A 576,716-nucleotide genomic window follows, 5' to 3' on the forward strand; every position below is an offset into this window, starting at 1 on the left:
GAAGCACTCTGGATTATTTTGGTTCTTCTGATTTTCATGTGTTGGTAATAGACACAGACTGATGTTCATTATGTACCTCTTCCTCTTTCAGAAGTTTCCATTTGCCTAGGTAAGGGGCTCTATATAATGAATTGCAGAAAACTATAAGTCAGTAAGAGATGACAGCAGCCTGCCTGTTCAGTGTATGCACAGATAACAGATAGCCCCAATATGATTCTCTTTAAAGCATAGTCCTGTACCAGGTCATAATCATGTTTTTTTTGTGTGACTGATACGTAACTGTTTGAAAATCACCTTTTCCCTCCTACACAGATTTTATTCATAGGTAGAACACAATAGTACAAAGGTGGATAAAAAAAGCACTGTTCAAGAATAAGAAAAAACCACAATGTTTTTGATCCGTGTCAGTAAACTAGCTACTGGAATGTGTAACATTACATCAATTTTTTCTGTCCACAAAATAGTACAGTATCCACCATTCCACAGTATCCACTAGTTACAAGACCAGTATTATGTCCTAATTTCCTTACCTTCTTTACATATAAAAAGTTTAAAACCAGAGGCTTTATTTCATACTGTGATTTTCATGGCACATAGTATTGCTGATTTTGTGTACTTGATATAGCTGGCAACTACTTCAGCAACTGAAAGTTGTTGACAGTTCATGCTTAGACTTACATGGATTTTGCTGTTGTAACTCCAGTCCAAGTATACTGGCATATAGCTGTATACTGCAGTTATCACTGCAACTGTGTAAACTATTTACATCTGTTTGAAGGTCCCTTTATGCTACTAGTGCAGTCTAATGAGAAGCAGTTCCCAAGTACAGGCATGGGGACAAAGTTTTGGCAGCTTCAAGGAACTGCATAATTTCAAGGGATGTATAGTATTTGCTCAATTTGCATTATTTTGGGATAAATCACATCTGAAGTTAATTTCTAAGGTACTAGGTTAATAGGTTAAGTATTGCAGCAATAGTAGACCCATTATAACTATTGGAGAAGATGATTAATGAATTGGGGGATCTCCTCTTTTTTTAAACCCAACAATCCATTTGTTAGGTCACCATAGATATTGAAAACCTAAGTTCAGATCTGGTTTTCTAAGGGCTAGGTTATTAAGAAGGCTTAAAGAGCAGTTTTCCAAGGCCATGGCATGTACCATGTTTAAATTACATACATTAGTGTTTTGGTTCAGAACAGATGTCCATTTCCACAGAGAATTTCCACATAGCTCTCATTTGGATACACAGTGTCCCAAGGTCCCAAAGCATATAGATTAAATTCTTGTGAGGTGAAATCATCAACCATCTGAAAAAACCCTGAGCCATTTCTGGACTTAACTCTAATCACCAGTTCTTCACAGACCCCATAGCTCTACACTACTTGCTGATGTGCTGCCATATCCTAACTTCATAAAATTTAAGTGAGGTTGGCTAAATCCTAGTTATGCTGCAATATAATTTTATATTAAGAAGGTATGAAATCTTTTATTAGGTATTGGTAGATAACTTCTGTTTCTTAGTAAAAATTTACCTTTTTCATGTTAAAGTTGATATGGGAAAAATTAGGGCCTATTACCTAATCTCATTTTATGCTAATGTTTTCTTGTCTTCTTCTTGTCATTTACAGAAAATTCATGAAAATAGCAGAATGGCATCTAATTCAGTTGGCAAACCTAGTTTCTTGCACTTAGGACCTGGTAAATCCAACTAAAATTCTTATATGAAAAAAAATACTATTAAGATGAAATAGTTTGATATTTTTTCTCTGTATTTCCAGTGATGAGAATTAAGATGTGTACACAACTCTCTTGTGCCACTTTTATGACACTTTTTTAGGTCTGTAAGCATTGGTCTGATTCTCCAAGATGGTATAAATCACCCTTAGGCAGTATTAGGTAATTTAAATGCAAAATCTATTAGAATGGTTGTCTTATGAGAAGTGCATCCTCTTAAGCCACCTCCAGTATTACAGCTCTTATGATACATCAGTTAAAGCTGACTCTGTTTATGTATTTTTTTTGTGAGGGCACGACACTAAAAAAAGTAGGTGGTAAAATGCCAGTCAATGCTCCCTGTAATTGACTTCTCTTTGGACTATATAGGGAGGTGTTTGATGTCAGGCAGTGTTTTGTAGACCTCACTATGCATTTCTGTATGTACTCCAAAGAATCTAAACATGGAAACAAAAATTAATTGCCTTGGATGATATGAAACAAGTAATTATAATGAAATATGTTAGGTGGCCAGTGACATATAATGGCACAGGTTACATGATTTTAAATTGTATTTAAAATAGTAGGTGGTATTGGATTTACCTAGTACATGAAATTACAAATTCCTCCCTGACTGTTGCAGAGATAGGAAGGAGTTTCAAGAAAGAGAAACAAAATTATTTTTGGTAACTAGACTTAAAACTTCTTACCATTTTCCCCATTAAAATTATTGTAATTTAGGAAAATTTTATTTAGAAAAACATTTTCTCCTATATTTATTTATGTAGAATGGAGTGTTAAATGTGAAATATTTACTGGTTTTTGGCTATAGAGTAGGTTCCAAAGGAAGCCATGTACCTAGGATGTTTTCTACTAGATGACAGAAAAATAAATTAAACTGGAATGTTAAAATATCCATTGATGATACAAAAATGCATACGTACAATAGAATTATGCTGGGTTTTAAATGTAGTTTCTCTAATTATTATTTCCATTGAACAGTCTTCTTCATGAACAGTAGAGAGTTATGCAGAATAGCAGATATTAAGTAGGTGATGCTGTATTCATCATGCTTATTCCCCTCACTCACAGCAGTTGTGCTGTTCTCGGGACAATTTTATTTTATGACAAAAAAATAGAGGCAACAGTATCATCCCTTAAAGAGCATAGTGAAAGCCTGGTCGCAGTCTGGCTTAATGTACATCAAGAATTAGCATATTCAGTGGTATTTTGACCTTGAGGGGGTGTTTGGTATTTTATATAACTAATTTCATAACTGAGATTGTATCCTTTTGCTAAAGGCAATCCATAGTGCCAGTATAGCTGCTGTAAAAGAACTAACTTGTCTACCACATGGTGAGAAAATGGGTGCTTTGGAAAAGCTTCTCAGTTTTGAAGCATTGCATTCCCTTTAACTAGAATGTTTGTACATACTGTTAACACTACAGAGATTTTCAAAGTTCTGGCCAATGAGACTGAATTTTGTCACTATTTACAGCTTCAGATAATCACTGTTGGGACTAAAAATTATTGTCAGAACTGCATGTGTCTTTCTGCTACATTAGTGACTGAGTCACCTACCGTGTTTCCACACTACATGCGTCAAGTTAATTTAGGGAGGTGATAATTTAGGGAGGTAATTCTCTTTACTTTAGTGGACTCTCAAAGACTACTGACTTTGGAGCATTATTTCAAAACACTTTTGGCAATGATGTAAGACCTGTACCATGTGAAATTTTATTTTATATATTATATATATTATAATTTTTATTGTAATTTTGGAAGGTCAGCCACTCAGTATTTCTTTAATTGTTTTTTATGGTAACTCAGATAGGGTGGTCTAGCTAAGGATTATCTGTTAAGGATATAGACTCTAATTCCTTTGAAATTTTCCTTTTTCTGGTAGATGCTAAAGTTCAAAAACTTTTGCTCTTGTCACTCAAGTTCTCTATTAAGACTTTGTATCCCTGATTTGAGCAGGGTGAAATCTTGCAATTGATTGATTTGTGTTCATCCTTGGTCACGTTTCTTCCTTGTGCTACCACTTTCTGCCATTGGCACAGTCTGCCAGGCTATTTGGCAGTGTTAAACTCCAGATCTTGCTTTGGACCAAAATTTCTGTCCCTATATTAAGGAAAGCATTGATTCTTAACATATTTGACATCTCAAGAGTCTAATCTAAGAACCTTAATTGTTATGAAAAAGAAAACAAAGAAAAATCTGAGCACTTTTATATTGACTAAGTCTCAATAATGTGGTTAAAATTTCTATACATACACTTCCTGTTTTCTTCCCCTTTCACTTGTGTTATGGACACAATTTGAATATGGAATATTGTACCATTCAGGACAAGGGTAAACTGCTTCATGCTCTTGGTTTTTGTACATTATTCCCTGCTCAACTGATGAGATGATGGGCTTTAGGCTTTCCTGTGCAGTCTAAAGGAACTTACCCAGTTTCTGTGGAGAGTTAGGACTAATTTTCAACACTTAATCCAGATACATCCACATTTTTATTTTGAGGGGGAGACCACAGTTGGGGAAGACCTTCCATCCATTTATAGCTTTTTAATAACTAGAGGAACTTGGTGCCTCTAAGTCTGCACAGAAAGGTGCTGCTGGCATAATTTCTGCTTGTTCTTCTGCTAACCTTCGCCAGCTTCACAGATGTTGGTTTACTAAATGCAATAGCAACCCATTTTCCTGCAAAGGAACTTTACAATGTTACAAACAATTCCTTGCACTTTCTATACTGGCAAACTGTTTGGACTAGTGTGCACACAAAATGCCACTTTCCTCTTGGAACCCCCGTGTTCTGTTGCTGGCTACTGGGTGGGCAGCAGGCCCACCTCTTCATCTTGTTGTGTTGAGCTACATCAAGTGATCTTCCAGGGAAAACTTGTTGAAATTTCATCCCAGCATCTCAGCTGAGCACCAGTCTCCTCTGGTGAAACACTACTGGCAAACTGCTTCTATAACTACTTAATACCTTTCGTCAGGTTTAGTTATCAGGATCTCTGTCATCTTTAGTTTTGTCTTTTCTTTAGAAGAGATACATCAGCTGACAGTGCAATCGATTAACATCTGCTAAGACCACTGGTTAGTGAGCACATTTCTCTTTTAATTGCAGTTTTTATCCTCAAAATGTTTTTCTAAAATTGGGAGGCTCATTCATGGTTCTTGCTTTCATGCAAGCTTATACATTTTTTTGAGGTAAAAACCCCACAAAAACAATATTCTTAGTGCTTAGCAACAACTGCAGTCATGCAATACATCCTCCACTATTGTTATAAATCTTTTAAGCATGATATAAAAATTGTGGAGTCATATTTTAATCTAAAACTTCTATATTTATGGTTTCAGTTTCTCACTAAGTTAAGCAAACTGATTTAGAGATATTTTGAGATATTTAGAGTTTCACACTTTATTTCATTGCGTTTTTATGATCTGGCTAATGAAGAGCTAAAACCGAAACTGTTAAAACAGAATAATAATGTATTCCTGTGATCACACACAAATAAAATTGTGTGGTATATGGTACAAAAACTGCAACTGTCAACACAAAGTAATGAAAATCTACAACAATAATAAAATACTGGTTATTCAAACCAGTAAACCATTAATCCATTTACAACAGAATAATGTGGTGGCTCAATATGAAATGACTATATTTAGATATTGTTTAGAGATCATATTTAGGAAACTTTAAATACATTTATGCTTCTCAAGCATTCTAATCATCTATGAGCAATTTCTCCAAAATCTTCTGTTACTGTGTGAATATGTGTCACAGAAAAGGCAGTTTTCTAAAATACAGAATAATCTGTTGGAACAACAAGCTGGACTACAGTCAGTAAATTAGAAGTGTATTTAAGAAGACAGTTAATGTTAAAGAAAGGAAATTGTTCAGGGCTGGATGCAAAGTGAGAATAAGTCTTCACCTTTCCAAGAAAAAAATGTGTTTTTGAAAATACACTTGCGTTTATTTGTCAGAAGACAGACTCTTTCAGAATTGATCACATTGGAAATTCAAGCTCCTTCATGCATGTGTGATTGATTATTGCATTTTTTTCTAAATTATGCTATTGGGTCTTATGGACTATTTAATCCAAAATGTACCCACAAGTTTGCATTTACTATAAGGACATTTTTACATTTTACACTAGCATTTCCGAAGATCTGATGCACACAGATGATCAAATTGGATCAGGATGTAGAACATCTCAAACTGTGTCCCATTTAATTCAGTATGTTTACACAGAGGCTGAATTTGATCAAGTCTCTAGCAAACAACTAAATAATTCAGTCCAGTGGCAGCCTTATTTCACATGACTTGTACATCTGTCTTGATTGTGAATATAGCTGTTTTCCCAAGGATGGAGCTTTGCTTTGATGAATTGTGTCTGGAAAAACAATTTTTAATACATTCAGTAAGTAAGACTTTGTTTGTCATTCAACACGCATGTTTTTCCATCTGTATAAAGCCTCTTTGTTTTAGACTAAATAATTCAGTCCAGTAGAACCAGGACTTTTTCACTTTGGAAGTACAGCTGCTTGAAGCAGGAGAAGAGTGTCTTGTCCTTTCCTCCTGGTGTTGGGAAGGATCTCTCTCTGATGAATGGCCCTGGAAGAGAAGAAGCAAACAAAAAGGATAGATGGATTCTTTTGGAGGCTTAAAGGCCCAGTTTTGAAAAATACTATAGCACTTCTTTGTATAGACATACATTGTAGAATTGTTTAGGTTCCAGTGCATCATGCTGTGTTGCATTGTAAAACAAAGTGGTTGCCATGTGATTGGAGCAGCTAATATATTACAAATAACTTGACAGAGGGGAAAAAAGTTAGTCAGATGTATATATATGGGTAGCAGGATTTATCAGAACAAATTGTGAACATAATTGTCTTTGATTGCTGTCCCTTTTTAAAATGTGACTGCTTTGTAATAGCATCTTGGTTGGGTTTATGATGGTACAGAACTTCTCAGTTTTTATTTTCCAGAAAGCATATAACAGATATTAGTTAGTGATATCAAAAAATGGATAGATTATTTTTAGTTATATAAATTTGAAGCCTTTTTTCTGATTCAATTTATTTAATTGTTTGTAACTGTTTCTAGTAAACTAGGATATAAAGCTAGTATCAACATGGGTTTTTCATCTACATTTTGATGGGGAATGTGTCTTCTCTACAGCTATTCTTCTTTTCCTCCAGGCCAAATGCAAATGCTCCTAACACATTACAGTTTTGGATCTCTTTCAATCTTAATTTAAGCAACATAAATATCATGGTGTTTATTTTGATGGATAGTGTCCTCAGGGATATAGACAAGAATGAATTGTCAATGTGAGTATTTTTCAGTCTGCTATGAATCTCTGAAACTCCCGTGCAAAACCATCAGCAGATCATTTGGTGTGACTCTGCACAGATATCTAGAGTTAGGTAAAGCAGAATAACTCACTGTAAAACAGTAGAACTTGCTGGAGCATGATGAGATTATCTTCTTTCACTCTGGGTGTTTCTGTCTTTAAGGCTAATTCTGTCTCCTTTCTGATTGAACATGTACCTGAGGCCACTGGGAGAGCTTTAATGATCAAGGTGTAAAAAAAAAACCACATGAGGTGACCAGTGAATGAGTTGGCAGCTGAAGCATGTACTTTGCAAGTCAGGATCACAGACAGTCTGTTTTTCTATTCTCGCCTTCTAAATAATTGCTGAAGCTTTGCACAAGGGCATAAGTGCATTTATCAGGGGAAAAGTAGCAAAAGATAGGTTTAAGAATTTTTTTCAAGTAAATTCTCCATAAAATAATGAAGACAGCTAAACCAAAACAAGGATAACGAAGGTGATTTTTTGTTTGCTAGCTTGCTTTTTTAAATTCAGTGGTGCTGTAGTGAAGTAAGTACCTCAAGTGTTTGATTTGGTGACATACCACTGAGATACATTTTTATTAATCTTCCCAAAATCATGACAGCAAGTGATGTTGTCATTGGAATTCCAGGACCTTCTCAGATTAACAGGGAATTTAAAATCTTTTGATCGTTATCTCAGACACAATTGTTTACCCTCCTTAGCATCTGTAACTTCAGCCTTAGAAGGAGCCCCTTTGCTTGGATTCCTCTTTTGTACCTGTAGCTAATTGATATGAATGTCAAGATGAATTTCTTTGTCTTGTCCATTCCAAGAGCAGTTTGTGTAACACAGATGTCATTTTAATGGGGCCATAATCCTTTTTTCATATACATATTTCTGGCATATCACATATATCACATATATTTATAGAATGGTGTGAACACTGATCTGCATCATTCACCTCTTAGAATACACCCAAGCTTTCAGGTTTGTCATCTACCCAATAACTATGTTCATTTTGCTTCATTCAGGTCACAATCCTGAAAACGAAGTTTATTCCTTTTCCCAGATTCTGGGATTTAGGCCCAGAAATAAGAAATGTCTTATACTTGTCTGATAAAATGTCTTATATTTGACTCAAGGTGGCATTATACATTTATGTTCTATATAAAGTTTCGTCTCTTAATGACCTGGTAGTATATTACTGCTAGGCCAGTTTTCTGGACATCATGTTAGACAAATATTCTCTTGCAGTTTAGCACCACTTTGCAGTTAAATATGTAGGTATATGAAAACACTGATAACTTTATACATACCTATCAATATATTTTTTTTTATACTCATGTAGGTATTAATATATTTAATTCCCCTACCCCAGCACCCCACTTTATTTCTCATTTCCTCTCTAATATTCCCTGCAGATATCCCTTTTCATGTTTTCCTGATTGTCCTGGTTTAGGGTAAATTTTGGGAGGAAACCTCTGAAAGGTTCTTCTCTAGAAAGCAAATTCAAGTGACCTGCCTGAGAGATACAATCTATAAAATCATATAAATAATTTTCCGTCAATTTTATGCAGTTCTTTGGCACAGTTTTCAGAAGAAACTTGGAAAACCCAAAACAAATTAAATTTGTAAAAGGAATATCAGCAAGTAAGAATTGAACAAAGTTAGCACAACAAAAGTCGAGTGCCGTTTTGCTGTTTAACATGACTCATTGTTATATGCTTACCTGCGGTACCAGTTTCAGTCTTATCAGTGACTCAAACCAACTCTGATGCGTGTATGTTTCCATATTATGATTTTGTCATGCCTCAGGGTGACACCTTAGAATAATTATTGCAATGAACAAATTTTGCAAAGCAGCAAGTGGAGAGCACTTTCCAGTCCATAATATACCTTTTTCTGAAACCACCCTTTGTAGTGCTTCATTGTAGGCAAGCTACGCGATAGCCAAAAACTTCATATTTATGTATGAAATATTTTAAATATATAGAAGGCAAACCCATAAGTGTTAAAAGTATGTATTTTTTAAAAAAATAATGAAAACTATCTTATTCAGTAATTGTCAAAGTCAGAAAATTATGTGATAGTTTCTGTGTTATGAATCTGTCAAATTTTGAGAAAATAAATGTCTCCTGCCTATTTCTGTTTTACAATTAACCAATATTTAAGCAAGTGCTGTGCAGATACCATAAGACTTCTCTTTTATGAATTGCAAACCTGAACCATCAGCACTAAAACCTCAGATAAAACCAGTGAATTTAAGGCAACTGAATTCCCAAAACAAATTACTATTCTGTCTTGATTAATAAATAATGTCAATTATGTCAAGAGTAACCAATTCTTGTAAATCCTTTGTTGCTTAACTTCCTATTTAATACAGTGTTAAATCTTATTTTTCTACCTCACAATAGTGTTTAAAGATGAACACATATAAAAAGTGTGACTTTTTCAGGAAGATGTCTCGCAAGTGTCTGAGATTAGTCTTTTTTAACTTGTGTGGGTAAATGGGACGACAATATAATCAAAGGAGATAAGAAAAGGATGTTTGTTTTAGAAAGAATATAAAAATAGAAGCTACTTGTTCTGCTCTTTCATCTTTAATGAAGGAAGTAGAATTTCAATGAAACAGGAACCTGGGAATTTCCTTTCTCTGAAAAGTCAAAAAGTCTGGGGATGACTCCTAGTTTTGGTATCAAAGATTATTTCTTCCAATGACCTTTGTGCTGGCTTTTCAGGATCTGGTCTGAGCCTCATGAGCACTAAGGCCTGGCAGAGGGCATGCTGATTTTCTGGCATAAAGAATTTGGTAATTGGAATATAAAGAAGTCTTAGAGATATTTTCAGATGAAGAGAGGAGACAAGTTTCAGGTGTGAAACTTTCCCTTCACCGAAACAGGCAAAAGACAACACTTTTCCATTACTCCAATTTGACTAGCAAAAATTGTTTTTTCTCCTGGTATGTGCAATTAGCTGGTAATGTAGGGAGGTTGCTAAGTGTTTTGCCTACAGACTGCACTTGGCAGGAGGTGGTTGAGGACCATTGTGGTTTTAGGCTGGCTGCCGATGTGAAACTGAAGAGAGTAAGAGAGAAGGAAATACAAAGTTATTTCTGAAGGTGTAATGACAGTGCATTTTCCTCTTGAAGAGGATTTTCTTATGGTTCCCTTAGAACCAGTTGAGAGAAGAAGCATTAAGTATCGTGATCTTAATTAGAGATTTTATTTCACTCTGAGGAAAGAAAGTTTCCTGGAGAAACCTTGGTAAGTAGCAGGAGTAAAATGGCTTTGCCCACTTAAAAAGGAAAAGAAAAACCTGAAGCCTAAAGGTCCTTCTATATCAAGATATCTTCCATGTCAAGGCATTTTTACATCTACAAACATGTGTCATGAGGAGCTAGAGATCAATATTTACATTTATATAGTCATGAATAGGAGTCTGTCTTCCAAATGCCTACTTTTTCATGTCTACTTCTGACATATGTTGGTCCCCCATGGTTAAAAATCCTAGGTTGAAACAGTATCAGAAACCCTGAGCATAATTATAAACTGACACTGTTCAGGAAACCTCTTTGCCTTGCATCAAAGTTGGCTGAAGGAGGGAAGTAGAGGAACTGGGAATTGCTGCCACATTGAGGGAATTAGGAGGAAGGCAGAACTAGACTGGTTCTGTCTGTGCTATGAAATGCTGGCATGTGGAAGTACTCTAGGTAGGAAATGTGAAACTTGGTTTCAGCGAATAAGTGGACATAATCATCTGTGAAAAGCAGTGTGTGATAAAGTGTTATCAGCATCTAGAAGAACCTAAAGAAAATTACTTCATTTCACAATGAGTAGTCATGTGAGTATTCAAAATCTAAAATGGCAGTGTTCCCCAAGAGCTGTTGGTATGGCCTGTCTCTAAGCTCTATTTCTACATTTGTTCTAGTCAAGAGATGAAGTCTGACTGACTTTAATGGAAGCAGAATTAGGCTCATATTGAATTTTTGGAACTATTTTAGCATTGCTGTCAGCAAGATTATGAGTTCTGCCCTCATGCTTTCCCCTGACATCTGCCTGTTTCAAAGTGTAAATGAACTAACATGAGGAAAGTTTTACATCTGCCTGTACTGGCAGCTAGGAGAGATGTTGTAAAGGACTGGAAACTTGACAAATCTTGCAGCTTTCAAAAATTAGATTGCAAATGTTTTCAGTTTAGCTTCCTTAAAATGGGAACAATAGTAAATAGAAGTCCAGAATTTAGATTTCTTTTTCATCCAAGACGCAAGAAAGAGCAAATACTTCCTCTGAAGACCTGTAAACATTTTAAAATAGAGGTGCCCAAGTAAAACTGTCTTTCTTTTGAAACAATAGGTTGAATGTCTGCAAAAATGTATTTTCTACTTTATAGTCCTTCTGCAATTGACACGTTACCATTACTTCATACTTTTTATTCTTCTGAACTGTTAGTGCTTCATATCTGCTTTTAGCATTTTGTATGCAGACACAATAATTCTGTGTCCTACATTACCTGAGTAATATGTAGCAGATGTCTGTTCTGTTTTTCCTGTTGTACAAACTGATATAATGTAAAGGAGAAAAAAAGAAAAAAGGTCATCTGAGATATTGAAGGCAAACTGAATTTGTCTAGTCTGAAATACAAATACAAAGCCCACTGAATAATCAGAAGGGTCTTCATTTTGAAAAACAATGAAATATTTAATTCCCATTATGGCTCATTAAATTAATTCAACAGCTTGTTCCAGACCTTCCAAAGGTATTCTGTCTTGAACACAGCCAAAAATAATCTATTTTCTAAACTGGATTGAGCTTTTATTTTATGTCTTCAACAGTAAGAACTGCATGTCCTTAACATGGAAGGTGATGTTACCAGAAGGAAACAAGAGGTGTTTCTTAGAAATTGCTCCAAGACTTAACAGTGTAAAGGTACTGAATGTTTCCTGTAAAGTGACATACTCTTTCAGCGTCTGGCTTTTCAGTGTGCAGCAATTGAGAGCCTTAATTATCTGACAGGATGTACTGAACAGTTCTCAGGTCATGGGATTAAGTTCTTCCAAAGTCTCCACTACTGTAGACTGTACTTTGACTGAAATATTAGTAGACATCATGTAGCATTTTCTTACCAAGATGATTTTCAATTTCCATGGTAGCAGACAGTTTGGATAGAATTCAAGACGTGGGGTGGTTTTTTTGTTTGTTTTGCTGTAGGAAAAGGACTAATGAGAGCAGTGGGAATAAATTGAAGCATCTCTGTTTTGTTTGTTATACAAAGCTGTGGTATGTGACCGTTCCTGTCAAGAAGATCAAAAAATGAAGAAGAAGATATGAAGTAGAAAGGAACTAGAGGTAAAGGTGTGAAGTATCTTGCCTGGGATCTTTCAGTTGCAGTATCTCTAAGCCATAATTAGTGTTTGTCCATCTCCTGTAGCTTTATGCTATGGGTTTAGTGTTTTTTTTTTTTTATTGTTCAAGTTGTCTTAAAGTGTTATGTCTTTAAACATGGTGCAATGTACATATTACATTTAATGGTATTCTTCTCCACACGTTTGTTTATCCAGTTCTCTTCCCACTCCACATTTCATACTGGATCTGAATTTTGAAGATGGTAACACCTAAAGCAGATTGCTTGCTGCTAGTCCTGTTGCTGAATTTTCAACAAGAATTTGAGCTACTGTCATGATAAGGGTAGGACAGAGACTGAACTAATATAGTTCTCATTCTGGAATGGGCTGATATTATTTTTGCACTGCCTATTGCCATTAATACACTTTTTAAAACTGCTTGAATTACTAAGATTATTAATATTTTCTCTCAGCTTTTCAAGTTCTCACTTTCATTTCGTGCAAAACAATTGAGATCTCTTGCCATTTAGGTATATTTCAATTTTATTGTTTCTGTCAAGCTTCCTCAGGCCAACGAAGGCAAGCCACAACAGATCCAGGAGTACACACTAGGAACTCAGACATGAAATTGTCACTGGTCCTATGGTTAAATAGTTACTTTTTAGACTCAGGCTGAACTCTTCCCCCATATCTTACACAACTGGACATTGCATCATTTCTTACATCCTTCAGAACTGCTTTAGTGCTTTGCTGAGGCCAGGTTTGCATCCCTTGAGGAAGGAATTGAGTTTTTGGGTGTGTAATAGCTGGCCTGCATATGACAAAGGTAATGAACTGTCTCCATCTGGAGGATACAAACCAGCTTCTAGGCCAGTAAGAGGCAAATCCTGCAAGGCTAGATGGTGCCTCTTACCATGACAATTGCCCTCCCTTACACAACTTGCTTAGTTGTAAAACTCCTTTCACTTCCCCTGAGGAAGGTCTGACTGGGCATTACTCACTCCAGCAGCTGAAAAGGTATCACAAACCCTCAGAGACCCCCAAAGAACCCTCAGGCTCATTTCTAAGGCCAGAGGACTGAAAGCTCCCTTGCACCCTGGGTTCCTGGGTGAGCCTGGGCATATTTAAACCCATCTGACTTTGTGTTCTGTGGGCTTCTTTACCCACCCCTAAGGATCAAGTTGGAGTAAACTTTGACCAATGGACATCCCAGCTGCAACAATAGAGCCTTGTCACAGATCCGTGGGTGCTGATTATGTATCTTTCTACTCCTTTCTTTCTTTTTTCTTCCCTATACCTTTTCTAAAGGAATATATTTATGCTTTCATGTGCTATGTCTATGTAACTATAGATAATAATAACAACCAAAATGGCTACATATCTGCTTTCCATTGCAACCAAATTGTTTAAAAATAAACCACATGCATATATGTTTGCAAACATCATTCATCCAGTGTCATTTCACTCTAATCCACCTGAAGAAATGTATTAACAAGAACCTGGATTGCCCTCACCTTCGTGGGCATGGATTGTAGCAGTCCGTTTCTGGGTGGGGGAGCAACTGGGGGGGGGCATAGGGTCCATCTGCCATTGTTTCATTTTCCCAGGCCTGGTGAGAATTTTGCATGTAAATCACCCTCTCTCTGTGCACTTTTTTATTACTATTGCTGCTGTTACTGTTCCTTTTCTTATCTCATTGCTGTCTCAACCAAAATTGTTCTTATCTCAACCCATTACTTCCATCTTTTCTCAACTCCATCCCCAGAGTGGAAAGTAGGGGGGAAGAGTGCATTGTTCCTTTTTTGGGAGAGTCTTACTGGAGGCACTGAACTGGGGAGTACCATTCCTAAACCATGACACATAGTAACAAAACATGTAGATAACTTCAATTGCCAGATCATACTGCTTTGTAGCACAAGGATGAATTCGTCCTGATACTAGAGAAAAATCTAGGAGTCTGAGCAGTTAGTAAAAGATGTTGGACCTTCAGTGGGCTCAAAAGGTTTGGGGTAGTGGCAGCAGTGAGTATAGAGGATAACAAAGCAATGGAGTAAAAATTGATCAGTTTTAAAGTTCTGACAGAAAAGTAGGGAGAAAATGACTCCATATCACAAAGACTGTTTCATGTTAAGACAAGTAGGTGCCAGCTTAGGCTGCTGACAAGGATGACAAGCAGCTGCATCAATCACTAGCAGTATTTGTAGCATGCCATATTTGAAGTCAGCCATGTCACTACAAGCTCATGATTGCAAAGTTATGTCAGGTCACAGTTTATGCCATGTGGTTACCCCGTCTTCTGCTGTAAGCAATAGCCACAAATATTTTTTAAATTGCTCAGGATTAATTATTGGCAGATGCTGCTTAACACAAATACAAAAATGCTTTTCCAATGAAAATATTTTTTACAGTATTGTAGCCATGTGAGTATCATTTTCATGGAAAACTTCTGCTTATAGACTGTGGAATGTAAGACAACGCATAATTTTTTTTTAATCCTAAATGCAAGATTTTGGATTTTACATTTTCAAATTTTTAACGTTAAAACAGATTTTAATCTTCTCAGATGGTTTTAAAGCTTTCAGAAGGTAAGGAGCTACAATGATGGAGATAGAGAGTGCCTCTAAAATTTTCTAGTGCCTTTCTGTTGAATTTAATAGAGTTGTTGAATCTGACTGAAAGTAACACTTGAAAAACCCTAATGCTCTGAAAATTGGTTTCAACCAATGTTTACAGTGTTATTATTTTACATTAATTTTTAATTTCAATGCCTAGTCTCATGCTAAATAAGTATTTTGCAAAGGTCTAAGTCTTATCGGGAATCTGTATTAATGATACAGAATGCTCTCTCAAAATGCTCAGGTAAAAAAAATCTGAATCATAATTTTTAAACTGCTAAATTAAGGAAATGAACTGCCATATGAAATTACTTATGAAGTGGAAGATAATTCTTATTTCATGTGAAGTGTTCATCACCACATTTTTTCCAAATACTGATGAGCTATGTTCATTATATACTTCTATGTGCTTTGCATTTCTGTTAACAGATTTGCCATTCATCAGTATTAGAATATATTTTCTTATACTTTACAAGTTAATAGTGAGATAGTTTATCTTTTGGCTTCCTCCTTCCCTAATTTTTATTTTATAGTCACTGATAAAAAATTCCAGCCTTGATTTACTATATGTTACTTTTTATTATTTATAACGTCTGATTTGGATTTTTTTCTCATCTCTAAGCCAAAGCAAACATTATATTTTCTTAGTTACAAATTTTTGAAATATATAATGTAATATTTTAGTTGAAATTCACATTCTTCTGTTCATAAAAGTAGCTGATTTAACTTACAATTACTTGTTAGACTTGTGAAAATGCCATTTTTAAGCACAAAACATACGTAAAGACTTTTACTCTCCTATTCTGCTTTCACATAGCAAATATATTCAAAACCAGAGCACTTGCTACAAAGTCATTTTAGTTCTGTGATCATAACTAAATGGACTTGCAATTTCTCTCAATTAGGCAAAACTGTTCCTAAGTTAGGAGATTAACACATAAACCATAGATTGGTGAAATAAATTGTATCAGGAGGGTGAAACGCGTTTCAAAGAGAATAAAGGTTGCTGTGATATCACTTCTTTTACTTCTTATGTAGGTGACTGTAAGAGTTGGTATCAATATTCTCTGAACCTTTGTTATGCATTTGAATAGTGATTCATAATCTTTTCAAGGATCATTTGCTTGTCAGATATGGATAACTGTTGTGGGTTAACAGCGACAGGCAGCTGAGCTCCACACAGCTCTCTCTCACTCTCCCTCCACCCCCTGCTTGATGGGGATGAGGGAGAGAATTTGAAGTGTGGAAACTTGTGGGTTGAGATAAAGACAGTTTAGCAGGTAAAGCAAAAGCTGTGTGCAACAAGCAAAGCAAAAGGAATTCATTTACTGCTTCTCATGAGATGTTCAGCCATTTCGTGGAGAGTAGAGCTTCATCACACCCAGTGCTGACTTGGGAGGGCAAATGCCATCGCTCTGAACTCCTTCCTTTTTCTTCCCCCAGTTTGATGAGCTGAGCATGATGCCATATTTTTACAGAACGTACCTTTAGTCAGTTGGGGTCAGTGTCCAGCTGTGTCTCCTCCCAAATCCCTGTGCACCCCCAGTCTCCTCACTGTGGGGGTGAGTGTAGAGCAGAAAAGGCCTTTACACTGTGCTAGCCTGGCTCAGCAATATTACCCCTGTGTTATCAACAAAGCTTTCAGCACAAATCCGAAACACAGCCCCATACCAGTTACTTTGAAGAACATTAAATCAACCAAAACAAACAGTTAATAACAGCCAATACTATTTTGATAGAGTGCTGCTTCACTTTGCTTTCTCTGTCCTTTTTAAATAAATTACATTTTATTCTTCAAGTTATGCAAATGATTTCACAAGGGTGCTGCAATACCAATTCTATTGAGTATGTTCATGTAAACAAACAGTTCTGATTAATCTTATTCATTACTCAAGTCCTAGCTCAATATCTTCATGGGTTTTTGTTTTGGATTTAGTTCTAAGCAAGCACCTTGGTCTTTATCTTTGTTAATAGTTTAACACACTTGTATCTATGCTGAGAGGTGACTATTAGTGTACATACCATTCCTTACAGAAGCAAGAGGTGTAGGGGATAGCAGTATTTTTCAGCCACATAACCAAAAAGCCTCTGGAAAATATTTGTGCTTTGTTTTGGGGTCTTTTTTTAATTTATTTTTTTACATACCACAGTTTACAATCCTTATCATAGAAGATTGGTTCTATTGTTGCTTAGGTAGCAGGAAAAAAACCCAACTTGTTTGGTTATGAATAAGATTGGATGGAGCTCTGAGAAACCTGGTCTAGTGGAAGGTGTCCCTGTCCATGACAGGGGGGTTGGAACTAGATGATTTTTAAGGTTCCATCTAACCCAAAAAATTTTATGGTTCTGTGATTATAAGGAATATGAATCATTATTCAGATATATTTCAGATCAACTCCTATCACATATTAAAGAATTAGTAATACAATGAAAAGAGAAATCTTGATATGTTGCAGTTTTATGTGACTGTTTTCTTTTCTGCAAAGGGTGCTCAGCAAGATATCAAACCATTTTACAGGTTTTCCCTAAATATATTTAAAATGGCAAAGGCACACAAGCAACCAAAGAAATTGCAGTTGTCCTGTGTGGAGGCATTCAGGGCTGGAGACACCTGAGGCAGAATTGAGCTTGCTTATTCCAGTATATCTAAAAATGCCCATCATTCTGTCATTCCTAATCATATCAGTTATGATGAGCCCTCAAATCAACAGTGCTCCCATAATTTAATGTAGATGCAGGCAATACTAGCATGTTATATAGACCATGTAGAACAGTTTTCCACAGTATCAAGTTTGGGAAAAATCTTCCAGGCTCTCCTGTCTCCAGCTGCTTCTCTGATACCACCCAGTAGCCATCAGGTAGCAGTGGCAGTCCCGTTGAACAGTGGAAGACAGGTGAGGAGAGGGTCATTCCTTAGTTTCTTCCATTCTTCTGAGGTACTTGCCATTGTAGGATACTGGGGTAGTTTCTTTGACTAATAGCTGAATCACTTTACCCAGAAAAAAGGAGTTTTCCAGCGACACCTTCAGAACCATAATATATATACTCTTGATATTTCCAAAGTTTATACATTTAAGCAGTGACTCCATACTCTTAATACAGCTTCAGAGAAAAATGAGGAAATTTAGTTATTACCTGAAGGTCAGAAATTCTGTATCAGCTTCCTATTTTTTTGATAAAATTATTAGCAAGAAGAACATATAAAACAATTTCCAGTCTCTTGATAATACATTATTTTGAAGTCAAGGAAACCTTAGGGTATAAATTATCTGCTTGCAGAATTCTAACTAGTGAATAAATATTCTAAGAGAAAAAAATTACTTTTGTGTCAATATCTTGGAATTAGCAATTGCATCTTATATAAACAATATGTGATGGAAAGGTATTTATACTGTCTTGTTTAGGATTGAACTGTTGGTATTGGAAGCTATGCACTTTTTAGATATAAGAACATTTCTTTTTGGTTCCGAATTGTAGAAAAAATGAGCAAAAAGTACAGGACGATTTATTTTGCTTTCAAAACTGACAGATATACAATAGCTTCTCCTCAGGCATAGGAAGATATGTACTTTATATCTGGCAGCACTCTACCTTTGACTTCTTATCATAAATGATCTTATACCCCCGACCAGATGATCTGCTTTTATGAGAAGTTATTTCAAGTCAGTGATCTTCCTTGTCATCTAAAGACTTGAGTGTCTTCTTTTATCAGTCCATCAACTTTAAAAGCTTTTCTTTCCTGGTCAATTATCTTGAATTCATATTTGCCTTGGTTTGTCTATGATAGACAGAAACTCCATTTGAGGACTTGAATCCTGTCTAAAATACAAGTTAGCGCTACTGAAATATTTTTAATTTCACAGTATTTCTGCTTCTTTTGCTGTAATTAAAATAATATAGATTTATTTTTATGTTCTAAATCCATTTTCTGTTTAGATATTTCTTTACACTTCCTTCTGGCAAGCTTCTTTCCTTACTTAATTAGAAACACTTCTTCAAAATGAAGTCAGTAGCAACAAAAAACTTTTAACATTTCCACATTTTTTATTTTCACACTTTGAAAGTAAATATTTTTTGCTATTTAAAAAATACCAAGATTAAAGTTGGTCAGGATTTTTTTCCCCTACACTTTTTTTTTCTTTCTTTCCTAAAGATGAAAAGCTTAACAAAAATGTCAGGCTTTCAGTAGACTTACATCAGCATTCTGTGGTGATTCTGAATGAAATTTAATGCATTCTTCAGCCTCAGCCCTGAGGTCCCTAGCCTTTGACAGCCTGTGTAATAAAAATGCAGCACATAGGAGCACTGTTTGAGATCAACATCCTTACGTCTCAGAAAACTAGGGAAACTTCAAAGAGTGTAAGTGAACACCTTGCACAAAAGAATTTACCAAAAATCATTCCAAATTATTCACTTCTGCTTTCATATGGTCCATCATGTGTTTCTAAAATATTGTAACTACTATGTAGTTCAGATAATGACCACTATCTAATTGTTATAGGTGGATTTTTTTGGCAACATTTTTCATATGAAAGTTATCTACTATGGTCCTAGATTTTTGTGATTTAAAACTCAAGATGTAAGTAGTTATCTCAGCAAGGGAATTTCAAGCAGAGAAGGTTGTAAAAGATTTTCTATCTATCTTCTCAAAAAATTTTGAAGCCTAAAAATCCTATTCAACACCAGCATGAGGTGAAGGTATTTTGGGAGATACAAACTAGGTTAGTCAAAATGTTCACTTGTAACAGAGAATCTAATTTCCTTCTGTTTCTAACTGAGATTCTGACATTCTGAAGCTGCCAAGTGAGTCTATCCACTAGACTACTGAGGTGGTGCAAAGTCCCTTTCCCCTCTGTTGTATTAAAAAATTAATCATGAACCAGATTATCCAATAATTTATTTTCATTGGATGAAAATCTTATTGAAAATGTTTCTACATAAAGTGTTCGTTACATGAACAAAATAACTGTTGTAAAATCTTTTGGCTGAGGTTTGTCAATCAGCTCCCACTCTGATGTTGTTATAGCTGCAAAATATTACTTATTAATTCTCTTAATTCTCTTTCTTTGCCCCATCTGTTTGACTTTATGTTTTCCGGAATTACTTCTCTTTTCAAACAGTAAGACAAAAACTGTTGGTGAAGCATCTAATTGCACAATCTGATGTTTCCACAGTTAATAGAAATGCTAAGAAAAAAAAAAAAAGTCAAGAGACCAGGAAGACTTTAAAAGATTAGAGAAATATAGCCAATTACTCCATCCCATTGAAAGGAAATTTAGTCTGCTTCTTCTTAGAAGGGAAATTGCCATTTAAAATCTAAAATTATGATAAAGATGCTATTTTATTAATTTGTGTATATGTATATATATATGTATCTGGTTTTTATGTATATATATGTATATATATATATGTATCTGGTTTTGGAAGACGCACAATGAATAAATGAGTAGAATATATTCTATCTGTATGTATATATTATGCTTCAATTTGAAGGAATCATGCCTCAGGTCATATATACGTCATACAAATTTGGTTATAAAAAAAATGCTTTGACTTGAGCAATAGTTATTAATTAAACCTTTATCAGCACACATTGGTACACTTTAGATCAAACACATTTATTTCCAGTATAATCACTCATGTCCTATCATTTGAGCCATCACCTTTAAAAGGTTTAAGACAGTCATTGAGTAAAGATTCAGCATTTCCAATATTCAGACAGAGGTCTGTAAAGTTTAACTAGAAGGCTCACAGATGCACATTACACACTTTAAAAATAAGGCAATAGTATTCTATCTGAACAGATATTTTCTTGCCACTTGAGCCTTTATTGTCAAGATGAAAGGAATTTGATAATATTTTCTATAGCTTTTGGGAGGCAGGTTATCTGCAATACTCTGGTTGCTCTGAGGTATTGTGGAGGCTGACTAGCAAAGGTATGGCTGACTTCAAGCTTCGCCGTCAATATTTTAAGCAGAATATTTGCTATAATCTTTCAAGGCATTTTAAAAAAAGATTAACTGTATTATTTCTAAGCCTTAGCTCCTTACTAGTAAATCCATTTCCCAAGGAATTCTTTTATGTATTCAAGAATATATCCATGCTCTCCAGTAAAGCTTACAGCTGTTCTAAGTTAGGAGATGTCTCACAAGAATAGCCTTTATCCTTGAAATACTGGTCTCTTTATTTTGTCTTTCATTCTGATCCTTCAGGAATAGATTTCCTTCTCTAATCAAATCATGGTAGACTAGGAGCTGGTGCATAAAGCTAAAGCTCAAAACTGTATATCATCGTAGTAACAAAAAAATTATTTGCAAACAAATGAAAGTGTTTTTAAGATGTTATATCTTCTGAAACACTATGTATTGATTAGGTTTTTTTGCAGCATTTCAGAATTCTGATGAGATGATTGCCTAATCCAACACACCAAACCATGTTCCAGTTCATCAGGATATGATGGATATGCTACAGTCACACCTAATATGTATTTGAATTGAAAATATGTATTTAAATTGGAAAGTACTTTGTGATAAAAAATTATTCTTTACCTAATACATTGCCATCAATGGTTTTAAAAAGTGGGTTTGTTAGTCAGCCATGCTATATTTATATAGCATGTACCTGTATCCCGCAGGAATATAATGGATTTAATCCTAGTTGCAGCATTTATAGTAGCAGCAAGTGTAAAATAAATATCTAGAAGTTTGTGATGTGATATTTTTTCCTCAACCTTCATAACCAGTAAAAACTTTTTTTGTCAGTTTAAAAAGTAATAAAAATGATTTTACTACCTGAATAAACTGGATACAAAAATTATTAAATGAAAGAAATAAGGACCCTTACAATGTTTATGTCATACATTTTCTGAGTGCCTTTTGAAGTGGTTTGCTTTGATTTAAAATGTCTATATTGGGTTATAAAACACCTCTGTACCAATAGAGCTGAATGCACTGGGTAGTATATTATAAAAGTTTTTTCTGCATGGTGGTTTTTGAGACCACATTTGCATTCATTATAGAAGTAAAGATTGAGCAGATTAAATTTAAACCCTATTAAGTCAGCTACATGCAATATGAATCTGCTGATGATAATAAGAAAAAATAGCTTTGTTTTTGTTTATTTTACTGTAGTTGTATGTCTAAAATTCCTTGATTTATAGAGCATTAATAAGATCGTATGCTCAATCTTCCTGGGCCATTTTATTCATTGTATTGACAGAAGGCAGCTGATAGGACCTGGCATGAATTAGGATTTTATGGTTATAGAATGAATTATGAGGTGACAAAGGGGAATCTGATGAGTTATCATGACATTTCTCTCATCAAAAATCTAATAGTGCAAAATCCATTGGGCTGGTCTGTAACACTGTATGTTCTGAGGTTAGATGCATTTTATCTGGAGAAATGACAATTATTTGTGCAAAGACACCTCCTAGGACTGGAGTCTCTAGGGAAAGATGGATGGACAAGGCAAAGCTTCTCTAAAAGTTTAGGATGCAAATTCCTGGCAAATATGGGAAGAAGGATGGAGGGTAAACAGTGAAAAGCAGAAATATTCTTGAGAATTCATCTGGCCTACTTTGTTCTTTTGCGTACCAATGTTTACATGAGAAGAGTTGTTGGACATCCAACATGACTGAATGGATTTTTGGATACTTTAGCAATGATCTAAAGGCACTTGAACCCAGCAGATGATTTGCATCAGCACAATATCTGCTGAGTGTAGGTTTGCAATCACATAACAGGGCTAATTATTAATGATACACTAGATGATACACTAGATGATACAAGTTCCTTAAACTTGTAACCCTTTTGTTACAGCAAATTTCCCAAATAACTACTTTTTGTATTAATAGCCCTTTATAGAAACTTTTTTTTCCAGAATTTTAATTCTGCTATCGACTTGTTTCCTTACTCTTGAATATCTTAGTTTATAAATGTGTACCTGCACAAAAGAATGAAATCTGCTTTGAGATTTTGTTTCTTTAGCAGTGATAAAAACAGCTCCTTCAGGTTTTTATTCACTAAAGTTTCTAATTTTTTAATTTTACATTTTTATCCTTTTCTTCTTTTATCCTATTCATTTAGCAAGAACCATGAGCATCCATAATTGTTGCCTATTTCCCTACATGGCAATAGAACAGTCTCTGCAGTTGTTTGCTAATTCATTTGAAAAAGATTTTATGATAGTAACTCTTTTTTTTTATTATGCTCTATGTTCTTGACAATACAGTTTTCCCCTGTTTATTTTCTTTCCTTTTTTTTTTTTCTGGTTAGCATTTGATCTAGTTGTCAGCAGTCCCATTTAAATAATTTAACTTCTTTTCACTTGCTTGTGATAATTCTTGAATTCATTTTGATTCATTTCCTATAATGCTTTTAATGGTGTTTTTTTTTATTAATCACTTTGCATGCAATCATATATGATGTGGACATTTGGCAACTCAATTCACAAAGCACTGTCACATGAATAATTTATTTTTAGACTTCTGCACATTCCTATTAACCTGATCGACCTCAAACCCTTTCCAATTTCTAAGGAGTTTCCTTCTATAGCAATACTCTATACTTTGCACCTCATCCAGTCTTTTTATCCAATAGCCTGTTTTAACCCTTATTCTTTACCTCGGCCACTAATCTCTAGTTTGGAACTTTGTCAAATACTTTTGAAAATCTGAGTATATTACATCCACTGAATTCCCCTTATCTCTTACAGCAGCAGTATCTTCAAAGAACTCCAACAGGCTAGATAAGCATAACAGTTCCCTGCCAGAGTCCTTCCTAGTTATCCTAAATCAAACTATGCTTCTCCAGGTGTTCTCCCTACTGCAAAAGCCTGTGTGAAATAGTTTAAATCATTTTCTTCATGAAGTACTATCTACAGTTTGCTGTTAAGCCATTTCTGATTACTTCAATTGTAAATCTACAGTTTTCCTTGGCTCCAGCTAATTCTGTTTTCCTTCTAACTGGTGTATATGCTACAACAATATTTTTACGGTTACTGTGAGTTGTGTTTGTCACTTAGAGACCTGCAAAGTAGTTCAGTTGTCTGTTAAGTAGATTAGTTGCTGCTTAAAAAAAATTGCAAAGTGAATCTATTATAATGATGTTGAAATTTCAATCAAAATTTGAATTAAGTTTTTCCAGTTTTGGACCACTCCTGAATTCACAGCAAATTATGTCAGGAGTGTTCTTCTTTGAAAAGCATTAGTAATTTGTGTGAAGGATAGTGCTTCTTATTATTTGTGAACAAAATTTTATTCAGATCAGTTACTGTGTTCTTTAGCTTTTGCCTCTTATTCCTGCATGTACTGTCCTGACAACTCTAATAACTGAGTGCAAAAATTATCCATATATTTTCCTTATTTTGAAATAACTTTTCTGTGGACTGTTATGTAAAGGTACATGACTCCACTGGTAGATATATAAGTATGTGATAGGAAATATGACAATAAATGACTGGGGAGAGGGGGAGAATGAAACCTTTCCTCTCCCCCTCCCCTCCTCTCCCCTCTCCTTAGACTTAGACTTATGGTACTGCTACATTTCAGTTGTCCAAGGCTTTCTTCAACATCAGTCTCTAAAAGTGAGGTTCAACTCTGATTATTTTCTTTGTTTGGGTCTCACATTTTTCTTCTGTGCCTTCTGGAGGGATCAGTAAACACGCTAAACAGCTTTTATGGGACAGATCATAAATACCTCACTGACTGTTCTTCAGCAGTACCTGTCAAGGCATTAGAAATGAATGATTTAGGAGGTTCATTCCCTCCCCAGAGCAGTTTGGGGTACAAGGACAAGGGGATGATTTGCCTATCCTATTGATGCACTGTTCTACACTGCTGGCTGTGCTGGGGTGAGGTTGTCAATACAATCTCACTGCAGACATTTTTGTTCTCACCAGACCATGCCAGAGCTGCAAAGTTCTTTCTACAAAGTTGCCAGCCACAATTCTGTAATAGACTGGCACTAGATAAAGCTTAGACAATTAGATAATGGAAATGGCAAGTACTTAATCCTCCCTTCAATCCATATGTCTTTCCTTCCGTCTGCCCTTCCTTACTTTCTTCTGTTAGGTTTCACTAAAAGTTTTCTGCCTAAGCAGTTGCCAGAGACTTTAGCAGAACAATCACTGGAGTCACTGCTGAAGCTGCAGTGACTCAAGGGATCTGCTAAAGTTGCTTCTTGATTGTTGATTGTTTATAACATAAAAACATGTAATTATGTAAATTAGATTTCAAGGTTGAGGGTCTTTTTGGAAGAAACTTTTCTTTAGAATCAGTCTCCAATAACTGGACTGAGTGGGGCAGTAGTACATGGCAGAGGAGTATCTCTGTCCAAATGCATGTCTTTCTAATCCTCAAGTTGATTGTTCTGCTGAAGCTGCAGTGGGCTTGTTTCCCAAAAATGGCATGTAACTTTTATCCAGGCTGCAACTCTGAAGCATTTACCTTACTGTCACGAGGGATGGAGTGTCCTGTGCACAAAAAAGCCTCAAAAGGAATTTCTGCCTCAAACAGAAAATTTCCTTGTCCTCCTGCCACCTTCATGTTCTAAATTGCTGTGACTCAATCTGGCTGTTCAATAGTTCTTTTTGCATCTGACATGCTTTATTGTTGCTCTTGACTGAGATAACACTAAGTGCCCCTGCTATCAGAAGAAGCCTGGAAATCAACAAGTGGGGTGTAATTTCTCTTGCTTAATAGTGATGCCTAAATTGCTGTTTGCTTTCAGCAGTGCTTAACTGCTGATTTTATAGTGGGAATTTTTTTTTTATTATTCTCTCTCACCACTCTCATAGCTAAAAAAATTTGCAGGTTATAATAATTTCTCTAACTTTGCAAACCGATTCCTGAGAATTATTTATATTTGCAGCTCTCTGACAAGCCTATAAGAAGAAATTCAACAGAGATTTGCCCTGAAAACCTTGAATTTATTGTCTATGAAAAAGTTGATGACTTTAAGGGGAAAAAAAATCCTTATTTTAATGTTTGTAAGAATATGGCTATCATTCATTTAAACTGAATGACAACAAAATATTTTAAATATAATAATTAGAAAATAAAATCGAGTGTTTGAGGAATAACTCTATAAGACAATGAATTCCATTTTCTTTTGATTTCCTTTATGTTTATGGTTGCAATTTTTACCATAGGGAAAGCATTGGTTTTTTGTAGAAGATTTTGCCACCTCTTGAGCGTGTTATTGGTTTTCTTTTCCCAGTATATGTAAGCAAGGTCAGTTCATACATTTCTTGTGCTTTGTGGATATCTTGTGGCTCAGTCCTGGGCACTAAGGGAATCAAACTGCAGTGCAATATTGATTCTGTATGAGTGCATTCTGTCATGGAGAAATACACTTCGTAAAATGTGTTGTGTGTTCTCTGTCATGGTCTTTGGTGGTTATAACTAAAATGCTGTGCTGCAGCTTTAGTGAGGGTTTCCAAACAATCAGCTGTTAAAGGTTCTATAAAGCATTAAGTTTTGAGCATTGACTGGCAGAATTCAGGGTCAAACACCTTCTGTTAAAGAGTACCTGTATCTGAAATCTGTCCAGATTTTGTAAGGATAAATCCTTTATAATGATTACAGAGTTGAAAGTTAATTGTAATTTTTGTGAATTAAAGGGAAAGTTGGATCTATTAAAGCTTTGACAAACATCACAAGTTCAGGATATTTTCCAAAAATAAAGACATTGGTCTTTATTTATAACATAAAACTATGTAATTATGTAAATTAGATTTCAAGGTTGAGGGTCTTTTTGGAAGAAACTTTTCTTTAGAATCAGTCTCCAATAACTGGACTGAGTGGGGCAGGAATACAGGGCAGAGGAGTATCTCTGTCCAAATGCATGTCTGCAGAATCCTCATAGCACACACACATACACACTGTTAGACTCCTCCTTCCAGCTGGTAAGCATTTTTACTTATCATTTTGAAAGCATTTTCTCTGAAAAGAAAAATGAGGATAGGATGACCTCCAAAAAAGAGGGATTCATCAGTACATTCTCTTTTATAAAATATCATCTTTTTTAAGCTACTACTTCAATAGAGGCAAGGTCTGCATCATGCTGAGAATGCATATTCCTTGAAATGAAAAAAACCGAAAAAGCTTATATGACTTTAAAAAGATTATCCTAACAACATTTTCTGAAAAAAATAATTTTATAATTTGATCCATACAGCAGAACATAATTTTATTACCTTCATCTCAGAATATACATACACTTTATTTGCCTTTTTTTTTTTACAATATTATCCTTCATGTTACCCTGCCTGTAGCAGAGCTCTGTATCTTTCCTGTTTTTGTACAGGATCACAAATGAAAATTCCTCCTCCAACCCCCATCAGGATTTTACCTTCAGTATGAGTATTTTAGCTTGGTTCAATTTGCTGATCCAGTTCACTCAGTGGCCCTACAGATAGCTGTATTTACAAAAGCAAGCAAGCAGCACAGATGTGGAAGCAAGCAGAAAGCAGAGGCAGGAGAATAACTGCTTCAACTTGTACTGCTGCAGAGAGAAACAGCTATGGACACACAGCCTCAGTTAAACATTTATAAGGAGCTGTGTGGATATACTGTGCACATATCTCTGATCAGTGCAATTTTACTTTCTTTCTTTCATAAAGTACTTGTCATCCATCTTCTGCCAGCAGAAGTGAAAACAGAAGCTGTCATCCATGCCCTGGTATCTGCCTTATGCCCTGTAGGCAGCAAACAACAGCTCAGTTTTCTTAAACACCAGGCCTTTCTACTTTGCTTTTTGATAGCCCCAAGTTTTGCTTTGTCTGTCATACTGTCCAACATAAAGATGTGCTAGATTTTTTTCCTTCCTTCATTTTAAGGATCCAAAGGATGATGTAGAGTTTTTCTCTGAAATAATGCCCTTCTCTCATCCCAGCTGTGTGTAGTACCTGCTAGGCATAGCAAAACAACTGTGGCTGGATAGCAGTTCAGGACATAAAGATCTGATTTAACATATTATGCAAAACAAAATACAATAGAGCTACAGAAGAAAATGTCAATGAAACATATGGCTTAACTTTGCAGTTTTTCAGAAAATAAAAGTTTTGCCTCAAGAATTGCAGGCTCAGGGTTTCAATCTTCATTGTCTGAGATGATTGCATGATATTAGGCATTGTGTTCTCCAGCTCTTCAGCATCTGGATGTAATGAGATGCTTTAAGGAGGGTGTCATTCTTGATGTTCTGCTATAGCTCTAAATTGCATATTGTCTACCAGTTTGCATTACAGATGTGATTTTTTTGCCTAAAGTAACATTAAAACAAAATATATACTCCTTTTTGTTAGAAAACTCCCCATTTGCATGTGTGGTTTACAGACTTATGCTCCAAATTATGAAACGAGTACATAACAATCTTCATGGGTAATTGAGAAAATAATGAAGTTTTTCTCATGTTTGTCAGACAAACACAAAAGGAAAGATTTTACAAAAGGGCTCTTATTCCTGTTCAGAATTCTAACAGCCCCAAAGGAATCGGGAACTGATAAATCATAACAGCTATTTTTAGTCTCTTGTGTAACAACCTACTTTGCAGCTTTTAGAAACTTCTAACTCATACACTGCCTTGGTGATCTGCACTATTTCTTCTGGAGCTGTTAGGATTGAGCTGGTATGTACCTTTAAAAATATTTAGGCAGATTTAATAGTTAGTAGTCCATTTCTTTAAATATTTTCCAGCTTTCTAGAGACTTCAGTGTAAATAAATAAAATGTTAATTTTAAGAAGTTATCTTGGTTCTGGCCAGGACAGGGTTAATTTTTCCTGTAGCTGGGACGGGGCATGGCCAGGACCTGGAGGTTATTCTGTACCCCCTCACAGCATTGCCAGGAGCAGGGGAAAGGGAGTCTCTCCTGGGGAGAAGGGGTTCCTTCCTTCTGGTGGAGTGAGCATGCCAGAGGGAGCACTGGTGATGCCAGTTCCATGCAACCATGTGTGAATCCTTTGCTTATCTTGCACCCTTTCTCATTGATAATGTAGCTATTACTGTTTTGTTTTTTTTTTTTTTTTTATCTCATTGCTATTTCCAGTAATTTGTTCTTGGTCCAGCCTGTGGTCTTTAAGTTTTGTGCCTCCAATTCTCCTCTTCAGCCACCCACATGGAATGAGAGAGAAGGAAAATGATTGAATGAGCAGTGCATGGTTTCAGTGAGAATGTTGAATTGGGGAATACAATTCCTAAATAATGACAGAGTAATTTGGTGCCTTGTCTTGAGACTTGAAGGGTTGAAATAACAACAGATCTGACCAGAGCAGGTTGGAAACAAATTTGTTCTAAGTATATTAAGTCCAGAGGCACTGGACATGGGTTGTTTGGTCTGTTCACATGGTTGTAGTACCTAACCCTGCATGTGTTTCCAGATATTCCTGTATGTGCCCATCCCATTTCTCTTTTTCAGAGCAGGGAGGGGGCTCAGGATTTCTTTGTTGCTGTACTGTGTGATATCAGCTTAGAATGTGACAACACCAAGGGCAGGGAGGGTCATTTGGGATGTGTCTTCAGTGCTGCTCTCCTGGCTTTATCTCAGGTGCTACCTCTGAGGGTCCATTGATAATTGTACCCAACCAGTGGGAAGAACAGGAGAGGATGATTTTCCCCAGCTTTCTCCCCCAACCCCGCTTTTCCTCCTTCAGACCTGTTGCAACAGCTTTCGAGTCTCTTGAATTCCCTTTAGATGGTAAGGAAAGCATGTTCTTGTTACTAAATCTGCCAGGCCTCCTCAGTGCTTGGAGTCAAGATGGAGATTTCAAGGGAAGTTGTCCAGAGATCTCCCCCAAGGGCAGATAGTTGTGAGCAGCATGTAAGGTGGGAGAAAATGGGTCAGCTTTTGAAGGATTATTTTACTCCAGTGGTTTGGAAGCTCACCCCTGAAAGGCTACAGCACCCTGATTAAGTAGCAGAATATTTGAAAGAAAAATTCTGTGGCAGTTCCAGAGAGGTGGGAAGTTATGCAGTAATAGCCCTTACTACTATTTATTGGACACTGCTCATTACTAGAGAGCACCCTCAGGGGGAGCAGGGGGAAAGTGCCATGGTCAATCAAACTGCAGCTGAACTAGAGGAACAACCTGTGATGGTTGGTAGAAGTCACCCCCATACAGAAAAAGAAATCCAAAACCAATTCAGTTTGCTCAGTGAGGGATGAGGAGGAAGCAGGACCCTCACAACAGGAGGAAGAGGCAGGGCCAGATATAATTATTCGATCCCTACCCCTCAGTAAGCTACAAGATATACGAAAGGATTTCAGTTACCAGTCAAATGATCTGGCTGCTCTGATGGGATGTTGCAGCCCATGATTTAAAAGCAGATGGTAGTGAAGCCAAGCAACTGGGATCCCTGTCCTGGAATTTGGGCATTGACAAGGGGATTGGGAAGAGGACTGAAACCCTCAGCCTCCGGAGGTGGCTCCTCTCAATCATGAAGGAAAGGTATTCTCTCAAGGATGATCCAGTAGTGTGCCAAGCAGGTGAAACTCCATGGAGAGGTATCCACTGCCTGAGAGAATTAGCTGTGCTGTGGGTAATCTATAGGGATTCAAAAAAGGAGTTGCCTGTAGATCCAGATGAGGTCGAGTGTACACAATCCCTGGGACAGGAGTTTGTGTGGAGTGCACCCTTGTCATATGCCAGCTCACAACCATTGCTGTCAATGAACGAAGAACAGAGCTGACTTTGGCAAAATGAAGATTTTTTCCTCCCTTAGAATGTCCTGAGTCCTAATTGTGACCCCTCCTGGCTACTGCAAAAATTAACCCTGCTCTGGCCAGAACCAAGACGGAAGTGAAGAGTGAGATCCTGGGTTTGGACCAATATGAATGTCATACTAAATGCAGAGTAGAGAAGGAACACAGCTATTGATTTGGATCAAAGTGAAAGTCCTTATTTGCAGCATTCTGTTTCTGTAAATGTGCAGAATGAGGTGCTGCAGAGACAGATGTAAGAAAGCTTTCAGTGGATGAGTTTTGAATTTCTGTTCATACAGCAAGATAAGGTGTCAAAACTGTGAAAAAAATGCTCAGTTGGAGTGTGTTGCTTTATTTCCAAAAAAATAGACACTTATTTTAATTTATTTTGTCTGATCTTCCAGACAAAAAGTACTTTGGCATTTTCACTTAGCTATGTATAACCTTTATTAAAAAATAGCTTTTGAAATGCTTCTGAAAGCTCTGAGGCTGGGACACCTAATTCTCATTGAGAGGGATGAAAATTATTAAATAAGTTAAAATTCTGATCTGTGATGGCTATACTCATGCTGGAAAATTTTAGTGTTAAATACACAGGTTCATTCAATGGTGCTGAACTTGGATAGCACAGAACAAAAATCTACATGCATGCTGACCATGTCTGAACATCTATGACTGTTTTCTCTTTTTCAAATTCAAGATGATGTCCAGAAATTGTCTGAAAGACTAATACCTCGTTAAGATTAAAACTCCATTAATTAACAATTTTACAAACTAGATTCTTTTGCTCCAGTGCCTGGAACTGGTCCTCTGTGGAGCTGTTTGTTTTACTAGCACCAGTATCACAGAATCATAGAATGGTTTGGATTGAAAGGGACCTTCAGAACTCATTTAGTTCCACCTCCCCTTCCATGGACAGGGACACCTTCCTCTAGATGAGATTACTCAAAGCCTCATCCAACCTGATCTTAAATACATCCATGGATGGGGAGTCCACAACTCCTCTAGGAAACATGTTTCAGTGCCTCAACACCCTTGTAGTAAATAATTTCTTCCTAATATCTAATTTAAATCTATCTTCTTTCATTTTAAAGTCATTCCCTCTTGTCCTGTCACTATGTACTCTTGTAAAAGGTCCTTATCCATCTTTTTTGTACACCCTCTTAAGCACTGTAGGGCTGCTCTAAGGTCTCCTTGTGGCCTTCTCCTCTACAGGCAGCCTAACTCCTGCTCTCTCAGCCTTGTTTTCAAAGGAGAGGTGCTCTGGCCCTCTGATAATCTTCATGGCTCTCTTCTGAACTTGATTCATAAGGTCCATGTCCTTCATATTTTGGGGGCCCCACAGCTGAACACAGTGCCCCAGGTGGGATCTCACAAGAGCAGAATGGAAGGGGAGAATCTGGTCTCTCATCCCTTGACCTGCTGGCCACAATTCTTTTGATGCTGCCCAGGGTGCAATCAGCTTTTTGATCTGCGAGCACAAATTGCCCATTCATATTCAGTTTTTCATCCACCAGTACATCCCAGCTGTTCTCTGCAGAGCTGCTCTCTATAACATAAATTGTCTTAGATTACAAGTCTAGCCAACACAAAGAGTGGTTTCATGAAAGTATCTTTTAGGAGATGGCATTTTCAAAATGTATTTGATATTTGCCTTGCAATTTCAAGTAGAAGTTTGATCAAAATGTGTTGTACTCTGTATAATACTGAAACCAGAACCTACATTGACAACATTTAAGAAACTTAACACCATTACTAAAAATGAAATATAACAACTAGTTTGGTGAAGTCATTCTTCAAATTTATGCTAAAAATTTTTATCTAAACTTCTCAGAATGCATACAAATTTAAAAGAATTGCAAAAATCCTTTTGTTGCTCCTTTCTGAAATTACCCATATAAATTAATTGTTGTATTATTTTCCTTAATTCAAGGTCCATTCATTATCCAAGGTAAATTTCACTTGGTCTCTTCTTACTCTATCCTAGCTGTTTTAGTTATCACAATTTTTCCTGGGAAAATTGTTTCCTATTAGCCTACAAAATAACTCCCTTAAAATTAAATGTCAACAGACAATAGTAATTGATAGAAAATACAGGTTCACTGTGTATCCTTCTCTTTTATAACATCTACACTCTGAAATTGTTTAACAACTAAACCTTAAAATTATGCTTTTATAGCCTAGACTGAGTCTACATCTGTAAAATTCAATTTTGTTGAAAAATACTGCCCACAATGTAGCATTGGCCTCATACTTTCCTGAGGTTCCTTTGATGAAGACCCTTGGCATTCCTTCTCAGCAGAATGCTACCTTCACTGATCACAAACAGTAACATACTGAAAATGAAAGATTTCTCTCAGCTGAAAATAAATTCCATTTATATAAAAATAACATATAGCTACTCTAATAATAAAATTTATTTCATGGTCTGTGTATAATTTTTGCTTTAGGTTCAAAATACATACCCTCAGACTTACAGTATTAGAAAGTATAACTAGCATTTGGGGTGTGTGGGAGTGATAGGAAGAAGAATGTAATTACATGTTATTTCCCAACTTAAGAAATGAAAATTGAAGTTTTGTCGAGAATTTAAAAATACAGAATGTATTTTATAAAGTGATTTATTCTTTCTTTTTTCCTAATCTTTTTTTCTTCAATTTATTTTTCTTGGTTGAAAGAAGGAAAAGAAGTGGATATGTGATGAGAGGTGATACAAAAAAATCAATTCTGTGGGACAGACATAAAAAAGCTTTTCATCTCATCAAATCCATGGGACAAAGAATAGAAAAACTACACACTTTTAAAGTCTTCAATATGTCAGATTTTCTAGGTTGTTGATATTTCTGACAAGTATCTTGAAGAACTCTATATGGGAAATATGTCTCTTTTTAAAGGTCTTCTCTAATTCCTGTTAGACTGTTAATAGTTCACAGGAAACAACACTGAGTGATATCACCAATGTCTCTTCAGAAATTATTGAACATTTAACTCTGGAAAATGTAATGGTCAGAGGTATATGCTTTCAATGGGAAATGTTTGGATAAGGAGTTCCAGCTTGTATCCAGAGGGAACTCAGTTTATTTCCAGGCATATGAGCACATATGAGGTGAATTGACCTGGACTATCTTTCAGGTGCCTACCCAGCTACTCTCACTCCCCCTCATTAGGGGTACAAGATAGGGTGAAAAGCTCATGGGTTGAGAAAAAGACAGGGAGATCATCTACTAATTACTTGCCAATTACTATCAAGAGTAAAACAGGCTCTGTTTGGGGAAATTAGACCTTTTGCAAAATCATGAAATTACTAGATGCTATAAATGCAGAATCATTACTCACACAATGTTATTATACTGGAACTAGCTAAAGGAAGTACAAGATTGGCTTGAAACATTTTTTAAAAGGTATGGGTTTTAGGCAACAAGTGGGGAAATGCTGGAATTTGTTGCCACATGTACAATAGCCACAGATAAAAAAATGGATTACACCAACTCCAGAACTATAAATATATAAATAAGGTTTAGAAAAGTATGTGCCTTCCAAGGCCCTTAATCCAATGGCCAGTGGTCCAAGGGTAGTGTCCTCTTTGAGGGCCTTGGGACATGGTCAGGTTTATGTAGATTTCATTAATAGCATCTCCTGTTCTCACTCCTTTGGGCAGAGCAGACCACCTGTCTGATGCTGTTAGGGCATTTCTAATGCTTCTATGTCTGTCACTGAATGTTCATACACTTCTTTTTCTAATTCAGAAAGAAAAAAAAAAGCAAAATGCTATAATTTATGTAAATTCCCTTTTCCTCAACCCAGTCACACATATGTCTATCTCCTTACAAATATTTGAGAAGAAATTGGCTTGTAAATCTCAGGAATATTTGAAACAGAGAACTAGCTACATCGTGGATTGTTTTGGTTTTCTGGGTTTTATTTTGGTGGTGTTTTGTTGGGTTTTTTTGGTTTTATGTTTTGGTGATGATGTTGAGTAATTCAAGCTATTGCACATCTTTGGTTTAGTCTGATCTATTGTTTTATTTCTGGTTCATCTTTTACAGCATAATATCTGTTCCAACAATGGTGTAGAGACAAGGGGATACTCTATAATAAACATCTGAACTAAACTGATATGTGACTGAAATTCCTGGGGTTTGTATATGTTTATAACCATAGCTTCTAAACACAGGAAACTGTCTTTTCACAATGACAGTTAATGTTGATGAATGGTTAGAAAATGGCTTGGATGATGCATGTGATAATGTTACTTCATAGTAATTTACAATGGCACAATAGTCCTATTAACAAGTGATCCACATGAGCTGGAGGCTTTTTATTGTATTTACAGCACAATAAACCCCTACTTCTCTTCAAATAATGATGTTCTTTGCAAATCAGTGTGCTAGTGTTTATATTTTCAGTTTCTCCTTTATTAATTTTCCCTTTCCATAGTTGCCCTTTTATATCTTGTCTAACACAATGGAATTATTGCTGCTGACAGTGACTTAACCACAGCTGCAGTCAACCTGCTGCTGCAGTGATTGTACTGCAAATGTGGACAAGGACTAAGGTCAGTGATTTTTAATTTTTGAGGAAGTCTTGGCTAATGGCATAATCACTGACCTTTTTCTGTTCTGTAGTTACAGTTGATGGTTAACTGCATCTGTATCAGAAATTCACTCTTCTGCAGAATAGGATAAAATATGTAAAGCTGATAAGAAAGAATGTTTGTAGCTTGTACACAACTTCAGTAACAAGTATCTTCTGTTTACTTATTTTTTCCTCCAAGTGATTGCTGGGAGCTATAAAATGAGAGTCCTGTAATTAGCTGATGTTCAATTTGGAAGATGTTGATTCATTACAGAATAGGGATGTTTACTCCACCCTTAATTCCACGAAGAAATCAAAGGGATCTTGGAGAATATATAAAGGAAAAAAAGAAAAATTTATTTAAAAAAATAAATTCAGAGCTGTAATACTAGAAGGAAAATAAAAAAAATGTGATCCTTGAATAATATTTTGAACTGATGTGAATTGCTTAATGGATGTGGCTTTTTGTCTGCAACAAACAGTTTGTTTAACAATTGGCGTGCAATTAATTGTCAAAACAATGTCTCAGCCATACCCTCTCTGTGTTCAGTTTCTCATTGTGCCATTGGATTGTTCTTGACCTTGCATAACTCATATTGAGTCATATGCTCACCTGACCATTGAATTACATGACCTCTGATCGATCAGTGAAAAATCAGTTACATCTTACAGTTGTTATTGCAGTGCTTTTTGTCTGTTAAACAGATTTAATGCCCTATATTACTCCACAACTATGTCTCAATTAGACAAAAGCTAATGTTTTATTATTAGAAGCTTGGATCTTTTAATTCCTCAAGAGAAGTCTTATCTGAATATATGATATTAGGTCTCTTTCACATAAACATCTTTCCACAGTTTCAAAGTTATTGAGTGAGCCTTTATCTGAGACACAGGATGTTGGGAAAAAAAAGGGAAATATTGAAACTGTATGGTCACAAAGCTAAAACAAGAATTTGATCCAGACATTTCAGTTTGGTTTTCTTCTATTATGAAAAGCAGTGTATAAGAGTGTGTTTGTGTTTAGTGCAAAAAAGGAAAAAAAGGGAAAGTAGGAAAAGAAACATTTATCTTCAGGACAGATGCTTTAGCCAATAAAAACTACCACTCCTTCCTTCTGAGTACAAGATGTTAAAATTATATTCTCTTCACCCATAACTTAAGTTCATAACTTGAATTCATACTCCTTGAGTCCATCAGAATGCAGAGCTTTGGACTGGGTAGTGATTTGATCCAGTACACTTACTGCCATCGTGGTGGAGGGTGACAATATTCAAGGATCAAGGAACACATTTTAATATTTGCTGTGATCCTCTGTGAAGTTGTACTGTGCTGCAATTGTGGTCTGTCACCAGGACAAGAACAGTTATGAAAACTGTCATATTCATGGCAACTGAAGTACAATAAGGCAGAGAATGTTGTGGCTCTATCTGCAGATCAGAATTTAGTCAGTGGACTCTTGGCAAAGTTTTGTCATCCTCAAACCTCTATCGCATACTTTTGTGCCCCCTCCTTTTCAGCACCTCGTTCTAGAACTGTCATCCCTTGGATTTCTCCTCTCCCATCTCCCTAAATACCAAATTTTTCTTATATACATATCTCTTTTATCTTCACACGACCCAACTCAGAGCTACAAGCATCATTTATTTTGTCTTTACATCTTTCAACTTGCTATTGGCTTTACTGTTGCCCTACTTCCACTGTGTTCAGCTACACAAGCTCTTATTCTTGTAAAAAACAGAGATACAGGCTGAAATCATTAGAAGAAAATCCTTTACCTGAAATTTTTAAAAAAGCAATGATGATGGAAAGCCAAGAGTAATTGTAAGAGTGTTTCTTAGAACAAATATTCATGGGCTTTACATTAGCATGTACAATTGTGGTATTAAAGTCTTGCTAACAAATAATTTGCATTAAAATCTTAAAGCCTGCTGTGCCTAGATAAAAATACAGGGTGATTAACACTTAATGCTTCTGTTAGTCTTTCTTGCTCATTAACATCCATGTATTTTCCTTTTTTTGTTTTTATTTTTCTCAAGAAACATAAAAGATGATTAGTATTTTATCAATGAGTGAAGGCAGGACTAATTCAGGGATTTGGCCACTGCTATAGCTGCATTCAATGAATCATGGTAATTCAGCAATAGCTACAATTCTTCCATGACAACTGCTCAAGTCCAAACCTGTCATTAAGAAATCTGCGTGCACATAGATTAAATATACATAAGAATTTACTAAAGTGCTGTGGGTTTTCTTTAAAATAAGATGATAAAAAATTCAAGATATGGAAGAATATTTTTTGTTATTATTTCCTGTAATGTGCAAAATGAAGGGTTGAGAAAACGGATATGTTCCACCAAGAAAATATTGAAAATCACGCACCTCCCTTTCTCTTCTTCTTTTAGGCAAGCATTATTTCATTTATTGCAAAGAGAATCTCAAACATCACATTTTTCACCCCAAACAAACAAAGGAGAGAAACCAGATCTGAATTTCTATTTATTTTTCCCATACCAAATACTTTGATGGGGTCCCTTATGTTTAAGGGTCCACACCCTGGAGACTTGCAATATTTTTAAATACTTTTAAGGTCCTTAAGCAAATGACTGTACATATGTCAAGTAAATCTTCCCAAGTTTCTGCAGCATATAACATTTGACTTTTAGAAACCTGAGAAACATATGCGGTTTCTAGTTACAGAAACATGGTTGTAAAATTCACAGTAACCTTGTGAATCAGGACCATCCCCTCTTTAGGCATGACAGTAAGGCTTTGAGCTATGGGCTCTGGTCTTGCATCAGACTAGATGGTTATCTCTGTCTGGGTAGCTCTTCATCCCTTCCCCACCTGGGATTACTATCCCTGTAACAGTAAAAATGTGGAAGATCATGTGTTCAGGCTTTAGCTGGAGCAGTTCTGAACTGGGAGTATTATACTCACTTGTCATTACTTACAGTTTAATACACTTGACTGTGAAAGGTGCAGCTCAGGACCCTCCTTACAACACATACTGGTTTGAACTGCCTCAGCTGAGGTAGCTGCCAGCTCCCACTGTGGCTGGACACATCCTGGTCTGTGAGAACAGAATCGACAAGGCTGTCAAAACACCAAAGAGAACTATGAAACTGCAGGAATGCAGCTGCCGGGATTTGGCAGCAGAGATAAAATTCTGGCTGGATAAGAAGATAAAAGACACACTTAAAAATTTGGGAATTAATGAAATCTACTAGGGATTTGATGTATCCACTTGCCCCATAGGGATTTTCATGTAAAGCTACCTAAGGATGCTTTACTTTTACATGCATTGGAGCATTACTATAATACCTTATCTTGAGATTCTGTAAATCTGAGTCAATCATTTGGATGCTGTAGCATGTCAGGTGCCAAACCATGGAAAACTGCATATGAAACTATAAATCAGACCATCCAGCCAGGGATGTGCACAGTGACACAAGATACCTTCATGTGGGTATCTCATGTGCCAGCTCAGTAGAAATGACAATAGTTTTGTTTGTGCTAGATCTGATCCTAAAAAGTCAGAGTTAGGGAGATTGCTATTAATCTGGAAGTAAAGTTCATTTCAGGCAGAGTTTTAGCAATTTGTCTTTTGTCATTTATATTTGAAGTGTCTGTGTAGAAATACTCTCAGAGATCTTAAATGCAAAGGTGTAATATTCCTGTGTTTCCATGATAGAGAGAAAGCCCAATCAAACCTTCTGTTTGCCTTAGATTTATGCACTGTAAAAGTGACAGTAATTTAGGGCTCAACAGTAAAAGAGGCAGATGGATGAGAGACACAAGGCTGAATTTACTTTTCCTAAGAAACAGGAGAAACAGTTCCATCTCTAAAAATGAACCCAGTCTACCTTGGAGAAGGTAGATGCCTTAGTGTCTCTACAGTGTCTTTGAATCTCATTTGTGGTCCTCATGAAAATGATATGCCACAATAATTTGTTGATGTAGCTTAAAGTCAGTCAAAAATAAAAGATTTCCACATGTTTTCTTGGTTTTCTTGTATAACAGCTATGAGAGGTGTTAGTAAACACTGCAGACAGTCTTCTACTGCTCCCTGGAAAGTGAGGATGTGCCAGCAATTGCAGTAACCTCTGTGGAGAGTGGATTTTCTAGAAGAGTATTGTACCAGAGCTGGAGAATTATGTGGTGGTACAGGGCATTTGCAGCATTTGACTCCAAACTTTGCTTGGGATCAGCTCTTATATCAAAACTTAAACCCATTCCAGTTCTCTAGAAAAGTACAAAATGCACAGTGCTTTTACTTCCCTTAAGGAACTTATTTAAATTTTGATTTGACAGGATTTGTTAAACTTCATAACATTCTTGAGGTCTTCTTGCACGAGCATTTAACTTAAACTTTTGTTGTTTGAGTTTTGAGGGGTGCTTCAAGTTTGTTGTTAGGGAATGCTTGGTTGTATTTTCTAAGCTCACTGAATTTCTTTTTTATTTTTTTCCTTGTGTTTCTGTAGTAAAAAGGGTTTTATTTCTACATAATAGAATTATTTTCTGGTTAACAGGATGAGAGAGTGTGGGATTGGGTCCTTAGCTGATGCAAACTACTGACTTGTGTGTTCTTTGTTTCCATAAGTAAAAGTATGTAACAGATTACTTTACTCACAGTTTTAAGAAAGTGAGATTTTGACCAATGGAATTTAAGGAAATTGGACTCAGAAAAATCAGCTCATTTTGTCTGTTTATTCAAGAGAGAAAACAAAATCTCTCAGAGCTACTTTTCATCACTTTGATTTCTTTAACATGTCCAGTTTTTCTGCCTCCAGAAACTCAAGTAAATTTTTGACAATTGTGTCTTGATTCTGAAGTTTTTGAGATCTGTTTTGAAATGAAAGTTGACCCATTTTTAAAGATAAGAAAAGTATATTATAATATGTTTTAAGAGGGATTTGCTACAGTAAAAGCAGCTGCTCTTCAATTCTCTTTGTGCCTCTTTATATTTACCAGCTCTTCTTGCCGCCAGATCATCCTATAGCTCAGTGATGGGTGTTTCAGAGTGGTAACACTGGGGAGAAGAGTGGTGAAGATGGAGGATTTTAGTGAAAAAGAAAAGGATGAGAAATAAGACAGAAGGAGAGCTTGCTTTGTAACATCTATTCTGACAACAATTCAAGCATGACAGAGACTTTTTTTGTGAGATTCATGCCTTGTTCCTTCCTACAAATCTATCACCATGTCTCTCCTAATAATTTTCATTTTGCTATCATAGGCTGAGCAGCAGATACATGTGATGTCTGCAAGTTAGGGCTTTTTGGGTAGCTAGATCTACAAATTCCAAGAGGATAATTTTAAAGGAGGTTCATTCAGTTACCAGCTGCATTTTCTTAATCCCTTCAGTCAAATGAATGTAGTTCTGTGGTGGTTGTTCCTGACAGTGTCAAGGGACTCCATTTTCAAATACCATAAATTAATGTGAATTTTTGTAGTCATTGACACTTTTGAAATAAAAGGCCAGTGTATTTTGTGCAGTTTAGACTATACTAGCTTGATTAAAGTTAGTATTTTTCAGGAACTGCCGTCACAAAATATAGATTTGCTATTTGTGTAATCTCTTAGTGGAAGAAAAATCATTTTTAGAATGATTTATGAGAACATGTTTTTTCAAAGTGATTACTTGAGCAGTAGATCTGTGTTTCCACTTAAGTCTGCACTAGAAATGTAAAGGGGAGCATGGATGGACAGGAATTTTTATCATTCCTTCATAAAAAGAAAATACTTAGTATTAATAAAATTTAGGTAGTTTTGGAAAAGTCAGTTTATAATCTGATGGAAAAATTTATCATTTGTCATTAAGGAGAGCTACTTCTGGTGGGAGAAATGTGGGGTTTTTTTTTGCTTCGAATCAGTCCAGGCTTATGACATTGCCAATTTGATTACAGTCAGGAAGTGATGGGAAAACACACCACATATAACTGATACATAAGCCAGAAGATGACAATGTATTTACATTTTTTTAAAAAACACTTTCTGTGATTTAGCCTACTTAGTTTATACTTGTGAAGGTCTTGATGTTTTAGTATAGTGGTGAAAATGTAGTGTATCTTTCTTCAAAGGATCAGTGGCGGTGCCCAAATTAGGTGCAAAACCACTCATAATGTTCAAGAGGTCACTGGGTCCTTTTACAGGTGAGTTTAAGCCCACACATCATTCTAATAACCATTTCTGAAGGTTTTGTAGGAGTATAATCTCTCTAAATGCTTTTTAACCTAAGATGTTTGATTAGGTGTCCTAAAACTGGCCCATGGAACATTATCACTGCAGTGTACAGGCAAGGCAGGCAATCCGGGGTAAGCAAATACCCAAAAACTGCTGGGGAGGGAGTAGAATTATAGGAACCCTATAATTCTAAATGAGACTGGCCAAATCAACGGCAAAAAGATATATTTTATTTTTAGCTTTAGAGAAAGGTGCATATTTATTTGTTTCTGCTCCATCCCTCAACTAGCAATGAGCAATGCAGAACTCTGCATGCAGCTTTTGCATAAGCTAATCAGGAAATCCATCCTTGAGTCTCTCATTTAAATTGCATGAAAACTCTGGAGTTAGAAAGTTAGAAAAGAAATTGTGGAAGAGGAGGCAGGAATGTTCAGCTGAAAATGAATCCACTTTATAAATGAGATAAATTAAACACTACAGTCGTATGCCCAAACACAAAATAGTGAAATGGTTAAGATTTTTGTATAATCCTATTTTTTTCACTACATGCATTATGACAGCTAAGTGGGGGAAACATTGGTACTGTGATTGTGTGAATTGAAAAAGAGGAACTCTTCCTTCTCCTCATGATACAGAATTATGTGGAAAATGGTTGTACTACCTGCTTTTTCAGTATCTTCTGTTGTAAAAGGTGTGAGTACTGGAGGGGATGAGAACTGAGAAATTTTTGACTGAATCTGGATTTGTCCTGTCAAAGATTGCTTTGTGTTTTTAAACTTTAATTTAAAAAAATTCCTAACCATACCAAGTATGTTGGTACTAAATAAATCAAAAATAGGTCTGAACATACAGTCACAGGCATTTGTTTCCTGTGGAGAATTCCTCCCCATTTGAGCTGTTATAGGTGCTGTCCATAGTACCAAAGGCCAGAAGGAAGAGCTGCAATATCTGGTGGCAATTTTGCACAGAAAATAGTGTCCAGCACTGAGGTGTGGATTATCAGGATCCTGAGGGTACTGCTAATTCTTGCTGTCCCTGCCAACCTTCCCTGGGCTCCACCCACCATGCTCAGACCTGGCCCATCCCTCCACCAGGGCCCCTCTAATCCCCCAGGGCCATCAGTCCCTGCCCCAGCGATGTCACATCAAGGCCAGTCTCCATCTCCCAAAAGCCATGCCCATGTCCTCAGGGTTGAGCCTGATGTGCAGGGATGAGGCCACCAACACTGCCTTTTTAAAGCATAAGTTGTTGTTGGACTAGGTGTTATTGTGATAAATGCTGGCAGTGGGCACAGTCAGTTGAACATTTCATCAAAATAATTTATTTGATTATTTTAGTTATATTTATATCCTTGACAGCAGAATAGCTCAAAATATAAATCAGTGTTTTCTCTCTTGCAGGAAGACACTATTTAAATTTAAAACTAAGCACATTCAATTCTATTATATCATAGTTTGCCCTCCCAAACCAAAAAATTTAATATTATTTAAATTGTTGGATGAAATTCTCTTTCTTTGTAGAGATGCCACATGCTATCAGAATTTTAGCACTGCGGTTAAATTCTGATCCTTGAGCCTGATCCATGAGACCAAGCCACAAGCTGTTAGAGTATTGCCCATGGTGGTAACTAAAAACTTGTAGGTTTTTAGTCTTATACTGGTACAACAAATAATATTCCATTTTTTTTTGCACAGCTCTGAATAAATGTTTATACCTTTATGATAATAATATTTCTACTGGAATTGAAACCTGTCTTCTATTGTCATTAACAAACAATCCTGAGATAATTTTTTCCTTAACTGACAAATTTCTGCTAATCAGGTTCAATTTCACACCATGCTCTGTGTGTCTCTAGGAGAATTATGGGTAGGCATTATCTTGAATCTATACATAAAGTTGTAAGAATAGTCACTGAGTGGATGCTCAGGTATAGGGATAAGATTGTAAAACAGGTAGATTAATAGATATGTGTTGCAGGACAGCAGACAAACTCCTTTAAAAAAATCTTCAGTCACTTATATATCAGACAGCATAAAAGGAGATAGTGCTTTCTAATAGCTGGAACAGACTTTGAAGGTCGAAGCTCTGCATGGGGAAATTTATTTTGTGTTACAGTTGCTGTATAAAGCAGTTGTGATGGGAATGAGTCACCTCAGTCCTACTAGGGCTCAATGTGAGGAGTTAAAGGGCAGCAGTTATGCTCAATGTGATTCAGCAGAGAGAGTCAGAGGACTTCTGGCAAAAAAAAAGCGCCTCTGCTGCTCTCCATTTCATCTTCTGCTTTTTAAAAGTTATTGTAAATTTAGTTACTGGGAAAATGTCTCCCATTGCCGTAACCTTTTTCTTCTACTTTCTGCTCCCTTGCCCTCATTATTGACTGAACAACAATGGCTCTGCACAACTGCATTCACTGGGAGTCGTTCATGCCTTGCCAGACCTTGTTAGTATGCATATGAAAGTTAACTACAAGTGTAGAATAGCCAGGAAGCACAGAGCTGGCTTCAGCAGGAGCTGAAGGTAAATTCAATTATTAATTTTTTATTTGGAAAATATTTCGTTTACCCACTTCAGTTCAATGGGAAATAAAGAATGCAACAAGGGAAACTTTGGAGCAAATGGATTTAAGACTATAAAATTAATATTTAAACATGAGGCTATGAGGACAAACAGTAGATATACACTATAGATATGCTTACCTCTCATTTTCTTTTAAGCATATAATGAAATGTTTTCTAACTAAATAAACAGAGACTGTAAGGGAAGCTATATCTTTCCACTGAAAATCAGTATATTTTAAAATTTAGGATTAGTTAAGCAAATTAATAAACCCCTGTAACTATTGCAACTTCAGAAAAGAAAGCATGAAGAAGCCTTTTGAAACTGCATATAACTCTCAGATCCCAAGACATCTATTTTTGTCAGGTAAGACCGGCATTTCCCCAAAAGGCTCATAATTTATATTTTTTTTAGTTGGGTACTTGAAGCTGAGCAAAATGAAGCTGGGAGGGATGAGGGGTCGCAAGACTATGCATACAACACAGCACCAGTGGCCACGTTATCCATGCTCCATTTGAGCTGGTCCGACTGTCAGACTATAAAATGCTCAAAGCCATTAGTATTATGTCCATGCTATGACTAAATTAAGATGGAATAAAACCAATGCGTTTGGGCTTTTTCTGTTGGGCTTTTTTGGTGGGTTCTTCTGTGTGAAGGTTTTGGTTTTGGTTTTCTTTTTTAAGAAGTTCCCAGACTGTGGTATAAATGCCATTAACTCTGTGAGCTGGTGTGACATTAATTAATCCTCATGCCACCTGCATGAACTTCTGTGAAATGTGAGGGGAGGTTTTTCACACAGTTACCAATCTGAGTAACTCTGAGTGCAGCTCAAGTGGACGCCTTTGTACAGGTGTTTGCAGGAGATCTGTTGGTATCTACATGGCTGGCAAGAGAGAGGGCACTTGCTAAGGTTGCAAGGGAGTTACTCTGGCAGTTTGGTGATGAAAAGGTGAAGGTGGAAAATTGGGATACTAGGGGAAGCAGGAGGGAAGGAAAGCCTGGTCCTTGAGCCTGAGCCATGAGACCAAGCTACAAGCTCTTGAAGTATTACCTATGGTGGCAACTACTTGTTTCATTGAAGGGAGAATGTGTGTTCTGTCAAAGAATATTTGTGATTTTCCTGAGCATCATAAACACCCTATTTATTTTTTTGCATTTTAACAAAATAGTTCTCATTTATGGTGGGTAAATTGTATTTTTTAAGTGTTTTGCTTTGCTTGACTTTTTTCACCTTCAGGAAAGTGATACTTAAAGTTATTTAGAAAAGGTATGAAGAAAGTAGATTGTCAAATACTGCTTTGAGTTATTCACCATTTACCTTGCAAATGTAAAGTTTAGCTTTTAGGATGCTGATCTTTTTTATGATTCATTTATGATCTATGGCAGTCATCTCAAAAATAACATTTATGAGATAGTTACATTGGTGTCTTTATTGTAATAAACATTTGTAGAGCAATTGAAATTTGGTAGATGAATGGTGCTTCAAATATTGGAACTATTTACTGGGGGATATTATGAAAGAATCTTTTTAGTCTTAACAGAATGAAGTAAAATCAAAGTTCTTATCAAACACATGTATTAGTTTTCTTAATTGCATTCCCTCTTCTGAAAGGATTAGACAAAATAGAGTGTTCAGGAGTAGCTCCTTTTCTCCCCATCCATTTGTAAATTTTGTGTTTTCAGCAATACTGAAATGTGAGCTGTAGAACTGTACAGATCTATTTCCAGAATCCAACCAGAAGTGTAGCTAGTTTTACAAACACCAAGATCCATGCAATACAATTTTGAGCTTATTTTCTGGGTACTTAATCAGTTATCTATGTGTACTTCTGCATGTGAAACATCAGATATATTTTTGGACAGAAACATTTATATCAAACATATTATTCAACTGAAAATTATTTTCGACAAAAATATTAATACATTAACATTTTCCATAAAGCTTGCTAATTCTATGGAAGTTATTAAGAAATGTCTCTCTTTGCCTTGAAACAAAAGATAGAAAGTGAGCATTTCATATAATGAAATGGCACTTACAAGAAATGGTTTCCATGTTACTGCCCAAACTGTATTTTCTATGATGCACATAGCCCTGATCTCCTGTAATACACTACCTCTCTTAGTGTCTTAATTAGTAACAAGATTAATTATTTGAAGTTTTGATGGTGAGAGGAAAATAAGCTGAGTACTGCTGAAATTTTGAAGCAATTTTTCCAAATTGGGATATTTCTGACTGTAACTTCAATCAGAAAAAAAAAGGAAAGAAATTTTGCTTAGGATCCATGTAGTTCAATAATGCTGTTATAAATGTGTTCTGTAATTACATCAACACATTCCAGTCTGTCACACAAATATATAAGAAAAAATAAACAGGCTATGGAGCAAAACCTTCTTTACTTTGTATGTATTTCTCTATGGAAAAGCTTGTGATGTATAACATATGTGGTGGTTTATTAGGGCAAATCCCTTCCTCACATCTGGCAGGTGGAAAGCTGAAGAGCTATGCATTTGTTTGCAATAGCAGACAATAACAAGGACAGTTAAACTCAAAATCAAATCCTAATGGACCTGACAGAAAAGAACAGAAGGATTAATTATTTTACTCTGCCAAATGCACCTTTGAGACTTGCTGTAAAATTTAATTAATTGTTCATTATACACTTAGACATCATCATTTGAAATAAGTTTGAGATGTATTGGTGCTAGTTTTTTCTCATAAAAGATACATTATAGTCTACTACTATATCATCTTTCTCAGCAAAATAAAGTAATAATAAATTTTATTTTTATTATGGTTCTGTTCTATTGTAATTACTTTTTCTAATTATATATGTTCAGTACATAAGCAAGGAGTTGCTTTGTAATTAATTGCCTTTGCTATTTCCACAGATTAAAAAATATCAGTATAGGAGTCCTATGCTGAAGCAGGATATGTGCTTAAAGTTGAGTTAAGGACTTATCAGTCAATACACCAGAATGATCAGCACGGAGTGAAAACTGTTTTCTCAAGCATTTATATCAAGTTATAAACATTTTTTGACTTTACAACTCAGGAAGTTAAAATAGCAAAGATGTCTTATAGGAATAAAGATTCTTTTAAATGGATACACTCTAAAACACTTTAGCACAAGCTTGACTATTAAGTCAGCAGAAATACTGATATTGAGAAATGTAAGCATGATTATGTGCAAATTTCTATGGAAATAATAAAGCAATGCAGCAGCACTCACTGGGGATGAAAATGCCAAGCAATTGGGTCTGGGAGTTGTGATGTAACACTCTAGTATTTCTCTGGGTGCTAGCATTTTTGGACTTGGTGGTAAACAACTTAGAGATGATTTAAGATCATAGGGTTTTTTTTCAGGCAGGATTCTTTGGGTTTGTGCATCTCTGAAATTGTCTTTTTTTTTTTTCCCAGCATGCAGATGTTCATATATGTAGAAATGCAATGTTCTTTGCTCTTCCACTTTCAAACTTCTCTGTAAAAATTCTTCCTACCACTTTGTCTCCATACTGTTGTTCACCTTTTGCATCAGTCTCCTGTCCCTTTTGCTCACCTCATACCTGATCAAAGTGAGAATCTAGGATATCTCCATAGTGAAAATGATAGATACCCTCAGAGCTCAATTCTTCCCATCTGCCTAAAATAATTGGTGTAAAATGGGATGATACTGATGGCTAGTTTGGACACACAAAATCAGTGAAGATCCATCCCTTTGTGAAATGTTTGCCCTTTGTGAAATATTTTCACAATTGAACAGTATTTATAACTATACAATATTAAGAGTAGCTATTGCATGATTTTATAAGTGAAAGTAAAAGAAATCTTTCATTTTTACTAAACAATCAAAATAAACAAGGACTAAATATAAAATTCAATACTAAAACACAATTTTAATTTCTGAAAAGACTAAAACTGTTACTGAGAAGAATAACTGATTTCACAATGCAATGTGAAAGTGTAGCTTTCAAGTATCTAATACAGATTTTACTGTAATTATTATAGTTATAATTAACATTTATCAGGTAAATGTAGATAATTATGTAAAGCCTTATTTTTCTGCAGTAATCTGTAAATTAAAATAGTCTATAACATAATTAAGTTTGCCACCATCACAACCTACATCTGTTTATAATGAATCTTGTGAGAGAATGTATTACAGTTTATTAATACTTTCATATATAATTGGACTGATCATGTGAGGTCACCTAGATCTCTGTACCTATATCATGTAATGAATTTGACCCTTGTTATTTTCCCATTACTGAATGTGCAGGAGTTCTACTTGTTTAGATTTAGTACTTCATACTTCTCAACAGTCCTCCATCTATCACACAGTTTCTCTTTACCTTCTTTTGGTTAAGTTCTCAATCAAAACTACTGAAATCAGTTTGATTCATAGAATCCTAGAATGGTTTGCACTGGAAGGAAAATTCATAGCTCATCTAGTCCAACATCCCTAGCAATGAGCAGGACATCTTCAACTAGATCAGATTGCTCAGAGCTCCTTTGCACTGATAATTTTTCTGTTTCCCAAAAGAATGAGGGGCAGTGTCCGAAAAGCTCTTAAAGTTTAAGGCATCTAGACATGAAGCAGGACAAAGAACACATGTGAATTTGAATGGTTAGGAATAAAAAATAATATGTTTTTCTTGTAGTGAAAGGTAGCTTTGCTTTGTTGGTAGACACAACTGGGAAACAAAATTGGGAAATCATTGTGTTTGAGTTGATGTTTAAAAACTGGACATCTCAAATGACCATATAAATAAAGTTTAATCATACTACTTTTGGAATAAATAGACTAGAACTCATTCTTACCGATAGATACTTTTTATTTTTGGTAAGGAATCTTCCATTTGCTTTACAGATTTCTCTCTGTGGCAAGAAGTGTCAAATTTAGCTGTACTGAAGACAGCTTGCCTCTCTGTTAACCTCTGTGGTGATTTTTGCAAGCATATATCAAGCTTCAACAGGAATTTCACATCACTAGATATTACTGAGTCTTTGTGTGATTGTTTTATGAGTCAATGGAAATTATGTGCAATCATAAAATGTAAAAAAATATTAAGTTTAAATTGTGTGGGTTTGTATTTAAATTTTATGTTTTCTCCTTTAAAAAAAAAATGTTTTCATGAGGATGGTAGAATTGACAAGAGATCTAATGCACTCAAGCCATGAGTGCATTAGACACCTCAGTGGTGTCAAGGATTATTGTCTCTTTCCCTACACTGGAACAATTTTAACAATGGAGTTACCCAATAAAACACCACAGAAGAGTGTGATGTTTCTTTTGAGTTGATACCTATGGCCCAAGTACCATGTCCACTTCATAGTCGTGAGGATTCCCAAATGTCACATTTCAAATTTGACATTTGAAATTGAAATTGAATTGAAATTGAGACTTGAAATTGAAATGAGGCACACATGCTTTCGCTGGTAGTAAAAAAACCAAGCAACAACAGGTGACAAGGAAGCTATGGATTTTTTTAAACTCCTGTGCTAGGTTTTAGAAAGTGGTAATGGTGGTTTCTTCAGATATGAGATAAAACCTCATATTATGTACTTGAGACAGTGTGATGCCACACGTTACCTTCATGGGAATAGAGAAGGAGTCTTGTTTGGTAAGATTATAACTTTCAGACTCTTGTAAACTTTTTTTTCAGACCTTCATGCCAACCATCTGTTAAAGCATCTCTGCAGAACTATCCATCTGGTAAGTATTAAATCTTTTCTAGTGCTGTGCTTGTGCATATTTTTTCAGGAATATTTAAGTTTTCTGTTTCAGCTGATATTGTACCAACAAATATGAATAAGTGCTTTATTCTTATAATTAAAATTCTTGCAGTATGCATACTCCAGATGGGTAACTTTTAGTACATTAGTCACCATTCATGGGCAAATGTCCCATCAGAACATTAGTGGATGATCCATTATCTAATTCAAAACATAAACTATATTTCTATTATGTTGTGATTATGTAACTCAGGATTAATAAGGAGGTAACAGCCTTTTCCTGCATTCTGCTCACAGTGTTAGAGGTAATTTAATAATGTTTACTTCTCTTACAGTCATTATGTATAGAAAACTTGTAAACTGAAAGATAAAATTGACTTATACATCAAATTGGAAAAAAAAGTCTTGTGCATTACAGAAAAAGACTGCTATATAATCTCATTTGTGACATTAGCAAATATACTGTATTTTCTTATTATGGCTTTTGCAGTTGGTGGTACTATAATGAAACTAGTTTATCGATGTGCTAGCTGGATGACTGCAGAATTATTTGTTGTCATAGATTTTTATGGTAACTTCAAATATAATTATCATTTGTAGTTAGCAAGAAAAATAAGCATAATGATTCTGTGCTGTAAAAAATTACTAAAAAAATTTATCAGTTTGGTCAGCTTAGTGTTTTATTTCTTTGAAGTACAACAACAGTATACTGTAAAATTATTTTCTAGAACTATGAATTGTCACTGAAGCACAATAAATGTAGGAAACTGCTAATTTCAATCAACTGAGCTGAGCTTTTGCCATAATGAAAACTACTATAGAAAGTGGAAACCTCTAACAGTTCAAAAGTACAAATCTGATGGTTGAGGTAAACTGAGACATAATAATGGAGAGAATTAAATAGTGAAATTGCAGGCAAGGTATTTTCAAGAATATTTAATTTAATTTATTTGCTTTAGTGTATGAGGCTCACATACATTTCCTTTAGGGAGAGTTCATGTCACATTAGGTTCTTAGTCTTCACTCTTGACAATCCACAGGTGAGTGTTCTGAGGTTCATTATTGTATCTATAGGCAAGTGTTTTAGAATTTAATATATTTTTAAACCATTTTTAAAGGTATTTTAGTCTGCCTGTAGTAAGCATTCTACTCTCCTCTCGTAGCACCTTTTCTTAGATTGAATGATAGATTATAGTATTTATTTCTCTAAATAGTTTTTAATGTTAGAGAAGCAACAGACAAATGGAAGTCTACCTACACATCTTTTCTCATATTGCTCATATAATTAAAAGTATGACAACACTTACTATTTCTACTTTAGATCACATGTGAATATTGTGAATATTCAGGTTTTTAAAGAGAAGCTAAAGTTCATATTGTTAATAAAATGCAATAATATAAAATTTCATAATCTATTTCTATAGCATTAAAAGTAATCAGTACTTTTGCTATTTTTAGTGAAAATTGTTTAGCCCCTCTAGCACTGTACAGCATAAGAAAATTGGGACCCAGGAAGAGTAATTTTGAAGAGAAAGTAGTGTAACTTTCTTAAATGCAAAAGGCTTATCAGTCTTAGAAATGGAAATAAATAAAGCTGAAGATAAATTAAGGACAGGGCATAATTATATAGTAAAACACTTAAGCTTTCTCAAGTCTCTTTTATTAGTTACTCATATTTTTGTAACTAAAGTCCTAGGTTCTTTTGTCATCATGGAAATCAGTTTGTTTGCAAAAATATCAATGATGTTTCTCTTATTGTTTCTGCTGTCTCCAACATTAGCCTTTAAACGGAACAGTCTTATAAAATCATAGAATCATCTAGGTTGCAAGAGGCCTTTAGGATCCAGTCCAGCCGTCCACCCAGCACTATCACTGTAACCCCTAAACCACTAAACCACATCAGGACCCGATCCAGATGCCTCCTAAACACCTCCAAGGGATGGTTACTCCACACCATCCTGGGCAACCTATTCCAATGCCTGACCACCCTAAGAGTGAAAAAACATTTTCTAATACTTAGTATGAATCTTCCTTTTCTCAGCTGAAGGTTGTTTCCTCTGCTCTTCTCATTGCAGGCACAGTAGAAGAGATTGGCCCTCATCTCACTCCAACCTCCTTTCTGGCAGTTGTAGGGAGCAATGAGGTCTCCCCAAGCCTCTTCTTGAGACTAAACAAACCCAGCTGCCTCATCCTTTCCTCATAAAACCTGGTATCTAAACTTTTTATGAGATCTGTTACCCTTGCAGAGAAATTTAATAATATATTTTTTTCAGAGGCTCATGCTATGAAAACACATGCTGGAATGATTACTAAGCAACTGTTGTGCAAGGTTATGTATGGGTGGTGCCTCTAGCCTTGTACATTAAACCCAAGCTGAGTGTTTAATGAACTACAATTTTTGGAGTGTCTTACAAAAATCAGGCAAATGACTCATTTAGGTTACCACAGTTCAGTTGTTAGGTAACTGCATCTTCTGTGGTGCCACGTGCTAGATGCCTGCAGTGAGGATGTGTGTGCTGAATCTGCTTGGTGAAAAGCAGAAGCCTGCCCTCTTGGTCACATCTTTTTCTCTACCCACTGCCAAGGCAAGTGGATGTAGCTCCCATGCCACATGTGTGCATGTGTTGTGAGTGTTCTCACAGCATGGCTGTGTCTGGCTGCTGAGGAAGGTGCTCAGGATAATTGCTCTGATACTCTCAAAGATCTGAGTCAATTAATTTTTTACCAAGACTGTGAATGCAGAAATATAGCAATGGGTAAGAAGGATTTCCTTGGTCAAAAACCCTTACACACTTACTGAATTACTATAAAGGAAAAACCCCAAACTTGTAAATTATAATTGTGATTAATTAACTTACTGCTTGTTACTTAATGTCCAATAGAGAAGAGAATGAAGGATCAAGAGACACTTTTAAAGCCATGAGACAAATTTGCTATGTTTTCATGCTGGTCAAGCACCTTTCATTTTAAGTGCTATCCCAAGTTTATACTAGTGGAAGAAAACAAAAAGTCAGCCTGTAGTGTGCTAGATGTCAAAGCAGCTGAAAATCAAAATAACTATTTCACTGGTCTATCTTAGCTGCATTATAACTCTCTAGTGATAGAAAAGGGCACATGTGGGTCCAATGCCTTTGTCAGTTTTCCTTCAGTTTGCTGTCAGTTGTTTTATTTCCGAGGAGTGCAAAGAATTTACAGAGAAGTGAGGAATACAGCACCAGATCTGTAAACATCTGCATACTTTAGTGTAAGAGATGGATACCAGAATGATACTGATGCAGGACAAAGAGCTTCATGAAGATTGTAGGACACAGACTGTGTGATACTTTAGTAGATATTGGTAATGAGATGAGAGGACAATGGCTTTCCTCCTTGCTGCTAAATCTTTTTTGGACATGCAATCAGAATTATAGAGGTAGCTTTGAAAGGGAAAAACTTGATAGAGCCTTCTTTGTAGGCTGTCACTAGGCAGACATTGTCAGCTCCAAGATTTTGGAGGTGTGAAAATAATTCAAAAACCTGTCCAAATTCTTTCAGGTCCATAATACCTAAAGTTGGACTCAGGTTTGTGAATTTTCTTCAGCCCTCATCTCTCATTTCAGTGGAATAGAGGTAAGGATGAGAATGACATGGACAGTCCAGAAAGGACTATGGCATAACATCACTAAATAGCTTGGTAGCTGCTCCCAATATGCTAGAAGGAGATGCTGTACTCTTAGTGAATCTAGTTTAAACTATTTCTGGAGAACACACAGAGTGGACCAATAATGATTCATGGTTTGTCTTTAGTTGTTCATTCTGAAGGAGTAAAGACTACTTTACTCTTTAGCATATTTCTACTTCAGTTTGAGCATTGCAGTTTTTCTTTTAATTAGTTACATAATTAAAAAATTTCTAGAGCATGTGGAAGCATTAAGGACATTTTGATGTATTTAAAGCTAGAGAAGGCAAGAGAAAATTAGGCCAAACAATAGAAGGCTGATTTAAAGAGAAATTTCATAATCTATTCACTATGCCCAGGATAAGAAATAAAGGGCTCAAACTGCAGAAAGGAAAAATACTTGGCAGAAATTTTTAGAAGTTTCCAGTGAAACTGAACACTGAAAGTGGCTGTCTGGAAGGCCTGAAGGGTCTTCAGCATTGAAGATGTTAAAGAAAAGGTCTTTCTTTTGTTCATGAACACAATCAAATGAACTTCTGAGATATTTTTCAGTTTCCCTATGATTCTATGATTTTATGCTATTGAATAGGTTTAACAAACTCTCTATGGCATGATGCAACAAGGAAAACAGCAGAGAGACATAACTGTAAAAACTATTGGATGCTGCTAAGCCACTGACATTTATGGCTGTCACTGAGTTGAAAATTCAAATTATTTTCTATCTAAAGAAACAGGAAAAGCTGAATGTATGTTGTCCAGATTAAAAAGACAATGTTATCTTCCTGATTGTACTGTTATTTAAGATTAATTTTGCTAAAAGCCTAATCTAATTGACACTTTGCCATTCCTAAACCACTAAATATGAAAATACATATATAAATGCAATCTTGAAATTTGCATTTGCCTTTCTATAGATGTTTACTTTTTAAAATTTCATCAGCCTGACCTGAAACCAAGAAGAGGAAACCTTTATATTTAATGACTTGTGTCATTAAAACTCAGGTGGTTTGCTATTTACAGTTTTGTTGCCAAAAAAAAATTATCTCGACCTCTCTGCTTGATTATGAGTTTTTATTTTTCTAAGACCAGCTAATGTGAGCACTATACCGAGCCTGAACTTATTCAAGACATCTGCTACTTTCACATTCTCTGTTTATATCAATTAAGTCTCAAAACAAGGCAAGCCCATCTGCACTTTCTTCCTAGTTCAGTGTCAGCAAAAGCAACTCTTTTTTTCAACATTCAAGCCTGGTTCTATTCAGATATACCTGAAACTTCCTCTGTGTTGCATCAAATTCTCATTCACTCATGAATTCATCACCTTGGTGGCATTACTTCTTCTTCTTCAGTTACCCTTGAGTAGCCCTTTGTGATCATAATGATTGATAAGTCTCTTGGATCAATGCTATGAAATTTTTAGCACAGATTTTGTAACACATATTTTAATGATGGATATGTCTGGATCCTGATGCATAGTAATGATATGTTTTGAAGCCCTATTTTGAGATCATTATCCTTCTGATCTTTGAAGGTCTGATTATAAAGGACTCTTATTTCCATTATAAATAGGTGCTAAATTATTTCTGGCTTCCTTTACTCAAAGTATCTGCTCCATACAATTCAGAATGAATGAACAAGAGATTTACTAGTTATTACCAATGTTCTTGCTCACAGAATTGTAGGCAAGTAGCATAAAAGTAAGAATAATTTTCTACAGGAAAGAACACCAGACAGTGGGGATTAGCTAAGAGAACACTGGTATTTCTGTTTGGAGCTCTGAAAACCAAAGTTTATCTAAGGTTAATGGTTGGGAGAGGGTAGGATAGTTGATGTGTTGGGTGCTGTGTCTTCAAGCAATTGCTCTTGGAGCATGAAACTATCACTCTTGGAGCATACAGCTTCTGGCTAATGGAGGCACTCAATTTATCTGTGCCTGACCTGGCCCCCCTTAAGTTTTGCTGGATGGCATTCCATGACTTTTTGAGTGTCAAATATGGATACCTACCCAAAAAGAGAAATATGTTAGTTCTGTAATAAAAAAATCTTCTGTTTTACTGCAATACATCAGGAGCATCAAAACATCTCAAATAAAATAAAGATCCTTCATTTCAGAATATCAGATAAATAAATCACATGATGCTGCACCACGTATGTTCCTTGCATATTTGCAAAAAAGTATCTCCAAGACATTTAGATCTCTTTAAAAACTGCTAGCTTTTGGCTGCTTCTCTCTTCTTTATTGTTCACTTATTTGAAATCTTGAAGTGCAGGCATGTCCCTCAGGTGATAAATAAATATATAAACATCTCTCTGCTTTAAATAAATTGGATTTTTTTCACTGCAGAAGACCTTACTAATGTGAGTTTGCCTCCTTTCAAACTGCTGATATGCTTAAGCATTCCTAGAGCAGGCCTGATAGAATTAATCCCTGTTTCAAGACACTGCAACTACTTACAAAATATGTGAATTGACCATTGATTGTAACTAAAAAATATATCTATATATCTATATATTTATATGCATAAGTACAATTTTATTTTCATCAAGCAATCACCAAGCTTCCTTAATAGCTTTATGTAATGCACTTGATCAAAATCCTTTATCAGAACCTTCTTCAATTAGTGGATGTTAATGGAGCACTTTGAAAATAAAAAATAGAGCATAAGTGTTTGCTACCGTAGTTATATAAGAAATTCCTCTTTTAAACTATCTTACTAATGCTTTAATTTCAAATGTTTGTTTCATTACAAACTTTCAGGAAAGTATTATTTACATACCAAATGCTCAGGATTATAACTTATCCGAATGATGGAATAAAATAAAGAAAAAAAAGTTTAAAAATTGAATAAGAAGTACTGCATGGCTAAAAATCTTAATTTTTAAAATTCCATTCATTCCTTTGTGTGCCTAGTTTTATTCCTTCGTGTCTTAGATTTTTGAGCCTTTACTAGGCTGCACAATAGCTCTTTTAGTCAATTAAGATCTTTCCTCTATTTCTCAATTTATATAGGCCAACTAAACACAACTGGCTATTTCTACTTCATTATTAAAACAGCATCTGATTTTTCATCTACTCTTCAAATTTATTCTCTTCACAATATTTTATTTTCTGACTCCAAAGGATTAGTATGACATAACTACTTTGAATGCTTATATTTGGGGATTTCTCTATTAGAGAGGAGATATTATCACTTCATGTCTTATCCAAAACTAATTGGGCTCACTGCCAAAATGTCTTCCTCTTAATTAGCCTGAATTTGATGAGATAGTGAATAGAATATAATAGGTATGCACAAAAATTAATATTGAGCTTTATAATTGGCCACAATTGCACTACCGTGTAATTTGGCATGACTTGGTTCTACGTTTTTAGGGTTTCTTAAATGATTCTTTGGTTTATCATGTAGATGAGATAAAAGCATAATTTCATAGACAATTAATAGTTTTCAATAGTGTAAAAACCGTAAATGATTTTGTTTGCATAATCATCTTGTAGCATTTCTGCACATAAAATTATTCAGATTGATGTCTCCCACAGCTAATCTCTGTTAATTTGTGGGGGGTGTCAAGGACGTTTATCTCAGCTGGGCAAAATGAAATTTCAGATAAATCAAAATTCTTACTGAACTTAACAATAAATATGTAAGTAAATAAGTAATTAAGATTGGATGGGTTTCTCAGACCAGACAATTTCTTCCCTAAACCTACAGAGAGAAAAAATAAGAAAGTGTCATCACATTTTCTCTTCCTACTACGACCCTGGTAACCAGTTACACATTTCCAGAGCACTGGGGCCAGAGGCTACTGCTTTCCCAGATACCCTCAATTCAGGTGCTTGTGGGATCACTTTAGTCCACATATACCAGATTAGCATGCATATATTATTTTAATTTTTTAAACAGTCTTTTTTTTGGTCTCCCTTTTCACAGTCTTTTTGTTTGTTCGTTTATTTTGAATAAAAAGTCCTAGGGAATACTCACATGGTAGATCAGAGAGACAAGAGTTGCCTCTGGGCCTGGTGACAGTAATTTTCAGCCAGTGTAACCACAGCTGGAAGAAGATTGTGACTATGCTAATGATATGACTGTAAAGACTTAGCTCTGGGTTAGCTTAATGCATAAATGCATTCATGTGTACAGATTAAATTCCTTGTTAAATCTGTACATGGTTAGGCCTTAGGCTGTGACTAGGACTTGCAGTGTCAAAAAATTACAGTGCAACATCCTAATTGGAACTGTAGTGGTCATAGGGAATTAATTTGGCACAAATCTTCTCACAAGTTTTTTTGGCCAATATCTGTCAACAGGGGGAGGGGGACATTGTCCTTGAGCAGAGATTTATTAAAGAAGGGTGGGGAAACCAAAAAGCTACAAAAAGAATGGGCTTTCTAAAAATGCTGATTGCTGCAGTGTGTCTTCCTGTGTTAAGTGATGTGGCTGCAGTCATGCAGCTGCTCAGCCTCTTTATTCAAAGCAGGAAAGTGTTTGCTTTAATTTGTTATGACAGTGGTAGCTTATAGATGTTGCAATATTTAAGCATGCTTGCTTCCTAGATAAGTAGAGTATTATTGCTCATTTAGTGGACTGAATTCCTCCTTCAGTTTATCACTACCTATTTGTAAAGTGTTTTAGTCTATTCAGTCATTGATTTACCCTGCAGAAAGCCATGATGCTTTCTGTTGTTCTGTAAAGGCCAGATCTATAAGCATTATATGTTCTAAACTGAATACACCCACCAAGGTAAAGCTGTCACTCTGAAAAATCTTGCTTAGCTACCATGTAAAGACAGACCATACTTTATAGCAAGTCTTTATGCTGCTCATATGACCATAACTGCATCTTTATGAATCTTTGAAATTGTCCTGGTTTCAAGTGGCTTGATTGCTATTTTATGACTAGTTCTAGCCAGGATGTTGAATTTCTGAGTTTCAGTTTAGTCTCCTGAGAAACTTCAGCCTAGATGGTATTCTCAGATAAGCTGACAGAACTAAGCTGTAAGGCTGTAGAGTTTCATTGATACTTTCCTAAAAAGAACAGAAAGAGGAGGAGGCTGTGGGTGTATTTTCTAAAATACCTTGTAACAGAATATTTTCTGAGGAAAGTAGGAGGCCTAAATTCAGATTTCCTTTTCTGCCCAGATTATTCAAATTCAATTCAATCTCCAATGATTTTTCCCTAATTAGCCAGATTTTGAGCAGAAAAGTAATGAAATGGAAGCCTGAATACTTTACCTATAGAATCAACAGTGAGCAGCAGGGGTTGTAGTGCTGAGTAATATAAAACCACAGTCTGGTCATCTCTTTCTATCACAGGAGAAAAGGTCAGTAGCAGAGGGTCTTCCATTCTAGAAAAGTGATGACCAATAAAATTAATTGACTAGAAGTAAAAGTTAGATTATTTACAAAAGAGTTTAAGCTCAATGGACAGAGAGAAGTAGTAACTTCTGGAAAAAAATTATTTAAGGACAGACCATCAGGTCTGTAAATCAAAATATGTATGTTTCCAAAGGAGAAAGAGCAAGCTGTATGTTATATGGGATTTTGGAGGATTTCCTTCTTAGGTTTGAATACATGAAAATTCAAATTTTCCTTAAAAGCTTATATGATCTTATATGCAGAGTATAGACACCAGAAGTGAGAATTTAAATACTTCTTAAGAAGCTAAGACAACATGTTGGCCTATTGAATATGCTATATTTCATCTCCCTTTTCACAGCTCTAAAGCATAGCTTCTCCACAAAGTTCAGAGTGTTTTCAACTGTTTTCTTTCTGGGCAAATATTAATAGGCAAATATTTTACTGAAATAGTCTGGCAAAAGAGCTGATGTTGATCAGGACTCTGCACAGTACATTATGTAAGAAAATCAGTACTGTTTTTCTAGGGTGGGTATTTGTCAGCTTCTCCTGAATTCCTGAAACTGTGTTGCTTCTGGTAACAGCTCTCTTGAGCTGTTTTCTAGACTCTCTGAGCACAATAGTAAGTGGTACTTAGGTATCTCTTCTGCCACCCAAGTGCCTTTCATGGGAGTGTTGATTTACTTGATTCATCCAGAGCTATGTTGTTGTTAAAAAAATTAGTGATTGTGAGAAAAATGTGGCTTTCACATTATTTGATTAGTTGAATTTGACTCACTGCTTTAATTAGATATTTGACAAAAAGAAGATCTCAGTGTTGCTTATGGAGTTACATACATTGCCATGTCATTTTTTACTGAACATTTATATATATTGCTTTATATCATCCCAATTCTGCAGGAGAAAAATTGAATTATTGCCAGCTCAACTTCAGTGGTGCTAGATTGGATGCTTCATTATATTTACTTGATCTTTAAGTAATTTGTATTTATTGATCTTTAAGTTTCTATTTCATTACCTACAACTCCTTATTCACGGAAGCTCTGAATTTTATGATAAGCCTAATATAGAACTCATTAACTTGTTATTATTTTGTGAGCAAGAATCTTTTAGTTATTTTTAAGATACTCCAAAGTGAAACAGAGAGAAGGAAAAAAATTAACAATCACAGCAACAGATCTTGGTAACATAAAAACGAAGCTTTTCGATGCGTAATCATCTATTTGTCATCTGGAGATTCATGTTAATTATGCTCATTTATCTGAACCAGCCACAGGGGAAGTTCTCTAAACAGCTTAAGGCAGTCTGGCTACAGAAGACACTCCTTTTACTGCTGCCTGCACATTGTGTTGCTCACTTAACTTGCTACTATTTGAGCAGTCAACTAACACCTGCAAAATCAAATGGTAAACTAAAGGTAGTAGCATATATATATACACCTATATAAAGTATATATACTTTAAAAATGTCAGGATCTTTAGGTGCTTGAATTTACAATGTCTGAGATAGAAATAATCTGTAATTTAAAATAAACACTAACATTCATATAGAAACAAACATTAAAGGAGTTTTAAAGCTGTAGAGTCAAATGCCCAGAACTCAGCAAGTCACAGATTTCTAATTCTCAATTTCTCCCCACTGACCAAAGCAAAATAAAGTATAATCTTTTATTACCATGTTATATTTTCCTTCATAAAAGCCTGTGCTCTAATTAGTGTTTAGTATGACCATTATTTTTACGTGGACAAAACTATACCTTCTTTCTAGTTGAAATGAATAAACTAAATTTTATTTATAATGCTCAACATAATTACATATATCCATGATCTGGCAAACATCATCCCCACACCTGGTAAAAGTGTAGCCAAATGGATGCAAGACTTGACTTGAGAAAAAAACCAAAACCACTCAGCAATATCTAGAATTAGATCTAGATAAGATGACCATGTGAATATTTAGAGATTTGTGGTAAAAGATAGTTACAATTGAACCTTCAGTTATTCCTTCTCTGTGTGTTTGTGATGCATATGTTAGTCAGAGAGCAAGATCTAAATTGTAAGGGGTAACTCCTGAATCATCTTGCTGCAACAAATACAAGTTTAATGCTGCAAGAAAGGCGATCAAATCCACATTTGTCTTGTTACAACATATAATATTCAAAGAAGTCACATCATATAAGACAAATTAATTCAAACTGGTTCATCTGAGAAAATCCATCAGCAGCTAGACTACTGTACAAATGACACAATGCTGACAAAAAAAATCCTAAAGTTTGGCTTATCATATTGAGAATTGTCAATACAATATTCATTGTACTTAAAGAAGTGGTAAAAAAATATATTGTCCAAAGAAAAATGTGTCTTAAACTGTTTTTTCACATGCCTGACAGATTTTCTTTGATCTTCCTGATAAAACTGTCCTCACATTACAGCTGACATCTCGCCTTGCAAATCAAGGACATAATCCACAAAATAAAGTGCCTTTTTTGTCTCTTGAGAGACAGCTGTGAAAAAGAAATGCTGCTGAAATGTTACTGAGTCAGATGGTGCTCCAGAAAAGAAACCCTCAAACCCCTGAGGCAACAGGTAATCCTGACTCCTGGAGACAGAGCAGATACCTGCCTGCACTGACAGATCCCTGTCTGTCTGTCCCAAGCACTCCAGGACTGAGCACTCTGCTCTCTTTTCTGAAAACACCATCTATGTGAGGGTGCCAGACCCCTGACTCCAGTGCCAGTAAAAAGCAGATGGCATCTTCACAAGATAGAACCACAATCTTACAGCCAAGCCCAAGGATAAATACAATCAGTTTATGGATGATGAATGGATTGGCAAAAGGCAATCCTGGGCCATGCCCAGAGTGCGCTCTGGGCAAAGTCAAATGTCTTTTCAGATATAACTTCTCTGTAGATATTTTGTCCAAAATAAAACAGCTCTGTTTTTCTCTTTAGTCCTTACTTCTCCTTAATTTTTCCACTGGGTGTTGTGGTTTAAGCATGGCTGGAAGCTGAGCCCCACACATTGCTTGCTCACTCCTCCCACACTGTGATAGGGGTAGGAATTGGAAGAATTAGAAGTGAGAAAACCTGTGGGTTGAGATAAAGACAGATTAATAGATGAAGGAAAGTCTGCACTCACAACCAAAGCACAGCTCAGAATTCATTCACCACTGCCTGTGGGCAGGCAGGTGTTCCTGCATGCCCAGGAAAGCAGGGCTCCATCACCAGTAACAGTTTCTTGGAAAGACAAATGCCTGAAATCTGAACCTTCCCCTTTCTTCCCTCTTACTCCAGATTTCATTGCTGACCATGGCACCACATGGGCTGGAACATCCCTTTGGTCTGTTGGGGGTCACCTGTCGTGTCTGTGTCCTCTCCCAGCTCCTTGTGGCCCCCAGCCCCCTTGCTGGTGGGGTGGGATGAGAGGGATCAAAGGCCTTGACTCTGTGCAAGCCCTACTCAGCTATTACAGAAGCATCCCTGCGTTAGCTATGCTGTTTCCAGCACAAATCCAAGATGTGGTCCCATACTGGCTGCTATGAAGAAATCCAACACTGCCCAGGCTAAAGCCAGTGTACTGGGAGGTGCTTTCTGTCACCTCAGGTCACCCAGCTGGGTCTGTGCTGCTCGCTGCATTGATGCAGATGAGGAACAAAGACTGAACTTCAGTGTTTTGTAACAGCTCTATGAGATAGCACAGATATATGGCAAACATTGTCTCATGTCAACGACACTCAAACCAGTTCAGGACTCTGCATCCCTGCTTTTCATGGAGATAGTGTGCAATCTGAAACTTGAACTAATATATCCTATGTATATACACATATTCCTGAGAGCTTTTTAGTGAAGGCTGTGGCAGAGTTTTTTTCTTTGGGTATAGTACTATAATATATAAAATAATGCAATAGCTATGGAGACAATAATTAAGAATGGTAGAATTATGCCTATGGCATGATCGAAAACTGAAAAATTAAGCCAGAGAAATCATAGCTGTTTCCACCTTAAATTAAAAATATTTTTCTTATATATAAACCCTAGCAAATTGTTTTTCTACTGACGTATTCAACATAATTGTCCTTCAGAAAAAGGATAATCCCACTTTACAAACAGACCAAAACAAACTTCACAGCATATGTCCCATTTTGCAGAGTTTGGAAGTGCATTCTGTTCAGGTTTCAAGGTGCTGGCAGCAGTGGGACTGCAGGGCCGGCTTTTGTGGGAAGAGGCATGGGGCAGCCTCATGTGACGCAAAGCTGCTTCCAGCTGGCTCAAATGGATCCACCACAGGATCCACAGCTGAGCCTCTCTTCCAAAAAGGTGGCACCTCTGGGAATGTAAGAAAGTGCAGGGGAAAAAACAAAGACCCACAGGCAGGGGGAGAGAGAGAGGAGGAGGAAGGAGTGAGAAACAGCAAAGGGAACACCAAGGCTGGAGGAGCAGAGAGGAAGAGGAGGTGAAAGAAGAGGAGACAGAAAGTTTATGGAGAGGAATCACACCACCACAACACCCCTGTACATGCTTTGCCTCACAAAGGGGGCTGAGTGTGAAATGCAGCAATAACATAGGGGAGGAGTGAAGCTGATCTTGAAAGAGGGAGAGGAAAGGTGTTTTCCCTGAGCATGTGAATGTTTCTCTTCTTTTCTTTTTTCCAATATCTGAAACAGTAATTATACATATACATATATACATTAATTGGCAGTAAATAAAGTTATTTTTCCTCCAAACCAATCTGGTTTTCCTGTAATGGTGCTTGGTAAGCAATCTGCTTGCCCTTAGTTCAGCCCATGGGTCCTCTCATTCCTCTTTTTCTTCTCCATATCCTGTCCCACTGAGGCAGGGGAGAGAGCAAGCAGCTCTGAGAGAATTTGGCTGCCATTTGGGGCCAACCCACCGCAAGACATCTACATAAAGTAGTGTAAAAAATGTGTTGCATTAGCATGTAAAAGAAAAGTGTGGACAAAACACTGACATTGCTGTGAAAAATTAGTGGGTGAGTAAGCTCTGGAAAGCCCCTGCCTGCTGGCACACACAGAATCAAATACCTGGATGCCAGATGTCTGTGTCACTGCGGACTCCATCTGCAGCACATGCTTTTATGCCATATGCTACTTTATATCAACTAGTGAAATGATTGCATAATAAATTTATTGAAAAACAGCTCTGTTCCCATCTCTCATTGCTTTTCTTTATTCTCCCATCTCTTTCTGTCACCTTTGAAAAATAAGTTCCATAGGTAACTGTCTTTCTACACACTATATTACCCCTTTCTGTCCAGAAGAGGATCACTGGGCTGTAGGGGTCTGAGGAGTTAATGCCCAGATATTAGTGACTAATTACTCTGGTGATTCACCATTGTGAAATTGCATGATATTGCTTTTCAAGGGACTAGCATTAATGTTATAATTACACTTTCACATATTTTAATTTCACAGGATATAGAAAAATTGTGTATAACTTTGTAAATATTTTAGTTTGTTTAAGGTTTGGTGTTTTTTATTTGCAAGATTATGGAAACATTGAAAATGCAAATATTTCATCATTTGCATTAGTTAAATTGAGTATTTTTTTGCTTATGACTCTCCTCAGAACTTGACCATCTTTTTATTGTAGAGACAAATTATCTATTAAAAGAAAAAGAAGTTTGTGAACTGTAATTAATTTGCATGGTGGTTTCTGTAGATGGTGGTTTCTGTCATGATCAAGTTTCATGTTTTTATTGACATGCATTCATGAGGTCTCCTGTTTCTCTCCCTGTACCTTACTGTCTTGTAGAAATAGCTAAGTTGAATCTATGTAAAGTTTGCTTTATCCTAACCAGAAGCTGGCATTTAGCTCTAGTTTTTGTCTTTCATAAAATATCCTGATATTCTTGGAACTTTGATTTGATTCTGGTTTATTCACTTCATAAAGAAACTGATCTCATTTAAATAAGTACACATATAGTGCAATAAAAAAAGTGTAAGTGAGAAGAGAACCCAGCTGCTGGGTCTTTTACTTGTGTTGTTATTTTGGCTATACATTTAAGGAATGTAGCAGGGGATGAAATCTATCTTTCCTTACCATTCTTAAGAACTTTCTTTGGATAAGAGTTGCAGGACACAGTGATTCTCTATTCTATCAAATTGCATGGCAATTGCATTTTTTTTTCTGAAAAAAGCCATAACTTTTTAGAAAAATGTGATGTATACATGGTCTATTGAAAGTGTTAAAAGAACCAGAAGACAGTCTGGGTCATGAGCAATGATAAGTTGAAAGGATTAAGATATTGCCAAATAAAATCAGGTCAAAATTAGTCACAGGTACAGGTTTTCACTGTTATAAATTCAAGAAAGACAATTTTCGACATGCATACCTCTTCACAGTATGATGAGGAGTCCAGTGTCCCCAAGAAAACCCCCAATAATCTTGATAAAACTTAGGGTTCTATTTGCCTTTGCATTCTGCCAGTCAGCCTGCTCTACCATGTCTGGCTCCCTTTTTTCCTTTGATTCTCCCCACTGAGTAATTGTTTTTGGAAGAATTAAAAAAATAGATCAACCTTTCAGATTAATATCTGTTGACTGATAAGAAGTGGAAACATTGTTAGTCTCTCAATAGAAAAAATAATATCTATAAACTTATATTTCAAACTTTCTCTATTTTGTAGTACAAGATTCTCCTGAACTTCATTTATGTCACTATATAGTGGTAAACAGATCAAATGCCAGCAACACTCCCAGATGTCAATAAGTAATAACAAGATCATACATAGTATTGAAATATTCTCCCTATGTAAATATTCTGAAAAAAAGTCTCCCTTTTTCACTGAGATTCTCACCCAGCATAAGAAGGAATTTATCCACCACTTTTTCTGAGCAAATCTTTCAAGATATGTTTCTCAACTCTGCTGGGCATTATGTACACTGTCAGGTTTTGTATGGAATTGATGTTGTCATTTTCACAGAGTTTCCCTTTAGTTTAAATCAACTCTGTGTTCTGTTGCAGTTGTGATATGTCCAGCTTGACTATTTTCTCTCATAAGGCATTTGGGAACATTTTTTCAGAACTGAGATAAACTGCTACATCTGATGTAGAAACTGGCAATTTATCTTTGATATAAGTAGCTTTATGTCATCAACACTCTGAGAGGCGTAATTGTAGACAGAACTGAGAACCAGGTTTTTTATATACCTGTGTGGAATTTTTATTTCCTCAAAATAGCTCTTAAAAGTATCAGATGAATCTTGTTTCCTTCGTTAACTCAACAGCTCTCCTTTTCCAGATAACTCCATCACTTTTAGTGTGAATACTTGAATGTTAGATTGATGTGGGGCCGGCAGCTCAAAGTCTACCCCTGACTTTAATGGGAATTGATTAGATCCTGCTGGCACTTATGCAAGTGAAATTCAATTGCTTGAATGTGTGCAGAAAATTATCATAAACATGATGCAAGTGTAGCAGAAAGGTGTTCATTTTTTAATCTGAATCAATGTTTGTGGAAATAAACATACCACACTTGCTGCATCGTGGAGAGGATAAGGGAGGTAGCAGTTACTTAATAAGAAACTTAGAAAATTTTTAGAGACAGCCTTTTAGTTTACCAAGAAGAGACATCACTTGACCATTTGGGGAGACTCATTACAATTTGATAGATCCTGTAATTTGCTAGGTGTTACTGACTGTGTTGAAGGACGATGCGTTGTCCTCTTTCTCCACTAACTGTTATTGTCCTTATTGGATCAGGCTCAAAACTTATATAACTTACATCTATACTGGCAGGGAATTCTCTTGGAGTTTGGTGCCTAGCCACAGGAGAATGATAGATTTTGGACTGTATGGACACTTTGAGATCAATTATCTTAATTTGTTCTGCTGGCAATTAAACTAATTAGAGCTGTTAATTCCTTATTTTATACATTCCGTGTCACGTGGCATGCTTTCCTAAGATTGCCATTTGAGACACTTCCAGGATGATTCAAAGATAATTCAACTTGTCATATTTTTAAATAAAATATATGTTCTTTTCTACAAGTTACATCAGTGTAAATAACAAGGTAGCATGGCATGACTCATAGTCCTCAGGATTCATTACTTAAATCCATTTGTGTACTTTGAAATTATAGCATAATTTCTGAAATGCTTAATTATTTTTTAGCCTTATGTTTAAAAGAAAAGATCTTCTATCATCCAAATTTAAGATAGAGATCACATAAAAAGAAAGGATAAAACTTAGCACTATCTGAAGATCAAAACACCAGATCTTTCTGTCCTTCCCACAGTCCTCGGAATTGTTTTGTCTGAGTAAGATTTAAGAAAAGAACTTAGGTTTCCTCTGAGCTATTACCAGTAAAAGTAGCTGAACTCCAGAGCTTGGGTTTGCATCCCAAAAATTTTTTTCTCCATAATATCTTGGCAGTATTTTTTCCCTATTATTTGTTTTTATCACAGGAGACATTGCTTGTCTTACACATCCATACTGCTATTTGCCAATTGTTATAGAAACGAGATACCCTTTGCTAGCAGTACTGACAGGCTACAGTGATGCCTCCTCAGAGGTTTTCCTTGGTCTTGAGGTCTGATGTGCTGCCCAGTAGTAATAGACTTCTTTTTTCATGCCTGGGGAAGTCTGAAAAACAAGTGGAACATATGAGTGATACATCCCAGGAGCTTATTTCTCATTTACTGAGGCTATAATGCTGGCTTGAGTAAAGTCAAAAGGAGCTTTGCCTCTGACTTGGGTGAAACCAAGATTTTCCTCTCTAGGTTGCAGATAGGTATGATACCATGTTAACTTTGTCTTACATTTGCCAAGAGTGGGAATTTTGTTGTGTTCTGCTGCAAAGGGGGATCACATTTGGTGATCTCTGCCAAGCTATCACTTTTGTTCGTTCTTGCTGTTATTTCTTGTTATCCAAAAAGGTGCTCTTTTATGTGTAAATTACAAAATAAGAAGAACGTTGAAATAATGGAAATATTGCATGCTTAGGTTTACTATCACTGGTATTCATTTAACAGAAAGCAAGTGGTTCTCTATTACAAGTCTAGGAAATGTAGAGTTATTAGTGCAATGTCTTTAAGAATAAAAAAATTATTTTGTTTTCTGACTCAATGGCTTGAACACATAAAAACTTGACTTTCCAACACAAGCTCTACAAGTAACCTCTACATCTATTATTTAAACTGTTATGCATGACTATTTTGAGCTAGGTATATACTTTGTTGCAAACAATAACCTGGAGTAGGTGTGCACCCAAATTTCTATTGAAGGCTAATGAATAAGCTGTTAACTAATTTAGTCTAATTGTAGCTTGTTTATGATAAAATATAAAACTAACAATTCAGCTTTTGCCCTGAGTCTTTTAAATTACACTTTCACCCCTACTGAGCAAGTGTCTAATTAAAAGCTTTAAGATTTTCACTGTGCATGCTTCTAAGTGAAGTTGTTCAGTTTATCAGGATTCACTTATCAATTTGTTTAAATAGGAAAAAAATTAGGAAAACTGGAGAACAACATATTTTTATATGTTTTTTTGCCACTTGACTTAAAATTGTTCTGTTAATTTGATTCTTAGACATACCCCATGAAAATCAGAAATGCAGAAATAAATTGTTATAATATCAGTGGTTTTCTTCATGATTTAAAATGAGAAATGAAAATATAAACAAGGTATTTTCAAAAAATGTGATTTGCAAAAGAGTAGATAGGAGTCCTGTGTCTTCTAAAAGTGTTGAGAGTGAGTAGATTTGATTTTGGATTTTTTCTTTTAACTTTGTTTGGTTGTCTGCTTGTTTTTAAGTGTTTTGGGGTGTGTGTGTTTGTAATTGTGACAGACTCTTTTTTTTATTTACTTGATTTTTTGTTTTCACATGTGGCTGTTGTGACATGTAGGGAAGGATGAAGACTGAAAGATGATACAGAAGACTTAAACAGCTTGCAACTGAAGAAAACCCTATTTTCAAACATAATCAAACATTTAGACAAGACCTGTCTAAATGCTGCTGGTGTCCTCAGCCTTCTTCTGTGGTCTTCAGCTTCACTCCCTTTAAACTGCTGAGTTCAGAAATATGTGAAGGGCACTAAGTAAGATACTAGGTAGCCTTTCCTGCTGCTCAGAAAAGTGGTGTTCCTATTCTTTTGCCTAGACACAGGTAAGCAATTTTTATTGCTAATTTTGACCTACCTGATAACACTTAAATGTCTGAAGAGACCTTCTTTTTAGCACTGTTATAGTCATTTGACAAGACATGGTCTTACAGGTGAGTACTGGCAAGAAGAAGACGAGGTGTTTTCCAAGGGCAAAAGGGTAAATGCACTTGGCAGGGAGTTCAAGCACAGTTTGCAACAAACCCAGCTGGTCACACTGTACTTAAAGTAAATGAGCCTTAGAGTAGCCCATTCAAATAACATCAGGAGCCAAGTACAATCCTGCTTCAAGTGCATTGCCACACTTTTGTCTTGGGGTGAAAAGGGGAAAATAGGAGTGAGGGTAGAGCTGAGAGAAGCAAAGGATATTGAATCTCAGAAACCAGAGTTTGGAAATGACTGTGGCCTGGGTTTCAGACTACAAGAGTACATCTCTAGTTATATCTCTATGCTGATAAACAGTGATGGGGAATAGAACTGAACACTGGGATGTTACTGTCCATAGTGTTAAATTTTTATCAGGCTCCTTGGTTTGCTCTTGGCCCGGGTCAACTAATGTTCATCCAAACAATTCCTAGGACTGATCTGGAAGTTAGCATGTGTGAAAAGCTACTTGGATGGACAAACCTATTTCGAAGCTAAGGGAATTTAATCATATGGATATAGGCTGTTCTGGGCCAGTTGTCCTCATGCCATTTTATGGGCTCAGACACTGTGTATATTAGTCCTGTAGGAATAGCTCAAGAGCCTAAATGGAAGCTGACTCAGAGATTTGAACTGGAGTTTTCAGCCTTGGCATATGCAGGAAGTCCAATATTATGTATGCTTCTACAATATAAATATGCACATTTGGGCTAATCATGCTAGACCTTTCTTTTAGTCAAATGCACCAATGTCAATTTATTCTGAACCAATTTTTAATGGCTCAGATGATGTACCCTATTTTAGATAACTTAAATGACTAACTACCAATTTCTGGCTAGCCTCTGGGATGCTCCTGGAAATGAACATGAGATTTTCTTTTCTTTTGCATCCCTTGTAGTCTAGTAAAGACTGTCATGTCATGCTAAGTGTAAATGAAACAAGGTATGGTGGTATCCAAATGACTGATTGTGATCTGTCAGTAATCTAGTTATTTGAGATCACACGAACACCTCTCTTATACTTCAGATTGGCATCCATATCTATCACCCTGTCTTCTGACAGGCCTGTGTAGCTGGCCCTAAGAGGCAAACAATGTCATATCTCATTCAGCTCTTGAGGGCAGTTCTTTAACAGCTGCCAAGATATCTTGCCTCTCATCTTCTACTGATTCCTTTGGGGTTTTGGTGTGTATTCTTCAGCACGTATTTACCCATCCAGCAACAATCTTGTGACTTCAGCTTCAGCATGACATGCTGAAGCCTGACATGCTCGGATGTGGACCTGCCTTGTCCCTTCTCCACTTTAGCATCTTTCACTGCACTTCTCATGACTTTCCTTTGTGCTGACTGGTGATGACATCCTCTTCTCTGTCACTTCCCTTCTTCTCTTATGTATGCTCCAGATTGATTTTGGACACAGGCCAGTGACAGAGTTAAAACCAAAGATGCTCCATAAATCTCTGTGCCTATTTACAGTTGTATGTAATTCAGCTTTCCCACGGGTCAGTGGAGCTGGCACTGATATGTTAGCAGGAAGCAACACAGGTTGACTTGCTGTCAAGGCAGTCATGAGGGTGAGTTCACACAGTCTGGAACTGTGAGGAAAACATCTTTTTTACTTGACACTTAAGCAGAGCTAAATTGGAGTGGTAGGGATAACGAAGAGAGAACCTCCACAAGATGCCATTTTTAGAGCTACTTTCCAAAACAAAAGCATGCTTTAAATCCATGGCTCTGTTATTGTCTGCATTTAGACTCTGCTCTCTCAAAGGTAATTTTACAAGCTGCAATAAAGCACTTCCCAGCATGTAACATTAGTGTTCAAGTGAAGCTGTTACTTTTTATTTTTTCAAGTGGAGTTGAATGATTAGTAAAGGACCAAGAATTTAAATTGCCTCATCTCTTGTAAATGGTAACACATGCCTCATATGGCTCCCTCTGAAAGTCTGCATTATCTGGCAAGTGAACTGTATGTATACATATAATTATGTAAACACATTCTCCCCAGTGTGATTCATGGCGATTTAGTGCAGTCAGTGGAAGGTTTTTTGATCACTCCTCTCATTGTGAGCTGTTTAAACATCCACCTGTCTAGTTGTGAGTCAAATTCACTGGCTATATAGGGGTGTGCAATGCTGTGCATGGTAAAAATATTTGCTGCATCACTCATGGTATGAGCTGGTCACTTTTTGCTTCAACCATCTTACACTTTTTTCCTGACTGTAACCATGATGTCTTTCTTAAGAAAGATTTATTCCTTCACTTCTATCTTTTTTTGGCTAAAAGTTCAGAGGAGCTGGCAGTTAAATTTCTCTCAGGTGTGCTTTAAACTATGTGCTTGGCTCAATGCAGCTGACCTTTCATTCTTAACTGTTCAGCAGCCAGACAGTATGCTGCAAGTCATGGTCATTGCCATGCTTGTCTTTCTGGAACAGTACCTCTATCTTACACCTCTAAACTTTTTTCTGCACTAAGTCTATCCATTAAAAAAGTCTATCAGCATAAACCTGTCAAAACCCATGCCAGCTCTGCAGATTTTTTGTAATTCTTGGTGGAGCTATTTATAATATCCCTGCACTGAGTGAATTGTTCAATGACTCAAAGTTCTACAAGAGGTATGGAAGAAGCAATATAGCATCTTTGAAAAGTTATGTATGAAGAGCTGTTTAGATTTGTAGTATGTTCAGGAGTCTATGTGGTGCCTGTTATAATCCTGAGAAGCCTGTGACTTCTCACACTCTTGCTACAGATATTCTCCCTGCATGGGAGATTATTCTCCATGCATTCATTTGTGAGAGACCCCTCAGTGCACCTGGTAGAGTCAACAGAGAAATGGGCACCACTTTTAGCAAGTCTTTTCTTCCGTCTATCCACGTACTTGCTCACTTATCCAGCCATGTGAGCATCCATCTGGACAAAAGTTTTGCTTTACCTATACTACTGGCAGATAAAGTAGCAAAACCCTCTAGTCTAAATATATTTCAGCTCATTCCCTGATGAAATGGAACATATTGTATGTCAACTTAGTGATACTTCTATAATTGTCTCACAGAGAAGATTGCAGAGATAAAATCTTTCAGACAGTATTAAGGCCATTTTTTAAAATACAGTATATCAATAATATGTTGATTCATATACCTCAGAATCTCAGCACCTCTTAATTCCTATATTACAAAATGGTAAATAAATGAGGAAGTGAGGAAGATGCACATATTTTAACATGGAAAATTTGGGGTTCTACCATCTAGTATGTCCAGAAAGCACATTTATTTCTCTCTGTAAGTCCAATATCCCTGTTAAATTCCTGTATATCTATATGAACAATGATCTTTATCAAGAAAATGAGTTAACTCTCACAGGGATGAGCACAATCAGCAAAAATTTCAGATGAGGAAAATTGGCATAATAGAAAATGATGCTGAGGAATGAGTAAACATTGAATAACAATTTAAAAAGTTGAATACAGCTGACATGTTAAGACAAAATATGATTAAATGGCCAACTGCTTTACTTTCACATCTAGAAATAATGGATTCAGTTTTTGCCAGTAAAACTGCAAATGGTGATTTTGAGAACACTTAGGACTTGTAGTGAATAAAAGAGTTTCAACATAAACTGCTTGTGAAAATGCAGTCATGTCAACTATTTTTATACAAATATGCAGTCTAGTAGAAGAAAATTAGTGAGGTCTCTAATGTAGGAGAAAAGCTGGAACATGAAGGAAAACAAAATAGAAAACTAGTTAGACATTTTCATTTACAGAGGGGTGGTAGTCACTGCAATCAACTAAAAAATGAAATAGTACATTTTCTGAGTCTTGTTGAATTCAGCTGAAGGACCTGAATTTCCCCCTTTCAATTTGTATCCATTACTCATTTTGCTATCACTGCAGTTCCTATGCAAAGCCCCTCTCTGGCTTTCCAGTAGGACCCCCTTGGGTACTGAGAGGTTGCTGTGAGATCTCCATGCAATTTTTCTGTCTTTTCTGGACAGAAAAAAACCCCAATTTCCTCAGCCTGGAGGTGCTCTAAAAGTTTGTTTCTTGAATGAGGGAACAGACAAAGTCAATACACTGGCATTTGCTTATCCTGAGGTTTTCACCTCAAAAGCAGGCATTAGCTATAAATTGGAGTATACTACTCCTAGTAGGGTTTCACTCTCTCACAAAGGTATAGATACTGCCATATAAATGTAAACTAACACTAAGAATACATCTCCTACACTGGCCAGAGATCTGGAATATGCAATAACCTTCTCTCTCCATTTCTGGGACAGGGTTATTTCTACCTTTGTGGACATTCTTACATTGTAAGGCAACATCTTCTGAACAGCTGGTAGAACAGGTGCTCCAAAGGCAAGAAAATTGTAGTCCTGGAGAACACAATGGGAATTTAATTTTTAAAAATTTACATAATATGGAGGTCCCACATTGGACCATATGGTCCAGCAGCATCCTGGAGTTTGTAATGGTTTTGTGAATGATTAAGCACTGGCAGAGGTATGCACTGATTACATCACTGGGCCAGCATCTGGAGGCTGTGAGAAATCCTGGAGGATATTTTCTTAGCCTTTACTTGTCAGTGATTTATTATCCAAAACAAAGATTTGATTGCAAACTGCTGATTGAACTGGCAGAGAGGAAAGCAAGATGGACAAACACATTCAAGCTGGCTATGACTCACCTGAGGGCACAGTAGTTGCCACTAATTTTGGTAGAAACAACATACATGTGCTTTCCCAATGAAACAATCCTGGAACTCTTATGCTACCATATGTTGTAACTTCTGAACTTGGCACCATGTGTGTTCCTTCTACAAAAACAGCAATATGGAGGCCCTGTTCCTTGATTTTATTACAGGTGATTGCATTCATCAAGGCACAAGAAATACAAGCATACAGGTTTATTTTTAATGTGATACATAATCAACATGCAAATGAGACTCAGTCTGCTTTGTTGCAAAACGTGGATATCCTAAAAGCAAAATCTAGCCTTCACAGAAAACATTTATGAAAATATCATCAATTATTCCCTGCAACCTGTTTGAAATTGTTCAGAGACTATTAATTACATCCCTCTTACTCTGCACTTCAGTTCACCTGAAAGATCAAAGTTCTCTTCATCCTCTTAGACAACTGGCATATAGAAAGAAAAAAGAATACCTCTACTCCTCACCCTTCCACCCCTGCTAAAGAGTGTGTCACTTTAGCCATCTGCCTCTGAATCAGGATTTTTTAACAGGAAAAAAGAATGCCCAGTGTCTTCATGTAAACTTATCTACAGAAAATCCAAAATTACTACTGCCAAAAGATTTAAATGAAGGTGAAATCATCGTATCAAACAAATTCCATTAATGTTCCTCAATAGTACATCTAGTGGCCAAAGACTTAGCCATTCCAAATATCAAATGAAAAATAGTTGTTCACTCTTTATTGAAATATTAATCTTGATATTCTTCTTATTATAACACTTTTGCAAGCAATATCTGAGAGTATAATATCCATATACATTTAATCTTTGTTTTATAAGTTGATAAAGCATGAAACTAAAGCATAAAGACATTAAAAATTATCATATTTATTGCAGTTTTTATGAGACATGCTGCCTCAAAATACATAAAATCTCTAGGATAAATCTACATCTGGTACTGTCTTGATAACTGTTGAATTTAAAATAGTGAAATATTTATGCTGGCTTTTCTTTTAAAGAAATAGCTGAAATATAGAGTTCTTTTGTATGAGATGTATTCTGTCATTTGCTGCTGCAAAGTACCGGTACATCAGTGAGAAAGTGGAACATGTGTATGCCTGGAAGAGGGTTAATTTTTAGAAGTGAAATACCCAGTTCCTATAATTTGTTTTTTACCTCAGTATAGTTTTTGCAAGTCAAGCAGACTTAACTTGAATGTTTTTATTGGCCTGAAACACCAAAATTTTGCCACTCATGTACAATGTTAACCATGCCTTAAAACATACACTGCGTCTTTCATTTTCACCATAAGTGTCTTCTACTGGTTTAGACAGAAGAATATTTTTTGACTGTAGAGCAAAAAGTAAAATTGACAAGGTTTGGTACCTTATTGTAAAGATTTAAATTCAGGTTGTCTGTTATTTAATTTCTCGCTAAAACCTAAATATTTGCTAGAAATTGGTACACAGTGCTGCATCTCAAAGGCTCTTTCCTCATCAGAGTCAGTCCAGGGATGGTTAGTTTGTGGCTGCTGGGATACATCTGCTCTTGAAATGTAGGAAGGCTGGGCATAACTCTGTCATATGTCCTGCTCTGGAGATATTTTGATGCCAATGAGAAGGATAATTCTAATGTGTCTTTCTGAAAGGACAAAGCCCTGCTGAGAATGGCATTGAGAGGTAATCCAAACACGTTATTTTGATTTCCTCTTCTACTTTCTAGTAGAGTGATCAGAGTGTCTATGAGCTACTCTAGGAGGGCCCTCTCCCCCGAGGCCTCTGAAAAATATCTTGCAGCTTTTGGTCCTAAAATGTTGATGTAGACTTTATGAGCAAAATATTGTGGCTATCCTATTTTCTTCAGTAATTATGATAATAACTTGAAAATATAATTTAGGTGTGGATCCAATAGTGAGGAACTGCAGTATCAGTTGTTCTTAAGTTGTAGAACTAAATTGCAATTTAACTAATGACAATGGGTGAATATGACTTTAGTTTGGAACTTCCTCAGTACATGATTCGTTTTAGAATAAAACCACAATATGCATATGATTTCACTATTTTTCTGGTCAGTTGCAAAGGAATCTTTCTTCTGTTAATGGCAAAAAAATCCTTATTTCCTTGACTACCAAAATATTCTATGGGTCAGAGAGCTGAAGCTTTTTGTCCAATAGCTTTTCAAAAGAAAAAAAACCTCAAACATTCTTCTTAACCTTGTGAAAGTCAAGAAGGTGGAAAAATTAATGAAATGGATTCTTTTTGTTGATGGGAACAATAGGCAGAAGAAGATGGGTGAGAGCCATATGAAGATTAAATAAAGAAAAGGAGAACAGGCTTCTTTAACGAGTGACTAGTTGGCATGTGATGATCTAAAATATTATTGTAACTTTGGCTCTTCTCTTGTGTAGGAGACCAGGAAATAAAGCATAATCACTTTCTAGAATATTCACCTTATCTTGGCATTAAAACTGTAAACTAATACTAAAGTACAAATTTAAAATGTAGAATGTGTATCACTAGTGAACTTTTAAACCTTTGAATTTTGCCCACAACTAATCTCAACAGAGCTATTATAAAGAGGAGAACCATACCAGATTTGTTTGCACAGTTCAGTTTTGATCTACTGACTTTGAATGTAATTATCATTTCAGAATTAATATCTTGTCACTGTGAATATGACTCTCACACTCTTGCTTTCTTTTGTGTAATGAACCCAGTGTACTTCTTAAAAGCTTTTCTTCTACATGGAAATCCAAAGGGACCTACTACTTGTTCTTTTCTAGTAATTTTAATTATTTATCAATTGAACTTACATAATTACTATGACTATCTCTTCACAATATAATATATTGAACACTGTCCAGTTAGTCAGGTTTTCCACTGTGCCTTCTGTATCCTTATTAGATTGAACACTGAATAACAAACCCACACTGACCTTTGCATACAGTGCTCTTAAACTGCCTGTCTTCCTAGTTTATATAGAATCACAGCTGGAGCCCATGATGAAAAGAAAATACTTTGTGCTAAATATGCATATTGCTTCTGTTTCAGGTTGGTTTTTTTTTTTTTTTGTTTTTTGTTTTTTGTTTGTTTGTTTGTTTGTTTGTTTGTTTTTTGGGAAGAAGTTTAATCAGGTATTTTACTCTACTAAAGACTCTGTGAAATTTATTTTTACAAAAACTAATTCTCACCTACAGGTGGAATGTGCCTGCAGAAGTTAAAAATTAGAAGAGTTTAAGAATTTTGGTAAATATGTCAAGGATGAATTCAGGATCTATGAGACTTTGAAAGAATGTGGGTCATGTACTTATTTCTTCTCAGAGGACTGGAGGGCAAAACCCCCCATCTTAGGCCAACCACCCACACTCAGAATGGTAGTAGACATTCATGGAACTTAATTAGTGTTTGCTTCAAAGTTGTTTAAAGCCAAAGGGTTTTATCTTGCTTTTAGTGTATGATGTCTTGTCCTCTCAATTTTAGTTTCCCAGCAGCAATGAAAGAGTAGCCATGCACAGCTGCCACTTTCTCTTACTGTAGCTGTGCATACATGCTTTTAAGCCAAGAAGCACAAGTTTGCAGTCTGCTTTTTGACTAGCTAATTGTACTCTGCTGTCCTTCTTTCCACAGCTCTTGAGAACATCCTGCCTTCAGTATTTCCTTTTGATTTATTTTGCTAATTTTTGTTTTGTGTTTTTCGATACAGACTGGACTATAAGTATTGATTCAATGCCCATTATCTATTTTCTCTCATTTTATTTTCAATTATGTTTCAAAAAAATCCAGCCAAGAAGTAGAACACATAGCAAGAATGAGAAGATACCCTTAAATATACCCAGAAGATACTCATTAAATGTCTTTAATGATACTTCATTTTGTAGAAATTTTAATTAATTTAACTCTGTATCTGGCTTTATATTTGGCTTGATATTTGATATTCAGGGTCCTGAGTAAGGTGCAAAAGCTCTGCAACCCTTTTCCTCCCTCTTCTTTAGGATTTAACTGTCTGTGTTTAAGGTCAGCTTTGATATGGCAGAGCTATATGGTCTCAAACCTGACTGCTGGGAGAAAGGCTGTGAGAATGCACTTTGGGGGCCTCCTGCCCTTGGCTTGGGTGCTACATTAGACCCAGGGCTTTGACATTTGTAGTGTTATCAAGAGGATTTGTGTTTCTTCCTCTCTAAAGAATGCCAAATTTTCAAGTGAAACCAATTTGTATGATCTCATCTGGTTTGTCGATTGTATTTTCCTTCTTAATTTTTATCTCTCTTCCTATTTTTTTAAATTTTTGATTTTACTTCATCTGTATTGTAATTTGGTAAACTGAATGTGTATCATTCCTCAGAACAGAAATTTCAATTTGCTTTTTTTTTAAATCCTGCTTTTGTTTCTGTTTTCTCTTTCTCATATTCATATGGTAATTCAATTTTTTCATGATTCCTTAGCATATTGAAGACTTTGCTGATATTTTCTATATTCTTACCTCATCTATGTTCATTTAAATGATTTCAGGACAGACTATGAATGTAGATCAGCACCTGTTTCTGCGCTGATATCTCTTGTGGTTTGACATCATATTGCAATCTCTAAACCACTTTATGGCAATATTAAAAGTGCAGGTCCTGAGATTTTAACTTGCTAATGATTTTCTTTCCATTTTAGTCCCAAAGTCCACCTGAGACTCACTGGAAAAGTCTTTTATATGCACATTTATCAGGGACTCCCCAGCTTTCCAAACTTTATTTACTGCTATGTCATGGTTTGACACTGGCACAATGCCAGTACCCCCATGAAGATACATTCTCCGTGGTAGCTGCTGTGAGATGTGACCAGGAATAAGCAAAGCAGGCTCTTACTTAGGAAAGAAAAGAAAACAGAACTTTATTAACTACTCTACAACTACAAATAAAAAGGAACACACACACACAGGGAAAATGAAAACCTCACAAATGCATTTCCTCCTCCCCCCACCAAATTTCCAACCCAATACATTTGTTCCTCAAATCACCAACTCTCGGTCCAGCAGCACCTTTTAGACAATCAATCCTCAGTTCGTCAAGAGGAGAGGAGTCCTTCTTGTGCCATGGGCTTCCCCTGGAAACACAGCTGAAGCTTCGTGTGTTTCTGTGTCACTCGTGGCACCGCCTGGAGTACATCTGCCGTCTTGACTTCTTCCTTTTCATGTCCAGTGCTCTCACCACTGAACACGGACCAGAGCTGCTTCTAGGGTTGTCTTTTAAGGATGCTCTGTCCCGATCCAAAAAAGGCACAGTCTCTCCTTTGGGACACCTGTCCCCACAATCTCTCCTTTGGGACACCTGTCCCCCCCATATTTTTTCACCCCCTGGGGCCGAGGGGCACCAACACTGAACCCTCTTGGTTCTGTGGCCATTGCCTCCCCCTAGAATGCAGTCTCTGTGTCACAAGGAACATGGTTCTGTCCATGGCTATACAAAAAGAGTCCAGCAAAAGCCACTCCATCATCTCTTCCCACTAGGATTCTTCTCTATTCTTCCACTATCTCTCACTCGCCCAGACCTCTCTCACACTGGCCCATTTCCTTCCTCATCTTCTACTCTATCTTCTAGGAAAGGTCAATGTTCTGTAAAGTTCTCATTCTCCAAAAAGGGGTTAAAAGCTCCTACAAGCGGCTGGCTGAACCCCCCCCTTCTTCTCCGTCCCAGCCGTGCTGCTGGCACAGGCCCATGTTTATCCAGTTTCAAGGTTACAGTCCCAGGCAGCGGCTCTCTTTCTCTCTCTCTCTGTGTCTCTCAGGGGGGGCTGCCCGATGGCTCCCGGTGTCTCTCTCTCTCTCTCACTCTTCCACCCTTCCACCCCGGGGCTCAGGCCTACCTCTCTCGGCCTCATGGCTTTCCCCTCCCCCTGCCCAGCCAGCAGCTGGGCCGGGGCAGAGACCCGAACTCTTTCCTGCCGGAAACCCAAGAGGACCCTCCCAGGGGAGAGCTCTGCTTTTAACCCCATGTTCTCAGAGGCGTGTCCATGTCCCAATGGCCAGGTTAAATGCCAATATTAAAGTCTGAATATCCATTGGCCAAAAACATAGCATCCCAAAAAACACATTTCCTGTCAAACCACCACATGCTATTATAGAGAAATTGCAACAGTTCTTTAGCCAGCCTTATATACCACAGCAATGAAACATTTCTATCCATGTATGGAGACCGTTTCATAACCTATTTTTAGATGTTCAAGAACTTAGTTTTAGTTTAAAAAAAGTAAGAAAAAGATAAACTGACTAGTTGTGAGCATAAACATTCTAGGATTTAGCTGTTTGTGTCATCCATTCAAATTTTCTTAGAGCAGAATTCATGAGTATTCTGACCAATTTCCTACCAGGTCCTCATAATTTCATGGATCACATACCTAGTTATCCAGTAAAGATTCTGAGATTCTTGGGAAATTCCCACAGCAAAATATTTTAGAAATATATATTTATATATATATATATATGTATATATAAATATATAAATCATCAGTGCTCAGATACTGCAGCAGGATGGAGACTTTAGCAATTCATTCTAATAAGAATTCTGGGTTATGAGTGGCATTGCCACAGAGCAGTTACCTTGGTATCTCTGAAGTTCGAAGGCTCATTTAAAAGGAAAAAAAAAAAGCACTATGGAATACAGAAGCAATTGCTTCAACCTGAACATGATCTTGTCACTTTTTCTTTGAACATGAGAATCCATCTTCAAAAAGCCTTTGTCAGTTCTAAAGCACCATCAAAGCCTTCCTAAGCAATAGTGTAAACACAAATAGCTGATGAGACCTTTCATTATTAGGGCTTTAAAACACTCAAAGAGAAAGAGCTCCAACAGGATGATTATTTCAGTCAAGAAGATTCCTTGTGTATCACATATAGACAGCTTTAAGTGTCTGTAAAAATAATTATCTGGTTTCAATACAGTCCTTTGCACTATAATCCTCAGACATTACTGGATTTAATATTATTTATCTTGTAAAGCTAAATTTAACAGAAATTTCAGCCAAAGCCTGTTTAGCTGTTTTCATCTATAAAGATTTTGTAGCTGTTATTTCAATAATCAAGAAAACAAATGTCATTAAAAATCCCCAAGCACCCTTGCAAGTGGCAAATTCTAAAGAAATCAAAACCTGGAACTCACTGTAGTATCAAGAGTGATGCCCACATTCTTCTCACAGGGTTTGTTGGATAATTTCTCAATAAACACATTTGTTAATGATCTAAATAGTTTGTCAATGACCTACGATAGTTTGGTGCTGCTGCAGGTTAGTAAACATAAGAGTAATCCTGTAATGGTAGAAAGATGGACAACAAAAGCTTTCTTCCCTCCTGTGACCTATGAATATATTTTTTGTTAAATTGTTGATGCAATCTTAACAAAAGCAGTTGCACTGCTGAGATTCCAATTTTTTTTGTTTGTTTGTTTGGGTTTTTTGTTTTTTTTTAATCTAGTACAATATATTATGCAACTATGCTTCACAATGTGATGATCTAATAGTAGAACAATTCTGAAAACAAAATGACTCTTGTTGAAGTCATACTTCAAACATTTTAGATGTGATCTGGATTGGCCACCCAGTTTGCTCATTATATTTTTAGTATTGATTGAATGAACCATGTATGAATGTATGCACTTTAAAATGAAAGCTCTTGGTCTGAAATCTGTATTTTGATAATTGGTAGCTATTGTTTCTTACAAATATGATACAACAACCCAAAAATATGTTGGGATAATAGCAGAGAAACATTCAACCCATTGTTCCCTTAAAAGGCTCAAGGTTAGTTCTAGAATAAATATTTCACTGTAACTCAGACAGTAAGATCTATGCAACTGCATGAGATAAATATTTGGTCCCAAGAACAAAATAAAATAAAATGAAAATTGCACAAAATGCCCTTACCTGAGCAAATTAATGCATTTACACTGCATGTGGGAAAGTCTTTCAAGAGTCTTTTAACTGAGGGAAGAGCTAGAGGCTCAAAACTAAAACAAAAATAAAAGTCAAATATTAAATGGAACATAGTTGCTGTTCCCATTTAATATTCTATTGTTTTAGCTGAGTTGAGTTTATCTCTTAAAGTCCCAGCCTTGGGAAAAAAGAGCCCTTTCCTTTCTGAAGCAATTCTAAATGCAACAAGAATCTAAAATTTATAATTCATAAAATAATTATAATTTTTAATTTAAAATTTTGCAAGAATTATGTGAGAGAGTTTGTAGTTGTCTGCTGACTTCAAATCAGGCCTAAACTTCTCTAGGTCTTTTCTAGGTCTTCTTGACCATAAATTTAGCTTGTTCAGGATGTTACTATAAGAGTATTTTTGTCTTATTAAGGTTATTTCCCAGTTTATTATGTTCCAGAATTTCAATCTAAGTAACAGAGTGACATTTGCAGAGCAAAACCAAGATAAGAGATGCTTTATATGAAATCCTCTTTCTTTATTCTCTTCACCTAACTACCCACTTTTTCAGGTCTGGAATATATTCTAAGTCAATCAGAAAAAGAAGGTTTTATACTGAATTTAATGAAATGCCATATTCAGACATGCAGGGTATTTATGTCACAGCACCAAATGAGTGTTCTTGCCAGAAAATAGGCAGTGAATTTGGCATTGAGTTCCGCCTTGGGCTAGCTATCCATTCTTTGCAGGGTAAAGTCAATGCGAAAGTTTAAAAAAATTAGAATTTCGTCCTCCATTATATATGTGTGGTGGTTTGACAGGAAATGTGTTTTCTGGGATGCTGTGGTTAGGCCAATGGATGCTCAGATTTTAATATTGGCACCTAATGTGGCCATTGGGACATTGGATGCGCCTCTGAGCACACGGGGTTAAAGCAGGGCTCTCCCCTGGGAGGCTCTCTTGGGTTCCGGTCAGGGAAAGGTTCAGAGCTCCCCTGCCCGGCTGCGGGCTGGGCGGGCAGGGGCAGCCATGCGGCCGGGTGAGGTAGGCCGGGGCCTGGACAGAAGGGAGGGGGAGGCCCCTGCAGGATGGAAGGGTGGAGGAGCCCTGAGAGGCATCGGGCAGCCACCCTGCCCCAGGAGAGACAGAGAGAGAGCCTGTGCCTGTGCTTGGCTGGCCGAGAAGGAGAAGGGAGGCAGTGAGAAGGTGCCCAGCTGGGCAGCCGTGGGAGTTCTGGACAGACAGAGCCTCAGATTTTTAACCCTTTTCTTGGATGATGGAAACCTTACAAATGCTAACCCTCCTGGAGCTGAATGAGAAGAGAGATAGAGATGAGATAAGAGGAAATGGGTCACGAGAGAAATAGAGAAGAACTCAGGTGGAAGAGATGATGGAGTAGCTTACGCTGGACTCTTTTTGTGTAGCCGTGGACAGAGCCACGTTTCCTTGTGATACAGGGACTGCATTCTAGGGGGAGGCAATGCCTCAGGACCAAGAGGGTTCGGTGTGGGTACCCCTCGGCCCCAAGGAGTGAAAAATATGGGGGGGACAGATGTCCCAAAGTTGAGACTGTGCCTTTTTGGAGTGGGACGAAGCATCCTTAAAAGTCGACCCTAGAAGCAGCTCTGGTCAGTGTTCAGTGGTGAGAGCGCTGGACATGAAGGGAAGAGGTCACCATTGGCACAAGAAGGACTCCTTCTCCTCTTGATGAACTGAGGATTGAGTATTCTGAAGGGTGGTGCCGGACTAAGAGTCGATGATTTGGGGGATGTATTGTATTGGGAATTTGGTGGGGAGGAGGAGGAGATGTATCTGTGAAGTTTTCATTTTCCTTATGTGTTTCTTTTTTTTTTTTTCTTTCCCTTGTAGTTTAGTTAATACATTTTTTTCCTTTCCTAAGTGGGAGCCTGCTTTGCTTATTCCTGGTCACATCTCACAGCAGAAACCAGGGAGAGGGTATTCTCATGGAGGCATTGGCATTGTCCCAGTGTCAAACCATGACAATATGATATTATCTTACTGTCACAATTAGGAATGCTGAAATTCACAGTTTGTGCATGTCTAAGGATCCTAACACTGCATGTGCTCTGAGCATCCCTGGCATAGGTGCACATTCCTTTTCTTTGGCCTAACACTATCAGCATTTTAAATTTTCAAGACATTTCAACAGGCTAGTGTGTTTTTCCCAGGAACTTTGGAATGTTAAGTTTGAGAAAATTCTTCTATGATGAATAGATTTTATGAATAGTTAAATAGCAGTTAATAAAGAAATGGGGTACATTTGTGCAAGGTTGGTAAATTATATGCTGGTTTAATAATTTTCAGGGTAGTGTATTTTACTGTTTTGTACAGGCACTTATGCTTATAAAATAGAATTAAAGAATTTTGTAAATCCCTGCAAAGAAAATAAAGAATAGAAGAAATGGTCTATAATATAGAAGCAAATTATTCTGATGAATAATTATTCTGATGAATATTTTCTCATATGAAAAGTGGTATTTTCTATCCCCTGTTCCTTGACACAATTTGGAATTTAATTCCTATATTACACTGCCCTTTTAAAGATAGGGAAGTATAGAAATAAACACGTACATTGTAATCACATACATATACTTAAGTATAAAAAAAAGCAAAATAAAATTTCTCTTGATAAATTATTTATGTTTTAATTTAAAATTAAACCCTCCAAGCTACTTAATAATCTAAAAAGCAGAAGTGTTTATTGCACTCAGTCTTGAAGACAGACTTATTTTCAGTTGCCTCATCCTAGACTAGTTGAGTAAATGGGTCAGATCAATCTCTTTGTAAGAAAGCTTACTCTTTGTGACTGACTTTAAAGGAGTCTAGACAGCTATTTTGGATGCTGATGTCTAAATTTGGACAGAGAAGTCCTATTCCAGAAGTTCAGTTCAAAGTGGTGTACAAATGCTTAACCACTGTGAAAGAGTGAGAACTGTTTTTCCTCTGCACTTTGAAACAAAGCTGTGATGGTCAGTGTGGCAGTGATGTGCCTGGTATTGTCACTGTGAAAATCTCTAAACTATGACAAAATAATAAATCTTTGAAGTATAGGAGTATAGTATATCTTCAGATGCTTTAACTGTCAAGGCATGTAGATGTGGCACTTAGGGACATGGTTTAGTGGTGGACTTGGCAGTGTTGAGTTTATGGTTAGACTCAATGATCTTGTAGGTCTTTTCAAACCTAAATGATTCTATGATCATTGGTGTAAGGAATTTTTCCTTGATTCAAATTCCTGGCATTTATTGTCTCTCCCAGTCTCAAAGTGGTTGAAGATTCATAGAGTATATTGAATATTAGAATCTCACTAAAAATGCAAATCAGAAAAAAAAAAGGTGGACTCACACCTTTTTAAATATTAATAAGTTTGATGAAAAATGTCTCCCCCGAAACTCTCAGCTGTATTGGGCCCGTCAGTGTCAGTGAAATTTCTTCATTTATAGATGGCATTTATTTTCAAACACACACATCAAAGTTTCACAGCTCTCATTATGGAAAATTGTTAACTTTTATTCATCTGTCTTTGGTGATGACCCAGCACCAGATGTGTTAGCAAAATTTATTACTTATTTCTTATTACTTCCTTATTCCTATCTCACAGAATAAGATAAAACCTCCATTTAATCAAACTGTTTCTGGACTAATATATTAGCTATTTATCTCCTGAGATTTAGGGATAAATTTGAAAGAAGACATGGAATTTGTTTAGAGTGGATTTATTTCTTTTCCCTTAGGAAAATTCATTCACAATCAGCATTTTAGCATTTAAAAGCCAAGGAGTGAGATATTGAGTGCCAAATACATACTTACAGAAAGGGGGACACACCTGAACAATCAAATGTGTGACAGGAAAAGTAAGACAAAAATAATCTGCAAATGAGGAATAATTTTGAAAAAATTCTTGGAAAAGCTTCCTAAGTTCATGGATTTTTGGCCAATGAAGTGGAAATAATACCATGTCTCTATGCCAAAGTGAAGGCAGTTAGGTTATGCTGATTGAAATCATCTGTTTGTAAATTCTGTACCATAATGTTCTGATGGAAGTGCAGAACAAGACCAAATTCTTCTGGTTTAATGATTATACACTTGATAAAAGCCTGTTTTCTTTAATAACTAAGATAGGTAGTTTGAGGGAGTTTCAGAGTCCAATGAGGTATCATGAGTAGCATCAATCCAGACTTTTACCATAGTTTTTACTTTACTTTCTGTTGTATCATTGCTACTATTTTTCTGATTTTTGAATTGCATAGACCTACCACAATCCTCTGATGGAAATCCCCAGAAATTAGTCTGGGGGCACTTTGGGATTCTTTGATGTTTTAGGACACCTTCTGAGACATGAAGCTGCCTCTCACATCAGTGTGACTGAATCAGTAAGAAGGGATGAATACCCTCAGGCCTATGTGTGAATGTCCCAGCACTTCCCTGGAGGGCATTTTCACACCTGAGCCAGTTACAGCCCATCAGAAGGGATGAATGATACCTTCCCGAGCAGAGGGGAGGTTGTTTTACAGCTGAGCCAGTTGTGTGAGGGTGATATTAGCATTTAGTGGCATTTAGAGTCTTAAAAGTATTTTTGGGTTCTGAATGGCTACAACTGGAAATACTTCAAATTCTTATTTTCTTGTAGACATTTATTTATGGCTTTCCTAAAGTAAAAATGTAGGGGGAAAGTAATTAAATTTTGAAATACCTAATTCCCAAACTGGCAGTTAACAATGAAACAGCAAATAACACTGCCTTCAAGGTCTGTTACAAACAAAAGAGTAAATAACACCAATGTCAGTTGGTTTTTTTGGTAACAGACAGGGCAGTCTTCGTATTAGTTACAGATATGTGGGTTTCAAATATCATCTAAATGATTCAATCCAAGTTTGTTCTGCTCCTTTGGGTGTTATAAACCAACTGCTTAGACTGTTCAAAGACACCTTTTACCTGCTACAGAGAAGACCATATGGAATTATTGGTTCCATTCTTTTGCCTGTGGGACCTGTGGTAAAACCTGCTGTTCAAAGTTCTGAACTTTATTTAATCATCTGACTCACAGTGCTATCTACTGTAAAATGTAGGGAGTTACACAAAAATATTCTTATAATTTGTGGAAATGTTCTCATCTCTGGTTAAAAGTGGAAAACTCAGATTTATTGCATTTGTTCGTATGTGTTCCAGCTATTTAAATTACAGTGACATGTATAAGAAATTATTGTTAGTAAGAGCTAGCTTTCACTTGATTGTACTTTTTTTGTGCTTTGTCTCAATTCTGTCTTCATTGATTTTTAGAATTTTCCCTGTCCTTTTTTTTGTTGTTGTTTGTTTTCCAGTTGTAAAAGACTTGTTAATAAAACATAAAAGATGAGAGTATCATTAATGCTAGTTCTCCCTTCTTGGATTCATGTCAAGTCTGAAAAAAGCAAAGCATTGACTTCAAATTAAGTCTTGATATGATATGCTTGTCTCCTTCCTCTACTGTTCATTATAAATTCACCCTGTTGAGATAAGAATTTGCATTTGATTTAGATATTCTTCCTGAACTGCTTCTAAAAGGGAATGCTGTGTTTAGAAAAGGATATGTATAGAGATGCTACTCTTTTGTATCAAAAGATACTGGAGTAATGCCTCTTATCTATTAGGAGTAAGAAATAAAACATTTAAGGTGGAGGGATACTGCTTTGTTTGTTGGTGGTGGTGGTTTTGGTTTTTGGGCGATTTTTGGTTGTTTGGTTGGGGTTTTTTGGGATTTTTGTTTTTTGGTTTTGGTTTTTTTTTGGTAGGACATCTAGGAAGTTGGAAAGTTTCTCAGCTTCTTTGTAGGCAGGGCATTTGGCTCACTGAACTGTTGAATCTGATCCTCTGTGTTTTCAAGACCTCAATGTCCATCATTTATAGACATAGAAACATGTCAAGTTAAGAGTAAAACGCTAAATCTACAGATTCCAGAATGATGGCTTAAAATGTTTTGCATTATACAAGGAGTGTGTGTGCATGAGAACCATGCACATACACTCCTGTTATTCTAAGAGAAGTGTTAAGGAGAACCAAACGCCCCTAAATTATCCAAAGATAGCTACTGTGGTTCTTAACATCTTCAGAAGTTTTCACTCCTGGCATCTATGCCAACAACTTCTAGTATCTTATTGTAGCTTTCAAGAAATTTCAGTAAGTTTAGAATATTTTATTTCCCTTCTAATACTGTTCTTAAGTTCCTCCCTTCCTCCCAGCCATCAAACTGTCAATTCTGGAACAGCTTCTTGGTTTCTCTTATACTTCCTAATTTTCAGTTTCAGGTCCAGGTTCTGCTATTTAATGCACTGATTTCATTCTCTCCTGCTTGTCCTGAACTTTCTTTCAAAATAATATGTCCAACCACCTTTTTTTTTTCTGTCAGTAACTTCAAAATTCTAGTTTCAGCAATTTCAAATAATGAGAAAGAAGTCCTTCTTTGTCCCTTTCACTTAGAGGAGATTTTCCTTACAATGTACTTCAACCATATCTTGTAATTAAACGATAAAGATTATTTTTGTGGCTGTCCAAACCTGTACCATTAAGCAGTTCTCATCTCTGAAATGTGATCTTCATTTCTTAGCTTGCATATAGGTACTAGGACACTCTCCAGAGAAGGGAGTCCTTGCACATCATGAAATGGCTTCTCTAAGTCAGATTCTAATTTGACAAGGTATTTGACTAAATATTCAAATTGTGCTGACTACAATGCTTAAGCTGTTCTCCCAGAAGCTGACTTTTGTCTCCAGCAAATGAATGTTAACAAAGAAATTAAGGAACATAAGATTCTAAAAAGAGGCTTAAAATGTAAAAAGTATTGGATGAGTGAGCCAACCATGGGAGGTGTCCCACTGGACTTGCTATTTGTGAAGAGAGAAGGACTGGTGGCTGATGTGACAGAGATTGTCTTGGGCATAGCAATCAAAAATATGAAGTCTTTGATTCTTCAAGAAATAAACAGGTGGATCATCAGATCTGCTATCTTGACCTCTGGAGGGCAGACTTTGGCCTCTTTAGAAGACTGGTTGTAAGAGTTCATTGGAAGGCAGTTCTGAAGGACAAAAGAGTAAAGGAAGACTGAATATGCTTTAAGAAAGAAATCCTAGAGAGGCAGGAGCAGGCATCCACGTGGGCTAGAAAATGAGTTTTTGGAAAAGAAGACCAGCCTAGCTGAACAGAAAGCTTTGGCTAGTACTCAGAAAAAAAAAAAAAAAGAAAAAAAAAAAGAAAAAAAAAAGAAAATGAAGCGTAATACCTTTGGAGAAAGGGGCAGATCACTCAGGAGAACTATAAGGATGTTGTGAGTTTATGCAGGGGAAAAATTAGCAGGGCCAAAGCCCATCTAAAGCCTAATCCATCTGCTACTGTGAAAGGCAACAAAACTTTGTACTTTTTTTCAAGTACATCATTAACAGAAAGAGGGCTAAAGAGAATCTCTGTCCTTTACTAGATGCAGAAGGACAAAGTGTAAGGAAAAGACAGGTCTTTTCTTGTCTCAGTCTTTAATAGAGCAACCTGAGTACCCAGTCCCCTAGGCTGGAAGGTACTGATGAAGAGAAGACTGAAGCTGCCATAAACCAGGATAAAATGGTCAGCAACCTGCTGTGCCACTTAGACATGCCGAAATCTATGGAGCTGGATGGCATCCACCCAAGGGTACTGAAGGAGTTTGTGGAAGTGCTCACCAAGACACTCCATCATGATCAGAGATGTCCCAGTTTTTTACAAGTTAGCAAAGGTGGTGACCACATACAAGAACAGTCAGAAGGAGCATTCAGGGAAATACAAGCCTGTCAATCTGACCTTGGTGCCAAGGAAGGTCATGGAGCAGATCATCTTGAGGGCCATCATGAGACACATGCAGGACAACCAGGAGATCTGGGCCAGGCAGCATAGGTTTAAGAGAGGCAGATCCTGCTTGACTAACTTGATTTCCTTCTCCAACAAGGTGACAGGCTTAATGGTCAGGAAGGGCCATGAATTTTGGTATGGTTTCCCACCACATTCTCCTGGAGAAACTGGCTGCTCATGGTGCACTCTTCATTGGGTAAAAGCTGTCTTAATGGCTGGCTCAGAGCGTGGTGTTGAATGGAGTTAAATCCAGCTGAGGGACAGTTACAAGTGATGTTCCACAGAGGTCAGTGTTGGTGCCAGTCCTGCTTAATGTCTTTATCAATGACCTGGATGAGATGACTGAGTTCGCCCTCAATAAGTTTGTAGATGACAATAAGTTGGGAGTGTTGATCTGATAGATGATAAGAAGGCTGGATCAATGGGCCAAGGCCAATTGTATGAGATTCAACAACTGCCAGTTCCTACATTTCAGTCACAGCAACTCCATGTAGGGGTAAAGGCTTGAGGCAGAGAAAGTCTTGGCTGGAAAGTGAGCCGAAGAAAAAGAATCTGGAGGTGTTGGTTGACAGCCAGATGACTGACAACCAGCAGTGTGCCCAGATGGCCAAGAAGGCCAATGGCATCCTGGCTGTATAAGAGATAGTGTGGCCAGCAGGAGTAGGACGGATTGGCCACCTGTACTAGGCACTGGTGTGACTGCCCTTTGAAACCTGTGTTCAGTTTTGGGCCCCTCAGTACAAGAAGAATGTTGAGATGCCAGAGCATATCTAGAGAAAGGCAATGGAGCTGGTGAAGGTTTTGGAGCACGGGTCTCAAGAGGAGTAGCTGAGGGAGCTGGGGTTGTTTAGCCTGGGCAAAAGGAGGCTCAAGGAGAGAAGTAATTGATCTCTACAACTGCCTAACAGGAGGTTGTAGTGAGGTGGGTGTCAGTCACTTCCCCCAGGTAACAAATGAGAGGACAAGAGGAAATGGCCTCAAGTTGCACTAGGGAAGATTAGATACTAGGAAAAATTTCTTCACTGATAGGGTGCTCAGGCATTGGAACAGATTACCCATTGAAGTGGTGGAATTACCATCCCTGAAAATGTTCAAAGTCATGTGGATGTGGTGCATATTTTAGTCATGAGCGTGGCTGCCCCAGGTTAATGGTTGGACTTGATGATCTTAGAAGTCTTTTAGAGCCTAAACAGTTTTGTGATTCTGTAAAAAAGAGTTAGAAATACTAAATAAAGGTGTTTATTTTTACATATTTTTGTGGCCCCATTACTTCACTTATGGTTATCATTGCTAAAGTAGGTCATTATTCTATTTTATAATATAATGCCATGGTATGTGACTTCCTATCTACTTAAGATGCATATTGTAGAGGAATGTGCCCCAGGGGGTATTTTCACATACTAGAAATGACTTTCCATATCTGATAAACTGCTTAGGTTTGAATAGTGGAGCAATTTCCTTTCCTTTCTTCCTCTGAAATAGACCAAATATACTTTACATAGTCTAACTAAAATAATTTCAAGGTAGATTAGAAGCATAGGCTTGCTTTGGGTGAAATTCACTTTCCAAAACCTCAAAGAGATTCAGACGCTGCACAGATATTGTAATTTTCTACACACTAGTACACTTTAATTCTTCTGTTCTGAGTCTGAAGTCAATGGAGCACACTTTATCAGCTGTCCTAATGAGTAGCTAGTACTGACAGTGTAGCTACTGAGTGGCTATCACCACAACTAGTATGGGCTATGCAGTGCCATATAGCTGAATCTTGACAGTGGATTTGTGTCAATTTCTAAATCCCAGGAAAAGAAATAGGATTAATTATAATTCATCAGACTATATAATAGATTACTTGGTTTAAATGCCTGCATATTTGAGGATCAAAGTCAATTCTCAGCTGTATATTAACCACAAAATCATCATCTATGAATCCTGTTTATATTATCACTTTAAGATTAGGCATTTTGAACAACCTAGTACCTAAGTCCCCTGCTATGATATTCCTCTTGAAAATTATTTCTCTAAATTCACAATGAATAAATAACTCAGGCACTTGGAAATCAGTTATCTTTTAATATTGTAGATGTGATCAACAAAGTTCCCCATGTATGGAGAGTTTGGGCGTAATTGCCAATATACTGGCAATGTAACAGTACAGCTGTACAAAAACTGTTGCAGCTCATTGATGCATGATTAATATTAATTGTTTCTGTGATATCTACTGAGAGAGACACGAAAAAAGCACAATGATGATCATCCATTTCATTCTGATCTTATTGCTGAAGTTTAAATCTTATTTGAGTAAAAATTTGGTTGAAGTTTCTTCCCGTTATTAGAATTCCCTCTTCCATATTTAGAGTTCAAGGTTGCCTATCTGTTGGGCATTATCTCATACTAGAGAAACTTCCACTACCCACTGATTAAATGAAAGTCTTACTTTTATTGTCAACCATAGGGCTGTTTAGAGCTCTAGAATTAGGTGATGTATACAGTTCTTGTTTAGGATATAAACCAGGAATTTTTCTCATAGATGTTTAAGTATTGTACTTGTAGAAATTAACTGGTAGTGTTTTTGTCTTGTTTTGTTTGGGTTTTGTTGGGGTTCCTTAAATTATTTAATTTTGTACCCATTATGACTGCTTCTAAGTTTAGATGCAAAACTAGGTCCCAGTCATGTAATTTGCCCCACTTAGGTTTTGCCTTTATTTTTTTTCAAAGATTATTTTTATAGTCAGAGGGCTTTATTGGTCCATCTATTAATATTTTTCTTCCATGCATCTAAATTAACACTGGATTTGTAAAAAGCTAGAGACACAAAATAAATAAAAAAAACCAAATATATTAAATTGACAACTACATGTTCCTATTTATATTTTTTTAAGTGGGGGAGGGGAAATTCTATTGGGCTCAAAGAACAAAGCACAAGGATAAGACACTTGATAAAATATATTAGTATTCATAAACAAGACTATAGAGTTTCTAAGAATAAACCTGAACAAGACATGACACTGGCGTAAGCAAAATGGAATGTAGAAGTTGATGCAAAACAGTTTTATTGATATGCTGTTGAACCTCAAGGAGAGAAGAAGAAAAAAAAAGACTTCTTTATAATTCTTTATGACATGCTAGGCTTCTATTGTATATTTACTATTGCAAATATTAATGACTTGGATGCCTCGTTTAAATGTTTCATGAAGGCTATATTAGAGCAACTGAAGAAATGTTCCTGGTTAGGCCCATAATTTAGAATGTGTCTCAATAAGTTGAAGTAGTGTTTTGGAAAAAAATAAGAATGATATTATACAAGCACAGTTTTCTACACTTGGGAGTAAATGAGTAGTTCAGCAAGTGCAAATGAGGAAGCAGCTAATCAGGGGTAGCAGAAAAGGACATAGATATTATTGTGACACAACAAATATGAAACTACAATATCATGCTATTGCAAAGGAGATCATATTGGGATTTCTGAACAAGATGGGAACCTGAAAACAGTAATAGTAGTCTTTCCTTCCACCTACTACTTTTGTAGTATTTGCTGTACTATTTACAGTTCTGCTCCCTGTAATGCAGTGATATTGACCAATTAGAAGCACTGGCAAAAGAAGTTTTGAGGTACTTAGAAATCATCCAGAATAGAGTGGACTGGGGGAGATACAAGAAAATCAAAAAGAATGGTTGAGGCCGGAAAGGACTTCTGAAGGTCTTCTAGTCTAACCCTCTCCCTAATCAAGCAAGTCCACCTGCAGCTCTTTGCCTGGGACCATGTCTAGAGAGGTGGATACCTTCCAGGTGGGAGACTCCAATCAGTCACTGGACAACCTGTGCTGATGTTTGCTTATGCCCATGGTAAAAAAAGAATTTGCTGATGTTCAGAGTGAACATCCTCTGTTTCAGTTGGTGGCTTTTGTCTCTGATCTTGTCCCTGGGCACGACTGAATAGAGCTTAGATCCACCTCCTTTGCACCCTTCCTTCAGATGTTTACATACATTTATAAGTTCCTCCCTGTGACATCTGTTCTCCAGGCTGACCAGTTCCAGATTTCTCATCCCTTCTTCATGTGGCAGATCCTTCAGTTCCTTCATCATCCCCTTTTGCTGGACATTTTCCAGTTTGTCCATGTGTCTCTTGTACTCGGGAGCCCAGAACTGCTCACATTACATCAGATGTGGTCTCACCAGTGCTAACTGGAGGGTAAGAATTTCCTCCCTCAACATGCTAGCAACACTTCTCTTAATCCAGCCCAGGATACCATCAGCCTTTTCCACAATGGTACGTTGTTAGCTCAAGTTTAATTGTGTGTCCGCCATTTCTTACACACCAGAACACCCGGGCTTTTCTGCCAAGCAGTGTTGCAGCTAATCAACTTCAAATTGAGGATTGTTCATTCTCAGGTGCAGACCCTGCACTTGCCTTTGTTGAGTTTCATGTGATTCCTGTCAGGCCACTCCTCCAGCCTGTCAGCATCCTCCTGGATGGCAACATAGTCCTCTGGTGCATAAGCTTCTCCTGCCAGTTTGGTGTCACTGGCAAACTGGATGAAGCTGCACTCTGCTCCATCATCCACATCATTAATGAAGATGTGGAATTATATGGACGGAGTAATGACCCCTGGCGTACATTGCTATTTACTGGCCTCCCACTAGACTTCATGCTACTGACCATCATCCTCTGGGCCTGGTCCTTGAGCCAGTTTTCCACCTACCTCACCATCTGCTTATCTGGCCCATACATCAACTTCTTTATGAGAATCTTATAGGAAACAGTGCAGTAGGCAATATCCAGTGATCTCCCCTCATCCACCAAACTGGTCACCTACTTTTAAAAGTTTATCAATTTGGTCAAACTTGGCTTTCCCTAAGTGAATCTATGCTGACTCCTCCTGTCCTACATGTGCCTGGAAATGGTTTTCAGGATTAGGTACTCTATCACTTTTGCAGGAACTGAGATGAAGCTGACTAGTCTGGAGCTTCCTGTGTCCTCCTTTGGCCTTCTTTAAGAAAGGAGTGACATTTAGCTTCCTGCATAATATTTATTCAGTTGTTCAGAAGATACTTTTAGAGAGAGGAATAAAAACTTGTCTTTATGTTGTCTGCAGGTAAGAGTGATGATTATCAATAGCCATAAGGCTGTTTGAGGCAAACATCAGAATATTTTCTAACAATAACAACAGCTAAGCCATGAAAGTCTTCCCGGGAGGGTTAAATATCTGTTGGAGAATATTGTACAATGCATCATGACTGGCACCAAATAAAATAAAACTTCCTAGCCATGTATGTATGTCCAAAGGCATTCAGACACAGGTTAAGCTTTATTCTTTTATGGCTTCTGGTAGTGTCTATTTTAGCCCTCTTAGTAATGTAATATGCTTTAGTATGTCTCTTAAATCATAAAGTGAGTCAAATGTAAGTCTTGAATAAGGTAAGGTAGTCCAAATGCAAGATATTAATTCTAGAGTTATGGAATATCATCTTGAAAGAGTCTGGATGTTCCTATCAGCAAAAGTCATTGGATGATTCCACCTTGCTAGGCAAGAAGAAAAGAGAAGAAAACTGTCTGATGTACAGATCGATGCAGCACTATGTGAAACATCATGCCTGCTATGTCACACAGGATGGTACTTTTAAAATTAGCAATAGCACGTGAATAACACAGGTTATTGATGAGGTACAAATTCCTCATCAATATTGTATGTGATCCGTCAAACTGACATATGGATATAACCTATGGCTCACTGTCTCCCTCAAGTGGAAAATACCAGAAAAGGGATTTGTTTTTTTAAGACAGATTTTTTGTTTTTATTCCATCCTGCTTTGACTCATTCTTCTGTTTGAAGAGACATGGCTTGATACATGCAGCCAGCTTCACCAAGAATATGAGTATACAAGGTCATTATTAAAAGCTGTGAAAAGGCAACATTTGGGAGGATAATTCTTTCTTTGCCCATGAGATGTACCAAAAATCTTTGTCATAGCAGTAGGAGACAGATTTCCTGAAAGGCCACACAATGTTGTTCACAACTGCAAGAGGGTAAAAAAAATTAAAACAATGGCTGGCAGAAAGAACAAAAAACTCAGTTGTCTGCAATCTGAATTCCCAAAGGTTTTAATCAGTGTTTTCTATGGCAGGGCACAAGCTGTGAACCACACATCTTGAACAAATGTCAGTCCTCAGATTTGGGTCATTAAATTGGACAGAATCTGTTTAGGGCTGTTAAGCCACAGCATACAGAATCCCTAAAATATTGTTGTTTTTGTTGGTTGGGGGGCTTTGTAGATCTGGCATTATAAAAAATATTTGATGGAAACTCTTTTGAAAGATCTTAAATTCAGTCAGTGTGTGTGTTATCATAGCTGACCTAAGTGGAAAGACAAAGCAGTAAAGAAAAAAGTATTAAATATTCAGATTTACTGGGTACTAGTGATAGATTTCTGCGAGGAAAGGATGAATCTGTCATCCTTTGGTAATTTCATTTTGGGAGACTTAAAGGAATTAGGCTACAAGTTTACATTACTCCTAACTATGAGGTGTAAATGCACCTAATGGGAATATAATAAACCCAGATAATTTCATTTAAAATGTTTAAAAATAATACTGAGAAAACCAAACAAACTCAAAAACCATTCTCACAAAGATCTTTGCAGATGTGTTTACTTTTAATGGGGTAAATTCTTATTGGCTTTTATAAAAATTGTTTTAAATGGATGGTGTTATGTTGACATGTATATTCGTATTTGATAAATTTATAAATTGCAATTAAAATAGTCAACAATAAAACAAGCAAGCAAGTAAAGAAGTTTGGGGGCTGGCTTGGGGAGGTTGTGAGATTTTGTTTATCTGTTTATTGTCTTTTTTGTTTGGTTTTGTTTTGGTTGTTTGTTGTTGTTTTTGTGTTGTTTTGCTTTGTTTTTTCTTGTTAGAGTCCAGGACCTTGTGTAGCAAATTCTCTAGTACATCTCATTTTGGATAATGACAAACTGAGTCTGTACTTTCCTGTTTCTTCCTAGTAGTCAATACTGATAAAGTTCAAAGTTCCTTCAGTGTAACTGGGAAGAAACATGAGAAGTTCTGTCAATATTGAAATGAAGTAGTTTTGCAATAGTCAACACTTGAGAAATTACAATCACAGACTGTCTTCCCATTATGTCCCTGACTTGCAGCGTGATCTTAGGCTTGTTCATCCAACATTCCTGCTCCAGTATCCCTCATTTGAGTACTAATGAGACATATGTAAAGTCCCTGAATGCCCTGAATAATAGATAACAATAGCTAATGACAACAGCACTGGTGGCACTGGGAACCTCTTTCTTGTTAGAGAGGACCTAATTCTTGATAAACTGTTGTTGGCTGAGGAAAGCATTGAGAATTTAATGTCTGGACAGATATGTAACCCAGGCAACAAGGGAAAAGGCTCTACATCAATGTAGTTGAGTTGAAGTGAATACATGAGGGTATTACACAATCCATCTACAATTTTAGAACCATACCCCTTTTCTTCCCCTGCCTTCCTTTCTGTCATCCTAGAGTGACAGCTTTGACTCATGTATTTTTTATGTTTGACTTGTTCTCTGTTTGTTCTCTGGTCAGAAAACTCTGGATAGTAAGTAACAATGCAAAAGCAGTCAGTGATAAAACAAAAAGGGACGAAATCACCGAATCAGTGCTTGCACAAGCATTTGCTCATCCGACCTCATATACTTCCCACCCTGTGGCTGGTCTTGCAGCGTTAACCTGCCTTGCTGTCCCCGGAGATCGTGGAGATGACTTGGTTACTCCTGTGGCGATCCCCGCCACTCCTTTCCCTCCTGCAGGATCGCACAGAACTCAGCTTTCCACGACGTTCTTCTGCTCAGTTTTCCACCCGCGACCCGCTTAGTCCTGGACTCCTGGAGAAACAACCTCCTGCCCAGCTCCCTTCACCGCCCTGGGTGGCATGAAGAGCTTTGCTTTAGCACTGCGTTTGCTTTTAACAAGAGTTATCTCCATTACCGCTTCAGGCAAATGAACTGACTAATGAGTTTTTTGTCGGCCACGGAAGTGTGCTGCAAGTAATTAAGGGATGTGCTGTGGGACCGATTAAGCTGCAAGTCACAGCGGCCGGAGCCCAATCGCTGCGAGCCCGTCGCAATCTGTGCCGCCTGCGCTCGGCTCCACAATGGGATCATTGACTATTTATTTACTTCGCACAACAACTCTGCTGTTTATTTAATTATAGGAGCTTTTCAGTCACCCACCCCCACCCGCTCCAACCCCATCTCTTCAGCGTTTTTTGAGCCCTCCCCTCCCGCCTCTGATAACCGGTTTGTCGCTTGGGTAGATGAAGCGGGGCGACGCCTGAGCATCCTTTGTGGGGTACGGGCTGCGCTCCCCCGACGGATCCGGGAACAGGAATTTTCCGTGAGGGAAAGGCGAGGACACGGGGATTTTCCTGTCAAATTGCTCATCACATCTGCCTAGAGGTCAGACCTCGAGAAGGCTGCACTCTGGAGGGGGAGGCGCAGGGGAAATCCTGCAGCTCTTCAAGGCATGTCCGAGTCACGAAACAAAATCGGGAGAAGCTCACAAGAGGCGAAGAGACGCCTGTGGCGCTGCGGGGGCGAGTGCGGCTGGGCGAGGGAGGAAATCATTGGCACTCCCGCAAGGCGGGGCGGACGGCACATTTCCCAGCCCAATTCACCAGGGAGGCCTTGGTCCTTCTACCAGAGCCCCCCTCCCGCAGCGTTGACGCTTAGGAGCGAGTCGGGGGCGGGGGGAGGGGGGCTGCTGGGGCAGATATGGTCACCCACTCCCTGGATCCTCTTCCAGCCCGGGGAAGTGCCCGAGCTTAGTACCCGCTAGTTCAAGGAAGGAGTGGGGACAAGAGGGTTTCAGCATGACAACAAGCCGAGAAGCAGCCGAAGCTTTTCCTAGCACCCCCGCAGTCTGAGATAGGAGCACTCCACTCACCCCCGCATCCAAGGGGAAGAATGGGGACGGGCAGGGGTCTCTGAAGCTGTTTCACAGGCGGCAGGATCCTACTCCCACTTTCTCCGCGTTCACAAAACGGGCTCGGGGACCCCACTTGGGAGCTTGGACTGTTAACGCCGCGAATACTCGCTGCCCGGCGAGTTCGGGCTCTTCGGGCGACGGCGCGGGGGGAAAGCGCTGCGCCCAGCGCTGGCCGGCGGGCACCGGCGAGACTTGGCCGTGCGGGGAGCGGGCACTGGCGGCCGTAGAGAAAGCGGTTTCTGCTCCTTTAAAGGGCGCTGTGCAGCGCTCCCGAAGGGAGGCGGATCTCCCTCCTTCCTCCCTTCCCTCTATCCCTCCCTCCTTCTCGCTCTCCCTCCTCCCTCGTTCCCTCCTTCCCTCCCTCCCCGCTTGCCGCCACCGTCAGTGGTGCCCGGACGCCGGCTGCACCGCAGCCCGGGCTGTCCCCGGCGTCCTGCCACCGCCCTTCCTCCCCCGCCTCCGCCTTCCTCTCCCTCCCCGATTCCCCTCCCGCAACTCAAGGTAGGAGAATGTCCCGGGTCTCCGGCTGGCCGCCACGGCCGGAGGGGTTGCATGGCAGTGAGGGGCTGCGGGGGGGCCGGGGGTGGCGGGGGATGCACCGTGGCCGCGTCGCGCCGAGGGCTGCACACCACGATGGCTCTTGGCCAGCTGTCTCAGGGCAAAGGCGGGCGCTGAGCTGGCCGACCCGAGCGCTGTTGCCGCCCGGGTCTGTCCCTCGCTGTGGGGACAGCAGACCTGTCGGCTTCCTGTCTTCCTTCCATCGCTGCTCCGCATCGTCAGAGCCGCCGCTGTCCCCACGCTGAAAGTGGAGCTGAGGCCAGGGCAGCGCAGCCCCCGATGCCCCTCGCCCGGTGCTCTCCGGGTGGCCCGGAACTCCCTCCCGCAGCCGGAGCGTGGCTCCCGAGCCGGGCTCAGGGAGGCCGAACGGGCTGCATTGAGGACGTGCCCCCCGCTCTCATGGGGGAGCGGAGGTGAAAACCGGGCTCTAACTTCGCTAGAGTTGTGGGTGGACAGCAGTCTCTACTTCCGTAAGGTCTCCTCCTGCCCCTACCCGGCCCCCACCGCACAGCGCAGACAGTCCCCCTTTCGGCTTATGGGCAGCCCTGTCATTTATTTCTGAACAAAATCAGCATTCTTTGGGGGAGCATCCATCGCTAAAGTAGCCAGGGCGCTGACACTCTCTGGAAAGCAAGAGGCATTCCTGCCTACGGAGTGCAGGCATGATAGCAAGAGCCTTGCGTGCACCGAGAAGGAATGAATAGATTGTAATGGAAACCTCTCTTCACATTCTCCTTAGAAACTTTTGGGGCAGTACAGCGGGAAAAGCATAAAGCATCATCATTTTCCCCCAAAAATCTTGCACAGCTTCCCCAAACCCAAAGGAAGCTGAAGGGACCAAAGGCTGATCTGTAGATCATGTCAGAAGTATTTGTTTTTGCTGCTTAAAACTTGCTAGGAAAGTGCATTGCTGTGATACTCAAAAGTGCCTGAACAAGAAAGTCTATTGCACACTCACTTCATTAATTAGAATACAAGACTTTCCACTAGCTAAAAATTAATTACCATCTTAAAATGTCATTAATCTTTGGCGCAGCAGAAACTTGGTTGTAAATTTGGACTGAGATAATAACAAACAGAGAAGGACCTACGGAGTTTTTTTTATAGCTGGTGGGAGTGAAGTGCCAGTGGGCCGCAATTTGTTTTAAATGATAACATCAACATTCATTTGAATACTTTGGCAAACGTTTTAGAGGGGAGGACTGTGTTACTGCTTTGTCAGCAAAGCTGCAATACTTGATTCTAGAGATCTAGAGATGCTGGTCAGGTGTTGCAGTAAGCTGTGGCTCTCCTCACACCAGATTGCAACAGCAGGAGGACTGTGGTGGCATGTGAATCCGAAACGTTTGCAAGGATTTGGTGAAAAATGTCCGAGAAACATTTGGGGGACCATATGTTGTACATACATTAAATTTATAGCAGCTGTTGTTGTGAGAGGTCAAAATAGTACATTACGTGATATAAAAGCCTCACTATCTGTTCTTAGAGGCACAGCTATGACCTGAAAATAAAAGCCCATTCCTTTTTAAAGTAATATGATAAAACTATACATCCCAGTAGGTGGCAGCTAGCTGGAACTGGTTAACTTTTATAATGATAACAGCACATAAAAATTAGATCTGATGGGAAAAGCTCCTGATATAGTAAGGTAATCAGAATCACATATCTCCCCTTTCCAAATGAAACATTATGTACATAATGTACACCATTTATACTTGACACACAGCTAAAACTGCAGCAGGTTTTTATTACCCAGAAAAGATGTAAGGCCTCAGACTGTCTCTTCTCTCCCTGTCTATAGCTGGATTACTATTTTTCATATCAGCTACACTTGAACAGAGCCCTGTGTATTAACGATGTCCTTGTGTATTGGAGGTGTGTTACCACCATGTCTACAGTAGATGACCAAACAAATCAAAACATATATCCAAGGAATTGTAGATTTCCCAGCTGATGATCACTGAAGTGCAGAGGGCAGTTTCATACAGACTTTAATATGAAAAGAGCTGTGTAAGAGTGGTGACAAGATCTCAAAACAGAAGACCAGCTTATCTACCATGACATTTTATTAGGGATTTCCAGACTTTGAATTGCACATCTCACAGGGAAAGAAATATTGAAGGCACTAAGAATATTTACCTGTTTTCACGTTGAAACCAGTCTGGAGGATGCAAGAAAGTATCCTTTTCTTTTTCATCAAGAAGAAGTGGAGTTAAAGTCCAAATAACAGAAAAGGAGTCTAGGGTGGAGAAGACTGAGGCTTTAGCCAGTTATATAGTCTATAAGTGATCTTCAGTCACCAAATATTTAGTGAGTTCTAAACATCTGATGTCTTGTAAGATTTAATTTTTTTATATAAGGGACTTGTATTCTTGAGAAAATATTTCTGGGCTAACTACGACTTTTTTTCAAGGTGGGAGCTAGGGTTTGAACGAAGGGGGAGGAATGTTAATACAGAGCATTAGGTGATGTCTGATAGTAGATAAGGAGGACATCGGTACTTTTTCTGATCCATAAAATGCCATAAAATAGCTGGCTAGCTAACATAATAGAGGACATAATATATATCTCTAAAGAACCCGATAACAGATTTTCATTTCCTTTCCTCACTGTGGCATGACTGGAAAGGGTAAAACCCCCAGGCGTTTTGGCACCTGAAGCGGGGGCGGGGGGCGGCCGGGAGCGCTGTCCGCGGTGCTGAAGGGGCCGCCCGGGGCCGCTCCGGGCGCTGTCCGCGGTGCTGAGGCCGCTGCCGCCGGCGGGGGCTGGCGGGGGGGAAGGAAACTCGGTGTGAGCCTCAGGCGTCAGACCAGGGGCTGCAGCGTGGGCTGCTGAGTGTTTAATAGTAACAGGAATGAATTAGCCACAAGTTGTTTTATGATTCCAGTTCTAAACGCCTCCGTGAGTTAGGTGCCCTGTTGGGCTGAGATTACAGGTAGCTGTATTTTTTTTTTCCAAGAGAGCTTAGAAAATCAAACTGGTAACAGGAGTCACTTTGTCCAAAGTTCATGTATTGTTTAATGTGCTAAACCTGACGACGAATATTATATTTTCAAAACTTCTCACCAAAACAAAATTTAAAAAATAAAAAAAATCCGGTTAGACTGCATGCTGCACCTGAGCATTAAAAAGCTATCTCAATCATATCCTTTATTTGAGCAACAACAGGGAGGGAGGCAATGAACTTTCACAGTGTTCACGTGGGTTGGTTTTATTTCTCCTTGGACTATGAAAAAATAGAAACCAGTAGAAGAGAATAAATGAAATAGTAAATAGAAGAAAAATCAGCTCTCTGCATTTTTTACTATTCTAAGTGTGAACTGAAGGAGTCGCTAGATATCCTTGCTTTTAACACTAGGTGTTCTTTTTAAAGTGCTCCAATAGTCAAATCGTCTGATTGAATTCCCTGCTAGGCTGCAGAACTAGCCATTCATGATACTTATTTTTGACACTGCAGTTATGCCTCCATCTTAAGGAAAAAAAAATCAATGATGTTTAATAATCCTCTCGCAGACTGTACATTTCTTTTCATCAGCATTTTACAGTATTTTAAGTAAAAGTGTGCAGAGGAAATCAGTAAGGCAAAATGATAAAAAGTTACTTAGAATTGCTAACACTTCTAGGGGTACAGAGCACAAACACTACAAGTAATAATCCTAATGCTGCTGTTACTTATTTAAAGGTCTACAACACACAGATGTTAATTAAGAATAAACTGTAACTGACCTCTGCCATGCTCTCCTTCTGATAGATTTCACAGAGTGTTCTCATTAGCTTGGCATCATTGGTATTTACGTCTGTAAAGTCAGGTTTATTCTATGTTCTTCTGTATGTATCTGTGGGGAAAGGCTCCTAGTGATATTTTCTTTATTAACGAAAAGCAAAGGAGGGAGATAAAGGAGACAAAAGATGTCTGTAGGAGGAGTGTGGAAAAAAATTAATTCATTTTCCTGATGGGAAATACAGAAATTATATTTCAGTGTTTGTAGTAAAGCTCAAGCAGGATCAGCAAATCCTGACTTAGATTGCAAAGTCTGACAGTCCTGGTTTAATGTATTTCAGTGGATGCAGACACACAACTAATTGCATTTCCAAGGAAAATCTAAAGTAGTCCACAGAATGGGTTTATCTTCTTTGGAACACTTGATCAAAACCCAAAAATCTGTGGCTGCATTTCCAGATATAAACTCAGTATCCCATTATCAAATTGGGAAATGCTGTTGTTCTCACTGAGGACAGCAAAATGACAAACTACGTAGATCATAGTATAGGGAGGAACAGCAACATTTCCACAACACTGGAGTGAAGGGAAAGCAGAGTGCAAAATAAGAGTGGCAGAATAAAGTGAAAATCACAAACTAGTAAATCCCCTAGTTACTGTCTTTTAAGCAACACTGCAATTTCAAGCAAGTTTAGTGAAACAGGTCTGTGCATTCAACAAGGTTGTTCCAGCGCTGCTGATTCCTGTTACCTTGCAAAAGCAGCCTGGTGCTCCGTTATCACTGAGTCCGGAGCAAGTTCCTAGGGACAGTCAGTACACAAGCCATAGCATTTATCCTACTTCGTGCACTAAAATGAGTAACAGTTAATGATTGTAAATTTTTTTTTTCCCCAAACCTGAATGTTACTGTCATAACCTGCATGACTTTGTTGTCAGCCTTCTCTTTCACAACTCCAAAGCTAAGTGATCTCGACCCAAACAGTCAGCTATTGAAATATTGATTTTCACACAACCGATTCCCTTCTCCCTTCCAGCAGTACTCCCCCCCACTCCCCTGCCCCCCCCCCGCTCCTTATAGCCATTGTTCAGAACAACTGAATAACTAATAACAATAAGAAGCATGTAAATATAACCGAGCTGGGTTTGGTTTTTTTTCCCCTCCGACAAAGCTAGGCGATCAGATCGGTTGCATAATAGAAATTGGGAAGGCTGTCTGGCAGGCAGCCTTAAGCAGAGAAGAGCTATCTCAATTTCTCTCACTTAATCTTGGCTTCGCGTCAGAAGCTGTGCAGCAGTGCAGTAGAATGGGAGCACGGCAAAAGCTCCGCCAGTGAAACGCAGGCGCTCGCTATGTGGCGGTACCTCAGCGATCTCTCGAGCTGGATTACCTATTGATTTTCCTCCTTTCTCGCCTCCCAGGTTTACTCGGCTGGACGCTGTGTGTGTTTGGATTTCTCAAGGATTCTCCCCCGACTAACATGGATGTCCCACCATTCCTTGCAGTTGAAGGTTGCTCCTTGGCGCAGTGAATGAAGAACATGCAGGGATTGCTAATGGGTTTGGGAAGCGTAGACTCTCTGCTCTCTCTGTGACCATGCCGTGATCGTGTCTGAGGGCCACCAGTTTGCGTATCCTCATTCTCACCCTACCGGGAAACCTGACGGCTTAGAAGGGGGAAGTAAGGCAGCGCGTGTGTGCATAGAAACATCATGAAGATTATTTCCCGTATTGTAACTAATTCAGTCTTCAGATGCACCATTAGACTCCTTCTTTGCTTACTGTGGATTGGATATTCTCAAGGAACCACACATGTATTAAGATTTGGTAAGATTTCCCGACACTTTTTTCATTGTGTGTTTAAGCCTGAATGTGATGTGCGTAGGATTGACTCAGAAGGGGATGCTGGGGGAGAGCTGGGACGTGCTGCCGGAGTCGGGCAGCGAAGTCCCTCTTTATTTTGCATCCGGAAGGATGAATTGCTGTGTGATTTTTTTTTCTGTCGCTGCTGCTCATTGTAGCCGTAGTAACGGCACGATGGTGATGATAATTATAATAACAATAGAAAAAAGACTGGCGAACGTGGTTGCCTAAGGCTCTGCGCAGCTTGTGTGGCTTCCTCGTAATTGTTTCCATTGTTTTGCTTTATTGTTTCCCTAGCAGGGGAAAGCAGGGCTAATACGGTGATTGATCAGTTGAAAACCTGTCAAGTAGTTGTTAAGTTTCGGCCGCCCGTCTCTGATCCCCCCGAGCCGATCCCGTGCGGGCGTAACGCTGTGATTTGAGACCTTTGGGCTGATTTCCTTTGAAGTATCTGTCTGTTTGCTTGACATTTGAGTGGCGTTTAAGGTTAGAGAAGAGATGATTTATGTCTTGAGCTGTGCTCGGGGAAGAGCTTTTGCGGTACCTCTCAAAAGCACAGCTTTTCTATGCGAGGAAAGTTGTAGGAGTTCCTCCCGCTCCCGGGAAAAAGAAAAAAAAAAGCAAGCAGATCAGAATGGCATTTCAAGAATAGAGAGGGTTTACAGTTTAAAGGCTATATCCCAGCTGGACCAGGGCACTAACCTTAAGAGCTCTGCCTGTGCAAGCGCGCATGTTCGTGTGTCTAAGCAAGCAAGCGAGGGACAAATTCCAGCCGCTGCATCCCCTACAGAAGTTTTGCAGCGAGGAAGGGCAGGACGGAAAGTTCGGAAAGCAGGTCCGAAGGGGTCTGTGCGGCCGTGGATGTCCCTCGGTGCTAGTCCGGGGTGAGATACGATGGGAGCCCCGAATCTGCATCCTCCTGGTCGCCCGCGTGAGCCGCGGGTGAGCCGCGACGGGGGGGCGGCCAGGAAGGGACAGGCTGAAAATTGCTCCCCCATACAAGCAGCATTCTCTGTGCCTGCCGACAGCACGGGTGGCCGGAGGAAGAGCGGATCTCCCGCATTCCCGCTGTCCGCGATAAACTGAGGCAGCCACTGCATCCATTTCTTTGGGGCACAGAAATCTCTTGCCTTTGCCTGGGAATAATGCCTTGGTTTGTATCTGTTTTAATTTAATTCAGCACCCCCGCACACAGTTTTATATGGAGGGGAAGGTGAGTAATGATTAAAAAGTCACCAGGCTGTTACCAATCTCTGAATTCCTAGCAGCACTTTTTTTTTCTGCTTCCATCTGGTCTAAAGGTGGTGCTTATGGCACGTTGCTCTTAGCAACCGTCCTCAGGAATGCCTGTTTCTTTGGACATGGCTAAATGGGCCCGTACATCACTGCGGGGTCTGCTTTGCAATCAGTCTGATCCATAATCATCGCCGTGAATTTAGCGCTGGGATGCCTGTAATATGGCACTGGCCGGCTGTCTGTCTTTCCACGGGCCCCGAGAGTCTGTCTCTAGGAGCCCGAGTTACTTTCAGGTATAGCTGTGTAAACAAACATCCTCCTGGTCACGGCACTAGCGAGAGGTGGACTTTCCTTCTTTAGAGCGGCATTCCCTCTGAAGTGTCAGTCCGGTGTACCCCTAGAGACAGCCCTGGAGAGCAGCGCTCTGGCAAGCGTTAGAGCAATAAATAACCCCGCGGCTGAAAGGTGATGCAGCGCGTCTCTGCTACCCAGTGACATGGTGGTGCATCCGTATATTTCACTGGGCTAACTTCCCTTCCCAGCTGTCTCCTGGTCACACAGCTGGCCAACGAGTTGTGCTCACTCCACTGTTTGAATTAGCGAAGTAGAAATCAGTTTCTACATCTCTGCCTGCTTTTGCCTGTCTTTGAAAAGAATTGTCGCCAAACCATCACTGAACACTAAAAGTAGGTACGGAGCAGTTGATAAGTTTATTTTGTTGTGGAGAATGTTAGACGTGAAAAGAGCAGGAAGACTTTTGCCTTGCTTATCCGGGCCTGTTGCACATCTCTGTTTTAAAGAAATCTGGATTTAGCTTGGTCCAGGCTAACTCACTCTGTCTGTGACCACGGGAGAACTTCCACACCTTCTCCAAAGGCTGACATCTCTGTCTCTACGTAGGGAATAGCAGGGTGGAGGGAGGGAGCAGGGATTGAGCTGTGGAAAAGCTTTGGTTATTTCTGAGCGGGAATGCCCCACCGCCCCCTCTGGGTTCTCGTGCTATCAGTCCCTTTGGGATGTCCTTGCGACCAGGAGGACGGAATGCCGTGGAGTCCTTCCCGAGGAGAAGGGGGAGCTGAGGAGATTCCCTCCAGAAGGCAGTCTGCCAGCCCCCGGCTCTTCTTCCTCAGCCAGCAGTGCTATGGCAACAGGGGAGAGCTTGAAGCCTGCCAGAGCTGCAGCCCCCTCATTCCTCCTGTGCAAATTAGCCACCATGGATTCGCATTGTCCTTCCCACGGCTCCTCTCATTGTTGGGACTAGCCAGCATGTCCTTTCTCTCCCTCCCTCTCTCTCTAAAGCTACCTTTTAGCAACCACACAGGGAAGTCGAACCGCCTGGGCTATTTGTCAGATTCGGAAGGTTATTTCTGTCTGTACCTTATGGAGCAAACACGGAGAGAGGCTGGTGCGACGGCATCCTTCCCTCCACAGCGACACTTGCTTAGGCATCTGGACGCCTGCCTGTTGCTGCTGCTGGAGCTGGGCATCACACCAGGCGCCTTCCTGAGTGCCACATTGCTTCATGGGCCATGCCACCAAGCTCCCTTCCTTGCCCTTTCTGAACAGTTTCCCACAAGCGAGCCCAGGGAGCGCTGGAGGTGAGGTTTGTCTATACGGTACTCGAGGGTGTCAGATGGGACCAGCCCCAAACCACTGATGCGGATAAAAGGATAAGTCCCACCTTGACGAGGGAGAAAAGCAGCAGCCTAGTATTTGTCTCTCCGCTGTGCTAAGTGTGATGGAAACCTTTTCCTTATCACTTGGCACCGAACAAAAACCCAAATACGTGACCGCTAGCACTTCCTTTACGTTATCGGGGATCACATTTCGTAGCTTTCCGATTCACTGCTCCTACGTATACTCAGACCCATGGCAGCGGCGCCCAAGAAATTCCAGGGAACTCGGAAGATCCAGAACCCAGCCGATCGGCCCCTCTGCCCACGACGTGGGGCAGGGTACGTCGGGCTGCTTTTCTCGGTCTGCCCTTACCTCCTAAAGGCATCTCAACACCTGTCCCCGAAATGCTGAATTAACAAGCCCATTAAGAGGTGTCAAACACCTATAATTGCTCACCTGTGTTTTCAGAAACCCACCCCTTGTCTTGCCCAAGGCAGTAAGAGCCTGGGCTATTTAAACCCCATTTTTTTCCCCACCTACTACCACTATATGGAGCTTAGTTGTCAGTACTTTGAAGTCTGGAGCACTCTAAAATGCCCTTTTTAAATTTCAACTGCTCGTTTCCGGCCTTGTCTCTACTGCTGTGAGCAGCTCCTCTTTCCTACAGCAAAGGTGTGAAGAGAGACCTGTGACGGGAAGGTGAAAGAGGTTTGGCCACTGTATTTGCTCTCATTATTCCTGGAAATGTGGTGAAAGACTAAAGATCTACACTGCAGGGTGCTCGCTTACCTGATAAGTTTTAACCCACTTTGTGTGATGTTTTATTTTCTTCAGGACATTCAAGAAGGGTAAAGACAAGTAGAGGCATATACCTGTAGTTTTGACTTTTTGGTGCTTTGGAGTTGCCTGACTTGAAGCAGATGAGAGAGGGAGCTGAATGTTTTGTGTTACAATGAGCTACAAAGGAAGGGTGTGTGCGTGCATGCGGCTTCTTCCAGCTTAAAAGCAAAAGAAAGTCGAGAGAGATAGAAAAAACTTTTCAAAGGAAAAAGGAAGAGTTTTGAACTCTCACCAGAAGCATTTCTTACTAGTGACTATTTTTTAATTTTTTTTTTAATACTACACCAAGCCCTCATGATGGCTAGCACTTTCCTGTTGCCCTACATAAAATAATAATCATAGCAAATCAAGCATTATAAAATAATGTACTCTTCATGATTTAGAAAAAATCCCCCTCATTTTTCAACTTCTTTGTGGGAACCCCCAGAGGGTAATTGCTAGACGTTTGAGTCTTCCTCTGTGAAGATTTCGCATGGGTTTCATCTGACATGGCACTTCTTAGCTGAGCTCCTTTGTCTCAAACAGATTGAGTTTATCTCCATATAATTGTTTTTATGAGCTCGAGGGTGGTAAAACCAGAGAAGAGGCTGTCTCACTGCATCCACTGCCTGTGGAGGTGACACTGGGTGTCAAAACACATGGTTCTGGGATTCAGGAGACCATTTTAAAATTGTAGCAATTAAAACCAGCGAAGTCATGGCACAGCAGTGGGAACGAGCTCTGCGCAGATGTGTGAGACAAGAGGTCAAGTGAAAAATACCTGCTGGGTAATCGAGTGCAGTTTTCTTAAGCGAGTTGCATTAAACCTCCTGGATATGTACTTTCTTTCCTTTGGATTTTTCATTGACATCCTTTTAGTGGGAGAAGGTAAGGTTTCTGTCTCTATTTGAGAGAAACAAAAAAAATGTACATATCTTGTTTGAGTGGGGAAGGCAGTCTGCCTTCCGATCAAGAGTGTGATGAAAATCTGCAAGCCAAACTCTCATGGCAGCCCTCGGGGGTCTGTGTCTTGGCAAGTCCAGCATTCAGAGTCAATGAAAAATTTACTGCCAAGGAGAAGCATCTTTCAATATCTGTTAACATCCTCACGAAGATGAGTTCAAAATCAGTCTTACATACAACAACAGGAATCTTTGAAAGAAGAGTAAGGTTAAGAGCCTCGGGAAGGCAGCAAGGAGGTGAGAAGCATTGTTATTGACTGGTCTAGATTAAACAGCACAGAGGAAGATTTCAATTTGATAACGTCACAACCCTTCCTGTTTTTCTTTACTGCTTCTGCTGACAATTTTGTAAGGTAATTAAATTGGCTGATTGAAGTCACAGTGGTCATGGGGCGATAAAGACCGTTTGGATTTAATGGAATTTAGAAACAACGGTGCACTGCACACAACTCTTACAGAACGAGAATTTTAATGACTCATTCAGGGTGCTGACTACATAGAACGTCCTGGACGAGTTTAATTGAAAGGGCAAAGCTGATTAGCTGTATACAGTCTTTATTGCACTAGATAGGGGAATTAGACTTATCCTTTTAAAATACTCATTATTGCATTATCAAGATTTAATGTAGGTTAAGAAAGCTTTCATCTGTGTGGGCTTTCTGGAATATCCCCAGATCCTTTCACCGAATATCCCCAGATCCTTTCACCCAGTGTTTGGAACACCAATAGTCTCATAAAATGATTTTCACACAATTGCCTGATAGCTTGCATTCTTACTGACTGCTTATTCTTACTGATAACTTGCTTCTTACTGACTGCTACTTGTCCTTTGAAGAGATCCAATGGTCAAGTAATGCTCCAGTTTAAATGTGGTTGCTGAAATAAATGGTTTCTGCCACCAGAAATAAAAAACTAGAGAAAAGGAGATTTTTCTAAACTCAGATATTAGAGTTTAGTTTTATTAGTTAAGATTTAGAGGTTTTTTTCCCCATTTATTTATGTATTTATTTTATACCAGAGAAAATCCCCTCAATTTAGGGAAAAAAGCAAACCAAACATTTCGTAGTCATTGTAAATAAAGCAGATCTTTGTACTCTACTTAATGTATTTACCTTGTCTGTTTCTGAGTTTTAACCTTCATCCTCTTTAATCTCTTTCAGAGGAACAATTACTAGAAGGTATGTCAATAATGCAAAAGAGAAAATATAGGGTGCCTTATTTCCATACTCTCCAATCTGCAAGGCAAATTAATTTTTCCTGAATAAGCTTTTTATAGTGTTATGCTGTAATGTATGTTGGAAGATTAGATTAAACAGCATGATAACATAATGACATAATGTCATTATGCTGTCACATCTGAACTGGAATATGGAGAATCAAAGATCACTGCCATATTAATACTTATAATTTTGTGTGTGTCCCGTGCCATCCATGCTATGTTCCCCCCTTTCTTCTCCTCACTCCTGCCCCATTTCCCGCCGAATCCTTTGGTTCCTTTGTTATAAAACAATAGTACTGGGTACCTTCAATTTAAACAGCCAAAGCTCTCAGTAATGCAAAGAATACAGAATAAGTAAGTGATGATCATTATTCCAATAGTGGAGCTCAGCCAGATTTGGATAAAGCAGATGTTAGAAGTAGAGCTATGTAAAACACTTGGCAAACTCAAAAAACATAATCCAAATTTCATTAAAAAGTACTTCTTAATGAATTAAAACCACCATGCTTTTTTCCTTTAGGCAAAATTTAGATGTGACAAATGGGTGCAAATGCTCAAGTCAAGACTTCTCTTTTTGCATTGCTGCAGAGCTGTGCTTGCATCAAAACTTGCAAGTGACTTGGATCAGTTATGATTCAGATTTCCTTGAATGTTATTCTTCTAGTCCAAAATACTATTGAAACACAGTAACTCATCTAGGAATGTGTTTGGTTGGTTGCTTTGAAATGAAATACACATTTTTAGGTAACACATTTTTTAAAGTGTTTCCACTTCCAGGTGTTTCTGCCTGGGGCAGAGAAAAAGAGGTTCCCTGTTGGTATTGTGAGTGGAGGCTACAGTAGGAGTAGTTTAAAGCACAGCTGCACTGTAGAGTTTAGATCACAAAGTTAGTTCTTAGTTCACAGTAAACTTAGTTATCCGTGCACTGGAAGGAAAATTCATTTATGGGTTTTAGAGACTTTAATTTTTGGAGAAATACATTAATGCACATTAACTGAATGTCTGTTTTATTATATTAGTATTTCCACTCACAGACTCTTTAAAACCTAATTTTTTTCCAAAAAACCCCTGTTATTTGGATTTGAGGTCAATTGAACTAGGAGTGTTGCAAGTGTCTGTCAGTCTTCTGTAATGAAAAAACCCCTCATTGTTAGAATCATTAATTCTTGTACAAGGCTTCATAACTGACAGAAGAACAGTCCAGGGAGAACTTTCCTATTTTTCTGTCAGGAAATGTTGTTAAATTCAAATTATGATTACTTTTTTCCCCCTCTCTTCTTTTTCTTTATCATTATATTTTACTTTGTCTCTGTTTACTAATTTGAAAAGCATACTATCTGATTTCAGTATATATAGCTAAAGGTTAACATTATATATTTACAGACAAATGGAAAAATGTGGTTTCATGGATGGGCAGAATAATTTTGAGAAAAAAAAATTTGTTTGGTTAGGGTTTTTTTTAATTTTTGTACCTTGATCCTGTATTTGATCCTTTCCTCGTACTTTGTCTTTTTCCTTATTTATTTTGAAATGGTGAAATGGAAAGTGATTACTTATATGAAAACGGAATGTATATTTGAATATTTTTTTTTCATCTTTCTTGGAAAGTCTTTGTTTTTCTAACTTTCTGGGAAAATCCATGGAAAAAGTAAAAAATCTGGAAGTCCTCATTTCTGTCTTGAAACGAAACTCCTAGTCTAAGCCATGCCTTAGGGCTCCTCTGCAGCATTTGGAGAGTGAAAGAGGCAGAAGGATTAGACAAGGTTGACTTAAGCTGGATAACTCTAAGATGGCTTAAGTTAGGCTAGATGAACCATGTCTCTCATGGAATCAGCAATATGGGGAAATCAAAGTGGGGTTTTTTGTTTTCTCCCCAGGCTTTGGTGTCCATCACAACATATTGAATTTTTTTTCAGATGGAAATTGGTGATGATGATGATGATATATCAATGGGTCATCAGTTTCTTCCTGATACAAAAATGCTGAATCAGAGACTGCTTGTTCATTCTGCTAAAAATTTGCCAGCAAGTGGGTGGTGCTTGTTTTCACAATAGATAATCATAGTTAGTCCTGTAAATGAGGACTTGTTTTTGAACACATATATTTAACTGATTACTTTACAGAAATTTATTGAATAAAGCTTATCAAGCTTTCTTCAAAAGGTGCAGGAATATTTCACTCTGAAAAACTGTGCCATCTTCATACATAGTTCCTTATGTATGTCCAGTACAGTGTTTTAAATTGTTACATTACTCTGAATACAGAAATATCTATTACTTTAAAATGTTTTTGTCCTAAGGTAATTGATACTGAATGTAAAAAACTTTTCTTAAACATAAAGCATATACATGATTAGGTAATAATCTGGGTAAATTTATTAAATATTAGTTTATGGAACTTGCCATCCATTTGGGCTTTTGTCCTTCCCTGGGAGCTAAATATATACCAACTATTTCAATCAGCTCAAGAGCTAAACATATGTCAGCTATATCAATCAACTCACATTTATGCTGTTATTTAGAAGTTGCACAATTAGGACATGATTTACCAAAGAGTCCATAATTAAAATAATTACACTAGTAAGCATGAAACATTTATAAGAAAATCTGAGTCTCACAGTTCACAATGGTAAAATTTGACTTTCACTTTTTAAAGCATGTAAGCAAGTATTTTCAGTCCTGCCCCAACTGTTCAGATTGCAAAACTTTGATGAAGCCAGTTCTTCTACTTACTTGGAAACCAATTAATTCTTCTGTTTCTACCTATATTTTTAGTGTGAGTGCTCAATCATCAGTCAGTACTAAATATTGAGATTGTCAGAGATGTACAGTCCTTGAGAGTTTAGTGCAAAGTTGACTTATGATGGTGCGCTTTTATATTTACACCATGGATGAGAGGAAATTATGTAAAGTTTCTTATATGTAGTGATTCAAAACAACAATTTGTGGATCAAGTATTGGCATAAGATAACTTGCTGTATGCCTGAGGTCTGGTTATCCTCTTTGTTCTGCTGAGTGGCTTATGTTAATATGAAGTGAAATAAGAATCAAAGCTGTAAGCTGTAGCATGCTGTTTAGAAAAAGAGTGGCTTAGATTTCTCTCATGCTAAAATGAAGAAATTGTGTTAAAGTTCATGGATATTTGCCAGTTTATCCCAGGTACAGTCATTGCCTCTATGAACTGGTGATGGAGTATTCTTCCTAAGTTTCATGATTAGGTCCATAGAGATGTTGAATACAATGCTCTTCTAGTCAAACCACCTGTGCTGGTTGCCATTAGCAAAGGTGCTAATTCCAGGACCTGTCTTTCCTTGTAATTTTTTTCCCCAATTTTCTTTTAAAGTTACGCTACCGTTTTTTTGCACCTCCATTTGTTGTTCACTTTTTACTTACCTTAACAATATAGAGGCATGTACTATAAAACAAATTCAACATGATAAAAATATTTGACTGATGGTGCTTTTTGGTTTTGATTTTTTTTTTTAAGTTGAAAATGGTATACTCACTGGTTACTGCAGTTCAATAACAGAATAATTTGTTTTACTGATCAAATGCTGTAACACAATCAGAAACATTGTACTATGTAGAAATATATATAAATAACAGTAGCAAACATAAAGATTACATATTCTGTAAGAGAAAACTATTTTCTAAAGCAATAACCTCACTGATATTTGGAACATTTATCCTACAAGGTAGGAAATCTTTAAAAGAAATTCCATGATACTGATTTGTTAAGAATTTGGGTAAAAAGGTACTTTAGAAAAATTAGAATGACAAAGAGTACTCTAACAGAGCAGAACTAATTTTCTTTTAAAATGCTTAATCACAGTGGTTTTAGGTTTTATATATTATATATTAATGGGAATATGTATGTTCACATTTTATGCATTTTAATAGCAAATATTTAAATAAATGCTTTAAAATGTCATAGAGAACTTGTAATGATTATCAGCATGCATTCGAGTATTAAAATTCAACTTTCTTATTGTGCCACTTAATGACCAATATCAGGACTGAGTCCTAGAGAATTGAACTTGAAACCTCTGCTTATCCGATTTCTACTCTTCAGCAATGTTTACAGTTTTCATGTATGTTATACTAACAAAGTTGGGATTTTTTTATTCAAATGATAAGAAGACCTTACCCCAGCCACATTGTCAAGTTAATGATTATGCATTTTAAAAAAGTATTTACATACTGCTTATAAATACCTATTTTCTCTGGTGTTTTGAGGCACCCATGTATGCTTCTAGTCCCTTCAGCAATGGAAGTTTGGTGTCTCACTCTCTAAATCTGATTTTTGAAAATATTACTGTGCAAAATTCAAATGCAAGGCCAATGACTGGTCATAGCTAATTTGAGAGGAAACTTGGTACTCTTATTTTTAAAAGAAAATATCAATTATTGAAGAAGTATGTCTTGCTATTTTTTCACAACCATGCTTTTGAACCAGTCCATTTTCAAAGCTAAGTTTTTGGTGCTTTCCTTCATACCTTGAGGTGCTGATCTATTTCAGTCAATGAACTACTTGGACATGCTCCCAGATAGTCCTGACAACACTGTTCTCTTCATTTTGTTGAAAGAAAAAAGTTGATAAGTGGGATGGAGGTGGTTTGAGAAAAATAATGCAGATGAATTGAAGGCCATCAGTGCTGAACAAATAACAGAAAGGAATTGATGAGGGTTAATGGAAAAAAAAAATGCTGTTTGCTTAAAAAGGCCATATACAATTGTGCAAATAGTAAGATTTTTGTTTCTGTCTAGTCAAAATCAAACATAAAGATAACATTTGACAAAATGATCAGATAATTCAACAACATAAGCATTGCTTTATTTTTTTTAAACCAAGTGTTTGTTTGGTTAAATCCCTCTGCTTGTTATTGAGTATTGAGTATGATGCGTTCATAAAGAGCAGAAACATAGTTAAATAATCTGGTTTTGCCTAGATTTGATCTTTCCTTACCCTTGAAAGAAGCATGCATGGGGTCAGTTCAGGAAAAGTGGTAAGGCCTGCGCATACCTCATCTGTAAGCAACTGAGGGAAGAAAATGGAAATTTGTGAAAGATACATGTGACTTCCTTCCAGTAATGCTATATGTATTTGTTTGGATGTCCTTGAGAAGGAAAGACTATAAAATATGAATGTTATTAAGGCTTATCTCTTCAGATCTTAACAGACTCTATCATTCACGACATTCAATATGCCTGCAGAAACTGACTGTGTGACTGTGATACAGCTAAGAAAAATGTGTTCAAAAATGCATTAAATCAGATTTTCTAATGTCTTTTCAAACCTGCCTAAACAATGAAAAGTCACATTTAAAGATCAAATCAATGTTAGTCAGTCAGAGCATGTTCAGTGTTGTCCATTTGTGACCTTTTGTGTCTAGACATTGGAGAGTTCAAATTGAGCTGTAGATTTCTGTTGTTCTGTGATCATCAGTGTTCATTAAACACTGCTTTTGATATAATTTAAAGTAAAGCTATACTCTATTGTCAAATAAGGAGTGTGGCTTGCTTTTCAGAGTATTTTTTACTCTTTTCATTCATGGGAAGATGCTTGAGTTGGATAAAGCTGTTGTATTTAGCTGTCATGTGGCCGCAGGCAGTCTGCTCACAATAATTTCCTTTTTTGTCCTTACTGTCATCTTCTAGTTTATAGGAGTTGTAACACATATTTTTGGAAGCCTTCTCCACTTTGTTTCTACAGGCAACTGGTGTTCTACTCACCAGAACCTATCTGATGGTTATAAGGATAGAAAATTAGAAGCTCTTTGTCTTCTACTCCACTGTGGTTGTATACTTAAAAAATATTTTCACTAATCCATGCTAACAATTGGTTATTGTACTTCTGATAAGTCCCTTTCAAATTATTGCCAAAAATAAGTAATGTCACAAAGTTTTCTTTGTGACTTGAACAAAGGAACTAAGCAGCAATGATTTTACAAGTACAGCTCTGTGTGAATGTGTGCAAACATACACACACACACAGGTTTTTTGTGCTGTGGTGACCCAAATGCAGAAAAAAAAGTGGGAGTATGTTTCGTTTGCTGGAGTTGCCATTAATGTAAACCAGGAGAAGTCCCTGAGGGTGCATCAGGGGTCTTTGATGGAAGGACTCATAATGATTGTCCATCTTCTTCCTGACAAGTAGCGTGAGCCTGGGATAACAAAGAGCTGTGAAGGTGGCAGAATGTGTTCTCACAGGGTGTGATCTTCATGAATATTTTCAAAGTGGTCTTGAAAATAAAAAAATTCAAGCAATAATCTATGAAATTTAACAAAGAACCCACCAAGTAAGGCATATTTATGACAGAAAAAAAGAGAACACTAGAATTTTCTATCCTAAAAAAATAGGAATTCCTTCATTCCTTCTGTGAATGAAGCTGTGGATGTATATATGCTCCTACCCACACTACCACATTGCAACTGCTAAAATGCAGAAGTGGTTCTTGTTAAGGCATCAACTCTGTTTGCCATGGACCAATATTCTTGGTGTAAGTTGAATCTTCATTTAGAGAGGATTTACCTGTGTGAGAACCATAGTAACTTCCTTTCACTACCCTTTTAAGAGGAGGTAATTATGCCAATGTTTCAGGGTTCAGCTAGCAGTGCTGTAAATCAGTAGAGCCTAGTGAAGTCCATTTCTGCTACAGTTTAATCTCTTAGTTAGTTGGATTAAAGCTACAGTACTGCAACAGACCTCTAGGTGAGTTTTCTGGGTCTTGACCATAAGGAACCATGATACTTGACTATAATGAACCATGAGCTTTTAGTTCTTTGCTGACCAATTATGGGAACTCCTGAGGAGGGAGAAGATTATTATCATTATTTCTGTATTTGACTCCCCTATTTCATCAGACACATTTTCTACAAAACCTTACCCACATGGGTAACTGCCCAAACATAGTTAGTAGGTTGAAAGCCAGATGAGATTTTAATTCCATGAATCCCCTGTTGAACAATAATTTTAAAGACCAAGAAGCTGAAGTAGTAATAAAATAGTAGTTTAAATTTTAGAGTGTAGGTCTGATATTGAATTAATAAATGGAAACTAATTTTGTGTATTTTGTGAGAAAGTAAACCCACTGATAACCAGAAAATATTGGCTTTAGTGTCATCATAAAGGTAGTTGAGGTATTAAGCAAAAAGAGAGGAAAACTGGAAAAGGGTTAGTCTAGGTTTTAATGAAATATTTTATGGTTGGTGAAGACTTTTTTGTGCTGTTATACAAAATTTCAAAAAAATTTCTCTCAGGGCTGGCGAGGAATAGGGGTATGCTAAGATTTTCAGATTCTTTGAGCTCCTATATGCCCTAAGTACATAATTTCAACATATTTTCATTTTTTATAATTATTTCTCTTAACAAAAATTTTTTTCAATATTTTTAGAAATTAGTTACCTTTCAATAGAATTTCATATTTTTAAGAAAACAAGTTAGGTTTGTTTGCTTCACAGGTAAGAATTTTTTTTAACACATTGATTATTTCAGAACTAGGACAAATGTTAAAACTACTGTAAAATGCTATCATATTTAAAAAAATAACATTATCTTGATTACAGCATTATATATATATTTATAATAGTTTTTTCAGTAGCAACCAAATGTTTTCCTTTTTGTCTTATGGAAACACTTTGTTCAGTAACACAAAGCGGCACAAAAGTTTTTCAAATAAACTCAAGTTCCATTTAAAAAGTGCTTTAAATTATTATATCTAAAAAAAAAATATTGGTCACTACATTCACCAATATTTTCATTGAAAACTGCAAAGAGACAAATGATCTGTATTTCCATGATCATATTTCCCTACCACCACTTCCACAATCTTTTCTACTGCAGGGATGAATGCCTTTGCCTGAATATTGCTTTACCAAGTATTAACTTTGCCTTGTCCCATTAGTATTCCATATTCTTCCTTGCCATATGACATCTTTTACTGGCATTTCAGCATTTATGTAGAAGAAAGAGTTAATTTAAAGACTTGAAGTTGTCATTGGAGATCTCCAGTGTAATTTAGTAAAATACTAAACAGAGTCCTGACAATTTTGGTTCTCTGAGGTTTGTGTCAGCAGTGAAATGTATGGCCTCTGGGTATGAAGAGATATGGAGAATGGTGTTTTTAGCTACAACAGCTACTATCTAACTTGGCAGCTTCTTGTCTCATTTCTCTCAAAAGAAGAATGTGTTCAGCTGGGGCAAAAATGTGAAAAAGTTTATAGGAAACTTGGAGTTGAGTGCTTTGATCTTATTTATTAAACCAACCAAAACAAATAATTTAAAAAAACCCTGGAACCCCAAACTAAAATACTCCTCCAAACCAAAACCAAACTGTCTTTCCTTCTGGGCACTGATATAATTGTTTTAAAGACTGGAAAATACTATTTTAAGAGTGCAGAAACTACAGACCGTAGTTTCATGCTATACTCAAACAGTGCTGCTGAGAAATGTTACTGTGGCACAAGAAAATAACTGTTGGCCATTGTTAAATAGGTAGATCATTCTGATCTTTACCTGGATCAGAGAAAGTTTATTATTCAAAGTAATCTCACAGCTGCCCAGTAGCTGTTGAGAGCCCAAAGCTCAGAAGGACAATCAGCTCGCTGGTTATATGGAATGGAGCTGTATTATTTTATTTTTCAGTATTTTAATGTTGATATTTTATTGAAAACATTGTATTTGTGTACTTTAGGCTGTTGGAGTTTTCATCCATAGATCAAGATTCTTCATGTGTCAGTTTTCTAGAACTATTTCTTTTGTTCAAAAGAAAGAGCTGTAAGTATAACCATACATAAAACTGATGACAGAAATATGAGATGATTCATTATAAATAAATTTTAAGCAACCTTGGTCAAGGATCTTGTGTTATCTATCTAATTTATCTTTTCTTGAAATGGATCTCCCATGACCATGCCTTTTTGACTGGGTACAACTCTGGTAAACAGATAAATGTTGATAATAACACAAGAGAGGGAAACTTCAATCATGTTAAAACCAAATATTGCTTTTAAAAGAACACAAATTTAAGTGAATACCATAACTAAATCCCTGCCTGTAGTTCTTGGGAATTTACCCAATAGTTATGGAAGTTATTTTTTAGGATGCTGCTAAATGCTGAAAATTTATTAAATAAATAAAGTTATTATCTTTTTAGAAAGAATGTTAGTCAGCCATGCGCCACAATTGGATTTTACATTAGTTTTTACAGGTGCATCTGTCAGATTACAATGGGAAAGGCTGTGTTTCAGAACTGAGTGTCTCACTTTCATGTTGGTTCTCAAAACATTCTTAAATCCATTCTAATCCTGCTTAATAATAATATTGAATGTTCATTTTCTTACGGTAGTGATATAAAATTCCTGCATGTGCTTTGAGAAGCATTAGAATCGCATTTTAACAGGTGTTGTGGTAGGTCACAGGATTCCACTTGAAGTGTTCGAGAAGAAAAAAGCTCATATAGAAAATAAAATGTTGCCTAAGTCTTGTTTTTGCTTATGGAAATAGGAGGCACATATTGTGCCATGTGCCTGTGCTGTTCCCCTTGAATTAGGGTACATCTATGGAAATGAACAATACATACTTTTTGGTCTGATCAAAATAACAAACAATTTTTTACTTGTGGATAAACTTGATTTTTATGAATTAAAGTCTGGTCAATAATCATAGGTTTTGCTTAATGACCGTACATTTTGCATTTAAAAACTTTTGGCTTTTAAATGTGAGTAAGCTTGGAATCTCTAGGTTGGTTTTTTTTTGTGTTTTTTTTTTTTTGGTAGGTCTTCTTTAGGGTATTTTGGGTGTGCTTTGTGTGTTTGGGGTTTTTAGATCCATAGTAAATTCATAATGTTTTTTTATTAAATGAAATTCTTCAAGTTTGGTTTTGAGTCAGCATTCTGAGGAATCTGTCAACATGAATAAGATATCTATTTCCTGATAAAACCAAATTCTCCTCCCCCAATCTGGTCACAATTTTTTTTTTCCCATTTTTGCACAAATAATCTTTGATTCTTACACTGCATTTTCTACACTTGCTATTTGTGCTTGGGCATGCACTTGAGGGTGCAGCCACTCTGGATCATACATCATCTGATTCTTTTTCTGAAAGGAGAGAACTCCTAAAAGTTAACATTTGACTTTAATTCTTCCACATTTTTTCCATTATTAATGTTGAGACCGGCATATATGACAGTAGTTGATTTTACTGTTACTTTGTTATTGAAGCTTTTCTTCACTCAGACTTGCCATGTTGAATCTCTGATTGCTGGGAGGTTGGTTTTCCCTCACATTTCAGCACACTGTTGAAGTAACCTCAAAGATGAGCAGTCTGCTTGCAAGAGATTTTATGGCTGGCTAAAGACCTGTAAACAGAAAAAATTGTCTACTAAGGAATCTAAGATTTTGATGGATTAACTTCTTACATTATAGTAAAGAGTCAGGAAATGCTAATAACAAGTTGAAATATGCATCTATAAACAAATAGAATCTGAAAATTATTTATTTGATTTTGACTCAAGTTCAGGGCTTTTTTTGAATCCAGGATGATTCTGTGTGCTTACAGGCTTGACTTAGAAAAGTATACCCTACATGGCTGGATAACTGTGAAACAAAACAATTCTGCAAAGATGCTTAAATCTGATTACTTGAGACTAGTCAAATACCTATCCACTTAGAATTACAACATTCAATGTCTTACAGACTGTAATGAATTACTTTAGTAGTACAGAAGTTAAATATTCACAGAAATAATAATAAAAACTTTGCTTTACATCTTAACTTGACAATTTTGATTTGAAGCTTAATGTAATTTCCAGCTTCAGAAAAGATTCTGCAATTTCCTTGGCAAATTTTGAAAATATATCCAAATAACATAATTGATTTACAAGGAATCTCTGTATTGTTCAAAGCAAGTATTGTGGACCCTTTCACTTGTTGTATGTTTCATAAAATAAATGTTATTTTCAAGCATATATATCAAATCAAAACAGATGGGTCTCAAAACAAAGCATATGGGTATACATATGCCTAGAATGTTCTTTAGAATGAGCCTCCTATGAGCTGCGTTATAGAATTGTTGGGAAATGCTCTCCTGGTGAAGTGACTGTTTTTGTCTTTTTAGATATCTCTGGAAATATAGATACTTAACAGCAAAAAATTTACTGTTATTATGTTTACAACATAATATCAGTGGGTGCTGGGAAATTGCTAGTAATGTTTTCAGCAGTACTTTCAGTAAAAGGTTTCCAGTGTAACTGTAGACCACATCATATGAACAGAACTCTTTTTTTTTTTTTGGTGTTCATGAGCTGGCTGAAATGTAGGCAGGAAAATATGAAATATCTTCAAGCAGTAACTAAATAATGTAAGCATTTGTTTTCACTTGTGGAATGTGTTACTATTCTGTGACTATTTTTGGCTGTTTTCCTCTTGTCTTGATCTTGGAACACCTAAATGCCAACATCTCAATATGCACATACAGCAGCCTGAATAACTCCTTTAAAAATGAATTAGTTTTTATGTCTGAAGGAAATCTCAGGAACAGATAATTTGGCAGGGTTCTTACAGTAAACATTATTTTCTATAACTAGAAATACATTTTCAATAATTTATTTTTCAGTGGAAGTAAATGCTTTCAAATTAACATATTGCTTCTCTTAGAATATGCTGGTGAATGTCTGAAATATTCCAAAGGTGGAATTTCCATTTTACACTGTGACTGCTTTAAATAAAAGAATATTGCTATACAATTTTAAACCTTAAGAACTGAGTAATGAATAATAGCTCCTGGACTTCTTTGTTCCATTTTTTGTTTTATAATCCATTTCCATTAATTTCTTCATTAATCCCACAGCTTTATCCATCCTTTGCAATTTCAAGCTAGAGAAAACAAATTAAGGAAAAAAACTCTCATTAATTGACTTTATTTGCTTTAATGCTGCTAGCCCATATTATCTGCTCTCTTAAATTGAGTTTGGGATTGCCAGCTTTAAAGGTATTACACTGCATTTTGGGATGCTGCCAGCATATCCTGAGTAAATATATTTAAATCAAAGCTAAGCTACTTAAAATATTCATGTTATGCTCTTAGTATGGTTTAGAGGAATGTGAAACCATTTAAAACTTGCAAACCTGTTTTATGGCAAAAAATGCGTTTGGCATATAGCCTAAATTGATAGTCACTGTTAACTTTGTTTAATAGGGAATGGTTTCATAGTTTTATTAACAATTGATCATCATGATTTGAAATGTATGGCATAATGCAACTGCACAAGTTATAGATGTAAAGAGAAATATTTTTAACTGAAAACAGCTTTGAGAAGAGGAATTAATCCATGTCTGCTTTGAACAGTTAAATACATTTGTTTTATGCATTACATTTTTATGTATTGCAGGAAACGTTGAATATCAGATTCAAACAATTCACTAATTCAAAAGTCAGTGTATTTTTAAATTGTAAGACAAAAGATCAATATCTACAAATATGATGGTACAAGCATGGTATCCTGTAAGAGATACAAACCCAGAAATTTTAGTATTCCTGAGCCTAGTCAGCCTCACCTCAATCCCCAGAAAGGTGATGGAATGCCTCATCCTGGAGGTCATCTCCAAGCAATGAAAAACAAGAAGGTGGTCAGGAGTAGTCAGCATCGATTCATCAGAGGCAAATCATGCTTTGCCAACCTGGTTGCCTTCTACAATGAGACAACGGCCTGGATGGATGAGGGGGGAGCGGTGGATATTGCCCACCTGGACTTCAGCAAGGCTTTTGGCATTGCTCTCATATCCTCATAGGTAAACTCTGGAAGGGAATGGCAGATCCCAGGGGGTTGTGATCAGTGGCACAGGGTTTAGTTGGAGGCCTGTCATGAGTGCTGTTCCCCAAGGCTCATTATTAAACCCAGTGTTGTTTAACTTATTCATCCATGATTGGACAAATGCTTCCTGATTGCTACAGAACGCAGAAAAAGCAAATTCTGTTTTGAGACTTATAAAACTCTATATTTATTCTACAGTGTGCCTGTGTAGGTTTCTGTTCACAAGTCTGTCTGTCCATCTCATACAGAAAAAGACAGTTGATACCCTAAACCAAATAATGAGTAGAGATGTGTGGGGGAAGAAGGCTTAATACCAAGCCCTGTTCAGTTCCTGAATTACCATTTCTTAAAAGGCACTTGTAAGAAAGATAGGGACAACATTTTTAGTAGGGTGTCTTGCCATAGAACAAGGGGTAGTGGTTCTAAACTAAAAGAGAGTTGATTTAGGTTAGATCTAAGGAAGAAGTTTTTACTGTGGGGGTGGTGAAGCAGATTGCTCAGAGAGGCAGTAAATGTTCCATCCCTGGAAACATTCTAAGTCAGGTTGGATGGGGCTCTGAGCAACCCGATCTAGTTGAAGATGTCCCTGCTCACTGCAGAAAGGTTTGACTTCATAGTCTTTAAAGGTCCCTTCCAACCCAAACTATGAGTCTATGATTTTTTTTAGGGAAAACCAGCTCAGGGTAGATTATCCCATGTGGGGAAGGGAGAAGGGTGGACACAGACATATTGAGCATAAGGCTGAAATATGTGCATTTGCAAATAAGGACATGTGTGCATGTATAGTCATAACACTTTATTTTTGTTTCTCCTGTATCTTGATGTAATCTTATTTTATATTTTTTTAAATGAAATTTTGAATCTGTATTTTCGCCTCTACGACTAGATGTATTATCCTTACATACACGTATATGCAAATTGAAGTTTCTAGTCAGTACCTCATATTAGCTCATATTCTACAACCCATCCACGGAGCATTGTTATTTCTTTCTCTCCTCCCCTTCATTTTCAGCAAAATTCCTTTATGGCTGTCCTTTGAGTTCTGTAAAGCTTCTATTTATATGCTTTCAAGGCTGATAGAAGGTGGAGAATTTAACCCCCTCCCTATAAAGAAAATATTGAATCTACATGTCTGCCTCCCCAAAAAATGTCTCTGCAAGATTACTATATCATCCCATCAGCCACCTGTTAACAACCACTAGGTTGCTGATCATGATCACCTGGTGGACTCCCTAAATTATGCAGGGATTTTAGATATGAACTTTACCTCGAGGCTATGCTCTGAAATCCCGATGTGGATCTAGCCCTTAGTTGTACCTTGCTCCCAAAATGAATGCTCAGTTTCACTGGGTTATACTTTTCACCTCATTATACATGTAATGTCATTGCAGGCATGACAGCAGCACTGCTGTAAAGAAAAACTCATCCAGCATTTTTAAGGGGTGTTTAATTTCATTCACATTATGTTCACCTTTAAAACTACTTTTCAGTTAGTCTTTGATTTCCTTTCTGGGTTACTGCGTAGAAATGCTAAACAGTGTATATGGCTATAGTAGCCCACACTGATGGCATCTGAAAACTAGATAAATTACTACTTCTAATGAATGATATGTGTATACATGTATTTAATGTAGAGCTTAGTATTTCTCTCTTGTTCAGCTAATTTCTAGTAAACACTATTTCACTGATAGGGTGGAAAGAATCCACTTGCTCTGGATTTCTAGAATAGACACATTGTGAAGACCTGCACAGCCACTACTTTTATTTATGAATAAGTGTCCTTGGAGGATAGGATACATGCTCCTTGTGTTAAGTCCTTTTGCTGCCATTGTGCTGTCAATGCTCTTCTTTCTGTATATGTGTTCAGAGCATCACCCTTAAAAATAAACCAATGGAACACAGAGAGCCAGAAAGTCCTCCTAGTAAATATTTCCTTATTAGTTCCTCTTTTTGGAATAAACCCTTGCAATTTCACTTTCTGTTGTACTTACTACTTTTTTTTCTACCAGGAAAAGGAAAAATTATTCCAAGGCTAAGTGTTTTGAAGCAAATATCATTTAAGAAAAGGAAATAAATCTCCTTACAAAATTTCTGCTGAATGTAATGGAAATTAAGTAAGACATAGTAAAATTACATGATGGCTATTTGATCTGTTCTCTCTAGTTCTACTTTCACATACGGAAGCAGGTCTTCTGACTTCAGTGAAAGCTCAGTGTCTGAAAGGCTTCTTGTGCATACCTGAATGGCCACTGCTCCCTGAAAAAATGTAAAACTGAGATGTGAGGTTCCTGTATCTTATAGGTATGACAAAAAAGAAGTGAAAATCTTTGAAAACATTTGGTTAATTGTTTTACACACATATAAATCATGAAAAGGCATTGGAAAAAAATGTCATAGTTATTCTTCTTCCAACAGTATGCTCAGATTTAATATGTAGTTTTTAGCCACATTTTTTCACACAGGTGAAACAGCCTCTTAAATTTTGATAATCAGTTGGAGCAGCGAGATAAATATGAGACACTTCCAGAAACAAATCAAAATTCACATGGTTGTAAGATGCCTGCTGAGGCAATTGGCAGGATTTCCAATGCTGACTCTTGGAACCAGCTTCCCTGGAGATGCTTTGAAACACAAACCTACTACAAAGGAAATGGTACCTCTCTGTTAAATAGCTGACCTAATCTCTGTATTCAAATAGCCCTGTGAAGATTTCTAACACCATTTAAAAGGTGAGCTTCTTATTACTTTATATTTTCCTTCCATTATTTTATATATTTTTATACCTTGAATGTATATAATTTTCTTCCAATGTCAGTGATGGTAAGAGATTGAGTCATGTTCTGTGTGGGCAGAATGTGTTGTCATTTAGAAACTTAAGACTAACTTAAGCACTGCAGCAAAGGCTTTTTTGGTTGCTTGTTTGTTTGGGTTTGGTTGTTTGTCTGGGGTTTTTTACCACTGTAATAGATGTGATATGCAAACTAAACTGGTAAATGTTTTCAATTAAACAGAAAGTTTTAGGTCCCAGATGTACATGCAAGAAATTTGAACAGTGTCAAATTGTTTTAATTTCAAAGATTTATGAGAAAAAGTGGAAATACTGACTAGTTCTTTCCAGTGTGTCCAGATCTCATTACAGGTTACACTAATCAGTCATATCAATGTTTAACTGTTTATTTCAATGACTAAATTTGGGGAATTGCATCCTAAGAGGGAAAACAATGTCCTGATTTAGGTGCTCAGAATCTGTATTGGGTATAGAGGGAAAAGAAGCCACAAAAACTGACATGTGGAACAGCGAATAGTCAAAAATTAGCAGATAAATGGAGAATGACTCATGTCCTCGAATTGGTTTTTGTTCATAGCTATGAAGAGGTGGCTTTGTGTCTCAGGAACTATTTTTACAGTTGTCTGTAAAACTGGCTTTAAAGAAACCCAAAAAACTTACAAACTGTTTTATCACATTTTATATTTGAAAGACTAGTAGAGAAGATGTCCATTTTTTAATAGAATTATGGAATAGCTAATTCATTCTTACAGGATGTTGTAATTCTGAGGCCAATTTTTGCTATGTATGATGGGGATTTAATACACATCTGTTGCAAACCTGCTGCTGATGCTGTTTCAGCTTCTGTATTATAATGTATTGAGGCAGACACCGTAAGAAGGAAAAGGACTTTCTAACTTAGCAGTTAACAGACTTGCTTGCAAGAGTTCTCTTCTAGACATAAAATAACTTTTTTTATCCCTTGCCTGTTAAAGGCATAATAATCCTTCTGGCAAAAGACTGAGCCCCATGACTCCTCCTAATCTGTTGAGTTTTATACTGCTCTTTCTTCCTCTGCTGATCTTTTGAATCTTGAATGCTTTAATGTACAACAGAAATGCTTCAACAGAAGCAGGGATTAAAGGCATTCACCAATTCTATGACCTTTGAATTTTCAATAATTTGATGGTTAATACAATCAGATTCAGGATTAAAGCATAGATTTTAATTCTTGCAAGATTGAGGCAGGTTAGTGTATTGAGCCCTGCAAAAAGTTAGGGAAGTCATCTCTTCCTGTGGCTGTTGTGGTATTTTGTGTGAAACCAAATCCAATAGGCATGCTCTAACACCAGCTATCAGATTAAGCACTGCAGGCAAAGCAGGAGGAGGAAGGGCTCATCTCTTCATGCACCCCAGCAGGTCTAAGCCTGACTTGAGTACAGTCTTGCTCTCTTGCTACTGTTGAGCCTTAAGTGCTTCCAGGCATGCACAAAAGCAGAACCTTTGGCAGGTTGGGAACGTTAAAATAAGAAACAGGCTTTACTGGCTTTAGGTGTTAAAGGATTAGGTGATAGAATTAGAAGGAAACTGAGTGGGATGAAAAACTAGAATTGGTTTGAAAAACTAGAGCTTGGGATGTGGTAATTACTAGACCTATATATTAGGAGGAAAAATAAAAGTGAGGGTGTTGTTTTTATTGAACCAAAGAAAGCAAAAAAAAATGCAACAATGTTCAGATGTTTTTATAGTAAGAAGCTTCATAATTTCTTTGTTATAAAAACAGTGGTTGGGCAGTTTTTTTCAAGCTAGTTTATGAAGCTGATATATGCTTTGACACTGCTGTAATCAGCAGAGTCAATGACAACCACAAAGCCTTACATATGCAGTGTTCTCACAAGGTGTTCAATATGTTAATATTAGCAACAGCCATAGTCACCAATATAATTGGATCAGAGAATGGCTTGTGTTGGAAGGGACCTTAAAGGTCACCCAGTTCCAACTCCACTGCTGTGGGCAGGGCCACCTTTCACTAGACCATGTTATTCAAAACCATGCCCAACTGGCTTGGAACACTGCCAGGGGGCAGTGGGGCATCCACAACTTCCCTGGGCAACCTGTGCCAGTGCCTCATCACCCTCACAGTCAAGAATTTCTCCCTACTATGTAATCCAAACCTACTCTCTTTCAGCTTAAAGCCATTCCCTCTTGTGCTATCACTGCATGCCCTTGTTGAAAAGTCCCTTCTGACTTTATTAAAAGCCCCTTTTAGGTACTGGAAAGTTGCTATAAGGTCTGCCAGAAGCTTTTTCTCCAGGCTGAATAAACCCAGTTTTCTCAGCCTGTCTCCATAGAGGAGGTGCTCCAGTCCTCTGACCACCTTCATGGCTCTCCTCTGGACTCCAACAGGTTGATGTTCCCTTGCCTCAGAACTCTATGGCTTTCATCAATCACTGGGCCCATTCTTTTGAGTTCCTGGATGTTCTGGATACTCACTAAGAGGTTTTCACTTGCTGGGACAAACCTGGTTTACAAAGTATTATAGAAATAAACCATGTAAGAATTAGCTACTAAAATATCAAAAGGGAAAAAGCCCTCAAACCAAATTTAGAGGTGACAATTATAATTAGCTTTGATAAGGAAATCACACATAAAAGCATAAAGCAATGAAGACATACTTGTTTTTTCTCAGGAGAAGGTCTAAAAAAAGTTATGTGTAGCATAAAAGATCCTATTTTATTTTTATTTAAGGGATTTGTTGCACTGAAGATTGTCAAAATAAGAGATCAGTTTCGCATAGCCTGAATAGATGTTTGAAATAAGATTTTACGGATGACTGCAATACACGACAGCTTCTCTGAAATTATATATTGTATGTCTAGACAAAAAGCAAGTTCTCATATTACCTATGTATTTGATATTTGGAAGATTATTTTGGGGAGCAGTGCAGTTCATTCCAGGTATGTAGAGAAATATGAATACCAAATGTTACTGACAGTAAGGCAAAAACCTGCTTTTGCTGGAAAAACAAACATCCCAGAATTATCTCTTCTGGGAAAGGATTTCAAAGCTGGTTAAATTATAGATGTAGGTGAGACTGAGTGATTTCATTGAGGTGACTGGTACAATCGAGTAAAAATGTTTAAAGCATGCTGTATATCTACAACACTCAACAAATCACAAAATATTAATTTATTTACATTCTTAAGTAATAAATCTGCTGGCAACCAAATTAACTTCCTACGTGAGGTAAATCAATCCTCTGTTGAGATTATACATTAAAAGTTGTAAATATAATAAGAAATATCATTTGATGGTTATGAAGGACATAGAAAAAAGTACTTACTTTTGCAGAATATAAACTAATAATGAAAAACTTTATGCTTAAACATTTCTCTAATGATTTGAAGTTTTTTCTTTTTCCTGGCTTGTTTTGATGTCTTACACAGAAGTGAAATACAGGTAATTAAAAAAATTAAAAATACTTTATAATAATTATTGATCCTTTTCCCTGTTTTATTGTGTTCAGAAAACCCTTATGAGCAATTTCAAGAGTTAGGAAAAAAAATCAACAGCCTAAATCCTGCTTCACTTTAGAAGTGTAACACCGCATAATGTGCATTAATGATGTCATTAGTTGGGCTTCTTGATTTAAAGTCAGTTTTGAAGATAGATTATGCAGGAGATATTGCAGTGGTATGATAATGGTTGAAGCGCTCCCTATTATGTATGGACATGGCAACAGGCATGCTATAAAACAGAGAAAGTATTTTCCAGGAATTCTAATTATAAAATGTATTATATTCTCATAGAAAATAATTAGTAATAATTACTAGAAATATATTACCAATAATGAAAAAAGCAGAGGCCAGCAGGTTTCTTTACCCTTTTTTAACCAGCAGGACAGGATTTTATGCTATACCTTCTTTTAGAAGTGGCAGGAACTTCACACGGACTGACATTTAAGCTGAAGATTAAATAAGAGAACCAGTGTTCTCAATATTAAAGAGTAACCTTTGGTAAAGTAAGAGCATTGGCTAGGGGTAGTGAGCTGGAATATGAGCCTTCCTGGAACAAGGTAGCATAAGCATAAAATGAAAGGTGTCCAAGGTCAAGATGAAATAGACCTTGTGAAGAAAATGAATATGAAAAGTTTTCTTAGGTTTGTAAATAAAAAGAATAAAATATAAAGTTAAAATATCCACTGAAACAAAAAATGTGATGTGTACAGCTTTCTAGTAAAGATGAGTTGAGGAGTATATAATCTGGGACATCTAAAGCCTAAATGATTTCTTCAGTGTTTGAGTAAGGTTTATGATGGTCATAGTACAGGGTACAACATGGAGAAAAAAAAGAAAATACTTATAACTTATACAGAAAACTTGAAAATGAAAATTACCACAAACTGAAAACAAAGTTGAAGCCCTTTAATAATCTCATAGTAAGGATTTAGAGAGTCTCTCTATGTGTTGGAAACAGGACAATATATGTCAATATTAGCAAATGATAGGGCACTACTAGATGTACAGTCTCTGATAGTTCATGCTAAACTGCCATATATGTTTATGAAGGAAACAAAAACCTCAAAAATTAGATTTAAACAGAAAATAGGAATTATTAAAATGTTTTATGCACTGTAGATTTCATTTCCTGAATCTGAGAAACTTATTAGAAAAAGTAGGTTTAAGTATATCTAATCTTTTTAAATTACAAAGTGATTTGACAAGATGCTACATGGGAAATGCCATAGTTAGACTAGAAATGGTGACTGTTATCCCCAGAAACTGATCACAGAGGAGGTGATGTCCTAAGAAACTGATCACAGAGGACGTGATGTGGACTGTGCTGATGAGCAAGAGTAAAGGGTAGCATTGGTGTATCAAGTAACACTTTGACAACAGCTTTTAAACTTCCTAATTACTAACATAATCAAGAACAAGCAAACTGTGAGGGTGAAATCTACATAAAGCAAGAAGGACTATCCTAATGACAGGATAGTGTCATCACTATGGAATTTGAAAGATGGAAATGAGATGAGATAGAATGAGATGGAATTTGAAAGATGTAGCTTGCCTATGATTTAAGGGCATAAATATGTGTATAAAAGAAATGATGAGATGCAGGAAGGAAATGCCAGAGTACAAGGATTGTACTTGGAAAGGGATAGGCTATTATGGTCACCTATATTCAGTAAAGATGGACAGAAACTGAAAAAGCAGTGCAAAGAAAAGGAAGTGGGAATAGTCAGTGAACCAAAACTTGCCTTAAATTAGGAAACTAAGATAGTCTTATCCAGTCAAAACCTTATTGATGAAATATAAGGCTATATCTATGTGACACACAAAGTGAAATTTTTGGGAGGCTAAGTTACCTACCTTAAAGAAGAATGCTAATATAGAAGCACAGTTGATCTCAGACTGTCAGAAGTCTATTTCAGGGTTTTTTGATTCACCTTCCATAGGAACAGTGGGGTAAAGCATGAAATTATACTTAAGGCAGAGTCAAATAAAAATAGACAGTAAATCTGTGACAAGTTTCTTGTGTTTGATGAAAAAGGTTTCAGAGATCCCCTCCAGTCCACTGTTTCTTTATATTTGAAGGGAATTTGTTACCATAGTAACAGGCATGGAGGCTGAATTGCTTTATTATTCCTTGATGCAGTCTAGATAGCATGGACAGTGGAAGAAATAATTTTACTTTGTTAATTTTTCTCTCAACCCCGAGTGGAACTTTGAAAGTTAAATGGAAATGCTGTACATTTGTACTGCATAAATGTGTACTGCAGACTAATTGTCCAACATTGTCTTGGGCTCTTTGGGTGCTTGTGTCTAATCAATAGCTTTGACTTTTGGACCACTGATGTTATTTGTAGATCAAAACAGAAAATAACTTGCTACATGGTGTGTCAATGTATGGATTTTATGGAGATCAATGAATATCAGGTTTTGAAAGTGAAAAAGAAAATTTTCACATTTAATGGTTTTCTAGCTCTGGACAGTAACATGTAGCAACACAACATGTATTTTCATAATTTAAAGAAGTATTGTAAAAAAAATTTTCAATGTCATTAAAAGAGGATTTTATCATTCTACCCTTAATGCTTTATTATTGTATTACAGTGTTTTAGAAGTGCCTAATGATTTTGTCTTTGGTGATGTAAAAGCAAGATGAGCACCTGTGATTTGAATTTGCATTTGATCTTTGAACAACAACATGCTATCTGCCCTTCATGAGGTCTTTTATTTTTCCCAAGAAATGGACTGGTAATGGATTCTTTAGCTAGATATAGATATGTCCCTTGTTAAATTCTGGGTAATAAGATAGTCCCAGACCACCAGGTGTCCAGGTACTATGTTGACGAATTTGTATTCCACTGATGCCATAAATAACTTCATAAATTTTTACAACACTGGACTATATCTTGTTTCAAGAGCAGGGAGAAACTGCAGGCACAGTGAATATGCAAAGCTAAAAATAAAGAAAATTGATACAATAATATTTGGCATAGAAACCTAGTTATTATTTACCAATATGTTGCACTCTAAAATAGAGAAAGTGTAACTTTCTATGTTTTTCTGTTATTTAATGTTTTGTTCAGAATTAAATGTCATATTGTTGAATTTCATTTCTATGTTATGGCAAAACCTCAACAGATAAAAAGATAAAAATTGAATATTATTGCGGTGGAAGATTAAGACGTGGTAGGCACTCTTTCTCCAGCAGGCAGCTGATATGATGAAGAGTCATTGCATAGATCCCTTCAAATAATGACTTTGGTGTATTTATGAGGATTTCTGCTTTGTATGAGGTTCTGTGGGTTTTTTTTTTCTTCTAGTTTTTTTTTTTATTTGTTTGTTTGGTTTGGTAGGGTTTTTTGATGGTTTTTTTTGTTTTGGTTTTCTTTGGTCAGACAGTGCTTTTATGCTGGTCTGAGTCTGTTTATAAACTTAGCTATAATCATATACTGAAAATAAAAAATCATATGTAAATAAAGGCATGTACTGCATTTCTCTTAAGAAGTGTGGTAGGAAATGGATAAAAGTGTACTGCACAATTCAGCATAAAGTGATGTCATGAGCTTAGGAGAATGATCATGTGAAGTGCATCACTTGCACAAACCAAACTGCTGGCAAGCAGATGTGACTGGGATCTGATACATAAGAGGGGTTTCCTAAAGGATGCAGTCCCATGCTCTTATTCACACAGAGCTTAAGTCTGGTTAGTAGGAACAGGTGAAGGAGCAATTGTAAAAGGGAGAATAGGCGGTTTCAAGTCTGTGGAGGCTCTGGTCCTATGGAAATTCTTACCTCTTAAACCAATGGGGCAATTCTTTTTCTCTAAATTTAAAAGAAGGCCAATCATGCCTGTTCTCATAAACTAGGTTAAACTGTATTGATATGACTATTATGCTATTCTGAACATTAAGGGGACACTAATCTAAAAACAAAAGACAAGCCTCCCTCCCTTCTTTGCCTGCTTCAATTTCTTAGTGAGACTACCCAAGTTTAACTGCATTTTTACTCTCTTTAGAGAATGAAGAGCCCCTTCCTTTTTATTAACTTGAATGAAAAGGCTGAATTGTAATCCAAAAGACTAATGTTTCATTTAAAATAGAAGTTTTTTATTGAAGATAGATGTAACCTTTATGATTCATTTAGGAATAATTTTAATACAATTTCTGAAAATGTTACCGTTGTTTGGATAGTGACTGATTTAACTGAAATCTAGGAAAAGAAAGAAGGAACAGTATGAAGGTGGCCAAAACACACTATGGGCTAAGAAAACACTAGTGTATGCATCTTTTTATTTTGTAGTGGAATTGCAGTGCCAATAATTTGCCTGAAAGTGAGGCAAAGTGAGTTTTCTTCAAAACTTTCTACTCTTTGGAACAATTACAGTTTTTTCTTTTTCGTTACCTGGAATAATGTTTAATTATGTGCAAAAAAATTGGCTTTTATTCAAATGGCTGGAGAAATATATATTTTACTTTGAATCTAGGAGAAGAATTACTCTTCTTAGAAGAGAAGAGACAAATGTTCCTTCTTACCTTTTACTTACATATTTCTGTCGCATTGAATGTGACCAGATTTTCATACTAGGATTTTGCAAATGTGAACTCTCAAATGTGTAAATTGAATGTATGTGAAAGGGAAGAGAAAGTCTTTGTAGTGTAGTATGGCTTCCTGCTTTATATTCATTATGGATGTAGTATGCAGCTAAAAGAAGTTTTGAATGAGGTTTTTCTAATTCTTTCCTCAGCTTCAAAATGCTCATAGAAATGAAATCTTTTCATCACACAGCTGTTTTACTTAAATACCCACTAACACTCCAGCTACTGCTTTAGAGTGCAATTAATTGTGAGATAACCTATGTTAAACCTTCAGCTCATTGCTGCTGGAAGACTGACCTATTTTGGGAAGTGTAACAACACAAAATAAAGAAATAGCTGCAGGGCTTTTCTGCTCTTCAGATATTTTGGCTAAAGGAAGAGGGAACTGGAGGGATTGTACAGCTGAAAAAAAATGTATGCTTCAAGATAAGGAGGTGTGAGAAGGTTAGGTAGATGTATCAGCACATCAATCAGCTACTTAGTCTGCTCAGAGAGGGAACAAAGGCTTCTCCTGTGTTATCCAATGTATTTAAATGGGCTGTCTAGGACACCTTCAGATAAGATTCCATTCAAATTGGTAGGGTGAACTTAGGCCAAAATCACAGCACAATTTTTGCATTTACTAAACTACTGTAGTTTTGTACAGCTTTATTTCCCTAAATTGTAGCCAGATGTTTTGTGTGGTCAAACCCAAATATGAGAAAAGCTAGAATCAAAGTCACCCGACTATAAATTTTGGGAGAATGTAAACTTTACATCAGCTTGTATCTTCCTTAATGTTATTTTATTTTGGTGTTGCTTTTTCTTTTTTTTTTTTAAGTAACTATAAAAACACTGTTGTCTTTCTGTTGTCAACTTTATTCCTGTGTTCTAAATTTACATAATTTATTGGAAAATAGCATGCAAAACATGAGTATTCAAGCCTCATGGAACACTGCAGAAAATACAGCACCTTTCTGTGAGATGACTCCTGAAGTCTTCCTCAGTCCGACATTTTCTTGTATGGCTTTTACCATCTCTGTCTTGATATAGAATTTAAAAACCAATAGACAATTTGGCTTAGCCCAGTTTTCATTTGCTTAATTGACACTGTATAATAAATATTTTTCACTTGCTTAATTGACACTGTATAATAAATATTTTATAAAATAAAAATATTTATTTTTAAATTAATAAAAAAATTGCTCTTAATTTCAAACTTAGCTTTGAAGCATTGCCAGTAATCTCTTTGGAAAATGCACACTTAGGCTCTCAGAAAGTCAGATTTGACAGTGTTTGATTTGACAGTATTTGATTTGGTTATTTGATTTGACTGATTTAACTTAGGAAGCTGTGACCAGGTAAATGAAGACCAGATTTGGTCTTCATCTACCTGGTCACAGCTTCCTAAGTTAAATCAGTCCCCAGAGTTACTATTGGCATTCTAATACTGCTAATGTGAATATAGTAGTTGTGCAATAATAACCCTGAGTGACTCTCTGGGAACATCCTGTGAGAAAATGTGTGTACTGAATTCCATTCCTGATCAATCATAATTAATATAAATTTAACATCTTTATGCATCCATCAGCATTTGCATAACCACAGACATAAATTCTGAGGGAAGAGTTTAGTCTTTATGCATGAAGTGCAAGGCAGGAGTAGAATATGTATACTATCAATCCAGCAACGTGTAAGGAATTAAAAGCAATTGGATTTTTCACAATTTCTCAGATACTGCAGAGATGCAGCCTATGCAGTAAGGTGTACTTCAGCTCCTCGTATCTGTGTTTAACAAAGCCCAGTTTATTGTCCTTAGCCAAAAGCCACAAAGTACTAAATGCATCCATGTCATCAAGGAATCAACATCCATTTTAATCTTGAATTAAACACCGTGTCTACACTGAATAGTGAGAAAGTGAAATGTAAATGAAGAACAGCACTGTTAAAATTGAAGTCTTCACAAGATGAAGGTCAATAAAACACTTGCTCTGTTTGTATAGCAAAACTTATTTATTTATTAATTTTGAGCCTTCAACATATTTTTGTCTGGTTTGTAAAACTGCCAGAAGCTACAGAAGTTGGTAAGAAAGTGTATATCTGAAGCAGAACTAGAGGCTTTGTCATAAAAAGAAGTAAAATTAGATGCCCCCAAAGTCACCCAGACAGTAAGGTTTTAAAAAACAACTGCTGCAAAGGGGAAAAGCATTTTCAGTACAAACATTTTCAATGCAAAATACTCACAGAGTGTGATGAACAGAAAAGGACTGGGCAGACTGGGACTACCCATTCTTGCCTCAGGCTCTCAAGGCCATGGGGAAAACCTGCCATACCTATGTTGCTCCTTGAGCTGTGAAGATAGAGGTGGCAAAAGAGAAAAATCAACAATAAGAAAGACAACAGAGTTTAACCAGTGGATTTTTTTTTTTACTTATAAAAGTCTGATAAATATTTACTTTTAGAAATGAAATATCTAAAACATCTCACTTCTGTTCACAAATCTTAATGTTTCTGTGGCCCAAATGCTAATATGTAATTTAACATATTATTTGACTCTGTAATCTCAATGTGTTCTATTAGTAGAACTGCAAAAAGTCTTTCATATCCAGTAGCTAGGTAATAGGAAATATCTGGAGAAAGGAGAACCAACCAACAAAGCTGAGGCTTGAAGAGGAAGGCAAATTGAGGGGGGCAAATTGTGATTTGCATTAAAGCTCTCAATTGTTTTAAAAATTCTCTTTTAATTATTTTCTACTTATGACCACAAGAACTGAGGAAAAGTATGAAATCTTAAGTCTATATCTCCTTAGAAAACACACCTGATTTGTTTTTATATTTTCCCCAAATATAATTGTCCTTAATTCTTGCTGTGTCAGGAGACACTGAAGATGATTAATAAAGACAATGGTGAGTCAAGATGTAATTCTGCTTGAAATGAAAGAATGCAGAATATCAAAGTGTTGCAAATCCTAGATGCTGATACCTCAGCCAATTTGGTTGCTTGGTCTCCCATCTTCAGAAGAAATTATGGAGCACAGGCATTAACAACACAGGAGGTCTGTGGCAACTAAGTCCAGCATAGAGTATTTGCCATGGTTTTCTATGCAGAGGAGTTAAATAATGGTTGTCAGCTCTTAGTAAATGCTTATTTACTGCATTATGTGGAAAAACTGTAGACACGTCTCTCTTCTTGGTTTATTATTTCCTAAGATGTAGGTGAAATGTCTTTAATATTTATTATTATTATTATTATTAGTACTGCCTGTCTAAAAGGTATGTTAAGGAAGAAGATGAGATTATATCCTGTGTCTGGAAGTAGCCATTAAACCCTCACAGACACTTATTTTTATGCAGACTATGTCCCACTTGTTTCAACATGAGTCTGATTACATCTGTTTATTAGCTAGAGAACAACTAACCAGCCTTTCAGGTAATAAACTTCTCCAAACTTTAAGTATTTAGAAGGGAGGGACCCCCATGGCTGGTCATTATTTTAATCTAGGTATTGCTACTCACAGCCAAGGTTGCACATTTATATTACACAAGAAATACGATGAGACTAATGAAAGAGAAACTTAACAAGAGTGAAAACCCAGTAGATGGAGATGAGGGATATGAAATATATGATGATTTGTTCCCCTAAAGAGCAAAATAATTTTAAATACTGATTCAGGTTTGGGATATTTTTCTTTTCTTCATTTCAGTAAAGGCAAAAAATATTTTTTATCACATTCCTTTCTAGATAGCTGATGGGTGACGGAGAACTTTTTGTCAATACAGCTATTTATTTTCTACTGAATAAGAGAAGTCCCATCTACTGGTTAAAATTCCTGGGTACTGAAAACAAAATAAATATATAAAATGTTATCTTCTTTGGAGCCAGCATTGAGGCCTCATGCGAAATGTATCTCAAGTCCCTCACAATTGCCATTGAAAATGTGATACAGACCTTTGATGTTATATGAGTATGGGTAAAATAAAGCAGCTATTGCTTGTCCAGTACTGTTTTTCTTCTGTGTGGGTATATCTTTATTACCCTGGTAGATGAAAAGAGTTGAGGATTCTCTTACAAACATCTGTTGCTTTTGCACTGACAGGGAAGTGTCTCACATTATCATTGAATTCAAAGGATTTTGTGGAGTATGGATTTGTGGCTTCTTGACTATGTAGGGCTAGAAGTAATCAGTCTGAAGCATGGAAAAATCAGTGACTTTTCTTTTGTGAAAAAGATATTTCTTTTCATAAAACTTTAACTTGAGACTGAGTGTTCAGGTTCTCTCTTGTCTAGGTTTCCCAGAATATCCCGAGTTAGGCCAAGCAGGAAACAATAACCAAAGAACGCAGAGCACTGGCAAGGAGCAGGGTAGATGGATAGTCTTGGCTCCATTTAGATCCTGGCCTCTCTTGCATATTATTTTCTTGCTTGGTGTTATTGTGAATGTTAGCAAGAAACATACTGTTAGCAAGAAACATCCTCTCTGCAGAGGACAGAAATTGAGTCTATTAGGTGTCCATGATGCAAGATGTATTGAGTGCAGATCAAGTTCTGGAAGAGTCTCTGCTGGGTGTATTATACGACTGGTAAAATAAGTGTGTTCAAGTGTACCTCAAGCTGGTCACAAATCAGATATATGTGACTTAAATGTTCTTGAAGTCTGGCTGTATTGATTCAAAGGAGAGAGTGCTCCAGCCTTGGACCCCTCACTGAACAGATCGAGAAAGTAATTTAATACTCTGGTGTAAACACAGCTGTATTTCCTAGGGTTTTTAATGTATCTATATGTTTCTTCCTGTCATTATAAACTATCAGTGAGCTGTTGAAAGATTATGAGAGTCTGCTGGAATTTCCAGCACTCTGGTTTGTGGGTTTTGGGTAAGAAATATTTTCTGTGTTTAGTCCTGTAGTTTCTAAGCATTTTTCAGCCTGCAACCTGTGCTGCCTCCATATAAAATCTTCAGAAAAGCCCTGAAAACCCAAACAAGAAAAACCCAGTCCAGAATGCACTGTTCAGGGCTGCTCGTAGCATGGTCTACTCATTTTACAAGCAAACACAGTGTGATGTCTAGGAAAAAAAAAGAAGACATCTTTAACTTGGTTCTAGTGCAATGTTGGAATAGGGATTTCTCTTGCTTTAAATAAGGCATTTCACAGGGGATTTTTTTTTTTTGATTAATTAACATGGATACAATGCTTTTGCATAAATTATTCAGCAATTCGAAGGAAACTGTTACAATACGAAGTCATCCTGGCCTAACTATTATGTATGTGCCTCTTTAAACAAGGCTACAATGGCATGTATTTAGGATGATACGAGCTCTGATTAAATTCTGTTAATGTATTTTCAGTTTGCTTTCAATTTTTTAATATTACTGCTTCATTAGAAAGTCTATTTAAGTAGACAGAAGTTTAGTAAACTGACTTTTTAGTAAATTACATTTCTCACTGCTTGTTTAGTCTTGTATTCAATGCCTTCTATACGTATCTTAATATGCACCCACTTTATGTTTAGTCCTTGTGCTTCTTCATTTTTTCTATTCTGATGTTTTCAGAACATTGCTATCACCGTTTCCTAATTCTTCAGTATTTGATGCTTTTACAATTTTATTTATTTCACAAACTTTTTAGTCTAAAGAAAGCAATCCACAGCTTCATTACTTCATTGTGTTAATAATAATTTATTATATTCCTATATAGTTATTGCTTATACTTTATTACTTTATTACTTTATTTATTAGAGAAATTCTACCCTTAGTGACATCCTGGACACAATGATACAAATTTTAATAATAATTGTTATTTATTTATGTGTAAAATTATAGCAGCTACCAGTCAGGGCTTGAACTTCTGAAGTTGAATTCTGAGTTGAGTCCTGAATCTGTGAAATCCACTGTGGAAAAATCTTCCTAGAAGTGCCCATATTTTGATAATATACACCAAGATACACCAAGCAAAATCTTTTCATTTATATGGTGCTCTTATGAAGTCATTCACTAGAACATCATAGTAATACAGGAGATTAGACATACAATCCTAAGTTTCAGTGGGCTCAGTGTGTTCTTTAATTTCCTTAAATACCTATTGGCTGTGCAATTTGACACAGGATATAACTCACCTTGTGAAATCTGCCATTGGTTATGTTGCATGTGATTCCACTGCTTTTAATGCTGTTTGAGGATATGAGAGAGATTAGGGCTTTGGCATGTGTGGTAGATGCATTCATATTGTCTCCTTGCACTCAAGTTCTTGCTCTCTGCTTTGGGTATGAAGTGATGATACTTTTAGCCTCAGGTCACACATGTGTAGTTTGTTATACCTTCATGAGGATTCCCTTTGAGACCTGAAGCCTCATGACTTTTTGAATTGCCTGTATTAATCTTTCAGTGCAGTGCTAAGCCCAGTCTGTTGGATCCATGTTGTAGTTGGTAAAATGGAAATCTTGTCTAGGCAGAATTTCAGGACTTTGAACACCTGTCAGAGATTTTCACATACCCGGAGAAGTGGCCCTTTGAAATCTTCCAAACTGCTGCACGTGTTGTAACTGTGATTTATCCATTCACAAGAAGTCCAACTGATTCAAGACATGCACAGATTTGTAGTTTAGCTGTTATTAAGGAAATGGAAGCCTGAAGTTCTCTTTAGTGATATTAAAAAAAAAATAATTATCATTTGGAGCACCTGCCTAAGAAGCAGCCCTAAATAAACTGAGCTAAGGTAAGCTAAACTAAATTTAAAAAAGATAACTAAATTTAAAGAAGATAAGTAGGTAGAGCCATTTTGAAATACACAATCTAATTTTGATATTGCTGACCTGAAAATAGAATTCGGCCTTCTAAAATTTTTTTGTGTGCAGTTTGTTGATTTGAAGATCAGTAAAATATGGCGGTACTTGGATATAGAAGAGGAGAAAATTAAATGCTTGGTAGGTCTGGTCCAGAAAAGCAATGAGCAGTCAGACACTTTTGGTTCAAATCCAACAAAGTCAATATTTTAGTCTGCATTTTGCTGTCAGGATGCTGCAGCAACAGGAGTCCCCCAGGGTCTGTCAGGGCAGGGCCAGGCAGGCAGGACCAGCCCCATCATCCCAGCCAGGAGCAGGGCAAGCAGGAGCACGGGGGGCAGCTCCAGTCCTGGTTATGGGGCACCTCTCTGGGGATGGGCAGAGGCTGAGTCACAGTGGGAGCTCAGCTCGCTGGGGCCCCTGGCCAGGCAGTGCAGGGCTGTGGCTGACTGAGTAGCAGTGTAATCCTTTTTCTCTTTTCTGTCTTGTTATCAAAACAAATACATGATTTTGTGGCTTTTTGGTCCTAAAAATGCATGCTTTAATTTCCCCCTCCTGCTCACTCTTCATGCTTTAAAACTCTTTTTTCTCTGTAAACTTCAATCCCTTGTGGAAGAGACTTCTAAAGCATCTGACATATAAACTCAATCTGTTTTGTTCTATAATTTTATTGTTTGTTACCTTGCATCCAGCATGAGAATCTAGACAGAGCTTTGAGACCATCTTTAGGAAACTGTATTTTCTTCTGATTTTCCTTTACAAGAAGTAGTTGAAATGCATTCTATTTAAAAAAAAAAAAAATCCTATTCCAGAGCTTAGCACTTATTTTTAAACTTAAAATTGGTGATTGTAAAGGGTAAGGATTACTGTTCTAAATGTAGGTATTGATTCAAAAGAACTGTATGTATATTTAAGTTAGAGAAAATGAATTTGAAATCTGTTAAGGAAATATCATTATGTTTCTACATCCTCAAGTAAGCTAAGGGTACAGTAGGCACCACAAACTACAAAATGAAGAAGTGACAATGTGATGATATGCTTCTGTTAAATATCCAACAGAAATCACAATATGTCATGTATGTCACTTAAAGACAAGGGGATCAATATTTCTTTGCAAATTCCTTTGAAATCAGTACCAAATGTTTCATTGCCTTTTGAAGTCGTGTGAAATGTGAGGATTTTACTGAATTCTTTAAAGAACCTTTTGTTCCACAGAATGACAGTTATGTCTTCTATATAGAAATCACTGACATTTTGTAATTAATCTTGCTAAAATATGTGGGTACCTATTTGGCATATTAAATATGTAAATTCAAAATCCATTAAAGTTTCTGCTATACACAAAGGAAAATTAAATTTAAGAGTTCTGCTTTTAGCCATCTACCAAGCAATTATGAAAATTAGTCTTTAGGTTATGGTGGTTGATTTATAAGTATAAAAGAAAGTAAATATCATTAAAACAGGTATTAAATTTAACAAGATGGTAATGATATCACTTCCCATGAAAAAGAATTTAACCAACACTTATAATTTTAATTTATTTGGGCATGTATAATTTGAAAATTGAGGTGTGATTCTCCACAACTTTGTATGTCGTGTTGTTATTTTAATGGTTGGAAGTTATGTAGAGTAATCAGACCAACTGAGTGTGTACTGTACATAGAATGAATGTTCACATGTTTATTTTTTGTCTTTGTAGACAATCAAAACAAGTTCTACAAGACATAAAGCTTCCTTAATCAGCTCGACATTTTTTGTTGTATCGCTAGAGGAAAAAATCTGAGTTCACTGATTGCAAAGTATCTTGAGAATATTATGAATTTACTATTTCCCAGCAGGTGTTCTGCAGGGATGTTTATAAATACAAATAATGAATATTATGCTGCATAGCTGATATGGTAGTCACGTAATTTTAAAGCAAAAAAACCCCCACCCTTGGGTGAGCAAAAATCCCAATAATTCCTATAGAAAATGCTGTAATACCTGTATGAAAGAGGTATGGAGATAGAACCCGTAGCTGCTGATTGTAAATGGATAGTGATATGGTAATAATAGACAACAAAGACAAAGAAGAATCAAGATACTTTATTTTATTTCTGGATGACACTTGTCCCTTTGCTAGAATGAAAGGTAGAAGGAAAATGAATATTGCAGCTTCAGGGACATGTAAAATTGGACAATATCTTTAGTTTGATTTCCTGCTTGGTCAGGCAGCAATTGAGAACTGGGAGGGGAAGTTTTACAGGAAAAACAGGATTAACCCATAGAGTCTGGAAGGGCTTTATTGAAAAAATGGCTTGCTGATATTGGTAACAGACATGAGTCTGTGCCAGCCTTTCATTTATTTTCACAGATGGCATACTCTTATGGACTTGTTCTTGATAGCTCAGATATTCCATCAGAAAATATCACTGTCATATCCCTGAAACTTCTGCTCATTAGGATATCTTTTTTCCTCCTCCTAGCCTCCTGGCAAAACCCATGGATTTGAGGGAATCCTGATATGAAGGCTGAAGTTGAGCATTAGGACCTTTCTATATCCTTGGTCTCAAGTTACTCTTTGTGTTGATACTACCTCAACCAGAGTGATTTTTACTGTCAGGTGCAGAGTAGAAGTGCTGTCAGAAAGCCACAAACTTGGAAATTAATCTTTATTTCAGTAATATTCATTGATGTTCATTGTCTTCCACATTCAGCATATGAAGGTGCTTTACAAGTTTTTCTATAAAATTGCCATCCACTTTACAAAGCATTTAAAAAGTTCTATTCTACAACATGGGTGACATTAATAACAAGGGAAGTAAATGTGATTTGGATGAAGACATAAGTTTTCTCTGGCTGATACATAAACTGACACACTTGGTGTCTAGTTTACTATTTGAGAGTAAGATACAAGTTCCAGTATGCCTCAGCTCCCAGAAAAAGTTATAACTTGACATAGATTACGTAAAGCGACTATCAGGTTTTAACCCAGTAAATGTCTCAGTTATTTATACATCTGACAGTATTGAAAATATAAATGGCAGAGATTCACTAGCATATTTAAAACCCCTTGTTGTTCCTCATGCCTTACTTCATCATATTTTGTTAATTAAAATTGCAAAAAACCCAACTGTTTTCTGTTCAGATGTGGCATTTTTGAATAGGTTTAGATCTTCAGTGCTTGATAGGTTCCATTGGACTCTTTTGGAGGGACAAAGAAGGTGAATATCTATGAATTATTGTTTCACTTTGTTAAACCCAAGATAAATGAGGTTTTTTTTTTTTTCTGATGTTCTTCTCATTGAGAAGGTATTTTTGTTTGGTGACTTTAACACCTTTGAGGATTTATCTTCACAAAAATGTCTTTTCCTTGTGTCATATGCAGAAAGAGATGATGGCTTAAAAACAAACAAACAAATACAATACAACAAACTGGCTGTTTGTTGTATTATTTTCCAAAACCTCCAAAGGTCTGTGTTTACACTTAAATATTCATTACTTGACCCTGTCAGAGAATTTTTTGAGCGTATACACTACAAAGAATTCAAGGGTCCTTTGTAAAGAAAGCCAGGTAGGACTATTCACCTGCAAACAACAGGTATTTTTCTAAGAATATTATGTCTTTCTACTTTGCTTTATATAACTCAGGTCTTCTGCATTTAAGATGCAAGACAAGACAGTACATCAGTTCAAAATTCATGAAGTTACAGAGTTTTAAAAATGACATACTTGAGCGTATGAATGAGGACAGATTTCTATTTTGGGTTTCTTTTTAAAAAGCACAATATGTAATTATAATTGGTTGATTGGCAGTCCTTCAGATGGTGATTTTAAAATGTTATACATTTTGTTCTACAATCCCTTTTCCAGAGTTACATGACTGCTAATTTTAAACTTTGTGATATGTTATACTTTAGGGACTTTAACAGTTAAAAATAATACTCATATGCATTTCTATTAAAACTTGAATGTTAACTCTTTAGGCATGATGAATAATGCAGAAAAGTCTGATATATAATGTTGACCACTACAGATGATCTGTTGGGACATATTTTTGCAGACTATTCCTAGGAAATTTTTATTTATTTCAACTGAGAAATAGATTTTCATCCTGTGGTCTGTTAAATGTTTCTGTCTGTATACAGAACACATAGACTTCTACCCATTATATGGGATAGAATAATTAAGAACTGAGGTGTAAAAATTGAAGTCAATTTTACTCCATTAAAACAAATTTTGGAAATCCTGTTTCAGAGAGGATGGCTATATAATTTATGGCATAATTCACACTGTGTAATTTCTACAAACTTCATGTTTCACAGAACTATTTGCCTGCTTAATTTTTACAGTATGTTAAAGATCATAATTCAGTGATTAATAAAGACCTATTTATTTCATGTTGCTGAGAATTTGTCTCTTGATAGTGATCTTGAGGAATTAAATTTTATATTAACATGGTTTCTTTTTTTGTATTTCAGTAGTTCTCAGTTATTTTGTTATTGGTTTTTTTTTAGTTCTATACAAAGAAGCAAACTAAAAAAACTCATGCCAAACTTTGTAATATTTCAAAACCTAGTTTGCCATCTGCAGATGAAGTAATAAAGACTGTTTCTGCAGATTGTTTTTACTGCCCTTGCAGCACTTCTAAAACAGCTCAGCCTCTCTTTGCTATTATTAGTTCCCAGTGTACACTTTGTTCTAGTGACATTTTTAAAGGACCTTTTGTGCCCTTAGGTATGTTAGACATAATATTTATCAGCTTAGTTCTAGAAAAAAGCACTTAGGTCCTTTAGCTTCAGGAAAGCAAGTTTAGTGATCAATCACTCAAGTGCAAAACAGTGCCACTGTAACACATTCAACTATTCTGCTTTGCCTTACAAAGTCTAAGCTAAAACTGTAGCTGCAACTGTCAGTATTCAAACTAGGAAATTATTCTATTGCTCCACCTTTAGTTCCCCTCCTTAACCTGTCAATTTGGACTTGCTCACTGTAATCTGAAGATCTGTCTCTGGGATATTTACATGGTACTATTTGCTTACAGAAGTCTTCAGGTCTCTGACCTCTGCAAGGGTTACTGTAAGAAAATATATTGGAAGGACTTCCTAAGATAATATTTCTTCTGTTAAAAAACCCCTGGTTTAAGCATACTGGGATTTGCCTGGCTGAAATTCAGAGAAATCAAATCCTTTCCTCATTCTGTCTCATTGACCTGTGCTCCTTTCATTCTAGAATTTCTTCATTCAAGCCACTGCCATTGTGGCATCTCACAAACTGCTGAGCAAGAGTAAGTGGCAATGTGCATAAAGAAAATACTAGGAATGCAGAGGTTATCTCTATCTTTTCCTTGTGCGCACATCATGTGCTTAGTGAGAAAAATCATAGTCTCATTTCCAGGGTCTAGAAAAATCCCATCTAAATGAACAGCTTCCTTGAATCCTTGGCTGAGTCACTGCCAACGATATCTTTTTAAAAAAGTTATCAAGCTGAATTCCAACCAACATGCTATGGGAGTAGGGCTTTTGAAATTTCAAATATATAGGAATGTTATTATCATTGACAAGAATGTAAATAAAAAATATTTCTGTGAAAATAGATGGAATATTACTGGTATAAAAAAATTAAGGGAAGGAAGACATCTGTGAACATGCAGGCAGCTGTAGCACAATTCCTTTCAGTTTATGCCCTGTTTTCCTTTCTCATTCATATTGAGAATTGAGTGCATGATCTTTTGAAAGGAACAGGGCTACATCTGTTCTCCCTCATTGCTTTCTCATCTAATTTTGACACTGAAGGACAGTCATAGAAGGCCTTCTGGTTGCAGGGAATGTTACAACTTATTCCTATATTCTCATGCAGAATACATGCTTGTCAAAACATGTTTTTATTTGTATATTAGGGAATTTGGAAGAGAAGAAACCTGGACTAAAGGAACATATTTGTATGCAGCTTCTCACAAGATTTGTATGTAACCTCTCTACAGAGCAGAGTACACAGGAGAGTTACACAGTTGGGTAATGCAATACAATTATCTCAAGATAAGCTACAGCAAAGTGATTTCTCCCTCAAACTAGGCTTGACTTCCTTTCAGTGTAATTCCCTCCTTTCCTTTTAGTCTTACATTAACACCTACCTATTTTTGCTTGATTATCAGCAGCTAACTCAGCTTTGTTCCATAAATCAACAAAACAAGACCAACATTTTGAAACTTCTTCGTACTTGTGGCAAGGTGTTGGTGAGCAGGGGATGGGCTCTGGGACAGGGTCTTGTCACGTACCGAGCACAGCTGGTTTCAGGCAGTTCCCCACCAGACCCACCACGTGACCCAGCTGAGTCCATCTGCAAAGTCAGGCATGTCCACTCAATCCTGACACATCAGAGCAGGAGGAAGGGAGGAAGAGCTCCAGTTGTTGTAGATATTACCCTGTCACCCATGGAAAGGGTATCTGTGGAGTAGGTATTCCCTTCAGCCTGTGGAGAGGACCATGACAGAAATAGATGACATTCCCTGACGGAACTGTGGCCTGTGGAGGGCCCACACTGGAGCAGGTTTATCTTCTCTGCAGCCTGCTGAGAAAACTAATGCTGGAGCAGGGGAAAAGAGTGAGGTGGAAGGAATGCAGAGAGGAGCTGTTCAGTACCGACCATAACCCCTCACTGCCCATCCCCCGTGCTGCTGTGGGTGTGGACTGGAGCAAGAGCAGTTGAGAAAGGAGTGAAGCTGAACTTGGGGAAAAGAGGATGAGAGAATTGGAGAAAATGCCAATTTGATTTGTGGTTTTTTGTTTCTCACCTTTCAGCTTGTTTAGTTAGCCATAAATTAATTTTCCCCAAGATGAGTTTGTTTTGTCCATGACATTAATTGGTAAATTAAATCTCTCTGTCCTTATTTCAACCCATGAAATTTTGCATGTTGTCTTTTTCTTCTGCCCTGCTGAGGGAGTGAGAGAGTGGCTAGGTGGGCACTTGACAGCTGGCCAGGGTCAACCTAACACAAAACTATAATGTAACTTCTCTTTAACTCCTATGTCCTTAAATAAAAGTTTGATAGCACTATGGTATTATTTGGAATACTACATGCATAAACATGCAAAGGAAGATTTAAATTTTTAATATATGTTTAATAGTTAAAACTGTACATAGAGATAAAATGGTGACACCATCACTGAACAAAGGTTTCTTTGCCTGGTGAGGTCCATTTTTAAGGACTTTGTACCATAATGGGGTAGCAGAAAGATGATGGTATACGTAAGATCTAAGAAAGGATATTATGTTTTCTTAAAGAAACACTTAAAATGTAAACACATGCACATTAATTATGAAGTTCCTGTCTTTCATTTTTTCCCTAGAAAAAACAAACAGTTGCCAGGCTGTATGAAATTTAGCAGTTACAAAATCTGAGTTGAAAGGGACCCATCAGGATCACTGAATCCAACTCCTGGCCCTGCACAGGATACCCCAAGAGTCACACCATGTGCTTGAGAGCATTGTCCAAACACTTCTTGAACTCTGTCGGGTTTGGTGCTGTGACCACTTCCCTGGGGATCCTGTTCTAGTGCTCAACCACCCTCTGGGTGAAAAACTTTCCTAATATCCAACCTAAATCTGCCCTGACTCAGCTTCATGCTGTTTCCTTCAGTCCTGTCACTGATTAGTCGTGCTAATTGCAAATGCAGCTTTCCCTGTTTCAGCATGCACAAAAAGCTAACCAATTTATAGTATGTGGCTTATTGGTTCTTTTCAGATGTTTAAAAGGACTGACTCTTACATTGCTCTGTAATGTAAGGCTTTCTGTGAGGCACTGAGAAGTAGAAAATGGAAATAAAGTTTTATCTGCCTTCATTATTTCTAATGACTGGTAGCAAGGCATCCTAAAGGTGACATGTGCTTAAGCTGGGAGTACTGTAACCAAGAGATCCAATATTATTTCTGAAAGGCAGTGTTACTGCATTCTCCATAGTTAAACTTGGAAGACTCCTCACAATGAACAATTTCCTTTAAAACAAAGGAATTTTAGGGAAAAAATGCTTAAGCATCTCATTTAGACTATAATGCATTCCAACAGTTAATATGTGAAATATTAATATTTTGGATGAAGAATTAGTTAAGTGAATATTTTATTATTCAAGTCTATTTTATTTTTTTCTCAGTTTTTTCTTAGCTACAAGTAGTATTTTAAAACTGGCTTTTAGGGGTAAAACTTTTAATTTTTCTTCTTTATTTATTTATACATTTTCTTACTGCTAAAAAAGCCCTAGAAGTATGTCTTTCCCTGTTTTGGTTTTCTTTTTTTCCTGTGTACTCTTGACCTTGCTTTCTTGTCATGTCAACTTGATGCTTGACCATTAGTCTGAGGCTAGGTGGTGCACTTGGCAATAAACCCAAAATATCAAAACACATACTAAAGAAGTTATATTTTAACTTATTTTTAAGGTTTCCTGCAGTTTCATACTAGGGAGAAACTACTTTTGGGCATCATTAGGTCTCTCTGAGATCGCTGGTGACTAATAAATGCAGTTCTTTCACAGAGTGAACATGTTCCATCCTGGTGCAAAGGTGCCAAAGGTACAAACTCATTGAGCAACACTGAGTAAACTGCAAACAGTTGACTTTGTAATCTCTGGTTTCTCTAAGTAACCAAAACTTGTCTCTTGTACTCCCAGTGAGGTTGTTTCCTGTTGTTTTTGTATAAACCTACAGCTATTTCTAGCAAGGTGGGGAAAAAAGATGTGCATTTTTATAAAAGAAAGAGAAGAATTGCACAACAGACATAAGACTAGTAAAAGAAGGCTGAAAAGGATTGAGATAGAATGGAGACTGGCATTTAAACAATATGAGGGGAGGATAGATCTAGCTTCACTTCAACCTGGGAAATGACCAGAGAAGGGAAGTGTCTAATTGCTACAAGAAATTGTATCCTTTGTAGCGTGGCAAGGTGATTGAATGACCATTTCTAATTCTTCCACTAATCAGATGTGTCTCTTTTTAGAGCAAAATGTGGATTTTATATTTCCCAGTATCCAAGAACATTCATATAACATCTATACTTCTGAATAAAGCATAAATCTTAATCAAATTATTATACAAGCTTTCCCTGAAACAACTAAGAGATGAATGTCATGTGAGAGAGATTGCAGTATGATGTGTCACTAAATAATATTTTTCTTTAATAATTCAGGCACTTGTAATCAGGTATTTAGGTACTGCACCAGATATAATTATATATTTCTTATATAATGAAACAGATATAAGAGTGAAGTAGATTTTTCACTCTTGGAAGTGAAACCTTTCCTAAATAATGTGTCTGTGTATAAAAATAAAAATAAAACTATCATATAGGAGGAAAACCCCTTGGGTGAGTTTGTTCAGCTTTGCTCTCTACCTTCCTCTTCTGCTGCTTTATTTGTTTTCCCTGAAGGAATGTTCTTCTCATCTTCACTGACATTTTAAAGTCAGGTGGTGACTTTTAGTTTTCTATCGAGCCTGAGTTCCTTCAATGCCCTCAAGAGTGCTCCTGACTTCCTCATCAAACAGAGGATGCCTCAGTCCCACCTAGAGGTCACAGCCATCAGAGAGTTACTGCAAAAATAAACATTAGTATGTTTGTAATATTTTTTTCTCTCACAAGCTACCAAGCAGCTGAAACCAACACTGGCAATCCTATTTGATTTTAAAGGGAATGGGCAAAAGGATTCCAGTTTCTAGTGTGACTTTTATTCCTTCTGTTCTTCCCAGCATGTTAAGAGAGGGAAATATGTTATCTTTCCTCTTTGAGAAGGTCATGTACTCAATGAGTGGAAAACACTGTTATGATTTTCTTGCAGAATTAGATTCACAATGTCAGTTTCAAATTTTCGAAATTTAAATCTATAAGGAAAGGACTATTTTTTAAAATAGTTAAATTTAATTTCTGTTAATATTTCTCATTTTTAGAAGTCTTATTTACATTTCCATTATATATTTCAAAATATTAAAAAAGTCTAGAGAGTATTATTAAGAAAAGTTTTCAGAAGACCTAAGACACATTATTAATTGCTACCTTTCTTGCTTGGGATCAGTTAATTGATGTTCCAATTCAGCCAGAATTCCTAAAGTCATTCAGTTCAGGTTCAGTCAGAAACCCTAAAGTGAAATCTGATATTTCATGGAAAGTCATGCTGCTTCTAGTCCTGCTTCTTGATTACTGCCTGCCCTTAGAGAGACACAAAATAATTTAGATTGGAAGGAATCTCTGCAGGTCATTTTATCTAATCTCCATCTCAAAGCAGGGCAAATTTTAGGCCTGTGCATTGGTGGCTGTCCATTTCACAAATTTTTTTCAATTGTAATCTACTCAGGATTTCAATGCTTGTCCTGTTACTGTGCACCTTCAAGAAGACCCTTTATTTTATATATTTTTTTCTCTTTCCTTTATACTTTCTTACTGGTTAGAGGCAATGGTAAGATCATTATCCACAATATCAAATTTACTAATAACTCTACAATGCAGATATCAAACATATACTTTCAAAACATCTGTACTTTTATATAGTCTTTATTGAGATACTAAGTCTGTCTTGACAGGTATGAAAAGTTGTTCTCTTAATCTGATAGTTTTTAACTACAATTTATGTTTCATGTAGTCATTTCAATGTCACTGTTACTAAGTGTTTAGCTTTTAGGATATGAAGTAGCTGCAAAAAACCCTCAGCAGCTCCTAGAAATCTTAAAATAAATATGCTTTCCATGACTACTGATAAAATGGAAAGTTGGATTTATTTGTAAGGCACTGTCTTGTTAGTAATCTACTGTGTTGGCACAATGTGCATTTTTCCATATGGTGAGGCAGGACTCTTCCAATCATTATATGCTCTCATTCAAATTCTGCCTGCTGCAGGAAATTAGCACTGTTCACACTTGTTTAGGCTTAATAAAAATCATTTTTCCTAAAGCACAGGGATAAGGTCACCATCTGCCACATGAAAATGCCAATTTCAAATGAGCAGCAGTCAAAAGAGAGTGTCTTTCATTTTTAGACACTCTCAGAAGGAACTTAATAGGAAAAATGGTAATTGATTCTGACATCTATCAGATTACAGGACAATGTTAAGGTATCAGATTTTCAGTTTTGTAGATGTGTATTTTTTTTTTTTTATAGTGTTATGAGTGTTTCATAGACCATATTCTTATTTTCAGCTCTGTTCACATTTGGGAATATCTGACCACACATAATAGGCATTTGGAAACCCTTCCCCAAGCATGAAGGCAATAGAGCATTTTCATACCTAAGTTGAGTGATTCAGCACTCATGGCTGCTTTGATTTTTCTCAGTTATTTTAGACTATCTAATCCATATAAGTGTACACTGAAATATTTGGATAAAAAAGTCTGTTACAAATTTATAGTCTCTATTAAAACCTTTTAATTATAGAACATTGAAAAATATCTATATATATCATAACATTTTTCTACCAAAATAGGTTACAAAGCTCTACAGTTTCTATGAGTTATAAAGAACTTATTTACACTTATTTATTCAGAGTGCATGCGCTAAATAAACACATAATTAATGACTATAGAATGAATGATTGAATATGGCCTTTTCATGACCAGAGTGCTCATATTCTAATAAAGGAGATTAAAAAATGCAACTCTATCTAAGGAGTTGAAGAGCTCTCTAACTTAAATTTGGAAACATCCGCTTTTCAAAATTATACTCAGAGTTTTGTAGTCTTTCCAAACAGTAAAACAAAATTTACATTTGGCTATTTTTTAAAATATCCTTAGTTTACAGAGTGTCTGGTAGTGATAAGGTTGTTTGAACTGAATATACCACATAAATATATTCAACCACTAGTTCTAGTAATCATTTGCTGTATATTGATTTTTTTTTTAATCATACAGTTATCTTCTCATTTTGGGAAAGTCAAGGAATCCAGGAATTAAAAATAACAAATCTCCTAATCATTGACCGGTTTCTTCTTTCTCAAACACACAATTCACAAAGGTACAAGCTGAGGACAGAGTCAGGCTGGTGATTGGCAACCTGAGGACAGCAGAAGGGATGAAAGTCACATTTAATAGTGACAAAACCACGTTGTGGACAGAGGAAAATTGTGACAGATTGTTTCCACCTCACTTATTACAGAATTCTAGACTTGTGTTTAGTCATATTATGTATCCTAACATCAGCTCAAAAATAAAGGATGATTTACTATTTGGTCAATGAGAACTGACACCACTTCTTAAATTGCTTCCCTCAGCCACTGATGTTTTTGGCTGTAATCAGAATTTCAATGCTGACCTCTAACTATTTCCAAAAAATTATACTGATAGGTTTATGAGCTGGATGTTTGCTTTGCTCTCACAGCAGTTTTTGGATCGGGTGATTGTAAGCATAAGTTGCCCTTTATCTCAAATGTGAGTAGCTAATTTCTTTATTGATGGCTCTGATGTTACAGCTGCTGTAAAGCCAACTTCATTTGTTGCAGCTCTATGTTCAGCAAAATATTCCAGATGACCTCATGGTTTAATTCTAGGTGCTACATTTTTCTAATTATTGTTATTATTTAAAGTATTTTACAGCTCTAAAATTCTGACAAGTGAAAACAAATTAATAAATATATAACTGTGATCAGTTTCCAAGCAAGTATGCTTCCATCACTCTTTGTGGTCTGTCTGTTACGAACTAAACAGAACTTTTGGTCAGCTGAGGTCTTGATTCATACTGTTTCTCAATACTGTAACTTTTTTTCCCTCGTTCTTCCTTTGTTTTTTGGTTTTTTTTTGTTTTTTTTTTTTTTTTAATCCAAGATGCTTTTAGAGGTGGTAAGGCTCTATTTTCATACTGGTCACTTCCTCCTTTTCAACTTCGTTCCTAATTTTATGCTGAATAAAAATCCCATCAGAGATGATAAAAGGAAAAGCACGTGTTCATTTTTTAAAATATTTCTTCATTTTTAGGAGAGCATTTTTAAATTTGTGGCAAGATGTAATTAGTAAAGAGGAGCATGGATGAATGCTATTCTTCCTGTACCTCTGACCCTGCAAGCACTACCTGGTGTGTACCTGGGCTGGGTCTGAAATTAGTTATGCCCACTGCAATCTGTTCTGGTGGCAATGCTGCGTACCTGGTGACAGGTTGTGTGCAAAGAAAGGCAGATGGGCTTTTTAGCTATCTCATACTTTGTACATACCAGTATGGGTGGACTGAGCACCATAAGATGTAGATAAACTGTGCTGTCCATAGAAACACCAGGTATAGGGATACTCCTGGCCCTTGCTCTTCAGACAGAAAAAAAAAAGGTAAGAACTACTGTAGAAAATTACTTCTTAATGAGCAACACCTAAATAAAAACAAATATATTTTGGCATGTTAATGTAGAAAATAGTGAAAAAACAATCCTAGAGGACTTGCCGATTAAATATTAAGGCCACTAATATACCTGTTTATATTGCTAACATTTTTTTGTATTTCTCCTTAACATAATTTTGTGACACTTTAGAAGCTATTAGAATCACACTTCAGTCACCCATGGAAGCAAAAGCCAGTCTCCTGCAGCAGCAGCAGTTAATGGGGGTTACATTTCTACAATTGTCTAGACATCAGTCCAGCATAATTTATCAGCAGAGCAGACTAATAGTGAAGTCCAGCATTGCTCTAAGAAAGCGTGGTAAATCAAACTTTCTACCTGGCTTGTGTGTATGCTGTAGTCAGCAGCAGCCACTGGCTGGGGGCACACAGTCCTGCTGCTCACAGGAAAAGCAAAAGCAACCTCCTACAATGCAATGAAATCCTTCCCCAGTTCAGCATGATTCCAGGAGCAGGCTGCAGATTCAATTTAGTCTCTGCTCCTATTCACATTTCTTCCAACTGTGTCAAGGGTGGCCATAGCCATATCTGAATGACAGTGTTATGTGCTAGGAGATGAAGTAGTATATTGTTTCATTTTGTTCAGCTGTGGCTGAAGTCATTCCAATTTAGTTCTAGTTCAAGTTCAACAACATTTCAAAATAGCAACTTCTTCTTTCATTAATAAATAATTAAAATTATGGCTTGAACCAACCTCTGTTTAGGAAAATAATGGATTTGCTTCAGCTGCCTGGTTGTGCATTTAAGTGGGAGCTGCAATGTATTTTTCAACAAGGAGTATGGGTAAACCTATTAAGGGTAAGCCCTTTTCAGCCCATCTTTCCTGACCCTATATGCATATGAACTGAAACAAACTAGAGCAAAATTTCACCTTAAAAAAAGATGTATTAACATTTGTGCAGCACTGCTTGTGCTTCTGCTATAAAAAAAGGCTCTAGAAATGGTGTAGTTCTATATTTAGGGCCTTTCACTTCTATAACAAATATATTCATTTTATGAATAAATATTTTAACTGCTAATCCTACCCATCCAATTTAAGGTCTGAGAAGCTGTGTTTTTCCCTTGTGCTGTCATAAGTGAAAAAAATTTTTGAATGTCAAATTAAGATTTCAGTTGTGTCCTCACCGTCTGCAGTAACACAGATTTACTGTCTGGAATATGTTTATGTGAGTGTAGCTGCTGAGTGTAATCTCAAATCTTATCCTTTTTAGGATAAGATAGGATATCCTTATCCTAACCCTGTGTGGGGCTAGCAGAAGTTTTTTTGTTTGTTCCAGTTAAAAGAGCAGGGATACCTGAAACCATGAAAGGGACTGATTTAGAAAATAAGAAAGAATCAATGTATGCAATTAATTTTAAAAAAGTATAATTGTCCTCTAATTAGCATAATGAGTTAATATTATTGTAACTTTTCCAATAACCTCTTCCCCTTCTTCCCCCCCAAAAAAAGAAAATTCTAGTTCTCAGTTTCTTTAAAGGAATACAATAAAGAAAAAGAGACAAAAAGGGGACAGTGATCTCATACAGATGTAACTGTAAATATGCAGCTATGGTGGCCATACTTAACATATTTCTGGTTATAGCTCCAGTTTGGCCACGTATTCAGTGCTTTTCCTTTCAAAGTCTACCTAAAACATTATTTCTTTTCATGGTAAAAGCCCTTCTGTCTATATTTCACAATAATTAAAAGTGTAAAGAAACTTTCCTGAAGCAAATGTCTGTCCTATGAGTTCTTTTTCCTGCTAGTTTCTTTCTTCTCAGCTCTTGGAATGAGTTGAGAAACCTGCATCCTTCAGACAAACACCACAGGAATATATTTTGCCTCTTTTAATGGGAGTATGTCTTCCATGACATACATGGTAAATGACTGTAGGGTTTTATTTGTTGGGAAAACATTCAATAATCTATTATTTTCATGTTATTACACTGATTTATGCAGCTGGCATTTAGACATGTCTATATGACCCATGTTTATGTATTTCTGACAGAAAGTAGTAATAGTTTAAAGGGATCAACCCTGAGCCACTTCTGAACAGTATTTTTACTATCAGAGGTCTGCTTTCATAGCCACTAGACTTAAATGGAAATTATCTCTATTTTTTTCTTTCTTATAACTTAGAAGTTCTTAAAATTCTCACTTGACAGAAAGATATACTACTGTCTGCCTTTGAAATCCACATATTTACCTCTTCCTGTCAGAATCGTATGATACTCAAATGTGAACATATGCAGTTACAGTATTTTTATCTCTGCAGCTTTGTGTGAAATAATGTAGTAGAAAATGCTAGTACAAATTCAATACTATATTCTAAGGAAATATTATGAACTCTTGGAGGGAGTTTTTAAGCTGCATAATTAAGCTGCAAGCAGCTCTTTAACACCACTACTCCAGGATGTAAAACACAGTTCAGACTTGCAGGGTACAAGTCAAAAATCAAGTTTAGGTTACATTCTTGGTGCTTAAGAGATTATGTTAAAGGAAATACTCATAAATGTAAATATGTTACAATGAAAAAATTTCTGTATTTTTTACTAAGTGATCTATGATTTAGAAAGGCACAGAGTTCTTCTGAAACTAATTAAAATGGAAAGTTTAGAATGCATTTTCTTCAAGTATGGCCTTCCTCTCTCTGACCTCAATTTCTGACCTTGATGTAAAGTAGTTAAAAGAAAAAGATATATGAATATTAACAAATATTTCACTGTTAAGTGAAATGATTTTCTGAAATTTAGAAGATATATATTTGCAAGGAATTGAACTCAACATAGACTTAGAACATAGCATATAATCAGACACTGAAGAAGCTTGTTCCTTGAAAGGGAACATAATTTCAGATAGGTCAAGGCATTCCCCTTTAGAAATGGAATATGACTATACTTAATAACACTTTTTTTTCCCCTGCAGCTAAATGAAGATTTTTACAAGAAATTCTCCTTGTGTTTTTGTTGCTCTGCAAAGGAACCTTAAAACACCAAATGCACTTTTCCCTACTTTAGTATTTCCTCTGTATTTCCAGAGAAGTTGAACAAAGGCTTTCATTTAAGTGAAAAAAATTGACTTAAAAGTATAAGGATATGACAGTGTCCAGTGAAGCTCAACCACAGCTCTGTTTCACAAAAAATCAAACAAGTCTCCATCTTCTCCTACTAAAAATAATACAGCTTTGATCTAAAAATGAGTAACTTTCAGTTTTTTGTGATACATAGTAGAGGTGCATCACTGCTGTCTTGTTAGTTTCACACCAAAGATATCACCAGCGCTGGCTTTTAGACTCTGGTTTTAGTAGGACAGTTTTTTGTCTTTTCTTGCTGCTGTCTTTCCTTCATTTCTTTCAGATTTACTGCAGCAATTGAAATGAGGAACACCCACAATCTCCATTTTAGCAGTATGCATTTAGTTCCAAAATATCACACTGTTCATGAAAGATGAATTATTCAGTGCACCATTTAATAGTGAGAGGTCTGTAGAATGTTTGTATTTTAATTAAGCATAACATAAATTCAGAATCAGTCCCTAAAAATTGAGGATGGTATTCTGGGTTTCCATTACTTTAGTATGTGATAGTCAATTAATTTCAGAATAGGTGTCTGTAGGGGAAGTTTTAAGGAGGATTTTTTGAGAATTTGTTTCAAAGTGCCTGCCTATGCCTTCCTATTGATCTTTGCATTGCACAGAGGAGTTACTATGCTGAAATTTCTTAATTTGCTTTCATATTCATTATAGTCTGCAAAATGTTAAATAACCTTCTGGATTTTTTTAGTTTTTTTAGCTCATACAGAAAGAAAAACCTGATTTGGCAATGTTAAGATAGAAGTCTGACAGATGAAACAGAGAAAGAGCAAAAGCACTGAGTGTTTCGTTATTCTGGGGAATTGTGATGTTAATTGTAGGTGCCAAAACAGTTTTTCCTGGGCCTTGACTAGAGCAGAAGGATGAGGATTCTGGTGGGAACAGGATGAGGATTGTTCTGAATTTTAAAACAATTTTTAACCTTGGGGAGAAAATGGTAATGAAAATAACTCTTTTAATTCTCAAGGGATAAAAGATGGATTCAGGTTATTCCCTTTTAGGATAAATCTAGAAACTGATGTCAGAATTTAAGTCATTCTTTAATTAATGTTTGATGGTGGAAGTATTTTTTTGTGGAATGAAAAAAAGGTTATGCATATATCTATAGAATGAACAACTTAATTTCATTTCCTTTCAGGACATAGTTTATATCTAAGAAAGTCTGTAAATATGACAGCTTTTTCTTAATTAGGAAAAGTATACCTACTGTCTTTCAAAAGACTATAGTAAACCAACTCAAATTTAAATTTCAAAGTGGCTTCACCTTTCTCTTATTATTCTGATTGCTGATAACCCTAATGACCTTCACATGATACCAACTGGCAGGTAATTAGCTACTCAAAGGAACTAAGTAAGATTGCTGATGACAAAATTGGGAGGAGCTCTTGACTCCCTTGAGGGTAGAGACCTCAACAAACTAAAGAGATGGACAGTCACCAACAATAGAAAGTTTTACAAGGCTGAGTGCAAGATCCTGCATCTGGGATGGGGCAACCTTTGTTGTGTGTACAGACAGGGAATGAGAGGCAGGAGAGCCATGCTGTGGAGGGACCTGGGGGTGGGTCCTGGTCAATGGCAAGTGGAACATGATCCAGCAGTGCCCTGGCAGCCAGGAGGGTCAGTGGTGTCTTGGGGTGCATCATCAGGCTCAGCATTGCCAGCCAGGCAAGGGAGGGGATTGTCCTGCTCTGCACGGGGATAGCCAGTGTTGGGGACAGTTTTGGTCTGTTGGGGACAGACTGCAACATAAAAGAGTCATTAAGCTATTAGAGAGTGTCTAAATGAGGGTCATGAGGGTGGTTAAAGGTCTGGAGAAGAAGCTGAGTGACTCTGTCACTTGGTCTGTTCAGCCTGAGGAAAAGGAGAGTGAAGACCTCAAAGTGGTCTTCAACATGGGGGGAAGCAAAGGGGCAGGCACTGATCTTGTCATTCTCATGACCAGTGACAGGACTCAAAAAAATGGCATAAAGCTGAGTCAGGGGAGGGTTAGTTTGGATATCAAGAAAAGGATTTTCACCAAGAGGGTGGTTGAGTACTGTATAGACTCCCCAGGGAAGTGATCCCAGCACCACGCCTGACAGAGTTCAAGAAGCAGTTGGACAATGCTAACAGGCACATGGTAGAATTCTTGAGGTGTCCTGCACAAGGCCAGGAGTTGGACTCGATGATCCTGATGGTCCCTTCCAACTCAGACTGGATTTCACTGGATTTTCACTGGATTTCCGGAATTGCAGATAATGTGCTATCTGCTAACACTTAAATCATGCATGCTCCTATAACCTAGCCTGTAAACCTCTTTCTTTTCTTGTGTAAGGCAAAGGGATGTTCCTTTTCTGTTGCTTTGTCAATTTCTTCCTTTTGTAATTTTTTTAACAGCACAGCTCCATCTCTCATTGGAACTCAACAAAGGTTTTTCAAGAATAAAAGGTGAGAAGCTTTTTCTGGAAATCAGACAGGTTTTGCTAAAGTGTAAAATTGGAACCTTTGGATGAAAGCATGAGTCTGTGATAATTGGCATAAGGCAATTTGATGAATGGGAAACTGAATGGTTGGTTAAATAAGAAACAGGAAATGTTATAAATCTAGTTGTCTCCCAATTTAGAAAGAGTAAAATGGACTGCTTTGAGTGGTAAATTAATCAGCAGACTATGTTTTCTGATTTTGAAGCAAAATTATCTTTAAAACATTAGTGTTGTTTTAAAGGTGAGGCATATAAAACAGAATATATGCCTTCAGTCTGGTTAAGAAAAGGGGCTTGTAGTAGATACTCTCCAGGTATTGGAACTTAAGCTTAAGGTTAGGTCAGTTGATTAAAACATGGTGCAAGTAATGCCCAGGATGTGGGTTTGATCCCTGTGTGGGCCAGATGATCCTTGTGGGTCCTTTCTAACTCAGAATATTCTGTGAGTGTAATATACAGTACTGAGATAGACTCTAGCAAGAATAATTTGAGGGTCTGTGTTAAAGACCTTACAGAAGTCTAACTAGATGCCATGTGTAGTTCTTGTATCCACTCATGTAATTATTCCATTGTAACATGCCACTAGATTAGTCAGACAGTGCTTATTTTCTATAGCCACACAGTTACCTGCAATACAGGCTTCATTTCATAGCTAGCAATGAAGAAATGTTTTTCTACTATGGCAGACAACAATACAAATACAAAGAAATTGCTCAGTGCTGTGATTGCTTTGTAGCATGTTTTTGAAGTAGGAAGAGTTTGGCACGGTGGGCAGCTGGTGTTCTGTATTTTAAGGGAAGGCAATCACTTGTGTCCTGGTTTAGGGAAATTTGGAGGAGAATTTCCAAATTAGGGCCCCTCCAGAAAGCAAACCCACACGGCCCCTCCCCCCAACCAGTTCGGGAAGGATTTCTCGGAGAGGAGTGGAAAGAACCTGTTTATTTAACAGGCACAGCACCCCCAGCACACAGAATGAACAATACCGGGTGATACCGCTCTGAAAAGAGATGACAAATTCAGAAAGTCTCTCTTGGGGGTGGTCGCTCTGTTCTCAGTCCCCCCGGCGCTGGGGCAGCTGCTGCAGCCACAAGGTGCAAACTCTTGGTGTTTCCCAGGTCCCAGTCTGGAGCAGGTTCGAAATGATCAGAAACAGGAAAGGAGAAACAGTCCAGGAAGAAATTTGGACTGTTTAGCTAAACTAGCTAATGAGCAGAAGCAAGCAAGAGCGAGAGAGAGCAAAGCGAAAAGCAAAAGCAGAAAAAGCAAAAGCTGCAGTCTCTGTGTCCCGCCAGGCTGATAAGAAAACCAAAACAAAACTTTCCCTCTTCAGAGCCGGTCTTAAAGGTACAGAACATAATATCCAACATTAACAGAACACATGAATGGGGATACAAGCATCATAACGTCACCCTAGGACAACTTGGTATTTACTTGCTATGTCTAGGTCATGTGTGATTATCCTTTATGGTGGCTTAGTAGCCTGGTGCTGATGGCTGACTTCTGCCTCCTGTTTCCAAGGTTCATTGTGAACCTATCCTTTCCCCTTTTGCCTCTCCTGGCCCTCGTCTGTCCCTGCTTCCAGTGAGTCAATGCAACTTGCCAAACCAGCAGTTTTAGGGTTTTTTCTGTGGTTGGTTTTCTGCTAATGAATTAATTAAATGAGCTCACTGAAGAAGCAAACAAGTGCCAGAAACAAGACTTTGGAAGTCCAGATAAAAAGGCTGGGTAAGACACAAAGGGAGGAGGAGGAGGACTCCAGCTGCCTTTGGCAACAGCCAATTATTAACTCTTAGCTCACTTTATGCATTTGTGCCCTCCATCTCCCAAACAATCTAGAGCATACTCTGGTGTTCAGATTTCAGTCCAGTGGATAAGTAACTACATTACCTAAATAAGATCCACCCACGAGAGGTTATGACTTAAAAATTTTATGTATTTCTTCTGTTTTTTTTTTCCTGACATATGTTTTTTGTGTGCTTCTGTCACTAAGAGATACAGTTTAATGTATTATTCTATCACCATACATAACGTTTGGCACTCTTTAGATTATAGTCTGGATTATTTTACCAGTGTTCAGAGGGGACTAGTTTAGGTTGCAGTCACATAAGTAAAGGACTGTACAATGTGTATGAACCTTTTCATGGGATCACGTTGACTAGCTTAGGTGAGAAATATATTTCTTATTCTTGTTTCTTTTGTAGAGTGATCTCAGTGAGTTCACAGTCCCTGACTCTTCAATGTCATATACATTTAATTGTTTTATTCTTCTTACCTTATACCCCATCTTCAAATATTGTAATTGTTTCTATGCTAAATTTTAGAAACACGTTTGTTTACTATTTAATCCAGAGATTTGCGGAGTTGCCTAATAAAACTCATATGAAGTGATACTCAGAGAAATAGCTTCTAATTTATTCTGCTGAACACAGTAAAATCTTTTGCAGAGAAAAAAAATTCAGAAAATGTAGTTCTATAATTAGTGTATGATGGCCAACTGACTACTAAAATTATTTGTAGGGTCTATAATGAGGAAACATGCCAATGTTTTGCCTATACAAAGAGGGAGAAGCATTTTTCTGTAAATATCTCTGACCTAATAATTTAGGAGAATGTGCTAACTCCACTTAAGCCTAAAAATCATAGCATAAATAACGAAATAAATATATGAATTACATCAAGCTTCTCATATTAAAATCTGGTGCATCAGACAAGACAGTACCTTTTAAAATTTTTTATTTAATGCAATTAGATCTACAAGTCCAGCCAAGACCTTTGCAGAATTGGTCTAGACAGTGAGGCAATTAGAAATTATGTCTGCCTATAACATACTGAAAAAGGAAGCTTAGGATAGGAATCCCTAAGGGCTGGGTGAGACCCACTAATGTGAATCTGTGGAATCATACAGTGAGGGCTCTGCAGACTTTGCTTGCCCTTGCCTGTCTTCCTCCAGGCACTGCTGATCTCATTTCTGTTTGTAACTTTTGATTTACCACTCAACTAATTGCAAACAACTAATAAGAATGAAGAAAAAGATGCACAGACAGTTCAGTTCTGAAATGAATCTGATATCTCTGGTCAACCAGATGGTTTCAACAGCCCCAAAAAGTGAGAAATAAGTCTGAGTGTACATTACTGCCTGCTGGTATCAGGAGAGTGCACTACGGACACATCTGCAAGCTTTTCTTTACCATCAAGAGAATTGGGAGCTTGCAATTTTTGATGATAAACCCACATTTTTCTTAAACGTCATGTGTAGTCACATGACTCCAGGACCTCGTTTGAAAAAAAAAGAAATCAGATATTAAAATAATCAGAAAAGCAGTTACTTGGACCTGGTTATTATTTCAGATGTAACATTTAGAACCAGTATTCAATCATTTTGATCTGCTGTCATTTTGCTCCAGTTTCCTAGGAAGATCCTATAGGGAACTTGGCCAGATCTGGGGAAAAATTTTGTGCAGGCAGCAGAACCACCTGGGTCACTGAGGACTTTTCAACCCTACCAGTGCAGCCATGCTAAGAGGAGAAATTAAATGTCTCTGTCCACATTAGTTCAAAATGCAATAACTAACAGACAAGAAAAACACATCTATCTTACTTATGCCTGCCTCTATGCAGGGATTTGAGGCAGCTACATCTCCCAAAGCTGTTCAAACTGCTCAAGTGTTTGGGTATGTTTTGGCCTGACACCCTTCGTGACCAGGAACAATTTTGTCATTTGCATGAACCCTCAAGTCCCATAGCATTACTTCATCACTTCTTGCTTTATGCCAGCCTTTTGTTTGTAAAATATGCTAGCTTCCTTCATGCTAAAAATGTTTACTAAACCAAAGATGATAATGCTAATCACTTTAAGCAAAATGTGTTGCTTTCATTCTCTGTCATTAAATCTGATGTGTTCCACCCCATGCAACAGCTATTATTCCAAGTACCTTTCTGGAACTGCTGCAGACAGTTGCTGTGATGCACCATATGCTCTGGATGTAAATTTTTTTTTTTCTTGACAGAATTGTATTAGTGAGTGACATGGTCAAAGCACAGGACAGAAGCCAGCCAATTTTTAGTGTTTCCAATGACCCTGGCCATGTCAGTCACCTGCCCTGTTACCTCCCTCCCTTCTGTAAGTTTGGGGTATTAATGCTGTCCTCAGAGTATGTGTATGAGAGCTAATTAACCAATTACTATATCAATAATTCAGCAGATAAACCTGTCTCGTAGTGTATTTAAGGTTAAGTGGCATTTTATTAATAAAAAACAATCATTAAGAAATATATTAGAGAAGACAGATGGAATATATATATGTGTATATATATATATATATGTATATATATATATATATATAATGTTTATACCCACTGTGCAAAACTGAAATATTGAGATGGTGGTAAAAGAAAATGTAATGGGAGGCTTTTTATACATGGGAGATTTTTTTCTTCACAGGATACAAACAGAGAGGTGAGATGTTGTGAGTCCTATTTTGAAACAACTACCATATTATCAGCATGTTACTGCTTAAATTCAAAGTATGCAAATACTATGAGAAAAGTGATACTAAGGACTACTTCTGTGACTAAATCTAACAAGGTTGTTTTGAAGAACCTTTAAAGTTTTTATTACAACCTTCATTTGACTTGCACTTAAAGATCATCTCTGTTAGTGTAGTGACATTTGCCAGTCCCCTAGGTTATGATGTAAGATGGGTTTCATTTAGCTCACAAAATATACACAACTGCATAACCTATTTACTTACAGGAAGCAAGTAAAACTTGCTCTGTTTTATTAATTTTTAAGCACAGCACATAATTCAGCAGTGCAATAGATTATTGAATTGGTAGCATCACGTTTCCTTTCAAATTGCCTTCTTTGTTCTTTTATAAAAATCCTTTTCCTTTGCAGAGAAGGCTTCCCTGTTGACTTCCTATTCCTTCTTGCTGAAGGAGTTGCACTGAATGTTCTTTTGAATGTATCAAAACCATTCAGTGGGTCAGCAGCATGGAACCACAGCACAGGAATGTGGATGACCTTCCTTTAGGGATAAGGCTAGCTTTTCTGCACCCTTTTTTCTACCTGCTAGATGAAAATAACTTCATTTCCAATTTATGTGTTAAATAGGAAGCAAGCACTGATTGGGCTTTTTTGTCTAAATTGTTTTTATAGATGAAAGCATTCCAGTCTTACTTTAGATCTTTAATTCTTGATAGAAAATGGCCATTAATTTCAGTACAATTTCCACAATGGGACAGTGATCTTGCCTTTTTGTATTTTGCCTTCTAATCTTGTCCAAATTGGTTATACAGGAGGATGACAATAATGACCATTGTAGAACTCACCTTGATTTTTAATTGTAGTTGGTTATGACATGCCTGAGCTATGCTTATTCAAGCTGTGTGTGTTAAAAGGAATACAAGGAATGGACAGGTACAATAGGTGTGTTCCTGAGACCAATTTCTACTTATCAGAGATTCAGAAACACAGGATGAGGTTTACTTTGCTTAGCTCTCACCATCATAAAACTTGTCATTAATTTCAAGCAAACTTCTAGGCTTCCTCAGAAGACATTTAAAGATGCTTATCTTGAGACTCATCTCTCAAACAGGAGGTGAAATAAGTAGTTTTCTGGTATTTAGAAATAAAGTAAATGTCTGGGTGAGATTTGATATCATTAGGTTATGGAATCTCAGTTAATGTTAATATTTTGTTATGATAGATTATGCCTTACAGGTACAGTGAAGATTGTAGCTGAATTCTTCATTATAGAATTCTGAATTTTGGTTTTGAATATGTTCAGTTTTTGTTAGTGTGCAGTAGCAGAAGTTGCTAAAATAAGTTGGAGCAAGAAACTGCTATAGCAAACGAGGGGAAAAGCTGGGCCTATGATGATTAGCTATTTTAATGAAACCTTGTTACCAGATTTTTTTTTTTTTGTGATACTGACAGTAGGTTTGAACTAGGAAATTCTAGCAATCCTTACTTAGTGAGTGTGCTGTTATAGACCTGAGCCAGCTTTGAATCAAAGCCTCCCCATGCAGGGAAAATTTCAATTAGTGGGCATGAATAGACCTGGATAACATGAGAGGAGAGCAGTCATCCAGTCTGGCTTCCTGCAAGGTTAGAATTATTCTATCTGCACATGTCATAAAATGTGTGAAGTTTGGTTTTGTGTTTTCCATCTGTCCTAAATGCTACCCTTTTTCATATGAGGTTATGCAAGCAATTTTCAATTAATACAGGTAATGTCTCAATTAGCCATTCTTTTTACAAATGTGATTCTCCGGTATCATTACTACTCTTCCTGCTTTTTCTGCTATCTTAATGTATATTTTTTTGTATCTTTTCACATTCCTCTTAAAACCTGTAGGTTTATTTGATACCCTAATATGTAATCTGCTTTTGGCACCATTACTGAGTCGCTTTATATTATTGTGAGAGAGTAGAATTTACCATTGGGCTTCATCAATTTTTGCTAACATACTTTCTCTCTCATGAGATGAGATAGTGATCCATACTACAAATCACACTGACGTTTTAGAAACTTCTGGTCAATACACTGGCAACTAACTTTCTTTACAGCCATTAACTTTGCATGGCACATCACTTCAAGAATAATTTTCAAGACTTTGTGAGAGTGTAAGGTAGAAGCAAATCTGTAAATGACATTCAGAGTATTCCTTTTGCTCCTTTATTCTAAAAGCTGAGCAGCAATAAGTCAAGAGTGAAGGACTGATTTCTTACAGTACCATTCTGGTGATAGGCTAATCACCAAATTTCATATAGATATCACAAAGATGCATAAAATTTTGATATTATACAGATATGCACTTTTTAAGTACCTTCACAAATATTGATCATACCTTTTTCTCTGATCTGAAACTCATTTTACTTAATGGAGTCTTATCCACAGTGACAACAATCAAAGATAACAAAAATATATAGTTAATTATAGATTTTTGAACTATTTGTTGGACAGTGGGTTAAATTGTGAATGAGAATGTCCAGAATTCCATTCAACATTTCATTGTCTTCTGCTTAGACTACAAATTAAACATTATTGCTTATGAAAAAAAACCCCAAGCAACAGAACATCACCTAGAGAGCAAACCACATTCTATAACTAGGGGGGAAAAACAGGCCACAAGTTAAGGAAGTTGACATGGGGAGTAAGAAAAGATAATGAGTCTGTGGCAAGAAATTTTTTTCTTTAACATTTGAGATTCTCTCTATGCTGGATGTAAGTAATGAATTTCAATAGTCAAGAAAGAAATTCATTTCAGTTGGCTAGACCATGATTATTTTTTTATCCTCCTGCTTTTAATATTGCCACCCTTTGTGAATGGTAACCTGAACCCACTGAAGAGATGCACGTTAAAATGTAGAAGGGAGAACAAAGCAGGTTTTGTCTTAATATTTCAGAGTGGTATGGTCCTTGTTATATGGTTTATCTTAAATGAAACAGAAAGATGATTTCCATTCTACTGGCAAGAATTTGAAACATCACAGTATTTCATGTAAATTGTTTTCATTGCTGTAGAAGGTTTTCTATATACAAAGTAACTTTTTACTTACAGGGAGCTATTAGTATTTATTAAACAGTAATTAGATAAGAGTACATAAGATCAAGGAAAGGAACACAGTAGTTATGTAAATTTTGAGATTTTGTTAACACTGATACATATGTGCTGTCTGCTGGAGCTGGTTATGGCACTTGGGTTTCAGCTAAAAATATGTAAAGCTATATGAAAGTAGACAGCTCTCTATAGATACTCATCAAAGTTTGGTTTGGTTTTCTTTTTATTCTGGGAGCTACAGGAAGTAAATTTCAGTCAGCATGTGTCTCCTAATGTGCTGCAGTTTCAGGCAGAAGAATGCAAAATAACTGGTGAGTGGGTCAAATCATCCACTTATAGTTAAATTTTCTTATAACTTTTTAGCACAGGCACATTAGACATTCATGTCTAACACTTTTCTGGAGAATATGAAACAATTTTTGGTAGTTTGCAGTGGAGAATGTGTCAGCTGTTATTTTTTTTACTTAGGGCTCAAAAAATCCCATTGCTGGGCTAAATGCAGATCTATGTAAAATGTTTTATATGTTCTTTCTATATCAGAATTTTTTTTCTTCTGTTGTTTAAAGTTCACATTAGCTGGAGTCTTCCTTGACTTCAGTCTAGCTGCCCTCAAAAATGAAAACTATTTTGTAAATAGTGGCTTGTAAAACCATGCTTTAAGTCTCTCCTCAAATAAGCAGTAGTGTAGCTGGAGCACAAATGTGTATTTACTTCATTAAATAACCTAATTTGTTTGCTGCAAAGTTTCTCACTTCCCAAATGCAGCACTGAATAGTCCTCTCTTGAGAGTTCCAAATATCAATCAGATCTTTTGACAGATGGGGTAATATGCAATCTTGCTGGTCTTGTCCCATTCAGCAGCCAGAAAATGCTGGTTGGGAGACTCAACAATGACAGATTTTTTTCCTTAGTGATTGACTGATGAGTTCGAGGTATTAGGAATATCTCATGACCTAGTGGACTCAAGATGTCTACTTGTTACTTCTTACAACTTGCCAGTAGGCTAGGATAAGCTCTGTGACTATTTAGAAACATAACACAAAATAAAAGAATGTTAAATATTATGAAATATTTATGAAATAAGCTAATGGTTGCCTTTCACAAGGTTAGCCAGAAGCCAAATATTTAGCATATTAACTAAATATGAAATCTAAGTAGTGCATTAGTGAGATGCTTTTCTGAGACAAATAATTCCATATTTACTTCATTGCAAAATCTGTAAGTTGACAAAATGTGGTTGGATTCTTTGTTTGGGTTCTTTTTTGCTTTGTTTTTGTGGGTAGTTTTTTTTTTTTTTTTTTTATGGAAACCCATCAGTACAAAACTGTCTTGTTGGAATTGCCTGTTCACTGTATGTCACTGCTGTACATAAGTATGTAAGAAAAGTTATCTGATACCGCTCAGTGTTCATTCAAGCATTCAAGAAAAAAATGGGAACCCTATTTCTAGCTCTGTCAGTGAAAGAATTATAAGCATTTCACTCACCACTTATTTCAGAACAAAGCTATTTAACCTGACACTTACTTGCAGGAAGCTATATCCAGTAGTGGCTGATGTATGTCCAATGCTTTTACCTACTATTAAAAATAATATTCCTGGGCTGTAGCAATAGGTTTTGCAATCATATGTCTGGTTATAGTTGTGTTATAAATTTTGTTTTCCTGTTGAAAAGAGGCAGTTATTTTACTACAAGAACTAAAAGGTATTCTTGATTTCAGGTTTTAGTAGTCTCTGCAATACTAACAAATAAAAGTTGATATGAAAGTTTTACATCTGGATCTGTAATATGTCAAAAAGAAATAGCAGGGTCTTAAAACTGCCTTTAATTGAATTCCTCCTCTTTGCTCAGAATCCCATGTTTATTTACCCTTGACTGTTCTTCAGGTCAGACTTTTTCCTCCAAGTGCAGTATATCACATGACAAGCTAAGTAATTTCAGGTATAGCAGAATAAATATAGAACTTAGAATAATGAATATGTTCATTTTCTTACCATATCAACAACCGTACAAGAAAAAATTTTGATAGCATGTTAGGAAAAGATAGCATGTCAGGAAAAGACTAAAATGGAAAAGAGCTAGTAAACTTGTAAATTCAAAGCTGAAGAAGAAGAAAACTGATAAGTGAGTTGTTAAATGGCAGGTTCATCTTACAAGCAGTACTGATTTAAAACAAACGTTTTGTTTTGTCAGGCTCTAGTTGCAGGTTGTTACCTTAGTGCAAACTCTTTCCATACACGTTATAGTCTTATGAATACTATTCTCATAAAAACTGCTACAAATAGAAAACGAGTTTGGAAAACACTTCAGAGTATTGAACTGAAAAAATAATAGTTCTACTTACACCCAATCTTTGTTACAAAACATCATAAATGTTTCTCTCTACTGCTCTCCGTAGCCATGAATCTATTCAGCATTACATTAAATGTAAAAGAATAACTTTTTAAAAGAATTTTAAAGAAGAAATTGATCAAATTTTAGTTTAATTCCTGTATTGATTTAGAAAGAAATCGTGAGCTCCTGAACTTAAATGATACAGTCAGTTCACAAAGCAGAAATTAAAGCTGACCAGAAACCACAGTATTACTGGTATGTGTTTTGTGATAAAAATTTAATTTGCTTCATACTTTAAACTTCAGTTATATAGAAACAAACATGGACTTTTCTAATGTTGTTTTTTTGTTGTTGTTTCTTTTTTTTGCAAATTCAAAAATTGCTTACAATATTCTGTTTATTTTCTAAGCAAACTGTCCTTCTCAATGTGTGTACATTTGCATTTCCAGCCTATATGCATAGGCTCATATTTGGAAAGTGTTTAATTAGTCAGACAAGAAGTATTAGTTAAATCAATCATTTTTCTCTATCAAATATAATGCAAAAAAAGTAGTTACATGGTTTTTCACTAAAAATAGGAAGCTGATTTCAGTTTCCATAAAAAAACCCTTGGATGCTGCCCTAACATAAGGTACCATAAAGATCATATGTTAAAAGCATAGCAGATGTTAATTTTTGTTATACACACCCACTCAGGAAGCCCTTGCACCCTGCTTAAAACTTTAACAGAGTTTAGAGTGAGTATTCAAAACAGCTGTGCTGAACTGAAGTACATTAAAGGTGTTTGGGTTTGGCCTGAATTAAATATATACTCTCCAAGGATCTTTTTCCTTAGAGTACATGTTAATAAATTTGTTGCTCTATTTCCACTCTGTATTATTAGGGCTGATTTCTTGCTAATCACCACCCAAAACCACACAATTAATCACAGACTTAAATCTCAAGCACATGCTAAAATCTGAATGTGCTGTTTTCTGGTCACTTGATTAGAAATATGTATATTTTAATAGGAGTCTGAGAATTTTTAATTAAACTGGTTACAGATTTGTTGAATTAAAAATTGGATTTTTTTGAGGCATGTGAACTATTGAATATTTTCATGTACTGCTTAAGAAAAATGTCAGGTCTGGGTGTCCAGCTACTGTGAGTATAGCATAAATAACTTATTTCTCCTAGTCTGTAAAGATCTAAGTATTTAGTAGTTTTATTCTGCAGTAAACTATGGCCCCCGTGGTGTATGTCATTCCTGGTTTAAGTATTGGTACTAATGGTTCAGCTACCTTATTCTGATTTTAAGTCAACTTTTATTGACAAACATACTGAAAGGAATACTCTAGTATAATATAACAGTTTAGGAATACTAACCTGCAGCCTTAATATTGAATTATACTGTAGATCAAAGTGTGCCTCCTTCTTAAGTCAGTCATGTTGAGTTTCAAAGTGCTACAGCAAGTGCTTGTTTAACTGTGTCTGGTGAGAAAACAGTCACTGTTAATGTACAGCGACATTTAATAACACTTTTGTGTGTTACAGAGGCAGGCAGTACCTTCTTTGGAGCTAGAAATTTGCTTGGATCTTTTGCTTTTGTGCTTGCTTTATTTCTCAACCTCTATATTGTTTGAAGTTTTTGTTAAATGTAATTTGACACCTTCATCCTCCTGTTTGAAAACATGGCAAAACAAATCAATATGGATAAACTGGGGAAAAGACCCAACAGCCCACACACTCGATTAGCTTGACCACTGTGGTGAAAACGAAGAAGAAATGATAAAATTTGTCCTTCTATTTTTTGGTTGGGTAGAGAAGAAAGAGGAATAAAGAAAAGGAAGCCAAGGTACTGTAGGAGGGGAAAATAGCGGAAATTGACAATTACAACTGACTTAAAAATAAAAGAAACTTGTTTTTAACAACCTCTTTGTAACATAAGTGGGAGAAACAAAGCAACTCTGCAGAAATTTTTGACTGTTGGATTCTTCTTACACCTGGCCTGTCCAAAATGGAAAGAAAATATATTTTTGCATCATTGAACCAGGGAAGTTGTCAATTTGATGAAATTTTGAGAGGTTACTCTAGTAGCCATTATTTTCAGATATTGAAAAACAATTTTTCAGTGAAATAAATTCTTTCCTATTTTGTCCACCCATCTATCTTTTCATTCATAAATGTATAGAAATTCTGCTCATCTACCTGATGGTAAAAGAAAATGTTGACGTGCAGTTTACTGAGCATGTGCCTATAAAAAATTGGCTCTGACCCTGACTTGTGTCAAGTAGTTGGCATGGCTTCTGATTAGTAATTAATTAAATCAATGCCAGCAGACACTAATGGTATCTTTCTATAGAATGGCATGCCAGACCTATTAAGGATAAACTACTTGATACTGATTCCTGTTTTAGGTTTTGTCTGTTCAGCGGGATATCTAGTCAATGTCATCATGTGAGAGATTAATTTAGAAAAAATGTTCTCTAAAATATTTCATTAAATCTAAACTCAGAGGGTATTTTTTGCTTAAGCTGTACCACTTCTTGCTCCCTGGATAGGGAAGGTGCCAGGTTACTACAGGATCCAATTACTTAAACCAAGTTATTAAAAAAAAAACACCAACAAAAAAACCCAAAACCCCAAACCACATTTACTCTCCTCCCCTCATCTTGTGTATAGCTTATCAGTTTTGATTCAGCAAGGTCCAAGAATATTGTGAGAGATTTAAACTATGGTTCTGGTTGCAAGTGAATTTCAGTACAACCAATGATTTTGAAAGTATATAGCAGAGTTCCTTGTGGACTTTAATTCCATTTCAAAGACTGTTTTTCTATTGAACACCTTTTTTTCTGCAGGCAATGTCAGTTCCTGACAGCTGATAGACACCTGCAAGTACTACTTATTTTTATGGAAGGCACTTCTCAGGATTTGTCATGTTTATTGACCCTTTTCAGATCAAAAGGTCTGATTTAAATCTCTCTAAGTGAAAGAAATAACTAGAGGCCACAACTGTCCCTTAGTTGTAGTTATGTAAACTCAAATGAACTTCACTGGTTCAGAAGTTTAGAAGCTAAACACTTAGGAGGAAAAAAAACCCCATTGATGATAATCTAAAGTAAAGCATGATTATGTGAAGCTGCTGAATGCTGTCTATCCAAAATTAGCAATAGCATTGCAGGAGTGGAAATAGTTGCCTGTCTTGTATTTGCGATCAGTTCTAATTGCTTGTTTCAGGACAGTGAAAGGAGGAACACATGAAAGAATTTTGTAAGCGTTTTCCAAATATGGTAAATGTCACTGTCTATAAAGCCTGCCCTGCTTTTCCTGGACTGAGCTCACAGCTGAGCTAGTAAAACATACCCATTGCCCTACAAAAAATTTATGTAAGACTCTAGCATAGGAAGTTTTTGAACATCTATGGTCTTTTTGCCTGTCTCCCTTGCAGAAGGAGGACAAGTTTACAAGCAGAAATGTAAGAGGAACAGTCACAATAGTTCTCATGCTGTATGGAGGCAGGTGCTTTGAACCTAAGAATAGGATGTAATTATTTGATCCGCAGGATCAACTGCATTTTTAAAATCTAGGTATTAATAAGTCTAGGGAAGGTTGGCATTGTTTCTCTGGAGTTGTGACAGAAACAGCCTTTCTGAAGCAAACCTAGAAGAAGCCCAGCCTTTAGATTTCTAGAGCTGAGGTGTTAGCAAGCAACTGTTTTGGATGAGTTGTGTTTTGAGAATTGGTTATTTTATCAAGGAGCTTTTTGTTGCTTGGTACAAATAAGCTGCCTGAATCACAGGCAGCCTTAGGTTTGTCTTTAGAGGTCAAGCTGAAAGGACTGGATATTGATGTAGCTGCTATTACATGGACAAAGTTAATTCTAATCTTTTTGAAAGGCTGAAGTCCATATGGTTATTGTTAACACTTAAGGGAAAGTATATGTACCCGTGGTGTTCATGTTATTTTTCTGATCTGTGCCTGACTTCAGAACATTTAAAAACAAATTTTTACTCACTTTTGAAAGACTAAATATATCCTTGCTACATACCATGGAAGAGGTTCTCCCTTGCACTTCCCTTTAATCTGTGCCCTCTCCTTGCACATTGGTGAGCATGGCTGATATGAGGTGTTCCTTCTCGTCTGTCTCCAAGGAGCAAAATAACCCTTGGCATGGTCATGTTTTAAATGAATGCAAATGCTGCTAGGAGGTCTAGGCTCTAAGCTAAACACAGGAGTATCTGGCTCCATGAAGATATTTAGAGGGCCGAACAGCAGAGGCTGACCCCTGCAGACTATGGTGGAAGGTAACTAGCCCAGATAATTGCCTTCCTTACACTGCTTTACTACTGTTTGCCTCTCTAAAGGAAGGTATTGCTGTAAAGGGAAACAACTTCTGGCTACTTCTGTGTAGCTCTAACAGAACAACAGCAAATGCCAGGAAAGTTATGGTTTGAATTCTGCAAGTTCCTGTGGTATAAGAAACATTGAAAGATGCCTTGTTTGTTGAAAATTGTGGATGCATGAGTCTTTGGTGGTATGGAAGGACAAGGGATCATTTTCAGCCTATATTTTGGGTTCCTGTGGGCTTTATCTTCCAAGTGACTGCAAGGTCTTTTATATCCTTTATCTTGGAAGAACTAAACCAGCCACAGCTAGAATGCACAAAGTTTGCCAGCATCCACAGACATGGCACACGTTCATGTACTGTTATGTGGGTGGCATAACTGTGACCTAACCTTCAGAATTCAAAATTGGTTTATCAAATAAGACCCCTTTTATTCTAAGCATGAAGCCCTGAAAAACATAGTTTTTCCTTGGAAATGAAAGATGAGTACCTCAGAACATTGCTTTTATACCTTTTGTTAAAAATAGTATGTGATTTCAAAATATTAGCCCTTGAAAGTAAATATATTCTTGTTAAACACAAGTCTTATTGCAATACTTTTCAGGGCTGAGTATTCAAAGGAGAGTCATTATTAATTTGTTAAACTTCTGTAGCTTTTATCTTTAGAATTTTCCTTAGAAGGCTATTAAAAAAAACCCAAAAAACAACCCACAAACCCAAACCTCTTACTCAGTTTTGAAAATAAAATTAGTCTGTTCAGTGTCAAAGGTTAGGTATACTTCTTAAAATGTCTTCCCGATTACTTTTTGTGGCAGTATTGCCATATTGAAAGGTGCTTGAAATCCTTAGGGATGAAAGTTGGCAGGTGCCATATGACTGCAAAATGTTATCTGTGACAGATCTAGGTCAAAATCCTAGTCACGGCAGTAAAATTCACCTTTGTTCCACGTGGGATTGTTGCAAAGGGCAGTTTTGAAGCCTTTATTGATTGCTCTCTGTGGCTCTTAGTGTATTAACTGAGTGCCATGCTGGTGGGGTCAACTGCTGCTTGATATTGTTCCTCTGGGAATGCTTTTGGTTATGGAGCCCAAGAAACACTTGGTTCTACACAGATGTAGCAAAAGGTGCACAGATGTCTTTACCAACTGCATGGTGGTATGTAGGGAAGGTAAGAAAACTGTAATTGTTGATGAGATCTTATGTGACTGTTGAAGATCTAGATTGTACATGAATGCCATGATTTTGGGTCCTAAATAGGTAACAGAGAATTTTTGCAATGAAGCTAAAATCTTGGCAGGATCAGCTTCAACATTTGGATGACTATCCAAAAGAGACTATGTGTGATTTGAACAGAGTAGTGCTGAACAGTAATTCTGGGTTAGTAAATAGAGGTTTTGGCACTCTTTCTCTCTTTTTATGAAATCAAGACAGGAAAAACCCACATAGTGTACTGTGGACTGGTTTTGGTTTTGAGGCTTTGCATTTAGAGATTTTCAAGTGGTAGCATGGATATGAATGTAATAACTGATAAGCTTGGAGTTCGTAATTGAGCTGTTTTATGGCTAAGTTCACAAAGACCTCCTATTTTCAAATTGCTTTTAAAGTAATGTTTAAAAAGAGGTTTTCAAACTATTTTGCATTATTTAAAAAAATTTTTGATGGTTTCATTTTCTTGAATGTTTTTTCAGTCTTCTGTTTGAAATAGTGTTACTTTTTTCATTCAAACAGAATTTCTGTATGTACAATTTTAAAGTTTCACTCAAAATTTAATTTGCATATAGGACAAAATTTTTCTGAATTTACATTTTTACTAAAATAATTGTTTTTTGGTTGATAGAAATATTTTCATTATATCTATGGTAGATAGAAATATTTTCATTATATCTATGGTAGATATGCATATTTTTTGAAAGTTGCTATTGTTTTGGCTTCTTGGTATGACTGCTAGAAACATCTCTAATCCATTAACACTACAGGTGATTTTTGAGCATTTTCTTGTAGCTGTGCCTCCTAAATTTTAGTTTGTAGTAATTTATGTATATGACACAGCATTTGTTAGTGTTTGAGTCAAAATTATCACAGCTAACATATCACAGTTTACACTGAAACTTTATAAACATGGCTTTGTTCTTTCCCTTTTTGGAGGCAGCTGTAATGCCTGCTTCTCTGCAGACTTTTCTCCTTTGGTCTGTTGAACTCATTCTTACATGCATCATTCTTTACCTTTTTCTTGAACATGACTGAATATATTTATTGTAATATGTTATGCCTTGTATCTCTTAAACAGCAGCAAAACAGCAATAAAGTCCGCTACCCAAAACTATTGCTGTGTGCCCTCTACCCCCCATGCCCGTTAATTTTAAGCCAACATACTTTGTTTGAACACAAAATTTACCTAATAGCATCTCTTCTGTGCCTACTAAAAGCAATAAAATCTGTTGTGCATTCCTTTTGTACCTACACCTAGCAGCAATGATGTGCAATTTATGTACTTCACAAAATTACTCCAGAAAGCAGATTTGCTCTGGAGAGTAGAAATGCTAATATAAGAGTGGTCTATTTCTCCTTGAAACAAAAAAAAAACAAAACAAAAAAACAAAAAACAACAACAACAACAACAAAAAAAACAACAAAAAAGCCCACAGATTGGTAAACTTTGCAACATACTGTTCGATATAAATTTCATATTTAAATCTTACCTATTGGGTGTCTTGAAGCTTAACTGCAAGCTAAAGTAGGACAAAAGTTTAGGCAATTCTTCATCACCAGGATGTCATGAGTAGCAGATAGTAAAATGTATCAATTTTATTAAAAACATTGGTCAAAATGTTTTTCAGATTGTATGATATGTTCTCTTTAGGGACACAATAAGTCTCTTCCAGGATGACAGAAATAAAATAAGATTTACCTCTTGTCAAACCATTTCATTTTAGTGGGGCAAGTAAAACTAGCACTGAGTTCATGCAAATCTGTGCCTTATTTTTAGTATGATAAACCATAAAGTAAAAGACAGAGTTGACATTTAGATTGGGGTTGTGTCAATGACCCCAAGACCACTAAATTCTATCAGGCAATTTGTTAAATAAAACACAACAGTTTTGAAGTGATTGTAGGTAATAAGGGCACAAAATTAGCATCTGAGATCTTTTTAAACTTGCATCTGTTAAAATTATCTCTGATATATGTACATTGTGAAATATAATGCTAAATCTTATTTCAGTCATCTAGACTGTTTTTAACAAAAACTTTGTATCAAGATAGAATGTGGTAAGCACTTGTGGGGTATAAATTCTATTTGTTTATAATTTGTTAAATTATACACTTGATTTATTCTTTTAAGGCCTTCATCATGGCTAGGTTTCTGTCTATTAATGCTCTCTCATAACAACAATGAAAACACTGTTCCAAAGCAAACAATTGTTGCACAAAATAAAAGAAAACAATTACTGATGTGTTCTCCTCTTGGATTTGCACTGCCTTGTACCATATTGTTTGAACTCTTTTATACATAGTGATTACTCAAATGTATAATGACTGTTAGAGAATTTCTTTATAATGTAGTTGTATTTTTTATGCAATAGTCTAAACAAAACTGTCCTTTTTGAGCAATGCCTTACATATGTGTAGGTATTTCACTAGTGTCCAAATAAAATATAAATTACATGGCTCTTGACTGAAAATCACTTTCCAACCAAAATAAGTGAAGATCCCATGACACCAATCACACAAGTGACAAAAATTTGGTCTAGAAATTAAAGTACTTTCCTGATGCTTTTAGTTTCTCACTTTGGGATTTGTTTTCCATACACAAAATTGGCAAAAATGTCACAGAGTGCTCTTAAAGTAGGAAAAAACCCCTATGTGTCCACATTATGTATATTTTCATAGAAAATCATACAAAGCCATGGAAAAAATAATTTTTGACCTTCTTTTTTACATGTGACTGTTCAATGTGTTTATAATTTTCAGACTAAAGCTTTATAACAGTTCTATAACTATAGGTTCCAGAGTGGAAGTGCCAAACATTTTGAAAGCAGTGTCATGAAAAGACTAAGTCAAGTGGTGTCCACAGTTCTTTTAGAAAGTGTTGTTACTATTGTGCAAATAGTTTGAGGCTTCTTTGACAGAAAATGCTATACTTTATGGAAAACAGAGGAAAATATCTGACCCACAATCTTTAAAAGGATCAAATATGTGGGCTCTCTTTTTAATGAAAATTTTTATTGAGATTTGCTGGTGTTTGCTAGATCAAAATCTCTTGGCTCTACGTTTTATATGTGATTAAAAAGTTGAATTATTTGATGATAACACAGTAATTCCATTCAATGAATATAAGGCTTCAAAGGTCCTAGACATACCTGATGGATGAGGTAGTTACAATATCCAATTTTGTCTAGTTTTTGGATGAAACTTTCACAGCTATTAAAAACAGCTATTAAAAATAGCTGTTTCTTACACAACACAAAGGCTATTATTTTGTTCACTAAGATCTAATATTCATTAACTGCTTCTCTAATTGCATTCTGGGGATTTGTTGGCTGATAGATTTATCTTTCATTGTTAGAAAAATCTGACAGTCACTAAATAATAATAATTTAGCAAAGTAAATGCTGTTCAAATAGTGGTGCAAGTGGTGACTCTGTTTAATCACCTTTAAATAACTCCTACCTAGTTTTACACGGTGACAAAAACATTCAGAGGAGATGTAATGGAGTTAATACTCAAATACAACTCAGATGGTTGTGGATATGAATCTATCATGCTAGATTTTTCCTTTGCTGCAATCTAATTTTACATCCTTTGAAGCCAGTGATAAATGGTTTTGGTATTCTGTCTTCTAGGAGAGCTTAGAATTGAGCTTGAACTTTCTGATGTATATGAATAAATTCAAAATTTTCATACTTGGTATTTCAGATTTTTTTACCTTTTACCAAGGAAACCTTATTGACAAAAATGGAAGCCCTTAGGATGGTTCAACTTGACATAGGATGTAAAATAATTTTGCATACAGAGATTATTGATTTGGCTAATTGTAAATCAATGCGGATGAGATTTACTGTGGTGCTTGAGCTATTTGAGGGTGAAAACAATACACTAGCATAACTGTGGCATTCTGTTGAGAAATTTGTGTTCCTGATGCAAAGTAGCATTTGTGTATGTGGTGTGCAATGCTGGAATAAGTATCAGCTTATATCTATAATCACTTATAGAGATTATCTATTTTACTGTTATTTTTGAGCTTTCTTTAACTGCTACTAAATGATGGGGCAGATTAGGTAACCTTCTTTCTGGCAATTCAGCTAAATCCTCTATGGGCTCAAGAGCTCAAGATGAGTTTACTTTAGTGCTGAAATCTGGTTGGGAGTTATGCATCTCTATTCCCAGTACAACATGAAAATTACACCAAAGATACTGACAAGAGGAAAGAGTTCTTTTCATTATGACATTTCTAGTCAATAGCTTATATAAAATATTTTATTTACTTGTTTGACCATAGGCTTCAGGTTTAAGATTCTTTTTTCTGAGGACCCAAATTCTTAGAAATCCCAGAGAGGGCTCAAAGAGTAGACATTTGATTTGTTTAAGGGGATGCACAGGGAGAAGTGTTTAAATTAATTTTCTTTTCTTAAATAGCTTTATTCTCAAATGACATGGTTTGAAACAAATAAGATACTTTACATAAGGTAAAGCATTCATATGAATTCCAGTTCTTCTTTAAAGGCTATTTATATAATCAATACTAAGCAGCTTTTGAATAGACTGCAGAACCTGGAGTGGGAGGTGGGAACTTTCGAGGAGAGATCTTTGCACATTTTTTTGCCTTTTGAACATGAATCTGTATTCAGTTGATTATAGACTAGCTATGATCTAGACTACTCATCTAACATGAATTTAAATTTTGAATAAATACCTGAACTTGGAGGGTAAGCTTATTCATATACCCAATTTTTCTTTTTTCATGTCTTAGTTTTGGGGTAAAGACACAAAGTTCTAGATGGCTTCAACTAAGTGATGTATGGGTCAATATTTATAATCTAAGATTAGTCTGCTGTAGTGTAGGTATTGCTTAAATTCTAAATAGGTTGTCAAAGGTGCAGTGGAATTTTTTTTTGTGTATAGGATTTTTACAAATGTTTTATTTGAATTCCCCCTCTATGCTGTTTTCCCTCTAGGAAGTTTCTATGCATTAAGAAAAATTGCTTGGTTCCTGTCTAGTTGGAGCTATAAAAGGCAACAAGGAAGCTATAAAAGGCAGCAATGAAACAGATTTTTTGTTTGTTTGATCTTGTAAGTTGGACTGATACATGAATCCCAGCTTACTTCATGTCCTCATGTCAGTCCAAGAGTCACTCAACTTCCACACTTCATTTGGCTGCAGACTCACAATTCCCAAAAAGCCAAGAAAGGGTGCACAGTGTTACTACATGTAAGGAAATAATGAACAAGGTAGGATAATTGCAGACTGATTTATTAGTAAGTGTACTTTGACTACTCTTGAAAAATATTTACTCTTTTCTCCTTCTTTTGAAATAATGTCTATACAGACAGAAGCTGTCTCTCAAGCTGTCTCTCATTTACCTGGAAATCTTTTAGCTGTTATTGGATAAAGTTTCTTCTCATAGGTGAGGTGTTGAGCCTATCTAACACATAATAGTTGCAATGACAGTCACAGAAGGGAACAGTTTTTTAGGCTTGAAGAGACAGTGTACAGTGTGTTTCTGGGAACAGTTCCTCCTACCCTTTCAGTAGAGCTTTATTAAACTAAGTGCAAGATTCTGTCAAGCATGTCTATTTTTATTAAATATCTAATCTTAGCTGAATGATGTGGTCTTACAGCTCAACATCTGCTGCTATTTACTCAATAACTGTGAAGGTCTGGATGGTGATCCTGGGAAATACATTAGCACTAAGCAGATCCCCTGCTTACTTTAAAATAGATGATTAATCATTGCTTTCCAAATAGCCAGAGTGCTGTACTTGTCTTCTAACTTTCAACAGCACCTTGGTTTCTTCACAGCTGTTTTGGTTTCTCTGTTGTTTTCTTTCCCACTGAGTATTTTGGGATGTGTAGGAAAATGGGGGATTTGGGTTGGATTTTTTTTCCTTTCCTAAACTTTAACCCAGTGAATTCAGAACTCTGTGTGGTATCTAGTAATGGATTCAGGAACAGAACTATAAAAGGACTGAAGTTTAAAAGTGTTGAAACATCACAGTACTGAACATTATAGTGCCTAATTTTCAGACACCTGCTGATAAGAATTCACAGTTCTGAAATAGGTACATAGGCTTACAATACCAGGGAGAATTTTATAACGAGTTTTTGGTGTAGGATTTCTAGTATATGTATTTATAGAACAAAAATAGACAGAAGGACAGTCGTGATAGTAGCAAAATTTCTTAAAGTATTTCCTGCACCTATACCAGCAACTTCATTTTGCTAAAACCTGTCCCTCAGTAATACAGATACTACTGCCTTTAGGGAAATGGGAATGGGAGTTCCAGTGTGCATTGGTGGAAGAGGGAATGAGGTCTACACCTCTCACACAGTATTTAGCAAAAGCTTAATAGTATTAAGCAATAAGTTAATAAGCTGAAAAACTATAGGTTGAAAAATCAATTACCGATCCACCTCCTTTGGCAAAAGGTTTAAGGGGTTTGAGAGCTGTTGCTCATGTCCTTTGTGTAATGTTTTTTGTGACATTGTGCAGTCCAGAGGTGTAAGGTAAGCTGACACGCTGAAGGAGTGCTGGTCTTCTGGGGTGAGCTGGACAGCCTCTCACTAGAGAAAGTGGAGTCAGTTTCTCAGCTGGTATAAAAGAGAATGGCTTGAGTTAATCCACACAGCAGCTTCTGTAGTGGCTGGTATAGCAACTGAGTGGCAGAAAATGTGTTAAGAAGGGTAGTGGTTCAGCTGTACTAGGAAAGCAGTAGCACAAGAATTTTTCCCTATCCCCTCTTTCTCCCATTGCATTTTATGGTGAGCTTTCACTCATTTTTATAAATGCAGTATAAAGAAGAGACTCTTCTGACTGAGGCTTCACTCCAACTGCTGAACAGGGACTCTTTTTGTGTGTTAGGCTAGAAAAATGTGTGAGCCATCTAATAGCACTGTGAAAATGCTGCAGAGACAAGTCACTTCAGTTTTGCCAAGAGGTAAACTGGCAAGGTCATAAACATGTAGACTTTGTGCTTATTCTTTCTCTCAGTGTTCAACAACACTAAAATAAAACAGTGTCCACAAATTCCAGCACTACAAACTGGGTTTTTTTTTTGCATTAAATAAGGGACAAAGCTGAATAAGAAAAATCCTATTGAAAGTTTTCAGAAAATCTCTGTCTGTTCTATAGAATGGCTTAATTTATTAAAAACCCAGTAATTTTATGTTTCATTAATTATGGAATTTTAGTGTGATATTTTCAGAGATGCATCAAGGAATGCATGTAGTACAGTGAAAAACAGTTCTGTTGTTTATTGGCATTTATAGCCTGAGCTGTTTCCAGCTTAGATAGACAATGGGTATTACTTCAATAATAATTATTTTATTTAATGACATCTATTTGGTTTGGTTTAATAATTGCCCCTTTCTGCCATCTTGCCTAAACTGTCAAATGCAGCTCAGTAACCTACCTTGAAAGATTTAATTTGACATACTTGAACACCATTAGAGATTTTGAAGGAAATTTTTCACAATTCCTAGTAATCATTGTGACTAGTGTGACAGATGCTTTAGTAAATGGTGAGAATCCATGTACCAGATGCAAATCTATTCACTTTTTAGTTAAAAAGAGAGATAGGGAATCCACAAGTGTATGTAAATACTATCCAAACAACTCAGTCATATTGAGTATTCTACTATAGGAAGCAAATCCTACGTAACTACTACACTAACTAGACTGGATGAGCTGCAGGCTTGTTCAGCTTATACATCCTATTGCTATTAAATATAAAAGATGGATTTTTTGGTAAAAGTTCATGAGCTTAAAAATGCTTGCAGAGTTTATTGTGTATATAAGTAGGTTGCATTTATGGAAAGAATAAATAACTTTTTCTTAAAATAGGTTTCTCTAAACATTTGAACTATATTGATTCTTCCACCTTTACCCAATATGGTGATGAAGTTTACAACTGAAAAAATAGCACCTACAAAATTTTACAATTTACTGTAGAGTAAGCCTTAATAGAAAAATCAATAGAGCCACTACTTTTCTTGCTCCCCATCCCAAGTCTCTGTTTTTCTATTTTATGTCATCTTGTCTGAACTAACAGATTTATAAATCAGTTCCTTGAACAGTAAAATCATTTGCCATTTGGTGGAATTGGCTGACATTTCATTTTTGCTGTGCAGATTGCAGATAATGTTGACATTATTTCACTGAGCGCTGTACTACATCATTAACATATTGCTCATGACTGAATCTGAAATACTTCCACTCTCATAGTGTAAAAACCTGCATTTTCTCTGTAAAAGAAATTATGAAGATTTCGTTGAGATAAAATAATTAATGTTGCAATATGGTAAAATAGAAATGACATTGAAGTTACAAAATGAAACTCTAAAGTCAAAGTTAAAAGTGAAAGAAAAAAATCCCATAGATCATGTATTTACTCTTGATATCCCTAAATGCTGCATAGAAATGAACAACATTCATGAAATGGGCTGAAACCCAGGCTGTATCAGCACTGTAGCAGTGCAGGACTTGTCAGTTAGAGACATATACATTTCTGCTTGCATCACATGAAAAGGAAAATTTATTTCAAGTTTTAGGCATAATCCCATTTTTTCCCATATGTGATTATTTTCTCTGAAAATGCAACCAACTGAGTTGCAAAATAGCTTTAAGTGACCAGGAGTCCTGAAATCCTAGGCAGATTTTATCAAGTTGACAGGCAACTTATAGTGAATTTATTTCTATTATGTTTTAAGATCTACATCTACATATTTATTTGTAAATCAAACAATTATTTTGAAAGTTTTATTTATTTTATATTTTTCTGAGGGAGAGAGATGGAATTTGAGAACTGATTTTGTCTGTTACCCTGATGCAGCTGGTGCGTTTCATCATTAGCATTGCCATTGATCTTGGACAGTTCCTTTTTCCTTCCCTTATCCTTATATATTTATCTCTTCCTTCTTACTTATTCTTCTTTATATCTTTGATTAGATATCTTTTGCCAGATAGTAAATTTTTTTTTGTTTCTCTAACACATTCTGGATCATATGCTGTCATTCTTCATTCTTTGCCATGTTAAATTGAAACTTCAGCTGTGTTTGTTGTAATTGTCAACAATTAACATTACAGTAAGCAATTAAGTAACAGGTAGCTTTTTGTGATTGAAGATGAAAGCATGTCATGTTGGTTGATTAATAGCTTTTCAGTTGTATGTTATACACACAAATTCTTCTACTGACCAGTTAAGCAGATGTGCAATTAAGAGAAACAAGCAACCATCTGTCTTTGAGGTTCATTCCAATGCAGACCTGTGTATTCCTTATGAGTTTCTCTCTCCTGCTCCTTTCTCCTCACAGTTTCCTTGCCCCAGCGTGGATCCTTCCCATAGGATATTGTCCTTCTCAAACTGCTCCTGTGTGGGTCCTCCACTGGCTGCAGTTATTTCAGGAAATATGCCCCTGCTTTGGCATGTGGTCCTCCCTGGGCTGCTGGGTGATCTCTGTTTTTGCACCTGGAACATCGTGTCCACTGCTGCTCTTATATTTGTGTTGACAGGATTGTTTCTTCCAATTTTTTCGTCTCCCCGTTCTCTGCCCCCTGATGCCAGCCCTGCAGCCCCACTAGGCATAGCCACTCAGTACAGTTTAGCATAAATATATTGATAAAAAATTGATTCCTCTGTAGCCATTCCATGTGGAGTAATTTTTTCACACATCTCAAAGACTTCATCAGCAGTTACTTATTTCCTACTATGTATGTAGATGAATTACTTGTTGCCAGGGAGACAGTGTTTTTCACTGTTTACACAGTATATGCTGTTCAGAATAAGAAGCAAACATTACCTTAGTTGACATGTTTTTCCATTAAAAGCTAAAAGCACTTAAACCTAAATAGTTTTATTTCAGCACTGCGATGCAAAATATGAAATGATTGCACATTAATTTTGAATAAATATATGCTTTTTATATGGGGATTGGTATTTCTGTTGTTCATTAACATTAAATCAATATTTGAGTACTTACCTTCCCCAGAGGGGACAGTTTTTTATGTCTGAAAATATCAGGATTCTTTTGAATTTTTTTTTACAGGTAAAACTATTGTTGGTCATAAACCAAAGCACTAGATCTGAGCTGTCTGATTTTTTTAACCTTCTAGACAATAAATAATTTTTTCCTAATTGTTTCCTAGTTTCTGTTTTTAAGGACCTTCAGCATCTGTAAAGCATACATATTGATTTAATTTCTTTGGAGTTTACAAGTTGGGGAGATGGTACCATGTATGACACATGCAGGTGTAGAACTATATGTGTTAACAGGCAGAGGTTGGTTCAAATATTTTAATGAAGACATCTTCCACTATTTTTCAAGTGACTTTCTTCACTGGCAGACTTGCATTTTGGGGCTGTTGCAGGCAAACATAAAAATATGGTTTCCAGAAAAATAGCTCATAGTTGGCCAGACTAGCAGCAGAGATTTACAGCAGCCTCATCAGAAACATAACATTCTTGTATTGTCTTGAAGCCTTCTGTTTTCACAGATGATCAAGCAAACAAAAATTGTGTGATTACTTAATCAGCTGTGAGAAACTGACTTTGTAAAATGTACATTATAATCTTCTGTCTGCAGGGGCTTTGCTGCCTGGTCTTGTTGCTGCTTCATCACAGCACTACACTGATGAAATCATGGGGGCAGTGACTAATGGCAGTGCTTTCTCATTTTCACTTTTGCCATAGATTTTCTTGCAGTTCTTAATATTGTCTTAAGTTGGTTTCTAGCCAGGCAGCTGAAATATCTTCCTGCTGTTTTGCATTGCAAAATCAAATTTTGCACCTATATTACAACCTTAAGTATGAAGTGAATAAGATGAATTTGAGTATTGTGTTTGTCTTTTCCCCATGTTTTCTGCATAGTCATGTGGTCTTTTTTTTTAACTCTTGCCTGAATTTCCCTTTAAGCTAAGCCACCAAACTGATGTAGATGGTTAAGCCTAGGGTTTTCCATAGGTACAGATGAATGCAACCAGATATCATTAAACATTTTATCTGTGACTTTTCTGGTTAAAAAAAGTCATACTTTTTCTTCCTGCCTTTTAAAAATTGGAAATAACTTCTGATATTTTGGTTTTTTTATACACCAAAGGATGTCAAATGGACTTGGATGGTTCCAGCTTCAGCAAAAATACTAAGTGTAGCAAAATCTGTTCCACATGACACTTTGGTCTGGGGTTAGAGGGGATACAGAGAATTCTGTTGCACTCAGGCTGACGTCGGCTTGGTACTGCAGTATTAATCAAAGTGTGGAAAAGATTGTAACTGAAAACACAGATACTAGCTCATTCTGTAGTATGTGTAATATTCTAGCCAGCAGGATACAAGACTAGTAAAAAAGCACTCTTGCTTTACCTAATTTGCTGTTTTAAAATGTAGTGTTGATATGATGCAACATTGTTATGAGGAGAAAAAAATGCTTTGGCAGTCCCTGCTGCTTTCCTTTCCCTTGTTAATATTGGATTTTTATTTATTTGTACCCTGTATGTATTTATGATACATAAGGTGTTGTATTCTTTGTCTTTTCTTGTGCTCTAAAATCAGTTTCACTAATGCTCACAGTTGCACTCCTTGGTGTCTTGGAAATAACCACTTGTGGTTTTTGTTTATACCTGTAGGAGTCCCTCCTAGTATCTGGAGCTTAAACTTCCAAGAACTCTGCCATAACATGCCCATCCTCAATCTCTTTTTTTAAAGTTCCCCAAAAACTTTATTACATAATGAAAACTGCAATCACAATGGGAGTGGTCGTGGGAGATAAAGAAGTCTTTAATCTGAAGTAATAGACAATGGCTGTCAACTTCCCTAAGCTAGTGTTGGCTCAATATTTTTGTCACAGTGGGCATGTTCACACAGCTCACCAGGGTGGATTTGCAGGCTGTGGGTGCTTTGTTCCATGGCCATAGAATTGAGTGTCATCAGTGTGGTGGCAAACAAAGTTAGTGTGTTCAGATTCATGAATGCATTTCTTTGCTTTCCTGGATAGATGTTTGGGTTATGCAGGACAAAGGTGAAGTGAGGAAAGGGAAAGGAGATCTAACACTAAGACAGGTTTAGGCACCTAGTTCATAGGCCATTATCAAGGATCATAGAACCTTTCCTTGCCCAGTAAATGATAATCAGAAGTATTAAGTGCTACATTTAATACTTAAAACAAATGTCGTGTGGAGCAACAACCACAAAAGAATTGTGAAAAACAACTTTTACAGAGCTGCTTTTTTAATATGGCTTCCTATATCAGATGGTCTTGAGGGACTAATATTGAATTCAACAGTCTGAAACTCTCCTAACATTCAGTACAAAACCATTCCTTGAGAAAGTGAGGCAAGCTTGCATGAGCTGTGGGAACAGGGACCAGCAGTCAGATTCCCCTCATTATTCTCAGATGACTCAGCTGATAGATTGGAAGAGCTGTGCTTCCTCCTACTCTTCTTTGGCCATGCTTATTCCATTCCTCTATAGAAGCCCTATTGCTGTGAGGAGAAGGATGCTGCTCATGTACATAGTGATAGCCTAGATCATCTTCCAGGATGGTGTTCTTATGCAAGGGAAAAAACATGGACCTCAAACCTTTGGCATAAAGCAGAAGTTGGAATCTGCATCTCAGGCAATTTTATCTTCAGCAGACTGACCAAGAAAACCACCCCATTTATTTTTGTAGAAAATGACTGTTTTGAACAGAGCCCACAAGTTCTAATGGTGATTTTGACTATCTGCTAAATCGGGATCTAATGTTATTTCACTTTGAACTCTGGCAAAGAATTAGTCAAATTCTTGCTGACAGTTCAAGTTATGTTTTAAAGGAGAATGTAAATGGATGAGAAAATGTGTTAAGAATTTTAATCTTGGTATCATGCCTAAATCTAGATAGGGGCACATCTTATTTGTCTCCGTGTTGGTTGTAACTGCTATGCATTTATATAAGCGGTGCCATTTCTGGGATAGCAGGATTTTATTCTGTCTCATGCAAAACATTCTCTTTCCAGCACAGAAAAAAAAAGAAACTCTTCATACAGATCAGTATGAGTCAGATATTAAAGTCTGCAGAGCAACTCATGAATTCATAAGAAAGATTCAGTCATATTATGCAGGAAATCCTAAAGACATGAAAAACACTTGAGTAATAAAATGAAATTTAAAGGACAATTAACTGATCTTGACTATATGTAACCTTTGGGATCATTATGATTTCAATGTGGTTTTTTAGCTGTATAAATAAATAATAATAGACTATTCCCTAAGGTTTAAATTTATATTCAGCAGCTGTGGTTTAAATGCTAATAGATACATGTGATTTCTGTTACCTTGTATATATATCTTAATATTATTAAAAGAATTTAAATGTTTGATGATACTCTACTGGTTAAAAAAATAATTTATTATTATTTGTTTAAAGATCAAGATGACTGACACATTTTTTTTTCAAATTCAAATTCTTCAGGATTTAGAACATAATGTTCTTGTAAGTTCTTTGAGTGACTTCCTGTGCAGAATAATCCATTTGTATTCAACAGTTGCAGCTCCATATCTTCAAAGCTGGAATTCCATTTTCACTCTTGTAATAATGAGATACACCCTTCTTGTAGGTAAACTGCCTTTTAAGTGACATTGATATTTACATTTCTTTAATAATTCTGCTCCTCTGTAGGTTCTAGAAAATGAACTCCATAATTCCTTTGGTAAAATTTAATGGATAATAACATTTAGGAAATTCTATGGAGAGGTTTTTAAGCCCGACCTGAGACCTAGTGTTAGAGATTGAGTAAAACATTTTATTGTCTGCTTAACTCTCAGTGTGCGAATAATATTTGAGCAAACATTATTTAGTAACACTTTATCACTACTGCATTGGTATGATTCAAAAAAATATCTGATTATTCTGGTCATGTTTTGCTGAATTTAAAACAAATTACTTGTATGTTAACACAAAGAATGTATTTTTAAATATCTTATTTTAAAAGATGTTTAAAATCAACTCTAAAGCAGTGCTTCAACTCCACATATAGATGTCTTGAGCTTTCCACCTATTCAATCGTGTTCTTTCTGTCTTCCATATATTGAGAAGTCTTTTTTATGTATGAAATTTTCTTTTTTATACATGAAATTTTCTTTTTTTGTGTTTAGTGTTCTCTTAGGAATGGAGAAAATCTTATTTATATAGGATGCTTGTTTTATTAAATACCCCAGATCTATCTCTCATGGAGCCTCTTGCTAATTTCAAGACACATTCAACCATCTACATCTTTTGTGCAGATGTTCACCCTCTCCTACCCAAAGGTCAATGAAACAAATTTGTTGCAGACACTGTGGTTCTATCCCAGTGCAATTAAAATATAATTAAAGATTCCAGGACCACTTTTACTTGCAACTAGTTTTGTGGATTTTTTTAAAATTCTGTACTTTTTATGAACATTGCAATGCTGATTAAGTGTCACTATATGTCAAGACTACAAAAAAACCCCCAGTGATTACTTCTAGTTAAAAATACGTAGCAAGTGACAGAAAATAACTCTCCAACTCTTACATAAAGAATAAGCCTACAAATCTCATAGTTTAATGTCTTTCTTAATACACTGCTGAGTGTGAGGCCATTGCATAAATTGCATAGGAAACTGACCTATGTAAATACTTCCAGATCAATAAAAAGCAAGCCTACATGCACACTGACAGCACAAGAGGATTGTTTCTACAGACATTTTTACAAGAAGCAATTTCTTTTTTTGAACCATGGTTTCTGCTTGGGAGTATAAACATTCTCCCCCTGCCTAAGTGACAGGGAAATATGACAAAAACTGTTCAAAAGAATAATGCTTTAAGTCTGTGATGCTAGGGATGATAAAAAGAACTTTAGTAGAGCAAAATACTAAAGATGGAAATGTTTAATTAGCAATAAACCAGTACATAATTGCTCATGATCACAACTGCACAAAGCTGCAATGAGGTGCTTTGCAGCATTTATTCTTCTTTTCTCCTTTGAAGGAGAAATCTGTGGGTTGTCAGGGACAAAATGGGTTTGTCTTATTCCTGAAAAAGGAGTCATCTGCTGTCAGTATTTAAAAAGAAAAAAATGGTTGACAACTGGAGGTGGAGTTTTCAGTCAGGAGAATTAACTAATGGATGATCACAGGGTACAGGCCCTAAAACCATGCCGCCCATGTGACTTATGTCTATGGCATCTGTGATTCTCTGACCTTAGAGTGGAATGTAACTAGAGAACAATAAGCTTAGAAATCTGGTTGGTCTTCAGTAGGCAAATATGTGAAAGATTTCTGCAATATGTACAGCCAACAAAACCTCTATTATTGTTGTTAGTATCGGACAGAGAGGTGTTAAATTGTGTACAGAGAAGGGCAATAAAGTTGGTGAAGGCTCTGGGGCACAGGTCTTGTTATCAGTGGCTGAGGGAGCTGGGGCTTTTAGCCTGGAGGAAAGGAGGCTTAGGAGGAGATCTCATTCTCTCTGCACCTACCTGAAAGAACGTTGGAGCCAGGTGGGGGTTGGTCTCTTCTCTCAGGTAACAAGTGACAGGACAAAAGGAAATGGCTTCAGCTTGTGCCAGGAGAAACTTGTATTTGATATTAGGAAAAAAATTACTTCAGAGAAAAGGAGCAAACTGCCTAGGGAAGTGGTTGGGTCATCATTCCTGAAAGTATTTAAAAGATGTGTAGATGTGGCACTGAGGGCCATGGTTTGTTGATGGACTTGGCAATGCTAGGCCAATGGTTGGACTGAGTGATCTTGGGAGGTCTTTTCCAAGCTAAACAATTCAGTGGTGCTTTATCATGAGGGGCTTGAAGGCACTTGTCTGATGCACTGAGTCTGACAGGATTTGGAATGGTAGACTTGTGGTGGCAGCAAAACAGTAGCAAAAAAATATTTCTGTTCATTATAGAGGAGAATTGAAAGGTGGAAGGGGCTAAAATGGCAAGAGCATTGGCAAGAGTGTAAATGCACCTTAAAGGTGGTTGAAACACACTTCAGAAAAGAACAATCAAAGATGCTCAACGACTTCCATGTTAGAAATAATTCAGTAGGACACTTCTCTTAACTAAGAAAAAAGGGACAACTGAATGGGTTTATAACATAGGACTGTAACATAATGAGCAGCATGGAGAAGGTGAATACAAAGGTGAATACACAATGACTGCTCACTCTTTGTTCCAATACAAGAACCATAATACATCAAATGACTTGAACAGGGAACAAGTTCACTGGAAATTCCTGCCTCGAAACATTGTAGGCACTAGAAGTTCATGGGTATTCATGCAGTGACTGCATTCAATGGGCCTTTATTCCATGGATTTGCCCAAAGAACCTCTTTAGCAAACTGGACCTCTGGTTCATGTCAAGACCTTAACATATATACTATTTGAGAAGGATAAAATTATTCCTATGAGTGTTCCCTTGAATATGTTTTTTCCAGGATGATCAAGATTGGTCATTTGTGGGGACAATATACTGCGCTAGACAGACCTATAATCTGACCCAGGATAGCTTTTTATGCTTGCTATTTGAATCCCTAGAGGAGTGATGTTTTTGTCATTTTTGTCTTGTCAGTTTATGTACTCTAGCAGTCAAAGGTTTGTGGGAAGTTACAGTGTCCTCAGAATTATAGATATATTTTTTCTTCTGTCCTAGCACTTGTGCAACTGAATGGCACTGATTCTTTGCATTTTAGGATAATCCCACCTGTAACAAAAGCATTAGTAGAGACCCACTGTACTATTATTGTGCTTAAAGAACAGTGACCTTACCTTTGAAATATTATTTGTGAGTTATTCATTTAAACAATAAGAACTGTATATAAATAAATATGAATGGTTGTTATTTTTATATTTATTTGTAAAAAAAGTGTTTTAAGTCAGGAATAAATTTTAACTTTTGGGAAATAAGGCCTACAGCAGGTTGAAGTGTGATGTTCTGTTTCATCTAGGGAGACAGCAGATACCAGGAGACTGCATCAGAAGCATTTTCAGCCCTCTGGGGGAGGAGAGTGCTTGGCAAATAAAACACTCTAGGAAAGAATGCTATCTGAAAGTTGGGAGGTCAGGAGAGCTGTGGATCTTGGTAGAAAATATTTTCTGGTTTAGGAGCTCCTGCCCACCACTCTAAGGAGAAAAACACTGTTTATGGTCTTATACCTTACAGTGATGGTTCCTCCTAGGGAAGGTTCTTCCTAGGCAAAACTTGCATTTAGCTGAGAAAGAAAGAAGAACTCTTAAGAAGGGAAGCTTCCCTAGCCAGAGCTTGTTTGATAGCATTATTAGAAAGAGAAAGTAACAACAACAACAAAAAAAAATCAATGCTTCTCAGAAGCCATTAGGTAGTTATTATTAATAATATTTCCTTTAGCTGCTGTATTGAGAAGAAAGCTCTTGCATCTACTTTTTCACTTAGGCTGAAATCAAATAGGACTGCTTTCTCTCCTTTATTATTCTTAACCTAGTTGAACTACAGTAAGACTTGTTATCAGGTTGAGGGCATGTATTTTCCTTTAGTAATTAAAAACTCTTATATTTAATGACCATGCAGACATCATTAAAAAAATCTCCTGTGCAGACAGAAAATCCCACAGTGTAGTTTTTTTAAATTTATATTTGTATTGAGCTGAGTTGTGGCACTTCAGTTTTCCCTAGTGTATAAAAAGAGAAAAAAAATCCTCTATTAAGTAATTAGTTCTCTTGTTCTTTGATCCTGGATCTCTAACAGTGACAATGTTTGTGTAGCAGTGTGTTTGCATTTAGCCTGTGACTGCTGCAGCGATAAATCCTCAGGGTGATGAAACACTGGAACAGGCTGACCAGAGAGGTGCTGGTTGGCCTCCCCCTGGAGGCATTTGAGTTTGGATGGGGCTCTGGTCAACCTGATCTAGCTGAAGATGTCCATGCCCATAACATAGGCAATGCACTAGCTGACTTTTAAAGGGCTCTTTCAACACAAGCTTTTCTGTGAATATATGATTCTCTGCTGTCTGAGTCTGGAATGTGAAACTTGTTATACTGGGGAATTAAAGAACACTATATACTGAGCATTCTGTTTTGATACATTCAGAGAAAATATACTTACTGTTTACTAAAAAGCTTCACCAGATACCTGCCTTAGGATGCCTTTTTAAACATATCACTGCTGTTAATAACCCATAGGGAACCCAAAAAGGGAACTCATTATTAATACAGAAGCAGTGGGCCAAAGCAGTAAGAGATCATCACAATCATCTTGCATAAAAAAAATTGGTTTATACAGTAAAATTTCCCTTACCAAATCACATTCCTGTTCCTAGATACCATGCTAGGGAATTTAAAAAAGAAATTGTTAACATACTCATTGTTTAAAAAATGTTCAGAATATAAAGAGCTCTTAAGTCTCTTGTTGGGATATGGAACTGGAATGCATGTTTTTACAGTGTCTAGTCACAGTGTGCAAAGGTGTTAACCAATTTATCTTCCCAGGGGACGAATATTCACTGCACTTTGTGATTAAAGGATAGTGTTATGAATTAATTAACTTTTAATTTTTCTTAGTAATTTTTCATTTGATTCAAATAAGATTCTTTAAACAAATACCAATATTTCTATATGTATAAAAATACTTTGGTAATTTAATACAATTTAATATCTGCTTGAACATTCATCTCCTATGGACACAGAAAATAGACATAGAAAAAACATAACTAACATTGAAATACTTGAGGAAGCTGGAAACATGGAATATACAAGTTATTAATCTATTTAATTTGTTAATATCTTAATCACTTACTTAAACAACTAGAATACAAAATGTCAGTAGTTCTGTACAAAATAAGAATATTCAAATTTTCAGAGTATGTGACCTCTCATATAATCTCAGCATTTATCTGTGCTCCAGGTTGGTAGCATCTCATGCAGACTACTGTTACCCTAGTGATTTCTACCATACTATCAACCACATTCTTTTAAAAGAGCCACTATCACTGCTAGTTTTTGTTTATTTTTTATAATCAGTGAAAATTCAGCTAGTCAGGTATTTTGTGAGCCTAGTTCCAGATCCACAGATCTGCATTCATAGAAACATTTTGTGGGAGAAAATTCCTGTATGTTACAAAAAAGTGAGAATTTATAAGGGTGATAATTTAAACTAGGATTATAAGAGAGTAAAGTCAATAACCATAGATTATTACTGTAGATTAATTCAAAGCACCCATAAAAAAGTTGATTTCTAACTGCTTTGTAAGTAGAAAATCAAAATATGTGGTTTTTTCCTTCTTTTTAATATTGAAAAATTTTAGCTCAAGTCTATGTAGAATCATATTCTGGGATTTTTCTTTTAAGAGATGAAAGATAATAATTAAATTTGTTTTTTTAAGTCATAACAAAGTATGGATCTGATTGTTAAGGAAATCAGGAAAAACCTGAATACCCCCAAGGTAATGTCTATCAATCATACAAGAGAAAGAGAGCAGGAGCTGCTGACTTCTCTGCAAATTTGAGATCTGAATTTGTAGCACTTCCAAGAGCTCATTCAGTATTGCCTGAAACATGTGTTTTTCTCTGTTTCTAGAAAACATGGTCTATGCAGAGAGGATAAATCATTGCTAATGAACTGTAGTTTGCTGCCATGGTATATAACTTATTCCTCCCAATAATAACTCATGCTTCAATACTTGATGCATGTTTTAGGAGCTTACAATAATGAAATAAATACAAGAAAAAGGTTTCACAGCTCTTGAGCAACTGGCAGCTGTCATCTCTGGCTTTAGAAGATGCATTCTGGATACTGTAAGTGCAGAGTAGATGGTGAGAAAGATTGGGATGCAGATGGGAGTGGAGCTTTTGAGGTGGGAGTTTTGGGACAGAAGTGCAGGGATTTCAAGCACTGAGGGAGCAAAGCAGGTACCAACAGGGACAAGTAGCTAGAAGAGACTCAATTGGCAAGTATTATCTGTCCATTAAAGATAAGCATTCAGATTTCAAGTTTAAAAATTTTTAATAGTTGAACGATACAGAAGAATTAAAATGAATGTATGTGTTTGAAGGAAATTCCTTCTGTTTGTGACACTGAGTTCAGATATTTGGCCTTGGGTTTTACAAGAAGGTTTTCTAAACAAACAAACAAACTAACCTTCATAGTATTTTCTTCATCCATGGTTGAGAGGCAAATCCCATTCACTCAAGCAAAAATAATGTGCTCTGAGATTTTTTGAAAATACTGCACTATGATTGCAGATTCATGAATTTTGCCCTTTTTCTTGACTTTTCTGTTTGCTGTTTTGAAGCTTTTCAAGTTTTCCTGGTTTTAATTTTCTCCTATCTATCCTCTGCTCTCTTCCTAAGTGTTTAATTTTGCACACAGTGTCAGGTAAGCTCTTCTGACAGCCATTTACCCCTGTGGGCTTTGACTTGACACTTCAACTCTGGCATGAAGCACTGTAGATTTTTCAAACTTCACAAATGTGAGGTAGGAAGACTTGATACAAATTTTGACTAGTTTTGGGTTGGTCTGCTTTTCTTCTTCTTCTAAATTCCTGAATTCTTTCATTAATTTGGGATTTGTAAAATAATTAATCAGTTAATTCATTGCTCATTTTCAAAAATATTGAGCAAATACCATCCAGACTTTTGGATCAAATGATCAGTTCTTAAAATAATTTTCAGATAGATTAACAAAGATATTGGTGAATACTGGCAACTTACTTTGGCAAGGGAATGTCAGTGAATGGCAAACAGAGGTGTTAATAAACTGCTTACAGAAAATAAAGGCAATGCCATAAAATCACTTAGGTGGAAATGAAAGAAGAAAGATCATACCTAATGATACTTGGAGATATTGTTTACTGAGTAGTCTAAGCTTAAATTTATTTATTTTATCAGTGTTTAGGCTATCAATCATATAAATTTTTCTTTTCACTGCAGGTCTCCGGACAATTTGTTTGTCAGTAATAATAAAAATTAAAATGCATTAGTATATTTAACTAACACAGAGACACAAGGAATATACAGCATAATCTTATCTGTGAATCAGTGGAATAAAACAGTTATAGATGCTATGCACTTAGAACCAAGAAAAATACTTGTAATATGCAATTATCACCTTGGAAGCACTTGTACTTTTGCAATCAAACCCCATGTGGCTGATTTTAAGGACAAATGCACGCATACCAAACCAAGCCCTTCAAAGATTCTTAAAACAGAGAGAAATGAAAGGGCAAAAGTAAACAAAAATAACTGAAAAAGTAAGAAAGAAAAAAAATTAAAAAGCAATCACTCACCACCAGTAGACCAATACCCAGCCAATTCCTGTGCAAAAACTACTTTGGAAGAGCTCCATCCCTAGCTGTATTGCTGAGGATGGTATTAGATGCTTTGGAATGCTGCTTTGGCCAGTTCAGGTGAGCTACCCTGGCTTTGTCCCCTCCCAGCCTCTTGCCCTGTGCCAGCCTTCCTGCTGGGGTGCAGTGAAAAACAAAGAAGGCCTTGACACTGTGAAAACTCTGTTCAGTAATATCAAAAAAGTTGCTGTGTTATCAACACTGCTTTAGCCAAAAACCTAAACTAGAGCACCCTCCATGCTGCTATGAGGATAATTAACTCCATCCCAGGCAAACCCAGGAAATGACTGAACAAGCATGTTCAGTTGTTTTGCTTCTAAGCTTTCAAGTACTTTGCTTTCCAGCTAGAAAAATTGAAAAATCTGTGGGTTTCCCAGTTTTTGTTGGCAGCATTGAACAGTGGGAAAAAGTGGTCTAATCTTAGACTACTATATACCAAATTTAAGAAGACATGAATATTTTGAAATTTCTGTTTGAAACTTCTATTTTGTTAAGCCTTTTGTTAAAGGACATAAGTTGACATAAGTCTAAGTGTAAAATAACTCGAGCAAAAGGGGAAATGTAGAAGTCTGAGATGTAATTTCAATCAAACTATTTTTTTTAATTTAGCATAATTTGCTCAAAATAGTAAATATTACAGATGTCAAATCTGAATTTTGCAAAAGTAAGTATACAATAACATACCACTTGAAGCCTAAATGACTATTTTTGTTTATATGCAACTAAATAGTGGAGCAAGACTTTATTTAAAGGTTTCTCTAATGCCAGCTGCAGTTATTTCCTGCAACAGCATGCATAAGGGATAACATGTGTGACTGTCTGTCTGATTAGAGCCCTTCCTGATTATGGTTGTCTATTGTTTGCTAAAGCCCTCTACAAGGCACCATCAACAAGCAATTGTACAGTGGATCATGAGACCTTTCAGCTGAACCATTTAGAATGGAGAATTGGCCTGAGACACATTTAGAATATATTTATTTAATTTTTTTCTTTTTTTTTTTTTTTTGCTTCTGAAGATCTATAAATTCAAAATTGCCAACTTATGTTTTTTTTTAATTCTGAGGGATCAAGAAACAGCCTGCAGAAATGAGGATTAGAGCAAGGCACTTATTTTAGGCTTTTGTGACCAGCTGATAATACATATTCTTTGTTTGATTTGAATCAGTGATTTGGTTATACATTTATTAGTTATTTTTGCAGTATACTGCCTGCATGAATTTTCTCTAACATAAACAATGCTGCATTCCACATGTGGTCTTAAGTTATTTCACTTCATTAACTTACTGATTTGAAATAATTGAGCAGAGATGTTCCCTCTATCGCCTCATGTCTAATGAAAAGTTATATTGTGGAGCTAAGAGAAGATAGGATCTGACTTTAGGCCCTTGCAAGTTTTGAAAACGGTCTTTAAATCGAAGGTGTAAAAATTTACAATGCTAACTAATGCAGGCTAATACTTTAGCCCTTATTAATGAGTAATCTAAACTTCTAGAGCTCTACATTACAGTAGAAATCAGCACCATATTAAAAAACATCTCAGGCTTGAGGAAATCTGAGTCAAAGATTAAAATCTTTCTGGAAAGTGAGTGCATAAAAATTTGATCTAAGGATATTATTTTATTAAAAAATAGCATGAGCAATTAAGGTGTATTTAAAAGAAATAATGCACAACTATTTAATCTAGATCAATTTATATGACAGTAAAACACTGGCCATTGAACTTCTTGAAACATTTGTCTTGTTTTCTACACATGCTTCTGGTTTCTTGTAATCATAGGTAAATACCTCACCACAGGCAAACTCAAAGGTAAAGGTAAATTTTGGAGACAGACTTCAACAGAAGGAAAAATATTTAAAAGAAGTATCTTAAATGACAGCTTTTCAAAGGGGGCTGTGTAAAGATTTCAATGCAGGAAAAGCTAAAAATAAATGAATATTCAAGGTACCAAATCAATTTAGAAAATAGCTTAATACACCTGCGAAAAAGGCAAAGAAATAGTTTGCCCTCCCTTAAAGTAAATGTTTAATTCTCCTATCTGTATTACTGCCTTTCTGGAAAACAGAATAAATGACTCTTCTTTCCCAGTAAACCTGTGCCAGATGTAAAAGACAAAGTGTCACACTTCATTGTTTCCATGGCATGAGCAGCATTTCAACTAAGTTGTCACTGTTCATTCTGAACAGGCCTTTCCACAGGTCTGACTCATTACAGATTTGAATTGAATTATAAAGACACTGAGGCTAGTGGTTAACATAAATCAATATGAAAGGCTAGAAAACCTGTTTTTCTAAAAAGTGGTCACTAACAATGACAAGCTAATAATTTAAGGCAATGCTATTTAAATCTAATTTACATGATCTCTTTATATATATATGACAACTTAATCCTGTCTGGTTTTGTTTTATTTTTTTTTTTTTCTGTAGACTGATATGCTTCTGCTTGTGTCATTTCTAAAGAAATTCCTGCTTCTGAGTGGGTATGGAAAGCTATAATTTGTGAGCACATTTTGCAACATACTATTCATGGGGAAAATCACTGCATGGAATACTTAATTTTTGATTATTTGGGGAAAAAGAGCTATAAGAAAGAATTCCTATAAAAGATCAAGGATGTTTTATTGCGACTGCTTGTTTCAAAATGCAGTTAACAGTAAATGAACCACAGTAACAATTTAAACAGTATTCTGTAATAAGAGAATAAATATTTACGTTGCTGTTCAGTAGCAATGTGGTAGTAAAGGGAAACTGGTAAAGAATAAGAGATAAGCACATTGGTGTGTAAATACAAAAGTAATTATGAATGTGTGAGAAAACAGCTTGGGAAACTCTTGCTGTAGGGCCTCATATTGTTACTGGCTGATGTGCATTTATCTCCATGTGTTGGATACATCCACTCAGAGAAGAACCAATAATTAAGAGGCTTGAGGGATGGTCTTTGATTCATCTTATCTGAGCTCTGTAATGAGGAGGAAGAAAAAGCACAGATTCCAAGGGCTTTCCAGTCTACTTACTTTGAATCAGTCTCTACACATGCCTTTTTATTTTACTCTAGCGGGAACTATCATACTAACTTCAACAGTCTGACTCTTCAGCAGTAGGATGAATTCTGTACATGTGTGTTCTGAATCCCCTGTAAACCTTTAGTGGGCAAATTCTTTACAGATATTTTCAGCATACCTCCAAAAGATAAGCAAGAAAATAGTTTTCAAAAGTGTAAGAATAATTTTATTTTTTATCAGTGGGTGTGTATTGGTTTAATAAAAATTAATTTCTAGTTTAGGGAGTAAATTCTGTTTAGCTGTATCAGTGAGTCACTGCTTCTCTGTCACCTGTTTCCTGTTAATTATTTGAGCAGTCATTGCCAAACATCAATGCCTTTGTTTTCCGAAATGTGTGAAAGGCAAAAAAATCAGACAAAATATGTGTTTTTGGGTTTTTTTTTGAAGTAGATGCAGGTTGGTGTTGCTGAAAATGACTAATACCTCTTTGTATGCCCTGTTTTGTCCATCATCTTCAACAGGGCTGCTGAAATAAGATTTTAATTTTTCTCTAAATGAGAAACAGTTAATGAGTTTCACCTGTAGGAAGTCATTGAGGATTATGCAAGAGTGTTTGGGAAGGTTGGATATGTGTATTTAACAAGGAGCAGCAGGGAAATCTGACCTCTTTTGAATATCATTTTCAGCATACAATTAATCTAATTTTCAGGAAGACTGTAAAGGCTGATTACAATAACAAACTCAGAAGTGACATCCATCCTAAAGAAATTAATTGTAGGTGAAATTGAATCAAACTCAGTGAATGGGATTCAACTGCCATAATGTAGGTGCTATGAGATGTATTTCCTCCAGCTACAGTTACAAAAGCATCTGCAACTCCAGTGAGTCCTTTGCCATATCTGCCAGTCTCTACACTTTGCACCCCAGGACAGTTTTAGGAAGTGAGAAAAGGCAGTAGATGCCTGTTTTCAGACAACTGAATCTTGCTTTGTGTCTCCCTAAAGTTCCTCTTTCCAAAATTCCTCAGCATTAAAATTTTAATTATGACTGCAAATAAACTTGAATTACTGGGCTGATGAGGCCAAGAATAGAAACCAAACCAAACATAAGACAATTTAAAAAAATCAATGAAACCGGTGCAACATAATTATGAGCCCCTTGGCTCCTAATTGTGACTTAGGTTTTACTTGCATTCTATGACCAATTGTTGTACAAGAGTTTAATACTCCAAAAGCTGATTTGTTTTGGTCTGAAGTGCTACCCAAACATTACACTGTAAGTAAAAGCTAGTAATGAGGTGTTTTTTTAACATCAGTAATCTGTTGCTTTGTTCAAATATAAAAATGATTTAAAATTTTTCAATATTTCAAAAGGATGGGCAAAAAAGGATGCTTCAAAACAGCAAAACTCATGGTAATATAAAGACCTAAATGGAAAAAGAAACCAAAGAAGGTCAATCATGTTGCTCTTTGATATAGAAGGAATGTGTTTGGGGCCTAGAAATGAAAAACTATCACTGTATTTTGACCACCAAAATATTAAATATAATTTTCTTTGACCTTTTATTCCATTAATTTTAATAACACATTTCAGCTGTACTGTGTGGCACTAAAGGTAAATTTATTAAGACCTTTATCTGTCAGCTGTGCTTGAGAAATGCTAAATATTTTATACAAACTATATAACTAGTGAGCAAATACATCTTTTCACAATAAACATAAAATGGAGAAAATTTAAATACCAAATTCAGAGAGATCCTCTCCCAGCATACAAACCACCTGTACTACATGAAGCTGTCTCATGCAAATATCACAAGTTCACACCATCAGAAAGAAGAAAAATTCCCCAGCTTCAGAAAGAAGACATATATATCTTGTAATGCTACTGAATTTAAAGCCACCTCAGGTGATGGCAACCTATATCCACTGTCTGCAGCACTGAAATCTTGTTTGTTTTCCCCAGTTCATACCTCTGCAAAAAAAGTGACAATTACCACTGAATACTTTAACACTTGCATCAAGTAAGGCCCTCTAGTTCTTGTGAGTGAGGAAACAGTGAATAAGAAAATGGTACCCACCATCTGCATGACATATATGTTTTTGCAGAATTCTACCTTACTTCAAGCTGTCTCTTTACCAGGTTGAATTATCCTTTCCTGTTCACTCATTATGTGAAAGTTGTCATAAAATTTGTTGCCATCCTCTTTACTTTTTCCAGATCTATTACATAACTTTTGAAATGAGCAGGATTTGTTTCAAGGTTCAGATACATATGGGTGCCAAGCACTCAACTCTCCTTTTAGTCGAAGGAAGTTAGCAGACAAAACAGGCCAACTGATAAGCTGGGAAGGGCTGACTAAAATTGAGATCTATTTGCATTTCAGAGACTCCCATGCAGATAAGACATGAGACCTGGGCAAAGACACATTCCTTTTCTGTGCCAGAGGCCAGGAGGGCTAGCTTCAACAAGGTCAGCATATGTGAGCATAAGTACTGACTGTGCTCAGGCCAGCTGCTCTGCCAGATCAAATGAGTGCAATGGGAGCTTGTCCTCCTGGCATACCTATTGCCTTCTGCACCTATTGGCTTCCACATCTCTTGGCTTCTGCACATAACTGTCTAAATCTGGAACTTCAGCCACCCCCTCCCTGCTCTGCCCAAACCCCCTCCCCAGAGGAGAGGTTTGAAGCTGTGTGCAGTGTGCAATATATTGTCATGAAAGTAAAGCTTCCACCTTATACACTAGTACAGGGTTTATCTTTCAGTTTACTCTTTTAACCCTTTCTCCCCTGTTTAATTGCTGATATTTAGACTGTTTTCCTTAAGAAATAGCTGGTGTGATTCTGTCAATACTCTACCTGCTTTCTAAGTATGCTTCCTTGCTTGAATACCTGAAAATAGAGGTTGTGAAAGTAAGAATTGTGAAAAGAGTTGTGAAAAAGTCAACTACGTATTCATATCTATATGCTCATATGCTTAAACTAGAATGATTGTCAGTGAAGATACTATTTTTTGTTAGGCACTAGTAAATCCAGTTGTAAGACATAGATAAATTGAAGACACAGTTTTAAAAATATGATTATTATTTATCATATAAATAATTCATGGAACTTTTTTTTTTCCTTTTAAAAAACTTGTGTTCTCTGTGGAAGTGTTTGGGGGGAAAAAAAAGGTCTCAGCATGGGGAGACAATGGTTGTACTGGATGAAAAAAATAGTTTGTGCTTGAACCATGTAAATTAGAAAAAAACATGGCCAGTGAGATTAATTCAGTTGGTTGGAGCATGGTGCTAATTAGGCCAAGGCTGTGGGTTCCTATATAAATCTCTGCATAGGCCATTTCCTTAAAAGTTAGACTCAGTGATCATCGTGGGTCCATTCAACTCAGAACATTCTGTGTAATTCTGTGATACTGCCTGGTCTTCTCTTACAAATGCAAACCTTCACTGTAGTCAAAGTAGTTTAAAGCATTTTAGATTTTTTTAAGGATATCACTGTAAAAAAAGAAAAGCAAATATTCTGGTCATGGATTATGTATTCTGGTTAAAGATGTATGTGTTTGGCCATGCACTAGAAAAATATATAGAAGAGGGAATAAAAGAGAAGAGTTTCTTTGGATAAGATAACAGTTAATATTTAATCCAAATACAGGGTTCAGATAAGGGAGGGTACATAACTCTTGTTTTCTGCCAAAACAACTTTTTATTTTTCTCAAGAGGTTTCTAATTCAGTAATTAAGATGTAATTATCAAATTAGTGAACAACATTTTAGAGCATAATTATCACATTAGCTAATAACTTCTTAGCATCTAGACTGTTAATAAAAAAAATGTCTGCATCTAATTGAAGATCAATCTAAACCCAAACTCTGGATATCTCTAGTGCTGAATTTCCACATATAGATGGAAACAGAGTAAAAGTATATACTGTGCAACAATCATTTGCACATTGCATTTCAGTCATTAGGAACATAAACACTGTCCTTCTCATGGAAAAGATTAATTAGGTAATTATTAAGAAATACAAGTGACAGTCAAATTTATTGCAAATTACAGAGGAGTGTAAGGTATTCAGTATCTCTGTGCTTCAGATCAAATATTTTTACATTCTGTTTGTGTATGTCACTTTCCCATTATTCCTCCAATAATAATACTGCAGGCTGTGAATTAAGCACTGCTGGATTATCACTGGAGACTTGAATCAGTATCTGTGATATGCAGCATCCTGAAACAGACCCTCTTGTGCCCCATTAAACATTTTTACTTCTTTACTTCAGGGGCCCAATGGAATCTGTTCTTCACAGGAGTGTGCCATAAATTCTTAGTTTCTGACACACTCAAATTTTATATACATTGGCATGCTTTTTATTGATATTTATCACATAAATTAAATTATTTTATGAATATGAATCCATGGCAAAATTTGGGCATTTGATGTTGCGATTTAGAAGAGAATTTAAATTTGTGTTTCTTTTATTTATGGAATTGATATAGTAAATTTCCTTCTTTTTTTTTTTTTGGCTAGCCATGTCTAAATTCCTTTGCTCAATTAGTCATATTGAGATTTTATTAATCTTGGGTCACATTACAAAGTGTGTAAGCTTCACTATTGCTGTAACTTATGAAATAGGCAAGTTCAAGAAATCTGAACCAACATATTTTTAAAACTAAAATTAACTCTGCTCAATTTAGCGGCAGAAGCACCTAATATCTCCGCTTTTGAAAAGAGACTTGTTTTCAATTTTCTCTTTTATCAACACTAACAATTTACAATAACACTGAAGAACCATCTCTTTCTTACTTGGCATTTTTATCATCAGCACCTACTATTATTCCTACTATTATTTTTTAATCATACTACTTACTTGTTTCTGCATTCAGAGTACATCCCTCCCCCGTTGCCCTTAATTTTTCTTTCCATAGCTGAAGAATCAAAAAGATAATCAGTGAGAGATTACAAGAGTACCCATTTTTTGCAGTCCAAGTTCATACATCAGGGAGAGAAACAATGAAGATTTTTCTAATAACGTTCAATAACCCACGTTGGTCTTCTGAAAATTGCTTCTAAGTATCTAGAGAAGATATGCTTGTGGTAGCAAAACCATATTTTAACCAGGGTAGAAGTACTCTTGACAAAAGTGATTTTGATGAGATTGTTGATAAGATGAAAAGATAATGACTTAATTTCTAAGCAACTCTCTAATGTAAACATTTTTGGAAGCTGAACATTTGAATACTGCAGTGGAACATTAGTAATTTTAACAGTGTTTATCACATTTAAAACTCATCCATCAGTCTGATTTTGAAGGGTTTTCTTTTGTTCTTTTTGGGTTTTTTTAATCTTTGAAGACTAATATAAATTTTTCTGGTATTTCACAACATTTCTATAGCAATGATTTCAAATGGTTCAATTGTAATACAGTCAGAAAACATTTTGGAAAGAAGCAAAAATGCCTCAAGCAGTACTGAAAGAAAAGCTCTGTTTCAGTGGCTTTAAGGGGGAAATGGAATCAATAAACAGTTCCAGTGAATGCATTGTTATATGGCAGCTGTAGGACGTAGTAATGAATTACTATTAAGCAAGGAAAACATGATACAACAAACTAAAAATTGGAAAGTATTTTCTTGAAATATAAAAATAATGGAAAAAAAACCCATTCTTACTTTATGCAAGAATAGGGATTGTTCATATTTAAAGTTCATATTTTTATAAAGTTCGTACTTTTTATAAAGTTCATATTTTTTATAAAGAATAGGGATTGTTCATATTTAAAGTTCATACCACTCATAGAATTATATTGGTGCCCTGCATCTGTTACACAGATGTATGTATGTGCATATATATATACCTATATATATATATTTTTATATATATATATGTAGTCTACATATGTCTTGTCCTTTTTCTTGTCCCCTTGATTAAATTAGATAATAGGAATTGCTTCAGGTTACTGAAGAATTCTATGCATGGCAATCTTGAGTGAAGGAAGAAAAATATGAAAACGCAGTTTTTGAACTTGCTTAAATCACTCAAATATCTAAAGTTCCGATCACTTAAATATTAAGCATTAAAAGGAAAAAAAAAAACATCCTAAAGCTGAAAATAACCATTTAAACATTTAATTTCTGAAGAAGATTCTGTGCAGGGGTCCAGTTATTAAAGTTTCACCTACTTTAATGATGGCATCCGGCAGGCCTTAGGTCAGTCTTTTTTTTTTTGTTTATCCATTTGTAAGATTCAAATTTTAGTCTTTTGTGACTGTAAATTAACTTTTTATTGGCTTTCTTTAATGTCCAAAGTCATGGCAATGAGTATTCTTAAAGTTTAGTTTAAGAAAGAAATGGATTTTTTATGGCATCTTCCCAATTCCTAACTTTTGTGAATACTTTTAAGAAAGTTTTTTTTTCTTTGATATTTTTGGAAAGAGGAAATGGACCTTATTTATTTTGAGGTTTAGATAGGTTTAAGTGTGAGAATTTTTTTTTCCTATTGAAAAAAATTGCATATTTTGTGATTCTCATTTGCTGAACGCTGCAGTGTTTAGTGTGTTGCTTCTAAATTACCTACTTGGTCTTCGCAGAGTGAGTGAAATTATCTGGATAACTGCGATTTGACCCTGAAGGTACTTCTGGCTAGCACATGCTGATATTTGATGTTGAAGATGCATTAGAAATTACCTAACCAGAAGGGGCAAGCAGAAGGAGACCTGACCATATGACACCAGTCTGTTGAAGTGCACTGGTGTTGTGGCAGGAATCAAAGAATTAAGAAAGCAAGTAGGAAGCTACAGGCGGGAACTATTGATTACTCAGGAAGAAAACCTGAGTCCCCACCCTGAATTTCTCTCCCATTTCAGCATTTTCTACAAGAAATTGATTGGATAAGAAGCAAATAATCTAGAAATTGTGGAATGGCCCCTCTTTTATAACTAGCAGAGGCATATAGAAATATAAGATAATTTCAGGGTTGCTCTTGTTTTTTGATTCTTGCAAACTGAAAATTCCTACATGGTGGCCTATCTTCTGTCAAAATGAAAAATTACCTTATATGAAAGTGTGCTGTCTGCTGGTTAGGACATCATTCTGAACACTGTGTATAATAGATTTTGTTTTTTGCTTTATAGGCACATGTTTTAGCAAGTTTGCTATTAAAAAAACCTAATAATCACATAATCAAAAGCAGGATATTTTCTTGAAGTTGTCTTTCCATGTAAGCTGCACATTTAGCTTTTACTAATTGTATTCTAACTTCTTTGAAATTTAAACCCTTTTCTGTTTCATCTTTAAATGCTGAGAGATCCAAGCATGAGTGTCTAATAATGCAGTATAAGAAGTATAATCTCTACCTGCTTGGATGTCTTTAGATCCTGGAAAACCTTTCTGCTTTCCAGGAATTTTGAAGTGATTTCTGGTTACTCTTGAACCATGGTCTCTTTGAATTTCTTCTGAAAATTCTGAAATGCGACTTTTCTAAGCTCTGCTTGAAGGATGGTGGTAAAATTTGACATTCTTTCCTGACTCTTGCTTACCTTATTAAGGGAAAACTGAAAAAAAATCCCTTCAAACCCATGAAACACAAAAACCCAAACCAAAACAAAAAATCCCCACGTGTTTCTACAGCTTATGCATATGGATGTATTAGTAAAATATACTACAATATTGTAGGAGTTAAGTTCAAAATAAATTTACTTTTTTAATGTTAAAGTAATGCTAAAATGTTAACAAATGTTATTTCTTTTAAGCGAGTCACTTTTCTTTTAAAAGCAAGTGAAAACCATTTCCTTCATTGTCTGTGTATGGTTTGGCTTCTCAAATGAGATTCCAGACACAAACTGACATTTAAGAAGACAAATTACATGCATCATAATGGAAAATAAAAATCCTGGCCTGGATGCAATATTATTAGCATTTTTCTATGTTCTTTATGATGAGGTTAGAGAACTGGTTGTATCAATGTTCTGATACATGTTATGACTCTTTCTAGAATGAAAATAAATGGGTTTTGATTTGTCTGTCTTTGGACTTATAAGTAGGGAAGTTAGAAGATGGTAACTGCCCAGTTAGTAGCCTATTAACAGATGTAAAAATTTCCTGAGGACCAGTTTAAGACTATTTCTCTAAAATTTAGGCATTTAAGTTTGCATATTATCTTCTTTAAAGAAGTTTTGGAGAAAAAAGTTTTCTTCATGAATGTTGAGAAACTTTTCATCTGGATATTGACTATCTCCAGAAAAAAACAAGGGAAAGAAATAAACATGTTGCTTTAAGGCAGCTCAAAACATTTTGTTACCCAAAGTAAGGAAAAACACGTTTTAGCAAAATCTCCTGAGGCCATTTTTGTAGTCAGACTTAATTTATTACTTTGTTTCCTTTTGTTACAGTGAATCATGAGAGGCTAATTATTATGTGAGTGTGATAATTACACTGATATTATCAAGTGTATTCTGTAATACATTGCTTAGCATGTGAGAGAAAGATAATGTACATCCCTTAAGGTGGGAAGAAATCTTATGGATAGTACATTCTAACATTGTAGATGAACGTGTTCAGGTATTATTATTTTATATGTCATCCTTACTTGTGCTCTATTGATATTCTGACTGAAAGGAGCATTATTTGTAGAGATGCTATCAAAAGCAGTATTTTATAAATATACTGCATATTTCAGACTAGTAATATTTTTAAGCTGTGTTTCATTTATTAATTTTCAAAGCATATTTGTGCTGATGAAAGGAAAGATTCTAATGCATGTTATTTGTCACATCTGACTTGAAGATGCTAGAATCCACCCAGTTACATTTAAAATAACTTTGAGGATACTTATCATTTGTATGCACTTAGCTTTTAAAACCTTTTTCATCAGTTTTATAAGGTAAGGAAAATTTTGTTCAAATGAGATCTACAGTTACTATTTCCTCATAATGTTCCTTATTATTTCCCTGCATTTAAGACGAACCAAACTCTTTCTCTTTTGATATTTGATTTTTACATTGACAATATAAACATGCTGACTGATTATTTAGCCCGTTCCATATTGTGCAATCAAAAAAGATACAGTTTTATTTATTATTATTTATTATTAAATCAATGGATAATTCAAATCCTTTTTAGGATTTCAGCATACCTAAAAGTTGGCAGTTTCATGACACTAAAATGTCAGTTGAAGTATAACTTAGATGCTGAAGCTAATAGTTCTATGCATTTTAAACAGCAAAATTTGCAGGATCCTGTGATCGTGGCTTCATACACTGATGCCATGAACAGAAATTATATCTCATTTCAAAACATATTGGATTCTCCAATAATTGTGCCTGTATTGCAATGTTGAGATGTTTTAGGATGAAATATTTATTTTAAAGAAAATTATCTTGTCCAATAATGTGCAGGAAATCAGTAGCAATGAAAGCCAACCCCTGAAATTCCTGATCCTGCTTCCTTCCTCCAAACCATGTGTGCACTCAGAATGGATAAAGGTTTCTGCTGAAGTGTGCTTTTTCCGCAGCGCTGTATCCACATAAAACCAGCTTCAAAGTCAAATAACCAGCATTTTCTTTGTCAAGTAATCCTTTTCAACTTTTTTCCTGTTGTGAGATTCAGAAAGCTTTCAATATAATTTTGAAAAGAAGTAATAAAAATGTGGTATTGTTCAGATTCACACAACTGTATTTGAAATCTATAATTCCATAAACTACATTGCTTTATGGAAAACGTTGTAAAGAAGAAAACTTTTCATTCATTTTTAACATCTTGTTTGAGAGTGATTCAATTTCTTAAATCCTGTTCCAGACAGAAGTAAGTGGCTAAGACGTAATTTTCTACTGTATTTGTAGGAAGCACAAAGTCTAAGCTGCCAACCTTTAAGGAGTTCTTTGAACCATCTCTGTAGCTTTCAAATCCATAACAGGACCTGAAAGAGGATTATCAGTACAGTGCACAGCACACTTGATTAGGACTAAAATGCCTTCAGCCAGCAGCCTCTATCAGTCCCTGTAGCTCAGCACCTACTGTGCCTCCTCCTCGCAGTGCTGTGCATGCCATGGCAGTGATATGGGGGTTTTGGGATGAGCCTCTTCAGTGCCTTCTGGCTGTAACTCTACTGGAGAAGTGTAGTCCATTCACACTTCCAAAAAGCCATCATCCCCATCTCTGCAAATGTCTATAGTGTAATACTTCCTCTGAACTCTCAATAATGTGCTTTTGACTTATTATCTTCTCCATGTGGTACCTCCTTGCACAGTCATTGGCTCCAATTACCAAATGGCCAATTTGAAATTGGAAAATGTCAGATAAAAGCATATATTTTAATAGTATAATACCTGACAGAATTGCTTTCATTCTGTCTTGACACACTTTTTAGAAAAGTTGTTTATCACGGATACTAGCCACTCCTTTCTCCCAAATTTTGCAGCTAATTGAGCAAAGTCTGTCTGAGAGATCATATTTTCTGAATATGAATTAATCAGTCAAAAAAAGGGATTGCTATTTGTCACATCAGGATTACATCTGGGCAGCATAATTTCCTTAGATTCAAAGTATTGACCTGAGGTGAAGGAAAAGAAAAACAAATCATTCCTAGAGAACTTAATATAAATTTAGTAGTAAAATTTAAATATATTTATATGTTTTCAAAGTAAAGTGGTGGGAATAAATGTTACTGGGATTTAAAATAATTTTTTCTCCAGACTCTCAGTCCCATTTTAATGGTACTTAAGAAAGAGGTTTTCATTGATATATTTAAAGAGCTATTGTATCATTAAAAAAAATAGTGTTCATGTCACATGTGACTGATGCTAGTTTTTATAAAGCATTAGTAAAGACCTTTATAGCTGTCAGTAAATTTGTGCAGATTGGTGTCTGTGGATAATATGGCTAAAATGTTAACAAATGTATAGCTATTAAAAGCTAGTATGTGTATGTGCAAGACCTCTATCCAGCTGGTTTGATATTAGAAAAAAAGAAACTTAATTTTATATCATCAAACAAGGAAATCACAGCTAAAATTAAAATTAAGATTAATGTTGCTGTTTTCATAATTTTGTTAATGTGAAAAATGTTATGTGTGAATGATTTTTGAATTTTTTTATCCAGGTTTCACATTTTAAAAACCATAGAAGTTTTAATTCTGTGTATATAGTTCGTACATTTACAATATCATTAGAACCAGTTATTTTGGGCTAAGTAATTTCAAGTAGTCTGTAAGCTTCATAATGACTGATTTGATAGACTATGATCTGAGGTAATGTGGCCTTCTGTTACATGTTTAAGGGTTTAATTTTTCAGAGGGCACAGACTGCAAAGTAGCCTGTAACTGTAATTAGATGGCATTAATTTCTCATGAAACAAACAGGTGATTGTGACTGTACCAGAAACAAAGGAGAAACTCTTTGATTTAATATTAGCCAGATTTGCTATTAGCTTGTAGGAAGTCCTACTTGGATACTTTTGAAGCTTGCTTGAATGAGGATTTTTTCAAGTAGGTAACAGAAGCTCAGGTTTCATGGTATGCTGCTATTACAGAAGTTCTCTACATTAGGAAATCTCTCCTTTTCTATATGTAAGAGAAGGAGAGATTTCCTAATAACTCGGTCTGGAACTTATAGTTATGTAGTGATTCATGCAATTTTGTTCTTTCTGCTGGGTTTTGTCAGGTGTTACATGGAGATGATAATACAAAACACACAAGAGGGTGATTTTCAAAGGGGACCCTGTTGTGGAATGGAAATGGAAAATTGAATCAGAGGGTTAGCCTATTATTTTTGAAATTAGGTACTTTAGAGTAGGAAACATTTTTTTGGGGGGATAATTTTTGCCAAGATGTGTAACAAGTTTACTTTTTCTTCCCCTCCAGATGTTGTGTTTAATAAAAGTATTTGAAAACTGGGGAAAACGGGATGACTTGTAAACAGTAATTGTCAATTCTACTACAGTTTTTTTGACAGAAAATGCAGTTTGAACAGTTTCATGATAATTTTTTTTGACTTATATAATTATGAACTATTTTAGATTTTCTTTTTCCTTGGAAAATATTAAGGACATCTGCACTTTATCCTTTTTAGTAAAATATTACTATCCTTTTTTTTTCAATGATTTGTGTTTCTTAAGAAATGTAATTGAATAACATAATGGAATAAGTAATACTTATTCCGGCAGTATTACATTGATGATTGATTTTTTCCTATTTGTTATGGTAAAAGAGCTTGGTCATAGAAAGGCTTTTTAATAGTGTCAATTGATGAAAAATCCTAATGGATTTCAGGTACATTAAAAGCAATTCTTTCATATCAACATTGATAGGAAAATTGAATTATCCCAGATGTCACTTCACAGATGCAGTATTTAAAGAATATTTTTTAATTGCTCTGGCTTATCTGGCTTGGATTGGCATGTCTGAAATATTCCTCAGGTGTTGATCACCCCAAAAAATCTAGTAAGCTTTATCTAAATGGTTACTGTGATAGTAAAAACTGGAAGTGCTCAGCTACACAGCTATCAGCTACTGTACACAACCTATAAAACTTCATGGGCTACAGATTGAGCTGTAGAAACGTGACCTCATATTCTCTGGTGTTACTATTATGGGGCAGAGACAAACTGCCTTATCATTAACTCTGTAAATGAAGAAGCTGTGTATGAGACCATTGGAGCAAGTTAAGAATAACATACACATTTCTTTTACTGCTTTTAAGTTTTTTCTTTCTGTTCTGGGGTAGTAGTGGAATTTCAGGCTATTCCTCTCAGATGCTCGTTGCATCTGAGAACTAATGTTTCTGCCTACCATGGGTCTATAAACTCTGTTAAAAAAAACCCCAAATCCTAACACCTGCATTTTTCAAGCTGCTAGACAGAGATAGGCATTGGTTTGGCTGCTTGTCCCCATACAAATGGCAAGATTTATGACTCTTCTGTCTGCTTATCTAAAGGCTTGCAGTGCATTCCTCAATTTGATTATTAATAAGGCTATCCTGAATACAAAGTAAAGCAGCAGTAAAGAAAAGCCTGCTTGGGAGGGAGCAACATGACACAGTATGCTATGACAGCTTCTGGATACCACTATCCCTTCATAATTGAGTATATCTGAACTGGAAAGGCAATTCTTTTATTTTCCTTTCCATTTTATAAAAAAAATGCAATGTAATTAATGGATTGTCTCCCAGTATTAAGCCAGTGGATTTGCATGACTTAGTATTTAAAAACAGCGTGTTTTAATTTTTTTACTATTTTTGCATACTCAGTAACAAATAGGAACACAATAGTAAGTTTAAAGTTACTGAATAAGTTTCTATTTCCTGTGCAGCAGTGGAAAAGCACCATTTAAAATTTTTCATTCTTGTCAATGCTTGAACTCATTTATGTGTCTTTGCTGAGCATCCTGGAAACATCTAATGCATAGACTTCCAATCCTTCCAAGTTTGGAGGGATTCTCCATCTGGAGGATGAGGATCCATTTTTTTAATATATTCTGATATTCAGAATTCAGACATGTGTCTGTCTGAGTTCCTGGTCTTAGCAGTTGAGTTCAATTTAAACTAAATAAATGTTCAATTAAACAACGGTGTGTGAGTATGTGCTGTATCAGCTCGGCCAGAGCCGTATTCACTTGTGAGGAACCTGGCATTTTCAGCCATTCTGCATATTAGTAGGACATGAAACACTTTTGAGAACCAGTTGATTTGAGTCTCTTAGTGTGAAAGTTATGATGAACCTGCCACCATCCGAAGTATTTTACCATATATTTTACTAAACTGAAATTAAAGGAACCTGGGAGATTTTTGACAACATAAAGCCTAGAAAATAGCTAGGAATCTTCAAATATATGGTCTACTTTCTATTTCTCTAGGGTTCTTATTTTTAATTTCAGTATCTACCTAGTGCAGAATGTGAAAATATTCAGGAGCTGAAAATAAGTTTTCCTTCCTCCTAGCAAAATATCCTAATCATAGAAAAATAGAAACAGGTTATTCTACTTCTCTTTTTCTTAGGACTGGAAATATACCCTGAAACAGACAGACCATATGATGCCAGGTTTGGGGTTTTTTTATCACAGGGATAGAGAATAAGTCAGTGAGTGAGGGAAGAAATCACTGAATGGTGTATGTGGACAGTTACACATCATGGACACTCACAGGACATGTCATCTTTATAAAATTGTCGTGCTATATGATGGACTGTCACTAACATTAGGAGTTACCTAGATAGGCAAGGTCAAAATAAAATTTCTCTTCCTTCCTTTTTTTTTTGTGCTGAGAGTAGTGGCTGAATCTTTGACAGAGAATTTCCAGTCTCAAAGATTTAGAAATCAGTATAATGAAAAATGCTGATTTTTAAAGAGGGAAGGTTGTACTGAGCTTCAGACACATGGAAATTAGAGAATAAATCTTCCAATGTAAAAACTTCAGGAGAACCAAGAAACTGTAATGTTTATTTATTTTAATTAATCCATTTAGCTTAGGATATAGTTAGGATTTCCTAATTGTTTGTGTGATACTGGTTTATTCAAATATAATTGAATAACTGCCCTCCAGATGCCTTAGGAAAGCCTATGAAATCTATTTTAACTTTCATTTTGTTCATGGAAATGTCTTTTGATTGTCTCTGAATATCTATACTTATAATTTAACTAATTTTTGGATTTCTGCAGCAATTTAAAAGTATTTTCCCCAAATCAAAATACTCTCCTCCTATATGTCACGATTTGAATTGCAATGCTTAGATTCTGTAAGTTTTAGCAGCACAAAAGCTTGTCTATTAGAATGTTTTCCTGAACAGAGCACTCCAGTAACTTCAAAAGCAGTAGGTTGCCTTTCATGTTCATATTTGATTATTGTGAAAATAAACATGGTCCTTTTTTGAGTTTTAATGTGTACTAGGCTTATATATTTACTGAACACTATCTAAGTTTCTTTGGCTTGAGCTCTGTCAGTTTTGTTAATATTGGTTACTGAAGATATTGAAATTTTTCTTATGAGTCTGCTTTCCCTTCATTGCCTCTTTTCTAGTTTGAAATGACTAAGGCTTAAATAATTATTAGTCACATCTTATCTCAGTGGCAAGGGCTTGTGCTTTTAAAGTAATATTATATGAGCATCTGCTCCTATGGCTCTTGCCAGAAATTAAAAGGCTGATCTGCAGGAAAAGGAGGTTAACACCTCAGTTTTGTAGTGAGAAATGTATTGCAAGAGGAAGAATATTTGCAAAGCCAAACAGCCTTTTATATTTAATACTATCAGTAAATAGTAAATACACATTTTTGCTTTACCAACAGTTTATGTGCTTGGTTACTCACAAGACTGTTTACAAGCTGACTGCAGTTTTTGAAGTTTAGTTTGATCCAGTCACTGGATATTCAGATTCTGAGAACTTCTTGTTGAGAAAGTAGCAGTGTTAAATAGAATTTTTTAGACAATACAAGTCCAAGTAACAACACTACTTTGGAAATGAATAAATACAAGCAAAGAGAGAGTGAATGAACAACATTCCTTTCAGAGGAACGATACCTGGCTTGTAATTAGTGATTCTGTGATGATGGCCATTGTCTGTCCATTAGAATTGACAGGTCTGTGTTAAATTGAGGGCTGAAGGGAGAATAAGGATATTGATCTTTTTTCTGAGGCATTCCGTGTCACCAGAGTAAGGACACATCTTCAAATTACTTTTATTGTCACAGTATGCTTGGTTTTTTCAGATCCAAGAATAAATTATGTTACGTCAAAGAATTTACATTCTATGGACAATGATATCTCATTAATGAGAAAAGCTGATGCACAGCATTTTCTCACAAACATATTTGCTTCATTTAAGATGAAGGTTGGCTCAAAAGTGTTCTAGAAATTGTTTATTATTTGAGGCATGGCCTACTCTTAGCATGCCTTGTTTGGGGATGTTTTCATTGCAGGATAGAGATTATGCAGGGTGCAGTTTCTTGGATTCCTGTATTTACTGAGAATGTAGTTAACTTCTACTTGCAGTTCAGGGCAAAAGAGCAAAATCTGGACTTTTTGCTCAACATATTTATCAGTTCAGGCAAATAGTCATGCTAAAATATCTCTCCATTTAAATTTCTGGAGACAATTTGAGGCATCCCAGTTCTATGCTCCTTTGTATATTGTATTTTTAGTGAGCTGCCAAGTTCGTTATTAATATATTGTAAGTAGAAAGCAGGAATCCATAAGTCTCCCTTCCACCTGCCACACACACATAGGTCGTGGAAGATCTGGAAGGGACAAATGTATTCATTTCAAATTTAATTATATAAAATAGTAACAATAGTGATAGTAGCTATGTAATAATTAAATATACTTCATCCCATTCCTATTTTGCTTCTAAATTGTGTGGTTAATATATAATGCTACGCTTTTTTTTAATTCACAATACTAAAATGAGTATTGAATGGAAAAAAGCAACAGGTTTTCCTTAAGGTAAGTTCCAATTGTTGCTGGTTTACTTATTGCTCGACTCAAAGCTCATCCAAATCATGAGTTGCACTATATCAGGTTTATGGAATTAAATACTTTGGGCTGATGAATCTTTTCCAAAAGGATTATTAAAGATGCTATTTTATGAGCTTTTTGCTTACTAGTGTTTTTTTTTTTCTTTTTTCTTTGTTCCTCTACCAGGAGGCATTTTTGAGTGTGTGGAATCTGGTCCAATGGGAGCAGAAGAATTAGCCTTCAGATTTGCTGTGAACACAATCAACAGAAACAGAACTCTTCTGCCAAACACCACATTAACATACGACACACAAAAGATAAATCTTTATGACAGTTTTGAAGCATCCAAAAAAGGTAACCTTTTGCATATTTAGTTTTTTTTAATGAAGGACTAAGGCTTGCTTAGTTTACTTACCTGAAAAAATGTCTATCTGATGAAGCCATATGCAATGAGACTGACATTATTGTCACTGGCATTAAAGAGCTGATTTATTGAAGGTTGTAATGGTAATTGCTTGACAATTACATTGCCACCTTTGCTCCCTATAACCCTATCTAAAAGCTATTCCCTTAAATATTTAAAATCTGAAATAAATTTTGCTGAACATTGTGACTAGGGTGTTTCTTATACCAGCTCCTTTGGCGTGAGAAATTTCACTGTCTTCAAAATTTATCCAGCAAAATGTCAAGTTCCCCAAATTCTACTGGAAATAGGATTCAGTTTTAAACATTCAATCACTTCAAGTACATTTTCACAAATGCCTTTATATAGTTAATCACAGACTTTGAAAGGGGAGTAGTAGTTGTAATTTTGTGTGTCTTATACCAGCATGGCATAAAAATAAGCCTAAATATTAAGTCTGTGCTTAAGATTATCACTATCAGATACATGACTCAGCCTGAGTTAAGCTCTTTTCTCCTAACTATAAATTATATGTTTACAGAAGAATTAAGAGTAAAAATTAAGTTTGAACATTTTCCATAAATTTTAAAATCTTTGATTCTCAAAAAAAGAAAAAATCCAAATTTTCAGATTGCTTTACTTTTAAGTCAGGGACAATAGGCACAAATTTCTGCATCATTATTATATCCTAGAAAGTGGAAACACCAAAAAGTTCAATAAGTATTTATGGAAGAAAGTACAAAGCCTCGTGTCAAAACTCCGTAAGACTGAATTTTGCACTGTATTACTTGCTCTTTAAAACCACTTTTCTTATAAATTGAAGAGCTAATTTCATGTGAATGCTATATGCAACAAAACAATAAGAAGGGTGAAAGAATTGGAGGTCAGCCTGCGTTTCTTATGGCAGGCTCCTAGCCTAAATCTGTCAAGTGATCTGGTCTCAACATGTCTCTCCCAAGCATTAAAGACAAAATTCTTTATACAATAAGGGATTTCTGGTGTTATGGTGGGCTAAGAAGAGTGAAAACACTTGATACAACATTAGATATTATACATAAGGGAAAGCTCCTGTGGCATGGTTAATGTACATGAAGGACATCTTAAAAGTGGAATTTAATGCTAATTATATATTCAGTTTAGAACTGAAGGGAAATTTTTAGTGCTTTTACTGTAACAGATTAACAGACAATCTTGCTAATCTGTTTATCTGTTTATTTGACAGATAAATAATTCAAATATAGATTCTTGTTAGGCATGAAAAGAGAGTATCCTTATTTGTACAGAAATACAGTTTGGTCATTGAAAGATTATTACAAAAAATTGTCATGAAAATTGGACATTTTTCATGTATGAAAAATTATAGGCTAAACATTTATGCCTGGTAAGATGGTTTCTTTGCAGAGTAGCATGTATGGTAAAAGAAAGAGGAAAAAATGCACTTTTAATAGAGTATCTTTGAGTTGTTATTCTAGTGTTTTGGGTGATGGATTAAAGTGGGTTTTGAGAGAGGCTACTCTATCCTTTCCATCTCAGCCAACAGTGAATAAAAGTGCTGAATCTTAATTCTGTTTCTTTCATTCTCCTTTCCTTCTCACCTTTCAAACTCAACTGCTTCCTGACTCCTGCACATGCTGACCTGTGAAATCTAATGAGACATTTTCTCCCTGTTCCTGGGGGAGGATGCAGACAGCACAGAAATTTCTCCTGAGATCTCTAATTCTTTAATTCTTTCCTGAGAAAATGCAACTACTTTTAGCCCTTACCTGGGTTTGCTAGCCTAAATATTATGTTGCTAATTCTTGTTAGACTATAATAGCTGAAATTAGAATGACAATGTGCTATTGATTAGACATATTGAATAGAATGCATATATTCCTTTTTCCCACTTGCATCTTGGATGAGAAAGCAACATTTTATTTGTAACTGCTCAGGCTATATCAAAATCTGTGTAATCTTCTAGTACTAATAGCTTTTTGCATCATCAATTCACAATACAGACAACTGCATTTGTGCTCACAGGTGTTTTAGTTCAGAATCAGAGGCTAAAGGTTAACACAAAATGGTTCATTTTATTATGATGGATACAAAGCAGAATTTTAACAATGAAGTTTAAGCATTTGACTCATTTTTGTGGTTCATTATCATGTCCATTAGTGAGTAGGCAGGCACTGCATCAAAAATAGCCTGTTTAGACCTCTTATTAACACATACTTTTGAAGTTGAATATAGATGAAATATTAATGGCTTTTTAAAGGTACAATATGAATAAGCAACCTGAAGTCAAGAAGATATTTCCAAGTTACTGTTTCAGTGAAGAATAATGTAAATGCAACAAAATATCCCTCAAAATTCTAGGAAAATTGGTATGCATCTGATAGAGCCAGTGCCATATTAAATCACGTGTGAAAGCATTGCATTATTCAAATCTCAGAAAGAGGAAAAAAAAAGTCCATTGAAAAGCCATCTGGTAGCTATTGCTGTTGTTAGTGATCCCATTTACTGACATTTGCATAAAGCTTGTTGATTACTCTTAGGAAGGGCAATATTAGCATAAATGTTTTTTTATTGAGCTAGTCATTTAGGCAACACACCGAATAGCAATGAAGATCCTGTGTGTCTGACAAGTTTATTTAAACCACCGGTGCTCTGCAGCAATAAAAAGGTGTGCCAGTATAGTTTCTGGAATGCACTTGAAAGACTTAGCCATATTTTCATCAAGTTGAAAAGAATGTGCACAACAATTAATTTTGAATTGATGAGAAAAGCAATGCAGCAAGATGTGTTTCTACTGCTTGTTTCCTCAGCTGTCAGGAACACTGATGGTGGAGTAACAGAATTAATCAAACCCCATATAAATACTCGTGTCTAGTTTGGTTTTCATTACTTCTCTCTACCAAATGAGTTGTTTTCCCAGAAGGGAGAGTCTGCTTTTCAGAGCTGTGTACTTGTAAAAGTTATGCCTATGGTAGTGAACGAGATAGGAGCAGGGCCTTGGCTGAAACTCTGGTCTTCGGTATTGATTATTTTTTCCTGCCTTCTTTTGGCATGTTCTAACAAATATTCAACAAGATGATACTGGGGTATACTGTGGGAGATTATACAGACCAGAGACTGCTAATAACAGTACAGGTAGGGCCACCCTGTATCAGAAAACAGGAAGCTGAGCCACTTGAATACAGCAGTATTATGTCAGTGACTCTCAGGGCCAGTTTTCTATACAAGTATAGCAAAACTGAGCATTTCCTGTTTTTAAGAAGGGGCACTTAATTTTTTTTAACTAACAGACAGCAATTTAATTTTAGGGAAAAGGCTGGTCCTTTAATTGTACTAACCAACATACCTATTTCAGATACAGAAATTCAAATGTCCATTTTAATGAAATTAAAATGTGCCTGATAATTAACTTTGGGGTACTTCACATGTAAAATTTCTGAGTAATTAGGACTTCAGTAGAAGTAGTGGTGACTGATTGAGGAGGAAGTTATCACTTAAACAACCCAAATTAGGATACTGTCCTATTTGACCCTTTTCTAAATGTAAGATGCAGCTAAGCACAAGCCTATTTTATTCATCAGTACTTTTAAAAAGACACATGATTACTGGCCTTTATAGCTTCCACTGACATAGGAATGTTTATTAAACATAGCTGAGCACTGTTTAGATGTTAAGAGTCAATATTCATCAGTTTATAATGAAAGCTTGGAAGCATATTCTGAAGTTGAAATGCGTAAATGAAAGTGCTACACAAGAAGGAAGATCTGTCAGTAAGACAGTCATATTTCATGGAGTGCCTTTTGTTTAATATGAATTGTGCAATACCTTTTGGCACACTGCCTTTTTTCCTCTCATCATTGACAGACTTCTGTCTCCTCTTCAGCCTGTGATCAGCTGTCCCTTGGGGTGGCAGCCATCTTCGGACCATCCCACAGCTCCTCAGCCAACGCCGTGCAGTCCATCTGCAACGCCTTGGGAGTTCCACACATCCAGACCCGCTGGAAACATCAGGTGTCAGACAACAAGGACTCCTTCTATGTCAGCCTCTATCCGGATTTCTCTTCACTCAGCCGTGCCATCCTTGACCTTGTGCAGTTCTTCAAGTGGAAAACAGTTACTGTTGTTTACGATGACAGCACTGGTAAGGCCAAAGCATCAGGCTGTGTGCACATCTATTCACATACACAAAGAGAGGGAGGAAGGGTGCCACTACTCATATTTCATAAATTAAGAAATCTTTAATAGTTTGCAAGAATTTTACGGGTAAGGCAGTGTACAACAAATAATGTGGACTTATTAGCATAAGTATTCTCATAAGTATGCTTCAGTTGCTGAATTATGTGTGTTTGAGCTCACAGCTGTCAATAAATTGGTCACACTCTGTCTGTGTTTTCTGCAGTGTCTTAACAGTTGCTAACAGCTATGTCTTTTGATTTTACTTAAAATTTAAACTTGGAAGAAAAATATGGTAACTTGAAAAATACACTAGTGTGCTCAGTGAAATAGAAAGCTTAAATTCTGGTGCTGCTTCTGGTGTTGGTTGAGTTTGAAAACAGATGCCATATTTGTTTGGAATTTTAGTATCTGTTTCTTCAGATAGAAGTGAAGAAGGAGCCCTGGTTTCAGCTCCTGGCAGTTGGACCAAAAGGAAGTTTGGAGGCTTGTTTTACAGATGAATTAGAGGAGTTAAAATTAATTCCTGAATTTTCCAGCAGAAATATACTAGGTTATTACCTTTCCCTTAATCATCTTAAAATTTTTTTTTGCCTTTCAATTTCACCTTGACAGTGGTGCCTTTGAAAAATGCTGTAAAACTTACATTTCATTTGAGGTCTAGTGGTGGTTAGAAATAAGACTTTGGTTAAGAGGAAAATATTACTGTAATGGGAGATAGAAGGAAGGTGCTTGGCCAAAGAAGACGTATTAAATCTTATGGGAAATGCTGGTAACTTCTTCCATGCTGGCTGATCCATCATTGTCATGAAAAGAGCATAGGGAGTCTCAAATTCTTCTTGTGGTTCATTGAACTGGAAGGCTGTTGATGTGCTCATTACATGATGCTACTCTCTATCCAAATCTGAAATAAAAAAAATTAGGATCAGGAAACAAAGTGAGGCTCCCTCTAGGGAAGACTAACTGTGCTAGATAAACAGCAGGTACTACACCAGGACATAAGACCTACTTGCATTCAAGCTCAGATAAGATGGATGTGTAGCTACCAAAAGATGAGGAGGGAGCAGAGAAAATGGTGCATAAAAGTGTTTATAACTGATATTTTCCTTTACGTAAAAGAAAAAAAAATCGTTAAGGCAGGGACATTTAGAGGCTGCTTCATTACAAGTTTGTGGGCTGGTCTTACCAAAGGTTTCAGGTAATCAAACTTTTGATTTAAGCTTTAAAATCAAACTGTAGCTTTATAGACCTAAGGCAAGCAATATGTAGCTTGTTTGGTTTTTTTTTTCTCTCTTTTTTTTTCTAAATTTTTATCTATTATTTTTCTGAAATAGGAAAGGAAGCTAAATCCTCAAATTTTAACCAAATTATGAAAGAAATAAGTGAGTTGTGATGATTAAGGTTTGTGTAAATTGGAGATATTTCACATTGATTAAAATCCTTTGGAGCCTAGCTCTTTATTCAAGAACAGGTTATCTCTTAAAAAAGTCAATTCCATTAGAAAATTCATATGTTTTAATACTTTGAAACTGCTTTGCTCAATAATGTCCAGTAATTCTCTACTGTCCAAGAAAAGGTAAACCAAAAGAATACTTTGTGTTTAATGATCTCTTCATATCCAGAGATATATTGTTGGCAGCCTTGATAGGCCTGATCTCAATAAATCATGTTTTGAAGCCAGGACATAAATAGAAATGGGAAAGAAAATTAAAAAGAAGGTTTTCTTGTATATATTTTGATCTACTTGTTCTACTTGGTATTACTGTTAATATTTGAGAGAGACAAAACCCCAAACATAACCTCTTTTAGAAAAATTTAAAATAAAATTCACAATGAATTATTAGATTGAGTTATTTAATCTATTTGAAAAGGATAAGGACTTGTTCCAGGATATAATCTCTTTAAAATGATATTTCTTTCTGGAGTGGCCAGGCTCTTTATATTGTAAGAGTGGTTGCTCCCGTAATCTCATCTACAATATTTTTTGTTTTTCTCTTGAAATCTCTTTCTGTCTGAAGAGGCAGAAAAAAAAACCCCAGTCTGTTTTAAAAAGGTTATCCTCTGTCTTTTTTTGTGGTGTTTTCTGTAAAGTGAACTTAAATTCTACTTTTTAAGGACTGTCAACTTCTCTTTGTTAGTAACATCTCCTATGGATAATTCCAGGACTTTAAAAGCAAATGACACTGCTGGGAAGTGCACAGCATCACTTGCCTTTGGAGTACATACAGGAACAACTCTTAGCTATGGGAAACTATTAGTCTTAAAGAAGCAGATTTTATATATCTGTTGGAGTTTAAGTGCAAACTGGTGGTTTTTGAGGCAGGGGGAGAGGAACCTTTTGAAAGGAAGTAGTCACTTGATCTTGGGAAGTGGCTCTCTCCTGTCATAGGATAAGACAAATATTCAGTTATGAGTCTGGGACTAGAGTTTAAAATGATGCTTCAACTAAGATTTAGAAATTTTGTTGTATGACTTGTGCCATTTTAAGACCTAATTACAAATCATTAAAATGAAGGCAATGAATACAAAATATTTATCACTGTTTATGTCTGTTTTGTCCATTTGATCAGTGATTCCTTAATGAAAGATGGATACAATTCTTAATTTCTTTTTTCTTTGTTTCTCTTTTAATCACCTACATTTTGCACTCTTTTATTGGATGGTTGTTGAGGATGATGGTATATGCCTTTTTTAATGATGATTTTAGAGCTATGGATTTCCTTTATCTGAATGGACAATTCCCCAAAGGCTATGCTGGTCAAGACAATAATTTGTTGGTATAGCAGCTACAGTAATAATTTAATTGCTAAAACTAATATTTTTTGGAGATTCATATTTGCTTTATGTATTTTTAGTAATATTGTAAACATGGATACAAAAGCAGCTGATACTTTTATTATAGAGAGGAAAAAAGGTATAAAGCATGCATAAACTAGGTCTGGATACTTCTCCAAGAAATTATCAATTTCCCACATGTCCTGCAAGATGGCAGGTTGACTCTGAGGAAAAGCATGATTTCATGTGATAAATACATTCTAAAAATATGTTTATCTCCTTAAATATTAGGGCTCAGTTTATTGAATTTTCTAAGGAATTGCTCACGTTTAGTAATAATAAAGGAGAGATCACCTGCTTCAGAGCTAAAAAAAAAATTGTGTCCATGTTCTTCATCTCAGAGTGGGATATATCTTCTAGGGTAAAAACAAATGGTAAAAGCTGTGTGGTTATTTGACACTTTACAGCCCATAAAAGGCCATGTTAACTCTAGTGTCACTCCCAGAGGTATGCTAGAGACCAATACTCCAAGCGCACAGTCCAACTGCCCCTGGACAGTGGGGACATTGTGTCCAGCTCTATTCAATCCCCCAAGTTTCTACCCTGTATGAAGGAAAGCCATTTATGTGACTGATCCATGTAAGTGTAGAAGTCCTCCATACTATTTTTGTGTCTTTCAATCCACAGAGTAGATGCCTTCAAAACATTAAGGTGAGGTATCCCTGCCTCTGAGGACAGGATTGTAACTAGATGATGTTTAAGGTTCCTTCTAACCCAAACTATTTTATGATTCTGTGAGATGTATGAAATAGATATTTGTATTTGGTCTGGATCTAATTTGATTTGAGATTGGGTAGTATGAAGGTGGTAAAGGGGAAGTCAGTGCTTAGAGCCCAGTTTGAAATAAGAGAGAAAATTTGGAATCCCAGTCTCCCTTTGTAATAATGGAGATTACTGCTAAGAACAGACATTAGTTTGTTGTCTCCCTCTTTAAAGCATTCTCCCTATATTCTCAAAGAAGGAATAGCTGTGCATCTTATTCCTAATTTGAGACAAAGGCATAAGTTGTTTTTAATACACTGTGGGTAGCACATGGACGCTGGCCGTGCTTTATGATGCAGAAGTGGCTAAGTCAGAGAAGATGAATGTCTGCAGTCCAGCTATTGCTCCTCATATCAGACTCACAGTGCTGGTTTGTTCTGTGCTGATCAGACCTTCCTCGTGTTCACGAGTGTGTAATGAGGAATGCAAGATAGCTTGCCACAGGAGAAAATAGAGATTGTGCCATGCTGAAATAGGTACAGGGAAGTTTCTAGAGGGATATGATCAATAACAGCGGAGTGAGCAAAGATCAGGTTGGGTACAGTGTAATAAGGAAGACTCAAGACTGTACAAATAAGATGAAGTAGATGAATATACTAGAGAGGTTAATTCTACCTTGACTCGGTAAAAAGAGATGCAGTTTTTACTGGGGGGATATGGTAATAGAAATAAAAATGAACATAGAATGGACAAAGGTTTTAATATTATAATAAAGCCTCTGCCCTGGTAGAATTGTATGGCGTAGGTATTGTTGCACTAAGTAGATGAGGTTTTTTCTTTCAGGAAATTAGAAATGTGTGAGTCCTTTTTTTGTGGATCTCTGGTTTAAGAGTCCTGCACTGACTTTCATTATTTTAATTTTTTTCTTTCGCATTAAATAATAGCTACTTTCTGCTTCCTTCTTTGATTTAATTTCCTTTTTTTTCTATCAAGACTTTTTTTAATATAGCCCATATTTGTACAGGCAAAAAAATTGTAGTAAGGCTCTAAAACATTTTTCTTGCTAAAAAAGATAAATATTGCTTCTTTTGGTCATTTTAAATGGAAAAGCATATTTCTTTTAACTAGGATTTCGTGTTAAAAAACAAATGCGGAAACAGACAAAACTCCAGCAAAAATCCACCCCCCCCCCCAAAAAAAAAAGAAAAAAAATCAACAAAATAAAAAAAACCCCAAAAATAAACAACAAAACAACAAAAACCCAAAACCCAAATCTAAAAAACCTCCTAGCAGAATGTAATGAGGGGCCGGTTAGTTTTTTTTCTCCCTTAAAGTAATTTATAGTCTCTTTGCTAATTAAATTCCACTAAACTGTCCCTGGACACTAATTAAGTCCTTTCAGATTTACAGATTTGCTACAGTCAATTGTTTTTAAGAAAGAAAAGTGGAAAAATGACAATATGTTTGTCATCTGCATGTCCTAATGGATTTAATTGGTCTCAAAACAATAACTTAATTTTGAGTATGTATTCTAATCTCTGTGCTGAAGAAAACAGACTAGGCAAACTGTAAATAAGTTTTTTAATTACAGACAATTAAAAAAAAGAGAAAAAAATGCATGAATAATTAGATGATGAGCTCTTAAATTATAGAAGCACTTGTAGAGATATCAATATATTGATACTTTTATATATCAACAGAAGAAGTTGATATAAACAGCATTCTGGATATTTTTTCTTAATTAACTTTTGTTTTGGTCTTGAGTGAATGAGTATAAACACCAAAAATCTGTTACATCCATTAACAGAAGCCAAACTAAATGCTGAAAAATTATTTCAGAAATAAAAATGTTTTGTGTTGGTCTTTAGCAGTGAATCCTGTGCTTTAACTGAAATGAAGTTTAAAGATGTCATTTTGTTGCTACATTTACTCTAGTATGCAGGTGGCATTGATTTGTAATAAAATGACAATTTTTTTCTTGGGACTGGTATTAAAATTCCTATTATCTAATTACTGCTGTATTTGGTGTTATTTTGGCCTCATCTTGATTTTGTGTGCAGTTATGGCTCTCAGAATCAAAATATTATTAAGGTACTTGAATGTGTCTTGAGTAGGGCCAACGAGGCTGGTGAAAGGGCTGGAAGGCTTGATGTCCTATGAGGACTGTGGGATATCAATATATATCAACAGAACAAGTTGATAACTAGGAACATTTAGGTTAGAACAAAATAACAGGTGTCCTTGAAAGGCTTGGGAAAATCCACCTAATGAGTTTGGTGGTTTGTTGCTGTTTTTTGTGGGTGGTGGTTTTTTTAAATTTTGTTTTGCTTTGGTTTTTTGTTTTCTTTTTTTTTGTTTTGTTTTGGTTTTGTTTGTTTGTATGTTTTTTATTATCATTAATTTTTATTCTTTAATTTTTTCAACATCAATGTTTTCATACTGATCTTAGAACAGAAAAAGAAAAGACAGATAAGGGTAATCTTCAAAAGTCTCTATCAGGACTATTTACTACCACTGGTGCTAATGTCTCTATCAAATGTGCAGAAACATTAAATTATAAATGAATATTAAGTTATTCCACTGCCATTGATACTGATTTCTCAAATTGGATTTATGTTTATTTTATGTATAGATGAAAACTGTATCTAATTGCATCCGTGTGTACTTTTGTATATTTATAATGTTTTGACTTGTGCAGTTTTAGCTAGCATTTATTCTGGTTCTATGAAGCAGATGCAGAATTTAGAGTACTGGCTGCTTATGAATGGCTAGGTGGGTATTTTATTCTGCAAATGAATAAATTTTTGTATAAATAATATCAAAGATAGCAATTGGGGTGCATAGCTTAGCACAGAATGCTAAATGGAACTAATTAATTCCTAATTTGTGCATTATCAATTAACAGTTATTCTGTGTTGCTTTAGTGGAATGAATGAAATGAGTACCTAAAGTAGGGTATGTGAACAAAGTAGACTTGAAGCTTCCCATGCATATAAACTGGAATGGCATGTAGTTCTGTTCCACATCTTTTCAATCACCAGTTCAGAGAGGTTACAGCATTTCTAGCACTTTTTTGAACATTTTTATTGAGGAAAAAAGACTTTTAAGCCTTCTTTAATAAATTCAAATTTGGTAAAATTAAAATAATTAATAACACGAATAATTTGGACAATGAGGGAATATTATCCTGAATGATTATATATTCCATAAAGTCTTTTAAATACAGAATGTTTCAAGTGCTGTGCACAGTAGTTTCACGGGAAGTTTCAATTAGTAGTTTTGTGCTAAACCTGATTGTGGTATTTGGATGTAGCTGGTTAGTGTATTCCTTTACTAAGACAGTTATTGCACATTTATTCTGTAAAGTCCAGAAATATTTTTTCTAGTGTTATATCAATATATCAGTACTATGGAGGATGTTGTGAAGTTAAAATTTCCCTTTCAAGCACTTTTAGTCCTTATGCAGATGTTCACGATTACTTTAGCTAGTTGTCAGAAGAAAAAGTGTTCAATTCTGTTATTCTTTTATGGCAAACTGGCCTGTAATTGTTCTTTGAGAATAATTCTGTACAGATTTCAATTAATTTTTTTAAAAGCAAAGTAAATGTTAACAAGTTAACAAAATGCATGATTCTAGCCCATCTTTCAGGAAAACATGTTGCTACAGCTCTCACCCATATTTTGACCAATAATTGAATTTGAACTTACTTCAATAAGACTCAGTGTCACAAAAACAAATCTATGGATTTAAAATAAATAAGTTTCAAAAGTACATAATATGTTTTATAGTATTTTTCGATAAGCCATAGGAATAGAGGTGGAGGTAATATTTCCATAAGTTATAATAATTAACATATTTCAAATAGTGCTTTAATTGTTTTGCTAATGTGGGTTTGAAGAAACTTAAGAATTTAAACCTTACAGAAAACTGCCTAGGGAACTTCTTATCAAAATATTGTTTCATGAAGACTGGAAATTTTTTTATATGTCTAAATACAGACATATATGATAGGAAAACTAAGTGAAAAATGAAGAGGAAAACTGAGACAAGATCAGTTTCACATTCTTGTATGGGGCATACCTTTAAGATTTATCCAAACTGCAGTACAGTTTTACTCTTATTTCATATTACATACTGTAGTAATTGTAAAGTAAAAGGATTCCATATTTTATCCTCTGGCTGGGAGAACACTGTGAAATATACTTGTGATGTCAGTCCCTTCATGAATTGCTGTGTCACTCTCAGTTCAAATATTACTGTCTTGATTCATTTCAGCTTCAATTAGAGAGTTTTTTTCTCTCTTGCACTCTTACGAGTTCCTTTCTTTTAAAGCAAAAATGAAACTGCTTTTGTTTCCAAGAGTAAATGTGCTAAGCTGGTGTAAATTCTGTCTGAGGATGTTCATTTATGTGTCTTTTCAAGTTAAGACCATTTTAGAATTGCTAACTTGTTGTATTGCTTCTTTTGTCATTGATTCTGACATCTTTGACAAAATCTTTTATCTTTTGACAGTAGTATAGCTCTTTTTTTTTCACTCTTCACCCTCATTAAATTACACTGCTCATACATCATCCACTTGAGAGATCATATTTCATACAATTATGATAATTAATTTGAAATGCCCAGGACTGTTAATTCTTATTGCTGTCACCATCATAATACTGAATTAATGATAAAACTTTATGAAAATGTTCAAAAAAACGTATTTAGAAAACAGAATAGCAACAACATTTCAAATCAGTCATATCATAACAAAGCATTTGACATAATAGAGCATAAATGTCAAATGTAGCTGGAGACTAGAAAAAGATGGCAAATCTAATATATTGATAAGGCATAATGTTGTCTTAATTTTCAGCATTTCCTTCAATTATGATATTTTTTCTTATATTTTCACACATTATATGCAAAGGTGAGGAAGGGATGGACAGGACTCAGTTTTTTATTTATTTTTTTCTAGTTGCCGTATGCTGCATCTGATAAGTACTCAGGTGGCAAAAGAAAAAGTTTTATGGTGATCTTCAAGATCAAAACTGTTCCATGAACTGAAGGTCTTTTCTGAACTTTAGTGGCACGTCAGTTCTCTCTTGTGGAACTATATGAGATGGGGTAGAGGGCTTTTTTCACTGCAGTACTGCAAAGCCTTTATTAGAAAAGAATTGTTACTGGAAATAAGCTGAATTGGGATTGGCTATTTGCAACTATAAAAGATGTTTGCACCCATGCTCTGATGTGCTTGCTTAGCATATTTAAGGAAAACAATAAAGCTGATTATTGCCTTGCTCTTCAGTTACAGCTGGTTATGCTGAAACAGCAGTACAATGGATTTAACATTCTGATGCTTAGACCCGAGATGCAGAAAAATTAAGTGATATGCACAGTATCAGAATAGAAATCTTGACTGTCTATGGAGTTAAACCTAGATCCATGGTTTTCTTGCAGTGATTTTTTTTAACCCTAAAACTAGTCTGTTCTATAGATGCTATTTTAGTAATTGCAACTTCAGTATTAGTCATGAATATAATTTTAAACACTTCTCCTTTCCTGTACTAAGTAACTGTTTAAAAATTATTATTTTTTTTAGTCTAAAAGAAAGGGGGATTGGGATTTTAGTTTGGGTTGGTTTTTATTTTTTTCTGGCCTAGTCTAGACACTTATAAATTTTTTCATAATAATGAGATTTGTATTTCAAATGCATATACATACCTGCACAGACATGTGTAATTAAAAATACAGTTCTGCCTTTTTTTTGTTTTTTGCTTGTTTTAGAAAGGAGAATTTTTCTCAGATACTGAGAATTGGAACAGGCTGTCCAGAGAGATGGTGGGGTCACCATTCCTGGAAGTTTTCAAAGAAATTACTTGGTACTTAGTGCTATGCTTGAATTGGTGTGGTGGTCTTTGGTCAAAGGTAGGGCTCTGTGACCTTGGATAATGTTTCTATGATTCTATTCTATTACACAGTCTAGGAAAAAAAAGTCAGAAGAAAACTACCTAGCCTGAAACGTTTTCTCTGATTACTGGCATGGCTGCCATCCAAGAGATAGTTTTCAAAAGTATTTTCAGTAGGAAATAATGTAACTTTTATTTGTCCTCTGATACTCAGTGGTCCAGAACTGCCTTTCAGGGTAACTAGTACTTTTAGTTAGTGATATGCTCAAAAGAATTATTACCAAAACCCCCCACCCTTTCCTTCCCCTCTTCTCAAGAATCCCAACTTGATCAAATTATTTTTTTCCTAAAGCATAAACTGCTGCAATGTAAATTCTTTGGATGCGTTTGTATAGCCAAAAGGCCACATATGGGCAATGTAGCATTTGGAATTAATTCCTTAAGATATGATAGAACATGTCTATATATTCTAAGGTTGTCCTGATTTATAAACAGTGGTTTGCATCTCTTTTGTACCTCTGAGGAAGAGTTTGGTGAGTAGTTACACTGTATGGTTTGATAAGGAGATAGGGACATAGGTATAGGTAGTTGGACATTGTGCTCATTTTCTACATCTGCACTTTTCCCCCAGAAGGAAATTATATCATACAAATACACCTCCAGAACTCATTTGAGCAAATACTACTATTATCATGAATGATTCTTGTGTATTGGCTTGCCATCATGAATCTAATTTTTAAATTTTCAGCTAAAGACATTTGAAACAGAACAGCTATACTTTTGACAAAGGGCTTGTTAAATAGAATTTTCTTTGGTGAAAATTCTTTTGAAGTCAGTTACCAGACACATTTCCTTCTTTTTACTGATATAGTACTATTGTTTCCCTTGTAGAAGTCACATTTAACAGCAAAATAAGTCAACATAATATTAGATATCCTTGAACTCCTCTTCATGTCCCTGCCACTAATCATAGCACATTTTAAATATTGTAGGTTGCAAATGGCATCAGACTCTAATGGATTAGTACTTATAAAATATATATACATGCATACACATATTCTATTTGGATTGTTCTCCAACCCTTTAACTATGAGATTGAAAAATCCTGCTAAAATGTTGGACTCTAAAGCTACTAATAAGAAGCTGCATTAATTATGAAAAGACAATTGTTTTTTCTGGACTACATATCTTAGAACTTTTTTCATTAAAGAAACCATTGCTACTGTATTTAAATGGGATTAAATATAACTGGTGATCATTTTAAGGATGCTTTACACTGCTGGAATTGAGTGACATGATCTTAATGTACTACAAACCCTGAATATGAATAAATATGAAAGGTGCATCAAGCTGTCTTTTTCCTTTGTCTCTATTTCCTCTGTGCTTTTCTCAATGGTGTTGCTGTATTAGATACAACAGCACAAGGAACACAGAACAGCCCACTGTTAGAAAAACCCTACCAGCTAGTGCAATTCCTTTTTAATCCTTTCACTAGTGATTTTTTTTTAGTTGAAGATGATAAAACTAGAGTTCATGGGTAATCTCTGCAAGTCATTTTGCAGCAATTAAGTGTTCCAATTGATGTGAAACATTCTATCAATGCTAATAAACCAGCATTCTCCTCCCTTCTACCCATACCCCTTTCAAAGCCTAATACACAATGAGATTTTTCTGAGACATAACTAAAATAACTGGGCTAGGGGTTGTCAGGGAAGGAGAAGAGTACAGAGAGGTGTGAGAAGAAACAACTTGCTAAAAATAGAAAGACTGCTTTCTGGCAGTTCTGCAAAGCAGTATATTATTAGTTTTGAAATTTTTGACATGGTTAAGATAAAGAGTAGCCTTTAAAAGAGCATTAGTGTTTTCTTACAGAAAAAGGTTGATGTGTTCAGCCTATTGCAAAGTGCATTTGCTTGCATTCTTCCTGTGCAGCACAAAGGCAGCATTAATGGGAATGATAAATAGTTTGATGAGCAGGCCAGGTGGCGCAGCAATGGCCTGCAAGACTGCTGAGCTGGAGACAGGTTTTAAAACAAACTTGGGGTTCTTGCTTCCTGGACTGGTTGAAGTTGAACATGTCGAGGAGGTAATGTGATTGATCTCTTTGGAGGAAGATGCCAGCTGGAGAGCTCACAAGCTGCTCCTTCAGGATTCTCCTTAACGATGAATTGATGGCAGCTTCTGAAAAGAGTTACTCACACCGCACTCTTCCCAGCCATTCAGAGGTAGGGCTCTATCACAGTGGCTGCTAAAAGAAGGAATTGAGAGTTTGAAGGGACAGGAAAAAGGTGTCCCTGGTGAAAGAAAATGCAGGAAGTACATTCCCAAAATGCCGCTATTATTTCTACACTGTTGTAAAATAGATTTTTTTTTTAGGGGCTTATACACACAAATGGTTGTATTCTGTTCGCTTTGGGGTTTTTTATTTGTTTTTGTTTTGTTTTTCTTGTGGGTTTTTTTGTTTGTTTGTTTGCATTTTTGGGGTTTCTTTTGGTTTTTTTTTCATTACATATGAATCTTGTAAATCCTAGTAAAATAAGAGCTCACCTTTTCATATGAGGACTGCAATTCATATTATATTTTAAATAAATTATTTTAAAATTATTCTACACAAGTGTTCAATTAAAAATATTCTAGATATCCTCAAAATCATGGTGAAGAAAAGACTTGTTTTGTTTTTAGCGTCATAGTCCTTGTAGTTCTTGAATTATATTCCTCCCTGCATTGGAAGTTCTGATACCTCTTCTGATAAGCTATGTATGTGTCCTTTTGAAGCTGTCCCTTACTGATTCAGAAACTTTATTTCTCAGTTCATGATAACTTGTTACTTTTATCCTGCATAACCAGCTTGTTATGACATTTCTTCTGATGTCAGACAACAGCAATGAAACTTTGGTATTATCAGTAGCTTAAGAATTTTAGTCAATGTGTAAATATGTTTGTTTGACTTGAAATGAACAATATGCACAAAGGATAGAAGAATAGAAATTGAGTCCCACTGACAAACTGCACATAGTAGGAACAACCAATCTTCTTTGAGTCTTAGGAATCCCAATCATCCAGATGGAGAAAGTGAAAAAAATAGAAGAAATTTTGGTAACATCTAAAAATGATAGCAAACAATAATTTTTCTGATTATACCTGATGTATTCAGGACTAAATGCTGAGGAGAATAAATAAGGAAGAGCTCATTTTTTGTTACTCCAAGGCATTAGTTTTACTGTTAAAAGCCTTTAAAATTTGATATCTGATAGCTGTGAAAAACTGAACTCCAAACAGTTTGTTACTATAAAGATTGGGGAACAATTTATTTATATCCTACATGTATTGCCTGGTTAGTCCTCAGCTATTTTGTGTTCTGATCTCCTGGAACTTTTTTGGCCATTGCTACAGCAAAAACTACTCCAGCAGAACCCAGGATGTTAGGGTATTCAGGAGAAGAGAAGATCAGTGGCAGGCAGGTGTTGGAAAGCAGCCCTTCTATGGTTCGTTCCTCAGACGAACCCAAGGGCTGCAATTTTCATGCAGGACCTTGTTCTTTTGGTTTATATCTTTCCAGTGCTTAATTTTTAATTTGGTTACGAATAATGACCCACTGTTCAATATTTAATCTAGAAAAGATTTTGTTTGTGTATGGTGGTGGTTTTGTTTGTTTGTTTGTTTTTAGATAAATTATTCTGTTCTTCTTCAGGAAATTATTTTGGTGGGTTTTACTTTTCAGTAAAACTAATTTATTCTTTGCACACTTTTAAAAACACAAATGCTACATCCCAAATGGTAGATGCAGTGTACAAGGAAACCTCTAGCCTTTAATTAGTATTTGAAAGAGCCAGCATTTGAAGTAGGATCCAGAACTGGAATCAGTTCCCTCTGATCTCAGCTCCCACTAATGCCTGAATGGGAAAATCCTGCTTCTCAACATTTTACCAGAGAAATAAAAAGTATCAGAGTAAGGTATGCTCAGCACTGTCTGATATTTTTTTGTTCTGTGAGGTGTTTCTCTGCAGCAAGGAGCTGTAGGGTAACTGTGGCAGTGGTACTTGCCACCTGTGACGCACCTTCACAGCAGCGCCCCACACCGCGCACGCTCCACAGAGTCGCATGTCGTCACTCCCTTGCAAGTGAGGGGGGTTTGTTTTCCAAAATCATTCTGTTGAGAGCCCAGCAAGCTGGAAACTGTTGAACATATGCCAGTAAAGAATTTATTCCTTATAGTGGGTGGCCAAGTGGACCACTGAAGTGAGTCATTTAGTAGAGTGGAACATGTTTTGTTCCCTGTAATAATCCATCTCAACTTTACAACTTTACTGGTGGCTGAAAACATGATGACATATATATGTTAAAATCTTAAAAATGGATGTACTCACTCTAACTATTACTAAAATTAAATATTCTACTACATGTAGAAGCTATGAAAAATATTACCCATTAAAAGTTTAAGGTTTATTTTTATTTCACATTGATGAGGACAGGAGAAAAACATATCTTTGAAAAAGCTGGAATTTTCTTGTGTCTCAGACTTAATTTATCTTAAAATATATTTTGAGAAATCTCACTGGTTACTATTTGTAATTGACAGTTATTAAAAGCATAAATACTTCTTCCTGTGCTTGCCTGCACATCTGTACTGTCCCAGCACTGAGGTCCAGTCAGTGCATTGAAGAAATATGCATTTGCAGGTTTTCTTCCCCACATTCTCACGCTCAGGTTTCTTTGGTAGCTTTCTACCTTTTGCACTGCCTTCCAAGGTGGTACTTTGTTTATTCCTCATCATTTCTTATCACTTCTCTGTCAGATACATAGGTAACCCAGAAGGCAGACACTATCATAGCATTCTCCTTGTCAGACTTTAATTACTCTAGTTCCTGCATCTGTAAGTCTCCTATTTCAAATTTTGGTGTGATTTTTTCTTTCTCTGAGGTAGTCCAATAATGATAAGATTTATGAAGATTACAAATTTATTTTTTTTAAATTCTTGAATAGCCCAGTTAGGACCTTTAAGGACTTATGTTCTTGGGTAATTCTCTGGAACAGAACAAAGTTTGGAAGTTTTGAAATCCCTGGGTTTCATTCACTGCCATTTCCTGAGGTTATCACGGTTAGAGCATAGAGCCAATAGCGCCAAGGTTATGGGTTCAACTCCTGTGTGGGTCATTCAGTTAAGAGCTGGACTTGATGGTCTTTGCAGGTTCCTTCCAACTCAGAATATTCTGTGGTTCTCAAACTAATTAAGCTATATGCTTAATTCATTAGGGTATTGGAAAACAATTCAAAAACTCCTGTAGGCAAGAAAACTCTTGCCATGCTGTAACAAATCTTGGACCTACAGTAAAAGACCAAAACTGTATTGTATTGGTGCAAACAGTGGGGATAGATCAACGGACCTGTCAGTTTGTATTTTCTTACATTTGTTTATGAAAATTTTGTAATCTAAACTTGCTGCAGAAAAAAAGCAACATCTCTTTTCCTTTTCTTCCTATCCCATTTCAAAGTTTCTTGGCAGCTTAACTGTCCATCCCATCTCCAAAGGTGTAACAAAGGTGATTGGTGTAACACCTGAAAATATGCTTAAAACACGCACATTAGGGACTCTGCCCTTTTGAGTAAGAATGCTTTGAAAGAGCAGTTTGCAGTCAAGAAAGAACAGTTAGTCTTCCCTTTAACATTTGGTATATTAAAAATACTCAGTACGTGTACAGAAAACTTGAATATCATAAATCACTGTAATGTTTCATACAATCAAATTAATTTCAAAGTCACTTCCAAAAACATAGTAAGTTTTGTTCTGGAGCTGTTTTAATTCCAAAACTGGCAGAGTAGTGTAAAGCTACTTCTGTTTCTCACTGTTCTTGAAAAGTGATTCAGTATAGACATATGAGAAGAGATTTGAGAGTGTTATACAGTGGTGAAATGATTCACAACTTTGTATGTAAACTTGATTTATTATTTGGGAGACTGTCTAGTCTGATTAAAAACTATTAGTCTGGGATATGGCTTTAATTGAATTAGAGTAATATGTTCTTCGAAGAGGAATGTCACAGTTGCATGATAAGGCTAGAGGAAGATTTGTCTGTCTGAAGGTAATCCTAAATGAGGCTCCTTACTCTCCATTAATATTAAGGAAAAAGAGACTTGTACTAAAGTGTTGGGAGTACAGATACTTAATTTTTCTTTTTAACAACATTTTTGTGTATCAGTTCCAACCAAATGAGAAAGGGAAAAAAATCTGGAAACTTTGAATGCTTATAGTATATTCTCCTGCTAGTAGTTCAGGTTCTTGTTGTGATAATTTTCCTGACTCCTGTTTTCTTTAAGGTCTCATTCGATTACAAGAGCTCATCAAGGCTCCATCACGATACAACCTAAGACTAAAAATCCGTCAGTTACCGGCTGACACAAAAGATGCAAAGCCATTGCTAAAGGAGATGAAAAGAGGCAAAGAATTCCATGTAATCTTTGACTGCAGCCATGAAATGGCAGCAGGCATCTTGAAACAGGTAATCCTCATTCTGCTTTAGATGTCTTAATCTTTTTCATCCCTAATAAATAAAAGTATTATCCAGACCGATTGGTATTTAACAAGCAGGGAAATTGTATGTCAGTTTTACTCAGGCCTTACTGAAAATCAGCCAAGGATTTCAGAGGCAATTTTATTGGTGACACAAAAGGTAGGTGCTTTAATTATGCTTTTATAATGAAAGAGTTTAAATAATTTATGTTCAGGAGGAACATGAAGACATATTAATCTTTCAACTATGAAGAACTGGTGCTTTGGAGAATTGATGCTTAAAGCATGGTTTTAAATGCTTGATTAATGTTATTTTATACATCAAATCTTTATGTATGTATGTATTTATATATTTGTTTTTATTTGAGGCCTCTAGGATGTGTATTCCTAATCAGAGACTGATATCTGAACAGTATGTTATCAAAAGACCACCTTGATGTCTTCCATTGAGAGGACAGATGTCACAGACATGTTTTATGAAGAATTCTTTCCTTAGGATTTTTTCTCCTGAGCAGCTGAGAGGCCTCAGGAACAAAATGTCAACAATGGCTATCTGCTGCTGTGGAATGCAACAGGTGGATCTGTGATTGGTTGTTTCTAATTTATGGCCAGTCATAGTCCAGCTATCTTAGACTCTCTCAGTCAGTCACAAGTTTTTGTTATCATTCCTTTTCTATTCTTAGCTAGCCTTCTGATCAGATCCTTTCTTCTATTCTTTTAGTATAGTTTTAATATATTATATATCATAAAATAATAAATCAAGCCTTCTGAAACATGGAGTCAACATTCTTGTCTCTTCCCTCATCCCGGGACTCCTGCGAACATTATCACAGACAGAATCGATATCTCAGAGCCATATTCTCTTTGCACTAATAATGGAACCGCAAAACACCCAAGTACATTTGGATTGATGCTTTCAAAATATTGTGTACAGATGAAATGAGTAGGTGAGATACAGAAAAATTCCAGATATTTTACTGGCTCAGAGACGATCTTCCCCATAGTTTTTTAATTAAGCTATGACTTCCAATAAAGAGGATAGGAGGAATACCTAAACTGAAACAGTATTCTACACTTCTAATGCATAGCTTTTAGTGACTTTAATTCAAGTTTATTCTATGTTTGCTAGAAAACTGTAGGGTCTAAATTGAAAACAAAATGTATTTAAGAGTTGGAAATATGTGTCTCATTAGAGGTACTTACAGGTATTATTGTGGGTGTAATTAAAATTGCTAGCAAGTCTACATGTGTAATATAATTTCTTTTCTTTATTGTTCATTGATTGAAAAACTTTTATTAGTTCCTAGTAATTTTAAGCTTCTGCTAGTGGTTTTTTCTAAACATAAGCCATCCTAGTTATTCTGGTTGTTTAGACCAAATCATTGAATGTACATTTAATTATTTTAAATATTTAAAATCTAAACAATGCAAATGGGAAATGTGTTGATGGCAATATTAAGCTGCAATACTAACAATAACTCCATTGAGATACATTAGTTATACACTACCTAGAAATTTTTAGGTGAAAAAACTCTTATTTTGCAGTATACAACATTGTGAAAAATGTATGAATAGAGGGAAATGGGAACAAAATTAAAACCATTGTATCTTCAATCATGTCCCAGGACCCAAGAGCGAGCATTAAGCCTCTTTAAATCAAATAATGGACTGTTTCATCAAAGCACACTGGTTATCCTAAAGATTACAGAGGGAAGATACAGGAAAAAAAATCTTTCATAAATGTTTAGATCTTTATACAGATTCTGTAGATTTTTATTTTTCCATTCAGGTCCTATACTGCAATGCTCTAAATATGCCCAAAATTTGTAGTTTTGAAGCTGAATGTGAGCACTTGTCATTGAAATTGACTCAAGAGGTGTTGAGAATATATTTATTATTTAATGTTAATATTCCAAATATAGTGTTTAAAAGTGATTATTTAAAAAATATTTATATATCCATTTCTCAATTATTGACTGATCAGATTTTTTTCCCTATTAATGGAGGGATGAATCTTGGGAGACATGACAAGGAGTTTCATTTTGAGAGCATAATTGGAAAGATTAACAGTGGAGCTGGTGGAAGACTACACAAGTTGAAAATAAAGAAAGCGAAGTACCTTGAGAACCTAGTGAAACAGCAACTACATTTTTCTGGCCAAAAATATGTAATGAAAAGTTAAAAAAAAAAAAAATCCCATCAATTAGACAAACATACCTAAATTAAGGCGAATCTCATTGTTATCTACATCACCAGGCAACCAGGGAAACCATACATAATTTAAAAGGTTAGGAAAGCACTGTAATAATGAGAATTGAGAAATTAAAATGTTTGAAGAGGAAAAAGAAGTGAGATCTTTAGAGAAGTGAGAAGGTGAAAGCAGGAAGACCTGGAAAAGAGACAGAATCATTGCACAGCAGAATAAGGAACAACTGTAGGATGGTGTGTAGGGATACTTTGGAGCATGAAAGACTTGACTAGAAGCAATTTGATATAGGTGACTGCAAATGTGTCACCCATACACATATAGAGGAAGACATTTTGGTTTTATGAAAAAAAAGTTCTTATAAAAGCTAAGAATATTTGTAGTTTAGAGTTCCTAATAAAGTTGTGATATTTCTTATGGGAATGTGGTTTTCCTGTGTTTGAGACTTTAATTTCTACTGGAACACTATACTCTAGTTCTAAGTACTGTTGTGGAGTTGTCAGTACATTAGTATAGGCATTCTGTGGAAAAGTGATGTTTTTTCAAAATCTTGTTTAAAATATTATAAAATCTGATTTACAACTTGTGTTTGGATTAGTTTTCAATTTTTTTCTTTTGAAAAGATCATATAGACTATTAATTTCATCATTTTTCAGACAATGTCACAAGTAAAAAGGCTCCTACAGCCTTCAGAATGCTGACAATTCTTTTTAATACAAATTCTGATATTGTCACAGTAGTATAATTGTGGTCTTCAGTGTCTTTAAGGAGTCCATCTGGTAGCAACTTGGTGAAGAATTCTTTTGATAGTTCCTGGACAGGAAGAAAATACTAAGACAACTTTTGTGAAGAGCATGAAGATAAATGCTTTTCTGGGGAAAATGGCCTTGGTGAATAAACATGATGAAACATAGTTTTTAATCTAAATATTTTTTTATGCAGTTGAGAGGAAAGCATGAACTCTTAAAATGCACAGTTTATCAAAAAACTACTTTGTATTACATAGATGGAAAGAGTGATGAAGGTACTTGAGAGATACCTGAATTTATAAATGATTCTATGAATATTTGTTCATTTTTATTTAAGTAATATCTCTCTTGCTGTTCAGAACTTGACTTGAGAATTTTCTTCCATGGTTGGAAAAATGTACACATGTATAATATAAGCTTGGCTCCTTCTTTTAAATGCATTCATCAAAATAGAAAAAAAAATCCTATTAGGTAATTAATTTTAAAGAAAAGGTTCAATAATGAATGAAAATATTGTCGACTCAAATTATGTGTTGTAACTTAATGTATCCATTAGTATGTAAAAATACAATCCTCTTTCACATTTACTGCACTAAACAGTCCAATAATATTCTTTCTATCAGAAGATCTGGTTCATAAATTCCTTTAATAGTCAGTAATCTTCTCTAACTGCTAAGAAATTACTTGCTTGACCTAATTTTAGCATAATTCCAACCCAATAGCCTCATCTTAGTAGTGTTCTTTTGCAGTGTTTCATTTGCCATGTGAGTGTGATAAAAATGTATTATATGGCCTCAGAAACATTAATCTTTTGTTTATTTTTTTCAAGGCTTTAGCTATGGGGATGATGACAGAATACTATCACTATATCTTTACCACACTGGTAAGTGGCTTGTGAAAACATAGTGATGCCATCCAACACAGACATTACTTTCCTAATTATATTGTTTAACAAAGTGGATAAGTTCTCTCTGGAATGGGGTGTGAGTGCAAGATGTTTTCTTTGCTGAGTTTTCTTACTTTCAGTGAAAACTCATCAGGATGGTTTAATTATTTTTCAGCAGTGTGCCCTGAAAACTGATAGACCAGAAAAAAGCATCTGGCTGTGGCACTTTTAACTATCAAGGAGGGTCAAATGTATAATTTATAATTCATTGTTTTATGCATTTTGTCCTTTCTGTCTTTTAGCTGTTTGTATGTGAAGATTAAGACATTTTAAAATTTACTCATATATTCCATATTTTTGATTCAACATTTTACAAGGTAGTTCTTCTCTGTCATATGATTCATGAATAATTTGGTGTGAATCTGAGCAGCATTTTATTTAACAATTCATATGAGCTTTTTAGGCACATGAATTATGCAATATTCTTTGGTGTCCACTGTAAATGTAACTTAGAAGGGATTTGATCTTTCTTGGATCTATCATTTGAAATAAATGAACATTTAAAATGTAATGCCCTTACAAAACAAACATGTATGTGAAGACCTTTTTCCTGCTTATCACAGCCTAACTAAGAAACAGTTTAAAAGTTGGTAAAATATTATTCTAGAGACTACAGTCTCCAGATTTGTGCACATTTGTCTGTCTTGAATTTGCATTCAATTTTGTCTAATTAGATAGCAGTTCATGATGTTTTTTAAAAGAAAAGCATGAGACAAATGTGAGACAGATGTGCCTTGGCAAAACCAAGCTTGACCTGACCCATGTTTAAAATCACATACATGCTTAAACTCTTATGAAAATAAGTCCTTTGTGGTAGGGTAGGAGTCCACCTCAGAATCACAAAACAGAAGTTCATGTATAGTATTAACATGAAATAGCTAGTTGGATAGAAAGCAAAATAACTTGTAAATTTAAAAGGCACACCCTGAACAAATACCTATCTTATTTTAGAAGAGTAAATTTAGCTGTCACTTACAGATTTAGGATTTCATGTGATAGAATTTCCCTCACTAAATAGATTTCCTGCCATAAAAATAGATTATAGATGTTTTGAAGGTTTTTTATTCATTTTTAAAAATTTTTGCCATAGATGAAAATTGTTTCTTTGAGTACTGTGCTGTCCTTTGGCATTGAATTCTCACTCTTAAAGCTCTGTTTAAAAATCAGGATTTTCTGTCATTCCTATTTACTTATTAAAACATTATATTTTCTGTGGAGACAAGAGTATTATATTGACTTGGAATTATCAAGAGATAATTTACTGTGCACAAACATATCAGAGATTTTGATTTTGAAGCATACCTCTGGAACAGAATCAGAATTTAGTTGTTTTTATATATTAATTGCTTCTTACCTGACATGGTGAAAGTCCTGTCAAATAAATTTTCCAGTCACAGTGTTTACAACAGTCTTCTGTGTAATCTCCTCTTGATTGATTCAGGATGTAATGCACTGGCTCATTAATACACTGACCTGTGTGCATTTGTAATAAATGCATAATATTGTTTATATTTATTACATTCCAGTATAAAAATAAATGTGTTTGGATTAAAAAATTGCATTCAAGTTCTGACTTCTTGCACAGTAAAAACTGAGAGAATTTTTTAAAGAGAAAGATGTAGTGTAGTTCTTGTTGTGTCCAACATTTCCTTTGCAATAAAATGTTTTATTTCTTTGAAAAGAGGATGCGAAGTTATTTTAAATTAATTTTGAAACCTGCATATCTTAGATATTGTGAATGGGAAAGTAAATCATATTACTAACTATGCAATTAAAAATGGCTAGTGATTGATAACTGGGTTGATATTTTTATGGGCTTTGTGATGTTAACAATGGGTGTTGTATTTGGATTTTCTGTAGTACAATATTTGATCTTTAGATCTAGCCAGTAAACAAAATGGATTCAGACAAGTGTTACACCTAAAGCCAACTGACAGCAAAAATTAAATTAAAAATTAGATGAATGAATACCTATGAATTATGGGGAAAAATTCTATTTTCAATAAATTAAAATTATGTTATAGGGAAAGAATAGATTATGTATAACCTTGATTACATCTTTTTTCCCCCCTGGTCAAAACTTGATCTTAGACCCAAGTTTCCTGAAGTCTAGTACTGTTTCTACATTGCTTCTTAGGATTTGATCAAAGCACTAGGATAACCTTGAATTTACTTTCTTGAGCTAAAATTTGAATTGTTTTACTTTTTATTAGTTATATTTCCCCCTGTGTATATTTGAGGGCTAACTGTGCACACACACACACAGATATACTGAAAACATGTAAATTGGCAAAAGTTATTCTTGCAAAGATGAATTCCTAACCAAAGAAATGTCCATATTTGGAAGTATGTTGATGACAGTGAAAAAATGCTTTTGATTAAATTTAAAGCCATGTACATTTCTCTTTCTCCCTGCTCACCACCACCCCCACTCCCTGCCTACTCTCCTCCACCAATTTATCCTCCTAAGATTAACATGTTTAAATTTCACTGAAAATGAAAGCTCAAGGAAACTTGTCCAGTTTATTTCATTATTTCATGTTTGTTTAGTTTCTGGTAAGTTCAAGAACTAGCAATTAGTATTAATATCTAGAAATTGAAAATTTCTAGATATTAATTACTGTAGTATTTTAGTCTACCTCATAGTAGATACAGTTCTGTAACTGGACTAACACTTCCTGAAAGTCTGGTCTTCTTCCTCTGAGAATCACATTACTCCCACCACAAGGGCAGCCACGTTGCTTGCTCACAGACACAGGCCCTCAGAGAAGCAGAACACATTTCCTAGCATAAATAGCACTGAAAAATTACCATGTTCTCATCTGGGGAGATGGTCCAACAGTTGAAATAACAATTGCAGTGTATTACAGAATTTATACAATGGTGACTTTTTCAGGACCTGTTTGCCTTGGATGTGGAACCCTATCGGTACAGTGGTGTTAACATGACTGGATTCAGAATCCTAAACACAGAAAACACCCAGGTGTCATCTATCATTGAGAAGTGGTCTATGGAGCGCTTGCAAGCACCACCAAAGCCTGATTCAGGTTTGCTGGATGGATTTATGACGGTATGAATACCAGTATTTGGTTCCTTTTATTATATGTTTGTGAAGCTAAAAAAAAATATAACTCCTTTTTGTTAAAAATGTTTAGAGGTATGTAACCAAATATTATTGTAAACATAAGTCAGAGAGTAACTGTCGTGTTTCTGTTAATGTTTTGCAGATGGAATACATGATTATATTAACTTTTTTTTCAAAATTACATGTACTGTATTTTTTTTCAAATTATAATGCCATATTCTAAATATCAGATTCACCTAATTTCCTTAATTTGCTGGTGAAATGTTTTTATGGGATAAAAATCAAGCTAATGAAAATTGTCTCTTTCTCTACATTTCGTGCCTTATTCATTTGAGATTCATTCATTAATAATGTGTACTTTCTAATGTTTACATGAATCAAGTTTTAAAATATTTTATTAATATTATGAACAGGACCTCATTACTATCTTTTGTCCTTTCTGTTCTCTCAGATTCATCTGATAATTAATCTGGTTTTTTGTTTTCATTTTTTTCCTTGCATTTTGTCACTGGTCTTTGGTCTCCCTTCAGTTCATAAAAATCTCAGCTATATTCCTGCAAACAAACTTTCATTGCTAGGTTTTGGTGAGTTTCTGCTCATTAGTTGGAATTCAATCTGGAATTATAATAGGAATTATAATATCAGGAAGGAAATTATTTTAAAAGATATTCTACATTAGGTCAGCTTTAGTCTTCAAATTTGTTGAAAGATTTTCCACTTTGGCCCCTTAGCAATTTAGGTAGTTGGGTTTTGTTTGACTTTGTTTTTTATTTTTTGGTAATTTTTTTTTGTTGTTGTTGTTAGGTGGTTTTTTGTTTGGTTTTTTTTAGGCTTCTCAATTTGAAAAATAGAAAATTCTATTTCTTGAAGACAGGTATTTTAGTAATAGATCAGATGCCTAGATTGTGTTAATTATTCCACATAAGTCATCTAATCAACATTTTTTTTCTACTGATAAGGTTTAATGATCTTATAGATATTAGGTACTAAATTTCAATCAATATTTTATTAAGTTAGTTTAATTTTTTTCTAAAAAATCACCCTTTTTAGGGAAAAATACTTTTTTAAAGTACTTACTGTATATTATGTTTTGAACATGATAATTTGAAACACTTTAAATTTAATTTGTTTACTAATTTCCTTGCACTTTACAGACTGCATCACATGGTAGTTTAAAATTATTTTGTTCATTTCTGTAAATAATTTCAAGAAAGAAAATGAACCCCCAAAATCTGAAAATTGTGTGAAACCCACATCTGGTTTATATATAGCTGCTACTTATTACTGTAAGTCATTCTTTAATGCTTCCTTGTTTGCATTAATACTCTCAATTCTTTTTTTTTACCTTTTTGAATTTAAAATTTGCATAATTTCTTCTCATTCATTGTAGTTGTATATTTTATGTACTGATCAAAGACGTGACTGATCTCAGACCTTTGGATATTTACAAAGATCAGTAGTGATAGTTATTTTATGAGAACATATGGCCATGGTGAAAAATAATGGAATAATAAATATTGGAATAGAGTTCTGTGGGCCAGTTGAATGTTTTTCATCTCCTGTGGTGCTGTAAAGAAGGCGCTCTTCTCAGAAAACCTTCTGATGTGCAGCAGAACCCTATAATTGCTATTATAGGACTCTGTAAGAATAATATTTTACATCATTACTTTGCCTCAGGAGAGAAAAGTACAAAAAAGTGCATGAAAAACAATAGTGGCTTCTCTTCTGGACCTGTAAGAGCCCTCTATGCTCCAAGTGGAACCAAGTGTTGATACAGACTGTGATGAATATTTTATGGTCATTCTTTTTGTGGATTAAGCATTTAAATGTGCTCTGATTACCTGGCTTTTAAGTACCTGAGAGATGCAGATAGTATTTAAATTTTATTTAAAGGGCTAATAATCTTGGCAAACATTATGAGTTTACAGAGTTTTTTGATCTGGTCCTTAGATACAAAAAATCATCCACAGTGTGTCCATTTGGGTGGTGTGAAGGAAAGTCAAATCATGATGTCATTGCACAATGTTCTTTCTGTGCCCAGAATAAAACATTTTATCGACTTATTATCAGGGAAGTTGTAAAATCAGTTGAGTGTGTAAAATTTGACTTTCATGTCACTGTTCATGTGTATTTAAAGTCAAAAATGGACTTGGAAATCAAGGACTCTTCACAGATAAAGGTGCTATGGCGTACTCTAACTGATCTGGGCTGGGCTGGACTGGAAATGTGTTTAATTTTCACTGGTTGATAATGGCTACAGCTTAATCAGAAAAAATTAGCAAGAAGACTGCTTAATGAGAGCGCATTCAGCTTGAACCACACAGCTAAATGCCATTTAATCAGGTTTAAAACACCTAAAACTTGTTCCAAATAAAATTCTGAAGTTTGTATAAAGCATTTAGAGACTTTAGTGAAGCCTAGCTCTTTTCTGGTGGTGTAAAAGCAGGCAGTTATGAATTGCAAAGTTTTTAAGCTCCAGTGGTGTTTGTGTAAGGTACTTCTATGACAGATTTTTTCACCATGTTGACTTTGCCCTTATGACAGTTAGAACTATCAATGTAATTCTGACATTGCTTTTCCTTATTTATGATTCATAGAGTTCCCAGTATTAATTGTTGTTTCAAAGTCTTTTCTCCAGGCTTGTATAATTGTCTAACTAGTATATAATTTTCCTCCTAATTAATTTACCTTTTAGCATCCTAATGGAATAAAAATTGCTATAAAATTTCCTGAATCCTATTGAGTTCAATTGTGATAGTTTTTGCTTTGTTTCTATGCTGTTCAGCATAGCTCTGAAAAAGGTGATGGTTTAGCACACCTGAGGGGAAAAAGAATCAAAATCAAATTTTCAATCACATTTCACTCTCAGGATTTCTTAAGAATTTCTTTGCATTCACTTTAGAAAAATAAAATTAAACTATTCAATCAATGCTACCATATTGAAAAATTCTATTAATGAATGTTTACTTATTGGTCCATCAAAGCAAATATATGCATTCTATGATTTAGGAGACTAACTACAGTACAATTGGCTTTGTTTTTCCGTGGCTCCACAAAACCTGTAGAAATGTTGAAAATTGCTTGCCATATTGTTTCAGACTATTCACACTTTGCACAGTCTTCTTGAGATAAAAGTGCTTGTGTAAATGTTTACAAAAATTATTTCTTTTAAGGGCTAAACTAATTTATATTAAAGAAAAATGTGAATGTACTTTTAATATGATACATAGAAGTCCTGTGGAAGACTCTCAGGTCTACTCTGAAGACATTTCTCTATCATCATTCACATACTTATAGACCTAATTTGTGCATTTGATGGCTCTTTCATATTTCTTAATGTCTGAGGATAATCAAAATGATACTTGTCCTCATAATGTAGAAATAATAATCAAAATGTGCTATTCAAGTGTATCTGTATCCTTTTATCTGTCACACACTTGTGCATGTATGCATGTGCAGACATGGTATAGCTTATAAAGCTACTTAAATAGTTGTATTTATTTCTTAAATTTGTAATCTCCTTTTTATTTTAAGTATTCTTAGCAGTCTTGTATTTACTTTGACCACTTTTTTGTATCATCATACTCTTACTAACCAGGAATAAAGAAAAATAGTGCCTATAAAAGTAAACATCAAATGAAACTGGTACATGCCATGGCTGTTATTTCTTATAATAAAATTACAGGAATTTATACAGTAACAATTTTGCCAGAGGTAATAAACCATACCTTTAGAAAATTGCAGGAGAAATGAAGAGTCAAAGGTCAAACTGCAATACCTTATCTTTCTTTCTAGTGGAATTAACTGTATCTAACTTTTCAGTATCTAATTATCGTTTTCTTCTTGTTTCTTCTTGTTACTTGAGTGGAAAAAGCCAAAGGAAAGAAAAAATGTATTTTTGTCCATTTTAAATCCAAATCTGTTTTTTTTTTTCAGACTAGGAAAACTTTTAAATTAGTTCTCACTTGATCTTAGACTTCCTGACTTGATTCAGCAATACATGTAAGCCAGTTTTTTTAAATTTGACTTACATATTTCCAAGTAAAATCCAGAATTTCTACTCTGCCAAATTGAAATGGGCAAACATCAATTCATTCACTCATTTCCCTGTTTCTCACCACCTATTCTTTCTTGTTAGCAGTTCAAAAAGCACTTTTTGAAAGTTAGACTCAGGACAGGGTGGGTTGTTAGCATTTGAACCTTGTGATATTCCAGTATTAAGCAACTTCTAACTAGATTGAAGCTGTTTAAACAATTCTCTGATATATTATATACTCATTACTGTTATTTTCCACCAACTTCATAATGAATTCTGAAATTTGAAAGTGATTGGTACTTAGAAACCACTGAAATGGAATGACTTGGCATTAATAAAACCAGATTATTTTTCAACCAGATTATGATTTCTTCTGGAAAAATGAACTTATAAATTAATAAAAACCCCAAATATACCATAATGAAATAAAAATATTTAATTAGTGTAACTTCAGCTGTTTTTTTTCCTTACAAAGTTTAGATTTGTAGGGGTTCATCCTTATTTAAGCCTGGAGTAAAAAATCAATTTTGAACTTTCCTGCAAAATGTAAAAATGATACTTAATTATTATGACAATATTTTTATTAAGTTCTAACAATATTGGCCTCTGTACTGTATAAGTAGAAAAATATTCTGGAAAACAGATGGGCAACATAATATTTTAAAGAAACTTTAGTATTCTTCACTTACTGAGTCTGTACAAGCATTACACAGAAAGAAGAAAAAACCCATAAAACCCTGAGCATAAATACACTTCCACATTTATATATGACAACCATGATTCACGCCAAGCAAAATAGAGCATAAATAAAGTGTTATGAGTTCAGAATTCTTTTACTCCTCAACTATTAATCTTCACAGTTTTCTGTGCCTCAAGTCAGAATTTAGCATGCATAATTAAGATAACCTAACAAGCCCTGCTGCTTAATTAACATAAAGTTTTCCTTACTAATTGCTTTTGCCTATCATCCAATTCAGCTCTCAGCTTTCTTCTTATATAGAAAAGATTGTTCTTTTTTTTCTATTTTATAATGCCCACTTTAGTAGCTATATATGGGAGGTGCAGAGAAGCACTGTGGTGCTTCTTGAATGCAAGAGCCAAGGTCAATATTTAGGTGTTTACCCCAGAAAAATCACAGTTTGCAGCTGATGCATTTTGTGTACTGACTGGTGGAATGGAGCATTATTTAGTTGAGCATTTTCTCTTTTCATTCCTAATTATTTTTGCCTTTTTTTTTTTCTTGGTTATCTTCTCAGTAAATGAAAATGATTGTTGAAAAACAACCCTGAAATTTAGAATGATATTAAATACTGTTGGCAAAATGCTAGAGATTTTTTGCATATGGAGAACGGATTTATGGTTCATTTCTGTGTATAGGATTTTCATTTGCTTCAAAAAAGGGAGATGAAATTTTATTCATAAAGTTTTGAAATTTTTAAAGCTGGTGTATAGACTTCCTCAGATAAGGAAAATAGATTCAGTGGTGTTTTCTTTAAGTATGTAACTGCAAAGAAAATGCAAAGATAATGAGGAGAGATTCTAATACCTTCATAAATTGTCCTTAATTGAAGGAATGTACAAATGCATTTACTCACAGAGCTGCCCCGGAAATTCATTTTGAAACTAGTCATTTTAAGAGATACAGTAAAAATCAGTTACAATTCCTTTGGTATTTGAGAATGGAAATGAAAAGAGAATAATGTTGGATTTGTAAATGTGTAGCTATTTTTCCCTAATTAGCTCTCCATATTTGCACACCTTAAGACTTGGGGGATGCATTTACACAATATATTCTTTGTTCATTCTCTTTTTCCCCTGATTGCAAGAAAGATTCCAGTAAGCAACCTCTCTATGTCTAAACCTTATGACTGTTTTGTAAAATCTAATTTATCTGAATGTTCTCTTTCTTAGCTCTATGGGTATGTTAGTTTAATATTCTCAGAAATTTTTTTGAATCCAAGGTCAAGCCAAAGAATGGCTAAAAAGTGGTCAAACACTGAGTATAGATGGACAATAATGATATATTTTCAGTTGCAATAAATCAATGTGTTCAAAAACCCTAAAACCTTATGAGGAATTGGACCAATGCACGAAGACCATGCTAAATGGACATCTGTAACCAGGTGAAAGAGCACATTAATCACCAGATTTCTCTGGCTTTTTTTTGGTTAAACTAGCTTGGTTAAACTACTAATGTTGGAAAGGGTACTTTTTTTGTATTATAAACTTTGAAAGGATTAGGAGAGTTATGGCACTGAAACCAGGACTCCTGAAGTTGAAAGAATTGTCTGTAACATAAACATCCAAAATTTACAAAAAGGGATTCAGTTCTTCTATCATGATATAACCAAGGCTTAATGATGTTTTTCATGAAAGAAATAAATAACTCCCATGTCAGATAATTGGACTTAAATAATACTGAGGGCACTGTTATACTGCACTGAAAACTATGTGTAAATTTCCCAGATTCTTTGCTCTACATAAAAACAAGCAAACAACAACAAAAAACTCCAAGGAAAAACCTAATCCAACCATCCAAAGAAAAATTAATCCTACCCCCTCACATCACAGTAATTTTTATCTAGCTGCAGCTAATCCATTTTAATCAAGATTTGAGGAAGTAAAGCATGAATTAAAAAAAAGTGAAGTTGTGATAAGTGTAGGTATTACAATTAAACCAAAATAGAGTTAAAATGGTGCTCTTAATTATTGACTCAAGAAATCAGGGAGATACAAAACTGGAAATATACTCTATTGGCATTATAATTATTATTATTTCAATTTATTTCAATATATTTAACCCAATATTTTTCTACATTAATTTCATAGTTTCTGATCTGTGGTCTCCAAAATCCATTTTTTTGCATGCCTCATAAAGGAAGAAAAAAAATTATGGTGAAGTTCAGGGTTTTCTCTCTGGAGCTTGTCTGACTTCATTTATCCTTGATGTCAGTATTTTCAGTGACAGTACAAACTGTCGAATATCTTGATACAAATTAATAATTTAGTTTTCCTAATAGTAAAAGGATATTTGTGAAACTTCATTCTCTCATCTGCACGTGACAATATGGAAATAACAGTTGTATTTGGAATAGCTACTTAAATAATAATTTAGTAACTGCTATCAGGCACTGTGACTGGACAGGAGGATTTGATGAGAAGAAGATGCTATTAAGACTCCTGAGGGTGAGAAGATCAATAAAAATAAAAAGAAATACTGGTTACAGAAATACAGTCTTGGATTCTGATTTAGAGCTTCAAAGAGGATGTCTTCTTATGTAGACAGCTTTGTAATTATCCCTTTAGCTAAAAGAATTTTCTGGATTTGCTGATGAGATGTGTTTAGTAACAGTGTAGCAGCAAATGTGTACTTCAAAGGAAATACTAAACAATTACTCATTACTGCATTACAAGCTAAGAATCTCCCCTAGGCACAGTTAATTTTGTGAGTTTAAGGACTATGCAGGATTTCATGCTGTAAGATGTTTTAGAAATGATTTGTCAGCTATTTTGGGAATTAATTGCATTATTAAATATTTGAGTACTGTATACAGTAACTTTTAGAATTTTAAGAGACAGGATAGATCAGAAACCTATCATCCTATCCCAGAGGAAAGCTATATACAAGTGCTGTACAGCATTTAGTAGAAATTGCAGTTTCTCTTCCATGGAAGATTTCATTGAATTCTTCCAGATGTCTTTTGAGGATGCATGTATATATTTATAAATATACTAAGATTACCATTGATTTACATCATGCTTTCATGTTAGCAATCTGCGTGCTGCTACGTCTTTACGAAGCAATAGAGGGAATTCAGTGTAACAGCAAGTAGGGAAATGGCAGAGCTTGTGCAACCTGCAGGATCTCCTACACAGTGCAGAAGAGTAGCTGAAGCATAGGTTGCTTTTTGAGGTAAGAACCTGAGTGCCTTTTCTCAGGAAATATGCACACGTCTGCACTGCATTAAATTTAGTCTGAGGACTGCAATTAAGAAACTGTAATCGTCAAAGACTATGTTTCTAAAGAAGAGTAATGAAGCTGGTGAAGGGTCTGGAGCACAAGTTTTATGAGGAGTGTATGAGGGAGCTGGAGTTGTTTAGCCTGGAGGGAAAGAGGCTCAGGGGAGGCCTTATTGCTCTCTACAACTGCCTGAAAGGAGGTTGTAGACAGGTGGGTGTTGGTCTCTTCTGCCAAGTAACAAGCAACAGAACAAGAGGAAATGGCTTTAAGTCATCCCAGGGGAGGTTTAGATTGTGTATAAGGAAAAATTTCTTCCCAGTAAGAGTGATCAAGCAATGGAACAACTTGCCTGGAGAAGTGGTGGAGACACCATCCTTGGAGGCATTTAAAGTCTAGTAAGTATGGCACTTAGGGACATGGTTTAGTGGTGAAAGTGGTGGTGCTGGATTAATGATTGGCTGATATTAAAGGTCTTTTCCATCCTAAGCAATTCCATGATACTATGAAGACATTTTTCTCAGTATATGCATTCTGAAATTAATTTTAATAGTTTATGTATATACTATGTTATTGCAAATTTTCAAGAAAAGTGAACCAAAAGAAATATTTCTTTCATTCTCCTTCTTTGCTCTAATTTTTAGAACTTGCCTTGAGGGGCAGAAAAAACTAGAACTGATAATCAGTGGACATATCTCTAGGAATTAATAACTCTAAGAATCATTATGGCTACCATTGTAGGACGACAGTGTGGGCATGCTAGGTTAAGCAGCAATGTAAATAATATGATTTGTGGAGAAATGGGGCCATCAATTTAGCCTTTACTGTGTGCTTATCAGCTTCACAATGGCACTGCCTGTTAGGACTGCCAATGTACTACACTTAATAGTGACACTTAGAAGAATGTTCTGGGTAAATTCTTGCCCTTTGGAAATCAGCCTATGGGTAATTTGGCTAACCTTTAGTTTGCTACATGCGTTCCAGGCTCAGATAGGGTAAGCAGATGAAGAGCTACCACTTTTAAATTTTTATTTAATTTTAAACTGAAGTATCAAACACTACATACTGCAATGTAGCAGAAAAGGGTGAAAATCATATGTAAATATTTGTCTCTGAATATTCAGGTGGTTGTTTTGGATGTTGTTTGGTAGGCTGGAACAGTCTTCATTCATTATATGCTTCTGATATATTAAAACCAAGGATATGCTCTTTGTGTCTGTTACCAATTAATACTTGTTAATTACTGGACTAGTTGACAGAGCTGGTAGAAATAAACAAGCTTCTGGGGATACCACATTCTCTGCTGAAGACCTGTAAGTGTATCTGCTTGAATTTTTGCCTTTTTCTTTTTTTTTTCCCAATTTCCAGATATTTATATATTTATCTCTGATAAGGGATATTACTTCCCCTAATTTTTGCTTACCTCAAGTCACAGCACACTTTCTGCATTTTAGGGGGTTCATATAGTACATATTGACTTCATGGGGACTTTATTGTAAAGACCAGATACGTAGTTATTTCTTAAATTAATTTTCCTAAGGGATAATGTTATTTCCTGTCCAGAACATCATGGACTCCATTTTAGAGCTTTAGAGATTCACAGGGCATTCTGCTTGGCCTCCACCCTTCAGACCCTTCAGAAGATCAAAAGTCTCCTAAAAGCCCAAATTCATGTCTGCCCACCTTTAGTGAATGTTTTGTCTCTTCATATTTCAAATTATGCCATATGCTTGACATAGTCAAGCCTTAAGTAGAATTGTAGCAGCAAATGTACTTTCCACTTAAGGAGTCTAGAGGGAATACAAGCACCACAAGCACACATACAGAGCTGTTAAACAGCGCCTAGGAAAATTCAAGCATCCACCCAAATCTCCATGAGAATACCTTTATGTCAGGCTGGAAACAAAATTAACATGCTTTCATTTCTATATTTCCTCTGTGAGCATGAGGCCTCTACTCTCCCAAGTCACATTGAGCTTAGGAGATAGGTGAGAAACATGTACTGCATGCACTAAAGAGAATTAAGTGTCATGATTTTGTGAAACAGAGATTTCAGATTTAATACTCCCACTTGCTAAGGCCTGAGTATATGCATAGTATTTTAATACTGGTGATAATGCTGTAACCTAATTCAGATGATGAGAATCTCTGCAATTTCCTGGAAATAAACACTAAAATTTCAGAATTTCCTTATTTTGATCCTGTAGTATAATTTGTTCAAGCCTTGTGGTGAAATGCTACTGGGAAAGCATTATTTTGTAAATTCTGTGCATGAGGTTTCTATATCTATTGCTTATAAAAACAAAGTTTCATTTTATCTGTTTGTCATATGTAACAATAGATGTGTTAATGATTCTGTCTGTTTATTGAGCTGTTGATTGAGGCCTCAGTTCAACGAACTGTTCACTGTGTTTTTTTGCTGAAAAAGAAATGTAAAGCTTGCCAAGTAGTTCTGCTGAAGTTAAGTGGACTACTTTGACACTTAATGTGAAGTATATAATTAGTTTAAATGGGACTTCAAAGGTCACTCATAAAAAATGTTTTATGTAAGTTACTTTGTCATACCTCTTCACTTTCGTATTTTGAGGAAAGAATGAGAGAGAATTTCAAGGCATTTCTGATGGCAAGGGACAATTTTTTTCAGTGTTTTCATGATAGCAGACAAAGTTCAGAAAACACCATTTTTCAAATTATGGATGCCTGATGACATGATTGTTCTCAGTGTTGTCTACATAAAAGAAACAGCATGAGACTTTAGATAGCTTTAGACTATTTTGGATTTCTTCACCTTCTGTTGGCTTAAAATTCAGGATGGTTATTCTGATGCAGTTCCAAAGTGTGAGTAAGATTGTGAGTAGAATCCAAATAAAAGTAACTCTGTATTTAAAAGAATAATCTTTGCAAGATTACTGAAAATAAGCATTGGTTTTTGCTTGTTAATCTTCAAATGATAATTTAAAAAAAAACATTTTTTTTTGTTACAGTACTCATTATTTCTGTTATAGTCCTTTGGGCCCTTCACACAGTGGGATTCATCTTACCATGGGTGCTGGAATGAGGTCTTCCTGAGTGGACAGTTTTGCAGTAGTGTTCATCTAGAATTGAAGTCAGGGAACATCAGCTTTGCAGCTGGAGGATTGCTGGCTAGTTATTTAATGTAGTTGATAGACTAATTTAGAAGGTGATGTCCACAATATTTCCTGACTGGTCTATTCTGAACTCATCTGAGAAAATTGGAAACCTATGGACATCTTTTGGCCAAATGAATTTTGCAGAATCACAGAACGGCCCAGGTTTGAAGGGATCTTGAAATATGTTGTCTAACTTTTCATGGGAAAAGGAGCTAAGATACACTCTGTCCAATTGTGTCTTGAAAATCTTCAGTGGTGAGAACTTCATCATATCCCTGGGGAGATTGTTCCTTTGATTGTTCTTGCTGTAAACAAATTATTTCTCAACATTAAGCCTCTTCCACTGTATCTTCTACCCATTGTCCTTTGTCCTCCTCATGTAGGTCTTTGCCAAGAAAGTCTCTGTCCTCTTTGTAGCTGCCCCTTCAGTACTGAAACATTGTTATGAGATCCCTCCTTAGCCTTCCCTTCTCCAGGGAGAAAAGCCCTAAATCCTTCAGTCTTCCCTCAGAGTGCAGGTTTCCTCTGATCAGTCCTCTGATCATTTCTGTGGTGATCCTTGGGATTCTATCCACTGTGCTTGAGTCTGTTTTAAATTTTTCATTATGGGGATTATAACTGGACAGGGTACTTCAGATGCAGCCTGACAGATGTTGAGTAGAGTGGGATGATCACATCTCTATCTCTGTTAGCAATGATCCTGTGAATGCAGCCCAGGATCCAGTTTTCCTCCTCCACTACTGCAACACCTTGTGGCTGGCTCATCTTCAGCTATATGTCCACAAGGACCTCCAAGTCCCTTTCAGCAAGGCTGCTCCCCATTCATGAAGATTCTAATCAGTACTGGTTTCTTTGATTATGTCATCTTTGCACTATTTCTTAAATTGCATGGTAAATTGAGTTGGGCAAATTTGTTTTCAACATCTAGTTGAATAGAGAAACTTAAATACTGACATACCACTTTCTGTTCAAAGCCCACCGTCATTCCTGTAAAGTCCTCAGCCTCAGGTTTGTTATATGATCACGAATTTCAAAACTAAAGTCAATATTTATGTAAGGAGACATTTCTGTCTTGGGTGAAAGATTTATAGCAACATCTGGGAGCAATTAGAAAAGTTTCACTTTCTTTGGAACGGTTAGGTCATCATATCATTGTCTAAAGCAATGTGCTTAATGATTTTGATTAGCCTAGATTTCCCACAGTTTGGAAATTAACTAGGAAAATAATATTACAAGCTTATTTTTTAAAATTAAATATTCTTCTTTTAATGTTTGTAGAAGTAGGATTCTCTGCCTTAATTTGCTGGGTTTAGTCTTGATGTAATATTCTAGATGAAAAAAATGAAATTTATCTTAGGTTGCATCAGAGAGTGTTGTCTCTGTGTTTCTTTTAGCAATGAACATGCTTAGATTTTTTTGACTTTACTGTTGCACATTTGGCCTATTCATTTACTAAATACGTGTCTTAAATAAAGATTGTTTAGAGACAGACACCAGCAATGTTAGAAAATTGCTTTGAAACAATTTAAATGTGAAGATCTTGAAAGATGTTCTCTTTAGATGAAAAGTAAGTCGTAAGGGCTCAAGTGCAGCTGTGTTATATAAAGCAAACTTTCATTTGATTAATTTATAAATTGGAAAAAAGGGGCTTTACAGGTAGCTTTACAAAGCTGAACATAAAGCACGAGTTAAGAAAAAATACTTTATTTAGCTAGGAAAAAATGTATTAGTATTTATAAGTACAATTTTAAATTAATGTAAAAAAGTAAATTATGAATACGATTTGTCTGGAGAAAGAGGAAAATGTGAGAACTGCATTATTTTCGGCACCCACATAAAGTAGTGCGTGTGTTCATTTAAAAAAATCAGCTATGTTAGGTTAAAAATGGAATTATTTGTTAATTATAAAGAAGTTACTCTCAACTTGATAAAATCAGATTTTTATTTAGGGCTCATCCTTAAAAATAAAAAGCTCAACAAAACTCAGATGGGATATACTTGGAAATATACAATTGAGAGATTAATATAGTTAAACTGTAAAGTGTGGAATGCCATAATAAAGTGTATGCATACCGAAGTTTAGTTTGGACATTAAAAAAATCAAGAAAAACACATTGGTAGAAAATCAGTGAGTTTTATATATATATACATATATATATGTATGTGCCTGTGTTGGTTTTCCTTTCTTTTGGATACAAGCACATGTTCCTTTTACATTTGGTCCGAGAATAGTTGTTAAGCATTGGAACAGGCTTCAGAGGAAAGTGGTTGAATAACCATACCTGGAGGTATTTAAAAATGTAAATCTGGTATTAAGGGACATAGTTTAGTGACTGGCCTTGGTGCTGAAGATCTTTTCTGAGTTAAATGGTTGTATGTTCTACATTGAGTTTATTCAATGCTGTTGGATAGAATCTGAGTGTCAGGGACCTGTATTGATTTTCAAGTAAGATCAAGGGAGAAAATCCATCAGTAGAGCAGTGGGAGATAAAGTACCACCAGGAGAGGCTCTTCACTATCTGAACACTAGGTATCATATTGGTTAGAGAAAAATATTGAAGGTCTTTTTCTGGGAATATAAATTAGCAGTAAGCAAGATTTTCAGAACTGAGGGGCTGGAGCAGTTGTGCAATGAGGAGAGGTTGAGGGAACAAGTATGTGGAAAGGAAGGCCTCTTAAAGACCTAATAGCATCCCCCTAACATCTGTGGGGAGATTATCAAGAAGAAGAGAAAAGATATTTCCAGCAGTGCATAGCATAAGCATGAGAGAAAAGGCATAAACTGAACGGAGAGAGATTTTTACTGAATTTAAGGAAAAATGTTTTCACTGTAAGAAAAGTAAAGCAGTGGAAAGGATTTCTCAGAGAGGTTGTTGTAGTCTCCATCCATGCAGGTTTTCAAAACCTGATAAAGTTCTGAACAAGGTGTCTACTGAAAACAATGTAAAAGGTGCAAGGTGTTTGACTAGGGAAGTCCTGTGGTCTCTTCATCTGGAATTGCCTTATGATCTTTATTTTATACTGAATAACTGTGGCTGTCCTCTGAGAGGTTAATCTCCAGGATCTTTGAAGAGCACTGTTAGATCTGAGGGAGCCTTTTAATAAAGAACACCAGTTAAGAGTCATGAAATTGAAAACTTTCCTCATATTCATGATGAATTGTAGCTTGATCACACAGATACAATACAGTTTGTAAACCAGAGTACCGATGCTTAATTTTCTTCTAGAAATTACCCTCTTATTTTGGGGGAAGTATCTGCATTGCTTCCTGCAGGTTTTATTAATTTTAATCTTAAGGGACATGTAAATTTTTCAAATTCCAAGAAAACCTCATCTAATATAGTGTGGTCTCAAATACAATTTTTAAGCTAATGCAATATCACAGAAGGTATGTTAGAATATATCAGTCAAGATATTATCAGACTAATGCTAATACCTAAATACACAGTGAACACATTCAGTCAAGGCAACAATACAGTGATATTTATATCTCTCTTAGAAGCCTCTAAAACGTCCTTTTGCTTGATGTTTACAAGGCATGTTAGTGAGCTTTTTAAGAAAGCTAAAATTGGTGATCATTATGGCTATCAATTCACACATACATGATTATGTCCTAAACAAATGAACTTTAAAAGTACTGAGAATTTAAAAGGGTCCAAGCATTTAAAATAATGAGCACACCATTAAAAGAAACAATGAGAAACCTAATAATTCCAGGTTTTCGCCAGAACATGACTGGTTTGCTGTATTTAATTATAAGGAGAATCACGAATTCAGCTTGTCTGTGCTGCACAGACATAGGTCAATGTGCCTGTCTCCTTTTTGCAGCTGTTGAATTGGCAACCTTCCAGAAAGCTTGGTGGCAAACCATGTAGAACCTTTCCAGGAATGACTAGTGGTCTGCTAAGTCTTCCAGCAGTGGCTTGGCATATTCAGACATATTCTTTAATGGTGGCGGCCATGTCTTAGGCTTCATTTGTTTCTGTTTGCAGATAAACTGCCCAGAGAGCAAGTTTAATATCCTTTGCCCGTGCTTCAGAGTGAACTGTACATACATACCTCCTAATGAAGAAGATGCCTAAACAGTATGTGTGGAATTTGCCTCTCCTAACTTAATCCATGTCAAATTCAAATGTCTAGTAATTGCTTATATTGCCTTTTCAGTCAGTACAGGAAAAATAGAGAATTTTTTTCCTAAAGCAGTTACATAGACTATATTACTGAGGAGGAGTCTATAGGGAGCCTAAAAGATTGACTGGCCATTTTAAATGGCTGAATTTAGAAGAAATTATTCCTTTCTGATGTATGTGAGTTTTGCACATACAGATCTCTCCGCAGTTTTTATTTTATTGTTCTTTGACATTTGAAATTGTGTTTACAGTTCTAATCTGCCTTGCCGACAGCTGTAAGGAGACACTATTTAATATGGACTAAATTACCTTGGTGCCCTATCTTGAATCAGTTATTACATGAACACCAAAATGGTGATATATTTTGACAAAATAACTAAAAATACACTAAGAATACATAGAATCTTTAAGTAAATAGCATTACTTGTTTTGTGCCTAAAGCACAAGAACATTTCTGCTTTTAAGGCTGATCACAGAAGGTTAGTTGTCAGAACTCTCTCAACCTATCCAAGAGTGTGTTTTCATTGTGAACTCTAGCAGATTTTACCCCCCAATGAAGGAACTTCTTAACAATTCATCTGTTTGGCTAGGGCTCAGGTGGCAAAGTTAAAAACCATATCAAAAACTACATCACTCTACACTACTTCCTGTCAATATTTAGTGAAGACTGTCACTCCTTACCTGTTCAGATCAACCTGAGCATATTTTGCAGAGACTTGATGAAATCATCTTCATGTTGCTTTCTGTAAATCTGAACAGTTTCGTTCTTGATAGAGATGGAAAGAGGGAGGAAGTAGGTTTGAATTCTTAAAACAGATATAGCAGTTCTGTATGTCAGAAAAGTAGACAAACCTCCAGAACTTTGGGGTTGATAAGTCCCTAATTGTATAGAGTACTAAAAATGTTTATGAAGTTCCTTAGCATTTTCAGATTAGCCAGGGGCTGCTCTGCAGAAGCAGAACTTCATGGGTCAATTTATTTGTTTTCAATATGTCTTTCCATTGTGTGAACAACAACAAAAATCCAAGCGTTGTTTGTTTTTTTATTTTTACCAAACAAACCCAAACCAAATAAAAGCAAAAACAACAAAAGGAAAAAAACCCATATATATTCTAGCACTAGTCTATCAACCTCATATGACCTGGAGATCTCTAGTTAGCAAGATAATATTTTTTATCTACATCTATTTGTGACTTAGTCACAATTCAAGTAGTGCCCTGTGGGAAGGCAAACAAGGGGAGAAAGTTTTTTTTCTGAGCAAGTGTGAGCCATTAAATAGGTCAAGATTAGATACGAGACCTTCAACAGCCAGTAATGGAACAGAATTAAGTCTTCTGATTTCACTTGGTAGTTGAATGTACTAATGGAGGCACCATGCTGGGAAAACATACATTTTCTTTGGAATTTCTTATGGAGAGGTGATTGCACATTATGATATAAATAGATGTGCTAGAGGCATAGGCATTTTCTGACAGAAAACTCAGGCCCCCTCTACCAGACAGTGGCTCACTGGAAGGATGTATTCGTGGTGAAGTAAAATTTGAAAACACATTCTTTCCTTCTTTCCTATTTAATAGTCCATTGACTTTCCTCCTAGAGATGTCGTCCCCAGCCTGACTACTATGGTCTTTATGTTCATTCCCTAATCAAGCTCATGCTGTTTTAATCTGACTTGGGAAGATTATTGTATAATTGTATTATACATGCAATTATTTTATTCAGTTTTGTCATCCGGAAATCTCACCTTGTCTTCTGTATAAGTTTCAGTATCTTCTGGTATCCATTTGTGTCTCCAAACATTTAATACTCCCTGGATAGTTCTATTATGTGACTCTACAAGAAGGGCATTCGTAATTCGTTTTTTTGTAATTAATTATTGAGCTTTTAGAAGGATAAACACATTAATGTTCTTCTAAAACTGCATAAAATTATTACTGCTTATGGTGTAAGGTGAGCTGATACACTATTTTCAAAAATGAAAAAACCTGATTAAGATGTTCTTTTCTTTGTAGTACTAACTTTCTTACTCTTCTGCTGGTATTTCTGACTAACAAAATAATTTTCCTGTTTTTCTCTCAGCTACAATAGCAAAATCTCTCCTTTCTTAGAAAGCCCTGTTCTAAAAAAAAAAAAAAAAAATTCATTTTATCAGTCCATAAAAGATGCTTGGAATAAAAGGCATAAATAATCTCCATATATCAAATAACACAGAAAAGTAGATGTTGTCCAGTGTGAGTGGAATAGATATTCTCTATCTACTGTGCATACTAAAGTTCCTGCCCCAGTTTCTTTATAAAACCTACCCATGAATCACTAACTGATATTTTATTATAAAATCAGATTTGCCTTGGTTTACAATATAGGAAAAACTGTGATAAAGACTCTGTAGTTTTCAGAAGTATTTATAGTAAGAAAGGGATTGCATCTAGAGTAACATAATAAGTAGATAACAGGACTTTAGTAAACATAAATCTATAGAATCGTCAAATGGTTTGTGTTGGCAGGGACCTTCAAGGCTCATTTAGTCCAACCCTGCTGCCATAGGCAGAGACATCTTTCACTAGAGTGGGTTGCTCAAAGCACCATCTAACTTGCCCTTGAACACTTCCAGTGGTGGGGCATTCAGCACATCCCTAGGCAACCATTCTGGTGTCTGAACAACTTCATTGTAAAGAAATTCTTCCTTATATCCAGTCTAAATAATTGTCTTAAAAATTGTTGTGAGAAACCTTCTTTGTAAACATATACAGGTATTCTAAATTCTAAAGTCTAATTAAATTGTGTTATATATGTATATAATGGGTCATACTTAAAGATTTGAATGGAAACAATTATAAAGTGCAAAGTCCTTTCACAAATGTGCGATGTGCACCCCTTTGTAGCCATGAAGTTTTAATTCATAATCCATATGTAGTTTTAATTCTGGTACCTGGGCATAGCAGGCGTCTTTCCTTTTGGTGCCTGCCGAGCTGTAAACTGGACAAGAAGTAAAGAGCAGGTGCACAATTCTCTTTTTGACTAGAGAAAAAGTACTTTGAAACATAGAACTATATCATAGAACCAGATAGAGGATAATCTGCATAAGTTCTTTTTGATTTTCAGTGCTTCGTTTAGGATGCTTCTCCATCTTGAGATTGTAAACCCATTGAAATATTTATCTCCTTTAATACCTATATGTTATTTTTGTTCTGTGCCCTCTCTTTAATATGTTTCTCATGCCAGTATTTATATCTAGTTTTAGATTATACCTACTCCAAAAATGCAACTTTAAATACTCAGAGTAGGTTTTTGAGCAGTATCATTTGTCTCTTTGGCAGGGTAGATTCAGTGGTTTCTTGTAGCACTAAAGGTAGTAGAGATTAATTTTTTTCACAAAGAAAAATACTCAGTAGATAATAGACTTTTTACTGGAAGTAAATCTTCAGTTACATTAGTGTTGCCTTTATGAACAATCTTTTGGTTGTTGTGAATGCTAGTGATTTTACTTTGGAGAAATGGAAATAATTTGGGAATACCTGATTGGTAGATAAACTATTTATATGTCTATCTAATAAATATAAACAATGTGCTGAGCCATAAGGTAATTTGTACTTAAATGAGCATGAAGCAACAATCATTCATGGAACTTTAATGGGCATCAATACACCACCCATTAGTATGGATTAGGGATGCAGAAATCAAATTTATATTTTCATGATGGCTTGAAGAAAAGTTTGAAATATCTCAAAATAAAGATTTAATTAGAGTGAATTAACTATTTCAACTACTTTAAAAAAAAAGGTGTTCTTTCTGTTGGAATTGATAATTTGGTTTCTCTTAGACATCATGATTTTTTAAATTGATTTTTTAAAGTAAGATTATGCTCATGAAATGGAGATCTGTTCTCTTTTACACATGGTCTTTCAGAAAATGGCTAGAATAGTGGTAGATTTAAGTTCTAAGGATTCACATAGTATGAACCTCGCATCATACACTTAAGCAAGGAATTGAAGATAAAAAACCCTATGGTATAGTGTATGTACTCTTCCTTGGAGAGCTGAATTTCATCATGTTTTTGGATTTAAATGCTTATGTTACTAATAATTGCTTTGGCTTTTCTTCAGATTCTTGTTTTGTACAAAGAGGAGGGAACTGTATACAAAGGCAGATGTTTCTCATGAGATAAAGGGAAAATAAAGGAATAAAGCAGACTCAGAATTAACTTTGCACTTCCTCCTGGTGGAGTGGCAGCTGGAAGTGTCAGAATTCTGTTGTATGCATTTCCTATAATGCATTGCCCTCTTAGCAATATTACTTTGACTTCCATGGGAAATATACCTGTGGCAATTAATGGATCACCAAAGATGATCTGAATTTTCACCAGGATCACTAGTCATTGAAATAAAATTCTAAAGCTCCCTTTTATCTGAATGAACAAAAATTGCCATGGCAAATCCATATCTAGGTATTAATAATAGGAATCAAATCCAAAACAATTTACACTCAGAAAAGTCTGAGAAAGGTTTGGTTTTTGAAGCATTAAATACGTTCTCACTGAGGAATTATTTTCTTCTCACTGGGAATATTTTAGGTAAAATAAAAGTTTCCTATATTAAAAATACTTGGAAATGCATATGAAAGTGTTTTAACCATATTGGGGAAGAAGATGCTTTCTGTATTTAAAATACCAACAGAAAAGGACCCTTACACATTTGTCTGTCCTAAAGATGAAAACACAGCCTATATTTTATGAATGTTTATTATACTGAAAGCTAATTCTGTTTTATGACTATATTGAGCTTACATAATTTGTGGTGGAAGTTCAGACAGAGAGTTGCCTGTAGTGGTAGAAACACTGAGTAGTGTGTATTTGTCACTATATATATTCACAGCTTGAATTTTGCATGAACTGAACTTTGTTTGCCCTACAGCAAGTTGTAGATTTTATGAACCATTGTACTTCAAGTAGTACGTAAATGTGCTTCAAATTCCAAAAAAAACATAGAAAATGACTGTGTTTCTTGTGTTCTGCTAAGACCATTATGAGTTGGCACTGAAATAATACAATGGCTGTACTCGTTTTGTCGCCAGTAGTGTGACCCCGGCTGCTTGATTGATTTTACTTCATTTCATTGTTACAACAGTATAAGTAGAACCTTGAGCATTAACTGTAGGAAAAGCTTGTTTCTTATGGATTTGTGTCTTTTAAGTAAGTGAGGTGGTAGCAGTTGTCAGTGAATTTTTATATCTCTCCTGTGAAGTCAAGACTGATGAGTCAGCCATTGCCTCAGTGAGTTATTCTGCCAGACTTCTCTTATTTGCCTCTTTTCATCTAGGACTTTCATATGTGTGAAGTCCCTCTCTTAATATCACATCTGGAAGAAAGTGGAGCCTTCTTTTCTAACACATGCCCCTCCACTGATGTTGGTCTTTCTCTTTTCAATCCAGCTCTTGACAGCTGACCATGTAAGAGCCAATGCCAAGTGTTTATCCATATTTTCTTCTTTTTGCTCTTTTTTGGGTGTACTTTAAATAGTGATGGTAAATATTTTTTATGTTATATATAGAGCCATTAAAAATTTCTTTCCAACTGTCTACACTGATAGATATTTCTTGAACATTGCTATTACAGTTGGAAGAGAGAAGTGGAGTAGGAGTGCAGAGAGAGATTGATTATTTAGAGTTTAAGTGTTTATACTGTGAAACTATTTATGTTTTTTCCACAAAAGAAACTGAAACAGTAAAATTACTAACAGTAAATAAACTGAAATGTTAAGACTTACAAGAATAGATGCACATTATGATTGGCTCAACTAAGAATTTTTTCTAGTGTTTTCAATACTTTTCCACATACTAAGATCTGTTCTAGTCTCTTTTGACTTGAAAACATAATATTTATTTTATTGTGTATTTCCTAACAACTATCAGATGTTTAGTATTAGTATTGCTTTATATCTTCACTCAGTCTTGTAAGTGACCCAATACCTACTCAGAGATGGAAAATATAATTATCATAAACTGTCTATAGTTTTGGTCCTTAGCAAATATGCTGTAACTGATAGTAAGAGGACACCTCATAGCAGCCATCCAGTACTTCATGGGGCGTACAAGGAAACCAGAGAAAGACTCTTCATCAGGACCTGCACTGATAGGACAAACAGTAATAAGTTTAAACAGAAAGAGGGGATGTTACATATAGGGGAGTAATTCTTTACTGATGGTGAGGTTGGTGAGGCACTGGAACACAGTGCCCAGAGAAGTTGTGGATGTTCCATCCGTGGCAGTGTTTGAGGCTAGGTTGGATGGGGCTTTAGGAAACCTGGTCTAATGAGAAGTGTCCCTGATACTTCCCTCAGAAATGACCCCCCAACAGGGATGTTGGAATTATCTTGAATGTATTTTCTAACCCAAACCATTCTGTGACCCTGCAGATGAACTGTAATTGTTCACCTATGATACAGATACTGATATTTTTTTACAGGCTATTAATCACTAGAATTACACATTTAACATTTAAAAAAAGTGAGAAATGAGAGTTAAATACATTTCTGTACATAGAAGTATATTCTATACCTTCTGTTACTGTTTACTGCTGAATTTATAATGTTTCATATAGCAGTTAATGGTCAGAGGGACCATACTTTCCTTTAAAATCTGGGGTTCATCTATTAATGAAAATACCACCCACTCACAACCCAGACCCAGAACATGCAAAATTTAATTAGTGAATTTTTTTCACTTGATTTATGGGACTGTCACCCTAGGACAAGAGCTTACTGTTTAATCCCCATTGGTTATGAAGCTGTTTTCTTCCACACCCATAACGTGTGCTATCCAGCTTCCTTGCTTGCTGTGAACTTGTAAACTCCTTCAGTATTTGATTGAGGAATATGAAATTGAATCACAGAACACAAAAAAGTGGCATAGACATGACTATGCAGACATGATTTATAGGTGTAGTCTCAAAAACCTGTCTGAAACTGGAGTTTTAAGGTACTGGCTTTGAATAGGACTGGACTGCTTTCTGGCATGCCATGATTTGAAGAAAGCTGCCTTTGCAAAATCAGATTTTTTATGTTCAGAGAGGAACAGTGTAGATGTATAACCTCTCAATAATTATCACCAAACTAATGACTTTGTCCTAAAGAACCTGACAGTAGGTGAAAACAGAGAGAGATGAAGTCTGGAAAATTGTAAAAATATTTCTGATTTTGACATATACCTATTTTAAAACCTAAAATGTGCAATAAAAACATTTGGAACACAAAAATTATTTATTTGTAGGAATTCACTTATATGTTAAAGGTGAATTAGGATTAGGGTCCATTTTTTGTGAAATTAAATTGAATGTATATTTTTAGTTTTTACTCTATTTCTGAGAGACATACTTTTAAAAATCAGAATTGATATTTGACAGAATATCTTGAACAAACAAGCTTAAAGACTGGTGGATTTCTGGAGAGTGGTAAAAAATATTGAGACCTGAGAAAGCTAGAGCTGCATGTTAACTTAAGTTTCTACGCTTTTTTTTTCTAAATTCAGATCAGATTACTCTGGCTACTGTATCATAAAACATGGTTTATGGCTATGTATAAGGTCCAGATATGTATAAGGTCCAGATATGTACTTGGTTCTTTAGGCACAAGTCTGTCAGTGCCAACAAGACCTTAATTTCAATGTATTTTCTTTGGAGATATTTATAAAACACGCTATGATTGTTTTTCATTTTTGCTATGGGCTGTGAAAATAAACCAGTATTTAATTTATTACTTTTCCAAAGACTTTTAAAATTATTTTTTGTCTCAGCCATAAATAATATATTATTCAAATATAATTTTACCTGGAAGAGATAGGAAGCAAGAAGAATAAAAGAGTGATTGGCTGCTGCTTTTATGAGAGTAGAGATAGGTTTTTACTTGGAATATGTATTATTCATGTGTGGAATTCTCATTTGTTTAGTTCATTATAGAAATTAAATTAGAAATTACTAATAGAAGTCAGCTATCCTCTGTAGACACAACCCCCCTAAAGACAGTGCACAAAGCTGTTATTCAAATCTATGAATAATTATGTCTAAGTGTAGAGTGGATATTTAACAGGATCATAGAATGAAGGCTTTTTTTTAATAGTCTGGTAGGTTTTTCTTCACAGATTGAGCTTTGAAAAATTAAGTAGATAGCTGAAGCTCTGCACTGAATGCCCTTTTCAAAAGGCTAAGATTTTAATTTCATGGATTCCAATGGAATATCTTTCAATCTAGCATAAAATTTTTTTGCATTGTTTTACCAAAGGATATTATAACTCCCTCTGTTGGTCCACAGTTCTGTATGATTAAATGATTTCTCTATTTACCTTTTTTAGTGCATTTTTAGATATCTGTCTGGTGCAGATGTAGACACACTTCAAAGGCTAAAACCATTCAGAGAAGAGCAAATATTTTCTTCTAATGTTTAAAAATATACATTAAATCCATTATATAATATAATGGCAATATATAATGTATATAATCAGAAAAGTTTATCTACTAATTTGAACATTGTTAACAAGAGAATTAAATCTTGTGTGTCTGGCTGGGATTGTTTTATTAAGAAATTCAGAAAAAAACAAAAAAAAAATTTATACCCAAATTTGGAGTAACATTTTTCCTTCTGATATGAAAACTATTCTTAATTAATGCTAGGAAAGTAGAAATCTTTTACAGACAAAACTGAAATTGGGCATTAGACTTTTAATATTTCTCCTGTGTCCCATTCTGATTAGGTTCAATGAATGCTGGGAGAAAAAATGGAAAGAAGAGAAAAAAAAGTGTACACTATCTGTATAAATTTTAAGTTTTGAAGAAATTTTGCTTATTCTGCTTCACTCAGATGTAAAAATTTTATTTTGAGCCATTGAGGACAGGGATGTGGTTCAAGACAACTAGGGCAGCTTCACCAAGGGTAAGTCTTGCCTGGCCAACCTACAGGTCTTCTACAATGGAGTAAATGCATCAGTGGACATGGGAGGTGCTAAAAATGTCATCTATCTGGACATCTGTAATGCCTCTGACACAGTCCCCCACAACATCCTCCTCTCTAAATTGATGAGAATTGGATTTGAGGGGGGGATGGTTTGGTGGATAAGGAGTTGATTGAATGGTCACACCCAGAGGATAAAGGCCAATGACTCAGAGCCCAGTGGCCATCAGTGACAAGTGGTGTCCTTTGGTACACCCTCAGCAAATTTGAGATGACACTGAGGTGAGTGGTGCAGTTTACACACCTGAAGGACATGTTGCCATCCAGAGGGACCTGGACATGCTCAGGAAGCGCACCCGTGGGAACCTCATGGGATTTAACAAGTCCAAGTACAAGATGCTGAACCTGGGTGTGGGCAACTCTGCTAACAATACAGGCTCGGGGTTGAAGGGTTTGAGAGCAGCCCTGCTGAGAAGGACTTGGGGTGTTGGTGGATGAGAGGCTGAAGATGAGCTGGCAATAGAATCATTATGGATGGAAAAGACCTCCAAGATACCTTTGAACAAACACCACCATGCCAACTAAATCCTACCACTAAGTGCCATGTCCAGTCATTTCTTGAACACTTTCAGCCATGGTGACTCCACCATGTCCCTGGCAGCCCATTCCAATTCTTAAACTACCCTTTCAGTGATGAAATTCCTCCTGATGTCTCACCTGAACCTCACCTAGCAGAGCTTGGGGTAATTTCCTCTTGTCACTGGTTGCCTGGGAGAAGAGGCCACATCCATCTGGCTACAACCTATTTCCAGGTAGTTGTAGAGGTCTCCCTCAACCTCCTTTTCTTCACACTAAACCCCAGCTCCTTCTGCCATTCCTCGCAGGATTTACTCTCTAGACCTTTCACCAGTTTCATCATCCTTCTCTGGACATGCTCCAACACCTCAATGTCTTTTCTGCGGTGAGGGGCCCAGAATGGGACGCAGTACTTGTGGTATGGCCTCACAAGTGACAAGTACAGGGGGACAATCTCTATCTTACTTCTGCTGGCACAGTATGTCTTTTGCCTTCTTGGCCACCTGGGCACGTGCTGGCTCATGTTCAGCAGCTGTTGACCAGCAACCCCATGTCCTTTTCTGCTGGGCAGCCTTCCAGCCACTGTTCCCACAGTCTGTATTGTTGCATGGGGCTGTGGTGACTGAAGTGTGGGATCCAGCATTTTGCCTTGTTGAACATCATACAATATGCCTTGTCCCATTGATCCAAGCAATGCAGATAAATGTGTGCTTGCAGCCCAGAGAGCCAGTTGTATCCTGAGCTGCATCAGAAGAATTGTGACCAACAGATTGATGGAGGTGATTTTCCTCCTCTGTGCTTCTTTTCTGAGAACCCATCTGGAGTTCTGGGATCCAGTTCTGGTGTCCCCAGAAGAGGAAGGACATCAGTGTGTTGGACTAAGTCCAGAGGAGGACCATAGAGATGATCAGAGGAGTAAAACACCTCTCCTAAAAGGAAAGACTGAGAGAATTGTGACTATTCAGCATTGAGAAGAGAAAGCTCCAGGGTGACCTTTGAGCAACTTTTCAGTACCTGAAGGGAGCCTACAAGAAAGCTGGAGGGGGACTTTTCACAAGGGCATGTAGTGACAGGACAAGGGGGAATGGCTTCAGACCGAAAAGAGAGTAGATTTAGATTAGATATTAGCAAGAAATTCTTGACTGTGAGGGTGTGAACACCCAGACAGTTTGCTCAGAGAAGTTGCCCCATGCCTGGAAATATTCAAAGCCAGATTGGATGGGGCATTGAGAAACCTGGTCTAGTGGAAGCTGTCCCATCCATGGCGGGGTGTTTTGGAAATAGAATGTTTTTAAGCTCTCTTCCAACCCAAACCATTTTGTCATTCTGTGAAGCAAAGAATTTCTTTAGAGCACTTTTCTACTCTATAGGCGGATAAAAGAAATAACTTTTGTACGCTGAATAACACTTCATAATGAAAATGTCAAAAGAAGAGATCCAGTCCTCATTAAATATAGTTCTACTTGGCTGCTCTGTACTTTTAATAGAAAATGAAGAACAACTGTGTGAAATAAACTGTTGATTGGCTTTGTAGCAATATGTCAGTGATAATCCAGAAGTTTAGTGAAAGTTAATGAATAGGGATGGCTTTTGTAAGTATTGCTTTTCTTCTTGTGTTTTAAAAAGAACTAGCTGAGTCATGTCCTCATGAATTGCTTGGAGCCATGTCATTCGTTGGAACATACAAATAAGGAATGAAGTATGACAGCATAAAATGTAAACATCTGTAATTGCTTGTGTAGACAGCATGAGAATCACAGCAATTATGGTGATTACTAGAGAAGACCAGAGGTTTTCAACTGGAAAAATTGACAAGGGAACTGAAGGTAATAAATAGTATACGGGAGAGAAAGAAAGAAAATTTGCAGAAATTTGCAGAGAAAGAAATTTGCAGAACTTTTTGAATGTCAAGTTTAAGGAGAACTTATAATTATTTAAATATTAATTTTTTTTGTGTTTTATGCCCAGCATAATGTCTTACATTTAGCATTTTTAAGCCCAGTTAGATTTTGACTTGCAACTTGATGTCCTCCTAATATTTTCTTCTCTTCACTGAAAGAAGAAAAAGGTAGTTGCAAGATCTAGAAAATGTTAGCTGTTTCTGTTCAGAATCTTATAATCATTTTTTTCCAACGTTGCATTATATTTTATTTATCTTTACTTTGAAGACAGGTGTTGTCAGAGAAGAACAGGAAGAGTATCTCAACCACTCCTAAGTAGCACTTGGAAACCAAAGTTTGGCTTTATGCTTTTAGAAGACTTGAATCTAATAACTTATTGTTTTCATCCACACTAAATATCTAGTATTCTTTTTCCTTATTTGTTGTACTCTAACAGGCTTCCCATCTGCCAGTCAAAGGAGAATGTGAGTTTTCTCTATATTCTGGTTAAATAGAAGCAAAGTTTACAATAGGAGTGAGTCGTCTGTCTCTTTACAAATCAGTGTCTGAGACCTGCTGAGGAGCAGAGGTTTGCAACCTTTGGATGCCTGTGTTATGGAGGTTTGACACTTTCTCAAACATTTAAAAAAGAAAGAGGTTTTATTTTGTGCTGAGCAGTTGCTACTGGCTAGCTGAATTAGAGTGCTGACTAAGATGGATTTTGTTCTGAAATGGCCTGTGCATTGGGTATGGAGTTCCATAAGGCATGTGGATTGCAGTCAGAGGTCTGGGTTCCTAAAGGTTCAGTGTAACAATACTGAGTATAAGAATAAAGATCTTTTTCACGGTTTCAAAAATTATAGGAATTCAGCAAGCTGGTTGGTTGACCTGAGAGAAGTATTTAAGAGGATACAATGAATTAGTCAAGTGTCACGTTTGGAAAATTGAATCTATTCAATTCAAGAAGTGTAAAATCTCAGTTTCAGCTTCATCTAGGAACCAATGAAAATAAAATTGGAGGAAAGCAATTGCATTAAAGAAATCTTACACAACATGAAATCTTACTTAAACATGATAGCTTGTGTATAAGCTTGGAAGAACTCTTGTTTCTGTACAATGCTCTCACTTATTTTGTCGATACTATTAATGAATTATATTTTAAAAAATCAGTGTGGTTTCACAGAATAGAGCAGATCAGGGAGCTGCTTGCTGCAGAAAAACTCATAGTAATACCACAGTATCACAGTGAATTTTCAATCCCAGTTCAGAATATATAGCAAAGACAGAAGAAATAATAAGGTCTTTGCTCTAGAATCCTCACAGCAAAGTGTAAAGCTGAGCAGCACTGAATGAAAGATAAAATCTGAAGTTAATTAAATTCTATTTTACTTTTTTTTATAATATGGCAAAGTGAGAGAAACATTCTCTCAGGGAATGCAGCTATGATTTTTGCCCTGAGTTTAAATAGATAAATTTAAATTTCTTTTTTTCTCTTATTCCTATAAGGGAATGGAAACATTTTGGTAAGTGAAATATCCAGATATATTAAATATATAAAGAAAGAGACAGAAATGCACACACCTAAAAAGTGTTTAAGATCTTCATTCAAGATTTCATAAAAAAGCTTGCAAAGTGAATGTGAGTAGAGAATTTGCAACATGTGCTAAACCCTCTAGAATAATATCTCCATTGTCTCCCATCACTTCAACTTGCTTTCATATGAGCTCTCAACTTTCTGAACACCAGGTCTGTGTGACTAGACATGTACAGGGTCTGAGACAGTTTACTGGGAGATTTGTCCTCAGGTGGGTACTTAGTGACCTTGGTTTGTAATTCGTGGTGGAATTGGACTGCATTTTAAAAATGGTTCTTTTTTTGACAACCCTTTATTAGCAGCCAACAATTAAATGTATTAAGAGCCCTTGTTGTTCACACTCTTTTAACCACAGAACACTAAGGGATGTATATGTTATAATTACAATTATCCATTCTCCTTATTGTCCTGCTGAGGAATGCAACTGTAATTCTGGCAGACAGACTACACAGTTGGCTTGCTGTCCTTGGACTGCAGATGTCTAATTGTAGGCAACCGTTTCATTTCAAATGGCTCATTAAAACAGAAGACATTTAGCATTGCTAACATGAATCTGCATCTATGATTCTGCATTTAATTAGAAAAGTGCAAGCTTTTTCCCTTTGTAATCTGGATTTACTAAATTTCTTCTATGTAATCTGTTTTGGAAGAACTTGAAATTGGCTTAATTTTTTAATCTTTTTTTGCAGTGGTTAATATCTGTGTTGTTCATATGTGAACTTGATAAGAAAGAAAAATCACACTGGATATGTTTCACAAGTGTTGCATTTTTGTGTTGCAATTTGAAATTTCCTTAATCTGAAAATCATTTATTCTGCCATTTTATTTGTACCTGCAGCTGAAAAAAGTTTAGGTACATGAGCATCTCTACTGCACTCACCCTGAGGAGCTACTAGTAAAGTAGCAAGAATAGATTAACCCTTCTGATAATTTCATTTTTCTTTTAATACTTTTGTAAGAAAGGTTTGCAGTATAAATAGAAAATATTAGAAAAATAGAAAAAGGACTCCTTGAGTCCTTTTCTGTTTTTGTTGAGCTCTGCATCTTATTTATTGTGCATTTTTGTGTGTATTGATATCATGATTTTTGCTTAGCATAGCTTGAACCCATTTAAATTGCATTATTGATAGAGTTTCTTACTTCTCTGTATGTTTCACATATTATTCTTATAATCCTTAGTGGTTAACTATTTTAGTAGTGTTTCAGCAAGTAAAAGTAATCAGGGGGAGAGCGGGGCAGGGTACTGTTGAGGTTGGGCAGAGAAATGCATCTGCACTACAAGCAGAGATAATGAACTCTCATTCTCCATCCTCCCCTTCTAGAAAAGCTTTTTCTCTTGCACTTGACCTTTGTGAATCTTAATCAGTTGTTTCAAAGATCTCTAGCACCAGCGAATGTGTCCAGTATCCGTTTCCTGAGGCAGTTGCCTGTCACTTTGGGGTTTCTGTGTGATCCTAGTGGCAAATCCCTTCAAGATAAGGGTTAAGAAGTTGAGCTTAAATGAACATGTGGAAGAATGTCCAAGGAAACAAGCCTCTGTACAGGTGCTAATTTCAAAATATTGCTAAAATATCTCAATAAGCTATTGTGCAGTGTTTTGAAATTCAGGAGTGGAACAATCTGAACTGCTGATTGTTCAGAATATGAGAGGTGTGGACAGCAAAATATGTTTAGGAAATACACTCATATTACATTTACTCATACTTTGAGTAGGTGTTTATGAGTTTATGGCTGATGAGGCAGTCAATGTGCATGCTAAAGCTAGTGAAATACTACCTGTGAAATACTGTCTAACTCTCTATTAAAAATGAAAATGGTTATAAACAAAGATAGACTGGTCTCAATGGGCATTGCATCTTCAGTTTTACAAGCCTAGTTAGTTTCCACATTTCTTAAGTTATATCCTGCATCTTCTTTTTGTTTTGCATAATCTTGAATTAAACAGGAAAACACTAAGTTTTGAGGTAAAAATGTTTTGCCCCTACTGCTTGAACTACAGTAGTAAGCACAAGTGTGTTTTCTGTTCTGTCTGGTCTGTTACAATTAACATAATATGTCTTATTTATTATCCAAGTACTTCAGATAAATGCTAAATGTGGGACATCTCCTATTCCCTTTTCCACCTCTCACAGTAAAGATTGAACGGGTTTAAGAAAACTGGAATTGCGTTCAGCTACTCTTTGTTTGTGATACTATCTTTATGATATTTTTGATCTGTTGCTTCTCATTTGTATACCTGAAATCACCCTTTAGATAAAGCAACAACATACTTTCAATCTTTTTAGAAAAAGAATTGCTGAAGCTTGCCTAAAGAACCATTTGCTTAGCAGAAAAGGGAATCCATATTTGTGGATCATCACTGCTGTGAGGCATCCTGTCTAACTTCTAAAAGTAGCACAGTAATATCCAATGAAGCAGTTTACTCCCTTGGACTTAACTTGGGTGGATTAGAGTTTGGTATAATTATATAATGATAATTTGATTTGTTTCATAGGAATTGCCTAGTACAGTTTCCACTCAGATCTTGGGTTTTTATAAGATGAAGTGCTTGAAATCTGTCAAGAGAGTTTTACTCCAAGAAGGGTATACAGCATAAGCTATAACTTTAAGCTTCCTCTAATCTCAGGATATCCAGAGGAATCATAATTTTTAATTTATGGCTCTCTAAGTAGTTTTTAGATGGCTGAAGTTATAGAAATGAATTCTATAACAATTTGTTCTGTAAAGTTACAGTTCACTGGGATGAAATTTTTAAAAGGCAGTACGCTTGGAAAATATTCATGTACAAAGCCACGTGTATTATGTACATCCAAATAATAGCTCTGAAATGCTCATAAATGTGTATGTAAACAGGTGTTCAGTCTCTAAGAGGTTTTTTCATATATTACTGCTCTCTAAGGATAATTTGATGGCTCAGTTTCCTATTTTTTTCATCTTAAGAATGTAAACTATCTTGAAAAGCAGTGTCTCAGCAGATCTCTTGTGCCAGTCATGCACAAGGAAAAGAGACTGGAGTCTCAGCACATACTCCCTTCTTTAGCAGCAGTGATTAGATAGTCTCTCTTGTAGTTTGCATCTTGAAAGATACTTCCATTTCATATTTTTCCCTAATGCTAATCCTTTAAGAATAAAGAGCAGTGCACAACTGTCAGTTTTAGTGAGTTGGATTTGTTTGAGCAAGATAACAGTTCCCAGAGGAATGTGAGCATGTGGTGGAGTGCTTTGCAATCTTGCTTTTCTTCCCAGAGAGCTTTCTTGACTTGGCCTTGCTGCTGCTATTTATTTCCCTGAGGAACATCTGTGAGAGGAACTGCATTTGTCTCTGAAGTACAGAACTGCTTCCTGGTCTTGTTTTTCCCACCTTTCATTTTTCAAACAAACATCTACTTTCCAAATTCTTTCAGTTGTGTTAATACTGTACAGTGCTTAATGGATTGTGGCAGAGAGAGTGACTTTCTCAGAATTTTAATACATAGCTATTTATACAACAGTAGCTCATCCAAGGACAATACAGTGATGGTGTTTTACTAGTACTTTAATCTGATAATTTTGTTCAGATTTTAACAAACTGAAATAATGTTAAATGCTTTTTTTTTAAATTTGTAATGAAAAAATAATGCCACTTGCTTCTCAGATTTAAACATAATGTGTTTAAGCTTCATGGACTTAGAGAAAGAAATTACTAGATTCACTCTAGAGGCAATTTTTATCATTTCCAGGGAAAGATAGTGGAGAAAACCATTTTGTGATGAAGAGCTGTACATAGAAACACTGTCCAAGGTCTAAGCTAAGAATATTGATAGAAAACATTTATAACTTACTGCTCTACTTGTGAGCAGCCTCTCTTTTCAAGACTACAGCTTGAATCAGGGTAATTAATGATATCATATATTCCTTTAATGTTGCTCTAATTTCTCTTCTGCAATACTGTATCTTTTCTGACATTTGTTGATCCAGAAAATTCTGTCCTTGTACAGTGGCATTAAAATGGAATGTGTCTCTTTGCCTTGTTTCTGACGTATTGGCATCTTTTTATTAAGGTAACTCCACAATTATTCCATGTCATGTTAAATAAGAATAATCATATATAACTGCTTTATTATTAGCTACAATAATAAAGTTGAGCTCTGGCAGTTGAGCTATGAATGAAGAGGTTTTTAACTACTCTAGAATGTATGTAGATTTTAATTGTTCTTCATTGGTGTAATTGCCAATTTATTTACTACAGATTGGTGGGATTTTTCCCCTCTCCTTTTCCTAAAAATGTGGAAGTGACACAGATGGGATTACATGCTATGCATATGACTGAAATGAATCCATCTGATTTTTTAAACACCAGATAAACAATTTTTCAGCTATTCATATTTTTGAGTGTTTTTTTTTTTTTTTATGGAAACTTCCTTTTTCTTAATGAGCCTTTTACTTTTGCTGGAGTATCCCTGATACAGGGAGATCTATATACAGACCAAGAAGCAATTAAACTTTTTGGGGGGCTCAGATAGTATTTTGTTACCTGATTGGCAACACTTTTTATACAGAAATACTAATGTTACTTTAAGAGAAAAAGTGGACTTCTGTCTGCGTTCCATTTCCTGAATCCCAGGCTTTTGCTGGGTGTCCCAAGAGCATTCATGTCACCTATTTACAATGTAGAGATTAACAGGGTTAACAGTTTTCTCTGAGAATGGGAAGCAAGGATTCTCATGTAGACGATGCATTATTCTCTCTCTAGGTGTACAGACTAAACCCTTTTTCTTTAACTTCTGTTATGAGCTTGTGTTTCACAAATTTTTAGACTCTGTTCTGAATGACTTGCATTCTGTCTTGTTTGTTTCTACTATTTAGCACAGGGGAAATGTGACATAGCACTCTAGAGATAAAGCACTTTTATTTTGGGTGTTAGTGATATCCCTCAGTACAACATCTTTATTTATTTGCAAATATAATGTAAGTTCATGATTTCCACTACTATTTTCAGTTCTCTGACTTCCATTTGCTGTCTTTGTGTTGCTCTGTAAGTTATAGCAGGCTTGTTGCTGTGATAGCCTTACTGCCTATTGATTTAAAGATTCTTTAATTGAAAAATATTCAGCAAACACACTTTCAATTTACTGATTTGCCCAACTAGGTTTAGATGCCAGAGGCTCATTTGCAGCAGTTGAAGGTTAAAGATTTAAAAGTAAAGTTGTATGTCACCTAGGTATACTACAGTTATATGCAGGGTTTTCACCAAGGACTTGTCATACATCTTACATAGCCTGCAGGCTAAAAATGTGTGTCTGTGCCTTTGTGTCTGCATGTCTAACCACAGGAAAGGAAAAGGCAAAAAATCAATGATCTCAAAATTAATTAAAATCAGGAAGACTTCCCCCTGCTGACAGGATATTTAGGATGAAAATAATTAAATAAGCTATTGTGGCAAATGCAGTATTGATTGCTCACCAAGAGAAGCTCCTTGAAGACTTAGATGAAGATTGATAACTGGTTTTTAACAGTTAGAGCCAAAGGCAACCATTTCCATCTTCAATTCTTATGCATTTGTGCAGTCTGACAAATGACTCCCAAACCAACCCTCTATTGACCACTATAAAAAGCTATTATCTTCTATAAATAAATTGCATACACACATTGCTTCTCCATTCTTCATATTTGTAGAGTTGGAAATGCTTTATTATTTTTCCTTTCTTCATACTTTAAACAAGTAGCCACCATCCTTTCAGGGCAGAAAGTTTTTATTTGCTTGTTTCAAATCAAAGGTTTTTTTTTTTTTTGAGTAAGCAGGGTCAGGATTTGCAAACTTGAGTTAGACATGGTGTAAAGATAAGACTAATATTTTCAGAATAGTAACAAAAGAAATCACACCTGAAGACGGCACCAGATTTTCTCAAGTGATCAATGGAATTTAGTTATGGCATGGCTACAATAACAAATGAAAAGGCCCATTGGAGGCAGCCTCAAGCAAAGCTGTTGGTGCCAAGAACCTGACACTTCTTATTTCACACTCTTCTATTTCCAGCTACTTTGCTTCCAGACTCTTGCTAGTCCATTCCTTTGGACAAAGCCAATTAGCAGATGGAGCACATAAAGTACAGCTCTCAATCACATCTTGCAGTGAATTTTGTTTTAAGAGAGCCTATGCATTATGAGACCTCTTCATGATGTGTGCCAGAGCACTGCTCTGTGGTGTTCCACATCAGGAGACTCACTTCAAAAGTTCACTGCTGTTCAAAAGTAAAATCTGGGGCAAGTATTTCACAGTAAGGAAGCCTTCAAAAATTATTGTGAGAACAAATCTTAATGAGAGAGAAATGAGTGGGCAAGTGTTGTTTTTGTTTTGGTGACAGACTAAAGCAAAAATAGACATAGAAAAAGCTATATAGAGAAAGTAATATAGATTTAATACTTGTTTAAAATATCAAAACAAGTCTGTTAAAAACATTTTGTTTCAATCAAATTAATTTAACTAAATGCTTACGTAAGTAGACTCTTATAGATCAACTTCCTTGTGAAAACACACTTGCAAGAGGAAAGCTCTTCCACATAATTTAGAAAGTTAGCAGTTCTATGGAAAACATAATATGAAGTTATGAGAATTGAGAAGTGATTAAAAGGTGCTTCCTACCTATGCTTTGGCAGTCTTGTCCTACTAATGGCTCTGGTGCCAAATTTCACTGTTCCTGTGTCAGTTTTTAGTGAACTAGAGCTCTGTGAGATTGAGGTTCTTAAGTTACTACACTGTACAGATGGACTGGTTCTTCTCAGATCTTTCAATATAAAGAACTCATGCAGAGCTAATTCTCTGCAGAAATAATTCTCTGACATTGCTTTCTTTCTGACAAATTGGAAATAGTTGTACCTCCTTGAAACTGAAAGGCTTTTTTGTGATTTTTATAACTGGATAATTTTTTGTTGAACTTTTAATTAAATATTAGATTAAAAATTGTAAAGAAATCAACTGCTAATAACTTTGAGACTTTAAAATAGCTACCTTTTGAGCTTTAGATTACTCAGGCCTTCCCAATTTCATTAGAATAGAAGATGAAATAGATAATCACATTAAAAGGAAGAAACTACTGTCTTGCAGATATCATTTGTGTGCTGCCTGCTGCCTTGACCTATTCATGACCACTCAGGAAAGGTTTTTCTAAACAGCCATGACATTTACTGCACTCCATGATATCTGGAAATTTTTTATCAAGGGCCAAAGTTAACATTTTAAATTAAGAGCATCAGGAAAAACAATTTTCCTTCTATGAATATGCATCATTCCACTGTCCATGAAAATTTTGATAGGAACTACAAGATGAAGAAAATAAGATGATAAAATTTTTAACTTGATTGAGTTTATTTCTGTGTAGGAGTCTTTGCACAACAGCCTATTTGGATAAGACAATAACATTAGGCATCTAGGTGAAACATGATCCTTTGTGATTTTAATTTTGTGACACAATATTTTGAGTTTGCACTCTGTCCAGGGAGCATAAAAATATTGTATTATTTCCTGCAAATTTTCCACACCTGATCAATAATCTCTTCCATTTAGTTTTAGATACAAGACTAATGTATTGCTTTATCTGTCAAAGGCCATGTAGTTAGGAGAGTTGTTTGTGAGTATGAATGAGAGAACTAGGATTCCTTGTGGTACTGAGGTTAAATACTTCTATATTTCCTTGATTTTCTTTCTCTTTCTCTTCTTTCTTGTTTCTTATAGTCTGCAATTTCAGACATAGACAATTTTCTGACAAAATAAGATAAATGGTATGAAAAATATGTTTTTAAATCTTGCCCAAGCATAGTTAAGAGGTACATGTACATTTCAGGAAAAATAAGTTCTCACCAGATTAGTCAGAGACATGCAAAGAAGTTCTTACAAATTCTGCATAAGCTTGGGCACATTCTTATTTTTAAATGTAGATTTAGATGCAATGAAGTAATTTGACTGTTACCCTGATGGATGGAATCCTGATGGAGTATTGAAAAAAGCTGGAAGAATATTCAGTTTTTCAATTCCTATTTTTGGTTTAGTAATTATGAAAATTATATACTATCAGTTGGCTTTACAATATAAATATCCCTTTGAAAGTGAACTGTGCTTAGGGAGTTCCAAAATTTTCAGGATGGATCACTGTGAATTTGAATTCTGTACATTGCTACAAATTTTATTGAATGTACCAAGTTTCAAATATATATGAAAAAAACCCCTGATCACTAAGAAGTGGTTCTTATGTTCACCAAAAAAGCATCTACGTCTAACATGATAGCAATATCAGTCTGAGTTCTGATTAACAAGCTTGTATTCTTTCTAGCACTGAATTACTACAAGTGAATTGTAAGTTTTGAGAAGTTCATATACATAAACTCGACACAACAATTTTCCTTTTTCTTTTCTTTCTTTTCTTAACATTTTTTCTTCCTTCTTTTTTTCTTTTCTTACTTTATTTGTATACCCTTATTTTTAATGTACCTTTAATGTCTATGTGCTTTGCTATTCAAGCATATCTAAGTACTAAAATTTCAAATAAGCTTTCATTGTCAAGGCACCTCTCTTCATTAGCCATGGAGAATCCCATTAAAACTTACTCAGCTTTGCTTGAACCACCACCATTTGAAGCTGTTCTTAAATTTGGTAAATTTTTGTGAGCCTATATATTAGAATAATAGTCAATGATAGCTGCTTTTGTGAGGGCAATTGTAGAAGATAGCCCAGAAAAGTAGTGTCACAAAACAGAATGCAGATTTTCAATAACTGAATAAACTGCCCTACTGTAAGCAGATTCTAATAGAAATGAAATGTGTCTAATGCAAATATGTCAATGTATTTAATTGTGTCTACTCCGTGAAGCTGGAATCAGCAATTTATGAGAATCTGATTACTAGAACTAGCATCATAACACGAAAAAAATGTTTTTTTCTAAAATAAATACTAATTAATGGAGAACTTCATTGAAATGAAAAAGTAATTATACAGTGAAAGGCAGTTGGTGGAGGCACACTGGCAAAGAAAAAAAAGAGTAATACTGCAAGATCAGTTTGATTTTCTGTAATCTGTCTAGACTATCATCTGCATATAACAGCCAAGTTGATCGAAGATTTATGAAAAGGCAATGAAGAATCTAAAAATAGAAATGCTTCTCAAATGAAACAGAACAGAACCAAAAAAACTCCAAACCTCTAAACAATCTCAAAGACAAAAAATCCCCCCACAAAATATCTACTTTTAAAATCTAAAAAAAGATTGATTTTGTAATTCACAGGCCAGCAGTGTATCTTTTAATACCTTTTTCTTTAGGTATTACTGATTTTAAGGGGATGTTAGTTCAAAAGAAAAAAAAACATTACTTATTTAGAACAGAGCCATAGGACATAAATTAATAAAATAATTATAAAAGACTGGCATAAAGCAGAATTCTAATTTGAAATAATTGTATATTCTTTCATGGATTACTTATGTTTTATACTGCTTAACAATTTGTTTTCTCCTGCAAACCTGAAGTTTGCAATGCTGTACATATAATCATCTTTTTTACTGAAGATAATTAAGTCAGTATCATTAGCCCTTTGTAAAAGAAGAGAAATTTAAAGCAGGAGAAGGACATTTATTATGAATACTCATAACTCTTTTGTCTGCATGCAAAACCACCAATATTCATTTATTTTTTTGTCATTTTACCTTCCAAATTTGAAGATGTGAAAGGTCTGAAATCCTTAAACAGTGTACTATTTTTACAGGGTACAAAAATAGAAGATTTAGAGATTCACTCTTTGGAATGTGTGGGGTTTTCTCTCTATTTTTGATCAGATTTACATTTAATCTCTGTGTTATACTAGCTTTATGCCTCTCATTTCCATTGCCAGGTGTACTTTCTTGTTGCATGTGGGTACAAAGGTATTCACTGTGCATGCTGAGTAAGACTTTTCTGTAATTAGTTATGAATTGCTCATGCAGAAGGACTTTTCATGGGGTGTGATAAGTCTTGAATGCTGAGCTAATATAATAGTAGCAGACAGGTCTTTATTGTGGATGTGGTTGATGGAGTTGCAGTGATCACAATCATATTGATTTTTTGAATTTGAGAACAGATGAAAGGAAATAGACTACCACAGACTAAATAATGACCCATTGTTCCTTGTAATTAGGTTTTTGCTATCTGTCCCTAAGGTATATAAGACTGTAATGGGGTATTTTTTGGAAAAAAAAAAATTATAGCTGATACCATAATTTCTGAAGTTCAGAAGGAAGGTTGAGAAAGTAGTTCAGAATATCTTTGATCTGGAAATGTTCCATTCATTTTTAAATATGTGTAGAAACTTATATATATATAAAACTATAGAATTTAAATAAAAAACATCATAACATCTTGTTCCTAATTGTATATTATAGGCATGTTCTGCAAAGGTTTATGCAATCAGTTGACCTTTGCTATTGCAAGCAATACACTGAAGGTAATTTTATTCTTGAATTAGTAGAGTTTATGACATGATGAGACATCTACAGGATCAAATCACAGAAAATAGAATATCTAAGAAATACATTTCAAAAAAATATAATTAGAAACATATTTTTTTTACTTCCATCTCCTCCCACCCTGCCCCAAATAGCCATTCCATTAGTGTTTATTCCATTATTCCAGATAAATGCAGATCACCATATAGGTTGAATGATTTAAGGTGTGGCTTCAGAGGGGCTTCTGTCCCAGCTCAGGTGGTGTGAGTAACTGGTCAGACAGAGAAGTTTCCTTAAGATTTCTTATTACCTTAAATGAAATTTTCTTTCATAATTCAGATTTAGGCTCTTGCTTCACAAGAATGACAAGGTGCCCTTGTCAGAAAAAATAACTCAAAATTTTCCTATTCACTTCAGGTTATATTCCTAATCTTTAACATTTTATTTGGTAAAATTAAATTCTGGTCTTAATCAAAGATCAAGCAGATGACAGAAATACTTCTGCTGTTGTTATTTCAGGGAAATGTGTTTAAGCTACTTGCTGAACAGATTTTCTGTGTCTATTCCTGACAAAATATCAAGTTCTCTGAAAGTTTCACCTGCAATGAGTTAAAATCAAGCTGCAACAAGTAGCTACCCACCTAATTTTCATATACTTCCAATTTCTTAACACCTAAATATTCTATTCAATGACATTACTATCCAACAATGTTCTGAGAGATGTTCTACCACTTCAAACTTTTATATCAGGTAATATGTGCTTATTCTGTCAGTAAAAGAATGTATATTCTTTCCTATATAATGACAATGCGATAACAAGAAATGTGGAAACCATATCCCTATAATTTGGAATGTTTTTCCTATTCCTTCGTTCTCTTGGCATTTTCTAAAAATTTGTCACTGTTCATGTTCCACTTTGCTATTTCAATTCAAATTGTACATCAAACTAGAAGGCATTGAGGCAAAAGAGGAAATCCTTTCTTTTCTTTTGCCTTTTTGTGTAAGAAAAAGATTACACTTTAAAACATAAAATTACCTGACTAGTTCACTTTTCTAGATTAAAAAAAGTTCAAGAATTTTAATTAGTGTAAAGTCTTCTTTGATATTATATGAAATAAGTAATTTGCTTTGTTTGGATGTTAACTGTTTTGGTGATGGGGAAAATAATTTGCATCTATTTTGTCTCTACTTAAAATCACTGCAAACCAACCCTCTGTTAAAATTCACTAGACCATTAAAAGTTAAAAAAATAATTTAATCAGCTATGTATTGTTTAAAATACTAGAGGATTTTGAAAAAAAGCTAACAGATTTTTTTAAAAGTTAGATGAACATTGTTTATAGCTTACTGCTGCTCATATCTTGTTCCCTATTGGAATGCAGTTTTGGGGGTGAAAAACCATATCTGTACTCTTTTCATAATTGTACCCTAGAGTGGAATTAGGAATGTGTCAAGAAGTAAGAAAACATGAGAATAATAAGCATACAATGCAATTTAACAGTTCATAAAACAGTAAAATTTAATCCCAGGCTGAAAGATTTATTAAATCTCACTTAGCAAAATGGTTTTGTGGGATGTGTTAGCAAGTGAGAATTAAGTGAAATGATTTCAGGGGCAATAGATTTTATTAGCTGAGTTGGGGAGGAACTAGTTTTGCAAGCCATTTCTTCTTAATTTCATTCACTTGCTATAATTGCCTTGAGTGTGGGAGAGCTTTCTGTGAGTAGTAGTAGTTTGTTTGGTCTCTGGAATTTGTGTACATAGTGCTGCATTTGTCAGGCATCATCTAACTGAAATGTCTTTTGTTGATGGGCTTGTGCAGAAGTTCCTCTCATGGTTGTTAAAGATATTTAAATCTAATACAATTTACACATTTATTAGTAAGATAGAATGACTACTATTTGGTTTATAAGAGCTTTTTTTTTTTTTTGTAATATTTTTCATTCACGCTTCATTTCTGTGTTTTTTAACACACCTGGGAGAGACAAAGTAAAATTTCTTTCTTCAATATTAATCTCTTGTTCTGGACCTTCTTGAAAAATCTCTTTGTGGGTCAGATTTGAAAGTAGAGTTTGGAGGCATCTGATCAAGAATATGTAGTGAATTAAGTAGAGTGATGTTAGCACCATTAGCACCACATTATATTTTTTAGGGGAAAATGTTCTTATGTTACTTGTTACTCTGTTTCATGGGTTAAAATCATGTTGTCCTTACAAAATTGGAGATCTAGCCCTTAAAATTTTCTGATCAAGCATTAGTAGACTCTATAATGAAGGAACTACAGATTTTTTATAAGTAAAAATAATCTTATTTTTATATGTAATCTATCATTGTTTCTGTAGTTTATATCTAGAAATTTTTAAATTCAACTTTTTAATTTTTTGTCAAACAGGACAAAGTTTAAGGAAGGTAATAGTGCCAGTAATGAGGAGCTCTCCTGCACTGTAGCTAGTCTTTGCTTCTTGACTTCTAAGTGTCATCAGACTGTTTAAAAAACATAAAGTTTTTTAAGTTGTTCAAAAGAAAGAAAGCAGAGGAAGCTTCTATAAGAAAATCAGTCTTCAAAGGAAAATAATGATAATAAAAAAAAAACCTTGGACAGAGGGCTACTTCTGTACACTCTGCTCACAATGGAAATTACCTAAAATACAAAAGTAATATGAAGAAAAATGAAAGACAGGTGGTAGAACAAAAAAATCGAAGTGTTTTGTTTGTTTATGAAATATGCCATTTATTCAAGGTTTTCTAGCTAATAATTATGTATTGTGTGTTAAATTGTCACTAAATATAAAAGAGGAGAGTAAGTAATTATCAAAGGAGAAGTACTGCTCATAGGCTAAGGTGATTATAGGACATTTTTGATGGTTTTGAAATGAGTAAGTATTCCACTGCAAGTCCTTACTGTGCAATGATGATTAAGTAATGTTCCTTTTCCCTAAAACAGTTATGCTGGGGAGGGAGGAGATTTAATTTAAACTGTGCTGCTCATTGTACCTGCAGTATCTACTACTTGCTCAGGCTCTTAGATTAAAGAACAGCTGCTGTTCTTACTCTCCACATTGTACTACGTCATTTCTGTCCTTCATAAACTTGACTATGAATAAACTGGATATACTGAGAGTAAAAAAACCCCAAATCCAACAACCTGACTTTGCATCCAGTGTTCTACCCCAGGCTTTAATCTTGTGTAAGAAATAAAATACAGTTTTTAAGGGCTAATGGAAAATTCATTCCATTTGGAACATGCCCCGCCTTGTGTGCTTATACTACTTTTGCCAAATGGGATTGCAACATTTTCATTCTGTTCTAAAGCCTTGGAAGGCCAAGTGCCATAAACACAAGCTTAGCAAGAAAATCTTGTTGCAGTATGAAATGGGCGTGTTAACACTTAAACCAGTGACCACAGTCAGTCTGAATGAATTTTGTTTCTGATGATACCATGAAATCCAGTCAATAACAAACTATTTACTGTATATGATGAAATAAGCTTCACATTTGATTAGAGACTTTATATACATTGCTTTAATGTGTTCACACCTCTTCAAGGACTATGTCAATAAAATGTGAAAGTGTTCTTTCACTTCTATGCATTTATTGAATACTTTTGTCATGGTCACCTAGGAAACAAATGCAGGTATACATTTGTGAGCATTTGCAGCTTCTTTTCATTCTTGATGCAGCTAAGGAAGTCACACTTGAAAGAACATAAGAATCATTTTAATTAATGCACAAAATTTTTCAGAATACATTAGTGGCCATCAGACACTAAGCAAAATGCTATGAACAGTTTGACCTTTGAAATATAGTTGGATTTATCTCACAAGTATAAAAGTTTTCTGACTAAAGATAGGAAGAAGAAGATGATCTTGAAGAGAATAATGAGCTGCATATGAAAATTATAAGCTATTCTACTTACTGTAGAAGTATTATTCAGATAATATGAAGGTAAAGATAGCATAAGAACCAAAATGTAATGAAGTCTATGCATACTTTACTAATCAACAAAATAAGCTTGAGTCATGCTGTGCATTAAGTGAACTGTACAATATCTTCCATTACAATTTTTAATGAGCCAATTCAGTTTGGTACAAAACTGATTAGAGAATAAGAATACTATGTATCAAAATTAATTTTTTTACTTCTGTTTTAGTTTGAATAGGACATTTTCTAGTAGAATATTTAAGAACTGTTCAGAGTTTTTAAAAGAATTTTAGAAACATATTTGTCTTTGCAAGAAAATCTAGATATACTTAATTTGTGATATGTTTGTAACTCTATATTGATGACAGTAGTAACTGATAGATATGGGTCCAGATTTATCCATCTGATAGGACCAGGCTTGTCAACTGAGTTATGGACATTACACGATTGCATTTTCTTCCTCATTTGCTTTGTCTCTGATGAACAGGTTTTGACAACATATTTTCAGAATCATAGAATGTTAAGGTGTTGGAATGAACCCTAAAAATCATCTAACTCCAACCCTGCCTGCCATGGACCAGGTTGCTCAGAGCTCCATTCAAATTAGCTTTGAACACTTGCAGCAATAGGAAAATCCACAACATCTCTGAGCAACTTGTTCCAGTCCCTCACAACATATATCTGCTGGAGCTTATTGTGTGCCTTTGACATCTTTGGGTGTTTTTTGTCATTCTACAGATTTCCACTTCAGTGGCTTATAGAATTTGACAGTCATGTTGTTTTGTATCTGGCATAATGTCCATTTGATTCCTTCTGATGAGTCTTAACAGTTCTGCTTCCAAATTTGCATCTAATTAATCAATTGGTGCTGGTCTTCAATTTCTGATTTCTTCTTGGTAGGATATTTTTGTTAAAGTCTCATAGCAATTTCTACTTTCCTTCATTGGTACAAGGACTACAGTTTTAGAAATTAAACTGATTTAAAAACCAGTTTGCATTTCTGAGTCAGATTTATGTGTTGTACTTATTTAAAAAGCTGTTGTCTAGACTTTGACTACTGCCAAGTCTTGCTTCTAGAATATTAAACTTTTCATGACGCTTACTCAGCATGTCATTCCAGCTTTTTGGTGTTTCACTGCCTCCTTGTCAAATATCAGCTTGCCTTAAAAGCACTTTAATGCCTTGAAGATAATGAACAATTTGGCAGCAAAAATATTTTCTGACTGATTTGGACCCCCTGCATAAACTGCTTGGAGCCTGAGATCATTGAAACCTCTTATGCTGGCTTTTTTGAAATTAGGATTTATTTCTGTTTGAATTCTGAAATCTCTCCTTGGGAGAGCCATTTAAATGTGAGTGTGTATTTTTCTCTTTAACAGTAGCTTATGGGCTATAATGGTAGAATATTTTTGCATTTTTATGTTTAGTTTTATTGTAAAGAGCCTCAGGATGCCTTTGCATGAAAGGCACTATATAAGCTCACTTTGTATTGCATTGTATTGTATAGTGACAAGTGCAATAATCTCCAGGTTTCCTATCCATTAAAGAACTAATTTCACAGCTCACTAATTACGTGAATGAGAAGGGGAAATAGGTCCTTTTTCTCTAAGGTATGCTGAGCAGATGGCGTAGCACTCATTTCCACCAGCTGAATCTAAGGTCCTCTCGTGCTTTTGGTTCCGAGACTCACCAGGCCTCTGTTTATCAAGAACAGGAGAGAGATATCACTTTCTTGTACAGCATGACAGTGTTACTGAGAGGCTGTCTCTGTCCTTTGCTAATGCAACATTTCTTACAAACACTGTGTCTAAGTCTATTTATTTAGGATGGGACATGAAAACTAATAAAATTAATGTGCATTTTGATGTATTTCTAATCTACCTCTGATTTATTGACGATACTGATTAGTTCTGCCATAGGGATTTGAACTGATGCACATTAAAAATTATTAATGATTCAATTGAGTACTGTTGGGATGTAATCTTGTCTGTAATTTCAAAACAAAAAACAATACTTCCTGAACCTGTACACTTTGCTTTATAGCTAAGGTTTTCTCAGCTTGTTTCCTTTTTTCTTTTGCATCACTCATGAAAATAACCAACTTGAATCAAACATGCACACAGTGATTTATATAGCTCCTTAACATACTGCTTTTTAAAGTAACTTGAGTCATCAGATGCTCGTGTACTCCCATGATCCTGAAAAGTAGCTATCTGAGCCCTTTTTGCAGCATTAAAAAGAGAAAAACTAAGACTGCCTGAAGATCCTGACATAACTCATGTATGACATGGCAACAAGCCTACATTTTACAGTGCTGCACAAGCAACTGGGCCATTTTTTTTCCCTTCAGCAGAACGAGCAGTGCTAATTTGTTGTTTCCTTCTCTCTCTGTCGTTTCAGACGGACGCGGCGCTGATGTACGACGCGGTGCACGTGGTGTCGGTGGCGGTCCAGCAATTCCCGCAGATGACCGTCAGCTCGCTGCAGTGCAACCGCCACAAGCCATGGCGCTTCGGCACACGCTTCATGAGCCTCATCAAGGAGGTAAGTCACTAATAAAGGGTCCTGCTCCCCTGCTTTCTTTTCTCCCAGTTCCCATTTTCTTTTGCTTTCACCCCGTTAGTTTTTTTTTTTTGTTATTTTTTCACTAGATGATCGTCTCTCATCTTGTTATATATAAGGCGTTTGACAAGCAAAACAGCATTTTTATTTGAAAGTATTACTTGGAACTAAATTTCCTGAAGTATTACTTGGAACTAAAAATTTGGAAAGATGAAATAACTGCATTCTAAATAAAACTTATATTTGTAGATAATTGGGTCTGTGTGGAGCATTCGTGGCATTAAAAACCCAAACACGTGAAATTCTAAACCGTAGACTGATTATGAGAAATCTATCAACTAAATACTGGCATAAGTTTAAAGGGGCCAGGAATCAATTTTACTTCCTGGTTAAAACTAATTTTTTTCTTAATTTTCTATAGTGAATTACTATATGTCTCCTTGATTACCCAAGATGCTGTTTAGATATTGACAGATAGGGACAGCAAAGCTATAAGATTTAAGGTGCTAAAGACTATTCAATTCAAGACTGTAGAATATTCAAATCTCCCATACTGTAACTTCTCATATAGTGTTTCTCAATCCAGATATACAAAATATTCTGATGAGGAGAATCAGTGGAATGTATTTTTTTTTTCAATATTGTTTCCTTCTAGGAACCAATAATAATTTTACTTCCCACATTTTCTCTCCTACTTTGTATAGTTTCAGAACTAGGGTAGATTTAAGTTATAAAAAAGTGAGGGTATTGCACTTTACTAAAAGTGAGGAATAAACTTAGGAAGGCTGGCTCACTGACCTCAATTTTTGCTGTCTCAGTGTGGTTTCAGGGGAATCAGCATCTTCCAAATGTAAACTTTTATTTGAATGAAATTTCCTGAGAAAAAATATGAAGTCCAGCATTAATGAAAGAGATTGAAGCTTGGGGACTGGGGAGGGGGAAGTATGTAGGGAAGCAGAAGGCGAAATGCATGCATGAATGATGGACGAATAAAAAAACCCCAGCCTTTTATCTTGTTCAGTATATCTTGTTCAGTAAAAGAACTGAAAAGAATAATAGAATCTATTGCCTGATATGGGAAGTTTAAAAAATTGTCTATGAAGACTAAAAGAAAGTTTTATTTCATTAGCAAAAAATAAATACAAAATATTTAAAAACAAAAAATCAGCCACAAGGTAAGTTATTTACATAAAATGAATAATTAATGATCCCATTTTGACAGGAGCAGCTTGCTCTTTCTGAGAAAAAAAAATAAAGGAAGAGGTATTTATTTCTAGAAATTGTTTTTTCTTTCTTCACAGGCCCACTGGGAAGGCCTCACAGGCAGGATAACTTTCAACAAAACGAATGGCTTAAGGACAGATTTTGATTTGGATGTCATCAGCCTCAAGGAAGAAGGTCTTGAAAAGGTGTGTAAGACATTTGCCTGCAAGGGAGTGGGAAACAAAGGAAAACAAAACTTAACCCCTAGAAACATTTACAGCAGTATTTCTTGTGTTATGTAAAGCAGTGTACCTGCTCTCAAGTCAGTATAAGTGGTACTAAAAAGTTAAGAATTGGTATCATCAGTGGTTTAGTTGTCTTCTGACATTAAAGTTTCTTGTACAGAGGTGGAGTGAGAGCCCAAAGAATTTGGAAATGCTCTTTCCATGTAGCTTAGTATTGTCCATATTTGAACTTAAGAGCTCAGGAAGCATGTACAGATATCTGGCCTGCCTATGTGACACCATCATAAGCTGAAGTCAGATCATCTTCCCTCCGGCCACCTTACCATGAAGAGGCAATTGCAGGAAGCTACAGTGTCTCACATTGTTGGGACCAGCAGGCAAAGGTTTTGCAACTGGCATCTGTCTTGAAGTTTGCATTTAGATCTGATGTTCAGTGTTCTGTAAGAACTATGTTTTTCTTCATCTTCAGATCAAGTTCTGTCAGCTATTGCCCCAAGGTGGTAATTGTGGGCACAAACAAAAATAGAAATTAAGGGAAGGGACCATACTGCATATTTGCATTTTCTTCTGTAAATCACTGAATGGAGATGCCAGCATAAACAACATATTTTCCCAAAATTTTGTCTCACAAGACTAGCTTTGGAATATTAATTTTCTCTTACTGGGAAGATTTGTAAAAGCTCAGAAACCATGAGCTTGTCTTGAAACACTTACATAGGTAATAACATTTTTGTTGTCCAGAGGAAAACCTGTGATTCAAGAACTAAATTGTATTTTAAAATGTTCAGTAATACACTGACAGTAGATTTCTTCTATGAAGTGTCCCATGAAGTGAACTCAGGCAACTTAGCCAGGGAAAAGAATGACTAGACTTGAAAAGTAAATCAGTATTGTGTACAAGTAAAATAAGTACAGTGCAACCTGTCTTTTTTACTGGAAACAGAAATGGAAGAATTAATGTTATGGTAATAGCTAAATAAGTCAGCAGTGGCTGAAGAGTTTGCATGTAAGTGACAAGTGTTGTAAATGTGGAAAGGAAGTCTTCGTAATTTAGGATGGCTTTAAGAACATTAGGTGATATTAAGGAATTCCAAAGCAATGTGAGATTTCTGGAAAATAAAATCTCAGTTGACAATACACTAGGAGATATATACATCACTGAAAATATAGAGATAAAGCAAAAAAGGTCTACAGAGAAATATGGAAGACAATAAAATTCAACAGGAAATATAGTAGTACTCTAAAATACATAATAGAAAAAAGGAACTTGGTAAAAAGTTATATTGAAAGTTAAGTAAGAGACAAAAACCGAAATACTTTTTGAAACATAAAGATATTTAAAAAAGCCCAGTATGTGCAAGAGCTGTATAGAAAGATTTTCATAGAAAAGATACTTTTACAGCCTTCATCTCTTATTTTGGTCATGTGATAAGTAGAAGTGATAATATCACTTTTTCACCAAAAAATGTTGGCAATCTTTGAAATGAGCAGAAAGAATCAGCTACTGTATATGAGCAAAACCAGAGCCATTTCTCTGGGGTGCAAGGAGATGAGATTAGGAAAAAGAAAATTCAAGTGTATGTGCATTCGATTGAATTGCTTACTAAACATATGAAACATATGGTATATTTTACTGAGAAAGATAAATCAATGCCCGCAGAGAAATGTTTCTCTTTGAACAAAGTTTCATTATTCTGAAAGAATGCAAACCTTATTCTTCTTGAATCCAGAGTGAATGATTAAATTTTGGAGCAGGACACTTCCTAGATGAAGACGTACATTTTAGCCAGTTCTTTGATTTAAAAGAGCTGTCTCAAAGTTTTGAGGATTTTTTCCTCCAAGACTTAATTGTGTTAAAGTGGTGATGAGTCACCCTTCTCTCAGTCCCCTACCTCCATCCACATGTGCACTCCATCTTTCTGTTTCCTTCTTTCTGCTCCTCCTTTTTTCCCTTTGCCTCTGCCTTTCCCTCTCCCCCCTCTCCCAGACCCTCTTTGCCTGTTTCCCTTTCCATCTAATCCTTCTCCCTTGTGCCTATTAATCTCTTTCCATACCCTTTCTATTCTCTTTTTCCTTCAGGAACCTTTTTGCATCTTTGTCCTTATCTGATATGTTTTCACTGTTCTTCCCAAACCATCTTGTCAGACATCTCTGTTTATGTGGTAAGAGTTGCTGAACAGGTTTTTTTTTTCCTTTTCTCCTGTACATCCTTCCACTTGTGTGATGAGAAAAGGTGGGGAGATGCATATTATGGTGCACAGAATTCTTTTGCCCTGTTTCCATACTGTAAACTGTTATTATTTCTTCTAACCTCTTTCCAAATATTTCTCTTGTCAAGGACAATATTTTAGCTCAACAATTTCAGCAGTAATCCCTGAAGAGAAAAATATTGATGGATGGGCGAAAAAAAATATTGTGAAAAATTGCTAGAAGACTTTTTTTTAAACTTAGATTTTGTACAAAAATGTCCTAAATTACCTGTTAGTACAACCAGTATAACTGAGAAATTACCTAGATCATGTGTTATAAGTTCAATGACTGCTGAAGTCAGTGACAACAGAACAATTCCTCACTGATTTAAAAAAATGCTATGTGTGATCTCAGCTTTTACATAAAATACTTGTTCCTGAAACTCTTGAATGAAAGGTGATAATCAAGCATCAGTCAATAAGTAAGTGTTTCCAAATAAAATTTCATGTCTGCCAAAAATGATAGCTCCTTGTAAGATGAACATGACAAAATTAGGAGATGATTGGAGTGCTGTTAATATAATATACCACAAAATTTTATTACAGTCACTTTGGACAGACTGAAACTATTCATGATTAAGCACAGTGAAAATCCAAAACTATGACACTCCAGCATAATAAATTATAATTTAAATTGCAGTCAATCAGTCTTTACACTGAGGCTGCATTGTGAGGAAAATTATTTTATACTTCAAGGAGATAGCAAATACCTGAATTTAATATCACTTTTGATATGAAAATTTGTCACTGAAGAAGAATCACATATCCTGAATAAGAGATGTTACAACTGGCTTGAAGCCTTGTTCAGAAACTTTCACAGGTGGCAAAGGGAGAAAAAAAGAGAGGGAAAAAAAAAGAAAGACGTAGTAAATCTGTGGGATCCAGAAGTATTAAAGTATTGTTATTTATATTATATTTGGCAAAGAAGGCATGAATATTAATATAACTGAAGAAAGGAAAATAAATTAAGCAATTTGCAAATGGGAAATACAGAAATAAGAAGAAATGTTACTACCTCTAATGCAGTATAGTTATTTCCTTGATGTAATTACCACTACTACTAATTACTCCACAAAACTAAATAAAGAAGGTATAGATAAATTTGAAAAATCTTTGAGAGTTGAGCATGGTTCTGGCTGCTTAGTCCGTGGGTAGCACTGCAGAAAGGCAATGATCCTCCCTAATACAATGCTTGTGGCACTTCACTGTGAGTCATATTCACTGTTTTGATTGACTCAGAGCAAAAATAATGTTAATTTTCTCAGGAGAACTTTGAAGAAAAATCAAAAAGAATAATAGTTGAAAGTATACTTATCTATTCATGAAGATAAATCACTTTTGAAACATGCTGAAGTAAGAAAACTACTGAATTTTTGGGACTAGCAGCTCATGAGACTGAATCTCTGTTAAGTGCTCCAGAGCACAAGTAAACTCAGCACAATTTAAGTTTCACGAGTGGGCAGTGCTTCTTTTTTGAGGGAGATGTGAAATATTTTGATGGTTTTGGCTAGGACCGAGTTAATTTCCTTCATATAAGGTTGTATGGGGCTGTGATTTGGATTTGAGCTGAAAACAGCGTTGATAACAGGAATGTTTGAGCAATTGCTAAGCAGGCCTTATACAGAGTCAAGGCCTCTGTAGCCTGCAGAGCGACAAAGTGATGCTGGGTGGGCATGTCCAGCTGGGTGGGAATATCTGGTCTTGAGGGACTTCAGTAACCTGATAGTTACCTGGAAGTAACTATGTAAATATGTGGAAGCTTGGATGCAGGTTTTTAACGCTTGACATGAGTTTGGGAAATTGTATTCCATGTTCCTGAGGACCACTGCAATTACCACGTTACAGAATACTCTATGATATTTAATGATGAATGCAGCTCTTGGAATTGTTTCAGCTTAAATAAGCTGATTCTTGCCTAAGCTAATTCCTTCCATCATTTTTCTTTGTCTCACTGTGGAGCACATGTTAATGGGTACACCTGGTTTGGATCCTGTACTTTGGATAATAAGTGTTAAAATATTCAGATTGGCATGGTCCCTTTAGAATAGTTTAGCCATTTAGGAGAATTGGAAAGAATAGTAGGAGATTGAGGGCTTGACAATATAGTCAATATTTACAATAAATTTACTGTGTGAATGTTCTCTCTAAAGTGTATATATGAATACCTGTTTCACATTTTAAGAAAATTTGTAAGTTTGTTTAAAACAAAAGGGATGCAATAAGTTAAATTATAGCTTGTTTGAATTTCGGTTATAGACTACCTTGATGCACTTTTCCTTCATTTTGGCTTTTAAACTTTTCTAGTAAAAACACATTGGCAATTCTATTCAGTTCAAAAAGCTACTTACAAATTAAAACAATGTGCTGAAACAAATAGGAAATAATTAACTTGCTGCATTGTTTTTGCAAAACTTTTCTGTAAGAAGCAGATTTGAAAATACATGTCTGTGATTTGGGAGCTAAACACATCAGTAACATATAAGAACCTGTGGTACAAATTGTTGGGTTTGAGATCATCAACAAAGATAATCCAAAGAAAGTTTAATTTTGAACCTCTGATTTTGGTCCATTTCTTATATTTTTGGTTAACAAAAGCAGCAGCAAAAGTACAATTAATCTAATTTAGAAAAATAATAAATCAATTTATCAAGACAGAAGTTTCTTTTTAAAGTAATGCTGTTGATAATTCTTATAGGTCTGCAGTAGATTAAGTCTGTAGTTAGATAAAATCCAGATTCTAACAGTTGATATTCTTTTGCTTGTGCTTCTGACTATGTCAAAAAGTAGGAGAGGATATATTTTAGTTACCAATGTCTTACCTTTTGCCAATATAAATTTGAATTATAAACATGAATTTGAACAAAGCAAATGATTTAATGAATTTAGGATTTGAAATTGATCATATAAAATGTTGGTGTTTCCTCAGAAATTTTTGTGCTACTTGTGTACCTGAAGTTATATCTCATAGAGGAGATTAATTCAGCTTCAGTTATGTAGCATCAGGCTCTAGTTCTCATCTTTGTCGTTCCTTGTTATTCTACTCTAGTTTCATCTTTGAAGTAAAGCAAACACCATGATTGTCATAATTAGCAGAACACTGCAATTAAATGTTAGCAACCCTTTTAAAATTTCTTGGTTGCGGCCAAGCTGCAAGGCTGAACATTTTGTGTTTTCTGAAAGCCTTTCAATTCACTAAATCAAATTGTATTAAAACAGTAAATGAAGGAGAGATTTTTTGGTAGCAAGACTTGATTTCAATACTTTGAAATGATGTGTTAGGTGGGTTTTTTTCCAAATGTATTTCTGAGACACACATATTCTTTCTTCCCTCCATGATTCTTTGATCAGCTTATGAGGTACTGAATGACCAAGTTCAAAAGAGTGACTTCTTGAAACTGAGTGTTAAGCAAGGAAGACAGAGAAAATATTGATTCCTGTGGGATAGAAAATTGTAGAAAAAGAGAACAAATTTGTCTTTTCTTTATTAAAACATCCACTGATTCGTGCTCTGCTGTAGTCTCAATTTACGAAATGGAACTCTTTTTATCCACACCACCTTACATCTTAAATTTACTTTACAGCTCTGTGGCAACAAATCACTTGAAAGTATACAAACAGTCTTTCCGGGCTCAGTTGAAAAGATAATTTTAACAAATTGTGTGTGTTTATATACATACATACATATATTTGCAATGAATCCTTATAGAAATGCTTAATTTTTGTCTAGGTTTAGTTTTAAAATATCTTTACCTTGTGTTATAGATACTACTTAGTACTTAAAATTATGTTTAAAATTGTGTCTAAAACCAAAATAAGACATATTTGTGGGCGTTTTCCTAGACAATGGAGTAATAAAAACATTCTGATTTCTAAAATGGGTAGTTATATTTACCATTATAATTGTATAGGAATGAAAATGCAGATAAGTTACAGATAAGCCTCATTACTTACTACTTAGTATGAAAGTCTGTCCTTGACCTGAACTTTAAAGCACAACCTTGTATGTTCTTTGATAAAAATCCTATAGATTTTATTTTGAAGTATAAAATGTCAAAATACTCATGTGTTGAAGATTTATCTATAAATAAATTGGGTTATTGCCTGTTCCTGTCTTCTCCATTACTTTTTCCCAAAAACATATTTTGTCCTGCTGTTCTCTCTGATCACAGAAAAGGGTAAATCCTTTTGAAGAGACAATGCTCTCTTCTCTGCAAATTAATTTCTCCCAGTTATCTTCAGATGTGGTTTATCTTGAGAAATGGAAAATTAAGTATTAAGAGCAGCTTTAGATATTCTTTATATAATTTTTACACACTAACGTCACACTTCACAAAACATAATTTAGGGTATTGCTAAACATATTTTAAATAACCAGACTTTAAATGTAATGACAGAGAAAACTGAAACAAAATTTAATAATAATTCTTATCAATCAATTTTTTTTCCCTGTAACAATCTGTTTTTTCTTAAAGCGCTCTTTTCTAGATGCTGAATTGTAGCTAATGGGTGATTTACACGGTAATTTACTGTTTTATAGGTTGGAACTTGGGATCCGTTGAGCGGCCTTAACATGACAGAGAATCAGAAAGGAAAACCAGCAAACATCACAGATTCCCTGTCCAATCGCTCTTTAATTGTCACTACCATCTTGGTAAGCAATTGTATTTGCTTCCCTGAGATACAGTTATGCAGAAAAACTGATAGAGTGTGACACACTAATTGCAGTAGTAGTGAACAGTCTGCAGTGTGCGTTACCATTACTTAGAATTTACTTGGAATTACTTGGAATTTATGGTGTCAGGAGTGAACACCAGTTGATAAACCAGTCATGAATGTTTACTCTTACCTGCATTGTGAGCAGGTTATCCTGATTTTAGAGTTATGTTAATTGATTAGTAATTTAACTTTTCTTATTATTGGCTGAATTGTTTTCTTCTTTACAAAGCTGCTTTTTTCAACCCTGTGAGATCACAAAAGATAATTGGTTTTAAAGTGCGTTTTGTCTGTTAGCCTGATGATTTTAGCCAGCAAAAATTTATTACTTTTGTTTGCTATTCTGACACCTCAAAGGAAAGTACAAAATATTTAGAATTGCTCTTGCTCAATTATTGAGATGAAATTTTTAGTTATACAGAGATGTAATTGATCCTTCAAACTAGACAAGAAGAAACAATTTGAGTAACTTCTGTATTATTTTCACTGTTGACAAATTCATAGCAGTGAATGAAGTATTTTTTATTTATAAATAAACACATTTATTTATGTAAAAATACGTGTTCATTTATTTCCTCACAGTAATTTTGAAATAGTAATTTTAATTTCAATGCAAATTTAAAATTTTCCAGAAGTTTGTCTGGTAAGTTTGTCTGTTGCCACCATTATCATGAATTTGCAGATATTACAAAAGAATCTGCTTCCTGGTGGTTGTATACTTTATTAAGAATCTTTTACCTACCAACGTGTATTATGACATTTCAAACTAGAATGAATTTTTACAGGTGTATAGACACAAATGCCAGTGTGCTTTTAACCTTTTATGTAACATAAGTCATATAATTCCATACAGTTTTCACTGCTTATAAGGTTTTTTTACAAGTGATAGAAAATCTTCTGAAATCCTTCACTTCATTTATTTTACTAATTGAAAAATACACAGCAGATATACAAAATGGAACATGACTGACTCACTTTCAGATGTAATTTCTTGTTATGCTAAGACAAGCACAGATTTACCACAACTTCCTCTTGTACCATTAATTATAGTGATGGTCTGCTATAGTTATAATTTAATTTATAAATTTATAATTCTTTGTTTGAATGTCATGTATTCTCTTATATTAAAAGCATGTCCTCTAGAGTTTTATTCTGTCAATTTTCTTCCCACTGACTTTCATATGTTTCCTACATGTAAAAACTACTGCATTATCAAGTAAATTTTATTAATAATTCCAATTCCACTCTCTCTATACTGCTATTCCTTTGTACCAGATATACTGCCTAGGATTTTTCTTGATACTATTCACTGATCTGTAACCTTAATTCATGTGAACCTACTGGCTGCTAGAATTCCTGCTTTACAGAACAAAGTCCTGTCTCTGCCAGTGACCTGCTCCCTTTGTTACTCAGTAATGAACCAGCCTTTGCATCTCCACTCTTCAGTAGCCATCATTGTGTGCTTGATTCCAGACTGTGATAACAAAACTGCATCAATCCCCACAAGATTACATAAGAAACACTCAATAATTCAGGGTATTCCAAGTTTGTTTGTGTTTTAACATCTGCCTGTTGATGAGGTTTGAGTTAATATACTCCAAGTATCATATTGCTCTTATATAGTGATACTGGCATGATTTTGGTTGAAATAATTAACTCAAGAAATGGTAAATAGCAGAAATGTAAATACCAGTGTTGTCAGTGAGCACTGATTTTAATCTGGTAAAGCTCACAATAGAAGACTCCTGAGATTCAAGAGAAAAGCTGCTTTCTGTAATCAAGGATACCCTTTCTCTTAAGAGCTAACTTTTGGTTAGTGGTCTTTTAAAAGTATCGATCTTCTTTGCAGGTATCTAAATAATGCATGAAAAAAAAAAAAAGACTTTAAATTGGTGTCACAAGTTGCTCCCTTGTAGCTGCCTTTTTCACTTCAGTTATTGTTTAGTAAAAGTTTTGGTAATTGCAGCTGTTCCTTTCAACTATGAAGAAAGGTACTCAGAAGAAGTGGTACAAATTGGAAGAGCTGTACTTGGAATAGTAAAAAGAACCCAAACCATTTTTGGTGCAGAAACATATGTACTAGCTGTATTTGCTAGTTTTATCTTTTTTATGCTTTAAGAATATGTTTCTGTTGAACAGAAAGCAAATTAATGAATATTCATTTTTGTAGCAATGCAAGGGAACAATAGAAAATGCTAAAGCTCCTAGAAATATACCTACATCATCAGCTTTTCTCTCCTTTTTTGTCTGCAAAATCTTGCTTAGATGAAAAAAGAAAAGGCAATTCTATGATTTAAGCTATTCATATGGTTTTCCTATGATGTTTTCTTCACTTTGAGAATTCCCTACAATAGTCTATAGTAGACTGCCAGCTGGGGAGCCTTAATCATTTTTCTCTGTAGTTTGCCTTAATGCTCACTTTTTATTTAAATATCCCAGTCTTTCTTTTATTTTTAATTCTGAAATTTGGAGCAATATCTTTTTCCTCCTATATTTTGCAGTCATTTAGATCTTTACAGCTGTAAGTATACCCTGCATTTCTACTGGTGGCTGAGTCTCTAGAAGAAGAAAAATATATTGATGGGAAAAGTAATAAAATATAAACTGTAATTCATAAATTCATCTACTGTACGGAAGGACAGAACTATGTGCTCCTTTTTGTCTTGAGTTTTTCATTTCACAGGTAGCAAGCTGAAAGATTATTCCTTGGTTTCTCAATTCAATGCTCTCTTCTGGACAGGGACAGGGATTCTCAGGACTTCAACCTTTCTCAGAAATCAACCTACATGTAGTTTTTGTGAAGAAACCTGTCTGATTTCCAAGTTCTGAACCCATAGCAGCCCCAGCACCAACTGAGCATGTCCACTGGAGAGATAGGTCTTTTTAGGGAAGGGCGGAAACTTTTGAAAGACAATAAGTATGCTGGTTTTTTATCTTTTATAATCATAGCTTTTAATATATCAATCCTTTTGATACTATTACTTTGCTTTATTTTAAAACCATCTGCATTGAAACTTCAGAATTTCTTTCTCATTTAAAAAGTCTACTTTTTGAATATTCTGCATTTAGAAAAACAAACCAAACAAAAAACCTACAGAAAACAAATTTTCAACTTCAGTAATAAGGATTTATTATTATTTGATTCTCCTAAATTGACTCCTACCAGAACTCTGTAACATTTCTTCTCTTTAGACTTTAGATGTAAGTATCTAAATGTTTTTGTTCTTGTATATCTTCTACTCCAAACTTGAGAGAGTTTTAACTTTGGAATTCAATTTCCATGTTTATAAAGGTATGTGTATGGTACTTAGGGCATTTTTGATGCTAATTTCATACCAGCCTGTACATATTATCATTCTGGTTCATATGCCCTGTTCTGCTAAAATAAATGCTTGTTTCCTTTCCTGTGTAGCTTTTATGTACTTTTCTGTATCTGCTTACATCAAAGCTTAGAAAAGCTCACAGTTGTCAAGTTTAATTTTTCCAAGGAATGTGTGAAAGTTATGAAAGGTGTGTGATGTTCTCAATTTAGTAGTTTTTGTTACTTCGCATTTGAAAAGTGAAATTACCTTTTTTATTGTACTTCCCTTAAAAAAATTGGTTTGAATTAGGAATTCAAATTCAAGGAATAGAATTAGAAGGAACTAGAAGGAATACTTATAAAATTTTTTAAACAATTTTACTTGGTTCAAAGTATAGTATTCCCACATTGTATTTTATTGATATATACTGCTTTATCAAATGGGTAGTGCATAATTTCTCTCCCTTTTCTCTTGGATGCCCAAGTATGAATTTTCAGTGGCCAAATTTTAAATTAATATTAAAAGAATATTAAAATTAAAAGAATAAATTTACTTGCTATCTTTATAATAGTGGATCACCCATCAATTGTTTTGATTGATAGTAATTAGTTGCTTCACCTCTCCCACTAGAATTTTGACTGCCTATTGTGAAAACCTATTGTGTATTCCTTCTATCTGATATAAATGTTAAGAAAATGTGGCAGTCTTCTAACACTCCAGTATCCAACCTTCTGGTGAGCAGAAGCTAATCATCAAAATCTCTGTTCTAACACTGGCAAATTTTCAAATGGTTCTCCTCTTTTCATCATCAGGCCTTCCACTTTCCTTTTGTTGATTTATTAATTTTATTTTGCTTTATTTTTCTTTTCTCAATACTATTGGCAGTAATAAATTTTATATTCTTTTAAAAATATGCTATTCCATGTTGAAATTATGAAGGAAAAAATATGTTTGATTAATATTAATAAAAAATTAAAGAACTTGAAATTTAAAATTTGTTGTAATTTTTAGTAATATCTTTGTAGTTGAAATGCAATATAACTCACAGGAATAATTCAAGTAAATATTTATTATTCAAATCTGAAAAGAAAAAGGGGAAGTTGAAGAAAATTGTTTCTTAGAATGTGTGCTTTTATTCAAGCATTAGCTGTACATTTTTAAAACTAAAACCAGACTGTAACGTTACAAAGTTAATTAATTTTCAAATATTTGTCTTCTATTTGCTGATATGATTTTTAATCTACCTGTGATTCCACTGTTCCTTGCAGCCATACCTTTATTTGCAGTATTTTAGCTAAGTTTACTTTTCAGTAAATTTTCTCAGAAAAAGGATTTGTTGCATTTACAATTTTATTTGCACTCTCACTTGGAGTGCTTATCTGGCTTGGGATGGGGCTCTTCTGCATCCCTCTTCGCCAAAGATATTTTAGTCCAATGAGACATCAAATGATGACTTTGATCTTAAAATTTTGTAACAAGCTGTTACAAAATTTGTAACCTATTGTTAATTTAGAGTAGCAATGTTTCCTGGAAACATTGTGTCATCCTCAGGATTCATTCTGGAGTCTACAGTCAGAGTTTAATCAGTGACTTTTTGTTTCCAAGCTACTCATGTCATTCCAAGCAATAATAAAAGAGCTAATGGAAGATGTTCCCCTAATTTCCTGGGGAGATGTGTCCCGTTGAAAGACTTAATTTCAACTGAAGCTGTTTAGAAGATTTTGAGTACTGGATTTGTGATGTGGTCTAGGAATTTTTAAGGGTCGTGTTTTCAGGAACTGAAGGAAGAAAAGAAATTGTGAACAATGTTAAAATAATTATAAACCAGCTGCCAATCTACATATCAGTCAGTTTAAAAAGTGAATGATTTTGGTGGAAATGACAATCCACCAAGAAGCAATGGTGATTGTACATTTAATAAATAGAGACTTTCCTGAGAGTGGGTTTAGCAACCAGTTTTATGGTAGCCCATTCTACAAGTTTAAAGCTTGAGCAAATGAAGCATGTAGAACCCTTTGCATGCACTTGTTCAGGATACCTGGATGCCATGCTCAGTATTTAGAATGTTTATTACTCGAGGAAAAAGCAAATTAGAGAAAACATTTGGATTAATAAGAGCTATTACAGATGAAGCTGCCAACACCAACCCTGCTCAAGTTGCATCAGAAATCACTTTACATAGCAAGTAAAAGATCTGAAGAGAAAAAACCCCTAATGCTTTGTGTAGTAGAAGACTATAAGAAAAAGTAGCAGTAAGAAATTACTTAATGTAGGATAGAAGAAATTACTTAATGTAGGATAGGAAGTGCATTAAGAGAGTATTAATAACTTATTGATCAGTCTTCTCATCAAAAGTTAAAAATCATTGAATAGTTGTACAGATACTATTGTAGACCTTGTCCAAGTTGGCCAGAGTAAAGACTATAAATGATTTGGAGTTGGAGCTAAGAATTCCAGAAAGTGTTGTAAGAATTTTTTATTTTTCCTTATCAAAATTTAAAAAAGCATCAGCAGAACAGATAAAATGTCTGAGGATTTCTATAGGATCTGATAGAAAAATATGTAGGAATTTATCAATGACCTGAATTGCTCAATGAAGAAAATCTTGCTGTGATTATTAAGTAAAGGAGAATTAAAAGCATAAATTGACAAATATATGTCCTCCCTGATATTGCACATATTTAAATTCTGTCCCAGATAACTCAGGATTGCTTGGAATGGGAGACAGAGACAAAAATGTTGTCAAGAATTTTTCCAGGATTCCAGACATTGGGGGATGTGTAAGGCTGTAGATATCTGAACAACTCTGAGAGCAAATGTCTTGTATCTGTGTGTATGAGCATTCCAAGCTACATTGGAATTCCTTCATGCCTACAGAACAGGCCGTGACACTGTGTAAGCACTAGCTCAGCAGTAATGAAAATATTCCTGTGTTATAACCCTGATTTGAGCACAAATCCAAACCATACTAGTTAATGTGAAGAAAATTGCTGCTACCCCAGAAATAAAGAGCACACTATGTTTTGTCATAGCATAGCTTCTGCCTGCCAAGGGGTGTGATTTCTTTAAGGAATTGTAATTTCACCTGAAAAATTGTTTTTCTTACAGTTATTTTCTTTGAGATATTTAATATAAACTTTCCAAGTTTAATAACAACTATTTTCACACATAGGTTTTGCTCTGATACCATTTCAATTTCTCAAGAATTATTTGGTGATCCTTGTCATTTAAGCCATTTTCAAATTTCACATTTTCTGTTAGGTCTTTGTTCTTGTCAGTACTACATCTTGAAGAGCTCTTCTGGAGTCATTTGTTTACCTGTTTTTTGAGAAATTTCTGTCAAAACATCCTAGTAGTTTGGCTGGACAATTTATTTCATGTTTGTTCTTTGCTAATTGTATAAATATCTGTGATGTACTTTCTGAAAATATGGCTGTAACCTTACTTATTTCAATAGGAGTATATAGCAGCTCTTTTAAGAACAAGATTCTTCCCTGCATTGTCTTTTTCATTTCTTTGGGTAAAATCTTATGTACTGAAGTTGCAGTTATATGTGGATATAACATTTAAATCATGGGAAAACTCAAGGCAGAAGATTACATTAGGAGTGTTGATTTATTAAAGCAGTCAGGTGCCTGTGGAATCAGGTGCCTTTGACCCCACTGAGTGCTGACGTGGGGATTCAGGACTGTAAGAATTTTCTTACGTTGTCCTGGAGAGTTTATCTGAATGTTCACTGAGTCTTGTGTTTGGTGCAATGATTGAATATACTATTATTTGTCTTACCTTACTTGTTTTTTTTTTTTCCTTTTTAATTATAAAAAATGAAAAGAATCTCTCCCAAAAGTGAGCAAAGACCTAGTTGCATATTTAACCTAACAAACACAGCTTGAATATTGGTTCTAAATTGCAGTGGAAAACTACCAATTGTTTTTTGTAATTTTCCCTTTCATTTTCTACTTGAGAAAGGCCACCCTGTACTGAGAAACAGATATAAAAATACTGTTTTGCAAAATGTAAATTTTCTTCCTATAATTATGGCTTTTCTGCCAATCATTTTAATTTGTTTGCTGTCTGCGCATCACTTAATGCAAAAAAATATTACATTGTGATTTGATTTAAACATTAGAAGATAAATTCTTAAAGAAATTTAATTCATTCTTCATGGAATGTCTATCATAGAACTTACTTTTTGTGTAAATGTTCTCAGGTTTTGCTGCAGTCTTGTAAATAGTAGCCTATAACTTGAGGCAACAGAGAAGTAGGTGCTTTCACTGACTTTTTCCTTCCCATGTGGGTTTTTTATGCTTTGCCTAACAAAGCATTGAGAAAACAGTTTAAATACTTGTATAAATAAAAGTGTAAAATCTAATATCTAAAATATTTCATCAATGTTTGGAGTTTTAATGAAATTTTTTCAGTTGCCAAAGCACGTTGTTTCTGCATTTTAAAAGGCTTATGTTGTCCATCCAAACAATACATTTTATATTACTGTATAATGCAAATAGTTAGGGAACACACTTAAATTTAGTGTGTATATGCATTCCTTGAAGACGTGTTGAGAGTGTATTTTTTTCCAAAAAAAAAAGACAAAGTGAATCTTTGAAAATATATGAAGACATCAGACATACACAGACAAAGCCAAAAGGATTCTGGTTTTCATATTATTTTGTTTTACAGGGAGTGATGTCATGAGTGTATGCATATGTAAGCACATGAGTGTCTACTACTTTAGGCTAAAATGAGAAGAAAGGTGTGGGGGCACTCATTATCCGTTCTGTCTTAATTCTTTCAGGAAGAGCCATATGTTATGTTCAAGAAGTCTGACAAACCCTTGTATGGAAATGATCGTTTTGAAGGTTATTGCATTGACCTCCTCAGGGAGCTGTCTACTATCCTTGGATTTTCCTATGAGATTAGACTGGTGGAAGATGGAAAGTATGGAGCCCAAGAAGATGCCAGCGGACAGTGGAATGGAATGGTTCGTGAATTAATTGATCATGTAAGTCAAGTTTTACAAGCTTTTAAATATGCATTTAGATTTCAAACCTTTTTATAAAAATTGTAAAACTTTTATGATAATTCTGTTTGAATACTACTGTTTTCAAGATGCAGATGTTTTAAGAATTGATGCAAGTAAATGGGTATCCATTATTTCTTTAGTGTAGAATTTGTAAAACAAAGTGTCTCTGTTTTGCCCATAGGCAGTGGTTGTTTTGGTCTAGTTTTTCCATAGCATATGTCTAAGTCAAAATGTGAAATAAATAGTACTCAGAATTTATTTCTGAGACCATATGTAAGAAGTTTTATAACAAAATTATTGTTTATAACAAAATTTGCTACAGCCATACAAGTGAGGGCTCCTTTTCTGATAGTGAATCTGAGATTTTTGTCTTAGAGAAATTTCTCTGTGTATAGTGTAAGCACACATATTATTTGATATATTCATCTTGAAATTTTTACAATAAAGCGCAGGAAGTAAGACAGAAGTGTCAACATATACTGATGGAACAAAGCAATGTCACACCAGATATCATTAGAATTGACTGTAAGTGATTAGGGGAGGTATTACTTCAGGTTCTTCAAAATATGCTTTCTCAGTTGGTCATGCCAGTTGAATTCTGTCTCTTAGAAAAATTTTGATAAATTTAAAAAGTTATGTCATTGTTCCTTTCTGCACTTATTTGGGTGAGTTGCTTGATAGCATTTTCTCTATAGACATGAGGTCAAAGATTGAGATGAAACATATTCTGCACATCACTGACATTTACAATAGATAGAAGACTGTAGTTAATTCAAGTGGAACCTCTTAATGATGGCAAAAGCTGCATGAATCACTTGAAACAATATTTACTGATCTTGTTTCAATTTGCTTTAAGATTTCAGCAGATGGGATGAAAGATGTGCTAATCAAATTATTCATATTTACTAGGAAGGTTGTGCTTCATGCTTTTCTAGTAAATGGTAATCTGGAATTGGTGTTGCAACAGATGTTGATTATGCCTGGCTTCACACGTTTAAGAAGAATGCGTGGGAGTATTATGATTATGTTATCTTTAAATGTGTGTATTTATAATACCTACACACACATAGAAAGCAAATTTATTTAGCCGGACTCTCTGTCCATCTCTATAAATGTGCATTTTTACACATGAATAAGTGCAAAGGCCTGTTAAACTATTAGATTTGATGCTTGTTAGGTAACATCCTCATCTGGAACTAATGTTCCATGATTGAGGTAGATATTGTGGAAGTATTTGTTCAGAATCAAATATAAATCACAGTTTCATCCACCTCTTATTATTCAGCCTTAAAGCATTCTTAAGAAAACTCTAGTATGGCCTCTGAAGCTTTACACTAAGATAATCTTGAAAAAAAAAAGCATTTGAACAAGTTGCAGAAGTAAAGTGTCAGAAACAGTAGCTTTCCCCATCTTTCCTCTTCATAACACAGAATGAAACAGGTAGTCTTTTCCCCATAAATAATATACAACTAAACACAGATTAAAATTTATTTTTATTTATTTCTTTTTGTTCTATTCGAATGATTTTTACTTAGGAGTCAGAAAAATTTAGAGACGGTGTTAGTACACATGGAAAATGTAGTCCAACTTCCTAATCTGGACCATAATTTTTACTAGTCTCTCTAAATTAAAAAATTTTTGCTTTAATTTTTTGTCTGGTTTTATCAATTCTTACTTTATAATCTATTTGAATGCATGCAATCTATTTGAATATATGCAATTTATTTATACATCTGTGCCCTTTATTTACATCCATGTTATTAGTAAAATTAGTTGCATTTTACTAGCAAGCAACACTTCAGACCTCAAAAGTGAGGTGAAAGAATTTAGTGAAGAACTCCAGACAGGCAGTTACCACATTGGGTGCTTCCATATGGTTAGTACTTCACATGCTCCATTAGCTTTCCCGTCTTTTTTTTCCCCTAGAGAATATTTTTAAATTGTTGTAAAGGTTTTCTTTCCTATAAAGTAATTTAATAAACTCAATTTGTTTATTTTTGAAAGATTAAATGATTCTATATTTTTCAACTAGAGTTTCTAATTAAAATAGACTACACAATAAAGATGGTTCTTAGCCATAGCAGTTAAATCTTTTGAAAGATGTTTTTAGAATTTTTTTTGGGTTTTTTTGTTTTATCTGTCAGTTAAGTTCAGAGAGAAAGGTCACCACGCTCTAGTATATATGTTTTCAAGGGTAACATGTAAAATGCATAATCCAAGAATAAATTAAATGGATAATTTTGGTATATTATGTGCATAGACAGGAAAATGAACCATTTATATAAAAGATTAAAAGTACTAAATAAATCTAAGATTTAAATAAACTGTTTAAATCAGCGTTTAGTCACTTTGCATAATTGCTGGGGCTTGAAAATCTAAATAAAATAAAGATAATGCTATCTGAGTTGAACTTAGCATATGATGTCAGTCTCAGGATTTAAATTTTATAGTATGAGCAGAGTCTGAAGCGTTTACATCAGGCTCTGTTTGTGTTCAATCTCCTTTTCCATAGTTTGCTTATGTTTCTTTCCTTGACTGTTTTATTTAGAGTTCACACCTGCATTCTTATATCAGTCTCCAAGCAATAAGTAGTTTCTTTTTGAATTTGTGGTAAATGCTGTCAGTGAAAATTATATAGTGATTCCTTCCCTTTGGCAACTGACAATGAATTCTTGTTGGAAAAAACACACTGGTCTCTGGAGTTGCAAATGTAAGACAAATATTAGCTAGGACAGCAAATACAGATGACATTTCCCTATGAATAAATTTTGAATTGAATTTTTCCACTTAAATGCTCTGATTTCTTTCCCACAATTTTTCATTGAGTATTTTATCCACTTCTCAAGTTAGTTCAAGATATGACTGCTACATTTTTAAGGGAGGAGGAGCTAAGTTCCAGATATCTCCATCTTTATGGATGAATTCTTCATAAAAAAGTATTCTTTCTTGCTGCCTTTGGTTCAAAAACCTTATGAAAGGACAGATTTATTGAAGGGGTTTTGAACTGAATCATAAATTCTGGAGAATTTCAGGTTGTTCTTAAGTACTAAAAGTTGTCATGTCACTGTCTTATATTGCATGTGACATATAGGTTAAGCATGCAAGTTATATTCCAATATAGCTAGCACAGACAGAATGAAAATATATAATTTTATTTGTAGAAAATTTGACATCCTACTTTACAGATCCAAAAGTACTTGAAAAAATTCTTAACATTGGGTTCCAAAACAGGAAAAAATTACTGTTTTATACTCTGACAAGGCTATAAATGAAAAATCCACTGGAAAATAATTTGTTATTATATATACATGATTAAAAATAATATTTTTGAGGGGTTCTTTGAATGATTCTTCTACAGCACAAAGCTTTTGCATTAAAAGTACACTTCAGGCCTTACAGGGTTTTTTTAATTCATAAATACTTACAGAAAAGGTCAAATTTTTAGATAATGATCTTTGATCATATGTGGGGATTAAATTGGAATTTTCTTTGTCTCTAAGAATACAATGGAATTTCAGCTTAGAGGAATTTTACACAGTTGAACATTTAGAAAGAACTTTTGAGTTTGAGTTAACTTTAGACATAATGTTTTTTACTTCACTATATTTTGAATTTTTCATAATCAATATCAATTTTTCAAAATAAATATACATCAAATACATTTTAAAAAAATAATAGTAGTAGCTTTTTATTCTTTTAATAACAGAATAGATGGTTTAAATATTTTTAGTGATTTTTCCTCCAATACCCTGTTGGTTTCTTTCTCTTATTTTAAATTAAGGTCTTTATCATCTTGAACACCTGTAGCCAAACTCTTTGTGTTATTGCGTAGAAGTCAAAAAAAAACACCTTCTAGTAACTGATTGTGTAGATGTTTGGTTCCTTCCTTTTTGAGCCAGTGAAATTTTATTTTCTTCCACCTTGTTTTTTCCACATTCTTCCATTTCAAATGTCATTTCATCATATTGTTTGGACTCTACCTCTTTCCTTCATACTTACAGGAAACCCTCCCATGTAGAAACTCACAAGGAAAGGCTACAGAACATCTCTTCCCTCTTTGTTCTTGTAATTTTCGTGGAAAAGGTCTGACAGTTGAGATTTTCAGTACAATGGAGGATAATTTAGCCATGACTCTTTTATTAGTGAAAATCTCAGAAGATTTGATGGCAATAGGCAATTAGAGAATCTTTAGGAAGGAAGGAAGGAAGGAAGGAAGGAAGGAAGGAAGGAAGGAAGGAAGGAAGGAAGGAAGGAAGGAAGGAAGGAAGGAAGGAAGGAAGGAAGGAAGGAAGGAAGGAAGGAAGGAAGGAAGGAAGGAAGGAAGGAAGGAAGGAAGGAAGGAAGGAAGGAAGGACAATATTTCTCTTTTCATCATTATTAAACTGGCTCAGCAGTAACACTGGTTGACTATCAGTGCTCTTTAAAGCACCATGTCACATTCATGGCTTCCCCATTTTCTTAGTGGAACTAGAATCTGCAACTGCATCTCAGGTGTCAAATGATGAAAATTTCACTCATGTTAAAGGTTTTCTATATATAAAAAAATTATCTCCAATGCTTTGAGGGGTAATAGACCATAAATAACATAGTGTTTTGGCAAGTCTGAAGTTCAGCTATTGATGCTTGAACCAGCAACTCTGGGAAATATACATAGATGGTAAGCTGAATGACTACTGATTTCCATTAACCCTGTTTTACTGTTGTATTTCTAGTATCTCAGTATTTTATTTTATTTTTACTACTTCTCCTAAAAAAATAAGACACAATTCACTTTTTCATGTTCTCTCTGTAAAAAAAAAAGTATAACAAAATAAATGCTGCTGTTTTGTTTCAGTTTTATTTTCCTTCTTGGTTTGTATTTTCAGCTTTTTCATGTTTTATTTATAATTTATCTCTTTCTGCATTTTTCTGTTTAGCTATTTGAAAGCCATCTCTTATGAATGCATTTTTATCCTTGGTATTTATTTATTTACCTTGCAGATTAAGCATTACTATTCTATGCTGAAGGTCTCTTCTCTGAATTTCCAGTAATCATTATTAGTTACATTTATTAATCTATGTTGGAAGTCCGGCACAACTGTCTTTTTAAATAAAGCTACTAATCTGCATTATTCAATATTAAAAAATATATTCCAACTTCTTCCAGTTATTCTGTATTATGATATAGCACCCATGACTATTTAACTGTTAAGTGGCTGTAACATACCTTTCATATGTGTTTTTGCTGTTTTAAGTATCCATATTGGCTTCCAGTTTTTATTGTTTGCGTGTTTTCTTTCCTCATTTCATTTCTGTGTGAAACATGTCCTGGGGTCATAGGATAATTTCTTATGATAATTTGTAATATGCCAGAAAATATCACTTGTCCTTTTAGTGCTTTTCAGTCTAATTGCTAATTCATTAATCCACAACTTCAAGTGCTCTGACCTTTTATTTCCAAAGTAATTTGTCTCAAGCTGAATAAGCATCAGTTTGTCCCTGACAAGCAACTAGTCGTATCTCATCTGTTGCTTGAGATCCTGTTTTTAACTTAAAGTGAACTGTATATCTCCATAGACTCACAAAACCCCTCTTCAAATATTTTTCATGTCTGAATTTATCAATGTAATTCACTCAGATATGCCATACTATGCACCTTCTGTTTCTTTTTGTTTATTTGTTTGTTTAAAGTAAAGGATCAAAGAGATGGTCTTCTACATGACAAGACAATCTCATTTCAAACCAAGAGCTAATCATCCATCTCTATGCTCACAAGTCGACAGTTTTCATGGCTACTTTGTCTCTCTCTAATAAAGGTTATATATGATATTCCATGGAAAAATGTCCAAACAGATCCTAACTCAGCAAAAGGTATGCAGAAAGTAAACTTCAGGTAGAGATGCATAAATCCACAAAAACTTTCAGGGAAATGAAAAAAAAAATGTTAGTAATCTAATATGCCAAAGAAATACTAATCGAGAAGTTCAGACCTAGTTTTCAAAACTATGTATTAATTCAGTAAGGAGCACATATGTGCATATATGAATTCTCTATTAAATTGTTACTCATTTCAAGTACAGAACAGATGAAGATGCACTTTCCAATATAACAGCAGTTTTAAGTGAGCAATTTATTTTGAAAAAGAACAAGGAATTTCCAGACAGTCTGCATTTAATAAAGCAAGGCCCAGCAAAATTTCCAATAATGCAGTAAGGCATAGAGAATAACAAAGTATTAAAATTTTTCTGAAAGGGTTGTAAATGTTAATTCATTATTTTTTGAACTAATCGTGTTCTATGCTTCCGAAAGAAACTGGATGAAAAATTTTTACTACATTCTCAGTGATTTGACACCAAAGGTGGCAGGGGACTTTGGCAGTAGGGTCTTCAAAGTGCTCTGAGACATATGGATAATTTTTCTGGAGATCTGTACTCCAGGGGTAGTTTATTTGAAATTCTTGACACTAAAAGCAAGTGACTATTGTTTTCTTGTTTGTTTAGCTGCAATATGACTATGTATTCTTTTACAGTTAGGGTATTATAGACATCCCTTGCTAATGCACTTGGGTTTATATAATGATTAGTTTTCAATTACAGAGAAATATTGTACAGCAAATAGTTGTAATTAACTTTCACCATGCTGCCAGCAAAGTGAATCATAGCCAATCAAGGAAGTGGCATTAAGTTTTTCAAATTAAACTCCAAACAATAATACTTTAGCTCCAGCATCATCTATGCTTACAGTAATGATTAGGAATTGATTGGATCCAGGGTTAGGGCTGTATTCATAATAGTATTACATTTTTCATATCCTCATACCTTTACCTGATCTTTTACTTTTGTTGCTATAATGATAGTGAAGAATGGTAGAAAATAACATCGGGATTTTTGTTTCTATGTGTATGCCTGCTAAAGTGAAGTACATGAGAAAAATAGAATTTCCTAATAGCAGAGTTAATTTCCATTGCGGCTTATCCCTTTTATTAGGGATTATTAATAATTCTGCAATTTATCTTTTATCATCTCCAAAGAATTTCAGCATATCTCATGAAAGATAGGGAGGAGGGGCTGTGGAAACCTTGAGTATGCCAATTTTCATGGAAACACCATTTTGGTAAAAGAGTTTCAGGATGTGCTTGTGGGAGATGTGTCTCTGGGAATGATGACCGAAACACGTCATCCATACTGTTTGGGGAACTGGAAAGTATCAAGTCTGATCTGTTATTCTCAGGGCAACACGATTACTTCAGGAAAGAGCAAAGATGTTTCTTTGGCCGCTTTTCTTAACTGAACAGTCTTGTCTTTGTTATTACACTTTACCAATAATATAAGTGTGGATCTTCCCATAGTTTTTTGCTTTTATAATTTGAAATTATGAAAATTTACAATATTTCAATAGACCTTTTGAGGGCCAGAAGGATTGCTTTCAACCTAGATTGAAGATCATAAGACATGGGAGTGACAGGGCTGAATGCTGCACATGATATTTGAAATAGTTCAATTATTTTTCTATCCAGAAAAACAAAGTTTAATTAGAGAGTTCCTGCTGGTTTAGTACTATCATTCTCAGGGCACTGAAAATAACTCAGTTGTTTAAGAAAATTATACAAATAGCAAATATAGTTAGAAAAAGACAGTGGGTGCAGCCCTACATAAGTCCAAAATACATGAAATGAAATTGATTATGTGTGTCTTAGGAAGAAAATCATGTTAATTCTATTTTTTATTTTATTTATTTGATTTCTATTTCTAAAAGGACCTTTTTTGTTATTGTTTATAGTAATGATCAATTTTAGTTAAGTCTAAGACCTTCGAATCTAATGATTAATTGAGAATTCCAGGAGGTTGATTTTGTTCATATTAATAATTTTTACTTCATTAATTAATTAAACTGATGAAACTATAGCTTTCAAAAATTGTTAATTGAGTATTGTTAATCAATAAGAGGTGGCATATTCTTCAGTGATCTCCTTCCATCCAAATGATATGCAAAAATGTTATCTGATTCCATTGTGAAAAATTGCAGATGATGAAGTAATACAGAAAAATGAGATTAAGTCAAATTTGACACAAGTCAAAATTTATTGTGTGATTAAATGAGTTCACCAAAAAAAATTGATAAAATCCCATCCATTTGAGAACAGAAATTATGTCAAAAGTAAAAGACCTAGGAATTTTCCTGCCCTGAGTACAGTAACTGAAATTCTAGGTGAAAGCTGGTTAGCAACTGGGAAAAAACCTGATACTTCCAGGAAGTTGCAGTAAATCAGGAAAGTATAACAACAAAAATGTTTTCTACAAAAAAGGAATCAACATTACCTGTGTACTTTGTTTCAAGAAGATGTGTATCAGCATGATGTCTAGTAATTTTAATGTTTGTTAAATATCTCTAGTACATAAATACAACATTAGAAAGAGTGTGTAAAACAGCAAAGAAGAACTGAAACATTTTATTGTAACTATTCTAATTTTATTTTATTTTCTTTATGGGGGAGTCTCCCTTTCTTGAACTCTGAGCCACGGTTTCACAGTCTTGTAAATTTCTTTGACAATTTCTTCTTTCTGGGGGTATGTGAATCCTGCTTTTCTAACAATTAGAAGAAACCTTTGTACAAAATTCCTGAAATTAAGTGATGAAAGCTTTTTTTTACTGTTGAAATGAATAGTCACCCGTGTTCCTGCTACATATAGTTTCATGGTCTACTGTCTCTAGTTCTTTTACATACAATTTGCTTACCTGTTGACTAGACTGAAGTTGGCTCAAAATACTTTAGTGAAAGTGTATTATAAATCAACAGACAAAAACTATATCTTGTTTTAATGAGTACTCATGTTACATCTATTCAGCTGTTAAATCTTATCCATACTGGCATTGGCAAATGAGAATTGACTAGCGTAACCCTGAATAAGAGGAAATAATGTAAATTAACTAATTAGAGAGCTCCTGCTGGTTTAGTACTATCATTCTTCTAAACATTCATGTAATAACAAAGGAGCAAACAGAAAACAATACCAAAAGTCAGTTCTAGATAACACTATGTTGATCAAAACATATGCTTTATCCTGTTTAAGTCACTGAAGGAAAGATTTCATGCATTCCATACATTCCATTTTTGTCTAGTTGAATTAATATCAAAAGCTGTTTTTATGGTAGCGGACAGAATGCAAATTTCCTCTACAAAACCTTTTGCCTTTAAAAAAAAATCACTACCTCCAGGTAAGTGATCCTGTTGATTTCTGGATCGGGATCCTCTCTAAAAGGAGAGCAGATGAAAAAACCATTAGTTACCACTGCTGTTCAAGACTTTGCCAAGAAAAGAATTAACCATGCTGACACAAGAGGTTCTAAAGAAATGAAATCACTGTGTAATATTACTGTCAATGAAATGAATTTGAGTAAACCACCTGTCTTCCAGTGACTTCTTGTTGGTTGCTGAACAAATACTGAGAGGCATCTCAGCAGCTACAAACATATGTGTTAGGTGAGCCAGTATCTACTGAAACTGTCTTCATATGTCACTTTCTTATGTTGAAGTACTTTATTATGTTAATAAAGTAACAAGTGCTACTGTTCCATCTATAAGGGATATTATTAGCAATTAAGTTTAAATTATACCAATCAGGATACCAAAAATAGGAAGTTATGACAAATTCAGCTATCAAATCTGGATTATTTTTTTTTTACCTTATGGTATGTTACTCAAATTTGGCAAAGGTAATAATTTCTAGTAACAGCTTTCCAGGACCTGTGAGGAGGTTATCAAGAAGCTCCATCTGGGCTTCTCACAGAAAAGAGCCTGGCAGGAAGACCAAAGGCAACAAGCATAAACTGAAAACCTCCAAGGGTGGAAATTGCATAAGCTCTCCAAGCAGCCTGCTCCACTGCTTGTCTGTAGAAACATTGCTTGTCTGTGGATAGACAAGCAGTGGGGGACCAGCTTACCTAGAAATGTTATGTAGTCACCTTCCTTGGAGTTTTTCAACACTGACTGGGTAAAGTGCAAAAGAAAACTGTCTCATCCATGTAGATGTTTTGAACAGAAAATTGCACTAGACACCTCCTGATCTCTCCCCACTTGAATTCTACTATGATCCTGTAAAAGGCAGTAGAGGAACAATTTCTGTCAAAGTAATTTAAGTGGCTAGTTATAATAAAAATAGCGATAAAGCCCTAATAAGTTCCTAGTGGTTTCAAAGGAAATGAAGATCTTGTGATAAGACTAAAAATTTCTTGTGGGGTATAAAATTTTCTATAATGTAGCAGCATGAACAAGGCAGTTTAGGATAGACTGTAAGCTTAAAAGCAAATTACAGATCTTATCTTTTCAAATCGGTGGCCGAGAAATGCACTTCTGTGAACAAGAATAATGCATAAGGTCTCTGTGCAATAGGAGTGTGTTAGACAGGTTTAAAGAATTGAAGCTGTGCTTTAACCTTCCTCTTTTATCTTGAGGATGCATTTTCTCCAAAGGGAATGTAACTGAAATTCAATGGTCTCAAAAATTTGACCTGAAGAAATTTACATATTGACTGAAGGTTTTAGGCTGAGGAAACATAGCAGATTAAACAAAAGCTTTATGAAGTTTTTCTTTTAAAAAAAGGCAAATTCCTTTATTTTCAAGAATAATTGCAGGTAATAAGTGCATTGCTGCCTGTAGAGAAGTAAAGTTACTTAAATATCTTTTCAGTATATGTGTAGTTTTGCGTATATTATACAATTACAATATGATTGTACTGATTGAATAAACAACTGAGAATCAATAGTGTATGATTCCCTTTGCATTTTTAGTATAAATATTAATGGTTGCTAAATCAATGCAAAATGTTAGGAGCAAAATTCTTACCAGAAGACTCCATTCACATTGTCTGAAATACTCAGATATTTTGGTGAAATATTGTATTATTGTAGTGTCTAATTAAAAATAGCTATTAGCCATTTTATTGTTTCTGTGTCTAGATTGTATTTAAATTCTTTATTCTTTTAAACAAAATAGGTGAGAAAAAAGCATTTCATAAAATTGTCAACAATAGAAAATTCAACTGGTGTTTGTTTTACCTTCCCTGGTGTTACTAGTAGAAGCTATGAAATCCTTTAAAAATTCTGTTTCCCCCAAAATTATTGTGATTGTTTCTCCAGGTTTTATAGAGTTAATTTTCACAGAAAAAGCACCAATATCCGCAAATACCAAATTTCTGTGCATGCTATGGCCATACACTACTCAACATTAAAGTGTAGATTTCTTGCTGAAATTAGTTGTATCTGCAAGCATAGATTGAATTCAGTATGATTTTAAAGTCTCTCTTTTGAGAGGTTATGTGCCAAATTACAGCCCTGTACAAATGAAGAAAAATGTCCTCCCTTTTCTCTTTGAATACTACTTGATGTAAAACAGTCACTGAACAAACTGCTTGGAAATAAAATGTAAGGGAAGAAGCAAAAGAGGATGACTTCAGCCTACCTTAGGCACTTCTGTATCAGAAATAAATCAAGGTTACCTTGAGATGTTGGTGAATGAGCATCCTACAACTGCACATGGTAGCAGGACAGAGAAGCTTTATACATGTTTGAATGTTTATCCCTTGTCTCCACCTTGGTCAGGTAGGTGTTATGGTCAGGGTTCTTCCTACCTGTATCATGGATGAGCTTCTGGTACTTTCAAGGGATGATTTACTGCCTTACTGTTATGATCAAGGGAGTGCTTCATTGCTCAGCTGGTTTGGTCCAGATTTATCAGGAGCTCCTGAGTTCCCGAGGGGTGGCGTGGGACAGGCAGGGAGAAGATGCACAACTGCATCTCATTATCTGCAGTGCAGTCCTCTAGCATATCAAAGACTAGGCTGTACAACTCCATTTGGCTCAGGACCATGCCTTGCATTGGAATGTCATGAGACTGTTTCTAATCACTATTGTAATCTTTAGTTGGTGCAGAATTTTTCTTTGTGGCAACTAGCTTACCTCACCAATCCTTGGATGCTGTTGTAAAAATTTTTTTCATCTCAAGAAAGAGTTAAGTGCTATTATGGATTTCAAATAGATATACCTTTAATTCATTTTAAGAATAGAAGCATGTATACCTTCATTACAAAAAATGGAATAATTGTTCACTGCCAAGTGAGACAAATATTCTTTGTAATGGAACTTATCAAAAAGCCTTGTTAGGATAGACTAATTTGTTAATGTTGTTAAATGTCGACTGATAAAATACTAATTTTACACTATTCCTCCCCTATTTGGGGCTAGAAGTAAACTAAAGATTATTCTCTTCCTTGTATATCTTCATTATAGCTGAGCATAGGAGAAACTGGTACTGCACTTCTAGAAACGTGGCCCCTGCTTTCTCATACTTAGCAATAGTGCTCTTTTCAAAATGAAAGAATTTCCAGGAGAATTAATGATTTGAGATAAATGATATTAACAAAAGTTGTGTGTGGTAGCATTACATTTTTAAGTTAGTAATTTCCTCAGTTATTAAAGACTCCAGATGTCAAGTTATGTACATAAATTTTATATCTGTCCTCCCAGGTTCGGATATCTGTTCTATTCTGTCATATATGACATATTATTTCTTGATCAGTTATTTTTCTAATTTCATCTGCAACTTGGCTCCACTAGAGATAGTTACAACCTATATTCATTTGCATGTGTTTTTGTTTCCATCTAATGATGAAGGGTTGGATTTTCCATGGTACTTATTAAATAAATTGTTTGTTATTCATTAAGGTTCTGTTAATATAATAAGACCAAAATTCAGATCCACCAATGGCCTTCCAAAAGGTCTAATTTATCTGTCTTTGGGAAGCTGCCTCTTCTAACAATTTCTAGTCAGTTGCCTTCAGACTCTTTGTTTAAGGTCTGCTACTTGCCTCACAAACTAATATTGGGTTGTTATGTTTTTTAAACTTCTTCGTGTTGACCTATAACTTTTAATTCAAATTAGTTTTAGTTTCTTACTTTACCATTTTCTTTCTACATCAGCTGGAATATCATCAATAATATGCAATCTATAAAAAGTCATCCACTGTGGAATTAAGCCGTGCTGTTCTGATTAATATCTATAATTTCTTAATACCAATGGAAATGAAATGCATGTAATTTTTTTGACCAGTAAACCCTTACCAAATAAAATGAACAGTGTCAACAAAGTTTCACATTGCAACTGACTACAGTAGATCTAATCACATAAATATTCATAACAAGAGTAGACCATAGAAGAACTGTGTTAGGTAAGAAAATAAAAATAAAAAGGAACACTGAAATGTTACACTGCATGGAAGTTTGATTGTTACACAGTATACACAATATCAAATGATCAAAAAGTACATAAGTGTGTGAATTTATTTTATTTGGAATCACATCTCTCTATCATAAAACAAGCATTCTGAAAATGGTATCATTTGCAGCTATACTACTTGTATATATTACTTGGGTAACAGTACTCCATGGTAGCTATACCATTTCATTTCTCATTACATACCTATATTTTGGTATGGTTTATAAAGAATTCTTATTTTACAGCTTTCCAGGTCTTGTCCTGTAAACTTTCTCACTCTGAACTTTCCTCTTATGTGCGTATGCACACACACATACACATTCATACATACACAGGAGTATTTCAACAGCTCTTAACAGAGATTAAGAGGTAGATTCTGTAGATTTTTGGTCACTCTGATTTCCATTAAGTTTTGATTAAAAGAATAGCATAGGCCATTACTATTCTCCTATGAATTATCTCTATAATAACTAAACCTAAATGTTAATTGACAAAATGCATTCAATTGATGATTTAATTTTACGTAGGCCAACTAATTAATAACTATCTGTAAGTTTTGCAGTGATTCCCACAAATGAGTAAGGACAGTTGTACTTTGTTAGAACATCCTCAGCAACCTTACTGGTGTAGCACTTTCAATTTTAAACTGATCTTCATTTTGTACCATTTTTATCCTAAAATATTAAAAACTGCTTCCTGGTCCTTTCCCTGCACTTGTACTAACATATTCACATCTACTTCACAAATATATTTGCTTCTAAAGAACACAGTGAGGGAATGACAAAGAGAAGACATATGTTGAAATGCACAATAAATAAAGTTTTAAAGTATGTGATAATAGATGTTTATGTTTTCTGCAAGATGCAATATTTTTCTTCACTTGTATCTCTACTAGTGCTTTTAATTTTTTCTAAATGCAATGTCAGTTTAGCAAAGAGGAAGTAGAATAAATCTGTTTTCTTAGTTATAGAGAGAAGAGTTTTAAATTTCAGGCAACCTAGTACAAGAACAAACATCCTCCAAACAAAGTTTGTGTTTTGCATAATCTTATTGTTTGCTTCAGCCTGTTTCTTCTGACTTATGGCCTTTTTCTCTTTTTGTATTTCTGTCAACAGAAAGCTGACCTTGCAGTTGCACCATTGGCAATTACCTATGTTCGTGAGAAGGTCATCGACTTTTCCAAGCCCTTTATGACTCTTGGAATAAGTATTTTGTACCGCAAGCCCAATGGTACAAACCCGGGCGTCTTCTCCTTCCTGAATCCTCTCTCCCCTGATATCTGGATGTATATTCTGCTGGCTTACTTGGGTGTCAGTTGTGTGCTCTTTGTCATAGCCAGGTAACATGTCAACTTTTGTGATTTTTTTGGCAATTGTTACCATTTTTTCTTACTAATAATTGTCAAAAGTCACAAAACTTTTCTTACTTTCATACTCTTATATTTAAACTTCATGATTTACAGAAGAATAATGATGAGGGTTCTCACTATTAATATTCTCCACTGCCATCCTAAGTCTCCAGTTTGTTACTGGACTTTTTCCCTAAGTCTTGAGTATGCTAGCTAGATTCTTTGTTTTATTTACAAATATAGAGACACTAGAAAGTTTTTAAAATAGCTTTTCCCAATAAGTCTGCATTTAGAAACCCAGGGTTTGCATGTTTTATTTTGTTACTCTGATTTGTTTTTATGCTATGGTGCTCAATCTCAATTTGAGTACTTAGCTGCCCATGCTAATTCTAGATGTCCAATCTGGGCCTCTACCAGTTGAAAGTTTGTGGAGATTAGTATCTTTGAATTAGGATAACAATATTTATTTTTTAATTTTATGCTAGTTGAAATCCCTGATATACTTCACAGAATTTAAAGTCTCTGAGTGGAATGTTTTTGGAAGCTTAGTTGAGCTTTTAGAATTAAGGAACTTGATACATCAATTGTTAAATTATGAATTGATTTTATATATAGGGCTCACTTTTTAATCTGTTTTTTTTCAACCCAATTGAGCAGAAAAACATCTTTTGTCAAACAATCCCAATATGTTTACCATTTCCTTCTTAACTCACTAGGGCTGAGTTCAGATGCTCACATAAATACAGACTTACTTGTAGCTTTGGTGTTTGTCATAACAGCAGAAAAAGCTCAGAGCAGTGTATGAAATCTCTTTTCCCCTTGTAGTCACTTGCAATTTATTTTAATCAAATGCATATGAACTATATTGGCTTTTATCTCTTTAATAAGATGGGGTCTTTTTGTTTGAGTTGATAATGAAATCTCACTTCAGTCCTGAGATTTCCGTGATTTCATGCTGTGGTTCACAGTAGAATCTTCATATATTCCTATTTCTATTGTGCTGTATTTAGTATCAGGATTCTCTCTATTTCATTTTGGAGAAGTTGTATCATTCCTATATTAGGAAGAAGTAATATTTTTAGAATCCAGTTTAAAGGTAATTTAGCACCTGTAGATGAAGTACATGAAGTGTTGAAGTAATATAGATGAAACTGAACCATATTTTGTAATGAAAGGCTTTACTGTGTGCCATTTTGAAAAGTCTGCTTTAAAGAGCCAGAGTTATCATGAAAGTTTCTTGAAAGACCCCTATTTTAGTGGACTATATAACCAGAGACTGCAATATTTTCTGAGGTGTTCCAGAGAGTACAATATTTTCTGAGGTGTTTCTGCCATACAGATACCTCTGAAAGCACATCTGAGCATAAATCACAACTGTTATCTTGTAAAATATGAAACATAAAATATTTATGCAAATGTCCAAAAGTTTTAACCCTACTGTTATCACTGAAGGACATATTCAGCATGATGCACAGTGCTTTTGACAGGTAGCTCCCACTAATGTTAGTAGGATTTGTATGGCTGAGTTCCTACTTATGCTTTGAGAATGTGCCTTGACATGTTTTTTAAGAAAGATAGATTTTCTTGAAGCTTTTTTTTTCTTTCTTTTTTTTTTTTTTAATTAAGATATTTGGCCACTTGAGCTTACTAGCAGAACAGGAAGGAATGTTTATTTTTATATAGAAGCACCAGATAATAGAGCAAGAATGCTGACATTTCTTTTCACTTCTCTGTTTTTGTGATGAGCACTAAATTCCTTATTTAATTGGAAGCATTATCTTAATTGTAAAGCAATACAGAATATATTTTACACTGAACAAAGAAGCTTTGTTTCTGTAGAATTGTGTAAGGTATCTTTTTAACACATAAATTTATACTAGCATTCATATCTAGAGATTTTCAATATTTCTTAACTGGTACAATCAAATATTGATAACACATTTAGAAATGAAAGATGTAGGGTTATGTAAGACAATCTACAGATTTTATTCATAATGCAGAATGACTTAATAGTAAGTGATAACATTTTCTAACATTATTGCTCGTAAAAGGAAACAGGTCTAAATTGAAAGTTGAACTTCCTGCTGAATACTAAGCAGAAACAAAGAAGAACATTATTCAAAAGATAAAGACCTGTTTGCAAATAAAATTCAAAAATTTTGTCTGTCGTGTAAAGAGAGATACTTAAAGGTGTGTTTGTGAAGAGGACTTTGCAGCATAGTGGTACGTCTTTTCAGTACAGATTATAGGTTAGGTATTGCACAGCTGATGAAGTATTTTACAGTCCTGGTGTTGTGAAACTCCTAGACTGACTGCCACTAGTTTAATATTATTCTTCTTAATAAGAAACTCTATCCAGTGTTTCTTATTAAGAAGATTTCTATTCCGTAACAATTCTTCCATAATGGTTGTTTATCTAGCAGTGTTTCATAATAATTACTTTGTGTTTCATAGTAAGGTGTGCCTTTGTTTGGAGCAGTGCTTAGTATGTCTTTTATGATATAATGTTTTGTAATTACAGATTATCAGAGTGTTCAGTATAGAATATTTATTTTAAAATTCAAACCTTCCATTTTTGTCTCAAAGGTTTTGTGGTGTTATTGTTTCACCATGTCTTCCAAACAATGTTGGCATGTAAGAGCTTGATACATCGAAAATGGAAAGTACCATTCTATTGTTTTTCTTGGATCTCACTCATTCATTAGTAGTATTGTGATGTTTAGGAAAGATGAAGAAATTAGTAAAAGCTTCAAGAATCTTTAGGAATTAATTGTTTGAAATACTTCCATAGAAAGAGAAATATAAATCTATATCAGTCCTTTTCTTAATTTGCAAGAGCACTGGATTTTCCTTCCAATTTGAGAATGATCTGTAAAGAGCTGTAATCTTCACACATTCAACAAGACAAGAAGCTAGGAAAGATTTATGTGTTAGCTGGAGGGCTTTTCTGTTTCATTTTCCTCTTTTAGCTCCCCCCAAAAGACAGTTCTACTTTTGAACCGACAGATTCTGCATTGCACCTCTTAATCTTGTTTGTTGCTGCTGTTGAATCTCAGTAGTTAGGATGGTTAGTCTCTGGAAGTTCCTTGCTTTGTTGTACAGACTGATGACTGATCTATAAACCCAGTCTGCTTGACACTAAGTCTATTCATTTTCTGTGAACTGAGAATTTCATATAGTATTTTTTCCTGTTGTGGCAACAGTAATAGATCTTTCTGCTGCTAGATAGCATTGTCTTTTTCTGTCTGCTAGCAGTGTCTTGAGTCATCTGAAAACCTTCTGCATTCAAATACCATACCTTCATGCCTCTGCCTTTACTAGTTTCTTTGATTGAAAATACCAGTTAAATTCACAATTTAGATTTGATTAGAAGGAAAAGTAGAACCTCAGTAATGCACACCAGCTGTTTTTTGGACTTCTGTCAATTACGCATTTTCTGATCTGTATAATCAAAAAATCTCAATTAGTGGAATTTGTTTTTATTTCTGTCTGTTGTTGCAAACCATTGTACCATTTCTAAGCAACATGCTGTTTTCTTACAGTGTTGTGTATGAACTTCATAGACACTTATTGTCCCTTCTTTTCCATCAGTCTGTGTACAAGAAAAAGATGCTTCCTATTTTTGGCCTGCAAAATCAAATATATTAGTTACTGGAGGATCCTTCCCTTTCTATGTAGGCATTATGAACAAAACCAGTTTTATGCTTTGAAAAATGCTAAATGTGTTTTATTGCATAGGTCTTCCTATAAATTACTTTCAAAATTAATCTTCAGCTAAGTTTTCTTATGTCTATATTGCAGTTTTTTTGTGCAGAATTTTAAACTTCCACGTCTTTTTGTTTCTTTTTTGAAAACATAGACTGGAGACTAAATTCCTTAAATGTTTTTATAAAATAATTTTATGCCTAATTTACTGGATTTCAAGTTATTCCCTGAACACTGATGGATTTCTCTGTGTAGTAAGGTCTTTTTTTTGCTGTGGACATATCTGTCTGTTATAAAGAAATTCACTTTTATGTGACCTATCTTCAAAACTGGAAGAAATATAGTTGCCTTAGTAAGGTATTTCATTTTTACAGATCAGATGTGAATCAGATAACCTATCCTGGACTGTCCACTATTGAGCTCCTGTGCTTTTCACACTGAGCTGTCCAAAGTATCAGTGTCTATTGTGGAAGTATGTCGCAGACATCTTTTTATGAAAATCCTTTTCTTAGGATTTTTTCCTGCTGAGAAGCTGAGAGGTTTCAGAAACAAAATGTAAACAATGGTTATCTGCTGCTGTGGAATGCACCAGGTGTGTCTGTGATTGGCCTGTCTTGAATGTTTACAATTAATGGCCAATCACAGCCCAGTTAGCTTAGACTCTCTGTCTGAGACAGACCTTTGTTTTTCATTCCTTTCTATTCTTAGCTTAGCTAGCCTTCTGACATGAAGCTTTTCTTTCTATTCTTTAGTATAGTTATAATGTAATATATATATCATAAAATAATAAATCAAGCCTTCTGAACATGCAGTCAACTTTCTCGTCTCTTCCCTCATCCAAGAACCCCTGTGACCACTGTCACAGAAGTATATATTAAACTTTGCTCACTGCCATAATTGCTAATTTTAAATCATAGGTTGTCATTTTAAATGGCTTATTTACCTTTACTTGTAACACATTTTTTATGCTAGGACTTCTTGCCTTATCCTCCCTTTGGAATTATTCTATTCTGTGTCTTCTAAGTCAAGCTCTTGTGCTGCTTCCAGCTGCCAAAGCATTTGTTATCACCTATTTTTCCATTGCTTTGTAAGCACTGATTAGAGCACAATGAACATTGCTTCATCAACAAATTATATTTTTCTCTTACCAGTTGGAATAAAACATAATTAAATGAGACAAGTTGTAAAAAGTCTCCACACATTTATCTTAATCTTTTCTCTGTGACAAATCTTGGGAATAGCCTGCTGCTTCAGACTGTAACAGATGCCTGGGCATTAAGTCTCTCTGGAGTGCATGCATATCCTTTTACATCTCATCAGTCTTCATTTTTATTTTATATTTTTGATCAGCTGATTTCTGTCCTTAACCTTGCCTGATTGATTTTGAAACTACTTCTTGAAAACTACCTTGATGGAAAGGAATGAATGAGAGAATGAGAGGAAACTATTATTCCAGTTACTCTGGAGCTCTGGTTCCTAAATTACTATGTTGATAGTTAAGCAAGTTGGAAGTTAGGATATTTGCCCTTTATTTTTAACAACCATACTTTCTATGCGAATTTTATCTCCTGAAGTCTCCCTAGAGAACTACAGCATATGCTATGAGGTGTTTTCAGGAATAGATTCATCATCCTATAGGGCAATCCAGATGTCAACACTGAAATCTGCTTCTCTTACAGAGTTTTAAAATAGTTTTGGCTAAATTTTAATGTAAAGTATTAATTTTTCCTCTGTTGTAATGCAAATATTATGCAGTTTTCACTCTGCTATAAAATGCTGTACAAATAGAGAAGGCTAAAAGTATGCCAAAAATTTCACACTTACCAAAATTGTTCCGCAACAATTATCTCAAATTTAATTTCTTTGAAATCAAGTTGCACCTCATGAGCCTTAGCTGATTGCTTCCAAAAGATTCTGTATAGTCTGCTTCTTTTCATATAATTTTGTTTCTGGTTGAAAAGCAATGCCAAAGATCATTCTTGCTAATGCCAAAGATCATTCTTATTGGGGAAAAAAAAAATTAACTGCGCCAGCCTCTGGAACACTGAGTTTTTTTATCAAGTGTACCTTGTCATGCAGATTGCATAACAAGAATTTTTCTCTCTATTTGTTGACTTTTTAAGCTTTTTTTATTAATTAATATATTTGTGTACCTATACCAAGAAATCCTTTATGACAATGTTCTAGAAAACCTACTTGCTGAACTAAATTTCTTCTCCTTTATGTGAGAACTGAGAAATTTTAATTTTTGAATTCTAGCCTTTAAATGAAGTTTCAATAAATGAGGTAATATAAAGAAGACACAGCAGTTATATCTCAATTTATTGCACTCATAAGCAAATTATGAAGAACTATTTTTTTACTTAGTCAATCCTGCTAAATGTTATAATGATGAAATTTTACAGTCATCTTAATTGGACGGCAGTCACTGGAAATTTTGTGAGCAAGACTTGTCCATGTTATTTCAAATATGCTCAGATGCTTCTAAGTAAGCTTTAAATTGGTTAAATAGTTTATTGTGCCGTTATTGGTTAAATAGTTTATGTATGCCATTTATATCAGCATAAATCTATAATTAGTAACAGTATTGGAGTAATTAAGTAATTTTCTGTGGCTAGCACACAGAGCTGATGATTCATCTAATTTCTATATAAAAACTGCAAAAAACCTGGAATTGTAATTCCTTCTCATAGTCATCATCTGGATTGTGTAATTATTTTGAGAAGTCATGATTTAGATCACCATCAGCGCTATAAAATCTAAATGTTTTGGATGAGGATATGTGGCTTAAAGAAGGACATGTATAGCAATGAGTTAAGCAACAATCTCTCACTTTGCATTTTGACACTTGCAAGAATGCTTTGATCTCTCTGACTCCTCCAGAAGAAATTTAATGTTAGTTATGAAATTTATAGTTTGTAAATAAGCAACCCAGTATGGATCCTCATCCTAAACCCTCCAGGTTTGCTTGAATCACTTCTTCCAATGCTTCCAGTCTCCTTCCGCTGTTCCAGAGGAGACAAGACTTACAGGAGGTCAATGAGTCTACACACAAGCACAACATCTACATAATAACCGCTATTATAATACTGTTAGAGATCACAGTAAGAGAAAACTTTTCTTTTAAACTTCTTAACATATAAATCCTCCTTACATTTTATGGGTAGAAATCCCCAGTTCTCTAAATCCTTGTTGTATTGGTGGCAGACCAATCTGAAATCCCAGGTACTACTTGCTGTGCATCAAAACTATGAAGAAACCACTGCCAGCAAAATAACTGAAACGACTTTACTGAGGCTGGTTGAAAAAATCATAACCAACTGCTTTAGCAGTCCAGCAGAAAATAGAGTACTACCCATTGGCTAAATCTCTATATGCACATTTAAGAAGAAAATATATTCACTTGAAGAGAGGAAAATTCTGGATTCCTATGTCAAAAAACTGAGTTTTTTCCTGCACCTCTCATGATGTAGGATTTTAGGAAAGCAGTAGGTTTGGTGACTCAAGGAAAGCACCTTGTAATATGCATTTTTTTGTCCAGCTGCTTCACCAGTATGTTTTATGTTAATTCTTGTTCCTTTGTAGATTACCCTAATTAGATTTTATTTTTTTGTTAATGAAGAGTATAGAAGTGTCTTAGTGATACTGTCTAGAATTGAAACTGGCCTTGAAACTCCATTCTTTCTGTTGTTTTTTTTCTTTTTTTCCTCATTATTCTGGAAGACATCACAAGGCTTTACAATTCATTACTAATTACCCAAGAACCTAGGTCCTTTTAATGGCTGCACTGAATGGTAACTCTGTTCATCCTCAAGGAATTTTATGTGTCTTACTACCAGCAACTCAATCTCTTCATTCTCACACACACATTATTTAAGCACCCTTTCTGACTTTACTTTTGTGACTCCCTACATGGGAGTGTTGCATGGAGGTGTTGCATATTTTAAAACACATATTTCCTCTGCATATTGATAGAGCATTGCTATGCAGTCTTTCACAGAATCTGAGGGCATTTATGGAAAGGTGTTTCAAAAGTCATGTTGAATTTTTCATTCTGTGATTTCTTCTTTGTTTCAGTTACTCATTTACATATTTCACTGAGTGTTTGACTGCCCAAACATGTCAGAATCCTAAATATACTTTTGAATCTCAACAGTATCTTGAATCTTAAGATCTTAAGGGTGTTCACTAAAGCTTTTGGAGAGAATACCATTCGATAAACAATCTTCACTAGTAAAATTTTCTAAGTTTTTATTGGTGAATAGCTGATGAAATTATGGGTGTATTCAGTGGCCTTCCATTTTGATTTTTGACTGACTAGAATTGTTCTATTTGATTCATTAGGATTCACAGAGTTCATTGCTAGACATCTGTCTGAATGCCATTCACTTTTTATCTAAATCATTATTTCTAACTGCCTGTGACAGTTTAATAATTACATTTGCATTCCTTTCATCTTTAGAACAAGCTCAGAGAGGCTGAAAGATGTTATGCCCCACTGTACTGTCATTTCTTTTCAGACACACATAATCTTGTCTTATACACTCATACTTGAGTTTATATGCCCAGTTTCCTGTGACTTTATTTTTGCACACTCTATGGCCAAGTTAAAATGTTATAAACATACGTACTCTGAAAATTTTTTTTGAAAGTATCTCTGCAGTCAAAACAAGAGATATTTCTCATAAAATACTTGTAGTTGTCTTTAGATAATTGGGTTTAACTGAAAGCAAAGTAGATGTCCTCTATCTAATTTTGTGTTTTCAAATGCCTTGGATAAACATTTTCCATAAGTGAGTCAAGATCTGGGGACTGTTTTGTCAAGAGTTCTATGGCATCACAAAAATGAATGCTTCATATCTACTATGGGCAGTGATTTGTTAATTTCTTTGTACTGTATTAATACCCATTAACAAATAATGGATGTAGTCCATGTTTATAAAAATCCATCTGAGGAAAATTTTTTTTTAATTTTGAAAGATTCTTTACAGTGCAGGGGTTCATCCTTTTTTTAATCAGCCCTTGCTAATTACCAGCAGATATATAGTACACGGGAAGAATATTGGATTGCTTTTATGAAGTAGTTTGCTTTAAATAAGTTGAGTCTCCAGAAAAAGTGTTGTAAATTCAGTTTTTATGAAATTGGATAATTTAATTCTGTTTTGTGTAAAGTTTCTTCCTCTATATGTAGCAAGGTTAGACTTGGCACTTTGTATATTTATTTAGCAGATGATAGCAGGGAACATTAAATGTGCCTAAAGAGAAGGGTTCCTCTATACATGAAACGGAATATTTCTAAAGCTGAAATTATCCTTTTGAGAAAAGTCAGTGCCTCTTATGTTTTTGGAGTTAGGAGACAGAAGGTTTATTTGCTTTAATTGGGGCTTTATTTATTTCACGTGTTTTACTCTGGCATGTATAGTATATGTGGGGAGAAGGAAACTGTAACTCTCACCATAGTGCACAGCAGCAATTTTCTCATGAGATATGCAAAACCTTATTCTCATGAGATATGTAACCCCCTACCTAAAGAACAGAACCCAAGGATGTACTGGAATGGAAATAGAGTCAAGGATCCAAGAAGTTACCACAGTATTTTCAAAAGATTTTACTAATAATTGGTGTGAGTACTAATTTGAAAACGTGCAAGTTAGCTTATTGACTGATTTTTTTTCCATTAGCACCAGTGTCTGAATTTACAGAGTGCCTGATATATTAGAAAATTAATTCAACCAGCAGCTGAACTGTTGGTGGTGTTTTGTTTGCTTGTTTGCTTTGATTTGGTTTGTTGGTTTGGTTTGTTTAAGTTTTTTTCCCCCCCAAAGCCAAACCAGAAAACTGATGTAGGAGACATTTTATTTATTGAAGTAATTTCATGTATGCATCCTGCTTGGAACGCTTAACTAATGGTCTCCTCATAAAAATAGAGGTTATGGTGAAGGGATGGAAAATTTAATGTTAGGAGTCAAGGTTTCTATTTACCCTTCTTCTGGAGGACCCAGAAAAACAAAATAACATTGAGCAAAGATGGCTGAAGGATTGAAAAGCACTCTTTATGCTAAATAAGCCAAACATATTAAAAATATTATTATATTTTTGAAAAATATGTAGACCCACATGCTATAAATTTCTTTATTTAATCTACATTAAGAGGGAGAGGTAAACCATTGGAAGAAAAGTCAAGATGATACAATGGTTATTAACCTTGTAGAAAATTCTAGGAACAGATGTTCAGTGAAATTAAATAGCAGGTTATGCAGGGTAGTATTTCAGAGTTCTCTGTTGGATTATTTGGTTTCAGGATTATTTGAAGGAAAGGAAAACTTGGGTAACAAAAGTATTTTATGAATTTTACTCATTTATTTTCTAAAATAGACCTTGTCCTGTTACATAATGTTAAAAATGCAGATGCAATTCTCAAGTACTTTTAGATATTTGTAACTGAATAATCAATTTTCAAATTTTTTGGAGTGGTGGAACATGCCTGCTAGAATCTAAGGGGTTTATTTATTTGTTTGTGTTTTTCTTTCTTTTTTTAATTAAGCATAGGTTTCTGACTTCAGAACCAGAAGTAATTTAGTTTTTGCAAATTTAGCTAATGCAAATTTTCTAAATCTCTTTTCTGTCAATCATCATTATCCATTATATTCTGAGAAATAAATTGAAGTATATTTTTAAGTACAGCTAAATTGAAGGGAAAACAAACAGAAAAAGAAAACCCCCTAACCAAAATAAACTTAACAGAACTTTATCTATTTGAAAGATAGAGCATTTGTTTATTGGAGGAAGAACTTATTAGATTTAGCTAATGGTTAAACATTAGACTTCAAACAAGAAGCATATCTTTAAAAGAAGTAAGGAATTAAAAAGTGAATATTTCTTGAATTTAAGTGTTCTAAGCATTAAAAAAAAAAGATTGTTCAAGACAAGTTCCTGTAGACAGGCATATGGGACTTATTTATCTCTAGATCTTTCTGATTTAGCTGTTTTCAGTTTACCTTTCTTATGCAAGACTTCTGCCTCTAACTCATTAGAGAGTATTAGTCATTTAAGCACTGAAAGGGCTTGATCAGAAATCAGTCTGAAAAAACAAGTATGAGAACTGGTTTTGATACTGAAATAAAATCTGTAGTGTGTCCTTCAAACATTTCTGTTTTATGTATGGAAGTCACTCAGTGTTTACTCCAATCATGATGAAATTGCTTTGTGTAAATCCAGTCATGCATTTTCAGGCTTAAGAATAGTGGGTGCCTTTTTGTTGTGTTGTTTTGTTTGTTTATTTGGTTGGTTTTTGTAATTTATTACAGTATTATCAGAAATTTTGTCTTAGGCAACAAAGGTATCCTTCTTACAGGAAAGTTTTTCAACAATATTAAAATTTTGAGCACCATGGTTAAAAATCCCACATCAGCTGAGTTATATAGGTTATTTTATTAGAAAATAGTAAATGTTTAAAATACAAAAAACTATGTCGTTAATAATTCTTACAGCACATCAGAGAATAGTTTGAATATAAGTAATTTTTTATTAAATAGGGTTGTTCTGGCATATCACTTTCATGATACTGTTTGTTTTGTTTTGTGTGGCTATTAGACATGTGGTACCTTCACTTGCCATTTAGGATTTTCCTAAACTCTTTACAACAGATAACCACTAGCTGTGAGAAAGAAACACAAAGACAATGTTATTTCAGCTCGATGAGCTAATTAATGTAATTTCAGAGGACTAAAAATAGCAAACCACCCAGATCTACTGCCTCTTTCCATTTTGTTTTCTTCTTTCCTCAACTGTGTGGGGCAGGAAAACTTCTTATGGGGTGAATAGTGAAGTGGTAGATAGCAAAAGAAGGTTATATAATTTCTTTCCATTCTTCCAGATATTCTTGTTCTTTCTTAGGAGAAATGATTTTAGCTTTACACAGAACAGGATGCCAATTTTTTTTTAACTTATTTTGTTTGTAGAAGTAAAGATATAATGCTCTGTACTAGAGAACTATCACCAGGGATATCAAACAGTTTTCAGCTAACAGGTAGTACAGCAATTAGTTCATGTTCTAGAGAAATTTTCTTGGTAGATATTTTGGAGGGAAAATCAAAAGGCTTATAGTGTAATGAATGTTCAGAGAAGTTCCCTTGGAAGGAATTCCACTGCTTAGAAAATTCTCTGGTTTTGTGGCTGACATAATGTAACCAATGAGCCCAGTCCAGAAGAAAAATGGAAGCATGCTGCAGAATTTTTTGCATTGCACTGCTTTGCCGTGCTCACAGAGCGTGGCAAATTTAATGCCAAGTTGCAAAAATACCTGAAAAAGGCTTCAAATTTGTCATATTTATCCTCCACACACTTCTCTCTCCTATTTTCTCTCTCTTGCTCTCCTCTTCTAAATGAGCATGCTAGAGGAGAGTCAGTACTTAATCTTGTCAAGATCTGGTCAGTGTGCCCTTCATTTATGGCAACGAAAGGAATTTTCACCTTGCTTCAAATGTAACTGTAATGGGATAAGTTACTAGGTAGACACATCCCAGAGGCTCCTCATAACTTTCTGTTCAGCTGCTGCTAGAAGCTCAGCTCTGATTTAAGCTTAAAGGTCGATGGGGGTTTTTAATGTTCATAACACCTTCCTCATCATCCTGCCTTCTGTGCTGTACAGTCATTTGTGCCTGAACAAAAGCAAATGTCAACAGCAGTAAGAATGATGGTGTTGTGCCTCTATGCACAAATCTATATGACTCCACAGGTGAAAGCAGTGAAGATCTCCGGGTGGTAGTGGAGGCTTGACTGGGCTTTCCTGTAACACAGGACAGCTTTCAGAGCATCACTGAGTAGGGTCATGTCATGTTGTTACATAGCCAACACCAAATACTTACTTTAAACAATTTTCAGCTCAGCAAGAGTATTTAGATATTTTAAATAGGTAAATAGGAGTAAAATTTCTATAAATTATGAAGAAAATGAAGTGAAAAATTAGTAAATTTCTTAAGAAGTTAGGTTCAGCAGTTATTGTTCTTCAGCTATGTAGGCAGGAGAATATTTCAGTTTGCTGCTTACATTATAAAGCAATAGAATTTTGAGGAGGATTTTGAAAGAGAGGTATTGATTTTTGCCTTGAGGCTATTCTCAGTCTGGAGTCTGAATAAGATTCAACTGGCACTGGTGGAATAGCTACACAGGTTATCCTATGGCAGTGACATTAAAATCACTTCGAAGTTTGTCTTTGTATTGGAGAAGAGCAGTGGATATAAGAAACAGAAAAAAAAGAAGAAAATCTGAAAAGTTACATTTCAGATTAGTTTATGTGGAAAGGAATGTAAGTATTTGAAAGTATTGAAACTTGATGGAATGATCTGCAGATATATGGGACAGGAGTATGCATTTACTGCCTTTGCAGAAACATATAAATTGCCTCTGGGGCCTTTATCTCTGAGACATTGGTATTAGAGCAGCTGAATCTCTCCAGTGTTCTTTAACTCATATATGTTTGTTTTGACAGTTTGGTCAGAGGGAAGAAAGATTAAATTCAGGTAGGCCATGTGATATTAGTGGCAGCATGTTTTGAGTCCAGTGATAGGGCTGTACACAATACAGAATAAAGTCACATGAGTGATCCTTGGTAATAAAAAGTTGATGTAATTGACCTTCCTCAAAAAAGAAGAAAGATAAAGGCCTATGCATAGCCTGTTTCTGTTGAAAAGAACATTGCTGCATATTACCACGAACAGTTTGGATCTAGTCTTGATGTTGTTGAAATACTACTTCTAGAATCACAGTTTCTTGGAAAAACATCTAAAAGAAATACTTTGCTGAGTCAAGACTTGAAATACTTAGTATCCTAACAGAGTTTTATTAAATTGGAGAGCTGGAGGGGTGAATTCCAGCTGACTGATAGCTCTGTGAAGGAGGCATCTTGGTGGTGGTCATGTGAGGATGTTTCTGACTATCAGAGCTGTCAATCAAAGAAGCGCTGGTATTTCGTTAATATTGAGCTGAATATATTATAGCTAGCTCATATCCAGGCCTCAGGGTGTTATTTGAAGGTGAGAGAAGTGTTTCTAGATAATGAAAAAAAACCAAACCCAAAACAACTTCAAATATTTATCCAAGATCAGGATCTGGAGCGGAATTCAGCAGAGTCCCTGAAGAAAGCCCTTGTAGTTCAGCTGCAGTTATTATCAAATTTAAAATGTGTCTTGTGTTTGAATTCCTTAACCATGATCTTTCCTGAAGAAAGCCTGTGTGTTCCATTAGCAGCAACAGATATATTTGTACAATTATTAGTACAAATTGTACAAGCTGAAAATTGTGACGGTGTAATCAGAAAGGAGGAAACATGAACATTGTCAGGGCTGGAGTTCAGGGCTTGCTTTCCGGCACAGAGGGACAGGAAATTCCATTTGATTAAATGGTCCATCATCCCAGTTATCCCACCCACAGTTCTTACCAGGATTTCCTGTTTCTTTAAACCACATCTGAGTGTAGCATAGGCCAAAACTGTGAACAGGAATGCTCTAACAAATAAATTGTATGGATGATCACATGCCACTGCTGAAGTCTGAGTCCTTCCCTTCACTTACTGATACAGACATAACCATAGCAGTTCATAGAATATATGGACTCCTATTTATTGTAAATTTTTGATTAGAAATTAATTAAGCACTTTAAATGAACAATTATTGATATATTTATATTATGTAGAAATATTAAACAAAAATATTATGCTCTCTTTTTATGGAGAGGGTGGAAAACCAAAGAACAACACACCAAAAAAAAAAGGCAACCAACCAAATTCTAAACCAAACCATAAAACAACAATTTTCCAGGTCTTAATTTGTGATGACAAAACTTTTGCAATCAGCGTGACATATAAGTGCACAAAATACTCACTATAAATAAATACTCCAAAATATTCTACATGACCCCAATATATCACAATTAAAGTTTTAGTTTACTGGTTATATTTAAAGGATGTTCTATTTTGACAATTTTAAAAGCAGAAGGAAGACTAATGTTGGTCTTGAAAATGTTTTAATGGCTTATTCTCTATGTAAAAATCACAATGTGCCTATATTAACAGATATCCTATTATGAAGTGACCCTAGTGTAATAATTTTTTTAAATTCATGTCATTCTGATGGGTGACATTTAATGTATGGTGAAGGGAGCACTGAATTGCTATGCACTCTTAACTAGATATTTCCTTTGCTGTGATGTTAAATGTTAGACAGGAAGGTAGTCACAAATTGAATAGAAAGGCCAGATTTGTTATACAACCTTTGAATGAAAAGCTTTTTTAAAGCCCATATATTTTACATTACAAAATATGATTTCACACTTTATTATGTGCATTTTGAGGGTCCTCTGCAGTATCTATCACTTCCCTGCAACTTGTGACAAACTCTTGAATAAACTGAAGAAATCACTAAGTGCTTCACTTTTAAAAGAGGGAATATTTGAATTTCTCAAGCACATTTCTCTCTAATACCGTGTTTTATTATCTTAAAGAGAAATAATTATCAATTTATTATAATTTTATGTTACTATTATAGAATAAACTGTTTCATATTAAAAATTTACAGTCTAATTCATAGATACCCTATAACCATCTTAAAAATTTTATTTGGACCAAGACAGCAAGATCTTCTGATCAGTAGTGCATATGAATCCTTATTATTGCAAACATGCCAGTCAGCAATATGAGCAACTTTGCAAGGCCTAGTAGAGAGTTACACACTGTTGGACTAGATTACACCAAACACTTACAGACTGGGTTTCCTAATAAAACATATTTAAAGGCATGGACAAATACAGGATATTATATTATGAAGTTTAAGAATTATAGGCAATCCTTCAGAGGCAATGGTTGGTATGTGTTTTTATTTAAAAATAATTAAATGTAGAATGAATGCAATGCGTTTGCAGCTCCTGTTCTTTATATAGGATGTTGAGATTTCTTAAGGTAGGAAAACTGTCTAAATATAGTCTTTGAAGATGTGTCAGCTTGATAAGTATTCATTTAAAGCAGTTTCTGAGAACTCAGCCCACCCTTGCAGTTTAGGAACATTACAAAACCTAGTGAAGTCCATGACAGTGATAGTACATGATACTTTTAGACTATCACAAACACAAGGAGTAACATTCTCCACATAAAATGAAGAAATCCTTTGTAAAGATATATAATCATTTAGGTTTACATAGATCTCTTATTTCTTATGTAACATATGATTTCTTCCCTGGAAACATGAAAGCATTTCTTTTCCCCATTGTGTTAGAGCATGGGCTAAATATCAATGTGTGTTATTTCAAAAAGTTGATCTAAGATATTGCTAACATTCTGCTCATGCATATTGTGCATATTCTTTGAATATTCTTTGAATGTTAACAGACCAGATTTGCTGATTTTCTTTAACAATAGTGTCTGAGTTCCATACCAGAATTTCAGTTTCTTCAGTTTTAGTAAACCACTTTAGGGATTTATTGAAACCTTCTTGAAGATGTGTTTTGGGGAACATAAAGGAGAATCCATGCTAAAATTGCTTTTCTTTAGATTTAACAGTCTAGGCTCTAGGAGCAGAAAAATGAATTTACTTGGAAGGAGTCAAGTTATTTTACATATTAAACTTAGCAGAACTGTATTATTTTTACAATCATTTTAGGGTTGTTTAATAAGCCATTCTTAATTCAGGAACAATTTAAAGGCAATGAAGATAATAGATACTTCTTGGAACAGATATAAACAATGTGTTATTCAAATATTTAGCATAAATTAAAAGAATTTAAAATTTGGGAAAAAGTATATACATTTTATTTTTAAAAAAATTTGAGTGCTGTTTCATGGTTTCAGGATGTCAAAGTGTTTACTTTGACATTGACATTCATAGGCATGGCAATTTTAAATATAATACTCTTCATAACATACAGTAACATTATTTTTTTTTGTTGCCACATGACAGATTGCTTTACTTCAAATATGTGCAGTTTTACTAGAATTATAAAAATCCAAATATTCTTTATTATGCGCTAAAAAAAAGTAAATTATGCTATATAAAATAAGTCCTTTTAAAACAGTAAAAGTTTTCAATTAGAGAACAGGAACACAAAGGAGAAATGATGGAATTACAGTGAAGAGAGAATTATGTGGAGAAGATAAATTATTCTTTATTATTTGTCCTTTTTCAGATTACAGAAAAAGAAAGAATGTTAAATCAAATTGAAAATAACAAATTTAAAACATAAAAGATAATTTAATTACTTTTACTCTTGTAGATTGTTAATTAACCTCTGAAACTTTTCTTAGGCTAAAATAAAAAAATGAGTGTTTTTCAATAAAACTCTAGTGATTAGACATACAAATGCATCTGAGGTAGTTCTTCATGCGGGAAGCAAGGGGTGGAGTTTATAAAGAAACTTTCTCAGTAGCATGTGGGTAATTTCAATTTTCATGCTTTTCAACTTTGAATTTTTTTGCATCTTCATATGAAATGTTAGTACTAGTACTAGTCAGAAACAGAGTATGTTTTTGTAGCAACTTTTCATTATCTCTTTTCAGAGAGCAATAGTGTTGAGGAAAAAAAAATCCCCTGAGTGGTAAATAGCAGGCATTCTCATTTTCTCATGTTAATATTTGCTAAGGTAACAGTCATACCTATTATGAAAATTTTAGTAAAATAGTAAACCTATTTTATAGATGGTGCTGTGTAATGTCATTTTATTTCATGTTCTGTGCATTTCATTAACCTGTTTACACTGTCTTTTGTGAAAATTCTTTGTGCATCAGACACATCCACAGGTCAATGCATATATCTGGGAAATTTTACTCTAGACTGTAGGTCTATTGCAGCATCCCCAAAGATTGTGGAAAATATTTCCATCATCTTCTGTAGGTGTTAGTTAAGATCCATTTGAACATATAAACCAGCAAACAACATGGAATGCAATTAAGTAGAAAAGGATATTTCTGTGAGGTGAACACATATAGGATAAAATATAGGAGGTATAGGATAAAATGTTCTCCTGAGTTTCTTGAGTTAGTATTTGAAGCAATGGTGAAAAATATGGCCTTGAATTTGGGCCTCTATGAATGTTACTGGCATCATGACCATTATGAAACAAAAGCTGCAACTGTCATCTAAGTTGGTTCAGAATATGCACCTGAATATTTATTTTACTATAGTAAGTGACAATTAGGTAAGTTTTTCCCTACTTCCCTTTTAATAATTCCTGATTTACGAATTTATGTCTAGTGGTTCAATTAGGTTAAATGATGTGTTGAGACTGAAAGTTGTTGTTGATTAAAATAGCTATAAATCATGCCAGACAGAGTGGTAAACAGGTAGGCTTTTATTCTTGTGAAAAAGAAATTTTAAGAATCATGTAAATATTGCTTAATGCTACTTATTTATTCGTACTTATATTAATTAATACTTAATATTTACTTATTAAGTAAATATTACTTAATTTGTTGGTTGAAGACAAGAATGTGGGAAGAAAAATAAAAGACCAAATTTGATTCTTAATGATCTACAGATAATTTTCAGTTTTGGTAATGGTTATTGTTTGGGGCTTTTTCAGGCGTGTTTAATAACTGCTGATGTTTAGGCCGCTCTATCTGTAATAATAAATGACAAATTTTGTATTTAAAGTCAGAGGCTCAAAAAAATTTTGTACATAGATATCTTTAAAAGTGTCTCTACCTGTTTACTGTGCTGTCATTATTAAAGACCTCACAGACAAATATTATTTCACTTTCATTTATTGCATGTAATTTTGATATCCATTTTTAAAAAGGCATAAAATGCACATAAATAATTCATGCATATAAATAATCATAAAATGTAATGTGAATGTATATATTTTATAATTATAATGAGTTTATTTTAGTAAATTAAAAATATATCTATCTATATATTATATTTGATTATGTAGACTCAGTGAAAATAGCATATATAAATTTAAAATATTGCTAGGGGCATATGAATTTGCTGTGTCTCATGCAGTCTTACATTATATTAAATTATGACATAAAAGCAAATATGTTTAGTTAAATTGTTAGTGACATCCTTTCCCTTGAGAATATTTCATAAAAACAACATGTGGCTTAGTTGTTTGATGCTTACAATAATCCTGCTTGCATTTTCACCTAATTAACCCAAGAAAATCCATTGGAATATTTAGTTCTTTGCATTATTTTTAATATATTTTTTCATTTGATTAAAATTCAACCTTTTATTTTCAGGTCAAAAAAATCAGTACAATAATTTAACCACTGATTTTTGATTTTATTTTAAAGAGGAGCAAGAAAAGAGGGTTTGTGGTCAGGTGAATTTTTTTTTGCTGAATTTCCTAATGTATTAATGCTGTTTCGTTTACAGAAAAAAAATACCGTTCTTTACATGAACTTTTTCCTTCTTCATTCTCAAATTTAAAGCCACTCTGCCATCAACAATGTATGTATAAAAAATTACCATATAGCAGCAAAAAAGAAAATTCAGTCATAATATAAAGCAATTTTAACTCAGATGGATTAATTGTACTGTTATATCCAAATGAGCTAAAGCACGTTTTGGGTCCATTCTGTCAGTCCTTAATCAAAGAAAAAGAAGTTTTTCCATAATTATTCTCTTTTTATTGTTTAATGAATGTTTGAGGGTTTTTGTTTTGTTTTGATTTTTTTTTGATAAACCAGAATGAATTGCATGTATATTTCTACAGAGAGAATATAACTTGAAGATTGCATTATTGCATTTGAACTTGGCTGAAAGTGCAGTATGTTGAACTCTACATAAGTTTCTTCAGGAAGGTGTGCTCTTATATAATGTATCCAAATCAAAACAGCAACTATTTGATTTTTGGTCTTTAACTTTCAGAAGCACAAATATTTTCCATATGAGAATGAGCAAGAAAGAAATATTATACATCTCTTTAGCATTTATCTTTTCCCTACTCTCTGAGTTAATTTTTTGTGGCTAAAATTAAAATCAAGTTGGATCTCATGAGAAGTGCTTGTGACAATATAGTGACCTTTATATTTTATCAAGCTGAACATTTTTTTCCTTGTTTGTAGTGAAAAGAAAATGCTTTATTTGAAGTCTTACAGTACAGAGTCAAACTGAAAATTTTTAAACAAGTATTTGACAGCATATACTTTTATAGTTGCCAGCTTCCTCTTACTGGATTGTAAAATATGGAAAACTAGTACTGTTTTATGTAGTTAGACAATAATTCCTCAGGCAAATTTGAAAGGACTAGGCAGTATTTCTTGAACAGCTTGATTTTACTGATGTTATCAGATAAATATAACAGAAAAGAGAAATCTTGCGTTGCCTGGGAATGTGAGGAATTTCATAGTTGAATGAGTGCTTATATATAACAAAACACGATTCTTAAGAGCATGAACTTGACTTCATGACCTGGTTTATATACCTGTGATTTATTTTTTCCATTTACTCAAGAGATTTAGTGATTATGCATTACTGATATTGATTGTTGCTTGAGTTAATAATAGAACTGATTTTGTCCTGTTTCACTTTCTGTCTGCTTTTTAGAACTGAAAGGGATCATTGCCATTTGTAGTAGCTTGAGATTAGATCACCCCAGTTGAATAAATGTAACTGGGTCAGAACAAATTACCAAATGTGTTTACCACTTCAGGATGAGTGGCTACATGAACTGCACTGTAATTTTATTTTATTTTTTGCATTGTGACCAAAACTAGTAGAAATTGTGAGCACAACTACTAGTAAAATGAAGGCAATATGAGTTTGGCATGATAACAATGTTATTTATTGCTAATGATTTTTACAACTTCAGAAACTGAATTAAATTGAAAAAAACAATGCCAACAATTCCAATAATATGAAACCAGAACATTCATAATGGATATAGGTGCAAATCTGGCTCTTCCAAGTTTGTAGTAATTTTATTTGAAATTCTTGTTTGCATATAATTGAGCCACCCAAACGGAACCTACAGCAATATTTCTTAAGCTCCCGTGCATTCCTGCTGGTGTTTCTTTCTTCTTACAACTGAGCTGCTATTTGTTCTGCAGTCTGTTGGTTTCTGGAGTAACAATCCATTAAAGAGTCCATCCATCAAGAGTATTCTTCCTGTGCTCTAAGATGTGTCAATAGCAAAAACTATACATTGTCAGGCAATACAGTGAGTGTGCTCTGAAAAATAACAAACATACTCACACCCATGCCCCTGTTATTCTCTTCCCATTGCAGGAAGGAATGTTGCATTTTCTTTTCCTTTTTTTTGATTTTTCTTTTTTTGGAACTCTTCCATTATGCAGACAATATTTTGTTGTCTTTGTTCCATAAGGGATTTTTCAATTCGGTTTAATTATCAAGTTCTTTCAGAAACATTTTTTATATTTTTATGGGTCAGTTTGATAGTAATAGTTGTTAAACATACTTATATACTAAAAAAAATCCATATATAATATTTATATAATATCTACTCCTGTAAAATATACAATCAGTAAATGCTCTACTTTTTCTGAGGAAAATGGGTTCATTTACCATGTCTCTCATCCCAAAGGGATTAAAACTGAACCCTAGATTTTATTAGAAATCTCTTTTAAGGGCAGATCACAGTTTTCTACTGAAACAGCTCTCATTTGCTTTTCATCAGCAAGTGGTGATGATTTTGAATGCCTCATCTTTCTCTATAATCCTGTGATAATTGCATCCATTTAGTCTACCATGTAAGGCATCCATGCATTTTAATCTTTTGTTTACAGATACCTAGCCCTTCTCATGCTTTCCTGTTGAATGCTAATGAAGAGTGCAGGTCTTAGCCTATTCAGGATAAATAAGCAGTTAAGTAAGAGCTTTAAAAACTATAGCCTCACTAAACTATGTAATGAATTGATCAAGTGTCATTTTTACACTGAGAGATTGCTTCCAAATGTTTAATTTTGAGAGAGAGAGACATTTAATGAATATGCCTTCATTAAAGTGATAGAGTATGAGTGCATTTCTGCATTTTGTCATTGTTTTGTGGCTTTCATTGCCATTAACTGAAAAAAATATATCCAACCTACAAAATATAGTTCTCTAAAACCGTACAAAGCAATTAATGGAGATTCAGTATCTTTTAACTGATGGCAGTAAAGACAGAACCCGGTAGATGTAGAACAGCTAACATTTTTGTCTTCTAATTTACTTTCAGGAAATGCATACTTATGAAAAGATACAATGAAATTAACTTACTGGCAGAGATGAAAAAAATTGTTAGGGAATGATAAAAAAAGTAGATTGTTCAAAAGGATACAGTGTGCACTAGAACTCAAATCCTGCTTCTCCTGACAAGGAGTGACTTCTGTGGTAGGCTTAGACTCATACCAGATGCATGGCAGTGCTTTCTCTCCATTCTTTCCCTAGAAATATGCATTAGGAAATTATAGCCTAGGAAAACACCAAGAGTAACTAATATTAAAGTAAATACTTTTTAAAGGTAAAAAAAAAAACAAAACTAAATTAAACAACTTCAGCATGATAATAAGAAGTCCAGCTTTTATATTTGTTTTTTGCAGTAGGCTTGTCCCTATGGATTCCTTCCACTTACTGAGAGGAGCTGTGGCAACCTCTCTGACTTTAGAAATCTGAAAGCAAGTAGGACCAGGTTCTTTCTTACACACAGCATAGACTACATAATGAAAAAATACATAAGTGAAGTGCACTTTTCTCTGTTGTTTTGATGGTCTTCTTATCAAGCATTGTTTGACTTCCATTTAGATAGAAGTACACCATTTTTGGTCAGTGTTGGTTTCTTTATTTTATAAAATTTAAAAATTAGACAAAGAAACATAATTCCAGAACCAAAGAAAAAAAAAGGAAAAAGTAGAGATCTTCAATGAGTAAGGGGCAGGGCTTCCCCATAACATATTTACAGGCAGTGTTGCAGACTGAATGAAGGGAGGGAAGTTCTGATGCAGCTGATAGAATTCAAGAAGGCAGTTCAGTCTTCAAGTAACTCATTGTCCTATTTCTGACAGCTACACCTAACAATAGCATGTGGCCTTCTTACACTTTTCATTTGCACTCTAAGCAAGAGATCAAGAACAAAGACACAAATAATAAGAGGTCAGACTCTTTCTTTCCTGAATGAGTAGTGTGTTATGAAATAAAAATAAAACTGAAAACAGATAGAATGTTTTTTTGGAATATTTTGCATTTGCATTCAAGTACATAAAACAATTTAAAATAGAGAGAAAACTTATTTATTGTGCAATATGTGTCAAAACGGAATACTCAAGCTTCCATAAAAGCACTATTTTGCTCTGCTTTACTGCCCCTTCCAAAGAAAACTATTTTGGTATTTCTAGAACTTTGGAACTTTTGGTATTTCTAGAACTTTGCATTTTCATCCAATTTCACAGTACTCATAGAACTGAGTTACAGAGTCCAATTACAGGACTGTGTTTGAGAAGAGAATGTTGAATTTTTGATAGTTTACCTTTGCTTAAAGCATATTCCATCTATTTAAAAAACTCTTCTAGGTTTTCTTTCTGTTAACTTCCAGTTAACACTTTTTAATTATATTTGTAGCTAGGTTTGTTTATATTAATAGTTTTTCCTTTTCAACTTTGAATATTACTCACTGTGCTTATGTCATGTAGTAGAAAATAAATTTTCAGCTGAAGTATAGGAGATCTAAATGGGGTCTGGGTCTTGAGACTATATTCTGCTTTTGTTGTAATGGAACTAAAATTGTGCACTGGACATTTGTAGAGTTATTAATCTGAAAGTCTGATTTCCATCTTAGGAAACATTTCCCCAGGCAGCAATTGAAATGCACTAGTAGTTTTTGTTCATATTCAATCTATATTTGTATATTTATATCTACATGTGTGTATATAGGTAGGTAATGGCTGTGTGTGTAATTTGTATTGAAGTATCTTGATTTTTTTTTACAATCCTATGGCCAGATGGCCTTTTCTTGAGGCCTCAAGGATTGAGGTTTTTTCCACAGGTGTAGTGGTGGTTAAGTCTGAATACTCTGTACACATGGCAGCTGATCTAAAACCTGAGGACGACAGGTTTTAGTTAGTTTACAGGGCCAACTTACAATTTCCCTGTTACCATTTCAATTTACAGGGACAGAGAAGATCCTCTGGGGTCTCTTGCCAGTGTTAAGATGACTACTATTACTGTTCCCATGGCAAGCGTTGTAACAGGGAGTGATTGAAGCCAGGCTCTGGGGAATGAACTACTGCTATCTTCCATTGACCTCAAAGCATTTGGTAAATTGACCTCAAAATCAGTCCTTGTGTTTCTCCTAAAAGAAGTGCTTTATATATTTAAAGAATAATTTTACTGTTTGAAACGCATTTTTAAGAGTTTAAGTGGATATAAATACGTCTCCCTACTCCTATCTCCCTGATCCCAATTGTCAGTGAAATAACCTCTCTCCTTCTTTCTTATTTCTCATTTAAGGCATGATATTCTCTACAAGCCTCTTGGGCAGATAATTTCCTACATAGGCTGTAAATTTATACTTATTGTTGCAGTACATCAGAGCCATCCAATTGTCCTTAGAATTTGTTTTACTAACAGTAGTTGTCAAGCATTGACTTTGAAGGTTTCTGTAGTGTCATCTCTTAAAATGATTTGTTCAAACCTCAGGAGACAATTAGTTATGAAAAAAGCTGAAAATAATTTGAGATTCAGCTTAGCCGTTCAAATGTTCACTGAAGCCATATGGTCTTTTCTTTCTACACTCTTAGAAATACATTTAGAATTATATCATATCATGCAGTTATATTTTGCATTTTGATATCATGCATTTTATTTGTTGATTGAAAATAGTTAGAGAATTCCATAAAAATAAAATAGACCAGAAAATTTTCAATGTAAATTGGTGAAATGTACTCCAAGTAGAATATTGGGGAGAAATGTCATTGTTAGGAAAAGAATCAAGCTTTTGACTTGGTGGAACTGGCTAATATATTTCTAAATATGGCTGGAAAGCAACCAGTTGTCATATCAGGAATATAAAACATGGATTATTTTATCCCCAAAGAATATAATAATGTAAAAGTGTTGTTCGGTACAAAATATCATATTACCCTATACTGAAGCCCACCTTTCTGGAGGTAAAATATATTACTTAAATTATAATAATTTTCATGGAAAAAGCCTCAGTAGCCTCCAAGTGTTCAGTAAATTACCTTCAAAATTTTTCCTTTTGGTTTTACATGAAGAGGTACTTTGTATGTGTGAATGCTATCTTAATAAAATCGGATGGAACACCAGTGTGAGTAGCTGCTGCCATTCTGCTCAGCCAGCACTGTTCAGGATATTTAGACTCCATATCAATTATAAAATGAGTGATAATTCTTAAGAATATAATTTAAATTAATATTAAAGAATCATTTTTTTTTATTATTTGTTTTAAAGAGGATTAGACTGTTTTTATATTGTAAGACTGCCACCTGATATATGAAGGTATGCATTTTTGAAACAAAAGAATGGCTGATTTTTTTTAATTACTGAATTTTTCATATTATAGCTAAAGCTTCTGCTCCAAATTAATCTATCTTTACTGCTACAAAAAAATAATAATGCTCATTACAGTGATGACATTTATGTTTCATTTGTACTTATCTTTTGAGTAGTGAGCTTAAAAGGATTCTGTAAGCATTAGAAAGATAAAATAATACTCTTTTTTTTGTATTTCTGAAACAGCTCACTTTTTACAACCAGCCACTTTCTTAATTATAGAAAAAATACCTGATTTATAATTTATTCTTAGTGAAATATGTGGATATCAGTTTTTATAGTAAAGAAATTGACCATAATCATTGCAAATGTTATATCAGGAAGGAAAGAGGGAAAGGATGCTCAAGAAATTTAGGACAAATTGCTAATATAGCAAACATATAGCTGTAAAATGATTTCTTAAATCATAAAAATATTCTAATTTGCTTTGGGATTTTCATTATTGCTATTACACACTACCAAGAAAACCCTAATGGAGATGGGTCTTTTTGAAGTTAAGACATAGTATTAGCTGGCTTGGAAAAAAAGTAAAAAGCATTGTTTTTTTAAGAAACAGAGTAGGTACCACCATAATCTGTTTTCCCCTCAGTATAGCAGTGAATAACCAGGTGCTTCCCTGCAGCTACATACGACAGGAAAAATCTCTTTGCATGTACTAATTAGTTTACAGCACCCTATAGCCTGGAGTTCAGCAGGAATTATTTGCAAGCAAGTAAAATATAAAGATAGTTCTTGTTGTAAAGTAGCTGAATTGCTTCTTTGATCATCAAGCAGTTTTTTCTAATGGGAAATGTTTCTCTTATTTTAAAAATTAATATGGATGGAAAGCTAAATCAGCAGAAGTCATAAGAAAACTATTGTGTTTCAGGTTGTGATTGTTTCTTGAGACAAGTGATAAACTTGGTGCATTTGGACTATTCTAAACACAAAATGAAAATAATGCAAGTTTATTTAAATATAATGGATTGAACTAAGCAAACAAAATTTATGCTTGTAAAACAAATATAAAAAAGAAACAAGTTTAAATACCTTTCATGATTTTTCATAAATCTCTTAGAGAATTTTTGAATATTCCTTACTAAGATACACTTTGAATGGACCTAGATTCAGACAGAATATCTTTATTTGGTATCTATGCTGAATCAGTGGCTTATCTATTTTACATTTATACAATGTATCATTCAGTGCACAGAGCATTGCATGCTCACAACAAGAAGAATAACTCTCTCAAAATATAAAGGAAGAACATAAAAATAGCACAGTCTGAAAATACAGCCACACAAAAAGTTAAAAGAACTACTGATGTCAATGGCAAAATTCACATCATATATTCCAGACCATAATGATAAGGACATACAATTGCACTTTTTTTTCAATGTTTGTTTGTTTCTTAAGTTGTCCTCTGCAGCCAATACTCATATGATTATGAATTTTCTTAAATTACCCTTATGACATAATATGTTAACTTAAATTCAGTGAAGGTAGTTTAAACAGAGGGATTTGACCTTACAGTCAGTTGGATAGACAAAAGGAGGATATACAATGAATGTAGTGTCCTGCCTGCCATTAATAAATGATTATTTATTTGGTTTGATTGGGGTCTGTATTCTTAATTTTACATCTGGAAGCAAAGTCACTGCACAGATGATAAACCAAAACCAAGTCAGGTAGTCCAGAGGTATACTGAGCAAGTGTGCTGGACATTACAATGATTACTATTCAAAAAGGAAAAGTGGTGTATCAGGACCCATACCAATTGCTAGACTACTTGCAATGCACACTTGCAACACAGCCCATTTAGCCTAAGTAAAAGCTCCCTTGGGATGTTTAGTATCTGCTTGCTGTGTCATAGATTGAAATGCTGTGTTTTATTGCCTGCTTACCTTCTACAAAATCATTATCTTGCTTCAAAATTCTTAGTAGAACAGTGGTTGCTCATTACAGGCTACTGAAAATAAACAGAATTCAAAATAAAAAAGTAAAAATAAACAGGAGAAGAAATAGTCTTAAGCAAGAAATAATTTCAGCTTTGGGACTGCATATTTAGTAGGCATTAAAGGATAATGCTGGAAATGCTTTGAAATAGAGTAAGAAAGGACTGTGATTCAAATTGCTGACAGTTGTATTTAGGTTATTGGATAATCCATGAATGGGTCTAATATTTATTACTGAGACCATACTTGTTAACTTTACAAACTCAGATGTTACAAACTTGGAGTGTTTTCATCATAAATATGGTTTTTATTTTGCACATGAACTGTTTTGTTCAAAACAGAACAGTGCTCCTGAGAGATTAGCTTCTCTGTAGATAAATATTAGCAATAATTGTCTGTTTGAATGAATAAGCTTTATTTTTCCCTCTCATACACACATAATAAAAGATTCGTTTCTCATGCATGAACTTGCAAACATTTTTCTTAGTAGAATTACTTTTTTATAATAATATTTTTGCATGTGCTAAGCGATATATATTCTTATATATATTGAGATACTAAGTAATATATATTTCTATACAAAACCAAATTATTGTATGTTCCTGATTTCTAAGATGCCTGCCTTAAGATGCATAACAATCCTATATTAAAAACCTTCAAAATATCTCATATCTTAAAGATATGATATATCTCATATCAAGCTTCTGGAAAATGAAAGCTGTAAATCTTTTAATACTTCAGGGGTCAAACTTGTTAAAAAGGCTCTTATAGTTTTCTTGACTATGTCTGTTCCATTACAAAGCCCACAATTACAGCTTATGCTTAAAACTAGAATACACACACATTGTGTATATTCTACACTGTTGCACACAAGGAAATGTGTATCGACTCCTTCAGACAAGTTGAATAACAACTTTTAGTCCCACTAGAGCAGTACTAGCAAAGGCTGCTCACCTAGATCTTTTCCTCTGGTGTAAATGTATTTCTCCTAGAGAACATAGAATTACAGAATAGACTGAGTTGGAAGAGGCACTTTGTTGTCATCCACGTGAATCCCCAACATTCCATAACAGAAATTGGGGAACTTTGAAGGCTTCCCAATGCTGTGCCCAATTCAAGTTTTTGAGATCACCAAAGATAGAGATGGCATAACTTCTCTGTAATGTCTTTCTGTACTAAAGTACTCTCACCGTGAAAAAACTCTTATGTGCAGAGAGAACTCCTTTTTCTGCCTTTTGTCTTTTCTCTGTACATCTTCGAGAAGGATATGAGTCCATCCACTCTTCAGGTAGCTGAACACAGAAAGTAGATTTTACCCTGTTATTATTTCTGCAGATGTCTCATTCTGCTGGACTCTGAGATTTTATTTTTATGGCACAGGTGGCCCAGAACTGGACACTACTCCAATGTAGCATCATGACTGTCCAATGGGCAGGAACAATCACTTGACACACAGGCTGAAAGTTGCTGAGGTGTATAGTCCATTCCACTATCCAGGTTGCTAATGAAGCTTTTTGACAGTTTTGGCTCCTATATCAACCCAATGAGAAATATTTTCCATTACTGGCCATCAGCTAAATTTTGAAGTATTTCTACTCTTCTCCAAAAATGGAAATGCAGCAAATTTTTTCTTCACCTAGCAATCTACTGGCATCCAGGCATTACCTTCCCAATTTGGTCATAGATTTGCTGTAGGACACTCTGATAGACAGTCATTAAAATCAAATTCACATCTCCTGCTCTTTCTTTAATCACAGAGTTAATCTTTTTATCACTGAAAATACTTGAGCTGGTTAGATATGATTGTCCTTGTAAACCTCATTTTGCTATTCTAAAAGACCTTGGTCTTTTCTACTTGTTAGTGGTTTCAAGGAGGATTTTCCCCATTATCTTCCCAGAGTCTAGGGGGGGATTTACTGGTCTGTAATTCTATGAGTCTTTCTCCTTGAAATTCTTTGAAGCTAGAAGTGACAATTTTCTTTTCTAGACATCAAGGATTTCCTTCGAATGTGGCCTGATGAAGAGATCTGTCTCTGCAAACTTTCTCTATCCATTTACTAAAGCAAACTTTAGAATGAGACACTGCTTTTTTTGGAGGAATTCCTGAACATTATTATATCTTTAGACTGTGCTATAATACTCAGTTTGTAAAGGAAACAATGAATAAAGAGTTTTGCTTAATGAAATTGTCACAACTGATCAGTATCAAATGGAGTTGCCTTCATGGACCCTCTTATAAATCTCCTAGTTTATGTTAGATGAGCATTACTCAAACAATATTCAGCAATCAATACCAAAAAGAGTAGCATTCCACAAGTGGAGATGGTGTTCTTACATGGAATAATGTTGACATGTCCATTAATATTTTCATCACAGCATTGTTTATATTATGCTGTTTACAGAAAATTCCTGGACTGTCCAAGAAAAAATTCTAATGTGTCAAACTGAGGTGGCTCAACAGTCAACAGTAAATTTACTTTATTAACAGATACCAGGCAGGAGTGAGTATACATAATGTCTTACTATAAAGGTTGGCCTTGATTCACTGCAAATCACTTCTCACTTCAGAGGGGGAGTGTAACAGACTTCTGTAGGTGGGTATACTACCCTAAGTGAAACCAGTTCATTAACACATACAGAAGCTTAGAGACATAACGTAGGCTTTTTTATATAGATTCAGTTGCAGGAATGTGTAGAGTACTTGGTGATAGCTTTTCTGGACTTCTACAAGCTACAATTAAGTTGTTTTATCTCCATCAGACAGGTATTTCTCTGTTTGAATCTCAGAACCCTGGTGAAACAAGAAACATAACAGAGCCCTGTTGAGGTCTTCAGATCTGTAACATTCCCTAGCATGTCTAACTGAGCTAACACTATTAGCTGTAAATTTTATATGTAAATGTATATTTTTTTCTTTTTTTTACATGAATTAAAAGTTATCCAAAGAGAGTTCTGGAACAGTTAATTCCATTACTCTTCCATCTCTTTTCTCTTGTTATATTTAACTGGAAAAATAGTAAAATTCTGGTATTCTTAACTATTTTTGGTGTTAAGTGTGGGTTTCTTTACTATGAAAAATGGATAAACTTTGAAGTTATTATGAATTGCATCAGGTGTAGGAACAGTTGTTCTTAGGTGGATGCTACTTTTTAAGATAGAATGAAGACTGAATTAATTAGGATTGTCCTCTTTATTTGCTTTGATAAAATTTTTGTGTCAGATAAGTCAGTTAGGGATGCACAACTTTATCCCACATCCTCTGAGATTTTTCCTTTTTTTTAATCTGCTGATGGCTGTTGTTACACTGTACATTCAAAATTTTGCTTTCCCTTGCCCATTTTGATTCAAGTTAATTCTACTTTTCATCAAATGGTCCTCTTTATTTATTTATGTGTCATTGTATAAACTTCTGTAGCTTGGGAAACTTCAGACTTGTCTCTGCAGTTGGTCTAATGCACAACATGCTTTGGATTCCTCTAACCGTACAACAGCATCCTTACAAATTCTTGTATAGAGACATTGGTTTGAGGGGGTTTGTCTTCCTTGCTAATATTCTTTCCATATTAAGAGTGGCCTAAAGACAGCTAGTTATCCTGTCAGGTAACCTAAACAGTTGGAGTTCATTCAAATGTGGTCAGAACTGGTTTTAAATTGTACTCATATCTTCTGGTTTCTTATTGGATATCTGACATTTTTTAAATGTTGGTCATTTGTTTAGTAGTTCCATGAGATGTAGTGGTGAGAATGCAAAGTATTTTCAATTGTTTTCTTGTTTCACAATATACTAAAAAAATAATATCTATTTATGCTCAAACTGTTTGAGCACTACAGCTCAGTGAATTGTTTACACGGTTTGTTTGGAGATACAGAGTGTTGATGTAAGCAGGAGCAAAAAAGATATAGCTAGAAAATTCAACACCCTAATTTTCTTTTACTATCTGTGCCATCACAGACGAGGAAATCATATCTTTGGGATAGTTTCTCTTAATAAAATTTCCTCTTTAAAATTTCCTCTTTATCTTAGCAAAGATAACTGTGTTTTATATTGTTAAAGACATATTACCTTGCCAGGACTCAACTGAGTATGTTTGTACTTGTGTAACTTTGAGTTTATCCATACTTGACAGGGTTCTTGTATAAATTACTATGTGTTTATTAGTCAGGAGAATGCAAAGTCTACATATTTCAATAGTTCATAGCACACAGCTTTAATGGATGTAAAATCCATGCTGATCAAATCCTGATTTTTTCTGTAAGGTGGGCAAGGAAATGCAAGAAGAGCTACTAATGTTAACAGGTGTGTGGATTTTTCATCTTTAAAAGTTATGGTATCATTTTGTCATTTTTTTCTTAGTTCTCAAAATAGTAATAATTTTATCAAAGATAATAAGGCTCTTCAAAAGGAATATTGTGGAAAGGTGTGATTCTTCCAATTCTGGTGTGACTGATTCTTATTTTGTAGTAGGATATCAATTGGAAAACTTGAACCACATTTTTTAAGAATGACCATGCTTTCTGTGTATTCAAGCTTATCTTTAGGACAGTTACACCTTGCAATATCTCAGAAACAAAGAAATCAGGAATTGTGATTGTTTTTTACAGTTCCCGAAAAGTTCCTCCCACTGTATGAAAGAACATATTCTCTGTGGTTTTTGCTGAAGTTACTCAGACTCAGAGATATTTGAGTAATTTTCCAGAGACAACATGTTTAAGAAACCCATCAACTTTAAAATATTTTTTTAAAATTATGGTCTTTTTAAAAATAGATCTTCTACTGACAGACTGTCTATTATAGATTTGACATTATAGTCATTAAATTAATTTTAAAGTTATGAAACTAACCCATAAAATCAGCAGGGAAGTAATTGTTATAATATAGAAACAGCATAGACAAACTGTGAGATTAGAGTAAAATCCTAGCATAAGAGATGAGAATTTTCTGGCTGGTACTTATTGTAATTGATATAATTAGAAAGATGAGCTTTTAGAATGTTTCACACCAGAATACAGCATACCTGAAATTTTATCTCTTGTGCCCAACTAGAAAGAATTAAAGACAAAAATTTAAACAGTATTCTTCAGTCATGAGTATTGATAGAATATAAATTGTACCTTAATGTATTAAATTGTACCCATATATAAGCACAGGTACGTTGCAGAAAGATTTATTAACTCTTAACTGCATTAAGAGCACTTCATCTGGTGCATATTTTTAGACATATGATGCAAAAGAATGTTCTTAGCTACACTGCCTTATATCCTCTCCTGAGATCAGGCTTGTAACAAAATCATTATCTTTTTTGCATATTCAGGTCACTAACAGAACAATATATGATTAGCTTTAAGATTTAACCATGCAGTTAAAAAGACTGATTTAATTTTACTACTGATTTTAATTTCACATTTAAATAGAGTAATTTATGTTTCTTCTAAAAATACCAAAATATCCGGTACTCAGAATCATCACGGTTGGAAGAGAACTTCAAGATCATATAATCCAACCATCAATCCAGAACTACCAAAATCACCCTAAAACTCTATCTCAAAATGCCACATCTAGATGTCTCTTAAATACTTTCACTTCAAGGGATGCTGATTCCACCACATCTGGGTACAGCTTATTTCAATGGCTAAGCACTCTTGGAGTGAAAAATATTCTAATATCTAACCTGAACCTCCACTGGTACAACTTGAGGCCCTTCCCTCTTGTTCTTTCTCTTGATATATTGCAGAAGAGACTACACCTCATACAACCTCACTGCAGCCTCCTTTCAGGTAATTCCAGGGAGAAATGAGGTTTCTCCCTTGCTCCCTCTCACTCCTAAACAGAGGTCAACCTTTATTTCAAATTGCCGAATAAACTAATTTCCACATTTTCTTGGAATTGAGTCTCTGTAAATTTGAGTCTGGTTTTCGTAGTTACACACAGGTAATTGTAAAATGTCTTTTTTCTTTGAGAAGGAAAAAGATCCTTAAACATTTTCTTCCTTTGGCAACCACCTTCTAAATGCTATACTAATTACTTCCAGTAGCAATGATACCGTACAGTGCTACTGCACTCAGGGAATGGAGGCCTTATATAATGTATTGCACTAATCACCTCTGAAGTTAAATAAGTACATTATCTGTCCAGTGTGACCCTTTAGGGAAATGGAAATTGCTTCTCTGTGTAGCATCACTTTGGGCCTGCAAAGCTGTCTAAAATACTTCAATCAAAAGACATGTGCTTGTCAATACTTGGCAGGAAGATCTCAAAAAACACATAATGTACTGTAGGCATAGTTTAGGGTGGTAAGTAATGTTTTGTTAAGAGTTTGAATCGATCAATAAAGACACTGTGATACAGGAGCATATCTCCTGTCTTTCTGGCAAAAAGTAAATAAGTATATTTTACAAACAATGATCTTTAGAGAGTCTTCTGAGTTTATTGTACTGTGAGCCAAGCAAGGAATGGTGTTCTGTCTAGTTTACATTTTATAAAAATTAGATAAGGCAGATAACAATTGTATTATCTTGCAGAACCTTAACTAAAAATTGATGTGAAGCTTCAGTTCTATTACAGGATGTACAGCAGGACTATTGAATAAGAAAGGAAATATTTGTCACTTTTTGTGTTAAGCTATAAAGCAAGTGTTTTTAGAGAGAAGGAAAACTGAAGTGTCTCATTCTAGGATACAGAAAGCTGCAGCTACTCTGGTTTGAATAAATAAAAAGGCAATACAGAGAGTAATACTGTGTCTGAAAACACCCTCCTGCTATAATTTTTTTCTGCTCTTTATGGCTGTCTTCACATGTCAACCATGAGCTGGTAAGGTTTGATTTGTATGTAGGAGAAGTTATTACTACATTAATAAAAATTACAGGGCAATAGAATGAGAAAGAGGTGCCCCTTGAAAGGAATTAAAACTTTTTGTCCTGTTTGTGTCAGTTACTGACTGAAGGAAAACAAGAACTTGACTTTTGCCTTTCTCTACTCCTTGGTAAATACTAACGATGCAGTAGGGGTTTAATTAATTTAACTAAGTACTTATTTCTGAGTGTGGGCAGAAGCAGATGTGTACAGAAGAGTTAAAAGCTACAAAAGTCCACATGAGTACTTCTCTGGAGTACCCTCCTATAAACACAACAAGTTATGGCTCTCAACTTGAAAAAATTTATTTTTCTTTATTCAGATTAAGTTTTATTTGAGAACATAAAACGTATCTTGAACTGAAGCAGAGATTTCTCATCCAGGACTAGATATGGTACAGACTTCACAAAGCAAATAAGACAGGTTTTCTCCTGGAGAAGGAGTCAAGTCTAATTTTAGACATGACAAAACAAGTGAGCGCAAGGAATAGTGTGGAAGGGTGGAAGCTGAAGAGGGTCACACTGAGATTACAGGGTTACTTAGGTTCATGTCATGCATATCTTCATAGTTCCATTTGTATATGACTTTTTTTAAGCTTCTGTAAGTATTCCAGAAGTATCTGAAGAGGCAGCTGAAAGATGAAGAAGTGTGTCTAAGATTTTGCAGAAGTAAAAGAGGTGATAAAGGGAAGAAATTGCCTATAGAAAATAAGAGTCTATATTTGTGTGAATGCTCTTTTGTTTTTCTTTGTGACCTTCTAGCCATCAAAAGATATTCAGATGATGACTAATCTGTGTAATCTATGTGGAGGCACAGTTTAGAGTTTCTTTTTTGCTGGATATGTAAATACAGCTTTGTAGAATAACTCCAGTGAAAGAGTTACCATTTAAACCTTATTGTAGCTCCTGGATGGAGCATGGGCAGGTTTTTTTGTGTTGTGAGGGTAGGTCCTCAAACTGTTGACCAGAACTCAAATCACATCTCCAAAAAGAGGATTCTTAATATAGGAAGTAAGCCAATTCTGTTTAGGGAGTTAACCTTGATTGAGGTCCAAATGTTTGTTTAGAGAATAAATCCCTTCATCAGCAGGATAAGGAGAGAAAATAGGATGAGCATGCTCCTGGGTTGAGATAAAGGCAGGGAGATGCTTACCAGTTGTTGTCATCAGCTGAAAAAATTTCAGAAGGTGAGAAATACAGACACTGAGACACCTTTCTTCCCCCCTTTTCCAAGTTTTACTTTATTCCTTCACTCCAGGTTCCTCTGCCCACCCCCAGAGAGAGAAGGGAGCTTGAGGGGCAGTTTGTAGTCAGTACATAATGGTTTCTCTCTTGCTTCTTGACCAGATATAAGTCCTTGCAATTTATATCCAATATAATTCCCCCAGCTTCCCCTTTCCATCTTCCTTAGCCACCCTTTTCATGACTACTGGCCAAGGTTCAGTAGATGAACTTTTATCCTATATTTTAACCTCTGAGAGAAGTGCCCTCCATGTCAGAAACCAAGTTCAAAACTACTAAAGCTGAGGAGGGCGTGTAATACAAAAGTCACTTGGCTGATTAGTCTGATTAAAAGAGATTTTCTGTTCTGTTAGGCACAGGACTCACTAGAAGGCTCAGCACTGTTAATCAGAGGCACACACTGGACAGAGTCATCCCTGGACAAGGCATATTCTGATGATGCTCAGCCTCTGTTTCTAAATGTTTTCTGTTAAATGGTTGCATACCTCTCAAGATGAGCTTAAAAATCATGAGGAAAGGATGTGTGTCACCCTGGTTTTTTAAGATTTTCTAAGCCTTCTGATGTTGACATTCTTGTAGTGAACTTTCTCATGCACTTTCTGTAAATAACTCATTGTTTTGCATTCCTTTATGGAGCAGAAGAGAGTTGATAGACTGTTAGTTTGACCAGTGTCATTGGAGAGGTGTCACTGTCACCCTCCAATCTGCTGTCACTTTTGGAAAACTATAAATGTTAGAGTCAGAAAATAAACTTCCCCTTTTTTCTTCACCTTGAGAACAGCAGTGTGAGCTTGTGTGCTTTTGTGTCCTATTGTGACAGATGTGCAAGACCAGGGCACTCCTGAAGGCAGAAAAAGATGAAATCATATAAATATGACTTAGCAACCTCTAAAAACATAAATGTATTGTCAACACTGCTACCATACTACATCCAAAACTGAACTTCATACCAGCTTATACCAGCTGCTAGGAAGAAAATTGACTCTATCCCAGTGAAAAAGAATTTACAGATTGCTTGAAATTTAAGTATTTCTAAAAATAGGGATGAGGATTTTCCAAAGTAGCCAATATTTTATTTCTTCCATTTTTTTTTCAATATACTTAGGGAGGACATATACGGGTAAACAATAATAATATTTTCTGGTAAATATGTAAGAATGTTATATGAAACAGCTAAATGTAGGCTAGTTGGAAAGAAAGTGCAAATTAAAAATATTAGAAGTATTGTGAATAACCTGTTTTTTAAAATGGCACCCAATTATCACTATCGAGTCAGAGGAATGAGGGAGTACAAATGAAGGCTCAAAGATTCTCAGGTATGCTAAGAGCCTAAAGAGCAAAGCATACAAAGAGGGAAAATCATGTTGGAGGCATCATTTTATATATATTGCCAAAAAAGGGCAAAATATTTTCTAACACAACAAATACTCTAGTTTTCTGAATTGTCACTCAGAACTCAGGAAGGGTTGGAAATCTTGTGAAAACTAAAATGAAAGCAACTCTTTTAACATCTCCCCTACCATACCATACTCGAGATATCTCAGAATATCTCCTATAATATTTTTTGTAAAACTTCAATGTATTTAGCAGCAGTCAGGACACTGATTGTGGGAGAAGCCTACATTCATTGTGAAGTTCACATGCATTAAAATATAGTAATTTTAAATAAGTTTTCTTCAGATTCTTGACTGTCATTTAATATATAACTCTATTGACATTTCTTCTGTTCAAGAAATGGATGGACTAATATTTTGGAAACTGAAAAGTTATGTAAGAACTGAAACCAGTGTATATACTAAATTAAGCAATAATACCTGACTAGTGCTTCAAAAATTAGATTGTATGTATATCTTTTACACTTGTTTCCATCATACATTAATCTTTGCTTATGATGGTAATATGCTATGTCTTTAACCCAGAATAGTAATGAATTTTAATAAACTCTTAATTCACATCTGTAAAAACAAATGTTTCAGTTATCATAAAGTTATTATAATTATCACATAACAGTTAAGAATTTTTATATAATTTATTTAATTTTATTTAAATTTATTTATTTGATTAATTTTCATCAAATAAAACAGCCTTTATAGTTTTGGTTCTGATTTGACCTATGACTTATCTACGCATTTCTGTACCTTCCTAGCCTATATTTCTTTGGATTTTAGAGCAGGACTAGTAGCTAATAGGGCAGTACAAACTGACAAGTTCCAAAAATCACTACGTATTCCCTGTTGCTGGGTTATATTACTCCTGTATGGTTCATGTTGCTTATAGTAGAATTTTATGAAAAAATTTTTATATTATTTCCTAATAAGATAATATTGTGTTTGGTCTTTTTAGTCTTTTGGTTTTTTTTTTTTCATTTAGCCAGGAAGCTTAAATTGTGTAAAAATGGGACAAGATATATTCATTCATATAATGAAGATTTTGGTTCTGATCCTGCATTAGCTTGTGTATTGGTATTTTATCTCTGACTCAATGGGATTTAACAGGATCCTGTTGATGTTTAAAGTTAATAGTGCCTATAAGCAATTTAAAGGTATACAGGGTAAACATATAAAACAAAATTCTGTAAAGTGTGTATACAACTTCCACATGAATCTTGGTGCCTTCCTAGAATTTGGATTGAATTATATCACCCAAATTGAGAAGATTTATAGATATTTTTTAGTGATGTAAAAAGTCCTTTAGGTTGAATTTCTAGTCAATGGAGAGATGATGATTCAATGCAACTGCTTTAGATGGGGATTTGTTTAATATATAAAAAAAGTGTTAGATGATTAGTTCTTCTCAGGAAGCATGGCAGCTATATGAGGGAAGATGATGTGGAAGATGACAACAGTGCAAGCAAGGCAATTACTGTACTGAAAAATGTATCTGAGCAGGGCAGGGGTCTTGGTAATTATGATCTCTGTTTACAGCCCAGAAGTCATCAGGTGTGACAACGAATGCCACATGGTGGGACAATGAAGGATCCAAACAGAAAAAAATCTCAGTTTTTCTAAAAGCCATAATTTAGGAAAAAAGAAATGAGGCTTTAATAAAGAGAAGCAGTAACATGTTTTTTTTCTTAAATAGTGTAGTATGTTTTGATAAAGCATCCTGGATATTCTTGAAAAAGTTTCGAAATATTGTAATTTGTCAGTTCTTATGCAGTAAAATATGGATTAAGGGTGTAGTCCTGCACAGAAACCCTGTAAAACAATGACTAGAAAAATCATTCTACACTCTGCTCTAATGAATGGGAGAATGAGTAATTTGCTAGAGCTGAGATTAGAGCTGATGGTTTGCTGTGTTCAGCGATACCCAGCACTGGCTAAGTGTGCTCACATTCATGAAGAAAATAGGGTAAGATTCTTTTGATTTATCAATTTCTGGTCATTAGATAAAGCTTTACAGCTTGTGAAATCTTTGTGCTACTGGCTCTTGTCTGCTCACTTCTTGGTCTGACAGCAAAAGACATGTCTATGTGCATGTAAGTGGGTAATCATATTTTCTTTACTTTTCTTCATAGGCCTGATGCAATGAAAAGTGAGGAAATTCGACAGGTTTGAACTAATGCTGGAATAGTATGCACAGTGTAATTTTATGCTGTCTGTGGCATATATTGCTGGCTATGAGGAATGTGTTGGTCACATCATGCTTTAGATAATATTTTTGTAATACTATTTAGTCTCAATTTATTTATGTGTTCATTTAAAAACCCACAATAGTTACATGGTGTTTCAAATACCATGGAAAAGAATGTAATTTAAATAAACTAAGCACAGCTACCAGTAAATAATCTCATTAGTCCTTTAAATTATACTTGCATCATACTTCTTTGCAATTGTGTTTTCTTTATTTCCTTTGCCTATATTCATAATTCCATGAGTATAGGGAAGTATTCTATCTGACTGCATCAGACCATGAATTAAGTTTATTGTGTTTGATTGTTGTCTTGTAATTTCAAACGATCTTGTAGAACACAGATTTTTCTTAGCCTTTCCATAGTTGTTATGTAGCTCCTATTTGGGTCAGAGCTGAAAGCAGTATCATGTCAGCAATAAGGAGGAAAAATTTTGTCAGTATGCATTTTTAAGTAAGAATTGAAGTCCAGGTGCTATAATGGAAGCTGATAACTCTCATGGATTTTTAGCTAAATATTCAGTATCAACCTGTGTTTTAAAAATCCCTTGTGTTTTGGTTTTTTTTGATCCTGAGAGAAAAAAGAAAAATAATGATTTTAATAAAATAATTTAAAAAAAAGAAAAAAGCTGGTTTAGACCATCCAGAAAAGTTCTCTATAAGAATTTAACAGGTAACAGGATGAATATGATTGAATGACAGTACCTGGTACCTGTTTAGCAAATATCTGAAATCAACACATAAAACTCGAATGGCCTATATGTAATACTAATGGGTCCAAGCCACATTTTTCCCACAAGGAGTATCCCTACTGGTATAAATTCAGTTCTGTGCAATATTCCTAGGCAGCTGTGTTTTGGTATAATGAAAATTCAATTAAAAATATTACTCCACTAGTCCGTTTTCTGTTCTCTCTAAATTGCAGTTTGGGGTTTTCTGCTCTTTTTAACAAGTTGCATTGCTCTCCAGAAGACAGAGCTTAAAGTAAAAATGTCTTTATCTCCAGATATTACAGTCTGTACTAAGCATATCTATTAATTTGCTTTCAAAACATAATACTATCTTGATGCTATCATCAGAGATAAACTGACAGGTTTTGATTTAAGAACTATTGAAATTGGTGGAAGGTATCCTTTACATATTCTCAGCAGCTTTGAATTGAGTTGATTTGTATGGAGCATGCTAGACCACACACCTTTTACGAAAGCAACTGAAAGCAGCAGTCAGTGTGTGACAGGATGTACTGCTCTGAGTGTAGTGTGTGTACAAATACCCTGTGTCTACAATCACATCTAAGCTCATCTAGACTGAGTCCCATGACTCTCTAGGAGACTGTGTTTTTATTCACAGACCAAAACTGTAGAAGCAGTTCTAGTAAATCCTAAGTCACATCTCTTCCTGAGTTTGTCTCAAACTGGACACTGGAAGGGAGGAGTGAGTGCCTGCAGGTGAAGAATTAACAGAATCTTATCTCATCAAACTCCTAAATAAAAAGAGAAGCAGAAATGTTAGCAGTAGATCACAGTTAATATTATGACAGGTTCTGGATTCAAACAGGCTCAAGGAGCCTAAAAAGATCACCAGTGCTGGCTCCAGTCTGATCCAGCTGGTAGGGTGTCCAGGGTCCTGTGGGCACCATCTGGGCTTTATGGACATACCTTTTTATAGCTATGTTTCCCCACCCTGGAGATGAGTTTCTTGCGTTCTATACAAATTAATTTTCATGTGCAGACAATTCTTCCAGACCTTTCTGAAAATAGTTTTGAGGTCTTGATCCACTGGTACTGGGTCAGCCTTTGATCAATAGTCCATGCCTACTTTTTGACCTCTGTCCTGTGCTTGAACTGTACTGTGTTGCGTTTATTTCAGCAGCCAGACCAAGGGCATTTCTCAAAAAAAATGCTGCCATATCTCCAATGTACTCCTTCTCCAGTCACATCATGTTCTTTACCACAACATGCTCTTACCAACACTTGGTTGGCTCCATGGCTATTCAACTATAGGTGTTTGAGACACACACATAAGATCCCATGTCTTCTGGGCTTCTACACTATTATTTCAAATGCTGTGTGAATACAGAATATAATAAATTATAGTTGTCTCGAATAATTTGCAGTTCTGAAGTAGGTTTGTCTGATCATTTGGCATACTAATTTTAATTTCTAATATCATACATATTCCTGAAGTGGAATTAAATTTAACACAAATCTTTCTTCTCTGTAGATTGCTGAGATAGCTGACTTTTAAACACTACTTGCACTAGCCAATAATTTCTGAGGAGTACTTGTACCTTTTCAGTGGGTAGCAGCAATTAGGAAAACTGAAACTCAGGTCTTGTGCAGTTCATTTATAATCCATTTTTTAAAGTATTTCAGATACTTGAAGGTGTTAGAGATTAAGAGACTGTATCTGAAATGTTAGAATAAACACTAATAGAAATAGTATATGGGAAGACTACCTGTTATCAGTGGTCAGAAAAATCAGTCTTCAAAATTGCATCTGTTCATTGAAGTTCTCTTTTTGCTTTATGCTTGTTCTTGATTGAGCAAGTTTTCTGCATTTAAATTAGTAGGAAGGTAGTCCATTAATCAAGCAAAGTGATTATTCTTATAATATCATTTAGAATAACACATTTAAATAGTGTGAGCAGTTCTGGGATCAGGCAGAAGGAATTTTCCTAACAGTCACTTTCTAATAAGAGAAGCTGATTAAAAAAGATGGTATTCTTGATGCTTAGGAACAAGGGAGGCTCTAGCCTGATTTAAAGAAAAAGTTGTTGTCATGATAACTAAATGTGGGAATGATTTTCCCAAGAAGTTGTGGAATTCTTGTCTTTGTGTGTTTTTGAGACATGACTGAACAGTCCCTTGTTTTGAAATAATGGACACTGCCCTGAGCATGATCCTGGCTTATAAAACCTGCTAGGTGAACCTGTAACTCTGTGATTTGTGACTATTTATTGCAATAGGCTAAACAGCATGAAACTTATACACACATGTACTACATTAAAAAAATTGATTAAGGATCCATACCTTAAGATTTTTACACTAGACAATCTAATATCATAGAACATCCTTAAAATAAGGAGGAACAATATTTATCCATAATAAGCCAGTATTAATTTTCCTTACTTTATAAGTAGAGAATTCCAAAACTATAGGACTTAGATTGCATTGTTTCTTTCTTCTAAAGCCATCTTGTATGTCTTGTAGGTAGTTTCCTCCTTTTTCCTTTTTTTATAACTATGGACAATTTTTCTGTGCTTCAAAGTAAAATAAAAATTTTTAAATAACATAAGCCATCAGAACAAAAAGGTAAAACTGCCAAGTTATGTTTTAGATTTTTCAGTAATGTCACAATCACTGTAAATAACACTTGAAATATATATTTAAATAGAAAAAATATATTTGTTTTGTCCAGCAAACATTGTCCTCAGGTGTTTTCCAGTTTAATCTTCAAATATCTCTCAGCAAAAGAGTATAAAAGCCTGCTTCAGTTTCACCGAGTGCTTGGTTTCCAGGTTTTGTTGGATTCACAAAAACATGACATAAAAGATACTCAGATTTTTAATGAGACAGTAAACTTCTGATCTAGTTTTACTATAAAGTAATAGAAGAATTCAGGTCACAATGTTTAATTAGAACCAAATCAACATTTTTGCACAGCATATCAGTATTACTTTGGAGATTCAAATGAAACAGTTCTTTGTCAAGTAGACACTTTTAAGACGAGAAGTGCTTTAACATTACATTAAGAGCTTCAAAGTGGAACATTTGATTTTCTGTATTATAATGTGTTTGAAATATTATTGTGAAGAAAATTCTATTTTTCAAAGTGACAGATGAATAGTTCAGATAGCTTTGATTATAAAATACACCAAAAAAGTTCTTTCATAAAGGCTGCCTATCCAAGGGTTTTTAACAGAGTGGCTTTAATGATTTGAGAAATTATGAAAATACATTAATATTGATTTAATAATTAAAATCTGTAATTTTAAAAATTATTGTGCTGATGTCTTGTGCTAGTTCCATTCTACTGTTGTTGCGATTTTCATTTTTTTCACTTAAATATATTATGCACATGCAACTATTACACATGTATTCATTATCAAAGATTTGAAGATATGATTTAAGCATAAAATAAAAATCTCTCTCAACAGTGTGCCTCCAAGTCCAGGCATGGTGATTAAAACTCTAAAATTATTAGAATAATCCTGCACATTGCAATTAAAATTTAGTTCTCCAAAAGCACCATGAGGAAGAGAGAACTGAAAATCTTTATTTTACAAAAGAAATTGTAACAAAGAATAATTTATCTAGACATGTTTGCTTGTTTTAGCTACAATTGATAAAATAGCATTTAGATATGAACTCATCATAATGCACAGCAATTGCAAAGCCATGAATTACATTGATTGTATATAATCTGCTTGTAATCTATTGCCAGACTCAGGCATCTTTCTACTATCTCTGTTCTATTTTTGAGATAATTAATTAAATTGTCTTTTCCTTTATGTTTATCTTTTTCTTTCTTTTTTTTTCTTTTCTCAGAGCCTGGCCCTGCAAGGTGCTTGTGAGTGTCCCCAGCTTCTTTTGGAAAACCTTTCCAGGGATGCTACTGTGCACCTCACAGGACAGGATGCAATTCCTTTAATTTGCTATAGTATTTTTTTTCTGTGAATTGTAGTGTTTGGTGATTAACAATGTCACTTTCACTGCTAACTATTTATTTTCTGTTATATTCATTATTTGTAATTTTTATGAGAAAAAACCTTTTGCCTGATGTATTTTTTTTTCTAGTGAAGTTCTGTGATTTAACAGGTGTTAATTTTCTTTCAAGATGCAAAATACTGTCACAATGGTTATAAGAGCCTAATCCTAAATGGGACCAATTGTCTGGAATTCTATTGGTGTCAATAAAAGAATAAGTGCTTTGATGTTTACAGGTGGCACTTGGAAACTTTCAGAGCCAATCTGTATGCAACTTTATCAGTATCAGCAGCAGTAAAGAATGTTAATCTTCAATATTGTTTTTTCTTAATATTGCTGTTAACTGTAATGCAATCACACTGTAAAAACTTTCAATCACTATTTTCTTTATAACCTCTCTTGTTTTTCTTTTTCTTTTGCAGCAGTTTTGATGGATAGACTTTGTGATGGCTGCATTTTAAATCTGTTCTTTTTCTTCTGTCAATTACCACAGGTTTAGTCCCTATGAGTGGTATAATCCACATCCTTGCAACCCTGATTCAGACGTGGTGGAAAACAATTTTACCTTGCTAAATAGTTTCTGGTTTGGAGTTGGAGCTCTCATGCAGCAAGGTATACGACTCAGTCTGCTCTTTCTCTTGGGCACCATGTCCCACTTTTTGCTGGGGGTCACAGTTCTCTGGCGCAAGTCACTTGCATGGGTGCCTCTGTGCATGTAGCCATAAACCAGCTTTTTTATGATTATCCAGGCATTCCCAACACCTTACGAATTAGCCTGAGGGCAGATAAAAAATTTAAGACTTAAAAAAGTACAGCATAGCCATACAGTTTATTGCCTAAACAGGAAACCCTTACTGCGTAATTAAACAAGCTAATCTGTCCATTACCTAAAAAACCTCCATTTAAACAACCCAAGAATGAGTATACCTTTGTCAGATAAGACTATAATGTAAAAATCTATAATTCGGTTAATTTTGGTCTAGAAGCCTTTCAAATACAGAAAGATTTTATCTAGTAGCTAGAACCTATAAAATAAAATAATATAGGAGATTTAATCCTGTCCAGTCATAATTTATATTTTTAAAATCAGAATGACCATTCAACAATGTCTATGTTCAACAATCCATGCACTGAGAAATTGATGCTATTGCTGACAATAAAATTGGCAGCTGTGTAGTCATATTGCTCAGAGTAAAACCAAGGCTCAGTTTTATCTATAACTGTCTAAGTAAAATGCTTAAGCACATTCTTAAAAATCTGTAATTTCCTTGTCATATTCCTCTTATTTTGAAAGCATACTAAATATATAGATCCATAAAAATATATCACCATTTTATTGCCCTTTTCCATAAGGATTTGAACACAGTCATATAATATCAGACACATGTGAATAGCACAGTTTCATTTTTTGCACTGACATTTCACTGGGCAGTATAGCGTAATACAAAAGATTATTAGTCTTGTTAAAGAGCCATTAAAAGGAATGGCTTTCCTTTCTGGAAAAATAACCATTGCATATTCCCCCCAAAAAATCATAGAAAATGTTGGCAGGACCAATGCATATTGGTAGAGTTGTTTTAATGAATATACTTGAGCAATCATTTTTAAAGCTTACCATTATAAGTACACCGGCTATAAATAAAACCTGATTTTAACTCATCAAATGATTTCATGAAGCTTTCCTGTAACTGCAGTAAATATTCTGTCATATATCAAGTTTGTAGGCTTAAAAATTCCCTAATGCCTCAGCAAGAAGAGTACTGTGCTCAGAAAAACATGAGTTAATGGGTAAAAAGAAATCAGGATTTCAAATCAGAGATAAAAATATGTCTTTAGTTGGCTAAGTGTTTACTATCAACTAGGTTGTCAGTATACATGTCAAGAAATTATAGAGTTGAAACACAATTGCCAAATACATGTTTGCAAGATAATGATTGCTTTTAAGGAAGCTAACAGAAAAAGGGATGCTGAATGAAAGAAGGTATTTCAAATTACATTCACAGTTCTCAGGATTGTCAGAATTTCTATCAATGCTGAGTTTTATTTCTTATGTGGCTTTATGCTTCTATGATGGAAAAAGCAATTTAGATTTTTGTATCATCTTTTTGCAAGGAAAAGGTTTTTTTAGCCCGTAACATCTAAACATTGTTTTTGAGAATCAAAATAAGGAAAAAACCCCTAACCTTCGTTTTAAAATATATCTTTGGAGGATAATAGTTTTCCTTGAAGGAAAACTAGTTTTTCAGAATTAAGGCTGACCCTCTGTCCTTGCCTTATATTGTTTTACCTTTACTCAGTTCAACCTTTAATAAACCTTAAAGGCACCATTGTAAGGATGCAGCATCAGTCTTGATTTTTTTGATTGCTTTAAAAAGAAATCTCAAAAACCTAAAGTCATCTAAAAGTAGGCTTTCAGAAAAGCATGGAAGTTCTCACCTAATAGCAGTAACAATATAGAAGCACTTGGGCCATACTCATATCAGGATATTAAGTGCTGCTTCTTTACAAAAGATTTACTTAGTGCTGGAGGATACATGATAGAGGAAACTCATGCATGTCTTGCTGGCACCTCTTGCTCCCAGGAAACTGTGGGATATAGTGCTGGACATGACGTTACCTTGGGTACATGACAGTCAGCCCCTGACCAGGCTCTGTTTCATGGGCCCAGGTGGCACTCAGTTTCTGTCCCTGGTAAGGTACGAGCTCGTGGGAACTGGGGGAACTGTGGCCAATGTCTGCACTCTTCTCTTCTTTCCTGTCTGACTTTACTGGTGTTGGTTTTTAAAATGAAATGAGAGCAATTAAAAAGAGTTAATGATAGTGGGCTTGTTGGGAAATCTCTTAGTGTTATGGTGTCTAAGTGTCTGACTAACAGGGCCTAGGAGCAACTCCATCAGACAGGTACTTTTCTACTTTTTCCCTTGCAGAATTCTAGGCAGAGTCTGGCGCTGGAGTTGGCTGTCATGTCCAAGTGTGTCAGCCTTTTTTGTTTGAAACAGCAAGGGTAAGATGAACTGCAGGGTAAGATGGGCTGTTTTTGAATACAGTAGTCCAGTTATGATACCACTTCTTTTTTCCTTTTCTTTTGTTTTCTTCCTCCCTCTCTCCCCAGCCCTTCTGTTCTTTTTTTCACATTGAGTTTGGAAGTTTGACATAATCTTTCACCTATATGAAGATGTGTTACCTTGCTGGACCAGTTCCTTAACTAATTCAATATAAGCACTAAAATTTAACAGGAATAAAATAGTCCATCTTGCCTTCATTCCATTTTACCCAGGAGATATAAGAGCAAACATAGTAACCAATTAACAAAAAGGGGTTGTTTCGGTACAATTGTATAGTGGATATGATGAAACTGTTTCCTTGAAAACAAGTTTCCAGATACTTCTAAAAGATCTTACATAAAGTTCTTAAAATGAAACTTGAAATTGTTTATTTGACATCATTAGAAATTTCATTTCATTCAATTATAACATTATGGAAAAAATCCATACATGCTCATTTATGATAAATATTTGTAATTGTATATTACAGTGAATTTAATTTATTCCTATTTTTTGTAATTAAACACAAGAGGAGTTTATGTGCTTCAATTTGTCTCATTAGGCTCCAAATTTGCATTAAAAATTATGCAAATTACTATACAGTGTCTGTCTCCCCCTCCATTCTTTCGTGCCATGAGCAGGCAACTCCAGCAATGAATTATAATCTATCTTTATGAAGCTTATGTATAGAAGTCTAATATTTTTATTGCTATTCTATTAAATTGAAGTTTTTAGCATAGCCACCCATATTTAAATGAAATTGTGGGGCTAAACATAGAGATGGGAGATATGAATTTTTTTATCTCAACATTTAATTAACTATCATTTACAGCAATGTAAATGGAAAAACTCAAAAGCATATTTATAATAAATTTAAAGTTTTGTTTTTCAGATATGAAATCCTTCATTTCATATCTGGTACCTTCATCAATTGCTTATTTGTTCTGGAAAGCAAGTTGAAGTAACTGCTTTTTTATTCTTGGTATTTTTATATATATATGTTTAGAAATTCTAAAATGGCACTGACCTGCGAATCTCCCATTACTATATTTTGATTCCCACAGCTCCAAAAAGATATGTCTTTATAAATTTAACCAGTTATTTTGCATTTCAGTTGTGTGTGTTTTTACAAGCAGTACATCTAAACCTGTAGCTTAAAGATTTTTTTTGCACAGTGATTCCATTTCCCCACTGTGGCAAAAAGTGCTGAACACTTATTGTATTCTGTGCATCCGTTTCACCTTTCTCCCCTGGTTTTCATTAGGTTCTGAGCTCATGCCTAAAGCCCTCTCCACCAGGATAGTGGGAGGCATTTGGTGGTTTTTCACACTTATCATCATTTCCTCGTACACTGCTAACCTAGCCGCCTTTCTGACAGTGGAACGGATGGAGTCCCCTATTGATTCTGCTGATGACTTGGCCAAGCAGACAAAGATAGAGTATGGGGCAGTTGAAGACGGAGCAACCATGACTTTTTTCAAGGTAAGTTTTATATTCTGTTTGGGATGTTATAACCTGATTTTGGGGGGGAAAGCTTTTGCACCTTGCTGAAGGGCAGCTACTACGATTCCTGATGCTGTCAAAAACAAGTGGAAACCTTTTTTTTTAATTAAAAAGATAGCAAAGGAATCAAAGGAATCAAATCTCTCACAGTTTTTTTGATGATTTTCTATTAATGAATTGAATTTATAGCAGTGAAGTACATGAAGAAACCTGAGTACTTTCCTCAGATCTTCTATAGCTGCATACAAGATTAAACTTTGTCCTATTAAAAGTTAGTTTTAATTCAATGGCATTATACCTAATTGTAGTCTTTACTCAAGAAACACTAAGGGTATTAGTGGCTGTACTGAGGAAAACTTTTTAGACTTCATAATTTTGAGAAACTTTTGAATGAAATTTTGGACCATTATTATCCCAGTTTTTCTGTTTCTCTTAACCTGCTACTAAGATAATTAAATTTGAAATATAGTGAAGTGAGATACTGAATTAGATGAAAATATTTCTTGTTTAGATTCATCAGGCATTTAAGCAGACTTAAATTAGCGATAAATATTTATGAAAGAAGATGGTTAATTCTCTAACTCCTGATGCTGGATAGCACAGAGGTGTCTCAGATCTTCCAGAGAGGTACTTAACAATATTTGCCTGATTTTGGGTAATTTATGAAGACTTTTTGGCTAATATAGCCTAGTTTTAAGAATTATTATGCTATCACCTAAAGCTCTGTGTTGGATGTCACATTGGCATTTATAATCAGCAAAGTACTGAGGTAGCTTTTAAACTGGTACAGAAATTGAAGACTGTGTGCTCAGTTTCTCTCATGAAATTTAGAGAGCACAAGATTTGTTTACATATCAAGGCTAAATAATCTCTATTTAATCCTATGACCATAGACCTTGTACCCAATCAAAGTGTACAAATAGTTTTAATTTAAAAATAAATAATTTCTAAGGCTCTCAGCTTCTGCTTGGAAATAAAAATCATTCAACTCCGATATCTCAGAATGTTTCAGACTGCTTAACTTAAACCTTGCATTGGGAATGTTCTGGGTATTCTCCTCTGAATACTCATTGGAAAAGGAGCTGATGAAATTGATAGAAGTAACTAATCAATTAGAGATCTCTTTGTGTCAGGAAATATGCAGTTCAAAGTAACAACATTGAAAATTTAAAGATTGAGTGTTTTAAAAATGTCAAAATTATTTTTGTCTTGAGACATAAAGAAATAACACAAGGTATTTATTGAACCACCAGAAAACACTCTAGGATTTAACTAAATTACAGTATGGCAGAAAATTTTGATCTAATTCTATTTTAGATTCAAACTGTGGACATTGTAGAAATATTAGGAAGCAACTTTATATTTTTAGTTTTCCTTCTCATTTTTAATTATATGATTAACTTTTTTTTTTAATACTTCTCATGTGGGTTTTTTAAATTTCTAAGTGCAAAGACACTATTCCTCTTTCTGTGGACTTTTTTCCCTTTTGTTGATATAGTACTCCCTTTTCTGCACAATTATTCCTTTCTGCTTTCTTTATTCTTCTGTTTACATTTGTCCAGATATATTTTGTGATTATCTAATGTATTGTATCTAAGAACTAAAGAGGCCTTATGTCTAATGAAATAGCATTTTCACATCCTTCATTGAAGATTTTTATCTGCAGTTGAAATAAACCTAGACTTAAACACAACAGATTTAGGATGTCAGATCACATAATTTAGCATTACTTTTTTTACATTAATGAATTTTCCTCCTTCATTATGAGTGAAAAAGAGAAATCATAAGAAAACATAAAATTTATATATTCATCTGCTAAATTTTAGGTTAAATTAAAGTTTATTCTATTGAAAACATCTTTTTGCTGGATTATTATGTGAACAGGTCATTATTAGCAAGTGTTTTATGACATGAAATGGAAACAATAATTAAAAACCATTCCAACTTGGAACCAACTGATTTGAAATAATTTTCTGTTGTTTACTATCTCATCTGGTAGAAAATTAATTTATATTATTTGCTACTACTATTAAGATTTTTTATTATTAATGGATATTATTTGCCTAATGAAATAAATTTAAATTTAAGCATTAGACGTAGCTACATTTGTTCTGGCAGATTATCAAAAGGTGAAAATCATGCTCAAATAGGAAAGTGAAGGAAAATATACAATCTGAAGCAATCTCCAGGAGAACATTAGGGTTGTCTTGATGAAAGTGCTATTCACTAGAGCTGACTCTGTAAGGAATGAGGTTAATTACATATGTATTCTGTAAAAGATAAACCAAAACATATATGTATATATACAGTCTTTAATTGTGAACTTCCTGGTAAAATTAGGTATTTTTCCCTAATGATGTGGAGTTATCAGAAAATAAAGTACTATAATTTTGGTCAACATAGTATATCTGCATTTGCGTATTTTCAAAATATACTTCTAGTCAGCAAAAGCTAATTACTTCAAGAATGTAATTTCCTTACATAAAAAAGATAAAAATGCAAGAAAATATTTTAAAATAACACTTTAAGTGGAATTGCATTACAAGGTTCTGCTAGAACTGAATATCTCATAGAGAATGCTAAAAAATACAAAAAACATTTAAGCACAGGACACTGATAAAACAGTTTTAAATGGTATGTATTATTTCCTCTGATACCTAGATAACTGAATATCAAGTAGGAAGTTCCATTTTGTATGGCATTAAGGAAAATACTAATGAACTTTTGTGTCCTGTTCTGGTCATCACACTTTGAAAATATGCTTAAAATTAGAAAGGGTTCATTAAAGGTGAACGAATGACTGTAGGTCTGAAAATAATCATTACAGTTAGAGGCTAAAGATCTGTCTGTTTAATCTGCTGAAGAGAAGGTTAAGAGGTGACTTGATCATGGTTTGCAAATGCCTTAATGGGAATGAGGCTTTTGACAGTAGATGACTCACTAATCTAGCAGAAAAAGGTATAATGAGATCCAATGTTTCATAGCTGAAGTTAGAGAAATTCAGAGTAGAAATAAGGTGCATATTTTAAGAGTGAGAGTCATTAACCATTGGTAAAATTATCTAGGAGTGGGTTGGATTCATCCATCAAAGGCAGCCATTATGAGGAAGATAGATACAGCATAGCACAAGCATGTTGTTCTTTTGATTTAGAGGTTACTCGATGAAAGAGATAGCTTTCATTATACAGGATATCAGATTAGGTTTTAGTAGTAGCCTTGTACTTCAAAAATCTAAGAGGGTATGAGTTCTGGGGGTAGGGGTTGCACAGAGATAATTGAGAGGATAAATTTATCATCTGTGTGTATGTTTATCCTTAGCTACTTTTGTCTTGTTTTAATGAGAGTGGATTGAGTAAAACAGTGACACTGTGTTACAGGAAGATATAAGGACACCAGATGGTTTGCTAATGTTAAATGAAATTATCATATCTTGGTAGAGTTATTAGTTCCAATCACAGTGAGGCTTGGTAGCTGCCCATAAGACTGACAATAATTTCTGCATAAATTAGCTATATAGCAGTCTATTCATTTCTTTTCTTAAGAAAAAAAAACTTTGGAGTGTGGCCAAAGCTGTGTGGTGCTAAAAAAAAAAAAGAACCCATTATGAAGGGGAACCTAAATGGGCATCAGACAAACAAGCTAACTGCTGGATTCAAACCTTCTGAAGGTAAAATCTTGGAGAGCACATGGGATATATGTTGAAAATGCTGTTACTCTTGTGAGTCAAATATCCTTGTGAAATAGCTTTGATGAAAAAGGAGAACGTTATCTTCAGGGTTTTACTAGGTCCTTTATCCCATGCCTCCTCATGTCTGAGAAACATGAATTACAACTCTTTCAGAAGCCAGAAAGGAAAGGAAAATTTCAGTGCTCTCTCCTCTTAAGATCTGCTTATCTGGTCTGAGCATGGAAAGGAAGTAATTTTACAAGTCCATTATGTGTCTGGTAGGTCTGCTTGGCTAATTCATTGTGAATAATAAAGAAAACCTCAGTATAGTCCAAGAATTGGAAGGAAAGATATGTGAAAGTAAGTTCTAAGCCTTATCTGCTTTTAGGCTGGGAGTGTCCATTACCAATACATACTTTGATGTTTCTCAGATTATGTATGTTTCCTTAGTTATGAAAATCTCTTCCTTTCTCTTGGCTGCTATTATCACTATTGACCACTTTCAAATTTCAGGAATCTGCTTTTTTTTTCCTGTTTGGAATAAAATAAAAATCATATATTATTTTTATGAAAGGTAGTGATCTCACACTAACTGTTCTTGGATGAAAAAAACTTGAGATTTTTCATTGTCTCTAATTTCTGTGGTCTTCAAGTTTGTGTTTCTCACTTGGTTTTTTTGCTGAATAACAATTCTGAAATTAAGAAGAACAATATTAATTCTACCCAGCTTCTATTTGCACCACACTTCTCCACTCTCACACACAAAAAAAACCTAGTTCAGTACACATATGAGGTCTAAAATGTTAAAATATTTCTTGTGAAGCTGTCAAGTGCTCTTGTTTCTCCCATAATTTTTCATATCTGTAACTTTCAGTGTCAGAATTTCTTTCTTTTTAGGTTTTTGTACAGTACCAGGTACAATGGAATTTTTCTTACTTATGGTTACTAAGCATCTGCATACCAAATAGTAAAAACCAAAGTACTTTTTCATTCTCTAATAGCAGTAAATTAGTGCCATTACTCTTTTATCACAAATAAAAGGTCTTAGCTTTCTGTGAGATATGTATTTTATATTCTAGTTTTGTTGATAAGGAAGCTGAGGCACTAAATGGGATTGCATCTTTTTCAAGATGACTTTGTGAAAGGTAGATAGGAAACTAATTCTGTTGAAAGGTAGACACGGGACTAATTCAGGAAAGCTGACTCACATACCTTAGAATTATCAGACTATTCTGTTTACCAATTATATTTGCATTTTATTCTTTAGGATCAGGTTTTATACTCCAGCTCCACTTTTCTACAATATATTTAATTTCATCCTGCGCTGTTTCTCTCTATAAAGAGCCATGTTGCTCATGTTTTTTAGTCATTTTACCCTAGCCTATTTGTTGCCACCTCTCTGAGGAAATTTAGAGAAGCAACAATTAAGCACTTATGTCTGTCTTGCCCTTCCACATTCTCAGCCTGTTGTTAAAAGAAATGGCATTAAGCTTCACTAAACTCTACATTATAAAGTCTCAGAAACAGTCTTTTAAAGCTGAAGGAAGGAGTTATAGGGGAATTTTCCCACTGCTTGCAACTGGAGTACAAATGACAAATTCTCTGACATAAACAGAAGAACAGCAGCAAGAATAAAGGTATCAATGTCATACTTTTGTCATGTGTGAGGTTGGCACTGATGTGCACAAAGCCAGTACTTCAGTAGGATTTTCAAGTCTGGGTTTGAACATTGTATTAAACAAATGATATTTATTTGTTTAACAAGTAAAGATGCAGTACAAACACATGGGTGTATACACACAGAGAACCTTTAGTTTAACGCTTCAAATAAAACACCATGAAGTTTTGCAGTGAGTGCTAATTATTTGGTACAATTTTTGCCAGTCAATGATGAGAGAAGTGCCACTTAACGAGTTTCTCAAATATCCAGTGACTGACAGTGACTATTAGAAAACAATCTTTTGAGTCACAACTTCCATGTACTAATTTTGATAATGCATTAAAAATATTTGGTAACAGACACATCTTCAGTTTGATCTTATAATATTTGACTTCATAGAAAAGTTGTCTTTTGATGTAACAGACTTTTCCTTGCATGAAAAAAACATGTGGTACATTTTGCTAAAAAGGGAATTGAATATAAATACCATGTAAATATTTTTTTTTCTTCTTTCTGATCATGCTGGTTTGTACCTAACTGCCAGAAAAACCTACAGCTGAAATTCATAATTTCCTCTTAGTCATGATTCCCTCTTTGCAAGAACACTACTTAGTTAACCATTGCTTCTTTTAATGTAAAAAAAAAAATAAAGTAGGCAGATATAGTTGTAAATCTCTAAAACAAGGTCTGTGGTCACTCCATACAGTTATAAGACCTAAATCTGCAATAGCAGAGCCTGAGAGAGTGAGATATAGGCTTTGTCCAGAGATCTTAAAGCGTCTCTGCCTCACTGAGTTCTACTTATTTTTGTAAAAGGTCAGGGAAGTTAGGCAATGGTAGGTAGGTTATATGATACATTAACAGAGACTACAACAAGAAGAGCAGTTCATTTGAATTCTACATTAAAGAAATTACAATAAATTTAGTACCATTAAGTTCTATGGGGTGAACTGTCTTTCTTTTGAAATTGAAGGCATAAAGCAGAACAAATTCACAGAAAGTGCTTCCTTCCAAGTAACTGTCTACTTATGGGGACAATGATTTTATGCTGTCTTGACCCTTAGAGTGATTATTATTTCTACAGTAAATAAGAGCAGATGTTTGGCTTTGTGTTGCATTTCAGTGCTGTGTCATGAAACTAAAAATAGATGGAGTGCAATAGAAATTCACTATCTTTTCTCTCTCATGTTTGTCCCCCCATCCATGACTTTTTCCTTCCCTTTCTCCCTTCCCTGTTCCTTATTTCTTTTACCCTTCAATAAGGACTAAAAAAGATGAACATGACTAGTCAACTTTTCATTTCTACAAAGATTATTCTATATATCCAGATAGTAAGTACTCTTTGTAAGCTGCTGGATAACATTTGGTTATACTTAAAAACTATAGGATTCATATTTATCATTTGCATTTGTCTCAGGCTACACCTCTTAGAAACAGATGAAACATGTAGAAATGCTTTTTGATGTCCTCTCAAGGAAAAAAACAAAACAACTTTCCAGTGAAAACAAGAGTAGACATTCACAAAAATTAAAATATTGAAAAAAATCATTAAGATATGAATTGGATCCCCACTAGTTATTTTTGAAATGAAGTCTAAGAGAGACATCAAAAATAAATAAAAAGTGGGCATGATGAAAATTCTAGTTTCTCCTTGAATCAATTAAACATTTCCATAACTCAGTATCAGTTTCTGCCTTACCAAAATTCTTCAGAAAAGAAAAGTGTTGTGCTGATCTCCCCAGTGAAATCTCAGGTAGGCTACCCTATGGTCCCATAAATATTTTTGAGTATTACTATTATACAGAGGCAAAATAAACATTCAAAAAATAAGTTGGCATTTGCATTATTTTTCAAAATTGCATCCAACAATATGCATTAATTAGTGTATATGCAATAATAATCCATATTGTAGGTACATGATGGAGATGATCTGAATAAAATTGATCATTCTCAGTGTGTAAGGTATGATAAAATATAGCAAGATCTAATCTAATTTCCAGTTGGATAGAAATATGGGATACAAGAAACCAGAGCCAAGACTGGGTAAAAAAATAACTTTACCTTTCTCCTTAGAAAGTCAATTTTGATATGCATATGTTACTCAAACCACAGTTTGAGTCTGAAATTGTGTCAGGATTATTTATCAGCAAAAGACAAGAATTTTTTCAAATGGAGATGATTCAGAGGGATGTAATAATCTAGACATTTGAAAAAAACACTTTGTAATTAAGAGAAACCCACTCTGCCTCTTTTTTTAGAGAATACACAGTGATGCCACAGAAGACAACAATCACAGCATCACAAACTGAGTAAGGTTAGAAGGGACCATAGTGGGTCACCTGGTCCAACCTCCCTGCCTAAAACAGGGTCATCCTAGAGCACATTTTATGGAATTGTGTCCAAACAGTTCTTGAACATTTCCAGAACCCTACACCCTCTCTGGACAGCCTGTTCCAGTGCTCACTCATTCACACAGTAAAGAAATTTTTCCTCATATTCAGATGGAATTTTCTGTGTATCTGTTTCTGCTCATTGCCTCTTGTGCTGCTGCTGGGCAGCACTGAGCAAAGCCTGGCTCCATCCTCCTGACATGCCCCTTCAGATACTTACTCACATGGATGTTGTCCCACCTTATTCATCTCTTCACAAGGCCAAACAGGCTGAGCTCCCTCAGCCCCTCCTCATAAGAGAGATACTCCAGGCCCTTGCTTATGTTCGTAGCCCTCCTCTGGATTTGTTCCAGCAGCATCCTGTCTCCCTAGTACTGAGGAGCCCAGAACTGGTCACGACACTCCAGTCAGAATCACCTCCTTCAACCTGCTGGCAATGCTTTGGCTAATGCATCCTAAAATACCATTTACTTTCCTTTGAAGTCAGATGGAATTTAATCACCACTAATTGCTGTAAATTGCTTTTCTCAATAGCTTTTTGTTTTGTTTTGTTTTTTTTTTTGTTTTGTTTTATTTTAAGCCAGTCCAACTCCAAGTTGTCCAACCTCTTCTCCTACCTTCAGCCTCAAGCACTGCTGGCTGCACATGCCTTAGTCCTGTGGCAAGAGTCAACCTGGCTATCTCATCCAGCTGCAAATGAACATTTTTGTTGTTGCATTTTTATTTTTGGTTGTGAAGAAAACTGTTCTAGCTGCTAGAAAGCTATAACTGATTGGAGTGGAGCAGGGCAGGCCAGTCTAATATCATCCTCCTAAATATGAAAGACACTGGGAATCCAAACCCTTTGGGAAGTGAGTTATGTCACCTAGACATTTAAAAGTGTGACAATGAGAAAAATCAACAACACTGAAATTGCTGATACTTACAATAAACATTTTATTTATGTACCAATGTAAATTTTGTCTTAACTGGTAACCCATTTTTCTTCTTTTCCCTTACCTGATGCTCTCCACTTTCTGGCCTCTTCAGGGCCTGTAATGACACTGATGACAGGATAAGTTGTAAGAGAATTACTGATCTCTGGGTTCTCATCATAAGTTTAGTTGCAAGGCTTTTTCCTCAGAAATGCATAACCTAATTGCTCTCTCTCCTTATCACCTTTCTCTCCTCATGCTGTTTTCCTCAGGAGGCAGGGCGAGAACACTTCTCTTTTTCTCTTCTCTTTTCAGCTTTTTTCCCCTTTATGTTTGTCTTCAGATCTTGAGCAAGGTGAGAAAGGGACCTGAACCAGATCATAAAGAAACCTTTAACTGCAAACAGCATTCTGTATGAAAGACATAATTCAGAGATAGGGTTTGTTTAGGAAATTCAGAGTACATCTGAACATTTTTAACTATCAGAGTTTAAAAAAAAATGCCTTGTTCTTCAAAGCAAATAGATCTGTCACCAAGTAGCCATGTAAAGTTTTCCAGATTTGATCTATGACTCATCCTGGGAATGCTATTCAGAAGCCATTCTCTGGAGTGAACGGGCCCTTGGTTCAGCTATTTTTTTTTGTGAGATCTTGCCATATGAGTAACCTTCAGTGTTGAATTCCTGCCTGCTAAAATATCCTGAAATTCTCCATTCATTAGCAGTGGTGAACTCTTAGTTCTGCCTGTCAATTTATATACCATAGCACTGAGGTGTTGCCCAACTACATTAGCATTGCTTTGTGTACAGAAATATTTTCAGTGCCAGAATTGCCCCAGACATCACCTAGAGTCTTATTATGCTGATGAATTTCTTCTCCAGATTTATTAATTTCTCCAAACAGAGTGCCTGTTGAGATTGATTAAACAATCCTTTTTGCAGTAGATCTATGGTAATAATTATGTAATTATGCAAGCTTTTTGCCTTTTAGGCATTTTTCTTTATCCATGCATTAATTGAACTTGTATTTAATGTATCAAAGATCCTTAATCTTCACAATATACTTAACTAGTTTATAAAAAACTATACTAAAGTATGCTTTAGAGTCACAGAATCACAGAGTTGTTTAGGTTGGAAAAGAGCTCTGAGTCCAACCATTAACCTCATACTACCAAGTCCATCACTAAGCCGTGTCCTAAAGAACCTCATCTGCATGTCTTTTAAACACCTCCAGGGTTTATGACATAATCATTGCCTTGAGCAGCCTGTTCCAATTCTTGACAGACCTTTCCAGGAAGAAATTTTTACTAATATCCAGTCTTAATTTACCCTGACAAAATCTGAGGTAATTTCCTCTCATCCTGTTGCATGTTCTTTGGAGAAGAGACTACCTACCTTGCTACAACCTCTTTTCAGGTAGTTGTAGTGAATTTACACAAAGATTTCCCCTGTGGCTCCTATTCTTCAGCCTAAATACCCCATCTCCCTCAGTTGATCCTCATAAGACCTGTGCTCTGGACCCTCCACCAACTCTGTTGTCCTTCTCTAGTTATTCCAGTACCTCAGTTTCTTTATGGTAGTAAAGGGCTCAGAACTGAACACAGGTTTCGAGGTGTGGGCTCATCAGTGCCAATTACAGGAGGACAATCACTGCCCTGGTCCTGCTGACCACACTGTTGCTGATGCAGGCCAGGATGGCACTGGTCTTGGACACTGCTGGCTCATATACAGCCAGTTTCCAACCAACATCCCCTGGTCCTTTTCCACTGGGAAACTTTCTGGAATAGTAGCCGCTCTGCCCACAGCCTGTAGCTCTGCATGGGGTTGTGACCCAAGTGCAAGATCCAGCAATTGGCCTTGTTGAACCTCATACACTTGGCTTCAGCCCATCAATCCATCCTGTTCTGATCCCTCTCCAGAGCCTTTCTATCCTCCAGCAGACCAACACTCCCAAGCAACTTGATGTCATCTGCAAACTGACTGAGATTTGCATTTGATCTCCTAATCCAGATAATTGATAAAAATGTTTAACAGGACTGGGGCCAATACTGAGCCCTGGAGAACACCAGTAGTGATCAGCTGCCAAAGGATAATATATTACTCTATTCATCAGTCTTTGGGCTTGGCCAAAAGACATTTTTTTACCCAGCAAAGAGTACACCCATCCAAGCCATGAGCAGTCAGTGATCAGAAAGAGATACTGAAAAGCAATTTGCAAGCAAAATCCGGATAAGTTATCGTGTGAGCTATTGTGGTTTGAAGGAAACATGAGAGCTTTTACTATACATACTCTTAGCAAACTATTATTTACTAGCAAAGGATATAACTTACCTTAAAATATTTGTTTGCATATATTTGCATTTGAAAACTGGAATCTGTTACCTCTCAACAAACTATTAAAAATGACAAATACCATAGAGGCCTTTGAAGACTTGAATTTCTGGGTGTTTCTTTGAAGAACTCTTACTTTCCTTTGCTGCAGGCCAATGGCAAGACAGAAACAGTTCTGTTACTCTTTCTTTAGCTCTCACTGTCTTTCTGTGTCTTTCTTTTTTTTTTTTTAATACTAGTGATACCTTCCTTAAGTTATGAGGACTCTTCCAGAACTCTTTAGAAGCTTCTATTTGACATTTCTGATAGAAGTTTCATGAACTCTTACATATATTTCCACCTTCTTAAAAAGGAATATGCTCCCTAAAGGAACTTTGTGAGGAAGGAATACTAGTACCAAAAATTTTCTGTGATTTGATAGGAATGGTCTCTACCTCTTTCTTCACCCTATTACCTTGTCTGGCAAAGAAGCTTTGAGGACAGTTCCTTTGATTCTAAGACTTTTATCTAAGCCTATCCAGGTAGTTATAATTCAAGTGTATTTTTATTCAGGCTGAATTACTAAGGAACTTACTTGAATTGAATAAAAAACCAGCTTGGTTTCTTTATTTATTTTATGGTTACACCTTGTATTCCTGATGTGGTTTTTGTCCCTTGAAGAGCAGAGATGCTTATCATAGTTCATTATAGATGTGCAATCCAACAATGCCATTCTAGTCAGGGCTACCCCTGCAATCAGAAGTTAATGGAGGAAGCACTGATCTTTCAGTTTCCTCTTCCAGTCACAGTCTGTTCATAATGAAGAAGATTTGGCAGTTTTAGTCACTGTCTTTTCAAATCAGATCATCAAAGATGAAAGGAGGTTTGAAGGGGAACTATAGGGCTCATTTCACAGAAGTACTGAGGCCAATTATTTTTTTACATTCTTATTCACTCATAAAGGGTTTCTAGATTTCTTTCCAAGCTAGAGCTTGATTTCTATATACTTCAAATAAATGTTTTAACACTTACAAAAAATCACTGATACTTGTGGTCTTAATCTTTAGGTTTTCAATTTTCATTTCTGAAATGTGGAATTACTTTGGTAAATTGAATCTCTAACTTTTAATGGAATAAATATAGTAGCAAAACCACCAGCACTGACAAAGGCTGTAGTTGCAATAACTTGTGATTTGTATTTTTTTAATTTTTTTAATTTGTTGACATTAGTGATGGAATCAGGTAATTAAAAACCTCCTGTTATTAGATATTTGTCACTCATTTTTTTTAATGTTTTATTTTCTTACACTGTTTTGCATTACACAAACCCTATATTAATGTTATCAACTGCTCCTGGTAGTTAGTTTTGCCTCATGGGCAAAATGTTTAGCAAAGGCAATTTACTATTCTTTGTAGATATAGGAACTGTAAAATAAAGTTTGGCATCCAGAAAATAATAATGAGTAAAAGCCAGGAACAGGCTGTATTCCTGAAGTTTCTCCAAGTGCTTAGGGTAGGACTGTACTAAAAGTAGATTAGTGAATTGGTACATTGGTATAGAAAGGATATGAACTGTTCATTGAGAGAATTGAATAGGAAGGCATAACAATATCCTGTGGTTTGGTGTCAAAGCCATGAAAACACACACCCACCCACCCACACACACACAAACACATGATTTGTTTGAGTAGGAAAGATGTAGGTTTTAAAATATGTAAGGCAGGTTTCTCCTCACTACAAAATGTAGATATCTGCTTTTCTCTTCAGGAGTCATCTAGGTGCCCCTGACTGACACTGGAAAGAAACTGAAAGGCACCAGAAAATAATTCCTCTGTACTAAGCAAATGTCCTGGAAAGACAGGGTTCTCCAGAGTTACAGAAATTAACCTGTATTGTGAGAAGAGAAACTTAGGTTAGTACTTGGGTGTAGATACTTAATGTGTAGGTGGCTAAAAGTATTTAAGAAGAATCTCATAAAATTTATGGTCACTTTTTAAGCATGAAACTTTTTTCATATATGTATAAACTACAGTTTGACCATAGGGAGAGGTGGTGATTAAAAAAAATGTTTGTACTCAAATGAATTAATTTTACAAGTAATAATAAACATAATTCCTATTCTATAGTAAAACTGACTGACTTAACTATCACAGTGGGAATATTTCTTTTAGATTAATGGTTTAAAAACTGCAAATAAATTCTTTTCTAACAGGATGGTGCTGAAATGAACACACACTCACAAAAAGGAAATATCTCATAAATCATAGGAAAAATTCATAGTTTGACTTACAGCCTGAGTTGAAATACTGGCAAAATTATGATCTGTGTATGTAAATGTTTCATTTAGAGAGATTGTGCTGGTCACAATGAGTAAACCACTGATTACAAAGGCCTGTATTTCAAAAAAAAAGTAAAAATAAAGAATAAACACTGTGCAACATTTTGATTTGTTCATATGGCTCCATGTGTTTGATTACATTAGAGGTTCAGTACATTTATCTTCCAGCAGCAGGGCAGGTGTTGCTGTGTCATCAGCTGTATAAGTTGTCATTTTTGTTACATTTATAAATTCAAATTTGTTTAAAAATTAAATTAGAGTGACAGGTGCAGGCTTTTGATATGTACACCAGTAATGTATTTGCATTGTTTGCATATTTTGTATGCAAACAATGTATGTGGTAGTCTTGACATATTCTATGTCAAAATTTTCATGGAAATCTGAAATTAAAGGTTACAGTTCATCTTGCATATGGGAGATTAGTAGGATGACACAGCAAAATTTACTACCTTGTTTACAGGAAAAATAAAATTAGCTGACATCCAGAACAATCTACACCCTCTAACAGATTCTGAATCATTAATTATGTTTTGCAAATTTTATTTTTCTATAATTTTGGATTTCTTAGTTACAAATTAGAACAGGAAAATTATTATAGCTAGAATAGAATATTTCAGATGGAAGACATCTAGAGTTAACACCCAATCCAACTGCCTGAGAAATCCAGAGCTGATCAAAAGTTAAAGCAAATTATTAAGGGCATTAACCAAAGGCTTTTTAAGCACTGTCAGGCTTTGGTCATTGACCACCTCTCTAGCATGCTTGTTCCAGTGCCCAAAAGCTGTTTTAAAAATTATTGCTTAAAAAAATCATGATTTCTCACCCCTGATTTTGAAGCAAAAACTTTGAAGTGGATTGTTTAAAGTAAAATGTATACTGGAATCTTTACATGGAGTTTCAAGTATATTTTTTTAATGTGTTCTATATCTTTGTCTTGTACACATTCAGACTATACTTTTAATAGTAAGCAAAACAGGACAAGATAAAACAGGATTTTTAAAATCAAGGTCACGGGGCTAAACTTTCTTTTCCTTCAATATTAGGCAGCCAAGTAGAAACACCCCATTAGGAACAGTCTTTGGTTGTATTTGACATCTCCTGAACTGTTATCTTTTTTTTGTTTCTGTCCTGCTCACAAAAGAAAATCTGTTAGTTGTACTGGTTCAACTTAGTGTAAAATAATTCTTGTGAGAATAATTTAAGTTACAAATACAACCTGAAAATCCTGAAATGGAATTAAATCTTTAATTCTTCTATGTTTACTTTTTATACATAAGTTCCCATTGATACCAGTAAGTATTAGGTATTTCAATACCTTTGTGAGTCTAGGTCTAAAGGCATACCTAAAATATAAATTAAAACAAATGACCTAGTTCCAAGTAAAACTAAACACAGAATTAATTGTGGCCTCTAAAGCTTAATGAACCTGAAGTTCCATGAAACAAATCAATAAACAAACAAAAAATGGTGAAGTCCAGGGGCTAGAGGAAAACCAAAGTAAATGCAACTAGAACACAAATAATTTCACAGTTTCAATCTGTTTGAAACAAAGGTGTTATGTTTGGTCTTGAATTTAAAAACTACTTTTCTTTTGTCATGCTGATGTTTTCCACATCATAATGGAACTACTATGTAGTTGGTATTGCTTACCATTTTAATTTTAAATTAAATATTTCATTATGTAATATATGTCAAAAATAAATAATCTCATTTAATTTGAAAAGAGGATTTGATTTGTTCATATTCAAGGACAGCAAAACAAACACATTCTTAGTTCTGATGCTGTCTAATACACATTACTGATTTGTAAACATATATTTGGAATGTATTTTAAGTGATGACTAATTCCAAGCTTATTTCCATAGTGAACATGATGTATTTTCAGATGGATTTTTTAAGTGGGACCCAGAATGGCTCCTCATTTGCTTAAAAAATTCAAACCCAGATCTACTTTGCATAATTTTACATAGACAACAGTTCAGTCTAAAGGAACAAATGCTCTTCTTCTCCACATACACACACATAAATGATGACTACATGTTCGTGTGCATAATTTGCAAACAGCCTTTCCCCTGAAGGTATAGGAAACACACTGTTATTTTACTGCACTTCTTTTGTTGAAGAGGAAGTGGTGTCATTGAATGGAATTTCCTCATCAGACACTCTACAAAAGTGCCAAGTTGTAGCAATCAATAGGGAAATAGCAGATGTGAAGGTTAGTTGGCATCAAAGAATATGAGTGAGAAAGCTTTCCTATGGGAAAGAAAGTGCTTCATTCCTCTTTATCTCTACCCAAAATATTGGATCTATCAAGCTTTCAGAAAATTAGAGTATGATGGCTTTCACTACTCCAGCTCTGAAAGAGTCACTTTAAAAACAATTAAAAAGTTAGATAGCTATCCATCAGGGAAGTTGTACCAAGTGAACAGGATTTTGTTAGTTTTTAGACTTAAATGCTGCAATTTGTTCTCTTTCTGAAGAAAGCTGTTCCAGTGCAATGACTCTGGGTCAAGGACTGTCTCCCTAGGTAATCATTGTAGATAAGTATAAATGTTGCTTTCAGAGCTGTTCATGGGGAGCAAACAACATGTTGTCATTTCTCTAGAGTATAAATATTTAAAAACTTTGGTTCAGAAACTTTCTTTTTTTTGGAATTGCCTTGGATATTCATATTTGTTTCTTTTTTCTGGACAGTATAAACAATGTTGGTCCACACAGGAACTACTGAAAAAAGCTGAGTTTCAATACATCAATCAAGTTCATTCTCTTTAAAAAGATTGTCCTGCCAGGAATGGTAAAACTGGAAAGTCAGTGAATCATAGTATTTGTCAGTGTAAGAGCTTGAAGTTTCTGATAGCAGTTGAGTGCTTTTCTAAAGAATTGTAAAAAGGAGCAGGTTTTAGGGAGGATAGAGTACTTGCAGGGAAATACTCATTGATGGATGGTTTTGTTCATTCACTTTGCAAACTTGTAAGACTGCTTTTGAGAAGGTGAATTAGAGATTTTGTGGGATTGAGACTGATTATGCAGAGTTTTGTTTTTCTTTAAAATAAGAGCTCAATTTTTAATCATGTATCTTTCTCTAAGAATATCTCTAGTTAGAAGGATGGATACATATTTCTCATAAAAAATTGAAGCAAAGTTCTCTCCTCATTGATCTTTAAATCAAAATACTGCTTGATGGAAATTATGCCTCTAATCTGGTTGATTAATATTTAGAGAAAATATATTTATTGGCACTATAAAGAAGGAGTCAGCAATAATTATCTAAAAGCACCTTTCTCACTGAAATCCAGCATGGATTGAAAATTAATTGTCCCTTGTCCTTGGGCTCATAAACAAATAAATGCAGTATGGAACACACTGAATATAGGTACCGTTATCCAAAGCTCTTTCCTATAAATTTTTTCTTAAATTATTACACACAGAAAGCCACTTTGCCAGAATGTGTTCTACTAAATTGGTCAACAGAAAGTACATGAAAATTTGCTGCAGGATGTTCACAGCTTACTGATGCAGAAATGTACAGAATAAACAGAGCACTGCTGTTACCAGTGACATCAAAAGCGTGACATTAACAAGTTTGGGGCACTATTAAATTCACTGTGTTTTAATGAAGCAAGGAACTAACTGTGCCTGGGATTTGAAAGATCCTCAAGAATATATAGATTTTTAAAAATGCTTATTTATATTAAGGAGGCGTAGAATATTACTAGAATATCTGCTAATATCCTTTCCCTGTCTTTGCATCAACTACTTAATCAAACCACTCCTTTCAGATTGATAACATTCATCTCTGGTTTCTGGTTGTCTTCATGGTCTTGGTTGCTCCAGGTCAGTTTGTTCTCTTGGGACAATCTGAAAAATTATTCCTTACATTGGAGCTAATGCTTTTGACTAATTGTTCTTTAAATTCTACCTATACAGAAAATTATTTTAGTTCTAGTGTACAATCAGAAAAAAAAATCATACAACTATGCACTTTCTCATGAAAATGCTATCTTTTTCTCTCTTGTTTTTAAAAGACAGTTATGCCATGCTAATTCCTATGTTAGCTTCAGAGACTTGAAACTCTATTACCATCTAATTTTTGTATGAATAATGGCTCATGTTGTGGGTTCATTTTTTGGTGGTTTTTATTTATCTGTTGGTTTGTTTTGGTTTTACTGTCTTACTTTTGTTTGTCTACGATAACCTAGGCACTATATTATTGTAGATTTACATTAAAGCCCTGGTGAGAATTCAAATAGTTAAAATCTGAGCGAAATTAGCAATGTAGTGCCATTCATAAAAGGCACAAATCCATGAATGGATTTGCGCCAGTGATTTAATTTTCATGTAGTGACAAGAATTTCCCTTTGCAGTAGAATCTCGTGCATTAGTGTGATGATCTGGCGACCACTCTTTGCAGTAAACAAGGTGATTCAGCTTTCACATGTCCAAACATCTTCCAGTCATGGAAAGCTTTTCCCCTGCATTGGCCATCTGGAATCTTAACAGCTTGCTTGCCTCCAGATCTCCTGGCACTTCCTCAGCCCTCAGCATTGTATTAATGTAGTGAAGTTTATACATTAAATACTTTGTATACTCAAAGTACAGAGCTGTTTTATTACAGAGACAAATGAACAGAAAAAAATCTGCTTCATTTAAAAAAAAATTAAAACAAGATGCAAAAGAATCAGCAGCAACCCACCTAAAATCCCCAACAAACTCCCAAACCAGTGAAAAACAAAAACCCAAAAAAATAATATTAAGTAAAATAAGATTAACCCTTAACTGTTGTGTGGCACCCTGAACTTGTAACAATTTATCCAGTAACTTAATTAAACCAAACTATGACCAGAAAATCTGATATTTGGATCTTAGTTTTGAAGCTCATAGTGCAAGATCTGTCTACAAAAGAGTTTTACAGAGATTTATGCTCACCATAAATTTAACATAATCTGGGTATGTAAATATTAATAATAGTGTGGGTTTAGAATTTTTCTCAGATTATTGTACACAAATAAAATTATTACTTTGCTTAAATCTTTATAATTAAATACTTTATCTTTTTTTTTTAATATATGGATATAGCTGATTATACAGGTTTGTAAAAAATAAGCCTATCACTTTTAAATCACAGCTGGTGATTTAAAGACAACAGGCCTTCAGTGTTGATTCCTCCCCAACAGCAGGACTCCTCTGTCATTGGACATTATTGTGAAGATGTAACATCTATTTTATATCTTTCTGTCTGCCTAGCGTTGATATTTATCACAGACAGCAGAGAAATAAGTGCTTATTATGTGTCCTGAGATCAGAACACTGAAATCCCTTTCAAAGTTCAGAAAGGATGAACAAATCTCTGTGATTATTTGGTTGCAGGTCTGAGGTTTAGGAGTGGGGTTTTTATTCCTCAGGAATTTTTTTAAAATTAGGTTTTCTGAAAATACATGCAATGTTTTTCCTCATTGTATCTCTAATCTCTGTGATGCCTTTGTAATGTCACTTCTGCACTATAATGACATTCTTAAATACAGCTAGATCTAGCCCTAAGTCTTCTGCCATTAGTCTTATGGTCCTTTTAAGTTATTTTATTATGGTTTAAAGCCATGGTTGTAAGCCATTATTTGGATTAATTTTATGACGTGATTTTCCCAAGACATTGATGCTTAACTTGGCATGGTCTCTGGCTGCCCAACTCTCTCATGGTCTAATCTGGTGCTTCTTTTCCTTCCAGACAACAGAATGTCAGGTTGTTCTCCTTTAGATCCTGATAAATAACATATGGCTAGTGGTATTCCACAACATGCCATGCTTTAGCTCTCAGGTGACTTAATTTCAATCCATGCATTGACAATATCTAAAATTCAAACAAAAAGAAAAGACTATTGTAAATTGAGGTGAAAAATAAAATAAATTTATTCTTAATCTCTCCCTTTTCAGTGGAGAGCATGGAGAAGGGTGTGAGAGGATCCCACAAAAAATCTTTTCAGGTCCAATGACATATTTTCCCACAGGATTTTCCAGAAGGTCAAGTAAAAGTGGAAGGTGCAAGTCCTTCCTCACTTCTGTCTTCATTTTCTGAGCCCATCAAAAGTCTGGAGGTGTATGGACAGGAGAGTACTTGGGCAGGTTTCCTAATGTTATCATCCTGTTCCAGTCATACCACCTGCTGAAAGTAACTTGTCCTTGCAATTAAAAGGTCTCTCAAAAAATTTATACATGCAGAAAAGCAGTTTCTAACAGAAAAAAAAAATCATTGTAAAAATCTCATCAGCTTAGTAGGTATTGCTATCAAATTTCTCCAGATTAATTTACCTGAATTCACTTATCTCTGGCTTAAACCAAGTAATTCGCTTACCCTAGCTTCATAGCATAACCTGACTGAGTTTTTGATTTCACTTCTATAGGTAATATAAGATTGGCACAGCTAGAGAATTGTTCTGTGGAGATATCCCCTTTTTCCTCTTCTGTTAACTAAAAAGTGAACCACTAGGAATAATTCAGCTTCTAACAGATGAATAACTTTTGAAGGTCTAAAGAAAGCACTAAAATTTTCTCTCTAACTGTATTTTTATTTAATTTTCAGTGTAATTTTCATTCAGGAATTTTGTAGCCACTTTTTTTTAAGTTTTGAAATTTTATCAACAATATTTTGCCGTTTTGGGTTATGTCCAAGTTGGATAGCTCACCCATTTACTTTAAGAAATTGGTTATTCTGGTTATTTATTTTCCTCCCTTCTAGTTGACTAAAACTGTATCTTTAGTTTTGATGGGCAAAAACTCCTTCTACTGAATCATTAAAGAAATGCTATGCCATACTAATCTCTGTTTTTAAATATACTGTCCAAGTGCTAGTCATAACCATATGTTTTTCTTATAATAGAAAGTGGTGAAGGAAGCAATTATGAATTTAATAAGTGTCCTTATTTGAAAATAAACTGCAATGTCGATATATTGATTAAAAAGTATTATTACATTAAATTTTTGTTGTACTCCTCCCAAGTTTACCTATCTAAATTACTCAAATAAAATTGTACATCCATCATTTCTTCTCCCAAGGTGCCATCTGTTCCACAGATAACTTAGGTAACTAATTGCTGCTTTAGTCAAAGCCCAACATTTAAATCCTCAATGGCCACCTGTCCCTGCAGTCAGCAATTTCATTAGTTTCCTAAGAAAGTATTTTCTGATGTGATGCAGAATCAGTAAGTCTGGCTGCTCTGAGCAGCTAAGTGCCTACTTCTAAATCTCACTGGGGACGTAACAATACTCGAGGGACTGGTCTGGAAACAGGATGACTGGATCTTCCTTGATTCCAACAGTGACAGCAGTGTTACTATAACTTGGTTTTAGCCGGTGATTCAGTTTCTATAAAATACATTAGAAAGAATAAACAGGTTTTTTAAATGCTAAGACATTTGAAGTGGAGAATTCTTTGCGTCCATACCGTTTAAGATGTCCCAGTTTGTGTATCATGATGAACAGAAGAGCAAATAGATAAATAGATTAACATTCTAAAATAAGGGAAGGAAAAGAAGGCATTTAACAAATCTGAAAATTCAGGGTGTGTATCACTGGAATGCTAATGTGTCTCATACCGAACAACCCTTTGCTACTTAGGTTACTCAGAGGGACTGTAAGTTTTCTGTCTTTTTGCCAAAATTATGCATACAGGATGGAAGAAATTTTCTGTATAACTTATATTTCCATCTTACTTGTGCTGTTTAAAGTGTAAATTTTGTTTCTAGATAGCATATTTTAATTTAGTTTGTTTCTGTTTATTAATTTCAATAGACATGTGTCCTCTCCTTCTGGGTATGATGTCAATGATAGAAAGATACAGAAAACTGAGACCATTCTACTTAGAACATTGAGTGTGAATTTTTGTTACTGCTTTTTCAAAAATAAAGCAGAAAGAAAAATGTGGGAAATAAAAGAAGAAAAAATTGCTGCTTCATAGCAAGCTATGGATTTCAGACAAACTAGGATAGCTTTAATTTGTACTCTGCCTATTTGAATAAGGTATTTAACATAGTAATTACTTGAGTATTCATGTTCAATAATTGCTATAGCACATCTGCAAAGAATCTAATTTCTTTGCCTTAATATCTGCAAAATACAGTATATTTTCTGATTATAATTTTTAATCTTCAATTTAGTAAAAGTAAACATTAAAACCAAAAAACAAAAGTAAAACAAAAGGCAATTAAAAATGTATATATTAAAATACAAAACAGTAATTTTGCTTATTGCTTGGACTTATTACATTTTGCATATTACTGTGATAATGCTGAAGTGCTCACATCACTATGCAGCATAAATACCCAGTTAGTTAAGGCAAAAAAATTAGGAAGCCTCCCAGCTGGAACTGATTATAGCTTCCATCAATTGTATCCCTAAAAATGAAGTAAAGTGAGGGAAAATACTGTACTGGTAGAAACTAATCTGACCCCTGCCAGAGAGATTTTTTTAATGTTTTCTATGTTCACAGGGAATATTTTACCCGATTAATTAAATCAATTAATAACTGAGGTTAAGATCAGAAGGAAGCCTATTCTGAGGTGTTAAAATTTAGTCTTACAATGTAGCTAAAATAGTTTTGCTTAACTCTTCGAATAAGAAGAAATAAACCTAGCCAAGCAACTGTCATTTCCATGGCGAGTGGCTCGTGAACACATTTAATGTTAGTAACAAAACAGTGCTTTCTTAAGGTTTCTTCAGATTTTTTTTGTCTATTTACAATATAGCACATACATAACACACATAGCACTTCCACTCTCGTTTACACCTTTCTCAACTTGTCATTTATACTTCAGAGATGAGTTATTCCTTTTACACCCCAAAGCTTGATCTTGCACTTCTTTCACGTGACATTAGAGGACATCAACAGTCCTTATGACTACACCTCACTTGTTATCTCGCCCTTGATGTTCCAATTGTTTAGATATCCAGGCTGCTAAAGGATGGTGTTAATAAGTAGAGTGTGTTTCCTGAGCACTGGGTTGTTATTTAGCTGTCCCTTATGTTTGCAGTGTTTATTATTGCCATTCATTAGCTTTCTCATGAATCTGATCCCAGAAAAATGAGCTCCCTAATCCCTGTGGCATTTAATGACAAAATGGAAATGCCAAAAAAATATTGTAGCAACAACTTATTATAAAATATGGTAAAAATCATTAGAATTTAAGTCTGTACTGCTATTTACTGTTAATTACTGTCAAGCAACAGTCTGTTCTTCATGAATCTTAAATTTCTCTTCTATAGCTATTTTCTGTAACGTGGTATGATCTGTCCATAAAGAGTATTTTGAAAATAAGTTCAATCATGACAAACTGTCAGATAAGATTATATATATACACATATTTAATATATATATGCAGTATATATACTCAGAATATACACAGACATATATATATATGTTGTATATATTTGTATTGTGTGTATATATATATACGCATTGTATATATATATATGGATATACACATTATATATATATATATAAATGACAAAGAAGAATGATATAATTACAATCTAATTATGAGGGGAATACTTTAAGGGAACATAGCTTTTCATTCCCCAGATCTTAATATAGAGAAACATACAAGGTTTGGTGCAGTCTCTTTCTGTCTCCCTGCATGAACTGATCATTGTGACATATGGGAGATTATGCCCAGTTACTTGTCTTTTCAGATAGACACACTGTTTGATGTCTGTGCATTCTTTGAGATGTCTCTGAATTCTGTATCCCAGCAGACATAATAACCTTGTTTGGATCACTTTCTTTGTGCACAATAAAGTAATCAAGTGAGGGAGCCTTTTGCCTCTCAGTGGAAAGCACACACATTAGCAAGTATTTGCAGGGGTCACAGGTAAACTTCAGAGTGGAACTGTATGTGACAGAAAATACAGCCAAATGACAAGGATGAACATGATCACTTAGAAATTACTCTACTATAAAAAAAAGTATTTTAAATTTAAAAATAAAGAGGAAAACCCCCAAATAGTACTTTTTTCCCCCTCAGATAAATTTCTACCCTCAATATTATAAACTTCTGAGACCTTAGAACTCACCTGGTACCCCTGTGATTTTGAGGAAAATGCAATTTTCAGTAACTATGATGAGTCACCAAAAATATCAATTGAACTACTTTCTAAGGAAATTAATATACATGAGATAGTTATGTTGAAGCATTTTTTAAAAATGCTTTATAAAAATCAACTACTTCCAAAGAACAGGTGGGGCACTGCTTTTAATTAATGTATGGGTTGTTCTTTGATTGTTGTTTATGACAGAGATTAGTTCTGTAGACACACAAAGAAGTTGCACAAAGGAACAGTGGCTTTCTGTCCCTGAGGTTGATCCTATTTCAAACCCAGTCTAAATCATGACAGCTGCTTGGTTATGGCTCCCAACAGCACTTTGCTAGCAAGGAATTTCCTGAGCACCCCAGTACTCCAGCCATGCCGAGTGACCATATGGAAGTTTAGAATTTGGCAATTTGGCTTGTGCTCACTATCACCATCATGGTAGGCCACTTGTGAATTTTGTTCCGACACTGTAAATCCACATTATTTATTTCATGGGGTTTTAACAGATTATAATTTTTCTTCTATTTATGATTATATCTCTACTTAGGAGAATAAGATTGATGTTAGTTTAGGGTTATTTCTAGCTAAATGAAATCTATGGGTATCTATATTGTCTCTTTAGACATGGTTCCTAAAACACATATATCTTGTAATTTTGTCTAGAAAGGCATGATCTGAGCTGAAATAATATATATAATAATATAAATAATAAATAATAAATATATAAATAATATATATATAAATAATCTGAGCTGAAATAGTAAAATAAATCTAAGAATATACTCTATGCTTTGGTAGTTGTGAGACTAGAACCAGAAAAATTACCTTTATATGGACACCTCCAAGTTAAACAAATCATAGCAAGTGGTTAAAATATAATAATCCAAGCATGGCTACCATTGAATCTCTCAGCTCAGCATGTTGTTTATGACAGCAGCCAGTCCAGGGTGAAATATGAGAAAGTGAAATGCACATAGTGATACTTGTCTGAACTGGCAGTGATTTGTAGCTCATATCCTTCTTGAGTTAAAAGTAGCACCATTTATGTTTAGTAATCACATTGCCAAAATAAAAGGCAGATGTGAAGATTGCTGCTTTACAGTGACATTACTTGCCTTCCAAACTGTCTTGCAAATCACCCGAGTCCACTTTTTTTTTGTAGCAGAAATGCTTGTCAATGTAGTCATGATTTTTCAAGATGTTTCAGGAATAGTAGAAACAGGTCTATAAAACACTTAATAGACTTGCAGGTCTCTGTTTTCAAATGCAAAAGCCAAGAATATTTGATAGTGGAATAAAAGCTGGGAGGCTAGTTGGCAGTGAAGGTAAGATCTGGAAGAATTATGAAGGGTCAGACAGATTGTTCCTCCAGAGAAGACTTGGCAAAGGGAATGGGATCACACCTGACAAGAAAGGGAACTGGATTGCTTGTCAGATAAGGTCAAGCTTTGGACATTGCTCACCAGCTGCCTTCATTCTACAAATGGTGCATAGCGTCTATCCTAGTCATCATTCTGCAGCTAGCCCTGTCTGTGGCCTTGTAAAGGACTCCAGGAAGGCAGTTGTGTCTCATCACTTCTGTTGGCTTCCTCAAAATGTTCAATAGATTCAGTCAAATGTACACTAACAAGCTAATTTCATGATGTTAGAGGTTAGACCTATATTTTCCTGCATCTCTTGCTTGGAGAGTTTTGGTTCTAAGAAAGGGGTTTGCTCATCTGTCCTGTTATATAACTATGGTGTTAAAAAATGTGTTGAGTAAAAAACCAATATGCATTGCAGCAAAAGTACCTATAATGTGTGAAGATTAAAAGTGAAAAGCACCACCACATACTGTATATTTAACTGCATCTTTATATTTTATCCTGTAACCACAGCCTACTGACATTAGAATTTGTGTAAACTGTTTACTATATACCTCATGAAGGATTCTTTTATGAATGTTTTTGTGGACTTCACTTAAAAAATTAGACTGTATATAGATTCTTGAAAATGCCCTGTAACTTTTATACATATATAGTTGTCAGGTGCTGGTCTTTAGACTTTTACCTTATGGTGAGAGGGCATAATAGGTCTCTGTTCCCTTGGCTTCGGTGCACATTTCCTGCCTTCTGAGAAGTGAGAGGGGAACAGTGAGTTCTAGTGATACCTTAGGGACCAGTCATTGTTACTGTCTCCCCAGAGTAGCTCTTTACTAGCAGGATATGAAAAGGGTTGCTCAGGTTTTGTTCTGAAAGGGAAAGACCCATGCCTGTGAATGAACATGTACATAATTGGTCCTCTATCAGCATTTATTTGGTTTTGCTACCTGGGTGGGCTCTGCTAATGATGTGAAAACTGTATTAGCCATTACAGCAGCTTACCCTATTTTATCATCTCCTTTTTAGACCTATCAAACTTTCACACCTGAGTTCAAGACCAAAACTCCTGATTCAGTCTCTATTTATCAAGTGATATTACTACAAATCAGGCCTCCTAATGCGTCCTTTTTCTTCAGTTTCTGTATTGAAAAAAGGAAGCTATATTTACATACTTCAGTGGCTGATGTTAGGAATGGTTTATATTTGATTAGCACTTGAACAATGAAAGGTTTAATTCTGCACTGTTTTCTTCTTTTGTCTGAGAACCCTTCTCATCCAAGACTATGAGATGTTTGTTTTTTGCCTTGTCTTCTCCAACCTCTTTTCCCCACATTTTTTCTTCTAAACAAAGGGTCAGGATCTTAATCACTAATCTGTGAAGGCCTGCAAGGAATCAAAGTCTTAGACCCAAGAGAGAGAATCTGAAATCCTACTCTTTTCCCCTATATGTGCAGGAGGAGAAAGGCTAAAATTGTAAGGAAGTTTTCACCGGAGAATTCTAAGCCAGGAATTATCTCCAGTTCTTACAGCCACAAGGAAATAAAAAAAACATGTCTGATCTTTGGGCTGAGAGGGCAGTATTGGGAGCATTGTCATACTTAGGAGCCATTTCATTTCAGAAATACCAGCAACAATATATGTCATTTTCCCCCGAAAAATCCATAAACTGGGGAGAATTTACAAATTTTTCTCCATATTTTGGTGGGTCATTTAATATACTTGTCAGTAAAATTAAAACCCAAAACAATGAGGTGAAATAATAACATTTTCAAAATCAAGGACCATAGTCATGCTAAGGTGTTTCATATTTAATTTCTGCCATTGGAAGGAACAGTACACAATGCCTTCATTTTCTGCATCATTTTAATAGAAATCACATAACACCAAATTGCAGGAAAGAGGGAAAAAAACCACATAAATGTATATGGAAATATATTATTTCAGACTACTGTAAAATTACATTAGGCATTGAAAATGGAATCCTCCCACAGCAGTAGAAACTCATCTTAACAAATCCCAGAAATGTTATCAGAAAGAGATCACAGTGGTGATATCATAGCTCCTCTTTTCACTTAGGCCTCCACAAAATTTCTTTATTCTTCAGTATAGTATAAAGTCATTCTTATTAAAATACAATACCTCCTCACAATAGGCAGACTGTAAGGATTACTCTAGAAATTAAAAATAATGCAGGAATACATTACAGAGAAAAAAATTAAAAACCAGGTTAGATTGTCATCAGAAATTATCATAATTCTAGCAGAGATGAAAAAGTTGTTTTAATATGGGTCTTGAGAGCACTTACTGCTGATTTCCTGGAATTTCCCTGACTCCTACTAATAGGAGTAATAGTTTATGATATTTGTCTCCAGTCAAGATTTTCCTTCCAGTTTCACTGGAGAAAAAAATCACCAGACACAGCAGAAAAAACACATGGCAATCATTATAAATTTAATAAATTGAAACAGCAAGTCTAACAATGAATGAGAGTGTGAAAACCCTATCATATGATTATCTTAAAATAATTCTATCAAATAATAAGGTATTTGGAGAAAAGGCAGTCTTCAGTAATAATATTTTAATTTTTATATTTTGAACAATATTTTTAATACAATTTATATACAAAAGTGCAGATTGAGAAGTTGTACAGATCTGCTAAATTTTCATTCATCAGCTGTTAGGTAGCCTCATAGTATCATTTAATTCTGACTGGCAGCTGCTAGGTGTTCACCTCATCTTGTTTCTTCCCTTAGAAAATTGCTCACTTTCAGCTTATTATCTCTCCATACTCTCTGTATCTTTGACTACTGAGGCAGTCTGGCAGTGTCTGACAGGAGGAAGCTGGAAAATTGGTAGCCTGTAGAGAATGTCTTCACTCAATCTTTCTTGCACTCTTGCTGCTCCTGCCTCTAGAGCTCCTATTCGAAGTGGAGAATGAAGCCTTGATCACAAAGACTTCTATTGCAAGTGTTTGACCTCTCATTAGCTACTGATATCTCATTAGATAAAGTTTCTCTCTCCCTAAATGAATTGTGAGCATTTGCTTTGTTTTCAATACATCAGCTTAGTTTTCCCATTGTTGTGGGGCTCATTTATTTTGATTAGGCACCTTGTCTGTGCTTGGCCCTGCATGGCAGACAAACCACAACAGCTTTTAGAGGCTTTTTGACAGCTGCCTGTATTTAGCATTGCAAGTGTATTTCTTATACTTCTCTACTTCTCTCTCTTTTCCTGTCCTTGCCATCCTTCTCAGCTCCCAGTCAGCTTCTGACAAACATTGTGTCAGGGGTAATAGAAGGGTTATTTTTTGACAGCTGTAAGGAGAAGCAAGCAGGAAAATCCTCAGGATGCCATGCACAATGGTCCTGATTTCACCTCGTAAGATTGATGCAACAGTCAGGACTATGTGTCTCCTAGTGATCATTAGAGGAGCTAGTATTAGAATGCAACAGAAGTTAAGATTTTATGGAGGTTACTTTGTTTTAAAGTCTTTGTTTGTCACAGAATAAAAATTGCGGATGATTAAGTCCTCAGAGGTAGAAATTCTATTAATTGTGCTTTTGGTAAAAGACAGACGGTGATTATTTCATAGGTTGTAAGTGTTCACAGGTTGCACAATGATAAAAAATATCATATCAAAGATTTGTCAATTTGTTTTCCAAGATTCAAGCCATGCAATAACAGAAAACTTGCAGTGTTGAACCCCCTTGCTTAAATGACTCTCTACAATCCATTTATTTTCACTGCATTAAGTTCATGGTAAAAGCAATGAAAGCTGAAATCTGATTAAGCTGCCATATTTCATCTTTATTTCCTGTATAAATCTTAGAGACTTAGTAAGATGGGAGAAGAGTCAATAACAATAAAAAAATGCATACATTATGCTCTTGATTTATGTCCCTCTGGCTTTTTGGATGTTTGTAATTAATCTTCTGCTGGGAATCACATTTTCCTTGATATGTTACTTTTTGCTAGTGTAGAAAGTTACAGTAAGAACAAGATAATGCAACTAAGTTCTCTGGGGTCATGAAAGAGTACACAAAAATATAATAGAAATATGATGTTAATTGAAAAGATCAACTGTTTTGAAAATGATCATATATGAATTGGGCTACTTATATTCTTCCTGAAGAATATTAGAGCAAGATTTCTAGGACTTTTTAATCATAGGTTGTCCATGGCAGCTTCCAAACAGCTGTCTGTTCCCTTTAAATATTAGGATAATCACTTATTATGAAAAAAACAATATATGTTTGGTTTTTGTGTTAGATTCTGTGTCCTGGAATGGAATGCCTAAAATATGCTTGATCTATTTGTTCTTCTCACTGCATGTTAACACCTGCTGATCTACTGGCTGGATTTAGCATAACACAACAGCTTTCTTCACAGAGACCCCTGTTACCTCACATTCAGTAGGCAGAAATCCAAAATTGTATAAATACATCCTGTATGTTATAGTATGTGTCTAAAATTCTCTTCTAAACATACTAGGAAGAGCAGTGAACTTTGGTGCAATATCTACCTATGAAAATACCTAAATATCTGAATCCTCCTGCATGTATTATGTACTCAAGCACTAAACACCTGATGCTCCTGCACTTTTTGCAAACTCTAACCTCTGTGCTCATGTCGTCTTCAAGTGGCAGAGGTGATGCCCTACTATGCTTTAAAACTTTGAACATAAAAAAGAGGCATAAGAAATTCTCATGGAAGTGTACTGTTCATAATAGTCAAGAAGTTGATTATTTACTTTTGCCTTTTGATTTCCTTCTCTGCATTGTCTTTGCTCCTACAGCAACAGGGAGTTCCCGTCCTCCATGTTTATTCTGAGCAAGTGTACCTGAAAGTTTAAAATGTATTTAAACAATAATATCAAAGCAAAATATCCCTTACCCAAAACGAACTGAAAGCCATAAAACTTATCAAATAGACTTCTGTTAAAGAATAATCTTTAACAAAAATCTGAATTACTCATAGATATTGGCAGTAAAGAGATAAGTTTTGTGTTTTTGAGGTGACAAAAGTGTCTTGGCTTGTTTGAGTAATTTTATTATACATGTAAATTTTTTTTTAAATTTTTATGAAATAAAGATGAACTTCCAAAAAAATTTGCAAAGTAATATTACACCATTTATTCTGAATGAGTTTTCATTTCTCCATAGATCCATGCCCATATTATCATCTATAATAATTTACTGGCCTTCACCATGGCATGACCTCATAACCTAGCAGGAGTTCAGGATTTCAGGCAGCCAGATTCCAGCAGTTTGAAGTACTTTGATGCAACAGTCAGTTTTGCACCATGCCTCTTTAAAACGATGAATTTTATTTTATGGAATAAAGTTTATCCTCTTTGTTATTTGATATTTGTTTGGAACAAATATCTTGGGATGATGCAATGTCTATATTTGGCCTAAGGTGGCTGATATATTCTTGGCTGGTTTTTTCAGAACAAATAAAAGAGGATCAATCTTATTCCTTAAGTGTTAGATCTAGGCAAACCCACAAGTTTCACTTGCTTTTCTTTACAACATGCATTTTCTAGTAATTTGTACTTCATAGAGCTCACCTATGAGCTGGTTCATATCATCATTTGCAACAGCATTTGGTGTTAAAATCAGAAGTGTCTGAAAGGAGATCTTGATTTTAGAACTTTTTTCTTTTCCTTTTCCTTTCCTTCTATTCTTTCCTTTCTATTCTGTTAAATGCATCAGAAAAATGTAAAGAACTGTCACTCTTGAAAACACAAATCTTTAAATGATAACAAACACCAATTTTTCAAGTTGCTTTTAGTTTCATCAACACACCTGCACACATTAAGCTCATGTGGTTAGCACACACATACACAAAATTCTCCTTAAAAATTTTTAATCTTTTGAATCATCTCTGCATCTTATCATTTTGGGAAGTTTGTCAAATCTGTTTTGGCTCAAAGGTGCTTGTATTTACATTACCTGTTGCTCTTTGCCTTTTTTTTACTACCTTTGGGAAAAATCATTTTACGGTAACATCAAAAGTACTGGGGTTGAAATATTGGCCCAGAACCAGCAAGGTTTATTTCAGTCAAATCATAAGGGAAAAACTAATGCGGTCTTTGGAAAGACATATTTTTAAATAAAGATAAGTAAAGTAAAAATATAAAAGTAAAAATAATCACAATCTAAGAGAATATTTATGCAATAAATTCATAGCCCAGATTAAAAATATTTTCTTGATTAAACTTATGTCAACTATATGATAAATTTGATCTCTAACACTTCTAGCAATATCAGATAACCTAAGCAGAGTGTGTGTACGTGTACATATATGTACACATATATACAGTCTATATAAATCAGATGTGCACAGACATGCACATCCAATTTGCTCATAAAATTGTATAGTTTTGTTCCAAATACTCCTCTGGTAGACAATTTTATATTCTTTGTCAATGCTTTCCAGGCCACTGTGAACATACTACTGACACCACTCATATACTGCAATTTTTTTAAAATACTATTCTTTGACTATTTTTTTTCATGAAACATAATTTCCTTATTCTTTCATTCAACCTTCCACTCCTTTAATTATTTATTTTCCTTTGCATATTTGATTGTCTTCAGTATCATAGTTGAAACCCCTATTTATAGATTCCAGCCACAGAGGTAGTTACCTTGGAAACTGTTTAAGGTGCACCTTCTTGAATATTTGCTCTATCAAATCACAGAACTGCCTTTCCTCTTCCATCTGTTGCTCCACAAAGCTTAGTATTGGTGAGCAGACTTGTCCAGCTTATTTCTAACTATAACTCCCTTTCTTAGTGACTCAAGGTCACACTGTACAGTAGGTGTATTCTCATTTTTGGGCAGTCATTACATGTCTACTATATATACTTTTCTGCTAACAGCTGCTATTAGCAACAAAGTTGTACAGCAATAACAGGTCTAATGAAAAAATTCCTCAAAGACCAGAAATGGTTACTGCTTCCCTTTTCCATACACTCCCCTTTACTGGGATGTAGGAAAAAAAAAAGTGAGAATGGTGAAGAAAATTATTTACTTAATAACAATTATTATTTTGAAAATGATAGGATAGTGTAGATTAAGTTAATTGACATTTCTCAGGGTCAGAATTCTCGTAGTACAGGTACAAGGTTGTAGCTTCCTTTCCTCATCTGGTCTTGAATGAAATAGTTCTATTGAAATTATTAGTGTCTCAAGATAAGTGTATTGGTTCTGTCTCAATGTCTCTCTGCTTTTCTGTCATATTTGACCTGTCTCAAAAATCCTGACAAAAAATAGAGAAGCTTATATTTTATACTGAGAGTGGCTGGCAACTGGGGAGACATTTATGAACACAGATAAACAAAGAGAATTACTTTTTTCTTTGTTAGAATAAAGCTCAAATTGAATATGTGAATGAGAACTTCACCTGTGTAACCTTACTTTTATAACCAAATTAAATTTATAGCATTCTCTAAATATTTATATATTATTTATGAGCAATGAAATAGGCTCTTAAGCTTCATCAAAAGCATAAGAAACATCCTCTTTATTTTAATACAAGTAAATTGGTCCTGAGTGCTTGCTGTTGTGGAGGATCATCACATTCCTTATTGGCTCTCACTTTCCACCACTTAGCTCATCATGTTAACTTAGGATAAAGGAAAAATTTAAATTCTCTTCCTTGAAGAACAAATTGTGCTATGTCAGTATTTTTTCCAGAATAGATTGCATCTTGATCTAATCAGAACACCTATAGCTTTCTAGCCACAGGTCATGTATTTGAAAGGATAATGAGGAGTTTATTTCTAAAGACTTTTCAAGGGAGATACTTCCAACCCTCCCAGACGACCTCTCTCTTGCAGATCATTGCAGATGTATAAGGAGATATCAATTCCTGCATACTTTTGAGAAGTGGGCAGAGATAGAAATGGACAAAAAGTGATTTGGCTAGTTTGATATAGCAGACAGAATATTTCTGAAAATCTTTGAATGTAAGTGTCAATATTGTAGAGATTCACTGGAATTAGTATCCATCAAATTTTAAGAATTATATTACACGGCTGCAATATCTTCTACTGAAAGTTTTTGTCATGCTCTTCAAGGTCCAAAATACCTAGCTTTCCTTAACTGTTTCATAAAATATAGAAGGCTCTAGAGAAGCTGTGACATGGAGAGACTATTAAACCTAATTATCTAGTCCACTTAAATTCAGTGTTCCATCTACAATCTGTAAGAAATACATTATAAAAATAAAACCACACAGAAATATGGTATTTTTATGTATAAATACACAAAAACACAGAGCAAGGGGTGCATCTACATCTGTGTGTAAAGATACATGGACTGATGTGTTCCAAAGGGCTAAGGACTGGCTAAGTTAGGGATTTGGGAGTTGGTAGGAGTAATGAAGGAAGGAGTGCCATCATAAAAAAAAGTATCCAAATATCCAAATTCAGTGAGTTTTTCTATGATTTTATGCTCTCTTTAAAACTATTTTTAGACTTCACCTCTTCTTTAATAAGAAGAAACAGTGATTATGGGGGTCAAGTACCTTTTTACATGAATGTTACTATTGACTATAAAAGTGGAGTGTTGGCAGAGAGACATAAAGAAAGGGAAAATTAGGATTTTCATTTAATGTTAATGACATTCTGAAAATAAGTAATGTTTTAAATATAGGAGTCCTGGATCATCTGAAAGGATTTTATAGACTATATATTACAACATCATATTGATTGTCACTTTAATCTGTTCTTTTTTCCTTGAAGAAATATTTTAGTTTTCAAAATATGTTCCTCGCACTGGATTTCTGACAGAGGCAAAATCTTAATTGTCATGGATAGACTATATAGGATAAAATGCAAACCACGCAAAATATTCTGTTCAGGCAAATTGAAACATAACACAAACACAGCTTCATAACATATATTTATTTATTTAAATAAATAAATTTTATTTTAAAAAATTAAACTTAAATTTATTAAAAAATCCATTATAAAGTTTTAAAGAATTTGCACCATGGAGTCATGAATTTCAGGCTAGTCATATATTTCAGTTGTAGACCTGGCAGTGTTACAATCATGGTTGAACTAGGTGTGCCTTCGAAGATATATCTTTTTCAAACCTAAATGATTCTATAATTCTCTGATTCTATGACATAATTTGCTAATACTAATTATTTTGTTTACTGAATAAGATTTTTTAATGAACCAATGAAGCATTTAGTAAAATATAGAAATATACTGAATGCCATTAGTCAAGTAGGGTAAGCATATTCCAGAAAGACTGGTAGAAATTTTACCTTTGAGTGTGATCTCATAGGGTTCATAATATTTATATTTGAGTATTCACAAAAAATATGTCTTTTATTTCTCACTGATGTTTATTTGTAACCATTGTTTAGAATTCATTCCAAACTAGTCAGCTCAGTCTGGAGTTCTGTTAAAGATCTCTGACATAGGTATACATTTTTCATATTCCACAACTGGAAAATAAAAATGTCCACCATATCCAATTAATCACAGATTTAGAATACTAATGGAAATTTCATTTTTTGAGTGTCTACACAAACTTTTCACATTGTGTCCATTATATACAATGTTTGGAATATGTAACATATCTTCCCTTTTTTTTGGACAGTAATTTTAAAGAGAAAACATTTCTGGAAATGTCTGGAAGTTTAATTTTCTTTTGAAAAATCAAGATCCTGAGACATCAGAAAAACAAGTATCAATTAATTTATTTAGACACAAGTATTAAAAGGACAATAGCTTTAGTTTCAGTTCTGAGGGATTATTAGAATCCAGAGAAGTAAATAAAAATGAAGTATAAGCTTGCACAATGCTTAGGCAGGATTTTTGAAAAATAAGATGGTTTCAGTGAGCTGGTGTATTTTATATCCACTGATGTGTGTGCTTTGCTAGTTTTATTATCTTTCTAAGCATTAGGTATTTGTTGTAATGGATGATAAAAGTGAAGAAGTAGACCAGCCTATAACCCATAAATTGGTCTAGGAGAGCTGTGTAGACAGTAAGAAATAGCTTAATTATTGTCTTCAAGGAGTTCAAAAGGTTGATCCCAAAGACAAGTAAGTGTATGCATGAGCTTGTATTACTTCCTTCTCCATCATTTGAAATTTCAAGTAAATGGGCTGCCCTGCAATCAAGAAGAAAAGGTACTGCACTGCAGCTATGGCATTTGGTATTGCTTAGATAAAGCCTGTTTAAAGGGAGAGAAAATAAGATTGCCTTAAGCCTCTTGTCAGCTTCCAGTCTGAAGTAAATTCATACATAACAAAAAAAAGACTCAAAGGAAATAAAAAAACTGAAAGTGAAAAAATAAGCTGGTCAAAGCAAACGTTTAACATATCTCTTCTCTAGGCATTAATCATACTATACGGGAGTGAGGGTCAAAAGAGTTGAGGCGAACAAGGAGCATTTTGGTGCAGGCAAATGGAAAAAAACCCAGCTAAGCTAGTGATTTAAAACAGATTGAAAATTTTAAAGTGAGGCATAAAGGTCACAAAATCAGGTTCAGATTGATAAGGCACAGTGGGAAAGTTTTAATGATTTCTCAGTAAATATTTTTAAGGCAAGCACTCCAGACTTGAATACTGAGATAACAATGAGTTTTTTTGTCTTATCAATTGTGAGTTAATAAAAATTCTAGCAAAAGATCAAACAGAATTATGAAAACTCAGTTTTGAACAAAGGTACTGAACTACAACTGATAGTACTAACTACTACAGAAAAATAAAAGGTTTTTTTTAATTATTTACTTTTACTCCTGTGTTGGAGACAGCAGGGATGCCGTTTTGTCTTTTCAAAATGTTAGCGATCTAACATCTGTAAACAGCAGAGGAGGTGGAATTAAAATAAGAAGTAAAGTCTAAATCCAAGTCATTGTACCTAGCAGAGAAAACAGTGGAGTAATAGAGGGAAATGAAGATAAGTTTTAACTTTTTGTACTTGAAGATATAGACAACATGGTTATATAAAAAAGATGGGATGAGGAGGGACTGAGGTCATTTGGCTTGTGCAGCCTGAAAAAGAGGAGAATGAGGGTATACCTCATTTCAGTTACAGCTTCCTCATGAAGGGAAGTTGAGAGGCAGGCACTGATATTTTCTCTCTTGTCATCAGTGACAGAACCCAAAGGAATGGCCTGAAGCTGTGTGAGGGGAGGTTTAGGATGGATAGTTGGTAAATCTTCCTCACCCAAAGTGTGGTTGGGCACTGGAAGTGGTTTCCTAGGGGAGTGGTCACAGTACCAAACCTGGCAGAGTTCAAGGAGTATTTGGAGAGTGCTCTTAGGCACATGGTGTGTCTCTTAGGGCAATATTGAGCAAAACCAGGAGCTGGACTTCAATGATATTTGTAATCCCTTCCAATGTAACATATTCTATGATTTTATGATTCTAGAACTTCTCAGTGAAGCAGAAATCCACTTTGTCTACAAAACTTTAGGATAAGTAGTATAAAGGGACTCTCACAGGCTATTTGAATACCTTTACTAGAGTTTAAAAGGGAGATCAAGACGAGGAGAGTTCAACACCAAGACAACACCAGGACAAGTTTTTCTAGTGTATCACTGGTTAAAGGTATCTATCTAATTTAGTATGGACCATATTAAGTGGAGAGTGAGTAGAACTAAAATCTGGTTGAATTGGCAGGCTCAAAGGGTTGTTATAACAGCTTGAAGTCCAACTGGAGATCAATTATAGACAGTTATGCTCTCATGGAGGTATCAGATAGGGGTCCCATACAGATTCACTTATGGTCTGGATGGTAATATCTCAGCAAGTTTATGGATGATACAAAACTGAGAGGAGTAGTTGACAGGCCAGTGGTTGTACTGCCTTTTAGAGAAACCTCCACAGGCTGGTGAAATTGTTAGGCAGGAACCTCATGTAGTTCAAAAAAAGAAAATGTCAGAGCCCTGGTGAATTAAAATATCTATCATTAGAAGTGAGGCTGAGAAAGCAGGGTTTGTTTAGCCTGGAAAAAAAGAAAATTTGTGTGTGGGGAATGTAGATTGATATTTATAAATATGTGATAAGAGGATGTAAAAAAGATGGAGCCAGACTTTGCTTGGTGGTTTTCAGTGAAAGACAAGGTAGTGGGCAAAAACTGGAGCATATTGTCCAGAGGGACTCTGGGGTGTCCATCCTTAGAAATTTTCAAACCCTAGACAATGTCCTAGACAACCTGTTCTACTAAATTTTCTTTGGAACTGGATTTTGGGATAAATTATTTCCAGAGGTTCCTTCCAACCTCAACAGTTCTGTGATTCCAGGACCCCTGTGGTAATCTGGGACATTGGTACATGGGCCATTCTCTCACAGAACAGGTGTGAACTTCCATAGTTTTATTTTCCTTGCATGTGCTATGTCCATTTGATAGAATGGCCTTGGAAGAAGTTTAACCAACTGTATTAAGGAAGGGAACAATGATTGCCTTAATAAAACATAGCAATCTGGTCTCCCTTCCCTTACCAACTTCAGTGTCAGTACTACTCCTTTTGGAATAGATGAGCCATTTCAAATTTTTAGCTGTCTTTAATGCATGCTAGACATTTTTTAAAAGGCTATGGCTTTGTGCTGGTTTTAGTTGGGGTAGTGTTAATTTTCTTTGCAGTAGCTAGTATGGGACTATGTTTTAGTTTTGAGATGAAAATAGTGTTGATAACACAGGAATATTTTTGTTAGTGCTGAGCAGTACTTGCTCAGAGTGAAGGCCTGTTCTGCTTTTCACCCTACGCCACCAGTGAATAGGCTGGGGGTGCAGAAACAGCTGGGAGGGGACAGAGCAAGGACAATCTGGCAAGGCAAGTCTGACTCCAACAGACTAAAGGGATATTCCACAGCTTATGGCACCAAGCTATGCATATAAAGCTGGGGTGAGAAGAAGAAAGTAGGGGCAGGATGTTTGGAGTGATGGTGTTTTTCTTCCCAAGTAATGGGAATTCCACATGATGAAACTGCTTTCTTGGGGATGGCTGAACACCTTCCTGCCTATGGCAGTGGTGAATGAACTCCATGTGCTTTGCTTATGCACACAGCTTTTTCTTTACCTGCTAAACTGTCTTTGTCTCAACTCATGAATTTTCTCACTCCTATTTACAAGTCCCGTAAGGACAATAGTTGATAACAAACAAATCCAGAAATATCATGCTGTATGGTTTGGCAACCCTAGAGTATTAGAGCAAATAAGCAAGTTACTGGGATTTCTTTATTCTTACATTTAGCTCAAAATGACAACACCAAATAGAGAGTAATTAGAATGTAAAGAAAATATTATAATGATGTGATTGTGGTTTGTATATAATTTTTTTGTGTGGTGTTTCTTAGACATAGTAATTGCCTTCTTACATTTTTGTATTTAAAGTAAAAACACTGCAAGGGATAAAGTTAGCTATAGAATATATTTTCTAGAAAAAAACAATTATAGCATTATGGCAAATACTGTCATGATCTGAACAGAAAGCATCGGCTAATTGACAGATGCTATCACATCTGTCATGATGAACATGAATATACTTTTCCCAGACATCTTCAGTAAGTTGTCACCTTCCAAAAAGGTTCAGTGCAACTTTGTCATATAAATACAAACTAGAATCAAATTACAAGAATATAAATTGAAATTAATAAGATTAAAATACCTGTCCCCTTGAGAAATTAGATTGATTGCTCAGTGTTGATACATTCTACTGAAGTTAGCTATTGCTGAGATGAAACCATAAAAGTTGATTCAGGTCTTATGACAAGTTCAAAATTGTTTATGGAGCTTTATACTTTAAAGCAAGTAATTTTTCCTTATTAATATACTCATTGACAGAAAATGTCTTTCATTTATCTGCAGCTATTTCTTTATGCTAAAATAAACTAAGGATATATCTGTCCAACTGCTGGTCCAGGTGCTCATTACAAAAATGTTTCATGTTAATTAGCACATTTTAAACTAACTCAGCAGATAACTGATATTCAAGATAAATATGAAACTATTTCCTTCCTTGCCCAAGAAATTTCATCCACTTTGTTTTGTTTGAAATTTGTATTGCTTCACTGCTTTGTCTGCTTTTCTTCATGGCATATGCAAGGAAATCATGTTTGTGGTGTTGCTAAAACACATTTTCCAACACAATGCTTTCGAACTCATAGGTGACCTCTTTAACCCTATCTGTGAGTAGTGAAGGGGTCAACCAAAGGGTCACACAAAATAAAAAAGTCATGATAACACATTCACAGTGACATCAGTTGTGTGATAAAATACAATCACAAATGCCAGCAGTGCAACTGTTAATTTTTGTCAAACTATGTGGGAGCTAGATGTAGTGGGATAAGTAGTATGATATACAATGCAGAATGAATTGAGTTTTTTGTGCTTTCACTCTATTTTTGTTTTCACTGCCATTTTTTTCAGTTTTATATAATACATATGAACAACAACACATTGAGTCAGTCATCACTAAAGTTGTTAGCTTTTAAAATTGAAATTTAATACATATTTACTTATTGTTTATTGAGGTTTCTAAAATGGTTGCTCATAAATTAGTTTCCATAAAATTCCCTAGAATGAAATTTTCTCAAATATTTCAATTAAAACAAAATAAGGAAATAAGTCAAGCACTGTAGTCCCAGTTGTTATTATTGGAAACTGCTCAGCAAGATGATTTGGTAGCATCCTGAAAAGGCTGGCTTGTTTTCGTAAGCAGATTAGCAGAGACAATAATATAAATTTAGCTAAATTCAACTTAATGGATTCTCAAACTACACCAGATATTGTGTTTCCCATTAGCTGCTTACTAGATGAATAGCAGAATTACTTCTCTGTCCCATTGATCAATTTACTGTCAGTTTGAAAGGCAAACAGAATGAGGCACAGCTACACCCAGTGATTCCATGAAGGAAATGTCTAGAACCCTTGGCAGTAGGATAATCATAAAATTATTGCATGATTTGGGCTAGAAGAACATTAAAGGTCATCTAGTTCCAATTCCTCATGATCATTAACAGTAAATTTTCTAGGAGTTATCACATACCAGCCCACACAATTTTTTTCTGATGGCACATAGATTTTCACTAGACCACATCAGTACCTTTCAAATATCTGTTCCTTCTCTTGACTGCTCTTGACTGTATTTCGGAACTTGGATGTGAGAGGCCATAGAGTAATTATTTCAAGCCATGTTTGAAATGCTACATTATTGATAAAAAAGTCTGCTCTGCCCCCAAAATGCATTGATTATAAAGTTTACTGCTTTTACCATGTGCAACTATTAATACATCAATGCTCAGTGAAGATCACACATGAGATTGCTGCTTAAAATGATACTTTTTTTCCTCCCAAGACTGGTTCTGCACAGTTCAGTTATATATTCAGGCATCTGTATGAGCAATAATTAAGTAATTGGCATGGGATTAGCCAGAGAAATCTTAGAATAATCTATGGCTGAGTGTTGGTGTATTATTTAACATTAACATGACTGATTTAAATCACTGGGTGGTCAAACAAGCTGGTAATTTGTTTTCACATTTTCATTCATTGGAAATTTTCAGTTACTTTATTGCTGCTAATTTTGAGCAATTCTTCTGAAAAGAATTCAAATAGAGAAGTCAATAATGCTGGAAAGTGAATTCTTTCCTCCTGTTCTGCCATACGCTTGTATGGACTCACTTACTTAGAGATGTCCAAATTGCAGGATTCAAGTAAACACATTAATTGTATTTTACTCTAACTTTTGACATGTTGTATGGTTTTATCAGCAATGTAATTTTCTCCATCAATTTCTAGTAAGTTGGGTAGGTGCTCTATATATCAGTACTAAAAAGTTCTCAAAACTGCATCTTATAACTTTGCTATTGTCTGTGTTTTCTGTACAGATCATTAACAGAAAACATGTAAATTCATTTAGGTGTGTAGATGAATTCTTCATGATGTATTCATCAGGAACTAGTCTGGCTGAAAAGTTCCTCTGTCTTTTACTGTATCTCATAATTCCAGATATTTAGATTATTTTTTAAAATTATTTTTATTGTTGGAGGGAAGCAGTTCCTTAAGTATTATGTTGCTTATCAAGTATGTTGTTCAGGAAACTAAAGGTGTTTAAAGATAAAACTGCCAGAATTTTTCCAAGATCTGACAGATTTGCTAACAAAAAATCTTCTGATCTGTATCCCACCACTCCTCTACACCTTTGATAAAAACCACATATGGCAACAATCCTGTTCGCCTGAATTAACTCCAATTTTCTAGTCACCAAGGTCAGAAAAGTACAGAGAAAGACTCAGCTGTTAGCACATATGGTCCAATGTGGTTGGTAATTTACTTTGTGTAATAAGAAAGTACAGAATGCTAAACCCAAATCCCACTGCAAAATACCTCAGTGGTGGCTTATGCTAATGTATAGAAAGCAAATATTTTACATGAGCTATTTGGTGAAGAAATACAGAAAATTATTGGCCGTTTTGAATGTAAACAGTTTTTTAATGTTTGTCAACAGAACTGATAGGTGAATTTATTGGGAGAAAAAACTCCAGCAATCTGTCTGTGCAAAAAGGCTCATTTTGATGACTCTCATTACAAGCAATAGTTAATACTATTTCTACTGCTTGAATGGTGTTGTTAGGAAAAAAAATTACAGTGGAAATTCCACTACATTTTTGAAACCTGTGGACAATGAAACAATATTTATTTTTAACTATGGGGCTTTTTTTTGGGAAAAAAAGAAAAAGACCAATAATAATTAATGAGCTTTCTATCTCCTCTGCTCATTCAAAGAGATCTTTGCCAAAGAAATGATGAGTTTAGATTCTAATGTTGCCAAATAAGTTTATCAAATCTCAACAGCAACAATGTTTTGAGCATAGCACATATTAATTGTGCTTTGAATATTGCACAAACATCTCTCATACAGGTATCAATGCTGTGAGAATATGTTTGTTAAAATGTGGCATTGTGACAATTCTTGCTCTTTTAGAGGTAATATTTAAAGTAATATTTGTGACCTTCATGCACAGTTCCAAAGATAAAACTATGCAGGCAGTGATTTTGGAAAATGAGATTGTTTTCAGATACAGAGCAAATGAAGTGTAGATTTCTGTACATGCAATTTGTATCTCAGAACAGGCAGAGTAAGCAGAAATAAGTTTATCTTTACAAACATCAAGAGTATAGGATATGCTTTAGAAACAGACTTAAGTTTTATTAAATTCTTATTCCTACTTATAAAGGTAGAAACCTGCAGAAGTGTGAGATATATGACACTTGTCATCTTCCACAGTATTTTACAAGAAGAACTCTTGTGATGTTAGTTATTATTCAGTAGAGGACTATATATCATTTTGGCATAAAAGGCAAGAAAGTCTTCTGAAAACCATTAGTGATTTTGGAGCTATGAAGTCTTTACCTATTTCCAGGTCAAAGCTGATTGCAAAAACTTATTTCAATAGCGCTAAAGTTTGCGGGTTTTTAGCCATAGGTTACTTGAAATATTTAACATTTGTTCAAAATCTTTGTGTTTTAAAACAAAAAGTCAGCACAATCAGGGCAAGAGTGAAAATGTCTTTCTCTGAGCACTACATTTTTCATTCCTTGTAGCTCTATTCTTGGCAGAAACACCTTTCCTCTTTTCATTTGTGCTCTATGGACCATAAAAACTGCCGTTATGGAGGAGAGAACGCTGTATGCATTACTTTTATTGTTTTTATGCTGACACAACAAAATCTAAATTGTCTGGTTCACTTAGGGGTTTTCAGGCCTCAGTGGTTCTGAAAAAATAGGGGGGGAAAAAAATAAATTAAAAAAAAAAGCAGAAAAATAGTAGTCTAAGGCCAGAGGGTTATAGTGAAGGAGACCAGGATGAAAAGAGAGTTTCTTTTGCCTTTTTCTGTGATGACTTAGAAGAAGCTAGTCTAATAGTTCTAGGAGACAATCAAGAAAAGAATATTTTATTAAAGAGATTGGTATTTATAACTACTTGCTAAACTGTTCAAAAAATTAGATGATACACAGAAGCCCACCTGAATTAAGTTCATCTGTTTGGTGATAGAGGACAGCTAACCTGATTTCATTCTGGACTGTGCATGGCATTGTATTATCCTGTGGAGGCATCAGGTGCAGATATGCAATTAAGACCAAATTGTCTTTTATACATAACTCAGCTATGTCAAAATCAGTAATTATAATGCTTTAGTTGCCTCAAAAAAGCACTTTTGAAGCGTAGAATTAGCTAAGACTTATGAGAAACTAGAAATTGTTTTGGTCATTAAAACAAATTTAAAAGTACTATTTAAAACAATCTTCAACAAGATGTGTAGTGGTTAGTGAAAGCTAAAAGTTAAGTGTGTAAAGCTAAAAAAATTAATGTGTCATCTTTTATTTGGATTCCTGTATTTATCATTATTCTATTCTTATATTACTGTTTAGTTCAGAAGTTCCAGGAATGGATTGTTGCTGTGCACTTCAGAAACATTGAGTTGTTTGGAGAAAACAGTACCTCTTCCAAAGAACTAGTTGCATATTAAGAACTGGGAGAGGTGGATCAGTGTACACAGATATGCATTACAGAAACAATAAAGTATCTGAAGTACACAACGGAAAAAACTCATCGTCATTGATAGGTACTTTAACAGTAGGAATCAGCCTTTACAAATTTCCATTTGGTGAGACTAGAGGCAGGTGAACAGTGTATTTATGTTTCTGTACAATATATTTTAATTTATTATACTGTTCAAATTCTTTTGGATAGCATTTTCTTTGACTTTTGCTGTATTTATAATTCTTCAGGAGAATTGCAGCATACATCAGGCTGTTTGTTCTCTCAGTTTTAAGCTTGTCACATTATATTTTGAAATCTATTCTAATAATTAACTTTGTTGATCTCCCTATTAATGGTGCTAATCTTCTCTGGCCTAAAATACTGGAGACATATCCCAGGTGTTTTGGAACATCTATAAGCAGTAAGAGGATTGAATATAACATTTGTTTCACCTAAATTTGACACCTAACCTTATGTTTAGAAAAAATCTTGAGCTACATTAGTGCTTTGCCATTATTAAGTACATCAGAAATGTATTTTCTAGTTTATTTCACAGCTATGTAGATTTAGGTTATATGTCAAGACAAAACGTCAAACCTACAAAGAAGAATAAGGAATTAATAAAATATCTTACTATAGGAACAGTTAAGTTTGGATTCTATACTTTTTTTCAGGATTTCCAAAGGGTCATGTATGAAAGAATTGGGATGAGTCCATTTGAGTTTCAGAGGAATGGAGAGGAAAAAAAAGACAGGAAAACACACTCCTCTGGATAATGTATTTGCCTTTGGCTTGATGTATGAACCAGATAAATTCACAATGCTTTTGGGGTTTGTTTGGTTTGGTTTTGTTTGGTTTCTTTTGTGTTCACTTTTTTTCCCCCAAAACAGGAAATTATATTTTTTTTATTTGTTTTCTTGAAATTGCTCAAGGTCAAAATTTGAAGTCTCCAGAAACTCATTAATTACTGTACATAAGGTCATGCTGATAAAGGATCAAAGAAATCAATGAGAACTCAAAGTTGGAAGGGATCTCTAGAGGTGCCTTACTCTTGTTAGAGGAGATCTGCTTTTCTAGTTGAAACCATAGAGTGAGATCAACTTATTTAGGGTGCATGGTGCTAGATTTATTTATTCAGAGTTACATTAAGCTGTCTCAAATATTTCCAGTAAGCTGAATCTACAACTTCTCTGAGCTACATGTTCCAATAGTTAGTTTTTCTCATTGTGAAGAATTTTTTCCGTTCACTCAGAGAATTTCCCATTAGCAGCACTGGCTATTGCCTCTTATGCTGTCCCCACACATCCTAATGAAGAGAGTACCTTCAGCTTTTCTCTAACATTTTCTTTAGGTAATGGAAGAAGGTGATTAGATTCTCTGTAAGCCTTCCATTCTAGGAAAAACACCATTTTATATAAATCTTTCTTTGTAAATTAAGATCTCCAATCTTCTGATCACTTTGGTGGGCATTGTCTAATTTTACCATTTCTTTGAACTCAGAGAATGAAAACTGGACAGAGTGTTCTTGGTGTGGCTTGAAAAATTCCAAGTATTGAGGATTAATCACTTCCCTTGTTTTGGGTTTGGCTATAGTCTGCTGATACTGCCTGCAGTCCGCTTTCCTGCTGCAGAGATGGGCTGCTAGCTGTCAGCTGACAGTTCTGCTAGCTGTCTTCTTGACATCATAACTCCTTTTCAACAAAGATTCACTCTCATCAGCCAATTTCCAGCCAGTATGCTTGGGATTACTTTTTCGCAGCATAGACTTTGAATTTATCTTTCTTAAATCTCATACATTTCCTGTTATACTAATTTCCAAGCCTTTTGTGAGCTATCTGAGCAATCTGAATGGTAGCTCTTTCTTTCAGTATTTCTGCCTCTTCCTCTCTGTTTCATGTCATCCACAAACTTGATGAGGGTGCTTTCAGTACCATTTTCCCAACTGCTTGTAAAGATACTGAGTAGTATCAGGACTGACTCTTGAAGTAGTCAAATCTTGACAAGATGCTGATCTGGCTTGAGATGACTTTCTTTGCCATTTCTCTACCTGTAGCCGCTCCATCTGTCCAGTGCTTATCCTTCCAGGTTGTCATCAAAGATATTTTGAGAGACCATGTTCAACACCTTGATAAGGCTCATTTGTATTGATTTTTTTGAAATCTCTCTCAATATGTTATTCTTTTTGTCAGTGCAAATGTGAAAGTGATGAGCTTGGTGAAGTCATTCAGAAGTGACACTTTATAGTTTGCCCATTACATAAGGTCAGCATGAATGGGCATTGTTCCTTTAGCTTTAAAAAAATCCATGAATTAACTTTAAGAATAGTGACTTGTGTCCACTAAGCATGAAATGCTCAGGAAAGCAAAAGTCACAAAGCTGTTAGACTCTTAAATAGAGAATACTATTAGTATTAGTAGTAGGATTGGGAATCTGTGGTTTTTTTTCCTCACATAATGATTGTGATGATGTAATTCTCATGTGGTGGAGAATGCTTTCATAAAATATATCAGTACTGGGTTGCTGATTTTTTTTACTTTTATCTCAAAATTTTATCTTAATTACCTTCAATCTTTCCTTAGTTACTAGAGACTTTTTTGAGTTCAAAAGACTTTTTTTGAGACTTTTTTGGTGAAAGCAAAGCTGAAGCATTTTCCGTGGCACCTAAATGCTTTTAGAAGCCAGAAAAGAAGTTGTAAGCTATCATTAAAATAAAAATCTCCATTAATGGATCTGTAATTTTTCCTTCATAGAGAAATGTCAGAATTAGTCTGGCACATTTTTACTGTGCATTTATCCGCTCTTGACTTGTATTATGAAGTCTGCTTCCATGTACTTTGATCCTTGTTTATTCTGTCATATTTTTAACATTCTGATATTTTTCTAACCTTGTGGTCCAGAGTCCCGCTGCTCAGATATTTCTTTCCAAGCCAGTGCTCCAGGATGGAGCAGTAAGTAACACATTACTGACAATGACTCATTCTGTTTCCAGACTCATATTTATACATAGCATTAGACTATGACTAACTTAGAGCCTTTGCCATGGTTCCATTTGTGGTCCCTGACAAGCACAGTTATCTTCCAATGATTAATTCATGAATGCTGAGTGTGACACTGACAGTATCCTCTGAATGTCATTTGTGAGAGCTAACATTTTATGCATCAGGTTTGATGCTGAGATGAGTTTCTAGATTTGCTTGATCTTTTCATTTCCAGCTTTCCTATTAGTTAGTTCTCTTTTTTCTTCCAGTGAAATTCAAGGCATAGGCAGCTTTCTTACATCTTTAGCATTCCTGAGGGAACGCAAGCATGGTAAATCATGTCACCACAAGTTATCTCATACAAACATCATTTCCAGTTGATTTCAAGTTAGGCTGGATTTCCCGACGGTGATTTCCAGTTAGATGAAACAATATGGTGAACTAACCCAGATAAAATAATACACTTAATTGATGGAGTATATAGGTTGATTAACCAGATTGATTTGCACACAGTAAAAGAAGGTGGAAAAATAATGTAAATTGCAGCATCTGCTTCTAACAGTATGAATGATACAGTCATAACCACAGGAAGCATGTTGGAGTGTCATTATCTTTAATTCAATGTCAAATGGGCCCCTGATGCTTTTCATTGTTCTGACTTCTTGATTTTCATCAATGAGTCTGCTGAGTATTTTGGCAAACACAGGATAGCTATTTGTGGTTATATTTTCCTAAATCAAATGACGAAGGTTTTTTAATTTAAGATTGAAAAAAAAAAAGCTCTTGTGCATTAAAAAAAGCAAACATAGGGTTCAAAATTAGAATGGCCCTATTCCCTGGCATAATTTCAGCTTTTAGAGGTGGAAGAAAGTAGTGCAAAAGCATTCACTTTTTGTGCACTTTCTTTCATCCTTGTCAGCTTACAGTGGTGAGTCATGTGCAGTGGTATTCTAGTTTTGTGTTCTCTTCTTCATTAATTGTGTGTAGACTGCTTGAATGTTTTCATTTCATTTTAATTATTCCAGTAAATGAGCTGTCCTGTGCAGGAGCTTTCTCTGATTTTGTTGATGACTTTTTTCCTTTTCTTTTCAATAGTAGCCAGTGGCTTCATCCTAGCTGATTAAATCAGTCATCATAATATGAACACTCTGTCCTTTAAAGGATATTGTATTTTTTTTCACATGTTCTAATGATTGAGTAGAAAGCAACCATTCCCCTTGCTAATATTTTTTCATCCTTGAGTTTATTTTTTTTCTCAACAAAAATAGAAAATACATATGTATTACAGTACCTTCTATTTTTTTTTCTTGTTGTATCTCATTTGCCTTTTCCTTGCTCCCCCCACCATGTGTCAGCAATGTGCATCTAATCATTTGCTAGAATTTTTTTCTCTGCCACTGTTTTATATTTCTCAGATTACTTACTGTAGCTAAAAAATTTACTGGGGTACAGACTGTATGATAAAGGAATTAAATAAGGGTTCTTGGTAAAATTTTGCAAATATTGAAAAACATTTATTTCCACCCTGTCTCCATTATACATTAATTTAGATTCCTACAGAGCTGATATGCATTTCTTGAAGTATATTATGCTACAATGAAATATTAAATGCTTGCAAGAGTTATTTGATTGAAAACAAAAAACAAACCCTATGAGGAGAGACCCTATCTGTTTGGTCGTCTCTATTCTATGTGGTCACAGAATACTCTGAAGAGAAATGCTTTCCCCTTTCATTGTTAACTAAAATCTTTTGCAATCAGGCCCAGATTATGTTCAGTACAATAACAATGTGCAAAATTCAGAGCCCTAAAAGTCCTCAGTTTTGTTAGCATTGATGCTAGACTTAGCTCAAATGCTTGGTTTCTTAAGTCCCCAGGCATAGTGAAAGAGCTCTTGGATTGTCTTTCAGAAGGGGGACATAGTAATCTCTTGTTTTCTAAATAAATGTTCTTTTTCATTCCACATACACTTCAAATTCTCTTTTGGGTCAGAATTTCTGTCTGTCAATCATCTGAACTTCAGAAATATTTGTAGTGTCGATCTTTGTTTTGTATTTCTTCCAGATCTGATGGCAGAAATAGGTTTAAGGGTGACATCAAAAGAGGAAAGACACCTTTAAAAGTCTGATTATGCTAGTGTTTATGTGATATTTCTACATTTTATTTACAAGGCAAAATTTAACATTACAGAACATTTCCTGATGCATCTTGAGTTTGCAGTGGTATTAAACAGATGGGACAAATGTGGTGTAAAAGGTTCAGTATGTCTAATAAGTTAAGTTTACCCAGTCACTATGATCTCTTAAGCACTGTGTTTTACAAAAATGAAAGAAGGTAATTACCTTCTTTTTAAAACAACTCAGGTGAATAAAAGGAAGCCTGTCCTCTGTTACACAGCATCAACTTCTTCCAAACTACTGACTCCTTTGTCCCAAATTACTGACTCCCTTCCTACCACAACAGTTCTTTGTATTCTGAAAATATTAAATCAGAAAACACATATTAATTTTTAGGACTTCCAGTGGTCCATTTCTGTAGGGCAAGCTAGCCTTATTATGACCTGAGAGTGATATTACCTCTCACCTAAAATCTTTCTCCAAGTATTTTTGTCATGTACAATAGGTAAAATGTTATCTGCTTCACATCTACTTCACAAATGTTATCTCCTTCACAACTGTTTCCTCCATACACTCTCATCTGTGAGTGCTTTGATTACTTCAGATTGCCACACTATGCATTAGGTTTTCAGAACTGTTCAGCTGAGTCATTGAAATAAGAGCAAAATTTCACTTTTGCTAGAATCCACAGATTCTTCTACAAAACTTAACAACATAGTTTATTATCTTTGCTAGAGTGAAATACTTAATAGTTTTCCACTGACCTGAAGCACTTGTAGGCCTTCCTCCTGCATAAAAACATATAAACAATAAAAATGGATCAACAATAGATATTTCACATTGGACAGTCTGGACTGTCCAGACAAACTGGACTGTCCAGTTGCTAATTTTAAATGGAGAAGATGAGAAGTACAAATGACATGAAAGACACAGATATCCTTAGAAAATTGCCTTGGTAAAACCTGACATAGTAAAACCTGAGAGGAGGGCAATGTGCAAATTGAGAGTTTGCTTTCACTCATAGAGGTATATTATTCTTACTCATATTGCATTTAATATTTGTCTTTCAGAAATCCAAAATCTCCACTTATGACAAGATGTGGGCCTTCATGAGCAGCAGGAGGCAGTCAGTACTTGTCAAAAGTAATGAAGAAGGTATCCAACGCGTGCTTACCTCTGATTACGCATTTCTAATGGAGTCGACAACCATTGAGTTTGTCACACAGAGGAACTGTAACCTAACACAGATTGGAGGCCTGATAGACTCCAAAGGTTATGGCGTTGGAACTCCCATGGGTAGGTGATATGTCAGCCACTTGTTCTCTGTTCATTCATCTTAGTTCCTTCACCAGCATGGGAAACATCCCATACACCGTTCCTTTCTCTACATTGCCAGCATTTACCTTTATTTTCTTTTTTCCAACCAGGCACAATATATATTTTGTCAAATTTTATGGATTTTATTGTATTTTCCAAAAAGAAAACAGTTGTTACTTTATAAATAGTTGTATATTTTCATATGATAAATTTGTCTTACATGTTGCCTTCCATACGTTCAACAATAACAACAGTACTGTTCACAGTACTGTTCAGTACTTTATTTTATAAAAAAAAAAGTTTTAAATATTTTGATCTCTGTGTTTAGAGAATGAAGTCCTAGTAGTGGAAGGCTTGCATTAGCAAGTGGGGCTGAGTCTTTAAAGAGGGCTAATCGCTGAGATTGCTAAAAGAGGATGAAAAGATTCCATACCATGCCACAGACAAAGCAAATATTGATTTACCCTTGTGGAATATGGGTTTGCATATTGGCTTGGATATTTCAATCCTTTAAGTATTTTCCAGGTCAGCTGCTTTTTACTAAGTAGAAAACTTTAGTTGCAAGATTAAAAGCCAACTACAGGTATTAGCTCGGTTGTAGCTTGGCTCCTAGAATCCACAGAAGGGGATTCAGCAAGAACTGAATGCAGTGATTTTTTCAAGGAAATGAGGTGAAGATCCAGCATTAGATTTCAGGATAGATGGGAATGAAAATAGTGTCACACAGAGAGTGCGAGTACCATACAATAATTCCACTTAGTATTATAAGGTGGTTCTATTGACTTATTTATCAGGTAAATACTTATTTAAACCTCATTTTGAACAAGAATTTATCATTTTGTCATTGATGTGGATATATTTTTATTTTTTCTCAGATAGGTCTTTAAGTTCGGTACTGTTTTCATCTGTGTTAATAACATATGTTAAATCATTGCACTGGTAAAGTTGTGTCCAGTACTTTAATTAAAGCACATGGAAAGTAATTATAAGAAATAAATTTTAAAGAGGTACCTAGTATTATCAAATACAGATTCGCCTATATATTGGATATATTTACTACTACTTTAATAACATCTCTGAAATTTTCACTATTTCAGTAATTTTCTATGTAACAGACACCTGCTGAAGAAGTTATGATTCTGTTCACTCTGTCTTTGAACAGTTTGTTGTTAGGAATATAGTTTTGATTCATACCAATTTTCCACCCCGTTCTATTGTGGCTCTTGTATTGCTGAATATATTCTATAGATGTGCAAGTGACAGAATGGACTGAACTTCAGACCTGCTGGTCTTTTTGGCATCTTATATTTTCTTATTTATAAACCTTTGTGTTATTTTGAGCATAAAGCCCACCTTTCATTTAGGTTTAGTATGAAAAAATCAAATCTTAGGGATATTTTATAATAATAAATAATAATCTTTAAATAAGCTGCATGCAAACTTGTGAAGCATCTGAGGCATGCCCCAGAAATTTAAGTGAACATTGAAATGTCAAACTGATAGGAATCTGAGAGAACTAAACACTCTAGAAATTGTTCCATTTATGTGTAAGTCAGAGAAGCATCATAAACACCAGAGAAAACAGCTTTAAAACAATGATAAATTCAGGATCAGAATTCTGAAGTTTAAGTTTAGGGGAAGAAATATTGAATGTAAAGAGCCAAGGCAGTTGAGTAAACTTTCTGTAGGTCTTTGTTCCCTACTTTATATGGGGACAGAAGGCACTCTTTCTTTACTAATTTTGAGTTACATCAGATTCATTATTCAGCTCTTATTCATCCACAAGATTCCAAGTAAGAAAAAATTATCTGTGTCAAGAGAAAAAATAGTCTTGTACAAGGGGGTATGTGAGCAGACAGTTGTCTTGAATCAAGATGAAACAAATAGAGGACATACCTGCAGGAATCAGCAGTCACCAAAGGAGGTAAAATAAGAGTTAAAAACAGTCTTAAACTTAACAAAAGCAGTTAAAGAAAGATCTGAAAAAAGCCTGACAGCTTCATAAGGGAAAATAGAACAGAATGTAAAATAGGATGTAAAGTAAAATTTTTCACAAAAGAAATGAAGGTAGAAGAAAACAACATCTGGGGCTTTCCCAAAACATCTAAGAATAAGAGATTAATCCAATATTTCAGCAGTATCTATGAAATGCTGTTGAGAGAGCTGACATTTATAATGGGTTTATATCTTGTGTATTAGGTGCACAGTCTCAGAAGAAAGGGATTGTGCAACCTCTGCTAGAATGATGCATAGTTTGCACATACATTTGAAAGGAATCCTTACGAAGAAGCATTCCCATGATGTCTGTCAGAATAGTTTTGTTAAATATTTTGCTTTATTGGAGCTACAAAGTATTACAGAGCAGTGGATAATGCAAAATATTCTCATGCATTATAGCTAATCTCATTTCTACAGGGAAAAATAATTCTGGAGACTTTAAAAGAACTAATGACTTGGTTATATCTGTAGAAGTAGATTACATCATTATTTAATGACTATGAAAGGAGTTTATAGACATGCAACTGAGTAATATCTTTTTAGAGTTAATAATCCTACAAGTAACTTGTCAAGTGCTTGGAAAACTGCAGTGTAATGGCTTCACATACAAAGTATATGCTGCTGCTTTTGCCTGTTTGGGAGGCAGCTTGTCTCCAAGAACAATACAGAACTATTTGCATTTATAGAATCACAGAATCACAGAATATGCTGTGTTGGAAGGGACACATCAGGATCATTGAGTCCAACTCACGACCCTGAACAGGACACTCTAAAAATCACACCATGTGCCTGAGAGCGTTGTCCAAACACTTGAAATCAGACAGGTTAGATGCTGTGGCCACTTCCTTGGGGAGCCTGTTCCAGTGCCCAACCACCTTCTGGGTAAATGACCATTTCCTGATATCAAACCTAAGTGCCCCTGATTCAGCTTCATGCTGTTTCTAGTCTTGTCACTGGTCACCACAGTCGAGAGATCTGTCCCTGCCTTGTCTCTTCTCCTCATGAGGAAGTTGTAACTGCAATGGGGTCTCCCCTTCATCTCCTCCAGGCTGAACAGACCAAGTGACCTCAGCTGCTCCTCATAAAGCTTCTCCTTCAGACCCTTTACCACCTTGGTGGCCCTCATTGGATGCTCTTTAATGGTTTAATGTCTTATATTGTAGTGTCCAAAACTGCCCCCAGCACTCAAGGCGAGGCCACCTCAGTGCAGTGCAGAGCAGAACAGAGCAGGACAATCCCCTCCCTTGCCCAGCTGTGATGCTGAGCCTGATGCCCCCAGGACACCACTGGCCCTCCTGGCTGCCAGGGCACTGCTGGCTCATGTTTCACTTGTCATCAACCAGGACTCCCAGGTCCCTTTCCACAGTGCTGCTCTCCAGACTATTTTTCCTTAGTCTCTACGCACAACCAGGTTTGCCCCATCCCAGGTGCAGAATCCAGCACTTGTCCTTTTTAAACTTCATATAGTGTTACAGGCATGGTGTTGGTAAGATATACATGTCATCTGCAAAATTTGCAAAAAATCCAGTTTATCACCAGGAGCAGTGGCTTGAAATTGCAGAAGTTTTTGCACATAAGGTTAAATTTGCAGGAAGCAGTTGTTACAGATCTTAGGTTGACTGCAGTAGAAAGGATATGGTTACTTTTGGAGAACAGCACCAAAGGAAGTAGGTGCAACATATCTTGATTATTTTGAAGATAATTGAATAATAATTAGTGAGAAAATAATTTGCTTGAGTTTAAGGTGCTACAGAAAAAAAAAAGATCTAAAAGCTTTCCTAACAGAAAAGTATTCTATCAGTTTATGACAAGATAATCACTTGGAAAATGCAACCAAGAAAATATAGTCCCAGTTTAGAGTAATGCAGTAAAGGTTCTTTGCTCATGATGTTAATATTTTAAATTTAGAGAAAGAAAATTGTGCAAGATTAGGAGAAAAAATACCCCAAAAACCAGTGGATCAGGAAGTACATGGGTATCAATTCCTTCCCAAAAAACTGGAGAAGCAAGCTATGAGTTTACATGATTATTTTATTTCCTCTAAAAGCATTAGTGAAGTAAAGAAAGTTTAGATTGCTAAAATGTAACTTTGAGGGAGGAAAATGGAAACAATGTACTTTTGGTGCAAAATAGGATTGTCAAAATCAGCACACATCTTTAAAATCAACAAGATACAGTGATACTTGAAATAGGTGTAAAGCAGAATTCTGTATGGTATCTTTGGAGTAGTGAAATATAAGCAAGGAGGAATGAAATATGAGCTAGGGAGAATTTGGTAAATTATGCATACAATGATTCTCACGATATAAGTTTTTAAATTAAAGTTTTGTATGCACCAGAATTAATTTTTGGTCATCCACTTCTTATGCTAGGCTAAAAAAAAAAACCAACTTGATTTATAAGGGAAAGAGAACAACAGGCCCGGGATGAGATGCCTTACAGCAACTGATACTTTGGAGCAGATAAGGGAGAACCTTGTAATGGGTTTTGTTTGTTTTGTTGTCTATCTTTGCAACATTGTTTATAGCTTTGTAACCAAGAGTATAATAGTTGCTCCACTAGAGAACGTTTGTTTGATTTTTTTTTTTAATCTTCCAGTTTGAAGATCCACATGCAAGGGATTTTTATTTGCTTTATTCTGGCATGTTTTATGCACTATTTTGTCAGGTGTGTGTTCTCCATCAGTGAATCTGACAGAGGAAAATTATTTGCATATTATTGTCAACATGGTGTTTAGTTGCTTTCTAATTTCTATCACATTATAATTATATGTATAGATATTATCCACAGTTATCTTTTAGAAATGCACATGAGTATCTTTTAGTGGTTGGAATTTGTCTTTGTGGGGGCATTCACCTCATCATCCAATATTGATGTTCAAGGGAGGAATGAGGGGTGGGAAGGAGGGAAGAAGAAAGAGAGTGAGAAGACACAAAAAGACAATTAACAAAGGTGTAGTGGGAGAGGAGGAGGGAGGGAGAACAAACCCTTTGGGTATGCAGGGTATAAAGCATACCCTTTGGGTATGCTTTCCATTACAGATAATCTGAAGTGTTTATTATCATTTCCAGTGTTTCAATTTCCCGTTTCATCATCATGCTTGTTTAAAATTTGGGTTGTTCTTGAATATAGCCCAGTTGGGCCTAAATTTACAATTGCAATGAGCTCCTAAATTTTATGATACATCCAAACGCTTATGGTCATCCTATCAAACAGATATTGCAGCATTATTTTCAAGAAAACCTGGACTATCCAGAAATCTACTTTTTTATGTCCCACTGGAACACAGTTAATGTGAATTTCCTATGGTCAACATGCTGTAAAACACAGTAATATTAAGTGACAAATGCTACATTATAATGACTATTTATTAAGATATTTGCTAATATGAACCATGTGGAATGTTAGAAATGTAGTTTTTACACACTTTATGCTAAAGCCTTAATACTCTGTGAAGCTACTTTCTCCTTTTCTTCATTTTTTGTTTTTGGTTGGTTGGTGTTTTTTGTTTGTTTTTTTTTTTTTTGGTTTGTTTTTTTGTTTAGGTTTTTTTTGGGGGTTTTTTGTTTTGCTTGTTTTTGTTTGTTCATTTGTTTTTTCCTTTCAGTTTTCTGCTTTCAAATTGGAAGAAACATAGTTGAAATAATCTTTTGGAAAAATCATACTTCATCTCTCTGGGATGGTGTTTCAGGTTCTTGTTTCTTTTCTAAATTCTTCTTTCTCTTCAGTATGTTTGACAGCAGGCTACTTCCCATCTGGCTTGGGCAGATTTTCTTCTGAATTGCCATTTGCTTCAGTGTTGAACCTGGAGCACATAGATGGCTGACAAGTGAATATTTGGAACTGATTCCACATGAATAGATCTACTGAGCATGCACCTTTCAGATGATCTGCCTTTACGTGGCAGATGAGGAGTATCCTGTCGGTGTATGCCAGACGAACTCTGTGCGTGTGGAGATGTATGCAAAGTAATGCCTTTGACATTTTGAAAATGACAAATGGTGTGTGTAAGTAATCTTGAAAATTGCATAAATTTCTTCTAGCTCTTGAGAAATACAAAATGGAAAATGGTATATAGTTATGGTGCATAGAAGAAATTAGAGCTAGTCATTTCACTGATGTTTCTCTGTCCCCAAGCTGCAGAAAATTGCAGAACTAGATTAAGAGGGGGCTTTAGTGGTGTAGCAGTGATGTTCCTAAAACACCTGATAATGGTGAGGCAAAAAAAATTTGAGAAAAAGGTGAAATACCCATTTCTTTACCCTTTATTCCTTTGCAGTTAATACAATCAAATTCTGCTATTAATATCAATAATGCCTCAGTTGCAAAATATAATGAGAAGAATCTTTGAACATATTACGTGATTCTCTTCACTTTTGCAAGGTTTTTAACTAACTTTTCACTAGCTGTGGTCAAGTGGATCAAACCATGACTCTTCCAGAGCATATGACTCTTTGTGTCCCTGGCACTTCCATATTAATGGACTTCCAAGATACCCTGAGAAATACTGGAAAGGGTTTAAGATTTAGATCTTTGAAAGCTAATTGTTAACTCCAAAATTGTTTAAAAAAAAACCAAATATTGCACTCCCCTGGCTATATAGAGACTCTTCACTGTTCTTTGGCACAAAATACATCTCTCAGGATAGGAATGATGTAAAGTGATGTATTTTGGGGTCAACACTTCCATCATTTCATTTCAAGTCTTATATAAATACCCGTTATACAAAATTACAATAACTTGCAACAGTAACACAGATACAGTTATGAAAATTAATTCTTATAAGTACATAAAATATATCTGCATGAGGGATATTTATAAATTCACAATAGAAAGTTGGCAACTACTGTGGTGTAAGAAAGTTATACCTCACATGTCAAAAAGAAAGATGTATGAGTAAAATCAACAGCATTCCAGCAGAAATGCATTGGCTGCAGACCCCAGACATCAGCACAGTCACTTAAGTTGAAAGCATGAAACAAAACTTCTTAGTTCTCACATTCTGTTGACTCACAGGTGCCTTTTTCAGCAGTTTTCTTTTCTGTAAATTCAAATGAAATATCAGATAAAATGTCTTTTTTAACAGAAATTTTTACCTCTCACACAAAAAGCCATATTTTTCACAGTACATTGTTCTAAGAGATTTTCAAAATTGTGCCCACTCACATATGAATTCCAAAAAATCTCTTTGGCCAACTAATGTAATATGCACATCACTTACATTTCTTTATATATTTTTGCATAATGTAACCAATCTTAACATTTAAAAATTTTATTTTTGTAAAATCAGAGCCAAGACTGGGGTTAGTTTCCTTTCTTTTGTAATTTTTTCAAATTTCAGTCAACAGTGAAGCATGTAATTAAAATGCTGTTTGGAGTTTGTGCATTTTGAAGACAATAACATTCATATAATTTCATCAGTCACAGGATCAAGAAAGAGTATTTCACAGTCCATTCACTTAAATTAAAGATTCCACTGCAGAAAAAAAGTAATTCAGACAATAATTTATGATCTGCTACTTGATAGCTTCTCTAGGAATATGACTTCATTAATTATTTATATTTATCTAAGCCATTAATAAATTAAATAAAATAGCTTTCTTCCTACCTCAGTTCTAGGCTGCTGGATTCAAAGATAATTTAAACAAATAAATTGTTTAATCAGTGATTGTATGACAGTTAATTCTCATGTTGAATCTTGTAACTATGTATAGATTCAGCTGATTTATATTACCTGTTCTGTCTCTAGGGAGTGACCTACAAGAAGTATTCACAGTAAAACTCTTTATATTATAATGCAGATTTTTTTAGCTGACCTGACCATGTTCTTAATGTAGGTATTTTACAAAATATTTCACTATCTGTCTATTTTAAGGGCATGTTTCCAAATGTAGAAAATTATAAATCAGGCACAGTGGGGCATATAAATTACTCATGACAGATCTTTTAATAGATGCTTGTAATTTCAAAAGCTATAGCTTAATATATTAAAAATACGAACAAATAAATTATTCATTTCCTAAATATGCAACAGCAAGTGGCAAGTGAAAAGAATAGTCTTAACTCTCCCCTTAGAGTTTAGCCATCCTCGTTCCCTGCTGCATTTATTATTCCAGATGGATTTTTCAGCTGGGTTTTTGTGGTGGTTTGGTGTTTTTTTTTGTTTTTTGTTTTTTGTTTTTTTTTTTTGTTTTGTTTTGTTTTGTTTTGGTTTTTTTTGGTTTTTTTTTTTTTTTTTTGGAGGGGGGTTGGTTTTTTTTGGTTTTTTTTGTTTTTTTTGTAAATGTCTAAAAATTAGTTTACTTTTGGTGCTTGCCTGCAAAGTAAAAAGTGGGCAAAATAAGAGTAAATGCCCTGTAAATGCATGACTAGCACTTCATCATCCTATAGATGTGTAGGATGTTGTCCCCGATGTTTTGTCCAGCTTTTAAAAGACCAGAGCTTTGTTATTTGCAACAGCATACACAAATAGGATGTGTGGGAATGGTTTAAAGCTGCATCAGGGGAGTTCTAGACTGAATGTTTTCAACTTACTTCAGTATTCCCAGTATGTTTTCATGCACATAATCAGACCAATTACGTTACTTCAATTCTTACAATGTTCAGTTCTGAGAAAGTGCTTTCTTCTTAGTAAGAAGATGAAGTTCTTTGTTGCTTTTCCAACTGCTTTTTGAGGACAGATTTGAAGGAAAGATGTTTTTACCTGGAGAAGTGTTTGACAAGAAACTTTTACATGTGTACTGCTTCCATTCTATGGTGCTTTTCTTTGTTCCAGCACAGTTACACAAACATTCCTGCACATTTTCAGCTGATCCCTCTAGTTTTAATATACTTCTATTAGAAAGAACAGGGATAGCAAGGATTTAAAGATTTTGTGAACCAGATCATTTATTAAATTAAAAAAAAAAAACAAACTAACAAGCAAACCCAAAACCAACCAACCAACCAACCAACCAAAACAAAGCTCCCCAGGCATAACAGTTCTATCTCTAACATATGTGAATACAAAAGTAAGGCTGAATTTTCACTGTCATGTCAAACTGCCATTGGGCTGCTGCACTTTGCAAAAGCTGACAGCCATTTGAGCTGCTTTAGTGAACTAAACCAGCAGAATAATGTTCATCTTTTTTTTCATGAAATTATTTTGCTTTATATTTGTCTACATAGCTGCTAATGAGGCTGGAAGTATTCATAGTATAAAGAAAGCAGTGATAGTAAACAGGGATATGGAAGAGAAAATGGGATTTCTGCATGGGCAGCTGTTAGGCCAAGTCTGAAGACAATCCTGAGAGACTTCCCTGCTTTCTGGTAGTTTCAAAAAGGTCTAATGTATCTCTCAGTAAGAGAAACAAAACAGTTGTAATTTAACAGATGTGAGTGGATGCAGTGCAGAGGGGAGGTGTCTAAGTGACTTTTCCATATGTTTAAAATTTTTATTTTCCCAATACCTTCCATTCATTCTGTCTCAAAGTTTGCGGAACCTGAATATCATCCTCTTCACACTGGTGCTTCTTTTTTTATCTTATTTTTTTTTTCCTGGAGGTCTTGGCTAAGAATCAAAGAACATTATGGCAGCAAGAGAGCCACAAGAAATGATAATACTGGCTAATATTAAAAACATTAAAATAAAAGTAAAAAAGGATCCCATTGATCCTTTCAAAAGTAACTGTTTGGAGTTTATAAATATTCCTTACTCTTTGAAGTTAAGTCCTGATTGTAGCTGAGGCTGCTCTCCGTATCCTGACATAATTCTCTTTTCGCACCTCCACCAAATTTAAAAGGTGGCATATTTTGAAAGGTTATTTTGAAAACTTTCCTTAAATCTCAGGCAAGACTAGAAAACAATGCCAGTGAGCACAATGACTAGCACTGAACATTACTGGCACATTTATTTCAATTAATGCATACATTTAGCAGTCAATAATCAATGTAGAATTAATTTTAGATTTTTTTTCTTCCAGGAGACACCAGGTTCTTTTTTTCTTAAATATTTTTTGTTACTTCTCTTAAACATCAACAATTTTTTAAAATCAGTGTTCTATGTTGCCTTGCTTGAAGAAATAAAAGAAAAAAAACACCCTAGGCTCCAGAGAGAGACAGTTAGTGAGATTTTCTTCTACTCTTCCAGTAACTCTGTTGTGTCTGACACTGGTGGGTAAACGGAAGGTCTATCCTTTTTACACATCTATGATTAAATATATTTATGTAAAACCAGCATAGCCACAAATATGAATGATACAGAAACCTTTCAAAAAGTAGTTTCAAAACTGAAAGGAATAACAGATAAATTATATATCAATTTAGTCCCTGAAATTGTTAATAATATACTTGGTTGATGTAACTGAAACAAAATTCTACATATCTGAAAATAGTGAACAGTTTGGAAGTTTAAAATTTTAATTTTTGCAAATGTATTCCCAGATTTCCTCTGTAAAGTATGAAACCCATTCAACATTGGTTGTCAATTTAATCTTTGTTGTGATTTCAGAATCTGCAGGTATTTCCCGCTGATACTGTGTGGGACACAGGATATCTGAGTCACATTTGTTAGATGTTGTAAAGCACTGCTCCTGGAGAAAAGTTTCCATTTCACAGTCCAGAACTCTACTTAAAAACTGTGCATATTTTCTTATGTATATGTATACATATACCCTTAGTTAAAAAAAAGAATCACTTTGAATATGAATATAGGACATGCAAACACCTTCCCACTGCCTACAGTTTTCAAGATCTAAAGTAGCAGTAATAATAATAATAATAATAATAATTCTAGGCAATAGTTTGTTTTTATGGTTAAGACACCCTAGATCTTTTGAAGCTACTTGTTACCCTCAGACCATATATATTACATAACATGAGAAATTTTTACTGGTCTTTGGAGATGAGGCATATAAACAAATCTGTCTCTGTAGAAATAAATAGGAAACCATGTACCAAGACAGACCACCTTTTTCTTATGCTTGCCTGCACTTAGTCCGTAATCCTTCATACAATATGAACTGTAATATTCATCACTTATACTTGCATAAAAGTGCTGAGCTTCAGTTCTCCTATAACTAAAACAAATTAATACATTTGTCTTCATTAGCTGAACATAATGAGAAAAAAAGGGGCAAATTATTTATTTTTATGCAGGTCAAGCCATGTATTGAAACTAATTTGAGAATTTCAACTGCCTGAGCAGTTAATTTATTATTTTGGAAATGTAAGACTGTGTAACTAACATATTTGATGAAAGAACTGTTTTTTATAGTTGCCTCAGGATTATGAGCATATTGAAGCACTGTCTGGGAGGCATGCTGAGACTGAGCTTTATATCAACAAGGAATTGCCAAAACACTTAACATCCTGTAGTGTTTGTGGGCTGACTCTGCACTAGAGAAGAGGCTTCTAGTAGGAACTTACCAAACACATACAACCAAAGCAAACACATTATTAAAAATTCATGTTGATGTTATTGTGTCTAGGACATAATGTATGGTATTCCCATATGTTGTGTCAATGGTCTAGGTAGGACTAAGTCATATGAGAAGCAGCTGAGGGAGCTGGGGTTGTTTAGCCTGTAGAAAATGAGGCTTAGGGGAGACCTTTAAGAAGGTTGGCCTTTTCTCCCAGGCAACTAGCAATAGGACAAGAGGAAATGGCTTCAAACTGCTCCAAGAGAGGTTCAGGTTGAATATGAGGAAGAATTTCTCTGCTGGAAGTGGTGTGTCCAGGGAAGTTGTGGAATCACCCTCAAAGTGTTCACAGGACAACTGGATGTTGCACTTTATGCCATGATTTAGTTGACAAGGTGGTGTTTTGTAAAAAATTGGACTTGATGATCTTGGAGGTCTTTTCCAAAATTAATGATTCTATGATTCCATGAGTCTACAGATTGGATTGACAAAGACTCATCTACAAATTTAAAATTTCTTTGGCCTGATACATGCCCTTAATTAGAAAAAACTGGTGGATAACATCCCAGCACATGGTATTTCCATGGTTTGTAGTTAGATGAACACAAGGCCACTTCACACTTCAGTTCATACCCATGATGAAACAGTTAATAGCAAGATATTAATTGTTTAGAGAATTTCCCTTATAGCTCGCCAAAGGATTGGGGTGTTCTGCAGGAGTGTGAAATGAGTTTTCAGGTGGGGCAGTTTTGTTATGACCTTACACTTGTCTTTCAGCATAATCTTGTCTGCCTGACCAAAATCTTTACATGTACCAGAAACACATGTAGAATTTATTTAGGCTTTGTTAATTCATCTGTTTATTGTTGGGCAGTGCTAGACAAAAATTTCTTTCAAAGGAGGCTATATTTGCAAACCATTCATATGTGAGTGTCACAGATTTGCAAGGTGAATTGAAAAAAGAAAGCACTGTACAAATATCAAATACTATTATCTGTGGCAAAAAATATCATTGAGTTTCTCACTAGAGGTTTCAACAAAGATATCTTCCCATTCTGCAGCTGTGCAATCCAGGAGGGGTAAAGAGATAATAGTATATTATGATAATGATCTTTTCAAATTTTCTGTGATGTTAAAAGGCATGAAGAGTCTATGAAAAATGTTACTATCACTCATTTATTTAATCTAAGAGATGTGCTTTAGAGCAGTTTATAATGATAGTTTGAGGAGTGGTTGAAAAAAACTTACCCCGTTTCAGAAAAAAAAAGATATAGCTGGAAGGCTAACAAAATAATTTAACAATTATCTGAGCATTTAAAACAGTAAAAACAATCCATAAACTACTTCATTTTGTTCAGGTTATCTTGATACTACAAAAAGAAACTGTGTATTTAGTATTCAACCTGTTATTGTCATGTCTTCTTTGAATTATTCATTATAGGCAACAATTATCCTTTTTTGTTTTGTTTTATAATATATTCACTGTGAAGGACAGCTATGTTTTAATCTAGTTGCAAATTAATATTTTTAAGTATGTTCTTTTCCCTGTCCTAAAGCAATAAGCACTTATGAACATGTGAATTACTTAATGGCTACTATACTTCCAACTCTCAAATATTCATCTAACCTTGATATATTTTGCATATTTATGTCTGGGAAATTAATATGTAATAAATCTCAACTACATCATCCATCTTGGTTACATTTCAGCTTTATATACCTACATAAACTTTAAACTAATGGTTCCATAAAGAAATGACCAGAAATTAGCCTCAGCTGGGAATTGGTTATGAGTGGGACGAAGTGAAAACAATTAGAGAATACGCCACCTGAGAAAGTGTGTTGATTGCATTTAGCATAAAATACTGATTTTAAGTGTTCCCTCATTTACCAGAAACTTGTCTTTTCCAAGCCATACATGTTCCTCAAAGATGAATGCATATATACATACATACATATATATATATATATGTGTGTGTGTGTGTCTGTGTGTGTGTGTATATATACATGTACAGATCCATATATATATGTGTAAAGGTATAATGAGCAGGTTTGGTTTGGATTTTGTCTTGAATGTTTGTAGTTTTAATTTAGATATGGGGTAATTTATACTGCTAAAATCTAGTTAGACAGTAAATATCTCCTGAGGATTTTCCATTATAGTAACTGCAACTTAATGAATATTTTCTGTTTACTCCAGAAAATATTGTTTATCTAGTTTATCAGAAAATATTGTTTATCTAGTATTAAAATATTATAATCCTAATGTAATAGAAGGTATCTTGGTTAAAAATAAGAATCTACAAACACTGATTTTTTTTCATCAAAAAGTTGATTTTGAAAACAGAGCCAGGGACTGGGAACTGATAGAATTCCTCTTCTTTCTTCATGCATTTCTTGGAGGTTTTAGAACCCATAGACAGGAAGAATGAACCAAGCTACATTGACCCTACTTTCTGTTGCTTCCTCCCAATCCTGCTTAGAGAAGGTAAAGAAGGTTAGGGAGCTGAGATGGCTGTACAAATACATTTCTGTGGTGATAAAATAAGGGCTTCTCCTGTAGCCAGCCCCTAATACTTTCCTACAGCATGTAATAACTGTGACTGCCAGTCTTTATTGCTGAGTGCTGGCTATACTCTATATGCCTGGAAGGTTTTTCAGTCCCTGTGATATATGAGGCTGTAGGAAATAGTTTTCCACGGTTCTTCATAATCTGAACATCTACTCCACAGTTAGGTAGAAACTTTCCATGTTGTTTCTGTCCTGCATATGACTGCAGTATGCATGACACTTGTGAGAAACTGAACTCCGCAGAGTGTGTGACCAACTGTGTCCTAGGAAGGATTGTCTGTTCCAAAGGACTGGGCTGTATTTTGTCTTGTAAAAGTAAAAGGAAACCTTTACCATAGTAACAGATGAGCAGGGACAGCAGACCAATACAAACCCCAAAACTTTCAAGTATGGTATGACTAAGCACACAAGAAATTTGGTGGCACAACATTTAGACTGTGGTTCTTAGTAGGGCTAAATGATTGGATAAGAGAGATGCTGTTAAGCTAAAACTTAAATGATTGACCCATTCCCAGTAGTATAAATGGTGTTAATCAGCATTCTTATGGAAATTTCAGGCATGCTTAACTGGAGTGAGATTGTGACTGCAGTATATTGTATTTATACACAGACTATCTTTAGGATAGATAGATCAAGGTGGCATAATCAAAACAGGAATGGGTTCATGCTGAAAAACAAACTCAAAACAAATAAGACATAACTCTCCCATTCTACTGAAAGAAGTTCTAAATTATCTTAATTTTGTACCTAGGTTCTGAATGTGATGATGTATTCCTAACAACTTTTGTCTTTTGCTCAGGCCAAATACACAGAATAGAAATAATGTTGCAAGATAAATAGAACTGTCTTGGGATTATTAATAACAAAAGAAAAAACAGAAATAAAAGATGCTATCACTGTGTATTCAGAATGTATTTTTCCTATCCAGAAAATCAGAAGTAACATGTAAGTGTATCCTGCAGGCATATTTAAAAGCACTAGGCAATTCATAGTCCTTCCTTTTGGTAAAGTGCCCCTGGCTCGATGGAACAAAAAATTTCCTGGCTCAAAATTTTCTTATCAAAGGAGTTAGCAGAATGTTGTTCTTCCTTTTGATTTACTTAAAGTCAAAATCAGTTCTACAGGTCCCAAAATGCTCCAACTGCTTTCATAGGATAGAATGAGTAAAACAGACTAAGAGTAACCAGGCAGGAGATTTTACTAAGTTAAAATCTAGTAGGAAGCTTTTTCAAAACCAGTTAGATCAGCAGAATTTCAAAATACTAATCTGTATGCAGTGAAGCCTCAATATAAAAATCGTATGTGTTCATAATTTATGTTTAAACATATCATTATATGCATAAATCTTTACATGTTGAGACTTCAGGGCAGAAAACATGTCTATGTATAGCTTCTGCAGTAACTCTGGGAGACTGTTATTTTTGTAGAGATGTTTTAGAAAAAGGTGTTTTATGCAAATTTTCATTTTTATTTTAAACTTTTGTAAGCAGGTAACTGCAATAAGAAATTATTGCTTCCCCTCTGGATGTTGTTGAACCTGTGCAGGAAGGAAGAAACACCCCTATAATCTATAACAGAAGGGCTTAAAATTATTCTGGCAGAAATTCTCATTCCTGCAAACAGGAGCTAGAGAAGGATCAGTAGATAATTTATAGATTATATTCTGTAGATCCTCCAGTCTTTCATGGTAATAAATAATCAGTTGATAGGGAAATAAAAGAGGTAGAAACCAAGAAAAGAGAGGAGAGAAAAAGTCAGATATTTCCATACTGATCCTTTGCCTTTCTCTTCACTCAGTGGAATACTATGCACTCACTTTTTTCCCCTGATTTTGGAACAGCATTTTAAAAATCATCCTCTCTTCCCTCCCTGTTTTCCCTCCATGTACAGACTTGTAAGATTGGTTTTGTTTTCGACTGCTTTGTCTTTGTACTGAAGGTTGAGATGTGAAGTTTCTATTTCCTCAAGTTCCTATTTCCTCATGTTCCTATTTCCTTCTCTTCCTTTTATTTTTCTTTCTTTTTTTTCCCTTATGCTTTATTACTTCATTCTTATTCATACTGTAGGTATTTTGAAAATTCATTCATATATATTGACTGTGAGTATTAGAGTTTCTATTTTGCTTTTCTGGCTTTTTTGTTTTTGTTTTGAACACTAAATTCTCTTTAAAGAGGATTTAAATAAAATTATATTAAACACTTTAGATTTAAAATGTAAATGTAAAAAGTAGGACATGTGCTTCTTGCAACACCTCATGGTAGGGCTTGAGTCATCTTTCAGTCATGTGATGAAAGTGATAGAGAAAATTACCTGAAAATGTCAGAAATCTTTTGCATTTACTTGCTAACATTTTTCATTTCTGCAGGAAAAGCAGCTGTTACACCCAGAGTGTAATCTAGGTGCCTTGACCACATTTTCTATTTATTGCTTCTTACATTTTTATGCTACCATTGTCATCCACAGATCAGTCTGTGATACTTTTAGCTACTTCAAGTGCTTTTGGGTGGATTTTCCATTGCTGGGACTTACAGTCCTGTTTATAAGAGAAAAAAAGCTGGGAGAAAATCTAGTCAGAGGAAATAATATTGTTCATATGGTTCCTTTGTTCTCTTAAGGGCTACTTGAGTAAGTATAAACAGAATTAAAAATTCCTTTTCTCAAAGTATCAGATTATTAGGTGTACTCAATATTTGCTGCAAAATGAAAACCTATGAATTTAGAACATTTTAAGTCCTTCAGAATCACAATAGAACTACAGCATTCAATGCTAGCTTTTTCATGGGTATACATTTTTAAATGCTTGATTTAACAGCAGCAATATATAATGCTTGTCATCCCACATCGATCCTGACTTGTGACAGGATCACTTCTTAGACAGGATATAAGGTATAACAAATATAAACATTGCAGTACATAGGCCCTGTAATCCATTCCAGAATAATTTGTGCAAAATTTTGCAATCACAAATAGTATTACAATTACTATTGTACTGAATCACTATTATCTGTGTGTTTCTAATGCAACCTTCATAAATTTAACTAATTGTAAACTGTATTAGCCCATGCTTTATTGTTTCTGTCTATGAATTCCTCAGTTAATTAATTTTTTAACTTCTTCAAATAGACTAGAATTGTAAGTGTAAAAATCTGATCCCCAGAAAATATAAATAATACATGAAGAGTAGATGGCACTCACTATATTTAGACCAACAGAGAGCGTGGAAACAAAATGCAAATCAGTTTAATTAGAAAGCAGCCTGTCAGATCAGAAGACAGCTTAAACTGAGTCCAAGACTATTTCTCTGAATCTAATGTTATTAAAGTTGTTGTTGTTAAATATTTATATGCAGTGTAATGTTGAAAATATCCCCAAAAGATTACAGAATGCACTTACACTTCCCCAGGCTCTTGTGGACTAATCACTTCCTTCTTCCATCTGACCGAAGCAACATGTCAAGAATAGGGTTTTGCAGAACTCCAGCATAATCAGGATGGTCTGAAATGATGTGACTTGGGCCCCTGAATGCACAAAAGGGTAGAAGAGAGTTTGTTTTCCTTTCTTTATGCTTCCTGTGTAGTCCAGTGCAAACACAGTTTACCTCCTAGCACAAAATACCGTCCTTTTCTAAGCGTAGATGATAAATGCACAAGTCCTTGCAATTTAAATACTTTGAGGTTGGCTCTTCACACCTTTTATTCTTGAATAAAGGAAAAGGTGCTTTTGCATTTTGTAATTAGTTCTTTCTATGTTCTATAGTGGCACAGCAACTCTTTGTTATAAGCCTTCTTCTCAGGATAAGTTCTGGATATGTAAAAAGAATTTGAAGAAATAAAGAATAAGTTAAAAGAAATTTTTTTAAAAAGTATACATATTTTCCAACAGTTTTAAGACTATAAAGCATCTTATCCATGCATTTCTTCAGTTCCTCACACCTGATCACACAGCATAAAATAGTTAAACAGGCAGCATCTCTCTGGCAGATACAGAGGATTTTTTCCAAAGGTAAAAAGTTAATGGAAATGTATTTTATTACTCAGCTGAAAGAAACCCTAAAGTCTATAGCCAGTTAGTAGCATTATTATGATAGAGAGAAAAAGAGGAGGGGTGCGTTATAGAATTGCATTGACATGAACAGAAAGAGGGGATACCATGCCTTTTCATCTACTCTTTTTCTTCCTTTCCTGAGATTTCTTAACCACTTTAATGAAGAGTCTTTTGTTCCTGTTTTCAAAGGACAAGAAAAATGATGGCTTTGTTCTCTACTTAAACATTGCACAAATCTTAACAGAGAAAGCACTTCTAACTGACATGATTTGCTCTCTAACATGCAGAAAATAAAAGCCTTCTTCATTGCCATTATTCAATTATCAATGTACATTTTAAAATACCCATTGAGAAGCCCTTATGCACAATGTAAAGAAAAAGAGAACAGATTACATACAAAGATATGACACCAGCCTTTGAACTACCCCTTGAAATATTGAAATATTAAAAAGCTACAAAATTATCCTGTAATTTTAAAATAATGAATTATGAGAAAGAAATACATCAAAATATGAGAGTATACATCCCTGATATCCAAACACACTGAATATTATCCTTCTGAATTCTTGCTACCTGGTACTGTTAATAAGTAAGTGCATGCTGAAAAGTGTTTTAAGTGCCTGAAAATCTATCAAATATAGACTTTTGTGGGTTGGTCCTGAAGCATAAATTGTTTCTCCCTCATTTAATAAAATGACAGGATGAAGTATTCATTAAATATCAGAACTTCTATTAGCTTTATGATAGCAAGCTATGAAGCAACAGCCTGTAGATTTACATATATTAAACTAAATTAATGAAGCTCATTTAAAAACTTATTGGGAAAAAATTGAAAAAAAAATGAAAAAGAATACACTTTGACTGAGTATAATATTTGGGCATGAAGAAGTTTGAGACCATGGGACTAAATCTGATAGGAATTGTTGCATCAAGTGGCATGGCTTACTGGAAACACCAGCTGGATCAAGTTTTCTGGATATATACTTGTGTGAGCAAGCAGGTTTGTATTTATGTGACCAGTGTGATTGTCTCAAGAAGCAAATGGCTTTTTTGACTAATATTATGGCTGTTAAAGATATAGTTTTCATGAGTTATTATTTATTCTTATTTGGAATAGCTAACATTTCATGTAATATATTCCATGTGATATTTCTTCCCTGTGTTCTCTTCAGGTTCTCCATATAGAGACAAGATCACTATAGCAATTCTTCAGCTGCAGGAAGAAGGCAAGCTCCACATGATGAAAGAGAAATGGTGGAGAGGCAATGGTTGCCCAGAAGAGGAAAGTAAAGAGGCCAGTGCTTTGGGAGTTCAGAATATTGGAGGAATCTTCATCGTGCTGGCAGCAGGATTGGTGCTTTCTGTCTTTGTGGCAGTTGGGGAGTTTTTGTATAAATCAAAAAAAAATGCCCAGTTGGAAAAGGTAAATATTGTCATTACCTGTTTATTTTATATTATGGTCTATTTAAATAATATTTTAAACATTTTGTAATGTTTAGTGAAATGTAGGTGATGCATAATTATTATTTATTCTTATAGTAAAGTATTTGTATAACAAAGGATGACAGCAAAATCTCCAAAGTTTTACATTTACAGCTTTTAATTTTTCTTCAATGTGTTTAATTGTAGCCAGATTTCAGGACAAGTGACTATTTCTCCTCTTATTCAAGCCTGAAAAAAGACAGCTTTTTACTCCTGGAAGTTCACTGCAGTTAATTTTATGGATGAAGAAGAAATCTGAAACTGTAATGGGAAACAAATTAATCTCCTACAGATAATTCTGATTTCAAAAGACAAACTCTCTGTAGCTCAAAGTCAAAGTCTAAAAATGTCTCTATAGAAATGTTCTTTATAGGAGATTATACTTGCAAAGTTGTCCTGGTAACATCTGGAAAAGAATACATCAGCATGATTCTTTTTTTGGTGGGTTTACTACTGATATGATGTCCTGTAATTTCAAACTGACCCAATATTGAAAATCCTATTGTTAACTTGTTGTGTACTTGCAATTTATACAACCAGAATATTGTAAATGTGCTAAGACTAACAATATATTGAAAAATTTGTAGCTGAAATTATAATTTTTTGCATAATAATTAAATAAATCTTTCTATATGTATGTGCCCATGTCTAAACCTAAAATAAAATAGTTTATTTTATTGCTATGGCAAAATCTGAATTTTAAACATTGAGAGAAACTGTTGGATTTTGCTAGGTCTTTTTGATTTTTACTTTTGAGGAGATTGTGACCTATGACAATTTTTAAATTTATGTTTAGAAATGTAATTTATAACAATCAGTAGTAAATCCAAAAGATATATTTGTATTGGTATTTTTCCAGATGATGCTAGTGAGCTTTTGTAACTTGAGTCATTACTCAGAAAATTTACAATTTGTTTTCGCTTCTTTGGAGGCAACTTTTTGGTGCTCAAGTTTCCTGTTATAAATATATTAAGAATTTTTTCTAACACACACTAAGGCAGTGTGAGGTTTCAAGGTCATAAACACTGTTTGAACATGGGTACATTCATTTATTGCTGAAGGACCCTTTAGGTCCTCTTCTTTAAAATACTGCAGGCTAATTCCTTCTGTTAACATACTATTGGAATGTTATGTTTCTGAAATGAATTTGTAAGGAAAAATAATACTGGTTACTTAAGAAACCCATGTAAATATCAATAATTTTTATCCATTCCTAAAATGGATTTGGATCTTATATGAATATCAGTAAAATTTGGTTTAGCTTTTCTGGACTTTTAGCACACAATCAATCAGAAAAATAGGACTGCTTTGATAATAATTTTGTTACGTGAGTTCAGTATTTTACAGGGTGTAAATACATATGTGACAATAGCTGCATGCTGGAAGTTGAGCATGAGGGGAAGCAAACAGAAACTTTCTAATTAAGGACTTGTTTCCTTTAAGTTCTTTAATTTTTGCAGGGGGGGGAAGGGAAAAGAGTTTGTTTATGTTTCTTTGATTTGATTTTTTTTTTAATTTTTCTTTTGTGTTTGGTTTTTTCTCACTTGTTTGCTCATTAGTGTTGGATAGAGATAGCAATGACTGGAGGAATGTGACCTTTTGAAAGCATTTGTACCAGAAATGTTTAATAATCAAGTATTTAGATACTTTTAAAAGTTAGGAATAAATCTGAAGCAGCTGAGTTGAGTTGAGTCAGGCTTCTCTCTTCTCTCCTCCTTGCCTGCAATCACTTACCTTCCATCTCCTCCCTGCTGCTCCCACATCCCTTGATATCAGCAGACCACTGAAATTTCACTGCAGTTTTATTTATGGAATGAACTTAAGAGGAAGATGATGCTTGCATCCCTACACATGGCCTTCCCCAGCATCCCCTCACCCACTCTTCTTGCAGCACCCAAAGACTTTCAGAAAACCTCTTCTTTCAACCTCTCCAGGTATAGCAGATCCCCTTTGCCTAGAGAGAGAGCAACAGCAGCCTAGGGCGAGATGAGAAATCCTGTCAGTCTCTACAAGTCCTGCTGAGATGAGTAAACAATGCAAATAGTGCTGCCTTGGATATCCTGTGGGGATAGAGGAGGCACCTGTAACAGTTTGGAAACATTTGTGGTTTCATCCCTTAGGAATCAGAGTATCATTCTGGCATAGTGTCTGTCAGTATTTGGGAAGAGGGAAGATCAAAGGTCATATTAAGAGCCAAGGAAGCAAAATGAATCAGATAACTTCAGCTGCTGAGAATATGGAGTATCCTGAGATATAAGTAGGCATGAGTGTTTGCTTTTTAATGTGTTCAAAATATTCATTTGTACTTCCAGCAGGGAGGCAATACAGATTGAAATTGTATAATATAGATATGGGGTTTTAGAATTTTTTATATCACCCTGCTCTTAGAGCTTGCACATAAACAAGACATTGTCTGGTGTGAACCTGTTTGAAGGACTGAAATCTTGAAAGGAATCAAGCTCAGAAAAACAGCAGATAAAATGGTGTTATTCACTAAAATAAAAAATGTTGCATCTTGTAAGAAAAGATGGCTCAAAACATCCATGCCCCTGATGTGTTTAAAAGTCAGAAAGAAACGTATGACACTCCTGAGATTTTCTGTGAAACAGATGATTTTATGCCACCATAACACTTTCCAGACAGAGGGAAATTCCTCTCTTATTGACACCTATCAAAAGCAAAGATAAGCCTGGATGTTATCACAGTTAGACTGCCAGTCACTGGCACTTTCTAACGCTAGCTTGCTTGAAAACTAAGTATCCTAAATTACTAACTATTTTCTAGGAAATCCAGTCATTATGAATGTGAAAACAGCTATATATGGATTGAATTTTGCTGTCATTTCTAGCCATTCAAAACTCATTGAGCCTTCAGCAAGATGGAACTAGGTATGCTTGTGTAAAACTAGCAGATGTAACTTTTATTAATTTTGAATTGTTAAGTACTTCAAACAATGTGAATCAACACACACACCTTAACTATTTGTTAAGAGATGAGGTCATACACTTCCTGTAGTAAACAGTACTAGATTGAGTCTCAACATGTACTGAAACAGTAAATATACAGCCAAGAAAGTATATCTGGAGTTACCCAATCAAATAATAGCATAAGCATCAATTAAATTAACCTCTCTGAAATAGTTATTTATTTATAATTTATTATAAAATCATTAAAAAACAATAAGGATATTAATAGTTGTTTATATTTTACATACATTTACAGGGAAGACAAAAGCTATTGAACTTTCCATGTTAAATAATTCACTGCTCAACTGCACAATTGAGTTGAGAAAGATCAGTGTGGATAATTTATTTCAGAAGACACAATGACTGAGCTCTTGGCAGAACTGGGCCCAAAGTAGAGATCAGCAACTAGGAATACACATGTGTTACATACAGAACTGTTTTACTTACAACTGCAGGTTCCATGGAACAAGAAATTCTGCACGCTGAGCTGTGACCGGTATACGAGACTATGTCTTGGGAGATGGCACAAATTTATCTGGATGACTGTTGCTTGAAATGAATTGAATACAATAATTTAAAATACTTTCTGCAAAATGTTCAAAACATATTTTTATAATGTAAGGATAGCAGAACAAGATTTTCTGATCCTAACTGGCTCAAATATTCATGCAGCTTTGATGAGCTGCAGTGTCTTTAGGTTATGGTACAATTTGATCTTATTAGAAATGAAATGTAGTTTTGCTATGATTGCTAGTAATTCTGAATTTTCTACCTCACACACATGTTTTAAAAATGCCATAACCTGGTGTGTATTTTGGACTGGATAACTCTTTTAGTCTTGCCTAATACATAGTGTCACTGTTTCCTTCAGAGAAGGTGCTGGGAATGGCAGAGCACATATTCTTTTCTATGGCAGAATGTTGATATTCCAGTTAGTGCTTTGGGAAAGGGTAGGAAGAGATGGTAGGTCAGAGGTTGACCTGACTGCATTCTTGCAGAGCAACCACAAGATGGTGCCTTCTAATTTCTGAGAGGGAAATTTAATTGTCACTTTTTAATAAAATTTGTCGAAATGCTTACCTATTGTTTAATTGCAGCCTTTCTGAAAATGCTAAAGGCTTGTATTATTTCCCATTGTTTATGATACAAACATCTAATTATGTCATCTACTTGGAAACATGTTATTATCAGACCTTTTTTATCTAGCCAATCTTGACAATAAATGCTCAGTCATTTGCATTTTATAATTGCTTTTGCTACTGAATGACCTGCTCCCTTATTTTAACAGGCACTCAGAGGGCAGTGAGTAAGCAAGGTTAGAAACAGAAGCCATTTAAAACAATTACTATATCTTTCCTGTTTTGTTTTTTTTTTAATTGATGTGCATCAATGCATTATGGGTTTATGTCCATTTCACACATTTAGTTTTGCATCACTCATATTATTATCAGAAATGCAAGGGAAAACATTGACCTTGAAAACCATTAATATTTAGCACAATATATTGATGATTCTCAGTTTGAGAATTTATTGACCTTTCCTTTGATTTTGTGTGTTCAGGGGTTTTTTTTAAGTATCCTCTGAGATTATTTCCATTTACATACCACTCTTACACAGTGATTAGATACTACTGTAAGAGTCAGCTGTGTGATAGAAACTACATGTGCACTGCTGAAAACATTAGAATGAAATTCACAGTATTGATGAAGGCAGTGCCATGGATATATAGACCATTGCTTGTTGTCACTGCTGTAAATCGTTGTCCTTGTGCCTATCCTAGTCAGGGTTTCTTTGGAGAGGGTGGCATTGACTGGAGAAGTTATCTGCAAACCTGGTTTTATTGATGTAGTGGTCCCACATCCTTCTCAAGAAGCAAGGAGGGGCCAAGAGTTGATAGGTTGAAACAGCTGCTGCACTGTGACCATATACAGTTACACATCATCCTGATTTTGCTTCTCTCAAATATGATTTAACTTTTCTCAGTTTGTTTACATGGAGTCAGTGTAAATGCTAGCAAGAGTTTATTTTCCAAGGTCCCTTTATGATCTATTTGTACTAGGATAAGTTTCATTCATTATGTCTTACAATCTTGCTTTTTAAAATTCATGTCAACCAAATGCAAATATATAGCTTTTCCTGTGTGTTAAGGACTTACAGAAATAATTTAATAATTACTGAAATATTTTGATGCTTCTTTGTCAGCAGGATGTGTAGAAAGTCAATATTTTAGTCTTAGTTTGAATTGTTATCTCACCAACAGTACAAAATCAAATTTCAATTGTTTTATATGAAAAACTGAAAAGCTTTTAGGATCCTTCTTATTTTACCATAATATTTTATGGTGTGGTGGTTTGGGTTATTTTTCCAAATTTTACTAAATAGTTGTCACTAAAGTACTTTTCTTTACTTTTTCAAAAAATGAAGTTATGTCAGTTTTGCTGGAGTTCAAAAATATTCCTAATAGTTTAATATCAAAAGCCTTTGAATTTGGGACAGTACTTTATAATAGTTTTGGAACAATACCAAAGTAAATCTCAGCCTAGTGATTTTTTTCCAGGGGGAGACACATTCAAAAGATTTTAAATTTGAAAAGCTTGCTCCTCAGGCTACAAGAAACAAAAGGATGTGGACATTCTTGGTAAATTGAAGTAAAAGCTTTGGGATTTATATCCCAAGTACCTTTTATATGAACTACAGTCAGTGATGTAGTTCTGTATTTTTGTGTCACATTTTTTAATGGAGTAACCTCAGAAATTGTACTTTTGGCTGCAAAAAGCAGCAGCTGGGACAGGTCATGGAAGAAAATGTTTTTCCAACATAGGCACACTGCATTCTGCAGATATGCAGTTGGAAAATTAGGAACTTCTATCATCCTGTAGTCCCCTGAGCACTATATGAGTATGTACAAACTTGTATGGTTGATTTGTGTGTGTGTAGGTGTAGAGATTACGTGAATTTCAGGTATTAATTTTAATTAAATACCCTCTTGGCAACCATGTAAATATATATTAGAGAATATTTTCTAAGGGGAGGAATTATTACAAAACCCAACAAATCAAAACAAACCTTCCCAAAACCAAAGTCCAATCTACATCTCCAACCATCTTAACAGAAGAAAAAAAGAAGAAAAAAAAATGGAAAAAAACCAAGTTACCAACTGTAGCATTTTAAAGTAATTTGCAAACAATAAAATACTGAAACCAAGAATTCTATTTTGATTTTTGATTGCAGCTCAACCAGTATCTGTTTGGTAATGGACCTTTTTTTCTGGGGTATTTTTAATGTCTTAATTTGCGTCTTTCAAAAAATAACTGAAAATACAGGACTGTATGTAAAGTAGATAAATACTTAAGTACACAAGTTCAGGAAGTTCACTATAGTTTCATATTCATTCAGTCAAAGATCAGATCTTAAATTATAGGTCTGAGTTATGGAATATTTAAAATTTGAAAAGAATTTGAAGTTGGATAAAAAAAAATTTGGAAATGTTTAAATGTTGTTTCCTTTATAGCAAATGGGGTTCACTTTCACTTTTCAGTAGAAAGAAGAAACACATTATATGATTATTTTCTCCTCTGATAAAGATATTTTTTCATTCCAGTAGAAAAAATGTCAGATCATAAAGCATTTGTGTCTTTCTAATATTTTTTCATTGTCTTCCTCTAAATATTACTGTAGTATATAATATTTTAATATAAAAGACTAAACTTCTGGTTTTTAATTGATGAGCCATGCCATAATTAAATGTAGTAGCAAATACAGTTTAGTTCAGCTGATTTATTTACTTTGACTTTTGTACAGGTCAGCAAAATAACATCAAGAATTTCCTACCACCTTTTAGATTGAGAAAATATCCTTGACATATAATTGCAGAGAAATGGGAGCTAAAACTTTTGATATTATGTACTGCAACATGGCTGTAACAGTTTCCAAAACAGTAGAAAACCTTGGCATTAAGTTAATACTAACAGTCTCTCTCTGTTCAATATGATTTGAGGCCATGCCAGATTTCTCATTGAGTTCATACTATCACACTGAACTATAAAACTAGTATAAATTTTTGCAATGAATAAAGCACAGAGGACTTAATCTGAGCAAACCTTTAAAATAAAAAGCTGTTTAGAATTCAGGTAAGAAAGGTTATGTTTATTTTCTAAAATAATTCTGTAAAATTAACTATTTATTTTCAAATCATGTTATACAAAGCATTTTAGTCCAGACAGACTGGTACTACACAGCATTAATTACATATCATCATCACTTCCTTTCACCATGCTTGGTGATCAACAAACCTGACATGCCTTTGACAAAAAGAATGAATTTAGATGTAGGATCAAAGATGATTCAACAGGTGAATGACCCTTCACATCCTGTGGCTGAGAATGTCAGATCTCCATGGATTGACTCAGTGCAACCAAGATCACCTCTGCTGAAAGGCAGAAAAATATCTGCACAGATGTGATTGCAAAATACGCACCAATTAACATTGCAATGATTATTGTTCTAAACCAGTTAGGCAATATATTCTGTTATTTATTTCCTCAGTGACAGCTACATGGCTGAAGTACTATTAATTGATCTCAGTCCTTGTTAAACACCTGCCAGTCCTGTGTAGCCATTGTCCAGGGACATGAGAGAGCAGTACCATGTTCTGGAAGAAGATCTGGACTGGCGTCACAAGGTTTACATCAGTGGAAATGATTGCCTCTGACAAATAACACTTATTGCCACTCTGAGTTTGAAACCACAGTCCCAGACCTAGAGAAATGTGGGACTGTCAGCCTTTTCCTGAAGAGGTTGAACTGAAAAATGAGGATAGAAGATACCTTCTGAGTGCTTGCCTTTACCTGTCCAGCACAACACCTGTCTCCCTGGGATTAAATTGCCATCACCCCCCTATTTCAGCCAGGCACTGGAAGCTCAAAATGACCGCACAGTCCTGGTCTGACAATAGAGTAGGACTGTGTTTCATCTGCGTGTCGATGACACCACAGCCCAAATTATTTCATTATCTCCTCAGTGGCCTCATATACATGTTGAAAGGAGAGATGACAGGATGAAACCTTGTGGAATCCTGCATGAGAGAGAGCCCTCGGGGCTGATGAGCAATTGCCCTATGACACCCTCTGGGATTTCTCTGAGAGGAAAGAGTGGAACCACACAAGTGCAATCCCTTCTGCCCCAGCCTAGGTCCACAGGTGAGTCAGAAAAACATCATGGTCAGTGTGATGGCCAGAAAGGCTGCTGGCAGAGCCAAACAAAAACACTTTGAAAAAAGCTTTCTGCACTAATAGAAGCTCCCCATCAACTACAGGAAGAAGGGTAGCTGTCGGGCTGGAAACAAGGAAAATAGTTTCAGAAGACTTTAAATGAACTCAAATGTTTCATTCCTAGAAGTCTCTGTCATCCACCAGAGTGCATTTTGTTCTGTTAGGAAATAAATTTTAGAATTTGAGAGTGGCAGGATTGTTTTTTGGTGGGTGTTTTTTTTGGTTTGTTTGTTTTATATGGGTTTTTTTCTTGACACTAGTTGATAATTTATTTAAGGCAAGCTGGAATTTTTTTGTCCCACAGGGAGACACTTACAATAAGCACAAGAAGTGGCCTGCAGTGAGGTCCTGTATGTCATCTGAGTTCATCTCATAACTCTAAAACTCAGCGAGAAAGAAATTTTCAGCCTGCAGAAAATTGTTTCAGTGTTGTTTTGTTATAGGAAGGGTCAGTCCCATCAGACTTTTTTGATCCTCTCTGTCAAATAGCTACTAAAGTCCTTGAAACAACCAACATTCTCTTACAGGGTAAAGCACCTCATGCTTCATGAAGCTGTCTGGAACTACTCTACCGGTGGTCATTTTGTAGATACGACAGTGAAAACAAAGCTTTATCTGTGGAATTAAAATTTTCACTTTGCTTGATAGTATTGTCTTCATTTTAGTGGGCAGTGAAATTTCTGTTTCATACAAGTGACATGTATTTTGGTCTGTATTACATTTTGGTCTGAAAATAACTTCCTAAAATGGTTGCTTATTCCATTCCCACCAAAACCCCAAATAATTGCTTAATCTAAAACTGAGAATATACTGGTGATATGTTCAGGTAATTGCTGTGAATTTAGTCTGGAGTGTACTTGTGCATTGTACTTGCTATGGATTTAAACTGTGCTGCATCAGAAAAATATTTTTAATGTTACTATATTGTGCATATATAGATATGTATAGTATGCCCATGTGCAACCTTTGATCTACAGTCACGCTTAAGAATAGGTATATAACTAAACAACCTAAAAATCTGATCATTACATGTACATTTCAACTTTGAAATGCTTGTACTCCAAATACTGTGATATATGATTTTACTTTTTCTGAGGTTATTTTCTCTTTAATTGTTCATCTCTTTGTGATCCTAAGCCAACATTTTGATAGAATTTGTTTTTCTGCCTAGAGGGTTTGACAGATTTTCCACACACATATTTAAAATCCCTGAAGGAGTGGCATAGGAATCAGAAAGTGATTAGGAAGGAGAGTCAGGATAGGACCGTGCATTCATTCTCAGCTAACTTCAAGACAAAAAGCAGTTTGATTGCTATGTCCTCCTGGATGCTAGAACAATGACCCATAACACAAGAAGACAGTACAGGATTACCACTGTTACTGCTTTAAGATAATTAAACAAATCTTCAAATAATGTCTGACAGACAAGACTGGAAATAATGAACTTCTCAGTAATTCTTAGATCCTTCTATTGAATGCTGAGAGTCATCTTTATATTATCTGCCTCAAAGAAGGGAAAAATATAAACCAGCAAAATGGAGATTTTTTAAAATTTAAAACACACTGAATAATAATCACTTAAATCAGAATGTTTAGAGTGGTGTAGGCATGCTGTTCTCTCTTCCTGTTGCTCTTTTTAGGCTGTTAAAAGAAAAATCTGTGTTAATAGTCTCATAATTATGTGTCTAACAAATGCTATTATGATTTCTAATTACCTTTCTAAATTCCCATAAAGCAAAATAATGAAAGCAGTGTAAGTATTATCTACCTTTTATATTAATACACGTGCAAAACCACATTTTTTTTTCTCATGCAGTAAAGCTGTGCATAAGCTGTCTAATCAGCTTGTAAGCAGTGGTAACATTTTGCAAAATTCTCATCTTGATTCTCCATGACTTGTGAGATGTCATCTGTGGCAAAGAATATCAGAAGTGTCAGTTACTTTATTTTTCTTAAGGAGATGAACTTTTTTCAGAAATGTTTTGTGTTTGAAGGGTAAGATCTACAGTTCTGTTTAAATGATCTTTTGTACACGTTTTTTGTAATGTTTTATCATGATATGCTGCAACAAAACAGATGCACTTATGTGCACTATGGTTTAGAGAGCTGTATGCTGGCCTTAAATTCTTCTAGCATTTGATTATATCTAAGATGATTTGGAGGCTGCATTTACTTTCTGGTAGCATTTAAGAAGACAACTTAAGATTTTGTAAGGGTTAGTGAAAAATCGATAATAACTGATGTTCTTGTAACATGCCTGCAGTGTGGAAGGTAAGTTGGGAGCAAGAGGTTATTTTCTTTGAATTAAATGGAGAGTCTTGTAATATATACTAAAGTGCTCAATTCTATGATGGACAACAGTTTTGAAATGTAGCCTTTCAGTTCTGTAAACATAATGTTGTTTTCCCTTAGCAATTGAATAGCAAGGACCAAGACATTGGATTATCTTTTCTAAAATCATACATGAAAATGTGTTCTATCTGTCACCAAAAAAAATACTCTAGAGGTGCTTCTTGTTTTTTATGTCTTATTATTCAAAAAATTGTATCCTAACACTGAAAGAACACAAAGTTTAATGGTATAGAAAATGGAGACTACAGAAGTTAGAATTGAAATTAGACAAAAAAAATATTTTTAATTTAAAAAAGTAAATCATAAATCCTTTCTAAAATTTATTGAATATTACTTTTTTTATATGTGTGAAAACTCTTCCTTATATTTCTTAGATAGAACCCAGAGAAGAAAAAAGGTCTGGATCATAAACTCTTACATAGCCTTGAAATGATATTTTCAAAATACATACTATTTCAGTGAGTGAAATTTGAAACAAGCAAACAAACAAAGAGAAGATATGTAGCAATACTCTTAATCAGAAACAATATTTTTATTCCCGTATGCACATACAAGATCACATAAGAAAATTTATAAAAAATAATTTGAAAACATAGAATGGAGGAATATATAAAATAACTCTCTCAAAGTTATGGTATCTGCTTTATTAAGACTGTCAGTCATTAAAATATTTCCCTTTTAATGAGCTTTCATATCCAGGTAAAATTCTCAGATAAAATGTGTTGTCAAGTTTCTTGAGATATTACTTTCAGGGTATTTCAGAATTTTGACATGTATCTTCTCACCTCTTGGATGTTGGTTGTAACCCATTTCCTACTGATATAACCTAAAAATTTATACCCTTTGCAGATTTTTGCAAAGTTTTTGGTGGATTGATTCCTCTTTAAAAGGATTTGTTCTAATTTGGCACTCATCTTAGGCACCTTAGCAAAAAAAGGACAAAGAACACAGTCTTGAAAGTTTTAAGAGCTAATGCATAATTTTAAAATTTAGAAGGATTTTGCTCATCAGAATGTTTTAGCTAGGTCTTTAATTCCAGATGTGAGAGCCATATCATGGCTACAAGTGGTGTAGCACTGAGTTGCAACATTTATTTCTTAATGTATTCCCTATGAAATTCCTGGGTTATATGCTAGGTTGCTCACATAGTGGAAATGCCAAGATCTTCAAGCCATAGCAATTTAGCCTGTAAGCCATTAGGGAATACTAAATTAAATCTTGCCTTTTTAAAATATTTCAGGGTTAATTTCAATTTCAGAATCATAATGACAGTTTTGATGTTAAACAACAACACTTTATTAGAAAAAAAGGGAAAGTCTAAGAGAATATTTTCTTTCAAAGTATAGCAGGATAAGGAGGTACAGTTTTCTGCTTTCAGTACAATGGTCAGCAAAGATACCTTATGCATTAAGATCTGACATATTACATTCAGACCATTCAATCAGGAATTTTAGCCACCTCATTCACCTCATTCACCTCATTCATGTCTTGTATGTCAACCCAGTGCACATTGCAGAGCTCACTTCAGCCAGAAATGCCAAACTTTCACCTCTGAAGGATATGTACTTGACTGTGAACCAGAGAAATATACCTTCTTCTCCTTTGGATTCACAGCTTAAACTTTTCTTAGTTGTAGGTGGCAAAATAATTTCTGCTGTAAGTTGAGTAGGCATTATTGCTTTATTTCAAACAGCAGGAGAAAGAAGTGCTTCAAAGGAAGTGTATCACACACAGAGTAAGATTATAGTTTCCTTCAATTCCTACCAGCCCATTTCCTTATTCATGCAAAGGATTAGGGAAGAGGGCATTTGTTCAGGCTTTGTTGGGTTCATGCTCAACTCTAATTCCTAATTAAGACAACTCATATTTGCACATGCACAAAATGGAATTTTATGTAAAACCATTGAAGTTCTCAGTGAAACAGGAACTACTACTGAAGCCCTTCCTCTGCTGCTGTGTGCTCTCATCCCTAATCTGCAGAACGCTCATGTTTTCCCTGTCTTCCTTTCTCTCCCTATGCCTCTGTTAACTGCTACCATGCCAAGTGGAACAGGATCAGTAGGCAGCAACTGCAAGTGACCTACAGGTCTAATGCCTGTAGGTTATAGCTGTTTACTGAGACACAAGCTTAAATCTCTCTGGCAGAAGATGCTATTATATTGACATTCTTAAATGTGACTCATGTTCAGCCATAATTCTCCAGCTGATTGCTGGCTGCACCAAAGAAAAGGGTATCTGCCACATATTCTTCTTTAGCAGTTGTCACAGTTTTTAAGGAACGTGGCTTGTTAGGTCCTTTCAGATCATACCTATTGGATTGATAACCATGCATGGAGAACTGGAATGTGAATTCTAAGAGGATCCACAACTAAGCCAAGCACCAGTGTGTTTCACAGAATTTCTACTATTGCCAAATGACAAAGCTGTAAAATTTAATGGGAAATGCTGAGTGCCTTACTGCTTTCAGCCCTGTAAGTTGGAAGCTGAATGCAGACTTTTATGAATACAGCTTCAATCTAGGTTCTCAGTGAAGTAGGTTGGGTGCAATATTTAAATATTTTATGGATCTAATCTCCAAGCTTCAGGTTTGTATGAATAATGAAGACATAACAGTTCAGAAATAAAGCAGGGTTTTTATTTGAAAGCTAAGTGAGACAATTATATATTGACTACCACTAATCGAACAAAACCAAAAAATGGCCATGAGATAGTTAGATTAATTCTAGGTGCTTTGACTTTTTTGGTTCTTGTTTGATAGGTTGTTTGCTTGTTTTTATTTGTTCATTTGCCTTTTTTTTTTTTTCCTGATTGTGTCCCTGGTCTGGAGATAGTTATTAAGAGAGAAAAATGCAAAGGGTTAGACCACACCTCAAATTTCCTTTGGCTGAGAGCAATTGTCAGAGGCTTGGCTTAACATCTCAGCTTCTGGGATGGGTTATTTAGTTAGTATATTTCTCCATTAGCTGGAAAATGCTTAAATTAAACTGTGATGTAGAGCCCAAAAGTGAGACATTTTTCTCTTACTACTGAATGTCATTTGATACTCCAATTCTCACACTGAGAGAAGGTTAATTGCTCAGCACACCGTTAGCAGTTGAGAATTCAGTCAGACTGAGGAAATAGGGAAATTTTATTTTACTTTTCAAATTGCACTGCAAACTGGAAAAAGGGCTTTGAGGATTTGATGTAAACATCTTAATAAACTTTTTTTAATAATACACTTTTCATGAAGATCAACAAAACTGAGTTGTTGTTTTTTGTTTGGTCTTTCTTTGCAAACACATAATCCATAAATGATAGTCAGTAGTGGTAAAAGTGTTTATATACAGAAGATATTGTAAATTATGGAGAAAATATCAGTTTTCAGTAATACATCTGGATTTTACCAGTATTTAAAGATGAATTCAGGTAAACTCCCTATACTAAAACTTCATGTTTTTGTGGAAGAACTCTCACTTTAGTCTCATAGAAATGCAATTATTATTTTTAAATATGGCTAAGGAGATTCTACTGAATGCCTAATTGATATGTAACATTTGGATACTGTACTGTAAAGATAACATGTTGACAGAAAATCTGCTTGAAGTAGTTTTATGTAACATATACATCCAGACTTAGTACCTGCCAGAAAAAACAATTGTACAGGCAAGGTGATTTTCACACTGTTTGATAAGTAATTTTAATTATTATTAAATAATAATATGCATATATAGTGATGCATATAATAAGGCCAGCAATTTGTTTTGAGCTTCAGGCTGGAACAAAGCAAAGAATGACAAGTGTGTGCCAGTACAGTAAATCTGCTTCTAGACACTGCAGTTAGTAATTTCTTACAGCTATTTCTTTTTCTTGTTCCTCTATTTCCCTCTGTAGAGGTCCTTCTGTAGTGCCATGGTAGAGGAGCTAAGGATGTCTCTGAAGTGTCAGCGTCGATTGAAACACAAGCCACAGGCCCCTGTTATTGTGAAAACAGAAGAAGTTATCAACATGCACACATTTAACGACAGAAGGTTGCCAGGCAAAGAAACCATGGCATAGAGCTGGGAAGCCAAATACCCCAAGCACAAACTGTCGTCTTTTTTCCAAACAACCTTGCGAGAATGTTTCCTGTGGAAATATGCAACAAGTGCAAAATAAAATGAGTTACCTCATGCCGCTGTGTCTATGAACTAGAGACTCTGTGATCTCAGCAGTTGCAATGGCCAGACTCGAATCACAAGCATCATGGATCAACCAAGTTATGCAGGGTTACACTGTTTGTCATGGGTTTCCATCATTCTGAATGAATGAATGTTCCATGTGAGTTTTGTGGCTGGTTTCAAATGCAGTCTCAGTGAGAAGTTGCAGGTTCCTTTTGAAGTTCAACGGTTGCCAGAAAAGGGAGAATAAAGCCCAAGATGACACAAACCACAGAAGGAGTCTAGTAAAAGTAATGTCTCAGAACTGTAGTGGAACAAGAAACCATATGTTCTTCTGAACTTCCCAGCACAGAAAAGTTGGTAACTGCTGGTAGACTGAAACTACCATCTGGACAAGGTGATATGATCTTCCTGGATCCAAGAAATGTTAAAAGTGAAGAAACATGAATCCCATGAATAGAAGAATAAATATAAGGATGCTCACCTGTTTTTTGGTTTTGTTTTTTTTTGACTGTTTGTGACACTGAACTAAGTAAATAAATAATAATTACAAAAAAAAAAAAAAGAATTTATCTGGGTTGGAACTTTGATCTAAAAAACCAACAAAAATATTTCCAGAATTTTGACCCAATTTTTAGATGAATGAAACTTTCCTTAGTACAAAGGAATGTATCTTACAAACTTTAGATATAAGCAATTGATTTTCTTTTCTATAATTGTGAAAAGAGGGAGGGGGGTGGGAAGCAGTATATTTCACACATAGAGGGCTTGCATTTTAGCCTGAATGGTTTTTGAAAAACTTGTTCCTGCTACTAATTGAACTCAATGGAGCCTGTGCGATTCTCGCTAATGTTGGAAGAGGGATGGGTCACCTAAAAGAAGTGAATGTCAAGAACTTAAAGGAGGACTGCATTTTTCAATACAGTCACAGTACTAAATGAACAATATTCTTGAGCAGTTTTTTTTTTCCAAAAAAAAAAATGTTCAGGTTTATTTGTGGAAATGCAAGATTTCTATGATAATAGTTTTTGTATGGAAATTTTTGTAATACTTTTTATCAACAAAATAAGAACATGTGTTTCCATCAGGGGTGTGATGCCAAGCATGAGTGGTAGTGCGTGCACACCACCAACGTTTGGTGAAAACTATTTTTATCATGAAAAAGGAATCTTAGAAGAGACATATTTTCAAGTTATATAATATAAAAAAATAGGTGCACTACCGCCACTGCTTACCATGCTACACCCCTGGTTTCCACTAAGCTGATAACATGTTGTCATGAACAATTGTGTGTAAATGGTAAAAGACACAGACCTCTTGACCACATTGTGATAGAAGTTAATATGCACTCAGTTTGCTGTTTGAATCCAATGCACAAAATTAAAAAAAAAAAAAAAGAAGAAAAAAAGCATTAAATTTATGTCAGTTTTAGTTGGTTTGGTTTTGCTGCGTGATTTGAGCAACATATGTGCAGTACTTTGTGTCAGTACTGGTACTTAGCTTCAGCTTAGTGCCCTATCCTGATGAGTCTTGCCACTAAATTTGTGACAAGAGAGTTGGCTGGGATTTCTGACAGAAGCCATTACAGCACATTGTGATACTATTTGCAAGATTTGGCTCTTAGCTTTTTCAAAGCTAACTTATATGTCCTGAATGTGGTGAGTTCCTGGACATAACATTTTGAAATGCTGCCCTAAAGATGCTGAATCTTGCACCTCTGTCTACTGTAAATTTATTTGTATCTCAACGAGAAATGTATAGTATGGACTATGTAGGAATGTTATGCCAACCAAAAAAGATTATTAAGATGGTCTTTACATGGAAAAAAATTTTACTTTAACCCCCAAAACCATTAAAATACCCCCCAAAAACATTGAAATAATCATAAATAATAAGTCATCAGCGAGTAAAGATGATGGCACAGAAATATAAAATATATAATCCAAACTAGAAATTATATAATGAAATTTGGGGGTGAATGGGAGGTTTGTGTCTACTACCCAGTTATCATAAATCTTCATAGAGATTGAGCTGGCCATTTCCATTGTGAGCAGGGACTGAGAAAGCAAATTCTCTTATATTTGTGAGTTTCATCCCCATTTATGTGATAACAAAGAACAGGTTATCTTTGTCTGAAGTATAAAGAAGAAAAAAACACTTTAAGCAATTTTTCTGGAAATGAGTAAACGTACATAATTTATATTTACGTTAATTCTTTAAAACACAAAGGGGAAAAGAGTAACTGTCATAACACAATGAAAACTCCTAATTATGATGGCTTGGAATGGAAAAAATTGGCTATTGCATTTGATTGATGATTTACAATAAAATTTGTAAAATCATGTAATAAAATGCTGTATTATATTCAAACATACTGTTCTTTTCTCCATTGAGGATGTTGAAACAAGCAGGATTTCATTCTCATCTTGATGCTCAAGACTAATTCTCATTAAGCTTTTTGTGAGCCAAAGTAACAGTGAATGCAGAATATGTCCCAAATATTTTATTGGGGCAAAGTTCCCCAAGGAACAAAACTTCTATCATGGAGGTAGTATAGCTTAATTAAGATTTTGGTCAGAATTTCAGCCTTCCTTTATTGAGGGAAATAGGCAAAGTAACTGGAGATTTGTATTAAAGATCAAGACTAGAAGTGCATGGCTCCACAGATTCACAGTAGTAAAATGGGTTTTTTTCAACAATCATGCACTAACTCATGTTGTTACTCTGTTGTGCATTAGTAATTATTTCTGTATTAAGACAGTTACAGAAAATTGACTAATAAAGTCCTGACCCCCAAAAGAGTAGAAAATACTACTGATAGTTTTGTACTTGAAAAAGCCCAATTTCTTTAAATTTCTTCAAAAGCTTCATTTTCTTTCTACTGCTACACAAAAAAAATCCTCAATTCTGAAGGAAAATTCTTTGTATGGAAAGGCCTCTGAAAGGCCAACATTCAAAAAATTTCATGCTGTATAAATTTCTGTACTGTCATTAAAACTGATGGAGCTTCCCACCAAAAATCAAAGAGGATCTGGCCCACAAAATTCAGAATCCATATATAACTGCTTTATCTGGTCTCATAAAACAGCTTAATTAGTTTGCTGATTTCTCAGGACAGGATGATAGGTGCTTCTCTGACCCTAATGTCACTCAGAGAAGAATTTTAAAGCAGTTATAGCTCAGTGAAATGGCGCTGCCTGGTGGATGACAATTGGAGGTAAAAATTGAACAGGACTTTTTTCCCCCCATGTCTGTTTCAATGAAAATAGATACCTTTAAGACACAAAAGACATACTATTTATATATTCAGGTTGCCTCAGAATGGTTGTGTACCAATATATAACTAGAAAAAAAAGGACAAAACCACTTTTATGTTGTTGATAAATGTAATTTGTGGAGGACTGGTAATGAAAATAATGAGCCAAATGGTTGGATGAAGTCAAGAGATGTCTGGTCCTTTACAGTAAATGAGGATTTGTCCAATTATAGACATCAGCAGGACTTTTTAATGGTATTCTCCTTTTATATAAACAGAAGTACAGACATACACAGGGAGTATCTGGCAGATTTTATATGCAATATTTCTCTCTGAAATTTCTGTCTCAATTTTTTGTTGAAGAATTCAGTATAGATTTGAAATAACCTTTTCTTTCATTTTATTATTCCTTGAGACTCTGATCATTAATCTTTCCTGATTTCATCCATAGAGTGTTCACAACCCCCAAAATAACACAGTTTAGTCCTACTACACTAACTTGTTAATATTTCAGAACTGAAAAAATGTACTTCATCAGGGAAGAAAACATATCGTGCCAAAATCCAAAGCAACAATAGGAGAAATACCCTAATATTCTACAAGATAAAAGTATTTTCAGGGAAAAGGAATCATGAGCAGAGGTAACATCATACTAAGATGTAAAACATTATGCTATAAAATAATGTTTTATTGTTTTGATGTTAACGATATTAGAAAAATGGGAAGCACTTCAGACACAACTTCACTTAGTCTCCAAATACATCAACAAACACAAAATATGATAACTGAAATACTCCTTTGAAAGAAGTGTGAGAACTCCTTCTTGAAAGCAATCAAGGTTTTATCCAATACAGCCCCAAGTATGTACAGATATAATATTTAAGGCAGAACTAGGTGTACAGAAGCAATGTTGTTTCTGTCAGAATTTCAAGGATGTATTGGAAAACAAAGGGTTGCTGAGGTTGGCTTCTCTTACTTAGAAGATCATTGCTTTCCAACCTCAAACGTGCTAGTGTCCTGTTCTCTTCCAGTCTTACCTCTCTGCCCTCCTACATACACCTCTGACAGTATGAAATTTTTTTTAAAGCCCTTTTCTTCTGGCCTTCCTTTAAAAATAGTTCTAATTAAAAATAAAGTTACTCAAACACCTCATCTCCCCAGTTTGTATCCACCAAGATAAAAACATTAGCTTTTCATGTGACTGTAATCTAATTGTCTTTATTTTCATTTACTACCCCTCTCTGTCCCCTGCCTGTGTTATCTTCTCCTGTTGTTCTTGTACTTGCCTAGACTGTAAGCTCTTAGGGGGCAGGAAATCTGTCTTTGATTTGTTCTATGTAGCACCATGAACTATGGAGCTATATAAATAATAAAAAATGTAGATCTTCTTAAATGATGTTTGAAGTGATAGTGATCTGATTGACTGCCAGTCTAGTAATATATTGTTTTAGCTCATTGCCTGAAGTCCTAATCACTGCAGCAATAGAATAATCAAAAAATAAAAATGATAAAACCAACCCAAAGGGGCTATCACACTGACTCATCTTACTGGAATTTTCCCTACATGGTCGGGGTATAGGAATATAATGTCATGTTCACATATCTTCTATAATGGTTTAAATATTTAATCATCTACATTGGAATTTTTTTTTTAAATAAGTAGGTTAACACAGATATACAGGATTAGCTTTGGAATGAGAATTTTGGTCAAAGTTTGGAAAATTTATGGTTAAGAGATTGGTTAAGCTGCACATGAGGAACCTTTCCTTCCTTCATTATTTCAACCCATTTAGTCAACAAGACTCTCATTGCTGAAATCTATAGCAATCCTATTTTGCTAATAATTTTATGGATATAATTAGAAATTTTCTACAAAATATAGTTTTAAACAAAATTTAAAAAATACTTCCTCTTGCTTCTATTCAAGAATGCTATCTTTCTATGACCGCTGAAATGATAAACTGGGAGTTCAAGAAAAATGAAATACAAATGGAAGGAAACAACACATACAGTCTTGAGGACAAGCATATCAGCTTTCCCTTTTACCTTTTTCTTCTTCAAGGAGTGGCGTTCCGTATCATTGAACTTAGCTCTTCTGAATGTTGAAGTCTATACTGACAATTCTACATGGATCTGTCTTTCATGAATTCTCAGAACCAAAAGACTACCTGTCTTTCTTGATCACACAATGTATTGTTTTTCCAGATACTTAGGAAATTGAGTCCTAAGTTAAAAAAATAGAAAATCATAGAGCTTCCTCTTTGCCATGACTGTAGGAGTTTTGCTTGGTGGAAATAGGATACATTACATTAAACTTACCTGAAAAAATTGCATGAAAACATCGAAAATTGGTAAAGGATCTGTAGTTAGCGTTCCTTGGGCAGCACTGATCACCACAGACCAAATCTGTAGGAATCTGGTTTTGAAGGTACAAGTTCTACTTATTATGGGTTTATGCCAAAGATTGTCTTACGACATTTACCCATAAGTAGACTGCTGGCTGTTATGCCCAGGGAACAGCCTAATACAGTGGTAACCATGATCATTCTCTTTATATTGTAACCACACTAACCAGCTGGGCCATTTGGGCTCAGGTAAATGAACAGAAATTTCTGATATGTACACCTGCTAAGCAATTTTATGCATTAACATCTATCTTAAAAATGCAAATTTGGCATAAGTACAACTGGTCTGTGGGCTTATCATAAAAGAATCATGTCACAGGATCATTGAGGTGTTGAATTGCTGAGTCTAAGGCCTTCTTCAGGTGGAAGGGCTTTCTGGAGACTCTTGAGTACAATGCCCTTGTACAAAAAAGAGGCAACTAAAGTTTGTCCAGGGATGGAGACTCCCTAGCTCCCCTGTTTCCAGTGTACAATTATGCTTACAATGAGGAATAATTTTTGCTCAATATATGCAGTATAGTATATGCTATACAAGCATTTTAGCTTGTATTCAAAGCCTCTTATCCCCTCACTGGCTGTCACTGGAGTCTAGTTCCATTTTCCCCCTGTCAGATTCTGCTAAGCTTTCTCTTCTCCATTTGAATGGTCCCAGGTGTCTCAGCCTCTCCCCATGTGACAGATGCTCAATCCCTTAATCAACTTTGTGGCCATTAACTAGGGACCATATTCCATAAAGTCTTGGTCTCGTACTGGGGAGACCAGAACTGGACCCAGCACTCTAGATGTCCTTCACCAGAAGGGGAAAGATTCCTGACCTGTTGGCAGTGCTTTTCCTAATGCAAACAAGGCTAAGTTGATTTTCTTACCTGAAAGGACACACTTCTGGCTCAAGTTCAGTTTGCAGTCCACCAGAGCCCCCACGCCCTTCTCTGCAAAACTGCTTTCTACTTGGTTTGCTCCCAGTCTGGACCTATTCTTCCCCAGGTGCAGGACTTGTCATTTCCCTTTCATCAGCTTCATGTCCTTCCTGTTGGCCCATCTCTCCAGCCTGTTGAAGTCCTTCTGAAAGCCAGCACAAATTTCTTTGAAACTCCTCCTTTATGCAATGTTCAGATTTGCACACTGTTCTATCACACACATAATTAATGAAATTATTAAACAATATGAGACCCTTTGGATACATCTCTAGTTACTGGCTTGTGGTTGGACTTGCTGGCACTGATTAAAATCCTTTTGACTGATTTCAATTTCGATTAAAATCCTTTTAACTGATTTCAAGCCAGTTTTCAATTTACCTTATTTTTCACACATCTCGTTCATATATTGTAAGTCTGTCTGGGAGGTTGTTATGGGGGATTATGGTGAGAACCTTGCTAAAGTAAAAATAAATAAATAAAATTCACTGTTCTTCCCTCTTCCATGAAGCTAGTCTTCTCAATATAGAAGGCTATTGTGTGGCCAAAGATGATATCCCCTTTGCAGATACGTGCTGATTAATATAGGGGATTTTCTTGACCTCAATACTTGGAAATAATTTCCAGAAGGATTTTCTCCATCATCTTCACAGAGATGGAGGTAAGGCTGACAAATCTGTAGTTTTCCTTCTCCTCCTTATTGCTCTTTATGGAGGGAGGAGTGATATTTGCTTTCTTCCAAACCTCAGGCATCTCTGCCAGCCGACATAAGCTTTCAAATATTATCAAGAAAGACCTCACAATGACATCAGCCAGCTCCCCCATATTTTGCAAGTGCATCTTGTCAAGTCTTATCAACTTAAATATGTCTAGTTTGTTTAAACATTCCCTAACATGATCCTTTTCCACCAAGTGTAAGTCTTCTTTTCTCCAGACTTTCCCACAGGTTTCAGAAACTTCACTTTTCTGAGGGCTTACCCAGAAAGACCCAAATTGCAGAAGATACTGAGTACTTGGCCTTCTCCACATCCTTTGTCAGTACTTGTCTATCCCTGCCTCCTACAACCATCCCATGATTTCCCTAGTCGTCTTCTCTTCTGCTGATATATCTGTAGAAACCCCTCTTGTTTACTTTCACAAGGAAGGATTGGATTGCTTGCTGGACTCAGTCCAGGTGGGTTTTGGCATTTGTAGAACTGTGACTGCATTCCATGAGTACATTCCATGACTGCATTATAAGACTGTCTTTCTTGGGATTCTTACAAGCAGATCTTGGAATGCCAAAGATCAAATTCTGTTTTCACAAAATCCAGGATTATGATCCAACTTTTTGTCTAGATCCTCTTCCCTCAGAATCCTGAAATTTATCACCTGCAGCCAATAATGTCCCTCACACGGATTCTTCCATGTTTCTAAGCATGAGATCAAGCAGAAAAAGCCTCTCTTGTTTCCTCTAACACTCCTGTCAGGAAATTTTCATCAAACCGCTCTAGAAATCTCCTGGGCTGATTGTCCTTTGATTTGTTGTCTCTTCAGCAGGTACCATGATTCTTCAAGTCTCCATGAGAACTTGAAGATTTTGGGAACATGAAGCTTCTTCCAGTTGTCTGAAGACATAATGTACCCAAAATTTAAAATATGCAAGAAAAATTTTGTAGTAGACACCAGGCTATAAATGTCCTTTCATCTACATTTGCTGTACAGTTCCATCTTCATTCTCTTAGAAGTCTTATTAAATAATATTAAAAAAATTGTCTCTGTTTAGAAACTATTAAAAAATAAGTTTTTTTTCAGATTTATTGCTATTTTCTGAATATTTTTTTCTGAATGTTGCTCAGCATTGTCAAGAGAACCACATATATCTCTCCAACTGGACTTCAATTTTTAGTGAGTTGTCTGATTAGCTGTAAAAAGTAAAATCTCTGCGTATGTGATGAACAGCATTCACTATCTTAGAGTGAGCAGAAAGGTGACTGAAAGCAGTGTTTGTTGTTCTGTTTTGAAACATATCAGACAGTTCAGTTGCTTCAAAATGAAGAGATATTTTCAGCATACCTTATTAATTGACGTGTTTTCATCTTTCTCTCTGAAAGTTTTGAAGCAATGTTGCCTAATGAAGAAAAAAAGAAACAAACAAAAAAGAAACAAAGAAACAAGCTTAAAAAAGCAAAACCTATTTGTGTTCAAGGTTTATGAAAAACTCAGGAATTATTTCTAGACCAGAATACTATAAGACTTTGTAAGTTTTCAGATAACAGGATTTTCAATCACAGACTCATCTCAACTTGGCAACTGCAGAAGCACATGCATTGCTCTCAAATTTCCATAAGATGATGTCACTACCTCTGTCTGAATCAGTCCTTCAGATTCAGAAAAAAGAAGTCTGCAGTACTGCCCAATATTTACATCTATTTGGTAAAGTTTTTCAGGCTTTTTCAAATTAGCTTTTTTTCTTAACTTAAATCTACCACTAAATACTTGTTCTGGACTCTTGCTTCTCCTTGTATATTTTATGATCAGACATATGATCTTTGGCTAGAATCTAGCCTGAGGGAGACAAAATATGGCCCTTAAAAATCAAAGGAACACAATTATAACCAGGCTATTGATTCTGTCCGTTGTCCACATTTCATCTCAAAGCTTTCTTTCCAGGCGATAGGTATTCCAATTGCTAGACTTTCTTTTCCCTTTTCTTTATGCCATTTTTACATAGGTTCACATTAGAGTAATAACTAGTCTAACATTATATTCCAGAAATTGTCTATGAAGCCAGAGATCTTTTTTAGTTTTTACAAAACTGTGAACCAACTCAGATTCTACTTGTGAACCTGTGAGAGGTTGTATTAGCAGACAGAGTTTCATGATAACAAGTACATTTTTTCTTTTAATGTCATTGAATTTTATCTATCTTTTAGTTTTAGTCCTGGTAACTGGATCTGTTTGGTTGATTTGCTTTGGTTTTAACCTATGCATTTATGTAAAGTGAGAAGAAAAAGAAAAAAGAGAATTCTTTCAAAATGCAAATATTATGTTACAGCAAAAGAACAAAAATACTTTTTCTCAGATTGGTATTCCTCTTGCCTCCAAGATATTCTGGGTCAAGATTTTTATGTGATGAAGTCACATTAACTTGAGCTAAGGATCCACTTCCAGGAAACAAGTTCTTCAACTCTTCTTAGTGTGTTTGGACTGTCTACAATGAAAAAATCTATACTACTAGCATTGTCTTAACAAGACCAAGTTCCACCATGCTGCACATCAACAATATGTCTCATGTCTTTTTCTAAATATGAGATAAGGCTATGGAAATTCTAGGACTTTGGCTTGTCTACACACTTAGCCTATGGGCCTACTAGGATTTCTCTAGAAGCTTCTAAAAACCAGCTTTATTAATCAAACAGCTTTTCTTAAACAGTGACTTTGACAAAAACACTGCAAGGAGCCATTATATTTTAAATGGAAGAGATAAGAAGAGACAATGAAGTATGGCCTTTGTAACAAGCTACTCATGATTCATACATACTACATGAACTACAAGGAGTCTAGAGTGGAATTGAATGACCCAATTTTTCATCTATTTCTTAGGCTGTCAAGCTCTTAATGCATTATGATTAATACTGACATCTTTTACACTAAAAAGCAAACAGTATGAACTTTGCTTGAATGTTCTAAATTCAGCAGAACTTTGAATTTTTCCAAGTTTATTTATCCCACTTTTCAAGAAGAGGATATGAGAACTAAATAGTTGATCCTGAGCCCAGTGATTTTTACCCCATTGATAGTACAGATTAGTTTTTAATATGGATGCTGTCCATGATCAGTCATTTTCACAGCAACTCATTATGAAGGTGAATATGCAATAATCATGGCACTTACCTAACACCCTGCCCAGCACAAATGAAACTAATGGGAATTTTTTCAGAATATTTTGGACTGGTAAAATATGGGAATTGATATGTATTAGCCCACACTTGCCAGTGTTCCTCAAGGCTTACCTATATGAGATGTGGTGGTTTTTTCATAAACTCCATATATTGATGCACTGAATGATACATGAAGCTTAATTTCTTGGCCTCTTAGTCACAACAATGTTACCATTTTGCTGCCTCTTTTTAAGGTGACAAGTGGCATTGTCAAGATAGATAGAATAAGCAAATGCAGCCTAAGTAATTTATTTTGAAACACATTAGGTAATGAATCTTAAAATTTTAAATATGGCATGAAAATGAAAATGCTAATTAATCCATTGAAGAGTTAGCATTAAGACATCCTTTAAAACTCTGTGTATAAAAAAGCAGATAAGATTGCCTACGTTTGAGTGAAACTTTTTTTTTGCTTCTCATTAGTAATCTTGAATCCTATTTCTAAACTTGTATGAGGTTCTCTTTAAATTTGACAGATAACCAGCAAATGACTGATAAGAGATTTCATCATTTAATGCTCTAAATTTCTTTTCAATAATCTAGATGATTCATAGTTACAATTGACTCCATTTTTGTCTGCTAGCTTAATTATGAAATCTTAGCAGTGTGTCAGTTTCTGTAAAGATTTTCAGATAACTAAATTATAGATAATTTTTGTTATAATTCTGAAATAATTGCTTAAAATTAAGGGTGTTTTAAAAATTTCTCAAAGCTGTATCCAATGTCCTTTTCTTTTTTTTTCATCCTGGAGACTGTTAAAACAGCTTGTGGTTAAATTTACTTATATATTTATATCCCCATCTGTTGGAGATGCAGATAATTTCTTTGTGTTCCTCAATGACTGTAAACAAAATTTTGAGTTTAATTTCACTTGTAATAAATCTATTTAGTATATATTTCCAGTAGGGATCTTTATTACAGCGTTTCATTTCCTATTAGACATTAATATTTACATCCTCATAAGGAACTCAAAGAATATTGCTTTCCAATTTACAGAGTGGCATAAATGACAGAATGAAGAGAGAATTGCCTAAAATTAGATGAAGGTCCCTGTCTTCAGTCTAATGACCATTTAAATGCAGCATAAATCCAGGCTGTTGCCAAAAGGATAGATTCTTTTCTTTCTTTCCCTGTTTTCTCGATTTTTAACGTCTTTGAGCCATCATTATTTATTTATTTATGTATTTTGACCATATGATAAGAAGGACCTTTTCTAAACTAACTGCAGGCAATTATAGCCATCTAGTGTTCCCTTACATAAGAATTACATTTTCCCCCAAGCTGAGAGAGAAATAGTTCAAGAGCAAATTTCAGTACTTGAAAGGAATTGGAAAACAATGCTGGGCTGTGTCTGTTCTAAGACAACTTCAGTAAGAGGAGGCCTGGCCTTGTCATTACAGGCTGAGGTGCCTTTTCAGCTTGGATGTTGCCAGCCCTCATGGATTTTAGTTGTTCTTAGGGAAGGGGGGTTCTGAAGCAGGTGTGACCCCAGCATCTCTGCTAGCAAGAACCCAGAGTTGCTCTGCATACTTTCCCTGCCTGGATGGTGCTCAAGCCAACCAAGTTCTAGTTTCCAGCTCCATTCCATGTGAGGACTCAGCTCTCCCTCTGACTTATTTGCAGCTAGAGCACTGCAAGTGAACTGCGAAGACTGCAGCATAGAATAGAGAAAACCACCATACTTGATGTTGAGACAGAAAAGCATCACTACTTTGGAATGTTTTGAATCAGAATTTTCCATCTCTGAAACATCTCAAACGTAATGCTATTTTCCAAAGCAGTGTTTATTATCAGTAACTTAATTCATATTTTGAATAGTGAAATATGATTATCTACAAGTGCAGATAAGGAACATTCAATAAGAGAATAAAGAAGAATGTAAAGTCCCAGAAAAGTGTGTTGCTAAATGACTTGGAGGTGCATTTTTTTCAGATCTTGTTTTATTTTTTGTTGTGATTTTATCTCTCTTTTACCCTGGTTTTTACTTTTCTTACATTATCACTTTAGGAGAAAACTATGAGTTGTGGAAAGCTTACTTTTATTCCATATCCATATTTATTCTGTTTTGGTATCTTCAGGTTCTGATATTCAGACACTCTCTGGGAAAGAAATGTAGTATTATTCATTTTTCTTCAGTACAGACCAGATGCCTCTCTTGGGTTTAAATTGTTTTGTCTACTGTTATTCTCCAGCTTGAAGATTAGCTCTGGATGCTAACATGGATAGCCTTAGCTTTTCAGAAGCTATATATGAGCTAATGCATAACAATACTAAAACACATAATATTATTTCAGTTTCCAGACAGAAAAAAAATATTATTATCTCATTTCTGTGAAAAAAGGAGACAAAATGGTGATGACTTCTGCAACAGAAACATAAAGCAAAAATCATTTTCCCTCTGTCTTTATGAGAAAGTGGGAGTGATACTCTTTTAATGTAGTTCAATTTCTATGTACAGAAATGATGAAACCAATAATAATAATGAGGATAAATCTCAGCAAAGCACATAATAAGATTAACTAAATCTGCTTACATTACAAATATGTCAGATGCTGACCAAAATTGTGTTCACTCCACCCAAATCTGCCTGATGGTATGATCAACCATGTAGTTTTCCACTTCAAAATTCCTGATGTTGATTCAGCTTACACCAATTTTTACCTTAAAATGGAAACCAACCTTGAGTCCTTCCCAAGAGTCTTCTTTTAATCTTTCTTATTTTATTATGGTTTTATTTTATAACTGCCTTTTTCTTTTCCTTTGCTTACTATCTTTTTTGTTGTTGCTGTTTGTTTGTTCATTTGTTTTTGTTTGGTTTTCTTTAAGAAAGTTATTTAGCATGGGAGAACTGTGTAATTCTCTATGGTGTATCAGTCTGTCTGTATTGATGTTTATTTGCAAGCAGTATTGTGTCATTTAAGCTTTTCCTCTTTAGCCTGGGATGCTTGTGCTTCCTCTACTGTGAAGAACATTACATTCACGGAACATTTATTTTGGACTGTGAAGAGAGATTTGTGTAGCTGCTGTGCAGAGAGGGAGGCAGAAAATGAAAACTAGAATCAGTGTCTAATAATCTGTCTTTGTCTTCTGTTAGCTCAATTCTGTGTAGGTATTGTCTGGGGAAGGTAATAAGTGAGAAGACATGCCATCAAGGGATTCCCTGCAGGAGGGGTTATTACATGATCAAAGGCTCATTAGTGAATAAGGCTGGCTTCATGCTATTTTCGTACTTACTCTAAAACTCTGCCCATTTTATTGTGGGGCAATCAAAGCACTGAACTGCATCTGGTATTTTTAGAGAATTCTAGCTTACCCATTAGGTGTAGCTTTACATTTTAATTTTGCTCAGCAAGGTAGGAACAGGTATTACAGGTTGTCTTATAAGACCTTCAGATGCTGAATATGTGGTCCTCCTAATCAGTGGTCCTGAAGAACCTTTTAGATGTATACTCAAGTGATGATCTCAAAGCGCAGAGGAAGCTGATGTTGGACATAGGATTGCAACATGGGGAGTTCTGGTTTAACCTGGATTGCAGTGGATAACACTGTTCTTTGTGAGAGAATTACCACAGGAAAACATGCTGAAAGCATTTAAGCTCTGACTTGAATGATATGAAGAGCACTTAAAAACTTATTCTAAACATTCATTCCCCAAATGCAAAACAGTAAAGATTAGGAAGGTTCTTTTCACTGTGTTATTTATTCAAATATTCTCAACTCCGTTTTTGACCATCTGTTGTTTGAACTGTGGAAAATCCCGAGGATGAGCCTTAAGACCAAACATGTCTTTTGTTTTTTTTTTTTTAGTATTTAACAACATAATTAATATAGTGTTATGAAGACATTATTTTTCATTATACTCTTGATGTTTTGTGAGCACAAAACATTCAAGGTTTACCTTGTCATTGACATTTATAGCTCTCTGAAATATTTCTAGCATATTCCTTTTAAAAAGAAGGGGTTGATAATTTTGTTTATAAGGCTTATTCTGAGAAGAGAGTTTTCTTCTGTGAAGATTCCAGACAGGAACAGGCTAATGAAATTGTGCCACTGAAGTTGCAGAACAGATACCTTTTATGGGAATGATGCTGCATCGCGATGCAGTGAGATGATAACTGTGGCAAAATTTCAGTGAAGAACATAATTTTTTAACAGTAGGAAATTTAACTCCCAAATATATAGGAATATAGGGAAAAAAATAAAGGAAACATAAATTCACCTTATGTTTTTTAACCTTCCAGAATAAACACTGCATAGAGGTGAATGTACTCCATGAATACATGGATGACTGGCCATAACTTGCCTTTCTTCCAGACTGGTGAGAATTGTCTCACTCTTTATATAGAGAGGTTTTTTCTACTTTAACCAGCACACAGAAGTCTTGTGTTCCTCCATTCACTTGCTCTTTTTGCTTTTTAGAAGAATGTAAAGGTAGAATAAGTTGTGTTCTTTTCCTAAGTGTTCTTTTCCTAAGATTTGGCCTCTTATTTGTCCAAGATAGCAAAGTGACAGTATCAGCATAATCATCTCCCTGACAAATGTATCTTAACAGAAGCTGAATAAATATGGAAAAAATGAGTTGTGTTCATATTTAAAGATGGAGCCAAACACCCATTTTACTATCCTAAATATCCCTTTATGTACATGCAAGAGAAAATATGGCTCAACTTTGCCAATCTTTTATTCCACTTGAAATTCTTAGCTGATATTCATAGAACGTCTGAGGAGTGGGGGTAGGGTCCCTGACAAAAGGACACCTCTTAGAAGAGCCTGAGGAGCTGAGTTTACAGAGTCTGATATAAAAATCACAATTACAGCACTGAATCAACCTACAAGCAGTTTAACAGGCAAATAAGAGGGAATACAAGCTTTGTGAGTGTCAGAGATTATTAGAGCTTTAAAGATATCCTATAGAGTCTGAAAACCCTGTCAACACTGCAGCAAACCTAAATGTAAACTGTGCTAGTGAAGCTGTAAATTGAAAATGAAATTGGCAACAATGATATAAAGGGTTTTTGGATTAAACATTTATGTTGTTTACAGAACCAACCCTCTGCTAGGTATTTTAAAGACTATTTAACAGACATGACATTTTCCCTTACTGTATCCTCCCCCTCCATTTCCCTTGCCTATCATTGTCATGAGAGCTTTAGACAAGGATGATGTGACAAAACTTGCTAAATTTTTTCTATCTCAGTATTCCAGTGGGTATTCTAGTGTATATAAAAGAATCATTGGAAGAATAATTAAACAGTTAGAGCAAGACACCTGTTTGCTGAAAAGTTTTATTTACCTTTGTGTGAGGTGTATAAATGCACGTGTGTAGACCACAGGTATTTGCATTTTCTAATTATTCCGTTTACATTCAATTATGCTTTTTGTGGACTTCAGTAAAACAATTACCATAACCTAGGGAACAGCCTTTTAGGTAGCTACACAAAAACACGTTATTATCTTTCACTGTTAAGAGAGGCAAGCTGAGAAAGCTACCACAAAACAGCACAACCAGCTCTTATGACTTTGTTTGTGGAGGTACTGTTTAAAGGCTTCCTTCTGTGAAGGTTATTTGCTAACAAAGCTCCAGATAATCCAGAAAGTAAGAGAAGAAATGACACAGCTAATTGTTACCCTTGGATGTTCTGAAGTAAACAGACAGACATGCCCACAAAATAAACTGGATGGTGCCACAAGACAATTAGTGTCATGGAAGGGTTTTTTTTGCTTGATATCATGAGCCAGTCAGTGACTTTACATGACATACACAGCCCACTGAGCTCATGAAACTGTAAAACTTCAGCCTTATTTATTATGGCTTTAAAGCTGCAATGTCTTAAATGAGAAATGTGACACACAATGTGATATCCTCTTTGCTCCAATTTCCCCTCCCTTTGAAATAAAGAAAAGGTGAGAAAACAAAAGTCTGTCTGAATGGCATTCAACACACATGTGGTAATTCAGACTGTTCTAAGAGGATGCTCTGTGAGGATGAATAACAAGCTCTGATGTTTGCAGACTGTTGGCAGCAGCTGAACCATGGCACACACACACACACACACACACACACTCTCCTGTTTTCCTGATTTGGCTTCTGTAACTTCACTGTACGGGTCTCCAGCACTAACCTACTAACTTTTCTGACTTCCCCATGCATTTGTTCATAGATAAATGCAGCAAGGTAACTAAAACATTTAATAATATTAATATTATTAATATTTGAGCATATTTATTAATATTTGAGCATTTGATGGGCCTCAACAAACAGTGCAAACTGTTGTTATCTGCAACAAAGAGTGAATAGGAACATTTGGTTCCTTAGAGCTGCACATTTTCTCTCTGAGGGTCAAGCATTGGGTCCAGTGATCCAGTTGGAACCGATGCACTTTTCCTTCTGTAACCCTCAATGAGACAGCAGAGGAAGAGAAACATAAAAGATATATTTTAACTCTTGCTTTAAGAGGAACAAGACACAGAATGACTCTGTCTATTGGTTATATAGCTGTAGAAATACTCTAGAAAGAGAGTTTCAGCTATGCAACGAAATACAGCTGCTCCCAGTAAGAGCATACTTTACAACAGAAATATTTTCATGGACTGGTGTGGGTGCTTTTTTTTGTTGTTGCTTTGGGTTTTTTCATTTTTTTATATGAAATGCATGAAACAGAGCGAAAGGTGGTCTCTAAATGGATTTCCTAGTAATTACTTTACCTGTATGGCTGACCATGCTGTCCTATAGTAAAAATCACTGCTGTGCATTGTTTTAGTTGGTGGTCTCACAACTGTCCCCCTACGGAGTGTATCCCTCCCAAAGCCACTGTCTTCCTGAGGTATCAGCTAGCCAGAGAGGGGCTCTGTTTCTGCAGTAATTCTGTTTCTGCAGCTCTTTCTCCTGGCACAAGGATAACTAAGGCAATCCTGTTACATAGAAATATTTCTTAGAGCTGTAGGAGCTCTGTGAGCCTTCTGCTGGTACAGGTGGGAGGATCCTCATCTGTGGACAGTCTGTGACCTCACTTCTCATCTGTGTCTGCTCTCTGGTTAGAGGAGAAATAGAAATGAGATCTAGCAGGAGATAAGGGGAAAGGGAAGTCTGTTTATATAGGTCTCCCTTTGCTTATAAAGTTACATTATAGGAATTTTACAGAACTCCTTAAAATAACTGAAATAAACTTCATCTTGCAGATGAAAATAAATTATCTTTTCCATTTAATCTACTTGCACTCATAATTTGGGACATTCTGAAAAATCCTTGAAGGATAAATGAAGTAAAATTTGAAATTCCAATATTGAAATTTATACTGGTAGAGAATTTTAGGGATATTTACATATTTTTCACATTCAAGGCATTGTAAAATGATAATTTGTGTTAATGTTGGAAGAAATAATTGGATTTATAAACCTAATATATAATTTTGACACAATTAATATTTTAAAGCCTAATGATATAAGCTGCAACATACTATGTGAAGAAATAAGTATCAGGGGTTCTGTAAATATGAGTACACTACTGCTCCACAGTATAGGGAGAAAAGGTAACCATTAAGGTTGTAATGCAATCTCTTTTGGTTTATATCTAGTACTGAAGAGAGACCTAAGGAGACTGAATTTCAGCAGAACAAATTTTTGAATTATGCAGGAAATGATGGGTGAAATTGAATGATTTTGAGTAATGGGGAGAAAATTTAAGTGTTTAGAGATAAATTTCTTAGGCACAGAGATTATGTACGCCACCTTGTAATAAATATAGTAAGAGGTGAGTATTCTGTTCCTTTTTTTTTTTTTTTTCTTTATAACCAATATGGACAAGCAGGGAAATGAGAAAAAAGGACCAGTGGTAAGAAAAATGCATACAATATGGTAAAGAAAATGTAGAAAATTGCTCAAACTCTTCAATTACTTTAGAAAAGAAGTGCAGTTAGGACAGAAATTGAACCCCACCTGAGAGTTTTATGCATTTGAATTGTCTTAGATATATAGAATTCACATGGTTTTGCCTGGTTATGAACATGATAGTGAATAATTGCTACGATGTTGTAAAGCCCATAGACTTTGCTATCATTCTGAGTGTTTCTAGGCATTCAAAGCAGAAGGATTTCACCTACCTGGTAAAGAGCTGACTTCAGTGCTTTCAATACTGTTGGTAAAGCAGAAATATTTTACATTCTCAAGAGATAATACAAGTGTTGAACTTCTCAGCCCACAGAAACAAGACTATATCATCATTCTTTCCCTCATTCTTCCTGTTTAATTTGAATGAATGTTCTTGATTTTTTAAACTTTTTTTTCTTTAGAGCTTCAGCTGAGTAAAAAAGGGATGGGGCTAAAGAGGCTGAAGGGGCCTACCTTCATATTGCACTGTTTTTTCATCTAAACTAAACTATATTAGGGATTAAGTGTGTCTTTTTCTTACATTTTTGAACTGGAAATTTAGAAAAAGAATTCAATAAGTTAAAGAGTGTGCTAAATTCAGTTTTTCTGTAGGACATTCACACTAAGTGCCTATAATAATAACCTGGTTTATATTTATCCCTTAAGGTATAATGGGCTCACCTCTTTGGTTCTTTCTCTGGGACCAAAGGATTTTCTTCTTTTTAGAGCATTTAGATGAATTATATTTCCATTTTTTCCCCTATTCATTTTTATTTTGATATATGGATGGTTTCGACTTGTTCATTGGAACCTGATTTAATTTCCTTTCAGAGGACTTTATCCTGATTCAACAATGTTACTTTGCTGATGAAGTATTATCTCACAAGTTCAGCAGTGCTACTGATGCAATATATTTCCTTAGGAAGGATTTATTTTCAACTAACACTACATGACAGTGCTATTGATAGCCATGCCTGAACTAGTGATCCAATCCTCTTCTGAAACCAATTTTTCCATAGGAGTAATTGGGTTTAAAAGGAGAGTAGGCTTACTGGTCCACACAAAGCTCTCACACACTGCCAATAACAACAGCTGATCACCAGGTGCCTTTCATAGTGACCCCTCGTGTTTCTTCATGGTGCAAGATGAGAGCAGATGATAGCTCATAGCACCCATGTGGCATGCTGTGGAACAAAGAGCAAGAAATTAAAAGAAAAGGAAAAAGAAATTTATTTTCAAGTTAATTCAGTGTATGACAATGTAGGGAAATGCAGAAAGCAGAAGGACAAGATGATACTTAACACTTAATCAAGATGAACCTTAACTCTTAAAAAACTCCAAATACTAAATATAGTTCAATTAAAAAGTTACTTTCTCCAGCTTTCTCCAGCAAAAGTTAAAAAAAAAAGGTTCAGTATTGCTGAAGAAATGTTCAGTATTGCTGAAGATAATGATGAATTTGTTCTGTTTTGGAGTTCCTCTATGCCTCTTTTCTATGGAACCCTGAAAGACACCAAAAGACAAAATAAATAAATAAACAAAGCACAGCCACTCACAAATTAAAGTATATAGACACATTCATCAGACCTGTATCGATATCTTGACTAATACATATTTTCCTCCCAAATGAGACCACTTCATAATACTAACAATGTATAACATAGTACTAACAATTCTGTGGTCTGACAACTCACCTTACATTAAGGCATTAAATATCAATTTACATGGAAGATATGTAACTCTGCCATGAGTTGTCAAAATACATCTGAGTGAATAAAATAAATTCCATATCTAAACATCTTTCCAAGACTTTTTACAACACTGATTTTGTTATATCCTTGTAATTCACCCAAATATCTGAAACATAAAGGACAGTTCTAGATTTTAAGGAGATTCATGTTATTCACTGCATTGTGAACAAGTATGATATCATCATACTTTATAAAGTAACTGCTCAAGAACATTGGAAATTCTAGTACTAGATAAGAATTGAATATCTTTCAAAGCCTATCTTGCTGTGTTTTAATAGCTTTTATACCAAATAGGTAACTAATACTTTTTCAAAGAATTCTGGTAGTTGCTTGGTTCACTGACATCTCCAGAGCTAGGAGTTATTTCACTGCTCAAAATTAAAAAAAAAAAAGGGAAAAAAGAGTTCAAATTATATTTTGCACATTGTAATGAATTTATTTATAGCCATCTTAATTAAAAAACTAACATTTAATACTCCTAATTTTACTAGGGACAAAAAAATTGGATTTTATTACTTTTTCATTTTATTACAATGTATGGTAGGCTTTATAGGTAGAGATTTTGTTCCCAGATATTTCAAGATACTTCTGTTAAAATTGAATCCTTTGGCTATATTCATACCAGTAAGTTAAACATGTGATTTCTGGACACTAGAGAATAGAAAGTTCCATGGATCCTCATAGTGATTTGCATGGTCTTTTAGCCATTTCCTCTTCCCCCGCAAGAAAACAAACAAAACAAAACCAAAAACAAACCTTGACTTGGATTAGGATGGAAGATGTGTTCTGGCTCAATGTGGTTTGGATGGGCGATCTTTCTTTAGTGGGAAAGAGATCTCTGTGATGAATGGCTTTAGTGTCATAACCTGTCTCATCATGTTTAACTTACCAGTATACTGAGACTTGGGGACTAATTGGATTAATTATGGTGGTGTGCAGTTTTACATTATACAATATTATTCACAGTGATGTGGAATGCAAGTTAGAGTTGTATTATAGCATCCAAATCTTGAAACACTGACAGGTTTAGAACAAAATCTCTAAAACTGCTGATATTCCTAACACATTCATTGCACCCTGTTCTTTCAGTCTAGGATATTATTTCATGGATATAATTACACAAAAAGAAAGAACATAGACTGCATAGTGAGCTCCCTTCCACTTCTTTCCCTAATCTAAGAAGCAATGCAGGAGATGGAAGTGTTCACAAACCCCTTCCCCTGAGGATTTGTTTTCCTAGACAAGTATAGCCATGAGGTTATAGGTGACTTAGGGTTCTCTGAGAGTATTGGGTTGAAATTTTTCAGTTGAAGTTAACCATAACAGTAACAACCAGAACCACATTGAATGCCCTGCCTACTGACTCCCACTTCATAATGGTAATTATCTGACAAGACAGGATGAATGACAAAAGTAGGAGAGAGAAAGGGAAAATTTCTGCTTTAGTCCTGTACAGCAGTACTTCAAAAACAAGTCCTCCACATTGCATGTTATGTCCCTAACAAAGTGATACTTTCACTGGATAAAGTGGTACAGAAAAAGATGAAGTCGGTTTGTACAAATATTTTTGAAAACACTTGTCAAATATCTAGTTGTATAAGAAAAAAATAATTAGTAACTCCAAGTTTGATAGTGTTGCTGTTCTGCAAGGTATAGGGTAGAGGTAGTATATATATATATATATATATATATATATATATATATATATATATATATATACACACATACACACACACACAGAGATATTTATGTTGTGTTGTAAACTTAAAAAGGGTGAAGGTAACACTGAACGATGCCTGCTGGATTAGTCTCTCTAGCTCTCTATGCACTATTATTAATGTAACTCTCAGTAGTTGAGGCTTCGCTAAAAATCAGTGGAACACTGGATGCTAGGCAAACCTTTTTACTGGATTTAGGTTCATAAAATTATAGCAACAAAATTCAGACATCAGAAAGAATGTAGGCAGGTGTAAGTTGTGATTTGAAATGCTTATGCTGTTTTGTAGTTCTTTTGGAGATATATTTTATTATGGCATGTTTGGACAAAAAATGCTCTCAAGAGATGATGTGGTATCCTACTATTTTTTTTTTCTACTTAGATACCATAATAAAGTCCCAAAGGCTAAAAGTAAAGCTGTAATAATTCATATTGTGAATAAATTCATCCTCTCTCTTTACTTTTCTATAATGACTATTTTAAAGAAGTCACAAAGCCTGAATAGAAAAGACACCTTTGCTGTTTAGCATTTACATTGCTCCTACAAGTGCAATTTGATTTATGTAATACAGACATTAAATTAGCCAATAAAATTTCAAAGTAGTAGCATTAGCATTAGGAATATAGTGTTGTTATCAGCATTAGAGTTATTGATGATGATATTGTAGTTAGTATCATTTAACTTTGAAAACATCTTTTTGAGGATCTTTACTGTGCTTTTTTATCCTATCCTGTTTCTCTAGATTTTTTGTTAAAACTCATATTGAGTTAAGCATCCTTACAATGGGTGTATTTCAATATAATCACAATTACATTTATTTGCAAATCTTGTAAAATTTGGCTTTCTTGTGCACACTTTACTTTCTTGTAAAATTTTACAATTCCTGCCTGAGACTACTGTGTATTTTTCATAGATGTAAATGTCTTCATAATCGTGGAATAAAGTTATGTACAATATCTACTCATTGGGTTTTCTTATAGATTTTGATCATGGAAGTATATAAAATGTTGGTGAATCTAGCTGGTTTTTGGCTACCTATAGCTACCTGCAATAAATCCATTTGAGAACAAATACTTAATACTGCAAAAGTATTGCAATAACATGACATCATAAGGTTATAAGAAAGTCAGGGAAGTTAGATGTTAGATTATCTTTTGTTAGATGTTGAAGATATGTTTCTATTTTTGAAAAGTGGTCTCTTTTCTTCAGCTATATTCCAGCTTGGTGTAGAAATAAAGATGTGCAAAGTGCTATATAGAATTTTCTAAGTAGCTGGCATGTAACATAATCGTTTTCCTTTGACACTTCTAGGAAAATGTCACTAGTTTTGGTAACTAATGTTTACTGGTCATGAGAGTCCCATTTTCAAAATTACACCTTTTTGTCTTTACAAATACAAAGTTATTGTCTTCACCCTCTGCTACCTTTAGGAGAGTCTTGAATGTCATTTTTGTTTATTTTTAAATAAGCATAATCTGGCAAAAAAAACCCCAAACAAATGAAACCAAAAAATAACTCAGTTTCTTGAGTCAAAAAAAAAAGCCCAAAACAAAACCAAAAAACAACAAAGAGGAAACATGAGGGTCATCTACTAAGAATACAAATTTAAAGGGGTTTTCCTTTAAATAAATATTGAGGTGTTTTGAATTTCAATTACTAATGAGGAATTTTCATAAAATCTCTGGGAATAAGAAATGTGTAAGGGCCTATTGGTTCATTTAGTTCACCTCCTAATACAGACGTGAATCAAGTAAACCCAGAGATTTTAAATCCAGAATTTATATACAGACACACACACACACACAAATGAGAGTTTGTTTCTCAGCTTTTATACATGACATTGTCTTTCAGTGCCAAAAGTACTGAAATTGTCAAATTAAAAGTGTTCTCTGTTCTGCACAGTCAGAATGACTAAACCTAACTGAGGTCAAAGAAAGATACCCTCCCTGGTTTGGATACACCATTTGACTCAGAAACTCCCACCTAGTGTCAATCAATCCTATTATTCACTTATTTTTGTAACACTGATCTTTATGGCACTTAATGCTTTTTAGTTCCACCTACAACAAACTTATTTTCTGACTTTTAACATAGCAAAAGCAAAAAAAAAATGTCTAAAAGAATATTAAGCATGCAAAAATATTTAGCCACTATTTCTAAAGGTTTATCTAAGTATAAATGAAACAATTATGACAAGCTCAAACATGGCAGATAGGAAAAAAACACTTTCTTCCTCTTTTAGGACAAAATATTCTGCAAATACTTCTTACCAGCACTAAATATTATTTCTCAAGAGAAATAAACTGGACAAGATATTACAGAAGATTCAACTTTGCTCTTCAATCCCGAAGTTTTAAATTTTAATTGAAAGAAGAAAGTAAAAGAACCCCACCTATCTACAACAAAATTCCCAAAATATCCCAACCAACTAGCCAACTAAAAAATCACAAAACATAAAAAAAAAATCCAAAAACTCCACAAACTAAAACTGTGTGCGAAGGGTGGAAATTCATGGTACAAATATAAAAATCAAACAAAAGATTTGTCAAAAAAGCAATTAAAAGTTTAATACTAGACTATATAATACTGGAACTACTGAGGATTAAAAATTTAGATTATGAGCTAGAAGACTGTGGATTGTGTGGAATGTTTCTGCACTCTTGAGGAAGGTTCTCATCCAAGTAACTTCAGAAGTACAAACCTCCCCTTTCACTAAATACCATACCCACAAGAGCTGTCAAACTATAAAGCATTTAAAAGTGCAGTCACATTCTTAGATCCGTTAGTGGGACTGATTTTCACTGGAATGATAAGAGGATTTTGGATTTCATATCTAGAACATATTGCCTTTTAGAGCGAAGGATCCTCAGAAGTACATAGGTTTTTAGCTAACCTTTTGTTCCAGGTTTTTGTCTTTTTTTACTTTATGTTTAACCACCCATACATATACACATATCTACACATCACTATATGCATAATTAAATGATGACTGCCCAAATAAGAAAAGCTCTGTCTCCTCTTATTATTCTGGCCATAAAAACTGGGAATATTGCACATTGAAAATGTAGAAATAGCTCTGAACTTGTGTTCAGTTTAGGACTTCTCACACTTTATATATGGAGTACCATAAGTGGTGGTTAAAGCATTCAGGTGGAAAAGATGTGGTAGCTGATTTGTTTGTATTCAGCTTAAAGAATAATGTAGATACATAGAATTTATTCCAAATATACCTGTGTAAGAGACCATATTATTCAACAGAAGATGTCAGCTTTTATTTGCAATTGATTTTCAGCAATATGCCATGTTGAAAAAGTAATAATTTGAAGTGTTTTTGTGGACAATTTTAATAGTGCAGGGCAGTGTTAATCATTTGAGTTAAGGTATGACACACAAAATCAAAGATATAAATTATTGACATTAACAAATTGGTCAAATTCCACCAGACTTAATATTTACTGCATACAACATGAAATTTAATGAGAGTAGCTCTCAGTTTAAGAGAGAACTTGATGGAATTGTTACATTAATTGGGCCAGTGTATTCAGTGCAGTTATTATGGAATTACTCCAGAATTACATGTACCCAGACAAAAATAAAATAAGAAATCTTCATCTTTCAGATAGAAGGTAAGTACTAAAACATTAGTGTTATTGCCATTTTATGTATGAAAAGAAAATTTAAAAAAAATATTTATAAAGCAAATTACAATCTGGTATTTTGTTTTTGAAGTCCAAATAATCCCTGAATATAATTTTCCTCAATATGAAAATTTCACTTAATAGCTATTTTTTTCTCTATCAAATTACAGAATATGCTGAGTTGGAAGGGACTCATGAGGATCACTGAGTCCAGCTCCTGGATCTGCACAGAACCACCCCAAGAGTCACACCTGGAGAGTGCCTAAGAGCATTGTCCAAATGCTTCTTGAACTCAGCCCAGCTGGGTGCTGTGACCACTTCCCCAGGGAGCCTATTCCAGTGCCTGAGCACTCTCTGAGTGAAGAACCATTTCGATGTCCAATCTAACCTTCCCCTAACCCAGCTTCAGGCCATTCCCTTGGGCCCTGTCACTGGTCACCACAGAGAAGAGAAGACTGTCTGCCTCTGCTGTTGCCCTCATGAGGAAGTGGTAACTGCAGTGAGGTGTCCCCTCAGTCTCCTCTTCTCCAGGCTGAACAGACCAAGTGACCTCAGCTGCTCCTCACAGGGCTTCCCTTCAAGGCCTTCACCATCCTGATGGGCCCTCCTTTGCATGCTCTCTAATGGCTTAATGTCTTTTCTACATTATTGTACCCAGAAGTGCCCCCAGCACTGGAGGTGAGGCTGCCCCAGTGCAGAGCAGAGCAGGACAATCCTCTCCCTTGCCCAGCTGTGATGCTGAGCCCGATGGCCCCCAGGACACTCCAGGATGGCCCTCCTGGCTGCCAGGGCACTGCTGGCTCATGTTTAACTTGTCATTGACCAGGACCCCCAGGTCCCTTTCTAGTTTGTTCGTACATCCAGGGTTGTCCCATCCCAGGTGCAGAATCCAGCACTTTCCCTCTGTGAACTTCATAGGGCTGGTGATTGCCCAGTCCCCTTTTTCCAAGGCCTCTCTGCAGGGCCTCCATGTCTGTGAGGGACTCATCACTCCTCCCAGTTTTGTATTGTCTGTGAACTTGCTCAGTATCCCTTCCAGTCCTGGGTCCAAGTTGTTTAAATGTATGTATATTCTCTGAAGTCACATTGAATTAAATGTTTTGAAAATAATAAATTATCAGGTACTGAATCACTGTGAAACTGCGCTGCAGTACACAGACTGTGTACTTAAAATGACAGATGACTAATGGAGGAGCCCAGTGCAGTGACTTTAAAGGGATTATTTTGGTTTCAGTCCACTTACCCGTACAACTGAATGAACAGAGAAAATAACTGAAATTATGTATATAATTCTGACTGGAATTAATGAATATGTAAAATATATCCTAGTTTTGTATCAGAAGCAAATAGTGAGGCTTTGAAATTAGAAATTTTGATTTCTATACATGCCTTTGTAGGTGTCCAGACTCTAATTCACTGATTAATAATCCAATAGCAGCTGCATCTCTAGCAACTGCAAGAGGGAAAAATATGCCAATTGGAAGAATATCACTTTATTAAAATACACTCCTAAACTCTGTTTCTCAATTGTTATGTATTTTCCTTTTTTGTTAGAGCGTATTTTCCAATCACTCTGGTGCCTCACTCCTGCCAAGGTGTTCACAGACATGACAATTTTTTTTGGATGAGTTTGGAATTTATATGTCTGAAATATTTTTTTCCTTGCAATCTAATTGTTCATTTGAAAAGATACATGATCACAAATGATTTCTTTAATTAAAAATTTTCTGTGATTTATTGACCCTAGATTGACTGATTGATTGATTTCAAAAATTGATTAAATGGCTTCTTTCAAAGGAAAAAAAAAAGGTTTTTAACTAAAACAGCACTTTGGAGTATTTCCTTGAGTCTAGTAAATGAAAAATAAGCCAATGCAGAAGAATATAATTTTCAATAATACTTAATAAAAGTGTCAATGATCTGAAGTGTCTGAAATGTTTATGATTAGGCATTTTTTATGATGAATAAATTTTGACTATATGTTTTTGATTTAAACTTGTCTAGCAAAGTAGTCAAGTGTGCCCTCTTTTATTTGATTTCCTAATTTGCTACATCTCCAAAAAGGAAAAAAAAAATCATTTTGTTTTTTTGTGGTGCAAAAGGGTAAATTTTTTCTCTTCTATTTAAGTCAATACAAAAATAGAGCCTCCATATTTAAAGACCTATTTTGTGAAGATACACATAATAATCCTTATCCAGCAACCTACTAAGTTATTAATGTTTTTTTAATGTTTTTTAAAATTTTGTGCAAGTACAAAATTAATTAATCTGACTTCTTCATTAAATATGCAAATTCATAGATAAATGGCTTTAAATATGTGATCAAAATTAAAATGAAGTATTTAATTGAAGAAAAATCTCTCCTCTCCTCTTGGAAATGGAGAACATATTTGGAATTCATTTCATGTTCTGAAGCAGGAAGTTTTTGAAGGAACTGACAGCAAGAAAATAGAATTCCTTGAACATTTTCCTGCATCAAATGATGGTGGTTTTCTGTGTTTTTTTCTCCTTTTCTTTACTGTCCATTGGCATTTCTCTTTCCTATTAATAATAGGACTAGACATATTAACATCTCCATTTTTATTTATTCAGTTGAGGTAATAACATAATTCGTCCTTCAACATCCCTGTCTTGTTACAGAACAAAATAATTCTTTTTGAAACTACAATGAAATAAGATCTGTCACTCAGTGCTTGTTAAACCTAAGTACAAAGTATTTTAAGAAGCCAGAATAAATTCTAGTATCAAACCCAAGATGGATACTCACATTGAAAATATTAATTCACGGCTTTATAATACCAAAAACATTTTAGGTGTGACTGTCTCATAGCTCTTTTTTGGACAGTGAAAATATACATGGAAGTATGTATTTTGGAAAAGAAGGGCAGTTTTGAAAAAAAAGACTTCAAATAAAGAGATGTGAACTCTGTAGACAATATGCTTTCAAGTCCGAATTATATCTCTATAAATGGAAATACTTCAGGGTCTGTGGTCCATGGACAGCTGTTGCAGCAAGAAACCTCAAAAAAATTCTGATCAATCCAGCCAACAGGAAAAAAAAACAACAACCCATCATTTAAAAGGCTTTTTGAAAGACTCATAATCTTACATTTTAGTGGAATGTTACTGTCATTTTAATTAATTTATTTTAAGAATGTTCATATTTTGTATGCGTGTGCTACACTATGTAGACTTGCTGCAAAATAACAATATGATTAAAAAAAATCTTCCACAGATAAAAAATTATTTTTATTCATAAGGGAGTGGTCCTGAGATATTTCCCTTGGCCTTCATAGACCTTGACCTTTTCATTAGAACTGCAAAGAAATATGGATCATGCCCGGGGTACTGTCTTCCTCACTGTGCTGAAAAATCTATCCATTGTCTTTGCTACTGCTCATGGCTTTCCTAATTTGCAGCTGCCTAAATGCTGGTCAGATTTATCCATAGTTTGTCACAGTGATTGGAAACAACAGATTGAAAAATGACTCATTTCTTTTTACTGATGGTGCTCATAACAAAACCATCAACATAAAATGTCAAAATTCTCACAGCATGTACTATAACCTTAACATGCCTGTTGTGACCAGTCTTTCCCACGTATGAAATGGAAGTAATATTTACAAATCTATTTATTAAAAAAAAAAAAAATCAAATTGTTTTAAGTCAGGCTTGCATCTTCCAGGGGTATGCTCTTAATTTGGAATATGATTTTTACAATATTGAAAGAATTAGATAAACAGCTGTGATGCTAGAAAAAGCCATAGGCAACAGCAAGAGGAAACTGAAGTGCTTTTCATAAAGGGAGAAACTGGGCAACAAAATCTAATATTTATGATTTAATAGCCAGGAAGAACTGGATGGGAGCAGAGAGAATACAAACTTTTTTTTTAATTTGTAACCTGAATTTTAAGGGAAACGATCAGACAGGATATATTAAAGATTTTTTTGTACTTGTATTATCCCTGCCCTACTCACCTGGGCAATATTTGGAAAAAAGTGGCTTTGTTTTAATTTTTTTTTTAAAGAAAGTTAAGAGGTTTGAAGTACCTAAGCAAAATTACCTGAGATTTCATGCACTAGTCTTGTAAAAAAACAATTTTATTTTCTTACTTGCAAGCACCATCTATCTCAAAAACTTTCAAACCCAGTAAATAACAGTAAGCTTCACAGTTCCAAAACCTGTTTCATCTTTGAATACCAGTATAAATTTTGAATTTCTGGACATTTCCCTCTCTGTTCGTTTCCTTTTTTATCCTGATGCACTTGATTAATGACTCAACCCCATGTGACACCTCTGTAGTGGGCTTTCAAATTTGTTTAAAAATCATAATTTAAGGTTCTCTGTAGTAAGATATGGTTTTACTCTTGTAATAAATGCTTTTTTGAAAACATAAAGTTTCTGCAAGTTATTTCTTTATAATAACCTCTGGCTATTTTGCTTAAAAATTATTTCTTTTCATCTCATTTAACCTCCTTGTTTAGTATCAGTCAACAGCGACTTATGTTGCTTTTGGATCAAATTACATTTCTAGCTTCTACCTGATGTCCTCCAAAGGAGGATTTCAATTCATTATCCAAATAATTACATATTGGGTAAAAAATTTATCTCTGGGTCTTCTGTATTTACTCGATTTTCAGAAGAAGTCTGAGGACCTACTGAACTGAAGCCTTTCCATATAGGAAAGCTTCATCAATTTTCATCATAGTTTCCCTGCTGAAATATGGGAAATATATTTCCTAAATTAGGACGATATTCAATAAATACCTTTCCAGGACTCATTACATTTTTAAGGGATCTTTCAGTGACAATTTCTTGTATATGCATAGGCTGATGTGAATAATTAACAGTGAAGATGGATTTAGGGAGCTGAGTATGAAGAGATTTTATGATGGGTTTCAATGTGTTGGTTTTATCTCTGAATGAATTCTTACTCTCAGTACACTTTGATGATAACAATTAGAAGTAGATATTTTAACATGAATCTTCTTCTTTTTTCCCAGTTAATTTTATAGATATATTTTACATGGAAAAAGTCAAATGGTCATAGGTAAGAGAATTGTATGTGAAATACCACAGGTACATGTGCAACATCCAGAGAACTACTATGTGCATTAATCAATTATTTGACTATCAATTAGCAAACAGTTAGTTTTCTATTGTCCATTGTGTATTTTATAATTTGATAGAGCTTCAGCAAAGCTTCAGCTTCAGCTTGGTCTGTTTTCATTACTCAGCCTTTCTGAAACTGTTATATTAATTAAACTATCTTTGAGAATATCTGGGAAAAGGGGAAAAGGCTGTGATAAGGCAAAATTAAATTACTTTTTTTTTTTTTTCTGGAGACAGCTGCTATGAGTACCTTGCAGTCTGACAGCAAAGAAATTATAATTTAAGTGTGCTTAAAATAGCCAAAGGTTTCCATTGGGTCTTAGTTACAGCTCATACTGTTATTATTTAACATAGGAATGCCTCCAACTGGAGTCAGGAATTAATTTTGTTATACTGTAAGTACAGATACTACTTTTGAGGGATTTCAGTTACTTCTCTGAAGTAGTCTAGAGGTAAAATGAAAGACATGTGATTGTTTTAAAACTGGAGTGGTACTGAAGATAAATTTATCCTTTTCCACTCACTTTTTGTCTTTGACATTTTGCACTATTATGGGAAATGCTCTTCATATAAAAAGCAAAGAACACCTTTGGAAATAATGAAATCTGTCAAATGGAGGAAAGAGAGTCTCTTAAGCTTGCCAAAAAAGGAATGCCTTGTCCTTGTTTCTTTCTTACCATTTTCATAAAAAATAGGTGAAAACTGTGAATAAATTTTGATTTCAATTCAGGTAAAACCAAGCAAAAGCTGCACTCGAAAAGCAGTTGCTGTTGAGTTTGCACTTCCATTCTTGAGCCTCTTATAGGCACACTAATATTTTATCAGAGCACTTAATAGCAAGGCTTTTTTCCACGTGGGAAGGCAGGCAAACAGCTGCTTCTGCAACTGATGTTTTTGTTTCTTCTAGGCTGGAGAGGCTTTTATCCATCATGGCTGACTCAGTCACCTTTTCAGTTGAGTGCATCTTTTCCATAACTCTCAGATTTTCTGACAGCTCACATACTTCATTTAAGTGTTCTCCAAGTGCAGTTTCTTCCCTCCCCACAAACAAATATTATTTTTGTTTTGTGTTGAATGGTATCTGAATTATGTCTGTGCATTAATTTTGTTTGATTTCTTCTCTACATCTTTGTGAAAAATCATAGAACGTCGACACCAGTTGAAAGGGACCTCCAAAGATCATCCTATCCAACCTTAAAAAGCTCAAAATCAACATAAAACCCTTCAGTTTAAGGTCTGACTATTATTATCATATTACAATAAGTCATCTATAATGGCTGGATAGTAACTATGCAGTAGGGAAGTTTTTATGGATTAAGATCACAGATCTCAACATCTCATCTCACTGAGTACTGTCCTGTTTAGAGACCAGTGTAAATATTGTGTCTTTTAAAATAAATTGCAATTTTAAAATGACATAAACATGTGAAATGAAATTGAAATCAGTGAGAACAACAATAGAAATATATGAGGGATTCTGTTGAATTTTTAATTGTTTTTAAACATGCTTGAATATTTCATACAAAATAATGATATCTGTAGAGACAATATTTTGTTTTTGATATAAGGAATTTAAAAAATCTCAGGAGTCCACTTTAAAGTGTCTGATGTTTTTTCATACATGATGCCTGTGGGAATTACTTTTTTCTTGCTGGGACAGGACTGGGAAATAGACAGACATTCTTATATAGTGAAAGAGTCTTCAGGATTCAATAATTTAGCAAATATTTTGGAGCAACATTTTTTTGAAAAAGCATAATTCATAACTTTTTCTCCTTCTTAAAGTTATCTTTGCCATACAAATGGGAAATATAACAAACAAACAAGCAAAATAGAGATCTAAATCAAATTAGTTTGGCCAGAGCATTTCACACAGGGATGAATAAGCATAAACACAACTAGAAATTTTTCAATGTAAAATATATGCAAGGTAGATTCTTCAGCATTCTCATAGGTTATATCTTTGAGTTACTGCATAGCCACTCTGCTGATTCTGTCTGTCTTAAATTATAATGCTGGAAAGCTAAAAATATAATGCAAGTTACAACTCCAGGGAATATACCTAACATGTTATAGTAAATTTAGTGCTGAAAAACAAGATACTCTATTCTTTGCCTTAGGCTTAGTCTACATCATGGAGATAGTGTACAAAGAAAATTTTGGTTATTGCAAAATATAATATTTTCAGTTTAATTTTTTCTCCCCTGATCCTTAAAGCAAAGAGCTAGTAGGCACAATAAGCTGTTCACAGCTGAATGATTTTGAATTCAATCAAAAGAGGTCTTTGAGCATTTTAGTAAAAATATTGCTAACTCCTACTGAGCAAAATGACTGATCGACTAACTTTTATACCAACGTTGTTATCCTAAGCTTACATTCAAGAGATAGAGCTCTAATTGTGAGAGTCATGTCACAGTTTCACTTTGTACTGTCAGTTAACACTTTCTTTCTATACCATGATAACAGTAAATTCCAGTTCCCCAGCTTTTATTAAAGAGCTTTAAGGCAGTTTTCTTCAACAGGTCCTCAATCTCATGACATGGCCCTTCAGGAGCTGAAAGCAATGAAAATGTTGTCAAGATGGAAAACCTGCAGATTAACTAACAAAGCACCACCAACAGCTCTGAGACTTCATATATTACAAATATATACTAAGAAAAAATCTAAGATCAAACTTAGTGCAGAGGTTGTATTTAGAAATTTTCTTGAGTCACTGCATTGCTAAGGTTAATAAAAAGAGATAATATAGAAATACTCTGGGCTCTGGGTTTGTACAGGTATAGCTATGAAAAAGCAATTTACCCAAAGCCTTGTATTTCCTCAATGTTTTAACAACTTAGAATAGAAAGTACGTCTGATGGTTAAGCAACAATATTTAGTAAATGCTGACAATTGTTGAAACTATTGGAAAATTCTACTCCGAAAAAAAATTAAACTTGTGTTTTGTTTTGTTTTTTTAATCACTTTTATAATAAAGGAAATAATTACTTTCCTTTATTGATAAACTCTTTTTGATAGCAGCAGGTAGTCCAAACCTCTGGACTTCATTAATAAGAAGAGCTCTTGGCGCTGCTGACTTTATTAAAAAGAAGAGTAGGAATAGAGCAATATCTGTATTAAGAATTTCCCTTTTCACCTGTTTGCTTTAATTCTTTAAATCTTTAATTCATTATTTCGAATCTTCAAAGGAATTGGATTAAAGCATACTCAAAAATTAGGACCTTGTCTCCTGGAGCTTTTTCCAAAAGTCAGTTTTAATATTGGCAGAATACATATTAACTATACAGATGGAAAATTGACAAAAAGGGATATGAAATGACTTCCATGAGCTTCCAGGGCTCGCATCAAGCTACCCAGTAACAAAGTTAGATAGATAGAGAAACACAATGGTGTGGGAAGAGATTCATATTCTTTCCCCGTCAGTGTTGCCTGTGCACTCTTCTGTATTCTCTCATTTATGCTATGATTCCTAAACTCTTGAATCAGAATGACATTCTCTATTTATCGGGACAAATCTTAATTTGCTAGGTTTCAATGTTTGTTATTTTTTTTTCTTACTCCTTGGAACAGCATTGTGATATCTTTGTCACAATGAGAATGAAAATACTTCCTTACAGTTTATTTGGGTTTACTAAATATAATATCCTCATACCACAGTAACATTTTACAATGAACACCAGCTATTCCATTTTCAAATGATGTATCCATCTATAATGACTTAAACCTCAAGAAACAGTCTTCATCACCTCTGCTGCCTTCATTACTTTGGCTCCCCATCTACGTCCCTTTTCTATACAGTAAGATATCTAGAATAATTTGTTTCCTACCTATTATTTAATAAATGAGATCCTTCAAAAATAAAATAACAATGAACCTGTATTTATTGTTCCTTTACCAATGTGTTAACTGTTATCAGTGAGGGACATTATTCTTTTCCACAAGAACAGGTCTGAAGAGACAAGTAGGAAAATATGGCACTATGAAAGAACTTGCTCTGTAAATTAAAGTTGATACAGTTTTACCAAGACTTTTGTTCAGTGATCCTGACAAATAGGAATAGTCCGTATTCTAGTGTCTCTCCCAAGTGTAGGCTTCTTTGTTCACAATAAAAATCACAACTGTAGCTTGCCTTTTCTATGGAGTAGAGTGCAGCTCAGTGCAGGGATGAAGAGCCTCTGTATTTCCCTATTCCAGGAAGCTGCACAATGCAGAGGACCAGAAGTATTACACTTGTGAAGATTCACAGGAGAAAGCACATAGGGAGAAGGCAGTTTTGTCTCCTCCCTACAATATGCCAGTTACTTCAATATGTATGAGAATCTTTTCCACAGAAGGTGGCAAGAGTCTCTACCTGCCCTGAAGTGAATTGTGATCAGAGAGAAAACTAAAAGAATGCCAGAGTTCAATCTTTAGTTTTTCATGGAGCAGTGGAATGGTTTTCTGTTTTCAAAGACAGAGGTTAATCCAGTTTTCCTGGTCTTAGTTACCTGATTTCACTATGCACACCCACACATGTATGTATATATAAAAGGTTTACTCTTTGATGTTCTTCTTTTCCAGGAGAACTGATCTATACAAAATTAAACAGACCAATATATTTCTCCATACTAAAAATAGCAAAAACTATAAGCCAGAGAGAGAGCTGGAAGAAAAGCACTTATCAAGTCTGTAACCCCCTCTTTTTTTAGTAGTATTAGCACTATAAGTAGCATAGCAAAGATAAATAGAACTGTGAAAAAATTAAAAGAAAATCAATTTTCTTCAAGCAGAATAAAAACCTCTTAAAATATTCTCGTCAAGCAAACTATTATAGATAAGATATGAACAACCTTATCAACTCACTGAGTTGAAACATATTAATAAATGATATATAGACTTCTAAACCCAAAGTTGATTAAGGCCATTTAATCTATTAAATAATTTTCTCCTATTAATAAGATTCTTTTTTTTTAATAAGCAGTTAAATTATGTGCTTTTGTCATTATTGGTAATTATAATACTGAGAAGTTATTCATATAATAATATTGAGATAAAATAGTTCATTAGTTCACATAAAGTTAGCATCCAATAATATGTCCCATTGAGCAATTCACAGCAATTTTCACCCTTATAAATTCTCTTTCTAGGGAAAACTGTTTGAGAGATTTATTCTTTTAAATATTTCAGGACAATTCATCTTTTGCCCTTTAAGCTCAGTATTTAGAATAAAAACCAAAGTTTAAAAAGACACAAAAATTAGTTTTACATTGAATTACTCTAGTTTTTAGTTAATTTCTTTACAAATATTTTTAAAAACTGTTTGCCTTATTGTGTTTTCTTAGTTCCCTAAGAGGCCATTAAATTCATAATAGGAAAACATTAACATGTTGCACTTTTTTCCTATTAAACTGACTTCTAGAATCAGCAACAATGATAATTCTACTATGCTCTGCTTCTCATTTTCAGTTGTCTTGTTCCACAACTATTTTGTTCACATCTAGAGGGGAGTATTTGTGAATTTTGCTTTTCAATACAACACACTAGTAGACTTTGTCTATTGTCTAGAGACTTAACTAATTCATAATTTTCCCTCTGTATCTTCATCCAAGTAATAACTAAGTAGCATATATGATTTTAAATACTGGGTAATTCTGAGTGAAAACCCAAAGCAATAACTATTTTTCAGATTTAGTTTTGAACAGAGAATGACTTTTGGATCTTACCAAATTTGTAATGAAAACTAGACATTAATATTTGAATCTTTAGACAATTTGAACAGCTTAATTTTTGAGACCATAGTGTTCCAATCTTCCTAATCAAAGTTTACCAAGGGCTTTTCTTCTGCCTGTTTTTAGCATTTTCACTCCTGAATGTTCAGTTTGAAATTTTGCTTTCTTCTACTGTTGTTGTGGTGAAGACAAATTATTTAATGAAAAATATGGAAAAGGGAAAATATTTTTCCTAAGAACTACGGTTTTATGCATCTTCAAAGCCTCAAGTCATTGCTATAAAGTACTTTGAGTTTTTTGGTACCCTTGTGAAAACAACAGAACTATTAGCAGATCATTAAATATATCTTAAAAGAGAACTGTGAAGGAATAAATGTTTCTCATGTTGCTGACAAATAACAACTGACACAAAGAGGCCTTGTGGGGTGATCTATTTCTGTGAGGAGTCTTTCATAACACAGTTGCTAACATATTTTTTGTTTTACCTCACTTCCATGACGTCTCATTTCCTCTTTATATTTTTAGATAAAGAGGGATTTTTTAAGTGTCATCCAATCAAAATGCAATAATGGACAGTATAAATCAGAGAGGAGATATAATAGTTTTATAGCCTATCAGACTGACTGGTCAAGGATTTGCTTTATTTACTGCTACTCATGAATAACACAGGTAGAAAAGAATATATATTTCAGATCTAAAAAAACACCCATGTTATTTCTCAGGGATGGGAGCAGGGGAGGAGGAATTTTTCAAGCAGCTGCAAGTTTTGTGAGAACTTTTTCCACTCTTTTTTCCATGAAAGTTATCAAAAGCTGACAGTATCTGTTTTGAAGAGTATGCTCATTCTATTACTGCATTTTCAAGGCATGAAGCTCTGAGTGGTTTCTGAGACAACTGTCAATATTCCATCAGGAAAGATCTTTTCAGAAAGTATAGTAGCTATTAAATCACAAAGACAGTATGTGATGTATGATGAGTAAATATACCCTTAGAAGAATTTAGGTCTAAAACTGCTCCTATAATTCTCTGGGACTCTTCTCTGTTTGTTTCTTTACCTGATGTATAGGAGTGGAATAAATGGTCCAAGTGCATGACTGACACGCGGTTTGGAGACATTAATGGTAAAAAGAGTAAAACATTTTAGTATGATAAAGCTTTTATTTCTATAAATGCTAAGAAAAATAATATGTTTGTTTTCAAAAATCGTCAACTCTAGCTACTGTATTAAACTTCTTGGGATGCAGTCATGCTCATGGCAGAATCTCCATTTTATATAATTTTAATTTTTTTCCCCTAAAGGTTAGATGCTTGGGACCTTTTCTGGAAAACAGTGTTTAAAGGGGCAGTTCAAGTGAAATGTGAAGAGGACATGCATGATTAATAAGGTTTATTGTAAATGCCCACTGTAAAAACATAAATTAAGAAGCACATATCACAATCGAATGCTTGCTGATAGGCCAACTTCCTATCATTTAAGCTTTTAAGCTTGACCAGGCATTTTAAAATCATACATCTTGGGTAAGAATTTCTCTGTCTAAGACATTATATTTTTTTGTTGCCTTGCACTGAGAATGGTCTGTAAAACATAGCATATTAGTTGATGTCTCTGGTTTCTTACTAACTTCATCATCTATTAGTTGGAGAAGTCAAGCCCCATTCTACTCCCAAGCTTGATCATTATTCCATGTTTCTTCAGAACATACCTTGGTATATACTCTGCTCCTTGACACCATATGCCAAAGAGGACTAGTAGCCCTAACATGTAATTAGTTGGCAAAGACGTTGGAGGCGCCATAGCATTGTCTGCTCAAGTGACAAGATGACATATGACATTCATGATGTGAATCTAAGAGATATTCATACACTGCCACATCACCAGAAGTGTGTGAGAGAGTTCAGAAGTCTAGAAGGGAATGCGCAGTACAATAGCTCCATCTGTTTTATGATTTGCTTCTTTATTTAAGTAAAAAAAGACTTGTGAAAATTCTGTTGTATTTTTTTACTTGTTTCTTTGAATGTTTTTCCATAACTGTGAAAGATAAACCTCTTTCCTGGAAACTATTCACAGTTCCGACATGCTGTAAGTAATTCTCATATCATTACAGTCTATGCCATGTAACAGGCATTGTGCAGCATAGAGTGAAGGATTTTATCTGCCCTGTGACATTTCCATCTCATGCAATTTGTTTTTAGGTCTGTTTATAGTGCAGACATATACCCTTGGCTGTTATGAATCGTGATTGCCTACACAAAAAGAAAAGAAAATGAAAACTGACTAAATCATGTTATTGTGACCAATAACATCATCATTAATAATACTAGATAATTCTAAAGTATACTCTAAAACTTCTAGGAAGAGTACAAATGATGTAAAAATTATTAGAAATTATAATTAAAAAAAAAAGAAACAAAGACTTTTAGATCTATTTCTTATTCTATTACAGACCCAGAAGATTTTGGACAAATCTTTTTAAGATTGGCTATGGTCTGAAAGTGAGACTAAGAAAAAGAAATAACTCAATTGTTTTATTGAACTCTGTCATCTCTAACATCTGATGAAAACACAGCCTTTTAGGGTTAGGAAAGGAAATGAATATTCGTCTTGTCACTCCTTAATGGACCTCTGTTCCTGTGCATGTGGGTCTGGATAAAATAGATTTGAATGTCCCTGTGTACCATTATAGAGATCAAACTTTGTTTTTCAATGTAAAATACATTTAACTGACTCCTACTAGTATTAAAAACCAGTAATTTTAAAGCTGTAACATATATAAGGAGGTTATGAATTTGGTAATCCAAGTATACTATAGCTACTTAGAATTTGCTATACATAATGCAAAACCATAAGAATTGTATTTACTTAACAAATCCAAAATGTGAACTTGAACATACAGCACACTTAATTACTTCATTTTCCTGAATGTAAAAGGCAGACAAGGCCATTGTGATTACTTTTCTGATATGTGGAATGTAACCATCAATTCTTGCCCCGTAACTAGTTAATAAATAAAAGTGTGAAAAAAAAGACATTTATCTTCATTCAAGCTTGCTGGTTCCACCCTAAGTGGAGACTACTTTGAGAATTAGGGAAAATGGTATCGTCGTGACCACAGCTAGCTCTAACATATGTTGTGACTGCATAGAGATAGACAAGATATATGTCAAATACGAACAAGAAGACATCATGTATAGTGAAACTCTGTGTATTCTTCAATCTGTTATTCTTGGTTAATCTTCAATCCATCCCTGCAAGTGACTCCACCACCTCTCAGCAAGAGGGAAGGATGGCGGCTGTCATTAGATTTATGACTTTAGATAATTTTTCCAGATGGTTCGCAGTAAGCTGAACAAAAATTCTTGCAGTACAGCTGAATAGCTGAATGGGAGAACCACACAGACATGCTGAGATCACTCCAAAGGAGCAAGTTTCAGAACTAGTAGAGCCAGAGTGATAATCATGATAAATTAACTGCATGTGAGTTTGGCTACTGCTTCAAGGGCCAATTATGTCATGGTATAACAGTTTGGGACAAAGAACAATCCACAGAAAGTCAAGTTTCAAGTCTGAATTGAAACTTTTGAATTTTAGAACATGGAAATTAAATTTCTATGACTCTTTAGTTCTGTGTTCTTAAGGTATGCTCTCTGTTTTTTATTGGCTTGTTTATTTTCTTCTTTAGCACTGAAAGTAGTAATTGAGTACTGTAGATATTCCCCAGTGCTAAAATTAACTCTGGTATTTGCTATTCCTTTCTCATGGACAACTAGAATTTGCAATTTCTTCGTTGTCTGATGTAAAACAAGTAGATTTACATAAATTACATGCCAGTTCTGTTTGGAAAACATAACATTTTATTTTGTTTGTTTATATAAAGCCTGAGAAAACAGTCGTTTCAGTTTGAGGTATATAGGTGTGTCTTTTAGACTAGCATGAAGAAAAAAAATCCTTTCAAGTAAGATTTCCTGCATTCTTTACCTGTTGTCATTTTAGAGACAATGCGCTGCATTGCTCAGCAGCACCATTGCATGCAGAAAGAGCTGGCAGTAAAAACAAAATACATAAGGTAAAAATGAGACAAAACAGATCTACATCCCAGAGCAGATTGAAGAAGGAGGTAGTAGGCAGGTGGAATACTTCAGAGAGATTACAATCCAGAAAGTAAGAAATGGCTTTAGTGTGATACACTGTCAAAATCCTGTAAAGAAAGATTTTTCAAAGTAAATACAGATTTTAAATATTCTTAGTGTTCTGATCAGTCTAGTTGCTGAGGAACTGTGTTGACAGTGTGGCAGGAAACTAATCAAGTTTATTTTGAAAGCTATTTAAATTTTGAAGAGTAAGCAAATTGTGGTGAGATCTACACTGTGGAGAACACTCTGACTAAATCTATTTGAAGGTATTTCCCCAGCCTTTATTTTAAGAAAGTATTGACTGATGCTTAATTTTGTGCAATCCAGTTCACCTGGAAAGAAGATTGCTTTTCTTCCCAGTCTTAATTCTTTAGATTTTTAAAGCTTTGTTTTTTCAGGTCGAAACCAAATCTAAAAGAAACAAAGAGACTGTGAAGTCAATGAACAAGGTTCCACTTGAAAACAAGAAAAGAAAAAAGTAATTTTTTACTCATCCCAGCTTTTGAATGCCTCTATTGTTCAAGTGCTACTGCAGTTATCACCAGATGCTGAAAAAAGAGAGTTAAAGGGTAAAAAGCCAGTCACAATACACAAAAACCAACAAATGAATAATCAATCAATCAAACAAAAAAAAAGCAAAAAAACCCCAAACCAAACCAAACTGAAAAAAAACCCCTCTCCAGTGATAATTCTGAAATCAAAATCACATACTAGCAAATGATAATTTGATCTTTGGAAATCTATAATAATGCCATTGAGGCATATTTTCTACTGGAATGAACCTGATCCCTTGACACCATTCCTTCAGATATTTATATATATTGATAAGATCCCCCTGAGGCTTCCTTTCTCCAGGTTGAACAGTCCCAGCTCCCTCAGTTTTTCCTGATAGAAGAGAATTTCCAGTCCCTTAATCATCTTCATGCCTGTTTGCTGCAGTCTCTGTACTAAGCCCATATCTGTTTTACACTTGAGAACCAAGAACTGGACCCAGAGGTCCAGATATGGCCTCACCACTGCTGAGCAGAAGGAAACGTTCATCTTCAACCTGCAGTCCCAGACTATGCAGCCTGGGGTACCATCTTTCTTTTCCACACAGGTAAATTGCTGATTGTTTGATTGGGTGCCCAGCAGGGGCCCCAGATCCTTTGCCACAAATCTGCTTCCCAGAATATCAAGCCTCAGAATATACTGGTGCATTGGGTGGCTCCTCTCCAGGTGTAGGAGTTTGCACTTCTTTTTGCTTAATTAAAGGACTTTTCTGCCATCCAAATGGCATTAAATCAACTACACACATCAAGACAAGTTATGAAATCAGAAGAGGGACTTGCACATTCTAAAGCTTGTTATTTGTTTCCAACTATTGTACAAATAGAGTAATAATATCTAAGCCCGTGTGTTTTCACAGAGCCTTGGAAATTAGTTCAATGCTAAATCCACTTTGAGATCTCCCTGTTAAAACTTTTTAATGGTCTTTTCAAATTTCATTTATTTTTCCTCCCTCAACCAAGGCTACAGCTTTTGTTCATGTGTTCCAGCTACTTTTTCTTTGCAATCTTCGTCTCTATGTGACCCTTTAAAGAACAGCTTTTGACTCAAACAAGCTGTGCTTGAATGTATGGCTGTTTAAATAATACATGTCGCCCAGTTTAGTTCAAAGGTACAGGCCTTATCTCACTTGGAATTTTCTGCTGAATTTTGATCCTAAACTTAAATGTGTAATTCCAGCACTTTATTGCTAGCATTTCAGCACTTCCTGTCAGAATAAATGTATCTAATGGAACAAACCATGTAGAAAATAACTTCTAGCATTTTTTTCATTATTGAAACAAATATAAATCATTCCAGTGCTCAGCCCCAAGCAGAGATGATATCTGCTTTTAAAAATAGCTACTTCAAAGAAGTTCAGAACAAATTTGCATAAGCCAGTTGTCAGATTGTTTATGTTTAGCTCAAGGAAAATAAAATTAGTTGTAAAATGTCAAGTAGGGAATTTGTTCATATGATGTCCATGGGGATGAACAACTTCATAACTTGGATTTTAAAGAGAATGGTTCAAAGGACAAATTTCAAAATAATGTTTCCACTCCCTTTAGGGTTAAGTACATAGGCACATCTCAATGGAGTACAAATTTCTTTTGTTTGTTTAAATTTTGCTAATAAGACTTCTCCAGAAGGGGTGCCTGTAATTAGACAGTGGGCTCCTGTGGTGGTGAATGAAACACATAGCAGAGGAAAAGGCTGTGTTTCAAGATGCTGAATTAGAAGCACATATCAGATATGTACCAAGTGAGATTAATTGCAAGTAACAATAAGTCTTTCCTCACCTATTTTTCAAGCATCAGACTCTAGTTTTCTATATTGTAAAATTTCCTTTTTTGATTGAAACTTTTTATTGTCCCATAACAATGCAGACATCCTAAGAGGTTAGAGAGCTTCATATACTGATAAGTCCATGGCATTCCATTCCAGTTGCCCTTAACATAAAAAAGCAGACCTCATTATATTGAATTTATTAGTATAAATCTAAGGACAGAGGGTCAAAAACACGTATCAGTCCTATGTACTGCAAGTTTGCCTTGACCTTTTAATCTCATCTACTGTCAAGACATAAGTCACCTAATGGATTATAGTCTAAATCTATTCTTCAGATGATTCAAAATTTAGATGCAGTGATAAATCAGCTGAAAATCAGTGCAGCATGACATGCAGATGGATGAATTAGAAAGTAATTTATACTTTTGAACAGTCAGTTGCTCTACACAGATTTCCAAAATATTTTAATGAACAATTTAAATTTATTGGCTTAGAAAATTTTTAATACTTTAAAATTTGGTTTATTTTTTAATATAATTTCCCCAAATCTATCCTTCTTCCTTTCCTGTAACTTCTTTCATTTGTTCTTCATTCTGGCAGATTACATTTGAACAAGACAAGATTTGACATATTTTAAAAGTTAAATTCTTGGCAAACCCTTGCAGCTGAATAGGTTCTGTTCTGTATGAGGGGAAGGGAAGGGAAGGGAAGGGAAGGGAAGGGAAGGGAAGGGAAGGGAAGGGAAGGGAAGGGAAGGGAAGGGAAGGGAAGGGAAGGGAAGGGAAGGGAAGGGAAGGGAAGGGAAGGGAAGAAGAAATTTAATTTAGATTGGAAACATAAAAGTCCAGACACTTCTCTGCTAATGCCTATGAAATTCAGAGACGTCTGGACAGGCGTTTGCCTAAAATATTCTATTAGGTAGGATGGACCATATGTTTGCCACTGTTCTGGTGTCGCTTAGGCTATAATTTGCTCTAAGACATCAAAAAAATGTCATATGCTTTCATGAATAAATTGAAATTTCCCTGGAAAACATTTAGGCTGCAGCTTACAACAGAGACTGTCATCCATTTTATTGCTGAACAGAACATTGCTGCAAAAGCTCAGAGAAATATGCATGTGAATATGTATGCATTCTAGGTTTTCTTCAAACCCTCCAGTACACAGGAAAATAGGTATATACTTTCTGTCTTTTACAAAATGGCACACCACTTTTTTCATAACATTCTTTTTATCTGGAATGGGCAAAAGGTGAAAGAAAGTATTCTTTTTTAAAGGACTGTATAATTGTTTTAACACTGGCAACAAGATGATATATTTCAACTAACTTTTGATCAATAGTGAGGAAAAGCATAACTGCCAATGAAATAACTTTAAAATTTATCAGGTGATCTCCAGAAAAGAGATGTGTAAAGATGTGTAGGGAAACTTGGATCTTTTTGTTTACCTAAACAAACTCTTCCTGTTTTTTGATTTTGGTTTTTTTTTTAATCTGTTATGATTGTAAGCATTCTTTTCATAAACTTTTTTCCTCAAGACTAAGTGGAGCTGTTTTGATTTCCTTAATAAAGGCAGTAAGTTCAAACTAGAAATTTAGTTCCTTAACAGCTACAGAATTAGTGTTTTACCTGTTAAACTCAGCCTTTGGAGGCTGAGTTCAAAAATTTGAATAACTTTTGTAAATTATGCAGTCCATGATGTGTATCATAATGTCTCCTCAGGTAATTAAGCTCTTATCATGAGCAAGATGGCAAAATTCAGCAGTATTAAACATAATCATTGTATTATTTATCTCTTGTAGACACATACAGTCACTAAGTATCGTTTATGTTATAAAAATAATTTTTCTTTCAGTTCAATAATATATAAAACTTGAAGTTGCAAAATCATTCATATTTTTAGGATTTTTATTGCTGCGCCAAGAGATTCTCCACAGAATCTCTTTTTCCAGTCCTGCTGCTGCTCATAATCTGTGGATTTCATGTAGATTTACGCAAGTAAAATACTAGAGACACAGTTCATAAACTACTAATGTAGCAAAGCACAAAAGGAGGACTTTTGAAAGTCTCTGGTTTGTGCTTGCAGAAAAGATCAGGGCAATGTGATAGACACTGTGAGAGCTAGTAACTGTCTTTCTGGGAAAAAACATTGGAAGTGGCCCTGGATAAATGCAAAAGGCAAGTTATACATGACAGCTTCATAGCAAGACAAAATTACTGTAGGATGAAAAGTAAAACACAAAGGTAGAAGGTAAATGATAATGAAAGGATTCATATCAATATTATTTTAAATAAGATCAACCAATAATGGTCAAAGAACAAACAACCAAACTCACCCATCAGTCAAAATTAGACTGTAGTTGTAACCCAGGGCAACATTACATTTCTGTTTATGTCTGCCAACATCCAGATGGATCTTCATTTTGCAGCTGTCAGTGATGCCTTACAGTGGTAAATGAAGACTAGTATGTTAAATTGGAAGTGCAGAAAACTGCAATGTTTAAAACCAAATTAATAAATAATGATAGCCTTAATAATTGTCTTTTGTGTAAAATCTGTAGCTTAGAGTTGCAATGATAAGCCTCCTTTTTTTCCAATAGTTGTAGATTGAAAGCATATCAACTAAACATTAGCACTGTTATTTTTTGTAAATTACACATTTTCCTTCCCTTAATTTGCATCTAATGCTAACTCCTTGATACATCTTCAAATTTGGCAGTTTTTCAGACATCTAAAGGTTATCACTGGCCTTCTTGAAATAAAGGACATCTTTACACCTCATAAGTGTGTGTTACCCAAGACCATGAAAGTCTATCATGTGATGTGCTAATGGCTGCTCTTGAAGGCAGACCCATTTATGCACAATGGTGAAGGGAGTCCTTAGGATGGAATATATTTTGTCAGCTGTCAAGCTCAAAATCATAGGGTTGCTTGCATATTGATATAAAAGGCCAAAGGTGAATCTTGAGTGTTGGTTTATTGGCTTTTATAAGACTTTACAAGGCAAGGACTGCTGGGGTATGACTGATCACTGCTTTTGAGTCTCAGTTATTCATCATAGGATATTAACTTCTCCTAATTACTTAGGGGTTACAGTGTTTCCTTTAAGGCATGATGTCAGTTATTGCTTCTTGGCTCAGTGACAGTACTGAGAGCTGATATATAAATTTAACTAAGAATTTCATTTAATCTGAAATGTTTTATCCAAGACCACATCTGGATCACTATGGTGTTTTTGGGCTCCTGAGTACAAGTGAGACAAGGACATACTGCAAAAGCCTACCTAAAGGCCAGATAAAGACTTTGAGTATTGTTATGGTTTGTTCTATGTTTGTTCAGTTTTCCCCTCAGTTGTTGTGTTAATGGTTCTGTCTGAAAGTTCCGATACATGTCAATCTCTGTACCCCTCCCACGTTGTCATGGTTTCCCCAATGTATCTCGCGTGTTCCCCTCCCCTGGCTGCCTGCCTGTCACCCAGCACCCCTGCCTCTTTTTCCAGAAGCTTCTGGCTGGGGTGTTGGGTGATTGGTTCAGGGGCCAGGGCCCCACCCGCAACTGTCTCCCGTTGGCTCCTCACCACTGTCAGTCTTCAGTGTAACTTCTGTACCCCTCTCCTGATTTGTTGTTCTAAACCCCACCCGCTCCCTATATAACCTGAGGCTTTTCCCTGCCTCAGGGCTCCGACTTCAGCTCCCCGACCCGGCACCTTCCCTTCCAATAAAATCTCCCTTTCCAAGAAGCCGTGAGTCACCCTTTCTTCAGCGCCCTGCAGCATTGGAGTTCTCTACCTGCGGCCACTCGCCCTCAAGCACAACACCGCTTGGGCACAGGGCCTGGATCTCGCGTCTAGGCAGTGCTCGATTGGCTGGAGGCTGGCTGGACTACTACCTCTCTAGCCTGGGCGTTTTCTGTTTCCCGGCCACCGCTCCAGTTCTGGCGCCCAATGTGAGGCCCCTCTCCAGATAGCTCCTGACCAGTGTTGGGGTCAGTGGAGCTCAGAAGACCATCGGCGCGCGGACCCCACGGGCAGGATTTTAAAATCCCCTGGACGCAGGACTACCCTGTGGTCGAGCAGACCTCGTTTCCGAGGCAGCGCTCCCCGGGGACCCCAGACGGCAGCTCCAGCACCCGGAGTCGTCCCTGCTGCAGGACCTTCTCCGCCCCGGTTTTTCGTTTGCTGCCCCCCGGACTTGGTGAGTGTTTTGTCGCTCTCCCTGTCGCCTTTCTTTTCCCCCCGGTGTTTCGTCACCATCCCCTTAGTATCCCCCCGTCGCCTTTCTTTTCCCCCCGGTGTTTCGTCACCATCCCCTTAGTATCTAGACGGGGGCCTCCTTTTTGTTTTCCTTAGCTGGTGCGGAGAGGGCTTAGCTGCGGCTGCTGACTTGTAACATCTCCTAGAGCTATGGGTGCGAAGCTCTCGGCAGCCCAGAAAGGGCTCTATTTCCAAGTTGCGGGTGTCCTTGTTGGGGGGGGTTGTTCGTTTAATAAAAAAGAAGTTAAAAAATTAATCAAGTGGATCTCCTCTGAGTTCCCCGAGGTCTCCCCTGCTTTAATCAAAGATCCTGCCTTTTGGCGGAGAGTCACTAAGAGACTCTTGGAGTTGGTTAGGTCAGGGGACGCCTCGCTCTCCCAATTGGCATTTTTAGCATCTCAAGTTAAAAGCATTTTGAGAGCGAAAGGGGACTCAGAGAGACCAAGAGTTACTTTTAGTTGTCACCACGGTTCAAGTTCTGCTCCCTCTACCCCTAACCCTCCTTCCCGTCCCCACAGAAATAGATCAGGGATTCTGAAGGGTGCAGCCCGCCCTTCCAGCCAGGCGCAGGGTGCCCAGCCGTCCCCTGGCCCCCTTCAGAATCCCCCGTCTCCCTGCCCTCGGAGTCCTGGCCAGACTCCTAGGGGTTCCTCACCCTCCCCTGTTTCCCCTGTTCCCGTCCCGAAATCCCCAGTTTCTAAACCCCCTGGTTCGAAATCCCCAGTTGCAAAGTCCCCGGTTTACCCTCGGTTGCCTCCAGCCATTCAAAATGGCTCCCAGGGAGCTCAAGATGGAGGCGACCGCATGGCCGAGTTGGCGGGAAAACCCCCTCCTTCTTCCCAGAACCCTTTCCTGCCAAATCCCAACCCTTTCCTGCCACTCAGCCACTCCCCATGCCCCGCCCTTTCGTCCTGCCCTTTTTCCAGTCCCTCCTCTTTCCCAAACCCCTCCCTTTCCTCAGTACCTCCCACTCCTCCTCCCACCTACCCACCCATCTCTCCTCCCCCGTTTCCCACCGTAGCTCCTCCCTTAGTCCCTCCCAGACCACCTCCCATGGCTCCACCCCCTGTTGCTCCACCCCCTGTCGATCATCGTGCCCTACCCCTTGACTCCGCCTCCTGGGAGGGTCCCTCAACATCGGACCTCCCTGCCCAGGTTCCCAGTCACGCCCCTGCCTCCCTCTCTTCCGGTTCCCACGCTCCTCCTTCCGGTTCCCACGCTTCGGGGTCTGGGGGGCGGGAGCGGGTCGAGAACCGGGGACTGGGGCCTGCTGCCATACCATCCGCAGCCCTGGTCGTTTACCACCCTGAGGGGGATGGTGGGGTGCGTCAACAGTGGGTCCCCCTCAACCACTCCCAGATTAAAGAGCTGGTCAAGGCACAAAAGGAGTACGGTCGGGACAGTGAGTATTTCCAGGGAGTGTTGCAGGCGACACTCTCTGAGGCCGATGTCACCCCCTATGATATCCGGCGCCTCTTCAAGTGCCTGCTCAATCCCAGCGAGCGGGCCTTGTGGGAGGCAGCCTGGAAGAGGGGAGTGACAGAGGCTCTCCCAGGCCTGTAGGGTCAGCCCCATACTGGGGTAGACCTCATGGGAAATGTCCTGGCCGTCGACCAGCTCTTGGGGACCGGGAGCTGGGCAGATGGGTACTCGCAGGCGAGTACCATACCCCGGGAGGCACTCCAGGAGTCAGCCCGAGCAGCAGAGAAGGCCTTCCTGGTGCTGCCGGGGGCGGCCCCTCTCCTCCCTTTTGCCAAGATTTTCCAGGGTGCAGAGGAACCGTTCCTCGATTTTGTGGAAAAATTGAGAAAAGCGGTCGAGCAGCAGGTGGAGAACAAGGTGGCCCGGGAACACATCATCAAGGAAGTGGCAGCATCTAACTGCAACACCGCCTGCCGCGATGCCATTCTTAGTCTCCCGGTGCACCCGTCCCCCTCGCTGCACGACCTGCTCGAGGTCTGTGCCCGGAAGGTCCGGACCGTACCACCTAGAGAGGGAGAGAGGAGGAGAACACCACTGCCCCGAGTCAGCGCCGCCACAGAGCCAGCGGAAGATGCCTTCGTCGGAGCTGCCGGACGTTCATCTGCTCCTGGATTCTCTGCTGCTACCTCTCCATGTCATCTATGCGGCAAGCTCGGGCACTGGATGCCCGACTGCCTGCTGAGGCTGGAGTTCCACGAATTTAAGAGGGGGCAGGGGCAAAAGGGGGCAGTCCCGCCAAAAAACTAACATCGCAGCGCAGTTCCCCCCTGCGCAAGGACAAAAATAAGGCGGGACAAATAACATCACACAGGGAGGGGAGGAATCAGGGACCGCTGTCCGCCGAATGTGACAATTTTAAACCGGATTTGACCTCTACTTATGTTCCCAAGCCAACACCGACACTAACCACCTTTTCTGCCTTTGGACCCTTCAGGTTGCAGCTGACGGAGCCCCTCCATCTTAAAGACTCCGATTTTCGACTCGTGTCAGTAGACCCGGAGTGCCCAGGTAACTGGGGGCGGATAAGGTGTAAGTACGTCGTTGTCGGGGACACAAAACACACACCACACGAGGTGAACATAATCCCGGGTCTCCTACCATCGGACCCGGGACAGTTCGCTGTGGGGCTGCACTGTGTCCAACCCCCCATCTTCCTGCCCAAAGGACAGGTGATCGCGCAAGCGATCCCTGTCCCCGAGATGACGTGGGCCATTGGGCATCCGCCAGCGGAAATCACAAATCCAACGGTCGCATGGGCCTAAGTCCTAGGGCGGGAAAGACCCCATCTCAACTGTTACATCTCAAAGGGGGGAGAGGGAAAGCCCCTTCAGGGCTTGTTGGACACCGGGGCAGATGTGACGATTATTCCCTCCCAGGAATGGCCGTCACATTGGGAATTGCAAAACGCGCCAGGGCACGTTCGTGGTGTAGGGGGCTTGCAATTGGCCAGACAATCAAAGAGCGTTGTACAAATTACGGGGCCGGATGGGCAATTGGCTTCTGTGCGCCCATTCGTTTTAGATTATGCGGAACCCCTGTGAGGGAGAGACCTCTTGGCCCAATGGGGAGCCCGAATTGACCTCCCAGTGACTCCCCAGGTTTATTCGGGCAGCGGCCGCTGATGAGCGCCCTACCTGGAAACTGAATTGGAGATCAGATAAACCAGTACAGGTAGTGCAGTGGCCGCTCAACAAACAGAAATTGGCGATGCTCAACGAGCTTGTTAAGGAGCAGTTACTTAAGGGCAACCTGGTGGAGACCACGTCCCCGTGGAACTCCCCAGTGTTTGTCATCAAAAAGCCCAATAAAGACAAGTGGCGGCTCCTTCACAACCTCCGCCAAATTAATAATATCATCGAAGATATGGGGCCTCTCCAACCAGGGATGCCGTCCCCTACAATGCTCCCCCAAAATTGGAATTTGGCTGTTATTGATATAAAGGATTGTTTTTTCCAAATTCCTCTACACCCGGACGATGCCCCGCGTTTCGCCTTCACGGTCCCCTCCATCAACCGTGAAGCCCCAAGTAAGCATTACCATTGGCGGGTCCTTCCACAGGGCATGAAGAACAGCCCAGTGATCTGCCAATGGTATGTCGCTTCCTTGCTGTCCCCGATACGTGCAGCCACTAAAGACACAATTATATATCACTACATGGATGATATATTGGTGTGTGCTCCGACCGGCAACCTACTTACCCACGCGCTTGACTTGACAACCGATGCGTTGATTGGTGCAGGGTTCGAGCTTCAGCATGAAAAGATTCAACGGATGCCACCCTGGAAGTACCTGGGTCTTGAAATAACAGAGCGGACCGTTGTTCCGCAGAAATTGGCTATTAGAACCAACATCAAAAACCTGGCAGATGTCCACCAACTGTGTGGGTCTTTGAACTGGGTAAGGCCTTGGCTAGGCATCCCAACTGAAGACCTAGCCCCCCTTTTCAATTTATTGAAAGGGGGAGAGGAGCTTAGTTCTCCAAGGTCCCTTACTCCAGAGGCCCAGGCAGCGCTGGAGAAAATCCAAAATTCTATCTCGGCCAGGCAGGCCCACAGATGCCATCCGGGTCTGCCATTTAAATTCGTTATTTTGGGTAAACTGCCACACCTCCATGGGGTGATTTTTCAATGGGACACTACCATCAAAGGCAAGGACCGGGGCTCGGGGGACCCCCTCTTAATCATAGAGTGGGTGTTCCTCAGCCATCACAGGTCCAAGAGGATGACACAGCCCGCCAAGCTGGTGGCAGAACTGATCTGAAAAGCCAGATCACGGATCAGAGAGCTGGCAGGTGTGGACTTTGAATGCATTCACATTCCGTTAAAATTCGATTCGGGTCATCTAAAAAGAAAAATGCTTGATCACCTCCTGGAAACCAATGAAATGCTTCAATTCGCTTTGGATAGCTACACCGGCCAAATTGCAGTTGATCGGCCGGCCCATAAATTATTTAATCAAGAATTCACTTTATCTATCAACTCGGTTCAAAGTAGAACCCCTTTGAAGGCTTTGACAGTTTTCACAGACGCGTCTGGAGCATCCCACATGACTTGGAAGGATCCTCGGACTCAGTGGTGGGAGGCCGATATCACTGAGGTAGAAGGATCACCTCAGATTGCTGAGTTAGACGCAGTTGTCAGAGCCTTTGAGAGGTTCTCGGAGCCGTTCAATCTTGTCACAGATTCGGCTTATGTAGCAGGTGTAGTGTCCAGAACTGAGAATGCCATCTTACAGGAGGTATCAAACATTCCTTTGTTTAATTTGCTCTCAAAGCTCGTGCATTTAATCTCCCACCGAGAGCAACCATACTATGTGATGCACGTCAGGTCTCACACCGATTTGCCGGGGTTCATTGCGGAGGGCAACAGGCGTGCTGACGCCCTTGCTGCTCCAGTTCAAGCTGCCCCTCTCCCTGATCTGTTCGGTCAGGCAAAGATCAGCCACCAGCGATTCCATCAAAACGCCCCTGGCCTTGTTCGTCAGTTCCATCTAACCCGCGAACAGGCCAAGGCGATCGTGGCTACATGTCCCCATTGCCAGTCCCATCAGCTCCCGACGATACCTTTGGGAGCTAACCCCCGAGGATTATCTAGTTGTAAGGTGTGGCAGATGGATGTCACCCATTTTCCACCTTTTGGCCGCCTTCAGTACGTTCCTGTTTCTGTGGACACTTTCTCTGGCGCAGTCTACGCCTCTGCCCACACAGGGGAAAGGGCAGCGGATTGCAAGAAGCATCTGCTTCAAGCGTTCGCTGTCCTGGGCATCCCCAAGGTTCTCAAAACAGACAATGGCCCAGCGTACAAGTCCAGGGAGCTGCGAAGCTTCCTGCAGCAATGGGGAATAGAACATAAGACCGGCATCCCCTATTCCCCGACAGGCCAAGCCGTGGTGGAAAGGACCCACCAGAGCCTCAAAAGAGTTTTAGAACAACAACGTGTGGCTGTGAAGGTGGAGTCCCCCCATATCCATCTCGCGAGGGCACTTTATACCATCAACTTTCTAAATTGCTCTTTCGAGAATCTGAACCCGCCTATAGTGCGACATTTCGGGCGACACGAGCAGCTGCAGCTCAGGGCCAGGCCTCCTGTCCTCATTAAGGATCCGGAGACCTGGAAAACGGAAGGGCCTTTCGACCTCGTGACTTGGGGAAGGGGATACGCTTGTGTGTCCACCCCCTCAGGTCCGAGGTGGATCCCGGCCAAGTGGGTCAAGCCCTTCCGCCCTGGGAAGACTCCAGGGGCAGAAAACGTGGGGCAGGTCACTGAAGCGTGTTGGCGGCAGCGGCGGAAACCCTAGGGGATGGAGCCACCCCTAACCTGAATCCCTCCCTGCTTTGGGCAGAACCAAGTTTAAGCTCTTTTCTTATGTCTCTCCCTCTTGTTCGTTTTAGTTGCTTCCTCATCGATATGGACCTGCCCCGCCTTTTCATCGCCCTGACAGCCATCCTCGTTGGGTCGCACCTTCCTCCAGCAGACCCTTGGATCATCCCCCAGCCAAAGGCCAACGTATGGCGAACCCTCGCGAGCGCCCTTGGCCAAGAACATATATGCCTCAACCTGGCGTCAGCAGAGGGCCCAATGTCGACCTGCCTCGTGGGGATCCCTCTCCCTCCCATTCAAATTCCCTACCCTGTTGGCCCTCCACTTATTGCCCTAACCGCCAAACCCATCCATTCTTCAGTTGACCCCAGGTTCGTTTGGAGGGATGCAATTAAGAACTTAGCTCCCCTAGACACGGAACCTTCACAACTTGAGTTGCTCGGCTCCTCCAACGCCTCTTTTTGCTTTCAGTTCGTTTACTCCCCGGTCCCCGGAGACAAACGATTCGAATTCATGAGGCAGTTCAAAGACGAATATACCGCCGGCTTGTGGTGTAACTCAGTTTTACATATCTACAGCCCGTCCACCTACACCGGACAGCCACTGTCTCTGCCCCGGGGAATCTTTTTCATTTGCGGAGACCGAGCGTGGGCAGGCATCCCTTCTCACCTGGTTGGAGGTCCTTGTACCATAGGGCGGCTGACGCTGCTCACACCCAACAACATGCAAATTCAGGATTGGAAAATAAAGAGGGCACAATCTAATTCGACCTGCACTAAAAGAGATCTCAAAGATCTCGACCCAGATTGTGACTCTGAAATTATTCATTGGTCCAAACCTAAAAGTGTGGCTGTCACCCTGTTTTTGCCCTGGGTATCAATAGCCAAGTCTCTAGGTGAATTGGTCCACCTGGAGTGTTGGGTTGCGAAGCAAGCAAATTTGACATCAGCTACACTGTCAGACCTCCTAGCAGACGAGGAAACTACGAGGAAGGCGACCCTCCAAAACAGGGCAGCAATTGATTTCTTGCTGCTCCTGCACAACCATCATTGTGAGGAGTTTGAGGGCCTCTGTTGCATGAATTTAACATCACGGGCCGAGGACGCGAGGGTGGCCATCGATAAGATGAGAGGCCTCGTGCACGACATCAAGCACCAAACATCGGACTGGCTGGGGGACCTTTTCCAAAGATGGGGATTGTCGGGCTGGGCAGGCTCCATTTTGAAGACTGTTTTTACCATCCTTTTAGTTTTGTTTGTAGTTCTACTAGCCTGCTCTATTGTCTGGGGGCTGGTAAAAAAACTTATAGCACAAACTATCAGCACTCCCGAAATCAACCGCGTGGAAGTCCAAGGACAAATGAGCAAGGACTGGGACTCCGCCTCCTCGGAGCATTCAGACTCTGAGGACTTCTGCCCAGACCCCTGTGACGTAGAGCAGGGCCAGACATCAGTTTAGTTGTGTTGTGTCCTTGCCGTTCTTTTTCTTTTTTAAACAAAAAAGGGGGAGATGTTGTGGTTTGTTCTATGTTTGTTCAGTTTTCCCCTCAGTTGTTGTGTTAATGGTTCTGTCTGAAAGTTCCGATACATGTCAATCTCTGTACCCCTCCCACGTTGTCATGGTTTCCCCAATGTATCTCGCGTGTTCCCCTCCCCTGGCCGCCTGCCTGTCACCCAGCACCCCTGCCTCTTTTTCCAGAAGCTTCTGGCTGGGGTGTTGGGTGATTGGTTCAGGGGCCAGGGCCCCACCCGCAACTGTCTCCCGTTGGCTCCTCACCACTGTCAGTCTTCAATGTAACTTCTGTACCCCTCTCCTGATTTGTTGTTCTAAACCCCACCCGCTCCCTATATAACCTGAGGCTTTTCCCTGCCTCAGGGCTCTGACTTCAGCTCCCCGACCCGGCACCTTCCCTTCCAATAAAATCTCCCTTTCCAAGAAGCCGTGAGTCACCCTTTCTTCAGCGCCCTGCAGCATTGGAGTTCTCTACCTGCGGCCACTCGCCCTCAAGCACAACACCGCTTGGGCACAGGGCCTGGATCTCGCGTCTAGGCAGTGCTCGATTGGCTGGAAGCTGGCTGGACTACTACCTCTCTAGCCTGGGTGTTTTCTATCTCCCGGCCACCGCTCCAGAGTATCTGTCACACAGCTTAATGTTGAGAGAGCTGGGCTTGTTCAGCGTGAAGAAGAGAAGGACAAGGCACAAATAAGCAATCTCTATAAGTACCTCATCAAGGAAAGTAAAGAGGATGGAGCCAGGATTTTTTAAGTGATGTTCAGCACATAAACAAGAGTCATTGGGTGTAAGAGCCATAACAAGAGATGCAGGATGACAAGAGGCTGTTCAAAAAGCAGTTTATTGCATCCAGGATTTTACAACAGTCCAGGGTGGTGGGTGACAGAGTCTGTGCCTATAGCTGTCAACTCCAGTTGTAGACAAGCCTGAAGACCCTTTAGTTTTGGTTACAGTGCATTATATACTTTGCTGGGCATCTTAATACATAAGAACCAGTCCATACCTTTACTTTTACCTATAGCCTATCATAAGTACTATAATTACCATATTTATGTTACTATTCTCCAATCACTAAAAGTTAGTATGTTACAGTTTAAGCTATAAGCTGTTCTTTGGTTTTCTTGCAGTGGAAAATTCAGGGACCTTTTTTCTATTTGCAACATCAACAATCTTGTTTGCCTGTGGAATCTTTCTGCTTGGTAAAAGATTCTTCTGTTTGAGGTGGGTTTATCCTTGCTCTAAGTCATAAAAAACGCTTCTAAATAACATATCCTTTGCCTTCTTAGTTATCCAGTAAGACTGGCTCAGCAATTCTTTTCTTCTATATCAAAACTTGATTTCACTTCTATTCCTTCTTCATATTCTACATTCAGAAATCTTTCTGCCAAGTGCACATATCTGTGAAACTTTCTTGTCAAACCTTCATCCATCCCAACTGGCCACAAGCTGAAATACAAGAAATTCTGCTTAAATGTAAGAGAATTCTTTTCCACTGTTAGAATGGCTAAATACTGAAATTTTTCATCCAAAGAGGTTGTGGAGTCTCCATCCTTGGACACATCCAAAACTGGACAATGTCCTAAGTAAACTTTGTACTTGGCTTTCCTTGAGCAGGCCATTGGATGATTGGGTGATTTCCAGCAGTCCTATCCAATTGCAGCAATACAGTGATTCTGCGAATGTGTGAAGCATTTTGTGAGTTTATTCTTTTGCAAAATGGACTAAGAAATACCAAACTAAGCAGTAACTTTCTGTAGACGTTGGTGTCCATTGCGAAAAGCAAAGAATACATTATTAGTGTTCATCTCCTGATTTCCATATCCTACTCTCAGAGGTACATAGTCATCTGAAATATGAGTACAGCCAAAATCAGAAGGCTGGCTTCTGATCAATCAAAAGTAAAGACTTTTGTATGTGTTTTCCCAACATTTCATGTGATAATTCTAAAGCTTTTGCAGGAGCAAGCAGATATTTTTAGCAAGTTTTTCTTAGCCCTTCCTGCTGAATTTTTTCTTTTTGTAAAAAAGTTTCACAATTGTTTGTCTTAAGACAAACTAAGAATGATGGTAATAAAAATGTAATCTATAGAATAGCTTTGATTTAGAGTGTCAGGAACAGAAGAAACTGGATTCCATTCCTTATCCAGGAAAAAATGAAAGGTCTAACAGGTCTCTAATTGCTCAGCTTCCTGTGGTACTTTGAAAATTTAGATATATGATCATCAGGACACTTAAGTGTAAAACAAATTCTTAAAGGCATGTTCCTTTGCTAAATGGCATAATCTTCCAGAAATTAATATTTGACTTAGTCAGAAGATGCAGTTTCATTTTTCTTCCTACTGAGATTCTGAATTAATTGTGTAAAGTGAATTTGCAAAACCACGTCCTGTGTAGGATGTCTTACTTTAAAATTACTTTAGAAGTTAATAAATAATAATAAAAAATATTCCACCAGAGTGTAGGGAGCTTTACTTCATAGTAGTTTATACATATTTGTCTCTCATGCTAGTGGAGAAAAAGAAGGCATTTGTGAGGTTATTATCTGTAGATTTTTAGATATTTACTCTAGAATAGCATTAATAATAGCCTGAAACTGGCACGTTCTCTCCTGTGGTGATAAAACATAGGTTTTCTTGCTTAGTGGTATACATGTAGAAATTCATATTTGGGGGGGTAAATTTGACTTAGAATTTACAAATCAAAACCAGTTTTCACTATCAAATGTACTGGAAAGAGCTTGCTCATTCTATGGAAATGATGTAGACACTTCTCATTATTTTTTTTTTCAACTCACTTGTCTAGTCTACAATGTAATATTTCAATACTCAGATGGACAGAAAGAGTGTATGAACCATAACATCATTATTTTCTGTCTTTGAGATTTCTGGATAAATCCCTAGTGCACTGTATGATTGCTGAATATGCTACTCATAAGTTCAGTTTCAGTACTGGTCCTTAGCGACTGAGAGAAGTCTTATTTTAAATATACGATAGATACACAGAAAAATTCCATTAATACATAATTATGCACAAAATTTTAAAAATTATTTTATGGCTGTGAAATCATCCAAGACAAATCTGTGTGCTGCACCAGTGTTCCAACAGTGAAATCTCATTCTTAGTTTATTTCAATGTGAAATTAGTTTTGAGTGATATTCTTTTGGTAGGAACGGATACTGATTTGGTATATGCAGCAAATACTGAAAATCACTTGCGAAAAAGGGAGTCTTTTACATCTTCTGCTATGATAAGGACAGAGAAATTTTACAGCTTCATGTCAGTTCTTTTCAAATAAAATCCTGAAACAGAAGATAGTTCTGCAGAGGAAAACTCAAGTGGATTCAGAAAGCAACATAATCACAAAATCAAGAAAGTGTGAATCTGGCTGCCAAGAATCAGAAAAAATTACAGGCTAAGGAGGAAGAAATTGGCTTTTTTTTCATTTCTTTTTTATTACTATTATTTTATGGATCATTAAACCATTACACTTTTATTTCCCCCCCAAGGGAAAAAAAATAATCAGTTTAGATATCTTCAATTTCTATAGAAACAAAGACTCATGTTTGAGGTGCTGGACTAGTAAACTATTTGAGAGTGGAATAAAAGACAGAAAAAGTAAATATTCATTTAACGTAACATTTCCAAGGACTGAGATTAATCAAAAAGCCCTGGGATGTGTAAAATAAAAGATTTTCTGCAGTTTGTGCTGCAAATTTCTAATGAATTGGTTCTAGAGATTTTGGTAAGAAATTAAAAATGTTCAAATTGCAATCACTATATATGCTACTGCTCCCCAACCTCCCCATCATATTTTATTCATGATGTCACCTCCAAAACTAGTAACTGTGAGCTGGCAATGTGTAAGCTAACAGTATGTTTTCCATTGTAAAGGAAGTAATGTCACAGAAATATAAATAGAGTAGAGGATCTGAATGGGGATAAGAAGGCAGTCTATCTTTTGATAAATTTTGAAAAAGTGGTGACAGATAATCTTAACACGAATATCTAGTGCAGTGTTGTGGCAGAGAAAGAGAATTTATTTGTTCTATTTTTTTTCTTGTTTTAAAAATAAGTGGGAAAATTTAATAGGAGCAAGAAAAGTTATAATGCTAGTGTAATATCTAATTTATTTGAATCCTATAATTCAGCTGATGACACTGAAGAAAGGATGTTGAAACAGTTAAAAAGGTTTCAGAGATGAGCAGTGTAAGTGATTAGGCATAGGAAAATGTGCCTTAAGAGATACTGTGTCAAAACTCAATTTGACTACTGAATAGGTCATAACCAGAGGGATATGATGACATCAATTAAGTACCTGTATGGATGTCAGAGTCTGAGTAAACTGAAGTTGACCATAAATTTAGACAGTACTGTTTCTACTGTATCTTTGTCTTAAATGTCATTTACTTAAAAAAAGGGAAGAAAATTAAACTCTCTTTCCCTGGATGAGGTAGTCATTTAAAAAAAATATCATAAATTACTGAATAGCTATTTTGAAAGTGAAGAAGGGTATGATTTTGCCAGTGCTGAAAAATTTTTCCAGAAATTTTCCTAAGAGTTGGATTTGCAGCTGTGATATTTATTCAGCCATTTAAAAACTAAAGTGATTATTTAACAAGTTAAAACCAAAAATTAGAGATCAGAATTTTTCCTCTGAGAAAAACAAACTAAACAAAAAATCCGAACTAAAACTCATACCAGAGCAATACAAAAACTGTAAGAAAATACAGAACACAAGAAAGATCCTGAAAAGATTTTGCATTACTTCACAAAAATTGAGTCCAATGTAACAGGAAAAATGAGGAAGAAAATTATCTCAAAGTGTTATTTATGTTGCTGAGTTTTGGAGAAATAATTTAATTTCTAGAAATTCATCCAAGGTGAAGCTTAGCTTTGCTTTTGCAACACAACTTTTCTAGCCTTATGCATTCTAACTTTGAACAGAAGGTCTGAAAGAAGTGACCCTGATGCAACTGGGGAGTTCAGCAAGGACTCCCTGGTCACAGAGATAATTCTCAGGGAATGTTCCTGGCGAGAGGCAGTGCCAGTGGAGATAGAGATGGCTGTTGGACACAAATCTGTCACCACAATATCTTAGTAAGTAAGTGTGAAAATTCAATGTCAACACCTTGTGTTTGAAAACTAATTCTCAAGCAGGCAGGTAGTACAAAGATTAGGGAATGATTTTGTTCCTGCCTATGAAGAAGAAGTCTTCCTTGTGCATAAAATAAAGAAATATAACCGTTTCAAAGGCTGGAAATTAAACATAACCATATAGGGCTACTGATAATATGTGTTAGCAGGGGTGATAAATAATCTTTGAAACAATTCCCAGTTGCTACAGGATATTCTTGATGACTAAATTTTAATCAGGGAGTTGTGTATATCTAGAAGTTAAGCTTTTTAACACTCGGGCTAGTGGAGTAAAGCAAATTGCAAGAATAATTATGGCCATGAATCCTATGCTACTCTTCTGCTTCGTCTGTGCTGATACTGCAGTCCATTCGGAGCCAAATCACTCAAGATGCCGCGTCCAATTTGTGCAAATTCTGATGGAAAGACTAGATAATTGACATTTGAACTTTTAAGTGAAAATGTGGCTCACCTATTTTCTCAAGTAAGAGTATTCTCAAAAAAGTATTGAGACAACAATTTTGAACATTTGAGCTACTATGAACTGATAAGTAATAGTCTGCTTTCCTCATTATTATTTCCTGTAACAATCAAATGACCCGTGTATTATCCTCCTGTACAAAATTTCAGTAGGGAAAATAATCATTAGATATACTGCTCGCATAAAGAACAAAGTTATTTTTTCATTTGAAGTCTATTATAATATGATTTGACAGTGACTTCTGGCACTGGTGAAATAATCTCTGGGTATTGCTTGCCTCTCTTTTTTTTTTTTTAATATTACTTGCGATGTTTTAAAAACTGAAGTTGTTGCCATTCCAGTAACTTTAGTAATAGAGTTTGATGTATATTTTAATGCTCATGCTTACCAAATACAAGGAATTTTGTAGTATGCAACTGATTTTAAGAGTACGACAGTGTAAACACAAACTTGTCATGAGCTTTTGACACCAAAAAGTTAAATAGATTTCTCAGCATGATTCCACAGTAATTCTGAACACCCCTCTTCCTCCATCTGCCCTGCAGTTTTATTGCTGAGTATGATATATGTTGTGGAGTATCCTTTCGGTCAGTTTAGGTCAGCTGTCCCAGTTGTGTACTCTGCAAATTCTTGTGTGTCTTCAGCCAACTCACTCTCAGGGCAGTGTGAGAAGCAGAAAAGACTTTTGGGCTGTGCTAGCACTGTTCAGCAGCAGCAGCTAAAAAATTAATGTGTTATCAACACTGTTTTGGTCACAAAAGCACAACATAACACCATACAAGCTGCTAAAAAAAACAAAAAAAAAAACTCTATCCCCATCAAAATTGTCATATTTAGTGAGTCAGAATCATCAGAACAAAATTTCCTTCAGCTCTGTCAATATAATGCAAAGTTTTTATATCTTTATGCTGATGTATGTAGACTTATATCTCTAGTAGAAAGAAATTAAATGAATGATGAAACAGGTGTTGCAGGAACTCATGGTTTTGCAACACGGATGTATAAGATCCTCTGATGAACTGGCTTGGGCACCAGAGGGTTTACTCCTGCTCTGCAGTGGAATTATACTTTGTTGCTAGTACAGTTTGGGGTAGAGGACTAGTTCTTCAACTGAATTTGCAGTTGACAACGTCTGATGAAGGCAAAGGCCCTGAGACTGTAATAGACCATTGCTATCAGCTCTGCTCCTTTCTCTTTCCTTACGCTTACAAATTTTGGTCTTAATAACATCTATTTTTGCAAGTGTTGTCATAAAAGGTTTAATTAATTTAAACTATCAACTAAAGATTCCCCTTTAAGAATCCTCTTTGAAATTAATAGGATTTGATTGCTCACACTTCTACATGCAAGTTAATATCATCCAACAGGCATTGCTTCTACACAAAAACAAACAGCGTGAAATTATAAGTAGAGCAAGAGAAGCAAATTCATCTAATTTTATGCAAGATTTATGTCTAATTTTTTAAAAATTCCTATTTTAATTTCATTTTTAACACACATTTCTTTCTACTCTTTCAGTACTAACAAGCATCAGGGAGCAGTCAATAATATTGAATATGATTTGGAATGCATCAGTGTTCCATACATTCATGTGCTGTAAATACAAATCTAAGCAGGTCTTAATAAAACCGGATGTTAATTAACCTAGCCTAGTCCTTGTACCTAAGCTGATTTATTGATAGACAGCAGCAAAGTGTAGTAGTAGGGAAAGGTTTTGCAGTTTTAAGCCATTAATTCTAAACTTTTTTCAGCTAATTACGTACAGATAAAATTTATATAGAAAGAAACAAGGCTCAAAAGGAGTTTATAGAATTTGTTGCAAACCAGAAAAACTCATAAGTGGTAGATGGGAGGAAACTTGGAAAAGAGAATATTACACAGCAAAAACACAAGAAAGGAGATTATATTCTTGTATTCTAATGTTAGGTATTGGTTTTGTTTCCTAAGCCTACTCTATCTCTTTTAGAGCCTGGTAGTTTTGGTTGATTTGCCTGTTTATTTGATTGATTGTGGTTTTTGGTTTTTGTTTGGTTGGTTGGTTTTTTGGGTTTTTTGTCTTTTTTTAATATTTGAGATTTTCTGCGGGTTTTTTTGTTTGTTTTTTTTTTCCCATCTAGAAGGCTCATTCTTGATTGTGTTCTAATAATATCTGATTTTTGAGATTTAAAAACATTTGACATTTCAGAGACCAAAATTAATAAAAGGTGCTGGAAGATCCCCTTCAAATATTTGTTTCTCAGTGTCTCAGTAAAAAATCTGGTGTCAATACTCAACACTTAGTTTATTGATGCACATCTGCTCCACAAATTGAATAAAGTTTTGTGATTTCCTGAGTTTGGCCCTAACAATCCATGAAATACCTGTGAAAACATTATTCACTGCACTGTTCCTTGCGCAGAGAAAAGCTGTGATAGATTGATTTTACACTGACTGATTCAGTTTTTGAAAGTGAAGCGTTGTATTAGTCCATAGGCTATTTAAATCGCAGGAAGAAAACAGATGTATGAGAATAAATTAATCTTTTATTTCAGACTGTTACTAAGTATTTTCCAAAGAAGCATTCTGAAACAACTTCTGAAATGTTTTTACAGACAATTTTTCTCAATGGTGACAATATAATAAAGTGATTTTTTCAGTGATGATGCTTCATTCATTTGTAGAAGAAACAATTTGCAGATAATCTGTGGTGAATGAAACACTTTGATATACTGTGTGATACACAAACTTTGATATCCTCCTTGTGCTCATTTCCTGGGAAAAAAAGCTAACTTTAAAAAATGGCCTCCTTATACAACACAAACACACTCATTGAGTCCCAGTTCCTCAAGCTTTTCCTCACCTTTTAAAGGGACTATTGAAAGCAACTGTTGAGATGGCTGTCATTCTCAATGTGCTTGAACTTCGAAAGAACTGGCTGATTATGTGGATTTACATTGTGTCTCCTGATCTGAGTCAATAAAAATAGATATGCACAGGATGTTACAAGTTCAGAGCAAAGAACAGTGTCTGTTGCGGAAAAAACAAATTATAAGGGAAAAAAAGAAAAAGAGGTTGCTCAGAACTAGAATTCAGGGGGGACTGTCAAAGTCTCTGCTCATGAAGGGAGATTTTCCTCCCTTCCCTCTCAAGAGTTTGGAGAGAGAAAGGGAGCTCTCCTTCAGAAGGACCAGACTGGCTGTGATTCCAGGTGGAGTAGAGTGGTGGCAAAAGAGTGGAGTAAAACCCTGCAAAGTAAAAAGAAAGAAGAGCAAACAAAGAAACAAACAAAGAAAACCCTGCAGCATTTTTTAATTTCATCTTTAATCCTTGATCTTGTTTATCATTCTTTTCACAAGAAGAAAAGTGGAAGAAAGTGGAATTTGGAGGAGATGGTAAAAGTTAAATGGTTATGGGAGTTTAATTAATTGCCCTAATTTTGAAATGGCAATCTGTACCCTCCAAGTATATTGAACACTATGAGTCAATGGAAAAGACTGACACAAACACCTACCCAGGATCCCAATTAGACAAGGAAAATGGAAAAAAAATGTTACGTAAATATTTTATTCTTCCACAATACTGGAAAATATATTAGTAGCTTTCAGTCATATCTCAAAAGAAGGCCAGCAGAAGTAAACTAATTAAAAATATCACAGTTTCAATGGACTTCCAGAATGAATATATTTTTGAAGCTTTTTTATTTAATATATATTTGTTGTGAGAAAATCTGTTGCATGGTATGAAGATTATTACTGCCCAAATACTGTGATTTGATTATTTCAAGGGTTTGTATGAGATTTTTTCAGCTGAAACACCTCCAAATTTTCATTAAAACTTTGGATACAGTTTTTAAAAGACATTTTTATAGTCACAGGATGAGGGGTAAAGGTTTTAAGCAAAAAAAAAAAAATTACAGTAAAGCTTGAAACAAAGAAGAAATTTTTATGAGGGTGTTATGATCATGTTCTTAAAAATATTAAAAATGTCTCTGCCCAAATTAAGGTACAAAGAGGATCATATGCCAAAGTCAATGGTATGGATTTTATTTAATAATAAATATGTCAGAGAGAGAAAAATATGAAGAAAAAGAAATAAAAAAGAAGTGGGGGGACAGAAAGATCGTGACAGAGACAGATTAAAGAAAATATCACCACTCTGTGGACCCCGCTGTCATCCTGATGATCCCCTCCAGCCGGTTTTCTTGGTGCTGAGGGTCCCTCCAAAAGCACAGGATCTGGTGGCTTAGAGAGGTTTAGGCCAGGAGGGGATGTCCAGGTACCTCCTCCAGTGGGGGATGTGGGTCAGTTTGACACTGCCTCTTGCAGTAAACTCTGCATCTGTTGCATCACTTTGTGTCACATGCAGTCCTGTGGTGCAAGGCCTCAGGAATGAGTCAGGGGAGCATTTATGTATGTATAGATATATAATTTATTCTAAGTGTGTTTGAAATTTAAAAGCATCAAATAATGATTTAGTACTTTTTTAATATTATCTATTTTATAAGTAATTTACAAAATAGTAATTTATGATCCAACTATGCATAATGATCAATACGTCTGTTGTTGTAGTGAAACAAAGGTCTTATATGCACTGAGATTTTTTTAAAGAGGGGCTGGAGAGAGTAAAAGGAGGGAAAACAGATTTCTTGTTCACAAAAATTGCTGAGGTTTAAATTGTTAACAGTATTTTTAAAGAGAAAAAAAATTTTATCAGACTATGTCTGATAAAGTATGCATCTTAGGAATCAGAACTACTTTAGATGGAAGAATACACTTAATATATTTTGAATGATGTTATTTCAATTTTGACTCCAGTAAAAGTGTGTAAATGAATTAATTTCAAAGTTAATTGCATCTAATGTTAGTCACATGATTTGTGGTAGGTGTTTTGATTGTGTAAAAAGAAACTGAATTACTGAGTAATTCAGTGTCTTTGCTCCCTGGGAAATATAAAAGAACATTTTGTTCTCAAGAGTCTTTTTCTGTCCACAGCAAAGGCCAGTGTGACTGTACTAAACATCCACTGACAGAGGGAGGGGAAACAAAGGACACAGAATCAGCTTAAGAGAATGCCCATGGTTGCAGATGTTTATCTTGATACTGTGAAGATTTATACCAGACCTTAACTTTATGCTCTGTGAGCAGTCCTGGTAAATTTAGAAGAACTATCAGAAAGCATGAAGTTAAGTGAATACACAGGGTTTTTTTGCAGAATAATGATTTTGGTTGCTTTCTTTTTTTTTTTTTTTTCCTCCCTGGGAAGCAGTACAGCACACTAGAGTGTATCTCTGATTGAAAAGAAAATGGACCTGATCAAAAACATATCTCTGTGGGTTTTTAGTATTTGCACTTTTCCTCATATATGTTACAGAGTGTATTTTTGTGAGTTTCAAACTAGATATTTCTTCTTGGTTAAACTCTGAAAGAATTTGTTGGTTTAGGGTATTTCAAATGGGATTATACTCTTATAATGTTAGATTATTTCAAACTATTTCAATATTAAACAGAAATAGTATTATTATTTTTATAAAAAAATATTTCTTTCAATCTTGATGCTAGTGATAAAAAGAATGAAGATGTACATATCTCTTCCTAAACTAGAAATCTAAAACTTGATCTAGGGTTGCTTAATTCCTTCTTATATCAATAGAAATGATAAATAGCTGAGATACAAATACCTACAAGATACTAATTGTGAGTCCTAATCAGTCAGGCTGAGGCACATAAATTGATAGAAGTTCCTGCACTCTCAGGCTTATGGAAAATGTCATCTTTATACTCTGTCTTGAATCAGGTTACTGAGATGCTTATATTCAATGCTTTTTAAAAAGGGATTCAGTTGCATTGTTTAGTAGGCAACTCTCATAACTCGAGGTGTTGGTTTTACTTTATCCATTGTTTCTGCTTTCATTTCCTTTGGGAATCTTATCTAAAAAGAATGGAGTGTAACAAGCAAAGAAAATGTCCTGATCAGACTGAATAAGGGAAAAAAAATTGCAATATGGCAGATTCTGATGTGAGAATTTCTTGATAAAAATCTTTACTTTGAAGCCTTGCTGGGATCAGTCTGCCTGGAAAGACGCTTGCAAGGACAGCAAATTTGTCTTCTTCTAAGCAGTCAGAAACATTTAAAAGTAAAAAAAAGAATATTCAAGTAAAAAAGTAATGTACTTTAATTAAAAAAAAAATCAGTACAGCTGTTTGTCATATATATTGCAAAAGGAAACAATGTCTTTTATTTCATTTGATAGAATGGGAACCAAGAAATTATGATAAAAACAACAGAGAGAGATCAGTACCTGCATAGGTTAAGAATGAGAATAATTCTTTTTATTTAGGTAGGGAGATTTAAGATAAAAAAATGCTTTTTGATAAAGAAAATGCAAAAAAAAAATTGGAAAGAGAACTAAAACCTTAACAGAAGACAGGGAAGACTTACTGTATAAATGGACTGAGAAGCACTTTGGGGTAATGAATATTTTTAGGGGGAGAAAGTTGATTTCATAAATAAAAGAAGATAAAGAAATTCCCTGGTGTATTGAATGCGATCAAAGAGAATGAATCTGGTTAACCAATGGCAAATACAGGGGCTAAGATGAACTAGGTGAGGAAAAATGTTCAGGCAACTAAACTTTCCTTCTAAAGAGGTAAACTGTGAAATAATTTGAGCATAAATCATAGAGTTATAGAATCATTTAGGTTGGAGAAAATCTTTAAGTTCATTGAGTCTAACTGTTAACCCAACACTTCCATGTGCACCAGTAAACAGTGCTCCATCCTGTCTCATCCCTCTAACTCAATTCCTGGGGTAGGGAGGGCTCATTCAGAAAGCTTCTCTGTGCATGTGTGAATGAAATGGTGCAAAAAGTCTAGTTTGCATAAGAGGCATTCACCAGGTTAACTATAAAATGAAATTGTTTACCCCCCATATCTTTCTTCTTTCTTCTCTCTTTTTTCTCTTTCTCTTTCACTCTCACTGTTTATCCCAGGTCCTGACCATATCCACATGGCAGGATCAACATGGGATCTAAGGACAGGGGATTTTTTTTCTCTTTCTCTCTATTCTCTCTTCATTTGTCTCTTCCCTTGCTTTGCCTGGGAAAAGCACTGCTATCATATTCAACCCAGTAAAATTTAAGGCTTGCTAGGCACCACTGGTGGAAATGTATTGTAAAATTTCAGGGCTTGTTAGCCAACCCCTTTTGAGTCTAAATATTCGGCTGGTTGCTCACGTTTAGGTGCCTGCATAAAAAAAGCAGAGGAGCTCCCTGACATGTGATCTGGTGTCTTTGTTCAGACTGATAAGAACTTACCATCAACATCTCCCCCACCTCAATGCGTCATGACATGAGTCCTTTCCACTTTTGTCCATTTTGCTACCTCTCTGTGAGTGGAAAAGGCTTCTTGGCTGAACTGTGGATTAGGGTTTTTTCCCAGAGAAGAATATAGTGATATTGCTGAAGGCAAACACTTCCTCCTGTTGTCAAGCCCTTTGGCATAATGTGTTCACCATGTCATTTTCTAAATTGCTCTATGATCCTTTTTCCGCTCTAAAGCATTTTAGAGCATTTATGTTAAACCAGGAGGCCAAGATAGATGGCCCTAGAATTCTTTTTTGGAACAAGTTAGTTTTTTTCTGTCAGCCTCAATTTTGATAAAATGATTGATGAATTGTACTGAGAAGAATGCAAGTCACAGCCTTGTTTCACTATGACAATAGAGTTTATTGCATTTGAGTAAATCTAAATAAAACAATCAGTGAGAGAATAATATCTGAAAAGCTCTAGGTTAATAATATTTCATGTTCTTTTTCCCGTTTTTGTCAAGCAAATAATATCTCTGTTCTTTACTTTTTAAATTTTTTTTTTTTTTTGGCACATAGTCACAAAACACTTCATATGGTACAGAATTCAGGGAGAACAGGTTTGCAATAGTATGGCAAGCCTGATGGTGCCAGTTTGCATTTCAGAACTTAGAGATGACTGGCCATCTGGGAAAAGGGGTAATTTAAGGTCAACACATGAATAAGAATAAAAGCTGATATGCACTTTTTTTCATCTGCAGCAGCTATGCTGCGAAAAGATTGATATTAAAGTACAAAAGTCAAGTATTGTATGTTCCAGCAATAATGCATTCATAAATTTCAGGAGATCTGTCACATTACTTTTGTTCCAAGCACATGGCTCTAGTGGATATAAAAGCTCCTCGCAAGCCAATGCTACCTAGTTCACAAGTAGAACTGGTATGAAATTATTTAAAGCATAATTTAGTGTAAATTGCAGATGCCTATGAACAACAGAAAATGAAGCCGATAACGTGATAGAAAACTAATCCCATTAGTTACAGCTTAAAATTGTGCAAATTGTTGGCTGTCCAGAGGAAAGAAAAAAATCTTCTCCATACAAATTCTGTGAAACCTGACTAACTTCACCAGTTCAGTGTGGATTTCACTCTGGGGATTGTTATAGACATATTTACTTGTTTGTGGCAGCCAAATACTAGAAATTAAGCTACCCTCCTTATGAAGTTACTGTATTTACCAGAACTTCACATCAGTGAATACGTTCAAAGGCACACATGTGCAAAAATAAAGCATTTGTAAGACAGGATTTCACTATCATTGATAAGCATATATCATAAACATTATCTTGGTTTGGCTCTTCTATGCCCATGAAAGTGATAGTTTTTAACTGCATTTGTTTTCATGAAATCTTATCAAATAATGTATTTGAAAATATGTTTGTGCTTCATATTTAATTGAAAATGAAGAGCTTTTCTCATTAAAATCAGTATATCAGCCTGGAGAAACAATGACTGAATTTTTTAATCTTAAAATTACTTGATCAGTTCAAATTAAGAGAGAAGGTCATTCCAGTTTTTTTCTCTAGTCTTATATCCATGATTCCTAAAGAGATAAAACCTTGTCTAATAGGTCTTTTCCTGACTTTTGAAAATATTTTCCCAGCTTTATAGACACATACACATGTACACAGTCATCTTTGTATAAGGAGGTTATACTTATATTATGAAATGCCAAGTTAATGCTTAAAAGAGATCCCAAGGGATGAGCAAAGCTGAAGTTTTTCATAGAACTTTTCAGCCTAGTGCAAACAACTTAGTCTATTCAGGAGAGAGACAAGACACCACTTTCACATATTCCTCACAGATTCCTCTCCTCTGACATCTAAAGAGAAAAATCAGTGTAAATATAGATTTCATTTTTAGCAACAGAGCAAATGAGGCAACTGTCATCTCAGTGCAGCTACTGCTAGGCTGCTAACTGCACCTGAAGTAACTATTGCAAAGCTAACTTCAAATTCTTCTACTGTAGAAAAGCTTATGCAGTATAACTAGGAACAATAAAAACCAAAAGAGAATAAAAGTGTTTCTTTAAAAAAATTAATCTAGTATTAAACACATGGGGGAAAAAAAGGCGCGTTAAATTTTTAAAGCAAAGTTGATATAGGAAACGTATTTTTCAACTTGTCAAGAATTTAGTCTGGAAATTAGAAAAATCTATTTCCAGAATATGAAGAATTTAGAACATTGTTTTTCAATACTAGCAGCAGAGGTATGAAAGTTGCATATGGATCAGGAGGACAGAGTAAAAATTGTCAATGAACAGATTACAGGTCACTCAGGGTAAGGAGATTCTTTTAATTTTCATATTTTTATGACTCAATAATAATAATTCTACCATAGGATTTTACTACTTCAGTGCATATTGATTCTGTAGCATTCATTATGTCACTCTGAGATTTATTCTTGTGCTTCTATATTTTAAAGACAATAATTACACATTGTTCAATGTATTAAATATACTGTATATAATTGTACATTGTAATTCTTATGAGAATGACAGGGACATAAACCACATGAGACATTTCAGAATGTGTATTTCCTTTAAAATCTTTCTAGAAAATTCCATCAAAATTTTAAAGATTTGCAGTTTTCATTATTCTGTCACAGAAGCAACATACATGGATGAAACAACACACAGAGTGCTATTTTTGTGAGATTTTTTGGAACCCATTGTTACCTGGCTGTTTAATTACTTCATGCACCTTTTTCATCTTGCCTTTTATACAGGAATGACAACTATCTTTTCCCACACAAATAGAATTACAACATATCTGTTCTTCTTCAAACTTGTGGATGACTGCCGCATATTCAAAAGTCACAGCACAATTCTGTACCCACTAAAGAACTGGGTACAGCTGCTTCTAAATCCTTCTTCCCTGTGTAACAAAGTTCCTCTTTAAAAAAGATATGAGGAGGGAAAACTAAGTAAATTAGTCTCTCCTGCAAAAAAAACCCCACAAAAAACTATTTTTTAGATTTACTATAAGATGTGCAAAGTTCAGATAGCCAAAAAATGTTGAAGAGACCTTTTACAACCTCAGAATAGTGATCTCTACAGAGAATGTGACAAAGGGTCCAGAAACAGTTTACCAGGACCCAAGTTGTGCAAGGACTTCTGGACTTGCATATAATGGGACTTTTCAATGCACAGCTAATTTAGCTCTTATTCATGTGCAATGAATCCTTTCTTAGTTGGGCACTTTGTGAGCTTAGCAAAAAGTCTACTGTGTATTTTCAGTCCACAGTTTTCAAAGGCTTATTATTCTGTCAAATCAAAACAGATTTCCTATAGGACAGTGAAAGACACAGCTCCTCAGTGAAGGGTATTTTGTAAAGCTTTATCTTTCAAATGAACTTCAATTCTTTTGACTACAGAACCCAAGGAAAATAGATGGCAATGAGAGTGATTTATTTTTAATGTTACAATGGCAGAAAAGTTTATTTTCCTACTCATTTCATGTCTAAATGATTAACTAATTATGGCAGAAAAAATAAAAAAGTTAAAATACAGAAAATCATCACTATACAGATGATTGTGGTTTTTATGGAGAATATTTCTGATAGTTGGGCATGAGCAAATACAAGATTAGTAAAGAAACCTATTTTTTATCATATTAATAGGTGCTATATCTAATAAATCACAAAAATCTATTTATTGCCATATTAAAAAAAAAACACTGAAGTTTCCTAGAGTATAATCTTATTCTATATATTATGTTTGCTGGTGCATGTGTGAGGAAAGTTAATTTCCTTGCAGGATGTTTTCAGGCATCTATGACACTGACATTTGTCTTTTGAGTTTTGAAGTGTTTTTTTTTTTTTTTTTCTTATTGTGCTGGAGAATATTGCTTACCTCCAGCTTAGAAACCACTGTCTATACAGAAGGTAACTAGAATGGTGTGAAGTTATAATTCTAGAAAAAATGGTTATATGGTAGTGAGGAAGATTTGGCTCTAAAATGGTCTGCTCAAAAAGATGAAAAATAAACTCAAATCAACTAAACATTAGCAGGTACAATATTATGGAAAGTCAGAAACAAAATGCTAAAAAATCAGAAGCAAAATATAAGAAAATGCTTATAATTTAGGCAATATCAGTTTTCTGAACAAAATGAGACAGAAATCACTGGAAAAAATCTTATATTCATGCAGTTCATAAAATCATGTGATCACATATTTAATTATTCATATTCCATATATAACTATGCAGAAAATAGGGTTACATATGCAAGTCTAATCTTCCAATTTCTCCCCAGAACTTGACTTTTTTATCTTCAATAACGATGATATGCTAAAAGTGTGATTTCCTAGGAGTTTGACAAAGTAAAAAGAAAATGTTAATGCCATAGAAGTCTGTGGAAAATGCAGATACATGATGCTGACATTTAGAGACAGTAGATACCTTTACCCCTTGAGCTTGAGTGAGCAAATGATGATATTAATAGATTATTAAACTCTATGAAACAAGATTAAGTAGAAAATGGCACAGGAAGATGATTTTTGTAGAGGCTTGCAAAGAGCCACTTCATTGGTTTCATATTTTTTTCTAGGATGATATTGAGGACTCAAGCATTTACTTTTGTCCTATGAGCAGGATGTACTTAGTCACATTGTCATGTGCTTTCATGTCCCTTGACACATTAGATGCACAGCAGAAATATATATGGAGGTACATGTGGATCACATTTCTCTCCTTGCTTATTGGTCTGTCACTTTTACCTTATGTCTCTCCTTATTGTCATTTGTTTATTCCCACACTTTTTCTTTACTATGTCCTATTTCTTGTTTTGAGAGATTCTCAAAAAGATTTTCTGATTATTGGAATACTATCCCAATGTTACCAGGTGGGACGTGCCTGGGCTCGTCTGACCCTTGCTGCTGGGCCAAAGGCGGCAGCTGTGGTGTTCCCCCTCAGAAACACCCTTGGCTGGCTGGGAGTTGCAGTCAGGCACTGGGAACAAGTCCAGGCATGGTAGAAACTCAGTTTACCTCTGATGGAAAGGCTCCAGGCCAGGTGAAGAGGAAAAGGAGACAGATTCTGCAGAGGGTTTAATCCAGAGTTTTATTCCAGAGTCACATATGTCTGAATCTTGGTAACAGCTCCACAGAATCCCGACCACATGGTGTTCGTGTCTTTTAAGCTTGGGGGCAAGGGGAGGGAAGGGACAGGTGAGCCACCAACCAGGTGGGACGGGGGGAAGGCTCAGGGGACAATGACACTTGGATGAGCCAATGACCCCAGGGCTGAGGGGCATCTTTTGAACTTTTGCCAATCACACAACGCCCCTGCTGGAATGATAAGATTGACTGACAGCACTTAGCAAGGAGGCAAGGGGGAGGGGAAGGGAGAAGGCTTTGCCACACCTGGGAAGCTACTGGGATAGCTGAAACAGGAAATGGCATCACACTGCAACACTGATAACACTGTGCTGATTCCCTGAGTGCTCCTGTGTCCTTTGAGAAATTTTCTGCAGAGTGGTGATGGTGCTAATCTTACTTACAGTGCCTGGCATTACTCATGAACTGCTTTGCCTCTGAATAAATACATGCTCAGTAAAGACTGAGAAAACAAACCATGAAAAAATACCTTTGGGAATATAACCCTCAGTTTTTTATGTCCTTCATGGACCTCTTTTGTTTTCCAAAAAATTCTGTATCAAACAGCCAATCAGCTTGCAAAATTTCCTACTGACCTGTTAAATTCATACAATTATATTAGTCAGGGAAATAAATAATAAATAATCAATAATAAATAAAAATATTTGCATAATTTAGGCATTGATGGACCAAAAATAAATTCTTTCTCTTCTAAAGTATTTTTAGCTGGTTGTTTCTTTTCGTTTTGTTCTTGTTCATATTTCTCTCCACCCACCATGTCTTACACAGGAAATGTGATCTCAGCATTTAATTATGAGTTAAACTTTTGCACTTGGGCTGTTCAAAGGAATTTCAATTAGTCAAATGAGACAAAATATCTTCATTGACCTTCAAGCCATACTGCAAATAAAGCAAGATCAGTTTTTCACAGTGTCTCCCTCTGCTGAAAAGTCTTAGCAGTGACAGAGGTGAGCAGAGATGCTTTTAAAGATGATGCTTTGTGCAAATTTATGGTAGATCAAAATGTTACATACTATTCAAACAGAAAGGAAAATTATTTTCCGTCTGCCATACCACTTTACATGCACTCAAAGAGGAGAACAGAAGACTAAAAAAACACTTTCTCTGCATGACTCAACCACAAAATGGCATAATCAGGGTTTCTAGCCTTTTCTGAGCTAACACTTTCTCACAGACAAGCTGCAGCAGTCCACTTTAGATGCTGGATAGAGGATCAAAATTTGTCTATTGAATTAAGTCATATGATTTGAAATTTAGTTCATGACTATGAACTATTTTAAAAGAAAATGCTCAAAAAAATTTGGGGGAATATTAGATATTTATTTCCAGGTTTTCAGAGATAAGTAGTCATTCTGGATGTCTATCTTTTTCTGTACTTAAAATGGAGTACCACTGAGTGGAAAGTTCTCAGTATGTTCTGAAAACCATAGCTTTTCAACCAGCCCAAAATAGAGAAAATTAGTATTTTCAGTTTTAAGAAAACTGAGATATTAATATACAGGGATAAAAGGAATTTGTAATGAAAAACTAAGGATCTCAAGTGATCACTAAACAGACAAAGGCTTTACTTCTATTTCTAATGTATCCCACACTGGTTAGTGTGGGACTTTCTGGACATGAAGACTTGCTAACTTATCCTGAAAATGCAGTTCCTGTTCCTGTTAATACATACATGTTTCCAGCTAGTAAGTTCTTCCTTAAAGTAAAACTATCAAGCTCAAAAACCCTAAGTCAAAAACAACCTCTAAAATTATCCTAGTTATTCTTGTCCTTACATCAAGCTGGGTACAGCAGCCAGAGTAACATAGTTTGGTCTATTCAAGCCATGAAAGGATGGTCCCAGCACACACATAGAATGAGGAAGTATTTAATTTGAATTTAGAAACACTTGAGGCACATTAGCAACATTCTTTACTGCTAAGTGGAGCCCTGCATGCCAACTGGCATGAGAGAAGTAATATTCTAACTTACTCCCTAGTGCTAACCATTATAATTTTAGGCTTTGAATTCTGTTCACCTTTCCATTGAAGGCTTTAAATTCTGTTCACTTTTCCATTTCCAAAAAAAGATTATTGAATTCCCTCTTCTCAAAACAAGGTGTTTTGCAAATGACAGCTCTTTTTATGTTCTCCTTTACTTACTCCATGCATGACACAAATTGTCAATATTCCATAGAATAAAAATAGGAAAAGATAAAACACTCAGGCCAAGAGCCAGCATTGAGCTGACTCTAAACTTTTCAAACTAATGACTTGACATTTATCACCTTATGCTTGGCATAAAAATAGTAACTACATGATTTATATATAATAGTACTCTCCTATAGATTTCCCAATAAATAGTAATAAAAAATCCTTCCTGATTTTGGCTTTCTTTTTTACATGTGCATATAGACATGGAAAAATATGGATCTAAAGATATCTTTCTAAAATAGAGAATTTATAAATATTCTCTAAGTCACCATTAATGATGAATGCAAATTTTGCATAAAACGAGAAATTCATGAAATGCAGATATTTTTACATTGGATCCTAGTCCATTCACCCAGAGAAAGAACTAGAAAAGGATCAGTGAATGATCTTTACATGAAGAGTAGATTACAATCTCATTGAAGTAGGAAGAGGACAGGCAGGAGCCTAAGGCCATGCACTTTCTTGGGAGCAGGCTGCTTGCAGAATTTTTTTCACGTGTTCTGCATGACTGTGCACACTGAAATAGCTATTGGTGGGTGCAAATAAATTATTTAATGACAGTACCCATCCTGGATTCAGACATCCTCCCCAAATCTTAGAGAACTCTGAGGAAGACCATACTTAAGTACTGGATCCTCTTAAGCCCTTTCTTTGCCCTCAGCCTGCCCTCTGTGCAATGTGATTGCAATTCTAAGTGGCTGTAGAAGCATCAGAGAAGACTAGAGACTGCCCATGTGCAGTGTGCTGGTAACCATGCAGGTTTGGCATCACACAAGATTCTCATATAAAAAAGCAAGCATAGTGCAGCAGTGCGGTTGAAAGTGAGATGTCCAGCTAGCTGACCAGCACCGCTAGCAGCACAGGGGGACACTTGTCCCGATGGCAGGCTTCAGGACAGCACCTAAGGCCAACACCCAGCTTGCGGCTGTAAGCGTTGCCTTGTGCAGGACGAGATCAGATAGAAGCTGCGGCCAGCAAAATGAGAGGGGGGACTCCAACTGCAGTTTTATCCAGGGGAACCAGCAGGAGAAGACAGGGAGGAGGGGATTACATCGGTTTTTAAAGGGTGGAGAAGGTAAGGGAGGTGCCAGGCCTAGGACCAATAGGAACAGAGGAGGGAGTGGGATCCGAAGGACTGACACAGGGAAAACACCAATGGAGACAATACGGAGCAGGGGCCCCGGTCCCTGGACCAATCATCCAACCCTCCAGCTAGAAACTTCTAGCAATAAAGGTGGGGATGGAGAGTGACTGGCAGGGCACTGGGGTGGAGTTGAGAAAGGGATACATTACTAACTGGAGTGGAGACAGGGTGACAGACAGTACAGAAATGGGAGGGAAAACTGGGGCAGAACCATTGTCAAACAAAGGGGGGGACAGAACAATCCAACTTTAACTGAACACAATACAACAGCATAGAACTCTGCTAATCAGCTGGCAAACAAATCAGCTCATATCAAGCCAGTTATTTCTAGACTTTGCTACTGTCACTGTTATTTTACACACAGTCAGTTGCATTATTCCTGTGGACATCATTAGCGGTTTCTTTGGTCACATTAGTGAAGAAAACTATTTGCCTATATCAAGCGTTATTTTGTTGATTCACGTTGGTATCAAAATGATTACTAAATCAAAAGGAATGAACAAGCATGTATTTCCCATTTACAAAACTTGATTTAGACTGTGACTTAATTTTGCTTATGTCTAATTGGTTCTGCTTTTAACCAAGGAGATAGAATGAAGAACCTTATTCCAGCAGCACCCAGCACTAATCTATAATGTTGTACAATACTGTAGTCTTTAAATTCTTGAAGGTAGAGAAGGGTTGCACAATCAAATGACATGATTTTTACTTGTTTAAATAATGAGGTGAATGTGGAATTGCAAACTGTGGGAGCGATTTTGTTTTTGGATCTATTGAGATGGTGCTTGATGGCAACATTGTTTTTCAAGAGTGATGGTGTGCTGACTTAGAGTGGCATTTGTCTGTTTGACCTACACATTTGTTATGTGTTTCCAGTGGCTTATTTCTATTTCTATTGCTGAATTTACACTGTTTCTATTTGAATTGTCTAAAACCATAGAACATAGAGATTATAAAATATGATACCTGATGATGGTGATTACATTTGGCTTCTGTATTTTTCTCAGTTCACTCTAATTAGTATAGTTATTGTAGGTACTTTTGTACAATTAAAATTTAACTAATTAAAATTTTAGCTTATTTTTATCCTCATGTTCTTGCACACTGATTTTTTAATGTTCCTAGAGATCCCTCTGTGGAAGGATGGCTGCACTAACTGCACAGCTTTGGCAAAAATAACATTCAAATATGTAACTGGGCATCAGAATGTTAATACTGCAAACACAGCTAGACATTCTCCTACTTTTTGATTACAGAGGGAATCCACTGCTGCCAGCTTGTTACTTTTAATACCCCAAAACTTTTATCAGCAGCCTTTGCTTTTGATGGCATTACAAGCTTCTAGGTAAGGACCATTAACATTTTCACAGGAGGAATGGAACATAATTTGGTCTTTAAATCACACACTGCTGCTGCTGAGGAGCTCTCCCAGTTGCAGTCTCGGAGCTTTAAGTCTTCAAGTTGAATTTGATGAAAAAGACAGCATTTGCTACAAAAGCATTGTAGCCGTGATGTAGTAGCAAAACAAGGAAACTTCTAAATGGACTATAGGGCAATCCTGTGTCTGGTAAAGAAATATATAGGTCAGAAAGGAAACAGATATGTATTAGGAAGACATTGTAAAAGTACAGTGTACCTCATGGCAATTGACCCATAAGTACTGATTCTTTCAAGAATCTTTCCTGATAAGGTCAGGATAAGGTCAGAATGGGTTATGCTAGATAAGGTCAGAATGGGTTATGCTACTTTCTCTACAAATATGACTGCTAAAAGTTCTCCTGGTAAATTAGAGCTAAGAAAACCTTTGTACAAACATTTCAGATTTCAGAAGTATGTGTGAATAAAAATACAGTTCACCAGAGTGCTGATGTATATTTCTGAATGCTTTTTGGAACTTACCTGTTTCATGAATTTAAGCTGATAAGGATGATTTCAGTTCCTCAACAAGGCTAGGCTAGAGATAGCAAGTGGGAAACAGTTTCTTTGCATTTTGATAAAGAAGCCATTTTGCTGACAGTGCTTTTCTGATCTTGATGATATTTTTGGTGTTTGAGTCAATGTGTCACTAGCAAACTAGAAGCAGCTTCATAATCCAAGTCAGTGAAACACAAATGTAAAGGAAACAACTTTTCCATGTATGCAACTTTTCCATGTATGCAACTTTTCCATACTTTGTGTGTATATGTATGTGAGTGATGGGAGCTGGGGCTGATCCTGCCATACACTGCACATTCTGTCTCTTCCAGAAGAGCACAGAAGCACACACATGGCTAATGGGGGCTGTGACTTTCTTGATTGAAACCCTACAGCATTACTCTTTAGATTCCCCAGTGTTCAGTTTGTACCTGCTCAGATCACATATGCATTTTGTTTGGTGTTCAGTCAGCTCTCAGCTATTTGCTTCAAAACCTATGTCCTCCTTCCCCTCCAAAAAGAAATATAAGACAATAATCAGAAGTCCCTGCATAGCAGGGAAGAAACTTAATAATTTATGTATGCATTCAACAATTTTAGCTTTCAAATTACGCTGTTATCTTATTCTTGCAATTCCTTTCTCTCTCCATAATTAAAAAAAAAATTCTTAAGAGTGTAATTATATTTCTCTTATCTGTATAGACTTTGCCTTGCATATATTCCTACTTGTTACTGACAATTTCCTCTTTTATATAAAATATCAATATTGTTGCTTTAACATTTTAATAATTGCAAATACCTTGAGGGCATTATTCCTCTGAAGCATGAGTGTGACTTTCAGTAACCCCTAATGAGTTTCACTTGCTCATCAAGGTGAAAATATGCTCTATAATGTTGCATCTAATTTTCCTTCTTTGTCCTTTCCTTAGCTAACTTAGTAATGAGATGCTAATAAGGCTGTGATAGAATATTTAAAATTTAAAAAAAGAAAAACAATCAGAAATGGAGTTAGCTTAACACTTAGATCACTCTTTGAACATCATACAGCAAGGCAGGATACAGCACACTTGCAGCAATAGTTTTTTACTATATTTAGTGCAATTTGAAAACTCTTCATCTGTCATGTTCACCATAGGAAGAAAATTTTTTCTTCAGTCCAGAACGAGTTAGAGTGATCCCAGTACAGGCTGTAATGCCTTTAAAAAGGAACACTTGACTTTCATTTTGATAACGTGAAATGTCAAACTGATTGTTTCTTTCCCAGATATCAGCCAGGTGAGGTTTTCCCAGTTCACTTTAACCTTGCTGTCAGCTCACTTTAATGGAAACTTATCAAACAATCTTCATGCTCTCCTGCACAGCATGTGATCTTCTTCCAGTTTTCCTAAAATGAGAATAGGGAAATACACTGTCATTTGGCTGGCACCTGTCTCCTGAACTGACATAAGATCCAAACCAGCTATTATTTTCACCACTAAGGCAAGAAGTAATGAAAAAAACACTTTAGTGTACAAACAATTAACTTTCTGACCATTTTTAAAATTTAGACATATTGGCTCCAACTTCAGATGTGCAGCTAAAGTTTTATGCAGCTGTTGATATTTAGGCTCAGTCTCTTTTAAATTTTGCAATCTGCTACCACAGGTCAGGCCTGTAGAAACTTTTCTTTCACAAGTCCAGATGAGATCAGCTAAGCCATTTGTGTACTTTCATGATGCCATTTTGGTGCACATGACACTGCAACATACAGATAGGACTGTCATAGGATGTATTAGCACACATAGTAGTCTACTGATTATTTTTGCCCTTAAGTCTGAAGTAGTTTCAGTAATGTGGATACTTTTCACATTTTTAAAATGTTCATTTATTAAATTCATTTTAGAGAAGGCAAAATATTATAATTCAAGACTAAATTAGCCTTGCCAAACTTTTTAGAGGATTCCTCATTTCTCTCAAATCATTCTTCTACCATTGTTTTAAATGGGAAATACATATTTCCTATTCCCTTTCTATCTAAAGCAAGACATTCCACAACAGTTAAGATTTTTTTATCCCTACCTTTTTTATTTCCAAGAAGTTATCCCACCACCTCACATATATTCCACCAATGAATTTTTATAATTTCTTGATAAACTTTGACATCCTTTCTTTCCTACCCCACAAGCCCAGAAGGATACCATCTCTATTTTTCAGTGTTTTTTTCCTTGCAGTACTTTGCATTTTGTATTAACATTACACATTTTTTGAGACCAAACCTTGAGATGCAAAAGATGCTGTACCTTTGGCATTTATCAAAGAATGATCTCATACCCAGATCAAAGAAAGGGTTTTCAGTTTGTTTGGCTTTGCACCAACCTGCTGAGTCATCTGATATTCATTAATTTATTAATCCTGTTTGCTCTTCTATTATCCATCAGCACAATTGTGTTAATAACTAGATCTGTATTTTTCCATAAATGAAACACAAGGCTTGATGTAAAAAGCCTGAAAGTACTTCAGAAAAGCCCATTTAGACAAGTGATAGAAAGACATGGAAATGAATTTTGGATGGTTTTCCTTAATTGTTTTATAGTTCACAGCTGGATTCATGCTGATTAAGCTAAATTAAGAAATGGACTACCCTGGCAAGACAGTGAACAGAGATAAGTGACCAAAAAGACAGATAATTATTCCTTTAAAAGTTGATTTGAAATCAAGAATAAAATATGCAGGAATAAAATAATACAAGGGGGAAAAAAAGCAATTAAAACTATTTTTAAAATAGAGAATGGGCCTGGCAGACTTATGTAGTGGAGAACAAGGAAAACATGGTTCTTATTCAGGATTGCTTTCTTTACTTTTGTGTCTTTTACCTTTCTTACAAATAAGAAATCCTCTGTATAGCAATGTCGCTATTGCTATATAGAACAGACTATTTGGTGTGTTTTACTGCATTCATTAAGTTCTCTTAACAAGTGTGATATTTGTGGATATTACATTTTTAATGGTTTCTTGGTCACTGGATCCCTTGGACTGATTTGCTTCCTGGAATTAAATTCAAACACAAACACACACAAAAACACAAACACATATCTTTTTTACAGGTAGGCCTTTGCATGTGCATATATAGACATCCATATATGTGTGTCTATATATAGTCACATATATACATGTATATGTAAATATATATATACATATAGCTATCTATGAAAGAAGAATTTCCAAAAATGCTGCACTTGAGCCTAAGATACTGGATAATATTGACTAGAGGAATTGACAAATAACATTGTTAAGCAGCTCTGGAAGTCTTCAGTATGCTTCATCATGCAGACAAACTTGAAATGTAGAATGGAGAAGCCCATAAGGGCTTTTAGGTCCTGGCTTTTTTACATAGAGCTAGCAATGACTAAGAGGTCGCCTGAGCCCTTCAGAGCTTTTTGGCACTGTGCCTCTCTGACTCTCAGACTGGAGGTTTTAGTAAAATCATCAGCCCCATGGTGTGTGTACACTAGCAAGCAAGCTACAGGATCTTGGTAATTGTTCAGTTGTCAGACAATCCATGCCAGAACTGGGAACACCAGCCAACTGCTTCCAGGGCAGATTCATCATGTTGACTGACCCAGAACAAATAAGCTGTGTGAACCTGTCCCAGCTTTTGACAATCAAAACTTTCAGATTCCCTGCTCTGGAATCATTCTTGGTGATCGGTCCCAGATCTGCCAAACTTGGCAGCAGTAAATTGATTGCTCTGGAGCAGCCTGGCAAGACTAGAGGATTTGCCTTTGATTTGGCAAAATGTAGTCAAACCTGAGATGGGTCAATCAAAGCAATCAGACTCAGTGAAATGCTTTTCAATGAAAATATTTCCCTCGGAAATGTCGGACCATCTGTACTCGAGTTAATAGAGCCGGTTCTCACTAAGGTCATAAATATGTATTACATGCATGTTTCCCTTAGCATTTTACTCTAATCACAGTGGGCTCTTTGGTAAATGTTAATTCAGAGGTTTTTCAATGCACATAATATTTCACATTTTGACCAGCAATCTCTGTATTATGTTTCCTACATTTTTCCCCCTTATAGGTATCTTCCTGAAATGGAGCATGCACTGTGCAGCTGTTTAGAACACTCTCTACACAACTTTTTCCACAGTGTCTAATGTTTTCTTTGCCCTGTCTGCACCTGAAAAGAGTAGCTGCCTTCCAGATCAAAGTTATTCATGTTATAAGACAGAGACAGTTCAGTTTGTGACTCATTACTTATATACACATTATTTATATGTGACTCACTCTTCCCAGACACCTGAACTTTTTCCTGAACTGATAGTTCTTCCTGAACTATCATGGCATTAGAGCACAAGAAGTGTGCACATTTATCCTTCTCCTACTTGGGTGTGTTCATATAGCAGAAGGCTTCATCAGATCTGCTTTAAGTGCAGTTTAATCTGAAATAGGGAAGGTGGGCCTTGTTTATATTAAGCTGAAGTTATGGACAAAATTATGATCACTGGAAAATAGGTGTTTGCACAGACCTATGATGCTGAAAGCCTTACGTGCTGCACTGACTTTCCTCCTTTGAATATGGCTAAAAATTTGCCAGTTGTAACCTGATAACTTGATTTACTTCTCTTGCCCATGCCTCATTAGGATTCATAAAATCAGAATTTCTCAGATTATTTCTCATCAAGGTTTTTACTCAAACATGGTTTGAAATTTCTCTTTTGCATTCCATCATTTATCTAAAATGTGAGAAAGCTGGGTTGTTTTGGTTGCTTGCTTGATTGTATTTTTTTTTTTTTTGGCTCTTCTTTACAGCAAATCAGCTTCACATCTATTTCCTAGGTAAAAGTGAGTGGTGTGAAGGGTCACACCAACCAGAGACCACCTGCCTCTGATTCTAGGAGTAAACTTGCCAGGCTGTGGTGAAAATAAGAGGCAACTCTTCCTAGTTGGGTAATACCTTCCCCTGAGAATCAGGAGGTCTTGCATTTTCATCCTAGATCATACAGGTCACACTAGTAAACTTGGTGCTCAGGGCATGTAGTTGGGTACATGATGAGTCTTTAACCATTAAAATAATCCCTGCTAGTTAGGTTCATGTTAGCTAATGCCTTCCCAGGCTGTGCCAAGTAGTCTGGAGAAGGGCAAAGTTTTTGAAGAGAGCTGAGAGTATTCCTGGTGCTCCTGCCAAACATTGTGGATGAGGTGTGTGTGAGGAAAGAATGACAATTTAGTCATGCACATGTTAGTCCTCGTCCATTCTGTTCACCAGCATAAAGATAAACAAAGCATCTGTGAGCCAAAGGAAAGTCAGTCAATGAAATGCTGAGGCAAACATTTGAAAATACAGCTTTTAGTCTTTCTCATGCCTTTCTTGAAGACACATCACAAGATTAAAATCTAGCAGCCTGCCCTTACTGGGTGACTGATACATGTTACTATATGTAAAGTAAAAACATTTTCAATACATATCAAATATGTTCATCCTGGCATCCAGAACGAGCAAGATAGAATAGTTTTGATGGCACAGGACAAATGAGAAACATAGACTGTGTCTTCTTAAAATAGAGAAAAAGGAACTAAATGTGGGTATAGATCCCTATATTGCAAATATCGTATATGCACATTTTTATGGAGAACATTTTAAGATATCTAACTTCACTAATGAATCATATAGGGATCTTTATGATTCCATCCCTGGGACAAGTGCTTAAAAATTGGGTATTTAGATCTGTTAGCTCCTAAATACCCTTGGAAACTAAGCCAATGAGACTTAGAATTTTGAAATCCCCATTGCATAATAGTGAGATAGGAGAAGAAGAAAACTAAGTTTTAGTCAATCTGCCTAGGAATAAATCATAACCCTGAGAATATATTTTTACAATGCCTCTAATGGGAATTCATTGTGAGTTTGAAGGATAAGATAGAAAAGTAGAATGCATCAAAGTGTTTGAGAAACCTCAAAGGAAACAAATAGAATTGGAATTATTCAGTGTGATTACATATATCCTAAAACTGTCTAAATAGACTGGTCTTAAAGCATACATTATGGCCCAGTGAAATAACTTGGAATAAAACCAAGCTTCAGTAATCGTCTTGCACATATAAATTTGCATTTAAATATCATTAATGAATTAAGTGAAAAAGTCATAAAAAGAATTTTAAAATTCCTTCTTGGTGAAAAAAGTGATATTTTTAGAAGTATGTATATAAATGCCTGATGAATTAAAAGAGTTGAACTTGCACATTTTCTCTAAGAGAAATATTGAATTCCTCTCTTCACTAGACCCTCCTAAATTCCCATTCTGGTGCAAGCTGAATGTTTCAGTTGCAGCAAGTTCTTGTTTTGAAGAAACAGGATTTCACAATTGGTGATTTAATCAATGGGCCACCATCAGGTGTAGAAGGCTCAATTGCCAGGTCCTGTACTTGGGTCACAAGAACTGCATGCAACACTACAGGCTTGGAGAAGAGTGGCTGGAAAGCTGCCTGGTGGAAAAGGACTTGCAGGTGTTGGCTGACAGTCAGCTGAACCTGAGTCAGCATGTGACCGTGTGGCCAAGAATGTCAATGGCTTCCTGGCTTGTGTCTGAAATAGTTTGGCCAGAAGGACCAGGACAGTGATTGTTCCCAGAATCGTGAGACCGCACATCAAATCTTGTGTTCAGTTTTGTGCCCTTAGAATGATGCTGAGGTTTTGGAGAGGGTGCAGAGAATGGCAATAAAGCTGATGAAGGGTCTGGACCACAAGTGTTATGAGAAGCAGCTGAGGGAGCTGGAGTTTAGCCTGGAAAAAAAAGGAAGTTCAGGAGAGACCTTATCACTCTCTGCAGCTGCCTGAAAGAAGGTTGTAGTGAGGTGGGTGTTGCTCCCTTCTGCCAAGTAAAAGTGATAGGATGAGAGATAAAGGTCTTAAGTTCTCCAGGGTAGGTTTAGTTTGGATATTGGGATAAAAATGTCTTTCACTGAAAGGGTTGTCATGCATTGGAATGGGCTACTTAGGGAAGTGGTGGAGTGGTCATCCCTGTAGGATTTTAAAAAACATGTAGATGTGTTACTTAAAAAAAGTAAAAACTGTTTAGTGGTGAGCTTGACAGTGTTAGTTTAATGGTTGGACTTGAGGACCATAAACTTTCTTTCCAAATTAGATAATTCTATGATTCTGCTTTTTGACACTGTCAAGAGAAGTCCTCTGGTTCATGTTGTTGCTTAACTGGAAAATTTAATTTCTAAATACCAGTTGATGTGGAAACTTTCTTGTTGAGTTATTTGTCTGAAGATTAAAAGATGGACATCTCTGAAGTGTGTTTTTAAGGTGATAGAAAATCAAGATGTACTAAAGTTAGTGCTATATTTTAGTAGCATTTTTCTTTTGAGGCGCTAGAGATGCGAAATGTGTTTTAGCTTCCTTTGTGTACAGCCCTTGTTGTATAAATAATATTATAGATCAGTGCAAAGAAAAATGTGCTTTTAACACTATGGAGATTTTATACAAATTTTTTTTCAGCTGAGAAATGATAAGTGGTACTGTAGTATTCTGCTTTCTGAATGAAATATGTCTTATTTCCCTTCAAAATCACTTATGCAATATGAAAAGTTAAATAAGAAATATTTAAATTGAGGTAATACTTAAAATACTGTAGTGGTGTTTTTCAGACTTTTTATACTCCATGAAGTACTTAAGTCAAAATTTACAAGAAACATCTACCTACTTTGTTAAAGAAAATCACTCCCCAAAATCTAGCGCTAGATTTGTTCCACCATGTATAGTATAGCCTCTATGCTGTTATTTTTTTATTTTTTTGAACGCCATAGTTTTGAGATTTCACAGCAATAAGCTGTTATCTTTTTTTCCCATTCCATTTGTTTCCTTCCATGTGACAACGAACATATGGACTTCTCATTCTTAGAAAATGCATTCAATGCTTTCATATACTGCTATGGAACATAAGCTCAGTAATATTATTGTAGTGGTTTTTGCTATATTTTTTTTCATTCCCAATCATAGAAGAAAAACAATTGGTAAAAGCCTGCATGAAATCCACTTTGCCTCTTGAGTCTACCTCTAAGTGATTTCAAAATATATTAAGAAGAATCTGTCTGAAAAGATAATCTTTACATACTGATTATGTCAGTTGTCTGAAAAGTGCCTTATGTATTAGATCAATATTACCAGCTATACATGGATAGCACAGTGATGTAACTTACATTTATTTCTACAAATGATGTCCAGAAAACAGCTGTTTTATTAATTGTAGCAAGTTGAATTTATCTCTGCAAGGCCAAGTAAACGAACAGCACAGATGCCCTTTGGCAAATAGAAGGATAAGTGGCTTCTATGGTCCTTCCAATACAGATCAAACTGACAACAAGCAAAAGGTGGAAAACATCATGAATTTAGCCCATGTATGTGCTAGGTTTTGACATGCTTGTCTGTATGTCAATCAATACAAAAGACTGCAACTCAGAAGAAGAGAAAACTAACAGCTCTCAGGGCTGTCACTTGAGGAGATGGTGGTTGTAATGTTTGATTTTTTTTCCTTATATCTGTACAATCAGTTGCAGTGTAAAAAGGGGAAAAATAAGAGCTAGCAAGGAGGGAATTTTCAGTTCTATTGAAATTCTTATTTTGTGTCTGGTACAAGAAAAACATCTACTACATTTTTTCTATCCATTACTGAGATGTGGGCTTAGGAAACGAAACTTATACTGTAATGAGTAGAGGCATTAAAGTTGTTAAATACTTTCTTGACACATAATATGTCTGTCAGCTAAGATTTGTTTCTGTAGATATAAGTCTTAAGGGGTAAAAAGAAGGCAGATTACATTTGTTCTGTAAAGGCAGGGAATTCCTATCAAAAAGTAATGTTTCGAGCTAGACATTCATAATCAGAATCATGGAAAGGATTGCTTTCTGTGATCAGACTCTAAGATTTTACAGAAAATCAATATTGTCGTCAGAGGTTATCAGGTTGAATGCTAAAATTCACTCCTATTAAAATGGCTATTTTAGAAAGCAAAGAGAAGAGAAAACCATGCCTCAAATCCTTCTCTCTTAACATTCATTATTGTTTGGGTGCATGACTATGCATTTTCCTTAGCCAAGATGAGTGTTGTTGAATTAGGTCACCTTGTTTAATTAAAAAAAAAAAAAAGAAAAAAAGAAACAAACCCAAACACCTACAACAAAAAATCATAACACAAATTTAAGAGTTTTCACTTAAGTTGTGAAATGATTGCAGAGAGCCTAGTCAGTCTAGATGGTTTGTTAAACAAGCTACACATTTCTGTCTCAGTGCACACATCACAATGTTTGAAATATTAGCTGTTCTGTGCATTAGATTAAAATGATATACTTGAATTTGAAGCATTAAACTTTGACAGGACTATGCTATGACAAGAAAGCATTCTGCAGAGAAGATACTAAAACTGCTGAATAGCTGTGCAAGTAATTATCTTCATATGCATTTGTGATGTTTCAAAACAGCAGAAAATTGTATGTTACTTGTACAGTTCTGAAGTACAACTGATTAAAAGACTGAGCTGTAAGTATGAAATTCTATGCTGTCATTCCAACCCTTCATACCAAGGCTCTGAGAGAACAAAGAACATGCAGTACTCCAGTTGAAGGCATTAGTAAAGCCTAGATAAGTTTTGGCATAAAATTGATTAAGCTACTCTAACAACATCTATGCTATATAAAAAGGAACACAGACAAGTTTTGTATTAGTGGAGGTTTGAAAAAAATACAAACTATGTAAAAAAACCAAAATATGTTTTTTTGAGTTGATTCATTGATAGTTAAAAAAATCCTTAAAACCTGAATCTATTTGAAGCTTCAAAACACTAGTTAATTTTCTATTTGCTATTCATAATGTTATTCCTTTTGGAATAGAATACCTCTGATTCATTTAGAAACTCACCCTTCTAATGTAATCTTTCTGTGACTGTTAGGAGTACTTGTCTGTGTTTTCTCACAGTTGTTTTCCCAAGCACATGCTGTGGTGACATTTACAGCAGACACTCACCATAAGATCTGTTTAAAATTTTTGCATGAATTTTGAACCTGCTATTATTAGGAATATATCAGTATAGAACCATCCATTCCATGCCCATACCCATGCATAGTAAATGACAACAGTGCTCTGCTACAGTAGCTACTACTTATAATATGTTAATTCATTCATTTGTCTTTATGTTCTCCCATCTGGAACCAAAGTGCGATGCTAAATTAATAAATGACCCTTCTCTCTAGGAAGAATCAACTCTTGAAGGACACTATAGTGGTGACCATGGCTTGCTTTCTGCTCTGTGGCTTTGATTCTATTTTTCCAAATATAAAAGGGCTATTTTATAAAGTGCTGGTGTTTAGATATCACATTGTGTGTGCTTGAGGATTCATACATTTTATTATGTTTTCCTTTCTGCAAGATCCAAAATTTGTTACTAAATAGGAAAACAGATACCAACATTCAGCAAAAACTGCAAATCTCATATTCTTCAATTACTGGCAAACAGTTCTTTATGGAAAAAAAGTATATGCAATGGATTGCGGTAACTTAGAATTACCTTCATTAATCATTTAAAAAAAAATAGTTACAATGGTTATTTCTTGGTCATTCACCTATTCGTAATTAATCAGATAAGAAAAAAAATAAGTGAAAATATACTTTTATCACTGTCTTAAAGGAAATTTCTCCTGAAGGACAAAAGATTTTCTTTATATATGCACATCTTGTTTACTCTATCTGGATAGACCCTCTACCATCTCTTACAATAAAATTTGTGTTTAGAGCTCATTAAAACCATTCCTTGATGTTTAGATAGGGTCCTCTTGTGGATTCTAGTAACTATTTCCTTGTTTTAAGCACAAAAAATCTGAACATATAAACCAAAAAGACCCATATGATATTGTTCATACAGTACTGCTGTTAAATATTTAAGACCACCCTTGAAAAAAAATCAATAATATTTTCCTAGACATGAATTTAGGTACTAAGTATGACATTAAAATAGTTTTAGGATTTCTGGTTCCAGAAATAGTAATTTGACCTACATGGAAGAAATTGATTGTGAATGAGGCATAAATTGTCCATAATTTTTTAATTATATGTAACCAAAATGAACAAAAACTGTTGTTTTTTGCGCTTCCTAAGTAACATGCCTGCAGTGACTAGAAAGTTAATATTTTGCAGTGGTCACAAACTGTTAGCAACAGTTAGAGTAGTTGAAATTATGCCATTTCCTTTGCTAATTATAAACAGTGTCATCACCTAGTTTGTTTTTTTATTTTTTTCAATTTCATACCGATTACAAGAAATAATAAATTGATAGTAAGATGAGACATTAGAAATAACAAAATAAGGTGAAGGTTATTCTGAGATTCAGTATAACATATAGAGAATTAAACACTATGAAAAACAGCAGAGCAATGTAATGTTTTGGGAGTAAATGAGGGGCTATTCTGAATCTAGAGATGATGAAGTGATGAGTAAAATGCCAACCACCTTCTAGGGTACTGACGGAAGCCCCACTCCAAATTGCTGTTTATTGAAACCTGAAATATAACTGCAGTCTTTCTTCCAAATCTAAGAATTATTTATTCTGGCACAATAAAAAAGCATGATCCCAGCTGAACTGTAACTGGAGATATAGGACAAACTGGTATTTTCACCTGAAGGATGTCTGCACAGTTTGCAACATATAGCAATGGAAGTTATCCGTGTAATCAGGAGTTGAGAGACAACTATTATAACAGCAGCAGAACGGTCAACAGGGAAAAGTAAAATATCAGATAAAAAAGTCTGGTCATCTTGTAAGTTTCTTTTTCATTTTCACATTAAAATATCAATATGTCCTACACACAACTGTGCATCTTATCATAACCATATTAGAATTTATAGCAAACCTTCCAATTGCAATATCTCCTGCAGTACATGCTTTGTATTTACATTACTCATGGAACATACTCTACTTCAGCCAAGTAAAATAAAGTAAAACAAATAGCTAGTTGTTTCAGAAAACTGCTTTAAAGTCATAATATCATTTCCATATCATATATTATTTTCTATCATTTTTGAGTTTTACCACATAAATTGTGCATGAAGTATCTGTTAAATAATGCACCTCGTTTTCTTTCTACATCTTCCTTTTTTTAAACTTTTTTACAAATGAAACCTTTGTAAAAATAAATATTCTAGCTCAGGGTGTGCTGCATTGTGCACTCTAAAATGTTGAAAAGCTCTGACAGCTAGTGCAAAGGTAAACTATGTTATGGAAAACAAAAGAAGCAATAAAAATACTCATATATTTTGGTAGAAGAAGTTATATTTTCTCAACTTAATAAAACTTCATCAACTTTTAACTTTCTTAACTTTCAGGCATATTTTCCTTCTTGCCTATTTTTTCTGAAGTAACGACTAAGTCACATTTATCATTATCACAAAATTTTCTCCTACAAATACATTTTAAAAAATTATATTTCTTATGGGTTTTTTTTTGTTTTGTTTTCCTTTTTTTTAACTTTATTGTAACAAAATTATTGGTTTCATTCTCTACTTCTGCCAAACACTGGGCAGCTTGACCTTCACTTTTCTGATGTGATTTACATATAATCTCTTTTGAACAAACAAAACTATCTCATCCTTCTTGATTACCTGCCATTCCAAGCAGCTAGGAAATCAAACTCTTCCTGATTTATCTCTATTTATAAATGGTGAATCATCTATTTTTTAATATTACATTACTTTTCTGTTTCAATTTTAATATTAAATTATATTTCTTAATTTCACAATTCAGACTGAGTGAAAAAAAATTTGGTTTAGGGAATAACACAAATATTCAACTTAATGAATACACACAAAAGTTAGAATGTGTGTTTTATTGGAGCAGATAGAAGTGTTTTGATGGATATTTGAGTGACTTAAAGTATATCAGTTTGGAAATTAAGCACTTTGTGTTACTGACACCACATGCAGCTCAATTCTTACAGATAAATTTCTATAGAAATTTTATTTTTTAAGTTTTCTCCATCAAGTCTGTCTTTTAAAAACATTTGTGTAAAATAACCAAGATATATCAAAGTTTCTGTAGCTTATGCTTGTGTATTACTTCTTTTTCTGATACAGATATTGCTAGTTTTACAAATGAACACAGCTCACAACAAACTTCTAAGTTTATAGATTAAAAAGAGAGTTTTTGAGAGATTTATTTACTTAAAATGACCATGTAATACAGCTTGAGGATTATTTTTATGGGCTTTTCTGTTCCAAGGCTGTTCTTTGTCCTGAGTGAGCTGCATATGGATATAAGAAATGAGCAATGTTAGCTTAGTCTGTGCTAATCACCCAAGTCTTTCAGTTGAGTCATTCAAGATATGATTACAGTGCTTTTCCTCTCTTTGAATTTCCATGTTTTGTTCCACACATTCCAAAACCCTTGGAAGAGAAAAGAAAGAAAGGCAATGCTTATATCTTTCTGTTCACCAGTGAAATAATATGGAATTTGATTTCAATTAAATGTTTAAAAATTTTTATAAACATAAATGAAAAAAATTATAAGAATGGAACAAAGTACCTTGAAATATGCCATTTGTTTTAAAATTATTTTACTTATCAGATGTAGGTGAGAAACAGAATGGCAAAATGCTTCTATAATATTCACATAGTAGATAATATTACTGTTATTTACCTGTTCACTTGGTAGCACTCAATGTAATAGGATGGTATCTTAATGAAATATTGTTAAAAAAGATAGATCTAAAGTTAGAAACTGCATAAGAACATATGGGAAAACTCAAAGTTTGAGAAATGTGAGATTATAAAGTACTTTGGGTGTTAATAAAATGATGAAAAGTTTTTTTAAAAGTGGAACAATATTTTTGCATTTATTTCATTGCATAGGACAGATGTAGATAAAGCAAGAAAATAGTGTTGGAGGTTGCAGTTGCTACTGTCCCTAAGAACCTGGGAAGTATGCAATGACTGAAGTCCTCTCCTGATAAAAGGATACTCTACTTATACAATGTTTAAAAGGAAATTGGGACAAATTCTCATTTGGTGTGCATGACAGTTCGTGAAATATGAAGTGAGTAACCAAAAAAAAAAATTTTTGAAAATGGTCACCCATTTTTAACAATTGTCAAATGTGAGATCTTTGACAACAAATTGCTGAAAATGCTGTATATTCACAGTAGCAATTAAAAACAAAGGGACATGTGCCTTGAACATATCAAATGCTGCATAATGAAAATTGCTTAGTCATAAGAGGTTCCAGCTGCCTCCTTCACAAAATGTAGCAATCTTCCTCTATTTTGGATCTCCAGCTATGAAATGAAATTATGCTGCTCCTTCATCTACCAAACGTATCTTAAAATGTTGTAATGCCGTAGTGCTTAGACTAGTTCAGAACACCCTGGGAGATAATTGATAATCTGTAATAAGAACAGTGTTGAAATAGTGTCCAGTAAGTAAACCCTAAAGCTATACTTTGAGCAAAAATATTTTAAATGAAAATATAAAATATTATTGCATTACATTACATTGCATGTAAGCAATGTTTATTTTCTACAAAATGAAGCAGAGGGTAGAGAAAAATATGACAATATCATAAAATAGATATAAATGTTTGAAATTTTGAAATAAGTCTACAAAATTAATTTTAATTTTCAGATTGCTCTTCTTTGCCTGACTTTTCAACTTCTAGAATGCTCTTTTATATAGATGTAGCAATTATGAATGGTTGAATGGAAGATACAAACCATTTATAGTAGCTACTTCACCAAATTAAATCTGTGATTGTGATCACTCATAACTGTGAAAAATCCAATGATACTAAATAAGGAAGATAATGTGCCAGGAAAAAATATGCATTATTTTTAAATGCATACTCGACTTCTGCCTATTTGACCTAATCATCTCATTGCATCTCAGACTAGTTTTTTTTTTTGTCTTAATAGAGCATTGTGTTCTGATTCCTAACATTACCACTCCCAGATTGACTGCTTGTGAAAGCACAGAGACAGACAGAACAGCTCACTCAAACAATTTCATATGATATTTTCCTTTTCCCAGGGGAATGGTAACTTCAAACAGCGGCTGATTGATGAGCATGCCAGGATCTGCAGTGCAATGGAATCACACATTGAAGAAATCATTCAGCTGGAAATGATTCAGACTATGTTTCGACTATATATTTGACTTTGTGTGCAGTCAAAGCCTTATCACAGCTTTGTCATTACTAAAGAATAAACAGACACCTTAAATAAATTTGATGGAAATTAAACCAGGAAGAGAGTTGATTCAAAGACTTGCAATTTGTATGGAAAAAAAATTAAAAATCAAATTTATGACTTATCTGAAACACTAGACTAAGGAAGGTAATCTACACAGAAGAAGGGGAAATGTCTGTGCCTTGAAATGAAACACAAAGTCTTTAGGACAAAAACTACATCTTAATTTTTGAAGACTGTTATATGGTGTAGTTAATTCAAAACCTCCTTATAACTGTATTATTTTGATGATAGATTTCCGATTTACTTACCTGAGACTGAACCCAGTGATTTATGTTGCTAATTTTCTTGACTGAGCTAAGTGTTAAGCTGACCATCAATCAGGATTAGATTGTGTCTTGGAACTGTCTTTACTTGATCATTCAGGTAAATACTGTCAGTCTATTTAAACAGGATCTTCTCTGTTACTGTGATAGAGAAGCCATTGCACAGAATAAAATCATAAAACAATTTAGATTGGAAAGGACCTGTAGATACTCAAGTCCAGCCATTAAAATTACACTGCCAAATGCACCATTGAACCATTTCTCTAAGCAACGCAGCAACACATATTTTAAACACCTACAGGGATGGTGACTCCACCTCATCTCTGGGCAGCTTGTTCCAAAGCTTAACAATCCTTTCCATGAAGAAATTATCCTAATATCTAATCTAAATCTACTCTGGCACAACTTGAGGCAATTTCTTTTCATCCAACTAAAACTGCTTTGCACTGACTTTCTAGCCTATATTCCTTTATCTGATATAAGTCCCAGCCTACTCACATGCTGTTTTGGCACGTTATCAGCACCCCTATGTTTTTTTTACAGAGACATCTACTGCTTTGACAGGAAGTTTTATGCTCCTCATTCTTGAGGGTTGTTGCTCAGGGTTGTGGTTATACTTTTCAACCTATACTTGCTAACAAATTACACACTGTATTCACCTTTGGTTTATTTACACTAAGGTACTAAGATTACGTAAACTTGTAAGATCATTCTCATTTTATCTTTATAGAGTGTGCTTTATTTTAGGCTGAGAACCCTACAGTTGCAAAAGAAATAAACTAAACCGAAGGTAGGAATTTAGACAATAATATGCCTTTAAAATCTCAAAATCACAGCACAAGCAATAGGTCTGACCATTTTACCATAGCAAGTAGACCAAATTAGACAATTGCAAACCCATAATAGAGAAAGTTGGCACTACAGCACAATTTTCTTAAATTATTTGGAAATACACATAAAATCAAGCTAAGAGATCAAACAAGTCCAGACAACTTGGTCATTTCTGCACTATGTTATATTTATTTATTTTCTTAAAACCTGAGGCTTGTTGCTAACACTCGGAAGCATGAACTTGCTTTGCCCACAATTTACTAAATTGAAATTGCTATTCAGCTCTTTCCTGTTAGGCACCTCTGTAATACTTTTCCATACTCTTGCTCCAACCATTAGATTTCTGAATAGAGAAAATTGCTATCTATACTTGCCATTGCCTTTCACTGTGGTTGATTGTTGACCATTCCTTTAATATTTTTGCTATTACTATAACCATCACTTTTTAACACTTCTCAGCAAATCTTATCTGAGGTAATAGAAGAAACATCTGTTCTTTCACAGAAATAAATCGTGCAGTGATGTTAAAAAAAAAAAAAAAAGAGAAAAAGAAAGGTGCTGCATCTGGTTAGGGTTTTTTTGATAAATCTCTTGGTTATAAATTTCAATGTTATACTGATTGCATCTTGTTTAAATAGAATTTGCCAAATAATTTTGTATTTTTAATGATCTCTTTCTTTAGATCCCTCCTGAAATGGTTACAACAGAAGTGTGTTCACATGAACCAATGACAAGTGACCTGTAGACCATAATGCTTACTTAATTTACAAAATTTATCATATCATATATGCAGACAAATAATTCCCTGAGAGATCCCTTAGTTTCTTAAGTAGTGTGGAAAAATCACTAGGGGTTGCTTACTTATTTCCCTTCTCCTTCTCCTCTCCTCTCCTCTAATAATTCTCTGTAGATGTGGAGTAGAATTCCCTGCAAAGTTCCTCATTTTTCTTCTTCTAACTGTTAATATATTGCAACATATAATTCCTTGTGAACTCCTCTCATTTAAATTACATGTAAAATAATAACGATAATAGCATCTGGCTTTCCTATAGTATTTTTCATCAACAGATTTCAAAGAGCTTTACAAAGAAAGTAGAAAAAACCAAACTTTATTACTATTAAAATAAGCTACATGCAACTGTAGCTTATTTTGTGTTTTAAACAGAAAATACAATAACCTGTTAAAAAAATAACCCTGCTCCAGGGCACTTCCAATTTAGGACAATATTCCATGTGGAGAGAACAGCTTTCCCCAAAGTATTTACCTGTGTGCTCAACAATTTATATATTCATTACTTACTGAAGAGAGAGAGACACATTCTATAATTTCTCTGTGGGGTTTCAGATATTTTTATTCCCCTGGAAATATTCAGCATAAATATCAAGTTTGCTTACAGCAAGCTACATAGAATTCTGTAGTTTACTTCTTGCATTTCTAAGGCTTTTATGCTTTTACTCTTTATGAATATTTCTGTCAGCTTTTTTTTCCTTCATAAAATTATTCATTAAGTGGAAAACTGAATTTTATTTGTAAGTGTAGCAAATATCAGGCAGATGTTTTACTCAGGGACTTTTTTGTATCATGTGTGTGTGCTACTATAAGATTTATGCCAGAAGATTTGCCAGTTTTGAGTCTCAAGGTCAAGATAACAGGGAAGAGTAACCTAAGGGATGTTGGGTAGGGATCTCCTTCAGCCTGCCCCCATGACTGAGAGGGGTAAATAAGGCATTCTACCAACAGTCACTAGAGCCTCCCTTCTGCAGGCACTTTTCCTCATAGGACTCTTTGTTTACTCAGAGAACTGCCAGAAGGGAAAAGATACTTTCATAAAGATAATCCAAGAAATTGCTCTGCTCATGTCATGGTTTAACACTCCCTTTGCTCTGCAGAGGGATGGAGGAGAGAATCAGAGGAGTAAAAATGAGAAAACTTGGGATTGGAACAAAGATAGCTTAACAGGTAAAGCAAAAGCCACTCATACAAACAAAGCAAAACAAGAAGTTCATTTATCAGTTCCTATGGACAGGCAGGTGTTCAGCCATTTCCAGGAAAGCAGGGCTCCATCAGGTGTAATGGTGATTTGGGAAGACAAATGTCATCTTTTTGAATGTCCCCCTCCTTCCTTCTCCTCCCACCTTTATGCTAAATATGACAGCACATGGTAAGAATTATCCCTTCTGTCAGGTTGGGTCATCTGTCTCAGCTATGTGCCTTCCAGAAAATGTCGGTACAATGAAATTTTGCTTTAGTAGTTGGGCAATTTTACAGTATTGGGAGACAAAACTGGTCTCAAATTACATGGTTCTGATAAAGCTCTGTACATAACATCTTGCTTCTATAACTTCAACATTGTTAGTAGACGTAAATAAAGAGGTAGTTAAATTATTTGAAATTTGGCTTGCTAGAAGAGTTTACAAAAATAATTTAGCAAGGGGAGTTTTCTTACTTCTGGTTGTTGGTTTTTTTTTTTAATAAATCTTAAACTATTTGGACCTCTATTATATCTCTACAACTTCTACCTAGTTTAAAGCAGTGCTTTAAAAGACTTTTTGTTATTTCATGTTGTCTGGAATATCTAGAGAGAAAACATAAAATCCCACAGTAGAGTGTAAATTCTCAAGATTCATCTCTTATATATTAGTATTAGTAATTCACGTTTTTTTCAGAGTTCAGCTTGATGGTTAATTTATTCTACCATGAACAAACTTAATGGCTTTGTGGTTGGTGTCTCTGTCTTGGTCATCTCTGTAATTCAGCTGTAATATGTAGCCTGATTCACCTATTTATGTTCCCAGAGCCATGGAACATTACTTTGACTGGGAGTTTTAAATCCTGCAGATATTTGTCTACATGTTGCTTAGCTCTGAATTATAGGTGTCAAAATCCATTTAATGCTTTTGTCATCTTTATCTTTTTCCATATTTTGTCTCACAATGAGCAATGCAAATCTGTTGTTCATACTTGTTCATTCAAATTTTGGTCTTGCCTTTATTTAGCTATTTATGATTATTCTTCTGTTTCTCTCTTTGTTTTTTAGAGCAGGTATTATTGTCCTGATGCAAATAATTTGCACATTGTTCAGCTTGGAATTTATGAATAGATAATCAGATAATATATAGTTTTAAATAACCAATAAAAACTTTGTATTTTTAAGTGAAGACTAAAATAGTGACAAAAGCTTGTTATTTTGGAAACAATTTATAACATTTAATTTAATATCAGTTTTCTAATTTTTTTTTTGTGCTTCTTATTAAGACTATAAAATGGTTTCATTTACCTTCATTTTTGCTAGTGACTACTCACAGGAGGTCAATGTACTAATGAAAGATTGCAGTCTGTGGTGCTAGTACTTTCTTTGACAAATTAAGTAGGCTAGGATAAGATGGCTTTCAAACCTGAAGATTTGGTTTTGTTGTACGTCACATTTATACATTACATAAATGTTAGCACATAAAAATGGTAGTGTGTATGCTTAAAATGCAAGAGAGAAAAAAACACCAGCTCATCCAACTGGGAGATGTCTTATGACAGCCACACTTCGCTAGGGAGATAAGAGAAAGAAAGAGAAGTATAATGACCCACATTAGTCATGTCCAGCTCTTCTGGAGAAGATATTCAGATTTCTTTAAAATTATACACAGAAGTGGCATAAAGGATGATGACACAGGCAACATCAATCTAAAGAATGACCCATTTAGCTGTGTGGGATGTACAAATTTTAAGAACAGTTGTTTTTAGTGTAGTTTATTCAATTGTAATGCCTTCTGTGAAAATTCACCATTAAGACTTCACTTTCTTTCACCCCCTGTCTTAAGTTCTTGTGGTATAATATTTTGTGAACAGGTCAAACCATCATATCTATCAACATCTGAAGTATTTACAAATCTAATAAAATTGAAACTCTCACATCACATTTTCAGAAATATTTGCTTTATGCTTAATCCAGATCAAAATATATTGTATAATTGCTGTATGATAGTATGCTCTTTAATTTTACAACGGTGCATAACCTTAAAGTTAATTACCTCATTGCTAAATTTGATTATGTGAACAGAAATTACATAAAAATCTCCATAAATATGAATACCTCCTGAAGCCTTGATAGATCTTGATGGGAATCCCAGAATGAGATAATTTATTATGAAATTATATTCCACAGATAACTAATTAGATAGCTGGTTAGTTTTTCTAATTTACATTAGCTTTTGTTTCTGAATTTTTCTAGAGTAAAAGTTAAAAGACAGATAAATTTTATTTTTCTAATTTTCATTGCAATAGATACATAAAACACCTAAGAGCCAGAAAAAAATCCATGTATAAGAAGGCTGTTAAGAGAAAGAATATTATCAATATTGAGAAAGAATATTCTCAATATTTGCAAAAATAAATTGACAGTGCAGTGCAGTGTACTGTGCTTTATTGGTAGCAAAGCATGAAAAAGTATGCTGTATTTGTCAATGTTAAAATCTGGAGAACTGTAGTATTTTTCAGTGTAATGTTGTCACTATCACTCCTTCAAAGACAAAGCAAACCTTACTATCATTTAATCCATGCTATGAGTTCATGCCATACAACAGGTTGGTGAGCTCAACCTTTAGTCATTGAAAGGTTGAAGGAACATATAAACTCTGGCAGTTATCAGATTTTCAAATTAATGTACTAAAAGGACTGTCACATGCTTGTAAAATCCTCTCTGATTTTTAGTTTATAAATTAATCTTGCTTGTTATAGCTCTTAATTTTCTGGGTTTGTGCACTGTAGCATTCATGCCTTATTGATTTAGAAGTGTTTATAATTTTCTAATATCAATAGCTGTGAGACAGTTTGACACAGATTCTCAGTCAGATTTCTATTTTCAGACCAGATTTAATTTGGTTTATATTTATTTAGTTTGAGTTTCAGTAGATAACCTTCCTTCTTATCCTTTACTTATTTTTATGGTATGTTACTGTTTTTTCTGAATTATTTCAGGTAGAAATCTGGTCTACTTTGACAATTTGATTGTAAGTAATAGCTGTTCTCTTATTCACATTTCCATTTTGCAAGAATTATTTTCTTAACTTAAATGATAAGAGCATATCCTAACATTCTTTTAAATGCCTGGAACTCTTGGATCACTGGCTTTCTAGCAAATATCTTTCTCAAAAGCTGGGACATATATACCGTGGTATTAAACCAACTTAGCTAGATGACTATGCCTGCAGGCCCTCACTTTTAGGCAGCTTTTTTGGTTAGATTTTAAAAGCATTTATAAAATGAAACCTGTTCACTCTTCCTAGGAAAACACACTTTTTTTCCAGAGGTGTTCCTATCAAAATGTTCTCTAACAGTTTTAGTTAAAAACACAATGACCATATAATACTGTCTGCCAGTAATTCTCAGAAGTGAAAATATCTATATTTTAATCCATTGGTAATTGAATCCACAAATGTAATCTTATTAACTTATTAAATATTCTGTACCTTGCCTCACCATCAATTTAGTTACAGATTGCAAGGATTTCTGAATTTGTCAAATAGGTCAGTTTGCACTTAGGTTTCAAGTAATTCCCTTACTCACACTGCTAAAAGTGACAAGTGTAGTGATCTTCAAAATTCTAGGGAATAATTCCGATTAAAGGATAGTGTGAAGGGAATAGGCCTCTCATTTCAATTAGATCAATTCTATTTTGAAATGGTGATTAGTTTTTAATATCAAATTAATCTGAACTTTCCCAAGTTTCAGAACAAAATGTTGTTTTTAAAATGTCATGTCCTTGACATAAAGACTTTGCTAAGAATTCCAGTTTTATAGACAAATTTTAGCACTCATGATGTGGCTTCTCCTTCCTTCCAAAATCAAGTCAACTCATACAAATGCAGAAATACCTCATACAAATGCAGAAATATAGAAAAGTATAAAAGTTCTTTTTTTTTTTTGTGGCCCTTAGCAAGACTAATCATCTGGAAAATGAAAGCCATCTCATACATCTTCAGCACTATGGTTTCTTACAGGCATAATAGGACATAACAAAATGAGCATAGCATCTCCTCCTCTATGCTTGGGTTAAAACTTCTTACTTGCTAAGTAATTAGCTTAAGTTTCTGGGTTCTCTGGAAGGAGCAGCACTTCAAATTATGACCATGGTTACAGAAAATGTTGCAACTCATTTGGAAATTGAGGTTTGAGGTTTCAAAAATAATAAGTAATTGTTTGGAATATTACAGTGATCTCTTGAATTCAACCATTTTGTTATTTCAAACTCATATTTTATTAGTTATTTCTATTTCTATGCATAGCCATGGTTTGGAATCATTATAGAAAATTTGAAGTTTGATATAATTTAAGTAAGACTTATCAGCAAGGTTTTAATGGAGAAATTGGCAGACATATTTTGTTTTATTGGCTAAGCTGGGTAAAATTCTTTAATTTGAAGAAATGCATTACATCATTCACAGATTTTATAATATATAATGGACCTTATAAGAGGCAAGTTCAAGATAGCAGAATAAAGTATCTGGAAGTTCTGTTCTTCACAGTTAAGAACAGAGTGTTACTGGAAAAATACACTACATTTAAGTATGTCTGTATGTATGTATAGATGTATGTATCTATCTATCTATCCATCCATCTATCTATCCATCTGTCTGTCTATCCATCTGTCTCTATCTATTTAATATGACAAAAGAGCTCTTCCCATGTCATTAACAGAGACATTTTACAATAGTATGAGAAATTGAATTAATGTACCAAACACATTTTATTTATTATCTGAGGCACATGTTCTGAATCTGGCAGAAGAAAGTAACTTTAAAAGCCTTTCTATCTAAATGTTTTTAGTGTTCAAGCTGGTAAAATTTATCAAAAAATGCATAGGGAAGAAATATATAATTCCTAGTGTATGTCTTCTTTTTAAAGAGCAGATTTAGGCAATGCTTTTTCTCTCATAATTAGCTCCATTACATTTAATTTAAAATGCTCTTTAAATATTAATATCACAACAAAAATTTTATATTGAAAAACTTATTATTAAAATCAAGGAAAAGCCATAAGACAGTCATCACAACATATTAATATTTACACTCACCTTGAACACTCAGAGCACAGTAAAGGCTTTAACAGACTACTTCAAACGAATATGCAGTTCATACAAATTAAACATAATTTTCTTCCAAAATATATGAGTTTTTTTAAATCTCCCCCTTAATTTTAAGGGTGAGGAAGGGGTTGGTTGATTTTTTCCAGCTGCTCTTTTGTTTCCCATTTTCTTAAATTAATCTTTTAAAAATGCTGCCAGGAGCCATAGGAGTCCAGGTTTTGAAGCTGTGTTTTATTGCTGATGGTAAAAGAGGTATTAGTTAAGAAGCAAACAATATGATAGTGATAGAAGTCCAAAAAGAAGATGAATATGAAACTTCAAAATTTATTTGAGTTCTAGACAACAAACTGTCTCAGACACTCTTTGGGAGGACTTAAGGAAATAATTCATTTATTGTCTGTGGGTCCACAAAATTAGAATAATGTAAAAATGAAATATTCTTATGTTTTTTTTTTCTGTAGTTTTTATTTCAATACCTTTAAAAGAATAGGTTATTTAAAAGAAGCATTTTTTTCCACTCAACCCTTTCACAATTCAGTGTGAACAAAAATCTATCTACTTCACTACTGATGTAAAATCTTTCACACTTTATGAAAGTATATATAAGAAGGCTTCTGCCTCTACTAGAGATAAATAAACTTCATGACTGAAAATATAAAGAAGTTTAAACACAAATATAAATATCCTAAAAACCTTTGAACCTGTAATGTTAGTTATGGAGTTTGTGAGAACAGTTTCCTCAAATTTATTTTTAAAAGTGTTTATATTTTCTTTTTTTAAAAAATGAGATCATTACCTATTTACAGAAAACACAGTAAATTAGTCAACTTAATACAACATTTCTGTCTTTGCTAACAGGATCATAAAGTTTTTTAACACAAGGAGGTATTGTCAGGCATAATATATTTTTGTTTGATAGACTCATTGAATAGTTTAGGTTCAAAACTTAGGAAAAACTCCTAAGATCATTAACACCATTTGTAGTTCTTTGAGAATTTCATTAAAAGAATTTATAGAATGAAAATTTTAATTGCATACTTTTCATTGCTATTATACTATCTTGCACTGGTGTTCTTTAGAGAGTCTATATTCTTATTAGCAATCTCTCCAGAACAGAACTCTGCAATGGAAAAATCCTCAGTAGTTATATGTTGAAATTATGAGACATATTAAAAATTTCCATTTTTTATTGCGATGTGTGAGTAAGGTGTGAGTGCCACTGGCATAGACAAAAGTACACTGGGAATAAAAATTACTGGGAAATTTTTTTGTGATATGCATTAATTTCTTTTTTGTTTTTTTTTTTCTGTTAACAATTATATTTATTAACAGCATTTTTTATCTCTGTCTGTAAAATAAGACTGTGGACATGAACAATGGTTATTAGTTTTGGTGATGTAACTTATATCTGCATAATTTATTGGATAACCTAGAGTTTTTCAAATGTACAAATCATTATTGTGAGATAAATTCCTGAGAAATACAAAGGCACTTTGCTATTTTTCTGTGTGTTTTAGTTTAAGCCCTCAAATCACCATTATTCATGTGTATTATTGATTATACAAGTGATGGTCAGTCAGTCAAAAGGTGAGTTGCCATCCATCAATTTTGACTGGAACAAAAATAACACAATTTATCTTTTGCAGATCAGAGGTTCTGAATCTGTGATGTTATTTGAATGAGTTTTTCAGTTTTTTATTTTATTTTCAGAAGGGACCCAAAGCAATGCTTTACTTTTCCCAATGAGTAGCTAAAACCACCTCAGATTTAAATTTTCATCCATATATTGGATGCCAAATTGCAGCAAAAACAAGAAAGAGAAGGCAAGCCACATGACAAGGCAAAACTGATGCCTTTTAACAGCACACAAACAGGGGAAGAAGAGCAAGTCCAGTGATCATAACCAGGGTCAGCCACTGTCCAAAGTGACCAGAAATGTTTTCAGGGATGTGACAGGTCCAAGGTCAAGCCAGGAAACGACGTCACAAGGTAAGAATCAAGAAGTTACTTGGCTCAGGTGTGTTGGATTGGCTCTTATAGATCAGACAAGGATCTAGGGCAAGAACTGGAGCTTCAATATAGTAAAGCTTACATCCATCTGATCCCAGCATGATGTAAAACATGAATTTCAACACATCTGAGAGCTAGTTAAACACCTAGAGTGCAGAGTGGGGTGAGAGAGGTTGCAAAGCCTTTTAATGTACTCCAGTCCTTGACAGCAGCTTCAAAAGAGCAGAGGGGTTTGATTTTAAACTATTGACATAGTGGCCTAGAAAAAGTATATAGGATTTTTTTTAAAAATGCAGGTCCACCCACACAACCTATGGAAACAGAAAAGTTTGAGCTTAAGAATTGGTAAGTGAACAAAAATAAAAGTCTTCAACAATTAATTAAAAAATTTAATTGCAGAGTTTTTATTTATTTCTGCTTTATGATTTTGACTTTAATAATGTCTCTGTGCATCAGGCTTGAATGCATGAGGCTGCTAGGGGAAGAGCTACAGGGAGGCAATTTCAAATGAGAAGTAATAATACTCAAGGTTCTTTATAATATCAGTGAGAGGTTGAGAAGAAGACAGTAAACACAAGTACACCCTGGATTTTTAGGAGAGTTACAATGTCTGATCTTGTTCTAAAAGTTTGTATGACATTCTTAATTTTACACCTGTGGGTGTACTATTTCCATGATGGAAATAGCTATAATCATAGATTCTTATGAAGTATAGCTGCAGGCAGATTCTGTGTCAACCTGCTGTGACTTCCACCAAGAGAAGAACAACCAGCAGGATTTTGTCTGCCAAACCAGTTCTTTTGTTCACAAAGAAACTATGGAGAGCAAATGGTTTTGTTCAGTTGCACAGTGTTTTGGCAGTTTGTGTTCCCCAAACACAGAAACAAGTATAAGCCTGATTTGTGTTAGATAAAGCCTAGTGGTTCTGAAATAGTGATACTTATACTCAAGAATGGAAATTCTTAGCTGTATTGAACTCACAGGAGAAAGATTTCCTCCCTAGCAACATGTAATACTAGGTATGACATCTCCACTTAGTAACTAACTTGAATGTAAAAAACTTTTTAATTTTTAAAATAAGATTTAATAGTATATTTTAGTTTTTTATAACATATGAACTATGAATCTTCAAAAACATATTTGAAGAATAAAGTATACTCATCCATGGAAATAACAGCTGTGTGACAATCAACAACTGTGGATTCCCAATCTAAACCAAGTAATTGATACTAAAGATGCTACTTGGAGTGTTAAATTAAGGTAGGAGTTTGCTGACTGAGTTATGTGGGACTCAAAGGTGCATGGAATGATCATTGGAAAACATTATATGCTCTGGCATAGAGTAGCATACCTGCTTTATATCAGTAGTCATAAAATGGTTTCCATTCTGAGCTGCATTCAGGAACATTAATGTACAGCTGGGATGTACTAATAAGCCTCATCTGCCAGCTCCAGCTGTGAGCAGAGCTGACATGATTACTTGCCCTTGACATCTGTAGGCACGCTGAAATTTCCCTTAGTGTGTTAAGTCCTATCCTACCATCTCATTGCAGTAAATGGAAAGAAAAACATACTGTAAAGCATATTAATGGATTTTGAACAGGGTCCTTTCATATCAGTATTTGCAACATTTTAAGTAATCTCTTACAAGCATGGGGATATTAATTTTTTTTTTTCAACAGGAAGAGTGCTGCACACATTTTTCTCTGGATTAGCAGGTATTGCTTTTTCAGAAGACTAATTTGCATAAAAATTCCAGGCATGATAAAGCAGACACTCAGAGAATTAAGGCTTACCTCCAGCCCAATATTTAATTCGTGAGTACTTTAATTGCTGTGGTCTGAACCGAATCAGCTGACAGGGCCCAAAGCGAGACTGAGGTCCTGTGCCGTTATATGCTTAGATAATTGTTCCCCTTTATGACTTGGAATGAGAGAGGCAGACAAACCTCAGGAAGGACTATAATGAGATTGAGTGAGTTCTCAGCAGGTATGTTAGGTGTTTCCAATGGCCATGTGGCCTCTCAGTGCTTACTGGGATTTCTGGAGGGACAGATGATATGCCTTACCAGCATGAATATGTATTCCACATGCCTTTACATTCCTTACTTCCCCCTTTCTCTCATCTGTTTCACTGTTTGCCTTACAGCTCTGTCATCACTGAGCTCCCTGAATGTCAAATCACAACGAAATCTGCAGCTAATATAAATAGGTTCCTTTGTCTCCAGTGGAGCTATACTAATTTCCACCAGCCAAAAATCACATTTTTATTAACTGATTTGTTTTAAACTGTATTTTGTATTTTTAAAAAAATTCCTGAACTAATATTTATTATTATAGAGAAATAAACTTCTAAACAGGGAGTATAATTTCTCTGTGGTTCTTTTGCCTTGGTTACAAAGCGAAAGTGAGAACCATGATTGTGTTGTGCTGGAATACACATTTCACACGCGTTGGAGATTTGTTGGTGCATTTTGAAGGAGGCTAGGGAGTGTTTGTTTTATTTTATTTTTTTGGAGTAATTTTTCCATTTTGCTTGCAGAAAGTGAGATTATTTAGAACATTCTCTTGTTTTTAATAAAAATTTGGCAAATAGAATCTTATAAAATGCTTTTTTATCATAATACACAGTGACTAGCTGCAAAAGGAAAATAGTTACCTTTTTGTCATTAAAAAGTGTGTATCAGGAGTAATTATGATATATCACCATCTTTGTCAATACTGTCTAATAGGTCAATTTTTTAATAAGATGAGTGGAGAAAAAATAATAAGAAAAAGAATATTATATGTTAATGCTTTTTCATCTTATGCTTTTAAATATATATAAATATGCATGTAAATCATAGTACTTAGGGATTTGAGATTGTATTTTTTTCCCTTAATTTGTCCCAAGTGCTGATCCTCTATGGGCTTTTTATTAAAAATCAGATTCCAGTTTCTATACGGCAGCATAATGTCTGCAAAATACACCTAGGAACTGGAAGATCTAAGATCCATTCAGTCTTCTGCAGAAGTGGTCAAAAGCATATCTTCCATATTCCAAAACACATGGGCAAAGAGGGTGAAGATTCCATTCTGGAATTAATTAGGCCAGAAAAAAACGTGCTACACTTTCCGATGGAGTGCTGGCTGTCAGACATTGTCATGAGCACAGCTGACATTTTTTCTGTTATGGGACTACTGCTTTCATTAGAAAAGAGTGATTGAAAAGAATTATTACTAGCAAGGGTTAGGTGTTACCTTTGAAAAAGATTTCAGGTGCATTTAACTTTACTATAAAAAACCCACAGCCCAACACATAAGCACGTTCAGGCACCATTCTACCCTTTGATTTGGTTAGTGGTGCCACCATGCCTAATATCTTGGGGTCTATGCCCATTTTGCATATCTAACCATGAACCAAGAGACTGAATTTCCTATTGGCACTGAGAGAGTGTAAGATGATAGTTTATTTTGTCTTCCAAAGCAAAACTAGCTTTCTACCTTGTCTGAGCTGCTAATGAAGATATGAGGCCATTTGTAGAGGTCAGTGTAATGAAAAGAAATTGCTTGTTTTAAACACCTTGTTCCACTTCACGGCGCATTTCCAGTGCAATCAGTGATCCCTGGTATTTGGCATGTTAGGAAATGTTAGGGACAGACGGGAGTTATTTGTGTATTACCTTGTGCATCTAAGATAGCAATCTCATGCTTTGTAGCTAGAGTTTGAGAGAATTGCCAATAAACCTTCCTCAGGATAGGGGGAAGCTAAAGGGAAAGCATGTCATATCAAGCTGTCCCCAAGTCCACATAGTCTCAGTGACGGCCTCCAAATTATAAAGACAGTTTACTTCATATTTTGATCATGTCCCTTCACTTTATACAGACTGATCAGCTCCCAAATCTAATTCTCTCCAAACTGAGGAAAATAATCTCTTCCTGTAATCCTGAGCAATGGTTTCCCTTTTAATTGAAGGTTTCAAAAAGTTCTTTTTGGTCGATAACAAAGTTCAGACACAAAGCTTAGCAGTTGCTTGTGGTTTTTTTCTAAAAATTTTATGCTGACACCAGATATTTTTTCCTTCTGTTTATCCAGTCACTGTTATAGTGAAATAGAAACCTGAATGTATTTTTTTTCCCCCATGAACTAGAAATGCTTTCAGGATAGACTTTAACTTATACACTGTTCTGTCCTGTGAAAACTTAATTTCAGTGTTTAGACATGACTAATATTTTTTTTAATCCTATCTCTAAATGAAATAACATATAACATCCAGGTATTATTTGATGGCCCTCTTCTTAACCTATCAAACTTGCTGTACTCTCTACTTTAACTAGTTTATTTTGTGCAATGTGAGACAGTGATTTTATGAAGTGTATCAGTCTGCTTCCAGTCATAGTTGAAACCACTAAAATCTACTACTTCTGTCTTGAAAAATACTAATTTCAAAGACAGCAATTTTTTTGTAAAATAAAGAATTTTTTAAAATAGAGAGAATAGAAATATTTGTGCAATGGGGAACATTTTAAAGCCTTTAACAAAACCCCCACATTTTGTGTCTTTCTTCTGTATCCAATTTTCTTGTGCCTACAGTCTTTAATCATGGGAATTTTTTTCCCTTGAAAATTCCTGCAGTGTTTACACCTTAAGAAGATGTGTAGTGGGTTTTTGTTTTGTTTAGGTTTGTTTTTTTTAAGGTTGCCACTGACATTGCTTGGCATGACAGTTAGGTCTAGTTTAGTGGGTTCAGTCTTCCACTGTGCAAAGCAGCCACTGGGAAGAAAGTGTTTTCTTCAATGGTACTCAACCTCATGTAGCTGACTATGACTCTAAATGCCCAGTGTAGTGGCTGGATCCCAGTTTTTCAGGAAACATGTCATAAGAACATTATTTTTAAAAAAGGAAGTAACCAGGTTTTATTCTCACTACTCTTTGGACTTTTTCTAATTTGCAATATACCAGACAATTTTCAGAATCAGTAGCAAACCCATATTGTGCATATTAACATTGGCTGCCTGTACCTTTTAGTATTCTTGCAGGGACGAATCAAACAATATTTTTTTTGGTATATCCTGTCAAGGTCAAAAAATTCAGTGTTCTCATAAAGAGAATGCAGAGCTGCTGATGGGGAAAACTGACACTGAGGAAAATATTCTGGGCATGTGAAAATATTATAGGGTTCAGAAAGGTTAGATCTTCCTGAAGAAGGTTTTGGTGGACAATTGCATGTAACCATTCACTGCTCTGTGACTTAACATCCTCTTAAGGGTCTTTGAAAAAGTTAGTAGGTGTATGAAAAATGTTTATTTAAACTGGAAATAGGCCAGAAGATTTGAATCAAAGAAAGGAGACCATTGAGTCCAAGCATTACTTATTGATTCCTTCTAAAGTCACTTGTCAAAGTGACAAAAAGTGTTTTAAAAGACGTAGGAAAAAAAGAAAAAACCACACCCCATAAACACCAAGATGCTTATTCTTTATATAAAAAACATGCTTTTATATCCATCAGGTTGCTTTAGGCTTCTCCTAGATGATTGTCAGAGGCAAGTAGGAGGAAATCTGAAGGTCCCTGACTGGCACTGTCCTGTTGGAATTATGGCCTGTGTTTCCATTCATGATGCACTGTATGCAGCAATTTTTACTGCCTCACAAAACATCCACCACTAGTATTTGGAGATTTATATTTATATCCAAAAGCTCTCAGATGAAATACAAGAGAGCTTGTGACTCTTGAAGCTTCCTGTCCTCACTGCCAGTATATAAAATGCTGTATAATCATGCAGAATCTCTTTCTAGTTTTCATCTGAGTACTGTAAAAATGATGAAGAAACTTTAGACATCAATACTTCAGTTTAACAATTAAAGCAAAGTTACAATTTACATGATACAAAATTATCTGATAAGAAATTAGTCTTCTCTTTTCTTTGTCTCCTAATATAGATCAAATTCCAATACCTCTTTCAACAGCCATCACAAATTTAAAGATCCAAATATATTTGTAGTTTTTTTGGTTGTGTTCTTGATGTTTCATGTTGGAAATATCCTATCTGGTGTTGTATTAATGTTAGGCATATTAATAAGATTTATTCTGTTATTAAAATATTTATGGCTTCTTGTTATATTGACTGTGTACACATAAATCATCAGGCTTGTATTTTTCCCACAAGTTTTTTTCAAAAAATAGGTCAACCAACTAAGGCCTAATAATAATTTGAGTCTTTTAATACAATATATGATGTGCTTGCTTGTATTCCCCCAGAAAGATTCAGTAACATTGAATATTTTCTTGGCTTTTTCTCTAGGCCTCGAAACAAACAGTTACTCTAAATTTCCAATGTTCTCTATAAAAAGGAAAAAGCCAGCAAAGCTTTTGAAATGTTGCTTTTTTATTTTTTCTAATTAATTCTAAACTAATTTGCTAGCTTGTCAGAAATATGGTTTAGAGATGTAAAATTTCAGCATCACATACATTTTTTTTTGTTCAGTATTCTCAACCCCAGTAAATATATAAGGGCAAGATTGCCTAAACTAAGATTTCCTCTAAAAATATTTTTCATTGAATGCATAATACTCCTTCAAACTGTTTTCTAAGCCCTTCCTTGCTTTCAGTCAAAAGACTCCTAAAAATCAATTTTAACATAAACTTGTAACTTGGAAAAAACCTGAATTCATATAGCTGCATACATACTCACCTGGCAAAGAAATAATAAATCTTTGTTATTTTGCATTCAGAATCAGAATAAAGATCTGCTGGACCAAATTATGCCAGTGGTCAATCTGCTGTAGAGAAAGGAGCTCTGTAATGAAAAATTTTCAGATCAACTTTTCATGGGGAAAATGCTTCGCAACTATTTGGGGATTAATGACTGCCTAATAAAGTTATAATTTACCTTATTAATAATTTTTCTTCATTGTTATAATTCTGCATGGTCATGTTGTTCTTTTTCTCTGCTCAGTCACTCTTTTTTATTTTTCTGTGATGTAACTTTTGGTATTATGCTATATTTGGTTAAGTTATGGATTGTGCCTCTGATCTTTATTTGTAAAACAAGCAACACAGTGTTGTAGGTTCATAATTACAGGCATAGTTGTTTGCATTAAAGATTACCTATATTTTTTTAGCTGACAAGAAGAAAAATTCATAATTATATAAGACTTAATTACAAAAAGAGAGACTGTGACATTTGCTATCATTGCATTAACAATATTCAGATATTCATGGTACATTAGCAACACTCAAGTTATTGTACAAATCTACTCTAAATTCTAATACATATATACAGTGTGAAATTTGCAAATTACATAATAAAAATATTTCCAAATAATGTTTGACAGAACTACATTAATAATGTCAGTTTGTGTTAACCAGACTAAGAAAAATAAAGATCTCTAAACAATGCAAAATATATGGAGGCAGATAGGGTAGCATCGATGCAACCTTTTTGTTTAAGCAAAACAAGCACTGTTTTTGCTAAAAATATCATACAACCTTTAAACGATTGATCCAAAATATTTTTAACAATTCTATTTCTGTCTCAGAGACATTTAAAAATTTTTACTTACAGAACAATTGCATCTCAGTGAGGCTGAAAGGTAGTTCTCGATCACACAGAACATTTGTGGCAGACTCAAAATAGAATTAAATTCCTGAGAAGAAGCAATCATTCTCTGTAGCTACAAGCTAACTTTTATTCAGTGGCACAGATTTATTTTCTTATATCATTATTTTATATGCAACACAAAAATGTGCAAAGAAATCAGCAGCCTTCAATACAGAAATATTTAGCTCTAATATTTGTATTCAGCTATTAGTTTCCTCTCTAATTAGTCCAATGACAAGTAATTTTCAATTTCAAAGGTAAACTTCTAAAAAGAGTGAAACCCTATAATAAAATGGCATAGTGTGCCCTGGGAGGGAATCTGAACCAGTGTTTCTGATTTAATTGAGGTTTAGTGTATCCAGAATTTATCCGCCTCTCTGTTACTGACTCTGACATTCAGCCTGTCAGTTCAATGTTTTATGCTGTATTTAACCCACATTTAAAATAATACTAGTGTTTATTACCCTCTTAACTAAGTGTTTTGAACTCTCAGGAGGGAAAACTGCTTAATATTATTATTGACATGTTAATGAATTCATAATAGAGCTACCACAGACACTGCTTAATTAAAAATCTCAATCAAATGTAGTCTATGATCCCAAGTAGGTAGCAGAGAGGACATTCAATCACCTCCCATAAAAGGGGAAATATGAAAGAATCATGATATCCAAGAATGAGTTTAATTTGGTCAGTTCCAGCTCCCAGATCCAGTTCTAGGATGATTATACCTTTGATATAGTATTTCAATGCTATATTTTTAAGTCCTCTATCTTTTTTTTTGTCAAAATGCTATACAAAACCAACAAAAATGTTAACTTGATTCTAAAAAACAAGCAGTAGGAATGATGAATAAGTAGTAGAAAAGTAATATTGTTGTGTCTTGTGGCAGAACAGGGAATTTTTAAATTTTAAGTCTGTATAGCAACAAGAAGATCGCCTCACAGATCAATTCATGTGACAAAAGATGAGCTGGTGGGAAAAACAACTCTCCTGGCTGGGCAGAGAGCATTTGCAGGAACTCAGTGAAAAAAAAAAAAAAGAAAAAAGAGGGTGTATAACCTTTGGAAAGAGGGGTGGGCAACTCAGGAAGTATTTAAGGATGCTGTTAGGTCATGCAGAAAGAAAATTGGAGAGGTGAAAACTCAGAACTTAACCTGGCCAATTCCACAAAGGATAATAAAAATGTTTTTATATATTGATAGCAAAAGGACAGGCCAGGAAAATCTCCTGATGATGGTCCTGATTGACTGAACATGAGCCAGGATGTGCCCAGGTGACCAAGAAGGCCACGGGCATCCTGGCCTGTATCAGGAATAGTGTGGCCAGCAGGATGAGGGAAGTGATTCTTCACTTGGACTCAGCACTGGTGAGGCTGCACTGAGTGTGTGTCCAGCTCTGGCTCTCTCAGTTTAGGATGGATATTGAGCTGCTGGAGTGTGTCCAAAGAAGGGCAACAAGGCTAATGAATGATCTGGAGCAGAAGTCCTCTGAGGAGAAGCTGAGGGAGGTAGAGGTCATTTAGCCTGGAGAAGAGGAGGCCAGGGGGTGACCTTATCACTCTCTACAACTCCCTGAAAGGAGGATATTGGTCTCTTCTCCCAGAAAAACAGCAATAGGACAAGAGGACACAAGCTGCTCCAGGGGAGGTTTAATTTGGACATCAGGAAGTTCTTCACAGAAAGGGTGATTGGGCATTGGAATGGGCTGCCCAAGGAGGTGGTGAAATCACCACCTCTGGAGGTGTTTAAGAAAAGAGTGGATGTGGCACTTAGTGTCATGGTCTAGCTGACATGGTGTTTGGTCATAGGTTGGATTCAATGATCTCAAAGGTCTTTTCCAACTAGTTGATTCTTTGGTTCAGTAATTCTATAAGTGTTGTTGAGTTGGCTTATTAATACGCTCATAATTATAGTAGTTGCTACCACATCCTTTGTATTATGCATCAGATTCTGATTTATCTCTCCTTCTTTCTATTTCCTCTGCTTTATTTGCATTATTTAAATGAACATTTTTATTTTCCTGTTTTATTTCATTTCCCATTCATTTGTACTGACTATAATATTTTCCTGAAATTTCAAAGTCATAACTAACATTCAGTCACATCTAAAATGGAGCCAATAAAGTCTTAGAGGTGCTATTCCCTAACATTTGTAACTATAATAGTACTTATTTATTCTCTGTTTCTTATCCTCTATTCCATCTTTTTCTATATTCATCTTTCCAAAGATTTGTCCTTAATTCAGTGCATGGCTGAAGTATAGTACCTTTGTCATTTATCCTTTGAAAGATCAAACCTTGCTCTTTCTGTATGTATATTCTAATTAAATTTTCTTCAAAAGATTTAGAGTTACTTCCCTGTCATCCATGTCTAACAAGCTCCCCTCTACCCTTTGTTACTTTTTTATTATCTTTAATTTTCTTTCCCTTTTGAAAATTGTTCTGCCAAAAACAATGTCTGTAATAAAATGCTGATCAGCACAGTTCAGCTACAGGTAACACTAAATATTGTTTTGCCTGTAAGATACAACCTCATCAATCACTAACTGTCTAGAGTCAATTAAATAGTACATACACTAAGATATACAATATTAAAAACTCTGTCATACTTCAAGATTTAGAGCTGCCTACAAAGTGCATAACCACGTGCATATTTTTAAATACATGCCATATGATATGGATACTTCAATTTACAAGGAAAAGAATATTTAATTTCCTCTCTAGTAACACTGGGACTGTAGCCTGAGCTCTGATAGCATAACCCTCTACACTGTTCTAGTATTAATGAAGATTAGGCTTTTTTGCCTGTTTGATGTTAAATATTCTCTGCTGTCTCTAAGTCTTGACCTCCATGAAAATTTTTGGCTCTCTACCAGAAAAATAATTCTTTTTCTATTCTGGTCAATTACGTTTTGCTTTATATATAAAAACCAATGGTAGGCAGTTATCATGCATTTGGGAAGCTTAGCTGCATTTTTGAGGGACAAAGTATCTCATCTCCCTTGTACACACTGTCTTTGATCCAGTGAGTCCTACTCAAAAAAATGGCATAGATTATTTACTTCCTCCTTTACCTTCAATTTCCCCTCAGTTTTTCAGTGTCAGGAGGCAGGGAAGATGAGTTTGCAGACTGGCCTTAGACCTTGGACTGCTTCCTGTCTCCCCACCCTTCCTCAGTGCTGGCATGTTTCCTTGCAATCAAATGTGGAGCTCTTTGTCTGTGGTCTGGGGTGTCTAATGTTAAAAAGAAACAATGTAATTATTCTAGGCTTCCGAACTGAAGAGCTGATTCTTAATCAAAGCTCCTGATTGCTTTCCTAAATATAGCCATATAGATGTAGCCCTTCTAGTTTTATTTTGTAAGGCTGATGAAAAAGAAGCTGCTTCAGAAGGTGTATAAGACATTAGCAGGCTAATTTTTATTTAACACTCTGGGTTTGCTTTCTTGCATTACTTGAGGGACAAGTAGTGCTTTCATTCCTTTCACTCTTATCGTTCATATGTTTTAATCTAAATAATTGGATTAAAGTTTCTCAAACATGGGTGTGGAGAGCTGAACATAACTGCCCTAACTGCACAGCTACTAGACCTTTTTTCCCCTTTCCCTCCTTTTCTGACCATTCCATCTACTATATGTAGTTTGAACAGGAAGAGTGTGTTTCACTCCTCTCTCTGCTTACACATTTTCCTGGGATGTGAGACATATGGCTTCACAGCGTGGGCATAGCACAGATCTTGTGCCTTCCACATTCCGAATGACTGCTTGTTTTAACATCATCACCTTTGTCTGATGTGCTGGAGCTCCCAAAATAAGAAAGACATGGACCTAGAGGAATAAGTCAAGAGCAGGGCTGCTAAGTTGTTCACTGGGCTGGAACACCTTTCCTGTGGAGGCAGGCTGAGAGAGTTGGGCTGTTTAGCCTAGAAAAGAGAAGGCTTTGGGGGAGACCTAAGAGCAGCTTTCCAGTACCTTAAAAGAAGATTGGAGAGGGACTTTTCACAAGGACATGTAGGGATAGGACAAAGGGGAACAGCCTTAAGCTGAAAGAGGGCAGGTTTCGATTATATATTAGGAAGAAATTCTTTATTTGTGCAGTTGATGAGGCACTGAAACAAGTTGCCCAGAGAGCTGTGGACTCCCCATCCCTGGAGGTATTCAAGGCCAGGTTGGATGGGTCTCTGAGTTAACATGGTCTTGTGGAAAATGTCCCTGCCCATTTTAAGGTCCCTTCCAACCCAAACCATTCTACAGTTCTATGGTTCAACAAAAAGAAATTACATTTTTGTAGAAACAATCCTACCACCATGGGCTGAACCTTTCTTAACTCTTCTCTGTGGATATATATGGACTTTAGGCAGGAGCTTGGTTTTGGTTCTGTTTTGGGTTTCTATGAGTTTTTTGAAGTTCAGGTCTGGAAACACGACATGTAGGAATGAGTGAAAAATTTGATTGATAAGATCACTTAAGAAAGCTCAGGTTCATGACAGAACATGCATTTAGGAAGCATTAATGGACCGTTTTAAGCCAATGGATATTTCCAGATAATCACCTTGAAGCAATTTTATTTTGGTAAAATGTTCCAGGCCCATAAGTATGGGAATTGTATGTGATATGTCTGCCAGAAATAAATGTCTAAAGATTATATTTGATTATGTCAGCATTTTCTTTTTCGTAACAGCATTTGATTTTCTTACATTTACTTTTGCCCAAACCTTGCTTTTTCTGCTCTGCAAAATGACATCTCCTTGATTTATTTTATTATCACATTTTCAAGAGTTATCAAGCAGTTCAATGATTACATTAATTTTTCATAACCTCACTTTCACTTTCAAACATATTGCTTGTCAACATAATTACTTTTTATAATAAAATGAAAATATTTACATATACTTTAAGAATAACCTGTATCTCAACTTAATTTACTTTTAAAAAATTAAATCTAATCACAAATTGCATTTCAGAAATTATAGATGTCACATTTTTATTTGCTTAAATGACAGAATTTTATGGAAGGATTTGATAGTTAGCACAATTTAAATCAATGCAGGTAATGTGCAAATTGGAAATAAAAAGAACAAACAGGTGTCCAGAATTTTAATTAGCTAAAGTATAAAAATAAGTAATACCAATTTTTAGACATTCAGTGAAAGAAAAAGACAACTTGGATTTCCTCTAAAATCCAAGGGGAAAGTAAAGTTTTTGAAGAGAAGAAAGTATAAAAGTTCTTCCATGTGGTAAATTTATCCAGTTAACTTTGTTTGGCACTGAGGTCGATTGACCTTTGCTGTCTGCCAGGTGCCCATCAAGGTGCCCTATCCATCTTCTCAGGAGAATGGGAGAGAAAATATGATAGAGAAGCTCATAGGTTGAGATAGACAGGGAGATCACTCATTGTGAGAGACTGAAATGTTATGTTTAGTGGCTTAAATATTGTTAGGAAGGACTTTTGCCCATTATGGTAAAAGTGTACAAAGAAGCTATGAGCACCAAAGCCCACCCCTCCCTGAATATGCTTCCTGAGGGGAAACTTTGGACTGTGAGTTAAGCTGCCTAAGGCAACTCGAGCTAGGATGAAGGTAACACTATTGTGCAATTATCTCAGGTCTAGGGAGAAGTCAACAAGGTTGGGGGAGAAGAATGCATCCACAAAGAAAGCCAAGCCCAGCCTCTGACCTGAAAATCAGCCCTGGCTGATTGATTACCATTTAGATACATCAGATTGATGCCATTTAATTATCCAAAACTGTATTTTGAACTATGAGTGCAATAGGATCATAAAACTCCCTGGAAGAAAGGTAATATACATCATGTTTTTAACTATATCCAGAAATTTATTTTACAAATGATGACAGTAAGTTCTCTTGTCTTGGGGCAGAGCTTCTCAGGCACCAAAGTTTTCTCTAACTGTATGGCAGCCCAAGAGAAGCTGCTTGTATGAGAAGAGAATATGGATTATCAAATTTATTCAGAACAGTACTGTTGATAGTAGGAAATGTAAATTTAAATGGATTTTTTTTCTTGCTGGCTCTCTTTTATTAAATTGGGGAATTCTTGAAGTTGTGAATGTTTCTGTTAAAGGAAATTTTCAACTATAATTTCTAGCATATGGAAGCAGCAGTGATACAGAAAAAAAAGAATGATACAAAAACTCTAAAAAACTGACTAGACATGAGGAGTCTGGGAACATTCAGAAACCAAACAAAAGCTTTATATTTTTTATGGAGTTGAAATATTTTTACTGTTTAAAAACCAGGTAGAAGTTGCAAAAGTTTCAAACCCAAACACATAGTACTTTGGCTAATACCCTGGATATAGCAGCTTCTGAAGGTGCAGACAGTTCTAACATGACAGCTTAACTGAAGTGATACTAGACTGGTAGAAGCTAAGCTACAACCAAACAGACAAGGCAGTAAAAAGAGCTTATGTTTTGTCAATAATAACAGAAGTGTGGCTAGTACAGTAACAACGTGAAGTAGGCACTTCCAGTCAAGCATGAAAAACAAAATGAAAAAGAGCAGCTTGTCAGAGGGGTAGAAAAAGGAGAAGAGCAAAACAAGACAAATAGATGAACAGAGGCAAATATGTTTCACTTCACATGTTTGTTTCCTTGCACACTGAGATTTGCTTTAGCATTGTCTGAGTGCCTAATTAGCTAGATCTGTAAGCATGTGGTGCTTTGAAATTCATGAGTTACTGCAAGATATGCTGCTGCATTAAGAATGGTTTTTTTTTTGCTTTTGTTCATGGAGCATTGGGAGAATTAATATAAATACAGGGAGGGCCTCCCCATTAAATATAGCAAGGAAGTAATTGACCAAGTTTTTCATTAGACACTGAAAGATACAGAATGTGCCTCTTGTATTTTTTACAAGCTCATAAACATCAATAGTATCTCTAGAGATCTCACCAAATTTGAAGTCTAGCTTTAAAACTGCAGACATTATGTATATGTTTGGGGATTAGTGGAAAAACAAATGCAAAATTTGTGTTAATAACTTCTGCATTTTCCTAAAAAAACCCTAAACAGAGGCCTTTTGGACTTCAGTTTTTGCTCTGCAAATATATAAACATGGAAAAGGAGATTTGAAGAGTTTGAGGAGAAGTTGAATTGAATACTTTGAGGAGAACCATATTTACGAAGTAGACAAAAATTTTGAGAAAAGAACTGACAATGAAAATTACAGTCTTTTTGAAATTAATCCATACTTCATGTCAAAATTTAACCTGTAATTTATCTTGAGTCTTGCGCTCTACTGATTGCAAGAGGCTATAATCTCTTTGGGAACCTGTGTGATATTCATTCGAAGGTTTCTGTCTCATCTGAGATTGACAAGAAATTTATTCTCATCCAAAAATTTCTTGAAGATTTCTGACAGTACATTGGTGTTACTTTCATATTGACCAGTGCCTTCTGTTCTGGATCATTGCCCACTTGGATATATGTTAATCATCTCACTGAAGTTTCTGTAAACAGAGTTCATGATGTTAAAATATGAAACTAAGAAAGAACTTGATCGTTTTGAAATTGGTGTTTAAATCTAAATATAGAGAAATTGAGTTCTTGCCCTCTGAAAAGCTGTTCTTTTTTATTTTGCTTTACATGCTTGACTGGAAAAGCCTCTTTACATTGCAAGCATACTATTCCTGCTTCTGTTACTATTGGGAGGAAAAATGGACTCTAAAAAGATGACTTGCCTGTTTGATCACAGCTTAAGTTTTACCATTCTAGTATCATTACAAATAAGCTACTTTTGCTTGACAGAGCCAAAGGAAATGTAATTTGCATCATAGCTACTTCTGACTATGATTTGGCTTCTGACTTTCTTCTGTGTATTCTTCTGTTATCTGATTGCTAAATCAACCTAGTTCTTGTAGCAACAAATACAGCAACCCAAAATTCACTTATTTCTTATTCTTCATTCTCCAGCTGCTCAGTATAAATACTACTTCAAGACAGGATTCCTCTGAAATGAACTTCAGTGCAATCTGCACATTTTCAAACTGATATATAGAGGCTATTAACAGAAACTTGAATTTCTTTGTGCTATGCCGTGCCACCACTTATTTACTTTCCTCACATTTTTCAAAGAAATATGTTATAGAATGGTTTTACTAGAAAGGTGGATTAGGTTGCAAAGACTGTAAAGAAAAAAAATATTCCTCAGAAGCAGACACAAAGGCTTGCTTTTATGTTACTCTGGGAATCCAATGGTTAAGCATATGAAGCTTTAGAACCATTAATTATACATATTTGTGTGGACAAAGCAAATTAATGTTGTTCTTACATCTTGCTGGAGGTTAGATATGAAGCTCAATGAAAGTCTTGGTAAGAACAGTGGGAATATAGTGACAAAAGCTATGTCTGTCATGCTATGGGAATTCTGGGATTTCCTCTTTCAGGCTGCTCACAGGAAGGGACAAAAGGTGATTCGTGCTAGTAAATATCACACTCTTCTGCACCTAAATATTGTGACTTTTTCATAAATCCAGATTTTTTGAGGCATTTAATCATAATACACTGATTCAATTAAAACTAAAAGACAATCCAGGCTTGAACACAAAGTGTAAAAATTAAAACAAAAAAAAATTTCCATAACTAAAAAAAGCAACCAAACCAACCAAACAAACAATACCACCCCCTCCCATCCCCAAAACCCAAACTAAAACCCTGTAACTAAATCAAAGAAAAACCAACAAAAAGAGTGGAGCAAAATTAGCAAGCTATGCAATGCACTTGCACTCTGGAGGTACATTACCATGCCTTCCCCATAATTAATTAATGATATTTAATTATTTGCAAGGATTCCTTTATTTTCTCTCTTCCCAGCAGAGTGCTAGTGGGAATATGCAGAAAATTTCAACATGAGTGACTTACTGCATAAAAACCACTTCTGTTCTTTTTTTTCACTTGTAGTTCTTAGTGTTATTTGTAGCCAAATGCTTTTAAAGGAAGTACAATCACAGGTTCTCCCATTCCCCCATGAGAAAATCATAGCTGCCAGTGACCTTGTGGATCATGGTACATCTATATCATAAGGAAATAGAATCTATAACAGGAAGGAGGCTTCTTTTGCATAAGGTCTTATTCAATCTTGGTGCAAACAACTGTGTACTTCAGTGCTCAACTTGAACATAGTCTCTTTTGCTTTGTGCTCAACTGCACTCTCATATCAATTATCACAAAATCACAGAAGGGGAAGGGACCCCAGTGCATTGTCTGATCCAACATCTCTTCTCAAGCAGGGTCATCCTGGAGCACTCTGCATGGAATTGTGTCCGTATGGTTCTTGAATATTTCCAGTGAGGGAGAGTCCACAACCTCTTTGGTCAATTTGTTCCAGTGCTTGGTCAATTGCAGAGTAAGGAAGCTCCTGCTCATGCTGACATCCCATGCATTAGTTTCTGCCTTTGCCTCTTTTCCTGTTGCTTGGAACACACACTATTGCCTGGCTCCATCCTCTTGACACTCTCCCTTCAGACTCCTATAGGTGTTGATAGGCCCCCTCTCAGTCATCTCTTCTGAACTGGCCTAGCTGTCTCAGCTCTTCCTTGTAACAGAGATAATTCAGTCCTTTAATCATCTTTGTTACCCTCTACTTGACCTGCTTCAGGAGCTCCAAGTCTCTTTCTTCCTGAGGAGCCCAGAACTGGACACAGCACTCCAGATGTGGCCTCACTAAGAGCTGAGCAGAGGGGCAGCATCACCTCCTTCGATTTGCTGGCAATGGTTTTCCTAAAGTACCCCAGGACACCATTGCCCTTCTTGGCTGCTGGCTCGTGGACATCTTGAGTCCATGGTCCATGAGGACCTCCAGGTCCTTCTCCACAGAGCTGCTTTCCAACAGGTCAGTCTCCAGCCTGTAGCAGTGCATGGAGTTATTCCTCCCCAGGAGCAGGACCTTGCATATCCCTTTGTTGAATTTCAGACAGTTCCTCTCCTCTTTTTTCCAACCTGTCAAGGTCCTTCTGAAGGGCTGCACAGCACCCTGGGGGATTGGCCATTCCTTCCAGTTTTGTGTCATCATTGAATTTGCTGAGGAGGCATCTGCCCCTTTCTCCAAGTCATGAAGGCTTGGGCCCAATATTTAACCTTGGGGAACACCACTAGTGTCAGACCTCCAGCTAAACTGTGGAGGTCTGTGGCACTTTTGATACTGTGTGAAGTACTATTAAGTGCATAAGTAGTCCTGAAAACATGGCAAAACATACTCAGGTGTCGATAAACATTTGATACCTTTTCTCCAACCAGTGCACTTGCAGAGCATCTTGCCAGGAGTATTAAGACTTACTCCCCTCTAGTGAGAAAAGGCAGTAAGTGCACTTTTTAGTGCAGCTTTTACATGGTCATGATCTCTTCTGAATTCTTTTTAAGGCTTTCTCTTGCTCAGTTGCTTCGCTTATCTGGAACTTTCCTGAACTTTCTTTCACTGCTGTAGGTGGTATTACTAATTATCTTATTTTAGACTCTATCTCAGCTTTGAAAATTAATATATTTCATGTGTGAACTATTTTGTGACTAATGGTTCACACCATTATTTCTTGTGAACATATGTTGTTTGTTTGTTGTATGGTGTGGACAGAATATTGAGTAGTTATTTCTTCCTTACTGACAAAAATTAATGTGTTTTTTAAGGCCTTTTTTCCATGAAGGCAGTGTTTCTATCCAGTTGTTCAAGAGTGAACTTTCAACACAGATACAATGTGATGATGAATAGAGGGATTAAAATATTTTGTAGACTTAAAAAAATATACCATAATATCCCAGTTTAAAATAAAATCTACGTCTGTATCAATTACTGGAAAATTTTTAAACACATATAGTATTTCAGAAGTAAGGCCTTCTGATTCTAGAATTTATAGCTGAGAAGTTTAGTGCTTTTACAATAAACACTAAAAGGGTTATAACATGATCTGTAAACTTGTAGATGTATTTGCATCTGGGTTTTGGTTCAATAACAAATCAAAGTGTTTTAAAGCAAATCGTTATGCTTAGTGAAGATTGGATGGTTTCCAGAATTGCCTCAAAGATTGCAAAGAAGATATCTTGCAGAGGAAACTGTACCAGGATGTCTTCTTCAGATGGAAAAATGTAGTTCTACCCCATTAAGACATGTTTGGTCCTTCAGACAGCTTCAAGTCAGTTACATGGGGAGGACTGTTTATCCTTGGGGACAGGATATATCTTGTCTGAGGTAAAACATGGAAACAATGTAAAATGTAGATATAGGGCTTTCAGCACTAACCAAGCTATTGATCCTACTGCCTTGAATGACTTGATGGTACACTGTGCTATGGTACAGCACAGCCCTTCAGAGCAAATACTGCTTGTTCCTGAGTGCCAGGACTTGGAACAGCTCAGGATTTAAAACAAGCAGCTGACAACTTTGTAATGAAATATGATAATGGCAGCATTTGAATAAAGAAAAATTCTGAGATCATCCATTTTGTGGATAGCAAATTGGAGGTTATTTGTACAACCTCTTGGCTGATGAGGTGAGGGACTAATTATAATGATTATGCAATCAAGAATAAATTCAACCCTCTCCCATATGCTGTGCAAGTAAGCAAGAGAAAAAAAAAAGAGTGAGGAACTAATGAAGAAGATAAATGTAAGTATTCTGGTGGTGCTAGACACTTTTGGAGACATGGAAGCGTGTGGATGTTGTCTTCCTTATGTTCGTTCTATTTTATCACAATTCTAGAATGTATGCTACCAAGTTACCCACTCCATGGCAAAAGGGATAATTATAAATGTCTAAACATTCACACTTTCAAAGCAAGCAGGTTCTGAAGTCCTTGTCCATTTCTAGTTAGACAGCTCCCTGACTTAAATAGTCTTGAATACAAGGACAGGGATCTGGTCCCAAAGATTACTTTGTATTTTAAAGGTTGAACAAAATTCTGAGTCAAGCCCTAACATGCTTCTCAAATTATTTCTATCAGAAGTGTAAAGCAGCCTGGATAACCTTGCTGTTTGATCACTGAAATTTGACAACCCCTTTATAATCAGCTCAAGGAGGATATGCTACAGCCTTGCTGACAATGCAGCTCCAATGCAAATTATGAATTAGCATAGAGTAGGTTAACAAAAATAATTCACTAATTGTCATTATAAGAAAAGCAGAAGGCATCAAATTAAATCATAACCCAACAAATTGAAATGTCACTGAAATGAAGAGATCATTACCTTAGGCATATCAGACATTTAAGAGAACAAACATGTCCTCAAAAGCACATTAAAAATTTCCCTTAAGAACTGATAAATAATTCTGAAAATATAATCAGTCATCTTTCTGCATTATTTCTATTTGAAATCAAAGCACAAACTTTGTAATGTTTTTATTAGGTTGAATACATTTATGCTAGGTGATGGCCAGAATCCATAGCTGTAGTTTGATCACAGATTTTCTGTCATCAGAGAGATAGAGTTTACCCAGTAGACTTGAGATTATAGATTCACTTATTTATTTACTACAAAATGAAAGAATTGTCTCTAACTTCCCATTTTTACCAAATGAACAAACACAAACAATTAATAATAAGACTAATACATACAATACATACTAATACATATTATTATGCTAATACATACAATCAGTGTAGCTGAATAGGTAGTTTAACTGCTTTTTTATCTCCAGGCAGAAATCCAGCATCTCCACGGTAATTCACTTCAGACTGATAGACAGTATCTCTTTAAACATACTTAACCTTGCCCTTACTAATACAGCCTGCAAGCCTAATGTTGGCTTGTCCTTTGAAATACAGCATCATGCATTTGTAACAAGAACTTATTTTTCTACCAGAAGTAGCAGAAGGAAGACCACAGTGCCAAGAAGCAGAAAATAGGACGTAAACATTCATGTATACCATCAGATATTTTTCTGATAAAAATGGAAAATCTTCAGGAGAGATCCTTATTTGGACTTTCAGCTTTGCAACTGATGAAAAGCACCCCACTTACTTATCTGTTAGATATCTTAGATACTTATCTGTTAGATATCTCTTGACTAGGATGCAGAAATACTGTTTTATTGACATATGATCAAAAGAAACATGGCCAGCAGGTTGAGGGGAGTGATTCTGTCCCTCTGCTTTGGTGAGACCTCACCTGAGTGCTGCATCCAGCCCCAGGGTCCTCAGCACAGGAAGGACATGGACCAGTTGGAGCAATTCCAGAGAAGGGCCATCAAAATGATCAGAGGGTTGGAACACCTCTCCTACAAAGAGAAGATGAAAGAATTGGGGGTGTTCAGCCTGGAGAAAAGAAAGCTTCATTGAGACTTAATTGCAGCCTTCCAGTACCTGAAGAGCACCTGCAAGAAAGGAAGAGAGAGACTATTTACAAGTGCATGAAGTGACAGGACATGGGGAAATCATTTCAAACTGAAAGAGATTAGGTTCAGATTAGATATGAGGAAGAAATTCTTTATTGTGAGGATAGTGACACACTGGAACTGATTTTCCAGAGAAGCTGTGGATGTCCCATTCCTTGAATTGTTCAAAATCAAGCTGGATGAATCTTTGAGCTGTCTGGTATAGGTAGAGGGGTCTTTGCCCATTGCAGAGAGGTTGGAACTACATCATCTTTAAGGTCCCATCTTTAAGGTCCCTTCCAACCCAGATCATTCTATGATGATTTGATTGAAAAGGACTCAAGTTTTACTTCCTGAACCTTGCAAATATATTCTGGTAACTCTCCTCATTCAGTATTCCTCCTCCCTTTGCTTCTACCAGAAGTTAAATTTTCCACATTCTTGCTCTTAGCTCTTTCTTTTTTCCTTACAAGATCACACACACTCACAGATGCACAAGAAAAAGCTCCAGCCATTGTGAGCTGAGAAAGTAATTTTGACACAGAACTTTTTAGGACAAATTTGGATGCAAGATTAAGAGTGAGGGTGAAGCAGACTGCAGCCACTGCAGAGCTACAACAGATATGCTACCACCCTGTGTAAAAGTGCCTCTGAAGGCCCTTCATCCAGTGTGTTTCTTTCATTCCTTGTTAAATCAAGTTTTGGAAAGACAAGCTGGAAGACTTCAAATGCCCTTAGTAATTCAGGCAGGAGGAAATTATTGAAATTGTAAGGAAAGCACTTCTGGGGAGGACAGATTTTCCAGTGGTTACTGTACTAAAACGCC

The 576,716-nt window shown here is 35.4% G+C and overlaps 1 protein-coding gene across 7 annotated transcripts; it reads left to right on the plus strand.

Annotated features, from left to right (window-relative positions):
* Positions 1–68,820: 68,820 nt before the first annotated feature.
* Positions 68,821–456,571, plus strand: GRIK2 (glutamate ionotropic receptor kainate type subunit 2). Of its 7 annotated transcripts, none has more exons than XM_066547533.1 (18): positions 98,856–98,984; positions 104,182–104,586; positions 216,133–216,300; positions 220,227–220,484; positions 236,261–236,442; positions 240,238–240,291; positions 243,251–243,424; positions 288,446–288,589; positions 289,909–290,016; positions 296,842–296,955; positions 305,115–305,321; positions 319,707–319,930; positions 364,002–364,120; positions 367,817–368,034; positions 417,456–417,681; positions 436,886–437,136; positions 445,182–445,359; positions 451,657–451,779. In XM_066547533.1, exons 2-18 carry the CDS (start codon positions 104,472–104,474, stop codon positions 451,668–451,670), a joined length of 2,754 nt encoding a protein of 917 aa, XP_066403630.1. In that variant the 5' UTR covers positions 98,856–98,984; positions 104,182–104,471; the 3' UTR covers positions 451,671–451,779. The 7 variants fall into 7 exon arrangements, with proteins under 7 accessions (XP_066403634.1, XP_066403630.1, XP_066403633.1 ...); XM_066547536.1 differs by having other exon boundaries at positions 367,931–368,034; XM_066547537.1 differs by lacking the exons at positions 98,856–98,984; positions 104,182–104,586 and adding an exon at positions 68,821–68,901.
* Positions 456,572–576,716: the final 120,145 nt, after the last annotated feature.

This window comes from Molothrus aeneus, chromosome 3 (assembly GCF_037042795.1).
Source record: "Molothrus aeneus isolate 106 chromosome 3, BPBGC_Maene_1.0, whole genome shotgun sequence".
NCBI classification, from domain to species: Eukaryota; Metazoa; Chordata; class Aves; order Passeriformes; family Icteridae; genus Molothrus; species Molothrus aeneus.

Bases quoted from the DNA above. Each gene is read 5' to 3' on its own strand.
- GRIK2 (XM_066547533.1), top strand. From the start codon at position 104,472: ATGAAGATTATTTCCCGTATTGTAACTAATTCAGTCTTCAGATGCACC. The intron at 319,931-364,001 runs GTAACATGTCAA...CAATTACCACAG, and splicing joins GTGCTCTTTGTCATAGCCAG to GTTTAGTCCCTATGAGTGGT. The intron at 368,035-417,455 runs GTAAGTTTTATA...TTTGTCTTTCAG, and splicing joins CAACCATGACTTTTTTCAAG to AAATCCAAAATCTCCACTTA.